Source organism: Podarcis erhardii (genome assembly GCF_964252035.2).
Source record: "Podarcis erhardii genome assembly, chromosome: 10".
Taxonomy (NCBI): Eukaryota; Metazoa; Chordata; class Lepidosauria; order Squamata; family Lacertidae; genus Podarcis; species Podarcis erhardii.
This window is the reverse complement of record NC_138500.1, coordinates 14,298,628-14,856,361: the sequence shown is the minus strand read 5'-3', so window position 1 is coordinate 14,856,361 and position 557,734 is coordinate 14,298,628. Positions and strand designations below refer to the sequence as shown.

The 557,734-nt window shown below is 44.6% G+C and overlaps 3 protein-coding genes and 2 long non-coding RNA genes across 7 annotated transcripts; 3 read left to right on the top strand and 2 right to left on the bottom strand.

Annotated features, from left to right (window-relative positions):
* Positions 1-138,484: 138,484 nt before the first annotated feature.
* LOC309352074 lies at positions 138,485-144,033 on the bottom strand. Its single transcript, XR_014161087.1, has 3 exons — positions 143,251-144,033; positions 142,155-142,637; positions 138,485-138,839 (listed from the first exon to the last, which is right to left on the bottom strand). It is a non-coding gene; the product is annotated as an uncharacterized lncRNA (long non-coding RNA).
* Positions 144,034-196,580: 52,547 nt separating this feature from the next.
* Positions 196,581-458,860, top strand: PDE3A (phosphodiesterase 3A). Of its 2 annotated transcripts, XM_081879697.1 has the most exons (16): positions 196,581-198,997; positions 378,744-378,794; positions 427,171-427,431; positions 428,026-428,180; positions 429,692-429,807; positions 431,574-431,793; positions 434,312-434,397; positions 435,732-435,901; positions 439,981-440,118; positions 444,148-444,259; positions 445,560-445,673; positions 447,398-447,597; positions 448,940-449,143; positions 451,007-451,162; positions 452,097-452,337; positions 458,306-458,860. In XM_081879697.1, the coding sequence occupies exons 1-16, from the start codon at positions 197,963-197,965 to the stop codon at positions 458,512-458,514; spliced, it is 3,468 nt and encodes a 1,155-aa protein (XP_081735823.1). In that variant the 5' UTR covers positions 196,581-197,962; the 3' UTR covers positions 458,515-458,860. The 2 variants fall into 2 exon arrangements, with proteins under 2 accessions (XP_081735823.1, XP_081735824.1); XM_081879698.1 differs by lacking the exon at positions 378,744-378,794.
* Positions 458,861-477,833: 18,973 nt separating this feature from the next.
* LOC309351818 (solute carrier organic anion transporter family member 1C1-like) lies at positions 477,834-506,751 on the top strand. Of its 2 annotated transcripts, none has more exons than XM_081879852.1 (15): positions 477,834-478,308; positions 480,887-481,038; positions 482,657-482,798; positions 482,886-483,018; positions 483,838-483,914; positions 484,107-484,253; positions 484,756-484,854; positions 485,781-486,026; positions 486,317-486,481; positions 489,894-490,089; positions 497,077-497,233; positions 499,466-499,650; positions 503,625-503,689; positions 504,204-504,321; positions 506,289-506,751. In XM_081879852.1, the coding sequence occupies exons 2-15, from the start codon at positions 480,910-480,912 to the stop codon at positions 506,509-506,511; spliced, it is 2,082 nt and encodes a 693-aa protein (XP_081735978.1). In that variant the 5' UTR covers positions 477,834-478,308; positions 480,887-480,909; the 3' UTR covers positions 506,512-506,751. The 2 variants fall into 2 exon arrangements, with proteins under 2 accessions (XP_081735978.1, XP_081735977.1); XM_081879851.1 differs by having other exon boundaries at positions 477,835-478,308; positions 483,793-483,914.
* Positions 506,752-521,958: 15,207 nt separating this feature from the next.
* On the bottom strand, positions 521,959-524,243 carry LOC309352065. Its single transcript, XR_014161079.1, has 2 exons — positions 523,990-524,243; positions 521,959-522,075 (listed from the first exon to the last, which is right to left on the bottom strand). It is a non-coding gene; the product is annotated as an uncharacterized lncRNA (long non-coding RNA).
* Positions 523,143-549,412, top strand: LOC309351822 (solute carrier organic anion transporter family member 1B3-like). The gene is made up of 15 exons (XM_081879859.1): positions 523,143-523,275; positions 526,437-526,599; positions 529,557-529,698; positions 531,034-531,166; positions 532,724-532,830; positions 535,582-535,728; positions 537,156-537,254; positions 538,952-539,185; positions 540,153-540,317; positions 541,185-541,380; positions 543,543-543,705; positions 544,419-544,603; positions 546,460-546,524; positions 547,322-547,439; positions 549,094-549,412. The coding sequence occupies exons 2-15, from the start codon at positions 526,468-526,470 to the stop codon at positions 549,305-549,307; spliced, it is 2,100 nt and encodes a 699-aa protein (XP_081735985.1). The 5' UTR covers positions 523,143-523,275; positions 526,437-526,467; the 3' UTR covers positions 549,308-549,412.
* Positions 549,413-557,734: the final 8,322 nt, after the last annotated feature.

Sequence of the window (557,734 nt, the reverse complement as noted above, 5' to 3'; positions counted from 1 at the left end):
TTTCATTGTGGTTATCTTGTGAGTTTTTTATTTGTGAATCAAACACTTTGAGAACATACACTTACGTGTGGCTGGCAAATGCTGCAAATAAATGAATGAGTAAATACACAGCTTGGCCCCTGCATACTTTCAAGACCACCATAAAGCAATATAGGCAAGAGACAAAACATTTCTTCATCTCCCTGCCCTCCCACTTTTATTCAAAAATAGAAAAGAAACTGTTTTGTGCCTAGGGCAAAGGACGTTCTGTTTGCTGTAGCCGTACTCAGAGATTACTTTCTGCTTATTGATTTCCTCCCAAAGAAGCACGGAACAGTTTTGCATGAGAGGGCAACCAGTTTGAGCCATTGATAGACTTTCAGAAAACAGGGTCACTCTACTTCCTCAAGCCAAGTTCCATATGGGTCACGGCAGGATATGCTTCATATGTGTAATTGAATGTTTTTATGAATGGCACACTCCCATGCATTTTTCATTGAAGATCTCCTAGTGTTTTCATTCATTAGGAGTTAGAGGCAAGGCTTGTATTCAAGCCGATTAAGAAGCATGGCTTATTCATCGAAATCAGTAACTGCTTCCAGCCTGAGAGATTATATACGTTAGCAGGATACTTCCATTGCCCTTGAAGCACCTCATCTGTAATTCCACCCCCCCCATGGGTGAGGGGTGAGAGATGTCGATTCAATGCTCAGGTTTGGATGTGATCACCTGGACCACTTGACTTGTGTCTCCAATGCTGCTTCTTATGGAATCATCTGCACCAGGACACTGTGCCTCGGTTGCTGGGGGTCACAAGTTCAAGTATGTCACTGAACTCATGTCCTGCTTGTAGACATCTCTGAGGCATCTGCTTGGCCACTGCTGTGCGGACAGGATGCCAACCTAGATAGAAGTGGATCTCTGTGTACCCAGAATGATGAAGCATATTGGAGCGGTCTGGGGCACGTTCTTGATGTTCTTGAACAGGGTTGTGCAGTTGTCAAGGTGTGTTGAGGTGCATCAGGGAGTCAGTGTGGTGTAGTGGTTAAGAGAGGTGGACTCATAATCTGGTGAACCAGGTTCGCTTCCCCACTCCTCCACATGCAGCTGCTGGGTGACCTTGGGCTAGTCACACTTCTCTGAAGTCTCTCAGCTCCACTCACCTCACAGAGTGTTTGTTGTAGGGGAGGAAGGGAAAGGAGATTGTTAGCCGCTTTGAGACTCCTTAGGGTAGTGATAAAGCAGGATATCAAATCCAAACTCTTCTTCTCTTCTTCTTCCTAGTAGTTCTGCTGCCTCCATTTTTCCGAAAAAGTGAACACAACTTTGATAGCTGTCAACCACTGTATGTCATTATCAGGTGATTTACAGGTGGTGCTCCTGCCCAATTGTCAAAACTGGAAAATGGAGGTCTGGCCAACCAGCTGGTTTCGAATCCCTGAGCTAGTCCCATATTGGCTGCTCTGACTTGCATTGGTTCTGCTGGCTGTCAGGCAGAGATATTTCACATCGACAGCACTTACATGTTTGACACCACCTCCTTTTAACTGGGACGGAACCTGGGAACTGCTGCATGCAAAGCATTATTATTTATTATTGGTAATAAAATTTGTATCCTACCATTCCTTCCAAGAATGAGTGTACAGTTGTGTACACAGTGACACAGATTGTACACTCATTGAAAGGAACGTGTGGTCACTCCTCTTCCTCCCATGTAAACAGTGATTTGTATGCAACATACGTAGCCATACAAATTCCTGTACAGTGGTACCTCGGGTTACATACGCTTCAGGTTACATACGCTTCAGGTTACAGACTCCGCTAACCCAGAAATAGTACCTCAGGTTAAGAACTTTGCTTCAGGATGAGAACAGAAATCGTGCTCCGGCGGCGCAGCGGCAGCGGGAGGCCCCATTAGCTAAAGTGGTGCTTCAGGTTAAGAACAGTTCCAGGTTAAGAACGGACCTCCGGAATGAATTAAGTTATTATCCCGAGGTACCACTGTACCTCCATGGGGTAGCAAACCGATCTTGCAGCCGTCCTTGGATTGCTCTGCTTTCTGTTCCTCCTTCCCCATTAAAATAGGACACAAAAGTAGCCTAGTGGAAAGCAAAGGGAAGGTCATGGTAATAAACTAAAAACCTTTCGTGCGCAATTTGCTTTGTGCCTGAAGAGAGAGAATTATAAACCCAAGAGACATTTCTAGGAATTCAGAAAGCTTTTGTTTGCTTTGTCTTCCTGCCTGTGACAGGAACAAAGCCCCCGTTCATTTCTCATTAGTAATTATCAAGGGGCCTATAAAGAGGTGTTCTTGAGATTGCATTGAACCTTGGTTGCACTCATGACTCTGATCCTGAATGCGAAATCATAACTGCTGGGATCGGCAACTAAACATTGCCGTGTGGAGTCCCAGCTGCTCCATTCAATCTCCTCACAAAACAGTCACGCAGCCTTCGGTGGTGTCAGAGCATGCTCAGCCTTCGTTGTGTTGTTTCAGGGTGTCTTCTTCTTGGTTTTCCCTCCACCTTTTGGGTGTGTGTGTGTGTTTCTCCAAAGCTTGGTTTCCCTCAAGCCTACTGATACCTCTCTCTTGTTTGTGGGAACCAATGTAGCAGCCATTTTGTGTTCTACATTTTGTGTCCCACCCATACTAAAGCAGCCATTTTGCGACTGGCGCCCACAGCCCTTTCTCGAAACACCAAATTAACACACATTAGCACATTAACACACTTTTGAACAGTGATCCCAAATTATTCAGCTCAAAACACCTCCCTCCCTGAAGATTAGTGAAGGGTCTGTTTTTCTTCTTAAAAAATCCACCCTAAGCCTTGCTACTGAGTCATACTTTCAACTGCTTGGCCATAGTCCTCAGACAGAGGACTCAACTACTACTACTACAATGTTATAAATGTGTTATAACATTGTGGCACCAGATGGTACTGTAGAGCTGAAATTGGAACTTTAGGAAATTTTCCATAGTGAGTTTTAAAATGGTTTTTTTTTCCAGAGTGTTTATTATAGCCGTGTAGATGCAGCCAGAATGTCCCCAGGAAAAATGACTATCTCCTGGATTTCTCTGATGTCGTCTATGAACAGCTTTCATTCTGGACCCAAAAACAGCTTTCAAAATGAACCCAGTAGCTGAGTGCAGTTTGTGAGTCTAATTGTTACATGTCTGTGGGGACGGATGAATTTGCAGCTTGTTCAATAAACACATGTCGACATTCAAAGCAATTAAAGGTGTCCAGGTTATTCTTAAGAAGCTACAGAGTAAATAAAACACTGCATGTCATTTTGCTGAAGATGAGCAACGTGGCAGCATTTTCCTGTTGGAAGGTATTAAGATGTGGATTTATCTGCAGAGTTTAGGGGTTTGTGAGTTTGTGTGGAGTTAGGTTTTGCATGTTTATAGGTCCAGAGGTTGGTGAAGGAACTTTATTTATTTACTTCCTTCCATGAATCAAAATATAATCTCTGGTTAATTAGTGCTAGATATAACCGTCTCCAAGTTCTGTGTATTTGGATTGGGAGTTTAATATCACACCTGTGTTGGTTTTTCTGTTTAACTTGCTAATGAAGAAGAGGTCATGAGGTGCTTTTCCAGGACAGAGTGGAGTGTTTGTTCTGAAGTAAAGTAGGCCTTTAAAGAGCAATATCTTGTGAATGACCTCCAGATTCCACACACAATTTATTTATTTAAATTTCTAACCTTTAGGCTCTGCCGTTTTAACATTCAAAATATATGCATCGGTCCATGAATCCTACCAGCTGCTCCATTTCCCTCCCTTCATTTTTAAAAGCACTATAAAGAAATTCAGGACAATACACAGCCTTAGGCCACATCTGCAACACGCATTTAAAGCACGTTTAAATAACATGGCCCCCACCTACAAAAAACAATAATCCTGGGAATTGTAGTATACCCCCTCAGGGAGCTACAGTTCTTGCACCCTTAAGAAACTAGATTTCCCAGGATTCCTTGGCGGAAGCCGTGCACTTTAACTGTGCATTAATGTATGGTGCAGGTATAGTCTGGGACTTCATAGGTTTTCCAGATACACAAGTGACCAATCTATGCAAAACTCAGGACTCAGCTACACAGCTGCAAATAAAACGTTTTAAATGTGTTGTAAAGTGCAATATACAAATGTGACACTAGATGGTGACAGTGAGCTATGTCAAATTCCATGTATTTTTTCCACAACATTTTTTTTTAGCATTTTCACAGCATTTTTTAATATGTGGGTAGATTCCACCTAAGCTGCAGTTTAGGGTGTCAGATTATTTGTGAATTTCAAGTATTACATACTTTTTAAAAAAATTAAGGATAGAGGCTCTAAAACAAACGATTACATAATTGTTGGTCAGCATGAGACTCAATGTCAAGGTTGTGGGTTTGAGATGACCTCGTGGTCCCTTCTAACTCTGCAATTCTATTATATTGTTGTGTGTGAGTTTTTAAAAACAAATCTGTGCAGAAATAAATATGATATGGTCTAAGTAATAAAGCATAAGGTATTTTCATTTAAAGCTATTTCATATGCAGAGAGGCTTCACCTCACACTTTTACATGCATTTATTTCCCCATTATCTTCCTAACAAAAAATCCAGTTTAATTTTTACTGTGTTGAATTTTTTGTGCTAGAGCAACAACACTTTAGTCCAGTGGTTCCCAGTTAGCTAAGGATTGCAGATCCCTTGTTGTTTTCTTAAAAAGCCAATCCATGGACCCCCTACTTTTGAAGGTTTTGATATCTCTATGGCAGTTTTTTGATATGTGAATGGTGCCACGGACCACCTGGGTGGATTACACCCCTCCCCCAGGATCTGCGTACCACTGATTGGGAATCACTGCTTTAGTTCATTTTGATAAAGTTGGGGTCCATCACACCTGGGGGGGCGAGAGGTTCACTGTAGCACAGAATGCTTGTTAGATACGTATGGACTCCTGTCTTCCAAGCTTATTCCACTAACCGGTGCAGAGGTTTTATACGAAAAGACCAAATACAAGATCCAGGTGTGGTAAACGCACCATGCTAGGTTAAATAAACTGCTCTTTCCCAGCGATTGCTGGGGTGGTGGTGGACAGGGGGAGCTGGAGAGAATAAATAAATAAATTGAGTGAAGTTAGGAGCAGCCAACACTCTGGGATAAACAACTTAGGAATCCGGGAATGTCTGAAAAAGCAGCGCTTGTCACTTCCTGAATTTTGAGCAAACAGGTTTGTGCAGCTGCATATAATTACACAAAGCTAAAGGACTGTTTATTTAAACCGTGATGTATTATAAATTCCCTGGGATACAAAATGTTAGTCCGAGAGGCATTCCAATATCTATTAAACTGCCCTCCTCTGCAGTGGCAGGCACTGTGGCTGGAGACCTGAATTGTAGAATGAATATATATATATATATATATATATATATATATATATATATATCCAAATCAGAATAAAGGATTGCAATGTGTGGGGTGGTGGTGATCTAAAGAAAAGAAAGGGTGATGATGGTAGACCATGCAGTCTGCCTCTTCCTCATATTTTAAATCCCAGGCTGCTACTTCACTTCCCGCAAAGCTTTGCCACGAAGAGCATTGTGCTGGGGGAAGTGCCTAAGTAGGAGAGGAGAGGGGTGTACAACTCTCCCCCCTGCCTACTTCTCTCCCCCACCCCCACAGCCTCTTCCCCCGCCACACACAGCAGTGCCTTTTGCTTCTGGTACGAACATGAAACTTAGTCCTGTGGAACAAATACGTTTTGCCAACTTGATGACACTCTTGCAGGTGTCGCTGTGGTCTAAACCATTGAGCCTAGGGCTTGCCGATCAGAAGGTCGGCGGTTCGAATCCCTGTGATGGGGTGAGCTCCTGTTGTTCGGTCCCAGCTCCTGCCCACCTAGCAGTTCGAAAGCACATAAAAGTGCAAGTAGATAAATAGGTACCACTCCGGCGGGAAGGTAAATGGCGTGTCCGTGCGCTGCTCTGGTTCGCCAGAAGCGGCTTAGTCATGCTGGCCACATGACCCGGAAGCTGTCTGTGGACAAACACCGGCTCCCTTGGCCTATAGAGTGAGATGAGCGCACAACTCCAGAGTCATCCATGACTGAACCTAATGGTCAGGGGTCTCTTTACCTTTACCCCCAGCTGTTTGGGGAAGGGGATCCCCTGATCAGGGATCGGGGCCGCCCTATGCCCCGGGGCAGATAAAAGCCGCCAGTCCCAAGTTGCGGGAGCAACATCGTTGGTTGCTATTTCCTGCCTGAACCCTGTCCTGCTTTCCTGCCTGAGCTCCTGGCCTACCCTGGCTCCCTGCTTGCAAGCCTGCTCCTGACTTCACCCGACTCCCTGCCCTGCACCCAGCTTCAGCTACTACGGACTGCCTCCATGTTTTACCTTTGACCACGGACCGGACTTGGACCTCGCCTCTCGGGTAACCCATGGGACCAGCACAGGTGGGCTCTTATCATATTTTTAGGAAGACCACTTCTCTCTTCTACCCTCTTGCTCAGCCTGTGTGGTGTTGTGCTTAGAGTCCCTACTGGGTGACCTCGGACTAGTCTTTGAATCTCCGCCTAACCTACTTCATAGGGCTGTGCTAGGGATTATAGGAGCAGGATTTGAATTCACGTTCTCTCTGTTTTCAGCCCAGCACGTGAACCGCCATGTCACACCAGTGTAGCAAGCAAAGCTGGTGTCTAGCAGTATGGGCATTCAGCTGAGCTGGAGGTGACATTTGCAAGGAAGGTCACTGCTCATCGCTGCCCCCTCCATCACTTCCACCCTGTCCACCCCTTGCCTCGATTAGCCCTGGGTAATTTAGGACCCTGGCAGTTCATGGTTCGAAATCCTTCAGGAAGCGTCCACAAGTAGAGGAGTCTCTCTACCTCAAAAGTTCATCCTCCAACTTGCAGACAGTGATGGAAGCAGCAAAACTGAGCAATCTTATTCCCTTGGGCCACGATGTTCACTGTCTCTATTGCTTGACCTTACCTGGCTCACAGGGTTGTTGTGAAGATAACATGGAAGAGGGAAGGCCATGCTTTGTCTCCATTTAACACTTTCTCAGAGTAGATAGTTGATGGTTCAGGATAATAAGTTAACAGAGATGGAAAGAAGTAAGTGTTCCTACCAGAGAGGAATGGCAAACTATGCTGATGGACTACGCCAAAATGGCAAAACTGACTGGAAAGCTCAGGAACCAAAAAGACAAGAACTTCAAGAAAGAATGGGGGAAATTAACAATTTATTTAGGAGACCATTGTAAGCTCATAAAAACATTACCAAGATTTTAATAACACTTGGAATGTAACAAATACCGTGGGTAAATATGGAGAGTTATAGTACATGGATTATGAAATAATATGCAGTTGAAGATGTTGACAATTGGACTCACAGAGAGGATGGTGGGAAGTCAAGAGAGTCAGAGAAATCTCTTATGTATTTGGTATCGCAATAATCTTTTGTTCTGTAAAATCCAATAAAAATTATTTTTGAAAAACAGGATAATAAGTTAAAAAACAACAAAAACTATTCTAATATAAGGTCAGTTGTAAGGAATGGAATGTGAATTAGAAATAACTAAGAAAATAATACAGCAACAAGAGGAAATTTTGAACACATCAAGCACGGAGTGTGGGAAATCAATTTTTGGAAAAATTGTATTAAATTTGTGGCTGGTTTGGTAAAATTTGGCAAAAAAACCCCCACGATTTGGCAAAAAGACCAAAACAAATTTGCTCGGAGTAGACCTGTGGCAATTAATGGACTAAGTTAGTCAAGGCCATCCATTTTATTGGGTCTACCCTGAGTAAACATTAGTTGAAGACAACCCTATGTACCCCATCTTGAGCTTCTTGAAGGAAAAGTTGGGGTATAGGTATAATAATAAATAAAGTGGGCTTGAGTCAGAAACACATGCTCACAAGCAGATCTGTGCATCTCCCTGCTTCAGCCCGTATCACCCAGGAGGTAATGAGGCATCATTAAGTAATCTTTCCAAAATGGGTTGAGATCTCCAGATGAAAGGCGATGGAAGTGCAAAGCACACATTCCCCGGCTACTCAACCCCATGGCAGTGAAAGCCACAGCCATTTATTTCAGGTTAGATGTGTTTTAAGCAAAATTAAGTGGTTAATCATTAGAAAAGAGTCGGGGCTGCTTGTGCCCCCTCCCCTCACTCTCTGATGCCAGAGAACAAGATTTGCCACTAAATATAGTCCAAGAAGTCCTCAAAAAAACAGTGAATGAAGCGTAATTGGTGCATACAGCTGGAAGTGCATTTCGCCTCTTGTTGTAACCATTTTTTGATGTGTTTTTTTTCTTCACTTTCTGGTAATAATTCCATTCAGCCTGTAAACGGGTCTAATGAGACTTTGAACCAGCGCCGACTTCAGAGAGAGGTGTGGATTCCGAAGCCCTTTTGAAGTCTTTCCCCCTCCTTTTCTCTTGCGGTCCCTGATTCAGAATTCCCTCTTCCCTTATCCACCCTAATGCTTTTGACTGACTTTGACCGACTGTTCCAAATCCCGATGGCCACATTTTGTTATTTTAGCAAAGCTCTCCAACTGCGTGCAGACAATAGCAAAGGACATTTCCAGACTATTTTCGGGAGGGATCCAGTCGCACACTGGCGAATTCAGGTCACACCATCGGAGCTGATTGGGAGGTCTTGCAAACTCTCTTCCAGATAGCTCAGTTGGTTAGACTGAGCATGGTGCTGGTAATAGCAAAGTCGCAGGGACAGCTTCACATGCCTGCATTGTAAGGGGTTGGGCTAGATGAAATTCACCAGAAAGTGTGGAATAAAACTTGGCTGCCAGTTTATTTACAGGCCCAATGCAAGGTGCTCATGCTAGTGTTTAAAGCCCCAAAAGACTTAGGCCCCAAATATCTGAGAGACTGCCTCATTCCCTACAGACCATCTCAGGTATTAAGATCAACAGAGGGAGCCTTTTTGGTAGTTCCATTTCCCTCAGAAATTTGGGGTGATGGCAGCAGCCTGGAAGCCATCACTCTATGTGTCAGGCCTCAAAGTGTGGAACTCCCTCCTCATTGAGATGTTGCTGGGCTCCCAACTGCCCCAGTCACCATGGCCCAAGGGTGAGGGATTATTGGAGATGTAGATTATTGGGTAGACAGGGTTAGGGGAGGGGTAGTACCTCAAGTGAGAGACACAGTGTGCTCCTCCTGCGGCAGTCGTCCGCCTTTGGACCCTACCCCTCAGTAGGCTCTCAGCTGTGGCTCCTAGGAGTTGTCAGCATGCGGCAGTAGCCGTAGCCTGGGAAATGATTTTGACTGCATGGCTAAACCAGGTAAGGGTAGCCGGTGGGTCTCAAACCCTCAGTGAGTCACATCAAGGGCTTCTCTGCTTAGGAAGACAGGCTCCATCAGATTGAGTGGATGAGACCAATAGTGGGTCCAAGATGGTTTCTGCATGTGTTGTAGAAGGAAGTGGGAGGCAGATGGGGCTCATCAACCTGGGAAGGTAGCCCATCTAGGAGAAGGAAATCTCTTATCCTAAACTTCCACTGAGAGCCAGTGTGGTGTAGTTGTTAAGAGCGGTAGACTCGTAATCTGGTGAACCGGGTTTGCGTCTCTGCTCCTCCACATGCAGCTGCTGGGTGACCTTGGGCTAGTCACACTTCTTTGAAGTCTCTCAGCCCCACTCACCTCACAGAGTGTTTGTTGTGGGGGAGGAAGGGAAAGGAGAATGTTAGCCGCTTTGAGACTCCTTTGGGTAGTGATAAAGTGGGATATCAAATCCAAACTCTTCTCCTTCTTCTCCACTGCCTTGCAGGACATCTGTGGGAGAAGTAAAGGCTAAGGAGTAAACCCTATGCAATTCTGGATTGGCTCTTTGTACGCCTCCTTCCAGCAGCTCCTGCAGCCAAGCTGGTGCCAAATATCTTGCTCTGCTTTCCTTTGGACTACATTGGTGAGTTGGTCTTGTCGTCTGGGCAGCCCAGGACCTCCATATACAATGCCTAGGCTTGGGCCCCAGGGAGGTCACTTTGCTCGCCTGCTCTTATAGGTCTACTGAGACCTCATGTTCTTGATCATGTTGACTTCCCTTATGGGAGGATGTGCTTGTCATGATAAGGTCTTTGGGTCGTTGCCTGGCATCCCCAGGCAGGGCAATGAAAGACTCATGGAGAGCCTCTGCCATTTGGTGTGGACAGTATTGGCCTAGATGGAACAATGGTCTGACACACTGAAAGGGAGCTTCCTATGCTTTCTTTTATTCACCCAATTCCTACTGCAACCCTGAGTCATTTTCCCGCTCCCCCTTAGCAATTGTGTTTTGATTTCTTCATTGTTAACGAAATCTCCTCTTCCAGGGTATGTTCCACAGCTGCTGGTAGGCTAAACACAGATGTGTTATAGAAGCAAATGCTTCCAAGTGTGAAAGAGTGAAAACAGAATCGGAGCCAATGGTCCATTGGCAAAAACTATTATAGGCACAGCCTATTCTGTATTGGAAAGCAGAAGAGGAAAGGCAGAGAATTCAAGTCTTTTATCAACATACATAAAAGCTACAAGGGCATTATTGTGTTTCCAAACCCTTTCAGTGCACGCAGCCCATTTAAGTGTCCTGAACAAAGGCTGCTTTGCACAACTATTGGAAGAAGCTGCTGAATTTTGTCTTCTGACACATTGCTGCAAATGTTGTAGTGGTGACCATAGACCAACTAGGTATTCTAAGTGTACACCAAGTACACTCATTGTTCATCTGATGGAGTGGAATACAGTCCACAAAACCTTGGGCCATAATAAATTTGTTTGTCTTTTAAGGCCCCACAGTTTATAGAGTGATAGCTTACAGCAGAGGTTTTCAACCTTTTCGGGTTCATGGCTCCCTTAACCAACTACATTCTTTCTGTGGCACCCCTGTGGGGCTCAGGAGCCCAGTTGTGTCACCCCTTGCCTGCAGAGCCGGGAGCCCCTCACCCTTTTCCAAACACCCTGGAGTGTTCCCTCAGCCTCCTCTCTCTGGGAGTCCTCAGGGCAGCTGCTGCTGCCTCCCCAGGCCCCAAAGAGAGGTGCCTCCTCACACTGCCTCCTCTCCTGGCCAGCCCCAGAGGCACCATTCGCCTGGGGAGCTTGTAGCCAGGGCTGCTGCAACAAACAGCCAAGGAAGCCTTTGCGGGGCAGAGACGAGAGAGGGCATCAGAGGAGGGGGGGAAAGAGAGGGATAGAGACCAGTGTTGCCTGCAGCACCCCTGACCATCATTCAAGCACCAAAGAGACAAACAAATGGCCCGCGGTTGGGGGAGGGTAATTTTAGTTGGCTTCTTCATGCTTTCTTGGTAGTTTTAGCATACTAGAATCACGAGCATCCCCCCCCCTCGATTTTCTTTAAGAATTACTGGGCTCCTCCACTTGACCTTTTTATTAAGCATTCAGCCCAATTTCCTTGCACAAATCTTATGTGATGGTGAGATTATATGCAGCCTCTGTTTGTTAGGATATAGTTCTGTTCCACCTTAAAAGGGATCAGGCATGACTGTTGTGTGTCACATGCCTGTTTACTTCCAGCACAGGCTTGCTGGGAACTTCTGTTTGCATAGTGCTTTTGCTATATTGATGTTTGTTTGGACACGAAGGGAAGCAGACATGTTTTTCCTTTATTCTTGAACTATGCTGAATAAATGCCTGTAAATAATGTTTCCACATGTCTCTGTCCGCCACTTCTGTTGTGAGAAGTTTTATTCACTCTGCTGATAGGGCGTGCCAAGTCTCTTAAAGGTATCTGAGGCTTGTGTCGCTGTTTGATGCTGTTCCAAGGGAAACCGGAGTTCGCCCGGCTGCTGGCCGGTGGCTGGAGCCAGCTGGGGGTCTACATGATGCCCCCATCTCCCCGGCAGTATCCCAATGCTGTTGTGCATTTATTCTGGTTTATATACAGGGCAGTTATACAACAACAAGCGTTCATCTTGCATTCATCCGATTTTGCTTGATACAGAAGAACATGAGATGAGTCTGCTGGTTCAAGACAATAACCCACCCAGTCCAGTGTCCTGTTCTCACGTGTCTATGGTAAGCTCACAAACAAGCCCCAAGCACAAGAGCACTTTTCCCTCTTACAGTTTCCAGCTGCTGGCATTCAGAAGCATTCTTGCCTCTGATCATGGAGGCAGTGAATAGCCATCATAGCATTGACAGCTTTCTCCTCTGTGATTTTATCTCACCCTCTTTTAAAGCCGTCCAAGTTGGTGACCACTACTGCATTCTGTAGGAGTGATTTCTTCTTCTTCTTCTTCTTCTTCTTCTTCTTCTTCTTCTTCTTCCATCTATTAATCTGACCCCAATTCATCCATCACGTTGATGGGAGACTCCACGAAGCTCATCAGCTTTGATAAAAATCAGATCCATACTGCATACAGCTGCCCAGATGAGAGCATTTGTTTGGCAGGTAGAATGGCATTGATTAGTAAGTGAACTAATAGCTGTGTGGCTGGCAGTAGTGGGTGGAAATCACTCTGACAAATTTCCCCTTGGGCCATCTTCGAAGAGGAAGTAAGATGACCTCAAGTCACCTATTATTACAACCCCCCCCCCCAAAAACCCTTTGCCTTTGAGCTTTCGTAGAGGGGTTTATTTTCCCCATTAACTCTTCGTTGCAGTGACAAATTGACGTTTGGGAAGGAGACGTCCTTTGAATCTATTTTTAAGTAGCAGTTGACCCAGTTCCTTCCCCTGTCTCAATGCACGGCATCTTCTGCAGAGTTTTTGTGGATGATGGCTCTACACTGACCTGCAGTGACCTATCTTTGTGTCTTTGAGTGCCTCTGCAATGCATGAACCTGAAGTTGTTTCAACCACTTGCAAAGTCATTGCAATATTGAGCTTGAAAGGAGGAACATGGGCATGGAGGAGAAGAAGGCAGAGAGTTCTGTTAATGATGGGTAGAGAAGCAGAAAAGTCAATGGCCCCAACTAGATGTACGTTTCTTTTTTAATTAAATGGATATCCTTCTCTTCCTCTTGAAGGAGCCCACAGCAGCAGGAAGAAAACTGGCTTGGGGAGGGGCTTTTGTTGTTTAGTCGTTTAGTCATGTCTGACTCTTCGTGACCCCATGGACCAGAGCATGCCAGGCACTCCTGTGTTCCACTGTCTCCCGAAGTTTGGTCAGACTCATGTTTGTAGCTTCGAGAACACTATCCAACCATCTCATCCTCTGTCGTCCCCTTCTCCTTGTGCCCTCCATCTTTCCCAACATCAGGGTCTTTTCCAGGGAGTCTTCTCTTCTCATGAGGTGGCCAAAGTATTGGAGTCTCAGCTTCCCGATCTGTCCTTCCAGTGAGCACTCAGGGCTCATTTCCTTAAGAATGGAGGGGCTAGAATGGTGGAAAATGGAAGGGTTAAGCAACCTCTCCCCGTGGCTGATTTTTTTTAAAGAAAAAAAATATGGGAAAGATGTATATAACAGCATGCCATATCTACTTTGAATGTGAGTAGACATGTAGTGCAGAACAACTGAAGGCCAATTTACAGAATCAGTCTTAAGTTGCATGACCAAAGGCTGCAGGTGAGAAGCTGCATGTGTGAACATTCCCTAATGATAAAAAATACTGTGCACCTAGAAAGCTAGCACCGCAGGCACAAGGGTTCAGACTAGCCTTGCCCCTGGCAAGCTAGCTTTCTATGTGCAAACGGGAGCCTCTCCCCTCTGCATTCAAGCATGCTTCTTTAGCCAGGCAGAGTTTTACCACTCACTTGTGCTGGTTGTATAACAGAGCTCTATGTGTCTGGACACTTGAAATATGCAGAAGGCAGAAAAATCACCACAGTAACTTCCTGGGCACCAGTAATACATTCTCTTTCCAGAGTCTGGCTTTGTGATCTGCAGCTGAGAGAATAACAGAGGGAAACAAATTGGACTAAACAAATTGTGTTGGCTGTGGATATATTTCATGTTATTTGAGCTGGGGTTAGCTGGTAGCAAATTGTTTGGTTTATTTATTCATTCTTTGTTTATTCCCTGTTTCAAAGTTTCTACTGAACTTTATCGGTTAAGCTTTATTTATTTAAAACACTTAATATCCTGCCCTTCGGTTGTTGTTGCTTTTAAAAAAACAAAACCCCAGCAAACTTCCAATGGGACTTACACATGAACAATAAACACATCTAAGAAATATTACAAAAGGGTGAGTAAGCCAAGCAACCTAAAATGATCAACAGCATTAAGCAGATCTGAAAAGCTATGTGCACCCAGACTGCCACTATTTTGCAAGAGAGTTTCAGAGCACTTGCTGCAAATTAAAGTGGATTAAAGCACTCTTAGCGCTTTAGCACAACTAATCTTAAAAGAGAGAGAGAGAGAGAGAGAAACTGGTTTTTTGCAATTTGGCAAGTGACACGATGAACAAATGATGAATCAATGACTGGGAAGTTGTAGAAACACAACACGGGCAGATCAGATGAATGCTCATTGTCACGGAACTTCCTTGCAGAGAAACCAGAATGAATGATCAGTAAACACCAGATATAGGCCCCATTGGCATGATATAAACATATGAAGCAACAGCCAGGGCTTGCACCAAAGAATCCTGGGAACTGTAGTTTGTTAAGGGTGCTGAGAGTTGTTAGGAGGCACCTAATGCCCTTGCGGAGCTACAATTCCCAGAGCGGTTTAATAGTTCATCCCTCTTCCCAGTGAACTCTCTGGAAAGCCCAGCACTGCCGTGGGGAAGAGTGGGGTGTGCCTGCATTTAGGGGAGAGAGAATGGGGTGCGTGGCTAAGCATATGTATATGTGTATGTGTATGTGTATGAGAAAGAGTACGTCTGGACGTGTGATGAGTTGTGATGTGCTGCGGTGTGCACACAATGTGTGGGGCCCTGGCTGACTCCAGCTACATAAGCTCATATCCTCCAACTTTTTCTCTGATGAAAGAAAGGACATCATCATCATCATCATCATCATACTCCATCCATCTGACTGGGTTTCCCCAGCCACTGTGGGTGGCTTCCAATGTGGTGTAGTGGTTAAGAGCAGTAGAGTCTGGGGAACTGGGTTCGATTCCCCGTTCCTCCACATGCAGCTGCTGGGTGACCTTGGGCTAGTCACACTTCTCTGAAGTCTCTCAGCCCCACTCACCTCACAGAGTGTTTGTTGAGGGTGAGGAAGGGAAAGGAGATTGTTAGCTGCCTTAAGACTCCTTGGGGTAGCAATAAAGTGGGATATCAAATCCAAACTCTTCTTCATCTTCTTCCAACATATATAAGAACATAATAAAACATTAAACATTTAAAAGCTTCCCAGTACAGGGCTGCCGTCAGGTGTCTTCTAAAGGTTGTAGAGTTACAGTAGCACCTAGGCTTACATTAACTTGGGTAATGTAAACTTCGGGTTGTGAAAGCAGCAAACCCAGAGGTGTTTTGCCATGTGCACATGCGCAGAAGCACTCTACCACTCTGCGCGCATGCGCAGAAGCAGTCCCTCCAGTTGCAGAAACCTCGGGATCCAACTAGAGCTCCGGTACGGATCCCGTCCACAATCGGAGGTATCACGGTACTTATCTCCTTGGCTCCAGAGTCCCATAACTCCATACCCTTCAACATTTCTCTGATAAAAATAGGGATGTCCCACAGAAAAGCGGGACATTGCAGAATCAAATCAGAAATTAGGACGGCTTCTGTAAATCCGGGACTGTAAATCCTTGGAAAACAGGGCCTGACAAAGAGCACATTCCCCTCCTGTGATTTCCAGAGAACAGTATTTAGACGCCTACTGCTTCTGGCCTTCAGTGGCCTGTCCAACCATGAATGTGGCCCCTGTGTCCAAAAAGTATAGACAATACTGAGGTCAATGGGCCAATAATCTCACTTGGCTTCCCTATGTAAGCTAGACTGGTTCTGAATTGGTTGCAGATTCACCAGTGAAGGGAATGCTAACAACTTTATGCTGCCAAGATGTAACCAAATGGGTGGAAAAAGCCATTGCTTTGGAGCTGAACATGTTCTGTTCTAGGAAGGTTTTCAGAGTCGCCTTTTGTAAGGATGCTGGATAAAATATCCAGGCATGTTCCAAGAACTGACTGGAAAACATTTCCGCCAATGCATCTTGGAAGAGAACTACCAACTTAAGAGCCACTGGTTTGTGTAAGTGTGTGTGTGTGTGTGTTTAAACTGGGGAGTCAGGATCACAATGTTCTTTCGTCGCTCCTGATTTTTCAGTGGCTTCTAAGATAACACACCACGAAAGGTTTTGCAGATTTTATTCCATGCTCCAAGGTGCAACCAGTTTGAAAGGGCCATACTATTACAAAGTGGTGTGGCTCAGTCCGGGCCATATGGCAGACTCGTTAAAGCAAATGAATGCCATGTGGATCCAGCCGGGATGTGAGTCACGTGATGTCTGTGGAGCAGTCAGCACTGCGTCGAAACAGACTTGCCCTTCGCTTTCTCCTCCTAGGAAACAGCAGCTTAGGAACTCCTGGAAATTAAATGTGGGCCCAGGTTACCTGGAATGCACATCAGGCCTTTCGGCAGTTGTTATAGTGGAAAAAGCTGACAGACTGCAGAAGCGGCCTTAATGGGGTGCTTTAACGATCCGCGTTCTTTGTGCAGGGTTTTATATAAGTTTCACAGGCAGGGCTGGCATAAGGGTGCCAACAGCCTTGTTGTTTCAGTTGCGGAAACCAGAGGCTGAGGTGCAAATGAGTTTGGGCTTCTCCGGGTGACCTATTTCTTGAGCTTTCAGTGGGATTTGCTTGCACAAAACTTATGAGCTGTTTAAGGGCTCTCCAGACAGGGTCTCTCCTTCTCCTTCCCCTTGGCTGTCTCCAGCAACATGTCATCGACATAATAATACAGTGGAACCTCGGGTTACAAATGCGTCAGGTTACAGACTCTGCTAAGCCAGAAATAATACCTCAGGTTAAGAACTTTGCTTCAGGATGAGAACAGAAATCGCGTGGCGGTGGTGCAGCAGCAGCAGGAGGCCCCATTAGCTAAAGTGGTACCTCAGATTAAGAACAGTTTCAGGTTAAGAACAGACCTCCGGAACGAAGTAAGTTCTTAACCCGAGGTACCACTGTAGTGCATTTGTGGTGGATTTACAGTGGTACCTCGGGTTAAGAACTTAATTTGTTGGCGGTTCGAATCCCCGCGACGGGGTGAGCTCCCATTGCTCTGTCCCAGCTCCTGCCAACCTAGCAGTTCGAAAGCACACCAGTGCACGTAGATAAATAGGTACCACTGTGGTGGGAAGGTAAACAAGGTAAACAGCATTTCCATGCACTCTGGTTTCCGTCACAGTGTTCCATTGCACCAGAACCAGTTTAGTCATGCTGGCCACATGACCTGGAAAGCTGTCTGTGGACAAATACCCAGCTCCTTTTTTTTTTTTTTTTTAATGCTTTTTATTAATTTTTAACATAAGTATACAATTGTGATCCAAATTTTCACAAATTCCATACTTTTGGACTTCCTTCAACTTCTCTGACAATCATCCATATTTAACTCTTGCTTATGCATTTCTTCTATTCTCTATTGCCATTAGTCCCCCCTCCAATCATCCTTTTTCATTTAACAATATACCTCAGTTTTTACAGTGCTTCTTTAAACCCCACTAGTGTTGTTTGTACTTCACATGTACTTTTCAGATATTCCGCAAATTTCTGCCAGTCCTCGATGAACTTTTGGTCTCGAAGATATCTAACTTTCCCTGTTAACTTGTCCAGTTCTGCATAGTCTGTTAATTTCATCCTCCATTCCTCTTTCGTCGGTATTTCCTCTTGTTTCCACTTCTGGGCCAGTAGAATTCTTACTGCTGTAACTGCGTATTGAAAAAGTTTATAATCCTTCCTTCTTATTTCCTTTCCTGTAATACCTAAAAATAGGGCTTCTGGTTTCTTAACAAATTTATACTTCAACAATTTTTCATCTCATTATATATCATCTCCCAGAAGCTCTTCACTTTCTTACACTCCCACCACATATGATAAAACGTTCCTTCTTTTTCTTTACATTTCCAACATTTATTACAGGTTTTATACATTTTTGCTAATTTTACCGGTGTAATATACCATCTATAAAACATTTTCATAATATTTTCTTTTAACGCCGTACATGCAGTAAATCTTAAGTTTTCCTTCCATAATTTTTCCCAATCATCAAATTGTATATTATATCCAAAATCTCTGGCCCATTGTATCATTACCGTTTTAACTTCTTCATCTTTCGTATACCAATCTAACAATATCTTATACATTTTTGACAAAATTTTACAATCATTGTTTATTATATCTGTTTGAAACTTTGAATCTTTTTCCATATACCCACTTTCTTTGATATCTTTTTTAAACATTTCATTAACCTGAAAATAGTGCAACCAATCATAAACAGGATCCTTAACTTGTTCATATGGTTTTATCTTCCATTTACCTCCTTCTTTAATTATTAAGTCTCCATATGTAATCCAATTACTTCTCATATTTACTTTCTTCACAGACATAATCTCTAACAGAGATAACCAATGCGGAACTCTTGGTTCTAATAGGTTTTTATACCTATCCCATACTTCTATTAATGGACCTCGGAATATGTGGCTCCCAAACCCTTTGTGTATTTTCTTCTTCTCACACCATAAATACGCGTGCCATCCGAATCTATTATCAAAACCTTCAAGGTCTAGTAATTCCTTACTTTCTAATTTTATCCATTCTTTCAACCAACAGAAACAGGCTGCTTCATAGTACAATTTCAAATCTGGCAGGGCGAAGCCTCCTCTTTCCTTCACATCTGTTAATAACTTAAATTTAATTCTCGGCTTCTTGCCCTGCCAGATATACCTAGATATCACTCTTTGCCACTCTGTAAAAATTGATACCCCCTTTATTGTGGGGATAGTCTGAAACAAGAATAACATCTTAGGAAGGACGCTCATTTTTATAGAAGAAATTCTACCCCCGAAGGATAGTTTCAGTCTGCCCCATACTTCCAGGTCTTTCCTTATTTCGTTCCACACCGGAATATAATTGTTTTGAAATAAGTCAATGTTTTTGGGAGTTAGCCAGATTCCCAAATATTTTACCTTTTTCACCACATCTATCTCTGTTTTTTGTTGCAATAATTCAATCATACTTTGGTCCAGCTCCCTTGGCCTGGAAGCAAGATGAGTGCTGCACCCCATAGTCACCCCATAACCGTCCAGGGGTCTTTTACCTTTTACCTTTACCTTTACCTGACACAGCTTTAAAAAACACTTTGAAACTGCTCTGAAAAAAACCATTTTGAAGCTCACAATGGAAAATTTCATAGGGAACTATTTCAGCTCAACAGAGCCATCCGGTGTCACAATGTTGGAACGCATTTATAACATTTCTTTAAAATTTAAAGTAACAGGTAGGTAGCCGTGTTGGTCTGCCGTAGTGGAAACAAAATAAAAAAAATCCTTCCAGTAGCACCATAGAGACCAACTAAGTTTGTTATTGGTATGAGCTTTCATGTGCAAGCAGAAGAAGAAGTGTGCATGCACACGAAAGCTCATACCAATAACAAACTTAGTTGGTCTCTATGGTGCTACTGGAAATTTTTTTTTTATTTTGTTTAAAATTTAAAGTAATGTAGCTAAGTCCCTAGTCCAGCATCCAGTTCTCGCAGTGGCCAACCCATGGGAAACCTGCAAACAGAACATGAGGGCAAAAGCACTCTGCTCACCTGCAGTTCCCAGCACCTGCTTTGGAGGCATAGTGTCTCTTGACAGTGAAGGCAGCACAGGATTTCAGCAGGATGCTGTGAGGCATACAGCAGTTGAAAATCAAAACAGTATATCCGCTCCAAAACTTTCACAGGTGGAAACAGGATTTTAGATAACCACCTCAATAGAATCGTGAGCACAAATAATCATCAATACACAATGAAAGACGAATAAGGGGGTCCTTAGACCATCAGTTCATCCACACTTCTGTTTGTCCATGATTTCCAGGTACAGGTCAAGGAGGTTTTTCTTTGGTCTCGCTGCTGAATTGGAACAAGCGTCAATTGGGTTTTATGCAGATTGGAGCTCGTAAGCAGTGGGTTTTCCTGGGGAAAGTGGTGGGTCAAAAAAGGAACCTCTTGCATACCCTCCAATATTTCTCTGTTGGAAATGGGGACGTCCCATTCCATAATGATAAATTTTACTATTTATACCCACATATCTTTGTGGGTTGCTCCAACATAGCTCCCAACATAGATAAAAACATAACAAAACATTAAACATTAAAAAACTTCCCTATACAGGATTGCCTTCAGATGACTCGGGAGTTGGATAGCTCCATACCCTCCAAAATTTCTCCAATGAAATTAAGGACATCCCAAGGAAAAGTGGAACATTCTGGGATCAAATCAGAAACCATGACGGCTTCTCTAAATCAGGAATCTCCCTGGAAAATAGGGATACTTGGAGGGTCTGCTCTTGGACTTGTGCCTAGAAATTATTTGATTATTCCATTTCTACACTGCCAAATATGTTAAAAATATGTCTAATCAGAATATCTGCTCATTCTCACTGAGTTCAAACCTACCTGATTACTTCCAGGTAAGTGTGAAAAGGATTGCAACTTGTATTCTCTATTATAGACCTTTGTGAGAACGCTGCTCTTTTTTTTATTTTTAAAAAAAAGACACTTCCCCCAAGTATTCTGGATCGCATATAGAAATTATTTTGCCACAGGCCCTGTATCTAGAATCCCCTGAAAACGCTGCAGTTACTCTCAAATTTCTCTCTGAACCTGTGATGCTATTTTAATGCTCTCTGCTTAAATGTCTGTTCAAATGTATTGCTACCATCTCTTTTCACCCTCAGAGAGTTCTCTCTTTCTCTCTCTCTTTCTGCTGAGATCCACAGAAAGGCATATAAAAAGCATGCTGTTATTCTGTGGTAATTAGGCCCCGGAGAGGTCCTGAGGAACATGGTTTTACCACATTACCTTGTAATGAAGGTCTCAGAAGTATAATTAATAACAAAAAAATGTATCCATTCATCTGTTTCACATAAGCCTTTTAAAGTTCATATAGGAACATAGGAAGTTGCCTTATAGCATGTCGGACCAATGGTCTTTCTAGCTGAGATTGTCTACACTGGCTGACAGCAGCTGACCAGGGTTTTGAGTTGGAGTCTTCTCAGCTCTGCTGGAAGCCTGAATTCCAGAACTTGGGCCTGCAGAGTATCTGGTTTTCTGCTGAGCTTTGGCATATAACGCAGCCTTATATAACTCAACAACTTTGCTGAAGCCTCCCCAGAAAAAGCTCCACAACCTTGGGGGTCTTCCTCCCCCCAAAAGCTCCACAACTTTGGGGGTCTTCCTCCTCCCAAAAGCTCCACAACTTTGGTCAATCCAATGGGTAGATCACTGCCAGTTTTTTTAATAGTGGGAGTAGATCGCAGTCTCTTGGGAGTTGGACATGCCTGGACTAGATGATCCTCATGGTCTTTCTCAACAATTCTGTGATTCTATGATCTTCATTAGGGACGCGGGTGGCACTGTGGGTTAAACCACAGAGCCTAGGGCTTGCCAATCAGAAGGTCGGTGGTTTGAATCCCCTGCGACGGGGTGAGCTCCTGTTGCTCGGTCCCTGCTCCTGCCAACCTAGCAGTTTGAAAGCACATCAAAGTGCAAGTAGATAAATAGGTACCGCTCCGGCGGGAAGGTAAACGGTGTTTCCGTGCGCTGCTCTGGTTTGCCAGAAGCAGCTTAGTCATGCTGGCCACATGACCCGGAAGCTGTACGGCAGCTCCCTCGGCCAATAAAGCGAGATGAGTGCTGTAACCCCAGAGTCAGCCATGACTGGAGCTAATGGTCAGGGGTCCCTTTACCTTTACCTATGATCTTCATTGTACAGCTGGTTGACTGTACATCAGTCACGTGCACCAAAGAAGTGTAGGATCTGTACAGATTTTGTGATTCTCTGAAACAACCTCCTGCTTTTTCTTTGAATACCCAATCCTGTTTTAATCCCCTCACCCCAGGAAGTAAGAATATATTCATTGTTATTTAATAACACTATGAAATGTGGCTGATGCAGAGAGCTTAGCACCTGTAAGGCCAGAGAAAGAAGGATGCAGATGGATGGAGTAATATTAGCAATAGGAGTTTGATGGTGTTGATGGGGAGGCTATTTATTTTTCTGCCTCTTTGCCAGCCAAAGTGTTTGAGTGCACGAGAAAATCTGAACATATTTGAGCAAGCTGCAAGCAAACAAATCTCTTCCTTTATATCTGCAGGACTAAGAGCCACAATGTTTGCAGATGGTGTCAATACGGAAAAATCAGCTCTCATTGTATGTTTTCACAGAGTTGGCTTCTCTCCCCCCCCCCCTACGGCTGGTTTCTTGAATTTTGGCACCATGTTTCACACCTCAAGGCTTTAAAGAAACAAAAAACGGCATTCTTACTGTCGTTGCTGACAAAAGCCTCACACATCATACTGTCAAAAAAAGTTAGCCGCGTTACTGTATAGCCTGGCAAACACCTGTTCCATAAAAAAAAAAGTCTTTTCTGTTCATGGAGGAGGAGAAGCTGTCACACACCTGTGTTGGTGTGAAAATGGGATCATGTAACATTTCCATAGGTCCTGTTTGCTTTCTGCGGGATGTGGGGCCTTGCTATTTGAGAGATGTATACCTTTTGTTTTCTCCATAGTGCTGCATGTTGTTGTTGTTTAGTCATTTAGTCGTGTCCGATTCATTGATTAATATCCACCCTGGGAAGCACTGATTCTCTCAGCTGAGTCTGCAACAGATACTTTACTTCACTTTTTGGCAGGTGATATCACCGGGGCTGGTGTGACGGGGAAAGTAACTCGCTTGTCTCGGTGCAACCAAACCGTCTTCGAGGATGCTGTGAAACTTACGGATAGATAAAATACACATCCTTGGGGTATGGAACTAGCTATACACAGGATTGGGTGGTGGGGAGGAGAAGGTAAAAGTTATGGGGTTTTGCTTGGAGCCCTGGATTTCAGGGGTGAGTGCAGACATCACATTTTTAATGTGCCAGGGCTGTTCTTGAACCGCCCTCTCGACATTCAGTGTGAATGGGATCTAGGGGTCTAGTTGTTCTTTAGTCGTTTAGTCGTGTCCGACTCTTCGTGACCCCATGGACCAGAGCACGCCAGGCACTTCTGTCTTCCACTGCCTCCCGCAGTTTGTTCAAACTCATGCTGGTAGCTTCGAGAACACCATCCAACCATCTTGTCCTCTGTCGTCCCCTTCTCCTTGTGCCCTCCATCTTTCCCTACATCAGGGTCTTTTCCAGGGAGTCTTCTCTTCTCATGAGGTGGCCAAAGTCTTGGAGCCTCAGCTTCAGGATCTGTCCTTTCAGTGAGCACTCAGGGCTGATTTCCTTCAGAATGGAGAGGTTTGATCTTCTTGCAGTCCATGGGACTCTCAAGAGTCTCCTCCAGCACCATAATTCAAAAGCATCAGTTCTTCGGCGATCAGCCTTCTTTATGGTCCAGCTCTCACTTCCATACAGTTAAAGCTATGGAAAACCATAGCTTTAACTATACGGGCCTTTGTTGGCAAGGTGATGTCTCAGAAATAATGGGATGCCTCCAGTGGCAGATCTAATCAGAGCAGTCCAATGGAAGTTCATAGAACCAACTAGGGCGCCATTTGCATTCAAAGCGGCACCATCATACCACTTTTAATAGTCATGGCTTCCCCCAGAGAATCCTGGGAAGTGTAGTTTGGTAAGGTTGTGGAGAGTTAGGAGAGCCCTATCCCACTCACAGAGCTATAATCCTGGAGTGATTTAACAATCCATCCCTCTTCTCTAAGGGGTAGCTCAGTCGGTAGAGCACAAGACTCTTAATCTCAGGGCCATGGGTTCGAGCACCACATTGGGCAAAATATCCCTGCATTGCTGAGGGTTGGACTAGGTGACCCTCGTGGTCCCTTCCAGTTCTGCAGTTCTCTGATTCCCTTGGAACCTGGACTGAACAGCCCTTCAAACAGAAGACAGCTTTAGATAAAGGACCGTACTTTGAGATATATAATTTTTTCAATTTTTACAAACATCAAATAAAAACAGAAAACAACACATATATCCCCTTTGACTTCGCTCCCCCCTTTTGTGTATCCTTATGTTATGATTTCCCCCCTGCATCCCCTTTATAATTCAAATTTTTAATAAATCCTTAAATACTCCTTCATTCAGATTTTTAACTGCAAGTTTTATATCCATCCCACTAATACATTTAATTGTATGCACTAGTTTTTCATATATGTTATATACTTTCCCCATTCTTTATTAAAAATTATTTCTGGTTTCTAATTCTTCCCATACATTTTGCCACTTTGGCCTAGTCCATTAACTTGGTCTGCCATTCTCCCTTGGTCAGAACGGTATCATCCTTCCGTCTCTGGGCTAACAAAATCCGGGCAGCTTTGGTCGTACACATAAACAGTATCACCGGGTCCTTCGATATCTTCACACCTCATACTCCTGTAGAGCAGGGCACAGGACTAACCTGTCCATTTCTGCTTCTACAAGTCTCCTCTGGACAAGTGGGGGGCCAGGCAGAGCTTGCTGAGCCAGCTACTACAAATCATGCTGAAACAACTCGGGCAATTTCCAAAAGGCCCTTGAAACGGTTGCCAGTATTAGCCTGTTTATGTACATACTGGCTGAAGCCTCCTCTGAGGACTCCAGTGGATTAGTACTCCATAAGCTTCTTTTTCCGGAAAGCCTGGCTTGGTACATCAATAAGCAAGCTGTTCAAATAGTTTGGTTTGGAAAAAATAATAATAATTTTTTTTTTTAAAAAAAGAGTTTAAGCAAACATGCCTGTAAGTCTCAGGTTTTTCTTCGGACTCTTTCAGAACCGATGCACAGCACACCTGGACTTTTTCCATTTCTCCATGTGTTCTGTGGAAAACAGGGAAGCTGTCAGGAAGGTTCACGCCGAGGGCATCCCTGGAGCACAGCTGCAACGCAGACATCTTCAACCTGTAGGAAGTCCTCTTCGACACTTGATTTAAATGTTCTTTGAAAAAACATAAAACCATTACTCAGATGCTCTTGGTTCCTCTGCTATCCAGCAGAAGCAGAATTTGTTTGGAGATCAAACGCTCTGCTTGGGCTACTTCTGGATCTGGCACGATGCAAGTCAGTGTTCTGTGCAAAGGGAAAGATCCACCAAATTCTGCATCAGCCTTGTCTGTTCAACAGCCTTGGTCAACCTGGTGCCCTCCAGATATTTTGGATGTTGGCAAATCCAGACGAAACAGGAATAGGAAACTGCCAGTGTTTGCTCGTTCGTCCCAAATCCAGAATGGAAATCAATCCAGCATAAAAGATTGGTATTCACTGTCACTGCTGCTTTTTTAAAAAATGTATTAAACAACTTCAACAAAACTAATTATCAATCCAAATAATCAATTACATTTTTTGCCCCTTTTTATTCCCTCCCCCCTCCCCCCCACCAAAGACTTCCCTCAGCTCCCCTCTCTGATTTGTTTGCACATATTATTCTCTGCATGTTAAAAGTTGTACATATCATTACCTTATCCGTCATATATCCTATTAATAAATTTGTGGATGTTTATTCAAAACCTGCCAAGGAGTCCAAATCATCTTGGGTTTTTTTTAAATAGTTTGTAAAAAGTTCCCAATCTTCCTTGAAGTCACGATTGTCCTTCTCACGTAATTTGTGTGTCAACTTTACCAACTCTGCACAACTCATCAGTTTTTCTTCCCATTGTTCTTTCATTGGGATTTCCTCCTTCTTCCATCCTTGTGCTAACAAGACTCTTGCCGCTGTTGTGGCATACATAAATAAATCCTTTGTTTTTCTTGGCAGGTCTCATCCTAAAATCCCTAACAAAAATGCTTCTGGTTTCTTTACAAATGTCATTTTAAACATTTTCCCCCAATTCATTATATATCATTTCCTAAAATTTTTTAACTTCTCTACATTCCCACCACATGTGATACAAAGTACCTTCTTTTTCTTTACATTTCCAACATATACTTGACCCGGTTTTGTACATTTTTGCCATTTGTACTGTCGCTGCTGCTTTTGGTCCACAAAGATGCTCAATTGATTATGTTGCAGTTGCCTTTTGTTGAAGTGAAGCAGGTGGAGTAATGTAATGGCAACATAATTATACAATGTATGAAATTTGCCTAAATAATTACTTACATAACTTTACCGTAGAGACAGATAATGTTGTTTTTGGATGAAGTATAAAAGCAGTGGAATGGAAGCAGTGCTGCGTGAGATGGATACAGGGTGGAACAGAAAAGGATGCCTTCTTACTCTCCTGAAGCCCCACCAGCCCCAGCCAGCAAAGCCATGCCGGTGGATATTGTCCTCCAATACCTTTTGGAGGGCACCACTTTGGTAAAAGCAGTTGTGCACTAAGGGCGTCATTGCCGATTCCTCTCCAGATACATCTACCAAATAAAGTGGATGCCAATAATGTGGTGACGTTGGGGGAAGCATCACAGAGCAACGAATAAAGTGGAATGGTATCTGGATGGTCCAATATGAATCCACCTCTAATCCACTATTATTGAATCAGTGGTATGTTGTAGAGCACACCTGGGTAAACCCCCCACCAGTTTGGAGGGTTCCTCCCAAAACTGAATTTCCAAAGTAAATAAGTAGTATACCTCTGAATGAGGGATAGAAAGAACTGTCAATTTTGTTTCTCTAGGCTCCTTATTTTCCCAGTCTTCAATTCAGTTTCCCATATTTCTGCAACAATTTGTGATTTATTTTTTTAAATCGCATGAAAATTAATCAGCATATTAGTGTGAATTTCTCTGAATAATCACATTTTTATATGTGCACTTTTGCCTAGTGTGCACATTTTTGCAAGCCATTTCCCGTAATGAAATGCATTTCTGTATGTTATTTTCATAAGGTGTACATTTTTTTATGTACAACCTGCCCCCCCCCCCCCGTCTATGCATTTTTGTGAACATTGCTCGGCTGCGGAACCGCATTGCAAAATTCAGAAAATTGTGAATTTTGAAGGACGGCTGTGTTTCAGTTCTCATATTGTTTTGGAAAGTGCAAATTCAGAAGATCAGCCTTTAAATGTGAACTGAATTGAATCGCTTCCCCATCCCTACGCAGTAGTCAAAAACCAAGGGAAAGAGGTGTGACATCAGTATGCGACAAAATCTGGTTTGCCACTTCTGTGGACCAGTCAAAGTGGTACTGGAGGCAGGAGACACCTTCATCAGCCCCACTTCTTTGATGGCTTCAGCATCTCTACTCTGAATACTGGCATTAAGTACTGTATTTTTCACTCTATAAGACGCACCAGACCACAAGACGTACCTAATTTTTGGAGGAGGAAAACAAGAAAAAAAATATTCTGAATCTCAGAAGCCAGAACAGCACTGCTGCACAGTGAAAGCAGCAATCCCTCTTGCTGTTCTGGCTTCTGGGATAGCTGCGCAGCCTGCATTCGCTCCATAAGACGCACACACATTTCCCCTTACTTTTTAGGAGGGAAAAGTGAGTCTTATAGAGCAAAAAATACGTTATTCTTTCTGCTCTGCAGCCTTTACTCTCTACCCTCTTTGTGGCATTGCTGTTTTTCCTTCATGCAAAAAGACAGTGAAGTAATTGCATATATGGATAGCCTGACGTACAAGCAAGAGAGAGTCCTATTTGCGGCCTTTTGATTTGGCTTATCTGTGAACCCTGATCTATATTTCAGCAAGCACACTTTGCTTCAGTAGTTTTCCAGCTGGTCATTTTGGGGGTGAGGGGGGAAATTCTGTGATCCGAAGTGTGTGGTGCTAGTTGTTCAAGGCAATGCTGTTTAGCCTTTAATGTTCCCCATCGTTTCCCACTTCCAGTGCTCCTAATGGCCAGATGCTCTCCTGCACTTCAAAGGAATTTTGGATTTTAAAAGGAATGGTGAGTGTTAAAACACTGTAGCTGCTCTTTGATCCTCGTTCACTTTCCATTTAAGTCACATTAATCAATTATTTCCCCATTTCTTTTGCCCTTTTGGGGGGGAGGGTGTATGGGGTTTGGGGAAAGAAATGTGTTTTGATTTAAAGGTTGCATAGTTCAAGTTGCACATGTGCAAACCCAAGCAAGAGCTGCAGATGTCAGTTTCGCTTCAGCTGGGGGCACTTCCAGACTGTGGCTATTTTCAGCTGGGATTCAAACACATCCCGGCAAATTCGGGGTTGCGCAATTATAGGTCTTGCGCAACAAACCCATTTCTCCCCCAAACTGGACATTTTGCGATAAGGAAAGCAATGGTGAAATGCTTTGGAAACTGAGGGGTTAATATATTTGCTTTGAAACAACATCATCGCAAATGAATTTGGATGAATGCTCATTAAATAGCCAACATCATTTGACCTCCCTGCAAACAAATCAGGATGAACGCTCAATAAACAGGTCATCTGGAAGGACCAAGAGTAAGATGCTAAACTATGCTAAACCATAGTTTAGCCTGTTCAGCTACAATACTACTGGAGTGGCCACCATCCCTTAGCTTAACTTACCTCACAGGGTTGTTGTGAGGGTAAAATATACCTGGGGGTGGCCAAGTATGCTGTCTTGAGCTCCTTAAGAGGATAAAAGTGTATGTAAAAGGGCATTTAAAGGCAGATCAGAGCACATCTGCTCATACCGGGTGATAGTATTTCTAAGTCCCCCTGGTATCAGTGGGAAAGTTTTAACCATATACTTCACATTCCCTTTAAAATCAGTGGGACATACAAGTACTTCACTTTGGCTATCCGTGCCTAAGGCTTGTCAATTTTCAGAACATGCTGGGCCAAAGTACTTTCTCTCTCTCCCTTTTTAAAAAGTATTTGCACAGCTTGTGGAAATTACCCGACATGAAATTAAATCCATTAGTTTTGTAAGTTTGCCTCTGCCAGCTCCTTTCCCCACAGTCAACGTCTTCATTGCAAAATAAGCAAAACGTTTGTCTTATTAAGTTCTAATGAAAGGGGGACAGGAAGCACAGGAGAATGTAGCGTGTTCCACCTGGTTGTTTGGGTCGCCTCTCTTAAATTTGATCGGTCAGCTGAGCAAGTGGCAAAATGCTTTGGCTTATGGGCTTATGACCCCAACCCTCCTTAGTTGGAAAGCCGAGAGTGTCTAATATACAGGGGGAGGGAAACTTTTTCAGACTAAGGGCTGCAGTCTGAAAGGTTTCCTGAGTTTGTGGAGAGCTGCTGCCAGTCAGAGTAAGGAATTCTGGGCTAGATGGACAAATAACCTGACCTGGAACAAGGCAGTTTCTCTATGGGTGCATTCAGACATGGGGATTATTGTGTTAGTTTTCCTGGCTATAACGCTAATTTCCTACTCTTATTTATTTATTTATTTTTCTCTATCCCCCCCTTTTGTTTGGTCAGAAAAAGAGAAAAAGATACTTAGTTTGGTTAAAAAAAGGAGGAAAGATACTAAGTTTTGTATTTTTCTCTATAAACCTTAATTCAATTTATTTTAAAAAAGAAGATGGAGAAAGCTTGTGATTCAAATTGCAAGAAAGGAGATGTGGCGATCACACAGGGTCCCCGGACATTTCACCATCTATTGATCCCTGTGTCACCACTTTATTTCTCATTGCCACCACCCAGGCCCTACCTGGGACAGTACTGAGTCCAGTCAGGGTTGAATTGGAACATAAACTTCTGTTTATTTATTGCAGTTTAACAAGTGTGTGTTAAATGGTATCGGTCAATTACAAACATGGGGGGCCTATCCAGACCTATAACTTCGCTACCTGCTCTCACTCACTAAACCACCTCTCAGATATTTACTTGTCTTCCTAGCTCCTAACAGTTCCTGACTCAGCTTATTTCTCTACACTAACTCAACCTACCCACAGACTCTATCCCAATTCACTCCCACTCCAACCAACCTCCTAACGAACTCCTCCCTTCACCCCTCCCAAAGCTGGTTTTATAGTCCCTCTGACTCCACCCCCCTGGGTTCTGATTGGGTAACCTGTTTAACTATTTCACCTCCAGCACTCTCATATGTTAACGTCACAGGAGATATCAGCTGAACATTAGGAGGAACTTTCTCATGGTAAAAGCCGTGGAATGGACTCGCTCAGAAGGTACGGGAGGTTTTCAAACAGAGGTTGGATAGCCATATGTCATGGATGCTTCAGCTGTGATTCCTGCATTGCAGGGGGTTGGACTAGATGTCCCTCAGGGTCCCTTCCAACTCTACAGCCCTATGATTCTAGGACTGAAGCTGCTACTGTGAGCAATGTTACCGAGACAGAAACAGCCATTCAGTTTCATGAGTCTCCCTGATTTTGCTTTTTTCATCTTGTAGTAAATGGCTCCCATTCACATCAATGGGAGAGGAAGAAAAAAGTAGCAGATTGCCTGCTCCCTCTGGAGTGGTGCAAGAGGCCCTACACACCAGCTGCATGACCTAACTAAACCATGGAAAGTCAGCAAACAGCTTTTTATATAGATGATAAACTTTGATAAGTCTGGCTGCGAAGTCTGGATGGCTCAGAGCTAGCGTCTTGGAAGCAGACCTTACAAGAACTTAATTCCTTTGCCAGCAACCGAGCGGGAGGTGCCTGGATTAGAACTTACAAACAAAGCCTTGAATCGATGTTTTGGTGTCAAAGACTGGCAGTATACGACATCTTAACGGTGTTGCTTTTAGGATCCATTTTGGAACACGATCGCCTGGAGGGTATTGTTGCAATATCCGTTGTGGTTATCTTGGCTCTACTCCCATTCAACTTGTGAGGGATGCACGGTCAGAGGAAGGAGTCTAAATCTCTTGCTCCTGAGATGCTTTAATAGTTGATGACTAGGGGCTACATGAGCAACACTCATAGCCAGCGTGTTGAAAAGCACACACCGACTTATGCACAGTGCGTGGTTAACTTGAGAGATTCACAGCCGCAAGATGGGGTGATGACCACAAGCACAGATCCCTTTAAAGAGAGGTTAGGCAAATTCAAGGAGGGCGGGAACAGCAGCTAAATGACACGGAGAGGCAGGAAAAGTATGCAAATTTTTTTTTTTGGGGGGGGGAAATAGATTCCTGAAAAGAACATGCAAAAAATCATTGTACAGTGGTACCTCGGGTTATGGGATGCGGGTGGTGCTGTGGGTTAAACTACTGAGGCTAGGACTTGCTGATCAGAAGGTCGGCGGTTCGAATCCCCACGACGGGGTGAGCTCCCATTGCTCGGTCCCTGCTCCTGTCCACCTAGCAGTTCAAAAGCACGTCAAAGTGCAAGTAGATAAATAGGCACCACTCCGGTGGGAAGGTAAATGGCGTTTCTGTGCGCTGCTCTGGTTCGCCAGAAGTGGCTTAGTCATGCTGGCCACATGACCCGGAAGCTGTACGCCGGCTCCCTCAGCTAATAAAGCGAGATGAGCACCGCAACCCCAGAGTCGTCCGCGACTGGACCTAATGGTCAGGGGTCCCTTTACCTTTACCTTACCTTGGGTTATAGACACTTCAGGTTACAGATGCTTCAGGTTACAGACTCCGCTAACCCGGAATTTTACTTCGGGTTAAGAAATTTGCTTCAGGACGAGAACAGAAATCGTGTGGCGGCAGCGCAGCAGCTGTGGGAGGCCCCATTAGCTAAAGTGGTACCTCAGGTTAAGAACAGAACTCCGGAACGAATTAAGTTCTTAACCTGAGGTACCACTGTATTAGGGAAAGGTGCTTTGCAAGGAGGTACAAAGTTGCATACAAAGAGGGGTGTATTAGGAGAAAAAACACCTCATGTGGAAATGTGGAGAACTGAATTTAAGATTAGAAAAATGAGAAATGGAGAGAAATCAAAATTGACAGATGCGCTCATCCCTGCTTGAGGTCACACACACACACACACACACACACACACACACACATGCACATACACTACTCAATGCCAGATCCTGACAACAAACTGCAAGGGAAGGATGCCTCTTCGAAGCCCGGCTTGCGAGGTTCCCAGAAGCATCAGCTGGCCAAACACTGGGCTAGACTGAGTTTGTTCTGATCTAGCAGGCCAGTTCTTATCATGCAATGCCTTTGGCGTTTGGCTCAAGAAACCATCAGTCAATGGGCAAACCCTTTTGCATGCTGCCAAACCTATTTGGCCTTCCACCGACTGTACACATACATTAATAGACACCCCCTCCCCAGTGCTTTGTAAACAGGTTTCTCTCCCCAGCCCCTTTAAAGCAACCAAGAAGTGTAAGAGGTTTTGACACAGGCTGTTCTTTCTGAATGCACTTAGGCATATCACACAGTACATCATGGCCAAACCTTTCCATGCTGTTCCTTTCCCAGGAGCCCTGCTTGCCAAGCACAACATGGTCTGGGTGGTGGGGAAAATAATCAGGAGGAATCGGGTTTTAACCTAGATGTCTACCCCTGTGTACATGCTTGGCACTGGGCACCCTGTGCATAAATCAACAGGATCTGTCTCCAGTTTTCCAGTTTCCAGAATGCTAAGAGAGCAGCACCGGCCTTTGGATTGGACGGTATTTGCTGGGGGTTTTTTGGTTTGCTTTTTGGTTTTAAAGTCAAAGTGGATTTGGAACTGCCTGTTGTTTAACGTTAAGCTAGTTCTCTAAGCCACTTGGGACCCGGTTGGATAACTTGTAGACGTAAATCACAAATATGTACGAAGCACGAATTGATCACCTTGGCACCAGGCTTCTGTGATCATCAAGGTCTTCACTCGGTGTAGCAATTCACACACACACACACACACAGAGAGAGAGAGAGAGAGAGAGAGAGAAGGGGAAGAAGAAGAGTTTGGATTTGATATCCTGCTTTATCACTACCCAAAGGAGTCTCAAAGTGGCTAACATTCTCCTTTCCCTTCCTCCCCCACAACAAACACTCTGTGAGGTGAGTGGGGCTGAGAGACTTCAGAGAAGTGTGACTAGCCCAAGGTCACCCAGCAGCTGCATGTGGAGGAGCGGGGAAGCGAACCTGGTTCCCCAGATTACGAGTCTATCGCTCTTAACCACTACACCACACTGGCTCACCACACTGGGAGCAGAAGAGGTTGGATAAATGCAAACATTTGCACAGCTGGGAGGGGGGATTCCCTAGGAAGAGATGGAACTCTGGTGACACTTTTACTTGTCGAAGTGATCTGAAGCAGAACAATTTCTATGATTCGCTGTGAGCAGTGAGTCTGTAGAATGGGAAGCAAGCACAGTGATCCTCAAGCTGACCCAGAATAAGCAGCTGAGAAGGCTCATAGCTCAGTGGTAGAGCTCAGTGGTCTGCTTTGCATGCAGAATGTCCTAGGTTCCATCCCTGGAATCTCCGAGTAGGCTTGGGAGAGAATGTTGGGAATCATTCTGCAAAGAAACAGTAAGGATGTTTGTACCTTTAATAACTGTTTCTGTGAGCTTTGGGCAGATTGGGTACAGCTGGTCATGACTATAAAAGGAGGGAAAGTTGCAGTTTGAACTTTGCCTGCAAGGAAAAACACCCACAAGCTTTGTTGTTTTGTAATAAACCTTTATTTGTTTGGTTTTACACCGGTCTCGTGGTGTCATAGCTTCTGTCATCTGCCACCAGAGGAAAAAAAACCCTCTAACAGGGGCCTGAAACCCTGGAGAGGTCCTATGGGGAAGCAATTACTGTTAACCCAGTTTAAATCTGTAGATCCCATAAGAACTCATCACCTGGAGAGACCCCTATGAGCAACCTGCCAAGTTCAGTGGGATCAGACTCAATAAGGGCTGGCTATTGTTTTGATATCTTGGGGGGATTTGATGGCAGGGAATTGAATTTCATTATTTCGGTCACAGACCAGTTCCAGCCCACATGCAATATCAAGGAAGTCATAAAACACAATAGGGATACATTTGAATTTGCAATTAGGTATAACAGGGACAATACAGATATAGCAACAGTTAAAAAATATATATGTTAAAACTTAGTCACTAACATATAACCCAAAATTATCATTTAAAACCTTAATCATTATGATAGCACAGCTTGTTCCCTAAGTTTTATGGCAATCGCACAGAATTATGGCTACCCTTAAAGTGATCTCAGGATCCTTGTCCTCTACCAGGGATTTTAGACATTGAAGTTCGGATTCATTTGGAGATTTTTGCATAGCAGGGGTAATAAATACCAAGTGTATATCCCCGTAGAAACGGCAGCGTAACAAGGCATGAGAGACAGTTTCTACCTCCATCAAGCCGCAGGGACAGACTTGTTCCGCGTATGGTTTACCCTCAAATCTGCCCTGCAATAAGGCAGATGGCAGCACGTTGTATGGCAGGGAAGGAAGTGTGTGGCTGTACCAGGGGCCAAAGCATCAATAAAACTAGAAAACTAGAGTTGCTTCTCTTTTGTTGATAGCTGGGGCTCTGGGTTGGGTATATTACCCCACAGAACCCATAAATCAAGAGGCATTCAATGTGCCACTCCCTCACATAGTCACAGAACCGTAGAGTTGGAAGGGACCCCAAGAATCATCTAGTTCAGTGTTTCTCAAACTTTGGTCTCCAGCTGCCTTTGGACTACAATTCCCACCATCCCTGACCACTGGTCCTGCTAGCTAGGGATGATGGGAGTTGTAGTCCGAAAACAGCTGGAGACCCAAGTTTGGGAAACGCTGATCTAGCCCAACCCCCTGCAATGCAGGAACCACGGCTGAGGAATCAGGATGATAGATGGCCACCCAGTCCCTGTTTAAGACCTCCAATGGAGGAGATACGGTAGCCCACTCAGTATTGTCTGCATTGACCCTTCAGTGTTGCAGGCAAGGAGTCTAACTAACCTAGCTCTTCCTGCTGAGGTCAAGGATTGAACCTAGGACCTTCTGCATGCAAAGCAGGTGCTCTTCCACTGAGCTGCGACCCTTCTTCCTACCTTCTTCCGGTGCTTACTACCAATTTTATTATGCGCAGATGGTTTCAAACGAATCAGTAGCAACTGTGTCCAGCTGCATGGACAGGGGAATGCAAATCTCGCCTTCTTTTCCCAGAAGCTCACACAGCACAGAAACGCAGCAACCTGCCTTGCAAATCCAAACCTGTCATTCCCCATAAATCAGTAGCCTGGCGAAATTGCCTACCCTATTCTGCCTTTGGTACTGATGAAATGGAGCAAGCTCTCCGCATTCCCTTTCCTGGAGGCGCATACGACTGCCCCCTTTTAAAACAAACAAACAAACAAACAAACAAACAAACAAACAAACAAACACTTTACAACAGACCCAGCAATACAAAGTTATGCTTAGATCCTCCTGGAGCCGAAGAACGAGGCAGATACATGTGTCGATTGCCATCAGTCTGTATGGCTTTAAAAGAAATTCATGGAGAGTAAGGCTGACAAAGCTACTAAAAGGTAAAGGGACCCCTGACCATTAGGTCCAGTTGTGGCCGACTCTGGGGTTGCGGCGCTCATCTCGCTTTATTGGCCGAGGGAGCCAGTGTACATGTGGCCAGCATGACTAAGCCGCTTCTGGCAAACCAGAGCAGCGAATGGAAACGCCGTTTACCTTCCCGCCGGAGTGGTACCTATTTATCTACTTGCACTTGACGTGCTTTCGAACTGCTAGGTTGGCAGGAGCAGGGACCGAGCAACGGGAGCTCACCCTGTCGCGGGGATTTGAACGGCCGACCTTCTGATCGGCAAGTCCTAGGCTCTGTGGTTTAACCCACAGTGCCACCTGCGTCCCTGACAAAGCTACTAGCTGGAGGCAATAACACTTCTGAATTCCAGTAGCCAAGAATCACAGGTGAGGAGAGGGCCATTGCACTCAGGTCTCGCTTGCTACAGGCATCTGACTGGCCACTGTGAAAAAGGATTCTGGGTGAGTTGGGCCATTGGCCTGATCCAAAAGGGCTCTTCATATGATCTCATGCAGGCATAGGCAAACTCCAGCCCTCCAGATGTTTGGGACTACAATTCCCATCACCCCTGACCACTGGTCCTGTTAGCAAGGATGATGGGAATTGTAGTCCCAAACATCTGGAGGGCCGGAGTTTGCCTATGACTGATCTCATGCAGTCTATTTCTGAAATAGACTGGAAAGAGAAGCTGCTGAATTGCAACTTATTACCAAACTTAAAACCATGGAGAGACCTGGTCTGAACAAAGACATTGGATTCTTATCTCATTATACATGACAAAGCCATTTTTCACCTTTTCACCCTTTGCTTTCTCCTGTAAGACCTATTGCAATCGTTAAGAGTCGTCAACAGGCTCATCACAGCTATCTGCCAATCACCCAATCCCACCACCCTTCTGAGTAATACCCCTCCCCACCTTCTCACTATATAGAAGGGTCTGGTGACTTCTGTTTCAGTGTATCTGAAGAAGTGTGCATGCACACGAAAGCTCATACCAAGAACTAACTTAGTTGGTCTTTAAGGTGCTACTGGAAGAAATTTTTTTTATTTTGTTTTGACTATGGCAGACCAACACGGCTACCTACCTGTAACTCATGCATTTGGTGTTTGGTATTAGAAGCCTATTGATACAGCTCTTTTATTCAAAGAAGTGAGTTTGCTCATGCCTCCTTGGAATCGGGACTCAGAACTTGTCTTCAGGACAAAAGCTCACCCTTGAAATATGTGCCGTTGTAAGAGGTGCACTCTCCAAATGTCCAGAAGCACAAATGTCCTATAAAACTGGGTTGGAAAGCAAGTGAGCTTGAGCATCACCCTTGAGCCAGTGTACCAACTGGACTCATGCACTACAGCCCCGACTGGGCTAGGCGAGCTGGGTAGCACTGCCAGAGACCTCCTTTCCCACAGGAACAGGTCACAGTGCTGTGGACTCACAGCTTAGAGCTGAGAGCACTGGATTCACTGTCTCAATAATACAGTCATTGCGCAGCAGCGTTTTGCAGAGTCTTGCAGAGTATAAACCACTCGGAGAGCAGCTCTGTAAAATATCCTCCTTTTATTCTATAACTACAGCTATAATACAAAACTATATACAGAGCTACAAATTCTAAACATAAATCAATGCTATACTCTGAGTGCCTGCAGCTGCTCTTAGCAGCAATCTTATCTCTAAACACGATCTCTTGCACTCACTCTCCGATACACTGACTGACTCTCTCTCTCACAGACTGACTCACTCACTTGACTAATTAAGTAGAGAGCAGTACATTGCTCCTCCTCTCTGTAGAGTCAGCAGAGACCTCAGGAGATCATCAGGAGATTCTTGGGTATGGGAGGGGTGAAATCTCCTCAGGGAAACCTGTGCCCCTCCCTCAAATGTGGTTGGACTCCAACTCCCATCATCTCTAACCAGCATGGCCAATGGGTAGGGATAATGGGAATTGTAGTCCAGCAAATGCCTGGAGGGCTACAGGCTCTCCATCCCTGTTATCATTTGGGATTGCTTCCAGGACAGTTGTCACAACTTTTGGATAACCCAGATCCAGGTTTTGATTAGCACATAGCCTAGTGGGCTCACTCCAACACTTGTGGGCTCCCAGCCATAGGATTCCTTTCTTAAAAATAAAATAAAACAAATTATTTTATTTCAAAATTCAAAATTACACTGTAACACTCAACAGTTGTAACCCTATTCTACAATACTAATGACTTCCCACTAACCCATCCTCGATGGGTTATTGCATACAATTGCTTTTTTAAAACTCCAGTTTCATCCTTTTAAACAGATTTTAAACAGACTTCCCACTAACCCACCCTCAATGTTTAGAATCACAATTACATACAATTACGTTTTTAAAAATCCAGTTTCATCCTTTTAAACAGATTTCTTACTGTTGTTGTTGTTTAGTCATTTAGTTGTGTCCGACTCTTCGTGACCCCATGGACCAGAGCACGCCAGGCACTCCTGTCTTCCTGCCTCCCGCAGTTTGGTCAAGCTCATGCTGGTAACTTCGAGAACACTATCCAACCATCTCATCCTCTGTCGTCCCCTTCTCCTTGCGCCCTCAATCCTTCACAATGTCTGTGTCTTCTCTTCTCATGAGGTGGCCAAAGTATTGGAGCCTCAGCTTCAGGATTTGTCCTTCCAGTGAGCACTCAGTGCTGATTTCCTTAAGAATGGAGAGGTTTGATCTTCTTGCAGTCCATGGGACTCTCAAGAGTCTCCTCCAGCACCATAATTCAAAAGCATCAATTCTTTGGCTATCAGTCTTCTTTATGGTCCAGCTCTCACTTCCATACATCACTACTAGGTTCTGCTATTTTTTCCTTAGACTTCAAACCCTGCTGTGGACTACACATTTGAAAAGGTACTTTTTAAGTAGACTAGCAAAGGTTTCAAGTCCTCCTTGAATGAGTCGAAACTTGTGACTCTTATCAGCACTGTCAGTCTTGCCATCTCTGCATATTCCATGTTTTTCACCAGCCATCACTCGGGGGTAATTAACACACAGTGGAGGTGTTCCTTTAAATATCTTCCCTAGAGGAAAAGCGGGGAACATATGGCTCTCCAGATGTTGATGGACTACAATTTACATCATCACTGACTATTGGCCATGATGATTAGGGATGACGAGAGTTGGAGTCCAATAACATCCAAAGGCCACAAATTCCCCACATATTTTCTAGAATAATGCCACACAAGGGCCATTAGGGAAAATTTAAAGAGCTACCAGTCAGGTGCTGGCATCTGTGCTGTTCTGTTTTCTGTAGTGGCAGCCATGTGTTTGTTACCCACAATGCACTGGAACATGTCTTGCTGCAGCCTATGGCTTCAGAGTTCTCTTCATCCAACATACAGAAAAGTTAAGATTAGAGGAGGGCTGCCGCAGTTGCATCCTTGACCTTCCTTTTTTCAAAACACTATTGAGATTGTTATCTTGAAGAGCATTTAGTCTTAATGTATTCAATTGTATATGAAGAAGGATAATCTTAATAGCATTCATAATTTTTCGGGGCACTCAAAGCAGGATGATGACTCTAATCAAATGCCATTCTCCTAAGGGTACACAATCATTCGGATCAAGAAGAAGATGATCCCATTCAGTAAATTGGGTGCTCGGGATAATAATTGTGTTACAGAACTTTTAGACCAGCTTGTTTACATGTAAATCTAGGCCGAGGGTTTCGGGCAGTCTACTTAAAATTCTCATTCTCTTTGAAATCTTGTTTGGTCGGTCCAACATTGTATCTTCCCATTACAAAACACGAGCGCAAACCCACCATCTAGTAACAGTTAAAACATAACTGCATTAGGTAATCTTAATATGCATTCTTGGTCAAGAACACAAAGATGCTGGGAGAGAACATGGACCAGAAACTGAAGAAGTTGCCTTTTGTGCTTCGCCACCGACTTTTTCTGTGGCTATCGGAAGCCATCTCTGTTATGACGGCACATATTTCAGGAGTAAGCTTTGGTCCCGATTACAAGTTTTGAGTCCCAATCCCAATGAGGCCTGAGCAAAGTTAGTTCCTCAAATAAAAAAGCTGCATCAACTCGCTTCTGCTCCTGCCACTGTTGGTCCATCTGTCTGAACACATGGGCAGACTGGCAGGCATGACTTTTGCACCTCTGCCCTGGGCCCTGGGCCCTGGGCCCTTAGCGGGGCCAACCCCTAGATATGCCCCTGGTCAAATTAGTGGCTTCTTGTTACTCGTCTGTTCTTCCTGGAGAGAATCATCAACAGTCCTGACTAGCTCCTTCACTGGCATGCCCCCTACATCTTCCTTCTGATTGAAGCGTATCCTATGCCAGAGGTATACTCTAGTTCAAGAGTGTTAGGATATTTCCGTTCCACCTTAAAAGGGAGCAGGATGTTTGTGAGTCACAGAGTCTGAGTATTTCCTGTTCACAGGATGTTTCTGTTGTGTCTATGCTTTTGTTTTCTCTCTGTGCCTGAGACATTGAAGCAGGAAGCAGGCAGTCATGTTTTCTTTGTTCTGACCAACGCTGAATAAAGTTGTAAATAATGCTCTCCTGCGTGCATCTTTCGCTGTGCATTATCTGCTGATAGAGCATGCACCAGCTCTGGAATGTGGCAAGCTATTTCTGGAGCTCGTGTCGCTAATTGAATGATACTGCGTGTCTACGGGAGGTCGATGGATCGCGACGGAGACAACGTGGGGTCATGATGGACTCTGTCTCCCTGGCAGTATCCCAACAAAGAGAAGGCATTGCCTAGGAAAAGTAATCACTAAGGTCTAGAACAGGGATGGGGAACCTCAGGCCTGGGAGCCAAATGCGAGCCTCTAGGCCAGGCTTCCTCAAACTTGCCCCTCCAGATGTTTTTGGCCTACAATTCCCATGATCCCCAGCGAGCAGGACCAGTGGCCAGGGGTGATGGGATTTGTAGTCTCACAACATCTGGAGGGCCGAGTTTGAGGAAGCCTGCTCTAGGCTTTTGCATCTGCCCCTTGAAACTCTCCCCAGGCCCAAGCCCCTCTTTGCTTCACAGTCCAGGGGCTTTTGCCTGACTGGAATGTGCTACTTAACTCCGATAAGGCCGCTTTGCTTGTTTGGATGAAAGGCAGAGTGGGGTACAAACTGCAGAGAATCAGATTTTGGGTAAAGTTTCAAAGAAATATCCAAGCAGGAAGAGCAGCCCTGGGAAGTGCCACAAGGGAGGCCCCATAGGACACACAAGTCTGCTCCCTGAAAGAGGCGAATGAATGGAGTGTGTGTGGCCCTTTTTGCACCCCCTTTCACCTCGTGAAATCAGAGGCAGTTTATCCAAAGCCAGATTAGAAATGGGAACGACTTGCTCAGGATGAATGTTCAGCATCGTGTGAATGCCCTGCAAACCAATTGCAACGAAGAGGAAGAGTTTGGATTTGATATCACTACCCGGAGGAGTCTCAAAGCAGCTAACATTCTCCTTTCCCTTCCTCCCCCACAACAAACACTCTGTGAGGTGAGTGGGGCTGAGAGACTTCAGAGAAGTGTGACTAACCCAAGGTCACCCAGCAGCTGCATGTGGAGGAGCGGGGATGCGAACCCGGTTCATCAGATTACGAGTCTACCGCTCTTAACCACTACACCACACTGGCTCTCACGAAGGCTCCGTAAATACAGGGCATCACCTAACCTTCACATAAGCTCTTTGCAAGCAAATGCTCAATAAAATGGTTGTTTCGAGGAGCTCCCCATGGCAAGAAAATATATGGCCCCAGTTACTTTTTTTCAGTTATCTGTTTGGGGAGCGGAAGCTGGAGTACGGAGACAGTTGGCGGGCTTTGAGCTTACTTTCCTGACATGTGCAAGAATATTCTCTCACTCTGTTGGCAGGCCATCTGGCAAGTGAGCATGCAAGAACCAAAGTGCTGAAGCTGGAGACTCAGACATCTGCTGCTGCTGCTCCTCCAGGTACAGTGTCAAAAAATTGATTTAGATTCATTCCTTTCTTAAACAACAACAACCTTTCGACAACTCAATAAGGAAACACATTTTTTTTTCTCCTGCAGCAAACACACACTCCAACACAACACCATCAGAATTTGTTTTATATTCACAAGGAATTCAGAAGCACCTTAAAACTGTAGTTGGATATGTTGGGGGCTGAGTTGTAGGCAGGTATTGAGCAGGACCCAGGACCCAGGAGTCACAGGTCAGGATCTGCAGGAGCCAGAGAACTAAAAGCCAGAGCCCATAAGCCAGGGGTGGGCAACCTGTGGCCACTCCCATCATCCCTATCCATTGGCCCTGATGACCAGGGCTGATGGGAGATGTGGTCCAACAACATCTGGAGGCTTTACGTTGGAGAGGATGTCAACAGCTAGGTTCGTATCACCATATGTGTTGAGAATACAAACCTGTGCAGTTATTGTGGGAAATGGTTATGGAAGAAGTTTTTTTTCTAGGAGGAGAGGGGAAGATCCTTCCATTGCGCATCCTTGTGCTGACCGGACAATCTGTTTAGTGCTACATCAAATGAAACCCAAATTCTGATTATGTGTACCATTCATGCTGTACATCTTGATGTGTTGATTTTTGTAGTCTCTGGTTTTCACTTTTTAACTTGGGTCAGCGCAGACAGTCTGAGAAACACAAAATCCATTGTGCAGTGCGACTCCCAGTGCAAACAGGATGTGTGCTAACAACAACATCCATTTTGCAAAAACCCGGTTTTGCATTGTTGTTGTTGTTTTTCAGTGCAAGAGATCCAATGGAATCAGTGTGTAAGCCCAGAGGCTGATCTGAAACCAATTTCCACATTAAAGAAACCCTTTAGGAAGAATTTGAAGACGACTCTAAACCTGATGCACAACGGTGGCATTCGCTTTAGGTAAACAATGCCTTCTGGATATATGATTACTCCTTTCCCCATGTATCTTCAAAGATTGTAAATAATACAAGAGTGCCCAGGGCAAACTTCCTTTGATCCAGCTGCTCGTTCCCTGAAAAACATGTAACTTATTTATCTGGGAGCAGTTATGGCCATGTGTCTCACCGCCTGCCCAAGAAAGTACCATTGCACAATGAAGCCCATGCAAGGAGACAGCAGCCCTGATAGATGAGAAGGCTCCAACTGGCTGGCTGTATTGTAAACCTCCAGCTTTAAAATAGGTTTCGACTTTACTGGGGCGCTGAGAACCTTGTCCAAACAACTGTCACAGGCATTGGTTATTTGCTCTGATGCTAAGCTTGCTGTTAAGAGTTTCACTCGGGAAAGATTTAACACCAGGAAGTTTCCATTGAGCTCTTGGGCCTGGCTGTACATGATGCATGACTCCCTTTGACTATTTTTGGTTTTCCTGGCTCACAATGGAATATCCTGAAATGTCACTAAGCCCCTTTGTTTATATTAGGTAAGGAGTGGCTCAGTTGTCTTTATCAAAACTTCAAGCTCCAGAGGAGAACTTGGCTTAATTTATTTTTTAAAAAAAATTGCCCAGGTTGTTAGATGCACTCAGGAGGGGAGAACTTCCCTCAGCTCAGTTTGGAAGTGGGTTGGTAAACTGCAAGCTCCCTTGGTCAGCACCCACAAAAACACGGCATGTTTTGTGAGAGTTCTCTCCCAGGTTGCTGTGCTTGGGCACGTACAGCAATGGTGCCGTCGGAATGCGTATAATAGCAGTGTTCCCTGGGGATTGCAATCCCCAGTGCCAGCCATGGCAGAGAGCCACAAGAAATTCACCCCCAACCCTATATGCACACATTCCCAAAACAAACTCAGACAGGAACAAGAGGTTTTCGATAGGGACACAGAACAAGAATAACATAGAATGATTGCAAGAAACCATCGAGGGAATTGACTCAGCCAGAGAAGATTCTTAATTTAATCAAGTGAAAGGTTGTTTGTTGAGCAGTCCAGTCGTGTAGTTTCCAGAGGTCAGTCAAAAGGTAAGGGGTTAATATTTGGTGCATGAGTCACATCTAGGATATGAGATTACCTTTAGACATTTGGAAATTATTATTGTGACATATCCAACAACTAGAGATGGCTGAATCCATCCATTTCTGTTTTTCTTGGTTTCTCGTTTTTTTCAGCCTTAAGTTCGCTTCTTCACATTTTGCAAATTTATCATTTCAGAACAAATTCTCTGAATAGGAATATTATCCATGCAATTTTGCCTGAGATTCACATTTTTTTTTTTTGCAAAGCAATTTCCCCTAAATGATGCATTTTCACTTGCTATTTTCACCCATTGGTGCTGGAGGAGACTCTTGAGAGTCCCATGGACTGCAAGAAGATCAAACCTATCCATTCTTAAGGAAATCAGCCCTGAGTGGTCACTGAAAGGACAGATCCTGAAGCTGAGACTCCAATACTTTGGCCACCTCATGAGAAGAGAATACTCCCTGGAAAAGACCCTGATGTTGGGAAAGATGGAGGGCACAGGGAGAAGGGGACGGCAGAGGATGAGATGGTTGGACAGTGTTCTCGAAGCTACAAACATGAGTTTGAACAAACTGTGGGAGGCAGTGGAAGACAAGAGTGGCTGGTGTGCTCTGGTCCTTGGGGTCACGAAGAGTCGAACCTGACTAAACGACTAAACAACAACAACAACAATTTTCACCCATATATGCATTTCTTAAGCCCAGAGTCTGTATTTTCATACACATAACTTGACTGGAGTGCTGCCCTGCAAAATTTGGAGAAGTGTGAATTCTGAAGCAAGTTCATATTTCAATTCTCATATTGTTTCAGAAAGTTTGAATTAGCTAGGTTAACCTGTAAATGTGAACTGAATCGAAATCCGCCCCCCAAAAAATTCCTACCAACAAGACGCTATTAGGATGAATATGAATGAAAGCTTGTACAATCAGATTTTTTTGTTGAGATTTGACACCTGTAAGGCTTAACGGTATTTATGCAGGGGCAAGCAATATAATGTCGGAAACGCAGGGAAAGAAATGCTCTTATGGAACACATCTTTTGGTCTTGCTCTAAAAAAACACACCTTTTGGATATATATAATAAAAAGAAATCAAATTCATGCTGTATAGTTATTGCCATTCGATTCATCATGATAAATTTCCAGGAGAAATTCGAAAACATTCCTGTTTTCCCAGGTATTTTAAGTTCCTGGCATCTGAGATAACTAAATGCATTAATGTTTTAAGATATGTTTTTAGAATGTTTTAATTTTTTTTAGAATGCTTTAGAAATTGTGGATGTGGGCATAAACAAACAAACACACATTGTATGAACTTGATAAAGTAAAAGAGTTTTATTTGGGGGGAAACAACCCCCCCCCCCAACATATATATGGCACAATTCACTAACAGGGTGAGGGTGAGGGAAGGCAGGGAACAAAATAATATTTCTATTAAGAAAACGAAGTGCTTTTGTCATGTAATAAACTGCAAGAAAATGCAGGACCATCTGTGCACATTACATGATCACGGAACTAACATAGTGAGAAAATATGAATTACCCCATCGCTTAAGACTGCTTCCTCAATCCAGCTTTAAAGTCATATCTCCTGTATCGTCTCTCATGGGTCCCTGAGTTACCATATCTTTTCCATACTACAATGAAACCTTTGAATCTAGGACATGGTCACCATTACTGTGTACACATATCAGATGGAAAGAAATGCTTCCAGCTACATATTCCCTCGGAAACTCTCAGATCTAATCCCCAAAGAGTTTTGGGCCCAGATGCCAGAAAATCATGGAATATTTATATATCAGGTTTTATTTACAGATGCTGGTTTCCTGTGAGAAATACCAGCCGGTGCCAGATGTTACCAAGAAGGTGGCCAAGAACTGCAGAAATGGCAAAAAGCTTTAATACATACTTCTAAATTTAGCCCCGTCATATAAATGAGATCGGTACTGGTAGCAAGATGTCTTGCAGTGGTTCAAGAATCATGAAAAAGACTAACAATGGATTCTGTGATATAATTTATTTTTCTTTAGATCTGGAACTCTCCCCCCAGCTAAATACTAATTGTCACCTAAACTCATATGATAGTATCCCACTGTTTCTGCATATTCCAGCTGTGTTGCCTCTGGGCTGTGCTATTTATTTCATTTATGAATTGCTTCCCATGAGGCCAGAGTGATTTACATGATAATAACATGCACAAAACAGTTACATATGCAAAAGGATGAAGCAATTGCGTATGCAAAACCAATTTTAAAAGACAAACCAATTATAAATATAAAAAATGTTTCAAGCGTGTACATCAAATCAAATCATCTCCAATACATATATCAACTGGGATAAAGATTTTAGGAGGCTTTCAACCAACAAAGTTGTCCCATTACGTCTCTGAAGGTTAAGCATCTTTTGGCAGGAGATTCAGAAGGTTATTCAATCAGTGACTAATCCTTTGGAACCTCAGTTTATGGTCCTAAATGGAGAATAGAAAGAAGTGACCTTTTGGGCACTTTAGAAATGAGAATCTGAAGCAAAACATGACATTGCTTGAGCCTGCAATACCTCACACAATGACACAACAGTGTTCAGACCTTTGGGATTTTTTCCATTATACACATATTCTTACTAAGCGAGCTCAAAAACTGAGAGGACCTTGCAAAATAAATGGATTTATGAAGGTTACTTTTCATTTTTTATGAAGACAATGACAATGTCAACACCTCTTAAGCCTGAAATGAACAGGAATGTCCATATTGTTCAATTAATAGACTGTAATTTACACTGCATTTAATTAACAGACTAAGCAGTACATTGCTTTTAATGTACCCTATGCGAGGGGTATGTGTGTGTGTCAATTTTCTTCTTTTTGTTTCTCTTTGTTAGTTTTAATTGATGATTTCCTGCTGAGACAAGTCTATTGTCATTTGTTTTGGTTTATTTATTATTATTTTTTGCATTTTTCTATGTTCTAAAGCAAATTCTTTATATGCTGAGAAATCACTTGTTGAATCATTTCATAATAGAACAGAGTGCCCAACCCTGCCCAAGATTTTAAAGAAACAAGTAAATTATGTGGGTGGTTGTTGTTGTTTAAAGGAAAGTGCAATTTGTGAGTTTGGACCCACCACACAAACACACACAAAAATCAGGTGGAGTCATGCTGAAGTCACATTTGGGTCCACTATCTTGATTCAAAATAGAACCTGGAGTACAAACATTGACAAACATCACCGTCCCCACCTCAGGAACCCTTCTGCCAAGTTTAGTGACAATATCTCAAGAGGCGGTGGGCCCTATAGCAAACAGACAGACAGACAGACAGACAGACAGACAGACAGACAGACAGACAAATTTCCAAAATATATAGTAGATAATTTAATTTACCCCTTTCCCCCACAGCAGGAGAGAAAAAGGCAACCTACCCATTAGGGATTTGCTGAGACAAGACTCACAATAATATGTTTTTATACATATGCATCGACGATCCTACCAAATTTGGAATAATGTCTATAGAATCTGAAGAAGTGTGCATGCACACGAAAGCTTATACCCAGAGCAAACTTAGTTGGTCTCTAAGGTGCTACTGGATGATATTTATTTATTTATTTATTTATTTATTTATTTATTTATTTATTTATTTCGACTGCGTCAGACTAACACGGCTACCTACCTGAGTCTACAGATCACATTACAGATTAGCTATTATGAGATCACTTTATGATGGGATATGTGAAGTTTCTGCTTTTTAAAATGAGTGATGGAGCAGGAAAAGCTAGGATGGCTATTAAAAAAAAAAAAGCATCCTACTTATTGTTAAAGCCAAACAAGACTTTAGTTAGGAAACCGTGATCTGGAATCTAGCTTTCATTTGCCCATTATGTTGCTTTTAAAAAAAGAGAGAGAGAGATTATTTCTAGCAATTTGTCCCAATATCAACACTCAAGGTTTCCTTAAGCTGCATGACTATCTATTCTTGTGGTGCTGAAGGCTTTGGGCAGTGACGCTGATTGGCTGAGCTGGTGCAATGGCTTGAAATGTTCTGCCCCTGGCCATCAGAGCGGATCACAATTGAAAGCTCATTGGGCTAACTGAGAACTAACGGTCTGTTACTGTACTCCGAGGCAGCTCTGTATGTTCATATGACTTGAATAATGCAGCTCCAGACTAGTTCTCAGTGTTTCCCATTTAAATTATAAGAAGGAAGAACAATTCTTTAGGCAATGAAATCGTACAACAAAGTACAAGAAGTACCCAAATGCTGTTGAAAAGGAACAAAGGAAAAGGGGGGGGAAAAGCCACAAACATTTCTGTCATTTTTATAGCAACGCAGTGTTTGTGTCGTCAGTTAATGAATCACCGCTCCAAATGGCAAGTATATCACCAAGGGAGCTCAGCATGGGAGAAAGTCACATTCGTCATGTTGCATTTATTTTAATACAGAGACATGTTTAGGCAAGAAAGGGGGTCTTGTGGTCAAAAATGTGCCTGGAGCTTTGGAGCAGGCCTTGGCCAGGGTCATGAACAGAGGCAAAACAGGCCAGGGCTTGAGTTGAAGGACACCAGGCAAGGAACATTGCCCAGATGGGAGTGTGGCCCTTGGATCTCAAAACTAGCACCCCCTATGCTCTTTGTCTTCATTGGAAGAAGAATGCTCAGGGAGCCATTATGGACCTTGGGATCACAAAGGAATTGCAATAGCTGCAAAGTTTTAGGTAGCCCTTGTGAAATATACTCAGAGTTGAGAGTGGATTTCATGCTCTTTATTCAGCTCATAGTGGTGAGGAGGAATGGAAGTTCCCCCAGAATGTCTGCCTTATATACATTATTTACACAATGGGCCCCACGTGTTTGGCTAATTCCGGGATTCTCCTGTAGGCCAATCAGGTTGTGGATTCCCTTTCACCTAGAGCTGGATTGGGTGGCTCCTGTGGACCAATCAGACAGTTGCATTCTGGATCCTATTGTTCCAGGACCAATCAGACTGCTGCATTCTGAATTCTATTGTTCTAGGACCAATCAGACTGCTGCCTTTTGGATCCTATTCAACTCAGTACATAACACCTTGGCTGGGAAAAGGGTGGTCAATCTTTTCCTGGTCTGTATCAGTTTTGTATGTGTTTATTCCTAATTTTATTACTGTTTCCATATTCATCTGTTTGTTTGTTTGTTTGTTTGTTTGTTTGTTTGTTTTTCCCATGGAGATCTTTAGTAAAAGGCGAAAGATTTATATGATCTGAAGAGAAACCTGTTTGTTTGGTTTTTTAGAAATAAACAAACTCCAAGATCTGTACTTCAACAGAATTTTAAAATTGCAAAATACTATTTAAATGTACATTTTATTTCAACGGATGCACGATCTAAAATGAACTTTAACCTAAAATACACATTTTATTACCTTATTACTTTGCTACTTTTTTCTTTTCTTTTTACCCTAGAACAGTTATCGCAACATTTGGAGAAGTGTGAAATCCAAACGATAACTATGTTCCAATCCATGTATTAGTGTGTGAGACATTCAGTAAGTTGAATTCAGCAAGTTTGCTTGGAAATGCAGGCTGTCCTAAACTCTCCTCCAACTCTAGCCATTGGAATATTGCTACCGAATGTAACGAGAGCCAAACAGAGCTAGAGCCTGTGTGTTTATTTTACTGCAATGCTGGCCCCGCCCAAATGCAATAATTAATTGGCTGTAAAATGCAACTCCGACTGGTTTAGCATCTTGTTCACAGGGAGGGCACTTGGCACGGGAACAATGGAAGCTAGTGTCTGCAAATTCTCTCCATAATTCCATTTCTGTTAGGGGCTCTTTTATTTAATTCCCTATTTTATCGGTGTTGCATAACAATGCCAATAAAGCAAGATGTATTTCATCCTGACACTTTGGGACTGCAGAACAGCTTTGGCAAGCTGTCAGGGTATTTGCAAAGGGAGGGGAGACTGGGGATAGAATCCAGGTAACTGGGCTTCTTTTATTGCACGACAGCAAGAAGTTTTCAATCCATTCCCTCTAGCAGAAGCTAATGTAATTAACATTTCAAATAGTCAGGTAAACCCAAATGTAAGACACGTTACATTTTAGCATTATTTGTTCTCTGTTATCACTTATTTTAAAAAGCACGCTCTTTTTTTTAAAAAAAGCCCCTGGTGCTACATTGAAAACGGCACGTGCAGGAAATGTTCACACTGCTTTAAGACTCCAAATCCTATGGGGCAGTGTGACCTACAGGGAAATTATGGTGCAGTAGAAGGTGTGGGATATGTTAGCTATGGAGACCTGGTCCAAATCCATGCTGAAAATGTGATGAGATAAATGTATGCCACCTTAAAGGTAAAGGTAAAGGGACCCCTGAGTGTTAGGTCCAGTCATGGCCGACTCTGGGGTTGCGGTGCTCATCTCGCTCTATTGGCTGAGGGAGCCGGCGTACAGCTTCCGGGTCATGTGGCCAGCATGACTAAGCTGCTTCTGGTGAACCAGAGCAGCACACGGAAACACCGTTTACCTTCCCGCCTATTTATCTACTTGCACTTTGATGTGCTTTTGTACTGCTAGGTGGGCAGGAGCAGGGAGCGAGCAACGGGAGCTCACCCCATCACGGGGATTCGAACCTCCGACCTTCTGATCGGCAAGCCCTAGGCTCTGTGGTTTAACCCACAGCACCACCCACGTCACGTATGCCACCTTGGGTGCCTTGAAAAGCAAGTTGGGTATACAGTGGACGCTCGGGTCGCAAACGTGATCCGTGCGGGATGCACGTTCTCAACCCGCAGTGGCGCATCTGTGCACGCGCGGGTTGCGATTCAGCACTTCTGCGCATGCGTAACCGCTGACACCCGGAAGTAACCTGTTATGGTACTTCCGGGTTTCGGCGGTCCGTAATCCGAAAAAACACAACCTGAAGCATCTGTAACCTGAGGTATGACTGTATATCTGCCAAGGGAGTAGGTGAAATAGAAGCACATATATACAGGCCCATGGGCACCAGCTTATAGCATTCACATATAAAGGTGTTCAAACAGGGCTCAACTGAGATCACTGTTAGCAGCTGCTGGAATCAGTATGTGGCTGCCCCATGTGGTGAATGACTATAGTGCAAGTGGTAGCAAAGGACCTTCTGGCAATGGACCTGTCAGTCACCCATCCAGGCTGGCTGTTGAGTCCTCCACGAGGTTCTTTTAGATATGGTCATTGCACCTCATGTAAATATGCATTGCAGGTGAAAGAGTCTTCTAATAAAGAAGGCTTTAAGTTTGTTTTACAATCATTTGCCACATTCACCACTTCATGTGTAATTTATGTGATTATGTGCGCTTGTGGGTTATTGTAGGTAGGACACACCACGTCAGGGTCAGGATATCTGAGCATTGTTCCAGAATCAGAAATGGTGTCGTTGAAACGCCTTTGGTACAACACTTTACTCAAGCGTCACATTCTGATGAGGATCTAACATTTTTTGTCATCTGGGCATATCAGGGACCTATAGAACAAGCCAAAAAGATTCTTTTGCAGAAAGAAACCAGATTTATTTTTCTACTCAACACTTTACGTCCTTCAGGCTTGAATACAGAATTAGATTACAGCTGTTTTTTATGAGTTATTACATGGTTAACATCTTAAATGAATATTATCAATTTCTTTAAAAAATATTTATAGTTTATAGTTAAAATATGGTCTCTTTAAGAAGCATTTACAGAAATTATAGCCACCTGTGGTTGTACTCAATATTGCCTCTCTCTGTATAAAGAGGCATTAGGTTAATGGTCATGATGACTGAGTCCATTATGTTCCATGTCTCTGACACACAAGAATATGGTATGTAAATTTATTGTTTAGTATGAGTGTCATGTTACTTGGTTTTGTATAAAATTACATCACGTTATGTTCATTTATATAATCCAGAGAATGCACGGCTGACGAAGCCCGGTTGGGCGGAACAAGGAATTATCCTGGAATTCTTGTCTTATTTCTGCACGTGCCATTCTTCCAAAGTTTTTTGTCTGATACCTGCATACAAGGAATGCTAGAATTCTTAAAAGCATGTTCACGTGGAACACTACAAGATTGGTATAAGAATCCTACACCGTGGATATTGCCAATATAAGAACTGAATAGATTGTATTTCCTGATCAATCTTCTGGACTTTAATTTCTCATAATATGTTTCGTTTATATGATAAGTTGGTCTATAGAACCATATATTTTGATACAATATGTTGAATCACATTTTAAAAGAATTTATATAGTTACATACAGCCTGTTACGTTATTTGTGGGCAGGAAGGACTATGGAACTTCCTATTCCAGCTTAACCTTTCTTGATTAGCAAGCTTTTGCTGAACTCCACTGGTGCAACTCTATAGGGCTGAGGTGTCTTTGACCCCCTCAGTATCTGTGGAGAGGGGGCTGGGCCCCCTCAATGTTGAGGAGGCAGAGAAGGCTGAGCACCAAATTGAGTGCAGCATGGCTTCGGTGGCTGGCTCCTCCAGGGTGCGAGAGAGGAGGAGCTGCCAGCAATTGAAGCCATGGTGCTCTGGACTCTGCCAACAATGCAACATTGTGTTTGTGTTGCCCGTTGTGCATATGACGTCGCACACACATTGCCCATGACATCATACACATGTGTAGTCCTTTGTGCTCATGATATCAGACACATGAATCACGAGTCACGTGCATGATACCACACACAACACAGGCCTCCTCAATATTGGGCACAAGTCAGCACCTCTGCCGAACACTGATGTGCTCCTGTGTCCTGGCTTCGGTCTTGACCCATGAACCTGGTTTGACCTTCGATTGCTAGAATGGTCTATGGATATTGCAGAATACACAAAAAAAAGTTTGCATTTCCTACAAAAGAGGCACAAAACTTTTGATTCCTGAGTATGCTAAAAGGGACTCCTGACCATTAGGTCCAGTCATGGCCGAGGGAGCCGGCGTACAGCTTCTGGGTCATGTGGCCAGCATGACTAAGTCACTTCTGGCGAACCAGAGCAGCGCACAGAAACACCGTTTACCTTCCTGCTGGAGCGGTACCTATTTATCTACTTGCACTTTGACGTGCTTTTGAACTGCTAGGTTGACAGGAGCAGGGACTGAGCAACAGGAGCTCACCCCATCACGGGGATTTGAACCGCCGACCTTCTGACCGGCAAGTCCTAGGCTCTGTGGTTTACCCAAGTCCTAGGCTCTGTGGTTTACCTTTCTCTTGGGTATGGTGGGCCAATTGGTATCAAAGAAGGATAGGACTTTTTTTATGTACGCCACTACAGCAGCAAGAATACTACTAGCAAAGTATTGGAAGTTGCAAGAACTACCCACTCTGGAAGAATGGCAAACGAAGGTGATTGAATATATGGGACTGGCAGAGATGACCGGCAGAATCCGTGACCAGAGGAAGGAGGCGGTGGAGGAGGACTGGAAGAAATTTAAAGTGTATCTTGAGAATTGTTGTCAAATTAAGGACTGAAAAGATGTCGAGGGGTAAGAAATAAAGATTTACAGCTGTAAACTATAAACCATAGGGAAGAAGTTTTAAGGAGGTGATATGTAAAAATTGACTGAAGGGTTGCTAGAGAGAATTGTGAAATAAGGGTGCAGAACAGGAGAGGTATGGGGAAGTCTTCAAGTTTGTATGATTTGTGTTTTTTCTTTTTTTTATGTTGCATTGTTATTTTTTCTTGTTATGTTTATGTTGTTATGTTTATGTTGTGAAAACTTAATAAAAATTATTATAAAAAAAAAAAAAGGCTCTGTGGTTTAACCCACAGTGCCATCCGCATCCCTGAGTATGCTAAAGCTATCCATTATTAGAAGGGCTGTTCCCTCTTCACAGGGAACACTCAGAATTGTAGCTCTGAGGGGGGAATAGAGGTCCCCTCTTAACTCTCAGCATCCTTGACAAACTACAGTTCCCAGAATTCTTTGGGGGCAGGCTAAGGCTGCTATCAGCTGAAATTGTATGGTTTGAACATGGCCTTGTTCTGTGCAGCCCCAGTGGGCAGGACTAGCGGGGTAGATCTTGGTTGACTATTAGTAAAAACCTCTTGCAGCAACACAACCAACAACATGTGATGGTATCCCCTTTCTGCAGCTCTTCAAGCCTGGGGTTGGGCAGTCATGTGTTGGGTACACTGTATCTCTGGATTTTACTGAAACATGCAGGAGGGTTGGTCTAGCTTACAAGACCCCCTCAAACTGCAAGATTTGTGTCTTTTATCAGAAGCGAGCGATCGGCATTACTGAAGGAATGGAAGGGCAGGCAGAGTAGATTTAAATTTGAATAGGCACAATTTGAATAGGCAAATAGTGAACAGCAAATATTGAATAGGCAAATGGCTGGAGCTGGTATTTCTCCTGTCCATTTCCTTTTATCAGTCATCACTCGCAACAATAAAGTGGGAATCGTTCAGATTACTTACTTAGAAGAAAGCTCACTCGCCCCACAGACGCGGGCTGCTTTTGTTAGTCAGCTAATAAAATCTGGGCAGTGCTTTTAAAACCATCTCTGAAACCGGGATGCAGACATATATGCGAAATGGTTCTTTGCTAAGAAAAAGTTACTTACGTATGAATGACAGATCAACTGCACCCGGTGCCTTCTTGCACATCTGCAGGTTTGTTAAAGGTTGACTCATGCACCACACATGCTTTTTACCTTTTAGGTGGGGGAATGGAGAAACATCTTTGTGCACTAAATAAAAAAGCCCACTGAATGGTGCCTCTGCTTTGGCGCAGTCAGGACTCTGAGTAATCACTTATCCACCACCAGGAATTCTTGCCATAGTCAGACATTCCAGATCCATGAATAAAGAATCCGTCATGCCTACATCTGCTGAGTTTCACTGCAGCTTAGCCCATAGCAGAGCTCCCATTGCAAACTACCGGTATATTATAGTCCATGATCAGAGGAACAACTTTTTCCTGGTCCTGGAGAACTGTGCGATGGCAGATCTGTCCATTCCACCTTCTTTCAGTTTCTTATCTTCCAATCTTCAGTTTCATTCTCCATGTTCCACATCAGTTCAGTTTTGTCTTTTTCTCTTTTGAAGTCCTCAAGAACATTTGCAAGCATTTTTGCATGTGGATTTCGCACCTAATATGGCATTTTTCATGCAAGATGCTCAGTGCACACATTTTTACAAGCAAACTTTCTTTATTCATATTTTCACCAATAATAATAATAATAATAATAATAATAATAATAATAATAATTTATTATTTATACCCCGCCCATCTGGCTGGGCCTCCCCAGCCACTCTGGGCAGCTTACATAAAAACCAAAAATACAGTAAAATATCACACGTTAAAAACTTCCCTGAACAGGGCTGCCTTAAGATGTCTTCTGAATGTCAGGTAGTTGTTTATCACTTTGACATCTGCTGGAAGGGCGTTCCACAGGGCGGGCACCACTACCGAGAAGGCCCTCTGCCTGGTTCCCTGTAGCTTTGCTTCTCGCAATGAGGGAACCGCCAGAAGGCCCTCGGCGCTGGACCTCAGCGTTCGGGCAGAATGATGGGGGTGGAGACGCTCCTTCAGGTATACTGGACCAAGGCCGTTTAGGGCTTTAAAGGTCAGCACCAACACTTTGAATTGTGCTCGGAAACATACTGGGAGCCAATGTAGGTCTTTCAAGACCGGTGTTATATGGTCTCGGCGGCCGCTCCCAGTCACCAGTCTAGCTGCCGCATTCTGGATTAGTTGTAGTTTCCGAGTCACCTTCAAAGGTAGCCCCACGTAGAGTGCATTGCCACCAATATAAACAATTCCCCTTAATATGTGTGTGTGTGTGTGTGCGCGCACGCGCGCGCACACACACACACACACACATGTGCAGGGGGATTGATATGCATTTTTTGTTTGATAAACACACTGCTGAATTCAGAGAAGGATGGATTTTGAAGGATGACTGGGTTTCAGTTCACATATTGGCTTAGGATTAAAATGTGATCCAAATGAATTTCTCCCCTATCCATAGTCAAGAAAATGCCCAATCCCTTGGGATCACTGAAGAGCGCCTCTCTTGAACCCCATCTGTAACACTGAGAACCACCCCACAAGGTCTTAGGATAAACATCTCATCTCTATTTTGTCACCTTTGGGGCTGCCTCTATCTACCATGGATTGACTCCCTTGTTTCCTCCCTGTCCCACCTTAACAATGTGCTCATTCACCAAGATCATCAGATGAGGTCCACCTGGTGATGTCATGACCTGCATTAGTCCATCAAATGACAACCAGGAGGAGGGTCTCCTCTGCAGTGGCACCAGCATTATGGAACAATCTCTCCTCTGGAATTCAGCACATATGGCAAAAAACATCTTAAGATTTCAGTAGTGGCAATTTATAGGAAATTGTTTTTGTAATACTTGCCCATGGATATTTCTAAAGTAACGTAGGAAGCACAATGAATGAATGAATGAATGAATGAATGAATGAATAAACTATATGCCAATTTAAATACAAATATTGAATATAAGCACCAAAGATTTCACTGCTGCGAAACAGAGAAAGCTGCATTTTTGCAGCGCTTTTAAAGCTATGATGGATGCTCAGCTGCCCTTGCTTTGTTTTTATTTTTTAATGCCCTTGTTATCTGAATTGATTTCCTGTCTGGTTTGTTTCTCTAGTGAAGTTAGTCTAACTAGGAGTGAGAAGAGAGGAGAGCCGGGAGCTATTAAGCAATTTACTTTTGAATCCGTTTGTTGTTGATTTCCTATCTGTTTCATTCTTGGTCATCGCATGAGGTGCTTGAATGAATTAGGGGAAAGAGGTGGAGGAGGGAATCAGTACCATTCTGGAAAATACGTTAACAAAACCATTAAAGGTGTAGATCCCATTCTTGGGGTGCTGCTGAAGAGACCATGGATGCTGATTAGCTGCATCCTGATCTATATGATCCTAAGTGTGGAGAACGTCTGGATCATGGGGCAAGCTAGACATTTATGCCTCTGGTGTTATGGACAGATGTGCCCTTGAGCTGTGATAACATCAGTTATTTGCCGGTTGCAGATGGTAAGCTTTGGAGTGATGATAGATACCTCTGGCTTTTGCATGGCTTGAATGTTGCCTGCTGTACAAAGGAAAGAGTCATATCAGTTGCTCCACCCATTTTTCCCTCTGGCCCCACCCACTTTTGAATCTGGCTCTGTGCATCATTGACATGCAGATCCCAGAGGGCTGCCTAAGATCAAATGTGACTCTCTGGCAGAAAAAAAGTTTTCCTGCCCCTGTATTCTTAACGATGCACGAAAAGAAGGAAAACCTGTAAGATCAGGGGAAATGTTACTCATGGTGCTGCGCCCCATGGAATATCACAGGGCAGCAACCTGAAAATGGACAGTTTCTGCCGTTATCCCTGCATGGTGGCATGCCTTTCTCTCTGCCACATACAGAAGCACTAGCAGTTTAAAACCAAATTCATTGAAACCGAAGTACCAAGTGTCAGGCTTTGGGGAATTGGCTTCCTCCCCTGTGGCAGTAGATAAGATCAAACGAAAGGAACGTCTTACCAGTTAGATTCTTTAATAATCACAGTGAGAGAAAAAAGAACACATCACCTAGAAATGGCGGTGCTCCTAATTAAGGTTCACCCCCCAATCCGTATTAATCTACGTCACTCCTACGTTTTGTAATCTGAGCTTGTACCCTCTACGCTTTCTGTTCCGAGACTTTCTGAGCTCTTCTTGACTTTGGGGAGAGCAGTGGAGGAATGCTGTTCAATGATTGTGAATCTGTTAACCCCCTGTCTCCCAGTCTTCTTCTTCTTCTAGCTGTTCCCCATCCAGTATTTCCCAGCTTCTGCCTTCTGAACTATGCCCCTCTACAAACCACTGTTCCAAATCTATACTGTCCTCCTGCTCCTGGGAAGATTCAGGATCAGGGGGTGGGGGTGGCTCCCACTATTCTTCCTCAGTGCAGCCCTCCGCAGCACAGTCCCTGACACCAAGACTCTTTGATGTCAGAGGCAAAGATGGTGTTCCCTCCCCATGCAGAAGCCAACCAGATTGGCAGCTGAGTCATGCTTCAAAACACTGGTGAGAGGATAACCTCCCTGTCCTTCAAACTTGAAAGCAGCAAGCTAGTCTAAGGGATGGGTAGAACAGGCTGTACAGCCTTCACAACTCTGTCCTGCAATAGGGTGGAACAGCCAGTGGGGCTTAGAAGGAACAGCCAGGAGGCTGCCACCAACCTCCCTCAGCATTTGCCGCCTGAGGCAACCACTCCACTTTACCTGATAGTAGGGAATGCATTTTTTTAACAGGCCGTTATGATTCCAAAATATGCACCTATGCAATAGATACTACTGAGTTGTTAGTAATCGCAATAAGAAAACACAGGCAGTATTTATTTCTAGCACCATGAGCACTGAGGGTATTGGAAATCCCATTACATCCTGCTGCTGCAATTTATCAGGATCTAGCAAACTCCTCCCCCCTCAATGGTGGGTTTCTTCCTCTCTCCCCGCCCCCACCAGCTTTCTAACACAGCTAATTATACCTAATGCCGAAATAGCAGCCTGCCAATGGTGATTGTAATTGGTTGTGTTTTGTTGCACATGATAGGTGGTTTTTAATTGTAGTTTTTGGAGATGGTGTATAAATGAGGTTCTTCAGCAGCTGAACTGACACCTGTAATTAGAGAATGGATTAACTGGAGCGGATTGAGCAATTGAGAGAGAGAAAATCTATTTATAACTGGAACCGGGATAGCAAACACACCCCTCCCTCCCTTTGCAGTTCTCTATTGCAGTGAAGTTCCCTGATCACAGCAACATTCCAGGCAAACCCATCTAGGCTGGTTGCAGAACTGGACTGCTTGGTATTCTGCATGAAGCTCTAGCAAAAGGGCAGGCAATGTGGTGCCCTTCAGATATTGATGGACCCTAGTGGAGCACAGCATACAAATGTATGAAGAGCTGTTGCTGGATCACTCCAAAGCCCATGTAGCGCAGCATCCTGCTCTCACAGTGGCCACAATGGCCTATAGGAAGCCCAAAAGCAGAACCTGAGTCCAACAGCACTCTCCTCACTTGTGATTCCCAGCAACTGGTATACAGATGCATTGCAAGGCGGTAATCAGGCATCCACACAACATGACCAGTCCAACGAAGTTGATGTTGAAGAATCATTGCTTTGACACTGGTGATCTTTGCTTCTTCCAGTACACTGGCATTAGCCTTCCCAAGTGATGTGCAATAGAAGACAATCTTACTAGGCTATGAGATAGATAGATAAATAGATAAAACTTTATTCGCATTAGCCAATGGCCATAGCAACAGTAAAACATTACAGTATATGCAGAAAAGGACGTTTGATATAAGAGCACAATTTAAAGTCCTTGGCTACGGGTGATCGCCAAAGAAGAAGAAAATATACAGTGGTACCTCAGGTTAAGTACTTAATTCATTCCGGAGGTCTGTTCTTAACCTGAAACTGTTCTTAATCTGAAGCACCACTTTAGCTAATGGGGCCTCCTGCTGCCGCCACGCCGCTGGAGCCCAATTCCTGTTCTTATCCTGAAGCAAAGTTCTTAACCTGAAGCACTATTTCTGAGTTAGCAGAGTGTGTAACCTGAAGCGTATGTAACCTGAGGTACCACTGTAGATGCATACTGCCTTCTACACTGGAGAAAGGACACAGTGATTGTGGCTAGTAGACATTCATTTCCTTATCTTCTATGATCATGTGAGGGGCTTATCTGGATAATGGGGAGTTGCCAGGAATGAGCCAGCTCCAAGCGAAGGTTTGCAGCCAGCTGCAGAAAGTAGCCAGGAACAGAGAAGCTTAGATGTTAGTCAGGCAGGGGAGAGCCGGTAGCTACAGATTTGGCTCTTCCTGACCTTGACAGGCAAGCGGATATGGCAGTAGCTGAAAGCAGGCTAGAACACAGCCAAAGATTGCCGGAAGCACAAATAAACATGAATAGATTCAGAGACAGCCTCTGTCAGAAAAGGAAGAGGTTGGAGCTGATCCACTAAGTCTGAAGAGTCGGCGAATGGAAGGGCTGCTAGATAGGAAGCAAAACAAAAGGTGTAAAGGTCATAAGTTCAATATCTTCTGTCAGTGCCGGAAGGAGTCTTCAGAAGGACCATCTTGAGTAATGATGCCAGAGGTTTTGTCAGAGCCGTCCAGAACGATCTGTTTGTTTTTGCAATAAATCCCCCTTTTAAATTACCTACGCTTACTGTGTTATCAAGCTGGGAACCTGGACCCCTGGCAGGAGTGGTGGGAAGCACCAGCTGGGGAACCCCCAAGGGAAATCCTTGAGGAGAAAGGCTCAGAGCCCAGGGATTGGGGGCAGAACACCAAGGAAAGGTCAGAGGGGCAAGATTAGGAGGAGGTGCTGGATACTAAAGGAACAACAGGTTTTAGTGAGTAGGAGGAACCTGTGACAAGGAGCGGTTCAGACTCTGAGACTGAAGCAGAGGAGGGGAGTCAAGAGGTTGCTGAAGATTCCAGAGAGTCTCCCACTCTGGCTGCAACAAGGTCCTCTCATCCCTAGTCTTCAGCAATACACAAAATAATGGCGAGAGCAGAACTGAGACCATTAAATTATGATGTTGGTGAGAAAATTTTAAAATATTAAGTGGCATGTAAATGCTTTAATGCGACCAAACAAACAAATTATTTGCACTGGCTTCCCATCTGCTACTGAGCCAGGTTCAGGGGGCTGGTGGTGTGACCTGCTTAATGTGTCTCACAATGACAGGGTATGTTTTACTGCACATTACAGAAGGGAAATTCATAACCTGGGGCTGCTGTTATTGGACAACAGGCCCCTCCATCATTTCTTGTAATGTGCACTTCTGCCCAAAGAAAGAACAATATGACAGCATTTAAAAAATGAAATGCTGTAACATCAGATTAATGATCTCAGCTATGAAATTGAATAGGCCTTTGCACCAGAAAGATTAGCCAATAATTTTGACCCAAAATGCTTGCAATTAGCGCTTGTATCAAAACAACCACCCCCCTACAGATTCATTCTTGGCAGTTTGTTCTCAGAAAATAGTAATTTATTGCTATCGCAAGAGTGTTAAGTTAATCAGCAACAGACAATATAGAGATGGAAAATGATTTCTAATATCATTATGTGTGTGTGGGGGGGTTCCCCTTTCTAAACACCGTATTTCAAAATATGAGGGTAAAAAAAATAAAAAATAAATCACAGTTGCTATAAACCTATCAGGCTCTTGGGAGACACAATGTTCAGATATCCATTTTGTTTAATCATATTTATTTCTTTGTTTCAATGGAATTGCCTCACAAAATTGTCTGCAGAGTGGATACATAGCCTGTCTTTTTGAAATTCACTCTGTGCAGCCAACACATATAATCGCATAAGCCCACCACAAGTACTTTAAGTCGGCTTTATTCTGTTTTGTAAATATAAGCCTAAAATCCATGCTAGCTATTATATCTAGACAGGGTAATTGATAAGGTTCCAAATATTTGTTGTTTTCAATCCCCCACAAAGGGACAAAATGGGTGGATCTAGCACAGAATCTTGCAGGTGGGGCAGAGAAGTCTAGGGGAAATCTGGTGGGTCAAGAACAGCCGGGCTAAATAATAATAATAATAATAATAATAATAATAATAATAATAATGATAATGATAATTCCCAGCCACTCTGGGTGGCTTTCAACAGAATATTAAAAACAGAATAAAACTTCAAACATTAAAAACTTCCCTAAACAGGGATGCCTTCAGATGTCTTCTAAAAGTCAGATAGTTGTTTATTTCTTTGACATCTGATGGGAGGGTGTTCTACAGGGTAGGTGCCACTACTGAGAAGGCCCTCTGCCTGGTTCCCTGTAACTTCGCTTCTCGCAGTGAGGGAACTGCCAGAAGGCCCTCGGCGCTGGATCTCAGTGTCCGGGCTGAACGATGGGGGTGGAGAGGCTCCTTCAGGTATATTGGGCAGAGGCTGTAAGTTTGTAACTTAAGGGTCAATTCAATTGTCAGTAAGTAGACTGGCGAAGGGAGGTGGTAGTAGCGGTGTTGCTTAGCAACCAGGAAGCCCAAGAGGTGACTGTATGGCATGAGCACAGCTTCTGTGTGGTTGATACCTATACCACTTCAGTCAAATCTGTAAGAAGCAAAGATAAGGGTCTGAATTTATTCCACATGGTTCAGGGATCCCCACACAAAAGTAATAAGAAGGCACTTATGTGTAATCTTCCCCAGAAACACAACAGGCCCATTCAGTAGGTTGATACACACACTATTGCAAGTGTTTATGAAGAAGGCATAAATGTGGCGAACTTCTGTTCCAAAGTTAAGTTACTTATGGTTGTTTCAGCACAATAACGAGTTTATGACCAGTCAGTAGGAAATCTCACTGACTCACAATAGGAACTTGATTCAGCACTTTGTTTGGTAGAATGGTCAATTACTCATTTCAATTAGTTATTTCTGTCTTATTCCCAGTGGCCAGAGTTTGTTTCTTTCTCAACTGGAGAATGATTGAAGATCTGACAGTCTCGGTTAACACGGCACATAAAGCAGCAGCCATGCTGGTTGAACTTCTAGGAAACCTTGACAAGTGAGTTGGACGCTGCAGTTGATGGAGCTGATTACGTCCAAAGCACTGGAATTTCTGGTGACAGTTGTCCTCAGGGACCGTCACAAAGAAAAACTTTTCTTTTGGAAAAAGTGGGAGAAATGTCATCGTTAAACCATTTATCAAGCTGTGCTCTCATGACGGAACATTTCTTGGAGGGTACAAGGAAGAACATTCTTGACATTGACAGGAGGCCACTTTGATGATGCAAACTGAGTTGCTCAAGCCAGCATCCCTATTCTGAGAAGTTATCAGACACATGAATTGCACAAATCTGCCATTTTCCACGATGTGTTCAAGGGAAGCCAGAGTCTTCTCATAAGCTGATCATCGATTCTTCAGTGATAACACAGGAACATAGAAATATGCCACTAGGGTCCATCTAGCTCAGTATTGTCTACACGGACTGGCCGAGACTCTCAGGCAGGGATAGGCAAACTCGGCCCTCCAGATGTTTAGGGACTACAACTCCCATCATCCCAAGCTAACAAGACCAGTGGTCAGGGATGATGGGAATTGTAGTCTCAAAACATCTGGAGGGCCTGCTCTCAGGGGTTTCAGGCAGGGGTCTCCTCCAATACTATATAGAGATATTGGGGGTTGAAATGGGCACCTTCTGCATGCGAAACAGATGCTCTTCTATTGAGTTGTCTTCTTCTTTGGCGATCACTCATAGCCAAGTAAGATTGTCTTCCATAAACACGGTTTTAACAGTGAGTCCATAAGTGAATGTGGAGGCCAATTCTGGATCCACACATCCTTCCACAGTGGGGACATTGGTTTCCAGGTGGGAGTTGATCACGGTGTGGATTTGCCAAGCGTGCCTTCCTCTTAGCACATTTCCCCCTTTCGTCATGAGTTTCAGTGTCTTTGAAGCCCATGACAACTTTGGTAAAGGCTGTTCTCTAAATGGAGTACTCACAGGCCAGTGTTTCCCAGTTGTCAGTGTTTATGCTACTTTTTTTTTTTAAGATTTGCCTTGAGAGAGTCTTTAAACCTCTTTTGTTGTCCCCCAGTATTTCACTTTCCATTCTTAAGTTCGGAATAGAACTTAAGAATGCTTTGGAAGACTGTAAGCAGGCATCTGCACAACATGACCAGTCCAATGAAGTTGATGTTGAAGAAGCATTGCTTTGACACTGGTGATCTTTGCTTCTTCCAGTATACTGGCATTAGTTAGCCTATCTTCCCAAGTGATAACAAAAAAAATTCCTTCCAGTAGCACCTTAAAGACCAACTAAGTCAGTTCTTGGTATGAGCTTTCGTGTGCATGCACACTTCTTCAGAGACACTATCTGTTAACAAACAATAAACGTCCATAAATATGGCAAAAGTAGCTTCTTTCCAAAACAGGTTTTATCTTGAACAATTGCAAACGCAATAATAAAGAGTCCACTCGCAATATACCAGTGGTTAAGTCCTTGGCCGTCGTTCCAGTAACCAGACATTTCGTTGCTAAAGAAACATTTCGTCTTTCCAGTAATCAGACATTTTGTCGTGCCCCATCTGCATGTTTCCATCAAGAGGAACATAGAAAGAGGACAACGTCAGAGGACAGATATACCCCTTCTTTAAGTCATTTACATACTGTCTCCTCTTGTATATTATTTACTACAAAGCTCAATGACTAAGCTCTTTAGCAACAAAATGTCTGATTACCAGAACGACTTCCAAGGACTCAACTACTGCTATATCACGAGTGACTCTTTATTACTGCGTGTGCAATTGTTCAAGATAAAATCTATTTTGGAAAGTGAAGGAATGAGCACTGAACCACTGATATATCACAAGTGAGCTCTTTATTTACTGCATTTGCAATTGTTTAAGATAAACCCCAGAACGGAAAGAAACTACTTTTGCCATTTTTAAGGGTGCTTATTGTTTGTTTTACAAATAGTTGCCTTAGTGATATTATCATGTGTTGATTTCAGTAGCCATTGTATCACCACCCTGTTCATTGTTTTATTGTTATTTAAAATGGCAATATAGATGCCCCCCCCCATCCATTATGGCCTAATGTCATTTAGGACAAGTCTGCAGCAAATTTTAAAAGCCAGCAGCGTAACCTCTTTGACGTCATTCCTGAAAGGTCCTGGCTACACAAACCATCTGTGATATACTGTATAAAAATCTGTGTCAATGGTTGGCCTCTCAGAGAGTTCTGGAAGTTATTCAGCTGTCTGGAATGGGCAGATGGCTGCCAGAGTGTGTTTTTTTTTAATTGCTGCTATCATTATGACAATGGAGGCTTTGCTGAGACATGTTGAACTCTTCAGAGGGGTGTTTGACTTCAAATGTTAGGGGAAGGTATCCTGAAATCCTTGTTTCCTTCTTTTGGCCACCCCAACCCGCTAGCAATTGTAAGCTGGTTCAAAACAAATCACTCTAGAAGCTAATAGGACAGATCTTTCGGTTCTTCTTCCAAATTCTTTAGAGTAATTATCTACCAAAAAAACCCACATTGTGTTGTCTTGTAAACACTAAACTGTTAACTGTTTTCTAAGAAGATCTGCACCATTTTTTAAAAAAAATTGCATGGTACATATACTTGGAAGTAAGCACTGCTGAAATTCCATTTAAGAAAATGGCTGCAATGAAACACAAAATTAAATACATGTAACCTAGTGAAGGGACGCGGGTGGCACTGTGGGTTAAACCACAGAACCTAGGACTTGCCGATCAGAAGGTCGGCGGTTCGAATCCCCATGACGGGGTAAGTTCCCGTTGCTTGGTCCCTGCTCCTGCCAACCTAGCAGTTCGAAAGTTCGTCAAAGTGCAAATAGATAAATAGGTACTGCTCTGGCGGGAAGGTAAACGGCGTTTCCATGCGCTGCTCTGTTTCGCCAAAAGCGGCTTAGTCATGCTGGCCACATGACCTGGAAGCTGTACGCTGGCTCCCTCGGCCAATAGAGCCAGATGAGCGCCGCAACCCCAGAGTCGGCCACGACTGGACCTAACAGTTAGGGGTCCTTTTACCTTTACCTTTTAACCTAGTGAAATCAGTGGACCCAAGCAAGCTGCATTCTGAGCTAGGATTCTGTCAATGTCTGTTTAATCGTGTTGCCTAAATGATCTGACTCACTATAAGGATGAGGGAGAAATAGGTGAACCCACCTAATCTGCACTTTCTGAAAGAATTTGCAAATCAGGACCTTTCAAAATTCGCACATCTCTGAATTTCTCGATCCAGTTTTGCAGCCAAAGAATGTGTGCAAAAATACATGTGCTAGAGTGAAGTATACATAAAAATGCATTTATTAGTGGAAACAGCATACAGAAATGAATTATATTTGGGGAAATTGCTTTGCAAAAATGTGTGTTAGGGGAAACTGCCTATAAGAATGGATATATCCGGAGAAACTTGTACTAAAAAGCTGATAATTTTTCATAAAGATTTTTTAAAAAATCAATCAATCACAAACTGATGTAGAAATGTGGAGACCTGGAGTTAAGATTTGAAAAATGATAAACCAAAAATGAGAGATTCTCTTATCCTTATTCCTAAGCGAGGCATTTCACAATGAACCATTCCTGGCATTGTATTTATTTTCGATATTTCTAGACAGCTACCTTTCAGCCACAGAGGTGGCAGAAGTTGTCTCCGTCCTCTTGGTGATTGTTGCAATGTGAGCCAGCTCATTTTGGAGCAGGGGCTGGGTAGGAATTTTTTGGCAGATTGGAAGTAGCCACTTGGTTTTCACCAATTGTCACAACTTTGTAAGGTTTAGCGGTTAGGCATTGGCTTATTGAAGTGTGTGGGAGGGGAGGTGCGGCCATCACCTGCCCCTCCATGAAGAAGGGTATTCCGGTAAAGGAATCTGGGAGTCCTGGATCTTGTTCGAAGTCCGCTTGAGGGGCTAGGGCCATGCCAGGACCACAGGAACCACAGGGTGAGCTTTGGTTGGTCTTCATCGATGTTGCTCCCTCATTTGGTGTTTACCCTTTCAGACTTCCAGCCAGAGAGGCAGGAGTCAGTTATAGTCTCTTGCCAATGCCTAAGTCAACACCGCTCACTTTGCTGCAATCAGTAAAGTTGTGGCCTAAATTTTGCCCAGTACAGTGGTATCTCAGGTTACATCCACTTCAGGTTACATATACTTCAGGTTACAGACTCCGCTAACCCAGAAATAGTACCTCGGGTTAAGAACTTTGCTTCAGGATGAGAACAGAAATCGTCCTCCTGTGGTGTGGCAGCAGCGGGAGGCCCCATTAGCTAAAGTGGTGCTTCAGGTTAAGAACAGTTTCAGGTTAAGAACAGACCTCTGGAACGAATTAATTACTTAACCCAAGGTACCACTGTGACTTAAACTAAAATTACGTGTCAGTGTGAAGTTATTTTCAGGGGAAGGGCTTGGGGGCCTGAAAAAGCACCCACTGACATCTGATTACTGAGCATGCCTTATCCAATTAATGCACCTCAGAACTGCAAGCACCCCCACATCTGTTCCTTAAGTTGCTCACTTTCCCCAGCACAGCTGAATGTGTAATCTTGCTGACACTGCCCTGAAAGAATTTATTTGATATACTGCTCATCCTACCACGTCAGAGATGGACGTTAGTGTGAGACAGAGGCTAATTTATGCAGCATTTAGAGCACACCAGGGAGCTGGCTGGGAGAGACCATTTTCATCCTGACTAATATTTTATGCTTGCTTGACTCAAACCTTGCCAGCCCAGCTAGTCGTTCAGGTTACGTAAGCCACTGCGGCAGGTTATCAAATATGTATCAAAAGGAAGCTTCACCTGCAAGAGAGAAGGCTTCTCGACGGGAAAAGAAACCGTAACTGACATTGGTTAAGGGATGATAGATGGCGTGAGAAAAGAGCAGCTCACAAGAATCACCTAGGATCAGTGCCGGATTTATGTATAAGCTAAACAAGCTATAGCTTAGGGCCCCACTCTCTTGGGGGCCCCCAAAAAAATTAAAGGGAAAAAACCTGGATGTACATTTCCAAAATATAAGATAAAAAACAAATAAAATAAAACCTACATACAGCAACTGTGTTTTGTGTTGTGTAGGCTCCTATGATGTAAGTAATGGGCCCCGCCTATTAGCCTGCCCCCTAAAATATCACTGGTTTGCTCATTTCTATATATAGGGTGCCTACATGCAAATGGCTTTAGATACCTGTTAGGTCCATAAATTACCATACAGCATATATTCAACGCAAAAAACAGCGACAATTTGTGGTTGACAAAGGACAGCTGGACATATAAAGGGCCCTATTACCTTCAGTTCTACTTTAAAAAGCAGAGACATCACCTTGCCAACAAAGGTCCATATAGTTAAAGCTATGGTTTTCCCAGTAGTGATGTATGGAAGTGAGAGCTGGACCATTGTTATGTACTGAGTTGAATAGGATCCAAACTGCAGCAGTCTGATTGGTCCTAGAACAATAGGATCCAAAATGCAGCAGTCTGATTGGTCCTAGAACAATAGGATTCAGAATACAGCAGTCTGATTGGTCCTAGAACAATGCAGGAGTATGATTGGTCGGCAGGAGCCACCCAATCCAGCTCCAGATAGAAGTGAATCCACAACCTGATTGGCCTAAAGGAGAATTCTAGAATTAGCCAATCACGTGCAGCCCATTGTGTAAATAATGTATATAAAGCAGATACATTGAGGGGTCTTTCATTCCCTCCTCACCACTATGAGCTGAATAAAGAGCATGAAATCACTTTGCGACTCTGAGTATATTTCAACCATAAAGAAGGCTGATCGCAGAAGAACTGATGCTTCTGAATTATGGTGCTGGAGGAGACTCTTGAGAGCCATGGACTGCAAGAAGATCAAACCTATCCATTCTGAAGGAAATCAGCCCTGAGTGCTCACTGGAAGGACAGATTGTGAAGCTGAGTCTCCAAGACTTTGGCCACCTCATGAGAAGAGAAGACTCCCTGGAAAAGACCCTGATGTTGGGAAAGATGGAGGGCACCAGGAGAAGGGGACGAGAGAGGACAAGATCATAGAATCATAGAATCATAGAATCATAGAGTTGGAAGAGACCACAAGGGCCATCGAGTCCAACCCCCTGCCAAGCAGGAAACACCATCAGAGCACTCCTGACATATGGTTGTCAAGCCTCTGCTTAAAGACCTCCAAAGAAGGAGACTCCACCACACTCCTTGGCAGCAAATTCCACTGTCGAACAGCTCTTACTGTCAGGAAGTTCTTCCTAATGTTTAGGTGGAATCTTTTTTCTTGTAGTTTGGAACCATTGCTCCGTGTCCGCTTCTCCGGAGCAGCAGAAAACAACCTTTCTCCCTCCTCTATGTGACATCCTTTTATATATTTGAACATGGCTATCATATCACCCCTTAACCTCCTCTTCTCCAGGCTAAACATGCCCAGCTCCCTTAGCCGATCTTCATAAGGCATCGTTTCCAGGCCTTTGACCATTTTGGTTGCCCTCCTCTGGACACGTTCCAGTTTGTCAGTGTCTTTCTTGAACTGTGGTGCCCAGAACTGGACACAGTACTCCAGGTGAGGTCTGACCAGAGCAGAATACAGTGGCACTATTACTTCCCTTGATCTAGATGCAATACTCCTATTGATGCAGCCCAGAATTGCATTGGCTTTTTTAGCTGCCGCGTCACACTGTTGGCTCATGTCAAGTTTGTGGTCAACCAAGACTCCTAGATCCTTTTCACATGTACTGCTCTCAAGCCAGGTGTCACCCATCTTGTATTTGTGCCTCTCATTTTTTTTGCCCAAGTGCAATACTTTACATTTCTCCCTATTAAAATTCATCTTGTTTGTTTTGGCCCAGTTCTCTAATCTGTCAATGTCGTTTTGAAGTGTGATCTTGTCCTCTGGGGTGTTAGCCACCCCTCCCAGTTTGGTGTCATCTGCAAATTTGATCAGGATACCCTTGAGTCCATCATCCAAGTCGTTGATAAAGATGTTGAATAAGACCGGACCCAAGACAGAACCCTGTGGCACCCCACTAGTCACTCTTCTCCAGGATGAAGAGGAACCATTTATGAGCACCCTTTGGGTTCGGTCAGTCAGCCAGTTACAAATCCACTGAGTGGTAGCATAGTCAAGACCACATTTTACCAGCTTCTTTACAAGAATATCATGGGGCACCTTGTCAAATGCCTTGCTGAAATCAAGGTAGGCTACATCCACTGCGTTCCCTTCATCTACCAGGCTTGTAATTCTGTCAAAAAATGAGATCAGGTTAGTCTGACATGACTTATTTTTCAGAAATCCATGCTGACTATTGGTGATCACAGCATTCCTTTCTAGGTGCTCACAGACTGTTTGCTTAATGATCTGCTCCAGATGGTTGGACAGTGTTCTTGAAGCTACCAGCATGAGTTTGACCAAACTGCGGGAGGCAGTGGAAGACAGGAGTGCCTGGTGTGCTCTGGTCCAGGGGGTCATGAAGAGTCGGACACGACTAAACAACAACAAATTACCTTCAGTGGCTTAGGGCCTCTTCAAACCTAAATCCGGACCTGCCTAGGATTGAATGGTCTGGTTGCTGGGACTCTTACAGTTCAATGCTACCATGTAGTGGATTCAAACCAAGGCAGTTTTATTGTAATTTAGCAACCAGACATTGTGTAGCAAGGCATTCCCATCCCCTACTCTTCAGTCCTCCCCAGTACCAAGAATAAGAGACATGACAACATTTGGGTGAAATCAGGCCACAGCTTTATTGATCACAAATGTAAGAGATCTGGCATAGGCCAGGCACCCCCAAACTCAGCCCTCCAGATGTTTTGGGACTACAACTCCCATCATCCCTAGCTAACAGGACCAGTGGTCAAGAATGATGGGAGTTGGAGTCCCAAAACATCTGGAGGGCCGAGTTTGGGGGTGCCCGGCATAGGCATTGGGTAGATCCCACCCCTTCCAGCCCACCTGCCATCTGTCAGGGAGTCTTTTGCCATGGTTCCTTTCCCTTCCAACTCTCCAAGTCTATGATCCTAATGTTTTCATGAAGAAAACAACAACAACATGGCTCTGGGTGCTCTTGACTTGCTAAATTACAGACTGCTCTGGGGATTTCCAGGGGTCAGTGCCCAGGAACCAGGTCACTGAGGCAATTTCACGAATTTCACCTAAGGGAGCTTGAGAAAACGTGGAGTTGAAAGCAAGACAAGGATGAATATGGCTTGTATGATTTCATTTGAAGGGAAGCGATGAATGGAATGATGGCAGATTGCAACAAGCTGCCCAATCACTGCTGAATAGGCTTTGCGGCCTATTTATCTAAAGGAGTATGTGCAGCACATAACTAACGACAAGGCTTCTAGCAAGCAATGAGGATTTTGAAGGGCCTGGAGCAGAGTTCCCCCAATGTGAATCTCCAGTCGTTGTTGGACTACAGCTCCCATCATCCCTAGCTAGCAAAACCAGTGGATGATGGGAATTGTAGTCCCAAAACAGCTGGAGGCCCAAATTTGGGAAACACTGGCCTAAAGCATAATTTGGATTAGGAAATGCAGAGGAAACTGAGAGCTCATCTGGACTTCCTTTGTGCCACGTCCCTAGGCACGGGTTTGTGCTTTAAAGCTCCGTGTCCAAGCACCCCCCCTCCACAGTGCTTTCCCCAGGAAAATCCACTCTTTACTGCCGAATCAGAGCAATTGGCGATCCATGGAAAACTCAAATGGTCATTTGTTCTGATTTAGCATTAAAGGGTAGGTTTTTCTGGGCAAAAAAACACCCAAGTTCTCAGACACAGAGGTTTAAACTGCAGACCTGTGCCTAGAAAGCAAGGGCCAAAAGGTGAGTGTGGATGAAACCTGAGTCTTCAGTGTGGTGGAGTACAGGCTTTCTACCTCCAGGAACAGCTCATGCATTCAGTAGCATCAAGTGGAAAAGCGTGCCTTAGAATCACATGTTGAAATGATCTCCTATGAATAATTAGGTAAAAATAAGGAGTAAAGGGACCCCTGACCATTAGGTCCAGTCGTGACCGACTCTGGGGTTGTGGCGCTCATCTCGCTTTATTGGCCGAGAGAGCCAGCGTACAGCTTCTGGGTCATGTGACCAGCATGACTAATCCGCATCTGGCGAACCAGAGCAGTGCACGGAAATGCCATTTACCTTCCCACCGGAGCAGTGCCTATTTATCTATTTGGATTTGGACGTGATTTCAAACTGCTAGGTTGGCAGGTGCAGGGACCGAGCAATGGGAGCTCATCCCGTCGTGGGGATTCGAACCGCTGACCTTCTGATCAGCAAGTCCTAGGCTCTGTGGTTTAACCCACAGCGCCACCCGCATCCCATGAATAATTACCCCCCCCCCCAAAAAAGCACAGCGTGGAAGACTTTTGTGTGTGACAATGCTCACTAGTACAGAGTATGGACACCTCTCTCTTTTTCTGCCATTTTGTGCTGGCACCCACAGACAGGCACCTCATTTATGAACAGCCCCCCCCCCAAAGCACAGACTGCACTTTTTTCTTCTTCAGAAAATGCATGCCATGAGAAACAATCAGCTGAAGCCTTTTCTCGGACAATGACTTTGTATTGCAACACCGCTGGCAACATCTGGCAGGTAGGTATCAAGATGGGGTCTGGCACCAGAGTCTCCACCAGCCATCACCATATCTTTTGCACCAGCAGCCCTCTGGCTACTCAGAAGGCTGGGCAGATAAAGCAATATTTATTTAAAATATTTATAGGCGAAGTTGATGCCCATCACTGCATCTGGCGGTAATTCTGCTGAATGTGCAACTCGGTTCCCAGAGAATCCTCCCAGCTTTACCTCCTCATTCTCAAAGCCCTGCTGACTGGATTCATGCCAGTGGAATGAAATTACCTGACAATAAAACTGCAGTCAAGTGACCTAAATAGTATGCAGCACTATCTCAATATATCCATCACTTTCCAAGCCCTTATTCTTGGACTGACAGCTAAGCCACCTATTTAAGCAAAGTCTCACTGCCAGGGTTGAATTTAAGGAGTCTTTGCAGTTCAGAGAAAGCCATCTCAGCAAAAATAGGTCAAGGCGTCCAACTTATTTTTCTGCTGTGAATATTTCATGTCGACAGTGCCCGGAATTAATTATTACAAGGGGTGGACATGATTTCCAAGGAAAAATGACATGCAGAAAAACTCTGAGACAAGGCAAGAGAAGCTTCCCAATTTAACTGAGGCACCTAAAAAACGGAGTGGAGAAAAAATGTCCTGAATATCAATGTATGGCCACTTAAAACAGTCTTCCCTAACCTGGTGCCCTCCAGATGTTTTGCACTATGACTCAGCCACTGCTAGTGTGGCAACCTTAGCACCTGTATTTCCAACTAAACCTAGATTTTCAATTTCTGGTGGAAAATGCTAAGACTCTGGGTAAAGAGAGATCGGACTATTGTCATCTCCAGCTCATGATGAAGTATTGCCTTCTCTGGTTTCTCACAATTCAGTACTGGAGTACAGCTATTTACCTGCCTGCACTTGGTTACCCAGGTCTTTCAGCAGTTGCGTCTAGTGGTCTATGTTGACCTGGAAAGCTTTTTTCCCTGTAATGCACTTCATGGTTTTCTAGGAAGGATATTTAGAAGCTTCAGATCACTGGTCTGTCTAACTCCACACTATCCTCACACACTTTTCCACCTGGTACCCTCCAGATCCTGGACTTCAACTCCCATCAGCCCTAGCCAGCATGGCCAAAGTGCAGGGATTATGGGAGCAGTAGTTCAAAACACTATGGTTTTCCCAGTAGTGATGTATGGAAGTGAGAGCTGGACCATAAAGAAGGCTGATCACCGAATAATCAGTGCTTTTGAATTATGGTGCTGGAGGAGACTCTTGAGAGTCCCATGGACTGCAAGAAGATCAAACCTCTCCATTCTTAAGGAAATCAGCCCTGAGTGCTCACTGGAAGGACAGATCGTGAAGCTGAGGCTCCAATACTTTGGCCACCTCATGAGAAGAGAAGACTCCCTGGAAAAGACCCTGATGCTGGGAAAGATGGAGGGCACAAGGAGAAGGGGACGACAGAGGACGAGATGGTTGGACAGTGTTCTCGAAGCTACCAGCATGAGTTTGTGGGAGGCAGTGGAAGACAGGAGTGCCTGGCGTGCTCTGGTCCATGGGGTCACGAAGAGTCGGACACGACTAAACAACACAGTTCAAAACATCTGGAGGATTCTCACTTGGGAGATGCCATGAATTGAACCAGGGACCTTCCTCCTGCAAAGTTGTATCCTATGGGCAGAAGAGTAGGATGCAAAAACAATTAATAATCATCAATAATACTCACCGAGTTCAAAACCATACAGCAGTAATAATAACAACAACAACAACAACAACAATTTTATTTATACCCCGCCCATCTGACTGGGTTTCCCCATTCACTCTGGGTGGCTTACAGCATATATAAAACATAGTAAAACATCAAACTAGTTGTTTATTATGCTCAGTGACCAGTATCAAGCTAAAAATACCAATTACAAAATTTAAAAGCACAGAACAAAATAAAGTAGTATAAAATTACATATGCCTAAAAAGCATACGGCAGAAATATCCACATTGTGTTCACATTGACTCTTAAACCAAAATCCCCTTTCAAATGAACAGAAGTGATAATCCCCAGAATTACTCTGGATCTTCTCTGAAACAACTTTTCCAGTAGCCTGTACTAGTTTCATGGAGTCAGTAGCTATACACTACATAAATAGCGTTCCACTGTTCAAATGGCAGGTTGCCACTTTGGGAAGTTTGTCTTTTTGAGGTATCCTGAAATGCAGCCAGAGGGTAAGGAAACCTTTCCCTCATATGGAAAGCATCAATAAAATGTATCATAGTTAATCAATCACTTGCATACATTACGACTTCGCAGGGATAGTCCAAGACATATTGATGATTTTCATTCCATATTCAAAAGCCAGCCAGGCCAGTATTTGAGTTGCTCACCCAGAGGCATAGGAAGGGCAGCGCTGGGGGCGCCAGTCTGCTCCGGATGTCATCGCTGAGGGGGGGGGGTGACATTTGGTGCGCCGCCTGCCCGCAACTCCCAAGCCTACCTCACCAGATACCACCTGATCTTACTATGCCTCTGCACTCATCTACACGGGTGATTAGACTGTATCCTCCACTTAGGGATGAAAGTGGGATTCAGTTCAGTTCACTTTAAAATGTGAACCCACCTAATTCACACTTTCCAGAACACTGAGAAAAACAAAGCACAGCCATCCTTTGAAATGTGCACTTCTCCAAAGTTTGCAATGCAATTCTGCTGTGTCCCCAGAATTTATTGCGACAGGAAGCAAGAGAGCACATAAGCAAGCATCGCTGTTGGCTAAGTACCATCTGACTCTTCTTCAAAAATAAAAGAAACTTCTTACACATTCATCTCAAAAACTCAAATGTAGGAAGATGCCTTATACTGAGTCAGACCATTGGTCCGTCTAGCTCAGGGTTTCCAAACTTGCGTCTCCAGCTGTTTTGGGACTACAATTCCAATCATCCTGGACTGTTGGTCCTGTTAACTAGGGATGAGGGGAATTGTAGTCCAAAAACACCTGGAGGCCCTAAGTTTTGGAAACCCTGATCTAAAGGTAAAGGTACCCCTGACCATTAGGTCCAGTCGCGGACAACTCTGGGGTTGTGCGCTCATCTCGCTTTAGTGGCCGAGGGAGCCAGCGTTTGTCCACAGACAGTTTTTCCAGGTCATGTGGCCAGCATAACTAAGCTGCTTCTGGCAAACCAGAGCAGTGCTCGGAAAAGCTATTTACCTTCCTGCCGGAGCGGTACCTATTTATCTACTTGCACCTGACGGGCTTTCGAACTGCTAGGTGGGCAGGAGCTGGGACCGAACAATGGGAGCTCACCCCATCGCAGGGATTCGAACTGCTGACCTTCTGATCAGCAAGCCTTAGGCTCTGTGGTTTAGACCACAGCGCCACCCACATCCTATTAACCATATTGACCATACTGAATGCTAGTGGCTCTCCAGAAATTGAGACAGGGGGCATTGCTAGCCCTATCTGCAGATGCTTGAGATCAAACCTAGGAGCTTCTACCTGAAAATCAGGTGCTCTTTCACTTAGCTAAGACTCCTTCCCTGTTGTTTTCCTTTCTTGTGCAAATGAAAGCTGAACAAAATGTCCTTTACAGTTTTAGTAAGAAAACTAAAGAGTTTTCTTAAACTAAGAGGTTTTTTGTTTTGTTTTTTGCCAGTGTGCCATGAATGCACCATGAAGAAAAACGCTGGTGGTTTGGAGTTAACCAGTTCTTTTTTTAAAAGTTTTTTCTCCTCGTCTTTCTGACCTGCTCTAAAAGCAAATAATCTATCCCAGCTGCGTGGTTGCAAAGGCATCCTTGGAAATGTGGAAAATATTATTGTACTTTTGTCAGCACTCAGCAGGGTCTAGGAGGAAGCAAAAATAAAACTAATGAAGCTATAGGAAGTTCATTGTCTTAAATACGCTCTTCCTGTATTGTTGAACATATTGAGGCATATGGCAAGAAGCTGTGCAGCTCATGTCTACCTACAAACACAGAGTTTATTCCAGCTACTCTCGTTCTGGAAATACAGGGCCATCCTGCTGTTTTCGGAGAGGCAATAAAACAAATTGGGCTTCCTGGTCCTAAGCATTTAAGAACACAAGTAGAGTCTTGCTGAATCGGGCCATTGGTCAACCTAGTCCAGCATCTTTTTCTCACAGTAGCCAACCAGCTGCCCATGAGAAACCCACAAGGAGGATTTGAGTGCAGCAGTAATTAGAGGCGGGGAGAAAGTCACTGCAGTTTGCATTCAAAGGCAAACCTATATAATTTGCACTTTCTGGAACAATATGTGAACTGAAGCACAGCTGCCTTCCAAAATTCACACTTCTACACATTTTTCAGCGCCGTTTTGCAGCCAAGTAATATGTACAAAAATTCATAAACTTGGATAAAGTGTACGTAAAAGAGCATGTATCAGTGAAAACAATATACAAAAATCTGTTTCATTAGGGGAAATTGTTTTGCAAAAATAAATATATTTGGGGAAATTGCATCCAAACATATAAATCATATTAGGATAATTTTTCCAATATAAATGCTGGAAAATTTTGATGAGGACTTTTTTTTAAGGGCGGAAAACCACAAAGCCCTTTCCATGAGGCCTGCTGAGCTTGCCAGTTCTCCCCTTCCAGAAGGTGCCCTAGTGATTGTCAAAGGGACATGCCATATCAGGCTTCAGGAAATCCGATCCCTCCCATGGTGGCAGCCAAGAAACAGATAAAAAAGAAGAGCTCTTACCCAGTCTTTTATTCAAGATTCACAGAGAGAGAAGTAGCAATGCCGCCTCTCTTAGACAATGGCGTTGCTCTGAGTAAAGTGCCACCTCCTCTGTCTCTCCTGTTATATGTCATCCCTGCGCCAGCAGATCTGTGCTTTCTGCTTCTGAGCTTTTTGTTCTACTACTCTCAATGTCTGCCTGGTCCTGGGAGAGGGGGGGTCAGAAATGCTTTCTAAAGACACTGAGTCTGTCAGCTGTCTCTCCCCTGGTGCTGTCTCTCCCCTGGTTCCAATATCTCCCAGCTTCTCCCCTCTGCAGCCTCTGAACTATGACCTTCCGCAAACCACTGTTGTAAATCCATACTTGTCTTCCTCTTCTCAGGAAGGTTCAGGGGGGCGGCCCCCACCATTCCTCCTTGGTCCAGTCCCTGATACTCCAGGAAAAAGCACCTTCACCCGAATGCATCCCTGGCTATGTCAAAGTGATCCTGGAAGGGTCTCTGGTGCTCGTCAGCAGGGTTGGACTTGACCCTGCTGACTCGTGCCAGGGTGCCAATCTTAAACGGGGCATCCTGGGTGTGCTGGTCCCGGGGGGAGGTTACCATGAGATGTGGTCAGAGTCCGGTCCTGGGTCGAGGGTCTGGAGACTGTCCACCAAGGGCGAAGCGGGGTCCAAAGCAAGGAGCCGGGCAAGGTCAGGAACTCTGGAAGAACAGGTCTGGGTGCTGGCAGAAACAGGTTTCCAACAACGTTGCTCCCGCAACCTGGGACCAGGCTGACTGGCCTTTATCTTCTCTGAGGCCAGGGGCGGTCCCGGCCCACAGGTGACCCGCCTCTCCTGGCCTAAAGGCGAGCACTCCTCCTGAGAGCACTTAGTTCCCTCCGCCTCTCTGCCCTGAGCCTCTGCAGCTCAGGAGAGGCTGGAAGGTTACTGGACCCAGGGCAAGGCTCACCTTCCCCTGACAGGGCTGGGAAAGGCGCACCTGTAGGCAATGGGTCCTCAATCACCTCCGGAGCCAGAGTGGAATCACCTGGTGCCTGCTCCTGAGGAACCGGCACAGGTGCAGGCGCTTCAGATTCAAGGCCCTGCCCTGGCTCAGCCGGCCCTGGAGGCGGGGACTCCTGTGCAGGCTGGGATTCCTCTGGTTCAGCCTCTGAATCAGATTCCCAGGCCATCACATTGGGATCCAAACAGCAGCCAGGATTGGCTTCTGTGATCCAGGATGTCCCAGTTAAAATGGGACAGTTGGGAGGTACAGACGTCATGGGTACTCAGTGACAGCCTTGTGGGTGCCACTGGGGTCCATTAATGACCCTTGACTTGACCTGTTTTAGCATCTAAACATTTAGTGGTTCATGGCCCTTGGAAGTGGTACCCATATGATCTTCCCTTTATGATAAGCTTCTCCCCACCCTGTTTGTTCTATCCATCTGCGAAAAGCCATGAAAGCAGTTCATAAATTAACTTCTACATTAACTTTGAGAGATTCCATGCTGTGGACTGTTGTGAAAACAGTGGTATCAGCCACACAATGGGACATATGATAGATGTGTCAGTTAATGGCTGTGGCGTTTGCCTCCTAGGTGAGTCACAAGGAAAGAGTTAAAAATGAGTGTGATGTGATTGGCCAGTGGAAACTGATAGGAGGGGTTAGAGTGAGAGTCGGTGTTGTGTGAAAGTTAGTTGAGAGTTGGGAGTTGAAGAAGGAAGAGGGAGGTTTAGTCTGTGGGTTGGTCAAGTTGTGAGGTTAGGGAGTGAGTGAGAGGAATTGTTAGGTGGAGTCAGATAGATAGTTGGAATAATCAGTTTGAAGTTGTTAGGAATGCATAGAACAGTTACGGAACTAGGATTAAGAAACTGCTAAGAAAAATTAACTGAAACCATAAACTTGTTCATGCCTATAAATGAACTTGATTATTTGTTAATGTTAACAACTGTCTGGACTCCGTGATTACCCGTGAGAAGAAACAGGTTGGTGGCAGCGAAGAAAGCAATCACAGTGGTGGCACAGGGTCAATAGACCGTCAAATGTCCGGGGGCCCTGTGTGATTGCCACAATGGCCATTGCAAAGTTGACTGGCTCTGGGATTCCCAAGGGTGTGATAAGCCCTGTGCATGCTTATTTGGAAGTAAGCCCCGCGGAACCCAGTAAACATTCACAAGATTAGGCCGTAAAAGTATAGCCACGTGGCAAATCAGCAGTGAAGCATTGGTTCTGAAAAGAGCAGAGCTTCAAGCAAGGGACAAACAATACGTTTCTAAAAGGGCTTTAGATCACTACTTGTGGTCTAACCGCATGCACAAGGGCTTCCTGTGTTTGAAATAGTCTCCAGATGATCCTTTGTATCACTCCCTAATTAGAAGGAAATGAGTCTTTAGGTATAAGAAAAATGAAACTCTACATTGGGGAATCATTCTGAGGACGTCATTTACCATCAGCTCAGCAGTAAACAACATCGCCCTGCTGTTAATTTCATTAAGAGTGAAACCGAGGTTCTCCTCATGTCTTCTTTGTGTCTATGAGCTCACAAGGGCTTGCGTCAGTTCTCTGGGAAAATGCTGCGCAGGCACAGAGAAGAACATAAGAAGAGAGCTCTGAATCTGGCCAATAACCCATCTAGCCCAGCATCCAGCTTTCGCAGTGGCCAGCCAGATGTCCCCATGGGAAACCCACAAGTAGAACCTGGGTGCCACAGTGCTCTCCTCTCCTGTGGTTTCCAGGAACTGGTATTCACAAACATACTGCCTCTGCCATTGGAGGTAGAACATAATCATCAGCATTAGTAGCCATCTCCTCCATATTCTATAATTTCATAATATGCTGGAGTGTTGTCAAGGATGCTGTATGGGCATGGTCCACCTAGCCTTAGGTCACTCCAGATCTGCTACCTGATAGGTAACTCCCTTCCCACTTTCTTAACTGAGCATACTGTTGGTGAGATTCTGGCTACCCACTATCTTTCAAATTAGCACATGCAAATACTATGCAAATTACTGCTATTAGCCTGTGCCCCCCATCATTTTATAAGTACTTAGCATTATCTCTTTGTGCAGGTGCTAATACTCTGCTCCAGGGAAACAAGGCATCTACCGTATTTTTTGCTCTATAAGACGCACCAGACCATAAGATGCATGAAGTTTTTGGAGGAGTAAAACAAGAAAAAAAATATTCTGAATCCCAGAAGCCAGAACAGCCTGAAGTATCGCTGCACAGCGAAAGCAGCAATCCCTCTTGCTGCGCTAGCTTCAGCGATAGCTGTGCAGCCTGTATTCGCTCCATAAGACGCACACACATTTCCCCTTACTTTTTAGGAGGGAAAAAGTGTGCCTTATAGAGCAAAAAATACAGTAATTTTGAAGCCCAGTAGAGGACATTTCTTGGTTGGTAGCAGCTCCCCAGCATTTCAGAGAGGGGCCTGTCTGGAGATATTGTGGGTAGAACCTTTTACATGTAAAGCAGCTCCTCCATGACCAAGCTACGGTTCTTCCCAAGCAGACTTTCAAAAAAGCTTTTGATAAAGTCCCTTGCCAAAGATCATTGAGTAAGCCAAGTAGCCATGAGATAAGAAAGATGGTCTACTTATGGATCAGTAAAGGGTAAAAGAGCAGGAAGCTGAGAGTAGGAATACGATGATAGTTCTCCCAGTGGAGAGATGTAGGAAGTGGAGTTCCCCAAGGATCAATATGGGGACCTGTGCTTTTGCATTTGTTCAGAAATGACTTGGAGCTAGGGACAGAGCAGTGAGGTGCTAATTTCCCAACGTCAATAAATTCTTCAGAAATCTGTTGATCTGGCCTTCTCTTGGTGCAATCTAGAATTACGTCAGTCTTTCTTTTGCCACCACAATTGCACTGCTGACTCTCTCTCTCTCTCTCTCTCTCTCTCTTGCTTGGGGCCTACTAAAACCCACAAAAGCTTTTCACCTGTACTGCTGCCAAGCCAGGTGTCGCCCATTGCATATTTGTACACCTGATATTTCCCTACCTAAATGCAGAACTCTACATTTACCTCTTTTGAAATACATTTTGTTACTTTTCACCCAGTTCTCCATCCTGTCATGATCACCTTGACTCGCTACCAAAAATCATGGCGGATAGGTCTAGGGCAGTTAAACTGAAGGCCTCCTTCAGAGACAGTAGACCTTTGATAGCCGTGTAGTCTGCGGCGAGAGCAGGAGAGGCATTAAGGGGAGAGGCATTAAGGGGATGGATATATTGATCGCGTCTTGCTTGTGAGCTCCTAAAAGTATCTCAAAGCAGGACGCTGAAGTAATTGGTTTGATTCGGCAGGGCAATTGTCGTCATGGTCGTACTCTGAAAGGTGTTAGATTGGCCGATCCCCACCTCACTTAATTCCAGCCACTCTGACCTAATTAACTTATGGCTCAAGCTGACATCTTCAGTCGCAGTAAACAACATGGGACTTGGTTTTGGTCTTTGTGTTCAAGTTGTTCCGCTCCTCACACCCTCAGTTCCTTAACGTTCTGTCGCAATCAACATCCTTTGAGGTTTGAATGATGCCTTTGCCTGACCTTGTCATTGTGTTCTTTGTTCTTTTGTTAGGGTTGAAAACAATCCCTTAAAAAAAAAAAAGGTGGGTGGACCAAAAAGTGTGCAATTAAGCATTCCTTTCAACAAGAAAAATGTCACTTATTAATCAGTTCCCCCACCCCAGACAAAGATTAATGATTGTAACCCTCACTTAATTCTCCATGCTCCGTTGTAGCACACACAAAAAGGAATGCATTAATGGAGCATTTTTCTGTTTTAGTTTTTACTAGACCCTTCTTAGAAATGCAATAACGTTCTCAGTATGCATGTTTATAGTTTAAAAATAAAATCCGAGGTGTCTGCCAACCTATTCACAATGAAATACACCCCCCTTTAATAATGGGGTGTTAACAGTTGTAGTTTTCTAGAAAAAGAGGGGCCGGAACTCATCATAAACATTTCCCTTGTTCTCTTAGAGTAGCAATGGCATTTACCTGAGAGGTGCCAGGATTGGGTTCTGGTGAGCTCCATCTGAAAAAAAAAGCCCTGGGTGCTAGTGGGGTGTTTCATATTGTTTTTGAGACAGAAAGAGACTTCGAAACAATGGATTTCCAACCTAAAGCATGGATGGCACAATGTTCAGCAGAATGTTTATGGGATGCTAAGACTGGATAGCTCAGTTGGTAGAGCATGAGACTCGTAATCTCAGGGTTGTAAGTTGGGCAAAAGATTCCTGCATTGCAGGGGTTTTGTCAGGGAACTGACATCGGAGCGAGAGGTGGAGGCAAGGCTCCAAAGCGATACAGGAGAGGGGACCAGCAGGGGGGAAGGAATTCAGTGCAACACCAGTAGAGAAGGGAGGGAGATGGAGGATTCGGAGAGGGGTCTCCAAGACTCTTCACCCAAGACCAGTGGAGAGAGCACGGGCACGCCTCTGCCCACTCCTTCTTTGCGCAGAAGAGTCCCGCGCAGGGAGAGTAGGCGGAGACTTGGCGTCAAACAGCTTCTATGCTGGAAGAGGTTCAAGAAACGCCCACTGACGGATTCTGCAAGCAACTGAACAGCCACGGAGTGAGGGCTGTCAGCCGAGGCATGGTTAGCCAGGCGATCTAGCCAAAAGTAACGGCAACTTACGCACAAGTAACCCCTTATAACCATTACAGGTTTGGACAAGATGACTCTCATGGTCCATTCAAGTATAAAATTCTGATTCTAAGTAGCTGGACCCATGTGTCTGGCTAGAGTCTGTCCTGTAGTCATCACCAGTGCCAACATTTCCAGCTTAGGAAAGGGCAACCAAAATGACCAAGGGGCTGGAACAACTGAGGAAAGGCTGCAACATTTTTTGGGGGTGGAGTAATTTTGAGGAGAGGCCACCAGCATGATATACACGGCAGGGAGAAAGTGAAGTTTTTGTCCCTCTCTCACAGTATCAGAACTTGGAGACGGTCAACAAAGCTGAATGTTGGAAGATTCAGGATGAAGAAAAGGAAGTACAATACATCTCCAGCAGCAATGGTTAAACTTTGAGATTCACTCCCAGAAGATCCTGTGACGGCCACCAACATGGGTGACTTTAAAAGAGGTTAGTCTAATACGTGGAGCATAAAGGTATCAATGGCTATGCTATACATCTGCTGTTGGAGACAGCATGCATCTGAACTCCAGTTTCTAGGAATCACAAGTAAGGAGAAAGGTGAGGCGCTCATGTTGTGCTTCACATATGAACCTGGGTAGCCACTGTAAGAACAAGATGCTGGACTATATGGGCCTTTTGCCTGATCCAGCAGGGATCTTCTGGAGAGCCATTGCAGGTCTGAGTAGACAACAGAAGACTAAGTGAACAGTCTGACCTGGCAGAAGGCAGTATTCTGTGTTCCTAATATTTTAACTTAATTTGAATGGCACAAGAATACACCCAACTAAATGTTCCACGAAAGAGATTGTAGAAACTCAAACCCATGAATATTCAGAGGTTTTTGTTTTCCTGGAGGTGGGCGGGGGGGGGAGGGGGGATGACTGAGGTTACTGAGGCCATTGCAGATAAAATATCTGGCTTAGAAATGCAATTCCCTCTGGTCTTATCATTTCCCTGTATTAGGCCGTGCACTCCTCCAAAGCCATAAAAATGTCTAAAGCACTATGAAAATGGAGCCTTGGCAGGTAGAAAGTATAATAACTGCCTGCTGACAGAAACAGAATTATTCTGAATTCACTTTGGAATAATTTTGTAATCTCCAAGAAATGTTTTCCAAATCCTCTGATCTATCTACAAGCCTTGAACTAGGGTTGCGTAAACACCACCTCCCCAAAGAACCCTAAGAACTGTAGTTTATCCCTCACAAAGCTACAATTCCCAGCACCCTTAACAAACTGCAGCTGCCACAATTCATTTGGGGTGTGTGTGCTTTAAGTATATTGTGTGTACACATCCTAGGTCTATTTGGGATGGTTTATTACCTGGGAGGCCAACAAGTGGCAAGGGGATTATAGGTGTCCCTGTATGTGGGGTAGGAGCCAAAAGGACCCATCAGCCCTGCCATGGTACCTCCCTGTTGGGCCTCCCTGTTCTCCCTTCAGTGGGGAAGGGCCATAGCTCAGCGACTGAAAATCTGCTTTGCATGCAGAAGGTCTTAGGTTCAACCCCTGACATCTCCGTGTGGTGCTTGCAGAGAACTTTGTCTGAAATCCTAAAGAACCACTGCCAGTCCATGTAGATGGAACTGAGACAGATGGATCACCGGGCTAGCCTTGTGACAGGAAGTTGATAAGGCAGCTTCCTGTATTCTTTGCTTAGTAGAGCAAGGGCAAAGTCATTATAAAGCACAAGGAGCTGCATAGGTACTATTAGTTGTAGTCAACTACTTAGAGTGGATCCATGAGAACAAGTGGTGGCGGCTAACTTAGGTCCACTGATTTCAAGGAGTCTGCTCTGAGCAGGACTTAGTTGGGTGCAACCCTATGCAATATCAGTGCAATACCACAATTTTGTTCCCCTTTTCACTTGCAGGAGATTTACTAAAAAGTGTCAGCCATTAATGGTTTATGATTGTTAGTCATTAATGGCTTGAGCCATTGGGGCTGCTTACCAATACAGGCACACCTGGTTTTATTGCATAGATATTGCTCTTTACGAGGAAGTGGGGGAAGCTGCTGGCATCCTAGTCACTTCCAGAGGAAGGAAGCGCCCTGCTGCTACCACCCCTCTTTTGGCCACAGGAGTGGAATTGGCTAGGGCTGGAGCTGTTTCCCCCCCTCCTGCCCCTGCAGCTGGGGAGGTTGGGTGGTGGTGCCAGCTTAATAGGCTACAGAACAGAGTAAACATAACTTGTTATGCGCTGGGAAACAAAAAAACAACAATGACAAAATTGTGTAGCTCGATTTATTGTAATATTCCTTTTTTTGCAGTGGTCTGGAACCAGACTCGCAATATCTCTGAGAGATGCTAGTACTGGTTATCTTTTCTTTAAAAAGGGGGCACACACTGATTTTCCTTCCATTTCTCCACATGGTTACGTTACCACTGGGCATCCCAGAGAGGAAGGGTAGACTAAATTGCAAACTAATTACAGTAAAGTACTTGAGATGAAACCAATTTAGCTCCAGTGATGTAACCATTTGTAAGCCATATGACCAGAGCCAATAGCCCAACCCAATCCCACTGACAGAAATTTGGCCACAGGCTCCAATAGGAGGTGAACTATGATGCCCATTGTTTTGCTTCTGAAGGCTTTCAACTTAGTAAGCTTATGGTTTGATTAGACTGTAACCCCTAACACTTTATTCTTTCCCCCCAATCCCACTTTCCTCAGTCAGTAATTTATATTTTCCAGCACTTTTCCCTTGCAGATAACGCAGGGAAAAATGTAACGACATACTTCAGGCTGTTACTCTAATGCTGTTTTACTTGTCTGGCGAATGACTATTTCGAAGGTCAACTATTTTGGCAAGTGCACCACAACTCCAAAGTCAAAGGAAACCAGGAGCTCGGAGAGCTGGATTTGTGCATGGCCGCCATATGTGGTGAGACTCAGAACTGCAAGCTGGAGCATCAGTCTGCTCTCAGCCCTTACTTGCTTGCCCTCTTACTTGCAGCCAGCCCAGTCTTAGTCTTGGCTTTGCCCTTGTAGAATTAGCAGGGAGGAGGATGGGGACAAAACGATGGTTAGTTGGTTCTGCCTGTCATTGTCTCTGGGTCTACCCAACTGTTGGTCTCCTGGCCTTCTACCCCCTCCAGTCCTAGGGGGAGGACACTAGGCTCCACAGCATGAAATCAAATCTCCAGTTTAAAGCCTGTAGAGGGGTGGGGAATGCCCTCAGTTTCCTTGTAATATGTGTTTGAAGGAGCTGTTGGGATTCACCAAATTCTGGCAAGCTTTCATTTGCTGATGTTTTCACTGACAAAATGAAAGGTATCAATTTGATAGATGTGGGAGGATTGTTGTTGTTTTTATGAGTATTCCACGCCACTTTACACTGGGCTAATCTCAGGGTTAGTCTTTAGGCCTCCACTGTAGCGTCAACATGACTGTATCCTTCTCTGACCATGACAGCACATCTTGCAAATATGTGTGACTCAGTGGGATTTATATTCTACTTGTTTTTGACAGTTTCTTTCTGATAGTCCATAGTCAGGGGGTGCATTGTTATTCCCTGGCAGGATTTATGGGCTTGCCTGCATCATTTCTCTAATTCTTTATTGCCACAATGTCCTGGGAAAATTTTTATCTCACTATGGGTAGGTGATAACAAAGATCTTTTGATTCCCGCCCCTTTCTTTACATCAACATGACCGATTGTAATGTGAAAGCAAGATTAGTAACAACTGTTGGCTGCACGGTTCCCGGGGATGCAAAAGAAGACATAGACACATTTAATCAGAGTTCAACAGAGCTGGAACATTAATGAATGGGAGCAAACAAGCCAAAGTCATTGGTTCAAGGGCTGGTAGCCAAACTCTTCTTGCAAGCGACTCAACAGAACTTTGGGGAAACTTCACAATGAGTATTGGGGCTCTCATTGTTTTGCAGGAGGAGTTCAGGCACATACTGGAAATTTAGGTTTGCACAATTAGAGTAGATTAAAGTTCTCTGGTGCCCTGGTGCAACAAATCCACTTAAAAATAATAATCAGCAACTGACTTTTTATCGTTAGGAAAGTGAAGGGGAAAGGAACTGAAAAGGGTGGGGTGAATGAATGGTTAACAGGAAGATAAGTTAACACCTTTCAAGCAGGTTGGGATGATTATCTGTCTAGGATGAATGCTTGATGAAGACCGGACATAGTCTAATCGCCATGTAAACATTGTGCAAGCAGACCAGGATAAATACTGAATAGACAGAAAATATGGAGGAACCCTTGAGATGTGGGTGGCGCTGTGGGTTAAACCACAGAGCCTAGGACTTGCTGATCAGAAGGTCAGCGGTTCGAATCCCCGCAACGGGGTGAGCTCCCGTTGCTCGGTCCCAGCTCCTGCCAACCTAGCAATTTGAAAGCACGTCAAAGTGCAAGTAGATAAATAGGTATCGCTCTGATGGGAAGGTAAATGGCATTTCTGTGTGCTACTCTGGTCATGCTGGCCACATGACCTGGAAGCTGTATGCCGGCTCCCTGGGCCAATAAAGCAAGATGAGCGCCGCAACCCCAGAGTCGGTCACGACTGGACCTAATGGTCAGGGTCCCTTTACCTTTACCTTTTATGGAGGAACTCTTAGAATATGGAGGAGCTCTTCGAGTGTCAGCTCCAGGTTTTCAAGGCTCACCCCACACACTTTGGCAAGAGACCTTCCATGGACCCTTCTTCCTCAGTGAGTACACTTTCTCACTGCAACACATCCAAGGGGCTCTTGTCAGCAGGCTCTTTGCAGAGGCCCACATGACAACATTCCTGAACTGCTTGGAACCTTGCTACCACATCCTTCTCCTGGGATGAATCTATCTTAACTAAAGGACCGTTATGAGATTTTCAGCATATTTAGCCATAGAGCACCACCAATATGCATGAGTCTTGACACCAGGAGTAGGAAACCAATGGCTTTCGAGATCTTGTTGGACACTAACTTCTACCAAGTTCAGCCAGCATGACCAACAATCAGAAACAATGGGACCTCTAGTCCAGGAACATTTGTAGGGCAATGCTCTGTGTGCTCCTCCAGCTGATAGATCTGCACCATGGTTGATTGGTAATAGTGATGCAAGATGTTGATGATGCTTCTGATTGCAAGCATTCCTACAAAGCTTTGGGGTTTTTTGCTGACCCAGAATGGGGCAGCCTGCACAACATTGCAGACAGGTATATGGATTGAACAAGCTTGCAGCTTGTTGAAATAAGGTCATGGCAATGAGGTGATTTCATGAAGCAGGTGTTGGTAACCACATCTTTTGGCAAGGGCAGGCTTTGCTGCAGTCTACTCACAGAAAGGGTGGCTGCCTCCATTAACCCTGTTTCTGTGCCCCCACATTCCTGTGCTTTATGTAAATAAGACTGAACTATTCTTGCCCCAAAGAACTTGCAATCCAAATGTCCACAGCAGAGGAGAGGGGTGAGTTGAGGGAGAAATCTAAGGGGTATAAACAGGAAGTTATAGTCTAGATAATAAAGTAGGCTGATGTGAGCAAATGCTTAATCTTACTGAATTGGAGCAGAAATTCATCTAGTCCATTTATGAAACTGACCAACCAGATGAATATGGGAAGCCTGGAAGCAGGGCATGAAAGCCATGGCTCTCTCCTGCTGAGAAGTCTTCCTTGAGAATTTCCAAGTATTACTTTGCTTCAGTTTTGGAAAGAGTGAATGACATATATTCACCTTTAAATGTGAACGGAATTGGATTTCTCCCTCAGCCTTAACTGTAATGGGTGGCGAGGACACCAGGGAAGCCTTCTCCAGCGCTTTTGGGTCATGCCATGCATTCACAGGAACAACGTTGTTGTCACATCAGACTAGAGCATGTGTTGCATTCTGCACATTGTTTCTTGTGACGGTAGAGAGGAAGCTTTAGGAACTCAGTAGAGCCCCACCGGGTTCAGAAGAACATAAGAAGAGTCTGCTGGATCAGGCCAATGGCCCATCTAGACCAGCATCCTGTTCTCACAGTAGCCAACCAGATGCCTGTGGTAAACCTGCAAGCATGATTTGAGCACAAAGCATCCTCATTCCATGTCGCTTCTAGTCACTGGCATTCAGAAGTATTGCAGCCTCCAGTGAACCTCATTGGCTTTGAAGGCAGAAGTGCAAAATTCTGCTTTAAGGAAAAGCAGGTCCATTTCACCCATTTGGAAGGTTCAAAAATAATAATAGTATATGGTGATATGTTCTTTGTTCACAACAAACCCTTTTGACCATTTGGATGCCCTTCCGTCATTGTTGGGCACATGATTGGAGTCGCCAACAATGAAGGTGACAAGGCTGGCAGAAGCGATTAGCAAAATTGCTGGGGTCTCATTGAAATTTTAGAACAGGTTAGCTCCACTCTTTTGGGAACTGCCATTGTCCAGAATTGGTGAGAACTTCCTTCTATTATTTGCAGGCTGCAGGAGGCAAAAACCATCTATCACTGCCTCTAAACAGTACACAAACAAACAGAAGTCACAAAGGAATTTATGTTCAGTCCCTGGGAAAAATGAAGCCCTGGAGATAAATTCCTCTGTGCTCTTGCAGGAGTGATGTCTCCTTGAGGACATTTGGAAGCACATTTGTTTCAGACTTTATGATCATCTACTGACATTGGGGTTTTGCCCCTCTGTCAGAGCAAAGACGCAACACACAAAGAGTAGGGATGAAGGGCCTCTTTGTTAGTTTAACTTGGTGCTTTGCAACATCACAATATTACTTAAGTGTGGGCGCATTATCAGTAGGACGCCATGAGAAAGCATGCCTGCATCTATTTTGGACAATATCGCCTCCTCCATGCTCAAGGCAACCAATTAGCTACTAGGCTATGTTCAAGATGCTGGTTTTGAGTCCAGGAGACCAGAAAGATCATCTCACCCCTTATATATTCAGTTGATCACTGTGTTCTGTGAGTCAAGGCCTCCTGCAGAAAGCATCTTATCAGGAGGCCTATTCCATACGATGTAGGAATTGGGCTTTTAGTAGGGTGCCACCTATCCCTTGGAATCCCCCCCCCTTGTATATTAGGCACTGTTTCTATTGTCTTTTAGCACCAATGAAGGCCTCCCTCTTCCCAACAAGCAAAGATTGATCTGAATGTACCTGCACTGGGTTTGTTTAGCAGAAATTTCGATTGTTTTATCACTTCTGTGTTCACTGCCCTGGGCTTCTTTGGAAGGAAGTGACGAGTTCTTGCAGACAAACCACCCCTGATGGATTGGGCCAGTACTCAGAAGTATAACTATGGTATGATAACAGGAGCACTGGCCTGAGTGCACTCTAGACTGGTGTAAAATGGTTATCAAATGTACTGGCAGTTATTAATGTAATGTAATTTGTTAACTTCATTTATATCCTGCTTTTTCTCCAAGGAGTTCAAGACCGTGAATGCATACCCCTCGACTGTCCTGGTGTCCGGGACACCCATTTTTTCATGCAAGAGCATGACAACCAATTTGGGGGTGACGCAGTCTTGCCCTGCAATTGCAATCTTGCCTTGAAAAAAAAACGTTTTTTCTGGGGCTGTGATCTTGCCTGGGAGCACAGCCTGGAAGACACACGGCCCAGTTTTTGGCCTGGACATGTTGGTGGTTATGGTGTATGTAGTTCTCTCCATCCAAATTCCAGGTTAGCCTCATGACAACTCTCTGAGATAGGTTAGGCTCAGAGACAGAGACTAGCCCAAGGTCACCCAGTGTCAAGGGCTAGACTGAGGAGAAATGGTGGGATCCACACACCCCTTCTCCTGAACCTTCCCAAGGGCAGGAGGACAGTATTGATTTAGAACAGTGGTTTGCAGAGGGGCATCGTCCAGGGGGCAAAAGCTGGGAAATACTGGGTGAGGAACAGCTAGAAGAGGAAACACCAGGAGAGAGACAGTTGGCAGATTCAGTGTCCTTGGACAGCATTCCTGACCCCCCTTTGTCTAAGACAAGATGGGCTTTGAGAGTGATAGAACAGAGAGCTCAGCGGCAACAAGCTCAGATTTCCCGACATAGGAGTGACTAATGGGGATGGAGGGGGTGAACCTTAACTGGGAGCAACACCATTTCTAGAAGAGATATGCATTCCTTTGTCTCTTGCTGTGATTATTAAAGAAGCTAACTGGTAAGAAAGCTCCTTTTGTTTGATCTGCTTATTTCTGCCATCGGGGGAGGGACCTGACTGCCCGAAGCCTGACACCCAGTGAGCTTCATGTGACAGTTTTCGCCCACAGTATGTCGGGTTAGCGCTTCTCCCACACAAGACACAGAACGCTGGCAGTTTAAGTAGCTGAGGTTTATTTCCCAAAAACAGGCTTACAGCAGTCCAAGCTTCCACAACTCATCCTTCACTGTCAGAGTCAGTTGATTCAACTGGCTTCTGACTCCTCCCAAGGCCAGATATACGCCACGTCCTTCCCCACCTCCTGCTGGCCCACCTCTGCTCTAATCGCTTGCTCTGACTCCTACTTCTTAGAGACTCAGGTGCAGCCAATTCCTCTTCCTCTGGAGATTCCTCTCTGCTGGACATGCCCCTGACAAGTATGGAGTAAGTTGGGATAGTCAATGAGGTGGGGGTATATTGGAGATATAACTACCAAAAGCTCCTATTATCATGGCCAATGATTAAGGATCACAGAACTGTAGCATTGGGAGGGACCCCAAAGGCCGTTTGGTCCAAACCCCTAGAATACAGGAATCACAGTGAATGGATGGAGTTGTTGTCAAATAACACCTGGAGGGCACTCCATTGGCTACTCATGGTATAAAAGGTAAATGAAAGCCAGATGCCAAGATGCTCAGAGGGTTTGTGTGGGGAGTTGGCTTGGCTGAGTAGAGCCATCGCATCTTCTCAATGGTTCAGGGCCCATGGCCTTATTTTACAATGAAGTTCACTGAATACTCTTGGAACAGAAGTGAAAAACTTAGGAAGTTCGCAACCTTTCTTATCTTATCGCAGACTTTAAGGGCTTAACCCTGGGACAATTCCTGCTACGTACTTGTTTCACTAGCTCACTCCGTCACTCATATTACTAATGGCTTTTTAATTGATGGTTTTAATATTCCTTATAAACCGTTTAGAGGTTTACAGTTTACTGCATATGCAGTACAGGCATTTTGTTAAACAAATAAGCAGGATGGCTTTGAATCGGTCTGATGTGAAGTGCCAATTGGATGGAGAAGGGCATAGATTTGGTAAGCTGCTCAGGGCATAGAAAAGGGCAACTTGCAGCAACTGCCAACACCGTCCGAGCCCCTTCGTTGAAGTAAACAAGAGCATGGAGCGATAGCGATCAGGCGTTTTTCAGCAACCCCTCAGCTGAAACAATTGCTTGTGCCTGATCGCTGTACAAAAGCCCTCACAAAGGCCAAGAGATTTATGAGCTAGGGAGAATTGCTCTATCATGCGCAGCAGCTTGCAAAAGTAAACTTCCTTCACAGCATGTTGCACTCTATCAAGTGGGCGAATTTAAAGTAATGTCATTGCCCAGAAAGCAAATCTAGGCAAGTGTTAAGCAGTGTTTCCCCTCATGTGGGTTTCATAAACTGCCGCCTCATACCACCTCAGCTTATTGGTCAATCTAGATCCATATTGTCAACTCTGACTGGCAACTACTCTCCAAGGTAGTAGGGGAGCTAATTAATTTGACAGCCTGGAGGCCGTGGCCTTACAGAGTCCTTCGTTAGACAGCCATGTGAATTGCTTTAGCTGCAAGGGATCGTTGCCTTAGGAGAGCAAGAAAATTCTCAGGGATGACTCACACCCCGGCCATCACCTCTTTAATCTTCTACCCTCAGGCAGGAGATATAGAAGTATAATCAGCCGTACCAACAGGCTAAAAAATAGCTTCTATCCATGGGCTGTTAGGCTGTTGAACGAAAAATAATGTAGCAAAATTGACTTGCGAGGTGGTGTGTTGTTTGATAAGAGATTGAGTGTTGGGGGGGGGAGGCTTGTTTAATTTCATTGTACACAAGTTGTACAATGACAATAAATGTATTATTATTATTATTTTATTTTCTGCTATCCAGTCCCATTCCACTATTTACAATTTGCTTCTACATTCCTGATACGTTGGAGCAGAAAACAGGTTGCCATCCCTTACAGCAGAGATGGGGGGGGGGCAACCTCAAGCCTGTAGCCAAATATGGCGCTCTGAGCTTCTCCCTTTGGCTCTTGGGACTCTGCAAGCCACATTTCTGCTTCACAGTCTCCTTGAGTGTTTTTGCCTTGCTGGAATATGTCTTTGAACTTTAATAATGGCTCTCTCTTGCTTGGGTGGAAAATAGTGAGGGCTGTGTGTGTGTATTTGGAGGCAGTGCCAGATTACCAAATAGGTAAAGCAGGCACCACGCTATGGGTCCCACGATAACGGATCAAAATTGGTTTATTAAAACTGTTGCTTGGTAAAATAAAAAAATGTATTAGGAGATAATCCCTCCCCTCCCCCACGATTTCAACTTCCTAGGTACCTCCACAGGTTTTAATCTGGCACTGTCTGGAGGAACTAGCTTGCTGTAGAAAGGTAACATTGGCATCCATTGCTCTGCCCACTTTTGCCCCCCCCCCCACTGATATGTGGCCCCCAGACAGTTCCCCATGAGAGAATTTGGCCCTTTGACTCAAAAAGGTGCCCCACCCCTTACAGCACACCCATTTGGCACAGGTGCACACCAATGTCTGGCCTTTTTTTGTATCTCTGGCTCCATCATCTTCTGCTTTCTGAGTGGTCAGCTGAGGGCCCCCTGAGCTTTTGCCCTGAGATCCAGCCTAAGACTAAGGAGGAAGCGGTTGCTGGGCAGTGCCAGCCTTTGGACTGGCAGTGAGAAAGAAGGTAGGCAGGTCAGGGCTGGTTGAGGATGGATTGAGGCTGTTCGGATGGTACCATATTCACCCTAATGGACCAGGACTGCACCCACTGTGCATGTCCATGTCCATTTTCAAATATCTAAAGGCCATTGTCAAATACCCAAAGGGCTGCCTCATGGAAGATGGTCCAAGCTCACTTTCTGCTGCTGCAGAGACTAGGATCCAACCAATGGATTCAAATTATAGTGGTACCTTGGGTTAAGAACTTAATTCATTCTGGAGGTCCATTCTTAACCTGAAACTGTTCTTAACCTGAGGTACCACTTTAGCTAATGGGGCCTCCCACTGCCACCATGCTGCCATGGCGCGATTTCTGTTCTCATCTTGAAGCAAAGTTCTTAACCCGAGGTACTATTTCTGGGTTAGTGGACTCTGTAACCTGAAGCGTCTGTAACCCAAGGTACCACTGTACAAGGAAGGTGATACTTCCTAAACATTAGAAATAACTTCCTGATGGCAAGAGCTGCTCAGCAGTGGAACGGGCTCCCTGAGAAGGTAGTGGACTCTCTTTTGTTGAAGGTGTTTAAAGCAAAGTTGGAGGGCCATCTGTCAGAGATTCCTGAGCTGCGATTCCTGAGTTGGAGGGGTTGGGTACCCTCCCAACCCAACACTGCTATGAATCTCTGTCCAGAAAAGCCCATCTCCCTATACATGAGAAGATAACGTGTCTGGGAGAAGCATGATGCTTTATTTCTGCTGGGAATCTCACGCTCAGAGAGTTGTTTTGTTGTGCGGTCACTGTCTACTTGCCCTGCAGAGTATTTAAATTTGTGATTCCTCACCCACAAATGTGAAGTGCTATAGCTCTAGGGAGAAAGGATGTGATATGCTTGTGCCGCCCCCCCCTCCTTTCAGCCGCCGCCAATCCTGGAATGTGTAGATTGGCTCCTAAACAAACATTATTCATAGAAAAAAATGAGTGGGGGGAGTGTGAGAACCTAAGTGGCTCATCGTTACTTTCATTGCAATGTGCACAGTGCGATAGACGTGGGAAGCCCTGGAGATTTCTACAGAGGTCCTCTGAAGAGAGCAATGAGATCATACACTTTCCTGGCTTGCAGACATGCCTAGCTCTTCAGTTCTGGCGTTTGCAATACCAACAAGATAACACTCCCTCGATAAGATGTACCAACAAACCAATCTGGGTCTTGAACAGCGTCCAAGGGAAATCTCTGCGTCACACATGTGAACCCGGCCATTATCAGTCGTTGTTGCTTCTCACCCTTTCGACGCCTACAGATGGAGAAGCCCCAGGCTGCAGTTCTCATTTTCTGAAATCTTCTTTTTTGATTTGCCACCCCCATTCACATACTTTCCAAACACATACCTCCCAACATTCCTTAGATGAAAATTGGGACATTTCTCACTCCCCCCCCCATTGACCTTCCTCAACCCCCCAATTCCCACCCCTCACAGAGCATTTCCTATCAGAAGAAGGAAATGTCACAAACATTACACGAACAGGGAACAGTATGCATGCCCTTCACCGTCCTTAATGCTTATTTCATTTCATTTCATTCTTTTGCAGATTTACAAAAAGAAAAGCACACACCAATAAACAAATTTTAGAAAGGGGAAGATTTGGTGTGGATGCACATAGCATTTTATTTTATTTTTAATCAAGACTCCTTGTGCTCCACTCTGTTCCTCCTTAATTCCTGCCTAGGATGGCCCCGTGAGATAATGCAGAATCAATCTGCAATGCGATCCATTTTCAAATTGAAGCAACCTTTGAAGCAGTCTAGCCCAACAAAGCTGGCTCGTCTGGTAGAGCTGCTGGTTTTTAGAGCTGTTTTTTCTGGGGTTTCCAGAGGTTTAGAAGGTGTTCACAGGCTTTCCCAATGGATGTTCCAATTTTACGTGATTTGATGTATGTGCGCGCTGCCTCCGAACCAGCCGCATAAATAGGGCAAGTATATAATGGGTGAGGTGATGCCAAGCGGTACAGGGCTTTGTATACCCAAAACAACTTCTTGAACATAGCTGGGAAGCTAACTGGCACCCAATGCCATTCTTTCAGCAGTGGCATAATATGGCGGTGTTAGTCTGTGCCAGCCTTTCAGTATTGAGCTGCTTTGCATTTTGCACTAGCTACAGTTTCCAAGCCAGCCTTTTGGACTACAGTTCCCATCAGCAGCAGCTAAGACAGCCATGATGACAGGAGTGACTGAGGCAGCCCCAAATCTCTGGAAGCCATCAGCATGGGGAAGGCTATTCTAACATAGGTAAAGGTAAAGGTACCCCTGCCCGTACGGGCCAGTCGTATCCGACTCTAGGGTTCATCTCACTTAAGAGACACTTCCGGGTCACGTGGCCAGCGTGACGAAGCTGCTCTGGCGAGCCAGCACCAGCGCAGCACACGGAAACGCCGTTTACCTTCCCGCTATAAAGCGGTACCTATTTATCTACTTTTATTCTATTTATTCTAACATAGGCTCTAGTTAAATGTTTCCCAAACTTGGGTCTCCAGCTGCTCTTGGACTACAACTCCCATCATCGCTAGCTAGCATGACCAGTGGTCAGGGATGATGGGAGTTGTAGTCCCAAAACAGCTGGAGACCCAAGTTTGGGAAACACTGCTATAGATAAATACTTTACAGAGAACCTCGATTTATCTCAGTATTTTGACATTACTGTATTTCTCTCTTTTTTAAAAAAATAATTTTTATTAATTTTACAACATAAACAAAAAACAAACAAACATAACACGACTTCCCCATACCTCCCCTTCACTGCATCCTTGTTTTAAATTTTTTTAGCAATCCTTCATCCATTTTTATATTTAATTCTCTTTACAATTTTCTTAAGCTTAAATTTTTACAGCTGTAATTCTTTATATCAAATCCCTTGACATCTTAACATTCCAAAATTTTACAACAATTTTTAAGATAGATTTTAAATTTTTTCCAGTCTTCTTCCACTGTCTCTCTCCTCTGGTCACGAATTCTGCCGGTCATCTCTGCCAGTCCCATAAATTCAGTCACCTTGGTCTGCCATTCTTCCAGAGTAGGTAGTTCTTTAGTCTTCCAATACTTTGCCAAAAGAATTCTTGCTGCTGTTGTTGCGTACATAAAAAATGTTCTATCTTTCTTTGGAACCATTTGGCCTACCATGCCCAAGAGAAAAGCCTCCGGTTTCTTTACAAATGTCCACTTAAGGAATTTCTTAATTTCATTATAGATCATTTCCCAGTAGGCCTTAATCTTCGGGCAGGTCCACCAAAGATGATAAAAAGTTCCTTCGCATTCATTACACTTCCAGCAGTTGTTATTGGGCAAATGACATTACTGTATTTCTCTTGTGATGGAGTGGGGGGGGGGGGGACCAGAGGGCTCCCTTAAGTCAGCCTCCCTATCCGGTGTGAACAAATCAAATTCAGTTTGCCCACCAGACACCATCCTAAGAAGAAGAAAAGGCAAACAAATGTGGAAGTACAACATCAATCGAATTTGCTGTACCAATTTGATTTGAAGAGGACGGGGGTTTATTTGTTTTGACCTTGCGACAGCATCAGATTGCTTGGCATCCATTTGAAACTGTACAGACTGTGGGTAAATATCAAAAGAAGCAGCTTATCCCCTTCCTCTACGAGCAATATAAACAAAAATGATATTATATGTGCAGCAGTAGGCATGCTTCATAGACGATCTGAAATAATCCTCTGTGGATACAAATGACTTGGCCGGCTCTCGATCTAAAACACGATGTATTTCGTATGAATTATTACCAGAATGTCCAAATTGGCACACAGCTGTGCAAGAGACGTGCACTGTACAAACCAGATGTGCAATATCATGTCTAACACATGTGTCCATCAAAAGTGCTGTTTGAATGCGCATCAAGGTGATAGGTCATGTTACCTTGAAGGTACATTGTGCATTTCCTTTGGGAAGAAGGGTGAGAGATGAATGCAACAAAACACAATAAACAAGAGTGTGCCAGGGTGTGTGGAGTGGGAATATGCTTCTTGGACCCCCTCCCACCCTATATCCTAGGACTGAGCACTGACCCTCCTGCATACCCTCCCACACTTTGAAGCCAAAATCCGGGACACTATCTTGCCGGGGATCATCTTCCTGCTTTTTATCCTGAGAGCATGGTGGTCTTTTGGGCTCCTTCAGGCCCTGGGAGGGTTTTCTGACAAGCCATGAGGACTCTCCCACCATTTCTGGTTAGAATCGAATGATTTATTCTCTTCCCTTTTTTTAAGAAGAAAATTATGGTTGTGTCTTTGTTGCAGCCCACCCTGGCTGGCCCAGATTCAGACCAGCTGAATGAAGGCCATTGTTGTTGAGCTGTTAGTAGAGTTCTGCCATGAAAGAGATATTAAAAACATATTAATAGAGCTCATCCAAGTAAACAAGTATAAAAGTGCTGACATGTAGCTTTGTAAAACATCATTTCATCTATCAAGAACTATGTGTTTCCTTCGGTTGCCGGAGCCTTTGGCATATTGTTTCATGAAATCGAATGCTTGGACCAGCCCATTCATGACCTCGTGATGCTGACAAGTTCCCAGTTCACATGGCGAATGCCACCTGCACAACTGGTGGTGTGCTTCATGTTCTATGAATGTTGACAGTTCATCTGCCTTTGAGTCAAAAATGAATCTTTGGTTTGAACGGATCCATCCTGGACCTTCTGCTTCAGTCTTCAATTGGAAGAGGCTGGGTTAGAGCCCATCTTTGTGTCTTGCCTCACTTAATCCCTGCCTTCAGAGGGTTCTGGGAAATGTAAATTTAAATACAGAAATGCCCAGCTCACAAAGCTACCACCAAGGAACATGCAGAACCCTCACTGGTCAGTTTTGCCAGGCATAGCAAAACTCCTGCTGTCTTCCTTTGAATTTCCAATGTTCTCTGAAATGTCCTGTCTAGAGAGCCAGATTCTTACCACCCTCTTAAAGCTAAATAAAGAATATGTTTGGCAAGCTTATCCAGGAATCTGAGTGGGCGACACTGTCATATGGCAAGTGCTGAAGTTGTGGGGAGGCAATAGCTCAGGCATAGGGTATCAGCTCTGTTTGCAGGAAGTCCCAGCTTCAATCCCTGGCCTCTCCAGGTAGCACTAGGAGAGACACTCTGTCTGAAATCCTGGAGAGGAGCTGCCAGTCAGTGTGGATAATATTGAGGTAAAGGTAAAGGGACCCCTGACCATTAGGTCCAGTTGTGACCGACTCTGGGGTTGCGGCGCTCATCTCCCTTTATTGGCCGAGGGAGCCGGCGTACAGCTTCCGGGTCATGTGGCCAGCATGACTAAGCCGCTTCTGGTGAACCAGAGCAGCGCATGGAAACGCTGTTTACCTTCCCGCCGGAGTGGTACCCATTTATCTACTTGCACTTTGACGTGCTTTTGAACTGCTACGTTGGCAGGAGCAGGGATTGAGCAATGGAAGCTCACCCCGTCGCAGGGGTTCGAACCGCCGACCTTCTGATCGGCAAGTCCTAGGCTCTGTGGTTTAACTCACAGCGCCACACGCGTCCCAATATTGAGCTACATGGACTCAGTTGGTCTGGAGACAGTATATGCCAGCTTGTGGTGCTGTTTTCTGTAAGTGGAATGTTGGGGTGATCAAACTTTTCCTTTTAAAAAAAAAAAGTTTTATTAAGGGTTTTTTTAATACAATAGAGAGAAAAAACATCATAGCAAAAAACAAACAAAGAAGAAAAACAAACATAAAATTTAGCATCATATAATAACCAACTTTTCTTCGTTTTTGGACTTCCTCACGTCTCTCGCTCCTCCTTTCCAAATTTATAGAACTTTAACCAGCAATTTATCACCTTATTTCCATTCTTATTGTACACTTTCCCAATATTTTGTCCCTAACTTTGAATATTTTTATCTAGATCTTAAATATCTAATCTTACCATAATATTTATTCAAAATTTATTTTTCTCATAAAATTCACTCATTCTCATAATCTTTTCACCAAATTTTATGGTGCCCTGTTATTTTCAGATCCCTCATCCTTCTTAGCACTCATATAATTTACAGTGTTTTTGTAGGTAGTCCTTAAATATCTTCCAATCCTCTTCCACTGCTTCCTCTCCCAGGTCTCGGATTCTGCCAGTCATTTCTGCTAACTCCATGTAGTCCATCAGTTGCATCTGCCATTCTTCCAGCGTGGGCAAATCTTGAGTTTTCCAATGTTTAGCGACAAGTATCCTTGCTGCTGCAAACTTTTCCAAAGTGTTTTTAACAGTCCCTGTTTCCCAGAAATGTGACCCAACATACTATTACAAAAGTTACGGAAATAATAAAAGAATCAATTGAACAATTATTAAATTATAACAACACAACAAGACGTAAGAAGTTAAAAAACCAAACACCTGAGATCACACATGTGTGAAGGGGAGTGGGAGGTATAGGGGAATTTATAATATTATTTATAATATTAAAAATGTAATATAAAATTTCTAATTCTTTTGTATTTATATACAGCAAACAGAAGTCCAGAGCTATTAGGTATATTTTACTTCAGTTAACTATGTAATAGGCTTATGTTAGAAAACGAATATGGATTTTGAATTTGATGTTTGTAATTTTTCTTTTTTCGGTTTTGGAAATAAAACAAACAAACAAACAAACAAACAAACAAACAAACAAACAACTATATTGTTACAACAGTTGGGTGCTGCCCCCACTCTCTGCTGAGCAATAGCAAGATCCCGGGGTTCCAGGCACTCACCCAAGGTCTGTGTTTCTTTGGAGAACTGAGACTATCGTAGCTTTAAGAAATAGGGTTTGTTCACCTATTTAAACCTTCAGTCTGCATGGAGGGAGTCCATATTTTACAGCATGGTCATTTCAAGAGGGGCTTGTCCCCCACAGCAATGCAACCCTGGAGTCCAAGGCATCTCTCCCAGCCAGTCTTCAGCCAGCCTGCCCAAGATGGATCCCACTCTTTTTTCTCCTTTTTCTTCCCAGAACACCCTGCTAAAAACTCTCTTTTCCTGTCACCTCAATGGCCCTAGCTTGGCCAGGTTGTTTTGCATAGACTAACCTAGGAATTCCTCTGCAGCTTGTATGTCTCCCTTCACACCCCAAATAATCAAAATCCTCCCATTTATTAATTTCTAGGGTATAAAAAAATCTATTAACAAGAGATTGAGCTTGGGACCTTCTCCTTTCCAGGCATGTGCTTGACCACTGAGTTACAACCCTTCTCCTCCCAAAAGTACCTGGTGAAGATACCTGGCTTTACGCATAATATCTCTAATTAGAAGTTTGCTGACATGAAAGGAAAGACATTTTTGACAGCGTAGAATGCAACTCTTTTACAAAAAAAAAGTGGGGTGGGGAGAGAAACTACTGGAAAAAAAACTTGCACATTGGTTTTTGTACGGCCACTGGACAAGGGAGGCTTTGGTTGGCTTCTGCTTGCTTGTGGCTGAATTTTGCCAATAAACAGATCTGTAGTCCAAGCATATGTTTCTCTTTTAGACTAATGGAACTCTTGCAGGCCCTTTTCCTCCCTGAGAGAAAACAGAGAGCGGAGAGTTGGACAGCAAAAGCCACCAGCAGCCCCAGCAGTTCTGTAATACAAATTGCAGAGACGCAACAGCAATTGTAGTAATTTTCAGCTTGTTGTTCAAAAAAAGATCCCTTTGGTTCCTGACCAGCCCATCCACTTTGGACCAGTTCCGACATAACATTCTGCAGCTCCCACATATCTTCTGTTGCTCTTTCCTGGGCTGCATCACTTGTGGAAGGTGGTCTGGACTTCCATCCACAGTGAGGGCAGTCCAAGGCAGCCTTTCCCAACATAGGTAAAAGGTAAAGGGTAAAGACCATTAGGTCCAGTCGTGGCCAACTCTGGGGTTGCGGCACTCATCTCGCTTTATTGGCTGAGGGAGCCGGCGTACAGCTTCCGGGTCATGTGGTCAGCATGACTAAGCCACTTCTGGTGAACCAGAGCAGCGCACAGAAACACCGTTTACCTTCCCGCTGGAGCGGTACCTATTTATCTACTTGCACTTTGAGATGCTTTCGAACTGCTAGGTTGGCAGGAGCAGGGACCGAGCAATGGGAGCTCACCTCGTCACGGGGATTCGAACCGCCGACCTTCTGATCAGCAAGTCCTAGGCTCTGTGATTTAACCCACAGCGCCACCCGCATCCCAACATGGTGCCCTCCAAGCAGTGTACTTGCGCCACTCACATCCCTGGAGGGCTGTATTCAGCCCAAAGTTTCCCTATATAAAAAGTTGAACATTTTATATATTTTTAAACTGATCAACATAATTTCGTGTTGGAGCACAACTGTGCTTCCACCTGGCTCGTAGTAGAGCTCCTTCTTCCCACATAAAAATCCAGCAATGCCTGGCCCCCATAGGCAAGTCCAAATCTGTACATACCGGAAAGTGTGCTTGGGAGTGCAACCTTCAGTCACTTAAGTTTCCATCTCAAGCTCCCTATATCTTTTAAAGAGGCTTCTGCATCACACTGTACAGCCAGTGTGGAGAGCCAGTGTGGTGTAGTGGTTAAGAGCGATAGACTCGTAATCAGGTGAACTGGCTTCGCTTCCCCGCTCCTCCACATGCAGCTGCTGGGTGACCTTGGGCTAGTCACACTTCTCTGAAGTCTCTCAGCCCCACTCACCTCACAGAGTGTTTGTTGTGGGGGAGGAAGGGAAAGGAGAATGTTAGCCGCTTTGAGACTCCTTCGGGTAGTGATAAAGCGGGATATCAAATCCAAACTCTTCTTCTTCTGTATCTAAACAGCACCAGCTTCCTCATCCCTGCATTATAAGATAGAAGTCTCTCCCATACAGTGGCACCTCGGTTTAAGAACAGCCCTGTATACGAACTATTCGGTTTACGAACTCCGCAAAACCGGAAATAGTGTCCTGGTTTGCAAACTTTACCTTGGTCCAAGAACGGAAGCCGAATGGTGGAAGGGCACCGGTGGCAGGAGGCCTCATTAGGGAAAGTGCGCCTCGGTTTAAGAACAGTTTCAGTTTAAGAACAGACTTCCAGGACGGATTAGGTTTGTAAACCAAGGTACCACTGCATTTTGAAAATCTATTGCAGGAAAGATGAGCCAGTGTGGGAACTATCATGCTGAAGAACCGCCCTGTTTCAGTGATGTTGCAAATGAAATTAAAGAAGAAAAATGCAAAGCATTAAGCAGCAGAGGTCTGTTTCATGTCTCTGCTACAAAGGCATGAGAGATATCTATGAGAAGAGGATTTGTCTAGTTCAGATCTCCAAAGCCAGCCCATCCAATGTTCAGAACCTGATCAGACTGTCAGTTGAATCATATTTCAGCACCGGTGACATAATGGCCTATTTCAGTGCATCTGGGGTTAGCAGCCTTATTTAGGAGACACACAGAGCAGGCAACACGTGCTCCTGCAGCTCCCTGGGAAGAGGGCTTGACTGTTAAACCACTCTGGAAACTTTAGCTCTAGGAACAGTATAGGGGTTTCCCTGTTGTGGTTATTAATATTGTACTTTTGGAAGCGACAGAATAAATAAAAACTGACTCTTCTTGAAATAAAAACTGTCCAGTCCAAAAATATGGTTCAAAAGCTTTACTTAACAGAACATGTTCCAAACCAGACACTCAAAGCAGTAATGTTACATCTCAATAGTTGCAGAGGGCCTTCTCGGTAGTGGTGCCTGCCCTGTGGAACGCCCTCCCATCAGATGTCAAAGAAATAAACAACTATCGGACTTTTAGAACACATCTGAAGGCAGGGCTGTTTAGGGAAGCTTTTAATACTGGATGAATCATTGTATTTTAATATTCTGTTGGAAGCTGCCCAGAGTGGCTGAGGAAACCCAGCCAGATGGGCAGGGTATAAATAATAAATTATAGTATTATTATGATGATATAATGTTTCTTGATATCATAGTATCATGTCCAAGCACAGGTTCTGCATCTTAAAAATATGAAATAACTTTATCCAGAACTGCAGTCTATCTCTCCAAACAGCCTGCATTCCAGCCTGAGGCTCTTTTCCTGGAGAGAATCATTAGCAGCATCCTTTCTCTTCAGCAGCATTCAGAGAGAGAGAGAGCAATGACCAACTCGCACAAAATGGAGATTTGCAACTGAATACTCCCCATGTGATCTAGAGTTAAACAACTTGTGACAGAGGTGATTCCTAGAAACTGGCATTCAGAGGCACGCTGCCTCCAACAGAACATAACCATTGTGGCTCGTAGCCCCTGATAGCCCTGTTGTTTAGTCGCGTCCGACTCTTCGTGACCCCATGGACCAGAGCACGACCAGAGCACTCCTGTCTTCCACTGCCTTCCACAACTTGGTCAAACTCATTTTGCCTAATCCTCTTTTCAAGTCATCCAAGTTGTTGACCATCACTTCAACAATGTGTGCCATGTGAAGAAGTACATTGTTTTGTCTGTCCTGAATTTCCCAACATTCAGCATCATTGGATGTCCACAAGTTCTAGTAGTATGAGAGGAGAAAAAGCTCTCCTCTGTCCACTCTCGCCATGCCACGCACAATTTTACACACCTCTATCATGTCTCCTCTATTGTCTTTAGCTGGGTTTGTGCATTATCAAGAGCCCTTTCTCCCTCCGGCCTATCATTGTTCGGCCAATTGAATTCCACTCACCATATCATACTTCAGAAACTAACCCATTTTCTCTCTCGGCCTGCCCTTCTCCACACACAATGAATGGTGTTTGCATGACATGCATTTCCCAGAGGCTAACCCGACACGACCCTGAGCCAAGCCATATAAATCACGAAGTGACTTCATAAATAGGAATCCATATAATAGTAGCTGCCCTGGCCAGGAATAAGCAAATAAGAAATCCAGAGACTGAACTATGGGAGTCATGGACCATTAGCGTTTCATATTGTTTTCAGACACAATCATTTTTAATTTTTTTAAAGGAAGGAACACGGATACATTCCCAACAATCCAGGCACCATTGTTGTGTAGGACAAGAAATGGCATCCAGATTAATCTCAACACTCTACTGAGACTTTTTGAGACAGACTAGCCTGGTGCTGGCCCAAGCTCTTTGGCATGTGGACATGCCAAGTCCAATGTGGGGGAAATTGCTGTCTGATTGCCAAATGATAGAGAGGGAGAGGGAGCTATAGGTGCCTGAATGCAGTTTTTCCTCTAGTCTTGGACTGGGGGAGACCTCTTTCAGCCTGATGGATACATTCCTTTCTGGGCAACCTTCTGGGGTCCTCATTCTAGCGGTGGGCAAAAGTGACACAGCAACAGTTGTGAATGTTACCTTTGTATGGTAGGCTCACTCACTCTCAAACACACCCTTTCTATCACCCATCTAGGCAAGCAAGAGTCAAAGTCCATTGATGCATTCCAGGTAGGCAAAAACTCTCAAGCAGGCGTAGATAGAGAGATCTTGAGAGCCACATTGGCCATTGGACCCGAGGTAACCTTGCTTTATTCCAATAATGGGGAACATGGTTGGACTAGATAATCCTTAGGGTCCCTTCCAACTCAACAATTCTGTGATTCTATGTGGCCCTCCAGATGTTCTTGAACTACAGCTCCCCTCATCCCTGATCACTGGTCTTGCTGGCCAGAGCTGATGGGAGTTGGAGTTCCCACTGTTGCTGTAGTCTATGAAGCAGGACAAGGCAGGAGAATGCAAGCAGACAAGCCATCAAGGGCACAAACATGACTTTATACTATGAATAGCCACAGTGGCGCTCCTCAGGTGCTGCTTGGCTATGGCTTCCATCTTCCCTGAACATGACCATGTTGACTGCGGTTGATGGGAGTAGGAATCTAACAACATCTAGAAGGCACCACAATTGTTACCCCTACTTTAAACTACTGCTACTACTAATTTGTATTTGAGGAACAATATCAGTCTTTCCTGTTCTTGCTAGTAGGTGTGCTTGTCTCTGCCTTCTAATTCTATTATGCTAATTAAGTACAGACAGGGAATATGTGCAGATAGCTATGTGTGCACCTCGCTGTCGTTTTTTGTAATCCTCATTCAAGAAGTGTGCAAAAGCGCACAATTGTGAATTTCCTTGCCCAGTTTTCTGGTTTTGCACAAATCGGAAGGATCAAAAGAGATTCTCTCTCTCTCTCTCTCTCTCTCTCTCTCTCTCTCCTCTTCTCTTCTCTTTGTGTGTGTGTGAGAGAGAGAGAGGGGGGGGAGGAGGAGAAGGAGAGAGGCTAAGCTCCTGTGGCACCCTTACTAGCGTACTGGAAAAGAAATGAAAGCAATCGTAAATTCTCAGCGCACGATTTTCAGATTGCTATCTGATACATTTGATGTATTTTTTTTTTTAAGGTGGCTTGCTTGTGCAGTTTTCAGGTTTTGTGCAAACTGGAAAGATCAAAAAGAGACAATAATAATAATCTGTTCAGGAGCACACCAGAAATACGTACAGGCACAGCCACAAAAGAAATAAAAGCACCGAGGAAGGAGCGTGCATGGAAAGGATAATTGCAGAAAATGACCCATCCCAAAACTCCAAAACAGTCTATGACCCAGAGTGCTTTAGAACCCAGTTTCTCCTAATTTATTGGATTACCCCTGCATAGGGTAAACCCAGATTTATAGGGGGGAAGCAGATTGGTGGGTTTTGAGGGTAACATCTTGTGGACTACATAAATTGAATGGGAACAAAACAAACAAATACACACATTAAACTTCAGCATAGACCGGGCTCTCAAAGTTCTAAGTGACAGGTCAGGGACAGAAAGAATCAGATGGTCCTTAAGTTATCCAAGCTGTTAAGTTTGTAAATTAATTACGAAACCCTTGAACTTGACCTGGTAGCATAGGAGCAGCCTGGGCTTCTGTTCCTCTGTTCTTACCCCCACCCAAAAAGCCGAAGCACATTGTGAAATATGAGCAGGTTTTAGATCTGGTTGGAGGACAGCCATACCAAAGGCTGGGCAAGAAAGAACCAAAAGAAACTGATCCAGATAGAGGAGATCCTCATCAAACAAAAGCCTGCTTGAGATGATAGTCTGGTCACACAGCTCACAGTAATTGGGTTGCGCTGACTAAAGGTTCAGCATGGAAGAAATACTCAATGAAAGCATCTACAAAGAAGCAGAATACTGACTGTGCATGCACAGACTCAGACCAAGGAGCAGGGATTTTTTCCCAGCCAGAACTCAGTTCCGGCACCTCTCAGCTGAGTGTTATTTCAATTCTAAGAGAAGAAGGGAAGCGTTCATGGTGAGTTCTGGTACCTCTTTTTCTAGAAAAACAGCACTGCCAAGGAGTGTTTCTTAGCCATAGAAGAACTTTAGAAAGAAGTGAGACTGTTCATAATACAACTGAGCACAGATTTTTATTCTGAAACAGGCAGGTATGAACTTGGTCAACATTTTAAAGTGCCCTTATATAGTACATCTCTGCCAGGATATGAGGAAGTCCTTTGTTACCTGGGTGCACCGACTCATCCACAGAAATAGGCTTTGGGGACTGAGTGATGGTATAAAAAGGTCCTCAATCCCCACTAGATACCCTACAGCAGTGTTTCCCAAACCTGAGTCTCCAACTGTTTTGAACTACAATTCCCATCATCCCTGCTAGCTAGGGATGATAGGAGCTAGGGATGTAGTCTAACAACAGCTGGAGACCCAAGTTTGAGGAACACTACCCTACGGCATTGATAGACACCCTGGTACCCTCCAGATGTTGCTGGACTACAGCTCCCATCATCCATGACCATTGACCATGCTGATGGGAGTAGTCATTCTGAACATCTGGAGGACATCAGGTTGCCTACACCTACACCTTTCACACAACACAATCAAGAACTGTGTTTTCTGCTCCCACTTAGAGGGGAGGTTTTGTTTGGAAAGTTCTGTAAGTGAATCCACCCCTTTCTTTTAGGCTGAAGCTTTTAAGTGGATGCCTGAAGCTGGCTCTCACCACTGCAGAAGACCTTTGGCCCATCCCTGGCTTGTTTGATCAACAATAAAGCAATGGACGAGGCTGCTCGTTGACCTTGCAGCTAATCATGAAACTGTCATGAGAGATTTATGCACTGAAGTCAGGCACAAATCTAATAGTTAATCATCATTAAAGCCACGGATGTTTGACAGAAATCAGTTAAGCGAAGCATGCCCATCTCAAAGGCGTTCCACGCAGATTCCCTTCATAGAAATCCGTCATCTGCAATGAGATAAGCATCCAGCGAAAGCAAAACATGTTTGCTTGAGTAAACATGGCTTACATCAGAGCTGTTACAATACCTGCATTATAGTGAGCCAGTCCACTGCCCTATCCAGCTCAGTGTTGTCTACACTCCTCCCTCCATGATTTACCTCCCAGCCATACACAAAGATGCTAGAGATTTACTCTGGGAGCTTCTGAATGTAAAGATGACGCTCTACCATTGAGCTATGACCCTTCTGGTCCACGGATCTCTTTTCACCCTCACCCCCCCCAAAAAAAACTTGAAGTAGGTACAAATTTGGGTACTGTTCAGGTTTCAGTTTGATGGGACTTGCAGTTCATATATAATGCCAAATTGGACTCAGCCCAGTATACCTGAAGGAGCGTCTCCACCCCCATCATCCAGTCCAGACACTGAGGTCCAGTGCCAAGGGTCTTCTGGCGGTTCCCTCACTGCAAGAAATGAGATTACAGGGAACCAGGCAGAGGGCCTTCTCGGTGGTGGCACCAGCCCTGTGGAACATCCTCCCATCAGATGTCAAGGAAATAAACAACTATCGGACTTTTAGAAGACATCTGAAGGCAGCTGGAAGTTTTTAATGTTTGATGTTTTGTTGTATTTTAAATATTTTGTTGGAAGCCGTCCAGAGTGGCTGGTGAAACCCAGCCCCAGATGGGTGGGGTATAAATATATGATGGTGATGATTTGGGGAGGGGGTGGGCATTCTTGGTGCCTTTCTCTGTGCTTGTTACCTCTAACATAGGGCTGATGTTACTGCAAGGGTTATCTTGTTCCAGGTTGGGGCCTACAGGTGACACTAGTAAAACTTGGCAGGACAACAGGACCATGGTCAACCCACTCCAGAGTGTCTCTCTCTCTCTCTCTCTCTCTCTCTCTCCTTTTCCCTCCACCAACCCTTTTCTTCCTCCCTCTGCACCCCTTTCCCCAGCCTCTCTCCATCTCTCTTTGTCTCTCTGCCTCTCCTCTCTCCCGGATGGAAATGTAGCAGTTCGCCTGGAAACAGAGCTTCCTCTTGCAGTGGCTTGATTGACTCCAGCAGGCAAGGTGAGGTTGGAGCCAAGGGGGAGAGGCTGTGGGGAAGAAAGACATGTGCCACAGGTGGGATCCAGTTCAAGGGGTGGTGGTTCCCAACCCCTTGCTCATGTAGCCCTGTTGTCAGCCTAGCTGGAAAGCACTCTGCTTTTGATCGTATTTGACAGTTTGCCTCACCTTGTTTTCAGTATTTGGCAAGATCCGACAGATGATTGGCAGCAGCAGTCAGTAACGGACAGCAAGCATGCTGTAACAATCAATATTTGACAGGATCTGATAGATGACTTGGCACAGAATGCAGTAAAGTAAAGTATATGTTCGTTCCATTCATTCATCCACCCATCCAATGAAAACAGTTGGGTTTCCAACCCAGTCATCCGGTTTCTGTTCTAAAAACGCAGATGTCAGGTTTCATCATCAGAACCAAGGTTTTGAAATCTATCATATATTGAAATTTCATTTCAGCTCTAGGCATTGCTCCTCTTCATTCAATCATTCTTCTGTCAAACCTCAAAGGAAACCCCCATACTGTACCAGTAACATTAGAAGCTGCGTTATGTACTGCATCAAACCACAGGTTTTTCTAGTTCATTATTGTGTATAATGAGAATCCTGGGAGCCGGCTGGGGTGACTGGGGGATGGGCACATTCAGCTTTTGATTCTCTACCCCTGTTGTATATTTGCAGCTCTCCAGAATCTCAGGCAGCCATACCTGGTGCTTTGCATCCTCTGTAGGCAAACCTGAGTCCCACCTGAGTTATAAATCTCTTCCCTATAGAGATCATGTAGTAAATGCACCACTGTGGTCAACTCCCATGATACTGCCCATTCAAAAGCTATCAGGCAAGAATGGCTTAAAGACCAGGACTTTTCATATTTTACAGACCATCCTTGTGGTGCTGTGAGCCAAACCAGGTGTGAGAGATCCGTGGTTGGGACCTACTCTGGGTTTCCAAAACACATTAGCAGCCCTATGCAGGACAGATCAGATATGTATATAGTAAGAAGTTGCATTTGGGACTGGCCCTAGTCCCACTAAAACCATATGGGGTGCATTCGGATGTGGGGAATATTGTGAGTTTTCCTGGTTGTAAATGCTAGGGCTTCTGTCCATGGTTTTTTTTTAACCTTCCTTCCACCCTGCAGTAGCTGTTGTGTTATGCAACTGTGGCTTGTTGACAGATATACTGCCATATCACACCTGTGGGCTTCCTGTGACACAACAAACTTCCTTGGACAACATTGTCGTCGCCGTCCCCCCACTTTGTTCCCCTGTGACCCCCCCATGAAAACAGCAGGAAAGAAATGTATGCCGGTATAATGCCCCAAATGTTGTCTCTTTGCTCCTGTGATTTCCAAGGCTAAGGGGACTGCAAATGACCCCCCCCCCCAAATCAAATGACGAGTGCTAAATTCAATTACTTTTGTGGGAGAGGCTTTTATGTCGTGTGAAAGTTGAAATATAATGCAGAAATTAGCTGGGGAAATGGGATAAACCGCCCTGTGAAGGCAACCATGGCCTCAAGTTAATTGCAGCTAAGAGCCAAAGTAGAATCGTAGAACTTTAGGTGAAACAATAGGTAATAAGTGGTATAATTAACCATCCTCTCCCCCCCCCCCGACTGTATCCCTGATCTGAATTGGCTGCTTTTAGTTAAGAACTACCTCTTGCCCATCGTACATCCTGTACGATGACCGTGAATCAAATTCCGCTGATCTCAAATGAAATAACTCATTCTTTTATGGGTTGGAGGCTAGGGATGGGTGAATATGACAATTTTGGTTTCTCCCAGTTTCTCACTCCACACATCCCCCCCAGTCATACGTCCAGCTCTACACAGTTCCACATCATTTTGTGATTTTTTTAAAGGTCCCCATGAAAACCCACCAGTGCTTTAGTGAGAATTTCTCCTAATACACATCTGTGAGTTGGGGGGTGGGGTGGGGGGGACTCAATTGCTGAAGTAGTCAGGCCAGATTCTTAGTCAGTTAATGGGCCTAAGTGTGGGTCGTTAGTACAACAAAGGAAGCTGCTCTGTGCCACAGGGCAAATGGGTGGGCTCCCCTCTCACCTGGCTGCTAGAGAGAAAGACAAAAGCCAGGGCGGGCATGAGGCAGGGAGAACCCTGAGAGGTGAAAGCCATACTTGATTTCTGCTAGAATCCAAGGCTATGACTTTGGGAGAAGCCAGACCTAGGTAAAGGTAAAGGAACCCCTGACCATTAGGTCCAGTCGTGGCCGACTCTGGGGTTGTGGCACTCATCTCACTTTACTGGCTGAGGGAGCGGGCATACAGCTTCCGAGTCATGTGGCCAGCATGACTAAGTCGCTTCTGGCGAACCAGAGCAGCGCACAGAAACACCGTTTACCTTCCCACTGGAGCGGTACCTATTTATCTACTTGCACTTTGACATGCTTTCGAACTGCTAGGTTGGCAGGAGCAGGGACTGAGCAACGGGAGCTCACCCTGTCGTGGGGATTCGAACTGCCGACCTTCTGATCGGCAAGTCCTAGGCTCTGTGGTTTAACCCAAAGCGCCCTACTGGGGTATTAATGCTGTGAGCCCCTCCATCGTAGGCTCAGGTTGCATATATGCATAAATAAACCATTTATCATAAACATACCACAGTTTCCACTGTCCCTTCATGCCAAGGAAACCAAATCCTGGGTAGACACCTGGAACCCCTGTAATCTCAGAGATTGGAATGGTGTGCAATCTCTGAGCATATGTTTACATGCAATGTCCCCTAGCATACACATTTTTGCAAAGCAATTTGTCCTAGTAGAATACGTTTTCATGTTTTTTTACACTATGTTGTACTATTTCATGCATCCCACCCCCACCTGCCTGCCCGCAAAGTATCTGTATTTTGCACACATTGCCTGGCTGGAGAACAACATGGCAAAACTTGTAGACGTATATGGTTCAAGTATTGTTTTGCAAAATGCAAATTAGGTAAGTATTTTTGGTTTCTATGGAAGCCGCCCAGAGTGGCTGAGGAGGCCCAGCCAGATGGGCAGGGTATAAATAATAAATTATTATTATTATTATTATTATTATTATTATTATTAGTTCACCTTTAAATGTGAACTGCATCAAATTTCTCCACCATCCCAGTTTGAAGCCTCTATGCGTTGTTCATTCTTAATTTGATGAGAAGCGGTTGCCCTGCATGATCTATTGCACAAAGCCGCCCCAAAAGAAGAGGTGGAAAATAAAGCAATCTGTATGCACAGAGCGTTTCATATTCCTTATTCATTTTCAGAGTTCCTGAAGTTACTGAAGCAGAAAGTACAAGTTCAGGACAGGGGGAAAGAGCGTCATCAGGATGCCATCCCATATGCTTGGCATGTCTCAGGAAATGAGCCTCGCCATCTGTGAAAAGCAGTTGTGGGACAAAACGTTAAGTTGCACAACTGCTGTTAAGATACTGGGTGATGTAACAATCCCTTCCGTGATTTTAATTCATTTGGAACTGCCGGCGGCTTCCCTTTGGGAATACAACACTCAGTACAAAATATTGCTGAGAGGCCTTTGAAACAACGAACAAAGCAAGCGACAGGTACCAGTTTTTGATGGATTGTGGAGAATTGCACTGAGCAGAAGCCCTGAAAATAAGTCAAATCTGTATACAGTGGGTTAGAAGCAAAGAACATAAGAGTAGCCCTAGAGCACGTATAAGCTTGTTGGTTTTCAATATGTGGCCTAAAGTTTCAGATTTAACCTCCTGCTCAGAAACATCAGGAGAAGAACAACCTCAGCACAGGGGGATAGAATAAAAAGAAAAGGCTGTTTCTGAGCTTTTACCATTAGCTTCACCCCCATGTTCATCGTTCCACCCTGATCCACCAGATGCCATCCCACACCTTGGCTTTTCCACCTTGGCCTAAACCACCGAGTCCCACCTTCTCATTGATGACACTCCAAGCTCTGCCAATGACTCAGGTTCTGAGTCTCAGAAGACTAGTCAACCTTAAGTGTTTATGTGTGGGATTCTCCTAAGCAGCTTTCTTCTGATCTAGCAAATGCTAGGATCAGGTCAAGGATCTGTCAAATTAAACAGAATATGTAACTACATCAACAGACCTTCCAAATATAATTGGAAGCCAGTCAGTTGACAACCCAGTCAGATGGGCGGAATATAAGTAATAAAATTATTATTATGGAATAGGACGTCCCTATTTTCTTTGGAGAAATGTTTTGCGTCTGCAAAAAGATATTACAATTTCATTTCTTTATAAGCAAGAGGAAATTGGGATTTCTTTTCTTTTTTTGCCCCCAGTCTGAAACTGGAATGGCAAAATGACTAAGCTGTTTCCTGTCACGTGGTTTCCCCTCTCCTCCCCTTTCAGCAATATTATTTTAAGCAATAAATCTGTTTGTTTTCTCTGTCCACTGAGATAACAGCTGAATGTTTTGTCTGCACAGAGCTAGCCTTCATGAGCTGCTGGAAGATTCAAAACTGATTTCTGATTCTAGGAATGCCAGTCCAATGAAAGGAGTAATTTATCAAGCTGTGAATGGGACGTTCCTGAGAAAAGAACTTCTTGGAATAACAAGGCTCCCAACATTTAGGGAGATGAAGGCAAGTTCTGCTTTCGTGGGGTGTAGGGGGTAAGTTCTCTGTCAAGCAAATGCTCCAGCTAACTTAGAAAGATACATAGATACCGTAGATAAGTGATGGAGAACATTTAGCCCCTAGAGGTTGTTGGATTCCAACTCCTGCTGTCCCTGATTGGTCATTGTTATGTACTGAGTTGAATAGGATCCAAAATGCAGCAGTCTGATTGGTCCTAGAACAATAGGATTCAGAATGCAGCAGTCTGATTGGTCCTAGAACAATGCAGCAGTATGATTGGTCTGCAGGAGCCACCCAATCCAGCTCCAGGTGAAAGTGAATCCACAACCTGATTGGCCTACAGGAGAATCCCAGAATTAGCCAATCACGTGCAGCCCATTGTGTAAATAATGTATATAAAGCAGATATTGTGGGGGAACTTCCATTCCTCCTCACCACTATGAGCTGAATAAAGAGCATGAAATCCACTCTCGATTCCCGAGTATATTTCAGTCATGCTGGCTGAGGCTGATGGGAGCTGCAATACAGCAACATCTCGAGGTCCACAGGTTCCCCATCCTTGACATAGTTAGTGACAGTAGGCGGCCATGCTAAATTCATTTATGAGTACATTTATGAGTAAACATGGGTACATTTATGAGTAAACATGCCTAGGATTGAGTTGTTGTTGGTCTGTCTTGAGAGACTGTGGAGTGCCTCTCCAGGGGTGAAGTCAAACCATTGAATTAGCAGCACCAAAGCAGGGGCGCCGACTTATAAAAAATATTGGGGGGGCGGGGGCCCATACCGACTTATAAAAAATATTGGGGGAGCCCAAGACCTCCAAACTGCTGCTGCTGGGAGAAGGAAAGGGGCGAGCCCCGGGCTGCCCCGACCTTAAGTGAACCTGTGAGGGCCCGCCCTTTGCGGCAGCCGATTGGCTGCCGCCGTGGGCGGTGAATATTAATGAGCTAGGGGGAATCCCCGCTTCTCGCGGGGCTGACGCCAGCCCCACGAGATTGTTGATGGGTCGAGAGCCCGCAACCCCACCCCCTCTCTAGATCGGGAGTGGCTTTGTTTTAACTCATTACTGAATGTATTTTAAAAGGTAACTATCGTCAAACAAGGAAAATAAAAAATAACAACATAATTTTGTGATTTTACAAAGCATAACTAATAATTTTCTTAAATTATTGGGGGGGCAGAGCCCCCCCAAACGAATTTTTGAGGGGGCTTGGGCCCCCTCAGGCCCCATGGAGTCGGCGCCTATGCACCAAAGTCACCTCTCAGGGGTGCAAGTCTAGGCAATGTATATGGAGGGGGTCCTGGGCCACCCAGATGACAAGACACCCCCCTCAGCCTCGCTGACACATGGCTCCCAGTGGGGCCACACCAGCCGTGCTGCCCTAAAGCTACCTCTGTAGACATGCCCCAGTCCCCATCCTTGGTCCAGAAATGCAAGAGGTATGATTATAATTCAAGGATATATTCCAACCAGGTAAAATAACTAGAGAAAGGCTAGGCAGAGTCTCAAGGGTTGGGAGGGCCTGAGGTTCCCCACCCCTGGCACAACAAATAAAGAAGACCATGAATGCAATAGCACTTTCTTGCCGTGACTGAGATCCATATTTTGTGGCTTAGGGCCCTCGTATTTATGGGACCGCCTCTCCTGGTATGCCCCACAGAGGACCTTAAGGTCCATTAATAATCATAGTTTTGAGGTCCCAGGCCCTAAGGAAGTCAGATTATCATCCACCAGGGACTGGGCCTTCTTAGTGATGGCTCCGACATGGTGGAAAGCTCTGCCCCAGGATTTAACTTCCTTCCGCAGGGCCTGTAAAGAGCTATTCCGCCTGGCTTTCAATCTGAACTTAGCCTGATCTTTTATTCCCCTTCCTTCCCTCCCCCTCCCCTTTTAATGAAGATTACCCGCTCTGGGATCCCACAACTAATTTCTCCCCTGGTCTCCTCACTGGCCCAAATAGGACTAATTTAGCCAGCTAGCCCTGGTGATCAACTAATGTTTACTGGGTGGATTTTCCCCCTAATTTTTTTTTTTTTTTGAATTCTGAATTTATTGTTATTCACATTTTATACTGTATTTTATTCTGGTTTTTGTTGCATCAATTAAGTGTTTTAAATTTGTTGTTAGCCGCCCTGAGCCCAGTTTTCTGAACCGGGAAGGGCGGGGTATACCGTATTTTTTGCTCTATAAGACTCACTTTTTCCCACCTAAAAAGTAAGGAGAAATGTGTGTGCGTCTTATGGAGCGAATGCAGGCTGTGCAGCTATCCCAGGAGCCAGAACAGCAAGAGGGATTGCTGCTTTCACTGCGCAGTGATCCCTCTTGCTGTTCTGGCTTCTGAGATTCAGAATATTTTTTTCTTGTTTTCCTCCTCCAAAAACTAGGTGCATCTTGTGGTCTGGTGCGTCTTATAGAGTGAAAAACACGGCAAATAAAAATTTATTTATTTATTTATTTATTGCATGAAGAAGTACATTATTTTGCCTTGTCCCAAACCTACTGCCAGTCAGTTTTGTCCATCACATATTCCTTTAGGTTAAATAACTGCAATACATACGCGGGACTGTCTCTGATGACAGTCTGGAGATATCAGCTGGTGCAGAATTGGCTAGGTGGCTCACTGACACCAGTACAGTGGTACCTCAGGTTAAGTACTTAATTCGTTCCGGAGGTCCATACTTAACCTGATACTGTTCTTAACCTGAAGCACCACTTTAGCTAATGGGGCCTCCCGCTGCCACCGCGCTTCCGGAGCCCAATTTCTGTTCTCATCCTGAAGCAAAGTTCTTAACCTGAAGCACTATTTCTGGGTTAGCGGAGTCTGTAACCTGAAGCGTATGTAACCTGAAGCGTATGTAACCTGAGGTACCACTGTATACAACTTTGGGTGGTAACTATCACTCACAAAGTGACATTGACCTCCCTGAGCTTCAGTGGTTTCTATGGTAGACTGATTTAATATCGTGTTTGCCGCCCCTGCCAATAACGCTCTAAAAAACAAATTAGACTTCAGAGGTGCTCCGACGAAAGGCTCTGCATGAGCAGGAACTGTAATTATCATTCAGCTTTCAACATGGGTCTGTGCTGGCTATAGCCTTAAAATAAACATAATTTTGTTTTGCAGGCAAAAAGCGGAAGTAGAGAGCCTTGCTTTGCCAGGAAGCTCTTTCACTGTTCCTTCATAGCATCCTGAAACAGAAACAAAAAAATAAATAAATAAAATAGGCCTTTTCTGCTCCAGAGAGAGCTCTGGAAAGCTTAAAAGCTTGATTACTCTCCAGCAGAAGTTGGCTATGGAACATTACATAAGACTCCCCAGACCTGTTGGAAGTGATTGCAATTCCCATGTCAGGGAGTTTGTGATCTGGAAACTGTGTTTGCACTTATTACTTTCTCTCTCTCTCTCTCTCTCTCTCTCTCTCTCTCTCTCTCTCTCTCTCTCCTCTAACCAGGAGCAGGGTTGTGCCTGTTCACCCTCCCCCTGAACCTGAGCACATTTAGTAGAACATGTGAACTGGCAGGGTGTCTGTGTGTCTAATTGCACAGTAGGATTGCCATAAGGATCAGAATCCCCAGAGGGAGCTTTCCAGAACCCTCCCATAATGCTTTGCAGCCTGCACTGCTGGGCCATCATGTGCCCAGAGCGTCACTGCCCTGCTGTCCTGCTTGCAGGCTTTCCAGAGACATCTGGTTGGCCACTATGAAAATATATAATATAATAAGAATAATTTATTATTTATACCCCACCCATCTGGCCGAGTTTCCCCAGCCACTCTGCGCAGCTTCCAATCGAGTGTTAAAAACAATACAGCATTAAATATTAAAAACTTCCCTAAACAGGGCTGCCTTCAGATGTCTTTGAAAGATAAGATAGCTGCTTATTTCCTTGACTTCTGATGGGAGGACGTTCCACAGGGTGGGTGCCACTACCGAGAAGGCCCTCTGTCTGGTTCCCTGTAGCTTTGCTTCTCGCAATGAAGGAACCGCCAGAAGGCCCTTGGCGCTGGATCTCAGTGTCCAGGCTGAAGGATGGGGGTGGAGACGCTCCTTCAGGTATACAGAACCGAGGCTGTTTAGGGCAGATGGGCCTTTAGCCTCATACCCTCTGACATTCTTCAGGTGAAAAGAGGGACATTTCTCTCTTCCCCCACCCTCAACTGACCCTCCTCAACCCACCTGGGTTTGTTTTTTTGTCTTCCCCCTATTGCAAAGCATTTCCTATCAGAAGATGGGCAAGCGCTACCACTGCTGCACCCGTGGCACTCAGTACTCACGACTGGGAAAACCCCTCAAGCCTAATTTTATTTTATGTTATACTTTGGCACATTTGCAAAAAGAAAAACACACAACAATAAATGCATTTTAGAAAGGGGCAAGGTTAGACACAGATGCACAAAACATTTTATTTATTTTTTATATATACATTTTTATTAGCTTTTTTAACATATCATTTCCAACAATCATATAACGTAACTTCTTGTCTTATACAATATTTTAGACTTCTGTCAACACCTCTGATGATTTCCCATTCTTTATCAATTATTCTGCATTTCTTAATTTCTCTATTTCTCTTAATTATCATTAACTAATAATTCTCTTCATAGTTTTTCTTGCAATATTTCAAATAGTCCTCCTTACAGAACTTCTTGCAGTCCTACTAGCGTAATCTGCTCATTACTATTACTTTTCGAATAGTTTGTATATTTACTCCAGTCTTCTAAGAATCTCTGGTCCCGCAAGTTTCGAATCCTTCTTGCTAATTTATTCAATTCTGCATAGTCCATCAATTTCATCCGCCATTCTTCTTTCGTCAGTAATTCTTTGTGCTTCCATTTTTGTGCCAATGATATTCTTGCTGATGTCATTGCATATAAAAACAACTTACAACCCTGTCTATTAATATCGTCTCCTACAATGCCAAGTAAAAATGTTTCTGGTTTCTTAATAAATGTATATTTCAACATCTTATTCATCTCATTATATATAATTTCCCAGAAGTTTTTCACTTTTCAGACGCACAAAACAGTTTTTTTAAAAACAGTCAAGGATCCTTGTGCTCCACTCCGCTCCCTCTTTTCTTCCTGCCCAGGGCAGCCCTGCCATCTGCCTGCCCCTTGGAGCTGACACATCTTGTGAGGTTGGGCCACAGCAGCGGCAGCCTCTCCTCCTTCTCGTCTGCTCTCAAGCAGCCCTAAAGGTAAAGGGACCCCTGACCATTAGGTCCAGTCCCGGATGACTGTGAGGTTGCGGCGCTCATCTTGCTTTATTGGCCGAGAGAGCTGGCGTACAGCTTCCAGGTCATGTAGCCAGTATGACTAAGCCGCTTCTGGCGAACCAGAGCAACGCACGGAAAAGCTGTTTGCCTTCCCGCTGAAGCAGTACATATTTATCTACTTGCACTTTGACGTGCTTTCGAACTGCTACGTTGGCAGGAGCAGGGACTGAGCAACGGGATCTCACCCTGTCGTGGGGATTTGAACCGTCGACCTTCTGATCAGCAAGTCCTAGGTTCTGTGGTTTAGCCCGCAGCATCACCCATATCCCTCCAGCAGCCCTACTAGCTGCCTAAGGGAGGAGGCCAGCAGCAGCGGCCATGGAGAACAACGACTGCCACTCAGGACAAATCCTGGCTCAACCTCCTCCCTAAGCTCCGTGGCGGCAGCAGAGCCAGATTTCGTAATTCCAAGACTGTGCCTGGAAAATAGGGACATTTGGAGAGGATGCAGTCTGATCTCGTGGTGTTCTTTGTACTTACAGATGCAGAAATTTAGGGTTGTATCCAATTAAGCTATTTGCAGAGTAGACCCACTGAAATGAGTGAACCTAAGTCAGTCACATTCATTAATTTCAATAGGATGTATTATGGTCATGGTGACGGCTGCTAAAATGTGCTGCTGAGCACATCTGGGTGTAGGTAGTCCAGCTGTTGAAACCATTCAAAGCATGGGAAACTTGGTCATGCAGATGTTGTTGGACTGCAACTCCCATCATCCTTGATTATGGGCCATGCTGGCTGGGGCTGATAGGAGGTGGAGTCCAGCAACATCTCGAGGGACAAAGGGTTCTCACAACTGATTCAAAACAATCCCACACCAGGAAAATCAATCATTTTGGGTTTGGGGCAACCAAAATAATCAAGGGGATGGAACAGCTCCTCTTTGCAGAAAGGTTGCAGCTTTTGGCCCTTTCTAGTTTAGAGAAAAGGAAAGGAAGAGGTGAACAGAAATTCATGAAATTATGCATGGCATGGAGAAAATGAATAGAGAAAAAGTTTTTCTTCCTCTCTCCCTGAAAACCAAGAATCCCCGCTACTAAACTTTAAAATGCAAACCCCGCTGATAGATCTGATTTCAGAGGATATGGAACTTACCCCAACCCTCAAATAAATAGCTATATCCCTCTGGATCAAACTTTAGAACCTGATTGGCAATCAGCAGCTGCCCCTTCTGGGATTCTTCGCCTCATCTCCTGGAACATAGCTGGATGGGGCAGCAGGGAGCCAGTGACCCAGACTTCATAGAATAACTCAAAAGCTTCAATTGTATATTACCTCAAGAAACCTGGTTAATGACTGAGGTAAACATTGCCGGGTTCTCTTCATATAATTTACCTGCTCATAGACAATTCTCCAAAGGTCGCCACAAAGCTGGCCTATTGATCTTAATCGGGTCTGGCCTGACATTCGATACAACTCCTTATTCTCCATTAGCCCAAGCTTACCTAATAACTATGAATAACCAACTGGTAATTTTGGTAAATGTCCACCTCCCTCCCTCAGAAGATGAGATGATGCTAACTGCTAATTGGGACAGGCTGTCAGATGTTATGCTCTCTCTCAATCCAAAAAATTTCCATCTGCCCAATTTATTATTATGGGCGATGTAAATGTGCGAATTGGGGCCAACAACCAATACATTGCATCCCAATTGGGCTTTGGAGGCATAGATATAATACCTACCCCACTGTCTGCTCCCCGCTCCTCTAATGATAGATTAACTAACAGAGTGGGGTTAAAATTTATGGGATTTTGTATTGCCCATAATGCAGTTATCTCAAACGGACTGAATAACTTTCCTGGTGTCGATGAGTTTACTTTTATCTCATCATCATAGCGTAGTGGACTATTGTATCTGTTCTCTAAACCTATATTCTGATGTTAACTTATTTTCCACTGGAGTCCATACAGAAAGTGACCTCTCCACCTTACTTCTGACTATACAATGAGGCCCAGATAATAAGACCTTGAAGCCTGGTAACTCAGATCAGGCCTCTCATAGTATTCTGAATAGGATTAGATGGTCCCTGCAATTCGAAGGGGTGATCGCCAAATTCCTGGACACTGACAAAATGTCACATTTGAGAGCAACCCTTACTAACTCACTTTCTATTAATGTAGTAATAACAGCTTACTCCCAAGTAATAGACTACTACGGTACTGTTACCCTCTTTAATCCCTCTCCTTGGTTTGACCAGGAATGCTATACAGAGGAAACATTGCTCAGAATATCGTTCAGAGACCGTTGCAAAAAGGGTGATAAAACCCCCCACCATTTTGTGCATAGGAAGCTATATAATGAACTTATTGCTAAGAAAAAGAAAATATACCATCAGAATAAATGGACATGCTTAACAAATGCAATAAAAATGAAAGGTCATAAAAACTTCTGGCAAATAGCTTTGGGCTACCTGAATATTAACTCTCTTTTAACTGTACTTACTATTCCCCCCCCCCCAAAAAAACCTGGGTGGACTACTATTTTAAAATATTCAATGCCTCACCCTGCTTTCTCCCAAATGCTGACGAGCCCGTGCCCTCTAATAGACCAAACTGGCCCCGGTAAGCTCAGACAAAATTATGGAATTTATTGCAGATTAAAAACCCTGTAAGGCCCTTGCCTCTAATGGGTTTTAAGCTGAGATTCTAAAAAAGTATGCCAGTTGGTGGTCATCAACACTTGCTTACCTTTTCACTCTGATAGACCAATATGGAATTATACCAAAATCGTGATTAACTTCTGTAATAATCCCAATCTATAAAAAAGGCAATCCTGAGCAGCTGTGTAATTATCGCCCTACTAGTCTTCTGTCCGCTATAAGTGAAAGCTATTCTAAACATTTAGAGTGCTGTCTATTGAATTGGATTAAAATGAACAGAATTATTGCCCTGAACATAATTTACAAAATGGAAAGCAACAATTGATCACTGTCTCTCACTTGCCTTCCCAGTGCATAAATATATGAAATCCGAAAGGGGAAAGTTACATGTGGCCTTTATTGATCTGAAAAGTACTTTTGGCTCGATACCCAGAGGGCTGTCATGGGAGAAACTGAATGCTATTGGGCTAGAACTCTGACTACTTTTCTTGATCAAAAAAAGCTACATATGAACACTATGTGCCAGCTGAAGATTTCCCTGGACAGCTAGATATCACCTAGTTTTACAACTACTAAAGGAGTCAAACAAGGTTGTATTCTTGCCACACATCTAATCTATTTTTTAATTATATTGGGGGGGGGGGGAACCAACTAGTTGTGAATTGCCACCCTCCTAGGTTAGGACTTAAGGCAGTTATCATATTTTTATATGCAGATGACACTGTCCTCCTCTCCTGGACCACAGTTGGGCTCCAAAGGTATCTAAAAGCATTCTTTCATTACCGCCAAGGAAATCATCTAGTGATTAATTACTCTAAATCCAAGATCTTGGTATTTTCAAAGAGTTGGCATCCATCCTAAATGGTGTATTGGTGATCCAGAAATTGAACAGGTTAACAGCTTTAAATACTTAGGGATCACCTTTTATTACAATCTAAAATGAATGACCCATCGTAACAGGATAACCAACTTAACTAATTGCTCTGCAGCACAAATTAAACAATTCTATGTTTCTGATGGTAACCAGAATGTGCTTGCAGTGGTTAGGGCCTATAACGCAAAAACTGTTTCGTGACTCTATGGGATTCCCTTATGGATAACTGACTTTAACAACAAAGTCGAGGCAACCTTCTTCCGACAAATTCTAGGAGTTCCAAAATGTGTCTCCTATCTGGCTATGTGTGCAGAGTTAGGCCAGCATCGCTTAGAAACTAGGAGCTGGATTATGACTTTCAAATTCTGGTTAAAAATTCACTTTAATACAGACCCGGAAAGTTTACTAACTTAATTAAAAAAAAAAATCCTTTATTTAGCAATCAACAATAACTTACACAACATTCCACCATTCACAACAATCCACTATACCTAACAACACACAACACTACACAACATTACAATACATACATCACCTAACATAAATTTTATCTATATCCATTTTACATAACAAAGAAAGAAAAGAAGAGAAGAGCAGAGCAAAAAGAAGATTGAGAAAAAATAATTTGACTTCTGATTAAACCCGTTGTACTGTTACTTATTTTGTTGTTTTACGCACAGCATAAAGTTTACTTACTTCTTTATTGAGAGATACACATTTTAGATGGTTTTCTGATATTAAACTCAGGCCACTAGGGATTGCAATAGATTCCTTTCTTCTATTGGATGAGTCACAAATCTTCTCTCTCATTAAGCAGAGGCTGCTAGACCATGAAATCCAAAAACTCTTCCCCTCTCAGCCTTTTGTATGTTCATCTGCTTATTTAGGATTGCAGCCCCGCCATGGAGTAATGCCTAATTACTTTTATAATTTAAATACTCCATCGCGTCACAGAGTTTTTATGCTAGCTTGTCTAAATACATTTCCTTCATCTGTTTTGTTTGGAAGGTTTCAAAAAAATCCCCTTCTGCTCCTGTAATATGAAAACACCAGAAGCATCACATAATTTTGCCTTCCACTCACCTTTTGCAGAGATCTCCTAGTGACTCCCTTACAGCCTTAAACATTGATATACAAAGTCTGTAATCCAGTATTTGTTGAGGGATGATACTCCCAAAACTATCAAGATTGTTTTGGGGTATTTAGCCAAGATTTTGAAAGCTAAATCTAAAGTGGCCTGATTTACTCAGTGGTAGCTGGGCCAAAGCTGAAAGGACGCTCAGTTGCGGATATGCCTGGAAGCGAAAGGAAAGTCCAATGCTGTAAAGAAAAATATTGCATAGGAACCTGGAATGTAAGAACCATGAACCTGGGTAAGTTGGATGTGGTCAAAAATGAGATGGCAAGAACAAATACTGACATCCTGGGCATCAGTGAACTAAAATGGACGGGAATGGGCGAATTCAGTTCGGATGACCATCATATCTACTACTGTGGGCAAGAATCCCATAAAAGAAATGGAGTGGCCCTCATAGTCAACAAAAGAGTGGTGAAAGCTGTACTGGGATACAAATTGTTGTTCACATTAACACCTGTGGTGGTTGCAGCTTTATTCTTTAAATGAAGCTATGATCATGGATCACTGCCTTGCCATGGCGAAGGGGCTTGAAGAACTCAGAGAAGCTATGAACTATGCCGAGCAGGGCACCCAAGATGAACAGGTCATAGTGGAGAGTTTTGACCAAACGTGATCCACCTGGAGGAGGAACCGGCAAGCCACTCCAGTATCCCTGCCAAGAAAACTCCATGGACAAAGACAACAGGCATATAAAAGTTATGACGCTGGAAGATGAGCCCCTCAGGTCGGAAGGCGTCCAACATGCTACTGGGGAAGAGCGGAGGACAAGTACAAGTAGATCCAGAGCTGATGAAGCGGCTGGGCTAAAGCCGAAAGGACGTTCAGTTGCGGATATGCCTGGAAGCGAAAGGAAAGTCCAATGCTGTAAAGAAAAATATTGCATAGGAACCTGGAATGTAAGAACCATGAACCTGGGTAAGTTGGATGTGGTCAAAAATGAGATGGCAAGAATAAATATTGACATCCTGGGCATCAGTGAGCTAAAATGGACGGGAATGGGCGAATTCAGTTCGGATGACCATCATATCTACTACTGTGGGCAAGAAACCCGCAAAAGAAATGGAGTGGCCCTCATAGTCAACAAAAGAGTGGTGAAAGCTGTACTGGGATACAATCTCAAAAATGATAGAATGATCTCGATACGAATCCAAGGCAGACCTTTTAACATCACAGTAATCCAAGTAAACCAACTACTGGTGCTGAAGAAACTGAAATTGACCAATTCTATGAAGACTTACAAGACCTTATAGAAGTGACACCAAAGAAGGATGTTCTTCTCATTATAGGGGATTGGAATGCTAAAGTAGGGAATCAAGAGATAAAAGGAACAACTGGCAAGTTTGGCCTTGGAGATCAAAACGAAGCAGGGCAAAGACTAATAGAGTTCTGTCAAGAGAACAAGCTGGTCATCACAAACACGCTTTTCGAACAACACAAGAGACAACTCTACACATGGACATCACCAGATGGGCAGCATCGAAATCAGATTGATTATATTCTCTGCAGCCAAAGATGGAGAAGCAATATACAGTCAGCAAAAACAAGACCTGGAGCTGACTGTGGCTCAGATGATCAGTTTCTTATAGCAAAATTCAAGCTTAAACTGAAGAAAGTAGGAAAAACCACTGGGCCGGCAAGATACAATCTAAACCAAATCCCTTATGAATACACAGTGGAAGTGAGGAACAGGTTTAAGGATTTAGATTTGCTGGACAGAGTGCCTGAAGAACTATGGGTGGAGGCTTGCAACATTATACAGGAGGCAGCAACGAAAACCATCCCAATGAAAAAGAAATGCAAGAAAGCAAAGTGGCTGTCCAACGAGGCCTTACAAATAGCAGGGGAGAGAAGGCAAGCAAAATGCGAGGGAGATAGAGAAAGATACAGGAAATTGAATGCAGATTTCCAAAAAATAGCAAGGAGAGACAAGAAGGCCTTCTTAAACAAGCAATGCAAAGAAATAGAGGAAAACAACAGAATGGGAAGAACCAGAGATCTGTTCAAGAAAATTGGAGATATGAAAGGAACATTTCGTTCAAAGATTACCATAATAAAGGACAAAAGTGGTAAGGACCTAACAGAAGCAGAAGACATCAAGAAGAGGTGGCAAGAATACACAGAGGAATTATACCAGAAAGATATGGATGTCTCGTACACCCCCGGTAGTGGGGTTGCTGACCTTGAGCCAGACATCCTGGAGAGTGAAGTCAAATGGGCCTTAGAAAGCACTGCAAATAACAAGGCCAGTGGAAGTGATGGTATTCCAGCTGAACTATTTAAAATTTTAAAAGATGATGCCGTTAAGGTGCTACACTCAATATGCCAGCAAGTTTGGAAAACTCAGCAGTGGCCAGAGGATTGGAGAAGATCAGTCTACATCCCAATCCCAAAGAAGGGCAGTGCCAAAGAATGCTCCAACTACCGCACAATTGCACTCATTTCACATGCTAGCAAGGTTATGCTTAAAATTCTACAAGGAAGGCTCAAGCAGTATGTGGACCGAGAACGCCCCGAAGTGCAAGCTGGATTTAGAAGAGCAGAGGAACCAGAGACCAAATTGCAAACATGCGCTGGATTATGGAGAAAGCTAGAGAGTTCCAGAAAGACATCTACTTCTGCTTCATTGACTATGCAAAAGCCTTTGACTGTGTCGACCACAGCAAACTATGGCAAGTTCTTAAAGAAATGGGAGTGCCTGATCACCTCATCTGTCTCCTGAGAAATCTCTATGTGGGACAAGAAGCTACAGTTAGAACTGGATATGGAACAAATGATTGGTTCAAAATTGGGAAAGGAGTACGGCAAGGCTGTATATTGTCTCCCTGCTTATTTAACTTATATGCAGAATTCATCATGCGAAAGGCTGGGCTGGATGAATCCCAAGCCGGAATTAAGATCGCTGGAAGAAATATCAACAACCTCAGATATGCAGATGACACAACATTGATGGCAGAAAGTGAGGAGGAATTAAAGAACCTTTTAATGAGGGTGAAAGAGGAGAGCGCAAAATATGGTCTGAAGCTCAACATCAAAAAAACAAAGATCATGGCCACTGGGCCCATCACCTCCTGGCAAATAGAAGGGGAAGAAATGGAGGCAGTGAGAGATTTTACTTTCTTGGGCTCCATGATCACTGCAGATGGTGACAGCAGTCACGAAATTAAAAGACACCTGCTCCTTGGGAGAAAGGCGATGGCAAACCTAGACAACATCTTAAAAAGCAGAGACATCACCTTGCCAACAAAGGTCCGTATAGTAAAAGCCATGGTTTTCCCAGTAGTGATGTATGGAAGTGAGAGCTGGACCATAAAGAAGGCTGATCTCCAAAGAATTGATGCTTTTGAATTATGGTGCTGAAGAAGACTCTTGAGAGTCCCATGGACTGCAAGAAGATCAAACCTCTCCATTCTTAAGGAAATCAGCCCTGAGTGCTCACTGGAAGGAGAGATCCTGAAGCTGAGACTCCAATACTTTGACCACCACATGCGAAGAGAAGACTCCCTGGAAAAGTCCCTGATGTTAGGAAAGAACAAGGAGAAGGGGACGACAGAGGACGAGATGGTTGGATAGTGTTCTCGAAGCTACCAGCATGAGTTTGACCAAACTGCGGGAGGCAGTGGAAGACAGAAGTGCCTGGCGTGCTCTGGTCCATGGGGTCACGAAGAGTCGGACACGACTAAACGACTAAACAACAACAAAGCTATCTAGTCTTTTATATATTGAATGTGTTTGGGTTATTAATGTATTTGGATGACTTGGTATGACTTTGTATGATTTTATTGTTTAAACGTATGCCAATAAAGGCCAATAACAACACTAGAATTCATGTTACAGATGGGTAGCCGTGTTGGTCTGCCATAGTCAAAACAAAATGTGTGTATGAAGAAGTGTGCATGCACACGAAAGCTCATACCTAGAACTAACTTAGTTGGTCTTTAAGGTGCTACTGGAAGGAATTTTTTTATTTTGTTTTGACTAGAATTCATGGACGTTCAATGGAGCTGAATGTTGGAAGATTCGGGACAGAGAAAATAAAGTATTTCATCACGCAGCACATAGTTAACCTGTGGAACTCACTTCCACAGGAGGCACTGATGGCCACAAACTTGGATGGCTTCAAAAGAGGTTCAGACGAACTCATGAAGGACAAGGCTAGCAATGTCTACTAAACCACAACTGCTATGTTTTCCTCCACTGTCATAGGCATTATGTCTCTGAACAGCAGATGACTGCAGGGAACTGCAGGTGAGCAGCGCTGTTGTGTTCATGTCCAGTTTGCAAGTTTCCCATAGTCATCTGGTCAGCCACTGTGAGAACAGGATGCTGGACTATATGTCTTCTGTTCTTTTCTTTTTTTAATATTTTTTATTGCTCAATTTCCACATAACAAATTATCAAACCATATAATCACCAACATAATTCCCCCCTTATTTCCCCCCACCCTCTCCCCCATCCAAGACTTCCCTCAGCTCCTCTCCCTAATTTTGCTGCACATATTTTATCTGCATATTATAAAATTGTATATATTCTTACATATCTGTCCATCATGTTATCAACAATAAATTTGAGAATGTTTATTCAAAACCTGCCAAGGAGTCCAGTTCATTTCACTGTATTTTTAAATAATTTGTGAAAAGTTCCCATTCCTCTTTGAAGTCACAATTGTCCTTTTCTCACAGTTTGTATGTCAGTTTAGCCAGTTCAGCGTAGTTCATCAATTTCTCTTGCCACTGTTCTTTTGTCGGGGTTTCCTCATTCTTCCATCCTTGTGCTATCAAGACTCTTGCCGCTGTTGTAGCATACATAAATAGGTTCCTTATTTTCCTTGGCAGGTCTTGTCCTACAATCCCTAACAAAAATGCTTCTGTGTTTTTTTTTGCAAATGTCATTTTAAACATTTTCTTCAATTCATTATATATCATTTCCCCAAAATTTTTAACTTTTCTACATTCCCACCATATATGATAAAAAGTCCCTTCATTTTCTTTACATAGATGTCTTCTGTTCTAATCCATTCATCCTGATGGGTCTTCTGCAGGCCTCCTTTTTAAAGGCAGACTATAGACCCTGATTTTGAATTCTGGTGCTGGAGGAGACTCTTGAGAGTCCCATGGACTGCAAGAAGATCAAACCTCTCCATTCTGAAGGAAATCAGCCCTGAGTGCTCACTGGAAGGACAGATCCTGAAGCTGAGGCTCCAATACTTTGGCCACTTCATGAGAAGAGAAGACTCCCTGGAAAAGACCCTGATGTTGGGAAAGATGGAGGGCACAAGGAGAAGGGGACGACATAGGACGAGATGGTTGGATAGTGTTCTCGAAGCTACCAGCATGAGTTTGACCAAACTGCGGGAGGCAGTGGAAGGCAGGAGTGCCTGGCGTGCTCTGGTCCATGGGGTCACGAAGAGTCGGACATGACTAAACAACAACAACATAGACCCTGAGGCCTTTGGTGCGGGTGATGCTCTCCAATGAGCAGCAGCCGTTCAGGCAGATTTGAACAGGAGCCATTCAATCTGGACTGCAGTTGGAACGAGTAGAGGTTCTCAGGAAGTCATGCTGAATCACATGGCGCAAAGTTCTACTAGCTCCCACTTCTACCTGGCTGTCCAGGTGCGATGCCTCTCTGAACGCCATTCCTTCTTCAGAATATGTTGGATATTCCCCATTCAACAGCTGTTGTTTTCATCCTTTCACTTGTTTAACTAAAGCGCTCCAGCACATGGGGAGAGTGGGTTGGAACGAAAGCACACTAAAAAATGACAACAAACTTTCCGAGAGGCATAATTCATTGCGCAAGGAAAGGTTTACTCCTCTGAATGCCATTGCAAGGAGGCTGAGCAGGACATCGAAATGTTTACCAATTAAGTGCTGCCCACGGCATCTATAAATAGAAGACATTTCCCCATCAGTGCCTAGCTAGATGTTAGATCTGGAATCTGAGCTTTTAAAAACTTGGCTGAGTGCAGGCAGCTATTATGCCAAACAGTAGCAGGAAGGGAAGCTTCTTCAGAACTAACCAGATGGGATGTCAAGGACCAGATGAAGCTGATCTTGTTTCCAGAAAGCAGCCTCTGCAACAAAAGTTGGTAAATTGTCTCCTTTGTAGACATCCTCATTCTCGGCTCCTTCCCTACTGATGAAGCAGGCATCTCTAAACCCCTTGCCATATATATCTGGGGTTTGTCTGCTTATTTACTTATTTATTGTTGTGCAGCTGTTGGTCAACGACTCTGCCATGGCCATATTTCAGAGGAAGCCTGACCTCCCGGGTATAATAGTCAGTCGAGTTTATCATACATAGCCAAAGTCCTTTACAACATATAATTCACAATATTTCCAAAGCAATACCTGAATTAAAGGAGAAATGTGTTGTGGATAAAACAGAATCAAGCGTTACTCTGTGATATAGCTGTCTATCAATTGATGCCACTTTTGTGCTTAAGCCACCTTACACTTTATTTATTAATGTCATTTATTTAACTATTTTTATATACAGTAGCACTTAATCATATAATCTCTCAAGTGGCTTGCATAAAATAAATTAAAGCGATCAATATGATGAGCGGTTAACTTTAAATATATGTGTATATCACCAAAACTTTGACAAAAAGTTGTTTTTTTAGATTTAGAAGGCGGTATTCAATTATTATCCCTTTTAAAAACATATTTATTAGATATATAATCTGCCATTACGTAGGGTTTGTAGTCGTCTCTTGCCCCACCTTTATTAGCAATCCATGTATCATCAGGTTTAAGGACTACTGATTAGGGTTCTGTACACACTAGCCCATTTGTATGATGTCAGTTGTGGTGCAGCAATAAAACTGCTAGCACATTTGTAATGCTAAGCAGGGTCCGACATGGTTTCAAATTGGATGGGAACCACATGTTGAGATTCCTGCATTGCAGGGAGTTGGACTAAGATGACCACCAGTGTCCCTTCCAACTCTACAATCCTATGATTCTATGTAGCATTAAAATGTAACTTTTCTCAAACTGGAATCCCATACATGCTTGCCCTGAACATGCTGTTTTCAATCTGGATTGATTCTAGGCATTGCCATCCACAAGGATGAGTCTGGTTACTCAATATGCATTTGATAACCCTCCCCTTAGTTAGGTTATCCATCCATCCATCCATCCATCCATCCATCCATCCATCCATCCATCCTTCCATCCATCCCTATTTCTCCCTGCAGATGTAGAAGAAAGTGGTGCTTGCAATCCTGGTATATGCCCATATTGGGCATTGCTGGTACTGTACCTGCTACATAGGGTCTGGGATTTCCCAGACATATCTGGAATAAAATAAAAAATTGTCCAGTCGCACCTTAGAGACCAACTAAGTTTGTTCTGGGTATAAGCTTTCGTGTGCATGCACACTTCTTCAGATAAACTGAAACAGAAGTCACCAGACCCTTATATATTGTGGGCGGGTGAGGTGGGGTTTTTCTCAGGAGGGTAGTAGGAGATGGGTGATTGACTCAACGGGTATGGTAAACCTGTTGATGACTGTTAATGACTGCAATGTAGTGATGTATGGAAGTGAGAGCTGGACCATAAAGAAGGCTGATCGCCGAAGAATTGATGCTTTTGAATTATGGTGCTGGAGGAGATTCTTGAGGGTCCCATGGACTGCAAGAAGATCAAACCTATCCATTCTGAAGGAAATCAGCCCTGAGTGCTCACTGGAAGGACAGATCCTGAAGCTGAGGCTCCAATACTTTGGCCACCTCATGAGAAGAGAAGGCTCCCTGGAAAAGACCCTGATGTTGGGAAAGATGGAGGGCACAAGGAGAAGGGGACGACAGAGGACGAGATGGTTGGACAGTGTTCTCGAAGCTACAAACATGAGCCTGACCAAACTGTGGGAGGCAGTGGAAGACAGGAGTACCTGGCGTGCTCTGGTCCATGGGGTCACAAAGAGTTGGACACGACTAAACGACTAAACAACAACAACAACAAAGACTGCAATTAGTCCTACAGGAAAAAGCAAGGGATAGTATGCAAATGGACACACCGGTGGGTAATGCAGAATCAATTTGCAATGAGTTTTTATTTTTGGAATGAAAGCAATTTCTCAAGAAGCACTTTTCGGTGGGTGTGGGGAGGAGAAAAAGGAATAGATCTACATTGAGTGTGAACAGCATAGAAAAATCAAGTATTCAGTCTCCATTGACAGTTTACAGTTTGCAAACAGCGTTCTCTGACACCTTTTATTTGCCCTGACTCTGCAAAAAGCACAACAAATTGAGTGATCTGAGAAGGATGCAAATCCCCCGAGTGCACAGCTGAGCTGCAAGCCCTGCCTTACAGTTATTCAAAGCCTCATAATACCACCCCAAAGACTGCATGCGTGGAATTGCAAAGTGCATGGAAAGTTCTTGCATATTTGCTGGGAACCTGTCTGCTGAGATGTTTCCCCCTCTGCTTTGATCTTCCTGTAGCAGATCTTCCTGCAGAGGAACTAGCTGTAATTGCTCCCTTTGTACAATATCAAAGCCTTTCCCCAGCTCAGCTGTTCCCTCCTGAAGTTGGACGGAATCAGACAAAGGGCTATATAGCACCAGAATCAGTGTTCCCCTTCCCTGCTCAAAATTAATGAAATAAAACTAAGGCTGCAATCCTATACCAATTTAGGTGGTAATAAGTACCTTTACTTCCAAGGACACTTTCATAGAATTGTGCTGTGTTTTATTCATTCACTAACTAATTAACTCGATTAAAGTTTGAAGCGCTAAAATTGAATCACACATACAAAAAAAAGTGCATGGTGCTCTGGGACTATATCTCATCAGATTGCAGAAAGGAAAAAAAATAAATTTGTGCATGCAGTGGCAGAGCTTCATGCTCCAGCACTGGGGGCAGAGAGCAGGCAGGGGCGGGGCTGGCGTGCGTCCTGGGGGCGAGGCGCCCAGCGTGCGGAGCGGCAGCCACGATGGCACCTTGGGCATTGTGTTGCCAGAGGCGGCACGCTCCTCCTGCACTCCTCTTCCTCCGCCAGTGTGTGCATGAAGAAACAATTCAGCCTGTCAGAGAGAAGGCCTCAGCCTTAGCTTTCTCCCTGGAAAGATTTGTGCATTGAAATTTACAAAAAGAAAGATTCCAATTGATTTTAAGATTGTGGTTTAATGTTGCAACCTGCCTTGGGACCATACACTGAAGGTCAGGTTAATAATCACAATTGCAATACAGTCATACCTTGGGTTGAAGTAGCTTTGGGATAAGCATTTTCGGGTTGTCCTCCACGGCGACCCAGAAGTAATGGAGCACGTTACTTCTGGGTTTTGCCGCTCGCACATGCGCAGATGCTCAAAATGACGTCACGCGCATGCGCGGAAGCGGCAAATCGCAACCCACGCATGCGCAGACGTGGGTTGCGTTCGCTTCAGGATGTGAACAGGGTTCCAGAATGGATCCCGTTCGCATCCAGAGGTACCATTGTAGTGCACTGGTAATATGAGGTGGTATAGTCTAGATTTTGACACTGGGAGAGACCTATTCCACACCTTGTAAGAAAAGAAAGAATATTCTGCTTTTAAAGGCATCCCATTTACATGACACCTGTCTTAGCTCTTTGCCTTCCTCTACTCAGCATGCCTCTTTCCTTTCCTGCCTAACTTCTCTGCATTTTATCATCTAAGCATGCTCAGAAACACCATATCTTGCCAGGGTACGTGGGAGTTGAAATTTCCTACACCTGGCAACACAAAACTACATTTCCCAAGCACCCTGTGTCCTCCTTGTTAGTGCCACTGGTTCCCCTCTGCACCCCTCATCGTGTGGTGCTTTTATGCCATGCTTTTAAATTTAAGTTGCTTAGAGACTTTTTAAGTGTCAAGCAACCGATCAATCAAATTATAATGAAATTAAACATTGCAGGGTAAAGCTGATAGATAAATGAAGTATGCCTGAAGGAGCATCTCCACCCCCATCATTCTGCCCGGACACTAAGATCCAGCGCTGAGGGCCTTCTGGAGGTTCCTCACTGCAAGAAGCCAAGTTGCAGGGAACCAGGCAGAGGGCCTTCTTGGTAGTGGCACCCGCCCTGTGGAATGCCCTCCCACCAGATGTCAAAGAAAGAAACAACCATCTGATTTTTAGAAGACATCTGAAGGCAGCCCTGTTTAGGGAGGCTTTTAATATTTCATGAATTATAGTATTTTAATCTGTTGTTGGAAGCCACCCAGAGTGTCTGGGGAAACCCAGCCAGATGGGTGGGGTATAAATAATAAATAATTATTATTATTATTATTATTATTATTATTATTATTATTATTATTACAAATGGAGCCTCTATGTTTAGGATACCTCTGATTATCTCGTGCGGGTATTCAGTGACGCAGCAGAGCCTGCAGGATAGCTTGACTGGTAGAGCATGAGACACTGAATTTCAGGGTCATAGGTTTGAGCCCCAAGTTGGGCAAAAAGGTTCCTGCATTGCATGGGGTTGGACTCTGCTTGGTCAGGCTGCAATGCAATGCAGTATGCTTCAAGCAAAATAAATACAATTTTGAGCCTGTTTGCTTGATTTCATCAAACTTAATTTAAGTCCCTTGCAACGGATTTGTAACTGTGGCACAACGAGTGCTTGATGCACCAGAGCGAATAAAATTAAGGCGAGCAAAGGCTTCAGAAACAAAACAGAGGCTCACAGATTGTGATTGCAAATATTTGTGGAAGATGTCAAATTCTGTTTGCCCGCTGATATGGAAATGCCTTCGCTGATTACAGCTCTAGCATGTCAGGGACTCCTTGTTGCGCTGTCTCCAACAACCACCAGATGGCGCAGCATGTATCTATGACAGCTCAGAAGTACATCCCTAATTCTGGAACAGTTTTTGTGAACTATTGACGTGCATGGAAAAGCCCTAGAGTTCCTTGCTAACATGGAAATACCCTGAGTAATGTGTTAACACTGTTAATTATTTTGTTAGCATGTGTCTGCCACAGTCCAGAAGAAGTACGTCGCCTTCCAAACTCTCAGATAGTTTATGTGAACTATGGAAGTGCATGGAAGTTCCCCCCCAGAATTATTTGTTCTGGGAGTCTACAAAGGTTGGAAAAAGTTACCTGCTCAATGGATGCAGCACTGGAGCTACAGGTTTAGCCACCACCAATTCTACCTGCCAGTCACGCCTGTGGCAGAAAGTAATGCCCTGTAGCTGAATGCAGCCTCAGAATAATAGGATTGAAATTAACTCAGAAGGTCATTTATCCACTGCAAGGAAGCTGCTACCCCAACAGCCCTGAAACACAGACCCCCCCCCCAGCCCAATGCTTTGAATCAGAGGTCACCAGGGCAAAATAGGTGCAAAACGCCGGGACCCTCTCTACAACTTCATTAACATCCACCTACAACTTCACTAGCATCTATCGGTATTGTGAACAACACCGACCTTACCTTTTGTTGGTATCTTCATGAACTTACCTAAAAAGATAAAGAAAACAAAAGACTGAGTTAAGCACTTGAAAAATCCATCGAAATCAGACCATTATAAGTTCATCATAGGTTGGGTAGTTCGCAAGTCTCTGTGGCTTTGCATAAAGTTTTGTATTTTTCTCAGAAGATTGATAAAGAATGTATAATCATTTTGGCAATTATTGTGTGGATATTAGTTGCCAATGTGTTGCATGAGTCATACTACTTCTATCAACAGCACAGGTTGCATTTTTCTAGCATTATTGAATCAGAGGTCGGCAACCTTATCCAAGGATGGGCCGGTCAACACGCCGTCTGTTGAAAGATGGGCCGGAGTGTGTGTGCATGCGTGCTCTTCTGGATCGGAGGAGCACCCATGCACATGCACACATGCTATTTTCGGTGCTCTTCCAAGTCAGAAGTGTGCCGGAAATAGCATGTGTGCATGCGTATGGGCGCTTCTCCGTCCTGCACGTGTGCGCACACACTATTTCCGGCACACATCCGGGTTGAAGCAGGATGTGCTTCAACCGGGTTGAAGCCGGAAGTCGGTCCTTGCGCCGTGCCGCACTGCACAGCACTGCGCTGATAAGAGTGAGCAGGAGGGGGGGCTGGGGGCGGCAGGGGTTGCCATGGGCCTGTTAGACAAGCCTTTGTAGACCGCTACCGGCCCACGGACCTTAGGTTGCCAACCCCTGCTTTGAATCCTCAAACAAAGGAGAGTCAGTCACTTTCCACAGGAGCCCAGTTGCTTTGTTAGATAGATAGGTGCTCCGCTTCTGGGCTTCCTAAAAGGATCTGGCCAGACAATGTGGGGAAAAGGATATTGAAACATTGGTCTGATGATCTAGCAGAGTTCTTACAATGTTATTGTCAGGGAACTGCCATGGGCTCAGAGGCGAGAAATAGAAGGGCAGTTGTGTTACAGGGAGCCTCCGAAAATCTTGCGAAGCAGCTCCTCTTCCGGGGAGGAGGAAAGCCCCACCTTCAGTGGGGAAGAGGTGCAAGGACCAGAGGATGCTAGAAAGAGCCTTAACACCGCACCTGAGCAAGCCGGTGAGGAGGAAACACGCCCTTGCCATCGCCCATTCTGTGCAGTAGTTTGGGGCGCAGAGAGGGGAGGGGACGGTTGGGGGTAATGAAACTCTTATGTTGGGGGAAGTCCAAAAGAAGACCACTCCCAGATTCTGTTAGCGATTGAGGCAGACGTGAGGCTTGGGGCTCTTCACTGTAAATAGTTTGCAGCAAAATAAAGCCTGTAAAACACAGGTCAGAGTCCTGCCTGGTTACTCTCGAGCAACCACACCAGCACCTGACAGTTACGTTCTCCACATCCACGTTGAGCAACAAGCCTTAAGCTCATATCCTCCAATATTTCTCTGATGAAAACAAGGGACGCCCACTGCTATCTTTCTAGAAAAAGAGGTGCTGGAACTCACTATGAATACCTCCCTTGTTGTCTTATAATGGCACCGGTGCCCACCTAAGAGGTGCTGGAACTGAGTTCTGGTGAGTTCCAGCTGAAAAAAAAGCCCTTGGGACATCCTATTCCATGCCCTTCAACATTTCTCTGATGAAAATAGGGACATATATCTTATTTATTAAGTTTATATACTGCCCTATACCCGGAGCTCTCAAGGCGGTTCACAGAAAAGATCACAATATATAAAATCAAAATCAAAACAATAACCCCTTCCTCCCAAAAAAGAGCCACACTTTAGAAAGGTATAGGATGTCAACAAAATCAACCAAAGGCCTGGTTAAAAAGGAATGTTTTTGTGTGGCACCTAAAGGCACCAGGTGAACTTCCCTGGGGAGGGCATTCAACAGACAGGGAACCACTGCAGAGAAGGCCCCGTTCTCATGTTGCCACCCTCCTGCCACATCCTCCAACATTTCTCTTATGAAAATAGGGATGATCTAAGGAACAGTGGGGCATCCCAGGATCAAATCAGAAACTAGGGCGGCTTCTGTAAATCTGGGATTGTCCCTGGAAAATAGGGACACTTGGAGGGTCTGTAAGCTGCTTCCAATAGGGTTCATATGACAAGCAATAGGGTTCACTTTACTTTGGGGGTGGTGTTTAATGTGCTTTACGTAGCTCTATTAAAGGAAATGTGCTCTTGAGCTGGCTTACCCAGTACAATGGCATCGCTGCGCACACCATCATCTCTGGCAGGCAGTAATAAGTACGCAAAAAATAAACAAACTTCAGTGGCAATTTCCTTTCTTGGCTCTTTTTCAGAGTAAAAATTGCGAGAGGCCCGGAGTGAAGCCGCTTGTCAAGAGAGGGGAAGAAAGCTGAAACTCACCGACTTAAGGATCCCTATTCCAGACTTTGCCATGCAATCTTGGGAGGTTTCATACTGAGAGCAGAGTCCCGGCCTGGCACCAGGAACTCATAGCCAGGAAATGTTTATATTGCAGTCAGAAATTGACACCTGGTTGATCTGGAAAGCAGGCAAACACAGTGCTTACTCTGCATTCCCCAAGAGCAAATGATATGATGAGGTTGTCTCATTGCAAGGCTATTGTCTGCTTGCCAGTAACTCTCCTTTAATTTAGGGATTGGGAGCCTCAGGTCTAGGGGCTAAATGTGCCCCTCCAAGCATATCTCTCTGGCCCCCAGGGCTCTATCTTGCCCTCATTTGGTGTTTGTAGTTTAGTATTTCCAATTTCGCCAAATGCTGACGTATAGTTCCCCTTAACCATCAAAAAAGATCATTGCACAAGTGTACTCTAGATCAGTGTTTCCCAACCTTGTGCCTCCAGCTGTTTTTGGACTACAATTCCCATCATCCCTTGCCACTGGTCTTGCTAGTCAGGGATGATGGGAGTTGTAGTTCAAAAACAGCTGGAGGCACAAGGTTGGGAAACACTGCTCTAGATAGCCAATGCAATGCAAGTTGTGTATCTGGAAGTGTATGGATACACATGAGTTCAAACTTAGTATAGTTTGCTACAAACTGTCGACATGCAGAGGGCTGGGAGGCCAGCTGGCAAGCCCAGCTCGGCCGTTTCCATCCACCGGCCCGTGGTGAAGACCATCACCTCTGCTCCGACGTAAGTCAGTTTGGCGTTCGTACGGAGCCCCTGGTCGTCTCACGGACTATTGATCCGTACATCACAAATCCGCTGCCACCAACCAGGTCCTCCCTGGTAAAATCACTTCAGTCTCAGTCAGCTTTTCAATTAATAAAGAAGAGTGTATTTTATTTCAGACACAAACAAAACTTTTACAGCATTCCAAACGTTGTTGCACTTTACTTTCTTAGTCTTATTTTCCTCTCTTTATCTCTTCTACCTCCCCACACTCAAGAACCCACTGCCCTAACTGTCTCTCTATTACCAGCTGCCTTTCTCAACCAGCCAACCCACGAAATCCAACCAACTACCCACCCACAACACCCAACGAACTCCTCCTAGAACTAGTTTTATAGACCCACTGACTCCACCCCCCTGGGTCCTGTCTGTGCAACCTATTTAACTATTCCCCCTCCAGCACTCTCTCATATATGTTAACGTCACAGTCAGTGACCCAGGCTTCTGAGCCAGGGCACACTATCAGCAGATCAAACTGGGCACACAGAATAGGAGTGAGGCTTGTGGAAGCATACTACAACTACAGATTTATTAATCATAAATCAGGACAAAGAAACATGTCGTCTCTTTCTCATGTCATCTCAGAGAGAAAAGCAAAAGCAATACACAACGGAAGTTCCCAGCATACTGTGCTGGAATGTAAACAGACATGTGACACGCAATAATCCCATGCCTGTTCCTTAAGGTGGAATGGAAATGTCAACAGAAACTGTACCATATACAGTCATACCTTGGATCCTGAATGCCTCACGAGTCTAACGTTTTGGCTCCCGAATGCCACAAACCCGGAAGTGAGCGTTCCAGCTTGCGAACATTCTTTGGAACCCGAATGTCCGGCGCGGCTTCCTATTGGCTGCAGGAGCTTCCTGCAGCCAATCAGAAGCCACGCCTTGGTTTCCAAATGTTTTGGAAGTTGAACGAACTTTCGGAACAGATTCCGTTCAACTTCCGAGGTACCACTGTAGCTGCAACTGTCTCATTACAGTGGGAATGGTGCCCCCAGGATGAGACAGCATTAGTGCTATGTAATCTGTGAATATATTAGTCACATGAGAGCACTAGCGGAGGAAGGGGGTAGAGTGGGTGCAGCCTGCCCTGGGTGTCATCCCTGAGGGGGTGACATCACCGCCTCACCCCCCTGGGATGCTCGCCGCTAGCCATGGGCAGAGCCACCATGGGGTGCTCACCGTGGGCGGCACCCCCATGAGCAGCATGCCCCACCCCTGGGTGCACAGCGTGTGTGCCGCTCTGGGTGCCGGAGCAGCTAGTTCCCCTCTGCATGAGAGGTTCCTTGAACTTCCCGTCCTCTGGGAGCCAGTGTGGTGTAGTGGTTAAGAGCAGTAGTCTCGTAATCTGGGGAACTGGGTTTGCTTCCCCGCTCCTCCACATGCAGCTGCTGGGTGACCTTGGGCTAGTCACACTTCTCTGAAGTCTCTCAGCCCCACTCACCTCACAGAGTGTTTGTTGTGGGGGAGGAAGGGAAAGGAGAGTGTTAGCCGCTTTGAGACTCCTTAGGATAGTGATAAAGCGGGATATCAAATCCAAACTCTTCTTCTTCCTCTCTGATCCCTGGATCTGTTCGCAAGGCTGAAGCAAGAGGTTCCATTTTAAAGATGAAGAACTATGAGAAGGAGCAACAGAGGCAAAAGCTAGTGAGGTCAGATGCCTTGAAGTTGCCTATCACAAGCACTAGGCAATAGACTGAGCTGGCAAACAGGTCACTTGGACACAATCTTTCCCACTATGGTGAGCTGTATTGTGTTTCTATATATATATATATATATATATATATATATATATATATATATATATATATAAAAGTTTCTAAATTACTGTATATGTGTGTGTGAAATATCTTAATAAAACATATGCAAATAAATACATGAATCCTGTTTCTGATGTATCACCTTTAGTACAGAATGTATTACTTTGTCCACTAAAATGAACGGTATGTTGGCTTTTTTAAACAAAAATCTTTCTAGGAAACTATTTGTAATTTAACAAAACTCCATAAAAGTAATGGATTCTGAAAGCGAAGTCACTCTTTGCAGTACACCGTGACTGGAGTTTCATCTATTCTTGGCTGTTTTCGTTCAAATAGCGTAAATATTTTGAGTGTCTTCGCCGAGCCAATTTTCAGAGAGGCCTTTTCATTAAACACTTCCAGATTCAGGTGCCTCAAAAGCAGCCCCAAATTTCCACATCGGTCTGCTGAATGCCAGGCTCAAGTTACAAAAATGACTGTGCAAGTTGGCTCATTCAAAGGTAGGCTTTCAGAAAGCATCTTGGGCAATTTTCATCAGGGCCACCAGACCTGAACAATGGAAGAAAACGATATTCAAGCCTATGTACTAGGAACAGTTTCCACTGTCAGGAGACAGCAAGCTTCTGTGTACTGGTTATAGTTCTACATGCTTAGCTTCGGAGCATAGAGTGACTTAAAGAAGTCCTCTTTCATGCTGATTGGATGGCTCTAGGATGCTGAAGTCACGAAATTAAAAGACACCTGCTTCTTGGGAGAAAAGCAATGACAAACCTAGACAGCATCTTAAAAAGCAGAGACATCACCTTGCCAACAAAGGTCCGTATAGTAAAAACTATGGTTTTCCCAGTAGTGATGTATGGAAGTGAGAGCTGGACCATAAAGAAGGCTGATTGCCAAAGAATTGATGCTTTTGAATTATGGTGTTGGAGGAGACTCTTGAGAGTCCCATGGACTGCAAGAAGATCAAACCTATCCATTCTGAAGGAAATCAGCCCTGAGTGCTCACTGGAAGGACAGATCCTAAAGCTGAGGCCCCAAGACTTTGGCCACCGCATGAGAAGAGAAGACTCCCTGGAAAAGATCCTGATGTTGGGAAAGATTGAGGGCACAAGGAGAAGGGGACGACAAAGGATGAGATGGTTGGACAGTGTTCTTGAAGCTACCAGCATGAGTTTGACCAAACTGCGGAAGGCAGTGGAAGACAGGAGTGCCTGGTGTGCTCTGGTCCATGGGGTCACGAAGAGTCGGACATGACTAAATGACAACAAGGATGCTGAAGATGGAGACCTTGCTGCTGAAAGAGTGATGGGTCATTGACTCCCTACGAACCTAGGCCATTGCAATCCTGCTTGGAATTCTTCCCAGCCAACAGTCCTTCCCTGGCCTTGTTTATCCCCTCCTCAGATGGTTTTACCTGCCTGGATTTGTCAGGAGTTGGAGTCAGGTGTAGATCAGCAATAAAACAATGAAGCAGTGAAGTTAACTCTTTATTCAAAGAAACAAAACAGCTCATCCCTAGTAGCCACAGCAACCCTTCCTAGTAAGGCAGTTGTGAGGACTGAAGGTTGCCACATTCCCACTGCTCTCTAAGGCTCCTCCCCCAACGGCCTAAGGCTCCTTCGTCTTGCCTCTTATTGATCCGCCATCTTCATTTTTCTGTGTGTTCTGGGAGACTGGGGGCGTGGGAGCTGGTCACAGCAGGAGGGGGAGACTGCCTGGCTTCTTCAGCAGCCTGCCTCACCTCTGTCTCCTGGCCCCTGTCCTCTCCTGCCTCCGAGTCTAGACTGCTCTCTGCCACAGCCTCTTCCTGCTCACTAAACCCTGTTACCATTTCAGCTTCCGACACCTCCTCCTCCCAGCCTGCTCCCTCTTCTTCGTCTGACCACTCCTGTCACCCCATCACCAGTCCCCTGGCTCTGAGCCTTCTTCCCCTGGGGGTTCCCTTGGGGGTTCCCAAGTTGATACCTACCACCACCACCCCGCATGCAGCCAGACAAGAGACTATATCCTTAAACCGTGACAATGCCTCTCTAACTTGTCTGGAGGAGATGTGTGTGTGTGTGTGTGTGTGTGTGTGTGTGTGTGTGTGTGTGTAAACCTCTGGATTTTGCATGGCTTGTGTATAAAGGCGAGAGTCAGATCATTGGCTCTATCTACTTTTTGCCTATGGCCCCCAGGAGGCTGTTTATGCGTGAATGTGGCCCCTGGGCTGGATAAATTTTGCCAGCGCCTGCTCTCTGAGCTCAGAAATGCCACTCCTGAGGGACGTGCCCCATCAGGCAATAATTTGGATTTGCCTGCTACACTCAGAATGGGTGCCTGAGCTCCTTTGTGCACAATAATAGCCTATTGTTTGTCATTTTGTTCTAATTACTCATAAGATATATTGGCTCCATTTATTTTCTATTTGTTTTATGGTCTTGCCCTTATACTGGAAGGAATCAAGCTGTCAAGCAGAGAGTGAACTTGCTCCCTCCCTTGTGGTGGTTCGGGGAGCCGTCTAACCACATCCGGCAGAGGCCAGAGTGCCTAATTTCCTCCGGTGTTCTTGTCCTCCTCTCTGATAGAATTGGGCAAAAGCCACCCGCCTTGATTTAGAAAATGATGGGAGATCTTTCTCAGATTTGTGGGGAGGGGAGAAATTTTGGGGGAAACTTACAGGAACATAGGAAGCTGCCTTTTTGTTTACACTGGCTGGCAGTGGCTCTCCAGGGTGGTTTTTGTTTTGTTTTGTTTTGTTTTTTTGTAGGGGGAATTCCTGTTCCTACCTGGAGATGCCGGGAATTGAACCTGGAAGATCTTCTGCATGCAAGGCAGATGCTGAGGTATAGCTGTTCAGACAATCAATTCTGACCTCTTATTGCTCTGCGTCCAGTAAAAAAAATGGACTGAAGATCATCTCAGGGGAGGAAGCAAAGCTAGAGCTGGCAATGGCATGTTCCTTCTCCAAAGGCAAAGGACAGGGACAAAACGGGAATCACAACTTTTCACGGCATCAATCAATCAATCAATCTTTATTGCGGACAAAAACCAGACAGCAAAGTTAACAGCAACAACATAACTGTTTGGCCTAATCTGCATACCACCCTGCTGTGCTGCATCAATTTTTCACACACACCCATTTTCCGAAATTTTCTCCATCTCTACTTGCTGGCTGACAGTGCAGTCATAAACTTGCTTGCTAGAGAGCAAGCTGCCATTGAGCTCAGTGCGAATTACTTCTGAGTCAACGTGCTTAGAATTGCGCTGTAATGGAGCTATCTGCCTAACCGTGTCGACTGAAACCAGTTCCTGAGCTGAGGAGTTCTTCCAAAGCTACGGTCTTAGAACATGTTGCACCTAGAGGCCTGCTGGAGACCCTTCTAATCAAGTATCCTCTTCCCACAGTTGCCAAACAGATGCCTATGGAAAGCCCACAATCAGGACACAAGCACAGGTCAGTTTTGTCCCCGCTTGTGATTCCCAGCAACTGGCGATCAGAAATTGACTGCTTCCGACAGTGGAGGTAGAATGTAGCCATTGTGGCTGGTCACCACTGATACCCTAATCCAGGGGTCAGCAAACTTTTTCAGTAGGGGGCCAGTCCACTGTCCCTCAGACCTTGTGGGGGGCTGGACTATATTCTGAAAAAAAAAAATGAATTCCTATGCCCCACAAATAACCCAGAGATGCGTTTTAAATAAAAGGACACATTCTACTCATGTAAAAACACACTGATTCCCGGACCGTCCGTGGGCCAGATTTAGAAGGCAATTGGGCCAGATCTGGCCCCCGGGCCTTAGTTTGCCTACCCGTGCCCTAACCCACCTTGAAGTGGTCTAATTCCCTTTTGAAGCTATCCAAAGGTGATGACCATCACTACACCTTGTGATTACCAGCAGCTGATAAGAAGAAGCAAGGGTGGCAATATCAACATTCCAGAGATTTTCTTTTCTTTTTTAATGTCCCTAGTTAACATGCGATCATTTTAATGGCTTCCCCCTTTGTCCCTGTCTTCTGTCTTTGTTCCTGGCACTCTATGCCTGCGGTTCTCAAGGGAACAGAGAGGCAGATGTGCATCAACCAGTGATGACGTTTCAGTGAACTGTACTTCCGTTCCATTTTTCTGACCTCGGGGAACCATATTTCAAGGAATGCGGTGGGAAGGAGAGAGGAACTTGCAGCTCCTTCCAGAGTTTTGCGCTCCTCAGATTGCTTCTGCTTCTCTTCATGCCTCCCCCAGCGCTGCTGCCCCTAACTGAAAGGAGTTACAGCACAGTGTCCCATGCTTGGATGCATTTATTGCTTTTGAGCCAGAGGGGTGTAGTGGCAGAGTAGGGTCTTGTCTGGGACACCAGGTGTGATGGCCTGGGAATCAGATTTGGAGGCTGAACCTGAGGAATCCCAGCCTGCACAGGAGTCCCCGCCTCCAGAACCAGCTGAGCCGGGGCTGGGGCCTGAGCCTGAAGGGTCCTCACCTGTGCTGGATCTTCAGGTGCAGGCACCAGCTGAGTCTGCTCTGGCCCCTGAGGTGATGGAGGACCCATTGCCTGCAGGTGCTCCACTCTCAGCCCTGTCAGAGGAAGCTGAGGTTGCCTCTGGGTCTGGTAACCCTCCAGCCTCTCCTGAGCTGCAGAGGCCCAGGGCAGAGAGGCGGAGGGAACTAAGTTCCCGCAGGAGGAGTGCTCGCCTCCAGGCCAGGAGAGGCGAGTCACCTGTGAACTGGGGCCGCCCTATTCCTCGGGGCAGATAAAAGCCAGCCAGCCCCAGTTCCAGGTTGCAGGAGCAACATTGTTGGTAGCCAGTTTCTGCCTGCACCCTGTCCTGCTCTTCTGCCAGAGTTCCTGACCTCACCCGACTCCCTGCCTTGGACCCTGCTTCAGCTTTGACAGACAGCCTCCATACAGCACCCTTGACCTTGGACTGGACTTGGACCTTGCCGCACGGCTAACCCTCGGGACCAGCACACCAGGGTTCAAACCCCACTCTGCCATGAAGCTCGCTGGGTTGACCTTGTACCAGTCACTGTCTCTCAGCTTAACCTTCCTCACAGGGCTGTTGTGAGGACAAAATGGCAAGGGGGAGAAGCTTGCATGCCACATTTTCTCCCTTTGTTCCAGAATTTGTCCGGAATATCCCCTCTTCCCCATCCCAGTTAGGTGAATCCTGAAATAGGGAGAAAGAGGAGCACCCCCATCTCACAAGGCAAGATCTGTTTTACAGGAACCCTCAGGAGAAAACTCAACTCAACTCAGCACAGGCATACAACCTACAGCTCAGCAACTGCCCACGTTCCATCTTTCTCAAAGGAGCAGTTCTATAGGAATGGTCAAGGACATTTCTGTGCTCTGATGTTCAAATTCCATCTTTGTCAATGGGGCAATGGGGGAAAAATAGATTAGGGGAGTGTGTCCTCATTGTCACCTCTAAGCTCTGGCAGAGAATTTTCTCTCAGTGTGCTGCAGGCAGAATCCCGGTCTAATTCATTGACTATCCTGCACGAAGCACGTCGTTACTTGCAGCACATTGGAAGAAATAGCTTTTTGGAGAAATCAAAAATAGAAGAGTTTGCAATGGCAGTGGAGGGGCGAGCCTTAACTTGCTCTTCATTCATTCTGCTGTATCACAGACGTATAGATGTCTCATTGTTTCCCTTTCTCCGTGTGTGTCCCATCTCATCACAATGAATGATTGTGACATGTGCTTTTAGTTTTCATGGGTGGGGGATGACAATAGCTGGAGGGACAGAGAAACCAGTTTTTGAGTCAAGATACCTCTTAAACCATGGCAAATCTTAATGAAGCTCCTCTGCGGTTAATAAAAATAAAAACTCTTTTTAAAAAATGAACCTGCCTAACAGTACAATCCAGTCTCAAGATACAAGATGAAATTATACGATAATCTTTATTGTCATTGTCCCATACAGAACAACAAAATTGAAAAAATCTACACCAGACATTCAAAAACCAACAAGCCTGCTATCCCAGCTATTCCAACCTGGTTAACCCCCTAAAAACTCTGATGCCCCATAATTAAATACAATATTGTGATTCAAGGACCCGCCCCCCTCGCTTGGGGATAAGAAAGACACATGGACACAGTATTTTAGGTTAATGGGCTAGAAAAGGCCACAACTTTATTGATTACAGCATGTGAGAGGTATTGGCTTACGCATTGGGAAAAACAGTAAAGTTTGACTCCACCGACTCAGGGAGGGGCGAGTCTAACAAGGGTTAACCACCAGTAGGGGGAGCCTGTTGATGCAAATACAACTGTAAGCTGATGTCACCGGGGGTCGTGCCATGGCCCCCAGCCCCAGCAGGGCATTGGACAGGATCCACGACCACCGGATTCCTATAACGGAAGACCCATAAGTGAAGGAGTAGGCGATGGCCACACCCTGCCCTTCCATACACCAACAACACATTCCAATGCCTAACCGCCACCGGAGCCCAAGAGGCTCGCCGCCATGAAACCCGGCAGCGCAATGAGGAGAAGAACTGCCACAGCCGCATTTCAGCAGCTAAACCCCCTGAGCTTCACACCGATTGGAAGACTGACTATGGCAAGTTCTTAAAGAAATGGGAGTGCCTGATCACCTCATCTGTCTCCTGAGAAGTCTCTATGTGGGACAAGAAGCTACAGTTAGAACTGGATATGGAACAACTGATTGGTTCAAAATTGGGAAAGGAGTACGGCAAGGCTGTATATTGTCTCCCTGCTTATTTAACTTATATGCAGAATTCATCATGCGAAAGGCTGGGCTGGATGAATCCCAAGCCGGAATTAAGATTGCTGGAAGAAATATCAACAACCTCAGATATGCAGATGACACAACCTTGATGGCAGAAAGTGAGGATGAATTAAAGAACCTTTTAATGAGGGTGAAAGAGGAGAGCGCAAAATATGGTCTGAAGCTCAACATCAAAAAAACGAAGATCATGGCCACTGGTCCCATCACCTCCTGTCAAATAGAAGGGGAAGAAATGGAGGCAGTGAGAGATTTTACTTTCTTGGGCTCCATGATCACTGCAGATGGTGACAGCAGTCACGAAATTAAAAGACGCCTGCTCCTTGGGAGAAAGGCAATGGCAAACCTAGACAACATCTTAAAAAGCAGAGACATCACCTTGCCAACAAAGGTCCGTAGAGTAAAAGCCATGGTTTTCCCAGTAGTGATGTATGGAAGTGAGAGCTGGACCATAAAGAAGGCTGATCTCCAAAGAATTGATGCTTTTGAATTATGGTGCTGAAGAAGACTTTTGAGAGTCCCATGGACTGCAAGAAGATAAAACCTATCTATTCTGAAGGAAATCAGCCCTGAGTGCTCACTGGAAGGAGAGATCCTGAAGCTGAGACTCCAATACTTTGGCCACCTCATGTGAAGAGAAGACTCCCTGGAAAAGTCCCTGATGTTGGGAAAGAACAAGGAGAAGGGGACGACAGAGGACGAGATGGTTGGACAGTGTTCTCGAAGCTACCAGCATGAGTTTGACCAAACTGCGGGAGGCAGTGGAAGACAGGAGTGCCTGGCGTGCTCTGGTCCATGGGGTCACGAAGAGTCGGACACGACTAAACAACTAAACAACAACAACTTTTCAACCAGCAGTCGGGCTGCTGGGTGCTGGATGCATACCCAATGCCTTGTCCCAAACCTACTTACATCTGCAGTCAATAAAGTTGTGGCCGATTTCAACCAAATACAAATACAAATGTCATGTGTCTTATTTGTACAGTTCACCCCTCACCGTGCTGCAGGCCTGGGCATGCAATGAGGCTTGCTCTGCAAGCCTATTTTACTTCCTCTTGCCAGCAACCTTCTCCTCAAACAGTTTCTATAAATTCAGGGCTATTTTATCAGTAATGGCAATTTGTTACTAAGTCTACTTAACAGGCAAACACAATCAGGTGAAACACAGGAGCAGGGCCCCTTCAGATCTTAAATCACATGGAGGTTCACAGTCTGGTGGCACTTCCAAATGTGTTGGGCTACAACTTCCACCAGTCAGCATGGCAGGTCAAAATGTATGGAAGGCACCCAGCTGCGGAAGGCTGCCCTGATCTAAGAACCAACAAAGGCCGCTCTGACTTGCAATAAAGTCAGCGGGGAAAGGAGATCTCTCCTTTGACTGCATTGAATTTATCTCTTTAAAATTGGCTTGATTGAATCAAGAGCCGTTTGTCGCCCTCTGAAGAACTTCCTTTCCCGGATCCAGGGAGAAGAAAATGAGATGTCTTGCATTCCTCAAGCATAATTCACTGCCAATAAAACCCGAGATGTTTCGCGGCCATTCAAATTTCCACCTTGTAAACCTGGAAAACTGGTCCTCGTGCCCTATTAGTATACAATATAAGGCTCCAAGTACGTTTTATAAGGTTAAGACTTAGTGCCATGTGGCAATGGATTAACCATTCTCCGTTCTGCCCATAAATTGGGGAGCAAAGGTGTTACAACATTGCAGAATAAGAGCAAGAGAGGGAGAAAAGAGAGAGCCCTTTGCTAAGAAAGCCTTGGTTGAAGTTGAACCAAACCGATGAGCTCATCCTTTCCTTCGATTAAAAAAGAAAATGATCTATAAGCCGAAAGAATGGAAGAGAGTATTTGAAAAATGTTATGTACATCTTCTTCTGCACTCTTTGATAATAGTCCAGAAAAAGGAGAATTGGGTTTATCATGGTCATACTAGTAGCACATGTGACACTAAATGAGACCAGTGGTTCAGCTTGTCCAGTATTGTTTGTTCACACGGACAGCTGACCTCCAAGGATGGGATGGTCAAAGCTGAGGTGGAAACAGCTCTCTATTGTTCTGCCCAGACACTGAGGTCCAGCTCTGAGGGCCTTCTGGCAGTTCCTTCATTGCGAGAAGCAAAGCTACAGGGAACCAGGCAGAGGGCCTTCTTGGTAGTGGTGCCCGCTCTGTGGAACTCCCTCCCATCAGATGTCAAAGAGATAAACAACTACCTGACATTTAGAAGACATCTGAAGGCAGCCCTCTTCAGGGAAGTTTTTAATGTATCACATTTTAATGTATTTTTAATCTTTGTTGGAAGCAGCCCAGGGTGGCTGGGGAAGCCCAGCTAGATGGGCGGGGTACAAATAACAAATTATTATTATTATTATTATTATTATTATTATTATTATTATTATTATTTATTAGGCTGGATGACGAGGGGTGGTGGGAGGCACCAGCCAGGGAACCCCCAAGGGATATCCCAGAGGAGGAAGGCTCAGAGCCTGCGAATTGGTGGTGGGACACCGAGGAGAGGTCAGAGGGAGAAGTGTGGAAGGAAGTGTTGGAAGCTGACAGGGCAACAGGATTTAGTGAGCAGGAAGAGCCAGTGACAGGAAGCAGTTCAGACTCTAAGGCTAAAGCAGAGGAGGGCGATCAAGAGGCAGCTGAAACATCCAGGGAGTCTCCCTCTTTGGGTGTGACAAGCTCCCCCTCCCCACCCCACCCCAGTTTTCAATAATTTGCAGGATAATGAGGAGAGCTGAACAGAGATCAGAGGTGTGTAAACACAGTTTGAGGCAGCTTGGGAAACATCTAGGAGAGGAGGAGCCTTAGAAGAGGTGGAAGGCAGGGACCTTCAACCCTGGCAACTGCTTTATAGGTGCAAGACCTACTGGGAAGGGTTTGCTGAGTTGCATACTGTTTCCTTGAATAAAAAGTTGATTTTACTGACAGCTGACTCTGTGTCTTTCTTCCTGACCTGCGTCTGACTCCCAGCCCTGACACTCTCTGAGGCGAACCAGGAGCCAGGAACTGGAAGCCAGAGATAGCTAAAGGGATGGACAGAGCAATCCAAACTACAAGAAGCTATGGTGATTTACACAGGCGTAAATTATGCCGGTGTAACTTACCCCTATTCTGAACTCAGTTCAGGAGCAGGGCTCAGCCTGGCAGAGGAAAAGTAAGCCTTTGTCAAATTCTGCTTTAAAGAACAACATTGGGAATAGGGGTAAGTCTTCCCCCTGCCCTTCCCCACAATGCCCCTTTACCCTGGCTCAGCTGAGCCGGCTTTGGCTGAGCCGGCTGAGTCCCAACCAAGCTAGGATAGGAGACTTCAGCCAGCTCAGTCTGTGATTGACCTATTCCCACACATCTTGGGTCTGGCTTGCTTCCTATGGGAGCACCAGGCAAGAGCCTTTTTTGTTTCCACAGACCTTTTGGATACCAGATGTTCTATACTTTTCTAGCTATGTGGTTTTTATTTCCCTGACCTCACTCTAAGGCCCCAGCTGCACTATACCTTTAAAGCAACATCTCGCCACTTTAAACTGTCATGGCTTCCCCTAGAGAATCCTGGGAAATGTAGTGTGTTAAGGGCACTGAGGGTATAAGATCCCTTATTTCTCTCCCAGAGCTAGAATTCGCTGAGTGGTTTAACAATCAATCTTTCTTCCCAGGGGACTCTGCAGATTGTAACTTAGTGAGGGGAAAAATTTAAGCCCCTGCAAACTGTCCTAAGAATGTTTGTTAGAGCGAGGCCATGAAATTGTATATGTAAATATTTTTAAAGAAATAAGTGTTGTGCTAATATTGTCAAACAAACAAAGAAGTTCTAAATTAAGTTTATGGAAGGAGCCTCATACAGAATGCTGAGATTATCTGCATAGCCGCAGCAAAATCAAAATAGGCCCAGACTGTTGATTTACATTCTCTCCCCACCTTGCCAAGTTTGTTAGCGTTAATAAAAAAAGAAAAACAAAATCTAACAGCTTAGAAAAAAACCATCGCCCCATATCGGAAAGATATAAAGTTTTGATGAGCTGTAATTGAAACCTGTGAGGCAGGTCTAAACCATCTGCCTCACTGCTTTGAAAGTACACTATGAGTTATCACCTCCTACTAATTGAAAAATTAATATTTCAGGCACCTCTTGGAAAGCAGTACCTGTGATTTGGGCTCAAGCTCAGAAATTATAAGCCACAACAGCTCCAAAACATCCATACCAACATTCATCAGGGGTTTAATTAAGGGTTCAAAATCACAGGGGAAGCCACTTCAGTTTCCACACACACAATTTGGAAGGGGGCTTGCCTCCAGTCTCCCTGCTCACATGTAGGTTTTGCAGAATGCTCAAATACAGCTAGAACAGGAGTGAGGAACCTTTTTTTCACATTCTCTTCAGGGTAACCCTCTTCAGGGTTCAATACTACAGAGTTTTCAGGTAGGGTAAGGAAACCCATCAGAAATCCTGGCAAGACAACATTGAGTGAGATGCACTAATGATCTGACCCATATCTCCTTCCCTAGAAATGTGACCCCCCCCCCCTTTTAAGCTTCAGGCCAATACCGTCTGCTTTTGCGGAGGTTTTAGTGGGAGTTAAAGTTTTGTTCCACCCCAGTTTTTATGCTGCATTCATGTGACCCCACTCTTGGCTTTATTAGTGTATGAAATTGATTTTAGGACTTTTTACTGCTTTCGTTGTGTTCTATTTGGTTCACTTGTTTGTTCTTGGAAGCCACTTTGCGTTCATTTCATAAAGAATAACAAGAGTGCAAATTTCTGAATGAATAAATGCCCTAGGTTGAGCTGTAAGAGTGTGATTGGCCCAAGGTCACCCAAGGAATGGAGAAATGGGGAGCTGAACCTTGGTCACTCAGGTCCTACTCTAACTAGTGGGCAGCACATTAATTCTCAATACTGAGCAGGGACTGGGAACGTGTGACCCTCCAGATGTTGTTGGACTACGATTCTTGTCATCCCTGAAAAATTGGCAATGTTGACTGGGGCTGATGGGAGTTGTAGTCCAACGCCATTGGAAGGGTTGCAGTTTCTCTATCTCGGACACAGAGAGTTTGTGAGCATTCTTTCAGTCCTGCTGACATCAAAAAAGTATTTCTATTGGCTGATATCCAGCAGTGGACTTCCCTACTAGATACATTCAGTATTACTGCAATATTAATTCTGTGCATCCTCATGCTAAGTTCATTTAAACCTTCTCCTTGAGCAAACAGTCTTGTTTTAAACTCTTCTAATTCCATTTGCTTATCTTGCAGTATCACTTTAAGCCCCAACCCATGCTTAAACACCTCCTCTAATTTTGTTTTAACCCTGCACTTATTTAAAAGTTCAGTATTATTATTCCATCTTATTCTTTTATCCTTTCTTCATAAACTGTTTTGGGGGAGATTTGATGTGATATGCAGAGGCCTGTCTCCACCAGGAGCCATAAGTTTAGTATTGTGGGTCCAATTTTATGCAGCTCCCTCCCTGTTGAATGTCCAGCACCTACTGAAGACCTAAAAATAAATAAATCAAGCAGGCATTTTATAGTTTTAACTGAGGTTTTTAAAATTATTTTTGTACACCACTTAGACACACATGTGGCATGTTGATTGCCAAAATAAAAAAGAGGTATATGGACTGGGAGGAACCCCAGCCTAAAACTGCTGCTGGTTAGCGCAGGTTAGATAGACCAATGGTTTGACTTGGTATAACAATTTCTTATACTTTGAAGATGTTCTGTGGACAGGGGAACAGGTAGATGGGCCAGGAAGCCTATGGATCATTGCCAGGCTGCTGACATTTCACAAATAATTTGCTGCTGGGAGCCTAGATCTTAAGTAATCAAAAAGGGCCACTCTCGCCAGATCGTGAACTTTTGTTGCAGGGAGAGAAAGAGGATGGAACCAGCTGGCTCCGCTAGTAAAGGCAGAAACGGTGCCAAGACTCTGTTGCCCAGAGATCTAGAAAGACAAGTTGTTCTCCAAAAATGCCTTCATCAATTTATCGCTTCTTGTAAGCGCTAAGGAAATCTGATGAAATGTAGAATATTGCCCAACAAAAAGAATGATTTTTTTAAAAAGCATTTCCCCCTGCAACCCTGGCTTCATCCTCAGATGGAAACAGATGTGGTGATGTTAGAGAATTCATAATCATCAGAATTTTCTGACTTTTGCTTTTGCTTTGTTGTTTTTTTTTAATTAAAAACAGGCACTGGGTGCTTTGATTTTTATTTGGAGCAGAGGTGCTGGGAGAGGTTTAACCCATGTCCTCTGTATGTTATTTTCCTAATCTAAACAAGGGACAGGATTATGAACACCATTCTGGTGTCTGTGTTCCACCCACTGCCTCCAGTGGGGCAGTCTTATGAGGGAGCCAATCAAATCAGGGAAATGGCGCCTTCAAAGTGTTTTGGACTACAGTTCCCAGCAGCCTCACAATTAACCAAAAGATCCAATATATGAACAGGTTTCTGATCAGCCCTCCTGCCTCAGCACCAGTCACACAACCATTCAGAACTGGCATCTTAGATTCCATCTGTTTAGGAGGATCTTTTGCCTATCTGTGTATAATTTCACTCTTCTTTATACTGAGCATCACCTGACGTTTTGTTGCCCATTCAGGAATTTTGTAAGGATTGTCACTGCCTCTTTGGAATGGCCCTCTCCCGAATAATTTGTACCATCCGAAAACTTGGCTACCTCATTATTCATCCGTGACTCTGGCTCATCTTATATGTATGAACTGGCCTGGCATTTGATGAATGTATTATATAAATAGCTTGTTAGAGTTGCATTTTGAGCAAATCTGGAATTTGGCTGCCTGTAGGTTTTATTCCTTTACATGTTTTTTTCCCAAATGCCATCCAAAATGCAACAATGAATACTGTGTGAATCCACAGAATCAGCAGGGCCACAGGAATTGGGAGCTTAGGTCTTGCTTCAGCTACCATCTCCTGTACAAATTAAAACTGATTGTCCCTGTGATGATGCACAACTAAATATTTAAACATCCGACACGGGAATTGGAAATGGATGAAGCAGAATTCACTCAATTCACACACAGCAACTTTTTGTCTAAGGAGTATTTGGGCCTAATTAAGTGAATTATCATTAATGAGTATACAAATGTTATTCTCTATATGCTCCACATTCGGTTATAGAATGCACAGGCAAACAAAATGGCTAAGGATAAATAACTTAAAAACCTAGAACCCTATATAAAAGAAGGGGTTAATTTGTGACTACTTAGGCCTAGTCCACACTCCTGCTTGTCCAACCACTTCCCCCCAGGGAAAACCTGCTCTTTACAGCTGAATTTGAGAAAAGTCAATCAGGTTTTCTGTGGGCTGATGTTTGCTCCAATTCAGCAGGAAAGAGCGGGTTTCACCAAGCAAGGCACTAGTGGAAGTGGGGATGAGCCCTTAAACAGCCCCATTCTCCTATTATCATGGATGGGCAACCATATGTTGTTGAACTGCAGCTCCAATCATCACTGGTCATTGACCATGCTGGCTGGGACTGATGGGAGTTGAAGTCTGTGACGGAAAAGTTTGTTTTTGCTGGGGCAGGTTGGGTCCCCGAGTATTTTTCTTTTTCTTTTCCCCATGCCAGAAAAGGGTTAATGTACGGCAGCCTCTGATTGGCCAAGGTTCCAGGAGGGGGGGTTTGAAAAGGAGAGGATTGGAGAGACAGGGAGTGAGTTTTGGAGGGAGTGTTGGGAGGAGGTTTTGGAGTAGGTTGGGATTGAAGTTGGGAAGATAGGTAGGAAGATCGGGAGTGAGAGTTGGTTTTAGGTCGGAACATCCACTCTGAGGAAAATATCACAAGCTAGAGAAAGAGTCTATGAGCTTGGTGTGAAGGACAGTTTGTGGTGTCTTGTAAGAGTAATTAGGCCAGGAATTAACTGGGAGGCTGAGGTTGAAACAGGAGAAGTAGAAGCTGTAAAGAGACAGTCTACTTTGGTCTCATTCCAGTCAGGAGGGAAGAAATTCTTCTAGTAAGAGAAGACTCCCAAACTAGTGAAACCTTGGGTCTATTACTTGGAGTACCACAGGTGTAGGGTTGTCTAAGAGGTGTGTAACTGACAGAAAGTAGCACCTTGTTAAGAACCAAAGTATTAAGTGAACCAAAGTATTAAGTGTGAAACAACTGAGACAACCTTAAAGTGAAATAACATTGTAAACTGAAGTATCCTAAGTTTTATCAGCTCATGTCATAGACTTCCTTGTTAAATAAAATCGCTATTGTTTAGGAGTCTCAGGCTGGATTTGTTCAAATAATTATTAAGTTTTACCTCACGCAAGTCCCCCACAACATAATCTGAGGTAGTCTGCGGGAATCCGTGGGATTGGTGTTCTGTGAGTTGGGTGCACACTCTATTTTTAGGTGAGAGGACGGGACCAACAGTGCCAGGGGAAAAAGTGCCGTTGCAAGTCCAACAACATCTGGAGGGCCATTGGTGTAGCATGTTTTGACATATTTTCCATAAATGCTTTGAAATAAACTTGTGAATGAACAGGGGTAGATAAACCTGTTTCTGCACAGTAGGGAGTCATGATGGCTACAGAATATTGATGATTTTAAACTAGGTGGCAAACCCAGCTTTGCCTCTGTATAATTAATGTACGAAATGGCCCCTTAACTTTCATTTATTCTTACCGAACAACACATGGCAATGTGGGTGCCTCTCTAGATGTTGTGACACAACTGAGCACAAAGGTTCATGATGTAGAGGTGCTGGTCTTCATCTATGTTTGGATGCCGGGTGCCATTTTGAATCAAGATGGCAGACCAAAACATGACTTCAGCATGACTTTGCCCAGTTTGATGTGATGGTTACAAACGAGGTTTCCTGGGGTGGTGGAGTTGCTTTTCAACTATGAATGCGTTGGAGGCAGCCAGCCATGCATCAGTATATGTTTGTACAGCCCCCAAACTCACAAATTACACTATTCATTTAGAAATCTCTTTTGTTGTTTTTGTTTCTTAGCATTCACAGGCAGCTCTGGGTAATTTCTGCTAGTCTTATATAATAATGCCTTCTAATCTAGTTGCAATCCTTACAAATGTGGGTTCCCAGAGGCATACCTGGATTCCAAATTATCAAAGACCCTCAGAAGTTTGTATATATTTAGTCTGAACACCTAAAGCAGCTCTGTTGGCTTATATCATGTTTAAATACTGTTTAGAAAGGTGGGGCAGGGAGAGAGAGAGACTTAAAAACAACCCCGAGCATTCTTTGGTTATAAGCAAATGATTGGGTCTTTCAATGAGGAGATTAGTGCACTGAACCATCAATAATATAGGCTTCATTTGCCACTCTTACATGAGAGGGAACTGGAGTATGAAGTTATAGCAAGGACTTAAACAACCTTTAAAACTTAATGAGGGGTGCCCAGATTTGCCTGTGAAAGGAAGATTATCGGACAAAACGGGACACCTTCCTTCTTCATTCATGTTCCATTTCCATTACTCATTGTCCTCGTTCTTGAAGTCAATGGTTTGTTAAGCCACATTGCCTAATGTCAGGGAAGGGTGGGGATGTGTATGGTGGGGTTACCTAGTAAAAAAACAACAACCCATATTCTGACTGACAGGGAACACGTCAGACCAATACTTGGCAGTCAAGCCACCTTTCCACACTTAAAATGGCCTTGACAAAATGGCCCCCTTGGTGCCTTCTATGTGGTATCGGATCTACATACTTTCCATAATTTCAGAAGTTAAAAGAGGGACACTTTTCTAACTCAGAGGGAGACACAAGAAACTAGCTTAATTTGCGGTGTATCGTTTGTAGAAGCCAATCCTGGGTCTTTAGTCACCTGTGAGAAATGTTTTGCCCATGTTAATAACATACCATGAGAAGCCAGTGGGGTGGTCCAGATGTAATGTCTAACCATGGCTGGGCACTTTCTGCTCAACTATTATGCCCATGCCCTCCCTCCCTCCCTCTCAATTGCTCAGACTCCCTCCTTTAATTCCAGTTTCATGGCAAACCATAGTTTACCATTTTGTCCGGCTGGTATCCATCGGAATAGGTATGGCAAAAGGCAGCGAAGGCAACAGGCGGTGGAGTCAGTGCCATAGGAACCAACTCCATAGGGCTGAGATGTCTTCACCTCCCCCAACCCCAGCAAAGTCTTACACCTTTTGAGACACCTTCTTATTCTAGCTGTACACCCTACGTCAAACAAATTTCACAAGGATTTCCGTCACTAGATCTCCCCAAACCTACTGGACTCTGCTCCCACAATGAGCCATGGGGCAGGGGGACATGACCCACAACAAACCAAAGAACAATATCCCTCCTTAGCCAGAAGTCTCTGCACCGTTTCTCTCAAGAACTAGAATTTTTGTTCTCAAGCGTTAGCAAACTAACCACATATTCACTCTTCCCTGAAAACACACAATTCGCAGGGTTCCAATGTTATGTTTGATTCTGAGATTCTATGCAGCCATTTCAGGTCATCCTTTAACATGGAGCAGTGATCATTTAACATTACACTTTGGGCTGAATTAAGCTATGCCTGGTATAACTCTAAACCCTGAAGGAATCCTTAGGTGAAGTGCAGTCTATTCAGGCCACGAGCTTGCCGGGTTCAGTTAGATTGCTTCATGTCTTCAATGCTGAGCCTGACTTCCTAGTTCCTCGCAGCTATATCTAAAATTTAAGATTGCCTTGGGACTGCAATCATTTCAGCAGCAACCCCCCCCCCCATTCTTGCAATCTTGTGTTGGGCTATTAGAAGCTCACAGTACACAGTTCTTATATAATGATAAAAAATATATCAGTATCAAGATCCAAGTGCTCAGTGTTGCCACTTCCACTGTGTATTATTATTAATCAAGCCTGGAGGATGCGGACCATTTGGATCCCTTCCAATCGGGATACAGGCCTCACCATGGGACTGAAACTGCCTTGGTCGCGCTGGTTGATGATCTCTGGCGGGCTAGGGACAAAGGTGAGAGCTGTTTCCTAGTTCTGCTGGATCTCTCAGCAGCCTTTGACACCATCGACCATAACATCCTTCTGGACCGTCTAGAGGGGCTGGGAGCTGGGGGCAATGTCATACAGTGGTTCCGCTCCTTCTTCCTGGGCCATGTCCAGAAAGTGGTGGTGGGGGATGAGTGTTCAGACCCCTGGGCTCTCATTTGTGGGGTGCCTCAGGGTTCCGTCCTCTCCCCCATGCTTTTTAATATCTATATGAAGCCGCTGGGAGAGATCATCAGGGGGGTTGGGCTGGGTGTTCATCAGTATGCAGATGACACCCAGCTCTACCTCTCCTTTAAATCAGAACCAGTGAAGGCGGCGAAGGTCCTGTGTGAGTGTCTGGAGGCGGTTGGAGGATGGATGGGGGCTAACAGATTGAGGTTGAATCCTGACAAGACAGAAGCACTGTTTTGGGGGGACAGGGAGCGGGCGGGTGTGGGGGATTCCCTGGTCCTGAATGGGGTAACTGTGCCCCTGAAGGACCAGGTGCGCAGCCTGGGAGTCATTTTGGACTCACAGCTGCTCATGGAGGCACAGGTTAAGTCTGTGTCCAGGGCAGCTGTCTACCAGCTCCGCCTGTTACGCAGGCTAAGACCCTACCTGCCCGCAGACTGTCTTGCTAGAGTGGTGCATGCTCTAGTTATCTCCCTCTTGGACTACTGCAACACGCTCTACATGGGGCTACCTTTGAAGGTGACCCGGAAACTGCAATTAATCCAGAATGCGGCAGCTAGACTGGTGACTGGGAGTGGCCACCGGGACCACATAACACCGGTTCTGAGAGATCTGCATTGGCTCCCAGTACGTTTCCGAGCACAATTCAAAGTGTTGGTGCTGAACTTTAAAGCCCTAAACGGCCTTGGTCCTGTATACATGAAGGAGCATCTCCACCCCCATCGTTCAGCCCGCACACTGAGATCCAGCACCGAGGGCCTTCTGGCGTTTCCCTCATTGCGAGAAGGTTACAGGGAACCAGACAGAGGGCCTTCTCTGTTAATCGCCCTCCCTTCAGATGTCAAGGCAATAAACAACTATTTTACTTTTAAAAGACAACTGAAGGCAGCCCTCTCTAGGGAAGTTTTTAATGTCTGATGCTGTACTGATTTTAATATTCAGTTGGAAGCAGCCCAGAGTGGCTGGGGAAACCCAGCCAGATGGGCGGGGTATAAATAATAAATTATTATTATTATTATTGAATCAGATATTTCTACATATTGAGGGCCCAACTAGAAATGATATTGCAAATGATATTTGCATTTAATTTATTAGAAAAACAAAAACAAAACAGCATCATGTGTGGTGGTGGTGGTGGTGGTGGGAATTAATTGGGATTATAGCAGATGAGGGATTCATCTAGCAATGCACAAATCTTTTGCCCAGTGTGAGGTTCAAACCCATGGCCTAGAGATTAGCAGCCTCATGATGTACTGACTGAAGAAAGGGCTTCGCTTCGCTTCCATGACCGCTGCAATTCTGATAATTATCGGCCTCCTCAAATTGCACATGCTATTTGCATTTTTTAAAGCCCTGCACATTATGGGCAAATATTCATTTAATGCCATGTTGAGTTTGCTCTTTAAGGGGAAGGTGTGGGAGGGGGATCATTATAACATAAAGTTATTGGTTTTTACCTCAGCATGGGGACTGAGGTGCTGTTTGAAGTGAGGAAGGGCTTCACTTTAGGGGTGAAGAAACTTTATTTCAACCTAAGGGTCACATCTGCATCCTGGGCTCCATGATCACTGCAGATGGTGACAGCAGTCACAAAATTAAAAGATGCCTGCTTCTTGGGAGAAAAGCAATGGCAAACCAAGACAGCATCCTAAAAAGCAGAGACATGTTGCCAACAAATGCCCGTATAGTTAAAGCTATGGTTTTCCCAGTAGTGATGTATGGTAGTGAGAGCTGGACCATAAAGAAGGCTAATTGCCGAAGAATTGATGCTTTTGAATTATGGTGCTGGAGGAGACTCTTGAGAGTTCCATGGACTGCAAGAAGATCAAACCTATCCATTCTGAAGGAAACCAGCCCTGAGTGCTCACTGGAAGGACAGATCGTGAAGCTGAGGCTCCAATACTTTGGCCACCTCATGAGAAGAGAAGACTCCCTGGAAAAGATCCTGATGTTGGGAAAGATTGAGGGCACAAGGAGAAGGGGACAACAGAGGATGAGATGTTTGGACAGTGTTCTTGAAGCTACTAACATGAGTTTGACCAAACTGCGGGAGGCAGTGGAAGACAGGAGTGTCTGGCGTGCTCTAGTCTATGGGGTCACGAAGCGTTGGACACGACTAAATGACTAAACAACAACAACAAAGGGTCACATTCCCTCCTGAGCAACCTTCGAAGGGCCATATGCCAGTGGTGGGAGGAGCCAGAGGCAAAAATGGGTGGAGCAAGAACTGCAAATATTAGCTTTGAACAGTAGGCTAGTTTCCACATACACTCTTCATGCTTCTTTCTCTCCTTCATCCAGGCAAGCAAAAGGCATTTTCAGAGTTGGAGGACACATTCCAGCCATGCTAAAGCAACTCAGTGTCATCTGGGACCTGTGAAGGGAGTGGCCTGAGGAGAGTTCTGAGGGCCAGGCGGAGAACCTTGGGGGCCATATGACCCTTGGGGACCATATTCAGGCCCCTGACCCAAGGTTCCCCAGACCTGCTCTGCCTGCTGTTGCTGCATTCATTTACTCTGCAATAGCTTGTCCACCAATTCAGAAGCCCCAATTGTGTTTATTTTTAAAGGTCTAAGGAAAAGCGTATACCTCTGCAGCTGCAACAGGTAAAAGGCAGAGTAGGGTTTCATGAAGCCATGCATTTCTGTGGTCTCTGGCAATTTCACATGTTGCCATTTCTAATTCCATTCTGTCCTGTATTTAAATTCATATTTTATTGAATTTTACCCCCAATGCTACATGCACGAGCTCACACATGCTCTGCATTTGGGTTTGGGTTTTGAGCCCAGGATCTGTAGCACAAAATTGAAAAACTGAAAAATCCCAAGCAGAATTGTGCTGAAATCTACTGTCGGGAGGTGCAAATTAGGATAGATTGGCTAAAAAATGTGGATCAAATGAAATCCCCCTCCATCCTGACTGCAGGATCATAGAGTTAGCTGCTAGAGACCCTGGAGTAGTGCTGGCAACTCCCCATAACAAAAAAAAATTAACAAGCCACAACTCTAAAGCTGGGGCAAGGAAGCTGTGGCCCTCTAATGGTCACCCTCCACAATGACAATGTTCAATCTCTACTGTAGACGCATTGAGCCTCTGAATCCCAGTTGCTTTGAACTGCTGGTAGGAGGAGCACTCTTGCTCTCAGCTTGCGGGTTTCCCACAGGCATCTGGTCAGCTCCTGTGAGAACAGGACGCTGGACAAGATGGGTCGTTGACCTCCCATCAGCCCCAGCCAGCATGGCCAATGGCAAGGGATGGTGGGAGTTGTAGTCCAGCAACATCTGGAGCACACAACTTTCCCCGTCCCTTCTCCAAAGGCAAAGGACAGAGACAAAAAGGGAATCACAACTTTCCATGGCATGCACTTGCCATTGTCAGCTCTAGCTTTGCTTCCTCCCCTGAGATGATCTTCAGTCCATTTTTTACTGGATGCAGAGCAATAAGAGATCAGAAAACAGTGGTGACTTGAAGCGGTTCCTTTGCCTTGCTTTGGGATCAAGCTTATTCCTCACTATAGAGATTTTTGTGTGTGAAAAACACACCACTTTATTATCTGCAGCTCTCTGCTGCTCTGTGGATGAGCTTGGCTCATGGTGCAGTTGGTTCTGTTTGGGAGCACAGCATCTTTTGGAGTTAAATGTGGAGGAAAGGCTATTGTGCCTAAGCAACATGTGAGCTGTATCTGTCCAAATCTAAACCCACAGTGCTTTTTTCATTGACATATAAGGCAAGGCCCGGCCACCTCAAAACTAAACAAACCTTTTCCCAAGGAACTTACATTTAAGGCCTGCTCCAGCAAAGTGCAGGGAATAAGAACATAAATAGTTTTATATTTCCCTTGTACTTATCTCTCCAAATAGCACGCTCTGCCTTGTACCCTGGATACGAACAGCTGCACAGCATTACAAGGAAACAGCAGATAATTACATAAGATGACTTCAGGTTGGTGGGGTATTTTTTGTCTGTTTGCTGAAGATACACGGAGGAGGGCAAGATATGTGAAGATGTGCTATATGAATTTGAGGAGGAAAGAGAAGAGAAGAGGCATTATGTCTGTTTATCTGATGTTTATCCAAAAATGTTTTGTTGCTGTTGTCACTTTGTTTTTGATTTGCCATTGAAACTTCCCCTCGGGCAAAATCTTGAGGTGAATTTGGAGGTTCCTGCTTGGAGCAATCTGAAAGAACTCTGACGAGACTAGCGATATTTCTTGAGGGAAGTTTCTTGTAAAACCAGAGGGGGCAAAAAAACCAAAGAGCCCTGAAGATGCGCAAATGGAACACAGCTTCTTACAATACTCCCCGCCAACCAGGAGATTCTGTGGAACATCTGGCAAAGAAAGTGCAACCCGAATTTTAGGATGCTAAACACAAGAAGCTGTCTTCTACCGAGCCCGCTAACAGGTCCTTCTAGCCCAGAATGTCTTCAACGGTTGGATCGGGACCCATAAGTGAGCCAACAGCAGCACTACCACCATGCAAATGTATGATGCAAAATTAAGAAATGGGCCCCTAGATGCATGGGTTAAAAGTGAGTTTGGGGTCTGGAAAGGCTGAGATATCTGGATAGTCAACTCTGACTGGCAACGGTTCTCCAGGGTTTTGGGCAAGGGTCAAACACAAGGGTAAAGAGCTGAGTCTTGAGCTATATAACGAAGATATCTGATGCCCCTCTGTGGGAAGGAAGTTCCACAACTTAGGGCTGCCACAGAGAAAAACACATGGTCCCCTTAAAACAGGAATCAATACCTCTTTACTCTTAAGGAAGCCATCACTACACAGCACCACCACCTTACTTTCAGACAGAAGAAGCCAAACTCTTGTTATCTTCCTTGCCAATGGAAGGCCAAAAGCAATGGGTTGAAATGGAAAATTCAGGCCACAACTTATCAGAAAGCAAATCCCATCGAACCAAATGGGACTTACTTCTGAGTAAGCATGCCTAGAGCTGCGTTTTAAATATCAACTTAGCACAATGTGGATATTGTCACCTAAAGATAGACTATTGGATTCTCATATCATAAATGTGTATAGCCTGGTTGGTTGCCTTCCAGCATTTGGAAAAGAAACCAAATGGTGTATCACTATTAACTTTGTATGCAATCCATACTGAGAAATTAACACTGAAGCACGAATACTTTTGATTGTTATTATTATTGTTAAATATGACTTGAGTTGGATCAGGCAATAAATGTCTCCTCCCATGTAATCAATAGTGTCCTAATTTCGTGCTTGTTTTCCATGAATTTCTGCCAATTTTCAATGCTTTTCAAGCTCATTGTACATAGCCTAGAGGGACTTTGCCATGCCCCATGTAAAACCAAAGGCAGCAGTAAATACGATGAATATACAGTAGATGACTCAGACTAATTTGGATACATGCCGCTTGAATCTACTCTTCCTTTTTCCATATTCAAAGCTCTCATCCCCTATTTTTCTGCTCCAAGGAGGAAGAACAGTAATGCACTACAAGACAGAAGCACATGCGCAGCAAGCAATCGGCTTGTAACGCAAAATAAAAGACATCTGAATTCTTTTTCTAACCCTGAAACCAAATTCTGCCGTTGTGGAAGTAGGGGACTGTTCTGCAGCCTTGTGAGCTCATCGACACCAGCAGAGGGTTCACAATATTTCACATTCACATTATTTGTGTGGCTGGTGCAAGCCCATTGTCTCTGCTCTGACACCTGACCACTGGCTCTTTTTAGAGCCAGACAACAGAATGTGTAGGATTCCTCTACGTCTCTTGTTTTTCTTTAATTACAAGCAAGCATGTGGAGGGTGATTGTTTTTGGGATTGCTGTGTGCAAGAAGGGGAGGTTTATCTCTCTTGACCCCGTTGGAAAACACTCCGAAGTTTAGTCAAAGAAAGAGCTTCCCTCAACACGAATTGAAACTGCTTTCCTGATATATATATTTTTTTGGGGGGGATTCCACATCACAGCTGGAGTGGGAAGTGATGAACCTCCTCTCCCCTTGCCCTGCTATCCCAACAACAATCCCACCCCTGAAATTAATTAAAGAAAAACAAGGGATGCGACTGCATTGCTATGCAGTAGGCGCAATGTGTCGTTTGGCTGTCAGACCCCGTCTTTAACTCCGACCTCACTTGGCCCTGACAGCTGATGCAAAAGCAGGCGAGAAAACGGTTTATTAAACGCTTGCTCTGAAATGGTCCTCCAGTGCGAAGTCTCTTCCAATCCTTATCACGTTTGAGAAGTCCATTGCACAGAAGAAGGCAGCTCTTTTGCCGGCTGATGTATCGGTATTATTCCTCGTTACAAATTAACTCAAGAAGTCAAGCGTAAGACAACCAGAAAAAAAGAAGAAGAGTGTCATTCAGAGGTTCTCCTTATCATCCAGGGCTTCAGAAATAGAACAATATGCAAATGTTTGCTGGGTTTATTCTCCAGTGTTTCATGATATTGATTTATTGCCTACCACCCAGTGGCCTCTGGTGAAGTTTAGCATGCCAGAGTCTGTTTTAAGTTTTATGTTTTATGTTCCACCTTTTACTTTAAGATGTTAATCAGTTACCAGTTTCCCTTTCATCTCCACTTCCTTTCTTCTCAGTCATCACGTGTTCTCCACAACAGGCCGGTTTGCATGAGTGGCCTGTTTCACTAAACATGTTATCATCTTCCTTGCCACCTCCGCCTCCATCCTATTTATATATCCCTAGGACTCTCAGATTTTTGTTTTAATTTAGTTAAGTTGCAGTAGCATTGGATCACACATGGTTATGTATTTAAACACATTTCTTTACTGCTTTTTTTTTTAAAAAAATCATTAATTGGTATACAAAAATACAGCAATAAAGCAGTATCACAAAAAGAGAGATAATATAAAAACCAGAAATAACAGGATCCAGTTTTATGGATCATGGAAAGGTTAGGAGGGAATGATATGTCTTTACAAGACAACTGGTGATGCTTTATATATGGCAGGGGCAATGGTAGAAAGTGCCTGTTGGTGGGGCCATTGCCCTGTGATATTCTGTAGGCTATAGTGTCATGAGTAAACTTTCCCTAGTCGATATACAGTGATATACTCTTGAAAGACCTACAATGGCTCCCAGTATGTTTCTGAGCACAAATAAAAGTGTTGGTGCTGACTTTAAAGCCCCAAATGGCCTCGGCCCAGTATACCTTAAGGAGCATCTCCACCCCCGTTGTTCAGACCGGACACTGAGGTCCAGCTCCGAAGGCCTTCTGGTGGCTCCCTCAATGCAAGAAGTGAAGTTAAAGGGAACCAGGCAGAGGGCCTTCTTGGTAGTGGTGCCCACCCTGTGGAATGCCCTCCCATCAGATGTCAAGGAAATAAACAACTATCTGACTTTTAGAAGACATCTGAAGGCAGCCCTGTTTAGGGAAGTTTTTAATGTTTGATGTTTTATTCTGTTTTTAATGTTCTGTTGAAAGCCACCCAGAGTAGCCAGATGGGCAAGGTAGAAATTTATTATTATTTATTATTATTATTATTATTATTATTATTATTATTATCTGATTTTATTGATCTTCACTTTTTAGGAACTGTATTTGGAATGAACCTAACCTTCCCCCTAGTTTTGCACACTTCTTCCACTTATCTTCCAGCATGGTCATTAGAAGGTGCTAAGAAACTTTTGTTTCTAGGTGTTGTTATGGTTTTAAGTTAACTACAGCTTGTTGTTTCATTCAAACCTGTTAAACTGTGGTTAACTTTAATTATGGCTTGTTAGAACGAAAGGTTAACTAGAGTTCAGTCATAATGCTGAACTGTTGTGAACTGAAACAGGAAGTGACAGCTTTCAATCTCATTCTCACAGCCACATGGGAGGTAGGAAGACTCACCTTCTTTCCATCATGATAAACCATCATTTGCATGATGTCCCAACACAGCCACCATCTTGCACCAAAATTTGAGAATGTATTAAGAAGAGGATGTGCATATTTATGTACTTACACACATATAACCAATGACTTCCCTTTTCACGATCCCTGACAGATGGCCATCCAACTTCTGTTTAAAAATGAAGGAGAGTCCATCACATTCTGAAGGAGTCCATTCCACTGTTGAACAGCTCTTACCACCAGAAGGTTCTTTCTAATGTTTAGCTGGAATCTCCTTTCTGGTAACTTGAATCCATTGGTTCGAGTCCTACCCTCTGGGGCAGCAGAAGAGAAGCTTGCTCCATCTTCCAGGTGACAGCCCTTCAAGATATTTGAAGATGGCTATCTTCTCTTCTCCAGGCTAAAGGTGCCCAGCTCCCCCAACCATTCCTCATAAGGCAGGTTTTGAGGATCCTTTACTATCTTGTTCTCCCTCTTTTGAAGATGTTCAATGAACCAAAGTTTTATTTATTCCACTCTACTGAGAACAGAAATGAAAGGGTCACCACGTTGCATTTCAGGAAAGCATAAGCACTGATGATGCAAGCCCTCACATATGTGTTGCCCTTTACATGTGCACCGATCACCCAATTATGTCCGCTAAAACAAAATAAACGTCTCAAGCTTGAAAACCCATGTGTAACCCAAACAACATCAGAGTCCATCAAGAAGGTAGCGCTAGAATGGCATGATCAAAATACATTAGGAAGATGATTGTTTACAGTCATAGAGTTTCATCTTTCCTAGCTTCCTCCCCCCAAAACAAATTAAAATCCTCCTATTGTGCCATTTGCTAATTTGACAGCACTGTTGTTTGGCAGACGGAGACTTCTCTACAGTCTCGGAACAATGCGCAAGGGCGCATTTGTTGAACAGCATATGGTACATTTTCTGCACCACTGGGTGTGAAGAATTTGGGAGCGATGCAGACAGTTTTAACTTTCTACCAATTTTCTTCAGATTCGACTAAACAAATACAGATACATGGCACATGCTTTCCCTCTTCATGCGTTGCTGATGCATAGAGCTAAGCCAGACATTTGCAACCGCCAAGATCCTCCTGAGCTGGCCATCTATCTCAAGTGCAGAGCCATGGCCACAGTTTTGAATCGGTCTGTTCATTTTATTTAAATATTTCTGGCCCATCTTACGGCCCAAAGGATCCTCAAGGGAGCTGATCCATAAATTATTGTGTAATAAAACCGGATTAAGCACACACAAAACCATCCCAGCGAACACAGAATCACCAAAACAAATCATCATAGCTCATCTTAAGGAGGTTCACCTTTAAATGTAAACTGAATTGAATCCCTACCCATCACCACACCCCTTATTTCAGCCCCTCCCTTTTATGGGTGTGGGGAGGGATCTTATCATGTGAATTAGAGTTTATGCACATCAATGCCTATGCAATTCAGCCCCAGTCAAGTAATCCCTAGACCCCCTTTCTGTTAAAACAGCAAATGGATGAATGAGGTCTACTTGCTTGGCCATTTGCATACAAAAATTGTTGTTCACATTAACACCTGTGGCAGTTGCAGCTTTATTCTTTAAATGAAGCTATGATCATGGATCACTGCCTTGCCGTGGCGAAGGGGCTTGAAGAACTCAGAGAAGCTATGAACTATGCCGAGCAGGGCACCCAAGATGAACAGGTCATAGTGGAGAGTTTTGACCAAACGTGATCCACCTGGAGGAGGAACCGGCAAGCCACTCCAGTATCCCTGCCAAGAAAACTCCATGGACAAAGACAACAGGCATATAAAAGTTATGACGCTGGAAGATGAGCCCCTCAGGTCGGAAGGCGTCCAACATGCTACTGGGGAAGAGCGGAGGACAAGTACAAGTAGATCCAGAGCTGATGAAGCGGCTGGGCTAAAGCCGAAAGGACGTTCAGTTGCGGATATGCCTGGAAGCGAAAGGAAAGTCCAATGCTGTAAAGAAAAATATTGCATAGGAACCTGGAATGTAAGAACCATGAACCTGGGTAAGTTGGATGTGGTCAAAAATGAGATGGCAAGAATAAATATTGACATCCTGGGCATCAGTGAGCTAAAATGGACGGGAATGGGCGAATTCAGTTCGGATGACCATCATATCTACTACTGTGGGCAAGAAACCCGCAAAAGAAATGGAGTGGCCCTCATAGTCAACAAAAGAGTTGCGAAAGCTGTACTGGGATGCAATCTCAAAAATGATAGAATGATCTCGATACGAATCCAAGGCAGACCTTTTAACATCACAGTAATCCAAGTTTATGCACCAACTACTGGTGCGGAAGAAACTGAAATTGACCAATTCTATGAAGACTTACAACACCTTATAGAAGTGACACCAAAGAAGGATGTTCTTCTCATTATAGGAGATTGGAATGCTAAAGTAGGGAACCAAGAGATAAAAGGAACAACTGGCAAGTTTGGCCTTGGAGAGCAAAATGAAGCAGGGCAAAGGCTAATAGAGTTCTGTCAAGAGAACAAGCTGGTCATCACAAACACACTTTTCCAACAACACAAGAGACGACTCTACACGTGGACATCACCAGATGGGCAGCATCGAAATCAGATTGATTATATTCTCTGCAGCCAAAGATGGAGAAGCTCGATACAGTCAGCAAAAACAAGACCTGGAGCTGACTGTGGCTCAGATCATCAGCTTCTTATAGCAAAATTCAAGCTTAAACTGAAGAAAGTAGGAAAAACCACTGGGCCGGCAAGATACAATCTAAATCAAATCCCTTATGAATACACAGTGGAAGTGAGGAACAGGTTTAAGGATTTAGATTTGGTGGACAGAGTGCCTGAAGAACTATGGATGGAGGCTCGCAACATTATACAGGAGGCAGCAACGAAAACCATCCCAATGAAAAGGAAATGCAAGAAAGCAAAGTGGCTGTCCAACGAGGCCTTACAAATAGCGGGGGAGAGAAGGCAAGCAAAATGCGAGGGAGATAGAGAAAGATACAGGAAATTGAATGCAGATTTCCAAAAAATAGCAAGGAGAGATAAGAAGGCCTTCTTAAATGAGCAATGCAAAGAAATAGAGGAAAACAACAGAATGGGAAGAACCAGAGATCTGTTCAAGAAAATTGGAGATATGAAAGGAACATTTCGTTCAAAGATTACCATAATAAAGGACAAAAGTGGTAAGGACCTAACAGAAGCAGAAGACATCAAGAAGAGGTGGCAAGAATACACAGAGGAATTATACCAGAAAGATATGGATGTCTCGTACACCCCCGGTAGTGGGTTGCTGACCTTGAGCCAGACATCCTGGAGAGTGAAGTCAAATGGGCCTTAGAAAGCACTGCAAATAACAAGGCCAGTGGAAGTGATGGTATTCCAGCTGAACTATTTAAAATTTTAAAAGATGATGCTGTTAAGGTGCTACACTCAATATGCCAGCAAGTTTGGAAAACTCAGCAGTGGCCAGAGGATTGGAGAAGATCAGTCTACATCCCAATCCCAAAGAAGGGCAGTGCCAAAGAATGCTCCAACTACCGCACAATTTCACTCATTTCACATGCTAGCAAGGTTATGCTTAAAATTCTACAAGGAAGGCTCAAGCAGTATGTGGACCGAGAACTCCCCGAAGTGCAAGCTGGATTTAGAAGAGGCAGAGGAACCAGAGACCAAATTGCAAACATGCGCTGGATTATGGAGAAAGCTAGAGAGTTCCAGAAAGACATCTACTTCTGCTTCATTGACTATGCAAAAGCCTTTGACTGTGTCGACCACAGCAAACTATGGCAAGTTCTTAAAGAAATGGGAGTGCCTGATCACCTCATCTGTCTCCTGAGAAATCTCTATGTGGGACAAGAAGCTACAGTTAGAACTGGATATGGAACAACTGATTGGTTCAAAATTGGGAAAGGAGTACGGCAAGGCTGTATATTGTCTCCCTGCTTATTTAACTTATACGCAGAATTCATCATGCGAAAGGCTGGGCTGGATGAATCCCAAGCCGGAATTAAGATTGCTGGAAGAAATATCAACAACCTCAGATATGCAGATGACACAACATTGATGGCAGAAAGTGAGGAGGAATTAAAGAACCTTTTATTGAGGGTGAAAGAGGAGAGCACAAAATATGGTCTGAAGCTCAACATCAAAAAAACGAAGATCATGGCCACTGGGCCCATCACCTCCTGGCAAATAGAAGGAGAAGAAATGGAGGCAGTGAGAGATTTTACTTTCTTGGGCTCCATGATCACTGCAGATGGTGACAGCAGCCACGAAATTAAGAGACGCCTGCTTCTTGGGAGGAAAGCAATGACAAACCTAGACAGCATCTTAAAAAGTAGAGACATCACCTTGCCAACAAAGGTCCGTATAGTAAAAGCTATGGTTTTCCCAGTAGTGATGTATGGAAGTGAAAGCTGGACCATAAAGAAGGCAGATCGCCGAAGAATTGATGCTTTTGAATTATGGTGCTGGAGGAGACTCTTGAGAGTCCCATGGACTGCAAGAAGAACAAACCGATCCATTCTTAAGGAAATCAGCCCTGAGTGCTCACTGGAAGGACAGATCGTGAAGCTGAGGCTCCAATACTTTGGCCACCTCATGAGAAGAGAAGACTCCCTGGAAAAGACCCTGATGTTGGGAAAGATGGAGGGCACAAGGAGAAGGGGACGACAGAGGACAAGATGGTTGGATAGTGTCTTCGAAGCTACAAACATGAGTCTGACCAAACTGCGGGAGGCAGTGGAAGACAGAAGTGCCTGGCGTGCTCTGGTCCATGGGGTCACGAAGAGTCGGACACGACTAAATGACTAAACAACAACAACAACAAATGATCATGTAGGCCTGACAGAGGCATGACAATGCCTAGCTAGAATTAAAAGTGAAAAAAGGAGACATGGGTGTGTGTTACTGAGGCTGAATTTATCCTAAGTTGCTCTTTCTCATCTATACATCTCATTGGCCTAGACTCCAGAGTATTGATCTTTCGATGAAGGGGGAAAGTCTTTTCTTCAGATGATGCTCCTATAACTTTCCCCTGATTTCCTGCACTTTCTGCCTTCTATAGTTCATTGGAGAAGCATGTGGGTTTGGGGGCCCTTTTCCTTTCGTTTCTGAAACTGCTCTCTCGCCACTTTTGCATAGAAGCCCAGGAGAGACTGGAGATCCTCAGCTTATGAACTCTGGAAATTATGCAAGACTCCTCTCAAAAAGAGGACACAAGCAGATAACAGATCTGCATCATTTTTGCATATGCTGACTTACATGTAGAGATGCAAATATTTGCTGTGATTTAAATAGAAGTGCAATATGCCTCATTGTTGTGGGGGACACCGTGACCAGATACACTGTGTGCCTGCTTAGTCTGCTACCCAGTTACTCTTGATGGGCAACGTCAAGGACCCTGAACATAAGAACATAAGATGATCCTGCTGAATCAGGCAAAGGCCCATCTAGTTCTGTATCCTGTTCTGACAGAGGCCAACCAGATGCCTTTGAGAAGCACACATGCAGGATAGGAGTGCAACAGTGCTCTGATCACCTGTGATTGCCAGCAATAGAGGAATCTCCACCTCCACCTCCTCCTCCTCCTCCTTCTTCTTCTTTCTTCTTCTTCCTTGGCGATCACTCCTAGCTGAGTAAGATTGTCTTCCATAAACCCAGTTTAAACAATGTGTCCATAAGTGACTGTGGAGGGCAATTACGGATCCACACGTCCACAGTGGGGACATTGGTTTCCGGGCAGGAGTTGATCATGGTGTGGATTTGCCAAGCATGCCTTCCTCTTAGCACGTTTCTCCCTTGCATCCTGAGTTCAAGTATCTTCAAAGCCCATAACACCTTTGGGAAAGGCTGTTCTCCAATTGGAGCAATTGTTAGTGTTTATACTACATTTTTTTAAGATCTGCCTTGAGACAGTCTTTAATCCTCTTTTGTTGACCACCAGCATTACGCTTTCCATTCTTAAGCTCAGAATATAGAGTAGTTGCTTTGGAAGATGATAATCAGGCATCCGCATAACATGTCCAGTTGTCCAGAAGCTGATGTTGAAGAATCATTGCTTCAACACTGGTGATCATTGCTTCTTCCAGTATACTGGTATTAGTTCGCCTGTTCTTTCCAAGTGATGTGTAGAATTAATCATGCCTCTGACAGCAGAGGTAGAACACAGTCATTAATAGCTGTTGATAGCCTCACTCACACCTCCCATGGTTTTTCATCTTTATATTGGAGTTGCACCAGACAGCCCTTCAAACAGAGAACCTCCTCTTACAGAAGATGGTCCTCTGTAAAGTGGGACACAATGATCTCCATATGCAGCAGCCACCATCTTTATTCTGCCATAGTGCTACTAGGCACACCATTGTCTCTCTGCAACCTTATGCCAGGTAAACTGGTAAGCTTGCTGGGGAGGTGACGTCTGAAGGCACCTTGGCCAGAGCTTCCTTAGACCTGGTGGCAGCCCTAGATTGACACATACCTTTCTCCTGGCAGAGGGTATGTAATAAGAATAATTTCCCTCTGAAATGTAGGCTGCCCAAGATGACAAGGCACCCAGTAGGTTGCAAACTCTTTCCTCACATGGCAGGAAAGCTGTTCATGAGTTTGGCTCAAGGGCCCTCCTTCCCTACTGTTGGAACGATAATATTCTGAAAGTAAGAAGCATAACCATTTTTGCTCGTTTATTTGTTTTGCATCTAATATGTACCAGCAGAATAGGCACGGAGTACATCGTGTGCACACTTTGAGAGATGTAATTTTAAAAACCCAAGTATGTGGAGGTAGGCGTGCAGAAATAAGTGTGTCTTCGGTTGAAACGGTTCAATGAAATGGAACTGCTGTTGTTATTATTGTTTCTGCTTCTGACTTAAGCGCTGAAATACTCTTTTTTATTATTTTTTAAAATAATTTTTATTAATTTTACAACATAAACAAAATACAAACAAACATAACACGACTTCCCCATACCTCCCCTTCACTGCATCCTTGTTTTAAATTTTTTTTTTAGCAATCCTTCATCCATTTTTATATTTAATTCTCTTTAAAATTTTCTTAAGCTTAAATTTTTACAGCTGTAATTCTTTATATCAAATCCCTTGACATCTTAACATTCCGAAATTTTACAACAATTTTTAAGATAAATTTTAAATTTTTTCCAGTCCTCTTCCACTGTCTCTCTCCTCTGGTCACGAATTCTGCCGGTCATCTCTGCCAGTCCCATAAATTCAGTCACCTTGGTCTGCCATTCTTCCAGAGTAGGTAGTTCTTTAGTCTTCCAATACTTTGCCAAAAGAATTCTTGCTGCTGTTGTTGCATACATAAAAAATGTTCTATCTTTCTTTGGAATCATTTGGCCTACCATGCCCAAGAGAAAAGCCTCCGGTTTCTTTGCAAATGTCCACTTAAGGATTTTCTTAATTTCATTATAGATCATTTCCCAGTAGGCCTTAATCTTCGGGCAGGTCCACCAAAGATGATGAAAAGTTTCTTCGCATTCATTACACTTCCAACAGTTGTTATTGGGCAAATGATATATCTTTGCAAGCTTGACTGGGGTCATGTACCACCTATAGATCATTTTCATTATATTCTCTTTTAAGGCACTACATGCCGTGAATTTAATACCTGTGGTCCATAACTGCTCCCAGTCAGCAAACATAATATCATGACCAATGTCTTGTGCCCACTTAATCATAGCTGATTTGACCGTTTCATCCTGTGTGTTCCATTTTAGCAGCAGATTGTACGTTCTAGACAGATTCTTAGTATTGGGTTCTAACAATTCTGTTTCTAGCTTTGACCTCTCCTTCTGGAATCCTAGTTTCCTGTCCTGCTTAAAGGTCTCATTAATCTGGTAATAATGTAACCAGTCTCGGACTTTAGGTTTTAATTTCTCAAAACTCTGTAGTTTCAACTTTTCACCATCATATTCTATAATTTCACAATATTTTGGCCAGTCTGAATCCATGTTCAATCTTTTTACCGCCTTAGCTTCCATTGGTGACAACCACCTGGGGGTTTTACTCTCCAACAAATCTTTATATCGATTCCATACATTATACAATGCTTTCCTGACAATATAAGCGCTGAAATACTCAGACAACACCCAGGAAAGCAATTGTAGGAAACAGTTCGAATTGTAGTAAATGCATTCAGCATGACCCAGCCAAACCCACAGTTTATCCAGTTTATTTGGACCACAGACTCCTTGGAGGATCAAGAAAGTCCTGAGAAACTTCCACCAAAGATGCTCAAAGCCCTGCTGCATTGAAGAAGCCAACAGCTGCAGCGAAAGACACCTGGCCTTTAACCGACCAGATGCAGCACCGAAAAGGCAGGGATGTAATCCTTATGGCCAGTGGTCAAGGTTGACGAAGGTGTGATCCAATAGCCTTTGAGGGCCTGCAAGATCTTCTGCCCACCTTGCACCCACTTCCTAGTTGTTCCAAGAAAGACAACTTGCTCTGTCTGCTTCAGACTGCTAACCATGGTCCTGAATGTAATAAGGACCTTAATCCTTGTCCAGGGTCCTGACCCTGCCTTAGTTTCCACTCTATTCCAGAGCCATGGCCCTACCAGTCTCAATCTTTGCTTGGATGGTCACTTCCTCTCAGTGATGGAAACTGAAATGGATTGAGACAAGGTTGTGGAGGGTCTGTGTTGAAGGGCCATAACTTAAAGTCCCAGGTTCTATCCCTGGCATCTCCTGGTGGGTCTGGGAATGTCCCCTGCCTTAAACGGATTGAGATAGAGGAAATGTTCTGGGCATGGTTGGCCAACTGGTGCCAAAGAAAGATAGAACTTTTTTATGTATGCAATAATAATAATAATAATAATAATAATAATAATAATAATAATATATTATTTATACCCCGCCCATCTGGCTGGGCCTCCCCAGCCACTCTGGGCGCCTTCCATAGAAAGCAAAAATACAATAAAATATCACACGTTAAAAACTTCCCTGAACAGGGCTGCCTTAAGATGTCTTCTGAATGTCAGGTAGTTGTTTATCGCTTTGACATCTGCTGGAAGGGCGTTCCACAGGACGGGCGCCACTACCGAGAAGGCCCTCTGCCTGGTTCCCTGTAGCTTTGCTTCTCGCAATGAGGGAACCGCCAGAAGGCCCTCGGCGCTGGACCTCAGCGTCCGGGCAGAATGATGGGGGTGGAGACACTCCTTCAGGTATACTGGACCGAGGCCGTTTAGGGCTTTAAAGGTCAGCACCAACACTTTGAATTGTGCTCGGAAACATACTGGGAGCCAATGTAGGTCTTTCAAGACCGGTGTTATATGGTCTCGGTGGCCGCCCCCAGTCACCAGTCTAGCTGCCGCATTCTGGATTAGTTGTAGTTTCCGAGTCACCTTCAAAGGTAGCCCCACGTAGAGTGCATTGCAGTAGTCCAAGCGGGAGATAACCAGAGCATGCACCACTCTGGCGAGACAGTCCGCAGGCAGATAGGGTCTCAGCCTACGTACCAGATGGAGCTGGTAAACAGCTGCCCTGGACACAGATTTGACCTGTGCCTCCATGGACAGCTGTGAGTCCAAAATGACTCCCAGGCTGCGCACCTGGTCCTTCAGGGGCACAGTTACCCCATTCAGGACCAGGGAATCCTCCACACCTGCCCGCCTCCTGTCCCCCCAAAACAGCACTTCTGTCTTGTCAGGATTCAACCTCAATCTGTTAGCCGCCATCCATCCTCCAACCGCCTCCAGACACTCACACAGGACCTTCACCGCCTTCACTGGTTCTGATTTAAAAGAGAGGTAGGAAACAACAGCAGCAAGAATACTCATCGCGAAGTATTGGAAGACACAAGATTTACCCACTCTGGAAGAATGGCAGATGAAGGTGATAGACTATATGGGACTAGCAGAAATGACCAGCAGAATCCGAGACTAGGGAAAAGAGTCGGCAGAAGAAGACTGGAAGAAATTTAAAGACTATTTGCAGAGGCATTGCAAAATTAATGGACATTAGAGGGATGTTGGACAGAAATTAAGTGGTTACCAGCTGTAATGTAAAGGTTGAGCAATAAGCTATAAGTTATAATAAGGATTTGCTGAGTTAAGAATTTGAACTGGAATACAAAAGGGGGAGGTGAGAGGAGGTCTGGGAAACAAGTTAATGGAAATAAATAATGGAAATTATATTTGCTTTAACTGTTTTTAATTTTGTATCTTTGTATTTTTGTTATTTTTTGTGTATTTTTTTGTTGTTTTTTTGTATTAATTTGGAAACTCTAATAAATATTTATATATAAAAAAAGAGATAGAGGAAATGGATCAGAACCGAGGAAGAAAGATCTCTGATGTAGAGTGATCTCATAAACACCTGGGACTTAAGAGATATCACTGTCATCATCATCATCATCATCATCTTGAAGTGGTCTAATAAGGAGCTGGCAACAGGGAGATGAAGGATCAAGGGTACCAAATGAATGTGGACATGAAGAGAATAGGCCAGTTTCATGGCTACTAGCCATGATGGTTGTGTTGCCCTCCTGGAGGCAGTATGCTTCTGCATACTAGCTGCTGGGGATCACAAGCAGGAAGAGACTGCTGCTGAACTCAGGTTCTGCTTGCAGGCCTCTCATAAGCATTTGGTTAACCAGAGCAAGATGCTGGACTAAAGGGTTATTTGATGCAGCAGTGCTCTTCTCACATTCTTAACCATGTCAGCCATGGCCTCAACCTGGTTTATTACCCTGGCTTATAAACAGATGAAATCACAGTTTCCCAGTTCAGATGTAACAGTTAAACTGTGATTTAATAAAGCACAGAATTGTCGAATTGAGACTCACAAGAGAAAGGAGGAGGCAAAGGGAGAAAGCTGGGTGGTTTATTAGACCAAGCATAGTTTATTACACTAAGATGTTTACGTCCGAATCTGTGCTGGGACTGGTAGGCAGATAAAGAAGAGCGGAAGAATTCTGGCATGCGGTTGTATCTCAGAGCACTCTGCAAGCATTTATGAAAGATGTGTCTTAAAACCACTGTGTTTACAGAAAATAATGGAAAATATGACTCACAAGGTGTTTGTTGAGAGATTTTCCTTTGTAGCTTTAGTGAGCCACAAGCAAATGTAGGCAATTTAAAGTTGGCTAGATAACACAATACCTTTTATTGTACCCAGAATAATTCATATAATCTTTTACATGATAGAGTAACAAGGAGAAAATAACAAGTGGGACCTGAATGATTTGTGGATTCAACATTATTCTTCCAATAAAAAGTATCCCATTATCTGCTTTGGCTAATTACACACATGTTATTAGAAACGATATGTTAATAGATATTTTAAAGATTTGTTTTTATTATACTGTTAACACGTCTCATCCTGTATAACCATCACAACTGTTTTTCCCCAGTTGCAAACATGCACAATTTCATGTAGCGAACTGCTTAAAAAAACTAAAATCTTATCCACCATTTCTAGCTATCTTAGAAGAGGAAGAAATGTTACTGTTCTGTGCAATGAATGGAAAGAGTAGCTGAACTTTTAAAGATCATATTTAAGTAAGAATGCAGCTTGTTATTGATAGACACAATATCCGAGAAGTGTGAACTGCTTATTAGGCAATTATTAAAGTTGCAAGAACTCCCCCAAGAAGCCAAGGTGGCAATCCTGGGATGTCCACAAGCCTCTGAATTGCTTGTAACACCATTTCGCCTTGAGTGACTTCAATTCAGATATTAGATGATCTGCCCATTCAGTACTAACTTCACCACCAAGCAACCTGCTTCTGGTTTCTCTTTCTCTGTTCTCCTCCTCTCATCTCTGTTTGACCCTTTCTTTTGCAGATTTGCCTTGGAAATAAATATTCCAGTGCTCATAACCAAGGATGCAAGTAAATATGCAAAAGAGGGGAGGGGGGCTTTTTGACAAAGCAAGCAAACAAATACCCTTACTTAAAATTCTGTGGTTAGATGATGAATGGATAAGCAACAGCCCTGATGAATAAACAGCGGCTGAGACCCAACACTAGGAGCGGTAAACAAAGCAGTCCTGAAAACACATGGATCCACTTAAAATCTTAGCCTGCTTCATTCAAGACATGCTAATGAGGTAAATTCTCTCTCTCTCTCTCTCTCTCTCTCTCTCTCTGTGTGTGTGTGTGTGTGTGCGCGCGCGCGCGCGCGCAAGCATGCTAACATTGCCAGGGACTGCAGCTGAGAGGCCTGGGCTCCCTATCCTCGCTCACACAGGAGCCAGTGACTATTGTAAATAGCCTGAAATTTCATGGCTGACCCTTGAGCAACGGCCTACAAGACCCCGTTTCAGCTCCAATTCTATGAAACCGAGGCTCTCAAACTGCCCAAAACAGTTCCTGAAACAGAGCCTCCCTTTAAATGATATTTTTCTCACAGCCCTCTGAGAATATGGGCACTTCATTTGCCATATTCGCTTCAGGAATGGCGAACCTTTTTTCAGTGCCAGTGATGCGTGGGGCCAGAGGAAAAGGGGGCAGAGCCATGGGTGCAAATTTTACCTTTGTACAGTAGGCTGTTTTTTAGACCCACTCACAAACACATCTCTATCTTTCATTAGGACAGGCAAAAGGCATCACCAAAGAGTTGAAGGACACGTTCCAGCCAGGTGAAAACATTCAAAGTACACAGTAGAGCCCCTGAGAGACAGGTGTGTGGCTTGAGAGAGAGTGCTGAGGGCCAGATATACAGGCCTATAAGTCTGGGTCTGAGGCTTCGCATCCATAATTTACCTCAATGGAGATTATGCTCTCCATTGCTGATGGGAGAAGGTTTGTCATCGCTCCAATGTGACTTCCGACATCATCACATAGCCAAAGCTCATTGGCTACATTCCGCTCTCAAGAGTGCAAAACAGAGTGAGAACAGCACTTTCTGCCTTCGCTCTGGCTGAAATCTATTACATAAGCTCAGGGGTTGTTAAAGCTTCACAAAGCTACTATGTGTATCCACATAATGGTGACCAAGCTTCTTCAGGCTCAGTTTGGAATAGGCTCTCCGAAAAGGAAATCTTTTCGGATCAATTTGGATTGGGCATTAACATGGCTCACTTTGAGTACAGGCTTGCTCTAAGCCCTAGGGCCCATCCTTTGCCCAATGATGTCATTAAGAGAATGACCTCCTGACCCCTCACAATTCCCCTCTGCCCCCTTCTCTTTCCCCAAACACATATGGGGGTGGGGGTGGGCTGGCAGTGACCAAAGAAGATCCCCTGTTGTTTTGGCAGCCTAAATTAGCTCTAGAGCAGTTTTAATCCTCCATCCCTGACCACTTGAAAACTCTGAGAGTTTGGTTGGACCACTTAATGGTCTTTCCCCCCTGCTTACTGCAGCAATTGAAATACACTCTGCTGCATACTGTATGATTTTTAATTGCATTTTTTATCGCTCCTTTTATTTCCTACATATTGATTTTTATTCCATGGAATTCAGATTGCAAAATAATGCAATACAAGAAATAAAAGGAGCAATAAAAGCAGAATTAAAAAAATCAACATGGCTGCTTAAAGCGATAGAGGTACCACCTCCCGTCTTCGACCTCAAATCCACAAGCATGCTGCGGACTACTTGAATGGCAGTCCATGGACCACAGTTTGGGAACTCATGCTCTAGAGATCTCTGGAGGAACACCATCCTGTACATATTTCTGAGAACTGAAGGGGAAACATACCTCCTGGGGTCTTGTTACTTGCAATGCTGCTAGCAATGGCCACCAATTTGCAGTGGTGTAGCATGGGTTGCCAGCACCCAGGGCTGCACCCAGGGGAGGGTGGTGGTAGAAAGGGAAACAGATGGAGTATGCATGTGCATTCAACTGCCTCATGGTGTCCATGTCACCCAGGAGATCGCAGCTGCAGAGATAAGAAACAAAGAGTCATTCCGTTGTCTGGAGAGGTCACTTCCTGGTTTGCATGGAGAAACCATTTTCAACAGAGCCCAGCAACAGAAGGGGCCAGCTGTATTGAGGCAGCACTGGGTGTTGAAATTTTGTGCCCCTAACAATTTTGCGCCGAGGGCAACTGTCCCTGTGGTCCCCATGCTATGTCACTGGCAACTTGGAAGGCTTCAGAAGACGAGTAGCCAAATTCAGCATCCGTGGTTACTAGCTATGATGACTATGCTCTATCTCCCACTTGCTGGGAATCACAAATGGGGAGAGCAGGTCCTGCAAAATCACATCCCTGATTTTGAGTGTGTGATGACTCTCACACTAATATAGTTGCAGGTTCATTTTTCAGCCAAGCTGCTTCTTGGTTTTTGGTACATTCATTTCTGAGTTCCAGGTTAGCATGGCTTTAAACTCTACTGTCATCACGTGGTTACAATTGTAGTAAGGGTGTGGGTGTTTGATGTGACAATGCACTTTCGATTCTCACCCGCTCTGCAGTGCTGGCTGATCCTGATTATAATTTAGTATTCAGGTGATATACAGATTACAGTTATTCAGGATTTAGATACAGTGTTTGCACAAGAACCACAGGGAACGGAATACATATTTGCATTATTTAGTCAAGGTTTGGAAAGGTTAGGTACATTGATGGAAATTACTTGTTTACCAAAGTGGGAAGCCCAAATCCCCCTGTGATCTACAAACCCTCCAAGTGTCCCTATTTTCCAGGGATGTCCCTGATTTAGAGAAGCCATCCTGGTTTATGATTTGATCCCAGAATGTCCCACTTTTCCTTAGGATGTCCATATTTTCATTGGAGAGAAGCTGGAGGGTATGGAGTTATCCAATCCCCAAGCCGTCTGAAGGCAATCCTGTATAGGGAAGTTTTTTTAAAAAATGTTAAGTTTTATTATGTCTTTATATATGTTGGAAGCTGCCCAGAGTGGCTGGGGCAACTAAGTAAAAAGTGTGGGGTATAAATAGTAAAATTATCATTATGGAATGGGATTTCCCTATTTTCATTGAAGAAAAGTTGGAAGGTATGGATCTAGTCGGGTGGGAATCTCAAAAACTCCCCCTTCCCCCCTGTGTTCATAAAACCCTTGGCCAGGATGTAACATCACAACAAAAGTATTTATTCAAACAGAAAAAGGAGCAATGGAATGTCCTAGATCCCAGTCTTTAACTTGGTCACAACCTGTGTGTCTTTGAGCATACAGGAGCGTTTGGTAGAGCTGACATTTGTTTTATTGGGTGCAGGATTTGCTCCCACTTATCTGGAATGCTGATCATAAAAAGTTAAACATTTCTCTAACTAAATGTCAGGCCAAAGCCATAGTTAAACAAACAACAGGTACTTCCCAACTGACTCCACCAAAAGGCTGCAGCCACAAATGGAGCCTAATTTTCTGTTCCCATATACTATACTCTAGCTGTGGTTTATATACCTCGTGTTTGCATGTGTGGGGTGATTGTTTGTTCAGGACCTGTCAAAAGAAGGGATTACTTGGGTTAGCAAATATTGATCAACTTCACTCTGAAGTGAAACTGCCCCATTATTTATACTAGAGTTTTTAACAGGAAAAATTTGTCCAGTTTGGCAATGGCTCTGGAAGTTTGATCTGAGGCTGGTACCTGCCCTAGGGAATGACTTGGGACTGTATGTCATTAGGCCTTAAATCCAGGACTGTACTGGTCACCAATTTATTTATGGTCTGAATTCAGGGATTTGTCAATGACATATTAAATCCTGGGTGACTTGGGACCTAGGGGATCTGCACTGGCCCCAGCATTTGCCTTGGATCTGCCTTGGGACATTTAAAAATACAACCCCCTGATCTGTTTGTGATCAATGATGTTAGTTACTGTCTTATTCCAAGTGTGTTGTGGCTATTGCATCTTCTGGTTCTCGCTAAAACAACATTGCAAAAGAGCGTTTAGAGCTTATACTGACAATAGAATGTGTAATGCAAAACTTGGACTCAGGTCCAAGTGCACAGCTATAGCATCTCTAAACCCAACCAAAACATCCGTTGTGATGTTTAATCTTGATCAAACACACTTAAGGCTCGATCTTATGGGCCACTGCATGGGCAAATAAAAGATCTGAAGTTAGCAAGTGTTTTTTTGGCACACTAACGCTTGCTCTTATGCAGTGTCATGACTTCTGTTGTGACACTGGTGCTATAAGCCAGCCCACGTCAAAACAGCAATGCTAGCAGCAGACATCATTGCCAGAGAAGGGACACACCAAGCTATTGAGCAGATGATGAACAACAGCTCACCTGTGGCATTTTGACCACTTCAGAGCAACAAAGAATGTCTCACCTCTTACATAACCAAATGATCACTGTTCTAGGCAGGAGGGGTCTCCACAGATACCATTTCAGCATGGAATCTGTTCCACACAATGTAGAAATTAGGCCTTTAATATGGTGGCAGCTACCCTTTAGACGTAAGGGACACAGGTGGCGCTGTGAGTTAAACCACAGAGCCTAGGACTAGCCAATCAGGTGGTCGGTGGTTTGAATCCCTGTGACGGGATAAGCTCCTGTTGCTCGGTCCCTGCTCCTGCCAACCTAGCAGTTCAAAAGCATGTCAAAGTGCAAGTAGATAAATAGGTACCGCTCCGGCGGGAAGGTAAACAGTGTTTCTGTGCGCTGCTCTGGTTCATAGAAGCAGCTTAGTCATGCTGGCCACATGACCTGGAAGCTGTCTGTGGACAAACACTGGCTCCCTCGGCCTATAGAGTGAGATGAGCGTGCAACCCCAGAGTTGGTCATGACTGGATCTAATGGTCAGGGGTCCCTTTACCTTTACCCTTTAGACATACGAGCCAGTTCCTAGGGGCCTAAGTTCCTTTGCTGACCACAATAAAATATTTGGAAGGGCTGCAGGCCCCCCTTAGTGGAGCTGCTATTCAAATGTGGCTTGTGATAGATTATGCAGGGTGAGGCTTATCTGTCCCACCCCCATATTTTATTCAAGATGGCACCCCTGCCTTTAGAACTGCCTCTCATTTTATATATCAGACAGGCAGTGTCTATTTGTATTTCAGACTTTTCTTTTTCAACTATTAAGTAAAATTATATCGCTGGCTGTATCCGCGTTGGATTTGAAATTGCTCCATGAAATCCTCTTGTTTGTGTTGCTACTGTTAATCACTTTGAGATGATTCACGAATGGAATTGAGTATGAACAAATACACAAACCAACCACATCTGCACAATGAGTCTATTTGTTATAACTTCTTATAACAGGATTGCAATGGAGAGCTGCTCATTTGACCATCCTTGGGCAAGATGTCTGAGTTCTTTGTGCACATGCATTCCAGGAGTCCAAGATGTCCAAACCTTCTTTGAGAAAATTCTTTCCATCAGCCAACATGGTCGGCAACACCTGGTTCCAGAGGCCACACTCAACATTTACATCCCAAAGTGACTTCTGCTGGACTGTATCAGCAGGAAACCAATTCTTTCAGTTTATTAAGGTGGCAGATCAACCTTTCATATGAGCAGAAGAGAGATGCTGGATCTGGCCAGTGGCCCACCTAGTCCAGCACTCTTGTTCTCACAGTAGCCAATCAAATGCATATGTGAAGTACAACATGAGTGCAGCACCTCGCCCCTTACTTTGATTCCTAGAAACTGGCCATCAGATGCAAGCAGAACCTGAGTGTGGTGTAGTGGTTAAGAGAGGTGGATTCGTAATCTGGTGAACCGGGTTCGCTTCCCCGCTCCTCCACATGCAGCTGCTGGGTGACCTTGGGCTAGTCACACTTCTCTGAAGTCTCTCAGCCCCACTCACCTCACAGAGTGTTTGTTGTGGGGGAGGAAGGGAAAGGAGAATGTTAGCCACTTTGAGACTCCTTTGGGTGATAAAGCAGGGTATCAAATCCAAACTCTTCTTCTTCTCCTCCTCCTAGGGTTGCCATATCTGAAAAATTCAGAGACCCCCAAAATTGTTGAGCAACCACGATTTTTCGATTGACATGTCTAAGATCCAAGACAAAGTGCTGCCTTTCAGAAATTCCCCCAGTATGTCAATTCCACCTTTGAAATACCAGTAAAGTCCAGGAAAATCTCAATGTATGGCAGCCCCAGTTCTCCCCATCTGTGAATCCCAGCGACAGTGGACACAGAACACAGCCATTGTGGCTAGCAGCCATTGAAAATGAATCGGAATATGTAGTTATAGAGGGTTAAAATATTCTTTTAATAATTTCATATCTCTGGATATGAGATATCTGTAACAGACAGTTTCAGTAACATTTATTGCTAATGTTGTTGTTGGGAGGGAATTGCAACTCCTTTTGAATGACTAGATGGCTACCGGCAGCTTACTGCCCTGGTGCTCTTTCTTTGAGTGAGCTTGGTGCATTGCAAAGTAGCACAAACAAAAGATCCCTGCCCCAAAGAGCTTGCAGTCATAAATCTTGACATGGTGGAAGGCAACAGTGAAGGGAACAGAGGAAATAAATTATAATAATTTGGCTTTGTGTTGACTGGGGAAGAGGTTATAAATAAACAGCAAGTCTGTTAATCTGTGCCAAACTGGCAGTGATATCAGAAAAAATAATAATAATTCTTCCTGTGGTCAGAAATGGAAAAACTGGGGCTCCTGCTAGAATGAAAGGTTCTGTGGCAATGTATCATTAATAAATCGATGCTTTCTCGATCCCTCTCCCCACAAATCACAATGCAAGCTTCACATTTGCATTCAGGACGGTTTTGACTCCGTGTTCGCAACACACCACTGGATTCTAGTTGATTCCCAAGAAATATGTACAAAAGAACATGTTGGTCATTTTACGTGTGCTTCAAATTTTGGTACCAACTTTATTTACTCAGGCACTGGGAAGGTCTGGGAATTTGATCTTGGCATATATTTTGAGCCAGGGAAGAAAGATGAACGGGAGATGGGCAAAGGCAAGAACTGGCATGTGTTCATCTTGTTTTATCCCAAAATACATTCTTGAGCATTCGTGGGGACCTTTTGAAATCCTCTCTCCCAGCTCAGCTGGCAACACTTCTTTGCAAGACTGTCTGCATTTCTAATGAAAAAGCGAAAGGTCAAATTTCAGCTGGCTGAAGATCTTCTGCTAAAGCGCGATGTGGCTTACAAGTTAAACCTGCGCACTGGTTATGCCCGAGTTCAGTGGTACTTAACTTCCAAGACACAATGCACAGGATGGAACTCAAGCTGATCCTCACAAATTGGGTATGATGCTAATTACTGCTGCTCCCTGGTATGTGTGCATACTGTATGTTTACTAATAGACCAACCCAACTGCCTGCATTTTGGACTTTCCTAGTGAGCCTGGAAATGGGAGTTGCCATAGGAACATAGGAAGCTGTGCTGTACAAAGTCAGACTGACAGTTTTCCGGGATTTCCATCGAGATTTTCTCCCCGCCCTACCTGCAGATGCAGCAGGACTACCTTCTGAGTAAAAATGCATTGGACTGATCTGAAACTAATTAACCAACCATGCATCCAAATTAATAAGGGACTATTCTCTCTCTCCCCCTCCCCCATTTACCCCATTCCTTAGAAATTGAAAGAAGCCACATAGGACTCCTGTTTCTACCATTTCTTGCACAATCCTGATGGCAAGTGGTATGCAAGAGCTCCCGTCTATTTAATTTAGATTTAAGAAAGGGTGCAAAGAGCTAAGAAGGGCTGAATTTCACGTATAAGATTCATATACCCGGTTCTGCTCTCTGTGTATATTCTAAACAAAACACAATGTAGACTGGAGCACAAAGCAAGCGGCTCTTCACCCACATTTCGTTTTAATTTATTCAAAGAAATAGGGCATGAATAACACTGCATGGCACTCTCCCACTGATGTCATCTGTGTACACCACTCCAAAGAAGGTCATTTTCACATCAGAGAAACATAAAATTGCAAGCACAATGCGCAACCCATTTCCTCTCCAAAATGCCCTGCATTGACGCTTGTAGGAAGAAGCAAACCTCCTCCTTCTCCTTATTTTTAATCCTCTACTTATAAATATTTTGAAGACAAAGGGGAAATGGGAGACTTGAGGAAAAAAACAAACAAACAAGGGAGAGTAAGATGCAGATGGGCACATTAAAAATAATGAGGATTTTAAAAACCAATGCATAGAGGTCAAATCACTGGAGAGATTACTGCCAAACTGGTATCTTGCAGGCTAGATTTTAACTTCTTTTTAACAGAACTCCATTATACTACCATGGTTATATCTATCCTTCTAACACAGGTGTCTTCAGCCTTTTCTGACCTAGGATCCACTATTAACCCAAACACACATTTAATATTTTACCATAAATTTGCATGGTAGCAGTGCTCCTGTTGCAACTCACCTTTGAAGACCAGTGTTCTAACAGGAAACTTAGGCCTTGTTTGCATGTCATGTTATTCCAAATCATGGTTTAATGTGTGGGCTTCTGGAGAGGAGCTTGCGGCTACTTCACTTGTTTTGCTGCAATGCTTGGTGTATCATCTAAACCCAGGCATGAGCTCTGCTGGATGAGCCAGGGTTAAGAACTTAATTCGTTCTGGAGGTCTGTTCTTAACCTGAAACTGTTCTTAATCTTAGGTACCTGAGGGGCCTCCTGCTGCCACTGTGTTGCCGCTGCTGCCACTGTGTTGCCGCTGCGTGATTTCTGTTCTCATCCTGAAGCAAAGTTCTTAACTGAGGTACTATTTCTGGGTTAGTGGAGTCTGTAACCTAAAGCGTCTTTAACCTAAAGTGTCGGTAACCTGAAGTACCACTGTATTGTAGATGATAAAAATTAAAAATTTTTTTTACCTTACCTGCACTGAAGATAGTTATTGTTTGGATGGGGGGCTTTTATCCATTTCCGCAGTCACGCAATCAATCAATCAATCAATCAATCAGTAGCTCAACTGGGTTTCACACAGTCACAAAAGCAAATTAAGCAAAAAAGCCTCAAAAACAAAAACACAAAATAAATAGCAAAAACAAAAGTGCCAAACTTAATCAATTCTGGAAGTCCATTTGACTTCCGAAATGTTCAAAAACCAAGGCACAGTTTCTGATTGGTGCAGGTGCCCCAGAAACAATAGGGACAGCCGCATCGGATGTTCGGCTTCTGAAAAACATTCGAAAACCAGAACACTTACTTCTGGACTTTTGGAGTTTGAGAACCAAGGTACCACTGTACAACTCAAACTGATTAGGACTTGGCTGTAGTTGGCTGTGGGACTAAAGGCAGCGCCAGTCTACAAGGAGACTGGATGGGGCTGAAGGAAATCTATACATTCTGCTAAGCAAGTTAGCAATGGGAGTCTTATAATTCAGTTCCCATTTAAAGGCAACTTTTGCACTTTGCAAAAGAAAGAAAGAAAGAAAGAAAGAAAGAAAGAAAGAAAGAAAGAAAGAAAGAGCAAGCTGAAATACAGACACTCTTCAAGATGGGCACTTTTCCGAATTCTGCAATGCAGGTCTCCAGTCATGTGACAAGACACAAAATGCAAAGAGTGGGGCAACCAAAATTTGCAGATTTCATCCATCCCTATTCTGAAGTAAGTTCTGCTCAAGTTCAGTGAGACTTACTCCTGGGCTGTCGTCTTTAAATCCCATGAATTTTGCTTAAGGAGTTGCCTTGTGTGACTTCATCTGTAAGACAGAAATTAAAAGTGATGCTATTGATACTTTAACAAAAAAGCAAAAACAAAGAAATCAAAGCTAAATTAGTAAATGGAGCCTACCTTTTTAAATGTTATGTTTCCTTAAAGACAAAAAGAACTAGTTACTCTTTTTTCTTTCTTTTTTATAAAGTGGGTATTAATATAACATTCTTTTTATAAAGTGGGTATTAATATACAGTAACATGTAAATACAGAAGTAACCAAAAATGAATTGTCCTTCCTCCTCTCCCCATATTTTGTCAGTGACTTATAAAAGTTTTAACTTTTTCCCCAGATGAAACAACAGAACCTTCCCTATATCACTTCTGCTACCTCTGACACTATTCTCCACAGTGGTTGTATGAAAACCCATCTTGTTTGCAAGTGATGGACTGGATGACTAAAGCCCTAGATATTCTTTTAATCAGTTCCCCCAGAGTGGAATTGTGGAACCGAGACATGAAGTCAGTTGATACGTTTCATAAAAGCCTCTCTTCATTTATTTATGCAGATTCTTTTTGGGCGTCCTTTCCCTAAATGCATTAGGCCTCCCTTGCACATTCCATATTTGTCCATGTGTCTGAGTTAGCCTGTGGTAATAACAACCACACAGACAAGCCTCACAGCTGCCGTAGGGTTCCAGGAACAGGGACCCAGCTCACCCTCCGTCCTCCCTCCTCCGCACCAAAGTCTAGTCAATCCAAGGTGAAATGTCATCCTTCTTGAAACATTTTCCATAGAAAACATGACAAGGGGATGTAGAACAAAGAAACCCAATGATTACAATAGCATCAGCAAAACCATCAATAACATATCCAAAATAAATGGTTAAAAAAGAAAAGAAAATCAAGTTCCAAAACAGGCCCACCTGAACAATGCAGTTTTTGAAGGAGATTTAAAATAAAGCAGGGATGACTCGCGCTGAACTTCTGTTGGCAATGAGTTTCACAGGGCAGGACATGCCACACCAAAGAGGGGCCCTTGTCTCCATGAACGCAGCAGGCTCTGAGGCAGAGGGAGCAGTAGAGGGGTGCTCCAGGAGGCTGAGGCAGGCAAGGGCCCACAGCTGGCTATGTGGGGCTCACTAGCTCTGGGAGGAGGGGTTTGATTCCTCAGCTGGAGTAGACTTGGAGCAGGTGAGGGTCACCTGCCTCGTCAAGCCCAGATGCTACAATCAACATGCAAAGTTCAACAGGGGTGCAGAGCTGAAGTGCTGGGTCTGCTCAACTACCCATGTTGATGGACCTTGGCTTAGATCAGGCACCCCCAACCTTTGGCCCTCCAGATGTTTTGGCCTACAACTCCCATGATCCCTAGCTAACAGGTCCAGTGGTCAGGGATGGTGGGAATTGTAGTCCAAAACATCTGGAGGGCCAAAGGTTGCGGATGCCTGGCTTAGATACTCCTGGACCTCTACGGGACTGTGTTTTGGGTTTGACTCTGGACTGTATCCTGGCAGCTGGACTCCAGACTTGGCTGACCTTGGACTGCATTTCTTGACCTCTGGACTCCGCTTGCATGGATTGACCCCCAGACTTGGAACGCCAGGCTTGGCATCATGACTTGCAGCCTGGTAGGCCATGGGTTCAGGACATCATCATCATCAATTGTTTATATGTCATCCATTTGACTGGGTTGCCCCAGCTACTCTGGGCGGCTCCCAACAAAAAACAGTAAAAACACAATACAACACCACACAATACAACTTCCCTGTACAGGGCTTCTTCAGATGACAGTGGAGGATGTGGCCAGATGGGGGTGGGGAGAGTCCAGAGGCCTGGAAGACCACATTCAGCCCCCAGGTCTGAGGTATCCTTTAACAGAAGCCCGACACATTGAAATATCACAGGTGAATCTTCTCCCTACCACATGAAGAAAAATGTTCCCTGCTAAATTTCTGTGTATCAAACAGAAGAGCAGGCGTAGTATAGAAAGTTGGCAACCCTATGGTTTGCCCCTAGAATTTGTAAACAAGAGCCAAAGAGTTGCCACCTTATTTCGTTCAGGATGTGTGCTGATCCTGGGGGGAAGGTTACCGTTAGCATAGTCAAAGTCCGGTCCTGGGTCACTAGCCTGGAATCAGTCCACAAGGAGCAGGGCGAGGTCCGAAGCAGGAAGCCGGGCGGGGACAGGAGCACTGGAGAGTCAGGTCTGGGTCCGGGCAGGAACAGGTACTCAACAACGACGTTGCTCCCACAACCTGGGACCGGGCCGACTGGCCTTTATCTGTTCTGAGGCCAGGGGCGGTCCCGGCCCCTAGGAGACCCGCCTCTCTTGGCCTTAAGGCGAGCACTCCTCCTGGGAGAAACCAGTTCCCTTCACCTCTCTGCCCTGAGCCTCTGCAGTTCCGGAGAGGCTAAAGGGTTACTGGGCCCAGGGGGAGACTCACCTGTAGGCACTGAGTCCTCAACCACCTCTGGAGCCAGAGTGGGATCACCTGGTGCCTGCTCCTGAGGATCCGGCACAGGTGCAGGCGCTTCAGGATCAAGGCCCTGCCCCAGTTCAGCCGGCCCTGGAGGCAGGGACTCCTGTGCAGGCTGGGATTCCTCTGGTTCAGCCTCTGAATCGGAATCCCAGGCCATCACAGGATGTGTGATACAGGCCCCAAGCCTTTCCAAAATGAGGGGAATTGTGGAGAGCAGGAGATCTCCTATCTTTGAGCTTTCCAGCTCTTACACTCGCTCTCATTGTTAGCTAGTCAGGCAGGATTTAGTAACCTTTTCCAGATGCTCCAGCAGCATTTTAGAGAGTTCTGCATTTTTCAGCGAAGGTCAAACGACCAGCAATTTTATTACAGGTTTCACTGGCAGAGAAGTCCGGTCCAATCGCCACTGAAGTCGGCGACAAAAAAACTCCCATGGATCTTATTGGTGCTGGATGGAACCCGCACGGCTGTTCGATCTGATAAGCGCTATAAATACCATGCACGGATATTGGTTGAAGGCTGCTGTGGGAAAAGTACCACCGCTGAATCTCCAGCAACAATCCAGATGCCTGTAATCCAAAGGGCTTAGGGAACAGTAAAATAAGCAGAACAGAATATTTCACTGAGATCAAACTGTCTGCACTATCTCAGTAAAGATTTCTGCTAAACCGCGGCTCGTAAACGAGTCTTTGCTTAGCAAGCTGGTTTTCAAAAGTTACACAGTAACTCGGGGAACCCAGCAGAGCTGGAATAGCATAGGAGCGAAGAGTTTAAGGCTGCAACCCAAACTGCGCTTCCCTGGGAGTAAGGCTCACTCAATTCAGTAGAACAGGGTTTCTTAAACTTGGGTCTCCAGCTGTTTTGGACTACAATTCCCATCATCCCTGACCGCTGGCCATGCTGGCTAGGGATGATGGGAGTTGTAGTCCAAAAACAGCTGGAGACCCAAGTTTGGGAAACCCTGTAGCAGAACTTATTACTGCATCAATATGGTCAGGATTGTTTCTAACTGACTGGCCGTGTCTTTGGCTGCAGGTCTGTACAGTGAGAAGTGGACAACCTACGTCAAGTGATACTTATGGGATAACTTCTCCAGGGACGTTAGGTCATTTGCCATTGCCTTCCACAGGTTAGGACAATGCTGCCTCAGGCAGCGACTATCAGCCTGTAATCGTATTCCTGTAATAATCGCACATATACAAAATAGGCGTCGCTTTCCGAGGTGCCCTGGCAAGTGGCTGATAGTGCTTATAAATAGCCATGCACAGCAAACAAGTGATAAAAACCTAATGCACATACGCAAATATTTAAAAAACAATCGTGGTTTGTCTGATAGCATTTCTTTCAAGTGTGATCGTCATAACATGTGATAAGGAGTAACTGGCAATGAGTTCCGCGCTACACATTGGTAAACATCACGTGGCGTTATCACAGTCAATTCCCAGCACGGAGGCACAACAAACTGTAAGAGAAGTCGTTTCAGACTCGGCTCCGAAAGGTCCATTGAAGGGCCGAGACTCATCCTGTAGCAATATAAAGATAAGTTACATACAGTAGAACCTTGTGTTACAGACGGGATCCATTCCAGAGGCCCGTCCATAACATGGAAACGATGTAAGGTGAAATGCCACGTCTGCGCACGGCGCAATTTAGTGCTTTTGCGCATGCGGCAAAACCTGGAAGCAACCTGTTCCGGTACTTCTGGGTTGCTGCGGGACACAACACGAAAACACATAACCTGAAGCGGACACGGCATGAGGTATGACTGTATAGTACTTGCTGCCAGTGTGGGCTTAGTTCATTATCGTCGTCATCATCAAATTCTATACCACCCTTCACCTGGACATCATAGGGTGGTTCACAAGAAACATGACAGCCAGCTGACAAAAGGAATTGGATTAGAGTCTTGGACTGTAGAACATAAAAGCTAGGGATTTGAGCCTGCGGGGGGTGGGGGCAGGAATTATTTCTCATCCCTGACATTGTGATGTGAATTTCAGGGCAATATTCACAAGCTGAATAGGCAGCTCTTTGTTTTATTTCTTATATTTATATACAGTGGTACCTCAGGTTACATATGCTTCAGGTTACATACGCTTCAGGTTACAGACTCCGCTAACCCAGAAATAGTACCTCAGGTTAAGAACTTTGCTTCAGGATGAGAACAGAAATTGTGCTCCGGCAGCGCGGCAGCAGCTGGAGGCCCCATTAGATAAAGTGGTGCTTCAGGTTAAGAACAGTTTCAGGTTAAGAACAGACCTCCGGAACGAATTAAGTACTTAACCCGAGGTACCACTGTACTGCCTTTTTCTCCGAGGAGCTCAAGGCAGTGTACGCGGTTTCCCCCACAACCACCCTGTGAGGCTGTGGAATAGCATGGATTGCCGGAGCCCAGGGCAAGGAAAGTATTCTGCTTCCCAACTGGCACCTCCATGCAGCGCACTATGGAGAAGCATAGTGATGTGGTCTGGGGGAAAGAGTGGGAAGAGTCCCAGGGCCAAACAGCCGCCATCAGGCCATTGAAGCAAGCATTAAAGTTGCAGCCCTATGCCTACATACCTGGTAGCAGGATTCACTGAACTCACTGCAGTAGATATGCACAGGGTTGTGTTGTAAACACCTCTGCTTACTCCCATGCCATTGGAAACTAGTTGAAGTGTCCCTTGCACTTTGAGCACTTCTGAATAATGTCAGAACTTCGATGCATTCAGAGGTTTGTGGGAGTTTTTTTGCAGCAGTGGCAGCTGCCGTGAATGCCTCTATTTGTACCCGGGGAATTGATTTGGTACACCAATTGTATGGTCACAAGCTGGCCTGCACAACTGTGCAAATTTAATAAATGAATGAAATACGATTAACATTCTATACTCTTCTAAATGTGTTTGTGGGAGCGGAGGGCAGTTATTGGTTTGCGGTTTTTCGTTCTTGTTTTTATTATGTGTTTTCATCTTGTATTTTTATGTCGTGAGCCACCGTGAGATCCACAAATTTGAATAAATAAAAATAAACTTGGAACCCTGGCAAAAATCACTTATGGTATTGTGCAGTGCCAGCAAAGGGTGTGCCCTGGGGAGAGTTTGGGGGGCAGAGAGAGAGAGAGGCCTAGAGATGAATGTTTGGCCCCTGGGACTGAGGTGCCTCCCCTTGATGGGCTGGACTTGGCTAGATGGATCGCAAATTTCTGTATGTCTTGGCGAGGGAGTGCTTTTGACTTATCTTAAAAGACAGCGGTGAAACGCACAGCGAACTGTATTTAGGAGTAGAAGCTCCTTGCATTTGATAAGGCAGAATTCCGTAACCTCAATAGTGCCAAACTTAAATTCTTTGAATAGTGTGTTTCTTTCCTTCCTGGGTTTTCTGGGTCTGGCATTATTCTCCACATAAAATATTCACACTTGCCGGCTTTACATTAGTTCACAGCAATTTCTGGGACAACGTTATTGTATTTGCACTGGCAAGTAAAAGCAGATGATCCTCTGTGATAAGCGAGTATACTCATCATCACACCCATCTCATGCTGTTGCTTGCTTGAAAGAAAAGAATAGGATATTGATCAAAGTGTTAATGAAAAATAGCACACTTTTTCAAAGAAATTAAAATGTATCTGAAGTCGAGTTGCCCAGAGTAAGCACCTTGTCCCCAAATTACTGTACTATATTGGTGCAACAGTGGTGGCTGGTGCCCAGTAGGGAAGGAGGGAGGTACAGTCAGAGCCAACAATAGGTGAGGCTAATTTATTGTCGCTTTGTCTCCACCCTCCTCCCTGCACTGATACTGAGGAGGAAGGTGACAGACAGGGCTGACAGCCAGTGCAGAATGCGCTTGGTGAAGCAGTGTCCTCTTCACCCAGTGGATCAGCCTCCACTGCAGTACAAATGTCAGTAGCTGGCAGCCTTTTTATCGAGATGCAGAGCAGGAGGAGAAGAGAAACAGACCTGTGGGAGATCACTGTCTTTCGTTGTTCCTGAACTGTCAGCTAGTGGCAGCCGTTCCATCAGCCTACCTGACTGGTTTCTATCCCAGTTACTTTTTTAAAAAAGAAAAAAAGAACAATGTCTGAGTTTTCTTTTTTCCTCTTCCCTCCACACCACCTTTCCTTGTGTGCTATGTTTTTTAAGATTGTAAGCTGAGAGCAGGGACTGTTTCACAACTGCAAGCCTCTCCGGGGGCCTCTTTGGCTTAAAAAACCCCCAAAACCCTGCTATGACTAAATCTGAATGAATGACATCCATACTTTGCAAAATGGCTAAAGACAAACCCTGAGTCACTTAGGCTGTATTGGTTCTCCCAAATACAGAGTAGTAACTTTTTAAAGTTTTGCCTCTGGGTATAGAACAACAGGAAGACTTTTCATGTGTACTTTCCCCTTTCCTTTTTCGGGTGGGACATATTTCTTATGCATTCCTGAGAGTCACCCAGACTCAAGCTAGGAACCTTCCGCTTTGCCTGCTAAGGTCTTAAATGCAATGTGTGGCTGTGACAATCCTCTTTCTGCATGGCCAGGAGATGTGATCAGGCAGCGATTTTAAACCAGGTGGCAAACCCAGCTTCACCTCTGTATAATATGTGAAATGGCCTCTTAATTCTGATTTATCCTTACTGAACAATCTGTGTGGAACCATTGCAAAGATCCAGGCTCTTTGGCACAGGCAAATAGCTTAAGAGGAGCTCTGCTGGATCAGGCCAAAGGCCCACCAAATCTAGCATCCTGCTCTCACAGTGGCACACAAGCAGGACTTGAGAACAACACTACTCTCCCCACCTGTGATTCCCAACAGCTGCATTAAGAGGCATACTGCCCTCCAATACCCAGAGGGAGCACACAGCCATAACAGCTAGCAGACATGAACAGCCTTATCCTCGCGAATTTTAAAACCACCCATTGGTGGCCATCACTCCATCAAGAAGCAGCCACTTCCATAGTTCGCCAGCCGTGTGAAGAAGTGTCTGTGTCTGCCCTTAATCTCCAAACATTCAGTGTCACTGGATGGTGCTAGGTTCTAGTATTAGGAAGGAGAAAAACATCTCTACCCACTTTCTTCACACATAATTGGGTTCACAGGTTTTGCTCCCCATTGCTCGCCTCCCACCTAAACTAAAAAGCCCCTAATACAGGGAAATCCCCACTTGTGCAGGAGGAGGACTACCTGAAGGAGCGTCTCCACCTCCATCATTCTGTCTGGACACTGAGGTCCAGCGCTGAGGGCCTTCTGGCGGTTCCTTCACTGTGAGAAGCCAAGTTACAGGGAACCAGGCAAAGGGCCTTCTTGGTAGTGGCACCCGCCCTGTGGAACACCCTCCCATCAAATGTCAAAGAGAACAACAACTACAGTGGTACCTCGGGTTACATATGCTTCAGGTTACATACACTTCAGGTTACAGACTCCGCTAACCTAGAAATAGTACCTCGGGTTAAGAACTTTGCTTCAGGATGAGAACAGAAATTGCGCAGCGGCGGTGCGGCAGCAGCAGGAGGCCCCATTAGCTAAAGTGGTGCTTCAGGTTAAGAACAGTTTCAGGTTAAGAACGGACCTCCGGAACGAATTAAGTACTTAACCCGAGGTACCACTGTACCAGACTTTTAGAAGACATCTGAAGGCAGCCCTGGTTAGGGAAGATTTTAATGTTTAATAGGTTTATCGTATTTTAGTGTTCTGTTGGAAGCCGCTCAGAGTGGCTGGGGAAACCCAGCCAGATGGGCAGGGTATAAATAATAAATTATTACTATTATTATTATTCTGTTCCTAGCTGCCACATGCATCATCAGGACACGTGAGCGGGGGTTCCTGTATTCTGCTACCACTCTGCCCCATTGGACCCCCGTTTCTGTTCCCTTTCGGCGGTGAAAATGTTGCATGCATCTGCAGGAGTGCATTTTGCTGATTGTGCGCACCTGGGGAGTTGCTGGTATGTTAACCTTTCCTCAAAGGGGAGTTGATCCCGCTCCTCCAGGAGACTTTGGGATGCCCTTTTCAGAATCCCGGTTTCCTGAAAAACCGGATCTAGCTAGTGCTCAGTTCCACAGCGCCATCCCAAGGTGTTCTGAAAGCTGCTAGTGACAAACATGTGTTGGCTGCAAGTGTGCTGGGAATTATTTTACACCTCCACTTTCTGTTCCATTGCCGCTGTCTCTTGTGGTTGTGGAAAGTCACGATTTAAGATTATGCCCTCTGACAGCAGCTAGCAGAACAGATGCATATTCCCCTCTTGTCCTTTTAACCCAACAGGGTCAGACAGTGAACAAGGCATAAAACCTCAGACAGACACAAATAAATATTAAGACGCTGAAACTACCTTGAAATCTTAAAACCAGAGATTTATTTTGCGGGGTGGAAAAGCCAGAGAATTTCCCTTCTCCGATCGGCCGATTCCTTAGCTTTCAGTGTTCCCAAGCTGGCAAATAGGTTTCCCCCCCTCTGTGGTTTCGTGTTAAATATATTGCTACTCTCTGTTGACCTAGACTGTGGCTGTGAGAATGAAGGTCTTTAGGCCTGCAAACAACAAACGCCCGTGTGTTTAGGGACTTGCAGGAAGGGTTCTATTACACATGCATGTGCCCCAAACCTTTAAAGGATGGAAGGCTGTGGTTCTCCAGTTTAGTTAAAATGGTACCACTGAAAAAGGAACAGAGCCTTTATAAAGTTCATTTAACTAGTTCAAGTTCATCCTGTCCAAAAAAAGAATCCAGTTCGTCCCTTTGTAAAGCTAAGCAGTTCAATTCACGTTCTGCTCACTGTTCATACAAATGATGCTCTGCGAAAAATGTTTGGCATTCAGAATGTTTCAAGCTTCTGTGCTGAAGTATAAAATATGCTTAGCCCCCTTCTACTCTGTACATATAAAGCAGTATCATCATCACTTGAAATAGACTAGATTGGCCTTTGGCCTGTTGCAGCAGAGCTCTTCTTGTGGGCTTGCTTCCTGCAGATGAAGCTATATCCCTTTCAGGAAAGGTTATGACATTTAGGGCTTCTTAGGTTAGACACAGCGGTTCTCAACCTGTGGGTCCCCAGATGTTGTTGGACTTCAACTCCCATCATCCCTGAGCTCTGGCCTTGCTAGCTAGGGGTGATGGGAGTTGTAGTTCAACAACATCTGGAGACCACAGGTTGAGAAAGGCTGGGTTCGAGGAAAGGTGAGGAAGAGGGGACATGATAAAAGAGCACAGAATTATGCATGTTATGGAGAAATAAAAGTTCACCCCTCTGTCAAAACACTAGAACTTCGGGATTTGTTGGATTAGTCCCCAAGTCCAACTCCAACTCCAATCCAACTCAATGGTGTAATGTTGGAAAATGTTGATCATTTCTCCTACCTAGGCAGTTATCTTTCCACAAGGGTCAAAATTGATGCTGAAATCCACCATCGCCTGAGTTCTGCGAGTGTGGCTTTCTCCAGATTGAAGTGCAGAGTGTTTGAGGACAGGGACATTTGCAGGGAAACGAAAATGCTTGTTTACAAAGCTATTGTACTACCAACCTTGCTGAATGCTTGTGAAACGCTATCTCTCACTCCTTGAAAGATTCCATCAATGGTGTCTCTGAAAATTTTTACACATCACTTGGGAAGACAGGTGAACTATTGTCAGTGTACTGGAAAAGGCAAATATCACCAGTGTCAAAGCAATGATTCTTCAACATCAACTTCATTGGATTGGTCATGTTGTGTGGTTGCCTGATTATCGTCTTAAAAATGGAAAGCGTAATGCTGGTGGTCAACAAAAGAGGATTTAAGATTGTCTCAAGGCAAATCTTTAAAAATGTAGTGTAAACACCAACAATTGGGAAACACTTGCCTGCGAGCGCTCCAATTGGAGAACAGCCCTTACCAAAGGTGTCATGGGCTTTGAAGACACTTGAACTCAGGACGCAAGGGAGAAATGTGCTAAGAGGAAGGCACGCTTGGCAAATCTACACCATGATCAACTCCCACCCGGAAACCAATGTCCTCACTGTGGAAGGATGTGTGGATCCAGCATTGGCCTCCACAGTCACTTATGGACTCACTGTTAGAACTGGGTTTATGGAAGACAATCTTATTTGGCTACGAGTGATCGCCATAGAAGAACAACTTGGGGATATCTAATGCAGCTGAATGTTGGAAGCATTATCATCATCAATTGCTACTGGACATGATGACTATGTTCTGCCTCTACTGCCAGGAGGGGGGGGGGGAGTATGAATTGCTGGCAACTGCAGGTGGGGAGAGGCCTGTTGCACTCAGATGCTGTTTGCACTCCCCATAAGCACCTAGACTGGCCACTGCAAGAACAGGTTGCTGGACTAGGCGGGCCACTGGCCTGATTACGGGCTTAATTCTTCGGAAGAAGGCAGGCAAATGCCCTGCTGTGGCTGCAACCCTGTGCCAAGTGAGCCCTGTGGAACTTACTAAGCAAACATTGCACGCAGTTATTTGCACCACTTTTCCTTGCAGGCCTGTCTTGTGCAGAGTGTGGAGGTGCAGACGCCTGTCAAAATAAATGTGCAGCCTTTGCAGAAAGCTTTGCCAGTTGGCACTGAAAGCAATGCCCAAGCACAATTGCACAAAAACACCCCCCAAAGGGTGTTCATTTACTCTCCAGGTTACTATCCAGGTGTGTGGATCTGTGACGCAAAGCCACACATGGCTAGTATAACTTGAACATGCCAGGCCTTCCTTCCCAAGAGTAGGAGTGCTTAGGACGGCAAGGTAATTTGACTGACCTGTAGCAGCAGCACCACGAGGTGCTTGCTGCCTGGAGGCTGTGGTGGAGGTGTCAACCAACGGGAAATCCATGTGCTATCTGAGTCTCTCTCTCTCTCTCTCTCCTTTAGTTCCTCACTCACCCGGTTTGCAGAGCAGTGCAAGGACTAGCGGCAAACACTGCCCGATCCTCTCGCTCCCTCCCCTCTCGAACAGGCGCTGGTGCACGCTTGCACGAAAAGGAGAGGGGGGAAAAAGAGGGGCGGGGGCTAACGCCTTTCCTCTCCGAGCCCCCTTCCTCCCACCTACCCTCGCTTTGAAGGAAGGGTGGGGGAGGAAGAAAGAGGCTAGAAAATCCTCGCCAGGTCTGCTCGCTCGAGCTTTCTTCTTCGCGGCTCGCCGATCTCACCGGGACCTTTTCGTTTTGCAAAGGCACCGCGCGAAGCGAAGGAGGAAGAGGTTTCTCCACCCCCACCCCCCGTCTGGGGCTTGCTCTCCTGCGCAGCCCTCCAAAACTTTCCCGCTTTGCATCGGCTGCCGTTCCCCCACCTTCGGCTCCTGCGATGAGCGGCAGCCGCCTCCTCCTCGACCCCAGCCATGGGGGGCGGCGGCGATCGGCGGCTTCTGCTCGGGACCCCGCCGGCAAGGATCGCCCCAGCAGGAAGGCGGAGTGAGAAAGGCGCGCGGAGCGGCAGCACCAAGGAAGCGGCGGAGGCGCGGGGAAGAAAGGCGGCGGGAGAGGGAAGGAATTCCCAGCAGCAGCAGCAGCAGCCTCCGGCCCGCCCGCCCTGCGCGCCTCCTCCCCGGGCCGAGCGGCGAGGGCGCCCCGCAGCACCCATGGCCTAAGAGGAGCACCAGCCTGCAGCCCTCCCGGATATAGAAAGCCCCATGCCTGGCCAGCCTTCTGCAATACTTAGGGTCTTGGGTTGCCTTCTTTCAAAAAACAGAACAAAAGCTGGGCTGGAGGAGACTGGATTTTCCAAAGCCTTTGAAACGCATTACTGTACAACCTTCTTGAGCCCAACTCCTCCTGAATTACCATTGTTTCCACTTTTACAGCAACAATATTCGCTTCTTTTGCACGTAGCCCCTCAAACCTACTTCAGCTTGGCTTTTGTTTTTTAGGGAAGGGGGAAAAATATATATTTCGGGACACTTTTTTGGTAATTCCCTCCCCTTGCACGGGCGCTGTTTGGGGGCATCGCTATACTCGCGCGCGCGTGGAAAACTAGCAAATAAAAGTATTTGGTGGGGTGGGGGGAGAAGGGGTTGGGAGTTGCATTTCCTCCCCCACCTGGAGAGAAAGTGGGAAGGGAAAGAAGGAAAAAACCTCTCGCTATGGCTGGGAGCAGCGACTGTGCGAGCAGGGTCCGAAGCCAAGGCAGCTGGAGCTCGGGCGAGGAGAAAAACTCTCCGTCTGCAGCGGCGGCAGAGGGAGCCTTAGGCGCCGGTTGCAACGGCTGCTGTTCCTCTGCTGGGCCGGAGGAAGTGGAGAGCAGCAGCAAGGAGAAGAATGACCACCATCTCCATCGGGTAGGAGGCTGGAGGAGTGGCGAAGAAGAGGCTCTTCCCAAGGTCTGGACGTGCTGCAAACTTTCCTGCGCTCTGGGCGCAGGCTCGCTGGCTCTGCTCTTGGCGCTCGGGACCCGCTTGGTGCGCAGCGCCGGCGAGGAAGAGGCGGAAGAAGAAGGAGGAGGAGAGGCCGCTGAGGGCGACGGGGCGCCCGGCCCAGGTGCGAGCTGGCCCCCGATCCCGGGCTCGGCGCTGTGCTGCCTCCTCCTGGCCGCCTATTTCTGGCTGGGCTGGTCTTTGCTGCGCGCCGGGGTCCGCTTGCGCACGGCGGCGCTGCTCGTGGCCGCCTGCTGCGTTGGGGAAGCGCTCGCGCAGCTGGCCTTGGCCCCCGGGGAGGAGCGCCTGCTCTCGCTGGCCGCCACTGGGGTGGTGCTGGGCTGCTTGGCCGGCGGGACATGGCTGGCGCTGCGGCTCCGCCACGGCGTGCTGATGATCGCCTTGACTAGCGCCCTGCGGATCGCCTCGCTCGCCTCCCTGGAGAGCATCCGCGCGCCTTGGAGACCTTACCTGGCTTATCTGCTCGCCTTGCTGGGCATCCTTGGCGCAGGCTACGCGCGCCACGCCTTGCGCCGCCGCCGCGCCGCCGGGAAACAGGAGGAGGCGGAGGAGGAGGAGGAAGGCACCGAAGGGGCGGAAGGAGCGGGCTGTGGCGCTGCTGCTGCTGCTGTCCGGCCGGCCAAGGAAGAGGTGCCGGTTTTTAAGCGCAGGAGGAGATCCAGTTCGATGATCTCCGCCGAGATGGCTGGCTGCGGCAATAAGTCCCATCGCAGGACCTCCTTGCCTTGCATCCCCCGAGAGCAGGTAAGGGGAGATGGACGAGGGGCTCTTGGATGGAGATGGGTGTGTGCGGGCAGGATGGGGAGCAGGAGTGAGAGAGAAAAGAGACTTTTGCAAAAGCCCACTGCTGCTTTTTATTCTTGGCAAGGGGCGCGCGCAACTTTGGGAAGGAAACTTCTACGCGTTCAAACTTTTTTTTGCACTCGCCATCCCAGTTCTCCCTTGAAAGCAGAAACCACGGTTCTCGGCATCCCAGAATAGTAATTTTAAAAGGCACTGACGCAGAAGGGACCAGACATTTCGACAACCGTTTGGCCCTTCGCGTTCCTCCTCTTGCATTTTTTTGGCTTTTGTTTTGGACAGGACCATATTCTGTTGTGTGGGTGACCATGTGCATTGCATAATTTAAAATCTCTCTCCGAAGATGATGCGGAGAATAATTGCTCGGCTGGGAACTGGGAAAACAGATGTTCGTATGATTTTTCTTTCTAAAGAAAAGTGTAGTTGCTGTTCTTCATCTGTACAGTTCTGTGCACATTGGAGTCCTAGAGATGTTGCTGTGTTTAATGTCCAGTGTTCCTTTAAGGCACGTCTTCACTACAGAAATAACAGATGTTCAGTGCTGTTATGTTTGGGCCATGTTTCGTGCCGAATAGTTTGAATGCATCCTTTTAACTTTGAGGCCCATAATGGCGCAGCTGCCACTTTTGCACACCTAGCTTTTAATCTTGCATTTTGGATTCTGCAAATGAGACAGCTTACATTCTGTCCAGTATCGCCTCATTTATTTTTTTTTACAGTGGATGCGCAGCTTCTATTTATTTGAGTTTGGCTGCAGAAAAAGAAAACGTTGTGGGAATCGGAAGGTTAAGATGTTTTGGAAACTTTTCCGTAACTTGTGGAAATCTGTGTAGAAACTGAGTTTCTTTGTGAAACAAGGGGAAACATTGAAAATAAACACCCTGGAAACATAACATTGCATTTGAGTTAGCCTGAATTCCTTTTTTAAAAAGACCTGCAGTGTGATACACAACTCGGTGGAGCTGAGGTATTCATATTTATCTCTGTTTTTGAGCATTTAAAGTTCTTGCCCATGGATTTTGAAGACACCAAGGTCCAGATCCTAAGTGAACTTGTAGCTTAAGCCTCAACATGTTTTCTTGGAAATAAGCCACACTGAACTTCATTTACTTCAAGTAAATGTGTATAGGATCACAGCTGTACTTGCAGACAAGCTCAGTTCATGAGCCTTTCACTTAGCATGCTAAGAATCAGTCTTGGTAGTTGTTTAGTTCACCCGGATGGCAAGATGGAATAATATTTTTCAGTAGATTCTGCAGGGGTGATGTCTTTTTTCGTCATGGCACGATCTTTCAGTATTGCACTCAAATCTTAATAATGTAGTGTGGAAGCAATTCTCAGTTATTTTTAATGAGACTTACATCCTAGGAATTGTTTTCGAATCAAGGGGGGAGGTTTTAGGTAGCCTGAGATCCAAAACACACTTACAGTACTTGGAAGTAGGATCAGTTAAACCCATGGGATTTTTTTCCTCATTGAAATGTACTTGGTGTCAGGTGCTAGTTAACTCTGTGCGAATAAAGTTTAGTATTGTCAACCAAAGGGATATTTTTGTGTCCTTGGAAGCAAAAGTGGTTATTTTCCAGGCAATGACATCAAACCATTTGGTGTGGATTGCAGGGTCCCCCCCCCCCACTCCTCTTGGATTGGGTAGATTTACATGGTTTTGTGGTTGCTTGGGACATTTTCTCAGCTATACATCTTTGAGGTTTAATTTGCCACAAGTGCAATTTGTTTAAAAAAATTCTGGAATAAAATTTATATTCAGCACACTTTCAAAGTGAAAACAACATGAAGAAAAACTTGGGAAACCGACCTGGATTCCTGTGTTCTGCCGTGTTATGTGAAGCATGTTAAAGCGTGAAACCCCACATTATTTTTTTAAAAATAAATTATGTCAAAAGAGACTATTATTGAATGGCAGGTGATTCGAGCTTTATTTTGTTTTGAAATTTTAATGTGCTACTGCCAGGACCTTCCCACTACTTTCTGTAGCACTTTAGATAACGGTGACTTTCGAGAAAACATGTTTGTATTTAATCACTTCAATGTGGTCTGTAAAACTCTATTCCGGCTGCTGTCATTTGCTTACAACAGCTTCTGAGATCACCTTATTTCATAATGTATGGAGTTAAGGATACAAGAGGCATGAAATGAGAGGTGTCAAACATCAGTGCTGTTGAGTAGCTTATAGTTTATGAGTTTGCAGGACATTTTGAGGGTCCCTGATCGATACAGAGAACTCGAATTGCCGCCGCTTACATCTTCAGGATTCTAGGGCGACTTGTTCCTTTCGGCTTGTTGACCGCAAAACAGACTTGTCATTTGCAAAGGGAAGAAATGGATAATTGTGGGTTATGAACAGACCTCTGCTAAATGCTGCATTCATAGTGCAGTACAGTATTTAAATTATACTTTAAACTCATTGATTTAGATTTGTAAATTGTGCCTCCCTCCCCCCCGCCCCGGCACCACACACACAAGGTTTTGTACATGTTGGTTTTAAAATATGAAACTATTGCATTGAGAATCAGCACCGTCAGTGTTAGCCCTGATATAGAGGATGAGGGTACAATGGCAGAATGTGTGCCTTGTTGTATTTTTGTAAAAGAACATTTATTATTTGAAAGTGAATGTTTGTAGGAGGTAGAGAAAGATGCAGTCTTAAAGATGACACCCCCACAAAAGCAAACAAACAAAAAACCCCACCTTGTGATATGGTAACTCTATCAGGCCTGTTAAACAACTGGATTTTACTGCATAGTACATACAAAAAGTTCTGAATAGCCAGAAAAACAATATGCACAAGTGATTGAAATAACAGTGTTACTGCAGGATGGCCACATTTTCACCTAATTTGAATTCCACTGCCCTCTTGAATTGAGGACTACATTCCTTAAAAAGAAAACCTACATTGTCACACTAATTAAGTATAGATTATAATGTTATTTTGATAAATGATTGTTTTTGAATAGGCCGAAAAGTTGACTTTTAAGTGTACTTTTCTAACTTGAGGAGGGTCAGGAGATCTGAAATCTGAAAAGATTGTGACTCCTTCCTTACGATGAACAGTGATGCTGGAATTATTTTCTGTATGCCAGGGTACATGCATTTTGAGGAGCAGAAGCCGTAGTCGCAAAACGAGGCACAAGGGATGGTTGTATTGTTCAGCATCTAATTTTGTTCATCTGCAGCAAGTTTTTGCGAAAGGTTTCAACCAAAAAGTAGGAAGAGCAAAGATGTAATGAATTATTGCCATTAACCACTCATGGGCTTTGGATTTGCCTTCCACACAAGTAGATTCGGCAGAGGTAATTCTGCTTTTGATATTTCACAGCTGGAGGTGGAAGTGTTTTTGTCTCTCCGCCTCTCCGATATATTTACTCTTAGCATCAAGGTTTGTGGTGCATTACAGGAAGAAACAAGGAAGGGTCCCTGTCCGAAGGAAACTGCAATTGAAACTAAGCCTATAGTAGTTGTGACTCCTCAAGTTGAATGCAGCCCCCTTTGTGAGTTTGCTGAGGTTCCTGGTTGTGCTACCTGCCTGGGATCACCAGAGAAGGACATTGCCGGACATTTGGCAGATCACAGTACCTGGCTGGTAGGCTGCTGTCCCCGTGGCTTGTCACAAATTGTCTAGGTCTCATCTGAAGCATGACAACAGGGGAGAAGAGAGCGAGGATTGGAATGGTAGAACCAAAACTAACAAGGAGGGATGCAAGCAAATGCAGTGTTTGGGCTTAGTTGTGGATGGGGATGTGATATGTGGAAGGATCATAATAGACTCATAGAATTGCAGAGTTTGAAGGGGTCTTGAGAGTTCACTCCCCTGCAATGCAGGAATCTCAAAGCCTTCATGACAGATGGCCATCCAACCTCTGCTTAAAAACCTCCATGGAAGGAGAGTCCACCACCTTCTGAAGGAGACCGTTCCAATGTTGAGCAGCTCTTAATGTCAGAAAGTAATCCCTGATGTTTATTCAGAATCTCCTTTCTTGTAACTTGAAGCCGTTGGTTCAAGCTGTTGCCTCCTGGGCAGGAGAAAACAAGCTTCCTCCATCCTTCCCTTTAGATATTTGACGATGGCTATACAGGGACGCGGGTGGCACTGTGGGTTAAACCACAGAGCCTAGGGCTTGCTGATCAGAAGGTCGGCAGTTCAAATCCCCACAACAGGGTGAGCTCCCGTTGCTCGGTCCCTGCTCCTGCCAACCTAGCAGTTTGAAAGCACGTCAAAAAGTAGATAAATAGGTATCTGGGGGGAAGGTAAATGGCGTTTCCATGTGCTGCTCTGGCTTCGCCAGAAGCGGCTTAGTCATGCTGGCCACATGACCCGGAAGCTGTACGCCGGCTCCCTCGGCCAGTAAAGCGAGATGAGCGCCGCAACCCCAGAGTCGTCCGCGACTTGACCCAACGGTCAGGGGTCTCTTTACCTTTACCTTTATCATATCTTTTCTCAGTTGCCTCTTTTCCAGGCTAAACATTCCCAACTTTCTCAACCGTTTCTCATAAGGCTTGGTCTCCAGACCGCTGATCATCTTAGTTTCCCTCCTCTGCAAATGTTCCAGTTGTCAATATCCTTCTTAAATTGTGGTGCCCAGAACTGGACGCAGTACTACAGGTGTGGTCTGACCAAGGCATGATAGAGCGGTACTATTACCTCCATTAACCTGGATACTGCACTTCTGTTGAGGCAGCCTAGAACAGCATTATCTCCTTTTTGTTCAGTGGTAGAACAACTGCTTTGCACACAGGTGATTTCAGTCTCCTGCATCTCCAGTTAGAGAGCTACTGGCAGTCAGTGCAGACAATATTGAGTGGTCTGACACGGTATAACCCAGCTTCCTGCATTCCTAGCATTTGATCTTAGGTTTGACTTCCCATGGCTGGGCTTGAAAGCTGCATTGTGCAAATGATTATTATTGGTACTATGCCACCTATACATGATATCTTAACAGAAGTACCATGGCAGGCTGTTGCTCCCAAGGGTCTGGCAATTTCAAATAGGTGGCAGGGAAACTTGAAGATAGGCTTAGTGATGGGAAAATGTGGACAGATATCGTTGCATGTATTGTTTGGTTTCCATATTATGAGATCACCACAAGTTGCTTTCTGGCAGGTCAGCCTTCTTGTGTCCGTCAAGCCCAGTATTGTTGTACTCTGACTAACAGCAGCTCTCTAGGGCAAATTTGTGGGTTGGACTCCATCAACCTCTGTAGCCGGATATAATGGGAGTTGTAGTTCAACACCTGAACTATAAATGCCACTTCAACTCTAGGGTCTCCAGCAAAGGGATTTCCCACTGCCAGTTAAAAGGATCAGGTCAAAAGCAATGCCAGGAATTGAGCCTGAGACATTATGAACACAAAACATGAAATCTATCACTGAGCTTTTGCCATCTGTTAATGTGAATGGCTTCCTTTTGTGCCCGCTACCACACACCCAGGAAAGCTGAAATTTAGGCCCCAGGCTTCCAGGCAAACACCTGATCAGAGATTTGAAAGGGATTTTCTGGCAGTACAGTGTGCAAACCAACAACCTTCATTTCTTTTTGCGTTTATGCTCTCAGTGTACACAGCGCTTTGCAAAAGTACGCGATGAGAGGTCCCTGTCCCGAAGTGTCTCGCAGTCTTAAAAATTTGACACAGGCAAAGGAGAGGGAAATGGGAGACTGGGTAAACAGGGCGAATTACGCTTGGGGAGCAATCCTATGCACAGCACCCGATCCAAAGCCCATTCAATAGCAGGACTGCTGCTGCTGCTTTGCCTAAGCCTGGCAGAGGGAAAACACGCCTTTAAAATATTGTTGCCAGCGGAGAATCCAGCTTAAGTCCTGTCCCTGGGATGCCCCTTTTGCGGGGCTTAAACCAGCCTTGGCTCAGCCATCTTCAATGGGCTGGGCCCCAGCTCAGCTGGGATGAGCAAGTTTTGCAGGTGTATCCTCAGCTGAGCTGGGATTGAGGACTTCATGCCAGCTGAACGAGAGATCCGCTTCATCCTAGGCTGCTCATTTTGGCAGATCTTGGCATCTGATTGCCCCCCTAGCAGTGGGATTTCGGGAGGTTAAGGGGTCATAAAAAAGGATTCTCTGAGGAGTGTATATTTTATACCTCCTTATCTGTTTCTTCCTTCATCCCTCTCATCTGCCTTCTTCATTCTCATTGTTTGTTGTACTAAGGGGTGTGTGTGTGTGTGTGTGTGTATAGTACACAGGATTGCAGTGATACAGTAGCTTATATTATGGACATCTGGTGTATCCCAGGACAAATACTTCATGCTGTAGCAGTGTATGGATTAGATCAAAATTGTAACCTTCATTGCAGTTTTTAACAACTTGGATTGATGGGGTCTTGTTTTGTTTGTGTGTGTGTGTGTTTTGGCAATATTTGCCACTGTTTTTATTTAGTATGCTTATATACTGCTTTCCCCCACACAAGTGACCTCAAAACAATTTACATGAAAAAAAATAAATATCATCATTACAAATCACAGAAGCTTAAGGTAACAATTGTTGAACATTGCACGTGCGTGTTTTATGTGTGTATAACATAACAAATATAATTTTAAATAAATATAATTTTATATAATTTAGTAAAAGCTTAATTATAATTTTTATTTCTTAAGGCTCTTTTTTCATCTTTTTTTTATTTAAAAAAATACCGATTTACCCTATTTTGGAAAAGGCAGACATGGATTCCAAAGGCATTTTTCTGATTTTGCTCACTTTATTGATTAAAATGTAATAATTTTTTTTTAAAGCCCTTACAGTTTGAGAGGTGTTGGTGGGGGTGGGGGAATTTGGCAATTAATAAAACTGTTTGTTAAAAGTGTGACATGAAGTCTTTTTTCTTTTTTTTTAAAGGAGAGCCTTACTGGAGGTAAAGAAGTCAAAATACAGTAGAGGCTTTCAGCTCTTTTAAAATGGTGTTTAAATACACACACGCGTACATAAAGATGCTGTGCTGAAAGAAACGCAGTGTGTGCTGGGGGTTGCCGTGTCAATTGGATAAACATCTGGAACAGTGACCCACTGATGAAGTCTGTGTTTTGATTTTGTTTGTGAGTGTGTGGTGGGCGTGAGCGACCCACAATGTTTAGGATGTTAATTGTGCCACTTACATGAATTTGTCTGCTGTACAAATTTTTCCTTTCTGGGAAGTTCTCCCTTAAATTTCGGGTGCTGCTGAAATGAGCCATTCTCCATACCTACCGGTAATCAAAATTAAAAGTTTGGAAGCCAACATTAATTGTCTCTTAAAAAAAAAAGGATAATTATTCTTAAAATCCCCACATAAAATATATGGCTTGTTTCTGAAAAATGGGGTTGCATCCTTTCAGTCTTTCAATCTGATCTTAACCAGTTTGACATGCTGGCCAATTAGGGATGGGGAGATCTGTCAGTCTGGGTTTCTCTCTGTTTCTCAATTTCCCAATTTCAGGTCCACTTTACCTTTCCACGCCGGTTTGCGATTTTTTAAAGAACAGGTCAGCATAAAAATTCACCATCGTTATAGTACCAATTTATCTTACCATTTCAGCTAATATACAGATACTGTATTTACATCTTCACATATATAAAGTCATTTTTAAATATGCCATTTTCACAAATATTAGGTGGCCTTTCTCTCTGTGTGTGCATATATATATATATATATATATATATATATATACATATATATATAAAAATGGTTTTGGAACAGTAAGGACCGAGGCCTTAGCCCTTTAACCGGAAGTAAGTGTGTTAGGATTGCAGAGCAAAGAGGTAAAGATTGTTTGCAACCTCACGTGCTGGACCCTAATATTTTACCTTTCATGGCGAAATTGCTATAGAGTTCCTTTGATGAATAAGAACGAGAAAGCAAGCAACATTAGCTGCGGTTGCTTTAGATCAGTGTAGATAAGTTTCTGGGAATTTGCATAATGCAGATGGGCCCTTCATTTGCTTGCTTGTGTTTTGAAACTGTTTTTGCTGTTTTTGTAGTGGGGGCTGGTCCTTCGATCCTGACTTTGAAAAGAAAGGCATTTTTCTTCTAGTTGACGATATTCTAATGAAGGGGAGAACTTCCATTTGTTAAGTTTGCAACAGTGTTCTCACACATAGAAACCCACTTCTTTGGCATTCTAAAGCAACAACAACAACAACACACCACCCTGTTTTGAGGTTTTATGGTATGTAAATATATATGTTTAGTAGACTAATGAATTGGCTGGAAGCCTGAATAGTTGGCTGACAGCCCTTTTGTAGTTTAAGATGTGTCCCCCCCCCCCCGGTGAAATAACTGGTATTATTCTCTTGCAGGGCTTGTTTTACGCAACCACTTACTCTGAGCTGATAACCCTTTAAAGCTGTTTTTAGTCTTAGCTGAACTGAGTTTGAAAGCAAGGAAGAGAATATCCAGGGAAAACTAGAGAAGTGATCGGGTAAACCGTAGCGGTACACTATCGCTGCACTTAACTTGGTTTTCCAAATACGGGTTGAATCCAGAAGATGTGGCTTGAGAGCGATTTCAGTGAGAACACATGGTGATATGGGAGTGAATTCAGAGGCTGAAACAATATGCATTTCGCAGCCTGCGATAGCAGGATCCCTCCCATCCTCATTTAATGTCAAGCCGATAGCTCTGAATAAATTTCTTTCTGTGTTGATACGTAAAAGCTCAGCTACATCAGGGATAACCAAAGCTTAGTGGCATCTAGATGCCGTTGGACTACAGTTCCCACCATCCTTTACACAATTGGCCTTGTTGGTGGGGGCTGATGGGAGTTGGAGTCCAACAACATCTAGAGAGAACGACATTGGCTATCTCTGCTCTACACAGTACAGAAATTGAAACTGGGGATGAGGACCCTGTGGCCTCCAGCCCCCATAAGCCCAGGTGGTCAGGGATGATGTAAGTTATATTTCAACACCATTTGCAAAGCCTCGGGTTTTCCCATTCTCTGGTCTTCATATTACTGCCCAACATTATTCTCCCCTGCCTGTTTCCCACATTAATAAGGTAAAGGGACTCCTGACCATTAGGTCCAGTCGTGGCCGACTCTGGGGTTGCGGCGCTCATCTCGCTTTATTGGCTGAGGGAGCCGGCGTACAGCTTCTGGGTCATGTGGCCAGCATGACAAAGCCGCTTCTTGCAAACCAGAGCAGCGCACAGAAACGCCGTTTACCTTCCCGCCAGAGTGGTACCTATTTATCTACTTGCACTTTGACATGCTTTCAAACTGCTAGGTTGGCAGGAGCAGGGACCGAGCAACGGGAGCTCACCCCGTCGCGGTGATTCGAACCGCCGACTTTCTGATCGGCAAGTCCTAGGCTCTGTGGTTTAACCCACAGCGCCACCCACGTCCCTTCCCACATTAATATTTGGTTGTAAAGTGTCAACACGAGGGCTGGTAGGCATATGTGGCAAACCATAGTCTTTCTTAGTGCGCAGCTGCTTTCATTGCCACAGTACGGTGTCTTGCTAAGGTACCATTTGCCAACTTGGTGCCCCGCCCCCAGTATTTTGGACTCCAACTCGCCTCAGCCATCATGGGCAGTGCCTGGGGGTTGATGGGAGTTGTGGTCCAGCAACATCAAGAGGGTCCTGGGTTTGCATGTTCAGAGGGAAAGGCCAGCCGGAATTTTTGCAGGACCAAAATTTCACACGCCACCTGGTTCGCTTTGCGTCTTTCATCCAGCATAATTGTTTTTTTTCCCCAGGGCGAATGCAAAGCCTGTGAAAACGTAAACCTTTTGACTGAATCGGAAATAGTTTTGAGATGGGTCCTCTTCGAGCCCCCCTGCCATTTCTGCGACAAAATGTTCCAAACTAAAATACCTTGTTTACATAAAGCCCCGTTCTGTTCATGACCATGTTTGGGGTGTCTCTCTCTCTTTCTCTGTGGTGCGCGTGTATGAAAACAAGTAACAAAATTATTTTTCAGATTATTCTCCAAAGGTATTTTCTCCTCTGCCACTGGCAGTAAGTTGATGAGTATTCCTACCCCCCTGCCGGCGAACTGTTTTAATTTCCGAGGGAAAGCTTCAGTCACAGCTAACAAAGGAGAGCCAGTAGGGTTCTCTTAGCATTTGCACCCGCCCTGCCGCTTTTCGAAAGGCGTTCGAAATAAATTTCTTGAAAAGGTTTTTGCAGAGATCTGCTGGGGCCGTATTGATTTTTGTTCACTCAAAACTGCAGTGGAAAAGGTCAAACTTCCCCCATGCATGTCTAAACATTACCTTCTCTCTCTCCTGCTGCCTCAATGAGGAAGAACTAATTAAATATAAACTGATTAGAATATAATTGTCCTTTAGAACCCGGTTGATTGTGGTGCTTCATCATTAGTATATTTAGGACTTTTGGTACAGTCATACCTCGGGTTCCAGACGCTTCAGGTTACGTTTTTTCGGGTTGTGGACCACCAGAAACCAGAAGTACCAGAACGGGTTACTTCTGGGTTTCGGCGGTTGCACATGCGCAGAAGCGCTAAATCGCACTTTGCGCATGCGCAGAAGTGCCAAATCGCAAGCTGTGTGTGCGCAGATGCGCAGTTGTGGACGCTGTGGGTTGCAAACGTGCATCCCGCACGGATCACGTTTGCAACCCGAGCGTCCACTGTATGTGGTTAGGGTGACCAAGTACAAAAGGAGAAGGGCAAGTGAGACCTGCAACAAAATTTTGCGGTGTGGAGTGAGTGTCTCTGTTCCCCATTGCTTTTTATGGCAAAGGAAATATGTACTCCTGCAATTCTTGGGTTCCCCCGAACTTGTTGATACTGCCCTAAGGAACCACACTTTGAGAAAGAGTTTGCAACTAGTATTAGCAAAGATAGAGAATCCTTTTGTGTCTCTGTGTGTGAGAGAGATCACTTTCTCTTAAGGTGACTGGCGATCACACAGGGTCCCCGGACGTTTGACGGTCTATTGATCCCTGTGCTACCACTGTGATTGCTTCCCCGCTGCCACCAACCCGTTTCTCTCGGGTACACACAGAGTCCAGACTGTTGTTAACATTAAAACAACTAAGCAAGTTTATTTTATAAGCATTAACAAGGTTATGGTTTCAGATAATTTTTCTTGTCAGTTTCTTAATCTTAGTTTCTTTACTGGCCTATACCTTCCTAATAACTGCTAACTGATTATCCCAACTGTCTATCTGACTCCTCCTAACAGTTTCTCTCACTCTCTCACATCAAAACTAGACCAACCCAGAGACTTATCCTCCCTCTTCCTTCTCCAACTCCCAGCTGACTTCCCAACAACTCCAACTCCAACTCTAACTCCTCCCCTTGGGTTCCCACTGGCCAATCACTTCACACTTATTTAACCCTTTCCTTATGACCCACCTAGGAGTGACCTACCACAGACTGCAAGCTGGAAGTGGGCAGAGTCAGAGACAAATGTGGGTGGGGCTGCCCCATCTCCTTCTCCCCTCCTCTTTCTAACACCCTTGCTTTATTCAGCCTTCCCAAATGACCACCACACTGGCCATCTCACTTGTGATTTCTCCTCTTTATCCAGGCCCTTGGGATGTAATTCGTTATAATTTTGCTAACTGCTATGTCACTGTGGTTTGTTGTGTTTTTTATTTTTAGATGTGATATATTGTCATTTTATTGAGTTTTTAAAACTGTTATTATTGTGATTGTGATATTTTTAATCGCTAGCTTGCTCTGTGCTTTAATTGGTACATATAAGAACCAAGACAGAAATAAATTTTAAAAGAATTTCGCCCATGCTTCAGCCGAAAAATGCTTCCTGAGCAGCTTACAAATATCAGTGATTTGATTGTAAACCTATCTAAATGACATATAAGGAAAGGGGGGGGGGGAAGGTTGGGGAGGCAGGAGGAAAAAACAAGCTCAGGGCCTAGTTCTTTAGTTCTTAGTTACAAGGTTTTTGTAACAATCAGCTGGAAGGGAACAATGTGCAGAGGAGGAGCCAAAGGTTGTTGGTGTCTCAGCGGAGCGCTGCAGTTCCATCTCTTCTTCTTTTGTAGCCTGATGGAGTGGCTGAGGTAGATTAGAGTTGAAGAAGGGCCTGATGGAACTGTCCCCCTGTTTCCCTCTTTCTCTATATACAGCTTCCTCCAAACCATGGGTAGGCAAACTAAGGCCCGGGGGCTGGATCCAGCCCAATCGCCTTCTAAATCCGGCCTGTGAACGGTCCGGGAATCAGCCTGTTTTTACATGAGTAGAATGTGTCCTTTTATTTAAAATGCATCTCTGGGTTATTTGTGGGGCATAGGAATTCATTCATTATTATTTTTTCAAAATATAGTTCAGCTCCCCACAAGGCCTGAGGGACAGTGGACCGGCCCCCTGCTGAAAAGGTTTGCTGACCCCTGCTCCAGACCCCATGAAATTAGGATGAAGGCAGTATGCCCTTGGAATGCAGGTTCTCTGCCTCTGGCACATAGGATCCTGTACCTAAAATTTTGCACAAGAGAAGGATTTTTTAGCCAGGAAAAGGTGTCCTTGATTTAAATAATAATAATTTTAGGGTGTATTTATTTTAACATTTGGTAGGCTGCAAAATCAGTATTCCCATATACAGCAAGAGTACCGTCCATTCTACCCCTTCAGGACCTAAACAACTGCATTCTGCTTTGTGTGTGCTACGAATGGGCAAATCTCTCCATTTTGGTTCCCTTCCTTCCTTCCTTCCTTCTTTCCTTCCTTCCTTCCTTCCTTCCTTCCTTCCTTCCTTCCTTCCTTCCTCTCAGTTTCTCATTTCCCCAGTCCTGAGTTCAGTTCTCCACATTTCCACATCAGTGTTCATTTTTTAAAAACTTATTCATGAAAATTCACCAGCATTGTAGTGTGAATTTCTTTTACTATATGTGTGCAGTTCTGCCCAATGTCCACAATTTTCTGCAAAGCAGTTTCCTATAATATAATGCCTTTTTGCACGTTATTTTTTTCTAATATATACATTTGGGTTCACCCTTTATTGTATGTGTTGCTTGGTTGGAGAATTCCATCACAAAATTCGGAGACGTACAAATTTTGAAGGTTGACCGTTTCATTGTTTTTGAAAGTTCAAATAAGATAGTTTTGCCTTTACACGTGAGCTGAACCGAATTTCTCTTGCATCCCTATGTATGTTTGCGCTTTCCAAAGAGTCAGTTTACATCACTTGTAAGTGGGATGCGGGAAAGTTGTGGATGCTATCGAGACACGAACAGGACTGGTGGTCCACGAAGGCAGTTCTGTGATGCAATTGGAGCCCTGGATGCCTCCCTTATTTTCCTCTACAGATGTCAACTTCCCCTTGCAAAACGGTATTATTTGAGGGTTGCTGAAAATTACAGTATCGAGAGCAAGGATTGCACGACAGACTTTTAAATTACAGATTTGTGGTGTCTTTATGTTGAAGAATGTGTGTTTAGGGGAATGGGAAGCATGCTTCAAGATGTTAAGTTTGCCAGACTTCTGTAGCGTGCTGTGATGGTTGCCCTTGGGATCTGCTTGTGGATCTGCTTACTACCCGTTTGCATATGGAAAGAGACTCAAGGCAAGAGTTGCTTTCTCTGGAAGATTTTGAAGGATCCAGTCACTGACCAGACCCAGACCTGCTTAGCGTTACTGACATCGTAGCGGATGAGTGCCTTCCGTCGATGCCCTGGGACATAAAGAATGCCCCATCTGGATATCATCTTCTTTGGAGAGCTTTGGATTGCAAATACCCACTTGGCTGGTCTTCTATGATGAGTAAGAACCTTGGCTTCTTAGCAAATAATCAGGTTAATTAAGATTATTTTCTTTACGCCCCCCCCCCAATCTCTTGGGCCAAGGATGTACATTTAATCACATTACATAAGTATGTGTGGAACAGTAAAAATTCACGGGCTTGTTTTCAGGGTCATTGCTGCATATTATGAATGTAAAGCTATACAATGTTCAGGATCACCCTGGCCGCAACCCAGTCCTGAGCTGATCTTAAGGGCAGGCTTTATATTTTGTTAGATTTAAGCCCTGGTGAGTTCGATAGGATGTACTCTCCAGCAACCGCACCTAGGATTGCAGCCTTAGAAAAATGAGCACATTGCCATCAAAGCATTGGAAATGTAGTTATTTCAGTTTTATTCCAAATTAATGATGTCATTTAGTTGTAATGGTGAAGCTCTGGCGTGCGCTGTTTGTATTCGGCATCTGATTTTCAGTGCATTTTTGGGACCGACTTAAAACACAGGTAATTAAACCTCTTAAATACAGCCCTTATTACTGGTTTGCCAAGAGCTTCGGGTGAATAAACCATTTCTTTTATTAATGAGCTCGCGTGCCACATTCCCCACATTTCCTCCTGTCTTCCAAGGGGGCGTTTAGTTACTGAAATGAATGGGATTTATTTTTCCTAAGTGAAATTCTCAAATTGCTGCTGCTGTGTAAATTTCCAGATGTGCGACACAGCCTCATGCACACCAGTGGAAAATGAGCAGCTCACAGGTCTAGCCCCACAATGAGTAATGTTTATTTGGTGTGAACGTTTTTAACTGTAATATGCTGCTTCCCTGAACCTACTGATTGAATTAAGAGTAGTTGTGCTGCAGTTCATGTGTTTGTTTAGATGCTTAGGCCATCCTATTCTGACTCTGTAGAATAAGCAGAAACACAATAAAAATCAAGTCTAGTGCCAGATTTAATGGCATCACAGTTGAGTAAGTCTGTTTTAAACCTGCATGAATTTGCATATGAATCAAATTGGATCAGGCTGCGACACACTAGTCAGAACCCACCAGTTGAAGACCAGTTTAGATTGGTTTAGTTGGAGCAGCAGTGCCATCTTAGGCCAGGGTGCCTTCCTGTGTGAGAATCAAATAGGAATTCTAAGATGGCATTGACAGCTGCGGGGCCTAGCATTACTTTTGTTAAAATAATAATTAATAGCTTCAAAAACAACACCACTGCTGTCTGATTACTCAGGGGACCTATTTTAATCAGTAAAAAAACAACAAAAATACCTGAATGTATAAACATGGCAGCCTAATAAAAAACCTATTAAAATTAAAATATGCTACCTTCCGTTGCCAGACATTTTCCTCAGAGAGGCTCATTTATTTTATTTTATTTTTGCCTTTTATATTCCACAAAGTGGGGAGAAACTAAAAGGGAGCGACATTCCCTTACAACGCTGTGTTTATTCATTTACTTTCTTTCTTCATTTATATCTCAGCATTCCTCCAAGGAGTTCAAGATGGCGCCCGTGGTTCCCCCTCGCCTCATTTTGTCCTAGCAGAAACTCTGTGAGGTAGTTTTAGGTTGTCAGGTAATGACTTACTCGAGGTTGCCCGGTAAGCTGTGTGGAGATTTGAACTGGGGGATATCCCCCAATTATAGTCCCAACTCTCAAACCCAGGGTTGGTGAATTAGATCCGGACAGTGGACCAGATCTTGATGGGCCTCTTTGACTGGTGGAATGGGCATGGAATCAGGTGAAGTGTTTCCTTTTCCAGACTGGCTTGAACTCAAGCTGATCTGTAAAGGATGGGGGGAAAGATTCTGTGCTTGCATCAGCCACATTGGGGAGTCGATCTCTGTGGGCTTGGGTTTGACACTGAATCTAACTGCCGAATGCAAATTCTGCAGGGATGGCCTCTGTTTGGGAGTCATTTCTCCCCTGTGAAGAGAGATGGGTTGTTGTTGTTTTTCCAATCATATTTTATTGAATTTTAATTTTTTATCATATATAATCAATACACAATTGCATTTTTTCTCTTATTTAAAGAAAAACAAATGGTTTTAAGAATTCCGTTGGTGTCACCTATAACCTAAACACACACTCTGCATCATGAACAATGCACTTGTGTTTGACTGACTGCTATTCTCTTTAAAATTCATCTGAATGGAAGCCACAGGAGGGTTAATTCCCTCACTGTTTGCTTTCAAAGGGGAAAGTGGCAGTTTATTGGTGTGAATGACATTTGTAAGTGAGGAATTAATTTTTAGGGTGCACTTGGGTCCCATTTACTTAACAACTGTAAGTCTCTGAATCCGATTTCCCCCGTTAGACAAAATCCAACTGTGTATTAGGTGGCGAGGGAGATGGAAGAGAAATGAAGCCAAATTCTAGATGTGTTTGAAATGATGAAAATTGGCATTGTTTTGTTGGAACCTGGTTTACTTAGGCGGTCGCCGAGTGTTTGTGGTGCTGTTGGCAGGATTGGGCCCACCTATAGGGCTGTGCTTTTGGGAGGCAGCTGTAACCTGTCCGCCATTTTAAATTCCCCACAATGCCCCAGGGTAATGCAGCACTGTGGGGAAATAAAAAATAATGTGGGGTTCTCAGCTGCCCAGTGCAGATTGCAACACGGTTGTTGCCTACCCACGCTACTAAGCATACTGGGAATGGTGGACGACAGGAGATCCTCCCACCCCCAAACCTGTTTGTTTCATTTTTTGCATTTCTATCCCACCTCTTGAGTTTTGGTATGACATACAAGGTGTCTTCCCCATTGTTATGATCACAACAACCCTGTGAGGTAGGTTTGGCTTAGAGACTGTGATTGGCCCAAGGTCTCCCAGTGAACTTCATGGCTCCATGTGGTTTTAAACCCTCATTCTTCCAGGTCCTAGTCCAGCACTCTAACCAATACACTGACTCTCTTGCCTGTTTCCAGCCTTGTCTGGTACCCAAAGCTATCCTAATAGGATAACAGTGATGTGTTGAGTAGAGTCGTATTCTGGACCTGATGTCACACACCTTTGTTTTTTAATGAACCAAGGACTGGCGGATATTATTTGCCAGATTTGCAGATGACACAAAATAGGGAAGAGGGTGTAAGCACTTTGGAAGATAGGACGGAAAGTTAAAATGGGCTATCTAGAATGAGCTTGTCTTTTTGATAAAGCTTCTCAGGGCAGATTGGAGCTGTTCCTCTGTATGACCAGTTTGTTAAGAAACAATATTCCCAGACTCCCCTTCTCTCCCCCCCCTATATATTTGTCATACCAACCTTGATTAATGGATCGTGTTTAGGTGGTGGCTAAGAAGCTGTCAGGTATGTGTTCAGCTATCAATAAATCAACTCTGGGAGATAATCGGAGCCCCAGGGGCATTTTGTGGCTTTGATTCTGCCCAGGAGTGGGTTGAGCCCTCCTGATATCTTGCAATTGGATGAGTTTTTGCTGCTCTTTGGAAAACACTACAGCGCTGTTGCTGCTGCCAGAATTAAGAACAAAAAGCAAATTCCACCAAGTGTTGGCTGCCACTTCTGTATTTGCATGTACTTGTCTTTCCAAAGTTTGAAGAGAATATAGATGCAATGTCCCCCTGTTTTCTTTCTTTCTCTGGCAAATTTTATAAGCAAATTCAAGTAGATTTAGCATTAAGGCAACGCATTCCTGAAGGGAAGCTTGAGGGAGCTCGAAAATCTGAATTTCTTTTCACCATCTGCATTTGGGCTTTCCTTCATTGCCTCTTGCAGTGGCTTTGAAACTGTGCTGTGGACAACCCTGAGGTTTCTTCTCCAACGTGGTGTCCTCTGGATTTCATGGACTACAACTCCCATAATTCCTGATCTTTGCCCAGACTGGCTAGAGCTAAAGTCCACAATATCTGGAAGACAGCACATTGACTATCAGATGGGGAACCTGCTGCCCTCCAGGGGCTGCTGAGCTCCTGTTTCCATCACCCTTGACTGTTGGCCATGCCAGCAGGGTCTGATGGGAGCTAGAGTCTTAACAGCATCTGGAGGGCTGTAGGTTCCCCATCTCCGCACTACAGTGTGCCAGGGTCCTGTGATAGATGTGGGGCCTCTGTGTAAAGTAGTGGTACCCACCTTGGTGCTCCTCCAGATGTTGGACTTCGATCAGACGCAGCTAGCTTGAGCAGTGATCGAGGATGATGGGAGTTAGTGTATAGACAACTATCAGACAGGAATTCTAAATGGCTAGGGCATATGCAAACTGTGATTCATGATCCTAGGAAGCTGCCTTTGTAATGAGTAACTGGACTACTGCAATGCACTCTACGTGGGGCTACCTTTGAAGGTGACTCGGAAACTACAACTAATCCAGAATGCGGCAGCTAGACTGATGACTGGGGGCGGCCGCCAAGACCACATAACACCGGTCTTGAAAGACCTACATTGGCTCCCAGTACGTTTCCGAGCACAATTCAAAGTGCTGATGTTGACCTTTAAAGCCCTAAACGGCCTCGGTCCAGTATACCTGAAGGAGCGTCTCCACCCCCATCGTTCTGCCCGGACGCTGAGGTCCAGCGCCGAGGGCCTTCTGGCGGTTCCCTCATTGCGAGAAGCAAAGCTACAGGGAACCAGGCAGAGGGCCTTCTCGGTAGTGGCGCCAGATGTGACATCAGATGTCAAAGCGATAAATAACTACCTGACATTCAGAAGACATCTTAAGGCAGCCCTTTTCAGGGAAGTTTTTAATCTGTGATATTTTAGTGTATTTTTGGTTTTTATGGAAGCCGCCCAGAGTGGCTGGGGAAACCCAGCCAGATGGGCAGGGTACAAATAATAAATTATTATTATTATTATTATTATAACAGCATTTCTCCAACTCAGTATCGTCTGCATTGCTGGGAAACAGCTCTTGAAGGTCTCCCAGGATCCAGTCCTACCTAGAAACACCAGGATTTAAAACATGAAACTTTGGTATGCGAGACATGTAAGACTTAGCCTATCCTAAGTATGTTTTTTTGGTGAAGAACATAACACTGTCCTGCTGGATCAGACCAAGCTACAGCTAGCCTAGGTTTCTTTTGCCAGCATCCCACAGTCCATCAGAAAGTGGTTGTCCACAGCTGGACCGCAAGTGGGGAACCTGTGGACCTCCAAATGTTGTTGGATGCAGGCTCCCATCAGCCCAAGCCATCACGGCCAGTGATCTGAGTTGTAGTCCAGTGACATCTGAAGGGCACCAGATTTCCAGGCCTGGCCCACCCATGAGGCAGAGTGAAGCCACACCTCGGGCGGTGGAAGCCCCAAAGCAATGCCCCGTCTTCCCTTCTGCCTCCACGACTAGCCTCAGTGCCAGTTTCCACCATGATCTCACAAGATTTGATCTCTCCGGGAATCATCAAGATCTTGCCGGAAGCACTTCTCTGACAGCAACGTAGGCGGTGTGATTGGCAGCGGCACAGCAACAGGGTGGGGCGGCACTTCCTGTTTTGCCTCGGGCAGCAAAATGGGATGTGCTGCCCCTGTAGATTCTTCATCCCTGATCTACCTTCTGATTTATTGGGTATTTGGTGACATGGGGATAAGGTTTTCCTGTGTGCTCAAGCAAGAGGTTTGTTCCAGGCAGACGGCCTCAATAAAACTAATTAAAACTGCTTGTTTGTGCAGTGAAAACTGCAAGATTTCAAGTTTGTTAAGGGGTGATTAAACTGAAGCATCTGTTTGTGTGGGTATGGTCACATGGTGGTGTGTATCTGAGGTATGAATCTCTGTACAAACGGGGACATTGCTAGGGCAGGTAACAAGCTGGCGAAAGACCCCAGTGTAACAGCTTTGTACAGCCACATTTGCAATCTTAATATGAAGCTAATGAATAAACAAATACAGGTATAAACATTGTGCAAACATGCACATAAAATCTGCAATAAAACAGCCATAAATATCAGTTTTATGTTTCCTTGGAGGCATTGCATGTCTGTTTATGGTCAGAGATACAGAAGGCAATACCAGCGTACCAGCTTTGGGGCTGTGAAACACCAAGATTGACACGAAAACAAATATTATTTTAGTAAGTAGAGGAAATTCTTTGTAAGGCATGTACAAGAAAGGTATTTAACCCACCTCAGCCATTTCCTGCTCAACTACATCCAAACAAAATCATTTTTTCCCCTTTTCTTTTACCTTTTAAACTTCTTTTAAACCCATGGTGAATGGACTCATTGGGGGAAAAAAGAGGTTTTAGATAACTGAAATATCAACCGTATTCATTTTTCACTATGCCCACCCCACTGTTCCTTCTTGTAACCAAACTTCTCATTCTTTGTCTTTTAGAAAAGTCATGGCATGGAAAATAATTTCTCTAGCCATTTAGCTGTAAAATCTAATGTGTTGATTAAGAAGAAATGACACTGCTGCTTAGATGGTTGGGTTTGTGTAATTGCTTTTTACAGAACAAATTGCCAGTTCTTTGCTGCAATAACTTGCATTTTGTCCCAGAAAACTGAGAGGCTTGTTTAATGGGCAATTCATTTCAGGGTTTGAAGACGCATGCATCTGGTGTCTTGCAGTTCACTGCTAACCAAGTTTTACTCCAAAGTACGATTTATAAGGAGCTAGCTTTCGGATAAATATGTCTAGGGTTTCAGCACGAAAGGGAAAAACAGGCAACTGTTGTCTGTTTGCAGACCTCTCACTTTAACCATGACTGCTGTTGTTTTTGGTGTTGTCTGAATCCCCAAACTATTATTATTATTATTACATCATCATCATCATCATCAGTAGTAGTAGTAGTATTGGTATCGTGTTCCTGAGTTGTTGAAGGCTTTAATGGTCAAAATCCTGAGATCCTGTGCCTACCTACTTGCAAGCACACCCTACAGAACTTACTTTTGAGTAGACAGCTGTAGGATTGCACTATGCACATTAAATTTAAATGGAGCAAATCGCAGTGAAGGGACTGGCCTTACCTATCCAACCTCTCTGCTGGTAAGGTAAGAAGCCAGTCTTTCTGGTGCCTCCCTGTACACACCTGTATGGACAGCCCTTTGCTCAGAAAGCTAAGCCATGGTTTGAATGCACGTTTATAGTCTTAGCTAGGGGTTTGTTGAACATTCTCCTGCAAACACTTGTTTTATAGAAAAGGAGCCTTCTTAGGGCTTGAATATTTTTTTCCCCGAAAGACCTCCAAAAGTGTACTTTTTCACATCCGCTTGATGGCATCCACGTACTGCTTAGGTGTCTTATTTATTGATTCATTTTATTTATGAATTGCTTCCCATGAAACAATAATCAATGAAGTGATTATTAATATAAAGCATCAACAATAAAGAAAAAAGCATCTCCAGCTCCAGACAATTCAGTTAAAAGCAATGACAACAACAACCCTAGTAATGGTTAGGTGTCTGCATGCAAAAATCACCTTTTTAGGGTTGTGTAAAAGAGAGAATTGCATGAGAAACTACGCAATGCAAAGTCTGAATTCAGAGAGCAATGCTTATGCAGGAAGCGTTCCCCTCTCTTGGCAATAGCAGCGCCTCTGTATCTGCCTAATAAGATTTTTTATGTTGCCTCCACAGTTTGTTTTCTAACTTTTTTTTTTTTTTTAAAAAAAAGATGTCTGAATGACTTCCTTTAAAAAAGAAAGGTAAGCGTCTGGGCCTCCTGCTATTGGTGGGGAGAGAATGAAGACGAACTAGAAATCATTCAAAAGCTGCACTCCCAAATGAACTTAATACATCTTTAGTTCACCCGGGTATTATGGGAACTACTTTCAATCAAGTAATTCATCTGAGCGAATCCATTGCAAACACTGATTTAGTGTCATTTTAGGTAACCTCTTAAGGAGTACCACACACACACACACACACACACACACACACACAGTCTGTTGGCACCAACAGAATGTGTTTTGCCCAAGCCTTCAACAGGAGAGAGTCAGAAGGAGGGGATCCTGCAAGCACCAGGGAAGGCCTCATGTGGGCACCACTTTGGCAACCCCCATTACCTTAAATTGGTTCCAGTAGGGTTTAGACAGATATGGTGGTTTTGGGGTTGTCAGCACGGTACTGTAACAGCCTGATAGGGCAAGCAAGCCACTGGGCTGCTTGCATTGTTCAGTATGAGGGAGGAAGTGAAGATATGGATCTTTCGAATGGTTTAACGGTGGAAGTGTTTGTTTCTTTTAATGGGGATTGGTCTGGAACAACCTATCAAGCCCTCCCTCCCTCCCACCCACCCACCCCATATCCTGTGTGTGCGTATGTAGGGAGGTTTGAATTAGAATTTTTAACATTGTTTGATCGTAATGTTTTGGCTTGGCTTTTCTTTTTTGCTATGGTAACTATATGTATTCTGCTCTCCACCCCCCTTTTCTGAATTGTGCAATTTAGTTGAGATAATAGCTCGACTAGCTGGATCATTTGGGAGCCATTATGGCCTTTCTCAGATAAATAGAACCTCAGACTTGACAGCTTTAAAACCGGGATGTTTCCATTCCTCTCCCTACCCAAGCAGAAACCAAAAAAGGGGAGGGAGGGAGAGGGAAAAAAGTAAAAAATAAAAATCACTGCCAACAAGAAGAGAGACAATTCCATCAGAGATCCGAGCCATGCAAAATGAATGGTTTGCTCTGCCTCTCCCCCCCTGACCCTGCTATTATTGTTTACAGTTCCAGTGCTCCTCTTTCCCAGTGGTTATGTTTTGTGGCTGAGATAATAGTTTGTAAATTATCCTTAGCTATGGTTCTTTAAGGGTGTGTGCGCATCTTCCCTCGGGATATGTGGATGGTTGGCATCGGAAGCTGCCTTAGGCAGACCTGCTGGTCTGTCTAGCTCAGTATTGTCTACACTGACTGGCAGGAGCTCTTGAGGGTTTTCTGACTGGGGTCTCCCCCAACCCTACCTAGAGAGGCTGGGGATCAAACTTGGGTCCTTTTACCTGCAAAGGAAATGCTCTACCACTGAGCTACAGCCCCTCTCCAATGCAGGGTTGAAGAAAAGAGGCAGAAAGAGGAAGCCCAGATCTGCAATGAGGGAGACAGCACATGAGGAAGTTTGCTTGTATGCCCCCAGAATGTGACAGGGCACTTAATTTGCTGAGGGTAGGGAGATAGTAGAAGCTGTTTTGAAGGCACATGACACTACCAAGCTCGGCCACCTTACTCTGGAAGACTACCAAATCTGGAGTGTGAAGAGTGCTCTTGCCAACGAATTTCTGAATCTCCTTTTCCAGGTGTGCCATATAGTCTTAGGTCTAAGGCCTGCCACTCCAGAAGACGAAGGACAAATCATCAGGGACTGGTTAGAACGAGAAAGTAGATATGGCCTTCAGCAAGGACACAACTGGTTTCTTATTGTGATGCCTTGCAAAACATTTGTTTCAGCATTTGGGGTCTTGAGCTGCTGGGGACCCTGTCTTAATTTGTTGAGGGTAGGGAGAACCGCTAGTCTGTCCCCATTGCACTGGCTAACATCCTTCTGTGCCAGATAAGGACCTTTCTGTTTGCCCACGCCTTTAAAATATATTGCGCATCCTGAGCCTCTTTGTATTCAAAGCTGGGTTTTAACTTTGGCGGGGTGCGAGGTGAATTTTCGTCCTTCGTTGTATTAAGGCAGCTGTTTATTTTTACGATTGTTGTTGTTATATTTCTATACTGCCCTATACCCAAACGTCTCAGGGTGGTTCACGCAAAGGATGCCTCGTTTTGTTACTGTAATTGCTTTTCACTTTTCGCTTAGGAATCGTAAGTCACCGAGAGAATTTTGTGAGGGGGGCTTGAAAAGGTTATAAGTAAATAATACTACTTCAAATGGCAGGAATTTAGGTTATCAGCTCAGCATGGTCCAGGTAATTCAAGGGTCCAGTAAGATTCCACATTGTTCTCTAAAGCTTCAGAATCTGTCCCGGCTCCATCATCTGAGCCACTCGCAGACCAAGCCGCTTCCAGGCTCATTCGATTAGCACACCCCTGATTTCCATTGTGCTTCTTTGCTTAGCCAATCTGCATACCTTCTATTTTTGCCCTTTATTTTCAGGGTGGATGGTCTTAAGGCTCGTGGTATCTACTTTGCGTTTACTAAAATCCCAAGATCCACCAACCAATGCCCAAGCTGCAAAGGACGTAATTCTTACTCGAGGACTTCGTTTTGCATATCAGAATTGAACTGAGCTGATGGCCCTTGCATTAAAAACAAACAAACAAACCCTGATTACCACCACACCAAGTTTTCTTCATTTCTGTTATGGTTTGGTGTGAGTATTGTATCATTTTGCTGCTGCTGCTGTTATAAGCGGTTGAAGGTTAGGAATCCTCAAAGTTCTACTACTTCAAATCACACAGAGATATACCAGGAGATATCACAATCTACTTTCTGCCCATCGGTGCTGTAGCCTATAATTTATTGTTCAATTAGCTTTTCTGCTTCCGTGTGTGTGTGTGTGTGTGTGTGTGAGAGAGAGAGAGAGAGAGAGAGAGAGAGACAGTGTACACAAGAGAGCGTCCAAATAGTCCATTTGCTGGGTCTCGATGTGTGGAAATAGGTAGCTGGCAAATATGGCTGCTGCCAGCCAGATCCGGATGCCTTGGTGCTTAATCAAAATCACCGGACCTCAGCTGGCAGCTCAGCTCGGCAGTGATGTTGAGGAAAGGGAGCAAAGTATTTCCTAGGCTTTGATGGAGAGGAATTGGAGAAGCTTACAAAAGAAGAAAAGTGCCTTTCCTGGCTTGAGAGCTTAAAGCATTTTACTTGTTTGGAGAGTGCTGGTGTTGAGATTCATATACAGGTTTTCCACACAATTCTGTTCCTAGATAATTGAATTCTGAACATTTATATGAAAATGGAGTGTTAACCTTTCTTCTCGGCTTCTGTATTAACAGGGTGTTTATCTCTCTTTCTCTGAAAACTATTAAGTAACTATCTAATACAGAACTATTGTTTTGATTTTGCAACCTGTCCAGCTTGTGTACCTGTCATCCTAAGTGTCAGCTGAGGCATAGCAGAAATGTTTGAATTCAGTTTCCTATGGGGGGGAAATAAGGTTTTCAGGAGTTTTACAAAAAATTCATTCCTTTTTGTGTGTTTCTTTTGGGTTGTCGGTGAATAGCCAGCTCACACGTGATGCAAAGCCATGGTTTGTTTTACAAACCACAAGTTAACCACAAGTTGTCCCATAATGCGTTTCTCCAAAGTTTTGTTTGTTTTCCAGGTGTTCTTGCCTCATGCCCTTGTAGTTTAGCGAATGACTGGAGTTTCTAAACAAGCCGTGGTTAAGGAAGGTCACTGGGTTCAGTTTAATAAACCATGGCCAGGTTTTATGTGTAAAGCAGTGTGTTGCTTAATCTGACCATCTCTGAAAATGTTGGACTGAATAACAAACTGTGAGTATATTTACATCACAGGTAAACATTGAAAATGGAAGGGAGATAGTAATTTGTATGATACAGAAGATGAGGGAGGATGAGAGTGCTAATGGAGCACTCCCTATCTCATGCCCAGGTTTACACATACTACTACACCATGGTTTATGAAACAATGGTTTATTAAATCAAGGTTTTGTGTTATGTACAAATCCTGCCAAAAAATTTAACTATGGTTTGCTTTTTGCCTGAAAATTATGAACTGAAGCCATGGTTTCTTGTTAGTTTATGAACCTTAGTTTAACCATGGCTTGGCATTGTGTGTGAACCCAGTAGCTTTCCTTAACCATGGTTTGTTTGGTGCCAGACACTCGCTAAATTACAAAGACACATGGCAGGAGCTGCTAGGAAACAAATGTGATGTTAGAAAACTTTGTTTGATTGTTTGTGGGAAACTTGTGGTTAGTTAAGCAAATAATGGCTTGTGTTATATGCAAACCAGTCATAGATGAAAGATCAGGAAATGTTATAATTACACTGGGCCGGTAAGTTGGGGTCCTCCATTGTCAGTTGTTGATTGAAGAAAGCACCAAACACACAACTTCAGTTCCTACTTGTGACACTCTAGAGAATTCTTCTATTTCCTTTGTGCCGAAAACAGATACCTGAAAGCGACTTTGTCCTTCTCAAGACAATTAATTGAACTGACAGCCTTGTCCTAGCAACCCAAGATTTGTCAACAATGTTGGAAAACCAGTTTTTGTAAAAGACACCTTTGTCGTTTCAAATGTCGTTGGCTACTTTTTAAAGTGTAATTGTGTCAGTAATGAATATTGTGACATTGTGTTCCCTTTCTAAAAAAAATTTTTGGAAGAGCAGATGGTGGTAATTTTTCAGCCCAGCAGAAAAACAGTCCAGATAGAAAAGGGCATTGCTGCAGTTACAATTGTGGTAGACTCCTCATCCTGTAAACAGCAGGAATACTGTAGATGTTGTGGAAGCACATTAGACTTTCTTAAATTTCTGTTTTTTGATTCCCTTGTGGCATATCCAAACTTTCTCATTTGAGGGCTGAGAAGCTGAGCATGTTGAGTTTGGATAAGTCCCTCTGCCCTCCAGTTCAGCTGCCGCTGCCCATTTGGTGTTTATCATGCCCTGAAGGGTTAACAGACATACTTTTCAGAACAGAACTGAGTGCCTCTTATAAATGCATAAATTCTGGAGACTAGCAGGAAAAAGCTTTTGGTATATTCCTCCACAGTAACGTTGTTGTTGTTGTTGTTGTTGTTGTTGTTGTTGTTGTTGTTGTTGTTGTTAGCTTATGACAGCATAGAAAAGGCCAAGGGTGTCTGTTCCCAGATAGTGCCAGTTTTGCGCTGGGACACAGTGTTGGTGTCATTGTTTGTGGGGGGTGGGCAGGTTGTGAGAAGCCCATCGCCCCCAGTAGGCTTATGCCTGGCTGAAATGTGTCCTTGACCTGCGATAATACCTCTTCCTACATTTATGGAGGAGCGGAGAGATGTGCATGAAGAACCTTCCGATCTCTGCATGGCTGGAATGGAGGCAATTGTCCAAAGGTAAGAGTCACCTCCATTGTCCTGCCCATAGTGGCTGCTGGCTATGTACTCCGCTGCCGTATGGACTTTGGAAGGTTTCCGCCAAGGGAATGTGGGCCTTGGCTGAAAACGGCTTTGAAACTCTGGTTCAGATGGTCACAAGCAAATCGGCACTGATCCTTTGCTCACACACTGCTTGCCCTCTCCTTTGCTTTGCGGATAAGGGAAGGATAAGGCCCCATCTGCACTACACATTTAAAGCAGTGTCCTAGTGCTTTAAATAACCATGGCTTCCTGCAAAAAACCCTGGGAAATGTGGTTTGACAGTAAATGTGCTATAATAGTAGTTTGAATGCATAGGGCAAATGTGGCCCAATCACTGTGTCCCATTACGCACAAATCAGGGAAACGATGCTTTATTCTAACTCATGTTTGCTAAAACAAACCGGAATCCAGCAGAGGCTTGGCATAATTCTTTTGCTAAATTAGTATGAACTGCAGTTTCCCACAGTTCAGTAGTGAAGGAGGCAGAGATTCTCTACTGGAGATCTTTGGACACCGTCTTCCACATTGCCATTTTGGAGAATCAAGGAAAGGTATACCTGTTTCAGCTTGGCTTTCCTTTCTGATTCTGGAGTGCTGCATTTCATTTCTCTTTCTCCCCTCACCCCTTGTCCTTGCAAAAAAGAAAAAAAGAAAAAAAGAAAAGAATGAAAAAGAAAAGGTAGTTCGACCGAGTTATGTTCTAAAGCAAACAATAACAAAGACCTCACAGTTTGTCCACTGAGATGGGGCAGGGAAATTCTCTGTGTGTATTTGTGAGAGAGAGAGGCCCAAATCTGTACTGGCTACAGAGTCCTGGGAGGCAAATATGCACTTGAGTGAAAGTTAATTCAACATCCCCCCAGGCTTTGCTTTTTTATTTCCCCTTTTTGCACATAAGGGTCTGTGTGTCCAGCTCTTTCCTCTGACATTCTGTATTCCTTAGGGCAGACGATGGGTTCATTTTGGGTCCTTGCAGTATAGTTCCAATGAAATGAAATTTGCTTTCCTCTCACCGTCCGTCTCTCTCTCTCTCTCTCTCTCTCTCTCTCTCTCTCTCTCTCTCTCTGACACCAGTCTAAACTTTATTGAACTTTGAGAGGAAAATCTAGTTCAGATTATAGCTCAGATTATAGCCAGGATCCAAACGGCAACACGCAGAACACTTTGCATTCACAGTGGTCCTTTAGGAAGTTTCCTTGTACTGAGTCAGATCATTGGCTTAGCCAGCTCAGTATGTTTTGGACTACAGTTTCCATTATCCCCAGTCAAGATGACCACTGTTCAGGGAAGGTGTGAGTTGCAGTCCAAAATGCAGAAGGCCTCAGATTGAATAATTACAATAATAAATTATAGTAATACTAATAAATCATATGTCACCCATCTGACTGAGTTGCCCCAGCCACTCTGGGGAGCTTCCAACAAATTATCGAGTCACAGTAAAGCACCACACGTTAAAAGGCTTCCCTATACAAGGCTGCCTTCTGAAGTTTATATAGTTACTCATTTCCTTTACATCTGATGGGAGGGTGTTCCACAGGGTGGGCGCCACTACCAAGAAGGCCCTCTGCCTGGTTCCCTGTAGCTTTGCTTCTCACAGTGAGGGAACTGCCAGAAGGCCCTTGGAGCTGGACCTCAGTGTCCGGGCTGAACAATGGGGGTGGAGACACTCCTGCAGATATACAGGCCTTGCCAGGTAGGACTGGGCAGCCACTGCAAGTCAGTGTGGACAACACATGGTGCAAAAGGAAGTCTGGGTGAATCCTCTGTGCAAAGCAGTTGCTTTATAAGGCAAATATAGGAGGAGAGGAAAAAGTATGGGGTGGGGAATGACGTGAGGCCCTCGCTCCTTCATAACGTCTCCTCTTGGCCCTGATACCTCACAGGTTGTTTTGCTTGTAGTAAATAATATCCTCCACCCACCCACCCCGCAGCTTCATCTCTCTTCAGAAACTTGATATAGCTCCTCCAGCAAGACTGCGAGTGAGCAAGGCTGTGATGATGTCTCGTGCGATTGCTCAGTTTGTGTGTCTTGCGTCAGAGAGAAATTCTTCTTTGTTAGCCTGTGTACACATTGTCCTCTCTTGGTCTGCAGTTTCCTGCATGTGTTGCAGGAGCAGCTATGCGTAGGTATGGGGATTCATGTTCTCTCACTGGTAGTTTTCCACATGAAGATATTTGGCAAAGAAAGCTTAAGAATGTAACCACGGAGGGGGGGGGGCATGTGTGTGTGTATCGAAAGCTGATAAAACTGAGATGAAAAAGTGATGACTTTCAACTTTTAAAGAATTGCATGTAAGCAATGTCTTTCTTTCTTTCTTTCTTTCTTTCTTTCTTTCTTTCTTTCTTTCTTTCTTTCTTTCTTTCACAAAAGGCTGAACTTTTACAGAATGAGAGTTATGGGGTCCAGAAAGGTGTCTAAAATATGGATTGAGGCTGAGTTTCTGGGACAGGAAGTGGAAATCCTTAGACCCTGTCCCCATGGGTGCTTAGAGCATAGCTGTCAACGTTTCCCTTTTTTTCAAGGGAAATTCCCTTATTCTGAATAGGATTCCTCGCAAGAAAAGGGAAAAGTTGACAACTATGGCTGAGAGTTGTTGGAAGACCCCTATTCCCCTCAGAGCTACAGCGCTCAGAGTTACCTAGGATTGTTTGTTAAACCACTCTGGGAATTGTGGCTCTCTGAGGGAAATAGGAGTCTCCTGAGCACCTGTAACAAACTATAGCTCCCATGATTCTTTGGGTGGTGCCATGACTGTTAAAGTGGTATCCTAGTGTGAGTGGGACAGGAGAAGTTATGAATAAATCCTTCTGTAGGAGGGAAAGTGTGTGTGTGTGTGTGTGTGTGTGTGTGTGTGTGTGTTTTCAGGCTGTGAGTTTGATTGGCGCTTATCAACTCAAGCCTAAATTGCATAATTGCGTTAAGTTTGTAAGCCAATTGAAACAAATCATTTAGCCTCCCCCCATTTTTAGATTGCGGGGGTAGCACCTAAAACATTTCATATACAAAACACTGTCCCAGTCACCCATCATTCCAATGGCCTGGCCAGGTAGGCCAATATTATTCTTCCCAGATTGCATCTGAGGGGGGAAGGGAGAGGAGGTCAGGCAATCTAGTGTCTTGTGTGAGACCACCTAGTGAGTTGAGGCGAGGGTTGCCCTTGGGGGGTGAAGAGTTTCTGATTGTCAGTGTTCATTCATGCATGTCATTATTCACTAAATTTGGAAATTCATCAAAATATGGCATTGATAAGCTTCTGTCTCATTCCCTGCATACAGAGCTGAGTTCTTCAAGTACAGTCATATCTCGGGATACAGCCACTTCAGGTTGCGTCTTTTTGGGTTGCAGACTGCCGAAACCTTGAAGTTCCGGAACAGGTTACTTCCAGGTTTTGGCAGTCGCACATGCGCAGAAGTGCTAAATCATGCTTTGTGCATGCGCAGAAGAACTGAATCGCAACCCACTCGTGCACAGATGTGGATTGTGAACGCTGCAGGTTGCGAACGTGCCTCCCGCACGGATCACGTTCACAACCCGAGCGTCCACTGTATATTGCCAAAATGGAACCATCCACACAGTAAATATCGCTCTGCTTAGAAACCTCCAAGGAAGAAGAGTCCACAACCTCTTGAGGGATACTGCCCCACTGTCAAACAGCTCTCACTGTCAGAAAGTTATCCCTGATGTTTGGCCAGAGTCTCATTTCTTGTAACTTGAAGCCATTGGTTTGAGCCCTGCCTTCCAGAGCGTGCAATATAATGCTCTCCAGCTCTGTTTATGTGAACCATTGGGTGGGCTGAATGGAAGGCGGCATCCAGGAAAAGCACATGGCTGGCTGGGACGCTGAAGAGGAGTTGCACTCCAGCGCTGCAACACTTTGTTGCAGTTCCCGCTTGTGCCGCCTCTCAATGGGCAGGCTTTGCCTCCGTTGTAGCCATGCTTCTGTTAATGACCTCAGCTGGCAGCCTCTCAGCAGGGCAGCCTGTCGCTGTGGCTGCTGTCATTCAAAAACAAAAGCTCTCCCGGCTTCCCTTGTCTCCAGTCTCCGCCCCTCCCGCCTCCCTGATGCGAAGAGCAGGCGAGGTCTCCATTCAAAAGTAACTGTAGGCAGTCACTCCTATGGCGTGGTTAATTGCCCTGCGTCAATTGTGAAACTGATTCAGCCTTGAATTGATGTGCCATGCTTCATTTCCTCCTAATCTGGAGAGCAGAAGTCCCTTTTATCACTTGCGATTACCTGCCTGCCTGTTCTCTTTCTGTGTGGCTGTGATGCGGCAACGGACACCCTCTCCACCCCCACCTGCCCCCCACCTTCTCCTGGATAGAACACAAGCCCATTTAAAGCAGGGTTTTGGTGCTCATTACTGAACAAAGTCCTCAGCTGGTGTGAATTGAAATAGCTGCATCTAACCTGTGACAATTTTCGCTGGAGTCAGATGGGCTATAGCCTGTTGATCTGTGGTGGGGAAGAGATGAATTGGTACAGGAGTTAACTGTTTCCCCATTTTCTAAGTCAGTTTAGGTTGGTCCAGCGCAGAGTTGAGATACCCTTTCTCCTTCTTTTTTATATATATAAATTTTTATTAGTTTTTTAACATACCGTTTTCAACAATAATTAAACATACCGTATTTTTTGCTCTATAAGACTGACTTTTTCCCTCCTTAAAAATAAGGGGAACTGTTTGTGTGTCTTATGTAGCAAATGCAGGCTGCACAGCTATCCCAGAAGCCAGAACAACAAGAGAGATGGCTGCTTTCACTGCGCAGAGATCCCTCTTGCTGTTCTGGCTTCTGAGATTCAGAATATTTTTTTCTTGTTTTCCTCCTCCAAAAACTAGGTGCGTCTTGTGGTCTGGTGCGTCTTATAGAGCGAAAAATATGGTACTTTTACATCTTACTCATTTTTTTTTTTACTTCCATGAGTCCTGTCTGAAAATTTTCCCATCTAATTTCTTAGTATGCATTTCTTATTTTCCCTATTACATTTCAAACTCATAACCAATATCTCTATCTTTTTATACTTTGTAATACTTTGTATATTTCTCCTTACAAAACTTCTTGTAGTCCTACTAGCATAATTTGTTGATTACAGTTGCTCTTCAAATAATTCATATACTTCTTCCAATCTTCTGTAAATCTCTGGTCCCGCAGGTTTCGAATCCTTCCTGTCATTTTGTCCAATTCTGCATAGTCCATTAATTTCGTCTGCTATTCTTCTTTTGTCGGAATTCCTTCTTGCTTCCATTTCTGGGCTAACAGTACTCTTGCCGCTGTTGTTGTATATAAGAACAATTTTACATCTTGCCTATTAATGTCTTGGCCTTTAATATGAAGTAAAAATGCTTCTTGTTTTTTTAAGAATGTACATTTCAACATCTTTTCATCTCATTATATATCATTTCCCAGAAGTTCTTTACTTTCTTACATTCCCACCACATATGATAAAATGTTCCTTCTTTTTCTTTACATTACATTACGTACTGGGAGCCAATGTAGGTCTTTCAAGACCAGTGTTATGTGGTCTCGGTGGCCGCCCCCAGTCACCAGTGTAGCTACCGCATTCTGGATTAGTTGTAGTTTCAGGGACACCTTCAAAGGTAGCCCCATGTAGACGGCATTGCAGTAGTCCAAGTGGGAGATAACTAGAGCATGCACCACTCTGGTGAGACAGTCTGCGGGCAGGTAGGGTCTCAGTCTGTGTACCAGGTGGAGCTGTTTGAGCTTTTTTGGGGAGGGGTGCCCCAGAGCCGCTGCTGAATTTTCTTTGGGGATCAATAATGACCACCCAGGCGATCATTTCACTTAGTAACACGATCGACCAGGGACACCCCCACGAACAACCAGTAGATCATGATTGACCTGCTGGACATGCCTGACCTAGTTCAACCCCCAGCAATGTAGGAATCGTTGGCCCAATGTGGGACTCGAACCCACAGCCCTGAGATGAAGAGGCTCATGCTAAGTCTAAGACTATTGAACTTTGCCCATGGAGGACTGCCTAGTCTCTTGAAGGCCTCTGGATGCAGGCATGTGTGTATCTAATGAGTCACAAATGCTTCCTCAATGTAGGGGGTCCTTGGCAGCTGTCCTTCCCTTATACATGGGTTCTGAATAGATGACTCCTTCCACGCAGGAAAAGAATATTCTTGGTGTTCAGCCCCCACCTCCTTTGATGTATTGTTGTACTGTTTCCCCCAAGTAGTGTTTTACACTTCTAATTTACAGTGGTACCTTGGTTCTCAAACGCCTTGGTTCTCAAACAACTTGGAAGCCAAACACTGCAAACCCGGAAGTAAGTGCTGCGGTTTGCGAACATTTTTCGGAAGCCGAACGTTCTCCGTTTTGAGTGTTACGCTTCCAATTTGAGTGCCACACTTCCATTTTGAGTGTTATGCTGATATCTGTCTATTTTTGCTATTTATTTTGCATTTTTGTTCTTGCGGCTCTTTTGTTATTGTGATTGTGTGGAACTCAGTTCAGCTTCTGATTGATTGATTGATTGTGTGACTGCAGTACATTGTTTATTGCTTTCATTTTATGGATCAATGGTCTCGTTAGATAGTAAAATTCATGTTAACTTGCTGTTTTAGGGGTTGTTTTTAAAAGTTTGGAATGGATTAATCCATTTTGCATTATTTTCTATGGGAAACTGTGCCTTGGTTTTGGAACACTTTGGTTTTGGAACAGACTTCCGGAACAGATTAAGTTTGAGAACCAAGGTACCACTGTACAACTAAACTACAGAATCGGGATCATAGGAAGCTCCCCTCTGGATGTGCCTTTTGTTCCGCCAATTTTGTCTTCTTCTTTCTCACATCTATGTCTCTTGCTTGATCTTTTCAGTTGGCACCATTAAACAGAAACAAACCACAAAACCTTCTGCAATCCTGCTTTGTCTTCTGTTTTATCCATGCCAGTCTTTGCGGGGTGGGCTGCTTTTGAGAAACCAGCTCTTCTAATGGGTGTTCCAATAGCTTCATGAAACCAGCTTGGATTCAAGTGGATTCCTTTGTCCTTTGAAAATAAATAAACGAGAGGTGTTACTTTAGTCTTGTTGAGCTCCTTCAGATGCATCCACTAGGCTGCTAATACATTGATTCGGTCTCCTGAACTCCCTCCCACAAGCAAATGGAGTTGCTGTTATTTGCATTTTGCAGCCAACTTTAGGTGTTTGGTTTTGCTGACTGATTTTAAAATTAATTTTGCATGCGCTCTCAGTGAAGAAGGGAATTCTTAGAAAGGGATCAGGAGAGCACTGTGACTTAGGGGCAGAGGGAGAATTTTGATTCTGTTCACATTTGAAGGCAAACATAACCCGATTCATATTTCCCCAAGCAATATGTCAACTGGAGTATAGCAGAATTTTGTGGTGCGTTTCTCCAGACAAGCAATATGTACAAAAAAAGCATGAACCTGATGGTAAAGTGTATATAAAAATACATATGTTAGTGTTATGTTAGGAAAAATTGTTTTGCAGACATTCGTATATTAAATGAAAGTACATTAAAATTTGTATGGGAAAATTCACACGAAATATGCTGATGAATTTTATGAGTAAGATGTCCTTTTGACGGTGCATTTGTTATTTATTTCTTTTAAACTATTTATATTCCACTTGCAATGTAAAACGTATCTAGGCAGTGTACAAACAACAACAACAACAACATTACAAAAGTTTATATGTATAATAGTTCAGGGCAGGGGCAATTTACAGATTCAGCTGCTCATCATAAAAGTGCAAGGAAACAAAGGCTGTAGTTTTTTGTGTACTTGGAAGTCAGTTGCACTGAAGTCTTACTTCTGAGCAAAGGTGCATAGGATTAGGTGGGATCTGGTACACGTTTGTTTGTGAACCAGCCGTTAAGAGTCCATTCATAACTCTGTCTCCTCCGTGGTTTTGTAGAAAAGGCTGGTGAGGGTTTCTTTGGAGGTTGCAGAACTGATTGTCTAACAATGAGCATATTGGAACACTGCAACTCTCTCTCTCTCTCTCTCTCTCTCTCTCTCTCTCTCTCTCTGTGTGTGTGTGTGTGTGTGTGTGTGGAAAATGCAACTGCTCCCTATCTCAGAGGCATTTTTTATTTTTTTTTAAAGTTATAATGGTTGACATATCAGGATCCCATTTCTGCTCCTTGCTTTTATGAATTAAAGGAAAAAGGATTCAAATGGCAGGGAGCATGACTTTTAGCTAGGCAGTAAGATGAGGTTTTTGTGTGTGGTGGGGAGACTGCTATTTGTGTTTTTATATGCAGCATGTATCTTTCCAGTTTTGAAAGAGTCCGTCCCTGAGAGCTTACAATCAAGCAAAAAGAAATGAATGAATAAAATGAATTGATTTTACCAGTGGGCAGCAAAGATGCAAATCTTCGGGAAACTAAATAACAGTAGTCGGACAAGTAGCCATCTGTGCAGACTTTTTAGTTAAAGCAGGAAGAAAGCTGTGCTTCCCTCCCCACTCGCCCAAACCCTGCACCTCCAAGTGAATATCTGGCTCTGTCTTCTCCTTACATGATTTAATAACTCAAGGTATTAAGGAAAAGTCTCTATCCTTTCTTATCTTGTTCGCCTTTCTTAGCAACGAGCCTCACTGCTTGCGTGAGACTTCAATATTACGACGCCCAGTCCTGCAGACTTGTGCCAGCATTGGATTCGTTCCCATTCATTCAAGGAAGTATTATTCTTTTATCCCTTCCCCGGGGGCAAAAGTCGTTCCCAGTCCACTTAATTACTTCAGGTTATTGTAATTGAAATTTCCACTAGATCAGTCTAGCAAAAAGCTGTAAGTGAAGTTACTTCCAATGGACACCCCGTGCTTCTCTTTTCACTGCATAATCTTCAAATCTCTCAAGGTCTGAGCCGAAACTCTGCTTGGCTCTTGGATTCTACTACAACAAAGTTTTGGTTTCTTAAGAAATCAAACCCACTGTGTGAGAGTGTGCTGCTAAATGAGTCATGCAGAAATCTTCTTCAGTTCTGTGAGGAAACATACTGGATTCTGGAGCAGGGACTCTGATGCGGAAACCCGCAGTTTATGCAGGGGATTCCGGGCATCACACCCAAAGCCAAAGCTGTGTACAGTCAAACTTCAGTTGTCGAATGTAATCTGTTCCGGAAGCCCGTTCGGCTTCTAAAACGTTAGACAACCGAGGCACAGCTTCCGATTGGTTGCAAGAGCTTCCTGCACTCAAGCGGAAGCCGTGTTGGACATTCAGCTTCCGAAAAACGTTCAGAAACTGGAACATTTACTTCTGGTTTTTTGGCGTTCGGGAGCCGAAATGTTCAAAAATGGAGCCGTTCAAGAACCAAGGTTTGACTGTATAGTCAAAACAAATTGGGTTCAGTGGCAGGTGGGATTGCAGATGTCTTTTTTTCTGGAAGTTCACCCCCTTTTAAAAAGGGTTTTTTTGTTGTTTTTTTGCCTAACACACGAAGCCAAATTTGCGGAAGTAAAATGTGCATAATTTGTGGAATTGTTGTAGTTTTTCACTCTAGCCATCTCTTCAACATGCTTTCCTCCCTCTGTGCTGGATTATTTGTTCCATGGACGTGCATTAAAACTACACACACAATCTTCAGTGTAAATGATCTAAGCTAAGGAAAAACTTGCCGCTTGATTCAACCAATCCTCAACTGAGTCTAGTGAAGAATTCTGGTCCCTTTTGCTCTAATTGGGGCACCCTTCCATTTTCCAAAACCCTACCCCCAGTAGAGCTGTAAAGGTGACTTTTATTGGTTATGGGGAAGTAAAGTTAAAGATGGAGATGGACATCAAATTTCAAGAGAAGTTGCAACAGCTTCATCTAAATTGAGAGCTGCTGGCTTTGCAAGTGGGATTGCAAACTTAGATACCCTAAATTTGAATGCTGGATGAGTTGTCGTTTCTCTCCATGTAGTGGTTCATTAATTTTCTCTCTGTGTATAGATTCATACGTTCATCCTTCATGTTATCTTTCGTTTTGTTTTTAAGCTAACAAAAATGGGAGGAGTTTTGTTCATGATGTTGTGGGCGCAGGCCAATTGGTGCCTTCCTCCGCACCGCCACAGAGAGGCCATGCAAAAGGCACCAGGTTTGATCCCTAGCATGTCTAGGTACCACTGGGAAAGTCCTCCTAGTCTGGAACCCTGGAGAACCACTGCCAATCAGTGTGGACGATGCTGCACCAGAACAACCTTCTCGAACCCAATTTCCTACAGATATTGTTGGATGCCCATGTCCAACAACATCTGGAAGGAACCGGGTTGGGGAACGTTGAACTAAGTAGGCCAAGGGTTTGATTCTAAATATCACACATTTCTGTGTTCCTCCATTCAAGCTGAAACACTCTGGAAACTTTCAGGGACAATCTCCCTACCCTGCCCTTCGATAATTTACACCTAGAAGAGAAAAATGTACATTTGTATAAAGTGAGGCAGAAACATTATCACGACTTTGCTGGAGAGAGTGCCTTAGGGTTTCCAGCTTTTGCAAAAACACTTGTCCAATGATAACCAAATTTAGAGTGTGAGTCTGCAGGCGTGGAATTATCTGTTTAAACCTTGCTGTACAGCACACAAATAATTCCAAGCGCTTGTTGTAAATAAAGTAACTAAGACAGTGGTGCAACTCTGCCATCCTTATCTGCTTGTTTGACAGGCAGACTTAACTGTGTTTTCAATCTTTCCTCTTCTCTTCTCATGTGACCCCCCCCCAACAAAAAGTACAAATTTTAATACCCTCCCCAATCCCCTTTTGTGCCAAATGTACTTTGGCAGCATCTAGAAAAACCCGATAAAGTGGTGCAACACTCTCACTGCTGTGTGATGGTTAAATTTAAACCATCTGACTTTGAATGTCTGTTTCATGGTCTGGGTCATAACAATCTGATTCTCGGCCCTCTATTGACGTCAGCTTAATGGGAAATTTCAAATAGAACCTGTATTAGATTTTCACTATTAAGTTAACAATACAAAGTTTTTGCAGATGCCTTACATAGAGGAGGCTGTTAGCAGAAATATTGCATTAATAAAAGTCAGGCCTGCAGACACACACATGAACTGGCTCTCTTTGGCTTTCGAGCCCTCACCCCCCACCTTGCCACATTTGAATAAACAGGCTACTCCTGTTTTTTTGAGACTAGGATCTGTTCTCTGCCGTATTTTGATGTCTAGCAAAACAAAGGTCTTAGCTACTTACGGACACTCTTAAGAAGTCAGCTGACTTTTAAAAAGAACAGTGCGGTTTCTTCCTGTTTCTTGCTCACATGCATACATTCCCATTGCACATTGTTTTCCCTTTCTTTCCTTTCAGTGCAAAGGCTTCATAGACTATGTTTCCACAGTAAAAATAACAAAAGCTTACTAGATTTTGGCCATCTTTTGTGTGGCTGTCTGTGATTGTGTACACACCATACATTTAAAGCACTCTTGCGAAATCCTGGGAACTATAATATACTCCCTCAGAACTACAATTCCCAGAACCCTTAACGAACTATAGTATCATGTATGATGTATGCACAGCCTTAGTGATTGACCAAGGACCAGTGTTAGAAACTCAGGTATGTAAGTTAATCGCTAAATGGCACCCTAAACCTAGGTTATGGCTGCCACAAGAGAATATAGGCACCGTTTCTCCCCAATGAAATTTTAATAATAATAATAATTTCATTTCTATACCACTAGATATTTTTAAAGAAAAAATATCAAAGTTGTTTACAACACATTAAAACATCAACTAAAACAATCCAGAATAAAACAAATTCAAGCTTCAAGGAAAAGGAAAACATTTCAGATCTCTAAATGACTTTTTGCTTTCCCCATATTTATTTACCTACTTAATTTATATTGCTGTCCATAGCAGAAGCACTCTTGGAAGCCATTGTGGTGTAGTGGTTAGAGCAGAGCTTTCCAAACTTTTCATGTTGGTGACACACTTTTTAGTCACGCATCATTTTGTGACACAGTATAGTGGTACCTCAGGTTACAGACGCTTCAGGTTACAGAACTTCAGGTTACAGACTCCACTAACCCAGAAATAGTACCTCGGGTTAAGAACTTTGCTTCAGGTTGAGAACAGAAATTGAGCGGTGGTGGCGCGATGGCAGTGGGAGGCCCCATTAGCTAAAGTGGTACCCCAGGTTAAGAATAGTTTCAGGTTAAGAACGGACCTCCAGAACGAATTAAGTTATTAACCTGAGGTACCAGTGTAATTCAGTTTGATTAGCAAGCTAGAGGTTAAACTAACCCCTTTCCAGCCCTGGGAGGAGCACAGGGAGCATTTGCACAACACACCTACACCCTGCAACCGACCTACTAATGGGTGGCGACACACAGTTTGGAAAGCTGTGGGTTAGAGTGTCAGGCTAGGACCTGGAAGATCTGGGTTCAGATTCCGCCTCAGTCATGGGTGACCTTGGAGTGAGCCATAGTCTCTTAACCTAACTCACAGGGTCGTTGTAGTGGTTAACTGAGGAGGGGGCTGAACCATGTGGTCCTTGAAGAAGAAGGTGGGATATTAATGTAGTAAATATGCTCTTCTGCTTACCTGCTTAAGGAAGCTGAAGGGGCCTGTCAGGTAGAGATGTCAGTCGTCAACCTGGCACCCAGAGATCTCAATGTGGTCACGACTGAACCTGCACAAGTTGCAAAATGCGCCTGGTGTCTGGGAGATTTCAAACACTGCTACGACCACGCTCCCTTGTGGGGTTTTGAACCTCTAGGACCATCAGAAGTCAGTTAAAATGCCTACTGGAAAAGAAAAGAAGAAGGGTTCAGTAGGGATGGGGCATGCTTGACCTTAATTGCAAGCTAGTTCCATAAAATTGGGTCCACAATATTGAAGGCATGGCTGCTGGTGGGTCGAAGCTGTGCATCAGGGCCATGGGGGGGGGGGCCCGCTAACCCCATTATTGGGCATGGATGTAAGCCAAGTTGTTAAGGGCCTTGAAGATTAATTCCAGAACCTTGAACAAAAGCCGGGCTCAGGGCGGCTAACAACAAATTTAAAACACTTTAAAAACACTTAATTATAAAAGCAGCACAAAACACAGTACAAAAACATGAATAACAATAAAATTCAAAAATCAATTAGATAATCCCCAGGGCTAGCTGGTTGAATTGGTCCTACTTGGGCCAGCGAGAAGGCCAGGGGAGAATTAGCTGTGGGTTCTCAGAGCGGGTGATCTTCATAAAAGGGGAGAGGGAAGGAAGAGAAGGGAAATAAAAGATCAGGCTGAATTCAAATTAAAGGCCAGGTGGAATAGCTCTGTCTTACAGGCCCGATGGAAGGAGGTTAAATCCTGAAGGGCCCTAGTCTCATGGTAGCATATGAGCAGCCGCTGCAAGCTTCTGATCACTGGAATTTTGTGCTGACGGTCGTTGGCCCCCAACAACAGTCTTTCTGCAAAGTTTTGCACCATCTGGAATTTCTGGATGAGACTGAAGGAGAACCCCGCAGCCCAATAATCAAATCTTGAGGTTACCAATGCACGAACCACCATGGCCAGACTATCCCTGCCCTTATTTTTGAGAGACTGGGGTGAAGGAGACCAATGGATTAATAATCCCAACCCCCCTACTCTGCTCTTTTCAAAAGTGATGGCTTCATATACTCCCTATTATTGGATGAGTGCAGACTCGGATAAACACTGCCGTTTTGCCTGTTTGCAAGATGACAATATTCTGGTGAAATGTTTGACAGTTTCAAGTACCTGACAACTCCTCAAGAAGTTTGACATTTATCTCAGCAGTGTGCTATGTGGAATCTGAGAAGTGACACTACACTTCAGCGGGAGTCTGTCTGTTCTGCTGGTAGCCTGAAAGCATCAAAAAATGCCATTGCATTCTAGAATCCTAGCAGACTCTAAGATTCTAGGAAACAATAGATTCCTTTTTTCTCCTCCTCTAGAAGCAGGTTACATGCACAACATCACCCTCTTCTTACCTAGAAGTAAAGTATATGCAAAAATATGCTCATAAACCTATGTTAAGAAGGTTACACATATTATTAAGGATGGATGCAGTTTCTATTGGTTTTCAGCTTGGACTGCTGTAGTATCTGTTTGCTGTGTTTATTCTGCATGGGGATTGCTAGCGGATTATTGTCTAGTGTCTACAAATTCCAGGGTCTTGCTAAACCTAATGGCTGGTTAGTGGCCATGTGCAGCTGACCTTAAAAAAAGAGGAAATGTTTTTGATGCTTTAACTCAGCACATTAAGACAAGGATGTGGAATCTTCAGCTCCCATCCAGCTTTGACCATTGATCATGCTGGTTGAGGCTGATTGGAGTCCAACCTTGTTTGAAGCTGCCAGCATTCTCCATTCCTGTTTTAGGGGAGATCTGCGTGCAATACAGACTGAAGTATATTCACAGATGCTATGGCAAGCTAAAATCTGTTGCTTTTAAGTGGTGTTAAGCAAAGGCAGCAGAGGAGCATGTTCCTGTAGCCAGGAAGAGCAGGGAAGTATTGGTCTGGAAGGCTGTCTAAGAGTCAGGAAGCACTTGGATAGCTTTGTCTTGTTGGTGTAAAGAAGTTCTTCTTGGCTTCTGCAGCTCCTCCTTTGGATAGGGCTAGCAGCGTTCAAAATTTGCCAGGCACAAGGCACATTTTGCTCCTGGCTATTGGCCACTCGCGACCAAGTGAGGATGCCTGGGTGCTAGGATGACACCTGATGCCTGGGGATCTTGCCTGTTTCCACACACTTAACAAAACATCCTGTAGAATTCTGTCGGTGATATTTTATCTGCACAATCAGAATGAATTTCAGAAACCAAAAAGTCATATTGAAAAATACAACTTTTGAACGATCTCTGCTCCCAAGTGGCAACAAAGCATTCCGTTTCGGCGACTGTAACCCTGGTTTAAGGGGTTTATTTGGTGCCTAGCTTACATATCTGAGTTTTTTTTTTAAAGAAATATTTTTATTAAACAATTTCAGCATAAGAAATTTCAGTCCAAATAATCAATTACATTATTTTTCCCCTCCCCCCACCATCCCTCCCTCTCCCCCCCACCAAGGACTTCCCTCATCTCCCCTCTCTGATTTCTTTACACATATTGTTCTCTGCATGTTATAAAATTGTACATATCTGTGCCTTATCTATCAAATGTTCAACTCATAAATTTGTGGATGTTTATTCAAAACCTGCCAAGGAGTCCAGATCATTTTGTTGTCTTTTTAGGTAATTTGTAAAAAGTTCCCATTCTTCCTTGAAGTCACGATTGTCCGTATCACACAGTTTGTATGTCAATTTGGCCAATTCCACATAGCTCATCAATTTTTCTTGCCGATGTTCTTTCATTGGGATTTCCCCATTCTTCCACATATCTGAGTTTCTAACACTGACTAGGTGATGGTCTGTAGCAGGCCTGAGGAAACCTCAGTCCCATAGGCTTAATTTGGCCAGGCATGGGTACCAGTATGGGCCACCAAGGCCTTGTCCCTCAAACCATGTGCTACGTACATGTACATGGTGTCAGCTTTTGGGCAAGTTGAGATGTGGCTGTCAGTGAACCATCTGGAGCCTTGATGTGTGCTCCTGATTATTCCTTGGCAAGGGAGGCTTGCTGTTGCTGCTGAAAGTGACAGTAAGTCCGCTGGGCTCGGCTGTGTTGTGGACATCCCTGTGGCACCGCCAGCCCTTGCTGATATTAGCAGTTGAAGTCAGAACTAGTCAGCTGATCAGCAGCCCTGCTTGGCTCTTTCCTTTACAGCATGGCTGTAGGAGGGGGGCGGGGTATAAATAAAATTTATTATTATTATGGCTTGAACTCAAGCCATGCTACAAAGAAAATGGGTCAGCTGATATATGCTTCAACCTACCACTGCTGAAAGCCAGAGGGTCTAAGCTATAGGTTTGCTTAGCATTGTGGAGAACTTGGCTTGTGGTTTTCTCTTCACCAAACAAGAACAAGCTTTGGTTACTTGGAAGTGAGATAAAGCAACAGCCTGGGTAGTGCTAAGCCAAACCATTGTTTTGTTCTGGGTAGCACAGCAAGGCCAGGGAAGGAGAGAAGTGTCTGAATGTTCCTCTCTAGATGAATCTTTCATCACGCTTGCTCATTCGTGGTAAGCAATTGTTTGGTTTGCCGTTATGTGCGAACTGGTCCAACTGGTTAGTATAAGCAGTGGTTTGGGAACTTAGGCAGTTTCCTTATACAGTTGTACCTTGGGTTACATACGCTTCAGGTTACAGACGTTTCAGGTTACAGACTCTGCTAACCCAGAAATAGTACCTCAGGTTAAGAACTTTGCTTCAGGATGAGAACAGAAATTGTGCTCTGGCAGCGCAACGGCAGCAGGAGGCCCCATTAGCTAAAGTGGTGGTTCAGGTTAAGAACAGTTTCAGGTTAAGAACGGACCTCCGGAACGAATTAAGTACTTAACCCGAGGTACCACTGTACTGAGTCACATCTTTTGTCCATCTACTTCAGTACTGTCTGTTCTGACTGGCAGCAGCTCTCCATGATTTCAGGCAGGGAGTCTCTCAGAGTCCTCCTTCCTCTACCACTGAGCAACAGCCCTTCCTTTAAAAAGACCTTAAATTCCACGTGTGCTAGGAAGCAGAAAACCTTTTCTTCCTTTTTTTTGTATTAAATATGGGAATCAAAGTACCATGAATTCACCCTCGTTTTAACATTTCCAGGACATTTCCTCCCATAACAGAATAATTTGTAATACTGATTTCAATATAAGCATGCAAATCATTTTTAAACAAAGTTGTGTTGTGCTGAAACACTTTCATACGATTTTCTCCCCTGCCCACTGCTATTGATTTTTTTTCCAAACTCCACACTCTTCTTCTGTCCAGCACACTCTTTGCTGTTTCAACCTTATGTAAAAGTTCCTCTGTTTTTTGTGTCCCCCACTCCAAAGCCACCTATACAGCCTAGGAAGGCTTCATTAATGAGGATCAGTGTTTAAAAGTTTGGTAGCTGGACTGGAAAAAATAATAATATATATCTCATTTTCCCAGGCAAGTAGGCATCAAATTCCTGGGCCTGGCTAGAGCTCAGAAAATATTTTGAATTCCTAGGCCCCAGCATGAAATTACTAGGTACCCGTGCAAAAAGGCCCCTGGGATTTTCCCGTCATGTTTGGCAGCGAGAGCCTTGTAATGCTCAGCCCAGTTCAAAGATGTGTGGTGTTCCATCGCTACTTGATTTGCTGGTATAGCAGCTCAGAGGAACGGGTTGTTTGAAGATCATTTGCATACCCTCTCTCTTTCTCTTGCTAGGTTTCTCTTGCAGCAAGTAAATACAGGAGGCATCCCAAGCCGAGGGAAATAATTGTTGCTTTCTTAGGGTTTCTTGTGGGTTTGATTGTTGAATAGGGCTGGACAGATCTGTCAAATTCGGTTTCTTATTTTTCCTTCCCCCCCTTAATTTATTTATTATTAATGTTGCAATACATATATGAAATCTTTACAGATTGATATATATACATTATATTTGTAAATTCACATTTTCACATTTCATTACTGTATGTACCAACATTTATCCATTTTATTTCTTGCCCTGTGTCTTTCCTCCACCTGTGTGTGACTTCCTTGTTATTATTTTGTAACTTTATTATTGAGATTGTAACTTTGTATCTTAATAATTAAACATTCAATCTTATATATCTGCTTAGCTTAACTCAACTTTGTGAAATCAGTCCATACATATCAATAAATTCTTGTTAGAGCATCTTTTGGTCATGTATTCTTCTACACATTTCCATTCCTGTTAGAGATTTTGATTAGACTGCATTCTAATTGTTGCTGTCATTTTTGCTAATTCAATCATTTCAAAGAATTTACATTGCCAATTGGTTTCTTATTTTTCCAACCACGGATTTGCTCCCTTGCATTTCCACATCGGCTTCTGGATTTTTATTCTTAAAAAGCTCATGAAATTTTACTTATATTTTAGCACAATTTCTCCCCCCACCCATTTGCATCTTTTTGCAGTTTCACTGCAATATAATATATTCTTGTAACTTGTTGTCACCAATGTATGCATTTATATGTAAACTCTGCCCTAGTATACGTGACATTCTTTGGCTAGAGAGCAGTATGGAGAAGTGCGGGTTTCGAAGGACGGCTGCGTTTTGGTTCTCAAATCATTTTGGAAAATGCAAATTACGCCCGAGTGCCTTTAAATGAGAACTGAGGCAAATTTCTCCCCATCCCAAATTGGGACATAGGTTAGCAACAGATAACTTACTGTGCTCAAGGCCCGTTCTTCTCCTCTTGCCTGATCAACAAAATAATACCTTACACCTCTGTGGAATTTCTCGCACATGGTTTTATTATATTTATTACATATATAGCTTGCCTGTTCTCAGAGGAGCTCAAGACAACCTACTGTATTTTTCGCTTCATAAGGCGCACCTGACCATAAGGCGCACCTAGTTTTCAGAGGGGGAAAGGACGCACACACATTTCCCCTTACTTTTTAGGAGGGAAAAGTGCGTCTTATGGAGCAAAAAATACGGTACATAGCTCTCCCATTTTACCCCCACACAAGAACCCTGTGAGGTAGGTAAGTGACTGAATCAAGATTGCTCAGGGATTTTCATGGCTGAGCTGGGGTTTGACCCTGAGTCCCCCCCCCCCATTTAATGCAATACTCTAATCCCTGCACACCTCAGCGGATTTCAGCATGTTTTCTGCAAGTTCTTCCTCTAATGTCTCAGTAAATTTAAACAAGTTGTTGTCTGAATGGCGCACTGATCCACTTGGAATGCCTTTCTGTTGGAAGAGGCTTTGCATGTGCACAGCTCTGTACTGAATGCCAAGTGGTGTAAAATTGCACCAATGTAAGAATTTGCTGGGTTAGGCCAGTGAGCCATCTAGGCAAGCTGTTCTCCCAGTTGGACACCCAGATGCCTACAAAAAAGACCACTTAGAATCCCAGAACTGTAGAGTTGGAAGGGACCCCGAAGATCATCTAGTTCAGAACCCCCTGCAATGCAGCAATATGCAGCTGTCCCATACAGGGATCAAATCTGCATCCTTGGTGTTATCAGCACCATGCTCTAACGCAACTGTTACAATAAGGCTGTGTGATTCAAACTTCAGAAAACCCAACGGCCGTTGATCAAATTATAGGCAGCCTAGAGAAATAATTGAGATGCATCTAACATCTCCACTGCTTGGATTTCAGTTGTGGCAGAATTGGGGTATATTATGATACAATGACTTATTTCCTCATTGAATGTTTCCAAGCACAATTCAAAGTGTTGGTCTTGACCTTTAAAGCCCTAAATGGCCTCAGTCCAGTGTACTTGAAGGGGCGTCTCCAACCCCATCGTTCAGCCTGTTCAGACACTGTTCAGACATCGTTCAGACACTGAGGTCCAACTCTGAGGGCCTTCTGGTGCTTCCCTCACGGCAAGAAGCGAAGTTACAGGGAACCAGGCAGAGGGCCTTCTCGGTGGTGGTGCCCTTCCATCAGATGTCAAGGAAATAAACAACTATCTGACTTTTAGAAGACATCTGAAGGCAGCCCTGTTTAGGGAAGTTTTTAATGACTGATGTTTTAATGTATTTTTAATCTTTTGTTGGAAGCTGCCCAGAGTGGCTGGGGAAACCCAGCCAGATGGGCGGGGTATAAATTATTATTATTATTATTATTATTATTATTATTATTATTATTATTATTATTTTGGGGCACTAAAGTCATGAGCACCCACTTTTTCAGTGTGGTCTGAGTGCATTGGCCCTATGAGGTGAAGCCATGCAGTAAACTGTAGACCTTTCCATTGGACCCTTGTGGGGTCTCCTCCTCCAGATGTCTTCTTGCACAGGGCAGAACGCTTGGCAAGGAAACATCTGGAGGAGAAGGAGACCCCACGTGGAACTGTGACTGTTGAAGGAGGGAAGCCTCTGAAATAAGACTCCACAAATCACCAAGGATCAGACCAGAAAATGTGTAATGGTGAACAGCAGCTGATCTGGGTCTTCCATTTGATAGCCATAAACATGCCTCAAATGGTTATTAGGGAAGACTTGGCAGAAAAGAAACCGAAACTCTAGAAAATAAATGTCTGTTATACAAAGAGCTCCATTCTGCATGATTTGCATGGCCACCTCTGTGGGGATGAAGCTACCACTGCTGTTCTCTGCTTTGTCCCTGGGCCAGGGGGAAAAAGTAATGCCTATCCATTGAGTAAGGAGAGGCAGAGCACGCTGCCTTTGAAAATGACACTCTTATCCAGCTGTTTATGGCCATGAGGAGAGAAATAGCTACACAGTGTGCAAAAAAGCCTTTCCTCTAACGTCCTGGATGAAACAGCAGCTGAGTCTTCAGCCAGTGGCGTAACACAGGGGTCAGCAACCCTTTTGGGGCCTCTGGGCACATTTGCAAAATGAGAGAAGCTGTTGCGGGTGCCACATCTACACCTGTAGCCAGGCACACACTGTGCAACTTGGGGCTTTGCTGCTTTTAGTGGTATAGCTTTTTAGATTGAATTTGTAGCTGTTTGTCTGCACCTTTGGCCACACGTCACTGTCACAGACCCTCCAAGTGTCCCTGTTTTTTCCAAGGACAGTCCTGGATTTACAGAGGCCATCCTGGTTTCTGATTTGATAGGACGCCCCTGTTTTCATAGGAGAAATGCTGGAGGATATGGAGTTATGCGACCCCTGAGCCAAGGAGATAAGTAACTAAAGGTTGTATAAGTATACAACCTTTAGAAGACATCTGAGGGCAGCCCTGCATAGGGAAGTTTTTAAAGATTTATTGTTTTATTATGTTTTCACATATGTTGGAAGTGGCCCAGAGTGGGGCAACCTAGTCAGATGAATGGAGTGTTGTTGTTGTTGTTGTTGTTGTTATGGAATAGGACGTCGCTGTGTTCATCGGAGAAATGTTGGAGGATATGCTCATTAGCGGGTGCTTTCATAGCTTGAGAACAGAGCGGGGTGTATTTAGAAACTAGTTGACTGTACAAAGGTGTGCTTGGTGCTTCAGCTTCTTTTGCCTTTGTCTCCAACCTCTACTTGAAAGTGGCCCTTGGAAGATTACTCAGAAGAGAATACGGCCCTCGGGATGAAAAAGTTTCCCCGCTCTAAAACCATTCCACATACTGAATACTTCATTTCCTGTACTACCGAGTGTGATCAGAGAGCAGTCCTCTTTGGGAAAAAGCTCTCAAGGGGAACTGAATGAAATGGCTCATATTCCATTGATATTCCTGGATATTCAGATGGTCCGGCGAAGAAGGCAGAGCAGGTAAAGTGTCTCCACCCTCATCGTTCTGCCCGGACTCAGAGGTCCAGTGCCGAGGGCCTTCTGGCGGTTCCCTCACTGTGAGAAGCCAAATTACAGGGAACCAGGCAGAGGGCCTTCTCGGTAGTGGCACCCGCCCTGTGGAACGCCCTCCCACCAGATGTCAAAGAGAACAACAACTACCAGACTTTTAGAAGACATCTGAAGGCAGCCCTGTTTAGGGAAGCTTTTAATGTTTAATAGACTATTGTATTTTAATATTTTGTTGGAAGCCGGCCAGAGTGGCTGGAGAAATCCAGCCAGATGGGTGGGGTATAAATAAATTATTATTATTATTATTATTATTATTATTATTATTATTATTATTATTATTAAAGAATTGGAAGGCCTTTCTCCCAATACCTTTGGAGCAGCTTCGTACCTTCTGGGCCAGGCTGAGCTGCAACACTCTTTTCTGCCAGACCACCCTGAAATTCTATGACTATGTCATGAGAACATCCACCAACAACTTGCTTTAAGGAGAAAATGGGGTGAGAAATCACCACACATTACCCTTGAGAATATGGGCACACTCTGGATTTCTATTCAGTGCTGTTATTACTACAAACAATGGATCTAATTAGCATGTGCAAATTTTATGCAGATCTCTGTTCCCCTCTGTTCTCTGCTTTTTTGTTTCGTTTTGGAGACGTGTGTCACCTTCCTTTTTGGTGACCCAAAAGCGGCCATGAGCTTTAGGAATCTTTGACTTAAAAAGTTGTCCAGCTTTTTCTGCGTTACTAAACACAGCTTGGGAAAGAAGATGGAGGACGCTCCCATTTGTTTGCTTGCTTATTTTTAGTATCCAGGGTTTTTTAAAGATATATTTTTGTGGATGAAATAATTGGTGTCCCAGGGAGAAAACTCCTGAGTGATGAGGCCTTCATTCTGCTTGTTTCTCGAATTTACCATATTTTTCGCCCTATAGGACGCACTTTTCCCCCTCCAAAAATGAAGGGGAAATGTGTGTGCGTCCTATGGGGCGAATGCAGGCTTTCGCTGAAGCCTGGAGAGGGAGAGGGGTCGGTGCTCTCGCTCTCCAGGCTTCAGGAGAGCCCCAGCGCCAGCCCCACAAGGTTGGGGGACAGCGGGGAGGCGGAATGCCACCATCCCGCTGTCTCCCGATGTGGTTTGGAGGCTGATGGCGGGGAGACATGTGCTTCTCCCCGCTGCCAGCCCCGCAAGCTCCGAGGACAACTGGGAGGCGCAGCGCGTCTTCCCGCTGTCCCCGGACCTGGTCTGAAGGCTGGCAGCAGGGAGAAGAGCGCTTCTCCCCGCTGTCGGCCCCACAAGCGCCTGGTGGGGGGGGGAAATAAATTTTTTTCTTTATTCCCCCCCCCCCCAAAAACTTGGTGCGTCCTATGGGCCGGTGCGTCCTATGGGGTGAAAAATACGGTATTTTTTAATGGGAAGGCCACGTAGTAATGTACCGTATGCATGCAACCAGAAACCCATGTGACGAGTTTGCTTAACTTTACAGAAGTGGTAGCTTAGAGGAAAAAAGGAAGAAGGAAGAAAAAGTTGAGAGTGGGAGGAAATAACTTACAGCATCCCACTGGCAAACGCGCAGGTACAGTTTGGCAGGAAAGTGAAACTGATTTAATTAAATCCTCTTCACAGGCTTATAATAGCTCCATTCAAAAGGAGGAGGGTTGCAGCTTCATTAGCTGATGCAAAGCTTTCTGGAGGCAGGTGAGGAATGACCACGTTTGTGGTCTGATCACAGGGATTCCAAGTAAGAACAGATCTTTCCACAACAGGTAGTTGATGGTCTGATTTTTAATTTTGTGTGTGGCTTTCTTATCTATAGATATAATTGTTGTAAACTGCTTTGATTTTTAAAAATAATACAGTGGTACCTCGGGTTACAGACGCTTCAGGTTACAGACTCCACTAACCCAGAAATAGTGCTTCAGGTTAAGAACTTTGCTTCAGGATGAGAACAGAAATCGTGCTCCAGCGGCACAGCAGCAGCAGGAGGCCCTATTAGCTAAAGTGGTGCTTCAGGTTAAGAACAGTTTCAGGTTAAATACAGACCTTCGGAACGAATTAAGTACTTAACCCGAGGTACCACTGTATCATTTCTCTCCCCCCCCTGCAATAAAATATTTGAGGGGACCCTCCCCCAAGTTGATGGACATTGCCATTCAAATGTTGTTCATGTGCCACATCTTGTGATCAATTATGTGCAGTGATGCTTACCTGCCCTGCCCCCCCCCCATATGTTATTCAGGCTGGCACCTCTGATGCTCATAACTCTTCCCTCCAAATTGGCAAAATTACCTATCTCACCAATTAAAACAGTAAAAAAGATAGTAGGAAATGCTACCCAGCAAACAATCCCCTCCCAAGCAGCACTCGGGTACAAGTCTTCTCATGTCCTGTTTTTAAAATACTACTACTATAAGTAATAATAATAATAATAATGGGGCAGGGGTCTAGCAAAAGCACCATGAGATGTCAAAAGGAAGTTGTGGTGCCCATGGGGTCTGCCTTGGGGACCCCAGTCTTGTCAAGTAGACATCTAGTGTCTCGATTTAGGGTTTGATGCCATCATGTACTCCTTTTTCTAGGCGGGGGTCAGGCTGCTTGATGCCAAAGAGATCCTTGCCTCTGTGTATGTGATCAATACTGCCTTCAGCAGTGCTCAGCATTTTTTATTTCTTAAAAAAAAACCACCAACCCGCTGGTGCGTTGTGACGGGTGTGAACAGCACCTATACGTCTCTGCACTTAACAGTTGCCAGCTGGGACGGAATGTGCATGCTGATAAGTGTCCCATCTGCTTCTTTCCGAGGGACTTCTCGTTTACCTTCCATCTAATTAAGATAAATGACAACTGTATGTTCTAGCCGGCACTCGTCAAGGAGAAGCGTGCCCCTTTCATGTTCTTTCCCTGTTCCAAATGGGGCAAGGTGGGAAGAGGAAGTGGTGCATGATCAGGGCGAGAACTTGCGTGTTCATAAACATGACTGGAACAACTGATTGGTTCAAAATTTAGAAAGGAGTACGACAAGGCTGTATATTGCCTCCCTGCTTATTTAACTTATATGCAAAATTCATCATGTGAAAGCCTGGACTGGATGAATCCCAAGCCGGAATTAAGATTGCCGGAAGAAATATCAACAACCTCAGACAGGCAGATGACACAACTTTGATGGCAGAAAGTGAGGAGGAATTACAGAACCTCTTAATGAGGGTGAAAGAGGAGAGCGCAAAATATGGTCTGAAGCTCAACATCAAAAAAACGAAGATCATGGCCACTGGTCCCATCACCTCCTGGCAAATAGAAGGGGAAGAAATGGAGGCAGTGAGAGATTTTACTTTCTTGGGCTCCATGATCACTGCAGACGGTGACAGCAATCACGAAATTAAAAGACTCCTGCTTCTTCGGAGAAAAGCAATGACAAACCTAGACAGCATCTTAAAAAGCAGAAACATCACCTTGCCAACAAAGGTCCGTATAGTTAAAGCTATGGTTTTCCCAGTAGTGATGTGTGGAAGTGAGAGCTGGACCATAAAGAAGGCTGATCGTCGACGCTGGTGCTTTTGAATAATGGTGCTGAAGGAGACACTTGAGCATCCCATGGACTGCAAGAAGATCAAACCTTTCCATTCTGAATGAAATCAGCCCTGAGTGCCCACTGGAAGGACAGATCGTGAAGCTGAGGCTCCAATACTTTGGCCACCTCATGGGAAGAGAAGACTTCCTGGAAAAGACCCTGATGTTGGGAAAGATTGAGGGCACAAGGAGAAGGGGACGAGAGAGGATGAGATGGTGGGACAGTGTTCTCGAAACTACCAGCATGAGTTTGACCAAACTGCGGGAGGCAGTGGAAGACAGGAGTGCCTGGCGTACTCTGGTCCATGGGGTCATGAAGAGTCGGACACAACTAAACGACTAAACAACAACAAAGCATCATTGGGGTTGAAGGCAGCCCATCCAACCCAGGAAGATGCTTTTATGCGTGAGTGTGTGTGTGTGTGTGAGAGAGATCCTATTGTTAACAAAATTTGGGATCCTCCCCCTCTGTGCTGAGCTGTGGCAAAATCCAATGGGGTTCCATGCACTTACCCCCCAGGGTCTGTGGTCCTTTGGAGAACTGAGCCACTGTAGAGACTGTTGTAGCTTTAAGAAATAGGGTTTATTCACCTGTTTACAGCTTCAGTCTGCATGGAAGGAGACCAAATCTTACAGCATGGTCATTTCAAGAGGGACTTGTCCTGCACAGCAGTGTAGCCCTGGAGCCCAAGGCATCTCTCCCAGTCTCTCCCTTTTTTCGACCCCTCCTTCTTCCCAGCAACCCTTGCTCAGGACTCTCTTCCTATCACCTCACACACAGTTACCCTGGCAACCTCCCAAATCCCCAGTCTCTATTCACACCTCAGGGCAAGGGGGGCAGTTCTTTTTCATTGCCAATGTCTCTCAATGGCCCTGTATGACCCTAGCTTGGCCAAGCTGTTTTGCATAGCTAGCTCAGGAATTCCTCTGCAGCTGGTATTTCTTCCTTCACATCCCAAATAATCAAAATCCAACCATTTATTAATTTCTAGAGTTGAGGGGGAAGGAGTCCCCCTCCCAAATCCTTAACACCATTTTAAGGCAATAATTCCAAGCATAACTTACACGAGTTTGTAGGAACATGCTGTTAGTGGTTCCTGCCGGTGTGTGTGTACGTCTGCATCTGTAATAGTATTTATTTATGTGATGTTTCTATAAACAATGAGCTGGTAGGATTTCTTGGAGGAAGGCCCTGGAAAATTCGTCAAGGGACTGCCTTGAAAGCAGATGCAGTTCATACAGTGGTAATAAGGAGCTAATTCCTGGAGCTGAATAGAAAGCATATCTATGCAATGCATGTTGCCTCTTTGGATAAATATTATTTTCAATATTCTACACATAGCATGAATGAAGGCATGTAGCTTACTGACAGTATTCTGTCCAGACTTTGGTGAGTCTACCCCTTTCTTTACATCCAGATTCCAAGGATCTGACCTGGGGCTGTCTTCACAGAAAGTGTGTTCTTTCCCTGCCTCCCCCCCGCCCCTTCCAGAAGCTCTGTGTGGCCTTTCAGTTGCCAAAACTGAGGGGAAATGTGTGAGGCAAGGGTCTACTGCTACTTCGGTGGGTGGTTGTTAAGGTGGTGGGCGAATTAGTCAATTTCAGTCCCTCTCATTTTGTCATTTTCCCAGCCTTGCATTCAGTTCTCCACGATTTCACGTCAGTTTGCGAATGTGTGAGAATAAATCCCTCCTGAAAATTCACCGGTCCTTTAGTAGTGCAAATTTCGCCTAATCTTTGCGTGCCGTTGTGCCCAATACGCACATTTTCACAAAGGAATTTTCCCTAATGCAATGCAATTTTGTATGCCGTTTTCACAAATAAATGCATTTTCATGCAGATTTTACCCCAGTATGCACATTTTTTAAACACACATTACTTCACTTGAGAACTGCACTGCAAAATTAGAAGAAGTGCAAATTTCCAAAGATGCCTATGTCTCTGTTCTCGTATTGTTCCAGAAAGCGTGAATTAGGTAGATTTGCCTTTAAACAATAACTGAGTTGAATTCTCCCCTCATCCTTATGCTCCTTTTACTCCCTTCTCAGGCTTCCAGGAAAAGCTGTTGCTGACCAGGGGCCTGGGAGCTCCCAAAACCCTTCCACTCTCTCCTGTAGAATGCGTGATGGAGAGAAAAACGCCATTGCTTTAAGTGTGTGTTTCATGCTGCAAGCTGGCGCTGTGCGATGGAGCTGGATCACACCATGCCATCAGGTCTTCCTCATTCGATGTGTTGCTGGAGGTCACAGTGAGCGAAGCCTTGTCCATTTAACAGTTTGCCCAAAGGCTAACTTGCCACTCTGTGTGTTGTCGAGGCCTTGATTGTCGCCTATTGCGCTGTGTGTGTGTGTCGAATTGCAGGGCTTAGTGGAAAATTGGGCTACGTGACTTAGCTTGAGCAGCCCTGTGACCGCGTTATGGCAAGCACTCCACTCTGCAGCAGCGTGTTCTGCCCTGTCCGTTTTCCTTAGCTTCGCTTGACTAAACATGGATTTTTCTTTTCCCCATCCCCACAACGGTTGCTGCTTTAAGTTGCTGCATTTCTCCCTTTTCCTTTTGGCAGGACCTTATCTGTTAAGGCGCCTGTTTTGCAATGCTGTCTCCCTGCTGATGCTCGTCCACCATCACCTCTATGGACTTTCCACCGGCTAATAGAAAAGCCTTTTCTTCTTCTCTCCTTGCCCCCAGCATTTTCAATGACTCTTCACTGCACTCACAAGATTACACGTAAACATTGAACTTTTTATTTTTTTTAAAGAAAATAAGTTTCATGAACTTAATCTGATGGCCTTGTTCAAAAGTTGAATTGCTGGTCATTTGCAGCCTTGTGCACCATCACGGCAAATGTTGAAATTAACAACCCCCATCCTGTAAATCGTGTGTAAATAAATAAATATATTTTAATCAGAAATAGATATAGAGTTGGACTTGCAAATGTGTGTCACTGCGTACGGGAGGCAGGTGGGGGGTGGGACAATTATACCAGTTAAAGCAAGAAGAACAGTGGCTATATTTTAAGGAGTCTCTAAAATAGTATGTGCTATAAAAAAGGGGGAGGATGAAGAGGACATCTGGGATTCGGGAGGTAAGACAAGTTTCGGGGTTCACGTTAGTCATAGCCATCGCAACGTGGTTGAGGTTTATGTACTCTTCAGTATGATTAGGTCTGCACCCAACCCTATATACAGTATATGCACCTGCATGTATGCAACATATTTTAGTCCCCTACCTGTTTAAAAAGAAGATGGAGTGACTTGCAAAATAATAACGTAATTAAAAATGTCTAAGAATGACTTAGCAGCAAAATTTGTAATTTGGAAAAATGGTTGTAAACAAAATTGTCTTCACCTATCAGTCAAGGAAAGGCCAGGAAGTGGCTCAATGTTAAGATGCATGTCGGTATGGCTCGTGGTGGGAAATGTGGCAAATTTAGGTTTTTGTTTTTTAAGTGGGGGTGTGGGAGTGTGTGATCTATTTCTGCGTAACTTTGTAAGGCATTATTGTCCTTCCAGGGCAAAGGGGAATTGTGAGTTTTCGGTTTCGGCTTCTACAGATTTGTTGATTTCTCATCTAGCTTTTCTGCTGGAAGGTTTGGGGGCTCCCCTGGGAATGGGGAGCAGTGATGCAAAGGGTTTTGTTTGGGGCCAGAGATTCCAAGGATATCAAGTGACTTGGGTAAGAGCATCACAGACTGAGGAGACTTGGATTCAGAACAGATGATGGGAGGCCGAATTGGTGCCTGGTGGCGCGAAGGCATAAAAAGAAGCCCATCTCTTGTTTGTGTGTGTTTTGTCTGTCTTACAACACCGCTAGTGTTTCATTCGTCGTGAGCTGCGCAGCCTCCATGAACATCAGTGTTGATGTTGCCCTTTTTGCATGTCCAAAGCATTTTGCATTAATTATCTGAGTCACCTGTACGGCGACATACAGAGGTGTTCATTTGCACCCTTGTATTGCAGGTGTGTGTATGTATGCATGGGGTGGGATGTGTGGAAATGGCAGCCTGGCAAGTTCATAGGTGAGATCTGAACCATGGCTTCCCCATATCACAGTAGCTCATGCCCAGAGCCATCTGCTGTCCAACCTGGGACAAACCAGCCCCAAGGGCGAAGGGCTATAACTTGATGCATCTGCTTTGCGTTCCAAAGATCCCAGGTTCAATCCCCCAGCTGGGAGAGACCTGCCTCTCGAACCCTTAAAAACTGCTGCCAGTCAGTGTCGACGATACTTAGTTAGATGGACCAATGGGCTGGCTCTGAATAAGGCAGCTTCCTGTGTCCCCACCGGCCAGTTATCTTCTCCCACCCACGCGTTAAATGCAAAGCATCGCGTAAGGGCTGGTGCATGCATCCTTGCGTCCTGCTCAATCCACCGACTTCTCGACACCCGGCACGGCGACGTCTGCATTCCATTTCATGTGGCAATTGTCATGATGCCCTTTTCCATTTCCCCCCGTTTTAATTAACGGATCAGTCTCCGTTTCTCTAATTGGATTTTAAGTGAAAAATTAATTTTCCCTGCAAACCGCGTGTTTGCGCATGGCTTTGGACAATAATCAGAGGTGTGCATGCGCCTGCCACTGGCTGCGCGCTGCTGCTTAATAGTCATAGCTTGGAAATGCTGTGCTGGTAAAACTGGAGCCTGCTTTAAAAATCACCCCCCCCAAAAAAACCCCCACACACGCTCATCATTACATTGCACTCCTACCTCTTCTACCTTAATGAAAGCATAAACAGTTTCCAGCCGAACAAAGTAAATGCCAACTCCTTTTGTTACAGCCCGGAAGAATGTACCATTTAACGTTTGGCTCGGCCACACCACTGGAGGAGAATAGGAATGTGCTTGTGTGTGTGTGCTTCAGTGCCCTGTGGTGCTGTTGCAGGGTTTATTTTCTAATTCGGTCCTGAGGCCCGTTGATGTACTGCATCATTGAATCAGTGCTGTGCTCCAAAGGAGGCTCTTAAAGCCAGATAACACCTTGCCCTGTATTTCACGTTGAGCTGAGCATTATTTTTTAAACAATCACCTTTGAAAGGCTTTAATGGAATCAGCTTCTTTAAAAAAAAAGCAAAGGTTGTGCGTATGTGTGAGAGAGAATTAGTGGAGTGTTTTTCTACTACATTATTAATGCTGAAATTTAGCAGTGTTCAAAGCACTGCACAAGTTCAACCTCAACAATCCTGGTGACGCACCTGCTACGTAGGCCTTTGTGGTTTTCCTTCCTACATGCGACTCCTCTTAATTGCACACACACATGCGGTGCTGGGATCCTGGAAGTTTTGACCAGAAATATTAATACTGCCCTCCTACCCCAGCTGCACTCTCACCTGAACACTTTGTTCTCTGCAACGGTGTATATTGGGGCTTCCTTGCATCCCAGGTGGCAATGGGGCAAATATTTCAGCTGCCCAAGATCTGCTTCGTATCTGTCTTCCTGTCTTAATTTAACTCTGGCGGAGGGAAGGGAACGGGGAGGGGGAAGCGGCTACATGTTTGTAGGCAGGAAACATTAAATGATTACGGTTGATGTCAATTTCCTCCGAATAGCGAGGTGCCTTGGGATTGCAGGTTAATCAGAGGGCACGCTGATTAGCAAACCTTGTTAAACCTCATTGCCATTCTCTGGATTGGAGGAATTAAAAACGATAATAATAATAGTAACAACAAGGCACCACTTTATGCCAATAAGTGGCACTTAGCCATGCGCCCAAAGACTCTGGCCATCAATCTCGTTTGCTTGGCAACAGATGGCCGGGATCGGAGGGCTGCAGCCAGAGACAGAGCAGAGGGCAGTACGCCTCGGCGGTTTTAACACCCATGCGTTTGCAGACGGTGACAGGCATAGGATGTGTTAAAGGAACAGAGGGAGAGGACAGTAATGAGAGAAGCCTCTGGCCTACTCATCCAAGGAGCAGGGATGGGAGCAGTAGGAGGCCTAGAATTTTAAGAGCAGGATAATGCACTGAAGCGTAATACGTCTTTGGCTTGGCACCCCTTGCAGAAGGCAGCAGCAGAGCTCTGACTAATGATGTCTGGCGTGGCGGCCGCCTGGCCCTCGTCCCTGCCCGCCTTCAGGGCAGGCCTTGCTGCTGTGTGCTCTCCTCCCCAGCTTTCCCGATGTCAAACTGTTGCAAGGGAACACAGGCTCATGCATCGCCCCAGCGACAAATCTCTCCTCCCTCTTGGCCCCGGGGAAGGGTGCTGCTGTGGGATGCTCAGCAAGGTTCTGCTCTGGCATGGGCCTCACCCTGTACATTAAAAGTACTGTGACGCCCCTTTCACAATCACGGCTTCCCCCAAAGAATTGTGGGAAGTGCCGTTTGCAAAGGGCGCTGAGACTTGTTAAGAAACCCTGTTCCCTGCATGGAGCTACAGTGCTGAGTTTCCTGAGAAGAGGAATTGGTTGTCAAAGCACTCTGCCTAAAGATGCCCAGGCATAATGCTCTGCAGTGCCTTTGTCTTTCAGAAGGCCTATAGGGCAATGATGGCAGGCCCCTTTAACCTTGGTAGGGATGGATAAAGTTGCCAGTTTTGGTTTGGGTCAGTTTCTCATTTTCCCATTAAATTCAGTCCTTCACATTTCCATTTCAGTTTTTATTCTTTTATTTTAAAAGAAAAATCCTGATGAAAATTCACCACCATTTCTACTAAGGCATACAGTATTTGTATGCAGTTTCCCCCTAATATACACATTTTTGCAAGGATATATTTTTCTGCAATATAATGCACATTTTCACTAATATGCACATTTGAGTGCACACGTTACCCTGGTACATGCATTTTCGTGCATATTCCTTGGCTGGTGTACTGCACTGCAAAATTCAGAGAAGTGTGAATTTCAACGGACTGGTGTGTTTCGGTTTGCAAATTCTTCCCGCAAGTGTTTGCGCTTTTATGTGTGTACTGACCCAAATTTCTCCCCCATCCCTAGATCCAGTTTGCCACTAGCTTGGACTTGCCAGAGGCCTCATTGCCTATTGGGCAGCTTTCTATGGTCTTGAATAACATTTGCTTTTTAAAATTCATCTCCCTCTGTTCAGATAGATCAAGAGGTGATTTCAAAACAGCTTACTGCATGATCCTGTGCAGATTTCCTCAGAAGAAAATTTCACCAGGCTATGGCTCTTTCTCCCAGACGAAGTGTGCATTGGCTTGGCAGCCTTAGTCTTTTCTTTCCCCCCCCCTTTTTTTTAAAAAAACCCCTCTTTCATTCATATTTAAGTATACCTCTTGCAGCTCTTTGCTGCCCTCAGAAGCCCATGTTTCACAAACGCAAACGTTGGAATCAAAAGGCAGCACTTGAATGCAGCTGCTTGTGATGCACACGTCTGCTTTCACAGTCAGTTATGAACAACCTTTGCCCTTCATAAGTTGCCTAATGATTATCGTTTGAGCTCCCTAAATGTGAATGGGCTGTGAATAGCTGGCAATTTTAGATACCTGTCAGGGGGGAAAGCAACGGAATACCCGAAAGTGGGGACATTCTTTTTTAAAAAAAATCAAAATCATCATCAGCAGCCAACCTCCTTCCTTTAAACTCTTCCATAAAACACATTTTTATTTGAGCATATTCACAGATGTCCAAAGTGCATCCCATTGCAGGGATGATGTAGGAGGATTTTTTTTTATGTTGGTGATGAAGATGATGATGAAGATGATGCATTTCGTTTGGGACTTCCAAGTGCATAATGGAAAGAGCCAGAAAACAACGGCATCTAAAATAAGTGAATTGGGGATTGTCGGGTTTCTGAGTCTTAGTTTCTATAAACAGTAGAAGTGGTACAATTGTTCTTGGACTGTACCACCTGACTGTGGGTGGAGGGGGAGGCGTCACTGTGACTGAATGGTCCCCTGTGTAAATCATTTCACCACTCCTGCAGAAGTGGCGCATGAAGAAGCCTAGGCAAGAATTCTTGCAGCTGTATGTGTGCATGTGTGTTTATGTGAGTGTATTCAGTCACGTGGCACCCCCCCCAAAAGCAATATGAAGTGGTATTGTCTAGCACAATGGCTGGCAATGATGCAGTTGTAATGCAGTAACATTACAACTTCTTGAAAAGGAGAAAAGAAGCTGTTTCTTTACCTCTCCAAGCGCTGAAGTTATGTCTCTCTGGCCGTATCCACACCAGACATATAAAGCAGCATCGTAGCACTTTAAATAATCATGGCTTCCTGCAAAGAATCCTGGGAAATGTAGTTTGTTAAGGATGCTGAGAGGTGTTAGGAGACCCCTGTTCCCCGCCGAGAGCTACAGTTCCCAGAGTGGTTTAGCAACCAACCCCCCCCTTCCCAAGGAACTCTGGGAGCTGTAGTTCTGTGAAGGGAACAGGGGTCTCTTAACTACTCTTCTGCATCTCTAACAAACTACAGTTCCCAGGATTCCTAGGCTGTTAAAGTGGCCTCAGACTGCTTTAAATGTGTAGCATGGATGTGGCTTCTGTTTCTCTTCCTCCCTTAAGCACAGAGTCCTGCTTTGGAAAGCTGTGTCCACATTGATGAAAAAGAAAAGGTGAGGTTAAAAACACATCCTATAGCAGGGAGGGTGGGTTTTGCTGCGTCACGAGCACTCGCATCTTCGTCATTGTAATCTTTTGGTTGTACATCAGGAGCATCTTCTTGTCGCAGATAGGCAACCACATCCTCTCTTGGGTTTCTTTCTGTAGGGTTTCCTGTGTCATTGGCTCTTGACAAGCAGATGGTGTTCTTGTAGGGAGGGAAGGCGGATGTGGGGGAGCTTAATTTTGCTTCGAGACCGGTGCTGGCTTCAGGTTTTGGAAGGCCCTTCTGGACGACCCTCTACATGCTACCCACCTTCATAAGAATATAGAAAGTGTGTTTCTGGATCATGCCAGCAGCCCATCCAGTCCAGTATTCTGTTTACACAGTAGCCAAGCACATTTCTCTGGGAAGCATTCTCCTCACTTAGAACTGCCAACAAGAAGCCAAGTTACAGGGAACCAGGCAGAGGTCCTTCTCGGTGGTGGCGCCCGCCCTGTGGAACGCCCTCCCACCAGATGTCAAAGAGTACAACAACTACCAGACTTTTAGAAGACATCTGAAGGCAGCCCTGTTTAGGGAAGCTTTTAATGTTTGATGTATTATAGTATTTTAATATTTTTTTTGGAAGCCGCCCAGAGTGGCTGGGGAAGCCCAGCCAGATGGGCGGGGTATAAATAATAAAATTATTATTATAATTATAATTATAACCAGCATTCAGGTGCCTATTGTTTCAGACAATCGTGGCAGTGAATTCCGTAGTTGCATAAAGAAATACTTGCTTTTGTCTGCCTGAATCTCATTGGAAGCCCTCAAATTCCAGTGTTGTAAGAGATGGAGAAAACCTTATATCCACCTGGTCCACCGTATGCATAAGGCTTTCATGCCTTCCCTTGCCTTCCTCCCCACCAAGCTAAAAAGCCCAAAATAATACCGTTCCAGCTCTATTTCAGGCCTAAGATTCAACCATTCTTCTCTCAGGGCTTTTAAATAACTGCTTGCTTCTTGTCACATGTGGCAAGTGAGGCTCTTTCCTTAGATGTCCAGTCAGCATATTTCTATCCAAGTCAGTGCTTCTTAGATGTTGGCATCTGCCTGTCTTGGGAGACAGTGGAGGAGGGCGCTTTCGGGGGTGAATTCAAAACTGTTGGAAGGTTACAGCAGTTGCTGTGGCTGTAGAGACCTATATGGGAGAGACATGTTTTGTTGCAGTTGGGGCAGATGAAGGCATCCAGTTGTGCTCCCGCAGATCAACCATGGCGGTTCTCCCAGTGGCCATTGGTCTCTGCAATGGATACACAACCTGATTGTCTGTCTCCAGGCACTGGGGTCATCTGTGAAGGATTCCCACATGCCAGAGTTCATGTTGCCAGCAACGTTCATGCTACGTTTGCAGACATCTTTGTAGCGCCTCTTGGATACGCCAGGCTATTTGGGCAAACTCACTTTCCCCCTTGGGCTTTTCATCTGAAGCACATTTTCTCCCTCTGGGGACTCTGTAGTTGACCCCTCACAGAATTACAGCTCTCAGCAACCTTTGACAAACTACAGAGCCCAGAATTCTTTGAGGGAAAGAATTCCTTTGCCTGAAACCCTGTGCTGAGTTTTGATCCTGCTGTGAAATCCTTGAGGGTATAGCAGCCTTGATTTTGGCGTCTTCGCACCCTTCCTGTCCTCCTTTTGGACAAGGGAATGTGATCTCAAAGAAGGAATAGAGGATGCTTGTCTGATTTATAATCTCTTTGATGTCAGCCTTGCTCCGATCAAGGCAGGAACAAGGTAATAAGTGTTAGGACTCTTCGTTTGATAATCGCCTTTCTTGTTGTTGAGCGTTAGCCATCTGCTGCGGCAGACAATATGCAGATTTTTTTTATTTTTATTTTATTTTGGGTGAATGTTTAACTTTTGATGAATGCCCTATTGTTCTGGGGGGCAGGCAGGAGGGCGATGACCTGCCACTTGGAAGCTGTGTGATCAGGGCACCTTTTCCAAAGTACCATGCTGGGTTTATACAGAAGTACAGTGAGTACCCTCTTTTTTGTGGGGGGTGGGGGGGTGGGGGGGTGGGAGGGAAGATAGGTATGACCATTCTGTGATGCCTCTGAAAGATTTAACCCATTAATGCATATGAAAGAAGGCCCCTTATGTTTGACTGCCACATTCTGAATATGCTAATACTAAAGTATCCTGATAATCTGGGATGTTGCAAGAGAATGAAATTTCTCCTACAGTGGGGCTGGAAGGGCAGAGGGGATACTTAGCTAAGGGGGAGAGATGGGTTCTATGGATTCCCCCCGCCCCCCGCTTATTTATTTTCATTGGAAAATTCCGGTTTGCATTGGGAAGCTTTCTCATATAGTATTTATCATTTTATTTTTTTTTGTTTATTCGTGTCCGACTCTTCGTGACCCCATGGACCAGAGCACGCCAGGCACTTCTGTCTTCCACTGCCTCCTCCAGTTTGGTCAAACTCATACTGGTAGCTTTGAGAACACTGTCCAACCATCTCGTCCTCTGTCGTCCCCTTCTCCTTGTGCCCTCCATTTTCACAACATCAGGGTCTTTTCCAGGGAGTCTTCTCTTCTCATGAGGTGGCCAAAGTATTGGAGCCTCAGCTTTAGGATCTGTCCTTCCAGTGAGCACTCAGGGTTGATTTCCTTCAGAATGGATAGGTTTGATCTTCTTGCAGTCCATGGGACTCTCAAGAGTCTCCTCCAGCACCATAATTCAAAAGCATAAATTCTTCAGCGATCAGCCTTCTTTATGGTCCAGCTTTCACTTCCATACATCACTACTGGGAAAACCATAGCTTTAACTATACAGACCTTTGTTGGCAAGGTGATGTCTATGCTTTTTAAGATGCTGTCTAGGTTTGTCATTGCTTTTCTCCCAAGAAGCAAGCGTCTTTTAATTTCGTGACTGCTGTCACCATCTGCAGCGATCATGGAACCCAAGAAAGTAAAATCTCTCACTGCCTCCATTTCTTCCCCTTCTATTTACCAGGAGGTGATGGGACCAGTGGCCATGATCTTCGTTTTTTTGATGTTGAGCTTCAGACCATATTTTGCACTCTCCTCTTTCACCCAGTATTTATCATTAAAAAAAGAAAAATGCCAAAGCAGTTTACAGGGACTGGTGAGGTGTGTGGCTTGGGGAGACTTTTGAGGTCTGTAGAGTATTGAATCACAGGCCCTGAGGTTCCCCCCTCCTGCCCTAGAAAGTGACCAAATTTATCAGGTTTGTTTTACTTGTATTTAGCAACAAAATGATAATAGCCTTGAAGCTGCCATGCTTTTGCCTAATACTGCCTTTTGCATTTGGCACCGATTCGCTATTGCTTATGAACTACTGAAGCAGAAGCTTTCCCATGGGGGGAAAAAATCCCTGTTTGGGAAAATATGCCATGGAAAATTTCTCGCCTCACATCACTGGTAGTGTCTGCAAGTTTGGATTCTTCCGCCTCCTTCTCCATTTAATAAAAAAATGGGTTCTGCACATAGAAGATTATTCTCTGTGTTTCCAAGACCAATACGCTTTGCAGATGAGTGGATAACCAACCCAGTCTTAGCCTTAAGGTGCAAGTGAGAGGCTGGGATGAAATCTAGGCTCAAGACAGTCTATGTCCAGATCCATGAAGGAAACCCCAAACAACATGATCCATGCATGTGAGGTGGCTGTTTACCAGACACAGAGTTTGGTTTTGTCTTTGTGAAGTCAGGAAACTTGGGTTCTCCTGTTGTGTTCTGATAACGTTGTATTTTCCTCCTCATAGGCACAGCCTGCATTAAATCATAAAGGGAAAGTATAATTAGGTGCCCTTAACAATCAGCTCGCACGTTGGCAATAATAATCAAGAGTTCTTGAACTTTTGTCCGTGGGTTTATTATTTTTTGTGAAAAGTGCAAATAATGGTCAATGGAAACGATTCCCTAAAAATGATGTTTGTTTGTTTTTAATTAAAAAAATGCAGTCTCAATCCATGTTGGGAAAAAGAAAGCGCTTCAGGTTTACAAGTGGAATAAAAATAACACAGTATGGATAATACTAATCTTCTTTGGTTGTAAAAGCTAATTGGCTCCCTCCCACCTCTACCTCGGATCTGTTTATGCTTGCATCTCAATAGTTAAAAGGGGTGGTTTACATTTCAAAAGAGATCAAAGTTTTTGACTTGCCAACTTGCATCCCTTTACATGAGGACCTTTGGACTTCCAGATGTTGTGGCCCTCCAGATGTTGTCAGACTCCAGAGAACTGCTCAAGTCAGAGTCATCTGTTGGGGTGCCCTCCATAGACTACAACTCCCATCACCCTTAACCATTGAACAGGTTGCCTGAGGCTTATGGGACCCCCACAGCGTCAGGATGATCATAGGGTCCCTGTCCTTGTTTCAGATAACCTTCCAAAGGAAGTGATGAGACCCCTTTGGTTTCTTCCACCAAAACCATAGCGTCGTCTTGTTGTGGGACCGGGTGAAGGAGGGCTGACAGGGACTGCTGGGGAAGCAAGCAAGCAAGCAAGAAGTGCCCCATCTGCTTTGTTTCTCTTGCCTAAGAGCAGGGCCGGGCACCTTTTTCTGCCCAAGGGCCACATTCCCTTATGGACAATCTTCTGAGGACCACAGGCTGGAGGTGGACAGGATCAGAGGCAAAAAGGAGCAGAGCAAGCAATGTCAGTTTCCCCTTTCTACAACAGACTACGTTCTAGACACTCTGGCAATTTCTGCACACATTCACAAGAACCTTTTCCCTCCTGGCAAGGAAGAGGCATTGCAGAGTTCAAGGACACATGGTTGAGCTTAATTTAAAAACAAAAGACAGGCATCCACCTCACCTTGCGTTTTTATCCTCTCTCTCTTTTTGCTTTACCAGTTCTCTAAAGAGCTCAGGATGGAAAAAATGGTTTTATTTTTGCAGCATCCTTGTGAGATGTGATTGTGGCTGGCTGGGAATTTGAACCTTAGTCCCACTATTGCACAGTGGCTGATGGTATTCTTACTGTAATATGTTTTACTGCGTATTGCTGCACCCTGAATGATCATATTTTACTGCAAGTTTCTGTATTTTGCATTACAATACTCTGGTCTGCTGACTGTATTTTGCAGAAGGATGGAGGAGGCTTTAGTTTGGTCTGCATATTTAAACAAGCTGACCTAATTTGTGCCTCCTAAATTAGAATGCGACTCGAAACATAATTATCCTATGGATTTTTCTAAAATCGTTATACGGTAGTACCAAAATGCTTAAATTTGCGTACGCATACTTTAGGATCAAATGAATTGGCTGAGATGAAACATGCATTTTAAATTGCTGCTTTGGGATAAAATGCATTTTAAGTATGCATTTATGATTTGTTTAAATAAATTGCAGATTAATGTGTAAATGCGACTAAATGGGCTTTGAAAAATATGGAGTAGCATAATCGGTGATATTCAGTGAAGTTTTACTCAGAGTATACCCATTGATATTATTCATTAATTTCAGTGGGTCTGTTCTGCATAAAACTTTATTGTATAGCACTTAATATAATAAACCTGTTCACAGTTCTGTATTCTACAGTCTTAATTTACAATATTAATAATAATGAAAACCAATAAAAATAGTAAAGAAATAATAACAAAAGATCACTATGTTGCGAGATAATATTACACAGAATACAATATGAATTTAAATTAGAACTTGATAAATAAAAAGTAACAAGTCCAGTAAAATATCACTACAATTTGCATACAGTCCCCAAATACTAACATCCGTGGTTTTATAATTCCCAATATGGACTGGGGTTCAACTGCATCATTAAGCATATCATTCCAATAGTGTATTTAAAATCTAATTTTTTCCTATGAAAAATACCATTTCTGCCTCTCTGGTACAAAATAATAATAATAATATTTTTAAAATTAATAATATGTATTTTTTTTTAATTTCTGCAGCCATTCTTGGCAGTTTACAACATACATAAAACCACAATAAAGCACCAAACATTAAAAAACTAAATATCCTAAACGAGCAACAAACCAACCAATTCATCAATAGAAACCAATAATAGCAACTATAAAAATAACAATAACAATAATAAACATTTACAGTTAAATTCAAATTAAAATAGACGACTTATGAATTAAAATACAGACATTTAAATAAACATATGCAAACTTGTCACAGACTTGAAATAGACTGATGTCTCCTTTCCTAATTTTGCATGACTTCTCTTGATTGTAGGATAAAAAAAAGACTATAAAATGAGACTTTCAAAACCAGTCGGGTCATTTGAATTGTAAAGTTGTCTGCAAATATTTTTTTATGTGTTGTACATGAGTATATTGTGCTTCTGTAACCTCTTGCAGGGCTTAGGTTTAATAAAGCTTGAAACGGCTTAATTATCTCCAGTAGGCATCATAATTATACAGATCGAAAAGAGCTAAATATGCATAAGCAACTTGCAACACACGGGCAATGCAATCAATAGTCTGTCTCTGTCAAAGAAGAAAATTAGACATTCTTGCTTGTAACTTCTGTGGCCTGTCCAGTCCAAAGAGTTCCCTTAAAACTACCAAAGTAGCAGGGCAACTACAGCAGACTGTGATTTCACTGTTGGAGACAACAGGCCTTTGAGCACCAGATGCCGGGAATCACCAGCGAGGACAGAACTGTCACTCTCATGTTCTGCTTCTGGGCCTCTCATGGTCATCTGGATTGCTGCTGTGAGAAGCAGATGCTGGACTAGATGGGCGCTTGGCCTGATCCAGCAAGGCTCTCCTTGCAGTGAGATTCTTAATCTCAGAGTCATGGGGTCGAGCCCCACGTTGGGCAAAAGATCCCTGCTTTTCAGGGATTTGGAGTAGAAGACCCTCGTGGTCCCTTCCAACTCTATAATTCTACGATTCCATGAAATGGCAAAGTTTAGATTTGGTGTATTTGTCTTTTGTTCCCAATCCTTGTTGTTGTTGTTGTTGTTTAGTTGTGTCCGACTCTTCGTGACCCCCTGGACCAGAGCACGCCAGGCACTCCTGTCTTCCACTGCCTCCCGCAGTTTGGTCAAACTCATGCTGGTAACTTCGAGAACACTGTCCCACCATCTCGTCCTCTGTCGTCCCCTTCTCCTTGTACCCTCCAGCTTTCTCAACATCAAGGTCTTTTCCAGGGAGTCTTCTCTTCTCATGAGGTGGCCAAAGTATTGGAGCCTCAGCTTCAAGATCTATCCTTCCAATGAGCACTCAGGGTTGATTTCCTTCAGAATGGAGAGGTTTGATCTTCTTGCAGTCCATGGGACTCTCCAGAGTCTCCTCCAGCACCATAATTCAAAAGCATCAATTCTTCGGCGATTAGCCTTCTTTATGGTCCAGCTCTCACTTCCATACATCACTACTGGGAAAACCACAGCTTTAACTACGGACCTTTGTCGGCAAGGTGATGTCGCTGCTTTTTAAGATCCTTAACTGTTTACTATTAAGTTTTGCAAGGTATGGAGAAAGTACATAGATAAATGTCCACAAGAAAGAAAGCAAGAAGAAAGACTAGAAATTGGGGACTTCCAATGACGTTAAAAGTTGGAAGATTCACGGCAGACAAAGACAGGATACACTTCTTCACACAGCACTTTAGTTAAGCTATGGAATTTGCTCTCAGAAGAGGCAGTGAAGGAACCTACATGGATGGCTTTAAAACAGGATTAGACAAAATTCACGGAGAAGAGGGCTTTCAATGGCTGCTAGCATGGTTTGTCTCTGCCTCTACAGTTGGATATGGTGATAGTGAATACCAGTTGCTGGAAATCACAATAGGGGAGAGTGCTCTTGAGCTTGAATCCTGCTTGCTGGCCTCCTACAGGCATCTGTTTGGCCACTGTGAGAACAGGATGCTGGACTGGGTGGGTCTTTGGCCTGATCCAGTAGGGCTCTTTTTCCATTCCAGGGTCTGCCGTGCTCAGAACCAGAGATTATATAACACAAAAACAAGACCTCTGGTCTGGGGCAAATACAACTTGGAAATGACCTTCAAGTTTGGGCAGGGAAGGAAGCAGTGCCTTCTCTCCGTGCCTTTGACGGATCACGTAAAAAAGGAGAAAGATCTGGCCTTTTCTGATTTAATCAGTGGTAATGAAGTGGCTTTGGGCAACTGATGCGATAGTGCCGTGAAGCATTTAGCGTGCCTGTTTTTAGTTCTGTAACAGCCACGGCGGACTTCTAAAATAAACTGTGAAGTTACGGGCTGAAGTGCTTTGGCAATCTTCCACAGAAGGTCCTCCATTGGTGTGAAGCTTGTGACCAAAGCTGGCGTGAGTCCCCAGGATAGCGCATATGGTTTTCTACCTGAGACTGGCGACAGTTTAAAAGGCTCCGTGGCTTGTAAATGTCCCTGACTAGCAGGCTTTGCTAACACGTTGCTTATGGCTTTAGCAGACCGTTCCTCTTTTTCTCCATCCCCTTGTTTTTGTAGTTTCAGATCTTTGGATGGGGCGGTAGGCACATGGTTTTTAGATCCTTTAGTCCAGGCCTGTCCAACCCCCAAGAGACTGCGATCTACTGCCACTATAAAAAAACTGGCAGTGATCTATCCATTGGATTGACCAAAGTTATTGAGCTTTTTGGGGGGAGCCTTCACCAAAGATCGCAATCGACTGGTTGGACATGCCTGCTCTAATAATAATAATAATAATAATAATAATAATAATAATAATAATTTACTATTTATACCCCGCCCATCTGGCTGGGCTTCCCCAGCCACTCTGGGCGGCTTCCAAAAAAATATTAAAATACTATAATACATCAAACATTAAAAGCTTCCCTAAACAGGGCTGCCTTCAGAGGTCTTCTAAAAGTTTGGTAGTGGTTTATCTCTTTGACATCTGGTGGGAGGGTGTTCCACAGAGAAGGCCCTCTGCCTGGTTCCCTGTAACCTGGCTTCTCGCAGGGAGGGAACCGCCAGAAGGCCCTCGGAGCTGGACCTCAGTGTCCGGGTAGAATGATGGGGGTGGAGACACTCCTTCAGATATACTGGACTGAGGCTATTATAAATTCTAGTCTTCCAAATCCTTTAGGCTTCCAAATCCATTAGCGTCTGCCAGCAACACCCAGCGTTAGAGATGGTGACTTGGAAAAAGTCACACATGCAGCACATTCAGCCCTTGGCTTTGTGTTTGGCACAGAGTGTTCGGATTTGCCTGGCTTGCTGGGAACCTCAGTTTTCATTTGTTCTAAAGCAAGTTTCTAGTCCTGAGTGTGTGCAATATGCTTATTGAAACTGTTGGAACACTTGGGATTGGCTGAGATGGCACAGGTTCAAAGCATTTCGTTTCTTTTAGAAATGGCCTGCATGGTGCTGTAGTATTCCTTCTCCCGGTCTTGGAGGTAAATCAGTTGGTTAGGGTAAGAGAGCGGGGATAAAGGTTTCTGGCTTTTAACACTGGAGGGTTTTTTAAATATGGATTATGTTTTGCATATTTCAGTAGGTGAACAGAAACTGCCTGCTTCACTCAGTGAGTTGGGCCAACTCCTTTGCCTCTTCCTTTGAGATTACACTTGCTTTACCCAATGGTTGCCTTCATACAGAGGACTGGCCTCAATTGTCATCTCTTCAAAATAGGCTACACATTTTTAGCTGTGTTGGCTTTCCTCCCCACGGCTTAACAAATCGAACCTGCCTGAAATCCACTCTGTGCACAGGAGCCCTGAATTTCTTTGCAAATACTTCCCCCTTGAACACGTGGCTGGACTTCCGTCTCACAGGATCTATTTTGCCTTTTAACTCGTGTTCCAAGATCCCTCAGTCAGAGCCTGGTGCTAACGGCATACTGTGTTTAAGAATTCTGATAAAAATCTACATTAACAAATTTTGAAGGGTAAAGAATGCATGCTTTTGAATGCTAGCTAAGTATTTGTACATTTACTTAAAAAGAATTCTGAGCCTGGGATTTGTTTGGAGTCCTTTCCACACGGAAATATACCGTAAAGTTTTTGTTTTTCATTTCAGCAGTAAAAAATTGACATGGGAAGTGACCAAAGAGTCGTTTTGTTGCTCCTACTGCTAAGCTATTGGGAATCAGAAATCCTTAACAATCTACGGCAAATCACCTGAAATCTACCTGTAGATCCTGATCTACTGTCCTCCCACCCTGCCATTTGATAATTTCGGTGTTGGGTGTGTTGAAATGATATCCTTTTGGTATCATTTCTTTTCCTCAGTTTTCTGTGTTTTACTTTTAACAGTTGGTTGCTAAGTAGCAAAAGCTGTTGATATCATTTGTTGAGTCACCTAAATGTTGTTGTTGTTAGCAGGATCATTTGTGTATGTGTTTGATAACCTGCTGTCATCTGAAGATGGGTCATCAGCAACGTGCCTTTACATTATTGGGTGCCAAAATATGCACAAGATTTTCCTGATATTTGCATAATTGACTTGGCTATGGCTTTCAGTTACCTGTTACAACTTGCTTTTATCATGTCTGGTCTCTCTCCCCTGATAATAGTAGTAGTAGTAGTAGTAGTAATAATAGTAATAATAATAATAATAATAATAATAATAATAATAATGATGATGTTCAGAAGGATTGACAATTTAAGGAGCCAAACCAAGCTTTTCTCTCTCCCTCTCTCTCTCTCTCTCTCTCTCACTCACTCAAAACTGTTAAAACTAAGCATCAGAACAGACTCTTCCCTGCCTACTCCCTCTAAAAAATAAAGTTCATGTTTCCATTTCAAAATATGGGTTTGGTTAACCCCCTTTGAAGTGCTGCTACATTGTCAAAATGAACGTGTTATTTAAGATCAAAAGGAACAGGATATGGACGAAACATATTTCCGTTTATTCAGTGTTGCAAAAAATATATTAAAAATTATTGCCCCCCCAAAGTTCAGTGTATGGTTTTGATATGTTTTAAACTTATAAGCACTCTCTCTTCCTTATCTTAATGTGGACTGTTTTATTTTCCTTTAAAAACGATTCAAAGCGTATGTGAACTCTGGAAAGTCTAAGAAGGCTGAGCTTTTAACCCTCATCGTCTTCTTTTTTTGCTTTTCCTTTCTTTTTACTCTTTCTTGAGACAAAGATGAGGCTGGTTAGCTAGGTCAAAAGAGCATGAGACTCTTAATCTCAGGGTTGTGGGTTTGAGCCCCATGTTGGGTGAAAGATTCCTCCATTGCAGGGGGTTGGACTAGGTGACCCTCACAGTCTCTTCTGATGGCACAATTCTATGATTCTACGTACCACACATTGTCATTGACTGCAACCAAGGGAGAAAACCTGTGTACAAGAAGCTAGCGTAGGATGGTGTGGAAAAAGCCGGCATAAAGTTGCACCAGCTCCAAACCCTGGGCATTCAGGGGGGCTGCTGCTCTGATTAAGCCTGGCAGGGGGAAAACAATTGGATTGCCAGGTCATATAACTGAGCTCAGGATGCAGCCTAGGTCCAGCCCTCTGGTCCTACTTCTGCAATGCCCCTGGAATACACCTTTTTCGAGACTTAAGACCAGCTTTGACTCAGCCAACTTTGGAAGCTGGGATGAACACGTTATGCCAACGTATCTTTGGCAGAGATGGTGTTGGGGACTTAAAGTCGGCTGAGCCAGGAATCAGCTGACTCAACCAGAGGTCCACTGCATCCTTATCTGTTCATCCTGATGGACTTTGCCATCAGATTTCCCCCTCAAACCTATCATGAAGAAATGAAGTATTGCCACATTTAGTGGCTGCTTCTGTGATAAACCATAGTTACGCAGGTCAAACTAAGAGTACCTTGGTATTGTCTGGATTTCTGTTTTATTCACTTTAAGGGCTAAGCAGCAGCATGCAAGGGTTAAAGAGGGAAATCCACTGCAACTAAATTGTACAAATTAAAAACACGTTACAAATTGAGTATTAAGTGTTCTGGACTCTCCCTCCAAGCGTTTCTCATAATGCTTAATAGCGGAGGCTGACACTTAATTGTAATAAATCAAACCCGTTGACTTATTCCATTGCACTTTGTTAATCGACCGCATAGTTTTCCAGCGTGAACCAGAAGTAAAGCATTTCCAGAGGTATGCTTGGACCAGAACTCAGCGAGAACCAAGCATAATGGTAGCTGAACCTCTGCTAGAACCAAACCCAAAAGTTTAAACGATTTGTCTCCATGATTAAAAGGGTGCATGTGAGGGAGAGAGATTTTAGAACAATACAAAAAATGGAAATATGCAGAAGTTAATTCCACTAACTCTAGTCATGAATGGAACAAGGCCTAAAACTTTCTGGAGCTTCATTAGCAGACTGAAACTCTGGCTAGGGCAAGTGGGCGGTTCCTGTTAACTGATTTGAGATCCTTAGCGAGATGACTGAGGTCCAGCATATCGTTGGGCCAAGCTAGATGCGATGCAGATGCTACACGCAGCCATTTCTGCATTCCAGCTGGTGCAAAAGGAGGGAGCCAAGGCTTATCGGGGGCCTGTGCAGCGTACGCCTTCAGTATTGTCCGAGGTACATTGGCTATTCCCAAGCACAATTCTGTTCTGGGCATAATGCAAAGTACTGGTTATTACCTTTACTTCTTAAGTAGTAAGAAGTACTGAGAACCAGTGTGGTGTAGTGGTTAAGAGCAGTAGACTCGTAATCTGGGGAACTGGGTTCGCTTCCCCGCTCCTCCACATGCAGCTGCTGGGTGACCTTGGGCCAGTCACACTTCTCTGAAGTCTCTCAGCCTCACTCACCTCACAGAGTGTTTGTTGTGGGGGAGGAAGGGAAAGGAGAATGTTAGCCGCTTTGAGACTCCTTTGGGTAGTGATAAAGTGGGATATCAAATCCAAACTCTTCTTCTTCTTCTACAGTGGTACCTCAGGTTACATACGCTTCAGGTTACAGACGGCGCTAACCCCGAAATAGTACCTTGGGTTAAGAACTTTGCTTCAGGATGAGAACAGAAATTGCACGGCGGCGCAGCAGCCGCGGGAGGCCCCTTTAGCGAAAGTGATGCTTCAGGTTAAGAACAGTTTCAGGTTAAGAACAGACCTCCGGAACGAATTAAGTACGTAACCAGAGATACCACTGTACTAGAATATCGGATAGGAGGACATCTTTGACATGACTCTGCCGCGAGGTGGTGTTGCATAGTGGCAAGCGTGTTGACTGGGACGCCCTCCAGTTCTAATTTTGCATTGTACACTAGTCTCTCAACTTGGGTCTTGAAACCCCTCAATACACATTTAGGAGATTTGTGGGTGATGGGGGATGTAGGGAGGTAGGAGAAGTGCTAACAGTGACAAATTTAAATTTATTCTGGGGCAGATGCTAGTTTCACCGATCTAGGCCATCTCCCCCAACCTGCCCCGCCCGTTGAAAGTACTCTTGAGCAACACCAATCCTAAATCTTGACGCCACTTGCGGAGACACGTGCGGGATTTCAGCCCACATTTGCTTTTTAAAAAATGACAGGCAAATTTATGTATTTAAATTCATTCCGCCCCCATCCTGCCTGCCTGCCCATTTGTTACGTGGTAATGAAAGACCCCAAGAGTGTAAAAATTCAGTGTTCTGCAAATGGTATCTTCAAAGCAAAGCACAGCTGAAACTAAATAATTCACCCATGACGGAGGAGAATCTCTCTCTCTCTCTCTCTCTCTCTCTCTCTCTCTCACTCACACACACACACACACACACACACACACACTGCACCCCCTCTCTGCAAAAAAACCCCCAACCAAACCCCTCCCCAGAGAAATACTGTATCTTTCCAGCTGTTCTAGTTTTCTCTCTCTCCCTCCCCTGCTCTCGGTGACGCAAATCCAGGCAGCATCCGCCTTGCCGTAGGGTAGGGGTTCAGAGCTCCTCTCTCTCCCTCGCTCGCTTCCATTCCCGTGCTGATAACTAATCAGAGCAGGGACGAAACTGGGACAGTCAACCAACTCTGCAGTGTTCAGAATAGAGATGTGGAGGATTTAAAGTGAGTTGCATCTGAGGGTTCCCTTGCTTCAGTCAGAGAAAGCAAGAGAGCTCTGTGTTTACCTTTCCTATTGCAAGCACCCTGAGAGTGAGGACAATCCACCTTGGAGCATTTTGGAGCACGTTACCCAAATCACGTCAGAAATTTTATTGGTCAACCAAATACAGGTAGTAGCCAAGAACCCAATCTTAGCAACCAAGCTGAGATAATAGATAGAACATGATCAAACACACATGATAATACATAAAGCACAGACTTTCCCGAGTTGGGAAGTTTTCACGGTGAACTTAGCCTTGTCGGACATAACAGGCTTAGAGCCATGCTAAGACAACAGATGCTTAGCTTTGTTGATGCCACTAAAAGTGGCAATTGGCTTTAAGAATTCCTTTAAAATATTTATAATTTACAATACAGCCTACAGTGCTATTTCACAAGGAAAGGGGCAAAAGGAAAAGAAGCTCAGATAGATATTTCTCTTGTCCGAAGAGCAAATGTCTCTGTGAGGCTTGCAGCAAGCATATGCTAAATAATGCATAATGGTGCAAATAAAATTTCATTGCTGTCGTAAATGAACACGATGTCCTTCTACAGATGCTCAATTTATTTTTACGGGCTTTCTTCAGGTGTTTCAATGACTCTGCTGCCAAGTTTCCTTAGTGAGTGTGTGTTTGTAGTTACCCAGAGGACGCCGGTGGGTTAAAAATCAGGACTGCATCAGATAGCCTGTACTTTGGATTTTTTTTTGGGGGGGGGGTTGCAACTTGCATTATGGTAAAATTGGAATCTTGCCCTGAACCCTCCCTTAATTGTCTGAATGTTCACCCTGCCTGGCCTCCAGCTGTTTCTTCCTGCTTCCTAGCCCGACTCAGTCAGGGGTCATGTAGTGAACGGTATAAGATCACAGAGGGTTCTTTCCTCCCTGTCTCCTCATAATACAATCCAGGGTCAGCGAGTGAAACTGAATGGTGGGAGATTCAGAACAGACGCACTGCGTGGAGTTCTTCACACAGTGCATAAACTATGGAGTTCCCTGACACAAGGTGTTTATGTCAGTCACAAAACCTCGATGCCTTTAAAAGGGAGATGAAATTCATGGAGGATCAAGCTACCAGTGACTGCTACTCACCGTAAAACAATCCCATTAAAACAACGCAGGGATTAGAGCAGGACGTGAAATGCCCACCAGCAGCTAATAATAAAAAACTAACTGGGTTCTATGGGCACACCCAGGATGTTTGGTCTGCCTGAAACAAAAGGATGATCCTTTCAAATCTACACCTCTTAAAGCTGTCTCCATAGGCTCCTTTTCGGCCATGGCCCCAACCTGGTGGAACGCTCTCCCACAAGAGACTAGGGCCCTGCCGGATTTGACATCTTTCCACAGGGCCTGCAAGACGGAGCTGTTCCACCAGGCCTTTGGGCAGGATGCAGTTTGACTTACTTTCTTATGTATAAAACAAGCCCGAAGGAGGCCCCCAACATGCTCACAGGTCCTTGCATGATCAGTGTATGATCAGTTGGTCCTGATCTCAGTTCCAACCTGATAATTGCCACCTGCCCAGATTTTAACTTGTCTGAATTAATTTTAAGATGTATTTTAATTAATTGATGTCTGTTTTTATGCATATTGTGTTGTTTTTATGATGTTTTTATGATGCCGGGGAGGGCGGGAGACAAATAAATTATTATTATTATTATTATTATTATTATTATTATTATTATCATTTAGATATTTTCACTTTGCTTCCATGCTGGGTGCTGGCTTCTCTATTGAAAATTGTAGCTCTTCTGGAATACACCATAAAAGTGGCTGGCTTGAGCAGCTGTGATGGTTAGCACAGACTCAATGGGTCCTGGTCAACCCCCAGTGCGACGCGATGCTTCAAGTCAGTCGCTGTCAGAGCTGCCCGAGGTCCCAGCTCACAAAGGACCAACGCCAGTTCTTGTTATATACAAAAGTCTTTATTGAAGTTCAGTTTCGATTTCAAAGCCGCGGCGCGCAGCTCTACGTCTCAAACTCTAGACCGCTGAAGCTCCGTCTGAATCTCCTCCCCCCAGACACCAGTTTAAGACTCTAGCCTTGCTCCACCTCTTCCTTTGCTCTTTCCTCCTCTGGGTCCACCTGTCCACTGGGGTCTTGCCCTTTCTAGACTCTTCTGACGCTGAATCCCCTGAGTCTTCCCCCTGCCTCCGGCGGGCTTTAGGACCTGGTTCCCAATCCGTGTTTTCTGCCGTCCCGCGCGCCTGTACCTTGGAACTTGGCGCGCGCGCCCAGCCGGCAACCTTTCTCCTGACCGTTACACTGCTCCTGTCACTGCTTCCCTCTTCGGGGGGGCTAGCTGGACCTGACTTCCCCTCCGTTCTCTCACTCTCTGATAGAGGCGTGGTCAGCCCTGACTCATCTTCTCTCCCTACTGGAGGAGACGCTGGCCCCGACACATGGGACTCTTCCCCCCCACTACGCTCTGGTGGGGGAACTGGTCCTGATCTTCCGCTGCTGCTTTGGGAGTCCCCGCTGGCCCCTTGCTTCTGGTGCGTCCCCCCTGGGACCCCCCTTGCCCTGGCCATTGGCGCCCCCCTCTGGGAATCTTCTGAATCGCTGGAGAAACTCATGGAATCTCTCGGGCCACTGTCATACTCCTCTACGCTGCCCTCAGATTCTTCCCCTTCGCTCTCCGTTTCCTCTCTCCCCTGTGCCTCTGCTCCTGAGCCCCTGACAGTCGCAGAGCTGAATCGTTTATGGAAAGGATTAGTCAGAAAATGGACAGTTTCATGCAATTTCTGGCATCACTTATTCAGCCATCTTGATTCTTTTCATAAGCTATCCTGAATTAGAAACCTGGGGTTGATTAAGATGTGCTATTTGATGGTGGCTTAACTGATATAGGGCTCCTCTCATCAAATGCTGTGTGGTCACAAGAAGGGAATGGTCTTAGGTTTTTATTTTCTTTGGGGATGTGGGAGGATTCCGATGAAAACAAGCAGGAGTAGAAATTGCCAATGCTTACTTACTCGTCTCAGAGTAAGTGGAATTCAGAATAACTGGAATTCAGTCCAGTGGATACAATCAATATTTGCTGTTGTTGTTTTCAGTCTGCAGACAATATGTAATTGATTAGGTCCTCTCCTCCCAGGGTGGATTTGATTTAAATCAAAACAATTTAAATCACAATTTAAATCACAATTTAAATCACTAGTCAGTAAGACTTGATTTAAATCATTTATTTATTTTTTATAGAAAGACTCATTCTTACTGGTATAATCTTAATATTTACAACCAGATGAAGGTTTTATTTTTGGAATAATAAATTTTCAGAGTAGTTTTTCCAGTTATATCAAAAATTATTGATTTGGTTATACTATTAGAACTACATTGACAGATAATTATGAAATTATTGTGAGGTTTAATAAGTTAACTGTTTATATTTGGACAACTTTTCTGCTGTACTTTATTGGAAGGGGAAAAACAATCATTTCCTTAATAACAATTTAAACAATTTATTTAACTGAAACAATAACATTATAGCATATGTATCCATGTTTGTTAACTGATATGGTTAAACGATTTTTAAAAAAATAAACCTTAGACTGAGTTTTAGCACACATGAAAAACTTAAAACAAATCCTTATTTCCTGATGAATAGCCTTTGGACTATAATGTAACTTAAATAGAAAACGATCTTTAGAAAGATTTTTCCTCCAAAAGCATTTTATTTTAAAAATCCAATTTAAATTTAAAAAACCTGATTTAAATAAAAAAATCTGATTTAAATTTTTTAAAAATCAGATTTATTTTTTTAACACATTGATTTTTATCCACCCTGCCTCCTCTTTCCATTTGCCTTGTGTTTCCTTTGCACTGAAATGAATGGGCTGGAATAACATAAGTTACCTAATTCCGTCCCACTGGACAGCAATACAGGTGATGTAGTTTGTGGAGAGAGATGGAACTGCAGTGGAAGGAAAACAGTGCTGCGTGCAATGAATATGGAGTGAAGTGGGAAATGACGCCTTCTTACATCCCTGCTCTTCCCCGTTTAAGATCGATTTCTGTGTGTCCAAATGTAGGATTCCTAATGATGGTGGCAATTCTACACGTGTGTAGGTTACAGGAAGGGCACCTCTTAGCTGGATACTTGCAACAAGGGAAGAGAGTGTTCCCCAGTCTTCCTGGTCCTGAGGAATTCTGCGTCAAAACACTATATGTTGTCCTTTCAACTAACTTCTGCTTTGACGTGGGTTGGGAAAGAAGAAAGTCACTGATTAGAAAGCATCCCTTTATTTATTTTACGAGGCTCAGCTTGTAAGAACGTGCACTTTAGATCTGAGTTTATGGCTTTATTTAACAGCTCTGATAATCTGAATGAGTCCACAACAACCACCCATTTTACTTTTATACAACTCTTGGTTAAGATAAGCAAATAGTGAGGGACACTTGTATGGCTGTCTTCCCAGCAATATTTCATGGGAAACAAAAAATGGCTTGCTGATTGTCCAACTTGCTGTAGTTAGCAGGAGCTGAGAGAGAGGTGTTGACACTTTTTGGTACATACACACAAAGTGTGAACATGGAGAACACAAGGCGTGAGGCAATACTGGCCCATCTCAAATAGAAGTCCTACCCACCAGTGACAATCATGCTATCCTGGTTTTACATTATAGTGCAACAAAATGTTGCAGCGTGGAATAATCCTCTTCAGGGAGCCAGCCAGCTAGCCAGGCCCCTTTTCAGGATAATAGCACCCAATTTCCCCGTCCCCACCTCTCAGCAGTCAGCCATCATTGAGGTTCTCCCTTTCATAATTTTGTTGCTATTTTCCCCAAGCCCGTTGAAATCTTCACCTCATGCATGGATCAGTCCATTTCTTCGCACTTGAAGAAACATGCAGTTTTGCATAATAGTCACATTTTTTTGGTAAGCAGCATTCCCGAATATTCCTGCCAACCTAGCAGTTCGAAAGCACGTCAAAGTGCAAGTAGATAAATAGGTACCGCTCCAGCGGGAAGGTAAATGGCGTTTCCGTGCGTTGCTGTGGTTCGCCAGAAGCGTCTTAGTTATGTTGGCCACATGACCCGGAAGCTGTACGCCAGCTCCCTCGGCCAGTAAAGCGAGATGAGCGCCGCAACCCCAGAGTTGGTCACAACTGGACCTAATGGTCAGGGGTCCCTTTACCTTTATTCCCGAATATAATGCATTTCTTCCTGCAGTTTATACTAATACTTGCATTTCTAGACATATATCATCCTAGCAGCTGCATTTTTATATGTATTACTTGGCTGGAAAACTGCATTGCAAAATTCAGAGAAGTGCAAGTTTCATAGGAGGACTGTGTTTTCAGTTCGCGCGTTGTTTTGGAAATGGCAAAACAGGCAACTTCAACGTTAAATGAGTCAAATTTCTCCCCTACCCATAGCTGAAAGGGTCAAGCCCTTTACACAGCAGAAATAAAGTTAAAACGCTGGCAAATTGTTTATAGGAATCACGATCTCCCCTCTGTCTTCCAGTGCAACCTACTCCTCCCCTCTTTGAAATGTCAGGGCGGTAGAATGATAGTACAATCTCATTTTAAAAGAGTCCTCTGGGCTGCTTGATGTTCCAGAAGATTTCTCGGAATTGAACTTGGGGAGGCAGATTGGAACACAGTGCAAGGCTTTCCCCCTCCTGCCTTTCTGCTGGGTGTAGCTGGAGAACTTAATTGGGTGTTAAAGGCTTTCCACTGAGTCTGATGCTTCCTTTTCTCCTTTATACTACTTCCTGTTGCTAATCTCCCTTTGGAGAGAGGCTCCTGGCTACGGAGAATACACAGCTATTTAGTGCCAGAAGGACTTGGTTCTATTTGTAGGGATGTCGAGGAAATGAGATTGCCCAGTGGGAGTTAGGATGGTTCCCCCGCCTTTCTTTTTATCTCTACCTTTCTGCATTGGGACAGTTAGGGATTGTATCCAAACCCCATTGTTGTTCCCATAATGCCATGCCAAAAGCATTCATTTAATGGCTGTTGTTAAAGCTGTGAATGTGTTCTGTTATATTTCATTCTCGAGTGTGTGTTTTTTTAAACATGAACTGTGAATGGGAAGGATTAGTACCTCGAAGCCTGGCGTTATGGTGCATGTGGGAACAATGACTATATGAAGTCAAACCATTGGTCCATCTATTCCACTATTACCCATTTTTGGCTTTTTAAAGGTCTCAAGTGGATATCTTTTCCACTTCTGTGAGCTGGATATGCCAGAGGGTATCTCCGGTCCACCCTAGTTTTGTGGGAGAGATTCAAGTGCATACCAGGAAACGTAGGTTTTTGAGCTTGAAGTGGCTCCAAGCCCTTTGTCGCCCTAGCGCAACAGATCCACTTTGAAAAAGAAACAGACTTGTTGCTGTTAGGAAAGTGATGGGGAAATGCATTGAAAAGTGTGGAATGGGCAAATGATTAATGGGCTAAGCGTCTGACAAGCAAACCAGGAAGAATGCAGGAGGAATGCCCGTCACTGTATAAACTCCCTGCAAACAAATCAGCAGATGGCGATGATCAATAAAATTGATTCTGTATACATTTTGTCCAAGCAAATCAAGATGAATGGATGGTCACGATCTGGAGGAGTCCAGTGGCTGAAGCTGTGACTCCAAAGCTGCAGGAGCTCTTGACTGCTAATGATTAACACCTCTTTTCAAAAAAAGGAAAAGTTTCTATAGAGTATAACTGTCTGCCAGAGAAAGGAGTGCCTTCTGCCTTTAGCCCTAAAAGGTTCACCATTCTTGACAACCTGAGCATCAAGGAAGGTGTCCATCTGAACCCAGCATTGTCCACTGTGCTGCAAAAAAAAATAAAAAATCCTTTGCATGTGTTGAAGATGGTTGTGTGCATTTCTTACATGCATGGATATCCCTTCATTTCTAAAATATCCCGTTCATTTTTCTCTGTGTGAATGGACCTGTGTGTTATACGCCTCTCACACACAGGATGCATTTATCATAGAATCGCCCAGTCATTTGAGACCCATATCACATTTTCTCTTTGGGTGGAGTTGGAGAGCCATATTGTTCCAAAAGCACCCATTTTTTTCAGGAAGATTATCTGATCACCAGAATGTTTTTTCAGATGGTGACAAACATGAAACAGTCTTTCAATCACTACCAAAGGGTGGGAAATCTCCCCATTGCCCTATGAGTTAGTTGAACTGACATGGGGTGTCCGAATACACCCTCTCTCTGAATGGAGTGCACCATCAGAGTTGTTTCAACATACAGATGCATTGGCCATCAAAAGGAGGAGGGCTCAGCACATTTATTGAGTTTCCAACGAGATAATCTGCACCCGCATTGAGACACCCATTATGCACCAGACCTTTGAACAGGCACGTCTTAATTACTGAGAGGAGAGCTTGAGAATGAGAAATTGCCCTATTTTCAAAATACGTTGGTGTGCGTATTCAAAACAGTTCGTCACTGAATTTTTCTGTTTTTATGTGAACTGCAGTTAAACTCCTCCTCCCCTCCCCCGGTAACTTGTTGCATCCTTTGGTATTTAACTATTTGCTGCTGTTTGTTTCCTGAAGACGATCGGAGGCAACTCCTTTTGGATAATTCTGCTTCTTTTCTAATTGGCTTCTTCATGCTTTTAGGGCAAGTTATAGGCTGGCTGAGGGTTGGACCTCTCCCCCCACCCCCCGCAAATCCCTCTTCCCTGGCCCTTTTACTTTGGTTCCCGATAGGGATGAAACACCAACCCAGTTCTGGTATAGAAACTGCCTGAATAAAAAGGAATAAAATAAAAGTGATGAGATCTCTGTATGAACAAGAGCAATTGTCTCTGGCTCTCCCAACCTCCTCCAGCTTTCCCCTCTGGCTCTCATCCTCCTTGACAGCCTTTGATGTTGCCGTTCCTGGGCTTGAGTTAGTTCCTGCTTCTCCCTTCACTCATTTCTCCCTCTTGCTTGTTGCTGTCAAGTTGAGTTCTGCTTGCATGCTAGGCAAAGAGTGTCTGGCTCCATAAGAGCTCACTGCGAGGCAGCACATACCGCCCAGCGGTCTCATAGCAGCAGCTTAGGCCAGAGGACCTATTGATGGAGAAGGCGATGGAACAGCTCTCCTGCCTTGCACCCAACCCATTTTTGTATGCCCCTGTCTGCTTTCACAGGTGTTATAGGGAGCAGGGCTTTCAGGTGTAACATACGAACAAAAATTCCAGGGTTGGAGCGGTTGCATCTTCTGTGCATTTAAAGGCCGAGTCGCCGAGTTGTAGTTTTGCAACCCTACTTAGAGAGACAGGAGGAGAAGTCCGCTGCTTGGCTGAGAAGTGGATTGCTGTGAGATGATACACCAGAAATCGTAGCGAAAACTGCACACCAGTTGTTTCTGTTTTAAACCCTACTGCATGGTAGGACTTCTCTTTGCACACTGCCCAAAAGCAACGGTGGGAATAATCTTTTAAAGATGTTGGACCACTTGAGCGCCGAATGCGAAAAACTGGCCAGTGAGTGGCGGTCTCATAGCAGCAGTGTTGTTGTTTATCATTTTTCACAGGGTATGTTTAATGCTCAAAGTACTTTGCAATTCTTATCTCATTCACCCCCTTAGGGGTAGGGTGTTGTTGATGTTCCCTGCCCCCCCCATTTTTTCCAAAAGGAAAAATAGGATGGAACTGAGGCTGAGTGATGAAGCCGTCGGCAAGTCTCAAAATATCTTTTTGAAAGCTTGGAAAGGGGGGGATTGCATCTTTTACTGATTTTAAGAAGTATGACCCAAATTAAAAGAAGTTTTAGAAGACAGATAGACATTCCGACCGTGATGGAAGAGCGTGTGCGTTTTAACACACATTCTCTGTTCTTGAAACAGATTCCTCGGAATGCTGTAAACATGCGGTGAAAAATATACTTCTGCGCCCCGCCAGAATCTCCATCTTTGTTCTTTGTAGAACAAGAACAAGAACAAGAAGATTAACCAAAACCTACCATATTTTTTGCTCTCTAAGACTCACTTTTCCCCTCCTAAAAAGTAAGGGGAAATGTGTGTGCGTCTTATGGAGCGAATGCAGGCTGCACAGCTATCCCAGAAGCCAGAACAGCAAGAGGGATTGCTGCTTTCACTGCGCAGCGATCCCTCTTGCTGTTTTGGCTTCTAAGATTCAGAATATTTTTTTTTCTTGTTTTCCTCCTCCCAAAACTAGGTGCGTCTTGTGGTCTGGTGCGTCTTATAGTCAGATCCTTGGTCCATTTAGCTTAGTATTGTCTACACTGACTGGCAGCGACTCTGCAGGGTTTCACACGGGGAATCTCTCCTAGTTCTGCCTGGAGGTGCCAGCATTTGAACCCGTGTCCTTCTCCATGCAAAGCAAATGCTCTAACCACTGTGCTAAGACCCCTCCAAAAAATAAAGGGCTGCAGAACTATCAGAGGCAACAAGCAAAGCTAGGAGGTAATTTGCCATTGCCTTTTCCCTCCCCTAAAAGCTTGAAAACATCGCTGACAACACTTGAAAATGGCAAAACTAACCAACTGTAACTGCATACATTTACTTACTTCTCTTGGTTTTCTGTTGTAACATTACATAGTGTGGCAATAGCAATTCTGCCTTCTCTTTAGCCGGATTTGAAGCTGAGTGGGGTGGCTGAGAGTGGCTTGGGGGGGGGGAAGCGCTCCTCTTTTCCACAATGGCTGTGTTAATTTTAAATCATTGATAAAAGAGGGACTTGCTCTATTCACTGTTCTTTGCAATTATGTCAAGCAGCCCCAGTGTCTGCAGAGACAATGGCAGACAATCAATTGTTCAATATCCTCCCTGCTTACACTTGCACCTGTTCCCACTTGGACCAGTAGGAGGTTGCTCTGGAGAAGTGATTTTGCTCCCCATTGTGTGGAGTGTGTGTGTGTGTGTGTGTGTGTGTAAAAATAAAAAGATAGAAACACAGAAACCCCCTGGATTTAGGCAGAGCTAGCTGGACGGGCCATTAGCAGGGGACAAAGGCCACTAATGGCACATCAAGGAAACCGTCAGAGGGCAAGGCCGCCAGGCAAGAGGAAGTGGGGGCCCTATTGGGCAGAGGCAAAGGCCGTGGTTTAGGGATTCAACTTTGGATGACATAGGCTGGGAGGAGGTCCTTCGAGTCTGTTAGCAGTGAAGACGATGGGCAGAGCTCCACTTGAGCCAGGAGTAACAAGCTGGAACCAAGAGACACAGAGGGTGGCTTTCTGCTGTCCTTTGAATTCAATGCTGCCTTTATGGGGAAAGCCAGACCTTCTTGGATGCGCATGTTCTGCGGTCCCTCCATCTAGGTACAGTTTGGGTATATGCATAAAACCATACATCATAAAAACACTGCAGTCTCTGTTGTGCCTCATTGTTCCCAAAGCGAACACAGGCTCTAGTAAGTGTGCCTGGAATCTTTGCACCGCTCATGGAAATAGGGGTTCCGTGTAACAATACATTTAGAGAATGTAAGGAGATTTTTGCTTGCATCCATCTAAATCCGACTCCCCGCCCCGCCATAGTAGTAACCAGGATGTCAGGGGTGTCACAATGACAAGTTGAGCATGTTGGTGAATGCCTTCCTTTACTGTCTGTGTATTGCTAAAACAGTGTATTGTTTAAAATAGGTGTGTTTGTGGTGTGTATGTATGCATGCATATGCTTTTGGGGGGGGGTGGTAAAAAGAAACCAGTATAGGCAACAACCAATTTGAAGACATCCAATTGGCGCACGATCGCGAATGTGTGCATTGTGGCAACTTGGAAGTGGGCAGAATGAGGCGGGGCAAAGCAGACTTAGGCATGCTCTGGCATTGCGCAGTGACCCAGAATGCAACCCCCGTGCAAATTGGGGGGTGCCTGTAATTAAATTCCATCGCCCAACCTCCGGTGAGCTAAGTAATATCAAGGCAGTTTTTATTTTTATCTACAGTGGTACCTTGGGTTACATACGCTTCAGGTTACACACTCTGCTAACCCAGAAATAGTGCTTCAGGTTAAGAATTTTGCTTCAGGATAAGAACAGAAATCGGGCTCCAGCGGCGCAGTGGCAGCAGGAGGCCCCATTAGCTAAAGTGGTGCTTCAGGTTAAGAACAGTTTCAGGTTAAGAACGGACCTCTGGAACGAATTAAGTACTTAACCCGAGGTACCACTGTATTTTGCAGCGCTTACTTACAGCCCAATTGTAATAAAACCCCAAAGCAGTTTACAATTCAGAGTGCTTGTTCCAAGGGGCAGCTCAGGGAGGGCGTTCGTCACTCGCCACCCATCCTGCACCAACAGGAAGTGAAAAACGGGAGTGGGATAGAGCTGCAAACCGGAGGCTTTCAATTAGCATTAAAAAGGGCCCTTTTCTTGCATGGATCTTATTGGTGATTATATGTTATAGGAGGACGTTGGCCTGGGGGAAGGGCATCTCTGGATAATAATATAGCAGCGTGTCACAAAGAAGCTCCCTTTGAATCCCAGCTGATTGCGGAAAAACAATGCTCCAGCTGTGAGGAAGTCCACCTCTTGTGCCGGGAGCAAAACGTTAACTCTTGCAATTAAATTCGGACAAGGTGGATTTCTGGATGCCCCCCCCCCTTGTTTCTAAGCAGTTTTGCATGATACTGTACGCACTTCAGCGTACGGACTTGGGACCTGCTGCTCACGCCTGGGATTATCTGTATTGTAGCTGGAAGCAAAATGCACCAGAGAGCAAGTAGTTCTGGGCCCTATGACGTCTCTTTGTAAGAGAACAATGCGGCGGTTGCAACCGGAACTGTTAAATAACTGCAACTTTGGAGCATTAGCCTGCCTCCTGGCATTGCTTTGATGTTATCATTTTTTTTAATTGCTGCTTTATTTGGAAAGGCAACTGCTGTGCGTGGAGTATTCCTCTAGCGGCAATTTGCATCAGATCAGAGGACACAGAGTACGGCGAACTAAACTGCACGCAAAGGGATAGGGGTGGTGGTGGTTTGGGCGGACTCTGCTCCTGCACCCACTCGCCTTTGGTCATCCCACCGACTTGGCCCCCCTTGGGCTCGCGGCTCGCGGAGTGGTGAGCAGGCCCTTGTGCGTGTCGGCATGGGACCGTGCGAGAAGGAAAACTGAGTGGCCAGTGATGCCAGGAAAGCTGTGTGAGCTGTGTGCTCCTCTGGAGGCCCCAGAGGGCCTTTCTGTTCTCTGTCAGTGGTTCATCTGAATACCATATGTCACCAAACAAATGTTCCCAGCCATTCCCCTCTAACGGGCACGGCAGACATCACGTTCCAGGAAATTTCCATGCCCAGCTCCGAGATAAACAGTAACAGGGCCAGACTATTTGTTGAGTGGGTTAAAAAATGCAGAGCGGTTTTGAAATGCCATTGCTTTCCCTTTTAAAATATTGTGTGTGTGTGTGTGTGTGTGTGTGTGTGTACAAACACACACAAACACAAAACCACACATACATATATCACTTTTTAAAAAGGAAGGTCAATTTTCAGGTCAGGCTGATTTACAAAACAAGCAGTAGAATAAGCATGCGTTTTTATATAAATATATAAAGTACAAATATTTGTAAAGGGGATTTATTTATTTATTTATTCATTAATTCATTTCCCACCTTTTCCCCTGACAGAGTCTCAACGCAGCTTTACAGATAAAATAAGAACAGCTAAAAAACATTTGGGGGGGCGGGGAAACGACCATTAAACAAAAATGAGGCATCAATAGAATTAAAACTATACCTACGTATGTATATCATCTATTGAAAACATACAACTGCAACAAAAATAGCCTGGCACTACGCCTTTCTGGCTTCTACAATGTTGAGCTGGATTGTCTTGACACCTAGAGATGCAATCTTCATATATCAACTATGTTATCTCTAAGCAAAGATGCACCAGTCTGTGGTGGCAAATTGGCTGAAAATGGGCACACACACACACCAACCTTGACTGGGTCCCTTGATTTTTCCAGTTTTCCCTTTGGAGCAGTCCATTCCTGGACATCCTATCTCAAAAATCATCCCATCATCAAGTAAAGTCTAGGCAGCACTGGGCATCGTGCTGTGCTCGTCTCATCTCTCTCTGATTCCTGAAAGAGGCAGCCAGTTCGATAGGTGGGCCAAAACCTTGTTCTCTACAAACAACGCATCTGGCTTTAACAGCACCCCAAAAGTCTGCTCACCTCAAGCAGCCATGTGGTGCCTCAAGTGCACCTGCCCACTTTTGAAAATCAGAAAAAAAGGGGAAGGGAGCTGATCTATTTGCAACTTATTTAGTCTGCGCTTTGTTTTTTTTTTATAATATTTTATTAATTTTATGAAGTACAGAAAAAAGAAATAGAGACAGACATAGAAAAATACAGTATAGAAGTTACAAATTTCCATAATCTTTTTTTCCAACATATCTATTGGACTTCCCCACCTCCTCCAAACCCTGCATTCTCTGTATTACAAAATATCAGCAATTTGTTAACTTATTTCAAAGCTTATTGTATCTTTCATTTTATCATGTTACCTAATTTCAAAACTATTGTAACCCAAATCTTATATATTTTAGCTTAAACATAATAAAGTTATTTCATCATTCCACCTTTGACTTCTTGTACCTTAATTTCCATTTCATTAATTTACTGATGCTGAAGCAAGAATTTCTAAAAAGTGCATTTTTTAACATTCATACAACTTGTAATGTTTTTTCAAATAGTCTTTAAATTTTTCCCAGTCCTCCTGGATTGTTTCTTCTCCCAAGTCTCGGATTCTGCCAGTCATTTCAGCCAGTTCCATATAGTCCATCAACTGCGTCTGCCATTCCTCCAGCGTGGGTAGATCTTGTGTCTTTTAGTCTGCGCTTTGCACCACTGCTCATCTCCTGCTGAGGAACTCAGGTGCGTTGCAAGCTCAGTTGGACTTGGAGCACAGGCCGAAATCAAGATATATGGTGTCAGAGCAGGAATCATAGAATCATAGAATCATAGAGTTGGAAGAGACCACAAGGGCCATCGAGTCCAACCCCCTGCCAAGCAGGAAACACCATCAGAGCACTCCTGACATATGGTTGTCAAGCCTCTGCTTAAAGACCTCCAAAGAAGGAGACTCCACCACACTCCTTGGCAGCAAATTCCACTGTCGAACAGCTCTTACTGTCAGGAACTTCTTCCTAATGTTTAGGTGGAATCTTCTTTCTTGTAGTTTGGAACCATTGCTCCGTGTCCGCTTCTCTGGAGCAGCAGAAAACAACCTTTCTCCCTCCTCTATGTGACATCCTTTTATATATTTGAACATGGCTATCATATCACCTCTTAACCTCCTCTTCTCCAGGCTAAACATGCCCAGCTCCCTTAGCCGTTCTTCATAAGGCATCGTTTCCAGGCCTTTGACCATTTTGGTTGCCCTCCTCTGGACACGTTCCAGTTTGTCAGCGTCCTTTGTCCAGTTTGTCAGGAGATAGTGCATCCTTTAAATCAGGTATGCACTTGGCCATCTTACTTCCCACAGGGCACCGAGAAGTGAAGAATAATCATTGCAAGGATAGTGGTTTTTAGTATACAGTTTCCTTGCTTCGCAGCTGTCTAGGATAAATGGCTTTTCATTTTTTTGGTAAGCTGGTGACACACGATGCTTCGTGGATGCCTTTCTAAGGATGGATAATTGAATAAAAGAGACATTTTTTATTGCCTTTTGCTTTTAGTACAGTAAAGTCTCGCCTAAGCTGTTTTATCCTCTTGGGTTTTGTTTTTTTTACTGCTTCCCCCTCTCTTTTTCCTAATCCTCACGTCCTAGAGCCGCGTTTTGTAACTTGTCTTTCAATAAAAAATAAAGTAAAACTCATGCTGGTATACCGTAACCGCTCTTCATTACAAAAGTCCAGATCAGGTGTATTCTGAAGTTTTCATGGCTGGGTTTTTTGGTGCGTGCTTAGAATACAAAATGGAAATGGGGCAGCTGCCTTAACAGTGGCTTTTTCTGCAGAAACACAGAGTTGTAGGAACCGCGAGCATCAACTAGTCCCCTTGTAATGCAGGAATCCTTTTTGCCCAATGTGGGGCTTGAACCGAAAACCCTGAGATCAAAGTTGCGCATGGTGTCAAGTCACTTGATGCCATTCATGGGTTTCCTTGGTCCTCCAGGATCTCTGTGTTCCTTCCAGCTTAGACTCCAGCTAAGCCATGAAAAAACCAGTTGCCACCCTATAAAAGTGCTTTGATGTGTCTTGCCTATTCTGAGACAAGGCCTTCATGGAGGAGAAGGCCTTTGATGGCTACTAGCAATGGTGCTACGCTCTGCATTCTAAAGTTAACAGACTGCAATGCTTCTGAATGCTAGTTTCTGGTGGGGTGAGTGTTCTTGTGTTCGAATTCTGCTTGCAAGTTTCCCAAAGTGGTTGGCCACTGTGAGAACAGGATGTTGCTACGTTCTTAACATTTGGTTATTTATTTCATTAAATAATGAAGGAGCTCAAGGTGGTATTCATGGAAGATGTATTCAAAGTGATGTTTACTCAGAGTGGACCCGCACTGAAATGAATAGCCAGTAATTTCAATGGGTCGACTGAGTCAACGTGAGTTGACTTATGCTTATCCCTCTCCCACATTTATCCTTGCGACAACCCTGTGGTGTAGGTTAGCCTGAGAAGCTGTCATTGGCCCCAAGTCACCCAGTGAGGTTCACAGATGAGCAGGAATTCAAATCCCAGACCCAGAATTAACATTCCCTGACTGTCAGTCAAAGAGCTGTTGTGCTAGTGTAGAGTGGGAATTATGGTTGCATGCCTTCCAACAATTCTCCAATGAAAATAGGGATGTCTAATAATAATAATAATAATAATAATAATAATAATAATAATAATAATAATAATAATACCCTGGCTATCTGACTGGGTTGCCCCAGACACTCTGAGTGGCTTCCAATATATATAAAAACATAATAAAACATTAAACATTAAAAAACTTAATACAGGGTTGTTTTCAGATGTCTTCTAGAGGGTATATAGTTACTTATATCCTTGGCTTTGAGGTCCCACAACTCCATACCCTCCAACATTACTCTGATGAAAACAGGGACATCCTAAGGAAAAGCAGGATCAAATCAGAAACTGGGATGGCTTCTTTAAATCTGGGGCTTTCCCTGGAAAATAGGGACACTTGGAGGGTCTGTGGTTGAGCAATATGAAGCCAACTCTGTTTTTAAGCAGCCTTGGGTGCAATGCAGGATTGAGGAACCTTTCCCCAGCCATCTCACTTCCCAGCGCAACCTTCTGGGTATCGCCTGGCATTGTTGGGTGGGGCCAGTGGCAAAAGTTCAATGACACATCCAGCCAGGCAGAAAGCATTCAAGGAAGGCGTGAAGCAGAACTGGTGAGGGCCTGTGTGGCCTGGAGAAAGTGCTGGAGGGCCAGATTCAGAGACATTTCTTGATGACATTTGTTCCCTGAGATGAGAAGGCTGTGGTGGCACCGATAAATAAGTTGGGATACTTGGCCTTGAACCTCTGCCATCGACATTCCGTTCTTGTTGCCTGCCTGGCTCAGAAGCCAAAGGATCTTTCTGGACCACTGAACAAAGAAATTCACACCACATCCTTTGTCGCTTTATTTATTTATTTATACGAAGCCAACCCACAGAGATGGGATTAAACTCCAGAGGCTGGTTCCCTTTCAAGTGCAAATGAAGGAGAGCCTTTCCCGAGAAGAAGCTTGGGAGCTTACACAACACCCGGAGGAATGTTTATATGGCGGGGGAAATCAGCGCCTGATAGCAGAATATCAACAGACACTTCATTTATTTAGCGCCCTGGCTTAAGAGGAGAGAACAATATGTTTTAAAACATCCTGGTTTGCATGGGAGCCTTATCTTATCTCTCTGCGGGCCTATTTTATGGCCTTCCTATTGAAGTTATGTCAACTGCAGGAGAGATTGTGGGGTGACCAATCTCTCCCTCTCTTTTTTTTCTGTTGGAAGGTAGGTCAACAAATGTTGCTGTGGAAGGGAGGCGGGTCGCTGAAACACCTTTATAACCTGCTGTGGGAAGCAATCCCAGGTGGTTGTGATTTACGGATGGAGCCTGTGAAATATCTCTCCAAGGCCGACCATTTTGCTGATAAAAGTCCTATCTGTAGAAATACCCTCCCACTTCTTGCATTGCCACAGTTGTCCCAGGCGAACGTCTACTGACTCGGATTGGGTGAATAGTTCTGAATCGGTGGTGGGAGTGGCGGTGCGTATGTTTTCAGGTGCTCCAAAGGCCAGAGCCTTTAAGGTTTTCACCTCAGGTGTCTCCTGCCGTTCTCACAGCTGAAGCACATAGACAGGAGTTTAGTGATCTTGCCCAAGAAAAAGCCCTTTCCTGGGCTCACAGCACAATAGAGAGAAAGCTGCTCCCAAGAAAGGCATACCTTGCTGTGGATGGAGGGAATTTGTACTTCGGGACAATGGAAACGAGCCATTGGAAATAATATTGAAACGAGGCCTGCTGGGAGACGAGCGCTGAGGAAAGTTTGAGAGAGATAAAAGCATGTAAGAGTCAAAGGGAAGTAGTTTCCCCCCTGAAGTGGGTGGCAACACCAGGAACGTGACTTCTGGTGATATGCCGAGCAGGCTGCACTTCTGTGAGGTCATCCAGGCTTTGCCAATCAGGGAGTGGTTGGGAGAGCTGCTCTGCTTTGTGAAGGGCCAGATCCTGCAGGTGAGTACAGCAGCGACCTTGTCCTGAACCCCTGGCCGATCTGGCGGCAAGTCAGTATGTCAAGTCCCCAGTCCAGGGTCAATCCATGTGTCCAAAGTCAAAACCAAAGCACAGTCCTACAGAGTTTCTGGAGCATCCAAACTGAGGTCCATCAATATGGGCAGTTGAGCAGACACAGGACCTCAGCTCTGCTGTCCTTTTAGACTATGCCTGCCGATTGCAGCATCTGGGCTTGATGAGGCATGTGAACCTCACCTGTTCCAAGCCTACTCCAGCTGAGGAATCAAATCCCTCCTCCCAGAGCTAGGGAGCTCCACCTGGCCAGCTAGGGAGCTGGGCTGTGGGACCTTGCCTGCCTCAGCCTCCTGGAGCACCTCGTCTGCTGCTCCCTATGCCTCAGAGCCCACCATGATCATGGAGACAGGGACCCCTCTGGCGATGGGCCCTGCTATACTGGTTCCTGTGCACTGACCCCCATCCTCCTATCATCCTTTGTCACCCCGTGAGTACTCCCTACGCCAACCTCTCCTTCCCCGTCCCCAGCTTGCCCCTGTGTGACCCAGTCCTGGCTAAACCCCTCGTGGGGACCCTCTTCCTCCTCCCCATGGTCCATGACAGACCTGGAGGTGCAAATGCACCAACTGATCCTCTCCCAGTGGCAGGTCAGGTTTTCAGAGCATGGTAACAATACTGGCCATAGAAGCTTGTGCAAACGGCAACTTTGGTGTGGGTGAATTGCCTCTAGGAAGAATGTGGGTGCTGTAGGAATTGTCTCCGTGAGGAAGTAGGGATATAGAAGGATTAGATACTGAGTGGCAAAGTTCAGGTGGGGAGGAGGGACTTGCCAAAATAATGCACATGCTCTCAACGTTGGAAGCAGCCTTTATTCCTAGTTGGACCATTGGCTCACCTAGTTCATCAGTGTCTGCATTGATCGGCTAAGGCCCTCTGGGGTTTTAGCCAGGGGTCTTTTCCAAGCCCCCAGCTGGAGATGTCAGAGGTTTGGACCTGGGACCCAACGCATGCAGAGTGCATGTTCTCCCACTGAATTGCTGCCCTTCCTTCCCCTTGGAGATAAGGGCTTATCTCTAAGGTTGACACATTTCTCTTCTGGCAGTGTTCCTGTTGCTGGATGACAGAGAGCAATTTAACAAGGGAAGACTTCCTTGTAAGTGCACCTCTCACCCTTAAAAAACAGCAACAAAACCTTCCCCTGTTGAATTTCTGCATGCAGGAGAACCCTGACTCAACTCTCTTCCTTGCCTCCAGCAACCATCCGTTGTAGTCTGACAGCAGGGTAAACATTAGTAATCGTAATAGCAGTCATCTTTGCATGGGGATTTTAAGTACGGAGAGTTTTACAGGTGCAAGCTTGCCTAATCTTCTTCCACTCTGGAGGGGCTCTCAACTTGGTGGTTTTCAGTACAGAGAATTAGCTGCTGCTGTGGATGGTTAGGAAGATCTTGATGAAGATCACTGGGGATGCTGAGAGTCCTGTTAGCTGCTGCTTGTTAGAAGGTTACCGGGGACGTATTTTGGATCAAAACTTGGATAGTACAGTATGGGGTGAGGCTTGTGGAAGACTTCCCTACCCCTCCCTCCATAATTCACTCACTGGCAAATGACATATAGCTGCCTTGGCAAGAAGTGCTTTTCTTTATAGGGAAGGTGGCAATTCTGATTTATTTATGTACTTTGAATTTTGTATCTTACCTTTTAACCTCAACAAGGAGTGTTTATTTATTTTTTCTTAATCTGAAGCCCAGGACTTCCGGGCTCTAGACCTTATGGATCTTTGCCTTCTCTTTTGTATTTTTGGGTGTTAGTTGCAAAGCTTTGCATGAGGGGCATGAGACCAATACATAGACTTGTGGAAAATATGGACTGAGCCCATGTCCATATGGGAAAAGAGGTTAACTAGCACTCTTAAACATCTGCCTTAATGACCTTACATCTGTACTGGTAAGGGGAGGGTCTCCAGATCCCCCTTCTTGGTAGTCTAAAGGTTGTATATACAGGTAGGTAGCTGTGTTGGTCTGCCTTCCAATAGCACCTTAGAGACCAACTAAGTTTGTTACTGGTATGAGCTTTCGTGTGCATGCACACTTCTTCAGATACCAAAGGTTGTATAGTTACTTATCTCCTTGGCTCGAGGGTTGCATAACTCTGTACCCTCCAACATTTATCCAGTGAAAACAGAGACATCCTAAGGAAAAGTGGGACATTCCAGGATCAAATCAGAAACTGCAATAGCTTCTGTAAATCCAGGACTGTCTCTGGAAAATAAGGATACCTGGAGGGTCCGTGTTTCTCATGTTCTGGTTTTTAGATCTGTTGGTGGTTATTGAGGTTCGAACATTTACAGAGTGTAAGGGCATAAGTCATACATTGCAGAATCAGATCACGTATGTTTCTTGTACAGCATATTTTCTTCGGCAGGGACCAGCCAGGCACCCCTAGAATGGACATTGTTGTGATGGCATGGTTTTACTGCTTGTCTCCAGACTCTGCATCATGAAGAGCGCATGAAACCCTCAGAGTTTACCAACAATTTAAAATATATTATTATTATTATTATTATTATTATTATTATTATTATTATTATTAACTGTTGGTAATCGCTGAGGGCTTCATGCGCTATTCATGATGCAAAGTCCCAGTTCTCCCTCTGTGATGTAGGGTTTTAGGTTCAAAAAAAGAGAGAGGGTGAGGCCTTCCTTACTTTCTCCCAGAAACATTTCTTCCAGAAAGCACAGGAGTTGCGTATTCCTGCTAGGCTGGGACAAACAAATGTTGAAGGTAGATGGAAAGTGGAGCTGGGAAGAATGGCATTTACTACGTAATGGAAACCGAGAATAAAACATAACGAGCTGGATTGGAAAATTGTGTGTTTGGCTTAAGGTTGGAGCTGTTAATATTTTTAAAATAAACTCAGATTTGAAGCCTTGTTTCTTTCTGAGCAATAAAGATACCGCTTGGTTAATTATTACATGGGGCTCAGTAAGTTCCTTGAGAATTTTTCAGCGTTCCTCATAAACTCTCTTAGTAACAGAGCAGGATTGCCACATTCTGCTGTTTCCGTTTCATAAGATGAGTGCCACTCTGATGGTTCTCTTTTTGTTTAATGCTGCTCTGCTTGGAGGTGCAAATGATGGCACTGGAGGCCAGCCGGGCTAGGCCTGCTTCCTAGAGTACCTGGCTTGCAAACAGTGTCCCAGCGGACCACGGGCTTTCATGGTAGGAAGAACTGCAGATTGACTGTACCCATGGTACCAGACCTTCTAGCCTTGCATCGAAAAGCTATGGTTGCTATTTGTTAAAAATGAACTATCTGGGCATGCCATGGGATTAATAAAAATAATGATATGAGCAGCAGAGTAAGCCAGACTCTAGAGATGGAAGGATCTGTTAAATTTTGCTTTCCCGGTTATTTCTTCCTTCCAGCCTTTTATTCTATTCTTCAGATTCCTGATACATTTTATGAATTGTTCTTTTTTCTTAAAAAATCTTCATGAAAATTCATCAGTTATTTTCACCAGGTGTTATTTTCACCAGTTATGCTAATTTTTATGTGCACTTTCCCTCTAATATATGCACTTCTGTAAACATTTATTGTTTGGAGAACTCCATCACAAGATTCAGGTAAGTCTGGATTTTGAAAGATGGCCATGTCTACATTCTCAAGTTTTTTGGGAAAGTGTGGATTTTATATTCACCTTTAAAGGGAAACTGAACCAATTTCCCCCCTTCTATAGTCTGAGCATGTAGTATTTTGAGTTTCCCCCTGTTGTTGTTGTTTAGTCATTTAGTCGTGTCCAACTCTTTGTGATCCCATGGACCAGAGCATGCCAGGCACTCCTGTCTTCCACTGCCTCCCACAGTTTGGTCAAACTCATGCTGGTAGCTTCGACAACACTGTCCAACCATCTCGTCCTCTGTCGTCCCCTTCTCCTGGTGTCCTCCATCTTTCCCAACATCAGGGTCTTTTCCAGGGAGTCTTCTCTTCTCATAAGGTGGTCAAAGTATTGGAGCCTCAGCTTCAGGATCTGTCCTTCCAGTGAGCACTCAGGGCTGATTTCCTTCAGAATGGAGAGGTTGGATCTTCTTGCAGTCCATGGGACTCTCCAGTGTCTCATCCAGCACGATAATTCAAAAGCATCAATTCTTCGGCGATCAGCCTTCTTTATAGTCCAGCTCTCACTTCCATACATCACTACTGGGAAAACCATAGCTTTTACTATACTGACCTTTGTTGGCAAGGTGATTTTTTTTAAGATGCTGTCTAGGTTTGTCCTTGCTTTTCTCCCAAGAAGCAGGCGTCTTTTAATTTACAGTCTTTTAATTTACAGTCGAGTTTCCCTATACTGTACTAGAAATCACAGAGGAAGCCCCACTGTCTTAATAGAGTATTGCTGCACTTCAGTGAAACAGATTTGTATCATGCTGGCGGGGGAATGGGGAACTTGCAAGATCCTGGATTAAACCCCATCCAATTCAGGAAAGAAATTATTGGAAACGAAAGATCACCTCTGACAGCACTGTATAGACCACAGCCTGATAGCATCCAGATGTTGTTGACCTACAGATCCCATCTTCCCTGACATGTTGGCTGGGGCTGATAAGAGTTGCAATCCCCCTCCCCCCAAAAAATCTGGAGGGGGCAGCAGGTTGGGGGTAAGCTGGGGTAGACCAAAGGTACCCTTTAGACATTGTTAGACCCCAACTCCCTTTAGTCTCAGCATGGTCAGAGATGATGGGAGCTGAAGTTCAACGAAGCTATAGGACACTGTGTTAGCTTTCTCAGGTGTAGAGCTCTAGATCCTGGCGCTCATGTGAAGCTGTATTAGTTTTCGTAATGAATAGCAAAGCTGAGGTTCTTGCGTTCCTATTTTAATTGGTGTTCAAATATTTCATAGAATCATAGAGTTGGAAGAGACCACAAGGGCCATCGAGTCCAACCCCCTGCCAAGCAGGAAACACCATCAGAGCACTCCTGACATATGGTCGTCAAGCCTCTGCTTAAAGACCTCCAAAGAAGGAGACTCCACCACACTCCTTGGCAGCAAATTCCACTGTCGAACAGCTCTTAATGGAGTATTTTAGCTGTGCTTTTTTAATGGAGTATTTTAGCTGTGCTGAAGTATATTGTTAAGGAGGGTTCCTCCCCTCTTTTTTGGATGGGGGTAGCTACTTGGTGCAGTTCTTTCAATTGGGAAAACAATTTGTGAGTAGATGCGTCAGAGCTGTTACTTATTGATGAAAGTTACTGTTCGGCAAAACAATGAAATAAGGTTTTAATTGTGAGACTTCCTTCTGGACAGAGGCCATTTGTTGCCAGTGTTGTTGTTCTAGTGTTGTAAAATCCCACAAAAGCAGAGAGTCACGCCAAAAGAAGCAGGACCCTGCAATCATGGTGCTTATTGAATTAATTACTACATTGAGATCCCACATGGGAGGTTGACTTGAGCTGAGTCAGATAATCTAGCTCATGAGTAGGCAAACTAAGGCCCACGGGCTGGATCAGGCCCAATTGACTTCTGGATCTGGCCCGCGGACGGTCTGGGAATCACAACGTGGATCGCCAGCACACACGTTCTTTCCCTCTCCCTCACACGGTGGCACTGGCGCCTCCTCCCTCCCTCCTCCTGGCTTCTCCCTGCCCTGCCTAGGGGAGGAAGGGGGCTGGGCTTTGTTGGTGCCAGCAGCAGCACTTGAGTGGCCGCCATTTTCAGCAGCCCCTCTCCGGAGCCCTTTCACGTGCCGCTCATCGTCCCACCACCAGCCTCTGCTGCTCGCAAGACACAGGTAAGCAGCCACCGGGGCTCGTGGTGCTCTTGCATCGTCTTTCCCCAAAATATAGTCTGCCCCCCCCCCCAAGGTCTGAGGGACAATGGACTGGCCCTCTACTGAAAAAGTTTGCTGAATATTGTCTCAATATTGTCTACACTGACTGGTGGCGATTCTCCAGGGTTTCAGACAGGAAGTGCTTCTCAGCCCTACCTAGAGATGCTGGGATTGAACATGGGACCTTCTGCATGCAAACCACACGCTCTCTCACTGAGCTGCAGGCATTCCCAAGGTGGCATGTGTGGTTTTCTAAGGAGGTCAAGGTATGTTTGCACGTCAAAGTGCAAGTAGATACATAGGTACAGCTCCGGCGGGAAGGTAAACGGCGTTTCCATGTGCTGCTCTGGTTCGCCAGAAGCGGCTTAGTCATGCTGGCTGTACGCCAGCTCCCTCGGCCCATAGAGCGAGATGAGTGCCGCATCCCCAGAGTCGGTCACGACTGGACCTAATGGTCAGGGGTCCCTTTACCTTTATGTTACCTTCCTATTATTTTCCTCACAGCTGCTCCATGAGTTAGGTTAAGTCCAACCAGTTTGTAAATAAAGTAGTGCACACTAAGTCATGCATTCTGTCCCTCCCCCATGGGGTATTATTATTATTATTTATTGCTGTGAGGGCTGAGTATGGTTGCTCACGAGTAAACAGCCAGGACTCTGACCTGCCTCTTTACAGGTTTTATTTGGTGCAAACTATGTACAGTGCAGAAATCCAAAGTTCATGTCTCCCTCAGTCACTAGCAGATTCCGAGAGTGGGCTTTTCCTCCCCCCCCCCCCAGCATAAGAACCTTGACATGCCCAGTCTCTGCCTTTTTTCCTTATGCTTGACAACCCTGCCAAAACTAGGTGACGGAAGTTGCATCTCTGCGTCCCTATTCGCCTCCCTGGGATCGGTGCTGGGGCTCGCAGATAAGTCTGTGAGCCTTTGCCTCCCCTCTCCCTACCTTTCTTCTTCCGTTTCCCCTGAAACTTTGCTGACACCAGTCTCTGACGAAGTGTTACTGCTGATCAAAGTGGTAGGCTCTCTGTACATTCCTCCCTCCCTCCCCCCTCTTGATGGCATTCCCCTGACAATCACAGTCATACCTTGGATCCCGAACACCTTGCAACTCGAACCTTTTGGCTCCTGAATGTCGCAAACCCAGAAGTGAGTTTTCTGGTTTGCAAACGTTCTGTGGAAGCCATTCTTTGGAAGCTCCTGCAGCCAATCGGAAGCTGCGCCTTGGTTGTCGAACGTTTTTGGGTGTCAAACAGACTTCCGGAACGGATTCTGTTTGACAACCAAGGTATGACTGTATGTTCATTTCTACACCACTCTATATTTTAAAGAACAAATCTCAAACCACTTTGCAACACGTTAAAACACAAAATAAAACAATCCAGAATAAAACTGATTCAAGCTTTAAGGAAAAATATTTCAGATCCTTCTCTAAGTGACATTTTGCTTTCGCCAGTCACCAACCCGGCAACCCGGCATTGGACCCGTGCCAGTTGCAAAATGTGCCTGGCGCCTGGCTAATTTCAAACACTGAAGGGTAATAAAATACCATTTAAAACTCCAAATACAGCCACACCTTATAATAACACAAAAAATAAATACACAGAGTAATAATATTATTAATAAAATCGGCCCAGAAAAGAGCTGCTAGCCTAGGGAAGCTTTCACTTGAAAGCAGGGGTTGCAAGTTTCAAGATATCTCTTTTTCTCCATTCTGTTTTTTTATTTTTAAAGAAGCGATAGCCTGGTCCATTAAAAGCAATTGCTGCTTGAAAGCCAGTAGCAAGTACGAGGGGAAAGATATTTGGAGCCAAACCAAGCAATGAGATTTTCAGTTCAACAAACCAGGAGAAAAGCTTTCCTGATGACAACTGATACAGAAAACAAATGTTTTCCACTCTCCCCCACCTTTTTTTATTATTTCCACCATGACAAAGTGCTGGTGCGTTTTAGAGTTCTCATGCAAACAGTCGCGACACGAGGGGATCTGGAGGCCGTGTCCACTCAGATTCAGAGGCTCAGAAAGGCAATGCTGATAATTGGTTTTGCATGTGGCCATGTTTTTTCCTGGGCAGTGGGGCCAAAACAGCTCCCTTGGCTCCTTAACATGTTGTGGGCTGTGTGTTTGTGCGTTGGGGTCCCTTGACTGGCTTCTTCCTGCCCATGTTTTCTGCAGAAGATCTGGAGAGCAGAGTCACAGCTGTGTGAACTAATGTTCCGATAAATAAGTGAATTATCTTGCTATTTGGGCTTCGTGTTTTGAGTTTTGACTTCTGGGGTTTTATTCCCCCCCACCTCCCATAATCTGTTTTCTTCCTCAAACTTAGTAACATCTTCTCTTCCTGCAGTAGTAGGAATCATACTTGAGAGCAGTATTCCACAAGGTTGCTCAGGAAATCTAGTTGCGATGGCGATGTTCCACTCTCGGAGCTGATGTGCCTCTGCTTACATGCCCTGACACCGTGGAACTATCGAGCCACAATTGTGAAACTGAGGACCACAGGCAACATTTAGTGGGGTTGAAATCAGGCCAGAACTTTATTGATTACAGATATAAGTGACAGGTAGGTAGCCGTGTTGGTCTGCCGTAGTCAAAACAAAATTTAAAAAATCCTTCCAGTAGCACCTTAGAGACCAACTAAGTTTGTAGCTCATACCAATAACAAACTTAGTTGGTCTCTAAGGTGCTACTGGAAGGAATTTTTTTATTTAGATGTGAGTTTGGCTTAGCATTGGGGTAGTCACCCTCTCCTGCAGCCCATGTGCTGGAGGAATAACGGACCTGCGATGTACATCAGTTAAATGCAACCCCCACAGACTTGCCATATCAAGGGGGTGCCATGGCCCTCAGCCCCCATGTGGACAGAAGCACCTCCCTATGGATCCCTTTAATTGGTTCCCCCACCACCAAGGCTTTCCCTTTCACCAAAGACTAAGAGCTTACCCAATGCCACATCCACCTAAGTTGTCATGATTGATACGAGGTAAGCGAAACCCTCAGTCAGGCCCAATTCATCCGATGGGGGAAAGAAATTCTCCCTGGCCTGAATATGGCGACCGTAAGAACCATAGCAACGTCCACCAAGATACAGCGTAATTACAGAGCAGAACATTATAAACATCATAAATGGTTTATGGGAATGGGGGAGGGAGATCTGAAGCTGACCGCGGTCTCGGATGAAGGCTGGGCCAGCTTTTGTTCCCGAGAAGACCTGAGTGAAGACTCCCCAGGAACCTGCCTCAGGCCTGCTGGCCCACTCCAGTGGCCACGCCTCCAATCCCACCTGTGATTGGTCCAAATTGCAGACGGGCATGTTTGAATCCTGCAGCTGGCTGGAGAAGTTGGAACCTCTCCTTTTGGCTGCTGGACCTCGAGAACATGCTGTGGAACAGAAGATGGCAGCGGAGGCAGCTCTGGGCCAGAAACACAGTGTTACCAAGGAAGGGTGAGTGCAGATAATGTCAGTTGCTGGGAATCACAGGTGAGGAGAGCACTGTTGCATTTAGCTTCTTCATCTCAACATGGCTCTTGTTACGTTCTCACATTGGTGGCCAACCTTATTTTCAGGTAGTGCCAGGATTGGAGCAGGCATCCCACAGCTCAGTGCCCAGATGCCTGGAGGTTGGAGCCAGTATCAGAGTGGCTCTTCCCACCCAGGCTGACCATTGGCCAATAGGAAGGCCGATCAAGGCTTCTGGTTCAGGCAACAGTAGTCTCTACTGATTTTGGCACCTGTCTGGTTGCCAGAGTGTGGGAAGCTGCCTTCTACTGAATCAGACCACTGGGCCATCAAACTGAGCATTGTCTGCACTTACTGGCAGTGTCTCTCCAGGGTTCCAGGCAGAGGCGTCTCCTTTTGTGGAGATGCCAGAATTTGCAGCTGGGACATTTGCAGGCAAGGCATGGTCTCTGCCACTGCACTGAGACCCTTCCTGGGAACCGAACAGATCAGTGACCTTTGCCACAAGTGAGGAAATAGAGCTGTGGCCAGCATCTGTGGCTTCTTTGTGCCGCGCGCGCACACACACACACACACACACACACACAAGATGATAATCCCTCTTAGCCTTGCATGGAACAAATATGAGGCTTCTGTTAAATGGAGTATAAAGATATTACCCTCTCCACTTTTCCCCTCAGCCTATAGGTATAAATAGCACAGTGACGCTTTGCACTCCCCAGACTCCGTGAGTCTCATTCATGCAGTACATCTCCTTTCTAGGTCACAAAGCTTTGAAGATACTAAGTAAAGCAGCCGCCGCCACGAGACTCTGAAGGCATTTAAGAGTCTTCCCGCTTCTTAGCGAACTGGAGGACGGTGCACGTGCAGGACTGCTGCTAGGTGCCTTAGAGCAGTTAGTCCTGAACGGAGCACATTTGAGGGTCATTGGGTTTGTGCCTCGGTTTGTGTGCAGACGGTCTGATCTCCAGCATCTGCAGGTAGGGCTGGGAGAAAGCCCTGCCAAAAACCTTGGAGGGCCACTGCCAGGCAGCACTCACAGTGTGGAGCCAGATCAGGGTTTCCCAAACTTGAGAGATACCCATTTAATTCAGCATTCTGTTCTTACAGTGGGCAATGAATTATCAATGGGAAGCGCACAAGTTAAACCTGAGGTCAACAGCATTCTCCCCACTTGTGATTCTCAACAACTGGTATTAAATATATATATAATACTCTACCTCTGCAGTGGAGGTAGAATATACTCATCGTGGCTAGCAGTCGTTGATGACCTTATCCTCCATGAATTTGTCTAATTGCCTTTCAAAGTCAACAAGGTTGTTGGCCATCACTAGCCTCTTCTGGAGAGAATTCCATAGTTTGCAGAGCAAAGAAGGACTTTATTTCACCCGTCCTGAATCTTCCAACATTCAGCTTCATTGCATGTCCTCAAGTTCTAGTATTAGGAAAGACACCTCTATCACCTCTTATTACTCACCTTTTCTCTAAACCAGTGTTTCCCAAACTTTGGTCTCAAGTTGTTTTTTTGAGTACAGCTCCCATCAGTCCTAGCTAGCAGGACCAGTGGTCAGGGAAGATGGGAACTGTAGTCCAAAAACAGGCAGAGACCCTGAGCTAGATGGACCCGGGGCCTATAAGGCATCTTCCAGCATTGCTATTGGGGTGCAACAACAAAGGAATGCATTGGGACGCGAATAATCCGGAATCCCAGAGCAACTGCCACACACATACAGAGGAAGATTTCCTAATGTGTGAGAGCCTCTCCATGAGTTCGCTGCTGGGGATTTGAAGACTTGGAGAGATGGGAGGGATCCCAAGGGGAATCCAGTCCTGCAATGCAGGAATTATAGCAGAGGGCCACCCAACCTCTGTTTAAGAACCTGCAATTGAGGGACGTCCACCACATTTCATCAGAGGTGGATTGAATGGTGCATGAACTGTTCCGTTGCACTGAATGCAGAGCCTCAAGGGTGCTGCAGTGTGTTGTAGAATGGAAGGTGAGAGGCAGAGGCAGGCACTGAAATTTGAGATGCCAAGGTCCCCCATTGCTTCCAGGGTGAAAAGTAAAAAAGGAACTGGGCTCTTCAAACGTTTTGCATGGCTGCGGTGTGTCTTGAGCTGCAATGATGCCTTTTGCCTGCTTGTTTGGTGGCGTGTGTATGGAAACTACTTGGCTTCTGTTCGGCTGGTATACAATCTACTAGAAGCTGCAATGGTTATGTTTTACCTCGACCATCATGGGTGTGTAGAGTTATTTTGAATATAAAGAGTCTGGACATTGCAAATCATCTATACACACACCCCACAGTTTTCTCAAGAGGCAGTTGGCTTGATAGCAGTTGGATTCAGTGATGGCAAAAATTACAGGAGCATCTTTGAGCATCCTTCGTTACTAAATTTCCTTCCCTCGAAGAGAGGTACATAGGAAGCTGCTCTGTACCAGGTCAGACCATTAGTCCCTCTAGCTCAGTAATGCTCTCTGGGGTTTCAGGTCGGAGTTTTCCCCTAGCCCACCTGGAGACATGAGAGATGAAGCCTGAATGTAAAGCAGTTGTTCATCCCCTGAGCTGGCGACCCTTCCCTAGTTCATGGCTCAGTTGCCTCACTCACCGTGCAAAAAGAGAGCAGGGAAGGCTGCCGTTTCCCACTGGGTGAAATCTCACAGTGCCTGAAGAGGACCGAGGTCATAGGGAAATCTACAGGGACGCGCTTCGGAGATGGTGGTGGCTGGCAGAGCAGTGACCCGGTGCTGGAGGAGCACAGCTGCTTCTCCTTCTTGTCTTGGCAGCGATCTCTCCAGACTGCCATTTGGGACCGAAGGAATCTTGAAAAAGTCCTGTTTAAGCTTGACATTCCCTGGGAAGGGTCACCGTCGCTGCAGCGTGGACCGAGGTTCCCACCTTTTGGACTCAGGAGCTAAAAATACCCTTTTGTACTTTTTAGCAAGCAGCTTTTTTGAGTTTCCGCTGACCGATCTTCCCTCAGAATGCATGGGGGAGGCAGGGCAGGATTGCAAGGGAAAGACTGGGCTCTAGTTTAAAATAGAAGCAAACGGCATCAATTTGGGCTAAGTCCCAGTGTAGTAATTGACTTGTGGAAGCTTAAGAAATCAATGTTGAACTCTCCTCTGTCTTTCTCTCTCTTTCTTATTGGTAGATTTAGGAGGAAAGTGGAACACTGAGGGAGGGTGGTTTAACAAGCATCAAAATCACAATTCTTGTAGCAGAAGCTCAAACCTCCATCCCACCTGGGTACTTTCTTGACCTGGAAAGAATATCAGTGCAAGCTGTTTGTGGGCATGGAAATGATGAAAGGTGCTGTGTGTGTTTTTCGATTTCACAGATGTACAGGAAAAGGGCAGGGTTTCAAGTCTGGGTGCAAAGTTCAACTTTCGGAGAATGTGAGCTTTCATTTGATCTTTTAAAGCAAGCTTCTGACTTTCATGACTGCAAAAATATTTGAATTTGCATGGACCAGAAGGATATCTTTGCTTCTTCTCATAATGTGTTATGTAGAATAAGAGGTTCAGGCACATTTGTATAATGTATAATGTATCCAAGTTGCAGGGGGTTTTTTTTGAGCACACAAACACACATACACATGAACACACACAGGCCTGCCAATGTATGATATATGTTCAGCGTCAAGATGGCAAAGCCTAATATGGGAAGCTGGCTTATCTAGCAAAAAGAGTTTCAAGGATGGAAGATGCAGGAGCACAACAGCAGCCTTGTTACTAAGCCCCCTTTAATTTAGTAGCCTGCAAAAAATGTGCCAAGAGCAATCAAATTATTTGCTCGGAACAAGTAGTGCAACATGTTGTGGGAGGAAAGGTGAAGTTTTCTCTGGCCCTGCTTAAAATCCAAGTCAGAGAAGAACTTGAGGGTTGTAATGCTCACCTTGTGATATTGTTTGAAAAACGTTGAGCGCTCCAAGCCACTGAGGTTTATGTAGCAAGCTGGGGAAAGTTTGGTGACCTGTCTAATCAAAACACAATATGAATTGCAGTAAAAATTACAGAGGACAGAGAATAAGACATGTGGCTGTTGCCTTCAACAGCGGTGGCTGAATGTTTTGGACAATGTAATTTGAGCCCAGAGATTGAACCACTTACGCAATGAAATATGACTTGGATTTATTTTCAAACTCCCATAAACTATAGCTATCCATTTTCCCCAGAGGGGTGGAAAGCCATTGATTGTTTTATGTATGTTAGTTGAATTAGACACGTGCAAAGTTAAACTTGCTTATTGACTGCTTTTTGCATTTGAGTTTTAAAATGGCCCATGTAGGCAAGCAGAAGCCCGTTGTTTGTGTGTTTGTGTGTGTGTGTGTGTGTGTGTGTGTGTGTGTGTTTCTTTGGGAATCAGAGATTTCCACTACTATTCCTTGTCTCCTCTTAAAGTTGCATAAAAATTGCAAAAATATTTATAGAATGTTTTGTAATTCGCTCAACATCAGGGTCTTCCACTGAAACAGATTTGTGTAGGACAAATAAAAAGAAAGGAGAGCATGCAATGCATAAAAAAAAATAGGGTATTCATTTTGACCCGCATCACAGGTAGCTATTGTGGTTCTCTCTATGTTGGATTGCTCTTGGCACTTGCGGTTCAAGTCCAACTCCCATCAACTGCAGCCAGTATGGCTGATGGTCGGAGACGATAGACAAGAATACCTGGAGATCCATAGGTTCCCAACCTCTGGCATGAGAAATGCTCAGGAAACATATCTTCAGTTCTTCTGAGCTGGCAGAATAAGGTGAGAATGAAGGAAACATTGCAACTTTTAAAGGTTTTGAACAAAATTGGGTGAAATTTGCACCCTTTCTGCAAGCAGGCATCCTGTCAAATTTCAGTTGAACAGCTGCAGTGGTTTTCTCAAAAGGGGCAGCCAGTTTGCAGGTGGGTAAAAAAATAAATAAATCACTTCATCTTTCCTGTTTTATGGGCAATTGCTCTGAAAACTGCAGGAATGAGAGCCATACACCTAGGTAAGAAACCTGAGAAATGGCAGACAAACCGGTTTAGGGACTTTGGACAGGCACCTCTTTAAAGTTTGGCTTTTCAGGGGAGTGGGCAAACACTAAACTGAATTTGTTTTCCATGTAAAATTGTTCCCTCTGATTACAAGCCTGATCTTTCGGTTGCAAGGGAGCTCTCATTCAATTTTCCTTCCACTCTAGTGTTTGCTGTCTGTTCGTCCGTCTCCCTACCTTGGCAATATTCCATTTATGGTAAGTTTAGCAACATTACTTTTAGAAGATGTTTGTCTCCAGTGTCTTGCAGTTGTTTCGACTACCGGAGTGCCACAGAGTCCTTCAGGGGTCTTCGTTTTGACTTGTGTCACCTCACACACATCTCACATCACCTCTGACAAGCCCAAAGCACTTCTGAGACACTCTGGTTCAGATTGGGGCTTGTGCAAATCTGATACATGTCACTACTTTCTCTGCTGCCGTAATTAGGAAACTGAGCATTGGGGTGGGGGGACAGGATGAGCCAACGTGCTGTAGTGGTTAAGAGCGGTGGTCTCGTAATCTGGTGAACCGGGTTCGCTTCCCCGCTCCTCCACATGCAGCTGCTGGGTGACCTTGGGCTAGTCACACTTCTCTGAAGTCTCTCAGCCCTACTCACCTCACAGTGTTTGTTGTGGGGTAGGAAGGGAAAGGAGATTGTTAGCCACTTTGAGACTCCTTAGGGTAGTGATAAAGCGGGATATCAAATCCAAACTACTCCTCCTCCTATTCTTTGTAAATTGGGTAGTATTTTTTTCTAACTTTGCTTGGATAAGACAGTTTAAAGCGCCGACACCTTTGTAAATGATCCAAACCTGATTTGGTTCCATGGTGCTGCAACAGCAATGCTGTAAGGCAGGCATAGGCAAATTCAGCCCTCCAGATGTTTTGGGACTACAACTCCCATGATCCCTAGCTAACAGGACCAGTGGTTTGGGATGATGGGAATTGTAGTCCCAAAACATCTGGAGGGCTGAGTTTGCCTATGCCTGCTGTAAGGCTAAGTCTGCAGCTGTTGAGACTTCCAGTACGATACGCGGTGGATTATCTTTTAAGTGTCTGGGATGTGCATGGGTGCATAAGAGGGTGCTGTTTTAAGTAAACAGTACAGTCATGCACTTGAGCACAAAAAAATATTTTTACTGTGTCAGAATGTGGGTCATGAACCCACGAGGGAGTGTGTTCTGTGCGTGTGCAGAGAAAACCATGTTTGCACTTATGTGACATCAGCAGGCTGAGAGGAGCTGAAACTATCAAGCTTTGGGTTGTGCAGGGGGAGTTAGTCTGCATCCCCGACTTTCGCTGTGGGAAAAGCCTCACATTTGACCACACAATTAGTCCTTTCTAAGAAGAGCATTAAAAAACCTTCCTTGATTTCCAGAAGTCTCTGGCAAAGCATGTTGATTCTATTTGTGGTTTTATGCTGCCTTTAAATGTTGAGGTTTTTGTTTTGTTTTGTTTTGTTTTGCTTTGCTTTGCTTTGCTTCTTTTTATGGCTGTGTTCTTTTTAGCTGCTAGAGTAGTACCTTGGGGCAAAGTACAGTCATATCTTGGGTTACAGACGCTTCAGGTTGTGTTTTTTTGGGTTACGGACCCAACGAAATCCGGAAGTACTGGAATGGGTTACTTTCGGGATTTGGCGATCGCGCATGCACCGAAGTGCTAAATCGCAACCTGTGCTTGCGCAGGCGTGCCGCTGTGGGTTGCGAACACTGCGGGTTGCAAACGTGCATCCCGCATGGATCACGTTCGCAACCCGAATGTCCACTGTACCCCTAAGAGTGGGGTTAGGAGAGCTGCTGTATTTTAGTTATCTGACTGAGAAATGTAAACAAACATGCATCTTATCGAATCTTCACTATGAGTGCCTGTTTAAGGTACTGGAAGGAAGTGTAAGATAACTTCCAGTTTCATATAACCGTTCACTCTTAGGTGGAATGGCTGCCTTACAACCTTGTCCTTTTCATTCTCTTTTGCATTAGCAGAAGGAAACAAAAATCTCCAACAAATGAATGTGCCCTCACCAATTGAAATTTCACTCACAGCGACTCATAAACTAACAGTTTAGTTTATTTGCCTACTGATATAATGTTCACAGCGAGATACTAGTTTCTATCTAAGATCCAAAGACCTTTTCTTTGTTGGGGGAGGCACTATATGTGTCTCAGTTTAAGGGCTCGTGAAGTGTCTGCGAATGGGCAGTAGTTTTGTGTCATCTCCCCACACCACCACACATTGACTTCTGATGATGTGTAACTGCCTGAAGAAGTGGGAACAGATAAGTGGTCTTCAGTGACTCACATGATGACAACAGCCGTGCACTTTCATCTTATCAAGGAGAACAGCCGGGACCATGTGGCTTATGTCTTGCGTCAGTTTCCTTCAGAAGCTTGTGGTCCAGTGTGGGTTGGATCCAGATCAGGTCTAGACTGAATCCTGTGTGCATGTGTTTGAGGGATGTTTCTACCATGGACCCCTCAAGACATTCACTTGCCTTCTTTGCCCCACTTTCCAGGGGTTGTGTCCACATATCCATATCAGAAAGTGGATTTGACTTGACCGCCTTGTTGTAGCAGTGTAGGGATCCAAATAATGTAGCCCGTACACTGTCCAGTTGGGGGAGGGCATGTCAGTGGTGGACGGGGTCATAGGTAAGAGGCCAGTGTAGCCTGAGGCAAAAGTAGGGTAACATTTGTCATTCTTACCCCCATTCCGCTAAAAATAAAAACATTTCCTGCATTTTATATGCATTAGGATATTATTTTATGTGGATTATTATGCACATTAGTACATTTATAATAATATACACACTCCACAGGGACCTGTGGATTAAACCACGGAGCCTAGGACTTGCTGATCAGAAGAGCACGTCAAAGTGCAAGTAGATAAATACGTACCGCTCCAGCGGGAAGGTAAATGGTGCTTCCGTGCACTGCTCTGGTTTGCCAGAAGCGGCTTAGTCATGCTGGCCACATGACCCGGAAGCTGTACGCCGGCTCCCTCGGCCAATAAAGCGAGATGAGCGCCGCAACCCCAGAGTCGGCCACGACTGGACCTAATGGTCAGGGGTCCCTTTACCTTTACCTTATATACCCCACACCCCAGGTTTCCTAAAGTATCCAACACATAAATTGCATACAACGTACAAGAATGCATATGGCTATATAAAAGTTTGTACGCATTAAATTGTTGCACAAATATAGTTTAGCATGGGACTTGACTCTTTAATATGTTGCATGTACATGCACACACACATATAGTAATTTTTTTTGCATATAATTACATTTTTTCAGCAAACCCTGCCCCCCCAAAAAAAACAATGTGTGAGCGGCTGGGACATGCAAATGGGGGATGGGTACAAGAAGTGACCCAAGGCAGTGCAAGTTCAACCAGGTCTGAACCACCAAATTTCATGTACAAATCAATTTCGTAAATCCTCGTTCATCTCTGTCCCCAGCCTCCGTCCAACCAAGTACTATAGCAAAAGGATTCCTGCCCATGATCTATGCAGTCCTAGTCAAATCAATCTGAATGATTTCATTGTAGATCTGTTGCATTCTTAAAGCATTTCTGCAGCAGGAGGGTAGCACAACAGCGATGAGTTATGCTAGCAAGTACCAGTGGTTGCAAATCTTATGTACAGGCAGATAGCACAGCCCAGGAATTAAGCCGTCAGGCTAGAATAGCGCTCGAGGAAAAGAGGTGCGCAGGTTCTTTTTCTTCTTTCATGGAATCCAAGGTAGGGTACCTGTGGTTCCCAGGCAGTCACCCATCCAGATATTGACCATACCCAGACCTACTTAGCTTCAAAAAGTTGGTGGTCTCATGTTCCACCAGACCCTGAAATTGCACAAGTGACTTGCGTCTGCGAACACTCGCTTTGTAATGAGAAATATCGGGTGGCATCTACAGTATGTGAGCTTTTGTACAATAGCTGCCTCCTATACATTTCTTAGGGGAAACTTACAAACCTTTAAGTCATCAGAGAGAAACAGCACTAGAGCAAATTAAGGAATCATTGCCATTGAAATGTGTTATTTTCAGTGAGGAAATCATTTGGGAAAGTATCCACTCTATGAGGCTGGATTATCCTTGCAGTGGGGTGATCTATGATTTCCATAGATTTTTAGCTTAACTGTAATCATAGCCTAGGCAATTAAGCACCCCGTGGATCAGAATATTGCCAGAATGAAACCTTCCCAGAACTTACAGTGCTACCCATCCCAGCTAGTTCCTCAACCAAAAGGCACTATCTTTTTGACTAGGCCAGGATAAACACTGGGACTGTATTTTTATTCCATCCACCAACCAGGAAGAATATATCAAAACACACACATACACCAGATAATCAGTGCAGGCTGATTTTGCTGACTGCCTCTTTCCCCTCCTGTTCACAATGACTGCAGTCTTCTTTAAATAACAATAATAATAACCATTGTAATAAAATACAAAGACTAAAGAGAATAGGGCTGGGGGAAGAGGACGCACTTAAGCTATAAAGCTCTGTTGCTGGCCAGTATCAAGGGTTCCCACGTTGCTGTAACAGCCAGGAATTTCTAGGCAAACGACCAAGTTGTGAGATGGTGCCGTTGTTGGCCTGGGCTTCGTCCCCGACTTCGGCTGCTGAAATGTTTGCATCTGTAATCCTGCACCCAGAGGGAAGGCTTGGTGAGCCTTGCCATGGATGCTAGTGGCACGGCACAAGGCACTCTAGACTTGCTACTGCATATGGTTCTGTAAACATTATATAAATGAATATTTACCTATCTGAAGCATTTTTAGAAGAAGAGGAAAAAGGTTCCCAGGATGGCTTGTGGAGACTGGGTAGTTAAAAAAACACCACAATTCTTGCCAGCATTACTGGAGAAGATGTATACTCCCATTCAACCAGATTTGGCTCTGATGTCTCTGTTTGGTGAGTCTATGACATGGGTAGGCAAACTAAGGCCCGGGAATCAGCGTGTTTTTACATGAGTAGAATGTGTCCTTTTATTTAAAATGCATCTCTGGGTTATTTGTGGGGCCTGCCTGGTGTTTTTACATGAGTAGAATGAGTGCTTTTATTTAAAATGCATCTTTGGGTTATTTTGGGGGCATAGGAATTCATTCATTCCCCCCCCCCATTGTAGTCCGGCCCCCCACAAGGTCTGAGGGACAGTGGACCGGCCCCCTGCTGAAAAAGTTTACAGACCCCTGGTCTATGATAATGTATGTCTGGGCCCTGCGCATAGAGGACAGCCCTTTTTGGCTACTGCCTCCCAGAATGAAAACCAACAAAGTAAATATAAAACCAGATCAGTTGTCTATATTATTTAACTTACAGAAAACAAACAAACATACAGTGGTACCTCGGGTTACATACGTTTCAGGTTACAGACTCCGCTAACCCAGAAATAGTGCTTCAGGTTAAGAACTTTGCTTCAGGATAAGAACAGAAATCGGGCTCCGGCAGTGTGGCGGCAGCGGGAGGCTCCATTAGCTAAAGTGGTGCTTCAGGTTAAGAACAGTTTCAGGTTAAGAACAGACCTCCAGAATGAAGTAAGTACTTAACCCGAGGTACCACTGTACTGTAATGGTGGCCCAGCTGTGAATTTCTTTTTAGCATCTTTTGATCTGCTATGATGTTTTCCTTTTTCTGGAGTTCTCGAAGGGAATCTAAGAAGCTGCTTGTCCTGAGTCAGACCGTTAGTCCATCTCACTCAGTATTTTCTGGGCCATAGGCCTTCAGTTAGTGGATCGGGACCCACAAGTGATTAGCAACACCACACCAGGTGGCTCTCAGCAAAGCTGGTGCCACAATGTTAGATTCCAGCTTACGTCTGGACTGCGACATTCTCTTCTGATCAGATGTTCATTTTATCAGTTTCTGTGAGTGCTGCAATACGGCAAGAAAAAGGCACAAGCCATTTTTAAAAAATATTTCTGACCAAACGCAGGCTCATGCCTTTCTCCTGCCACATTGCAGGACCAGTTTGCATTTAGCAGCAATCCTGAGGTGACACGATGCATATTGCTCTGTGAAATGCCATTTTAGGATTAATTACATGCATTGTGTTAGGCAGTGTTAGGTATGACTCAGAAGTGAAATTGTGGGTCCCAAGTTGCAGCTTGGGAGTCAAATGTGGGTCTCACTGGTCTTCACTGGACAGAAGTAGCTCTCTAGGGTGTCAGGTAGGGGACAAAGATGGAGACACGTGGGATTGAACCTGGGAACTTCTGCATGCAAAACTAATAATAATAATAATAATAAATTATACCCCACCCATCTGGCTGGGTTTCCCCAGCCACTCTGGGCAGCTTCCAACAAAAGATTAAAAATACATTAAAACATCAGTCATTAAAAACCTCCCTAAACAGGGCTGCCTTCATGGTTTTGTATGTGTTGTGATACTTTATTCATCATAGTTTAGTAATTATTTACTGTAATTGTTAAGAGTGAACTTCTGCCTACCGTTAATTATTATTTGCTGATGTTTTGAGAGTTAATTTTATTGTGCCCTATTACATTCTAATAGATTGTTGGATATTACTTTATTTGATATGTCGTTCCTTTTTAAAGTTACATTTTATTTTGACTTTTTGTATTGGATCAGGTCGTTATAAGGTGTGTGCTCTTTGTTGTATACATAGTTGCCGTAAACCGCCTCCTGTAGAGTAATATAGAAAAGCTGTATGCAAATCAAAAGTGGGATGAAATGAAAGCAGATGCTCTACCGCTGACCTACCATCCTTTGTGAATGTTGCCAAGGAGAGACGAGTCCTTGTTCTGAACTGCTGCCACTGGCAGGTTATGGGTTGGGGTCTGTTGGGCCACTCAGAAAGCCTTGATAGGCCAGGTGAAGCCCTTGAGCCCTTGACCTCTGTCTTTGGAGAAGGGCTTTGGAATGCAGTTAACAAACACACAAGGAAAAGCACAGTTGAAATTTGTGTAACATGAATAATGCATATGCCTTTCACCTCTGTTGTGCTGAAGATGGGTTTCTTAAAATGGAATATGGGGTTTGTTTGCCTTTATTGCTGTTGTCTCAGCTTCTTTAGCAGCCCGACTCCATGAGAAAGTATTGCCGTATTTTTCGCCCTATAGGACGCACTTTTTCCCCTCAAAAAATGAAGGGGAAATGTGTGTGCGTCCTATGGGGCGAATGCAGGCTTTTGCTGAAGCCTGGAGAGCGAGAGGGGTCAGTGCGCACAGACCCCTCTCGCTCTCCAGGCTTTGCGGACCTCTCCGCAAGCGGCGGGAGCGCTCCCGCTGCTTGCGGAGAGGTGCCTGCATGCCGAAGCCTGGGCACGCTGAGCTCAACGCATCCAGGCTTCGCGGACCTCTCCGCAAGCGGCGGGAGCACTCCCGTTGCTTGTGGAGAGGTGCCTGCATGCGGAAGCCTGGGCGCGCTGAGTTCAGCGCGTCCAGGCTTCGCGGACCTTTCCGCAAGCAGCGGGAGCCAGCCCTGGGCTCCCACGGCTTGCAGAGAGCTGCCTGTTTGGGGACTGGGGTCGGGGGAAGCTCGGGCCTCCCCCGCCCCAGCCCCGCGCCTGGGGGCGGGAAATAATTTTTTTCCCTTTATTTCCTCCCCCCAAAACTAGGTGCGCCTTATGGGACGGTGCGTCCTATAGGGCGAAAAATACGGTACTACATATAATTTGCACAGCTTGTGACTTGAGAGAGCCTCTGGCTTGCGATGGTTTGCTGACAGTTGTGTCACCCCTGTGGCTGGACAGTTGATGAAACTGGGAGAGCTTTTTACAGGGGAGAGATATGAAATTCCAGGAGATAGGTTTTTCTCTTTTCAGCGATAGCAGAGATGTGGAAGGTAGGGTGTTAATGATTATTTTCCTGGAATAAATGCATATTATGGTACCTGATGGCAGGGGGACAACTTTCTCCTTTCCAGTGTTCTGAATGAGCATGTACAATACAGTTTTAAAGTCGTCTTTGTGTTCCTTAGTGTTCTAAGATGCTTCGTTAGTTTATCCAAAACAGCTATGTTCCATAGTCTATCACACCATGCCTCTAGAGTTAAGTTAGTAGCTGTTTTCCAATGCTGTGTTAATATATTTCTGGCTGCAGAAATGAAAAAATTAGTGTGTCTTTAAACAGTAAATTCTTATGGTCATCTCTAAACAGATAAATAAAGCACACCCTGTATCACGCGTACATGCATAATTCTGCTTTTTCACATTTCAAACCCTGCCCAAGGCGGCTAACAACATGAAAACATCTTGAAAGACCTACATTGGCTCCCAGTATGTTTTTGAGCACAATTCGAAGTCTTGGTGCTGACCTTTAAAGCCCTAAACGGCCCCAAAAGCCCAGTATACCTGAAGGAGCATCTCCACCCCCATCGTTCAGCCAGGACATTGAGGTCCAGCTCTGAGGGCCTTCTGGCAGTTCCCTCCCTGTGACAAGTGAGGTTACAGGGAACCAGGCAGAGGGCCTTCTCGGTAGTGGCACCCGCTCTGTGGAATGCCCTCCAATCATATGTCAAAGAAATAAACAACTGTCTGATGTTTAGAAGACACCTGAAGGCAGCCCTATTTAGGGGAGTTTTTAATGACTCATGTTTTAATGTATTTTTAATCTTTGGTTGGAAGCTGCCCAGAGTGGCTGGGGAAACCCAGTCAGATGGGTGGGGTATAAATATGTTGTTGTTGTTGTTGTTGTTGTTGTTGTTTAAATTTGTTGTTGTTGTTGTTGTATAAATATGTTGTTGTTGTTGTTGTTGTTGTTGTTGTTGTTACTGTTGTGACTGGTAGCCATCGATAGCCTTAACACTCAAAACATCAGCAAATAATAATTAGGCAGAAGTTCACTCTTAACAATTACAGTACATAATTACTAACCTATGATGAATAAAGTATCACAACACATACAAAACAATGAAGGCAGCCCTGTTTAGGGAAATTTTTAATGACTGATGTTTTAATGTATTTTTAATCGCTTGTTGGAAGCCACCCAGAGTGGTGGTGGAAACCCAGCCTGATGGGCAGGGTATAAGTAATAAATTATTATTATTATTATTATTATTATTATTATTATTAACAATACACAACTGCAACATGACAAAAGCAGTCATAAACAATAAAACGTCAAAAAATACACAACCTAGCTGAACAATTTCTACATGAAAACCATTCCCCCCCCAAAAAAAATATATTTTACCAGTGTTGAACTCCTATTTCCACTCTCCCATTTCCTCCCCTTACATATATCTATATTAGGATTAGATATATCATACAAGACACTTGTGTGTAATGTTGTACATCTGCTGGATATTCCCAGAGCTGGACCCTGTATGACCTTGAGCGCAGTCTTTACCTCATTTATCAAGCTGTAGAGCTATCTCTTGAGGTGTGGCGGAGTTTATTAAATAAATGTTTGAAAGCACTTTCATGTCTTGGGATGAAAGAGTTGTGTTAAAATGTACTCAGTGTTGTCATTATTGATTTATGCTGTTTCTTACCTTCCTTTTTTAAAAGCCTCCAGATAAACAGCATAGAAACAAGACATTCAGCCCTTGTTCCTAGTATGTGACCTCTCCCCTTCTCCTTCCCATCTTCTCTAGGAAGAGAGCAGCCACCAAATTTCATTGCAAGGAAAAATTGAGGACAGTTGCACAGGCAGTTTGAAAGTAAAATGAATTTTGCTACAGCTAGTGAAATTTCCCAGGATTTTTTTAATACCCCCCCACAAACATATCCCTACTACATAAAGCTGCCAAACAAACAAGGCAAAGATGGGAATTGAGGAAAAGCCAGTTGGAGAGAAACATTGAAATATACTCAGAGTCGAGTGTGAATTTCATGCTCTTTATTCAGCTTGTAGTAGCAATGAATGAAACTTTCCCCAAAACGTCTAGCTATATATACATTATTTACACAATGGGCCTCGCGTGACTGGCTAATTCTGGGCTGCTCCTGTAGGCCAATCAGGTTGCTGATTCACTTCATCTAGGAGCCTGATTGGCTGCTCCTTCAGGCCAATCAGCTCGCTGATTCACTTCCACCTGGAGCTGGATTGGGTGGCTCCTGCGGACCAATCAGACTGCTGCATTCTGGATCCTATTGTTCTAGAATTCAGCTCAGTACATAACAAACGTGTAGAACTGTGGACTTATCTTCAGAAAGGCAGCTGAGGAATGTTGACGCAGTGAGTCAGGACTGTGGCCCCGTGGGATTGAAATTCAGATCCAGTGTGTCCTGTCTTGATCTTGAATTTCTAGCCAACATGGTATCGACAAGATGGCATTGGTCTACAGCTCCTGCCATCTCTGATCATTATTGGCCATGCTGGTTGGGGCTGATGAAAGCTGGAGTCCAGCAATATCTTGAGTGCACCATGTTGGCTGCTGCTCTTCTAGCAAGACAAGGGAGAAATGAAGAAATGCGAAGGTTTTGCAAACACTCTTGTGGTTGCATATTTGCACCCTAGTTGGTTTTGCTGCTAAATCTTATTGGATATTCTGGAGAAAAAGAAACCAAAGTCAGGCCATTGGTCCATCTAGCCCAGTATTGTTGACATTAAATAGTCACTGTTCTCCAGGGTTTCAGACAAGAGCTGGAGATACTGGGGGATTGGACCTGTGACCTTTTGTATGCAAAGTAGATGGCGTTGCCACTAAGCCAGAGTGGAGATGGTTAAGGAGATGTGTTAGGAAGAGACCAAGAGCCAATTGTTTTGAGTTGGGCCTGTCTATCCCTGCTTAAAAAAGGCGACTGTGACATGTGAACAACAGGATTATAAGGTAAAGGACCCCTGGATGGTTAAGTCCAGACAAAGGCAACTATTGCGGCGCTCATCTAGCTTTCAGGCTGAGGGAGCCAGCATTTGTGCAGAGACAGCTTTCTGGGTCATGTGGCCAGCATGACTAAACCGCTTCTGGAGCAACGGAACACCGTGACGGAAACCAGAGTGCATGGAAATGCTGTTTACTTTTCCTCCGCAGCGGTAACTATTTATCTACTTGCACTGGTGTGCTTTTGAACTACTAGGTTGGCAGGAGCTGGGACAGAGCAACGGGAACTCACTGCCGTCGTGGGAATTTGATCCGCCGACCTTCTGATCGGCAAGCCCAAGAGGCTCAGTAGTTTAGACCACAGCTCCACCCGTGCCTCATTCAGGATGATAGCATCCTATGTGGAGGGTTCCTCAGCAACTATTCGCTGCTATGGAAAAATACTCAGTCATATGGGGCTGTATCAGCAGTCTTAAGCTGCACAGCCAAAACCTCAGTGAGAAGTAGACCCAAGAGAGGCTGCAATGTGTTTTTGTGGACTACTCACCAGCGCCAGATTAAACCCTGTGGAGGCCTCTAGGCAGTCGAAATCTTGGGGACTCACGAATTATCTCTTAATACTTTTTATTTTATTTTAGCAGCCAACCATTTTATTAAGCCAATTTTATTATGCAATATTATTTTGATCCATTGTCTCAGGGCCCTTAGAAGGCATGGGGCCCATAGGCCAGTGCCTATTCTGCCTTTTTGTTAATCTGCCACTGCTACTTGCCATTCCTCATGTGTACAGTATTCTGATCCCCAGTTCCTTCTGTTTTGGGGTATACTTGGGGAAATATGAATTCCCTGACCATTGCACTGCAGTTTTTCAGATGGTGATCTCTCTCTCCTTCTCTGTTTCTCTCTCTCTCTTTCTGTCCAGTTTTAATTGAGGGGAAACCTGGTTTGGAATGCCTTTCTAGGTGCTGTACAGTTGATCCTTTGTCTCAAGTTAAATGGGCTGTATTGAAATCTCTGCTGCTTAGGGAATATGCCCAGAGTCAGTGACCAAGTACGTAAAAGGCCCTGGCCTTCGATTTAACGTGTAGCTGCCCAATCAAGCAGGACGCTGTACAAATTTGAAGTTCAGGCTTAGGTGAATCTTACAAATTCAAGTTGATATTTCCTTTATTCTGCCCCCTTCGCCAGAATTTTCATTCTTGAAACTTTTCCAAGATGACCCAAAGCATTTTTGGTGTGTGTGTGTGTGTGTTTAGTGAGTGGAAATTTCCCAGTAACAATGCACACTCAGATTCTCACAGTTTGATGGGAAAACAGCAGGAACCCAAATACAAGCAATGCAGATATTTTAAAAATGGAAGTTTTAATAAATTAAAAATAAATAGTATGTTTGTCATTGGGCTCTCAGCTTTTTGTGTGTGTACAGTGGTACCTCGGGTTAAGTACTTAATTTGTTCTGGAGGTCCGTTCTTAACCTGAAACTGTTCTTAACCTGAAGCACCACTTTAGCTAATGGGGCCTCCCACTGCTGCCACGCCGCCGGAGCACGATTTCTGTGCTCATCCTGAAGCAAAGTTCTTAACCTGAAGCACTATTTCTGGGTTAGCAGAGTCTGTAACCTGAAGCGTGTGTAACCTGAAGCGTGTGTAACCTGAGGTACCACTGTATTAGGCAGATTCTGGACACTGCGAGGAGATCGATTATTTAGGTCTGCATCAGGCAATCAGTCCTCCACTCCAGAACTGGACCACCCTCCACAGCCTATAGGAGCTGATGCGCATCGCAGTGCAAAATGTCTGTTCTGTGTGATGTTGGCGAAGTCTGGACTATATGGGGCTGCTCTGCCTCCCAGAACAGATTGCACCCAGTAGTTGGGTGGAGATGCAGATGCTGTTTGATGCCCACATGGGACACAAACCAGAAGCCTTGAGGTTTGGGCAGCGAGGCTTCCCACACAAGAACCGGCGTAGAGCAACAAAATTATAGCCCTTGCTAAATTCCTGCAAATCTGTGGGCAGGAAAGTGCCAGAACTGATTAAACTATACGTTGAAAATCCTAGCGTATGTAACTGCTGCGTGTTGTTCAGCCACAGCCAAGCCTGCCTAATGCGTTGTAATTTCTTTATTTTAGTTTTAATGCACGAAGGTAACCCCAGATCCTGTATGAAATGTGGCACTGGTTTACATTACCAATACGGGAAATTTTGTATTGGTGCGTACATTAAGCGGATCGGATGTTATGACGCTTTTGGCTAATTGTCGAGCTGAGTGAACTAGGCATAGGCCAGATGCAATGGTGGAAGCCGGTTTTGCAAGTACAGTTGTGAGGGTTCAGTTAATTGAGCAGAAACATAAGTGGGCAAGGGGAGCTGAATCCTCCTTGCACCTCCTGCTCTACTTCCTGCAGTCCCCCCAAAACTGGTTCTTTTCCTCCAGTGAAGTTTACTTCTGGGTATAGGCCAGGGGTCGGCAAGGCTTACTGGGCATGGCCCGGATCACTCCTGCAGAGATCCTCTGTGGGCCGGGCCGGCGCAGTGCGACGCCGGAAATTGCTTCTGTGCATGTCTGTGGTGCTAGAAATTGCTTCTGCACATGCCCAGACACCGGAAATCACACCTGTGCAGAAGCGATTTCCGGAATCTGGGAATGCGCAGAAGTGATTTCTGGAGCCACAGAAGAGAGTCCCCGCACTGGTGGCTTGGTTTGGGGGCGGCTCATGGGCTGGTTAAGCAACCTTCATGGGCTGCTTCCGCAGCGGCGTAGCGTGGGTTGTCAGCACCCGGGGCAAGGCAAGTAATTTGCACCCCCTAACCCGGGGCAAGGCAAGTAATTTGCGCCCCCTAACCCGGGGCAAGGCAAGTAATTTGTGCCCTTAACCCCTAACCTGCTGCCGCTGCCAGCTTCTTCTTGCTGCTGCCTGGGCTGGGGTATTTATGGTAAGGTAGCCACGGCGACGGCGACGGGTCCATGTCAGGTGATCTGAGGCGAGTTGCCGCCCAAACGACGCTGCTTGCCCGGAGGAGGAGGAGGGCAGAGAGGCGAGGAAAATGCAACATGGCCCAGCAGCTGCAACAGCAGCGGCGGTGGCGGGGCTGTGAGGATGGGCTGCCTGGCGCGCCCTCCGCGGCCAGCGCTGAGAGCCGCTGCCTGCCGGACGCCTTCAGCCCGGCCGCGAGACATGGGGCTCTGCTACAGCCTGCGCCCGAGGCTCTTCGGCGACTCCGGAGGCGGCGAGCGCCCCCCCAGATGTTGCGCCCGGTGCGGCCGGCCCTCCCTGCACCCCCCACGCTACGCCACTGTGCTTCCGGCCCATGGGCCTTCGCTTGCCGACCTCTGGTATACAGTGGTACCTCAGGTTAAGTACTTAATTTGTTCCGGAGGTCCGTTCTTAACCTGAAACTGTTCTTAACCTGATCTTCTAGGTCCTAGCCTGACACTCTAACCCACAGCTTTCCAAACTGTGTGTCGCCACCCATTAGTATGTCGGTTGCAGGGTGTAGGTGTGTCATGCAAATTCTCCCTGCACTCCTCCCAGGGCTGGAAAGGGGTTAGTTTAACCTCTAGCTTGCTAATAAAACTGAATTACAGTGGTACCTCAGGTTAAGAACTTAATTTGTTCCGGAGGTCCATTCTTAACCTGAAATTGTTCTTAACCTGAAGCACCACTTTAGCTAATGGGGCCTCCTGCTGCTGCTGCGCCGCCGGAGCACGATTTCTGTTCTCATCCTGAAGCAAAGTTCTTAACCCAAGGTACTATTTCTGGGTTAGCGGAGTCTGTAACCTGAAGTGTATGTAACCTGAAGCGTATGTAACCCAAGGTACCACTGTAGTCCATTTAAGGAAGCCCCCCTCCTTGCCCCTCTGTTGTGAGCAGCATGGGGTCTTGCTCAGCTGGGACATGGGAAGGCTTTTCATTCCAGACATCATGATGTATCAGTACATCACGATATTTAGCTGGTGATGTATCATGATGTTGAAAACCAGATATCTCCCAGCCTTGGTGGTTCTCAAGAGTCTCTTGTTGCAACCTTCCTTGGGACCGTAGTGAGAAGGGTGGGTAAAATTGCACCAATAGGAACACAAGAAAAAGCCCGTTGGGATGGGAAAATTCAAGGGAGCTTGTCTGTAAGCTTCTCTGAGGAGCTTGGAGGAAGCATGGAGTGTAAGTGTAATAAATTAAGTTAAATAATAAGCAGCCTGGCTCCAGCTCCTCAACTTGGCTTTGCCCCCACGAGGTCAAAATAGCAATACATTAGGCAGAGATTAAAATCCCCTCTTCCTTTCTCAAGGTATCGGTTTCTAGGAATTGGGACATAAAACACAGGCTCAGTACGTTAGTGACGACATGAACTGGCCAACATCAACAAAAGCATCCCAACTGTTGCAGCGGGATTTGTTTTGCAGTGCCGGGTTTAACCGTTGTGTGAAATGCAAGATAGGCCCCTCTGTCAAATTTATAATATGGTGCAAATTCTTTTCAGCTCACGGAATGGCGACCGTTTGTTTTTCTTGGGATGTGGAGCGAGTGGCCGTATTTCCAAGGGGAAGAAAATTTGGAGAGTTGGTGGCAGGAGACCACGGCTTATCGGATGTCCTGCCACACCACAGATTTAAAGCTTTAACAGTTGCGGCTTTCCCCCCAAATAATTATGGGGACTGTAGTTTGCTAAGGGCGCTCAGAACTGTAGCTCTGTGAGGGGTTTCCTAGCAACTCTCAGCCCCCTTAAACTACACTTCCCATGTTTCTTTGCGGGGGGAGCCATAGCTTTTTAAAGTGATAGAAAGGTGCTTTAAATTGATGGTGTGGTAATTGTTTAATGTTTCCTCTCTTTCCTTAGTTGTGAGAAGTTTAGGGCAGCTTTTTTTTTTAAAAAAAGTCAGCTTTCTTTGGACAAAAAAAATAGCACACACTTGAGTGTTATTGCACCTCTATTAAAAACAACAACATTTATTATGGATTTGGGTTTGGCCATTAGTATGGCTGAGAGTCCGCTGACAGGCAGATGTAAGGAAATGATTTGCATACAGTCAATTCGGTTTGGGGCAGGGATCTATTTTAAATGGGTTCTTTATTGCCCAGATGCGCAGTACCATAAAAGATTTCAGGGAGAAGGAGAAATTTGGGTGGTTGGAATGGGAAAGGCAGGGTGCTTACTTGTGTGAATTAATAATGATAATGATGATGATGATGATGATAATAATATATTTTATTTTTATCCCACCCTCCCCAGCCAAGGCCGGGCTCAGAGCTGCTAACATCAAGTAAAAATAGCACAGTGTACATAAAATCACACAGTCAATTAATTAAAATACATTCTAAAATCAATTCAGAATCAAATTAATGGCAACCATTGGGCTAGAGTTCTATGAGAATTACCAAAAGAGGGGGTCAGACTGTGCCTTGGCCAAAGGCCTGGCGGAACTGCTCCGTCTTGTAGGCCCTGTGGAAAGATGTCAAGTCCCGCAGGGCCCTAGTCTCTTGTGACAGATCGTTCCACCAGATCGGGGCCACGGCCGAAAAAACCCTGGCTCTGGTCAAGGCCAGCCTAACCTCCCTGTGGCCCGGGATCTCCAAGATGTTTTTATTTGAAGACCGTAAGGTTCTCCATGGGACATACCAGGAGACGCAGTCCCGTAGGTACGAGGGTCCTAGGCCGTATAGGGCTTTAAAGGTTAAAACCAGCACCTTAAATCTGATCCTGTACTCCACCGGGAGCCAGTGCAGCTGATAAAGCACTGGACGAATGTGATCCCACGGCGAAGACCCCGTAAGGAGTCTTGCCGCAGCATTCTGCACCCGTTGGAGTTTCTGGGTCAGTCTCAAGGGCAGCCCCAGCGTAGGGTGAGTTACAATAATGAAGCCTGGAGGTGACCATCGCTTGGATCACAGTGGCTAGGTCAGGGCGAGAGAGGTAAGGAGCCAACTGCTCAGCTTGGCTATGTGTCTTTCCCCATCTTTGTAGGTGACCATTGCTGGAGAGGAAAGCATAGCTTTATCGGTAAGCAGTCCTTAAATTTGGCTCAGGTTCTGCCGACGTGGGACCGATCAGAACGTTCTGTAGTTGCAGCTGGGATTCTTCCAGTTGTGACACACTGGAAATAAGGGAGAGGTTATGCAGCCCGGCTCCTTGGGAGTTCCTCCTGTTTGAAGTTGCTGCCACGCGTTTGCTAAGTAATGAATAAAACTGAGAAAAATCCCTCCTTAGCAGGAAATATGGTGTGTAAAACCGGATGGAAGCAGCTGACTGTACATTTCCAGATGTCGCAATGCTTGATCCTAAGAAAGGTATGCAATTTCTGCAAGGGGAGTTTTAATATTAGTTTTGGGTGCTAACTGGAACGCTGCTGTAGTGACTCAATTATTTTCCGTATGTGTCTATTTAATTGGAAACAGTTTTTTACTGTGATGTTGTTATCGTTAGTTAGAAAAGCAGGACGCTCAATATGCATGTTAAAATTCCACCATTTGTGCATTGTGCTGTATCACATTAATTTAATAGCTGTTTTATATCCTTGGAGGAATTGGTGTCTCAAGGAAAAGGCAGGAATAGCAGGAACATATGCACACATCAACTATGTATATATTAGAAATCTGGTTCATCTTCCAAGCACAGGAAGAAGCTTTTAAAAGGAGAATTGGGTTTGGAACACACAACTGGAAGTACAATTTAATTTTGAAATTTGAAGTTCAATTTGGAGAGAATTTTCAGTTTGGGGGGTGGTTGTGTTAGATACAGGTGACTAAATTGTTCAATTTTGGTAACCTAAAAGCTGACTTGAGACTCTAGTTTTGCTTTGTTTTTAATTCATGCCTGTTCTCAAAAGCTTGAAGCCTGGATTTTTATTTATTCTTCACTCACCATATTTGACAGATACCCCCTAAACACAGATGTGTTCAAAGAGAAGCAGTGTTTTAGTCTGCGTATTGTTTTGAAAAAGCAGGTAGATATTGTTTTGCAAAGCGGGTAGGTTTGCCTGCATTGAATTTCCACTCCATCCCTAATTGTGTCTGTCATGGGGTTGCAAGGCAAGTGGTAGAGACAGAGGATCTGGAAGGTTTATAACTCAGTGGCAGAACGTTTGCTTTGCTGGTTCAATCCTCAGCATCGCCAAGTAAGGATCAAAACCAGCCTGTAATTCTTGGTCAACAATACTGAGCTAGAGAGACCAATAGTGTGACTCTGTATCAGACAGCACCCTATGTTCTCATGTTCCTAAGGCAGTATCCAAATTGTTTGGCTGCCCCGACGGCAGCGTATGTATATTTTTAAGAAGCGAATTTCCTGTATGACATGGCAAACCGCTCTACTTTATTTTAGAGAGAGGGGGAGCATGCACAGGGAATCTTACCATTTGCTTCTCCTTGCTCCGTGCCGTTCCCAGGTTGTATGTCCAAAAACGAGCACATCTCACATTTACTATTTTGGCCCACAACCCGAAAGAAGTGCAGTTGGAGAGAAAGAGAGAGAGAGAGATTCCGATTACGCAGTGGCTGTTTTGGACTGGTGGCTGTTGCATCTGGGATTGCTTAGTAGATTCTCACTACTGATCTCTGGTCCCTCTGGAAATCCTCTCGCCTCCTAATGGCAAGTGTTAGATAACGGGACCGTAAATCACTCGCAAGGCAGCTGGAGATAGAGAAGGGAGCCTTTTTGACCAGAATAAAAACTGCAAGGTCAGTGTAGACCCTGGAGTGAAGTCTTTAAAAATTGTAACATGAGTAGTAGTAATAAATTGTTGTTGAAAATAGTACTAAACCATATGAAAATGATAAACCAGCAAAAATCGCTGCTATTATGATGATGATGATGATGATGATGATGATTATTATTAGATTCAAATGTTCCCTAAACAGTCTCCAGCCACTTATTTCTGAATGGCCTACGTAGCAATGTTTCGAACTGTTTCTCAGAAACAAGTCCACTTTCTGGACTACATTCTGTGCTGCATATGTTTTCTCTGGATGGGCTCCAAAACGGGGGTGGGGGGGTGGAGGAGAGAGAAGAAGAAGACAGAATAATCTGGGACAAAAATCAGCCGTTTGAAGCCTGCACTACTTTTGCTGACTTAATTAAAACTCAGGATTCGGCCGTCAAATGGAAAGGGGCCAAATTATACAGGGCTTCAATACAGCAAATATCCCCATTATAACTTCCCAATAGTTCTGTTTCGTTATTTTTTTAAGGAGTCTTGAGGCAGATTCTTCTCCCCTCTCCTTCCCAATTCAAGTATTTATAACTTTCAGGGCTCAAACTTACTATTCTTTGTTTTGTTTAGGAAGTTTTGGACAGCGCAGAAAATAGCATAGCCTTTAATCGCTATGACACAGACAGACAGACAGACAGACAGAGTAATATCTTTAGGCAAGGCTTTTCCTGAACAATGTTCCCACTATCCGTAAAAATGGCCCCTGACCGCTGGGGCTTATGGGAATTGTAACTGAAAACTTAAGAAGGGCGCCTGGTTGTGGAAGGTTTGCAGATGAAAAATGACATTGTATTTGAAGATGAGTTCAGGGGTATTTACCAAATATATATATATAATATAAGTTGTGTGTCCTTGTTTCTCAGTTTGATCCTTGAACTGATTCTCAGTTTTGTGTTTCTTGCAGTTTTTTGTGCATTGTGACTTGCCGTTATTTTCATTTTATTATTTTCGTTTTATATTTTAGTAATTTTTTTCTATTGCAATTGTTAAGTGCAAACCATTCAATTAGTATTTACTGATATTTAATTTTGCTGCTTACCATTATATTCAAATGGATGATTGAATATTACTTTATTCGGTATAAGTTGTTTATTTTAAAGCTGTGTTTTTATTATGACTTTTGAATTGTTTTTTAGGTGTGATCTTTTCTGCCTTATTTTGCTGTCTCTTTAGCTTTTAAAATGCCTTGCGTATTGTAATATAGAAAGGTGGCATACAAATTGAAAGTGGAATGCAAGAGGAAAAAAGCGATTGAAATATTATTCTGATTGCGGTAGCGAGAAAGCTTCAGTGGCACCTACCACACCACTGCGTGAGCTCATGGAGGAGTGAAGACCTGGGTTTGAATCCCTGTTCACCTATGAAGCTGAGCCCAATCACCATTTCTACCTAGCCTAGACTACCTCACAGGGTTGTTGTGAGGACAAAATATAACGGGGGGCGGGAGAGAACCATGTATGGCAACTTGCGGTCCTAAGAGGAAGTGTGGGAGAGAAATGTAGTAGTTGTAATATTCCTTTTGGCGCCTGCTGAAGACGTCCTTATTTAGACAAGACAACCCAGATGGTTAGAAAGCTTGCATGAGTTTTAATTTGTTTCAGTCAATTCTATTGCGGTTTCAGCTTTCTGTATGATTTGAATTATGGATTATGGTTGTCAACTTTTTAGTGGGTCTTCTTTTTTGTTTCTTTTTTCTTTTTTTGTATACTGCTTCGGGTTTGTTTTTCCCCTGCAATCAAGTGGCCTGTAAATTTTGCGAAATAAATAAATAATTGGAAATAATAATAAACAGGCAGGTGTCTGTGGAGTGCCACGAACGGCAGTCCCATCTTCTGCTATCGGTTCTTCCAGTCCTGATGCAAAATTCAGCTGTTCTTGGCCCTTAATCCTGATTTTATTTTATTTTTTTAAACGGGTCCCCAGCCTGTTGTTTTAACGAGTCAGCTTCAGATTGCATCTCTTGCCGAAACTATGTGTTGGCTGTGTTTTCCCACAACCTCTCATTTGTGTTTTTAAAGGGCCTTTTTTGGACAGGTCTCCAAATAGACGTTCCTATTAAAAGCAAATGGTCCCCCCCCCCATGGTGTTTGCACTCGTAATTAATGATCTTTTAATGAACAAGCTACATGAGACATTTTCCAATTTGGTAAGGAGGGTGAGCACCCAATTGCATCCTTTTTGTGTGTGATTTTATATATATATATATATATATATATATATATATATATATATAGTGTTGTCAAGCGGATTGTATCTCTACATATCTGTTTATTTCTAATGGCTCGCCTAAATGACAGTTTCATAAACTGAAGTATCCCAAACAAAGGCCACAAGGTTTACTTTGGCCATCTTGAGTAAATTCTCCTAATCTAAACATAATCAGTGGGGCAATAAATCATTCCAGTGACTTCACCTTTTTATTCTCTCTCTCTCTTTTCTCCCCCCCCCCAAGTTAGCAAACATGGTATGTTCTGCAAACACTGTGTGATTAGCTGGGGCTTTGAAGTTTTGTGTCACACCAGAGGTTTTCTTCTTTTTTAAAAAGAAAAGCTGTTCCTTGAATAAATTTTGCAAAAATAAAAATAACCATTTTCTACCCGCACGTTATTGATTTATTCATGGGACCATTTATTTTTCCCAAAAAGAGGAATCTCTGCAAAGTGCATGCACTCAGAAAGTCAGCATTCTCTGAACCTATGTTGAGACATTTCACACCCTCTCCTGAATTAGAACTGGACCCATTTAAAAACAAAACAAAACAAAACAAAACAAAACAAAACAAAACAAAACAAAACAAAACAAAACAAAACAAAACAAAACAAAACAAAACAAAACAAAACAAAAACAAAAACAAAAACAAAAACAAAAACAAAAACAAAAACAGAAAACACCCTTACTTCTAGGTGTATAACAGTAAGAACTCTGCTCTGGCCCAGCTTATAATTGTTTCTCTATGAGTCATGTTTCTTTCTGATTAGCCTTCCCTGACTCATTCAGGGATGCAACAGGCAACCTCTTCAGAGGGTGGGGAATTCTGCGCCACCTCCCCATTGGGCGGATTGAGAGCAGTCAGTCAAGCAGTTGGTTGATACCGATTGGACAGAATTACCCACAGCTGATTGGAAGGAGACTGGGCCAGATAATCATACAGAGATGGCTGGAACCTCCAATGTGGCTGGTATTTGGGGCTTTAAATTACTTAATAAATATACTTATCAACAAACGTTGCTAGTTCTCTCTTGGCACACCACCATGCCTCCAAGCACGCCATTTTGGAATTACTGGTGGAAGCTTTGAAGGAATAAGAGCGCGACTCCTTTTTCTTTCTTGCCAAAAGACTCCCTCTTCTGTGGAAATAATAGCTACCAAGGGCTGATGTCAGCTGACAAAAGTGAGTAAATTCAGAGCGGAGCCTTAAACCCTGTCCTTAGCTCACCCTGGCAACACACTTAGGAGCTACAATGCAAGATGCTATGTCAGGTCATTCACAGTTTACAAGACCCTTTCAGAGTTTGTGTCGGAAACACCACAGCCTCTCTTCAAAGGGAGCTGAAATTTTATTGCCCCAGGTGGTGCAGGGAATGCTCCAGAGTCGTTTGATTGCAAAGAACTTGGATTCAGGTGACATATTTTGCATGCTTAACCGTTTATGGTTGCCATCAATTTTGATTTTAATAAATTTTTATAATGTTTTTATAATGTTGCACTATTTTAGTGTTGTTAGCCGCCCTGAGCCCGGCTTTGGCTGGGGAGGGTGGGATATAAATAAAAAATTATTATTATTATTATTATTATTATTATTATTATGTGGGGAGGCTGCGGCAGGGTTTATTGAAAGGGGTTGGGGAGTGCGGTGGAAGGGAAAGGGGTGTTTGGTTAGGCCCACGCTTTTCCAAGCATCCTAGCACTTGCTGAAAAGCCATCGCTTGTGCATGTGACCGGCCCTCTGTGCCCAACAGTTGCGTGTCGGAGCTGAATCATAGAATCGTAGAGCTGGAAGGGACCTGAGGCAAACTAAGGTCTGGGAGGCTGGATCCGGCCCAATTGCCTTCTAAATCCGGCCCACAGACAGTCCGGGAATCAGCATGTTTTTACATGAGTAGAACGTGTCCTTTTATTTAAAATGCATCTCTGGGTTATTTGTGGGTCCGGACCTGCCTGGTGTTTTTATATGAGTAGAATGTGCGCTTTTATTTAAAATGCACCTCTGGGTTTTTGGGGGGCATGGGAATTCGTTCACCTCCCCCCCCCAAAAAATAGTCCGCCCCCCCCCCAAGGTCTGAGGGACAGTGGACCTAAAAAAGTTTGCCAACGCCTGATCTAGTCCAACCCCATGCGATACAGGACTATGCAGGGATTTTTAAAAAACATATTTATTTATTTAGTACATTTAAACATAACCATTTCAAACATTAAAGTACAAGGTTCTTTTGAACTATCAGACCTCCTCCCCTCCCTTCATGGGCTCCATGTTTAAGATTAAATTTGCTGCGTCTTTTACCATTATCCATCTGTTAAATAACCATAATTATTATAAATAGTTCCATATTGCAAGAATCATTACATCCCTGCCAAATATTTTAACTGTTTAGAGTGGTCTTTTAAATAAATTTACAAATTTACTCCAGTCTTTAGAAAATACTTGATCCTCCTGGTTTCTGACCTTCCCCGTCAGTTTCGCCATCTGTGCATACTCCATCAGTTTCATCTGCCATTCTTCTTTTGTTGGTACTTCTCCTTCCTTCCATCTCTGGGCTAGTAGCATTCTCACTGCTGCTGTTGCATACATAAAAAGTATTTTCTCTTCTCTTGGTAACTCTTCACCTATTATACCTAGTAAAAAGGCTTCTGGTATGTATTTTTAAACATTTTCTTTAGTTCATTATATATCATTTCCCAGAAAGCCTTTACCAACGTACATGTCCACCACATATGGTAAAAAGTACCCTTCGTGGGTGCTGAGAGCTGGAGGTCTAACTGGGAAGTCAGAGTCCAGGATTCAGAGCAAGCTGGGACTGGGAATCATTGCCAAGGAAGCTTATAATTGTCGAGGCAAAATCTCCCACCTTGCTCACTTATTTGTAGCCCTTCCTGTCAAGAAGAACAAATGGCCAACCATTGGTGGCTGTGGGCACCATTTATTTCACAGGCCCCTCCCACTTCTGAGCGTTTCTCAGCAGGCCGCGCCATTGTGCTGTGTCATGATGTCGTGTTTCTTAGAGGCTGGCGGAGGAGGAGAAATTGGTTGAGCATCTCCTTTGCATGCCAAAGCCCCTGGGTTCCATCCCTAGTAGGTCCAGGTAGGGCTGGGAGAGAACCTGGGCGAGATGGACCAGTAGTCTGGAGCTTCCTATGTTTCCAGGAGCCCTGTTTCTGCATTGAGACAGGAGAAACAGGAATGGGAGTGACTAAATAAGGTAAGCCAAAAGGACCAAACTGGTGTCAGGAAACTGCCATCGGAGCCAAGGGTGGTGGTGAGGCTCCAAAATGATGCTGGAGAGGGAACCAGCAAGGAGAGAGAGGAAGCTGCCACTGGGGAAGGAAATAGACGTGACGCCAGGGAGAAAGGGGAGTCTGAGGGAACTTCGGAGAGAAGGCTCCAGGACTCTTCCAGTGAAACCAGCGGGGAGAGCACGGGACCTTCTCTGGGGACGCCCACTCTGCGCAGAAAGGTTTCACGCAGAGAAGGCAGGCGGCGATTGGGTGTGAAAGAACTTCTATGTTGGAAGAAATTCAGGAAACGCCCACTGACGGATTCTGCCAGTGATTGAGACAGTCACGGAGTACTGACTGTCCAGCCAGGGGAAAGTTTTAACCAAACTACTTAGCTTGGAGCAGTTTGTCCCTTACGCACAAGCAACCCCAAACCCCATTACAACTGTTCTCGAGAACTTTTAGATAGTTCAAGGATGCAACAAATGCAAGTTCTCTTAGGAGAAACTTTTGATTAGGCCTAATTCAAACACACTCTGGTAGTGCGGAAGACACTGCAGGGAAAGGCACTTCACATGCCCACTAGTAGCAGATATAAACAGGGTGTAAGATTTGGGAGAACCCCACATTTATTTAATTTCCCCAGGAAAGTGAACTCACATGCCTGTGATTCATCTGAGCATTTTTTAACGAGCAGGTACCTTGCCAATAAATAAAGAAATATCCCGTTACAGGTTTTACAGTGTGTTGACATTGTATTAATCATCCTGAGCATCAGGGATGGCTCAGGTTGGAAACTAAAATGAACGGGCATCTCTCTGCCGCTGGGAAAACCAGCTTGTTCTTTTAAAAAAGAAATCTTCTAGCTTATTCCCTAAAATGGGCTGGATCGGCTTGTTGTCAGACCCTCTAAGTGTCCCTATTTTCCAGGGACAGTCCGGGATTTACAGAAGCCATCCGGGTTTCTGATTTGATTCCAATTCTCTGTGGGATGTCCCAATTTTCATCAGAGAAATGTTGGAAGGTATGGAGTTATGTGGCCCCCGAGCCAAGGAGATAAGTAACTGTACAACCCTGAGAAGACATCTGAAGGCAGCCTTGTAAAGATAAGTTTTTTGTAAAGTTTAATGTTTTATTGTGCTTTTGTATAGGTTGGAAGCTGTCCTGAGTGTCTGGGGCAACCCAGTCAGATGGGTGGAGCATAAATAAAATAATAATGATAATGATGTAATAAGACGTCCCTATTTTCATTGGAGAAATGTCGGAGGGTATGTGTTGTTACTTTGGAGCAGGCAGGAAGCCTTGGAAGCTGAAATGCACCCCCCCCCCTCATCCCAGCCCAGCGTTTCCAGGAGCATAGGAAGCTGCCTTATGCAGAATAAGACTTTTGGTCCATCTAGCTTAGAATTGCCAACACTGACCGGCAGCAGCTTTCCAGGGTTTCAACCAGGCTTCCCTCCAAGCCCTACCTGGAGATACTGGGGATTGAATATGAGATTCTGTACCACTGATACAAAACATGTACTGCATCAACAGGCCATGGTTCTGTCCTCCATAAGTGGTGAATGGTTCTGTAGCTTCAAAGGAACATTTAGGGGACTGATGCCACTCCCCTAGCATTTGCTGCCTAAAGCAGTTTCCTCGTTTTGTCCAGTGCGGGTGGCGGTGTGGTCTAAACCACTGAGCCTCTTGGGCTTGCCGATTGGAAGGTTGGCAGTTTGAATCCCCACGACGGGGTGAGCTCCCGTTGCTCTGTCCCAGCTCCTGTCAACCTAGCAGTTCGAAAGCATGTCAAAGTGCAAGTCCGGTGGGAAGGTAAACGGTGTTTCCGAGCACTGCTCTGGTTTCGCCAGAAGTGGCTTAGTCGTGCTGGCCACATGACCCAGAAAAACTGCGGACAAACGGCTCCCTTGGCCAGTCAAGTGAGATGAGTGCCGCAACCCCAGAGTCGTTCGCGACAGGACTTAACTGTCAGGGGTCCTTTACCTTTATGTTTAGGGCCTGCGAAAACGGTGCTTGATGTGATCCAGACATTCTGTCTCTCATGGTAGATGTGTCATGCCCAATGCACGTAAGTTGTGAAGACTGCACGTGCCAAAACCAGACCCTCATCTTGCATTCTGGCTGTGTTGTGCTTAAGAAAGACGCACACACAACTGAAGAAGTTGTTTCCTCGTTATAACAAAGGAGGAAGCCGTTAGAACAAAGGAGTCTGTTATTACTGAAGGGGATGTTTCATTGTAGAAAATCGGTATTAAATTACATGAGCAGCTAATCGTTGCAGAGTGCTTTATAATAGCTGTGAAAGTTTGCAGCTACAGAAGTGACGATCAATGCGTACAGCCAAATGCTGTGAATTTAAGAGCCTGATAGTCAATTCAGGACTCTGTTAATTCTGCACAGTATTCTACTACCAGGTCTCTTTATGGAGTTCCAATGAATCCAGAGTTTTCTTGTATTATTTGCATTTTTGGTGATGTCTGGAGATGCCCTCAACCACCACCTCTCCTCCCTTGGACTACTCATGTCATTCAAGGGTTCCTAAGTTTTATTCTTTGAAGGTCTTTTTTACCTTAATGCACCTGGTGTTCGTGGTCTACACCTTTTCGAACCCTGCGGCTGGAGTGTGACAGGACACATGCTGTGGTTGCATAGTGTCCTCTGCTAGAATCATAGAATTGTAGAGCTGGACCAGCATGACCAGGGATGGTGCAAGTTGCAGCTCCGGAACATCTGGGGAGCTCCAGGTTGTTCACTCCTGTTGTAGACAGGACTGAGACGGATAGACCAGTGATTTGGTGGAGAACAAGGCAGCTTCCTATGTCCCTCTCAAGCGATAGTAGGATAGTGGCAAAAAGTGGTGCACTTGCGACCTGATCCATCCTTGGACACTTCATCTGAGCACAACTCGCAAGCCTGGAAGTGGAGCCTTGCGTATACCGTATTTTTCGCCCTATAGGGCGCACTGGCCCATAGGGCGCACCTCGTTTTTTTGGGGGGAAATAATAATAATAAAAATTATTCCCCCCCAGCCCCCAGAACAGGCTGCTATCCGCAAGCCTTGGGAGCCCGGCGGGAACTTCCGCCGGGCTCCCAAGGCTTGCGGACATCTGCGCGAAGCACAGGGCGCGCTCCGGAGCTGCCTGCAAGCCTTGGGAGCCCTGCGTTCGGTCTGGTGGGTCATGCCACATTAAAAAAGGTAAAGGTAAAGGACCCCCTGACAATTAAGTCCAGTCGCAGACGACTCTGGGGTTGCGGCGCTCATCTCGCTTTACTGGCTGAGGGAGCAGACGTTTGTCCACAGACAGTTTTTCCGGGTTGTGTGGCCAGCATGACTAAGCCGCTTCTGGCGAAACCAGAGCAGCTCATGGAAACGCCGTTTACCTTCCCACTGGAGCAGTACCTATTTATCTACTTGCACTTTTTGATGTGCTTTCAAACTGCAAGGTGGGCAGGTGCTTGGACCGAGCAACGGGAGCTCACCCCATTGCAGGGATTCGAACCACCAACCCAAGAGGCTCAGTGGTTTAGACCACAGCACCACCCGCGTCCCTTTCATGCCGCATTAGAAACTACTAAACCATGATGAATGACCTTGAAGATCAGGGGATTTTTTAATGGGTGTTTCCTCTCTGTCAGGGCAAGTAACGATCGAATTTGGACTTGTTATTAAAGGTTTGCTGTAAGGACCCTGTGGAGCTAAAAAGCAAGGAAGGGGCTTGTGCTGCATAATATTTTGCGGACTGTGGAGAGTTGAAATAAACAAATATATTCATGATACATCCGCTTGGGTGCGCAAAACAGAGTTCTGTTGGGTCACTAAAATCACCTTATTAAACTACCCCTGCTAACTTTGAAGTTAGATCTCAATTAGTTACTGTGACCAAAGGGGAAATTAAAAAAGGAGACAGAGAAGCAAAAACCAGAATTGGAGCCGTCAGCCTGCACATCTTCATGGGAGAATGAAAAAAGCTGTGTTTGTAATTATTTCTGAGGCGTGGGACCACTGGCTGATTCTCGGTGGCAGGTCATTAGGGAGCAAAGGAGCACGGCTGCAGAGTCCATCCATGTCTTGTGAGCTTAGCAAAAACACCCTTCAAAGGCAAGCTTTTACTGTAGAGACTCAAGATGTTGTAATTTCTCAACAATGGCTTTTCTCCCCACCCCCATGGGGCTGGAGAGACAGGGAAGGGTGTGGGGGATGCCTGAATTGCTAAATCGATTATCTTTCCAGCCATGCAATAATCCTCACCATCATATTACGCTTTAGTGAGGTTCATAAAATTAAACGGCTGTTTTCATCCCAGCAATGAGCACCCCAGATATCTCAGAAAGTGCGCTTAGTCCAAGGGTCCCAAAGCTGTGGTGTCCAAATGGCTGAACTCGATTTAGCGCTTTCCCTCCAAATCAGAATTTTATTATTCTGGTTCAGTGTACAGTGGTACCTCGGGTTATATACGCTTCAGGTTACATACGCTTCAGGTTACAGACTCTGCTAACCCAGAAATAGTACCTTGGGATAAGAACTTTGCTTCAGGATGAGAACAGAAATTGTGCTCTGGCAGCGCAGCAGCAGCGGGAGGCCCCATTAGCTAAAGTGGTGCTTCAGGTTAAGAATAGTTTCAGGTTAAGAACGGACCTCCAGAACGAATTAAGTATGTAACCAGAGGTACCACTGTACAAACCTGGACTGTGGAAAGCTATGGGGAGCAGCAATGTGATAGTGAGAGAAATGCCAAACACGAGGAGGTAGAGAGTGATTGTGGTTTATCCATGTACCTGCTAACCATGATTTGGAGGGTTTGTTGGTGTATCTGCTAACCATGGTTTATTTGGCCATGTGTCTGCTAACCATGGTTTCCTTATGGTATTTATTGAATTAATAGATGCATGCAGATGCTGTTATCAAGAAGGGGTGTTCTCAGTCTATGTAGGAGAGGGCTGCAACCCAATGGTTAGCTACATGGCATTTTACTCTTTGTGTGTGTACATTGTTTTTATTTTTAAAAAACCCATGTGAACAAGTCCTCTCTTAGTACAGTACAGGTCCAGCAAGCATCAGAGCACATTTGATTTTCAGATCACTGCAGGCAGCCACTGGAATAGAAAAGCGACATCTGCGATTTTGGCAGGTTCCTCTGTTCTGTGAGAAGTATTCTTTTTCGAAAATGTGACAGAACTGTAATTCTGGATTACTTTAATTACTAGGCACATGATTTAATGCTTTTGCAAAGGAAAAAAGAAAAAGGGAGCCTTCCGAGACCTGCCGTATTGAATGTTTCTTTACTGTGTAGCTTCTGGATATGCAATTACTGGCGAGTCGCGTTTCTTATTAAACGCAAACACACACGGAATATGTGGTGCTGCTGTTTGAAATAAATACCTTTGTGAAAGAGCTCTGTTTTAGTGGGAAAAGATCCAAGCCGTCTGTGCTTATATTGCTCTCGGTGTAAGCCACGTGACTCCTTTGTCCTTATATATTTTACTTCTGTTTGTTCTTGTGTTCATTTGCAGTGGCTACAAGCTAGCCAAGTATGGGCACGCAGGGCACTTAAAAAAACCAAAAACCTTCAGCAGCTGCTACTGCTGAGGAAGAACCATACATGAATCAAGCTGTCTGGTGATCTGTTTTTGTGTTAATAAGACCAGCAGAACTCAAGAAGCCCACTGTCCCCTCCCGATCTTGTTCGGAGGACTGTTACAGACTATCGGTTCAGAATTCCTTGCACCAGAGACTCAACATTATTGAATTTTGCTTAGAACAAAAGAAGGCTCCTTCATCCTCTTTTCATCCCACATGGAGAACCTATTCCCTCTTGTGGACGCGGGTGGTGCTGTGGTCTAAACCACTGAGCATCTTGGGCTTGTTGATCAGAAGGTCGGCGGTTCGAATCCCTGCGACCGGGTGAGCTCCTGTTGCTCAGTCCCAGTTCCTGCCAACCTAGCAGTTTGAAAGCATGCCAGTGCAAGTAGATAAATAAGTACCACTGTGGCAGGAAGGTAAACAGTGTTTCCATGCGCTCTGGCACTTGTCACAGTCCTCCGTGTGCCAGGTTTAGTCGTGCTGGCCACATGACCTGGAAAACTGTCTGTGGACAAACGCCGGCTCCCTTGACCTGAAAGCAGATGAGCGCCACAACCCTATAGTTGCCTTTGACTGGACTTAACTGTCACGGGGACCTTTACCTTTACCTACTTGTTGTGGAAAGAAGGACTGAGGAGACTTTTTTCAGCCCTTCCTCCGAGAGGTTCTGCTCCCTGTCTGCCATCTCAGGACCCCTCCCCTGGGCCTGACTCCTCCAGGTCCTGATCTCTTTTCTTTTCATTCTCCACATCTCACCACTCCCACCAATATATTTCCCCGGGGCTCATGACCCCATAGTCCCATCTGCCTATATTTGCCTTGGGGTTAATTTTCTGTAGTTCTTGCAATTGTCAAACCCTGCTCGCTCCACAAATGCATGCAGTTTGGAAATCTAGTGTGTGTTTGTGTGTGTTTGTTTGTTTGTTTGTTGTTGTTGTTACTGCGTTGTGCATTTTTGTGTTCTTATGTTGTAAACCGCCCTGCGACCCTCAGTTGAAATTCAGTGTAAATAAGTGAATGAATAAGCCAGTGGCAAGATGAAAAAGCAGCCCTAGGCAGAAATTACAGTGAAATAAGCAGTGGTGGAAACAAATTGTGTTGGAGCTGATATGGATAGGAAGCGTAGGACCACAAGAGAGCTGCTTTATGGAGAACCAGACCATTAATCCGTCCAGCTCAATATTGTCTTCACTTTCTGCCAGCAGCTCTTCACGGTTCTAGGCGTTTCTCCCAGGAAATGTTGGGGATTGAACCTTATCACTGAATCACAGCCCTTTCTGCCAAAGGGGATCCTCACTCGAGAGCTGATCTGGAAGCTCCCTTTGAGTATCTGTGGCCTGATAAGACACACTCCCTCAAAGGCATTTGCGTCAACAGACGCAGGAGGAGAGGGTGGAGAAGAGATTGAACTCTCCCCAAGTCCCTGGTGCTGTGGACGAAGGAGCTATGGGAAGATCGCGGGACAGACTTCGGAACCCAACACTCCTGGAAATGTGAGTCCTGAGCATAAATTTTCTGAATCCCTTCTCGGGGCTCAAACGTCTGTTGGGTGTCAAGTAGGGGATGAAAAGCCGATTGTAATGCCTCCAAACCAGTCAGTCAGGACTCAGGAAGTTCACCAGATGATTGGATAGCGAGAATGGCTGGCTGAGCACAGCTGTAATTCATACTTGCATTTATCCTTCCCTGCTTTCTCCTTATTGGCCTGGAAATATTGGCCTTGGAAGCTCCAAGAGAAACAGGATCTTCCTCTTGCAGAGCTGAGCTTGCATCATTCAACCTCCTTTTGCCCTGCGAGAGTTTGCTTGCGGGTGACGTAGCGAGGAGAAAAATGTGGATGTGCCGTTCTTCAAAACCTCGCTCCTGGCTTGTGCGCCAAGCCTGCACAAAAGGCTCAGAGGATGTGTTCAGGCTTATATATTCACAGGTGCACCGGCGGCAGCCAGAAGCACTCGGCGTAACCTTGGCGTCTTTTGACACATTGCAAATGCCTCTTGACTCTTTTCTCTCCCTACCCGCCTGCCCCTCCCACTCTGCACCGGAGGAGATTCGGAGGAAGAAAAATAAAATAATGCCTATACTGGAAAGTTGTGAATTTCTTCTCCAGAAATGTTCCTGTGCTGCCTTCTCCCTCCCTCTCTCTTTCAGCTATACCATTTGCTTCATTTTGTGTGCATTGGGTTGTCCCCAACTAATTGCTCTTCCGAGTAGACCCACTGAAGTTGGTGAACCTGAGAGTTCATGCACTTTCACTTCTGTGGGTCTACGCTGCGTAGGATTAACATGGAATGCAAGCCAAAGTCAGGAGGGTATTCATTCTGCAGCACGAGGGTGGTTTCTTCTTTTTCTTTTGCAGAAAATACATCTCTTTTTAGTAACACCCGTATGCATTTTGCATTGCAAATGTCCTGTGTCAGACCCCGCGCTGTGGTGGACTGTGAAGAAACACCTGCTGGAGAACAGAAACCAAATTTTCTCACCAGGATTGCCACAAACTGATTTCATCTTCTGAGAAGATGGTTGGTGTATTTTTTGTTTTATTTTGCCCCGGGGGTGGGAGTGAAGTTGCATAGTGGTAAGAGCACATGCTTTCCATGCAATATCTGGCACCTCCAGCTTTGCTACTGTGCAAAGGGTCCCAGCATTTCAAGCTCCTCCCTATGCCATCAATGCAATGCCTTTCATACTTATCGGAAGGAAGCAGACGCTTGTTCATCTGAAGTTTCATTACCAATATTCAACATTCTGAATTGGAAAAAGGAGCATGGCTGTTGACATTTGCACTTACTTTCATTTTGCATTGGATCATAGCTGTCAACGTTTCCCTTTTTCCGAATAGGATTCCTCACAAGAAAAGGGAAAAGTTGACAGCTATGCATTGGATCTGGGCTGATCTCCAAGTGGCATTAAAAAAGAAAGTTTAAGGGTGCTTCCAGACAGGCTGATTATTCGCACAAAATTTTGCTGCTATCGCGCACTCCCTATTTTTTTATTTTTATTTTTGGCGGGGTGTCCTTTTCCTATAAGAAAAGCAGTGAGAATTTTCATTGCAAAATAGCAAACACTAGCTGGCAATATCGTATAACCTCCATGTGCATGTATCAGGATGAATGCTCAGTAAACAGGCCACACTGTATAACCTCAATGCACGTTTTGTGCAAACATGTCAGCATGACTGCTCAATAAATAGCCAATCTGGTGGGGGTGGGGAGGGGAGAGATTCAATTCAATTTGCATTTAAAGGTGGACTTACCTAGTTTGCACGGTCCAAACAATATGCAGACTGCAATGCAGCCATCCTTCAAAATTCACACTTCCCCAAATTTTCCAGTGCAGTTCTGAAGCCAAGGAAGGTGTTTAAAAATGCATATACAAGGGCGAAATGTGCGTTAAAATGTATATATTCGTGAAAATGGCATTCAGAAATTAGTTTGCAAAAGTCTGTATGTTAGGCAAAATTGCATGAAGAAATGTGTACAATTAGGAGAAATTCACTCAAAAATGCTGGTGAATTTTTGTGAAGTTTTTTTTAAAAAAATCGCAGACGGAAGTAGAGAGCTGAATTTAAAACTGGGAAAATAAGCAATTGAGGGAAACCAAAATTGACCAATTTGCCCATTGCTTATACTCATGGCTTGATAAAACCCACTTGATCACAAATGTTTGCATCAGTATACACATCAGGGTATTGCATAAATTCAAGAACTCGAGTGCCTTTTTCCAGTTGCATAGCTTGCAAGCTTTGGCCCAGCAGTGGAACTTCCTCCAGCGTTGCTTCCCTGATAGCAGTTAAGCTACTTGACCTAAAGTGACTTAATACTGGTGGTTTTGCATAAGCGTTGTACGTCGTTGGCTTCCTGCGGTGGAAACCACAGTGATCTCGGAAATGCGTAAATGCAAACTTAGGCGGGGTTCCTCCTCCAAATGGTGTGTGTTTGGTAGATAGGACAGTGTCTTGCAGGGTCATGAGGAGCGAAGCACTCCTTCTGAACTATCAGTACTTGCACACAGATGCTAGCGAAACCACGGCAGGCTGTCGTGAAATCATAATCCAAACACTGCATCTGTTGGGAAAACTGTTTATAAGTGTGAGCTGTGATGCATTCCCCCCTACCGCCGCCCCTCTTTGGCCTATACTGTAGGAGCAGTACACATAATAATGCCCATGCAAAATTTGCAAAAAGTGAAAATACCATTGGCAAAAATTTAGCAATGTTTCTCAGATGGTGGTTTACACCTCCCTAATCCATTGTCCAATTTCATCATCATGATTTAATTTGTATGCCGCCATTCCGCACTTAAAAACAATGCTCAAGGCAGCTTACAACACAACAAGATTTACAAAAGTCTACACCTCCCTAATCCACTGTCCAATTCTGCTGAAAGCGAAGCATTCTGCCCAGGTCAAATAATATATATGCATATGCCAGAATTTTTGATGGAAACAATAATAAGAATAAGAATAATAGTGATATTATTTATTAAATTTTATACTGCTCTGTACCTATAGGTCTAAGGATGGATGCAAGCAAAATAAAATCCTAATATAAAAACACAAAATGCATAGTAAAAATAAAAATGAAAGCAACCGAATAATCCCACAATAACCCCCCCCCCAACACATTTTAAAAGGGCATTGGATGTCAATCAGCTGAAGGCCTGGTTAAAGAGGAACATTTTTGCCTGGCACCTAAAGGTGTACAGTGCTACCTCAGGTTACATACGCTTCAGGTTACAGACTCCACTAACCCAGAAATAATACCTTGGATTAAGAACTTTGCTTTAGGATGAGAACAGAAATCGTGCTCCGACGGCATGGTGGCAGCGGGAGGCCCCATTAGCTAAAGTGGTGCTTCAGGTTAAGAACAATTTCAGGTTAAGTACGGACCTCCGGAACGAATTATGTACTTAACCTGAGGTACCACTGTATAATGAAGGTGCCTGGTGAGCCTCCCTGGGAAGAACATTTCACAGATTGCATTTCACAAAAAAGGCCCGTTCTCGTTTTAAAACCAAAAGCGTTCGTGAAGTCTTCAGATGTGTTTTCTGTGCTGCATCGGTTAAGAAGACAAGAATATAATTTGTCCTCCATGCCACATTCATGGAGGATAAGGCTATCAGTGGCTACAGGCCAGAATGGCTATGTTTCAAACTACCTTTGGAGGCAAGATGCCTCTGAGCACCAGATTCTGGGAATCATGGGAAGTGCGAGAGCTATTCAACTCCAGTTCAGCTCGTGCATTTCCAAAATGCAGGATGCCGGACTGAATGGGCCACTGGTCTGAAACCAGCAGAGCCCTTCTTGAAATGACACGCCGTAGATTTCCCTTGGCGTGTCCTAGATCAGTAGAATATCAAAAGTAGGTTCTGGTTTGCTTAAGTTTGCTCAGAATAGTCGGTTTTGAATTTGGCTGGAGATATTTGGTGTGTGTTGTTGCAATGTGGTATGGCAAGGGTGGGCGCGTGGAGGCATTATTTAGTAAAAACTCAGCTCAGCTTTGACAGTTTGCACGACAAGACATTATTTCCTTGATTGCTGACTTGCCTTCCCTTTGCCATGCTTTGTAAATTCTCCGTATCACTTCCCCATCCTTTTGTCGTGCTCTTTTTGCTTATAACTCTTGAGTGTACAACCTGTGGTTTGTTTTTTTCTTTGTTTGTTTCTGCATAGTGCTTAAGCACCGGGACTTAATCCTGACTAACTTTAGCTGGATTGTGTGTGCGTGTTCAGGGGTGGGGATTGTAACTTGCAACCAGGGTGTGCATTCATTCAGAATTTTAATGCATTGCCGTTCCGTTTTTTATGAGGACGCTGGATTTGCCTGATGCTCTCTGGAAGTCCTTTGCACAGACTAATGAGATTATGTAGCCCACATTGCTTACGGCAACTGGCGAAAATCTAAGGGAAAGCCATTGGGGGGAAAACCAAAACAAATGAGCATTGAAATTTGCTCTCCAGGAGAAAAGAGTGCTCTCCTTTAAAATGTGCTGGCCCCCAAGGAAAAGTGCTGCGTCGGGTTCTTCCGGAAGTTGCTGTGTTTTATTTAGTTTTACATCGTTTGTGTTCTCGGTGGCTGAGACCAGAACTGCACGTACTGAACTCCTCCCAAAACCCATGTGTGCTCCCAGCTGTAGGTCTTTTGGTTGGTTACAGCCGCAAAACGGCAGCAGAAGCCCTTTTTAGTGGCTTTGCTTGTGAAGCAATAAAGTCTTCTGTATTTTCCCTGCAAAAGGGGGGGCAGTGTTTGTTTTGGAGGAGCTGTGGCAGGGGCATGACCCTGTTGGAGACCACCCCTTCGGGGACGTCACGTGACCTGAGGCTTGTCTCTCTTCTGCAGCTTGGCAGCCTCCATCGCCTTGAGAAAGACTTTCTAGCTGCAGGCTATTCGCTTAGCAGGCTCTGGAAAGAGCTTATTGGCGTCAATAGGACCAGGTTCCAAGCTGTGGTCTGTTCTGAGAGTGGTGTGCATGTTGCAGGGATGAGGCAGGGAATTTATTGTTTGGTGTTTTAAGGAGAAACAACCTTTACTCGCACTTCTTGAACCAACAAACCCTTCGAAACACACTGTCCTTTTAAAATCCACGCTCCTCCGAATTTTGCAGTGCTTCTCTCCAACGAAAATGCACATATTAGCAGAAAATGTGCATAAAAGTTATATCTGGGAACTTTTGATGTGACTATTGAAACATTGTTCCCCTAAATTTCGATTTGATTTTCCCCACTTATCCCCATCATGCATTTTCCCGCAACTTCAGGTGGCTACTACCAGCATAAGAACAACTATCCTAAAGCATGAAAAATCTGAACATCTTAACTTTCGCTGGGAGGGTTGCAAATCTTGAATGTGATCGTGGCAATACGTTACCGAAAGGCCTATTTTTAGTTGACAAAAGATGGTCAGAAATAGTCCAAATGGCTTTGAAATTACTGTACATCATCAGCTGAATATGCTTGGCGGAAGATGCAGGCATGGTTATTTTGTTGTTCTGCATTCTTAAATGGATGCGCCGTCAGTATGTACCCTGCTATTGACACATGCCAGGATCAGTGACAAGGACAAAATTTGGTGACAAAAGCACTTGAATTTAAGGGCTTTGCAGCAGGACCCATTCTGGCTTCTGGTGGTACAAAGAGAAGGTGCCGTTTTGAGGACACAGAGATGTGCCATTGAGGAAAATAGGTTCAAATCCTTGTTTGAGCCATGGGTCACCTGGAAGGGGCTGGTGAGTTGTGTTTCCGGAACTCAGCTCCTCATTCTGTGTCGAAGTGGCCTGCCCTGCAAGGTTGTAGTGAAGGCAGTCAATGGAGGAGAGACAACTTTGCACATTAGAAGAATTTGTTACTGGAGCCACCCGTGATCTATAGGAAATCACTTTCGTTGAACAACGAGTGCTACACAAATCTCTACACTGTGCATAAGTTTATAAATCTGTATCATACAGCCAATGTATTGCAAAAGTACATATAAGGATGTATCATACAGCCAATGTATTGCAAAAGTACATATATGGATCATTTCCTCCTCGTTGGCTTCACCTAAAGCACATTAAACATCCAAGTGACCTCTTCAAAGGAGAACACATCACCAATCGCACAATGGAGATCTCCCCTGCTGTCAGAATTTTGTGGTGTGTTTTCCTAAACCAACATTTATTTAAGTGAAATTCTGAATGAGGGAAGACCAAACAACTCTACAGGCAGCCTAATATGAAGATATTAAAAATACAATGTGGGGCCGAAACACAAAAACAGCAAGCTACCATCCAATTAAAAAGGTGGGGAGGGGAAAAGTGCTTTTCAGTTATGCCTTTGCTTAGATATTTATTCCAAAAAGAAATGAACGGGGAGCCCTATCTTTTCCTTAAGGTGGTTGTCTATTCCTCCCAACCATGTCCCGTGTTTTGTGGGACATATGGTTAAGTTAGCCTTGCAGGAAAAATAATAAAGAGTTTTGTAGCACCTTAAAGATTGAGGTTGATAATAGCATTATATTTCGTGGATTACATCATTAGACACAGGAAGTGTTACCCTAAGTTACTAGTATTAGGGGGTGCGGAAAGGGTTGTGAACAGAGAGGTGAGAGGAAAATGAAATACAGAGATGTACAGACAGAGGCAAGCACTTAATTAACAAGGGCAGTTCACAAAACGGTTGTCGATAGCACAGGCATCCTGGCATTAGCGAGCCAATGTAATGTAGTAAATATTCTTTGCATCAGTTCAGTCCACCAGCAGTAGCACAGAATCTCTTGCTGAACTGTAATTCAGTGGTTTAAGGCTGCCGGCTGCCTTTGGAGCTCCTTCATAGTTCTGAAGCTTCATGGACTGAGGTTTGCTCCGAAACAAGTCTTTCTTTCACATGGAAAATGTGGACTGCGTCTTATGCATTTCATCTCATCCATTTCATTTCGCCTCGGAAGGTGGCGGGCTCTCCTTCGTTGGAGGTTTTTAAACAGAGGTCGGATGTCCACCTGCTAGGAATTCTTTAGCTGCAATTCTTGCATTGCTAGAGGGTTCGACTAGATGGTCCCTTCTGATTCTATGACACGCTTCTTATAAAGCATCTCTGAGCAGTTTAATAACAGGGACATCAAGAATAAAAACATGCACAAGACAATTCTGTACAAAGAAACCCAAAATGATGTCAGATATTTTAAAAGCAACAACCTGAGGCGATTTCGTGTCTATTAAAACCAGTACCAAATTTGGAATGGGCACAAATTTTCTGCTTGTTGAAAAATGGCATTTAGTGGGCTTCAGAAATACAGTAAAGACATCTCTCTTCTGCAGAGCACAGTATTCCTTTGGATACATAAAGGGTGAGACAATCTTTTTAGCATTTAGGGTTATCATCATCTGTACAGCTTTGAATATGATGTGCTTGCCCTTCCGTTCTTTCTTTCTTTCTTTCTTTCTTTCTTTCTTTCTTTCTTTCTTTCTTTCTTTCTTTCTTTCTTTCTCACTCCCCATCCTCCCTGCTTCCCTCAGCCTCCCTCTCCCCCCCTTCTCCTACGTTTCTTGGCTTGGTTCAGCTCCTCGTCTGTTGGAACTGTGACGTCAATGCCTCTCTGCGACTGACCCTCGTGGCAAACCTGCAGAACATTATACACTGTGAATAAAAACTTTCTTATTAGATCTTGCAGCTGGCTGCATACAGACATATGGCAGCGAGGAAGTTTTGGAAGAAAAGGCTCCGTCTGACAAAGAACCCAGTCTCTTCCATCAAGGTTTATCCTGGCACTTCTCTCTGTTTATGTTAGAGGGTGCCAGGGGCATGGCTTCTTTCAGTTCTTCTCTTTCGTGCGCCTCCCCCAGTCCCCCCCCCCGGCTTCGTGCGCAGATACACTTATGCTTCATATAGTTGTTCAAACCTTGTCAGTTCTTATGTTGACATGTAGGAGGGGTTTTTTTTTGTTTTGTTTTTCGTTCGGAAGTCCTTTTTTGAAATTAAAAAAAATACCTTGTTCATATCCTTTCTCGGGAATTCAAAGAAACCAAAATAATAGTAAGAAATCATGGCAGTTTTTAAATTGGTGGTTAAAATCAGGGCAGTTTTGAAAGACTCAATTTGAAATCTTGATTTAAAACGGTGCCCGATCCACTTGTATCCAGACCTAGAAGAGAAGCCTGCTCCTTTATCTCAGGAACCCAAAATTTGATTATGATAGCTTAAGAGATGTTGAGGTTCATCACCCAGTTTAATGCTATATAGAGGGTTTTTTTTGAGTGGGGGGTAAGGAAGCTGCCATTGGGGTGGGGGGTGGATTAGAACTGTGGCATGGATGGAAGGCTTTTCCCTCCCCTCCTCCCACTGTGGTCATGATCTGATTATAGACTCTCTTCCTTCACTTTCATTTTGCTTTGGGGGACAGCTTGGGTCGGTGTGTGATTCTGATCAGGAGTATTCAAAATTCATCTTGGGCAATCCCAAGGCTTACTTCTCTGATCTCAGCAGCCCCTGCATGTCTTGTCCATGTTGGAAGCCTACATACTGATCTATAAAGTGTTAATTTTAGTCCAAATTCAACTGCAACTCTGGACTTAAATTTGCTTCCATTTGGGATGACTGAATATACTTGTCCAGACAAGCAGTATCTCTTTAAGGGAAGATTGCATTCCCCCACCCCCCTGTGTGTACAGCTTTCATATATTTTCCCATTTATTTATTTTTTAAAAATATATTATTCTAGGGTCACTGTGCACAAATCTACAATCCAAGATGCGAGGCAAAAGGCTGAATTAAATTGATTCACCAATATCAGTTAGCAGATACTGTACCACAGAATGACTGGTAATCTTTTCAGTGAATAGCCAAGCGGTCCCATAAATGGATGAAAAGATGCTTTATGCTCCAACAGAAACACGGTCTAGTGTGTTAGTTCAGTCACATTCACAATGTTCCAAAACAGCACCAATAATTCCTCAGGAATTCTTAACATTACTTTAGCTTTAAGTAACACATGTTTATTATTCTTTATTTAAAGCGTTGTGTGTGTGTGTGTGTGTTACCATTACAATTCATCTGAAGAAAGGCTGCCAGGGTGGTTTGCAAATGTCTGTCGTAGCCCTTAATGAGACGGAGTTCAGTACTGAAAGCCGCCAAGAGGGTGAGGACAAACAGGGCATTGATAATTTCTGACTAGTGTCTTCAGCTTGCAAGACTTAAGTATTTTGCAGTAGCTTCCTTGATTACAGGCAGCGTACCTCTTGATTGTTGGGCGCTAGAAGGGAAAATGGGGGCATAGCTGTCAACCTCACACAACATCCAAATAGTGATAACCTGCAAATCTGAAACTAAACTATAAGAAAGGAAAGCCCACCATACAGGCAGAGACCGTTTTAGGTATGTCCAATATGTGCACGATTGCGCCAAACCCAGGAAGTGACCCAAAAACTTCACGAAAAGGGGTGGGGGCAGAATGGGGCACTTGCAGGCTTTTTCAGTGGTGTTTCAGATATATCCTGAATATTCAGATATATTCGTATATATTTCACTTAAAAGCATGGTGCCTTGGAGCGTAACCCCCGCGTCAATTAGGAGCTGCCGGTATGGAATAGAAGTGATCAGATTCTACTACAGCCCTACTAGAAAAATTAACTAATAAACTGAAACTGACACGGGGACAAACAGAAGAAGACGCCTTCACCCCGGTATGGCTCCCCTTTATCACATACACGGCCCAACAGGACAATGACAATCATCCACCAACAGCATACAAATCAATATGGCTAACCTGATCCAAAACACCCACCCACCTCACTCACACACGAAAACAAAGATCACCACAGCCAATCACAAGCAAACAATCACACCCTAAGCCAACCCCAACCTCTTTCACCACCAAAGGAACACAAGTGAACAACACAAGCAACGCTGACACCAAACTCTACATTCATTAAACATAATAGAAATACCGCCACCCGACCCCACCCCCATCCATCCTCCCTCTCCCCACCCCCCTTTCTTTTTTCTTTCTGTTTTCTTCTCCCCCTAATGCCTCAACAAATGAAACGGATTTGTAAAAACGTTACATGGAAGAAGAAGAAGGGGAAAAAAAAATACGAGGCACTACACTTCTGTAAAACAAGAAAATCCTTAATGAAAAAAAAATATTTTTATTTTTTTTAAAAAGAAGTGATCAGATTCATCCTGTCTCTTAGAGGCTGTAGATTATGTGTTGTTGTTTTTTTATCCTCATGAAGTCAGTAAATTCCAGATATTTTAATACCTCAAAGATATGGTCGTATTTCCCCCCTAACCGTTTCCATTGTTGTGTTGTAGAGATCCTGAGAGCTGCTAGCATCCATGTCAAAAGGTTATTTTGGCAAAATGTCTTCATAATACCAGCCCACATATTAGAAGGGATAACGGAGTACAATTTTGAATAGGTGTTTTAATAACCTTTGGTACCTCCTGCTAAAGTTCATTCTGAAAATGTGGCCCAGAGAAAGAAGTTTGAGAATCACTTCATTCAGGCTATTCACCCTTCTGTTTGTGAGTTTTTATTTTCATGTCTCTCTCTATCCATCAACACACATACCCTTTCTTCAGTCATGGATCCCAAGGTGGCACATATGTGATTCTCAAGTGTCCTCTTTTCCAGGCACTGACTAGTCCCAAATCTGCTTTACTTTCAGCAACATGGCGTGGCCTTTAAGGGCAGGGTGATATATCGATATGTTGTCCAAAACTGGTTTGAAGTCCGTAGCGTTATACTGGTTTCATAACTTTTGATCTGGCAATATAGTGTGAATCATGGTGTGTGTGTGTGCGCACGCGTGAGCTATACAAAAATTTCAAGGTAGGGAAAAACATCTATGAAGCCAGCCAGTGCCTCTACATAGCTCCATCCTTATTTCAGACATTGTGATATATCAGTATATTGTGATGTTTAGCTGGTGATATATCACAACGTTGAAAACCAGATATCGCTCAGCCCTTGTGGCCTCTAGCTTCAGACCATACCCCAGGATGACACATTTTAATTTGCTGTTGTTTAGTCGTTTAGTCGTGTCCGACTCTTTGTGACCCCATGGACCAGAGCACACCAGGCACTCCTGTCTTCCACTACCTCCCGCAGTTTGGTCAAGCTCATGCTGGTAGCTTCAAGAACACTGTCCAACCATCTTGTCCTCTGTCGTCCCCTTCTCCTTATGCCCTCCATCTTTCGCAACATCAGGGTCTTTTCCAGGGAGTCTTCTCTTCTCATGAGGTGGCCAAAGTATTGGAGCCTCAGCTTCAGGATCTGTCCTTCCAGTGAGCACTCAGGGCTGATTTCCTTCAGAATGGAGAGGTTTGATCTTCTTGCAGTCCATGGGACTCTCAAGAGTCTCCTCCAGCACCATAATTCAAAAGCATCAATTCTTCAGCAATCAGCCTTCTGTATGGTCCAGCTCTCACTTCCATATATCACTACTAGGAAAACCATAAAACGATAGCTTTAACACACATTTTAATTTAGGGGGTTCTTTTATATTTTGAAAAAAAAAAATTTTTTTATTCTGACTTGTTGGCCGCTTTGTGTTCTTCAGAGAGTAGGTGGAATGCAAGTTTTAAAAATGAAATGAATAAATTATCCCCATGAGAGCAGAATAATGGGACATTTATACGTGGAAGCAAAGGAATATTCCTGGGTTCCCACTGGAAGCCAGCTACAAGAAAATTGAAGGCTCCTGTTAGGGATGTGACGTTAAACAGCTGCTTTCTGTTAATTATAACTCCTTTATAAGAAGGCCAGATACAGCCCTTTTATAAACTTCGCCTATCTCTTAGAGTATTCACTGTTTGTCTTAAAACTGTTTGTCTCCTAAAACTCAAGTATTGCTACTTTAAAATTCACCCTCCACCCCCTTTCTCCCTCGAAAGAAACTACAGATTCAAGAGATATGCAAAAGTATGGTGGCTCAACTCTGCCTAAATCAGAATTGGCTTGAGTGTTGTTGTTTTTTGGCATGTCTTCCAAAGAGAAAAGCTTGTCAGTTTCTGAGAGTCCTCTCCCAGCTTGTGATGTTGGAACATCTGTGTTGCTGAAGCCACACAAGTACCGTATTTTTTGCCCCATAAGACGCACCTGATCATAAGATGCGCCTAGTTTTTAGAGGAGGAAAACAAGAAAAAATAATATTCTGATCGAAACAGTGGATGTATGATTTTTGTGGTTCAAGCTGTAGCCATGGACATGCTATGTGATCTGATGGTGAATTTGGGGTGACCCAATGCAAAAATCCTGAGGATCCATGTGGATCCATGCTTTATAACCACATTTTTGCGCCATTGCGGCCCCACGCAACAATGGGTGCATGTTTTTTTGGTTCAGGCTGTAGCCATAGACATGCTATGTGATCTGATGGTGAATTTGGGGTGATCCAGTGCAAAAATCCTGAGGATCCATGGACTTTTACCTCCCCCCTCCCAGGCAGCCTCTTTTATCTCTAGCGTCCCTTATCTCCCTCCCCGATCGTTTGCTGATCAGCTGCTTCCTTTTAACACCCACTTTCCTCTTTTTTTTTTTTTTTTTTAAAAAAAAGCATGATCTGCTTTTCGCCCTTGGGCAATTCGGCTCCAGGGGCCTTGCATTCACTCCATAAGATGCATAGTGATAAAGCAGGATATCAAATCCAAACTCCTCCTCCTCCTCCTCTTCTTATCCTCTGTGAAAGATCACATTAAATGTTTTCAAGCAACAACTCAGATACATGACCCCAAAGGAGACAAGATGCTCACAAAACAGAAGATTTCTTGTTCAGGTGATGCAGTTATCCGGTTCTTAGCAATCAAAGGAGAGTTTTGTCAGGAGCAAAATTAAGGAACTTTGGTACTGCGTTCCTCCTATAAAGTTGTGCCGTTAGCTTGAATCCTTGTCAAAGTAACGTAGTTCTTACATTATTGTTTTTAAGGGCCACCTCCAGTTTATGCTTCTGTAAATCTCTTTGATCCAAGTTTCAAAAGCAGCCATGCTCTAGCAGTGATTGCATTCCCTTTGCGTTGCTAAACAAGCAACACTCTTAGGACGTGCTGTTGAAAAATCGCTTTTAAATATTGCAGAATACGGAACGGCTCCAGGTGTTTTATGTAAGAGGGCAATTTGGTTGTTTGCCAAGGCTAAGTCTGCTGCTCCTGCAGTATGGAGACAAGGCCTCTAACCGCTATTGCTTCTCACTGGCCTTGGATTCTTCTGTCTCGGGCGTGAAGTGAATTAATGTTTGAAAACTTTATTCACCCCGTAATATGCACAAGCACAAAATCCATGGGCAAATCGACATATCGAGTCTCTTCTTTCTATTTGTAAAAGCATGAAGTCCATAAAGCTCAAAGTCAGAATTCGTAAATGGAAGCTATGGTTCTTAATATTATCCCAAATTCCAAATTAGGGTGAAAATGTTATTAGACCAACCAAAATCCCACAAAATAGCTTGCAAGCTTTGGGATTCTGCAGAACTCTTCAAACAGATGGTGAAATATTAGAAAAAAATAAACTCCAAAATCTATATTAAGGCAATACTTTTATTAGGTATTGCATGCTTTCTTGAATCAGACGTTGTTTTGCTGCTTCTTCACAACAGTCCTGACTACCACAATATCTGCATACCACCTAAAAGAGCCTCGTTTAAGTATTTGTTACACCTTTCCCTCATTGCATCTTAAAAAGAGAGAGAGGGAGACCATAGCTAAATGCAGGCTCCATCAGGCTTTCACCATCATACAGTTTCCCCCCTTCCTCTACTTGTTATGTTGCCATCTAGCTTGATCATAGAACCGTAGAATGGGGACCCCAAAAGTCATCTAGTCCAACCCCCTGCAATTCTTCCCTGATGTCAGGAATGGGCCAGCTCCAAGTGGAACTTTACAGCCAGCTGCAGAATACGGGCAGGAACAGAGAGGTTTAGATTTGACGCAGGCTGAGCAGAGGCCAGAGCAGACAGCGTCAAATCCCTCTGACCTTGGATGGCTGGTTGCCAAGAGAACAACTGAGAGCAGGCTGAAACACAGCCAAAGCTCTCAGGAAGCTCAAGCAGGCGCAAACAGACACAGTCTTTCGGAACAAAAAGAGGTTGGAGCTGATCCAATAAGTCTGAAGAGTCAGCGAATGGGAGGGCTGCTGGACAGGAAGCAAAACAAGAGATGTAAGGGGCGAAGGTTCAATATCTTCTGTAGGAACCGGAAGAAGTCTTCAGAAGGGTCATCTTGAGTAATAATGTCGGCTGCTTTGTTGGAGCCGTCCGGAGCTATTTGTTTGTTTTTGCAATAAATGCTCCTTTTAAATTACCTGCACTTACTGTGTTATCAAGCCGGGACCTGGACTCCTGACACTTGGGTGGGCTTGAACCACCAACCTTCTGGTTAACAGCCAGACACACTGAACTCAAAAGCTTACATGCTGCTTTATGATATTTTGGTTGGTCAAATGAAGGCATCATCCCAATAGGGGTTTGGGATGTGTGTGGATCCCCCCGCCCCCGGCCAACATGGCTACCTTTTACTTTTAGAAAAATAAATCCTACCTCTGCTACCATTTTCAATGGTATAACTATTTACCGGGATTGAGCAAGATAATAAATGTGAATTCAGGAAAGATACTTTTGTTATCTCCAGTTATTATGGTAGTTGCAGTGCAATCCCAGAGAGATAGAGAGAGATAATACAAATCATGAGAATGTAGTATTGAATAATTCAATGTTCCTATAAAGGTTATCTAAATTTATTGCTGTTCCTTTAATTAAAGTTTGCTGTTTATTTCCACAACGTACTTGTGTACATGTGGAGAGAGTTATGTGTGTATATCTATATATCAGTCCATTTCCAGTTTTGCATGTTCTTCTTCATAAATCTATTCTTAATGTCTTTCTGCATTAATACCCACATTACACACGTACATATATCCTACCTAAAATACAGTCTCGCCCAATTGAACAAGTTGAAATCTTATCATAATATTAATGCAATGGTGAAAAATGAGGTTGATGATGAAAAGGCTTGGAAAAGATTAACATTAAGGTAGACTGGGGCGGGGGCAGGGATACCTCATGCTGCTGCCATTGCCTGTAATATACAGGTGTCCCTTTTTGCAAAGATGCATCAAAGTCCAAGCCTTAATACGTTCTCCTAAACAGCTAAAGCTGTCCTCTCTTTAGGCTGGCATTCAGCAGCCAGGCTTTGGGTGGTGTGGGCAACTTGGATTTAATTGGGGTTTTTGTTTTATTCAGTTTTTACGCCGTTCCAGCTGTGCAGCGAGATTCAGTTCCACAAAGTGCAGTCTTCGTAGCCAGAATGTAAAAAAAAACTGCATACCTTTTGATTTGTGAGAATTTGGGAGGGGGGAGAGAGAGACTTTTTCCCCTCATAAGGAAGAGTCATAGGGTAGGACTGGCAAAAGTGTGGGATTTGGGAGGGGGGGACAGACGCTGGAGAGGAATCTACACTTCATACAACCTTTTTTTATTTTTATTTTTATTGATTCCTCTGGATGCAAAGGTGTTATTATCTTTGGTCCCTGCTTTTGCTCTATAGTTAACATGGTGACTGGGCCTCTTTTATGCACAGTGTGTCTGATTCATTTTTGAAAGACATCCCTTATTTTGTCTCGAAAACGCTGGCGCCCAGAGCGTAACTCAAGGGGGAAGTTGTGAGAGCCGGGGGTTTGTTTTTTATTAAAAAGTTTGCCTTTGGTTTCATCTGGCTTGAACCTGGGACTCCTTTGCATGTCTTATAAATGTAGAAGGCAGACTGGCTTCTTTTCCAGCTTAGTTTCTGGGACTTAACATCCTACGGAAGGAAAAGTGTCTCTTCTTCAAACCATCCATATAACCCTGCCAGAAAGCCTCTGATTCCCCCCCTCCACCTGTGCTATCTATCAGAGAATATAACCAGAACCCTGTTGGATCAGACCAGTGGTCTGCCATGGTCCAAATCCTGTTCTCACAGTGGAAAACCTGAACCCACAAGCAACCCCTCGACCTCCTTGCTGTTCCCAGAAACTGCTATGCACTCTCTTAGCAGTCATTAATAGCTTTATCCTCCATGAATTGCTTTTCCTCCAGCATTTCTCCAATGAAAATAGGGATGTCCTATTATTATTATTATTATTATTATTATTATTATTATTATTATTATTATACCTCACCCATCTGATAGGGTTGCCCCAGCCAGTCTGGGCAGCTTCCAGCATATATAAAAACATAATTAAACATTAAAATTCCCCATACAGGGCTGCCTTCAACTATTCCCTTGCACCAAACTAACTTCACTAACTAACTTAACTCCCCCCCCACTTAGATATTTACATCCATTGCATTTACTCCCAAAGCAGAGTCACTTCAACTTGTTTCCAAGTGAAACTGCTTGGGGTTGTAGCTTCTCAAATTCAGTCGCTTGATATAAGAGAGTAATATGCTTGGCCTTGATATAGCATTTGAGCGTTCAAAGCATTATCTCAGCAGTTCTTGCAGAATTACTGCAGCGGAGATCAGCAAAGCAGAAATGATAATACAGTGGAACCTCGGGTTACGGCGAGGATCCATTCCGGAGGCTCTACCGCAACCTGAAAATGACTCACATCGAAGTGCCGCGTCTGCATGAAGCACGATTTAGCGCTTCTGCACATGCGGGAGTGGTGAACCCAGAAGTAACCCGTTCCAGTACTTCGAGGTTTGCCACGGATGTCCGCCAGAGGCAGACTCAGAACGAGGTTTGACTGTACTGTTGAGGGATGAAACCAGGGCTGAACGTAGGCAGGGCAGAAAGGGAGGGCTTTGCATGCCCTCAAAGTTGTGGCACCTGTTCACTGTCCCCTGTCCCTATTTATCTTACTTCTCAGCATAGGGGCCAGTGGGTGGGCTTACCAGCAGAGTAGAAGCACAGTGAAGCTCCTCTGATGGGCAGCTACCATTGCATTTGGCCACAGGGCCCTGGAATAATATAGCATCTCAGTATTTACCATGGTAGATGCCTGGAGATCTACTCTGGTCTTCCTGTAGACATCAGATTGGCCAAAACAGGACGCTGAATATCTGGAGACCCAGGACAGTGGAGTCAGCTAAGGTGAGCCTTCATTAGCTTTCGGAGGGTGAATTTGAATTGGGGGCATCCTGATTGATGGTGAATTCTGCACTAGTTCCGCAGGGTCCGATTATAAAAGATAATCTTTAATCAATCTAAATTTCTAATTTCTTATGCACTTCTGCTTCCGAAGAGCCTCTAGGCTTCTGTTTTAATTTTGACCTGGCAGTTTCTATCGCCCCCCATCCTAAATTTCCTTGTCTTCCCACCCGGCTTCCTCCCCTAAATGTCTCACCAGCAACTCAGTGTCCTCTCATTAAAGCCTTCCCCTGTTTGACTTCAGTCGGGTCCAAGTTGTCCTTATTAAATACCATCTGCCCTATATTAGGTCCAGTTGTAGGCCTTCAGGTGTTGGTGGTCTGGGAGCCGGGACATAGGCGACATCGCCCTGTATGAAGATTGACTTCATTCACGGCTCCCCGATCTTGTTGCCAATCCTGCATGCTTTCTTCCTCTGCAAATATACCCCACCCTTCCCAGGTCAGGCATCCTTGGCCAACGGGACAGTTAGCTCAACAGAAATACTCTTTGTCAGAGATGTTTCTCTGCCTACCTAGTAAACTGCCTACACAGAGGCAGGTAAGCCTGACTCAGCAAAAATGGGAATATAGGCAACATACAGGGGAGCTTGCTAATTTTCCAAGTGGAGACCCGTAAAATTGTGGAATACAACAACTGTAGACCAGGATTTCTAAACTCGTGTACCTCCTGTCCGTTCAGACAGCCAGGCTTTTTGTGATCTACCTGCTACGGAAAACATAGAATTGTCGAGTTGGAAGGGGCCATAAGGGTCATCTAGTCCAGTGTTTCCCAGCCTTGGGCCTCCAGCTGTTTTTGGACTACAACTCCCATCATCCCTAGCTAGCAAGACCAGTGGTCAGGGATGATGGGAATTGTAGTTCAAAAACAGCTGGAGGCCCAAGGTTGGGAAACACTGATCTAGTCCAACCCCTTGTAATGCAGGAATTTTTCACCCAATGTGGGGATTGAACCCACTACCCTGGGATTAAGAGTCTCATGCCCTATGCACTTGTATTGCTATTTTCCTTCCCTATTTGAGAAGGGCAGAAATATCTGCTCAAATCGACACACGTGTTTATTTTTCATGGCATTATAATCCTCCAGAGCACCTTTCTCCCTTATCAATTTGACAGAATCTGCACAGTGTGTGACTATCATTATATGTTAATTAAAGGGTCTGTATAGAACAGAGGTGGGGGATCTTTTTGAGAGCCACATTCCCTTCTGGGTAGCCTTCCAGGGGCCGCATTCCAGTGTTAGGCAGGGCCAGGGACAAAGATGGTGGACCGAGGAATGAGGTTGGCCAACCAGTGCCAAAGGCTTTGTTGCCACAAACACCACGGCTGGTACCAGTGCCGTTGTGTGTACCCCAGCGGCTAGGCCATGTCGAATATTGGGAATTTCCCCATGTTATGTGTGAGGACTGTGACGCTCCAGCTGCGAGCCTGACTGAATTAAGAGCAGTCCATGAAAATAAAATCTTTCCCCTTGCTACTTTATGTATAGTTGGCACGCAAAGCATCTGCTAACCAGATGCTTGCTTCCAAGGCAGAACTCACAAAAGGGGGAAGAGAAGAAAGAGGAAGATGGAAGAGTGTCTTCGGATCATGATGTATCTGAAGTTAAAACAAGCACTAGGCAAGTATGGCTTGTCTGAGCAGCCTGGTTTTTGCCCATACCATAAATCACAGGAACTGAAGACCTGAGCCAGAGTTTGAGGTGTTACATAGCAGGCGGAACTCTTATTGGTCACGCTATGTCAGCTGACAGCTTCTGAGCAGGGAGGCTGCAGCACTTTGCCTCTGATCAGCTTTGTACCTAAGTGCACCTGTCAATTCCTGTTCGTCTTAGCTTCTCATTCCCCCCATCTCAAATTCAGTTTTCCACATTTCCTTATCTGTGGATTTTCCCCTCAGAAAAGAACTCCTCGTGAATATTCATCAATATTACGTAAGAAATGCTTAATTTTGTATGTACTTTTGCCTAATACATTTTTTGCTCAGCAACTTTCCTTAATACAATGCAATTTTCATATCAGCTATTTTTACACACAGTTTGCCCTGGTGGATGTCTTTTTTTTTTTGCATGGTACTTGGTTGAAGAGCTGGAACGCAAAATTCAGAGAAGTGCGGGTTTTGACGAACTGCTGTGCTCCTGTCAGGGTTGCAGCCATCAAGCCAAGCACGAACTCAGCCAGATGACTCCATTCTTCCTTTCCCCTAAATATTCCACATTTTGTGCTCACAGACCATGCTTTAGCCTCACTGGAATGTGTGTGTGTGTGTGTGTGTGTGTGTGTGTGTGTGTGTGTGTGTAAGTGTGTGTGTGTGTGTGTGTAAGTAAACCAGATGCCTACACTGGTCACAAGATTCTGGCCCTTGCGGTTAGCTTGGCGTGGATGGGTGTTCAAGAAGATCCCACATGACCCCTCACCCACCCGTGACCCCCCGAACCATGCAACATCTGCATTCTACAGTATGGTCTCTGGTTGCCTATTTGTACTCCATCCTTGTAAGCATAGGATTGCCATAGCTTGGGGCTGTTTCCATCCCAATCTGTACAATTACAGAAGTGTATATCTTCATGCCAGATAGTTTTTTGGATGTGGTACAATTGCTCCCTGGCCTTGTAATGTGGCTCCTGCTTTTTGTCTTCTCAAAGGGCAGTCGAGATAATTTGTCCTGTTAAGATACTGAGAAAGAGAGAGAGAGGAGTTGCTGTTATTTTTAGTGACCACTTAATTTTGCCCTTTGATTGTGGTGAATGCTATTTGTTTGTCCTTTTCAACATCCTTGCAAATCTAAAGTACAGTTGCAGGCCTGAGATGATTGTATTAAAATGCATAATTCAACGTCTGGTTTACAGATTAATCAGGCAGATTTTTTTAGCTGTATAGCTTTTATTGGTTCTAGAAGGACCCCGAGAATTCCTTTTACTGCCGTATAAGCTCATTTTCCTATCTAGCTATCTTTCTATCCAGATAGCCATATACAAACTGGCACAATTTTGCACTCGTTCAGCTCATATTAGATACCATGAAATGTTGGGTTCTAAAACTGTTAAAGTTAACATCATCCTGCAGTGTTTACTATTTTACATAGTAGCTTCAGTTTGGGAGATATAATGAAGGCCACAACTCACTCAAATCTTATTAAGACACTTCTTTTGGATAGCACATGCAGTTTCCTTTTGAAACACTGCCAAGAGCTTCTCTTTTACCATTTGTTGGGTGGGTAGGTGACACTCCCTACCAAAAACAAAACAAAATACCCCAAACCAGCATAGTTCAAGTGGGGAGGTTTTGAGAGCGAATTTCCACTTTCTTAACCTGGACATGGGACACGGGTGGCGCTGTGGTCTAAACCACTGAGCCTAGGGCTTGCTGATCAGAAAGTCGGCAGTTTGAATCCCTGCGACGGGGTGAGCTCCTGTTGCTTGGTTCCAGCTCCTGCCAACCTAGCAGTTTGAAAGCACGAAGTACAAGTAGATAAATAGGTACCGCTCTGGCAGGAAGGTAAACAGCATTTCCATGCGCTGCTCTGGTTCGCCAGAAGCGGATTAGTCATGCTGGCCACATGACCCGGAAGCTGTACACCGGCTCCCTCGGCCAGTAAAGCGAGATGAGCACCGCAACCCCAGAGTCAGCCACGACTGGACCTAACGGTCAGGGGTCCCTTTACCTTTACCTGGACATGGAAGAAGAGAGACTTGGAAGGAGAAGGTTCAAATCCCCACCCAGCCATGAAGCTCGTTGCGTGACCTACCTCTAACCTACCTCACAGGGTGGTTGTGAGCACAAAACGAGGAAATGGGAACCACATATGCCACCTTGAGTTCCTTGGAAGAAAGGTGGGATATAAATATAATAATATTAGAAAGAGTTTTCTTCGGTGCTCCCCCCCCCCTTTAAAACTGCCCCCCAAAAAAATAACCTCATGGTGCAAGGCTCTCTTTGCAGTTTTCAACTAACCTCCCCTCCAGATACGCCTTGAGAGTGACGCTGTGTCTTGCTTCATTCCAGGAAGTGTGGTGAGTGGAATGTACGGGTGTCATAGTGATGTAAGCAACCTGAAAGTTCTCAATGACAGAGTATCTGGCAGCTTTCCAGTTGGGGTTGGGAATGTCCCCCTGCCTGAAACCCTGGAAAGCCACTGCCAGTCAGTGTCGGCATTGCTAGAGTTAGGTGGGGTAATGATCTGATTCAATATAAGGCAGCTTCCCACCCTTATGTGTCAGAGAAAGTCCTTTCCCCCAGAAAGAAGTAGAGAATTGTCTCCTGTTTTCACCAGACGGGGGTATTTTAGAGCAGGGGGGAACTCATCTTAGCCCTAGTAACTTTATTGGAACGAAAGCTGATTTTTTTCTGGAGTCTCAGCTCTTTACCCAATGCCACACCTCAGCGAGTCTTACTATTTTCCTCCAGTGCCTCTCTAGCATCCTGACATAGACGCAGCCTTGTACTAGATGCTTGCCACCCAGTGTTAAAAATACACACGTTTGTTGCACCCTCCCACTGAGCGCTGCTGTTCTGCTGTGCCATGTGCCCACAGCACAGATGGTTGGAATCATCATGCTGGAAGGAAGCAGAAGGCCACTGAGCCCCATGCCCAAGGTAGAAAATCCAAGATCCTTCACACATTAGCTTACATAACTCAAGCCACAGTTTGCCGCATGTGTTCAAGTTGGGGGGAGGGGAGGGGCAGAGAAAGCATGAATGCTTTTTTTGCAGTTCGGAAAGATGTCCCCTTTTGTCACAGGCTGTGTCTACATTGCTGATGGCCGAACGTCAGTCCTGCAAGCATAGCTAGAACTACCCATTTGGCCCATGGGGCCAAGTCACACCCACCTGCCCTACACTGGACATCATCTGTGATGTCAGGTATGCCGATAGACAACATATAATATTGTGTGTGTGGCATTGGGCCAAAGGGAAGGTATGCAGTGGCCAGCAATCAGCTGTTCAGAGGCCCCTGCAAAGTCCTCCTTGCTAGTGCTTCTGTGTTTGCTATTTCCTTGCAAAATGCTGCGCCTTTGAGTGTGTGGTTTGATTTGTTTACACTTGTGCCATCAAGTGATTGACAGGAGAGCAATCCACAGGGCAAGTGTGTCAAGGATCCTGAACCCCAATCTCCAATAATTCAGAAACAATAGCCAAGGTTGTGTGTGTATGTTTCAGAGTTTGGTTATTAGAAGCTTATAGGTTGCCATTGGGTGGATCTTGGCTTCTGTGTCAACAAGCAAACCAGCTCTTAAGGCTGCAAAGACAATTGGAAAGTGTGTGGCGATACCTGGAGGAACCTGGGAAGTCAAGAGCTGTGTCCAAGGAGACAGGGAGCACGGTGAGAGGGCCTGTCCCAGCACTATCGGAAACAACATAAATTCAGCCCACAAAACCAAAAGCAAATATATGCAAATTGACTTGTTTTGAATATTGTACTCAGATCGTGGCATCTGGCTTTCTGGGCACAGAATCTTGCTTTCAGGAAAGTTTGCCCATTTGTCAGAATATTCTAGTGGCTTATCTGCATCTATAAACGCCAGCTCTCAATATTCCTTCCCACCCACCCCAGGCAGAAAAGCTCAGGTTGGGGCTTTGCAAGCAGGAGCAGGCTTGGTCCGTTACGACCAGGATCCATGCAGGCAGGTTGGAAGTTCCTCCCCCCCCCAGTGGTGAACCTAAGCACACCTCTTTGCAGCCATTCCCAGAAAATCTTCAGTGCACCGAGTTTGTTTAATGGCTTGATGCAGAAGGCTCAAAAAGTACAAAAAGGGTCCTTACTCACCAACCCACTTTCTCTATTTTTCCGTAGCAGCACTAGGGAAGACAAGGGTTTTTTAAGACCTCCTCTCCTGCTACATAAGAACTTGGGGAAGGGCAGAACATCAGCTTTGCATGCAGAAAGTCCTAGATTTAATCCCTGGCATCTCTGGGAAGAAGACTTCGTTAAGTTGTGGGTGAACATATCAGACAACACAGCGATTCTTCAAACAGCTCTTGTTTATTCACAAGCCAGAACAGAACTGAACTGAAGGGTTCAGCCAGCCTGCTTATATAGAGCTCCACTACAACGCAACTGTAACACTTTCTGTAACTATCAAATCACTGAACGTCACTTTCAATCCCTTATTTGCATATGTGGACCTGAGTGAAAACTATCTACAGTTTCCCCCCTGCTGGCCCAGGGTGAGAACTTCAGTACATAACAGACTTCATGTTTTAAACTCTGCATAGCTGCAGTGTAGACAGTACAGTGGTACCTCAGGTTACATACGCTTCAGGGTACATACGCTTCAGGTTACAGACTCCGCTAACCCAGAAATAGTACCTCGGGTTAAGAACTTTGCTTCAGGATGAGAACAGAAATCGTGCTCCAGCGACGTGGCAGCAGCAGGAGGCCCCATTAGCTAAAGTGGTGCTTCAAGTTAAGAACAGTTTCAGGTTAAGAACGGACCTCCAGAACGAATTAAGTTCTTAACCCGAGATACCACTGTACTGAGCTCAGTGAACCAAGGTCTAGTTCAGTGTAAGTTACTTGGTGTCTTTTGACTTTAAGATTTGGCTACCACCCTTTAAGTTCTGATGCTCTGTTCTGCAGAAAAGGTGGAGAACCCCACCCCTTCTCTGTTCCTACTTCCGACACCAGCTCTACTTTTTGATATGCACATTGTGGGGAGGTTGCTTCCGGGAGGCGGTGGCCTGACAAGGAGGACTTTGGGAGATGAGAAGTGCTGGGAGAGATGGGTGGCGGAGAAGCCAGGAATCTTCCTCGGGCTGATACATAAAATACATAGGTTAGGGGGAAGTGCATAATATTTGGGGAAAGCGCTTTCCCAAAATGTCCAATTATGAAAGATTTGCACCGAAATGCCAATGAATTTTCAGGACTTCAAATAAAATAAAATAAAATAAAGCAACCCGATGTGGAGAATTGAACTGAAGTTTCGAAAAAATGAGAAACTGAGAAATGGACAGATTTGCCTATGTCTAGATTTGCCATTCAGCCAGAAGATCCAGAAATACACATTTGCCAAAGCATTTTTATAGTCTCCTATAAAATTAGGCTGTGCTGCTGTAGCCGTGAGTTGGTTGTCTGTAGTGGATGTTTCTTGGGACACCTTGCTGGGATGGGTGTGGGAGAGAAATAGAACGGCCGGTTCGATTTTGTTAAACCTCCTTTTACAATGCATAACCTCTGCTTGTGCTAATGCCGAGCGTCTCGTCCGCCGGGTTTCCGCACTTGGGCCCCTCCCTGCCCATGAGACAGATGCAAAAGTCGCTTCATGACGAAAGAAGCCATTGTGCAAGTCCCTCTGCTGGGCTGGGAACCAAATGCTCCAGAGCCCCGGTGGTTTGTGAACCAGACTGTACGTTTACGGAGTGTCTTAGCGTGCATTGAGGCCAGTGGTTTTGCTATGGAAAATCACACGGGAAGGTTGTGCTGGGTCAATGCGGCTAAGTGTTTGCCCACAAACAGATTTTACTAGCCCACCTGCCCAAGCACAATGCTTCTGTTAGTTCTTTCTGACCTAAAGTGTGTGTGTGTGTGTGTGTGTGTGTGTGTGTGAAGCTTCTCTCCCTAAAGATGATCTATATATATATCTATATATAAAAATTCATTAGTAAATCCAACTTATAAATAGCAACTTGCTTGATTACCTGTTGGTAACTTTCCACTGGAGGTAGATAACTTCTGGGTGATAATGGAGACATTATCCTGATATTTCTATGGACTGTGATCCTTCTTTGCAGGGTGCATTGAAGTGTAATGGGAATGCAACACATGAGCCTAATCACAAGGGTCTTCCCCACATATGCTCAGCTGGAAGGGAGGCAGACCTAACTGTAGGGAAGGAACCAAGGTCACCAGCCCCACCCATGTGGTTGCATGAATAGCATCCTCTGTGGGAGCAGGTCTGATGCTGCTGGTGGTAAGTAGGAGGTGGGACTTTCGTATCATCTACCAAAGGTTGAGGTCAACTTTACCCCACTTTTCATTCCAAACATTTCTCATCAGGTGTGGAAGGCTTGCTAAATTCATGTGGCATATATGAATGAATTGTAGGTGTTCAATGAAAACATTATTGTTTTGCATTATTTCCCTCCCTATGGTGTAATGCATTTATGCTTTTAAATGCAAGTCGCCAAGAGATCTTTTAGGTAGCAAGTGCCTGGTGAGTTTAATTTATTAATTCTCCTTGTAGGAAGGTAAAAGCAGAAGACTTGCTGAATGCTCATGTTGTTAGTAAGTTAACCGTTAAGTAAAAAGTCCAGCTATGATCACCAAAGGTGGCTCCTGTTCTACAGTCTAGTTTTATTACACAACCCCTCTGCTAGTGCTCTCTGGTGGGGACCCACTAACTCAGGAGATCCTGGTTGATTTACCTGGACATGGGTGATGGGGCGGCAGAAGCTTAGAGCCACCAGTTGAAAAGTAGTTGTACTAGTAGTTGTACCCCCACAATCCTCTATATACTTATTTGAGGGTAACCCTCTCAAATGCAGCTGGGCTCATTTCTGAGTTGAGCTTCATATGTTTGCGAACACTAATCTGAGGGAGTAGTCATGGTGCAAATTGAACCAGGGCATCCTTTATTCCAAATTAGCTAATCCGGAACACTTTTGTATTTGACTGCTTCCATTGTTGGTTCTGACTCCATCCATCCATGACTTTGGCTCCGCCCAGCACTGGCATGCCACCCGCTTAACAGATTATTTTAAGGAGACACAGCTCTGAACAGGAAAAAAAAAAGATTGCCCACCTCTGGTGTGGACAGTGCTAAGCTAAATGGGCCTTTTGCCTGATTTGATGTTTGACTACAACTCCCATCAGCCACAGCCAGCTTACCCCATGGTCATGAATGATGGGAATTGTAGTCCAGCGACATCTGAATGGCACCACATTGGCTACCGCTGCCCTAAGGGCAGTACTGGTGCAGGGAGGGAAATGAAAACTGAAATAATATGTGATGTGCGTGACTGTGGATGTGCACTCTTAGTTCCACAGGGTTTGGGGGTTCTGAATTTTGAGAGAATCAAGTTCTTTTGACCGACGTGGTTATAATAACCCCTCTATTAGTAACCTTTCCAGTGGCGTTTTAATGGTTCAGGACTGAAAGCTGCAAGCTGCAGCCAATAATTGCATAGCCAGAGTTGATTGAACTCTCTTATAATCCTCACTTTAGGCTTTGGGTGGAACTTCTGGGTTGACTGAAAATATGTCTCCTTAATTAAACCTTCTAATTGGGTAACAAGAGTGGTGGGACATCTGAATGCCTGACATCTGGGAGGAAGGGAAACTTTCAATATTTATCTTGGATGTGGGTACACTGAAGGCAGCCCTGTAGAATTTCACCCCCCTTCTGCTCTCGCCATCCCAAAGGCATCCTGTTTGCATTAAGAGGCTGCCCTCTGTTTGGACGCCACTGCAGAACAGTAGTGCTTCAGGAAGCAAAATGGAGCGGTCTACCCAGGCATTCCTGCTTACTGGTGTGACCACTGTGCAGTTTTTAAAAATGGGAAGTGGAAACGTTGGTGGAAGTTTTTTGGAATTCTGCTGCCGCCAGATTCAGAAATACTAAGGAACATGTTTTTGCATATTGATGTGTGTGCACTGTCTTTCTCTCTCACACACAGAGGGAGTGGGAGGAAGATTGAGCCTGCAACAAAATGTTGCAGTGTATTTTTATGTGGATGCTGCAGAAACCTGCATGCAGCATCCCGGAATAAAAATACCATCATGGGAAGGGCTGTAGCTCAGAGGTAGAGCATCTGCTGTGCATGCAACAAGTCCCAGCTTCAATCCCTGGAATCTCCAGGAAAGACTGGGAATGCCCCATACCTGAAACTCTGGAGAACTGCTGACAATACTGAGCTAAATAGACCAGTGGTCTGACTCAGTAGAAGGCATCTCCCTAGGGTCCTGTGTCTGTCGAGAAGGACCATTCTGTGTCTGTCGAGAAGGGACATTCCCAGGGGAACTGAAGGAGGCAGTGGTGCGCCCGCTCTTAAAGAAAACATCATTAGATCCTTTAGATCTATCCAATTACCGCCCGGTTTCGAATCTTCCATTCCTGGGTAAGGTGATTGAGAGAGCGGTTGCTGAACAGCTTGGTAGGTTTCTGGATGAAACATCAGCTCTGGATCCATTCCAGTCCGGCTTCCGCGCTGGTCATGGGACCGAGACGGCTCTGGTCGCCCTAACAGATGATCTCCGCAGGCAGCTGGATCGAGGCGGGTCGGGGCTGCTGATTCTTCTAGACCTGTCAGCAGCCTTCGACATGGTCGATCACGAACTCCTAGACCACCGCCTTGCCGACGTGGGGATCCAGGGCACAGTCCTTCAATGGCTGCGCTCGTTTCTCTCTGGTCGGGGACAGAGGGTGGCGCTTGGGGGGGAATTGTCATCCCGCCACTCCTTGGTGTGTGGTGTGCCCCAGGGTGCAATACTCTCCCCGATGCTTTTTAACATCTTTATGCGCCCCCTCGCCCAGCTTGTCCGGAGTTTTGGGCTGGGCTGCCATCAGTATGCTGATGACACCCAACTCTATCTGTTGATGGACGGCCACCCGGACTCGGCCCCAGACACACTGATCAGATGCTTGGAGGCTGTGGCTGGATGGTTTCGTGGGAGCCGGTTGAAGTTAAATCCTTCGAAGACAGAGGTCCTCTGGCTGGGACGGGACGACTTGGGACTGAGGGGGCAACTCCCATCTCTTGCGGGGGTGCAATTAGTGCCAGCACCATCCGTTAAGAGTTTGGGTGTAATCTTCGATACCTCCCTCTCTATGGAGGCGCAGATTGCAGCTATAACAAAGGCGGCATTTTTTCATCTCCGCCAAGCTAAGCAGTTGGCTCCTTACCTCTCTCGCCCTGACCTAGCCACTGTGATCCACGCGACGGTCACCTCCAGACTGGATTATTGTAACTCGCTCTACGTGGGGCTGCCCTTGAGACTGACCCAGAAACTCCAACGGGTGCAGAATGCCGCAGCGAGACTCCTTACGGGGTCTTCGCTTAGAGATCACATTCATCCGGTGCTATACAAGCTGCACTGGCTCCCGGTGGAGTACAGGATCAGGTTTAAGGTGCTGGTTTTAACCTTCAAAGCCCTATACGGCCTAGGGCCCTCGTACCTACGGGACCGCCTCTCCTGGTATGCCCCACAGAGGAACTTACGGTCTTCAAATAAAAACACCTTGAAGGTCCCAAGCCACAGAGAGGTTAGGCTGGCCTCAACCAGAGCCAGGGCTTTTTCGGCTGCGGCTCCAACCTGGTGGAACGCTCTGTCACAAGAGACAAGGGCCCTGCAGGACTTGACATCTTTCCGCAGGGCCTGCAAGACAGAGCTGTTCCACCTGGCCTTTTGTTAGGGCGCAGCCTGACTCCCTCCTTTGGCAATCTTTTCAAGACTTTAGCTTATGGTTGCCATTAATTTTGTTTTAAACTCATTTTTATAATGTTTTATAATGTTGTATTGTTTTAGTGTTGTTAGCCGCCCTGAGCCCGGCTTCGGCTGGGGAGGGCGGGATATAAATAAAATTTATTATTATTATTATTATTATTATTCTAGGTGTTTTGGTTGCAGTCGTATCAGAGTATTCTGCACTTCTAGCCCCTTGAAGTTAGTCCTCTTCCCTCCCCATCTCTGATTTGTGGTGCCAGAAGACAGCTGTGTCCATGTTCTTTTCCACTGATCCACCTGTTTCCATGTTCTGTATGGACAGCAGAAAGTTCTTGAGATTCCAATTTCTCCTTGGGGGAGACAGTGGCCATTTCTTCGAAGCCTCCCTGTGATAAAGCCTGAGATGTTTTCTTAATGGATAACAAGGTTAATAGAGGGGTGTCCACAAATAGCATTCAGCGAGTATACAAAGTTGATACACCACTCGTTGAGCTGTACACAGTTACTCATAGTAACATTCAACAAGTGTACATTCTTTGCACCTCTGAACACAATAGTTGTGCAAACCAACAAGTGTACACTCTTTCACACAAGCACTTGCGCCTGTGTTCAGTGTGGTGTCTGAACAAGCGCACTGTCAGCTAGCTAAGACAACAGTAACAATCTCTCAGGTGTCAAAGGTTTGGCAATAGATTGGCTGCAGAAGTTGCCAGAAGGAGGCGTACAAGGTGCCGTCCAACTGTCTTAGGGACTCAACTCTGGATTTTGGTAGGGTTTACTCCTGAGCCTTTTCTTCTCTGAAGATGTCCTGCAAGGCAGCGGAGGTTTGGAGGAGTGTGCATATTACCTAAGTGAATAAATAGGAGGACAGGTAGTGCGGAAAGCTGGAGCAAGGTATCTGAAAGGGAAATAAGCAGAGGTGTCATGACCAAAAGCTGCAGAGGTGGCAAATTGCATGTCGGTTTGCAGCACGGATCGTTGGCTACAAGCCTGTAGTCTGTTGTTAATTTGTTTGACAGCAGTCTTCACTTGCCTACTTCATCTTAATTCTAGGAAGGGAGTGGGGAGGGTGTTGATTTGTTGATTCCCTGGGTGCATATCTAGTATTTGGTCTCCTGGCATTTGCCTCTTGATATCGAAGGAGCTGTGTGCAGTTCAGCGGAGCTGTAATCCATGTGGTGATAACAAATGTTCTTGGAAGAGAAACAGCTTGGTGTGAATTGTGTCCCTGCGGACACCTAACTTGGTAAATTGTCAGGGCGATTTGCTGATGTGTAAATGAGCAAGTGAAAAGATTCTGCTGGAGTTGGACGTTTCTGGCAGTTGATCTCCTGTCCACAATTTCCATTTGGTATCAGTACCAAGAAATCCTCCTAGCTCTGCTTCTTTCTGGAACACTCAACCAGGTTGAAATGTCATTGTGGGGACTAGCGGCAGAGTGTGTCCAGCAGATCTGCTCACCTTTTCCAGGTGGGTGGCGTTGCGGCCAGCCATCCAGGCCCCTGCAGTGATCTGGCGGTGGGCAGGGATTGGCACCCTCCACAGGTTACATCACTGGCACTGGGTGGGGACCTGCCCATGGGTGGCCCCAGTGACCAATCAGTGCCGGTGGGAGGTATGTCTATGACACAACTTTGCTATGGACAAATGTCGACTGCCATATTGTTGGGGCTGGGTAGGATTTTTTTCCACTTCGCAAATTGGCACCAGCCATTTGTTTTTCAGCTGCGTTGTAGCAATCGTCACAACTTTGTGAGGTTAGGCATTGGGTAAGCCTTTATTTGGATGGAAGGGAGGTTGTAGCCTCTGCCTGCCCATGCTCATTAAGGATATCCTGTTAAAGGGATCCTGGGGTGTGGATTATGTCCGATGCCCAGGCATTGGCTGGGGTAATTCCACGACCCCTTGGGGTGCCCCTATTTGATCTAAGTCATAGGGCTTCCCCTATTGGTGGTTTACGCTTAGATGGACTCCCTGCAGACGGGTGGGAGTCAAGATATAGCCTGGCTTCACCCAATGCCTAAGCCAAACGGCTCATGTCTGTAACCAATTAAGTTGTGGCCTATTTGAACCCATAAACCTAAATACTTGTGTCCATGTGTTTATTATCCACTAGGGAACTGCGGGTCACAGGGCCTTGGCACGCAATGCCTCCAAGGGCAAAACAACCGTATAGGGGCACTCCAGAACTGACACTGGTTGTGGGTGGCATTTTCATTGTCTAGAGCACAATTTCCCAAACTTAGGGGTGATAGCTGTTCTGTTCATTATTATCTTTATCCCCATGAGGACCTCAGCTTCCCCATCCCAGATATATTACTGCCTGCTACAACAGGGACCAGGACACAGTTCTTTGTATCTGCACCCCTCAGGAAGCAAACATAGCTGTTTTGAATCTGTTCTCAGTAAGAACAAGCATGACTCCTTATAGGAAGCAAGCACAGGTTATCTTTTTTTCTTCTGTTGGTTAGAGAGAGATTTGTGCGGCAAATGATTATTATCCTTGCAGATGACACACATTTTAGTCACTGCAGATGACCCACAATTTTGCATGCGTTCAGCCTATGCATTGTGGGAGTTGAGAGTGCAATTCCCACCCTTTGGTACATCTGTCCTACCTCCCAGCCTCCATGAGGACCGTCAGAGAGCTGCCCCAAGACCGTTGGTTGCCTGGAAGGAGGACACAGTCTCACCATCTTTTCCCTTCCACATACAGGATCTGACCACCCAGGCAGTTGCAGTGGGGATGGAAGAACACCCCCCACCAGGCCTGTCTGCAACAGGCCAGCTTAGGAGTTGCAGGGCAGGCTTTTGTGTGGCACACCCACCTCTGTTTTCAAACACCTCACTGCCAGCATTTGAAATTCACCAGGGGCACCAGGTGAACCATCTGGAAGTGCATGTCTGGGCAACACATCCTGTAGAATTCTGTCAGTTATATTTTATCTGGACCATCAGAATGAATTTAAGGAACCAAAAGGTCATATTGAAAAATGCAACAGCCATCTGACCCCAAAATGGCAACTAGACATTCCATTTGGGCAACTATAACTATAAGGGACTATAACTCTAAGGGATGCGGGTGGCACTGTGGGTTAAACCACAGAGCCTAGGACTTGCTGGTCAGAAGGTCAGTGGTTCAAATCCCCACAACAGGGTGAGCTCCCATTGTTCGGTCCCAGCTCCTGCCAACCTAGCAGTTCGAAAGCACGTCAAAGTGCAAGTAGATAAATAGGTACTGTTCCAGCGGGAAGATAAACAGCGTTTCCGTGCGCTGTTCTGGTTCACCAGAAGCGGCTTAGTCATGCGGGCCACATGGCTCAGAAGCTGTACGCCAGCTCTCGGCCAGTAAAGCGAGATGAGCACCGCAACTCCAGAGTCGGCCACAACTGGACCTAATGGTCAGGGGTCCCGTTATCTTTACCTAACCCTGGTTTAAGGAGCCATTTGGTATCTAGCTTATATATCTGAGTTTCTAACACTGCTGCTTCCCACACCCTGACATATGTCACCTGTGAAAGTCACCTTTCTGCCTAATGGTAGGGCCGTCCCCACTTTGACCTTACACTGAAATGTGTGCCTACATGCACAAATTCCAGCTTGTGTAGCTCTGATCTCTGCACACATGGTCTCCCAATAATTTCGTGGGGTAACGCTTGAGCAGTTTGGACATAATATGCACAGGCTCTTAATCCAGAGTGTGGAAGCCAACGTGCAGCTGGGAATTTGGAGGGAAGATCTCCTACAACGTTTTTAGCCAATGAGCTGTGTTCTCTTCTGGACAGCTTTCCGGGGGCTGTATGCCAGTGGAGGAAGGGGCCAGAGACAAAAGTGGACACAGCAACCAGTGCATTTACCTTGTTGCAGTAGGCTAGTTTCCACACACACTCACACTCTGTTCTACATACAGACAAGCAAGAGGCATTATGAAAGAAAGGATCAAAGGTGTATTTGAGCCAGGAGGGTGCAAAGCAAGGCTGGCAAGAGGGGTTGTGGCTGATGTATAGGAAGATGCCCACTGAGCAGAGAGAGGTGTTGCATTTGCTCCCCGGGCATGAATTTCTTCACCCCTAATGTACAGGCTCAGCACAACCAGAAATCCCTCTGAGCTACAGGGCTTTTGTTTAGCCCATGGAGTTGGGAGGCTGGTCTTTTCTGCTCGAGAAAACGAAGAAGCGATGTGTCACACTAGAGGCGAATCACGGGACCGATTTTATTAGCTGTGTTTCAGGGGATGCACTTTTGCTCTGGTCAATGCTACACACAGCCAGATGCTTCTCTGTGCAGAGTGCTAATTAGTTTGGTCGTTTTGATTGAGATTGAACGGAGGAGAGGCGAGCTTGTCCCCGTCCCCAAGAGTGATGCAGTATTTGCTGGTTGAACTTGAAAGTGAGTGGACCAAAATAGCAAGTACTTAGCAGGGAATACCCCCGAGGGCATGTTTGAACTGAATGTACTGTGAGATTTGACATTGAGGGTTTAAAGCGAGCTAGCAGGCAGCCGTTAAACATTAGGGCTTGTAGCAGGATGGTTCCTCCATTCAGGATGGGAAATAGCAAATGATGAGCCGTAGCTCAGTAGCATAACACGTACTTTGCGGTGCAGGAGGTCTCAAGTTTGATACCTGGCATCCCCAGTTAAATCTCAGGTAGGAGACGATGGGAAAAGAGCATTATCTGCCTGAGACCCCGATGACTCCAAGCAAGTCTAGGGTGGTCACAAAGCCAGAAATAAACCACAAAACAGAGGGCACATGTTTGCATAAACTGTGAATAGGCTATTTTATATGTGCAAATGCATATTTAGAAATGGTTGCCATGTTTTAAATAGAAATGCAGTGTTTCTCACCATAGTGTGACCAGGTGAGCTGCGTACCTGCTACCAGGTGCTAACTGACGATGGGCAACTCCTTTTATCAGGACAGGTAAAAGAAAGTCTCGCATCACAGGGCACGTAGTCAAACCACGGAACTTGCAGTCACAGTGACGGGCATCAACTTGGATGGTTTAAGAAGAGGATTAGACAGGTTCATGGAGGGCAAGGCTATCGATGGCTACCAGTCACAACAGTGATGATGATGATAATATATTATTATTTATACCCCGCCCATCTGACTGGGTTACCCCAGCCACTCTGGGAGGCTTCCAACAAAAGATTAAAAATACATTAAAATATCAGTCATTAAAAACTTCCCTAAACAGGGCTGCTTTCAGATGTCTTCTAAAAATCAGATAGTTGTTTATTTCCTTGACATCTGGTGGGAGGGCGTTCCACAGGGCGGGCGCCACTATGAGAAGGCCCTCTGCCTGGTTCCCTGCAGCCTCACTTCTCCCAGGGAGGGAACCGCCAGAAGGCCCTCAGAGCTGGACCTCAGTGTCCGGGCAGAACGATGGGGGTGGAGACGCTCCTTCAGGTATATTGATCCGAGGCCATTTAGGTCAGCACCAACACTTTGAATTGTGTTTGTAAATGGACTGGGAGCCAATGAAGGTCTTTCAAGACCGGTGTTATGTGTTATGTGGACTTGGCGGCCACTCCCAGTCACCAGTTTAGCTGCCGCATTCTGGATTAGTTGTAGTTTCCGGATCGCCTTCAAAGGTAGCCCCACGTAGAGCACATTGCAGTAGTCCAAGCGGGAGATAACCAGAGCATGCACCACTCTGGCAAGACAGTCCACAGGCAGGTAGGGTCTCAGCCTGCGTACCAGATGGAGCTGGTAGACAGCTGCCCTGGACACAGAATGCTGTGCCCTGCTTTTGAATGTCAGGAAAGGAGAGTGCTCTTGTACTCAGGTCCTCCTTGAGGGTTTCTCACAGGCATCTTTCTGGTCACTGTGAGAACAGGATGCTGGACTAGATGGGCTCTGATGATGATGATGATTTATTGATTCAATTTATATACCACCCTTTATCCAAAGACCCTGGGGTGGTGTACCACATTAGGAACATAATTTACACAGCATAATAATAAAAGCATAATTCATCATTTGACAGCCCTTAGATTACCGTATTTTTCGCTCCATAAGACGCACTTTTTTCCTCCTAAAAAGTAAGGGGAAATGTCTGTGCGTCTTATGGAGCGAATGTGTGGTCAGTCACTGGCTCCCTTTCTGGCCCTGCCCCCTTGCCCAGGCCTCCATTGTTGAATGTTCTGCAGAGGGAGGCTGTTTGTTTCCCCAGAGACAAGTGACTGGCTGATTAGATTATCTGTCTGGAAACGGTAGAAACGGCTCCCTTTCCTTTCCTAAAGAAGCTGCAGAACTGTGAGCTGAACCCCATAAAAACAGGATTCCCCCCCCCCTTTGCAAAGTACAGTGGTGCCCTGCAAGACGAATGCCTCGCAAGTCGGAAAACTCGCTAGACGAAAGAGTTTTCCGTTTTGGAGGTGCTTCGCAAAACAAATTTCCTATGGGCTTGCTTCGCAAGACGAAAATGTCTTGCGAGTTCCTGCGGGTTTTTTTTTCCTCCCCCCCTTTTTCTAAGCCGCTAAAAGCCGCTAATAGCGCTAAGCCGCTAAGCTGTCAATGGACTTGCTTCGCAAGACGAAAGAAACGCTAGATGAAGAGACTCGTGGAACGGATTCTTTTCGTCTTGCGAGACACCACTGTAAGCTCAACAACTTTGAGCTACAGATAGGTAGCCGTGTTGGTCTGCCATAGTCAAAACAAAATAAAAAAATTCCTTCCAGTAGCACCTTAAAGACCAACTAAGTTAGTTCTTGGTATGAGCTTTCGTGTGTATCTGAAGAAGTGTGCATGCACACGAAAGCTCATACCAAGAACTAACTTAGTTGGTCTTTAAGGTGCTACTGGAAGGAATTTTTTTATTTTGTTTCAACTTTGAGCTGATCCTCAAAAAATGAGGCTTTCCCCCTTTGCAAAAGAAGCTGCACAACTGTGAGCTGATCGCCCAAAAACCAGGGCTTTCCCCCTTTCCTCCTCTAAAAACTAGGTGCGTCTTATGGTCAAGTGCGTCTTATGGAGCGAAAAATACGGTATTTAATGGCCGAAAGCCTCGTTAAAGAGGAATGTTTTCACCTGGCACCTAAAGATATGTAATGATTGTGCCAGGTGAGCCTCTCTGGGGAGAGCATTCTACAGACGGGAAGCCACTGCAGAAAAGGCCTGTTCTCATGTTCTGAAGTCTAATGAATGAATTCTGATGAATGAAAGAAAATACCAAGTCTTCATTGATTTGAAAATAACATGCAGTGGGCAGTGAAGAGACTTGGTTTTTGCGTTTTGCCATCCGTACAGTCCTACAATACTGATCTAAGAGTTCTGCAGTAGACTTTGTTCCACGTTGGAGACAGCATGCCTGTGGGGATGAAGAATTGTTTTGGTCTAGATTCTTTTTGTTTAGGGAAGTTTTAAATATTTGAAGTTTTATTCTGTTTCCCCAGAGTGGCTGGGGAAACCCATCCGGATGGGCGGGGTATTATTATTATTATTAATTAATTAATTACTTATTGGACTTGAGGACACCTCCAAGACTAGTGGGGTTTGCTCAGCCTAGCATTTTCGTGGGCCTCAGACAACTTTCTCAAATTCAGGAATGGGACCAAAGTGCCACAGTTTTCCCTCAGTGTTTTCCCTCACTCTTGCTGTCACAAGTGCCACAAATGAATATCTCTAATTGGTGTTGAATACTTCAGCACTTCATAACCTTTACACATCATGAATGAAAATGATGTTGAGTGGGGGCATCTCTGCTGACTGTTTTGAAGCTCAGTAAACACTTAGCAATGCCCAACTGCAACATCTGGAAATGTCATTTTTTAGCCTCTTATGATTACTGGCACACACACACACCCTTTTGATACACTTGAGCTTGGTAAGAATTAATATGCCTTTCATCCCTCCTCCATTAATTATATTTAGTTGTTTGTTTGTTATTATTATTACATTATGCCTGGGGCCCGAATGCAGCCCTCTGGGCGTCTCTGGTAAAACAGAAAGCTGGAGGAATGGAGATAAGAAGAAATTGGGGGTACCAAACTCGGGAAGCAATGCAGATATAGGCTAGAAGGATGAAATGTGGGTCCGATACAGAAAACTGGGATTAAAGAAATATCCTAGGACAGAGACGCTTGACAGGTAATTCACTAGGCTCTGCTAGTGCTCTGTCGATCATCCAGACTATTTAAAGCATGCATAGTTCAGTGCACACGCATGTGGGGTTTTTTTTTTTTGCAAGCAATGGGTTGAGCAATCAGTGTAGCACATCCCCTTCAAACAGTTTACTGCCGACAGCTCATGCCTTCCTCCAAATGTTTCTTAGTGTCTCTCACCCCCGCGCACAGGAACTCGGATTCCTACTGAAGTCAAACAGTTTACGTCTTGGAAATAGGATAAAAAGGTCATATGCTGCCATGAGAAAAGTCCTAAAATATGTAGTCTTCTCTTCCTCTCCCCTCTCCCCTCCCTGTTCCCGTCTCTTCCAGCACCAAATATGATCTCATCCCTTGACTTTCTTTGGAACCAAGATCACAGTTCGGAGCTGGAGACAATTTCTTCACCATGAAGCATACAAATGCTTGCATTTCTTGTTTATGCTGTTTCTCATGAACTGCTGGACCCAACCAGAGCCTTTTCTCATGTGCCTGATCTTTGTTCCTAATATTTATTTATTTTTGCTTTTCTTTTAATTGAACACTTAAGATAATAATAAAAAAACCAGAAGAGTAAAAATCATTAAACCAAGGGCGGGAACATGGATTTGATCTCATCTTATTAGACTAAAGAAAACAATGAATATGGTCTCACATCATCACCAAATTCCTCATTCCCCATGGAAATAGAAATCACCCATCGATCAACAAATTTGCTTTCGTACATTATAATTTCTCTTGATTTGATGTAGAAAGTTAGCTTATACGTTGCTGCTGTATTCCAGATTCTTAAAAATAACAACCCTCTGGATGGAGAGGGATTCTTCCTCCCTCAAAATATATTGTTCCTCATCTTCAACTACAACTTGATGCTATTTGTTTTTAATTTGGGCTGTTCATGTAGCATTTTGAACATTCAGCTTCCTTTAACATTCATGCCTGAATTATTAGGTTTCCCTGCACAAAAATTCAGTAGGCATTGGACAAACTGGACTATGTCAATTTCACGTATGTTCACACATGTGGACATATTTTTTTAATAAAAAACCCAGTAGCACAGGCACTGTATTTAAATATGTATTCCAAAATCTATTTTATCCTAAAATGCATGATCTATACATGTTTTCTCTCCAAATAAACACTTAGAAAACCAGCAACACATTTTTAAGTCAATAATTGCACCGAAACATTCAGGAAGTGTTAATGCCATCAGTGACCACTCAATCCTATGCATATCTACTCAGAAGTAAGTCCCATTGAATTCAGTGGAACTTAACTCCCAGATTTTAGCGTTTGTTCCAATTTTCACATTAGTTCAGGAGGTGTAGATGCATCAGAATTCACACAGTTTGAATTCCACAAGCAACCCTGTTATAATGCATGAAAATGAATAAAGTTACACAATGTTTGTGTAAGCTGCATTTGGTGTGTTTTACACATAAAGATAGCCTAATGAATTTTAAACTAATGAACTTTTTAAAATTTAAGTTTACATTAGGAGACTTTTTAGGTAACTAGTAAATAAATAATAAGGGACGCGGGTGGCACTGTGGGTTAAACCACAGAGCCTAGGGCTTGCCGATCAGAAGGTCGGCGGTTCAAATCCCTGTGACAGGGTGAGCTCCTGTTGCTCGGTCCCTGCTTCTGCCAACCTAGCAGTTTGAAAGCACGTCAAAGTGCAAGTAGATAAATAGGTACCGCTCTGGCGGGAAGGTAAACGGCATTTCCGTGTGCTGCTCTGGTTCACCAGAAGCGGCTTAGTCATGCTGGCCACATGACCCAGAAGCTGTATGCTGGCTCCCTCAGCCATGACTGGACCTAATGGACAGGGGTACCTTTACCTTTAAAGCAAACTGCATTCTGACATAATTTGGTCAAATAATAATGACAATAATACATTGGTCAATTGAGCAGCCAGTTGACTAGCTTCCTAAGGTGCAAACCCTACCACATTTGCCGTGAATATACCTTCTGGCTGAACATTTTAATGGAAAGAGCCAAGGACTTAGGGAAGCAATATCAGTTGCAGTAGACAGTTCTGGTCGGAGTGCATACAGAATACTTTACTGAGTGAGCTCCTGCACATTTGAAGGCTCACATGGGAGGTATTTAGTGAAGAAGAGACTCCATTTTATGTGCAGCAAGATTACTGTGTTTTAGAATCCACCGTGAACACTGCTAAGTCAAATAGAGTGTTGAGGTGTTTCTTGTCTGCTTGAAAAAAAGAGGCAAGCTGCAGGAGACAGGAAAAGTGGGAATCTCTCATAGGAGCTGCAAGGCGTGGCCTAACTGAGATACAGAAGGCTCAGTGTGGAGCTCTGGAAAGGGGAAAATATAGTCACTTGGAAGTTAGAAGACGAGACTAAAAACCCATGCTTGGAGAAGCATGTGATTGTAATTATTAGGCTTTAACTCGGTTATAAGTTTCTGCAAGTAAAGCTTTTCAGTGTTAAAGTTTGGACATGGGTTTAATTCCGAAAGAAAGGTATCAGCCTCTCATATATAATACATTGGTTTCCGGAATTCCGTCTCACACCTTTGGGTTTGCCCTACTGTGTTAATTTTGTGATTGGCGATAACAGATTATATTCTGAGGGTGTGGCTAAACCCCAGTGTTTTGCACTGTTTGCTTTGCAGCCACAAAAGGCGATGGCTATGCCAGATTTCACAAAAGACATGATTCTTCCGGGGGGGGGGGGAGAGAAATGGAAGACATATGGGTGCTATAGTTTGCTACTATGAGTTATTATGATGGTTTTGAGCAAGAGACTCTGTGCCAAGTTTATTGCTGGCGTCAGCAGCAGCAGCATTGTTCTCAATGGGCTTTTAAAAATTTTATTTTTTTCTGGGTTGGGAAATGTGTTCCAAATTCAGGAAACAAACTTTAGAGTGATGTTGTGAGAGCGGAGGGAGATGGTCTCAGGACAAAACAAAGGCGGGGGGGGGGACTTGTTCTTTTGCAAGAACAAAGAGTACAGGAATGCTCCTCTCATAAGGGGTTGGTGAGAAACCAAATTCGATAATTAAAAGAGATAGCTATCTCTGGGAAATGGGTACCAGAGTTTGTTTAGTGTTTAGCTGCTTGGGCATTATCAATATATACATTAATAATAAATAATGTAAGTGCATATGTTGTTAGGGGAATGCACGGCAGTGGACATTTTCCTGTAATCTGAGAAGAAATCTGTGGGTGCAGCTTTGTAACTTATTCACAAAAACGTGATGGAGTCTCTGGACTCCAAAGTATTCCAGTTCCAAAGCAAAAGTGTCAAACTTTTTGTTTCCAAGTGCACTAAGCCCCTTAAGCTATTCTGTTGGCCCATTCAGCTCAGCATTGTCTGCGGTGACTATCAGAGGGTCTCCGCGATCCTCAGCCAAAAGTCTTTCCCTTTATTTAGAGATTCCATGCTAAGATGGCTGGATGGCACCTTGTACGCCTCCTTCCAGCAACTCCTGGTGCCAAGTGTATTGCTCTGTTTTCCTTTGGACTACATCAGCGAGGCCGAGAAAGGGGTCTTCTCATCTAGGCAGCCCAGGACCTCCATACACGCTGCCCATGTGAGTGCTGCTAATGCAGTTGTTTGACTTCACTCCTGGGAGCGCACGTCATTTGTCTATACCCAGAGGTCTCAGGGTGGTTCATAGTAAAAATCAAAATATAAAACCACAAAATATAGAGTTGTATTGATTTTTCGAAACACTTCCAGAACCAGAACATAACCAACCTAAATTCACACTCCTCTGAATTTTGCAAGGCAGTTCTTCAGCCAAGTAATTAGTAAAAAAATACATAGACTAGGGTAAAGTGTACATTAAAAAAAATACACAGATTACTGAAAGTAACACAGAGAGATGCATATTAGAGAAAATGTAACTATTTGATGTTCATCCAGAGTGATTTCCTCAGTTAAAATGTCTTTTGGATAGCTAACAAAAAGTGTGGGGCAGCCTTGTTGGTAGTTGTGTTGATTTTCACATGCAGAAATCTCAGTGTGCTTGTATGGATGGCGACCACAAAGCGCTTTTCCTGCGTCTGTGTAATGTTTGCTTATGACAATCTACAAAACAGTCCTTCGATTGAACCCCTTGTGTCTCCTTTGAGAGTTGGACGGACAGCATTAAGCTGTTTGTTAAGGATGATGCACAATTGGAATGACTTCATCTGGGAGTCTCTTGATTGCAACCTTCACAATTTGCGAAATCTCTGCATTAAGGCAAAAATGCCTCTCGGTCAGATTGTGGCAATGTTAAACATGCAGCGTTGACAAGGTAGACTCAGATCACACAGCTGGATGCTTTACATAAGCAGTTTGCTTGTGGGTTGATCGTCGAAGTAGGAATTTGAAATGTGCTTGGTGCCAGCGCAGTTCATTAGTAAGTTCTGGACACCAGGTTGTGGACCAGAAGTGCTGCATTGGTGGTTAAAACTCCTGCAACTGGTTTCATTTAATATTTTCATTTGGTCTTTTGCAAGAAGCTTACCTGCATTAGAATTCGGTGTTTTTAGTTGCACACCAAAATGCCATTTGTAAAGGCGGTTTTTGAAAGAAAAAAGAGAAAAAACTTGAGTAATTTACTAAGAATTATTTATCTGAAGCTGCTCACCAGATGGGATGCAGCTGCCATGATATTTTTCAGGCAGGTGGGTCACTGTTGCTTTCTGGGAGAGGTGAGGGGGCGGAGAGTTCAAAACAGAGCCAATACAGTACAGTGGTACCTCGGGTTAAGAACTTAATTCATTCTGGAGGTCCATTCTTAATCTGAAACTGTTCTTAACCTGAAGCACCACTTTAGCTAATGGGGCCTCCTGCTGCTGCCACCGTGTGATTTCTGTTCTCATCCTGAAGCGAAGTTCTTAACCCGAGGTACTATTTCTGGGTTAGCGGAGTCTGTAACCTGAAGCGTCTGTAACCTGAAGCATCTGTAATCCAAGGTACCACTGTTCTAGATTGAGTTTGCACCATGCAGAATTTTCCTTCCTCTCTATTTCCTGGTAAGCAGTCACAGTCCACCTTCTGAGAATTGGGCATCGTGGCTGGTGAGCTGCTTCTGATATTTATTATTATTTATTATTTTTTAATTAAATTTTATAACATACATTTATAGTATCCAATCTAAATTTATCACATATTTTCTCTTTTAGACTTCCTTCAACCTCTCTGACAATCATCCATTATTCAAATTTTTAAATACGCATTTCCTAATTTTATATTGCATTTTATAAACCTTCACACACTTAGTTTTCATCAATACAATAGTCCTCTAACATTTACAGAGCTTCTTGAAATCCCACTAGTGTTATTTGCTCATCACATACACATTTCAGATAGTCTGAAAATTTTCCCCAGTCTTCAATGAACTTTTGATCTCATATATATCTGATCTTTCCTGTTAGTTTGTCCAGTTCAGCATACTCCATCAGTTTCATTCTCCACTCTTCGAGCGTCGGCAGTTGTTCCTGTTTCCATTTTTGGGCCAATAATATTCTCGCTGCTGTTACTGCATATTGGAAAAGTTTACAGTCCATTCTATTTATTTCATTTCCTACTATTCCTAGAAGGAAAGCCTCTGGTTTCTTAACAAACGTATATTTCAACATCTTTTTCATCTCATTATATATCATTTCCCAGAAGCCCTTCACCTTCTTACAGTCCCACCACATATGATAAAATGTTCCTTCTTTTTCTTTACATTTCCAACACTTATTACATGTTTTATACATTTTTGCCAGTTTCACGGGTGTGATGTACCATCTCATTTTCATAACATTTTCCTTTAACGCAGTAAAAGGAACATCACCATAATGCACATCACCATAATGAGATCTTTCGGGCCTGTTAGATTGACTTGCTGCTTTTTACTCAGCTACGGATTTTGCCATTTTTATTCATTGTTTGATGTATTGATTTTATGGATTCTGCCATATTTATTCATAATAGGTTATTGTGTTGATTTTAATGAGCGTGTATTGAAAACTGCTTTACTCTTTTTTAATGTTAGGTGGCATTTGAATGGTTTTTGATTTTTATATATATATATATAATCCCTCTTTATATAAAATGTTCAATCTGGCTTAGAACAAAATAATAAAACATAAACATTGATACTGTAACATTCTTTTTTTTTTTACTATTAGCAAGCATGGGGAAAGTTCATCGGTCCCTTTTATTTCACCATAAACTAATTGCAAATCCCCTTTCCCAAAAATTGCAAGCTCCTTGGGGCAGAGATCTCTCTTTTTTATTCTTCTTCTAAAGCTCCTAATACCTAGGTAGATTTGTTGAGCAGGAGACTGTTATTAATTCTCAGGGTCATCGGTTTGAGCCCCACATTGGGTGAACGATTCCTGCATTGTAAGGGGTTAGACTAGATTACTCTTGCTGTCCTTTCCAACTCTATGATTTTGTGATCATATTAATGGTAATCTCTCCTTTATGTTTCTGCAGATCATGGGACATTCTGATTGGGATCACAAACGAGGACCCAGAGGATCTCAGGTGAGTATTTGCAAGGTTTTTGTACAGCTGGTATAATGGAGGGTTGGGGAATGTGGTTGTTTGGGAATGTGAGTCTATGTTGGGTTAAATATTTCTCCAATATATTTGGTGGTCAATCTGGGTAATCAAACGTACCAGCAGTGTGTAGGGATTTCTCAAACCTATCTGAATGGTGACCTGTAATGAGATATCGGTCCTTATTTCCTTCCTGAAATCAGATAAAGCTCCTGCAGAATATATACAGTGGACGCTCGGGTTGCGAACGTGATCCATGCGGGAAGCTTGTTCACAACCCACAGCGTCCGCAGCGCCACAGCTGCGCACGCACAGGTTGAGATTTGGCGCTTCTGCGCGTGTGCAAACGCAGTTTAGCACTTCTGCGTATGAGCAAGCACCAAAACCCGGAAGTAACCCGTTCCGGTACTTCTGGGTTCAGCACGGTGCACAACCCGAAATCGCACAACCCGAAGCACCTGTAACCCGAGGTATGACTGTAGTTCCACTTGAGCTCTACAAGGAATATATAGAATGGTGAATACCTATCCATGACTGGATATTTATTTACCACCATAAACAACACAGACCAAATGTCCTCTGCATGGAAAATGACTGTCATTTTCCCAATGTGTATAAGAAAGGATACAGGGATGAATTATCTACTAACTATTGGCCAATCAGCTGGTTAGACTTCTCCTCAAAGCTATATACATGGTGTCAAATTACCAGTTTAAATTTATTTGAATGGAATAATTTCAAAGCTTTTTAAGCGTGGCCATCTTTAAGCCTTTAGATGGCGGGTTTTTGCGTATTTGCTTTGCATCCCTCTAATTTATATCGGAAATACTGTGTATGTTTCTCATGCGTCTCTTGGTGAAAACAGTGGGGCTTTTACATTTTTAGTCTGAGGAGCTAGAACCACATGCTTTTAATTAATCAATAACGAAGTGTCATCACGAATGTTTCAATTGTTTAAGGCTGTTGACTTCTTGGTGACATCTGCTGTTGCATTTGAGTGTTGCTTTGCAATATTAGCATATGTTTGTGCTGTGCAACCCTAGCCCAGCCTTCCTGGGGAGCCGGCACCATTGAATTCAATGGGATTACTTCTGAATATACATGATTAGGATTGTGCTGTAAGGCTGTAATCCTAAAAATGCTTACTTGGGACTAAGTCCTGTTGAACTCACTGGGACCATTGTATTAACATCCATAGGACTGGGCTGTTAGTCCTATAATACAGACAGATATGGATAACGGGTTCTGCCCAACTAAGTTATACTTGGCATTAATGAATCTTAAGTTACCGGTAGTTGTGTCTATTAACTTCACTGGGTCTACTCTGAGTAGGACTACCATGGGATACAAGGCGCTATTGCTTATTTATGAATTCATTTTCACCCTATATATATATATATATATATATATATATGTAGGTTCATTAAAAAGTAGTACATTCCATTTTCTTGTATAATATCCGTCGGTGTCTTCCGAAATTGCTTTGTTTTTGCACGTGACCAGAAGACATGTATGTTTTAAAGAAAGTATTTTAATGTAAAAGCAAAGGAAGAGTTAGAAGTCACATGAATGGGTGTTACAAGAGCGAGGGGCTCTTAGGGGAAAGAAGTGGTAGCCCACAGTGGAGAATTGGCAAGTGTCAAGTGAAAGAGCAACATATAGAGAAGGGCGAGAGAATGGCTATAGAACAGCACAAGACCTTTGAGACATCTGGTTAACACAAGATGGAAGAGAGAGAAAGAGAGAGAGAATCTATTATACTTTGGCCACTGGGAGAGTGGGAACAGGACATATTGCCCAATTGTTGAACCAGCTTCTCCTTGTTTTCTGCATACCTTGATTAGTTTTTGAAAGGACAGACACTAGGAATGAGAGCTGAAGAATGGAAGCTTATTCCCAAGGAAATATAAACATATTTTCGGCCACAACACTGAGCTGAATTATAACGCCGACATACTGTGTGCTTTTATTTTATTTGTATTTATTTGTTTGGCTTTGCTGCCATGGAAACGCAACAGATTTGGGGGATTTGTCACACAATCAGGTTGCCAATTCCATATTTATTTGAATCATCTGCATATAAAAAAGTGTGGTCCATCTCCAACTACTATGTGATTGAAGAGTTGCTAGGTTTAGTTTTTAAAATAAAATAAAGAGTACAGTGGTGCCTCGCAAGACGAAAAGAATCCGTTCCGCGATTCTCTTCGTCTAGCGGTTTTTTCGTCTTGCGAAGCAAGCCCATTGACGGCTTAGCGGATTAGCGCTATTAGCAGCTTAGCGGCTTTTAGCAGCTTAGCGGATCAGCTGATAAGCGGCTTAGCGGCTTAGAAAAAGGGGGGGGGAAGGGAAAAAACCCCGCAGGAACTCGCAAGACATTTTCGTCTTGCGAAGCAAGCCCATAGGGAAATTCGTTTTGCGAAGCGCCTCCAAAACGGAAAACCCTTTCGTCTAGCCGGTTTTCTGTCTTGTGAGGCGTTTGTCTTGCGGGGCACCACTGTACTATAAAGACTAATGTTATGCTTGTCTGTTTCGTGATCAGTGAAAAACTCCTCAGGTTTGTAAAGTTGAAATGAACTTGGTTGTTTTAAAAGAATAACCCCAGTACTTATGGAAGGAGAAGCCCTCAAGGAGGAGAGCAGAGGAAAATGGAAAGAAGTGTTGATGGGAGAGTCAGGAAGGGAGGAAGGGAAGAGAAGAGAGAGAGGTGTTGAGTTCTTCCATTTTCTGAACTTTCCCCCATGATGCTGACTGCTGTGAGATTTACCATGGATTGCAGAATGGTCGTACTGTTGAAATCTTCTTCCTCAAACCAAAACAAGCGGGAAATTTGTCTCTTGAGTTAATATGTTTCATAGGATATATCACCTATATTAAATAATTTTGAGTATTAAGTTAAAGATTTAAGTAATCTTGAAGATGTGCCCAAGGAGAAATAATTCGGACTTCACAAGGATGGGTTAATCTACCATGAAATTAGACCTGTGGTCTTCAGCTTTTTGAGACATAGGACCTTTACCTCCAACCCAGAATGTGAGACTCACTTATAGCATGTATGTCATCTTTATCCTTTGGGTTTCCATTTGTTGGCCTCTATCAGCCTTTCTTCAACTCTTCTTTGAAGAAAGAACAATCTCATCCAGTTTGCATTTAAAGGCCAATTTACCTATTTTGCACTTTCGAAAACAACAAGGGAACAGAAAGACAGCCATTCTCCAAAATTCGCACTTCTCTGAATTTTGCTAAGCAGTTCTCCAGTCATATAATGTGTACAGAAAAGTACATAAAACAGAGAGTGTGTATTAAAATGAATGTGTTTGTGAAAATGGCATATTCACAATTATATTAGGGAAATTAGTCTGCAAAAGTGCATATGTTAGGCATGATTGCATGTAAAGATGTGGGCTTAAATGCTGATGAAATTTCATGTGACTTTAAAAACGGGGGAGGAATTGCAAATTAATGTGAACTGACCTCGAGACAAAGAAAAGGGAGAGAGAGAGATAAAATGCAAGAAACCAAAATGGACAGATTCTCCAATCCCTAATTGTTACCCATATATGGGTCAGGAACTGCTTAGGTGAGGACCAGTGGCATAAATCAACTTTCTCATCACTCTCAGGATCTGGCTCTCTGGACTGACTGTGATAACAGGTATTGGAAAAACAGAGCTTACTCTTTTTCTGGGGAGTTTGCTGAGATGCTGGTAGTCTGGTCTTAAGCTCAAGCTGAGACTTTGGCTAGTGTTGCTTGAAGCTTGGTTTGCAGGTTGGGCACCAGCCAGGACTTTGAGGAGCAGATGTATCTTACACAGGATAGAAAGGCATAGCTGTATCTTCAAGAGCCCTAAAGAGCACACTTGACACCTGATGTTATATATATATAGAAGGCCTGGTCATACTCAGGGCCCAGTTTGAGTCTCAGAGGCTGAAGGAGGTTGTATGAGGCCAGAGGATTGGTGGGGCCATTTCTGAGAAATTAAGCACTAACAGCTGTTCTTCCTCTGCTGCTACTGATCTAAGCAGCCTTCTGTGCCAGTTTTTTTAATCATGGGGAAGGCTAAGGGCCAGATCTTAAGACCCAGTTGGCATTTCATGGATGATATATTGTGTGTCTTTGGATAGGCCAATGTTTACTGCAGAACTGTTTGGACCTCTTTGGCTTTGTTGACTCCCCGATTCACAACTCTACTCCACCCTTTCGTAACAGCATGATCAATGTGGGTTGAACTTGTTCACGAGAAGACTCAATTGCGCAGCCACTTCATCATCCACCTCAACTGTCAATTGTTCCATAGATGAACCTGCCCTGTTCAGATGCCCTGAATCTTCCATCATCCCGCTTCATTGAAGGTCCAGTGTGTTACGAGAGAATCCTTTCTCTATCTACTTTCTCAGTGCCATGCATCATTTTCTAAACTTCTATCATATCACCTCTTGCTTTTTTCTCTAAACTGAAAAGTCCCAAATGCTGGAACCTTTCCTCACTGAGTGGGGGGGGGGGAGGTGGCTTCATGTCCCTTTTCCACTTTTTGAGGTGAGACAACCACAACTATACCCAGTATTCCAAATGCGGTCACACCAAAGATTTGTACAGTTCCACTCTGATATTAGCATTATGACTTCTGGCCAGCAAGGCTGCCTCTGTTGGAAATCTAAAACTTTGCATCACACACTTTTCTTGCAGGCGCACAGATCTTCACTTGTAGAGGTGTGCTTCCTGCAAAAGTGTACACCTTTCCATTGGTTCTTTTGTGTAATGCTCCACTCCTAAGCCGTTTCCCCTTCTGTGGGGGACTTGCAAAGCATTGCTTTTTTTTTTCTTTAAAGGAAAGTGAGAGATAGAAAAAAGATGCCAGTTTATTGAGGATGCCATATGGACAGGATTTAGCTGCTGATACAGTTCTGGTGCTGTTGGTTTGTTGAGTGGGTGTTGAGGCATAACCCCTGGTCTTCAGGGAACAGGCAGTCCTTCCTTTTGCAGACTTCCATGAGATGATGCTCATATAGAGAGAGAGAGAGGGAGGGAAGGAGGGAGGGAGGCAGGCAGGCAGGCGCACTGATCCGGTGTGTTTTAATTCACATTAAATGTAAAAGCTCTCAATTATATATAGCTGAGGTGCTGCAATTTACCCTTCCAGTTCCTAAGCAACAGCTATTTTCAGATTGAGTGTGTCTGGTGGTGTTGTCTACCTACTTCATGCGTCTATGAGGTAATTCATCATTGAATGCTGCTGGGTTGTTTTTTCCCCCCTCCACCCCACTATCTCTCCTGTGGCTGCTTCATATAGAGAGATCAAGGCATGCAAAACTGGGAAGAGTTTGGACCAAACAAACAAACAAATCCACCATTTCTCCCACGGCTTCCTTGCAACACCTTTGCAAACACAAAACTTTGGGATCCTTGAAGTCGACTTGAGCGATGCAACGTAAGGATCGGGAATAATATTTTTTGCTGCTGGTTTGAAATTATTCTGAGGAAGAGCCTTCTTGAGCAAAACTGGGAATCATGAAGCGGCGACCTTTGCTCTTGTTGAAGCGGCGGTGGGAGTCTATCCCTGTTACTGATCAGGTACTGTGGGCTTCTCTTTATAATTCATCTCTTGGTGATAACGGCACAAAGAGCTGCCAGTTATTGTTCTTACGGTTCTAGGAAACTGGTGGGCATTGCCTGTCGTTTCTCTCAAGCTTGTTATTAAGGTTTTGGCTTCAGAATTGCAGTTGGTGCTTCTCTTAGAGCTGTAGAAGCCAGATGCCTTGGTTGCTGAGAAAGATCATGTTCATCACAGCACATAGCAAATTTGCAAGGCAAGATCTGAAGAGAGTTGCAGAGAGTCAGCAAATAGTGTAATAGTTTTAGATTTGGTGGGGTAGCCTTTGGAAAGGAACCCCAGCCTAAATATTAGGGGTAGTGTGAGTTGCACATTTATATATGTCTACATTTAAGCAATGAATAATTTGTTAGCTGGTGCCGGTGAATTCGTGGCTTATGTGTTCCTGAGAAATTCTGAAAACTGTGTTACACAGCAGAGGCTGTTGGGGTTTTGGTAGTGGTTGAATCGTAAAAAATTAATAAATTTACTGCATATGGTTATTCTTCAAAGGATGTTACTTTGCATGCAGACCTTTGGTTAAAACTCAGCATGACAGACTCAATTATCCTTTGCGGAATATAATTGCACATTTGTGGCATTAGTACAAATGCAAAAATCCCAAGTATTCATCATCCCCCCTTAAAATATTGCTGTAAACATCTAAGAATGTTGACTTCTTTTTTAAAAAAATCCCTGTGCGAAGTTGGTTCATAAAAGTTGCTCCTGGCTCCATTAAGCTTCATCTATTACCTGAGCTTTCTTAGCTCTGTGGTGGAGATTGCATCACTCTTGCCAGCAAGAGTGTTGGGGCATATGTGCTCAAAGGAGTGGAGTTTTTGTTTTATATACCAGGAGAAGACAGGCAAGCACGGGGTCCTTTTTTGGATGCAACATCCCCAACTTCCTTCAACCTCCTTTGCTGCTCCCACCATGTCCTAACCCCAGTGCTACCACACATTGGGGTGTTTAATGCTGGTTGACGAACCAGATTTTTAAACCCAGAAAAAGGCATTGGTTTGTTGCATAGTTTAAGATCCTAACGATTAAACCAGCGTCTTCCCACAGCTCCCTGATTCAGATATATTGGAGGAGCTGAAGTTTAAGCAAACCAGAATCAAAACACTGGCAATCTGTGGGGAACGGAAGCATCAGAGTTATGGTTCATTAAGCCAGGAACTTTACATCTAAAGTGACCCACTGAGCTACCACTTACTGTGTTAACACCTGTTGGGTGGAGGCTTCTTCAGATCTGTAACTTGGTGGCATTTACCATGTGGTAAGCCATACTTGTGGAGCGGCTTACTTAGTTGATTGGAAAGTTTTCTTGTATAAGGTTCTCAATAGCCTGGCAGGGGGGGAAAAACATTCAGTGTGCGCGAGGAGCACCAGATCAGTAGCTTACTACATGCAAGGCTTCCCAGGGTTTGAGCAGGAAGACCTGGAGTCAATTAGGAATTCTGCTTCATTCAAAACTCTGCTTTACTGCACCACCACAAAGTCTGTTCAGAGAAGAAGAGGAGTTTGGATTTGACATCCCGCTTTATCACTACCCTAAGGAGTCTCAAAGCGGCTAACAATCTCCTTTCCCTTCCTCCCCCACAACAAACACTGTGAGGTGAGTGGGGCTGAGAGACTTCAGAGAAGTGTGACTCGCCCAAGGTCACCCAGCAGCTGCATGTGGAGGAGCAGAGACACGAACCTGGTTCACCAGATTACGAGTCTACCGCTCTTAACCACTACATCACACTGGCACTCTCCCTCTGCAAGAGGGACTTGCGGGCAGTTGACACCTGGATGCAACAAAAACAGAGTTGTTCTGATCAGGGGGGCTGATGATCCCATGTTTCTTCCTGCTGGAAGATGGAGCAAGCTTGCTTTCTGCTGCTTCCTAGGGTGAAGCCCAAACCAATGGATTCAAATGACAAGGAGATTCCAACTAAACATTCAGAATAACTTTTTGATGGCAAGAGCAAATTGACAGTGGAAGGTGGTGGGCTCTCCTTCCTTGGAGGTTTTTAAGCAGAGGTTGGATGGCCACCTATCAGGTGTGCTTTAGCTGTGATTCCTGCATTGCAGGGGGTTGGAATAGATGATCCTTGGGGTCCCATCCAACTCTACAGTTCTATGAGTCTCTGCTGTGCAACTATGTCGTCTGCTGAGCTCTGGTCAAAGTGGGGCAACTTGCCGAAGGAAGCTATGGGGCTGTCTCTCTACATGTCCAAACAGATGGCAAGCAAGCCATCTTCTCTGCTGCCTGCCGGTCGGTTTACCATCTGTTCCCATTATTTGCCATCTCTCTGCCCTTTGAGGGCTGGATCTTGCTAGCACTTGGACTCAGCCACTTGGCAATATCAGCCATCTCGTGGAGCAGTTTTATTAAAGTGGCCCTACTGGGGTGTCAGAAATGGTGCAGACCAGCCATTACAGTACACAGGAGAAAAATGCAGGTGAGCGGACTCTGAAAAACAGGCTAATAATAATAATAATAATAATAATAATAATAATAATAATTTATTTATACCCCACCCATCTGGCTGGGTTTCCCCAGCCACTCTGGGCAGCTTCCAACAAATTATTAAAATACAGTAGTCCAAACATTAAAAGCTTCCCTAAACAGGGCTGCCTTCAGATGTCTTCTAAAAGTCTGGTAGTTATTGTTCTCTTTGACATCTGGTGGGAGGGCGTTCCGCAGGGCGGGTGCCACTACTGGGAAGGCCCTGTAACTTGGCTTCTCGCAGTGAGGGAACTGCCAGAAGGCCCTCGGTGCTGGACCTCAGTGTCTGGGCAGAACGATGGGGGTGGAGACGCTCCTTCAGGTATACTGGAGTGAAGTGATAGGAATATTTAATAATTTATATATTTAATAATTTATATTTCCCTTCCACACATACTTCTCTAGTTAAATTGTAGTGTTAATATATTTAACCCCAGAGGCATCCCTAGGGTCCCTTGTACCCTTGTCAAGCAGCTGTTTCTCCTCCCCCCCCCCCAAAAAATATCAATTTACCACACTAGGCACTTTAGAAATCACTACATATTATGTGTCCTGAGTAGTTGAAGCATCCAGAGTGAGGGCAAAGTGAGGAGGAAAGGCAGAAAAATTTGCACACTTTTGTGCCACGGCACGAGAAGAATGGGCAGTTTCTCTCGCAACAGCGGTGTCTCATCGCCACACAGATATGTGTCACACACTCCATAGTCTAGTGGGTGCTTTTTGGACGACCTGTACCCCCAGCGTGCCAACCCCGAGATAACCTCTAGCTAACCCCCACCTGACTGCCTTCTTAGTTCCAACCAGTTCAGGGGGTGGCACTGCCTATCATCTTCCTCTAATAACAGATAGGTAGCCGTGTTGGTCTGCCATGGTCAAAACAAAATAAAAAAATTCCTTCCAGTAGCACCTTAAAGACCAACTGAGTTAGGTGCTACTGGAAGGAATTTTTTTATCTTCCTCTAAGTCATACATTGTCAATACTTAGGCTAAGGAACTCAGCAGGGAGAAGGATAGGGAGAAAATTAGAACTAGTTGGCTCTAGTCGGTGCTTACTGTTTTCAACCCTACATGGACCAATGGGCACCAGCCACCACTGGGGGCAAATGAGCCTCCAAAATATACTGTAGAAAACGACGATTTTTTATTTATTTATTTATTTTGCTTGGTATTTTTCCACCCTGTTCTGGAGTGTGCTTCTTGTGTGGGTAGTAATTGACGCCGCCTCTTGCAGTCTAAAACAATTGAATGAGTTTTTTTGTTCATCTAAATGCACAGAATCACATCACAGGGAGCAGTGGGGGGCGGAATCTTGCTTATCGATCCGCTGTATCTCGTGAGGGGAAAAAAGAAGGCTTGAAAAAGCTACTTGTGTGCAGGTTTCGATTCTCTTGAACAGCCGCAAAGTGTTGATTGAGAGCTTTGGGGAAATGCTTCTTTTTCATACGGAGAACTGATCTGGGTTTAATAACTCGTCCACTTGTTTTAACCATCAGTGCAGTCATATGAGGAATTGCAGCGAAGGTGAGCAGATTGCGGGTAATTCTCCCGCAAAGCTTGTCTCAAGGGGCAGCTCTAAGCTCTGATGATTGCTCAAAAGTTAATTCCAGCTGTGGAGCTCTAAGGACCATGCTCCATGTTTTAGATCAGGGGTACGCAACCTAAGACCAGATGCAGTCCAATCGCCTTCTCAATCCGGCCCTCGGACGGACTGGGAATCAGTGTGTTTTTACATGAGTAGAATGTGTCCTTTTATTTAAAATGCATCTTTGGGTTATTTGTGGGGCCTGCCTGGTGCTTTTACATGAGTAGAATGTGTCCTTTTATTTAAAATGCATATCTGGGTTATTTGTGGGACATAGGAATTTGTTCATTTCCAGACCCATCCCCCATATAGTCCAGCCCACCACATGGTCTGAGGGACGGAGGACTGGCCCATGGCTGAAAAAGGTTGCTGACCCCTGTTTTAGATGAAGAGAGGGAAAGTAGTAAGGAGGGGTAAGGTGTTTTGATTCAATCCCAGAAACTTATTGGTGGTAGCAAGTTTTTTTATAATTGCTTGTTTTCAAGGGAAAAGAGCTGTGTGAATTTTGGGGGGAGGGTGCCCTACCCTACCCATACAGCAGATCCATTTAAAAGAAAAGACATTGAAAAAATTGGGGTCGTCCCTAAATTGTTGGGATCTGCTTAGTACTACTTTTAGAGTTAAATCAAATGTCTTTTCTGTAAAATGTAAAAAAAAAAGCAAGGACCTCTTTTACCTATGTTTGCATTTTAAACCACCTGAAATAATAAACTTTGGAAAAAGGAGATCTGCAATTGCAGTTCTTAAAGTTGTCAAGACAGATCAAGCTCTTATTATCTGCCGTGTTGCTTGGATTTTTCAAATGGTTCCTTTTCCTACTGACTTACCTCCAGGTTCCCTGGCAAAAGAGAGTCAAGTAAACATTCCTTCATCATCTTGATTACATTAAGAGGCTGTAGCGAGACCATCGTGGTCTCAGAAGATAGCTGCATTCCAACATCAGGTTCTTCCACACGCATAGGGACTGAGACAGATACTTGGCTTTCATACCAATTGGCCATGCGAGAGGCCTCCATAAAATTGCATTTTGATTATTAGCTCTTTTTTATTTGGCACCGTCGCAGGTTTTTTTTTTGCCTTGACGTTAAACTCGTCGTTGCATTATACCTTGATATATCAGCCATTGCTGCATTCGGGATTTAGCAAGGTATGTGCATGTGTATGTCTGTGTTTTAATTAAGAGAACCCTGCCTAATCCGTAAGTCTCTTCCATACATGGTGGATGGTGGAGCTACTCTCTTAATGTCCCAAATGTTCTTGTTGATGCAAACTCTTCAGCCAAGGAATGAAGCACACAGTCTGCAGCCTCATGCTGGCGATGAGATTGCATGTTTGAATCCTCCCTCGTCAAAGATCTTTCTAAAGTGGCTTGGTATATATTGCAATTGCTAACCATGTTGATTGGCTCTTCTGTTCACTAATATTATCTGTACCCCATCTATTTTGCTGGGAGGGGTATCTCAGTCAGTTGAACATGAGCCTCATGAGCAATCATGATCCCTTCCAACACTAAAGTTTTATGAGTCTTTGGACGACCGCTGGCCCCAGAATTTCCGGGGCTATCAGAGAACCCACTAAAGCTGGAAGAGAAGGGACAAGAAAATCAAGAATGCTTTTTTAGGCTGATCTCCTTGAATATTCTGTTAATAGTAGGAATCATAGCTCCATCAGGGCACAGGGTCCTTTACTGCTCTTGGGGCCCTGGCAAATGCCCAGCATTCCTACTTTCCGGAGCTGTTCTTGTACATTGCCAGTTGCCAGGTTCTCTATTTCCAGATCCTCTTTGATTTAAGGACCGTTGTGAACTCATTTGTTTCCAGGCATGCCCTGAATTGTTTGTCTTCCAAAGGACACCATTCTATGAAGGTCTGCATTTCATGAAATTGTATCATTAAGGGTTCTCGGTGGCTGCTCCTAGAATCTGGGACGCCTTACCGAGGCAGAACTACCCTCTACGCTAGCCTTCTCTCCTCAATGGGATGGGAAAACACTCTCACTAGTATTGACACAAGTTCAATTTGCTTTTCTATCTGCCTTGGGGGAGGGTACCATTTTCTCCTTTGCCTCAGGCAGCAAAATATCTTGAACTGGCCCCGTAAATAAATAGTACCATCTCCTCAAGCTTTGTAAATAAGTACAGCCATACCTTGGGTTACAGGTGCATCAGGTTGTGCGTTTTTGGCTTGCGCACCGCGCCGAACCCGGAAGTGCCAGAATGGGTTACTTCCAGGTTTCGGCGCTCGCACATGCGCAGAAGTTCTAAATCGTGCTTTGCGCATGCGCAGAAGCGCCAAATCACGACCCGCACGTGCGCAGATGCGGCGCTGCGGGTTGCGAATTCTGTGGGTTGTGAATGTGCCTCCCGCACGGATCACGTTCGCAACCCGAGTGTCCACTGTATTTAAAAGCATGTTTCTTTATTTGCTTCTTGAACTCCACATTGAAAATCTAAATTGATTGCAACCCTCAAAACTGATCCAACAAATTGAACAGAGATTTGGCAGTGAGTTGTGTGTGTGTGTGAACATAATTCAAATTATTGTAAACAATATAGTTTTATGCTTTCACTTCAATGTTACTGTTCTGTGGAAATGGATTGTAAGTTGGCATTAAGAAGAATATTGTTACTGAAAAGTCCCATGGGGGGGGGGTTGTGTGTGTTTTTTTAGGTGAAAGTACAGAAAGAGGAAACAGAAAGGGGAAATATTAGTAATGTGGTTTTCATTTGGTCCTGTCTTTTGATTTGAGAGATTTTGTATGAATGGTTTGCATTACGGGCCTAAAAGGCAGGAAATGCGGGCTTGCTGGCTGGAATTCCTTTTCATAGCTGTCCTGTTTGCTAAAGAGGCTCACCAAGAGCGCTTCCAGGTGACGGGCAGTTTGGTGCTCATGGGCAAAATCAGAGCAGGAAGCGAGGCCAAACAAAAAACAGGTACTTTGGAAAAAGACAGATTTTACTGGGTCAGAGCAGGAGTCCTCTGTGCAGCTTGCAAAAGTTGCACGAAGATTCTCATTTTAATCACACATTTCTAAAGGTATTTTCTCCCAAACATGCATTTTAAGAATGCATTGATAAACTGGAATTCAGAAGCATACTGCTTCCAGCAGAGGAGGTACTGGAAGTGTAAACACTGTTGGATAGCTCAATTCTGGTCTGCAAATTAATCTGGGATGTGCCAATCAGGTTAGTTCGATATGACAATTTGACAAAGTTGATTTTTTAAAAGGTATCATGGGGATTGAATGGGATTGGTTGAAGCCCCCCAATAAGTATGGGTTGTGAGGTTCGGTTGTGTTTAAATGCATGTCTTTCCCTCTGCAAAACCATTACCGTATTTTTTGCTCTATAAGACTCACTTTTTCCCCTCCTAAAAAGTAAGGGGAAATGTGTGTGTGTCTTATGGAGTGAATGCAGGCTGCGCAGCTATCCCAGAAGCCAGAACAGCAAGAGGGATTGCTGCTTTCACTGCGCAGCAATCCCTCTTGCTGTTCTGGCTTCTGAAAGTCAGAATATTTTTTTTCTTGTTTTCCTCCTCCAAAAACTAGGTGCGTCTTGTGGTCTGGTGCATCTTATAGAGCGAAAAATACGGTATTTTGGCACACCAAATCAAGCAGGCACAGTCCCGCGAGCCAAATCCCTTTGCCCTCATTGTGTCCACATTTGTTGGGTATATTGGACCCAGTAAAAGCAATATCTACCACTATTATAATTGGAACAGGGCTTGTAGCAGCAGTGTGCTCACTGATACATGGAGCATAGTGGTGTTTAGGGATTTACGAAGGTGCTTCATTCTGACCTGACATTCATTTACACTTTGGTGCCTGTTATTTCATTGCGCTCCAGTTTTCTAACGCACATCCCCGCATCTTTAAAAATCTGTGCCTGCCTTTATATATTCCCATCAAAGCTTGGCTTACAAGATTTACTACCAGTCTGAATCTTTGCCCTTTACTCATTGATGGAAAGCTGTTGCTGACTCCCTCTGTTTGTGTGTGTTTGTGTAAGTGTAGCAGGATGCTGGGTTTAAATGAATGCTGTAAAGGATCAATAATTGCTGCAGTCAGTTCATAAAGCCATAAAAAGGCTTCACTCTGATATGACATTGAAGTAAGAAATCCATCAATCATTTCACATTAGCTAGAACTATACTTTTATAGCAGGATAAGGGTTGCTTTTCCTGAGGAATAGTCGTTGGAAGCAGCTTGATAATTTCGTGCTGGGCCAACAAGCAATTGCCAGGGTTGCGTCTTAGATACACTGTGGAGATACCCACTTTGAGGAGCATGTCCATGAGGAATCATTGGCCCTAGCAAGGAACCCTTTTCAGCCAAGTGTTGTGGACAACATCCCGATAACCAGGTGGCAGTGGTGGGCAGAGCCAGAGGCCAGAGTGGGTGGAGTAATGGATGTAAATTTCACCATTGCACAGTAGGTTGATTCCCAAACACACTCAAACGCCCCTCTCGATCCTCCATCCAGACAGGCGAGAGGCATTAAGGGCACATTCTAGCCAGGCAAAAGCACTTGGGGGGTGAAGCAGATCCAGGAGGTGGTGTAACATGGAGAGGATATGGAGGACTAGATAGACCTGGAGGACCAGTTCCAATTGCATCTTTTGCATCATTGGGAAGCTCTTTGGAGGTCCTGTCTTGTAGTCTCTCCTGGTGAAATCCAAGGGAAATAATGAAATCCATACCTTTGGCTTCTTGTAAAGGTAAAGGGACCCCTGATCATTTGGTCCAGTTGTGGCTGACTCGGGGGTTGCAGTACTCATCTCGCTTTATTGGCCGAGGGAGCTGGCGTACAGCTTCTGGGTCATGTGGCCAGCATGACTAAGCCGCTTCTGGCGAAACCAGAGCAGCGCACAGAAACGCCGTTTACCTTCCTGCCGGAGCGGTACCTATTTATCTACTTGCACTTCATTCTTTCAAACTGCTAGGTTGGCAGGAGCAGGGACTGAGCAACGGGAGCTCACCCCGTCGTGGGGATTCGAACCGCCAACCTTATGATCGGCAAGTCCTAGGCTCTGTGGTTTAACCTACAGCGCTACCCGCGTCCCCTTGGCTTCTTCTACCAACCATAAAACCCTGTCCAGTCCTTTCGTTGTAGCTTATTAAATTAGCATACTGCCCTTCATCCATAGATCACATCGCGGTTTACAGCATAGAAATACAAGATAAAAACACAAAATACATAATAAAGCAACCCAGTAACACCCCCTCCTCTCACAGCTTCCCTTAAGTCCCCAGGTAAGGGGAGAGACATTTGGACCCCATACCCCTTTTGGAGCAGAACTTGCTTTGTGGCATGTGGACAACCACTACATGCTTTCATGCCAATAGATCTGGGCTGCTGTTAGCAGGAACAGCTCCATGGGAAGCAAGGAACAATTAAGAGTTCAGAATGGCAAAGAACAGCAATCTCTTGGAAATGGGAGAACATTTTGGAAATGGTTTTATTGCAAGACATATTTCTCTGCTTCCTGGAGGCCTGTGTTGGTGGGATGGGGGTGGATGGTACTCTTCAGATATAGCTGCTTTGGCCTGAGGGAGTTTAAACGAGTGAAAGTTTTCACCATTTCTCCCCCCCCCCTCCAGAGACTCACAAACCAAAGGCTCTAGTAGTTCATTTTTTTTAAGCGTTGCCCGTTGGGAGATCTTGTGGCTGATGGGCTGTGCTTTCTCACCAGATGTTCTCCTTTACTGTAGATGGAAGCCACAATTTTGTACTGACTTAGTCATGATGGATCTGTGTTCGAAATATTAGTGGGCGGGGCTGGGGGGAAATGAATTGACTGGAACAGGCTCACAGAGATTTGGAAATCAGGCAGAATTGAAATAAAGCCTTCAGCTCTCTCTCTTTTTTTTCCTTTTTTAAAAAAAGAAGAAAATGACCTATTGTGATGTAATTTCCAGATCGTGGCCTCATTGTGTAAGAAGACAGAGTTGCTCAATTATTGAGTAGGACACAAGTCTACTACAAGATCAGTCTTTGTTTCTGCACAATGAACCCAAGAAATCTGGAAATCATCAACAAGAGAATTGAGATTATTTATTTGAGCATCTATTTGTTTTATTAAGCGCATTTCTATCCTGCCATTCCCCCAAAAGCTCAGGGCTCTGTATGAGACTTCTCATTCTTTGGACGGCTTCAAACAACTGGTGACCAACAAGCAATCAGCTTGAAGGGTGTGCAGGGCACAGGGCTTGTACGTTTTCCTGCTAGAAATAATGTGAAACTTGGTCATTAACCAGTCATATTCAAATAGACTCATGGATGCCATGAAACATCTTGGAATGCACAGTGAATTTGGTTAACAAAGGAGTTGATTGATTCAGTAGCTCCCATGCAGCCATGTGCTGAAGCACATGTCCCGGTGTGATGTGGTGAAAATCGTTATTTTGTAAGCTTTTTAGAGAGTCAGACCACTGGTCCATCTAACTCAGTGTTGACTTCACTGACTCGCAGTAGCTATCCAGGGCTTTGGGTTGGGGACATTACCAGCCCTGCCACAGATTGAAACTGAAACCTTCTACATGTGAAACAGATGCTGTTAACACTGAAGTACACTTCCATCGTTGGGTCTATGCATATGGCCACTGTGGTTTGTATGACTGTGTTGTGTATCTTTAAAGGCCCCTGTACAATTTTTCAAGGCTTAAGATGTAGTCCCTGTGTGGAGTTTCTTCACCCAGTACCTCCTCATGGGTCTGAATAAGGCTGCATGTTCTCTGGGAGCCTTGAATGCTCCCAGAGGTAATTGTAGACTCATAGAATTGAAAGGGACCTCGTGAATTATGGAACGCCTTCCCATCAGATGTCAAGGAAATGAACAACTATCTGACTTCTAGAAGACATCTGAAGGCAGCCCTGTTTAGGGAAGTTTTTCATGTTTGATGTTTTATTGTGCTTTTAATTCTGTTGGGAGCCGCCCAGAGTGGCTGGGGAAATCCAGCCAGATAGGTGGGGTATAAATAGATGATTATTATTATTATTATTATTATTATTATTATTAGTTCAGTTCCTTGCAATGCAGGAATATGCACCCATACGGGAATCAAACCCATGACCTTGGTGTTATTAGCACCAAGCTCTAACCAGCTGAGCTAACCAGTGTGTCAGGCCTCTGGCTATTTGTATGTAGTACCCAAGGCATTGAATAAGGGGTTGAGCAGAACCAGACTTGAATATTTATTTGTATGATGTTGCCAGGAAATGCCACCATGCTATCTGCAGCATATATCTCACCCCAGATGGCGCTCCACTTTTAGGGTTTCAAATACGAAAGCTGGCATTTCTGAAAACAGGGACTTACATTACGATAGTGCCTTCAGCTGCTTGGATTGTCTTTTTGCAGTGTCTCGCATCAAGTTGCTTTCTTCCTCCTCTGCTGCTGGAACATTATTCCTTCTGTTTCCAATGTTCAGGGATCCGTGTGCCAGATAGAGGTATCAGCAGGCTGTAGGGAACTTGTCCAATTCCTGAGATCAGGAATCAGGAAGGCTATAGCTTGGAGCTGTTGCAATGAGGCAGCTCAGGGAACTTGCAAAGGAGCTGAAGTTCTCCACCCTTTCCTGAGAAATCGTCCCAGATAATATAAGTCTATTTTTGTTTATCTCAGTTTCTTCTCCGATCTTAAGTTCAGTAAGTTCAGTTCTCCACATCAGTTTGTGATTATTATTATTATTATTATTTAAAAAGCAGCCCTTGTGAAAGTTTACCAACATTTCTCCTAATACACACAGTTTTCTGTCATTTTTGTGAACAAATTATCCTCCATGGGGTGCATATCTGTATGTTATTTGCACAGTATATGCATTTTAATGCGCATTTTGTTCCGATATATGCATTTTTGTGTACATTATTTAACTGCATTACGGAATTTGGAGAAGTGCAAATTTTGATTGATGTCTGTGCTTCAGTTCTCAGATAGTTTCAGAGAGTGTGAATTGGGGAGACATGTGGTCTGAAATGTGCATGCACTATAAGCTTTGCAGATAGCTCAGTTGGTTATCAGTGTGGTACTGATGACACCAAAGTTGAAAGTTTGATCCCCATAAGGGACAGCTGCATATTCCTACATTTCAGGGGGTTGGAGTAGAAGGTGATCCACAGGATCCCTTCCAACTCTGCAGTTCTGTGATTCTATAATCAGAAGTGTTCTGGTGAAATTTTCAGCGATGGCTTTCGATAGCCATTTCTACACACACACGTTTTTTGTTGCCATTGCACCCTTTCTTGCTTTCTTTCAGCGAGGATTTGATATGCGCTTTTTCTAGATCTTTCTAGTGCCACACAGAAGCCATTCTAAGAGAACAGCGGGATATTTTATGAAGACACCCTGACAGTCTATTTTTACTGCATCATGAATTTACAAAATGTTCTTCCAACATCTTTGCTACGAGTTATTGTGAAAGATTTAAAGCTCTGAAGCCCAGGAATTCTTAGTAAGTCGTCGCTACAGAAGCAGAGGGTAGGGGGAGATATTCATTCTCTCTCTCTCTCTCTCTCTCTCTCTCTCTCTCTCGTTTTTGTTTAAAAGCACATGATTAATGTGTCAAGTGATATATGGTGGCAGCGTATTTTGGGAGCAAGTTGCCGGTCTCAGCGCTAGGCACCAGGAGTCTTGAACCAATTACTGGACACCTTATTTCTCTCTTCCTTCAGAGAAATTTTCCAGGAGAGGAACATGTTCTCTGCTGCACTTAAGCACCGTGGATGTGTTTTATGGAATCCCGGAGTCGGAAGGGTCCTCAAAGGCCATTTCTCTTACTGAAAAGCCAAAGTTGTCCAGAGCAACTGTTGGTGTGATGACAGCCCCCTTGCAGCCTTTATCTTATCTAGCTGGTTCTCTGTGCTTTAGAATTAGCCTTTCTCAGAAACAATGTCGTCAAGTATTGAGAAATTGTGGTATCAGTCTCGTTCGGAGCAAAGAGTTTTGACGCACATTGTTATTGGGGAAGTCCTTTGATTTCTCTGATTGATAGCATTTATGCTGCTCCCAATCTCCCTTTATCAGCATAATATAATTGCAGGATTGTACCCATGCTTAATTCTTTATTGTGCACGGATGTACCCACTTGTGCCCTAAGAAAATCTATTGGAGATCTTCCACCAAGGACCCCCTTGGCAGCATAGAGGGTGGGAATGGAGGGGGGCTTGTCAGTGGTGGCCCCCTTGTTTGTGGAATGCTTTCCCCGATGCAGCTCACCAGATGCCTCCTTTAATGTACTGTTGTTGCCTGACAAACACCTCCTTCTTCCAGGCCCTCTTTTAAGTTGTTTAATGTTATTTTAACGTGGTTAAATTTTGTCTCTGCTTGATCTGAGGATGATTAGTTTTGCTTGCATTTGAGGTTTAAGTACTTATTTGATTGTAGTAGTGTTGGTACTTGTTGATTGACTGTGCTATTCAGAATCATTTGGAGTTTTTGCTATTAATTTGATATACATTACTTTTTGTTCAATAATGTATTCTACGTTACCTAGTTGCTCCTTTTTGTGAGCCAACTGATTAATACAACAAGTAAATAAACAACAGAACCCTGGATGCCTTTTAAAATTTAATTTATTTGAAGGAAAAGCTGTTTCACAATTTGCAGAAGAAGCGAGGAGGGAAAGGTATGCTTAACCCTTTCCCCACCTGCCATTTCTGAGCACCAAATACAGTGGTACCTCGGGTTACGAACTTAATTCGTTCCAGAGGTCTGTTCTTAACCCGAAACTATTCTTAACCTGAGGCACACTTTTGCTAATGGGGCCTCCTGCTGCCGCCACGCCCCCGGCATGTGATTTCCGTTCTCATCCTGGGCAAAGTTTGTAACCCAAGGTACTACTTCCGGGTTAGTGGAGTTTGTAACCTGAAGCGTTTGTAACCTGAGGTATTTGTAACCTGAGGTACCATTGTACTCATTTCCTTGTGTTGCTTTTCTTCTCTCTCTCTGCATGTGTTCCAAACACATATTTGCAAAGGGTGAATATATGGTTTGAATGCACTGGGAAGAAACGCAACTCTCTGTGGCAATTTGGAATGGAGAAGCGGCAAATGGGAAATGAGTGATATTCCTGTCTCCTCCCCTGCTTCTCCATTACAAATCAATCTTGCTTAGTGTGTTTTTTCCATATACAAACAAAATACTATAAAGGTTTCGTTATCTGCTGTTGCCTTTATATGTAGTTAGGCTTGATCCAGTATATAAGGTGTCAATTTACCTCTTTTCTTATCACGTTAAGGCTTAAAGGGAAGTTTCCCACTTCTTTTAAACAGAATACCTCCAGGATCTCATTCTGTCCCTCTTTGAGTTCTGCTTCACCATACTTTTCTGTGTATAAGACTATGTATTTTTTACTCCTTTTACCTAAAGAAAAACTCAACAACTCTGGGCAATCCTCCCCAATAAAGCTCAACTCCGGGCTCATCAACAACTAAAATTTTAGTACCCCAAAAATAGGGGGTGTCGTATACACGGGGACGTGCTATACACTGGGAAATATGGTAATTAATTGCATTACTTGTTAGTTAAACTCCTTTGCTTCCAGCTGACCTGCATGTGCCTGGCAACGGGCAACTTCCAGTCTTCAGAAAGTTGGTTTTTTTTTAATAGCCTGCCCATAAATCGGGTAAATGGAATTTGCAAACTTCCTGTACTGGCTACCTCCTGTCTTTGTATTCTTCTTTTCATCTCCTCAATTCCATCTGTTACGTACCTTTGATTGCTTTCCTTTCACCTACATATATTAGATGGAACCGGATTACCGTTTGCAATGCAGCTACTGCTTGAAGTGCTGGCTGTAACCATGGAAGGACCATCTTCTTTGAACACCCCACCTGTGTGGCGGAGTCCTGTCCCTATCACAGGCAGGAATGGAGAACCTATGGTGTTCCAGATGATATTGGACTCCATCTCCCATCATCCTTAGCTATTGGCCATGCTGGCTCAGACTGATGGGAGTTGGAGTCCAACAGTCTCTAGAGGGCAGCAGGTTTCCCCAGCTGTGTGGTGAGTGAAGTTAGGCTAGTGTTGCAGTACCTTGGACAGCTCCAAGCAGACAACTTGCCCCCAAATTGAACTGGCGCCCTGTTAAAGCCTGTTATCCCTTCTAGACTAGACTACACCTCCCAGACTACACCCACTTTGTGAAGAGCCCAGAGTTCAAATGGGGTAGTTTTCTGTTAGATAAGACGTTGTTTTCCCTCAAACTCCAATTAAGTTGCTGTAGCTCTCTTGTTTGCCAATAAGGAAGATGTCTTCAGCTGTGATTGCATACAAAACAAAGCACTGCCTACATATTCTTCCCAGTGAACCAGAAGTTAATCACACATAGACCTGAAAAAGGACTCGGGGTAGTCGAACCAGACTTTCATTGGCATTTTTCTTAGTGCACCGTATATGGCTATCTGAACTTTTGTTTGTTTGTTTACTGTTTGTTTACTGGTTCGTTACATTTGAGAGTAAAATACAAATACTGTTTTTGTATGTGTCTGTGAAGATGCTGCTGGATTAGGCCAAAGGCCCATCTAGGCAGCATCTTTCTTTCCACGGTGGTCACATGCTTGTGGAAAGCTCGCAAACTGGACCTAATCACAATGGCACTCTCGACTCCTATGGTTTCAAGCAACTATGGCTTCAGAAGTATTTCTGAGTCTTCTAGTGGAGGTAGAACATAGTCATCATGGTTAGTAGTCATTGATAGCTTTATCACCCATGAATTTGTTTAATTCTCTTTTAAAGCCATCCAAATAGATAGCCATCACTGCCTCTTGTGGGAGTAAAATCCATCGTTTAACGGTCTCTCTTGAATCTTCCAACATTCAGCTTCACTGAATGTCCACAGGTTCTAGTGTTATTTGTGGGAGAGGCAGAAAAACCTTTCTCTTTTCACATTCTCCATAGTTTCATGTGAACCTGATTTTGTAAATTAAGGGTTGTTGTTTTATTTTGGATGATATAATTTGCAAGTTTTTAATATTCAGTTGGGAGCTGCCCAGAGTGACTGGGGAAACCCAGCCAGATGGGCGGGGTATAAATTATTATTATTATTATTATTATTATTATTATTATTATTATTATTATTATTTTGCAAAGCCCCCAGCTTTGCTTTACATTTTCTTGTTGCATATGTAGATTCATTTTATGTGGCGTGTCACTTCCTAGAAACTAATAATAATAATAATAATAATAATAATAATAATAATTTATTATTTATACCCCGCCCATCTGGCTGGGCCTCCCCGGCCACTATGGGCGCCTTCCATAGAAAGCAAAAATACAGTAAAATATCACACGTTAAAAACTTCCCTGAACAGGGCTGCCTTAAGATGTCTTCTGAATGTCAGGTAGTTGTTTATCGCTTTGACATCTGCTGGAAGGGCGTTCCACAGGGCGGGCGCCACTACCAAGAAGGCCCTCTGCCTGGTTCCCTGTAGCTTTGCTTCTTGCAATGAGGGAACCGCCAGAAGGCCCTCGACACTGGACCTCAGCGTCCGGGCAGAACGATGGGGTTGGAGACGCTCCTTCAGGTATACTGGACCGAGGCCGTTTAGGGCTTTAAAGGTCAGCACCAACACTTTGAATTGTGCTCGGAAACGTACTGGGAGCCAATGTAGGTCTTTCAAGACCGGTGTTATGTGGTCTCGGCGGCCGCCCCCAGTCACCAGTCTAGCTGCCACATTCTGGATTAGTTGTAGTTTCCGAGTCACCTTCAAAGGTAGCCCCACGTAGAGTGCATTACAGTAGTCCAAGCGGGAGATAAGCAGAGCATGCACCACTCTGGCGAGACAGTCCGCAGGCAGATAGGGTCTCAGCCTACGTACCAGATGGAGCTGGTAAACAGCTGCCCTGGACACAGATTTGACCTGTGCCTCCATGGACAGCTGTGAGTCCAAAATGACTCCCAGGCTGTGCACCTGGTCCTTCAGGGGCACAGTTACCCCATTCAGGACCAGGGAATCCTCCACACCTGCCTGCCTCCTGTCCCCCCAAAACAGTACTTCTGTCTTGTCAGGATTCAACCTCAATCTGTTAGCCGCCATCCATCCTCCAGACACTCACACAGGACCTTCACCGCCTTCACTGGTTCTGATTTAAAAGAGAGGTAGAGATGGGTATCATCCGTATACTGATGAACACCCAGCCCAAACCTCCTGATGATCTCTCTCAGTGGCTGCATGTAAATGTTGAAAAGCATGGGGGAGAGGAAAGAACCCTGAGGCACCCCACAAGTGAGAGCCCAGGGGTCTGAACACTCATCCCCCCCCACTTTCTGAACACAGCCCAGGAAGAAGGAGCGGAACTACTGTATAACAGTGCCCCCAGCTCCCAGCCCCTTAAGACGGTCCAGAAGGATGTTATGGTCGATGGTATCAAACGCCGCTGAGAGATCCAGCAGAACTAGGAAACAGCTCTCACCTTTGTCCCTAGCCCGCCGGAGATCATCAACCAGTGCGACCAAGGCAGTTTCAGTCCCATGATGAGGCCTGAATCCCGACTGGAAGGGATCCAAATGGTCCGCTTCTTCCAGGCGTGCCTGGAGTTGTTCAGCAACCGCTCGCTCAATCACCTTGCCCAAGAATGGAAGATTTGAGACTGGGCTATAGTTGGCCATTGTGGCCGCATCTAAAGATGGTTTTTTAAGAAGCGGTTTAATAACCGCCTCTTTCAGTGGGTCTGGGAAGGCTCCCTCACGGAGGGAAGCATTCACCACCCCACGAAGCCCATCGCCCAGTCCTTCCCGGCTAGCTTTTATAAGCCAGGATGGGCAAGGATCCAGGAGACAGATGGTTGGTTTCACTCGTCCAAGCAGCCTGTCCACATCCTCGGAGGTAACAGATTGGAATTGATCCCACTCAACTCAATTCATTGCCCTCAGATCCGTGGAAAACCACAGGGCTGTCCGGGCTCCATGCAATCGGAGTGGGCACTTCGGAGCCAAACAGTCAATAGCCCTGGTTAACTCCACATTCCAGCGGGCCACCAGGGAATCGGCTGAAAGGCCATCAACATGGGATAAAGCATCCCCTACCACTCTCTGGAAACCATTTGGATCCATTAAGTGGCGGGGGCAGACCATCCGAATTGGTCCCACCTCCCTGCAGAGAAGTCCAGTTGCACCAGGAAGTGATCTGACCATGGCACTTCTTTCGTTTTGCTTTTACTTAGTGTCAGATCACCAACATCCATAGAGGTAAACACCAGGTCCAAGGCATGTCCGCGGCTATGGGTTGGGCCAGACTTATTCAGGGACAGCCCCATGGAGGCCATGCTTTCCACGAAGTCCCGAGCGGCCCCTTGTAAGGTCGTGTCGGCATGGGTGTTAAAATCCCCTAGGACGACCAAGCTAGGTGTCTCCAGGAGAACATCCGCCACGACCTGAAGCAGCTCGGGCAGGGAATCCTTGGTGCAGCGGGGAGGTCGGTACACCAAAAGGAATCCTGTACTGCCCCTATTGCCCAACTTCCAGAACATGCACTCGGAAAACTGGGTCTTCCCAATAGGACGCCTGGTGCAAACTAATGACTTCCTAAAAATCACTGCAACCCCCCCCCCCATTGTGTTGGAAACATAGGAAGCTACCATATACAGTCATACCTTGGATCCCGAATGCCTTCATACATGGATGTTTGGCTCCCAAATGCCGCAAACCTGGAAGTGAGTGTTCTGGTTTGCGAATGTTCTTTGGAACCCAAATGTCCGACGGGGCTTCTGCAGCTTCCAATTGGCTGCAGGAGCTTCCTGCAGCCAATCAGAAGCTGCGTTTCAGTTTCTGAATGTTTTGGAAATCAAACAGACTTGCAGAATGGATTCCGTTTGACTTCCAAGGTACAACAGCCTGATCATTGGTCCAACAAATTTAGTATTGTCTACAGTGGTTGGCAGCCTTTTTACATAAATGATGCAAACAAAACACATATTGTGGAAGCGAATTTTTGTGTTAAAAGTGTCAACAGCATGTGTAGAAAATGCACCCAATGGGGGGAAATGGGCTTATGATTGAGTGCCCACAAGACCATAGCAGAATTAGCTTCTCAGCCCATCCCTATGTGAGAGTGGCATAAATGCTTTGGTTTTGGAAGAGCATCGGTTTCATGAGAGAGAATGAGATTCTTCCCTTTTCATATTTTTGCTGGAGTTTTTGTTGTTTTTTTTGTCCTGCTGCATCAGTTCTTTTTAATGAAAAGAGCAGAAGTTCCAGAAGAGGTTTTCAAGTGCAGGATGACATACACAGATGATTGTTTTCCTGATTATTTTTTTCTGTCCAGTGAATGAAACACTCAGTGACACTCCAGTAAAATATCTGACGTGTAGCGCTGAGCCACAGATACTTCTTTCTCTCCCTCCCCCCCCCAAAAAAACCTGGTATTACTCTTCCTGAGAGAAAGACAGTGAAAACGATATATCCCCCCCCCCTTTTTTAAATTAAACAAAGCCCCATTGAAATATAGTCATTTCTCTCCCTGTGTGTGTATCTGTTATCACAAACATTCAGAATTCAGCACAAATGAATTTGGACAAGTGGATTCTGAAAACAAATATCCACCCCCTCCCCATTCGTAAGACACATTTTTCTTCCACCGTGTTGAACATGCAGGCAAAACAAGGTGAGCATGTCCGCTAACTAGGGATGGATGAATTAGTCAACAGTAAAGGTGAACAATTGGGATGCGAGTGGCGCTGTGGTCTAAACCACTGAGCCTAGGGCTTGCTGATTGGAAGGTTGGCGGTTCGAATCCCTGCGATGGGGTGAGCTCTCATTGTTCAGTCCCTGCCCCTGCCAACCTAGCATTTTGAAACCACATAAGTGCAAGTAGATAAATAGGTACCGCTCCGGAGGGAAGGTAAACAGCATTTCCGTGTGCTGCTCTGGTTTTGCCAGAAGCGGCTTAGTCATGCTGGCCACATGACTCGGAAAAACTGTCTGCGGACAAACTTTGGCTCCCTTGGCCAGTAAAGCGAGATGAGCGCCACAACCCCAGAGTCGTTTGCGACTGGACTTAACTGTCAGGGGTCCTTTACCTTTAAAGGCTAATAGTAAAACTGTTTGGTTGGTTTGAATGGCAGCTAAAGGTCTGGGAGAATTAAAGTTTTTGACAGGAAACAGAAATACATTAATGTAGGCGCCAGGTGAACCTCTCTGGCAAGAGCTTTCCACACCCAGAGGCCACCACCAAAGAGGTCCTTTCTCTCATAGCCACCGTTCAATCCGTTCATCAGATTGAGGAGGCTCTCAGAGAATGGCTTCTGTTTATGATCTTAGGGCAAAGGTAGGTATGTGTCAAAAGAGGTGCTGCTCCAGGTATCAGTGTCCCAACCCTTGTGGGATTTATAGGTCAAAAACAGCATTTTTCACTGTGATGAGCCTTAGGTCCTTTGCAAGCTTATGGTTTATTTCCAGGATTAGTACAGAGTATAGATTTCTAATGCCCTCCCCCCCCTTTGTTTCCTTTCCTTTTGGCGCATAGGACTTCACAGCCCCGCCTGTGAGATCATCCCATTGCATTTCCCTGCCAAAGAAGGATTAATCTACATAAGTTTTCTGGGGCTAGTATTTGACAGAAGCGCTGCGGGAAATGAGAGAGCAATACTTCAGTGTCTCTGCTGCCTACACAATCTTTCAACTCGGCTCAGTGTTTTCAGTGCATAATCCATTAAACATTATGCCCTGGCTTTAATTAGGAAACATTTGCATTGGTTGCGCACATTGCTGTGAACTCCAGCTCTTAGGTGGATACTGTGACACGCTATCATTGGGCATGTCCCCCCACCCTAACCCACCCCCAGAAGCCTTTTTAGTAGGAAGTGCAACTTCAGTGAGCAGAAATGTGTATATACGTAATAGATGTGCTGTTACGTCGATTAGATTAATTTTGCACTTGGATGTACAGAAATGCAAGAGAGGGACAGAGAAAAGCTAGTTCCATTCTTCTGGTTGCATTTGTTCCTCTAGCAAGGTGGAGAGGCATGGCTTAGTTCAGATGAATTACATGAGAAAGTAAACTTTGGAAGTTTCCCCATAGACAACATTTAACTCATGTGATCTGCTGTCAACACAGCGCTGTTGAACTTCCTGAACAATGCCGTCCTAAATCTGTTCAGTGTCAAGACTGCAGCATGTTGGGATTTTAACAAAATTAATTCCCCAAACAGGAAAGAAACGTCCCTTTGAAGGCCCAAAGTTTGTTCTTAGCTTGGTCATAAATCAAGAACTATTGCAAGTCAAACATTCATTTCAGCCTCTGCTATTCAAATAATAATCTTTTGGGCTGGTCACCAGTATTATGAAGGAGAAGCAGGGATTTTACTTTTTCCACTCCCTTTGTTTTTTAACTATCTTTAGTACACCTTTCCATTTACAAGGGTTGAAAAAGTGTGCAGTGGTACCTTGGTTCTCGAACAGCTTAGTTGTTGAACAAATCAGCTCCCGAATGCCACAAACCTGAAAGTTTGCAAATGTCTTTTGTAAACCGAACATCCAACTTGGCTTCCACAGCTTCCGATTGAGTGTAGGAAGCTCCTGCAGCCAATAAGATCCCGCCTTGGTTTTTGAATGGTTTCAGGAATTGAACGGACTCCCGGAATGGATTAAGTTTGACAACAAAGGTACAGTGATACCTCTGGTTGCGAACAGGATCCGTTCCGGAGCCCCATTCACAACATGAGCAGAACGCAGCGTGCGTGGGTCACGATTCGCCGCTTCTGCGCATGCGCGTGACGTCATTTTGAGCGTCTGCACATGTGTGAGCAGCAAAACCCAGAAGTAACCCTTTCCGGTACTTCTGTGTTGCTGCGGGACGCAACCTGAAAACACTCAACCTGAAGTAAACGTAACATGAGGTATGACTGTACCACTGTACTTTTGTAATCCAATGTTCTAGGGCAGAGAAGTGGAATCCGTGGTGCTCCAGATCCCGTTGGACTCCAGTAAGCTGCAGCCAGCATAGCTAGCAGTCAGGGGTGATGGGAGTTGTACTATAATGTTGTGAGTCCCACAACCTTGATTGGCTTGGGGTTGTAGTGGTGGATGCTTTCAGATGAAGGGGATGCAGAGGGAGCAGCCCAAGAGGGAGGATGGTCCGCCTACCCCTGCTGTGGAAGCTCGCTGTCGTGGCCCATGCATGGTGTGCAGAGATTCCTTAACAATGGGTGAAGGCAACACCCAGGAAGGGCAGAGGTAGCCAAAGGGGCTGACCTCTGTCCCATTGCCAAGAGTGCAGCACTATCTTTTTTGGCAACAGATCCAACCCCCCACATGTCTCCAGTTTTGTAGGGAGAAATAGTCTCGCAAGGGAGTGTGAAACAACTTGCCTTGATAAGCTGGTGAGAGGGGCATGACCATTTGTTGAGACATGTTTGCCTCCTCTTTTGGACCCCTGGTGCTGTTTTTAAACACTTTAGCCGTGCCTTTGGCAATTTAGCCTTGAGTCAAGCTTTCTTCCTATCTTATTTGCGTGTGAGAGCCTATGCTATAACATTTGGGCAGGGGTTTGTTTTCTAGAGAAACAAACCATGAACCTGGGTTTGTACATAATGCTAAGTTAGACCATGGTTGGTTTGTTGGCATGGGCAGCAAAGCACATGAAAATACCTCACCACCAGGAAATGCATCAAGCTGCAATTGTGATATCTCTCTGCATGTGGTTGCTGCCGAGAATTCCTGGTCATGTCTTTGACGACTCCTGACACCTTTACATTCTTCTTTCCCTGGGAATGATCAAGGACTGAACTGGCTAGTAGAAGAAAAACTGATAAGTTCTTGGCAAGTATGTGGTCAAATGTTTGGCAGTTCCAATAATTAAGATAGCATGCTTTACACTTTGTGCTGAACTTTGCCTTTTATATCTGGGTTTATGATGAACAACATAGTTTGTGATAGCCATTCTCTACGTACATGTCACATATGTTATAAAAGAAGTAGATGTTGCATAATGCCATGTTCTGTAGAGGTTTCTCCTCCAGGTGTGAATGGTTGTGGCCAGATCAAGATGTTCCTGAGGACTGCTCAGGAAATGCTCCTTAGGTTCCCAGAGTAAAGCTGCAAATTTCTGTTCTCACCAGTCTGTTCATACAGTATTTTTAATGGTTAGTGATTCCAAATATAAAGAATGATTTATTCTTTACTCTTGTTCCATACCCAACGTAATGTAGTTGTTTCCCCCTTTGGTCTCTTGGCAAGTTTCATGGTTTGGCTGTTTAAAAAATACATAGGAGCCCATAAATCTTCATTTGCGAAAGTTGGGAGGTGTTTTTGTCCCCCCCCCATCATGATTTATGATATGGGAACATAAATTTGTGTGAAACATATTTCAGTTGAGAGAACTCAACTCTTGTAGGAAATAGTGTGACAAAGCGGTGAAAAGAGATTATGATCAGAAGATAAGAATGCTCTTCTTGTTAATGAATGTGGTGTGGGAAGGAAAATATAAATGGCGTGCAGTGCAATTGTGATGAATGGTGGTGTTTCCTTAGCCCTAAAATACCCCCACAAAAGGGGGGGGCAAAAAGAAACAAAGAAGCTGTACCTTCAGTAAGCTATTTTTTGGTTGTTAATTGTGTTGGAGTTCTCTTTGACTTGTTCAAATAAGAGAGTGCTCCCTTTGTTCAGGGGGTGATGCTGAGGTTCGGGTTAGAGCAGGCATCCCCAACCTGTGGCCCTCCAGATGTTTTGGCCTACAACTCCCATGATCCCTAGCTAACAGAACCAGTGGTCAGGGGTATTTGGAATTGTAGTCCAAAACATCTGGAGGGCCTAAGGTTGGGAATGCCTGGGTTAGAGGGAGAAGGAATTGCCCTATGGGCTATTCCCAGATGTTCCTAACACTTGCCCAAGAGGCATCTGTTGAGCCAGTGCTTCTTCAACCTGAGGATGTTGTGTTTCCCTCTACAGTTTTCCCCATTCTGTGATTGCTGAAACACACTTGGAACGTTTGCGATTGTCAGCAATTGCAGAACTAGCAGCCGTGATATTTACTGCTGCATCTCCTATTTAAGGCTCTGTCTGATGATCACTGCTGCTGCTGAAACAACATCTGAGCTTGGCTCTTATGGAGCCTCCAGCTTGGACGGAGCTGTCCAGGGTGCTCCATCTGCTGAGACCATTGCTTAAAACTTTCCACCGCTTTGGGTTATTTTTACAACCAAGCAGTGTATAAATTTTATGGAATGAATGAATGAATGAACGAAAGTTTAGGAAGCCAGGGCCAAGTGCTCCACATTCTCCTTTCCCCTGCTCACACCACATGCCCACTTTTTGTGTGCAGGTCTTGGGGAAACTGGCTTAATGTTACTTAATAGACCAGGAAGTCAAGTGATCCTGGATTTTTTCCTGGTTTGTTAAACGGCATTAAAGTAGAGTTCCCTGGTTTGGATGTAGCTCGAACTCTGGCTTAATACAAGTCAGGATTGTACAGCAGGAAGAGGAGCAAGTGAATGACTGCTGGGGCCCTGGTGCTCATTCACAGTTTCATAAACCACATAATGACATCTCAAAACCACTTTTCCCCCCAAACTGGGTCAGGGACTCAAGCAATGGATACAGATCAGGATTTTTCAGAGAATTGTTTTTGGAATGATAGACGAAAAGGTGCCACCATACATTTCTTTAGAAATACATATACCAACGTATGCACACATACACCACGAAACCATTTGATGAAAGATTGTAGTGGGGTGGTAGATGGAGGGTTGTATATACCAATGGTCAGTGATGGCTCTAATGCATTCACCTCTGAAAAGAGCTAATAATCTGTCTCCAGTCATAACGAGAGATCATGATTTCATATGGAGGCTACAAGCCCTTTAGGGGAAAGAATGTTAATGTATCAAAGAAGAAAACAATCAAGTCCTAGAAGCTCAAAAACAAGCATCATAGCAACAAGGCTGATGCTACTTAGTTTGTTAACCTAGTTTTCAGAGAGGTGTTGGGTAATGTATCTGGTTGCTTTGATTTGTGGAGCTAGGATTTCAATCAACACACCTTCCACATGAGAGCCCACAGCTGAATCAGAGTTTTATTTTCCTTTGTACAGTACTCTGTACAGTTCCGGTCGCCAGATCTTTGTCTATATAGTGGAGCTGGAAAAGTTTCAAGAAAGGGCAACCAAAATGATAATAATGTTGATCAGGGGGCTGGAATAAGACCCCTTGGGCTTCTGGGTTGGTTGTTTTCATTTTTTAAGGTGGGGACATGTTCAAATGATGAGTGGTGTGAATAAAGCGAATAGAGAGAAGACTCTCCGCCTCCTCACCTTGTTCCTGGAGGTTCAGTCTGGGATGACTCCCCTCAGCGTTCAAGGGAAAGGACAAATCTCAGACTCAGATCTCCACCACTCTGCCACCCCCAGCCATCCAGCCCCAAGGTAGTGAGTGATGAAGCTGAAAGCATCCAGATACAGTACCATATCAGCATTGCTGAAGTTGTGCAATTTCCCCTTCATTTCCAAGTCAATATGGGAAGCCCTTAACACCAAATAACCCTTAAAGTAAAAGCTTGCTGCTGTTATTTGAACATATTCAGTCGTATCCGTTTAAGTTCTAATCAGAGTAGACCCACTGAATTGGACCAACCTATGTCATGTCCATTAACTTCACTGGATCTACTCTGAACATGCCTAGCATTTGTCTATGGCCATACTACCCTGAACATGCCCTGTCTAGTCTGAATATGGCTAGCATTTGATGCAACTTAGCTGTAATAAAACCACATAGCTGCCTGTATTTTTGGTCTCTCCTTGGGGTCATCAGGCTGTCACAGTGAGAAGAGACCACTACACCCATTCGTTTTGATCCATTGGGGCTCTTATGTCTCATTGCCCCTCACAACTGCCAGCCTTTCTTCCAAGGACACCTTAACCCCCATATGCATCACCTCTATTGGAAGATCTTCAGAGCCAAGGGAAATGGAACCATCAAACAGTTGACTCAAGGAAGCGTGGACTCAATAAAAGCCTGCTCCCTGCTAATTAAAAGCAAAATTGATGAACGCTTGGCAGATGGATCAGGTTAATGTGAAAACAGGAAATGGGTATTGGATGCAGTTCACACAACTCTCAGAATAGAAGTAATCTTCTGGGAACAAGCACGACAGAAAGAGATTCTTCAGAGATGATAAAATGAGACTATTGTGAAAGAAAGCCTCCATGTAAAGGCGTAATACCATCATCATAACAATCACTGTAAAAGTTGTTCTGTTAGTCATCACCAGGGATAAATACCGGTAGGAGAATGAGGGGCGGCCAGAAAGGGAGCGGGGAGGAGAGAGAAGAAAAAAAAAATGTGTGCAAATGGCAAAATGACTTCCCTGTTTTGTTCCCAAGTTTTGAAGAGTCTTTGTCAGTACAGGAGAGAGTTCTATTTGAAAAGCACAGCAAGTGAATGAACGGGTTAGTTGGTTCCCCTCTGGTGCGAGTCCTCCATTCACAAATATATATTAACTGTCTTAGGCGCATAGGAAACTGCTTTGAGAACATGAGAGCATAAGAATAGCTCAGGAGGGATCAGGCCAGTGGGTCATGTAGTCCAGCATCATGTTCTCACAGTGGCCAACCAAAGACCGGTGAGCAGAACAGCACTGTTCCCTAATGTGGTGTCCAGCAACTGGTGTGCTCAGAAGCAGGCTACCTCCGACAATGTTCTGGTGCTTCACTTCAGCACATCAGCCAGATGCCTTATACTGACTGACAGCGTCTCTCCAGGACTTGATGCAGGTATCTTTTATTAGCCCTACCTGGTGATGGGACCTGGGACTGTCTGCACGCAAAGCAGATGTCCTGTTATTGAACCACAGCCATCATCAGGCAGCAACTATATGTGTGCATATAGATATCTTTATTTATAGGCCTTTATAGCTTAGCTTATAAGAGACTGAAATGGATAGATTTTTCCATCCCTGTTTTAGTTCTCACACATATATGGGATCCCAAGGATCATCTAATCCAACCCCCTACAATGCAGGAATCAAAGCAAAAGAACTCTTGACAAAAGGCCAGTTTGTTAGCTGCCGTTCTGAGATCCACTCTGCTTTGTACAAAGCCCAAATCTTGGGGACTTGACAAAGAAGGATGGCATGCACTTCTGCTCAGAAACTTTGCCAAAGAGAAAGCCTCCTTTGTGCTTTTTAGGCAAGGAAAGTTAATTAAGAGTCTTTGCAAGCCTTTAATGCTGTAGCACTTCCAACAGAATTGCTGCAACCTCAGCTGCAGGTTTTATTTCTATTTTTTAGCTGTTTCTATTTTTTTACTGTTGTTGTTTTGTGGGTGTTGTTGTTTTGTTGGCACAGTAATAGTGTATTAGTGGTGGACAGGCCATCCAGACATAATTATTAGATCAAGCTGGTTAGATCAAGCAGGTATATACGAACTCATGTGTTGCCATCCCAGATACGTAAAGTGTTGGCTAACAGTTAAATCAGCAATTAAAAGAGGAGCTTCAAGTCGGGAGATCAGGGGAATGAATGTCTAAACAGGCACGTCTTCAAGAGCTGGCAGGATGCCCTTAGGGCGCCCCATATTTCAGAGGGGAGAGCATGCCACAGCCCTATTGCTACCCAGTGAAAAAGCCTGCCTCCTTCATTGAGTATGAATTTATATTTCAGAAGGGCAGAATCATGAGCACCCACCCAACTGTTCTGAACATATGTAATGTACAAATCTGTTGTTGTTTTGTTTTATACGTGTAGTTTATTCTTTTGGGCTCCCCCACCAAAGCAATTGAGAGTGGATGCTTCCATGTATCAGGTGCATCTCTAGAAAACCAAGGTCTGATCATTGTTCCAGATTAATTGATCCAGATTTTCCTTTTGGAGGTGATTTTGCTGAACATATTCAATAGAGGCTGTGCGGAGCACTGAGCGAAGAGATGATATGTTGACAGTTTTAGTACTGAAACTATCTATTATTGTTGAATGTATGACAGAACAGGAGCAATTTTTGTGATGGAATAATAGCAGAGCGGTACCTTTGGAGAACATGAATTGGGTGCTGAATGTGTGTGCACACTTATTAAGTGTTGTTTCAAAGAATATATATCAGAGCATCAATGCTCAAGAGTCCTGTTTTCCATTCCTGGTTGAAAATAGAACATCTCTTTGAAGCCACATTTATTCAGCTTTATATTAGGTGTGGGGTGTATGGGGTGTTGGATAGTACCTCTGGTAGGGAACACATTGTGCTCCTTCTGGGGTTGTTTGTCCACCTTCAGTCCCCACCCTGCACTCAGCAATCGCTTATGGCTTCTAGAAGCTGTTAGCATGTGGCAGCAGCCACACACCAGGAAACAGCTTTGAATGGCCAGCTAAACCAGGTGAGGGTAGCTGATGAGTCCCAAAACTTCCATGAGGACTTCCTCTGCATGCGAAGACAGGTTTGGGTGGATGGAGTGGACAAGACCAACAGTGGGGTAAATAAATAAATAAGATAAATTCCTAGGAGTTTATCTCAGTGAAGACCTTACTTGGAAAATCAATACAACCCAGGTGGTTAAGAAAGCCCAACAGAGACTCCATCTCCTCAGAGTATTGCGGAAGAATGATGTCAATCAACATTTGATGATCTCCTTCTACCACAATAGAAAGTGTCCTTTCATACTGCATCACAGTGTGGTACGCTGGTTTGACATCAACTGATAGGAAGTGCCTACAGAGGGTGATGAATACAGCACAAGATATTATGGGCTGTCCCGTGAATCCACTGGATGACATTGCAGAAGAACGTTGCCTCAGGAGAGTGAGGAAAATTCTCAGGGATGATTCACACCCTGGCCGGCACTTTCTTCATCTCCTGCCCTCAGGCAGAAGATATAGAAGCATGATTAGTCCCAGCAACAAGGTAAAGAACAGCTTCTATCTGTGGGCTGTTAGGCTGCTGAATGAAAAGATAAGAACAGGGCAACTGACTTTTGGGTTTGGTGGGTGTGCGTCAGTAAACGAGGGGAATTAAGACTAAGAGAGCTGAGTGGAGGGTGTTCGTGTAATCTCACTGTATACAGGTTGTACAAGTGACAATAAAGTATTTCGTCATCAGTGGGTCCATCAGTCAAAAGGCGGTTTTTGCACTGCTGTAGAGGGAAGTCAGGGTCAGGTGGGGCTTATCAACCTGGGAAGGTAGCCTGTCTAGGAAAACTCTGATCCTAAACCTCCACTGCCTTGCAGGATTTATCTTCAGGTGAAGTAAAGGCTAAGGAGTAAAACCTACACAAATCCAAACTGAAGACAGTTTGAGAGCATCTTGTGTGTCACCTTCCAGCAATTCCTGCAGCCAAGCTAGTGCCAAACATATTGCTCTGCTTTTCTTTGGATCACGGTAAAGCTAAAGGGACCCCTGACCGTTAGGTCCAGTCGCAGACAACTCTGGGGTTGTGGTGCTCATCTCGCTTTATTGGCCGAGGGAGCCGGCGTACAGCTTCCGGGTCATGTGGCCAGCATGACTAAGCTGCTTCTGGCGAACCAGAGCAGCGCATGGAAACGCGACAGTAGTGAGGCTGAAATCATCTAGGTAGCCATGCCAAAAAAACTTTGAGAGCCTTTTCCACTCAGTGCATAGAAAACACAGAGCCAAATGGACCAGTCTCTTCCTATGTCCTCCCACCTCCCAGTCCTCATGAGTGGCCTTCACCTCATTTACAACTGCCGCTTTGTGGGTAACTCTGGCAATTGCTCAACAAATACCAATTCCCTCAGCATGCCAGTAACCAAATCCTTTGTGTTGCGATAAATGTTTACAGATGGCTTGCCACAGACAGAGTTATCTTTTCTGTGCGTCACAAAAGCTCTATTGTTGACATTCTGTGACATCACAGCTACTCATCCAATGGCTGCAGAGGGAGTGTTGTCAAGTGGCAAGCAGGAGAAAGCCACGTTTTGAACCCCCCCCCCCGGCTTCTACACAGTGATTTAGTGCACCCAACAGAAGGTACAGAAATGTGAATGGATCCAGTTTTGGTCAAATGAGAGAAACCTAGGGTGATGGATTCTGCTTGCTGTATGTTAGCCCTATAGCGAGAGTTGGCCCTTGTGCTCTGGTGCCTAAATTTAATTTCACGGAGGAACAGCTACCCAAAAGCACCCTCACCCAAGACTCAGGGGCAGCAACGTGACAAAATGCAAGGATGTTCAAGGGAAAGAGAGAAGGGCGGGTGGGGAGAAACTAGGGCACAGGTTTCTTTTCAAGGAAAAATTCATTCCCTCAGGTTCACTGAGCTAATTTCACTTTGCCTGTGTTAGCCAGCGAAATTGCTGCGCAGATGAATTTCCCTCAGCCTGCAGAGAGCTTTTGTGATGAAGGCTCAGCACAGTTGTGGAGTAGCTGAATCGGAAGACCGAACGTGTGTGAAGCTGTCGCAGAGCAGGAATATTTGTGTGCTTGTGTGTTCCGTTTATACCCCACCTTTCCTCCAAGGAGCTCAAGGTGATGTAAATAGTTTTCCTTGCCATTTTATCCTAACCTGGGAGGCAGGTTAGGCTGAGAGACAGGGACTGACCCAAGGCCACCCAGTGAGCTACATGGCCAAGTGGGGATTTGAACCCTGGTCTCCCAGGTCAGACACTCAAGCCACTGCAGCACACTGGCTCATGTAGACTTATAGACCAATCTAGATCCCCTCCTGCCTTACAAATGTAACTCTCGCCCGCAGGGGACGGTGCGCCTGTTGTCTCCCATTCAGGCATCTTGGTGCAAAAGGCGATGCTGATGGACGATGCAATGTATCTTGTAGGTCATTCTTTATAATCTCCCGTCCAACCTGTCAAAATAAAAGCATCCTTTTTATAGCTGTCACTGCTGTTGAGCGATGGCCTCCGCTCTGGTCTTACCGCAACATCTCCTGTGCCAAGGGCTTTTGCGATTTGGGGCTGCAGTGGCAGCTTGTGGAGCGAAGAGGTTTGCAGCTCGCTTGTCAGGTCCTGGTGATAAAAAGGGGACTAACTGCAGAGAAACTTGGTCTTCATTCTCGGTTACATAGCAGGAGGTTAGGCAAACCGTCTCCTCCAGTCACAACTTTTTGCAGGCCATCTGTTCCTGGTTATTGCCACAGGGAATTCAGGCCCACACAAGTTTGCTCAAGGCCACTGGTGGAAAAAAGAGACATCTCTTTCAGGCAGGCAAAGTAGCTTTGGGGTCATTCCCAGCTCTCCTTGGTCCAGCTCAAATAGCCACCTGATGGAGAAGGACCATAGTTTAGTCCCGGTGGTTGTGCTTTGGGTGCAGAAGGTCTCTGGTTCCTTCATCAGCATCTCTAGGTGGGGTTGGGACTATTTTCCATTTGAAGGTAAGGAAAGTGTGCAATTCGCGGGTCCTGCTTGTGGGCTTCCTATGGTCACCTGGTTGGCCACTGTGAGAACCAGATGCTATAGTGGTTTGGTCCAGCATGACTCTTCTTATGTTAACCATAGCTTCCTACATGCCTTTGTGCTATAGAAGGATGCTTACATAGCAGATTTGCTCAAGGTGACTCATCCAGTGAGCCAAGGCAGAAAACAAAGAAATTAAAAAATAAAACAAACGAGCCCAGGGCCTCTGCCGATCCAGCCTGAGAGGAAAATTCCTCCATGCCTGCAACTAAGATGTTCTGTCAGACTCTGAGCATGCACAAAATCCATCTGCCTAACCGTGAATTCCCAATGGAAACCAACATCCTGTCTTAAGCCTTTAGATTTTGTGCATTCAGGATGCATCAGTGTTGATATGTAGGGCGAGGAGTTCTTTTTAACCTAGTTAAATTTCTGACCTAAAAAAAAGGATAGAATCAATGGCAACATTTGGAATTCAGTGCCTCATCTCGAGTCTTTCCCTTTGCCGCAGTTAAATATTAAGATTTTTGTGACACTCCGGGTGACCTTTGGAGTGTGGAATCTGCAGACACGGTTATTTGCCTTGCCTTCTGTGCAATCTTAAATTACCAGGACTCCCAGGGCAGAGTGCTCCCCGCTTCCTGCCCCTCACCTGGTGCCCATTCCAGGTGCTAAGCCCAAAGCAAAGCATTGCCGCTTGCGAGAGGGGCCCTGGACCTATGAAACACTGACGTCAAGCATTTTCCTTCGGCTGAGGAGGCAGATAATCCCACTTGCTGGTCGCAGGGTCCTGCAGCCTGTCAGGTTTGACCACCCAGCCCTAAAAACAATGACCCTCTTTCTGTAACCGCCATTATGGGAAAAGCAAGATCTTGCAGCTGGGAGCTTTAAATGGGAAAAGTTGCACCATAGACTCTTGACCGTTTGTCTTTTGGGAGAAATGGAGGAAGAAGAAGAAGAAGAGAGTCTTTATGTTTTGTTTATTGGTCAACCTGCTTGTGTTGCTGTTCTAATACAGGGTACGTATCAGATTAGCTCTGCTGTTTATTATGAAATGCTTTATTTTCTAGCAGAGGATCCTTTTAGCAATTCATGGAGATCCTGCCATGCAGTTGATCCTATAATCCAAGAATGGGCAGCCTTTTTCATGCTGAGGGCCACCTTCTCTCATGGACAACCGTTTGTGGGCCACATGCCATTAGCAGGCATGGGCACTTGTAAAAGTGGATGGATCAATAAATGCACTTTTTACCTTCCTACGGTAGGCTAGTTTCCACACAAGCCTCTCTGTCCTCCATCCAAGCAAGGAAGAGGCTTTGCCAGGGTTCAAGGAAACATTCTCATCAGGAGAAAGGAAGTATGATGGTCTAGAGCAGGGCCAGAGAGGGGTGTGTTACTCCAGAAAAAGTTGCAGTGCTCATAGAATGCCAGGGGGCAGATAGATCGATTTGGAGGACCACATTCGCCCCTCAGGCCTGTAGTTCCCTGCCATTGTTTTAAACATACTGATTGTGTTTCTTTGCTATGTAAGAGTGTGGGAAGTACTCATAAAGGGAAGAGAAGCATAAAATACAGGTCCTACATCAAAAGGGAGTGGCTGTCTGACCCAGTTCTTGTCAAATATGGAGGAGGGGATGGGGATGGAGATGTTAGAATTCCTGCTCCATGATTGCAGTCATGAGATTGTTTTCTTTCACATGACAGTGTATGTTTTGAATCCACAAAATGGGAAGTGACAGAGACAGGATGTTTGTGTTACTGTGTTCCGTGAAGTGGGACTATTATTGTCCTTTGTTCTTCTCTTTGCTGTCTGATGCTAGAGAGAGAGGGAGCCATGTTGCAGTGCTCTGTGTGTGTTTATATGTAAATAAAGTAGATTAGCCAAAATGCTGAGCTTCTGAGGTCTGTTACGCAAGCTGTGAAGACTCTGCGGATCCCTAAGTGTGCCGGTGTCTGTTGGCATTGGTCGCTGTGATGTTTGGGCTGAAGAAAGCTTTTGAAGCTCCCGAACGAAAGACCAGGAGGGAGGGAACATGTCAGTAGGGCATGTGTCTCTGCCAGGTCCTACTCGAGTGTAGGATGAGTTCCTGACAGGAGATAGGCAAAAGTAAGGTAAAGGCAGCCTATCAGAGCTCATATGCCAGAGACCCCATTATTGCTCATAATAGTGAGCATTCCTGACTGGAAAGTTTTTGTGGGGGACAGGCAGATGGTGGGAGCTGCCATTCAGTACCATATTGAAGAGCTGTCCAATAGTGAAACAGAATATTCCGTGGAAGTTGGTGGACTCTCCTGCATTGGAAGTTTTCAAGCAGAGGTTGGACGGCCATTTGTCATTTATGATCTAGTTGAGATTTCTGCATCGCAGGGGGTTGGACTAGATGACCCTCAGGGTCCCTTCCAATTCTATGATTCTCTGGTCCATTTGACTTAAGAGTCTTCCTTGTTAGGAGGTTTAACTCAACGCAAGTTTGATTCAGGAACAACCAAGAGGAAAAGTGGCTGCAGAAGTTGTCACTCATGGGCTTTTCTTCATTTTTAATTATTTACTTACTCCTGATACGTGTTTATAAGTGGGTTTGTGTTGAGCTAGACAGAACAGAGGTGTGACTTGGTACAGTTCCCAGTGTTGTCACTTCCGTTCACGGCTGGGGTGTGTGTGAGTGCGAGAGAGGAAAGACTTGCGAACAAGAGTTGGTTGGGTATATTAGGATGGGCCAGCAATGTTTAGACCAGGGTCAACAGAAAGACTTGTTCAAGCACATCTGGCTGGCTGATTGCAACATCTGTTCGTACCACCAAAAACACGATGTCCTTCAGTTACCCATGTATATATCATAGCACATGGTTGTGCAACGAGGGAGCGAATTCCAGAGCTAGGGGGTCCCGCCAATCGCTTCCACCCCTTCTCCTTCTCTCTTTCCTTTCCACTGGAACAGAATGTCAAGTTCACATAAGGTGCACTTGCAAACACCACAAATGTATGGTTGCAAGCAAGAAACGGTGCAGGTGCAAGTAATTCGTTCATCTTTGAGCAGCAAGGTTTATTTTCCCATTGATTTTCGTGGCCGTAGAAACCTTCATGCTTTTTTGTACAGCATCCTTTCCGCCAGTTCGTAGTTCATGAACATACAAACTCTCCTGCATAGGCCACCTGGTCCAGCGTTGGCTTTTCTTCAGTGACCAAGCAGATGGTCCTGGAATTATGAACAGTCTTATTTCGTCCTGTTTCAGTTTCCCCAGTGTTCAGTCATAGCTCCTGTCTCTCCCATCAATAACAACAACAACACAACAAATTTTATTAATGATAACATTATTATTTTAAAATTGTTGTTGTTGTTGTTGTTGTTAAAATAAATTGTTTTATTAATAACAAAATTTTATTAATAATAAAATCACCCTCTACCCATAGATCTCAGGGTGGTTCACAACATAAAATCACAATATTACAAAAATAAACAAAATACATACCGTATTTTTCGCTCCATATGACACACCTGACCATAAGACGCACCTAGTTTTTAGAGGAGGAAAACAAGAAAAAAAAATATTCTGAACGAAACAGTGGGTGTATGATCTTTGTGGTTCATGCTGTGGCCACAGACATGTGATTTGACAGTGAGTTTGGGGTAGCCCAATGCAAAAATCCTGAGAATCCATGTGGATCCGTGCTTTGTAACCACATTTTTGCACCATTGCGGCCCCATGAAACAGTGGATGCATGTGTTTTTTGTGCAGGCTGTAGCCATGGACATGCTATGTGATCTGATGGTGAATTTGGGGTGACCCAATGCAAAAATCCTGAGGATCCATGTGGATCCGTGCTTTGTAACCACATTTTTGCACCATTGCGGCCCCATGAAACAGTGGATGCATGTGTTTTTTGTGCAGGCTGTAGCCATGGACATGCTATGTGATCTGATGGTGAATTTGGGGTGACCCAGTGCAAAAATCCTGAGGATCCGTGCTTTGTAACCACGTTTTTGCACCATTGCGGCCCCACGAAAGAGTAATAAAAACAAAAAGACAACCCAGGAATCCCTCCTTCCGCAGCACATTTTAAAAGGGCATGCATCAGATGTGAATCTTAAAAGACTAACAGATTTACAAACCTGTGCTCTCACTCTCAAGTAACTGGTGGTTAATTTTCAGAAAGAGTGAACTGGAAATGAGTTTTTAATTATTATTTTTTAAAAAACTTTTAAAAATATCTCCCCCCACACACTTTCTGTCCAGCAAACAACTTAGCAATGAAAGAGAGGTTTTACTGGAACTTGTAATATTGTGTTCAAGTGCTCCATCTGGTGGTTCCCATTGTGAAAGGCATTGCAAAGGAATTTATTCTGCCTTTTCCACTGACCCGTTTTTCTTAATTATCCTTCTAAACCATGTGTCAAAAACACCAGCCATCACTTCATTAGCCAATTTGGGCATTTTAACATTTACTCTGTGAGAGAGATGAGTCAAAGTTTTCTCAAACCTTTACTAAATAAAGTCATTCTTTCTTGCTTTTGTATCTTTGCAGAGAAAAGCCTCTCCACACTCTTCTTTTTCTTATTCTTCATGCAAAACAAAGGGCTTGTTTATCCAATTTCAAAGCTTGCATTTGTTTTGGGATGTTGTTGCTGTTATTGTTGTTGTTATTATTATTATTATTATTATTATTATTATTATTATTATTATTATCATTATTATTTTGCTTGTGCTGTTCAGCAATGCCAGGGCATCTGAGATGCCTGAAGACATTCCTGGGAGAGAGAAAATGAGACTCTTGAGAATTCTCTCTCTTCAGTAAATAACGAAAGTGATTATAATCGTGTTTCTTTAGTGCCCCTATTAATATTGCCGCTTGTAAATAGTGCCACTTGGGTTAAGTTGGCTGGGGCCCGCTGCAAAATCTAAGACATTTTTGAAGATTTATTTTGTTCTCCGTCTTTCATAAGGGACTGGTCCTAGCTCAGTAGAACATCCCAGGCAGCGGTGGCACATCCCGTTTTGCAGCTTGAGGCGAAACAGAAAGTACCGCCCTGATATTGCTGCACCGGCCTCTGGCGCTGCTTCTTCACCAACCTGAGGCCACTGTTTCACCCTGCCTTATGGGTGGGCCAGGCCTGGTCCCAGGCTCAATTATCTCCAGGTAGGGCTGGGCTTAAGACCCCTGTCTGAAACGGGTCACGGGTGGCGCTGTGGGTTAAACCACAGAGCCTAGGCTTGCCAATCAGAAGGTCGGCGGTTTGAATCCCTGCGACGGGGTGAGCTCCCGTTGCTCGGTCCCAGCTCCTGCCCACCTAGCAGTTTGAAAGCACATCAAAGTGCAAGTAGATAAATAGGTACCACTCCGGCAGGAAGGTAAATGGCATTTCCGTGCGCTGCTCTGATTCGCCAGAAGCGGCTTAGTCATGCTGGCCAGATGACCCGGAAGCTGTATGCTGGCTCCCTCGCCCAATAAAGTGAGATGAGCACCGCAACCCCAGAGTCAGTCACGACTAGACCTAATGGTCAGGGGTCCCTTTACCTTTACCTTTTACTGAAACCCTCGAGAGTCAGTCAGTATAGATAACACTGAGAGAGAAGGACCAGTGGTTTCAGTCGGTAGAAGGCAGATCCTCGGGTTCCCAAGTTACCGTACTTTTCCGTGTATAAGACAAGGGTTTTTTACTCTAAAAAATAATGTTCAAAATCGGGGGCTGTCTTATAAACAGATAGTGCAGAATGGGGACGGGCGATTGGTTGCAACCACAAGCAGTAGCTTGTCTTTCTTTCTTTTCTTTTCTTTTTTTTTTTGAGTTTTATTTATTTATTAATGTTCTTATGTTACATCGGTAAACATTATCATATTACATCACAAGGCTTATTATAATATAATTTTCAGCATGTATACAAAGTTTATATACAAAGTTTATATACCTAAAGAAAAGAAACAAGGACAAAAAACTATTCCAAAATCATATATGTACCAACACTTTGGACTTCCTGTCTATCCCGTTGTATATTCCTTATTTACAAATGAATGTACTTTTATTATTGTATATTTCTTTTACATTTTATCTAATACATTCCTATATCAATATGTACCCTTGGTCTTATTTCTCAGTTTCTCTTCAACGTCAGTCGAATGCTAGCATAGATAATGAACCTTTACTGTATTTTTGAACATATATCTTATATCTATCGCACTTTTCCATAAATTCTTGTTTTGAATTGCCTCTCAGGCTATTTGTCAACTGCGCCATTTCAGCAAATTCTTGTAGCTTGTTATGCCAATCCGTTATTGTCGGGACTTCTTCTTCCTTCCACCCTTTTGCCACCAAAGTCCAAGCTGTCCATATGAAAATAGAGGAGCTTGTCAGCGGTGATAGGGTGGGTGATTGGTGGCTGTGGCAAGGGCTGCTGTGGATTGGCTACCACTGTGGCAATTGTTTGTGTGATTGCCAGCTGCTGGTGGCGAGCAGACAGATGGTTTGTGGCTTCTGTGACATGTGTGATTGACAGTGTTTGTCAGTCTGGTCAGTGATTTTTGGCAAACCCCCCCCCAAAAGCTCAACAACAACTCTGGGCCATCTCCCCCCCCCCTTTTCTTAAATTGGAGCCCCCAAAAACAGGGGACGTCTTATACATGGGGGGGTGTTATGCATGGAAAAATATGGTAAATGGTGTTAGATGAATACAGTGGTGCCTCGCAAGACGAAATTAATCCGTTCTGCGAGTCTCTTCGTCTAGCGGTTTTTTCGTCTTGCGAAGCAAGCCCATTGACGGCTTAGCAGATCAGCTGATAAGCGGCTTAGCGGCTTAGAAAAAGGGGGGGAAAGGGGGAAAAAACTGCAGGAACCCGCAAGACATTTTCGTCTTGCGAAGCAAGCCCATAGGGAAATTCGTTTTGCGAAGCGCCTCCAAAACGGAAAACCCTTTCATCTAGAGGGTTTTCCGTCTTGCGAGGCATTCGTCTTGCGGGGCACCACTGTATTGTAGTGATGGGATCTCTGAAATGGAAATGTAACATGTTAAAATTCTGCCCCAGGATAGAGTTTCTTATGTACCTTCCCCCACCCAATCAACACCTCCCATGTCCTTTCCATCACCCTGCCCCATGCTAGCAAATGTCTTTCGGGTTTTCTGTTAGTCAGCGGGGCAACTGTGTCTCGATCAGCAGCCCCCTCTTCCATCTCATCTAGGCTAACATTTGCTAGGCAGCCCAATTCAAATTTAGAACAAGCATAAGTTGCCATTATTTCTCTCTTGTCTTTTTCTTTACCATCCCCGCTTGACCGTTTCAAGTTATCAATTTATAACCATCTGAATTTTTACAAATTGAACGGGCTGTGAAGAAGACCAAGGCCAGGTTCTCAAAGAGGGAATCATTCTAAATTCAGTGCATAATTTAAAGCAGGCATCCCTAACCTCTGCCCTCCAGACGTTTTTTGGGACTACAATTCCCATCACCCCTGACCACTGGTCCTGTTAGCTAGGGATGATGGGAGCTGTAGTCCCAAAACATCTGGAGGGCCGAGTTTGGGGATGCCTGATTTAAAGCAATCTTGAGTCCCATTATGGATATACAATCCCTTCTGTCCTCTACATTGCAATAAAAGTGAAACAAGATTACACACACACACACACACACACACACACACACACACACACACACGTCCTCTACATTGTAATAAAAGTGAAACAAGATTATACACACACACACACACACACACGTGTGTGTGTGTGTGTGTGTGTGTGTGTGTGTGTGTGTGTGACTGATTCTTTTATCTTATGCACTGCCCCCTCCTTCCCTCTCTGATGCCAAATATTAAGGAAGGTTGAATGGCAACTGCATTTTCTGCTACACAGGAAATTCCTAACCCTTGACAATCTCTTCGTCTCATCTCAAAATGGGACAAGGCTTGAGATCGTGAGACTGGAAACGTTATGATTTGTTGCTGTTGTCCAAAAATAACCAGAACATAAAAATCCAATGTGGAGTCCAAATTATCCCAAAATCCACATTAAGGCCAAATCTTTATTTGGCCAACCAAAATGTAAAAAGAAAAGAAAGAAAGAAAAGAAAATCATTTGCAAGCTTTTGAGTTTCTTCAGAATTATTAATCTGACTAGATGATAAGCAATGCAAAATAAAAATAAAATGGGGGGGGGCTATTGTCTGCATTGTAAGAGTCTTACTGCGCAATCATGTTGTACAGTGTCTTCCCAGAAGTACACAATATTGAATTCAATGGGGCTTACTTCAAGCTAAATTGTGTTAGGCTTGCCCTGTTAAGATGGAGGGTGAGAGGAGGCAGCAGACATTCAGATGAGGCTGTGTTAGGTTCTGTGTAAATATCAGATCTCTTGGAAAGCAAAATAAAAATAAAAATGGGGAAATGATGTAGCATCTGCTTCACATGTAGAAGGTCCTGGGTTCATTCCTTGGCATCTACAAGCAGAGCAGGGAGAGACCCCCTGTCCATCAATGTAGACAATAAGCAAGATGGATCAATGGACCAGTGGCCTAACTCCATCTTTAAGCGTAACACACAGGTTCCTTTGCAGATAGAGGGAAAGTAAATCATTGCATAGTCCTTTTATTAGCAAAGGTGGGTGGCGCTGTGGTGTAAAACACTGAGCTTTGGGCTTGCCGATCGGAAGATCGCGGTTCGAATCCCCACAACAGGGTGAGCTCCCATTGCTCAGTCCCAGCTCCTGCCAACCTAGCAGTTTGAAAGCACACCAAAGTGCAAGTAGATAAATAGGTACCGCTCCGGCGGGAAGGCAAACGGCGTTTCCATGCGCTGCTCTGGTATCTCCAGAAGCGGCTTAGTCATGCTGGCCACATGACCCGGAAAAACTGTCTACGGACAAACATCGGCTCCCTTGGCCAGTAAAGCGAGCTGAACGCCGCAACCGCAGAGTCGTTCGCGACTGGACTGAACTGTCAGCGGTCCTTTACCTTTACCTTAAAAATTAATTTTAAGTGAAATGTCAGTTGAAGCCAAAATTGGGTACCTTTACAGATCAGTTGGAGGGAATGTTCTCTCTGAGAAGTCCCATCCCATCGTCATATCCCCAGGAAGTCGAGGTGGGGAAAATTGTTCCAACAGTAAGGCGTGATTGATTGATTGCAGTCTTATTAGTGAAACTTCTCCCGATCTTTGGAACACAGAATTTCAAAGAGCCAAAGTTCTGATGGCAGAATCCTGATGCAGACATGACTGTTAACCCTGGTTAGCACTCTCTATGGTTTGTTGCCTTGACCCTGGTTAAGTGTCAGGGACTAGAGGTCAGATGCCTCTTTTGTCAGGTAATGGTGTAGTGGTTAAGAGCGGTAGTCTCGTAATCTGGGGAACCGGGTTCGTGTCTCCGCTCCTCCACATGCAGCTGCTGGGTGACCTTGGGCCAGTCACACTTCTTTGAAGTCTCTCTGCCCCACTCACCCCACAGAGTGTTTGTTGTGGGGGAGGAAGGGAAAGGAGAATGTTAGCTGCTTTGAGACTCCTTAAAGGGAGTGAAAGGCGGGATATCAAATCCAAACTCTTAAACTTAAACCACACCTGAAGGAGAAGATCGTGCACTGCTAAGAGGTTCTTATGAGGTAAATACTATACCAATTTTCAAAAACTAAACAAACACCTAAATAGTTTCCAAACGGTACAGCTAGGTCAGCTTGACATGAGCTACAGAGATGGCACGCAAACTCTTCCTTGGGCAAAGCTACAGATCATCCTTATAAGGTCTCCAAAGTCAACAGCCTTTCTTTGCCTTTTGCAGAAGAGCCCCCATCCTTCTGAGAAACGTGTCAAACAAGTATATGGAGCATGTTTTTCATCCCTGCTTAATCTTGGGGATAGAAATCCCTACGGAGACTTGTCTGCAAATTCTAAAATAACCTGTTATTTCCACCGAAGCTGCCGGCATGTGCTGCTCAAGGCTTTTTGGAAATTAAAAGAGTCGGGAAACAGGGGGAGGAGAGAAAGGAGCTGTGTTTACTTTTAATTTTGTTTTAAGACACTTGGCCAGAGAGTTCATGATGTGACTTGGAAACTATATCGAATCATGATTTATGGTCGGGCTGTTATTTTATAAAGGGCAAAGACAAGCCAGGCACAGCTGCCTGCCTGTTCCTCGGTTTGCACCCTGCATGCCAATAACCTGCAGTCTATCTTAACCCTTTTCATTGTTTCTTTTCTCTGTGTGTTTGTTTGTGTGTGCACCCGTGTGTGTGCATGCATGCGGCCTGTGGCTTGCCAGAGAGTTTGACTGATAGGACATGTAGAATGACCAGGGTCTCCTTGTCTGCTTGGTGAACTTGTTTCATGTTAGGAAAAGGTTGCAAGCCCTCCAATCAAATGAATCGACCAATTTTGGCTAAAGCTACTGTGGGTTCTGCCAAGGTGGAAGGAAAACAGCTTCCTGCAGCTCTACGGTAACATCCTTTGGACGTGCAGAGAAAAATAGAGTTGGAAGGGACCCTGAGGATCATTTAGTCCAAGCCCCTGCAAATATGTGGCTGTCCTGTGCAGGGATCGAACCTGCAACCTTGGTGTTATCAGCACCACACTCTAATCAACTCTTGGATTATACTGGCAAATCTGGGGCAAGCGACAATATATGACTGCATTTGCACTGCCGGATCCACATAACCTGCAGCTTATGAAGCTGCCCCTGTACAAAGGACCAAGCTAGATGTCACGTCAGATGTGTCTTGACCCTGGAGAACACACCAAGGAGATGATAAAGTATATCATGATAAAGTAGAGCAGTGTGTGTACATGCATGGGGGACTCTGGTCATTAAATTTCCTTCTTCCATCCCTACCTCACCTGTAGCATTCAGCTGACTGCACAACTTGTGTCCTTCTCATCACCCAAAGAGCTTCCCCTGCCCAATCCATATCAATGGTGGGGAACCTTGCTCTATGATGGGCAGGAGTCAAGTTGCACGTTTTGCAAAGCATACAGGTAAACATAGCACCAGGAGAAATGACTCTTGTGCCGAGTTTCTGCATGTATGAAAGCAATAAGGAGGGCTATTGTCTATTTGTTGGTACACCCCCTTCAGTTACTAAACATTTGGTATGTCTGCATCAGGAAAAGAAGTGTTTGTCATCTTTGTTTATCTGCGAAACACACACACACACACACAGCTTCTGCAAATCCTGTGAATTGCATTGGCAAGGTATACATTTCCTCTTTCAGTGGTATATGAGAGTGTTGAGATATGGAATATTTATTTTAAGAATGTATGCAGCACATCCTTTCCCAAAAATGGATTTCTGGGCATTGTACATAACAAATTTTAAATCTCCAGCACAGTATTGAATATGGCATAAATGAGGGCAAACTTTGCAGTGCAGAGATCACCTTGCTTTGGGTTCTGATTTAGCCATTTCCTGACTTTCTTTTTTGCTGAAGCTTCTCTCTTTCTCTACTTCCAGTCTTCGGGCACCAGTATTACAGTTGACATTGCAGTCATGGGAGAGGCTCACGGACTTATTACAGACCTCCTGGCAGATCCTTCCTTACCACCAAATGTCTGCACCTCCCTTCGGGCAGTGAGCAACCTGCTCAACACACAGCTAACCTTCCAAGCCATCCACAAACCGAGGATCAACCCTTTGGCATCTTTCAATGAGAACTACACCTGTTCTGACTCAGAGGAATGCTCAGAGAAGGGAGAAAAGCTGACTATTCCCAAGGTGAGCATCCCTCTTTCAGGTTGTGGGAAATGTTGGTTCTTCTTTTCCTCGGGTGTTAATTCTGTGACTGTAAGAAAATACTTTCTGTGTGAAATAGATGCTTCAGGGTGCAGCATGCACAGTCCCCTCACCTTTTATACTCATGACAACCCTGTGAGATATATAGGCTGAAAGACAAGGGCTGGCCCAAAGTCATCCAATAACCTTGTTATTTGCAGCTGAGTCAGAATTTGAACCCAGGTTTCACTAATATAAGTCCAACACTCAAACCACTACTCCACAAGGGCTCACGTTCAAGCCCAAGGCCACCCCGAGTGCTGTTGACTATCAGTCAGTAGTGTAATGGGAAATTCAGATGTTCAAGGTCCCTTTGTAATAGTCACAGCCACTCAACCCCCTTCTAAGTTTATACTGTAATCTCGCAATTATACAAGCTACAAGAAGAAGCTAACAGGCTACTCATTTAAAAATAATTCTTTCCCTCTCCTCCCCACCCCATTCACAATGTTTTCTTTGCAAACTGACTGCCAGTAACTGCTGGCGATCATGGACGAAATACTACCCAGTTGAAAAGTCTTCCTGTCTTATCCTTAGCGCTTCCGGAAAAGTCTGCCCCCAGGTCTTTTGCGACGAGTGTCGTCCACTTGGACAACAACCACATCTGCAACTGGTTTGCCCACTTTGGAGCCAGCTCCAGTGAGAAGAGACCGCAGTGCTAGCATCAAACTTCATGATACTTCATCATCCGGGTGAGGAAATAATTGTGTGTAGGGGGGTGGTTCAATGACAAAAAGTCCTGTGATTCTCTGTAGCATCTGAGAACCTTATGAGGGTTGACTTCTTCCTGGAAACAGTAGAAGTTTTGGATTGGATTATGACTCATCTTTTGATGGTGCAATCACAAAGACTAAGACCACCGTTCTCATAGATCTCCTGCTCTGGGATCATGCCAAGGTCCCACAGAGATTCCCAATTGGACTTGAAGGAGATTATCAACAGGGCAGAAACTAACTAAAAGCATATTCTGCAGGACCTTGGACAAAAACTAACTAGCTCAGATGTTGCTCCAGTAAAGGTGAAAAGTTGAGTCAAGTCCTCAAGTGCTGCTGCAATTCCTTTTTCCATCCCTGGCCTTGTCTCCCAGATAATCATAAAGGAGGGAATTATTCAGATGACTGACGACAGTGAGAAAGTGAAACATGAAAATAAAAAGGGTGGTAAAAACCATTGGATAATCTCTCATGGATAATTTCATAAAATTGAAAAATCTTAACCAATTAAATGAGCATTCAGTTATCACACTTTAAATTGATTCATCCATCAAATGCTGCTTTATAAGTGTCAGATCTGATTGAAAAGGATATCTTTAGCCTGTAGTTGAGGGATTAATTATGCTTTTTCGGCATATAATGAAAAGGAACAGATGCTATTCTCAGATTGGGAATGGAAATCCTTTTCTGCAAAAAAAAGTTTAACCAATCACCTCTAAAATTCTTCACTCCCACGCATACGTCTAAGTAGTGCTCTCACGCTTTTAAAACATTGAGTCCCAGCCATTGCCTTGACCCATTCCACAATTGGGAGGCGATATCAGATAGCTGGAGAAGGAGTGAGAGAGCTGGAGAAGAGCAACGGGTTGCTAATCCAGTTGGGCCAGAAGTGCATGATCCACAACTTGCAGGGGTTAATATCTATGACAGCAGCAGAGGAGCAAGAACACCAGGCACAGAGGCATAATATCAGGGATAGGTTGGAGGCAAGAGTGTATTTCTCAGTGTTTTAAATTGGACATTCATTGTCAGACAAGGGGCATTAGCCAGCTGCATTTGGTATCCATAGGTACACCTGTTCATCTAGTCTTCCTCCTTTGAACATTATGGAGAACGTATGCAATCATCTGGGGAAGCAACTGTGGAATTTCCCCTGCCACTCCCCACCCCTGAAAAGTAGTTTACCTTGGTCAGAGATAGCACTGGTCTCGGGTTCTTTCACAAAACAACATCATGAATTATATGGCCATGGGATAGCTATGATAGACTCCCAAGTCAAACATCTTGGCCTGCACTTATAATGGGTGCAATAGAATTGTGATGGTGAAATGTCTCACTGGTCCTGCTTTGGGGTTGGCCATTGTGAGATGCTGATGGGCTAGGCAGGGCTGTTCCTGGAGATGGCGAGCCCCACTCTGTCCTAACACCTCTGGTCCAAGCAGAAACAGCTGGTTATAACCCCTTGGTTGATCTCTGCTCTCTTTTCACAGCTCCGACGCATGGAACAATTCCCTCCTGATGAACCTCACCAAAAGCAGGTCGTTCTCCGCCTCCTATGCAATGTCTGCTGCAAACCATCTGAATTCCAAGCGGCCAAGTCGGCAAGGTTGGTTAGCTCTTGGGCATACAGATGTGCTGTGAGGTTATGGGTTAGGGATGTTCTCTTAAGTGTGCTGTGTTTAAACTCACTCAGTGGGGAACAGCCAAGATTGTGTTTCTTACCTAGCTGCGCTAAATTTGCACAGACTGCGCTTTGAATTGAGCCACAGGTGGAAGACCAGGAGTATTGGCTGTGATTGCTGACTTACTCCCCTGCAAGCTGAGTGGCAAAGAGCTCTTTCACATCCTATGTTAAGGACCGTAGCTTGTTGGTAGAGCATCTGCTTTCCATGCAGAAGGTTCCAGGTTCTATCTCTGACATCTCCAGAGTAGGGCTGGGAATGCCCCCTGCCTGAAACCATGGGAAGCTGCTGCCAGTCAGTGTAGACAATTCTGAACCAGATGGACCCAATGGTCTGGCTTCCTATGGTCCCCAGCATGAACTGCAAGAGGGGATTAGCAGAGACCTTCCATTCTTTTGCATCTCAGGAGCAATGCAGCAGACACGCCTCTCTCTGCATTTTTGTTTTAAATTTAAGACCACCAAAGGAAGCCTCTAGATTTCATCAGAGCAGCAGCAGGCCAGGAAGAAGGGAGGGAAGAGCAGGAAAAAAAACCTTTCTCTCCAGTACATTTGTGTGTTTAAAAAACCAGCAATACCTTTTGGAAATGCAGCCACAGGAGAGTGATTTTGATCTGAAAAATAAGCTGCCCCCGGCTTGTCAAATTTGAGAGGGGAGCTCCCCCTGAAGATTCAAAACAAGTTTTTAAAATGTTTTGCACACTAGTTTGTTACCTTTAGATCTCGCCCTTTTCCAAAGAAGCCCAAGACAACCACACGTAGTTCACTTTGAGAGTGGCAGATTTGGGGCTCTCAGATTTCAGCGGCGCCCTGTGCTATGTGAAAATTTGGCAGCACCCTGAAACTGCCGCTGACTCTGTCTCCCCCCTGCTCCATGAATGTGTGTGTTGGGTCCCTAAGCATGCCAGCTAATGCAATTCCCATTTTGAGCTCATCCTACTAGCATATGGAGTATTTAAAGCAGTAACTAGAACTTCTTCCCTGTCCTGGCTACCGTCTTGTGCATTGTAAGAACTTCCAATGAAATCTCTGTCAGAGAAGCTTTGGTCTGCCTAAAGCAAGTGGCACCTGGGAGAGACCAGGGTTAAAATCCCTGCTCAGCCATGAAGATCATGGGGTGACCTAGGGCCAGTCACAGTCTCTCAGCCTTACCTACTTCACAGAAGTTCCTTTACCTTTTAGGGAGCGGGTGGCCCTGTGGTTTAAACCACTGAGCCTCTTGGGCTTGCTGATCAGAAGGTTGGCGGTTCAAATCTGTGCGATGGGGTTCCTCTGTCCCAGCTTCTGCCAACCTAGCAATTCGAAAGCATGCCAGTGCAAGTAGATAGATAGGTACCACTGCAGCAGGAAGGTAAACGGTGTTTCCGGGAGTTCTGGTTTCTGTCATGGTGTTCCGTTGTGCCAGAAGCGGTTTAGTCATACTGGCTACATGACCCGGAAAGCTGTCTGTGGACAAACGCCGGCTCTCTCGGCCTGAAAGCGAGATGAGCGCCACAACCCCAGAGTCACCTTTGACTGGACTTAACCGTCCAGGGGTCCTTTACCTTTCGCCTTTTATAACTCAGAGTTGCTGTGAGGATAAAATGGGGAGGAGGAGCACCAACCTTGCTTGAGCTCCTTGGAGGAAAGATAGAATATAAATGCTTTAAATGCACACCCCTTTATTTTTTTGTCATTCTTCCTCCTATTAGGTATCCCGCCAAATATTTCGCCTCTTACCTCCCCAAGCCATTCGCCCATCCATGGCACTCCAGCCAGCAGCCCCATCAGCAAGACCTCCAGCGAACAATTCCCTGAGTCGACGGTCACTGCCACTAAGCAAACGCTGAAGCCCCATAGGGTCTTGGGTTGCACCCAGAGCGCCCCTAACCTTTCGGAGCCTGTCGTGGCCACGCCTGTCATTTGCAGCAGGTAAGATGCTTCTCTGACACTTGTTGGAACTGTCTTTCATTTCCCTCTCCCCATCCTTGTCCTCAAGGCTCTGTTCCGCACAACGCAATCGTATTATCCATAACCCAGTATGTGTGTGTTTTGGTGGAGTGGGAGAACCGCAGCTGGGATAACTTTGCCCGTTTCCACCGTACCAAAGGGGACCGTGGCTCAGCTTGCGTGCGCAAGGTCCTGGGGTTCCTGGATTGTCCCCCTAAAGTATTTGAAGAGTTGAGCTAAGGCTCTACGCGTTGTTTCGGCTCACTCCAGCTGCATCAGGTCTCTCGGACAATATCAAGTCCCTTTGGCCGTCGCCAGGCGGTCTTGCCTTTCTGTTGCGTCCTATATTTTGACTTCTTGGAACTAGATCCATGGCAACATCCAAAAAAGAAAACAAAGGGTTCCAAGAAACAGGCTGTTTTGGTCTTGCTTAAAAGCTCAGTGGCAATAGGTTGTGTTTTCTTAATGCTATTATGTAACACTCCTAATTGTGTCCAGGTTTGAGTTTTCGCTTTTTAAAAATTGCACTTTTAAAAAAGTTGAGTGGCATTACAGCAGGCTCATTTGTCGCTGCGTACTCCGGTCTCTCTCCATTGTGTTATTCTGGTGGGAAAGAAAGTCAGAAGGGTGATATTTTAAGCCATGCCAAGCAGCCAGCATACATGAGTTTATATTATCTTGACTGCAACAGCATTGTCTAGTTTAAAATATCAACAATTCTCACATATTATATGCATAATAATAATTTATTATTTATACCCCGCCCATCTGGCTGGGTTTCCCCAGCCACTCTGGGCGGCTTCCAATCGAGTGTTAAGAACAATACAGCATTAAATATTAAAAACTTCCCTAAACAGGGCTGCCTTCAGATGTCTTTTAAAGATAGGATAGCTGCTTATTTCCTTCACATCTGGTGGGAGGGCGTTCCACAGTGTGGGCGCCACTACCAAGAAGGCCCTCTGCCTGGTTCCCGGTAACCTCACTTCTCGCAATGAGGGAACCACCAGAAGGCCCTTGGCACTGGACCTCAGTGTCTTGGCTGAACAATGGGGGTGGAGATGCTCCTTCAGGTATACTGGACCGAGGCTGTTTAGGGCTTTAAAGGTCAGCACCAACACTTTGAATTGAATTATATGTTTGAGAACATAAAAATATCTTGCTGGGTCCCATCTAGTCCAGCATCCTGTTCTCAGAGTGGCCAACCAGATGCCTGTGGGGAACTGGCAAGCGTAAGAGCTCTTTCCCTTCCTGTGGTTTCCAGCATCTGGGATTTGGAAACATTATTGCCTCCAGCTGTAGATGCAGAGCATAGCCATTGTGGCTAGTAGCCATTGATAGTCCTCTCCTCGGCGAATCTGTCCAATCTATTTTTAAAGATAGATGGCCACCTGTCATGGATGATGCTTGAGTTGAGATTCCTGCATTGCAAGGGGGGTTGGACTAGATGGCCCTTGGGGTCCCTTCCAGCTCTACAATTCCATGAGTCCATGAAGACCGTCTAAGGCCATAGCAATCACTGCCTCCTGTGGGAGTGCGTTCCATAGTTTTAACCCTGTGCTGTATGGTGAAGTGCTTTCTTTTAGCTGCCCTGAATCTCCCACTCTTCAGCTGCATTGGATACAGTTAAACCTCGGTTCCCGAACGCCTCCATTTTGGAAAGCCCAGAAGTAACTGCTTTGGTTTTCAAACAATTTTCAGAAGCCAAACAGCTTCTGAGCCACTTTTTTCATTTTTCCCCATTGGCTTTGCAACCAGCCCATTGATCCTAAGTTTTCAAACTTTTCAGAAGCCAAACAGTCTTCTGGAATGGATTAAGTTTGAAAACCAAGGTTCCACTGTATAACATTATGCACATACAGTGGTACCTCGGGTTAATTTGTTCCGGAGGTCCATACTTAACCTGAAACTGTTCTTAACCTGAAGCACCACTTTAGCTAATGGGGCCTCCTTCTGCTGCCGCACCGCCGGAGCACAATTTCTTTTCTCATCCTGAAGCAAAGTTCTTAACCTGAAGCACTATTTCTGGGTTAGCAGAGGCTGTAACCTGAAGCGTATGTAACCTGAGGTACCACTGTATATAATCCAGGTTTCCTAAAGGAACTAGCGCAGAAAAAGATAACCTACAACAATTTATGTAACGGTATTAAAATAAATATTCATTAATATTTGTAGTTATGCTATAGAAATATAGTTCTGCATGGGACCTTATTTGTGTTATACAATTTTTTTGCTCATAATTATTTGGGCTTTAAAAAAAAATGCACAAGCAGCTCAGACATAAATGGGTGCTCAGTGCAGGAGTTTGATGCAGGTGAACGTCAATAGACTGGTTTCCTTGTATGAATCCGCTTAAAACAGATTCCTCTTCCATTCCTATTTCACGCACCCAGCTCTCTGCATACAGGGCACAGTCCTTTGTGAGCTGTGTGAAGCAGGCAACTGCTATGTATTTTCACCCCTCTAGTTTTACACAATGTCTGTCCTTTGACCTGTGCTCTAGCTGCGGCAGACCGTATAACCCAGCAGAACCCAGCGAAGGATCTCTGAGCAGACGGGAAGGCGGAACGCACACCCTGAACAGAACAGGTGGGCAAGTTGGGTCTGAAGTTAAGAGGGAAAAAGAATCACTAAAATTGACAATTTATTGCCACTGCGGTTTGTTTTTATCCAAGCATTTGCCACTTGCATTTCAAGACCCCTTATGTTGAATAATAACACCTGGACAGAATATATTAGGTTAGTGGGCAAATTTAGGCCACAACTGTATTGGTTACAGAATGTGAGTGGTATTGGCTTAGGCATTGGAATGGAACCAACTATATCTGACTCCTGCCCACCATGCAGGTAGTCTCATAAGGATCAACTACCAATAGGGGGAGCCCTGTTGATGTACATCAACTAGAGCTCCCCCAGGGTCCCTAGTGGGGTCATGGCGTGGCCCTGGCCTATACCCGGGTTTCGGACAGGACCCACACCCCTGGATCCCTTTAACGGAATACCCTTAAAATGGAGGGGCAAGTGATGGCCACACCTTGCCTCCCCCAGACCAGGTTTTACCAATGCCCAACCGCCACTCCAGCCAAAGGCTCGCCGCACACACAGCATATGTGTGTTTTGTGTGTATACACACACACACACACACACACACACACAAATATATACAGTGGATGCTCAGGTTGTGAACGTGATTTGTGTGGGATGCACGTTCGCAACCCACAGCGTTCGCAGCCCACATCTGCGCATGCACAGGTTGTGATTCGGCGCTTCTGCCCATGCGCAAAGCACAATTTAGTGCTTCTACGCATGCGCAAACACCAAAACCCGGACATAACCTGTTCCACTACTTCCAGGTTTCAGCGGTCCCTAACCCCAAAAAACACAACCGTGTAACCCGAGGTATGACTGTGTGTGTGTGTGTGTGTGTGTGTATATATATATATATATATATATATATATATATGCGCAAATATTAGTAAAACAAATTAGAGTGGGTCTCATTCATATATGTAGATAGTAATTTTAAATTGCTGTAACTTCTCCTCGGCCCTTATCCCAGAACTACAATTCCCAGAGTTTTTTGTATTTTTTAAAAAAACATTCCCTTTTCCTAGGCCACTCTGGGAATTGTAGCTGTGTGAGGGAAATAGAGATCTCCTAATAATTCTCTGCACCCTTAACAAACTACACTTCCCAGGATTCTCTGGGGGAAGCCACAGCTGTTTAAAGTGGCCCGGTGCAGCTCTAAATGCATGGTATAGGAGGAGCCCCTGTCTGTCTCTCTGCCCTGAGCGAATTTGGAGATTGGCAGAGTGAGCCACACAGCAGCGTAGGAAGCAGCTTTTGACAGCTCAGAGGAGCTGTTTCCGTTACCAGCTTGATCCCTGACAGCAACTAACAGGCAGCTGGGCTTGCATTTTCAGAGGACCCAGCACAAGCCACCTCCGACTATGAAACAAACAACAGCGACAGCAGCGACATCTTGCAGAATGACGACGAGACGGAGTGCTCCAAGGGACGGGAGCGCGTGGGGTCCATCTGCAGGACGTATGCACCAGAAACGATCATACTGCATACTCTGTTGCCGCCTGAGGTATCTCATTCACTTTTCTGCCTGTGTGTTTCTAGCATGCCTGCTGCGGGGCGGGGGGGGGGGGGGGGAGAGGAGGCACTGCCGCAAGGTTTGCAAAAGTAAATAAATAATAATTTCCCATTTGGATCACATTTCTGTGGCTGAGCCACACTGAAGGTTTCGCACTCAATCCATAACATCTCTGCTTAAGGTGTGGAGTGTGGGGCCACAGGCACAGGAGACAGACTCAGCCATCAAGACTCCCCCCAGGCCACAAGCCTCAGTGACCCTTTGAACTGCGATGACGCCTCTTGGTCATCTGGTTGAAGGACAGCCACTTCTAGGTTTAACGTGGCTGGAATGTAGCTTTTGCTATACAGTGGTACCTCGGGTTGAGTACTTAATTTGTTCTGGAGGTCCATTCTTACCCTGAAACTATTTTTCACCTGAAGCACCACTTTAGCTAATGGGGCCTCCTGCTGCTGCCGCGCCACCGGAGCATGATTTCTGTTCTTATCCTGAAGCAAAGTTCTTAACCTGAAGCACTATTTCTGGGTTAGCAGAGTGTGTAACCTGAAGCGTATGTAACCCGAGGTACAACTGTACAAAGCTGGGAGTCTGTTGCTCCGCCTACTTTCTCCTCTGGCCCCGCCCACTGCTGCCCTGTCCCCCTAAAAAAGTTGCCCATGAGGGAATGTGGCCCTTAGGCTGAGAAAGGCCCCACACAATCCTCGTTCAAGAGAAGCTCGGGCAGCAGGTGTCCTCTGAGAACCATTACCTGTCAGAGTTAAAGGTAAAGGTAAAGGACCCCTGGACAGATAAATCCAGCCAAAGGCGTCTATGGGGTTGTGGCGCTCATCTCGCTTTTAGGCCAAGGGAGCCGGCATTTGTCCACAGACAGCTTTCCAGGTCATGTGGTCAGCATAGCTAAACCACTTCTGGCGCAGCGGAACACTGTGATGGAAACCAGAGTGCATGGAAACACCGTTTACCTTCCCGCCACAGCGGTATCTATTTATCTACTTGCATTGGTGTGCTTTCGAACTGCTAGGTTGGCAGGAGCTGGGACAGAGCAACAAGAGCTCACACCTTTGTGGGGATTAAAACCGCCGACCTTCTGATTGGCAAGCCCCAAATGAATCAGTGGCCTGAACCAACTGGTATATATTTTCAGGGCTGGTCCGGGTACTTTCTTGTCAATGTTTCTGCCAATCCGCACTCGCAACTGCCTCATTGGGAAGAGCTGCTGTGATTGCTAGGCCTGCACACTTTTGGTTTCTTTGAATAAGGAGTTAACTTCACAGATACCAAATGCTTCATTACTTACCCCTGACTGCAGCTCCTGATAGAGTGGAAGAACTGTCAAGGGGGCCCATTCTCCCAATCTCAGCACCCAAAAGGGTCTGTAGGGAAGGAGGCAGTCTTTGGGGCCTGAGCCATTGAGGGCTTTAAACACTAACAGAAGCACCTTGAGTTGTGCCCCGAAACAGACTGGCAACCAATGCAGCTTGAAGCTCAACATTATTCCATGAGTGCTTATTATTTATTACTATCTTCCCCTATATTTCCAACATTCAAGCTGTGAGTGCCATTGCTTATTTTGCCCTATGCAAAAGAGGGTCGCGACAGCACACTCAAGGGAATCCAAAAGTTTGTAGATGTGCAAAAAAACCTTTAGGGTGGAGGAACGCTAAGCATGGGAGACTCCCTCCCCCGAAGAAAACCCAGTCGGTTAAAGACTGAATATGTTCAATGGCCATGGAATGCTGATTTTGTTAGGGTTGGTGGTAGGGAGATGGAAGACCATGGGGAAGAGGGGGAAAGGACTAGGAAGTCTGGAATCCTGTACAGAAACTCCCCACACTGCAATGTTCTGCTGCAAGCTGCCCCCACGGGTGTGTATAAACTCTTATTATCACCATCCCATATCTCGTTGTACTTAGCTAGAAAGAGTCAAACTACCCTCTAAAGAGATGAGAACTCCCATGCAGCTTTCTATTTTTGATGGCACAGATGAAGAACTCCAAAACAGCAAAATTCATTTAAAAAAAAAAAATTAAGTGAAAATCAAACGTATCGCGCAAACCAAGAAAAACATTAGGAGATGGAGAGCGAAATGGAGCAGGGCTGCTGTGAATGATTGTGCAACAAGGTGCAGATGTGGCCTAAATTAAGCTCTTAAATATCCACATTTGGCTCATAACTAATAGCCCCCCAGGGGGTGGTACAAAAGAGTCCAAGCTGAAGATTTGAAGAGAATTCCTCACTGCCAAGGGCCCACCCTCCAAGCCCTCCAAGCCAGTTTGAGTTCTTTTTTAAAAAGCAAATAACTTTCCCTCATCAGATGCTAGCTGGTAACTTTCACTTCCAGCTCAGTTAGCCCTGTAGACCAGGGCGGGGATCTGTTTGCAGAAAGCATAGAGTTGCAAGCATCTACACAAGAGTGGAAATATGTGCCCATCTAGATATTGCTGGACTACATCTCCCATCATCCTTGACTTTGGCCATGCTGGCTGTGACTGATGTCATGGACTGGTTCGGCACAGAGTTGCCCAGCAGGCACTATCTGGGAAGCACTGGCCGGAGAACCCCCCAAAGGAACAAGGCTCAGAGCCAGGGGATTGGTGGTGGGATGACAGTGAGTGGTCAGAGGGAGACGACTGGGAGGAGGGGGTGTCGGAAACAGAAGCAGTAACAGGGTTTAGTGAGAAAGGAGAGTCTGTGGCAGATAGAAGTTTAGAAGCAGGAGAGGAGAGAAGCCAAGAGGCAGGGATGGGTAAGGGTGGTGAAAAGTCACTGGGGTCTCCCCCTTCTGCTGCACCAAGCTCCCCTTCAGCCCTGGTCTCCCAGGACCAGGAAAGGCGTGAAGTGGGAGAAGCAAAGGCAAGCATACCAGCATAGTCTCAGATTGCTTGGGAAGGACCTTGAAGAGGAGCGGACTTAGGCAGCTGTGGGAAGCAAAGGACTTTAGTCTCTGCAAGACCTACCAAAGAGAGTTGCTGTGGTCGTTAGGCCTGACATTGCTGTGCAGATTGTTTTTCTAATAAGCAGTTAACTTGTGTGATTTACTGCGGGCTCGTTTCTGACAGCTGATGGGAGCTGGAGCCAAGCAGCTTGTGGAAGGCTACAGGCTTCCTCACCTGAAAATCTCACTAAGTTGTGGAAAAACTCTTCCCCTCCAGGGAATATGTTGGTGAAGCAAACTTTGACCCCAACCTATGTGGGTCAACTTTGACAAGTGGGCAGGGCTGTCCAGCTATCAAGTCAGCCGACTCCATCATAAGGAACCTGGGCTGCATCAATAGGAGTATAGCATCTAGATCAAGGGAAGTAATAGTGCCACTGTATTCTGCTCTGGTCAGACCTCACCTGGAGTACTGTGTCCAGTTCTGGGCACCACAGTTCAAGAAGGACACTGACAAACTGGAACGTGTCCAGAGGAGGACAACCAAAATGGTCAAAGGCCTGGAAATGATGCCTTATGAAGAACGGCTAAGGGAGCTGGGCATGTTTAGCCTGGAGAAGAGGAGGTTAAGGGGTGATATGATAGCCATGTTCAAATATATAAAAGGATGTCACATAGAGGAGGGAGAAAGGTTGTTTTCTGCTGCTCCAGAGAAGCGGACACGGAGCAATGGTTCCAAACTACAAGAAAAAAGATTCCACCTAAACATTAGGAAGAACTTCCTGACAGTAAGAGCTGTTCGACAGTGGAATTTGCTGCCAAGGAGTGTGGTGGAGTCTCCTTCTTTGGAGGTCTTTAAGCAGAGGCTTGACAACCATATGTCAGGAGTGCTCTGATGGTGTTTCCTGCTTGGCAGGGGGTTGGACTCGATGGCCCTTGTGGTCTCTTCCAACTCTATGATTCTATGATTCTAACCTGCCCACCTGCCAAAGTTTGCCCCTGTGGCGATGGGTGGATAAAGTTCTGGTCCGCCAGGTCAAAAAGTGCCCCCCCCCCCCGCTTGATCCCAGCCAACCTGGGGTTGATATGTGTCAGTAATAATGGCACAGTGTGTATATTTAGAGAGGGGCTTAGTAACCCATGTGTTTTGCAATGTTTAGGTAACCTTCAGCGCATGTGTTGTTTCTTGATACAGGACAAGCCTATTCTTGCCCCAGAGCCTCTAATAATGGACAATTTGGACCCTCTTATGGATCAGCTAAACAATTGGAATTTCCCAATCTTCGATTTGGTAGAGAAGATAGGCAGGAAATGTGGTCGGATCCTCAGTCAGGTAAGAAAATGTGCACTGAAGACTTGGGTTGGGGCCTCACCTTGGGTAAAGTGTGTTCTTGGTTAGGGGGAAGTACAAGAACTTTGATCCACATCTCTTTACATGCACAGAGCTCCCATACACACAACAAAGTCACCTGCTTGAGTTTAGGGAATTCTTGTTGCTTAAAGAGAATTAGGTCCCACCGTACCAAGTTGAAATCCTGAAAGGGGAGCACAAATGTCTTTATAACTATGGTTGCTATTTAGGAAGAGTAGTGGGGGTAATTCCCCTCTCCTTTATTGCAAACCACATGATATTATTTCTTGCACTGCATCTATTTTCTGACCAATTTGCAGACCCTGCCCCATGGAAGGAAACCCATGTCCCTTCAAATGTTGCTGGACTGCAACTCCTGTCATCCCAGAATACTCCTGATGCCGGCTGGGTCTCATGGGAGTTGGCATTCAGGGATATCTGGAGGAACACATACTTCTAGCTTTGTTCAGCAGCTTTTCTGCTTGGCACTAACCATGGTTTACTCAAAAAACAGTTCACTAACCATGTTTACAGACTGTGGTTTGGAGCTGTGTCAGGGCAGATGCTAAGTTAACCTTGGTTAGTACCAAAAGAAGGAAAGGAGATGGAACGTACATGCCAGAGGAAGGGCGAGGTGCTAACCATGGTTTGGAGATTGGGAAGCATAATATCTGCACTTGGCCCGAATGCGTGAGATCAGACCAGGCTTTTGAAATGGATGCATCCGTTTATTTAAAGCCTAGAGAATTAATATTTGTGCTTCCTGATGCAAGAAAAAATTAAACGCCTTGTGATGGTGCATAGCAAAGGACCTCTGGGGTTTGGAGTGATTCATTCTTAGCTTTCTGCAATTTGCATTGCCTTCCTGATTTAAACCTAGTGAGAGGGAGAAAGAAATTAGTGAAATGAATTACCGATGTGTGCCACATAGCCTGAAATTTATGAAATGGAATAAAGAAGAGTTGACATATCCCCCACCCCCTGGGGGAAGCATATGCCTTTGGAAAGCAGAACCAATGGATCTCCTTGAGGAATATTTGAGAAGCCATCTTTGTACATTAAGAGGGATGCTAAAATGGTCTAGATTTCTCTCTCTCTCTTTTTTTTAGAAGTAAGCTAAAAGCATCCATCTGTGGTGCAATAGAAAGCACTCAAACACAGCACCAGCAAATTACAAAATGCAGCAGACAGTAATCCATGCAAAGGGGTTGGGGGGAGACTCTGGACTCAGAATGGAAGAGCAAACCCTTTCTAATCTGCACTGCAGTTCAGTAGCAAGCTGTGTACATGGGTAATGCCTTAATTTATGACTTCCGTTTGCTTAACGGCAACCCCTGTCAGGATAAATCAGGTTTTGCTTGGACAGGAGGAGCTGGAATTGAAGGCTGCAATTAAGGGAGAGAAAGACCAGATCTGGTTTAAAATTAAAGCTTCCTTCCCCTTGCTACATCGGTCAAAGGATTGAAAAACAATATATTGGGCAGGGGGTCAGATTCTAGGAAAACCAGTTAAGATGCGGCTCCAGGAGGTTATAGCTGCAAATGAGAATTTGGGAGGTGTTTCACGACCAGGCCTGCTAAATAAGAACTATTAACTTCTTTGCGCACAAAGAAAATTAAGCAACTTAGGAAGGTGTTGGAAAGCGTTGCCTTCCTGTCATTTGGTGAGAGGGTCTATTAAAGTTTTCTGGGAGCAGCTGTGATGGTGAGAGCAGAAGCCCTACTCATTTCAACACATTATCAGTAGCATTGCAATACTTATTTTGTTGCTATTAATGGATCGTTATAATGTTTAATAGCAGCAAAACATAAGAACACAATAGGAGCTTTGCAGGACCAGACCAAAGGGGCATCTAGGCCACAATCACACCATACGATGCCACAGCTTGAATCATAGAATTGTACATTTGGAAGAGACCCCCAAGGGCGATCTAGTCCAATCCCCTGAAACGCAGGAATCCAGCTAAAGCACCCACGACAGATGGCCATTGAGGAAGCAAGTGCCTCCAATGCACCATGCATTTAAAAGACTTTAAACCAGGCTTCCTCAAACTCGGTCCTCCAGATGTTTTTGGTCTACAACTCCCATGATCCCTAGCTAGCAGGACCCAGTAGTCAGGGATGATGGGAATTGTAGTCTCAAAACATCTGGAGGGCCAAGTTTAAGGAAGCCTGCTTTAAACCGCCATGGCTTCCCTCAAAGAGAAGGGAGTTCTGGTTTCTTAAGGTTCCTGAGAGTTGTTAGGAGAACATCCCTTTCCCTTCCCAGAGCGGTTCAACCATCAATCCAGGAAGCTGGACGGTCAGTTCATGTGGGAATGTACAGGGAGGCAGGAGAAGATATATTGTTTTTAATATCCTTCCTAACTTACACTAGCAAGTTCTATAATTTAGCCGAGTTTTAACATTCCCCTTTAAGCGCACAGCAAGTAGCTGGTTGCAAGCTTGTTTAAGCTTCTCACTATAGATTCCTGGTAAGATCCATTATTTCCCTCTTAAAAGAATAAACACACCACAATCTTATTTAAGATATATAAAAGTATTTTACTCACAGCACTGTCAGTTCACAGATGGATCCCTGAAGACAGACTTAGTTGCAGATACATACATGTGCGTCTATCCCATAAGGAGATAGTCTCTTTGTCCTCTGTTGGCTGAAAGCCAACAGGGCATCTCTAGCTAAAAAGCTACTGCTCCAACGATGAAGTCCAAAAGAGGGAAGGAGTGCCTGCGTGCTTTGTGCTTTTGTTACCTGCACAGGTAAGGTCATGTCCACCTCTAGTCACATGCAAAGGGAGTATGTCCCAGCCAGGAGGAAACAGGAAGTTTTCGCCTGGCTGGTCCAAACATCCCCTTGCATGTCCACTCTAGGAAAACAAGGAATGTTGTACTTGTCTACTACTTATGTATCACATCCCACAGTTCACAGGGAACTATGCCATTGTAGCTCTGTGTGGGGAACAGCGGTCTCCTAAGAACTCTCAGCACCCTTAACTTAAGTGCAACACCCAGAATTCTTTGGGCGAAGCCATGGCTGCTTCAACTTGTTGGGATCATATGGGTACAGGGAGGCAGTGATGGCCACCAACTTGGATGGCTTTAAAAGAGGAATGGACAAATTTATGAAGCAGAAGGCTTATCAATGGGGACTAACTATGACAGCTATGCTCTTCTTCCATTGACGAAGGCAGAAATGCTTCTGAATGCCGGTTGCTGGAAGCTGCAGGAGTGGGGGAGAGGGCTCCTGTGCTTGGATCCTGCATGGCCATTGTGAGAATAGGATGCTGGACTAGGTGGGCTAATAATAATAATAATAATAATAATAATAATAATAATAATAATTTATTATTTATTCCCCGCCCATCTGGCTGGGTTTCCCCAGCCACTCTGGGCGGCTTCCAACAGAATATTAAAATACAATAACCTATTAAACATAAAAGCTTCCCTAAACAAGGCTGCCTTCAGATGTCTTCTAAAAGTCTGGTAGTTGTTTTTCTCTTTGACATCTGGTGGTAGAGCGTTCCACAGGGCGGGTGCCACTACCGAGAAGGCCCTCTGCCTGGTTCCCTGTAACTTGGCTTCTCGCAGCGAGGGAACTGCCAGAAGGCCCTCAGCGCTGGACCTCAGTGTCCAGGCAGAACGATGGGGGTGGCGACACTCCTTCAGGTATACTGGGCTGAGGCCATTTAGGGCTTTAAAGGTCAGCACCAACACTTTGAATTGTGCTCAGAAATGTACTGGCCCTACTGGCTGGGGCTGGTGGAATCCAACAGCATCTGGAGGGTCACAACATCCTCACGCCTGCCTCACAGGATTGTGAGTTAGATTGTAGAGATGAGGTTAAAAATGAAGCTCTTGAAATGGATAGAGTCCAAAACAGAGGAAGTGGCTTGCAGGCTATGATGGGAAGCCTTCCACAGAGGTCTTTGGAGTTGTTGGAGGCCATCTTCTGTGTTGCAGAGCTGTGTGGATTCTTCCATGCCAAGCTCTGTGTTTTGCTCTGTTTTTCCAGGTGTCCTACAGGCTCTTTGAGGATATGGGGCTATTTGAAACCTTTAAAATTCCCATGAGAGAGTTTATGAACTACTTCCATGCTTTGGAGTGTGGATACCGAGAGATACCTTGTAAGTATGACAGCAAGAGTGCGATACTCACTGATTCCTGTTTTTCCGTAATGAACCTTTTTTCAAGGCTGAGAGTGCCTAAGGCACAGCACAATCCCTCCAAATAAAATAATTTGAATCCAGATAATCCGATAAAAATGCCACAGAAACCTATAAAACTCTACCAAGTCCTGCTTAGAGTAGACCCACTGATATTCCTATTAGTCGTGCCCATTAACTTCAGTGAATCTGCTTTGAACAGTGATGCGTACAGCCCCAAATCCGTAATGCACACAGTAAACCTTTCACAGTGCAGTTTACATGTCTACTCAGAAGCAAGTCCCATTGAGTTCACTAGACTTGCAGAGATGTAAGGTGGCAGTGATTTCCATTCTGTCTTGCTGTTGCTGCATTATTCATCTTGCCACCCACTATGGCCAGAACGAACCTAATTAAATACGTAATGAATTTCAGTGCATTTTCATTGGAAGGGACATGTTTTAAAAAAATGCATCGGTTCCCCAGACCTGGGGTCTCCCACCCATTCTCATACACAAGGCTTTCTAAATTATACAGAATAATGAATGATACTTCAATTTATGATTGGGGATCAGGGTTAATGGTGTGGTAGCCCATTTGTAGACAATACCGAAGTAGAGTACAAACCAAAACAGATCAGAAACGATAGCAGATGTCATTCTGCCTGCTCTTAACCACTGCCCACTCGATTCTCCCATCTTTTCATGTATTACTGAAATGAGCAGTGGTATATAACTCACTTTGAGACCTGAAAGATTAGACACCAAGAGGACGATAAATTTAGAAATGAATGTATAGAATATATGAAGGATCATTGTAAACATTGAAAAAAGTTAGCAGGTTTGGATTGGCACTTGCAATATAATTTGATAAAGGGTATTGAAAAAGGAGGTTTAATAGATTGGATAAAAGTATTTAGTCACAGAAAAGAGAAGAGACAATTATTGGAAACCAGAAAGAGGGGGGGGGGGAGTCCAGGGGTCAGAAGAACCCCTATAAAGCTATTGAATTTGTTATGGATTAATGCAAATAATACTGTTTGTGTGTGTGTGTGTGTGTGTGTGTGTGTGTGTGTGTGTGTCACTTTGAGAAGGTTGGAAACACCTGTAATTTTATCATAGCAAATGAATATGCCTATCCACCTTCAGCATTTTCCTTAGCTCAGCAGTTGACCTTAGTTCCTGCGAGAGATTTGAGCCACGAGCAGGGAATTGATTCTCTCTGTCCAACAGATGGTGCTGTTGACCCCCCCAGCAGAAGTAATCTGCCTCTGTCTTAACAGATCACAACAGGATCCATGCCACTGATGTTCTCCACGCTGTTTGGTACCTTTCAACGCAGCCTATACCAGGACTCTCAACTGTGATTAATGACCATGGGTCAGCAAGTGATTCAGGTAATTTTATTAGCAGGTGATTTGGGGGAGCCCTTAAGCTGGTTTCTTGGTCCAGTGTCTATTTCTGCAGGAAACTGGACATGTTTACCTGATGCATTTAGAAGAAGCACATAGAAGAGGCTTGTGATGGCCACTAACTTGGATGGCATTAAAAGAGAACTAAACAAGTTTCATTTTTCATTTCACTTTCAATTTGTATATTGCCTTTCTGCATTGCTATACACGAGGCGATTTACAAGCTGAAGAAACAACAAAAAAGACAGCAAAGATTGCACAACTAATGACAATCTGACAAATTCATAATAAAAACATAACTTTAAACAACTTATAGCAAGTAAAGCAATTTTCAATAATCCATTAGAATATGATAGTAAACAGTAAAATTAAATATCAGCAAATAATAGTTAAACAGTTTTCACTTAACAAGTACAGTAGAGAATTACTAAACTATGATCAATAAAAATAACAATGCATAAAATACCACAATGCATACAAAACCATGTAGGATCAAATTGAGAAACGAGAACACACAATTTATAAAATTATCTTTTGAAATATCCCTGAACTCATGGAGGATAAGTTTATCAGAGGCTACTAGTTCTGCCTCCCTAGTTGCTCATTGTGTAACGGAATAACCAGACAAGACAGCAGCAGATGGAGTTTTGGGTTCAAATAGGCCCCAACTTTATTGGTTACAGATGGGAAGGGTTTGGCATAGGCATTGGGTGAAGCCATTTAATTACCCCCAGCCCATCTGCTGGAGGTGTATCTAAGGGTAAACCACACTATAGGGGCGGCTATGACCTATATAAAATAGGGGTACCCCCCAAGGGGTTTCCACTGGAGTTCTATGGTCCTAGCCTCTGTCTGGGCATTGGACAGAAGCAACTCCTCATGGAGCCCTTTAACCAGGGAGGGTCAGGCAGAGGCTACAACCTCCTTTACAAACAAGACTAAGGCTCAAAGGGACCCCTGACCGTTAGGTCCAGTCGTGGCCGACTCTGGGGTTGTGGCGCTTCCGGGAGCCGGCATACAGCTTCCGGGTCATGTGGCCAGCATGACTAAGCCACTTCTGGCAAACCAGAGCAGCACATGGAAACGCCGTTTACCTTCCCGCCGGAGTGGTACCTATTTATCTACTTGCACTTTGACGTGCTTTCGAACTGCTTGGTGGGCAGGAGCAGGGACCGAGCAACGGGAGCTCACCCCGTCGCAGGGATTCGAACTGCCAGCCTTCTGATCGGCAAGCCCTAGGCTCTGTGGTTTAACCCACAGCGCTTACCCAGTGCATAACCACCAACTGAGCCAACCAAGGCTCTCAACCACCCAACCTCTCATGCCCTCAACCAACTCCTTATGCCCTCAAAAACTGAAGAGGAGTGATGGGCTGGTGTCAATTTATTTGCCCGGGGGTGGACCCAAGAGATGCCTGGGTTCACAAGTGCCCAGAGTTCCCAGTTGCTGGTGCTGCTTTTTGGGTGTGGGTACTGAACATCATGGGAAGTAGTAGATTTGCCGCTGTGATTAGATAGATAGATAGATAGATAGATAGATAGATAGATAGATAGATAGATACAGCGGTATAGAAATATTTAAAAAAAAAACAAATGAGCAATGGATACGAAAGTGATCCAGGTTAAGTGTGGCAACTGGGCATAGAACTGAACCCTGGTTGTCCCTGGTCCTCACAAGAAACTCAGCAAATGTCCTGGTTTTCTGCTCAGATTCAGATAGTGGGATCACTCACGGCCACCTGGGTTACGTCTTGTCGAAAACATACGCACCAACAGACGATGGCCATGGATGCTTGGCGGGCAACATCCCTGCTCTCGAACTGATGGCCCTTTATGTAGCTGCTGCCATGCACGATTACGATCACCCGGGAAGAACCAACGCCTTCTTGGTTGCCACCAGCGCTCCTCAGGTAAGGATGGCTGAGATCGACCCTGACTTGGGTCCATAGAATTGACGCTTTGACAGAATTCTCGTAAGAGTGAATCTCAAGTCGCCACTGAGCCCTTGTACAACAAGCCACAGCTTGTCCACACACGTCAAAGCCAGTCAGTGCTGGTACAAACAAGCCAAAACCAGTGTTATCATGCAACACACTCCGCTTTAGGATACATTTTTAAATGAAAAACCTTCTCAGATACTTTTTAATTGAATTACTTTTTAAAAAAATGCCTCAAGTAACATATTATTGCTTGGTTTCTTATTTATTCTCTTATATTTTGCCACACCCATTTATCCTAAATAGAGCCCTGTAAGGCAGACATGCATGCACAATTTTTTAAATGGGATCTCATTGAGATCCCAAGATGAAATTTTGCAGGGAGCTCTTGGTAATATGAAATAATCAATATATATTTTTTGGAATTTTTTAATCATAATGGTTTTTTAAAATCACTTTTTAAAATTTTGTAACTTAACTTTAAAATTTAAAGTAAGTCCGTCATGTGCCATATTGCATTAAAGCAGGGGTCAGCAAACATTTCCACTGGTGCGCCAGATCGCTCATGCTCACGCGTGCACCCGTGTGCATGCGCACACTCCTGCTGCTCTTTGCCCGAGGTGTCTGCGGCTTCCTATTGGCTGCAGGAGCTTCCTGCAGCCAATAGGAAGCCATGGCTGCGTCCTGGAAGTCAGTCCCCACACAGAGCTAAACTGGTGCGCCACGCCGGTTTAGCTCTGCGCGGGGACTGACCGAGCGGGTAGCAAGGGCCGGGGGCCAGTTTAACGACCCCCTTGGGCCGTATCCGGACCATGGGCTGTAGTTTGCCGACCCCTGCATTAAAGCCCATGAAGTTCTGAAGAGATTGGTATTTTTAGTTTTGAAATACCTCAGTTATCACTTGATATGGAATGACCCATCACTAATCAATCAGGGGCATTTTCAAAGGGGACGCCCATTGCCTGTGTGTGAATGTATGTTTGTTCCCTCTTGCTCATGACTAAATCAAACAGTGTGTAGAGAGACATCTTTAATATTGTTTGCATTTTTGCCCCACCCACTTCCTCTCCTTTGCCTCTGACCCCACCCCTTTCACCCTGAGGCGGTTGGCAGTGTACAAACCCATCCTTCAGGTTGAAAGAGGTTGTCCGTCCCTTCACAAGGCCTAGTTAAATACCAGGAGGTGGAGGGGATCTAAGCAGAGTCTCCAGAACTTGGATAGGCCCTCAGTTCTATATGTGGCCCTTTATGCCTCTCAGGGGCTAGTAGAAATAAAATAAATTGTGCCAAACTGTCTATCCTTCTCTCTGTTTAGGCTGTTCTGTATAATGACCGTTCTGTTTTGGAAAACCATCATGCAGCGGCTGCGTGGAACCTCTTCATGTCCAGACCAGAATATAACTTCTTAGTCAACCTCGATCACGTGGAGTTCAAGCACTTTCGGTTCCTTGTCATTGAGGCAATCTTGGCCACTGATCTGAAGAAGCACTTTGACTTTGTAGCAAAGTTCAATGCCAAGGTAAACTTGATTCCATGTATGTCCTTTGCTCTCAAACTTTTGTATATCCAAGTTGGCTGGGGGAAAGGTAATGGTTTTGTCGTCCTAATGTTTTGCAAGGATGGTGCCCCAGGAACAATATCATGTGGTTCTGGGACTTGAATCAACAAAAGGTGATTTCCGTTATTCAGTTAGAAGTCATGCTGCTCAAATCTCATGTAAATTCCCATTTCCAGTCACTACAGCCTGAAATGAAATTGGGGGCGCCCAGTTGTTTTGGCTGTAAGACAAAGAAGTATTTTGACCACCCCTGACTCTTACAGATACAGCAGGCAAAACGTTACATGGATACAGTGCACTGTCATTCAAGTCCCAGCACTTTGATGGGTAGAGAGTGAGCTTCAGGTGACACCAGATTGTATTTTCCCTGCAAACTGGCATTAATACCAAACTGTGGGTTAAACCACAGAGCCTAGGACTTGCCGATCAGAAGGTCGGCGGTTCTAATCCCTGCGACAGGGTGAGCTCCCGTTGCTCGGTCCCAGCTCCTGCCAACCTAGCAGTTCGAAAGCACGTCAAAGTGCAAGTAGATAAATAGGTACCGCTTCGGCGGGAAGGTAAACGGCGTTTCCATGCACTGCTCTGGTTCGCCAGAAGCAGCTTGGTCATGCTGGCCACATGACCTGGAAGCTGCTCCCTCAGCCAATAAAGCGAGATGAGCACTGCAACCCCAGAGTCGGTCATGGCTGGACCTAATGGTCGGGGGTCCCTTTACCTTTACTTGGCATTAAATGTTGGATCCGCTACTGCAACTCAGATTGGAAATCAGCAACAACAAAGAAGGCTGTCCCCAAATTGCCAGCTAGTTGGGACCAAGGATGCATGTCCTGCCTGCAAAATGGCAGATTTCGAATCTGCATGGGCAGGAGTTGACAACACATCACATCTCCTTTTGTCTCACCTCAGCAGCTCCCCCCAGGTTCACAATACAGTCGTACCTTGGAAGTCGAACAGAATCTGTTCCGGAAGTCCGTTCGACTTCCAAAACATTCGGAAACCAAAGCATGGCTTCCACTTGGAAGCTGCGGAAGCCACACCAAACATTCAGCTTCCGAAAATCATCCAAAAAACAGAACACTCACTTCCAAGGTTCGATCATTTGGGAGCCAAGGCATTCGAGATCCAAGGTACAACTTGTATAGGAGAAAGAGTTTCCTGTTCCTGCTCTTTTCCTGATCTCACAGTCTTGACCTCTCTTAAATTGAGCCCAGCTCCTCAAACACACCCATATTTCCCTGGATGCCAGGATTGGGCATTCACCCTCCCCTCCATTTTGAACAGAGGAGAGTCCAAAGAGCAGCAGTTACTGATGTGGGTGCCATTTTCCCATTTCCTGGGGTAGGTAAGGGGCACACCTGCACACCTGCACCGTTTTTGGTGTTCTGCCACTCCCCCATGGCAGCCCTTATGTGGCAGGCACCCGTGGCTGGCACGTTCTCAAAATTCCAGACATGCCCACTGACTCAAAATGTTTGCCAGGCCTTGGGTGGATTGGAGCCAGAGCCTCAGTCAAATATGCTGGTGAGGACAGATGCCGCTGGATTTCCTTAAGTTAAGCTCTATAAGTATATGTGTGTAATGGGAATATAATTTATGTAAAGCAAATATAAATGATATGTCAGCCGCCACCCCCAATGGTGCTGTTCTGTTCAGCTGATATCGCATCCTCGTTCTCCAATTGTTTTGCGTTACGCGTGGCTGCGACAGTATCGCACCGCTCACCTTAGTCACGTCTGATATCGCATCCTCGTTCTCCAATTGTTTTGCGTTACGCGTGGCTGCGACAGTATCGCACCGCTCACCTTAGTCACGTCTGTCTGCCAGGTCAATGATGATGTTGGCATTGATTGGACGAACGAGAACGACCGCTTGCTGGTTTGCCAGATGTGCATCAAGCTGGCAGACATCAACGGGCCTGCGAAATGCAAAGAATTGCATCTGCAGTGGACGGAGGGCATTGTCAACGAATTTTACGAACAGGTAACTAGCCTTATGTTGTTGCTGGAAGGAGGAAGGGGACACACAAACCTCTAGGGTATGGGGTTAGGGCAGTGGCTCTCAAAGGTTGTAGCGCATCACCCTGGTGTGGCAGGAGAGGGTGGCAAGCATGGCGGGAAGATTCAAGGACAATCAAACATTTGAACATTTCAGTGTATTGTGGGTGTATAGCCAGAAACTATATGTATGCATGCCTCTCTTCAAGAGCATTGGCTATTCTTCTGCAGTTCTCCGCAAATTATGGATGTGAGCAGGAATATTCAACTCTGACAAATCAGATCAGAAAAGAGAAAGCCTTCTTTGTGTTGATGAAGAGATGAGAGTTGGTTTGTCTCAAATTAGACCTAATATAAATGAGATTACCTGGCAAAAGCAAACTCACACCTCTCATTGAGTTTGTAGACATACTTAAGGTACATATGGAAGAGGCTCACTTATATTTTGGGAATGGTTTGTGTTCTTAGGATGTCCTGTGATCATATTATAAATTAGTTGTGTTTTGTGTTATAAATCAAGCACTGCTGGGAGTTGTTTCTTTTTGTTTTCCAATGTATTTATCTATTTTAAAAAATGGTGTTGCATGAGCAATTTTTATATTCCATAAGTGTGGCCCAGAGAAAAAAGTTTGAGAACCACTGGGTTAGAGTTAGTGTTAGATTTAGCTCTGAATTACACTGCTTTTCTCTGTGGTTTGTTGGCTTTGGATAGGCACATGATCAAGTTCCAACTGATAGCTCCCTGCGGGTTGTTATTGTTGTTTTTGAAGAGGGAGTCGATTTGCACCAGGTCTCTGTCCTCACTTTGTTGGACTCACCTGTTGAGAGTCCCGGGTCAGGATGGCAGTGGGAGACCCAATGTGCATTTCTGTTCTAAGGGATCGAGACAGCATTATAACAGATCCTCTCTTTTTTCTAAGGGTGACGAGGAAGCCAGCTTAGGCCTCCCCATCAGCCCTTTCATGGATCGCGCCGCCCCTCAGCTTGCAAACCTCCAGGAATCCTTCATCTCTCACATTGTGGGACCGCTGTGCAATTCCTATGACTCAGCAGGGCTTATGCCAGGGAAGTGGGTCGAAGATAACGATGAGTCGGGCGATACTGATGAACAGGAGGAGGAAGATGCGGCAGACATGGACACCTATGAAAACCCCGAGTCAAGTAAGTTTGTTATTTCAGTGTGTGCTCGCTCCCGCAGACTCAACACCTTGGGTTTTAACACTTCCCTCTCCCCCTGCCATGTGGTGTTCCTAGTTAAAAGTCAGCTCATCCCCAAAGCTGCTATTTGCCCTAGGGGAGAATAAGCGACTTCAGTTGGTCATTTTAATTGGGACAATGGTACAAAGGAAGAGGTTTTTTGGTTTGGTTTTTTTAAAACCCTCTTCCACAGTAACATACCACATGGATGGCACTCCTACTGTGGCTGTGAAGCCCACCTTCCCCTGCATTCGAGGCCAGATGAGCTTGTACATAAGCACCTGAGTCGAGGGAGGCCACAGCAGCTGGGGAAGTCCTTCGCTTGCTGCATTGGGCAATCACATACATACATACATGTGTATGCCACCTTTCCACAGTTCAAACCATGCTGAAGGCAGCTTACAACAAGAATATATATATATATATACAGTGGTGCCTCGCAAGCCGAAATTAATCCGTTCCGCGAATCTCTTCGTCTAGAGGTTTTTTCGTCTTGCGAAGCAAGCCCATTGACGGCTTAGTGGATTATAGCGGTTTATCAGCTTAGCGGATCAGCTGATAAGCGGCTTAGCGGCTTATAAAAAGGGGGGGAGGGGGAAAAACCCACAGGAACTCGCAAGACATTTTTGTCTTGCGAAGCAAGCCCATAGGAAATTCGTTTTGCGAAGCACCTCCAAAACGGAAAACCCTTTCGTCTAGCGGGTTTTCCGTCTTGCGAGGCATTCGTCTTGCGGGGCACCACTGTATATATAACTGCAACGTAACAAAAGTAGTCATCAACAATAAAAAAAATATAAAAAATACACAACCACAACCAAACTGGACAATTTCCACATAAATTGCAAGATCTAAAATGAAGATACAAAAAACCAACAGCAACAACAGGGATCAGGTCCTTTCATTCTTACTAAGTTTGTATGCCACCCTTCACCCCAGGATCACAGCATTGTTCACAACATAAAAATACAAAACCCGAAAAGGATAAGCTGTGCAAAGGACATATTTTCTGGTCCCTGCCTACCCCTCAGACAATTACTTGGGCAAACATTCATGGCTTATGACTCTTTAATGCAGCCCTCTCTCTTTGTGACAACATAGTGCCAGATGGCACTTTCTCCTTAGTACATGGGAAACATTGGCCTAGAATCTCTACTATCTTCTTCCAAGTTCAGTCAGGCATGCCACCAACAAAAGCTCTCAGTGGAACTCAAAAGGTCTACTAATTCCTCTTACTGTATGGCTCATGGGTACAAAAAGAACAAAATTCTTAGTTTTCAGATACCTGGAATTATCAAGAAGGTCTAGCAGAAAGAGTGGGCTTTTAAAATGGGGAAATAGCTGAGCCATTGCGTGATAGCATGATGCCCCAGTGTTAGAAACAGAGGTACAAAAGCTAGGAGCTACATGGCACTTTAAACCTAGGTTATGGGCGGAATGTCTAGGCTTGCTTTCTTAGAACAAGAATACAAAACTGAAAATGAATGAATTGCAGCTAAAATATTATGTTCATTTCTCACATGGTCTAGTCCTTCCCCTACCCAGCCCCCTATATTCTTAAGAGGGTCTCTTCTCCAGTCTTCAGAGAGTAACTGGAAGTGGGGAGGCAGAAAAAGGTCCTCCTTTACTTCCACTCTGCAGTCTTAATCTGAAATCTTAGGCGCAGTACTGCGCCCAGAGCTCAGAAACTGCTCGCGCTTATGAAATTACCTGTCGCAAAATGCACCTGGGGGTTGGGCTGGGCAGAGGAGGAATGGTGGAGACCACCTCCCACCTCCCCATACCTGACCCTTCCAGGGAGGAGGAAGAGAAAGACAGTATAGATTTACAACAGGGGTTTGCAGGAGGTCACAGCTCAGAGGCAGATGAGGGGGAAAGTTGGGAAATCATGGGAGAGGAGCAGCAGCAGCAGCTGGCTGACACATTGTCACAAGAAAGCATTCCAGACCCTCCATCTCCCAGAACCCAGCAAGCCTCAAAAGTAGGAGAGCAAAAAGCTCAAAGACAGAAGGCACTTAACAGCACCCATAGAGGAGGTGATGATGATGACGAATGAGGAAGTGGAGGACACAGGCTGGAGATTCACTCGGGACAAAACCATTATCCAAGAGGCTGTTTTCTATAGCCTCTCTCTGTAATGTCTGAAATAAAAAAGGACTGTAAGAAACTTTTGCTTGTCTTTATAGTTTCTTGGGCAACCAGCCGGGAGCCGCTGACAGCACTCTGGCACTAGAGCAATGGAAGTTTCAAACACTGCCCCCAAAACGCACAAGATTGTGGCAACAAGAAACACACATTGGGGGGGGGGTCGTTGTGCTCTCTCACAGGTCACATGACTTGCACAGGAGACCACCCAGAAGATGTGGATCCTGGTTTTGTGCTGAGACATCAACATTTCCAAAAGTAGGGGATTCATGGCTTGGCTTTTGAAAAACGGGGTCCACAGTTCTTAGCTGGGTACCACTGCTCTAAGCCCCAGACACCTCAATGTTTCTTCATAGGAGAGTTCCTCCATTCCCTTGAAAGGCCCATCCTGGTGGCCCCTCTCTGAACCTTTTCAAACTCTCTACAATATCCTTTTTGAGGTGAGGCCGCCAGAACTGTACACAATACTCCGAACGCAGCCACACCTGCATAGCAGCATAGTGCATACTGGCTGTTTCATTTTCAATTCCTCTCCTAACGATCTCTAGCATGGAGTGTGCCTTTTGCACGGCCGCCGCACACTGGGTCAGCACCTTTCTTGAGCTACTTCTGTTTTGACCGCAAGGTCTCACTTCAAGTCCGTTGCCTCCAGTTCAGACCCCAAGACCCCTCTCTCAGTTCTTGCATTCCCGGTGCGACCCCCTGACCTAAAAGCAAATGAGTGCAGTTGCATCGGTTAGCCTGATTAGGTTTGCAGTGGTTCCGAGCAGAATCTCAGGTGGTGATAAATGCTCTAATGACCTCTGCGGAGAGCTGCAAGACTCGGGAGGGTGGCGAGGGGGGGAGTGTTGTCTCCCGGGAAACCAGGGATAGAATGTTCTAACACGGAGCGCTGTGCGGAATAGAGTTTTCTCCTGATTAAACCTTCAGGTTTCCTACAGGGGAGTGAAAGCTTTCTAATGAAGGATTGAACTGGATTTGGGCTGTGCCACAGTGAAAAGCTCTTTGTTTGCCGTTGAAAAGCTTGAAGGACTCAACGGTTTGGCTCCTGACACACACTTAAGGCCACCTGGAAACGCTAATCTATGCACACATTTCTTTGCGACAAAACATTCCTCTACGTCATTTTTTTTTTCCCCTTCCCCACCGGCTCTTCATTAAAACCTTGAAGAGGTTCATATCGCTGAAGTTTGTAGCTGCTGATGCTAAGGATAGGTGATGGGGGAGTTTGCAAAGGAGCAAGTTTTAAGTGTTTGTTTTGCTAAGATCCTTAGCTTGAGAACTCTTGCCACTTCAGCTCAGTGGTTCTGGAGCCCAGAGTGGACACGTTTGCCCCTGTGGCATGAGAAGGTTTCAACACACAGTTGTCTCGGGGAAACCTCCACAAAAGCATGTGGGATTATTATTTGTACAGCACATGGTTCATTTGCTCAAGTGGTACAGATCAGTCAACTGAGCTTTTCAATTGATAAATCAGCGGTGGCTGGTTTTAATTGGTCAGAGGTTAGGGCAAATTGAAATACGAAAACGAAAATATTAAAAGTCTTAATATGTTTTCTTATAGCATTTATTTATTCATTTCATAAAAGTTACATGCCGCTTGACTATTAAAAAACCTTAAAGTGGTTTGTAAAAAGAATGGAACAGTAAAATAAGTTAATAAACAAAACCAGTGTAAAACAGCTATTTAAAACATTCAAAAACAGATACAAAAAAACCAATAAGATGAAAACCAGATTAAAATATGTATCGGCGTTCTACGTGTCTATAGGCTTGCCTAAACAAAACAATTTTCATCAGGTGCCAGACAGAAACAATGAAATGTCAAGGCAGGGAGTTCCAAAGTGGGGGGAAATGAGCAGTAGTTTTTGATAATTAAATCTTAATCTATGTCTAAGTGCCTTCAATACAGCCTCTGCTAGCCTGGGCCCCTGCAGATGTTTTGGACTATATCTCCCATCATAGAGATTGTAGTCCCAACTTAGCTTGAAGGCTACTTTAGTACCTATGGTGGGGTACTATGATGTGCACATTTTTGTAAATTTGTTCAGGTCACAGCCACACCATGTGCTTAAAGTACTGTCTTGCCACTGGAATAATCATGGACAACCCTGAGAACTGTAGTTTGTTAATGGTGCTAGGAATTATAGCATGTGGGTTAGCACCTTTTTACAAACTGCAGATTCTCCATGTGGCACAATAGGGCTTTCAATGTATGGTGCAAATGTGAACTTGATTGTAAATAAAAGGGGGGGGCACAGAAATGAGGAAGGAGAGCCACACCAATAGCTTCCCAGCAGGTGGATCACTGTTGCTTACTGGGAGGGTTGGGGCTGTGGGCAAGTTGAAGATCGGCAGTTCGAGGCCCCGCAATGAGGTGAGCTCCCGATGTTCGGTCCCTGCTCCTGCCAACCTAGCAGTTTGAAAGCACGTCAAAGTGCAAGTAGATAAATAGGTACCACTCCAGCGGGAAGGTAAACGGCGTTTCCGTGCGCTGCTCTGGTTCTCCAGAAGCGGCTTAGTCATGCTGGCCACATGACCCGGAAAAACTGTCTGTGGAAGCAGACAAACGCTGGCTCCCTTGGCCTGTAATGCAAGATGAGCGCCACAACATCAGAGTCATTCACAACTGGACTTAACTGTCAGGGGTCCCTTTACCTTTAAGGTCTGTGTATACCCAGAAATGAGCCCTAATGTGCTTCCAGAGAGGTGTCCATTGTAGGATGGGTGCTCTTGATTTATTCAGATTTTTTTGCAGGGTCCACACAATGGCATGGGCAAATACTAAGTTATAGTCTCCACCCCTACCCTAAATTTAATCTGGAGAAAATCCTGTAATGAAACAAGCTGGTGACAACAACCCATATGAGACAGCTTAACAATCCATTTGCAATATTAAATCCCCATCTGTGAGCATAGGAGCATAGGCTTTCTACTTTAGGTCTATCTAGCTTAGCATTGTCAGCCCCAGACCAAAGTAGAGGAGTGATGGACTTTGTCATTCAGCAATATTAGGAAGACCAGCCCTGCTCTCTGCACCCTTCACTTTCAGCTGGTGGGTCAGGGGAGCAGCTCCGCCAACATGCAAATAAATGTCAACACTAGAGGCTGCCCCACCCCGGCCCATGTTGCTCACTGATACGGCAGCAACAACTATGGGAAGTGCATGAAGTCCTGACTGGATTGGCCTCCTGGCTGCCTGCTTGCTCAGTCCCCTGGACTATCCGCCCATTGGCTTGCTCAACTGGGCCGCCTGCTTGCTTAAACTCCAGGCTTCCCTTCCTCTGCTGTGCATGCGAGTGAGTGAGCAAGTGGGCAGGCGGGCGGTGGTGACGACAATGGCAGTGGTAACATGGTAAGGCCCTTCTGTCCACTTGCTTGCTTTGTGTGCCTGTTCACTTGCGCCACCAGCCTGCCTGATTCATTCGCCCATTGTTGTCACACTGCAGTCCATGTGGCCCCCTGCTGCCAGCCACGTGAACTGTAGCGTGATGCACGTTCCCACCTTGCATAAATATTATATAGTAAGAAATTAAGAGATGCTTGCTTGGGTTAAAGGTGGGTCCCGAGTCTAAAAAAGTTGAAAACTGCTGATTTACACTGATTGGTAGCAACTCCCCAGGGTTTCAGACAATGAGTTTTCCCCAGCCCTGAATGGAGGTGTTTGGGATTGAGCCTGGGGCACCCTGTGTGCAAACGGATCCTATCTACCACTGAACCTTCCCTTTCTATTCATACTCTGCCCACGGTTGCAGCTTAAGGCATCATTTTCCCCTGTGGTGTTTTGCAGGGAAGAAGAGGAGGAAAATCTACTGCCAAATCACTCAGCACCTACTTGAGAACCATCAGATGTGGAAGAAAGTCGTTGCGGAGGAGGAACGGAAAGCTGGGGCAGAAAAGCAACCCTCCGAAGAGATTGAGGCTATAAAAGAGGAGGAGGAAGAAAAAGGGAAGCCCAGAGGGGAAGAGGAAAGCAAAGCTCCCGAGACAAACCAATGACAAGGATAGAATGTTGAGCAGTATTTTGAGACAAGGATGACTTGCGCACCTGTTCCTTTTTACAAGCCAGCACAACACTTAGACACAACACTGTAGAAATACGGGATAATGCACCTACAGCTGTTTAAGTTGTTTCTCTTTACCTTTAAACTCCTCCGCTCAAAGAAGCTTTCACACTGCAACACCAACTTTTACAGACTTTCGTATGGGATGGGAATATTAGCTTGGGTTTATCAGCTTCATTTTGTTTTGTTTTGTTTTCGTTTTTTTAATGATGGCATATTATGGTAACTGTGATAATGAAAGAGAAAAGAAGGAGGAGAAATTTCTGCTCGCAGTCAAGGGAGTGGCGGTTGCCTTTGTTCTTCTGTCTCCATGATATGGCGTCAGTGATCTTATCCGTGAAATATTGGTTCTGTTCTGCCAGTGTAGATACACATGTGAGGTGATACGCATAGCATCCCTGAACAAATGGATGTGATGTTGCATTTGAGGCTGGCTGTGACACTAGAGTATGTTATCTCAGCACATGCGCATAAGGTTCCGACCCCAGAATGCCAAGAAAATGGCTCCAGCATGGGATGTAAATTTTGTCTGCAAATGTGACCTCCTTATCTCTCTCAGCCTCGGGAAGCCTGTGTTAGAAGCACTCTGTCTTTCTTCTTCTGCACAACTCAGAATAATTCGGGCAGGCATAACCCAGGGGCAGCTTTGGGCAAGGGCAGCCAATGGCTGGCGCAATCTTTTCTGCAGCTGGCTGGTAGCTCGTTTCCTAAAAGTGGCATCCATTGGCAAGTTAACACTGGCTGTATTCACACCTGCAGACTGTACGAGTTTACACTGGACCACGCGTACGCTTTGTACACGTTGCAAATGACTGACACCAGTCGCCTGCAGAAGGGAATGCACATCCAACCACTGGCGCTCATCCATCATGTCCAGAGGTATTCCCAGTCTCTTGAATCAGAAAGCGCTGGGGGGGGGGGAGATTTGCATGGCACTCTTCAATGCCTCCTTTGATAATAATCACATGATTCCAGATGTCTTGTGGGCTTATGAAAAAAGAGGCGTATTGGCTGATTCTCAGTTTAATGTCAAGTAACGACTGGAGATGCTTGGTCACGACTTATTGTGATATTTTCAGTTCATACTGGAATTTGCAGGGAGGGTCATCAAACTTGGTCCTCTGCAACAGTGGCTTTCAGATTTTCTGTTTTTGGGGAATGCGTTCAGCATTGGATAGTTTGCTGCAAATCATGTGTATATCGCTGGTAGTGAGAAGCAAGCTATATTTTGGGGAGAGTTACTCTTCCATTACGGATCTTCCCATAAAAGCAGTGGTGGGGAACCTGTGGCCTTCCAGATGTTCTTGGACTCCAGTTGCCATCAGTGCCAGCCAGAGTAACCAGTGGTCAAGGATGATGGGCATTGTAATCTTTCAACATCTGGAGGGACATAAGTCCTCTTCCTTGAAAAAGCCATGACAGATTTCCAAAGAGCCCCAGAGTTCTCCGAAACACAGTTTGGGAAACTACTGACAAGTCTAACTCTTGGCAAAAGCCCCTGTGGAAAGCATCTGTGCAAAAGTTGGGGGGGACTTTTGAGGGTGGGGTTATCTTTCTGCTCCTCTTTCAGGACGGATTAACCATGCTTCTCCTTTTCAGTGAAGGTGGTTTCCCATGTAGCCTTTGACGTCCGCTGGAAAAAAATCTTATGTAGAATAAGTTATAATTTAACTTTTCCTATATAGGTATGCTTGCAGGGCTACAATAATCTGGCAAATGCATGCATTAGGTTTCAAGTCCCCCTCAAAATACCTTTAAGGAGGCATTGTGACTGGGTGGGTGCAGAACAGGTGTGGAGAAAATTTGGCCCTCCAGATGTTTCAGACCCACACCTCCCAATGACCATGCTTGCTGGGGCTGATGGGAGTCATTGTTCAGAAACAGCTGGAGAACTGACAGTTCCTCACACCCGGTGTAGAAAATGATATGAACTTAGGTGCCAAATGCACATTGTAAGTGTTTATTTTTTCTGTTCTCATTCTACTCACAGCCCCTAATGTTGGTCATGTGGGGTTTTATTTTTAAAAGGAGGTTTCACTCTGTAAAAGCAGCAGGATGAGAGATGTGGAATCATCCAGGATCTTTGAAGTCAAAGGACCTTTGCAGTGCTTAAACTGAAGAGCACAGAGGCCTACCCCTTGTGTGTGAGAGAGCAGCCACTGGAAGTGAGGTCAAAGCATGTCATTCCGCATTATTAATTAGTAATTAATAGCTTGTTTAGATCCTCCTTGATCCAACAGAAGGATTTATTTATTTTTACTTTGGAATTCGGATTTGCTGTTTTGAAAAGCAAACAGAAGATCAGGTCTTCAGCAGTATGTTTTCTTTGGTCGCTTAACTGATTTCTTCTCTTTTTTTAATCTCCTTGTCCATGATTTGCTTATCTATATGTAAATATGGAAATGCCTTTTGGGCCTTGTAGATAATAAGGGGAAAGAAGGGTGGGGCATTTTTGTAAAGATAATTTAAGAGAAAAAGAAAAAAAGCTATTTTAAAAAAATAAAATGTAGCCATTTGCTCGTTCGACAAATAAGATCTTGCATAATTGGTAGTGAGGCTTCAGCATCAATCCTCAGAGGCAGGTTTTACCAAGGATAACTGAGTTTCAGTATCAAGAGTCTAGCCATTGATCACTGCCCAACTTGAGTTTCAGTAGCACTATATGTGGAGAGGGATCTGCTTGCATAACTTAAAAGTGTGCTCAGAAATTGTGCCAAAGTTAGTGTGCCATTTCCTGAGACCCAGTACCTTAGGTCTCATGCATGATGCTTCAACGGTGGTTATTTACCTGCCTTCTTTTCCCAATCTTGCTTCTCAGTGGCCTCCAGGTACCACACCCTGCAGGTTTACTATCATCAGCTACCATGTGCAAGTTAAGGCAAAGGCAAAGGAGAGGGAACTTGATTAGGGGGCTGTTGTCTCTCATGCTGTTTTAGGCCACATTCTCACCCAATTTATAGCATGGTTATATTAACTGTCACAGCTTTGCCCATGGAATCCTGGGAACTGTAGTTTGCTAAGGGTGCTGAGAGTAAATAGGGGAAACCGGTTCCCCCTCACAGAACTACAGATGCCGGAGAAGAGAAATTGGTTGTTGAACCACTTGGGGAATTGTAGCTCTGTGAAGGGGAATACAGACCTCATAACAACTCCCAGCACCTATAACAAACTTAAGTTCCCAGGAATGTTTGGAGGAATCCATTGCTGTTTAATAAAGTACCATAGTATAACAGTGCTTTAAGTGAATGGGTGCAGATGTGGCCTTAGTAATGTCCTGTAAGTGGCAAGAGTAGACCAAAAAATAGAGATTGAGGTGAATCACAGAAATGACCATCTCTTTACACACACACACACACACACACTTTTCCTCCCATAGTTGTCCTGAAATGTAAAAGATAGATGTCAAACACACGTGTTGTATAAATGCAAAGAACTGGGATTAGTTCAGTCAGGTCTGGCGCAAGACATCTCACTTCCTGAGGCAAATGGCAAGATGGTGCCCTCCCTCGATTCCATAGACAGAATCCAACTCTGCTAGTAGTTCGATCTTTCTTAGGCGCCACCTTGTGGCATCCTCCACCAAAACTCAGGTCAGCCAGATAGTTTAGCAGGTACAGCTCTGTTCTCCAATAGCTTGCCACCACTCCTCATCTCTTCCCTCCTCCCACTGCCTCACTTTACCTCATAGTAAGGCTGGCCCCAATGATGACTTCCTACTGAGTGCACCCTTAACGTCTGAATTTGTCGGTGTGTGAAATGACCCTTATTTCAAAACTTAAGAATCCCAGGCCTGTGATATATATGCCAGTGTGATGTCATGATCACAGGATCAGCCCTGTCTGTGATTTTTCTCAGTGCTTATCCTTGTCTTTGTTTATGGCCTCTTCGCCCCTCAAGGTTGAATCTGGCTGTATTTTCAGCTAGCTTGGCGCTGTTGTGGGAGAGGTTGTTTCTCTGCCTGCTTCCTGTCTTCTTGTTCCCACAATTCCTGCATTCAATGAAGCCCCTCTTCCTTTTCAGGAGTGCTTGCATTCTCATATTATCCCGACTTTTCTGGCCTCCTCTAGTTCTTTTAATACAACTCAAAATCGCCAGGAAGTCTCTGGCTTATGCACCCAAAAGTTTGTGCCTAGCACCCTCCCACCACCTTATCTGTAATTTGAGGACCAGATTTCTGGGAAACCCACGAGGCTCCCTTGGAGGGGAACTCCAAAGTCCCTTCATGCACAGAGTGCTACCTACACAGCCCTCTGGGTTGGTGGAAGAGAGTTGGGGAGGGTTACCATTCTATACTAAAATGCAAGGGTTGCTCTGAGCTGCTGATATTTTACAAAAATAAATAAATAAATTGTTAACCTCACCAAGCATGGGTTAAACGAAATGCTTGTGGTCAAAGGAATATTCCTCTTTGCAGTTTTCTCTGAAGCACCATCAGTGACTGCAGTCCAAACCCATATCCCCAAAAAATTAACCAGAATTCCAGTTCCAGGGTGTGTGCATTTTTTGTGGGGAAAGCTGTGTGTTTTGCATAACTTTCTGCGTATCGTGCCCAAATACATTTCTCATGGTGTCTGGAAGCCCTTTAATGTATTTTGGTAAACTCGCTGGGCCTTTCTTCACCAGCATGATTTCTTTTGCAATAAATGCACAGGTCAACAGTTTGCATGGCTTGCAACCCTGAAATCACAGCTCAGAGCTGTCTGTAGCTTCACAGTAATTGTTTTAATAGAGAGACATTCCTAACTCCAGGCCCCTGCCTGCTCCTAAAAACTAGCTCTGCTGGAAAGCTCCTGGGAATCCTTAGGTGAGCAAGAAAGAGAATATTTGAAAGGAGGGAGTAACTTTGGAAGCAGGGTAAAATCCAGATATTGTCTTTTGCCAGTGGTGGTCATTAGAACTAGATCTGCTTTTGTTTCCAATGTGCTGTTGGTTTCTGTAGCGTTGGTGTGACCATTTCTAACTTAACTCAACAAGCCTTTCTTGCAAGTGCAGGAGCTAACCCAACCTCCTTATAAGCCTAAAGAGTTTCTGAGTGATCAGGATCAGGAATGAAGAGCATTTTTCAACCCAAACTGATGAGAAGAACAGTGATGAAGGCAAAAATAGACATAGTGATATAATAAGATCCCTGCAGGATCAGGTGCACAGACCAACTAGTAGTAGCCATTGATAGCCTTGTCCTCCCCTAAATTTATATCACAGTGGCTGAGTGGGGAATTGAACCCTGTTCTCCCATGCCTTAGTCCCAATCCCTTAACTGCTACACCACATGTAAAATGGCATGGCATGGTTGCAGCTCCCACACAGCCCAGAATTTTTTGTTCCTTGGTGTGGCAGATTGCTCTTAAAGTATCCATTTCAGGATAAGGACTAATCCCTTGGAAAATACTGTTATGACACACTTACAGGATTTTTGGTTTCGGTTTTGTTTGGCTGAAAGGAATATAAGTGGCTTTATCAAATGCCAACTCAGTTTTGCCCTTCATTGACAATGCTCAGTGGGAGAGATTTTGTATATGGTGTTGCTAGGAATTGGACACCAAAGAGCCACGCCATTTTCTGGTTTCTTGAAAAGTTGGGTGTCCCCCAGCTGGCAAGCACGATTCCAGCATAGTTAGCCTTGGAACGGATGGGATTTTGAACTCAGATGGTTGAACGAGAAGAGATCATGTAATTTCAGGGCGGGGAATGGGTGTCAAAATCATTTCCACCTCACTCAAACTCTTATGTCTGCTTTTGAAACTCTCGGCCAAGTTCCAGATCTGCATTATGCACTGAATTTGGGCTCGTCTTAGTTACAAATTAGGAAGTAAGCCCTTCGAGGCAGTCAAAAAATTCAGCATGCTTTGTTTGTTTATATCGCTAAAGATGCAGTGGACATTGTTAGAGGAAAATTTGGATTGAGATGGAAGGAACTGTTCCATCCAGGCAATGAAACTCTTGCTAATGGTGGGTTCATGCCATCATGCATGTTGATGGAAGTTATGAACAGCAGAACCGGCTCTTTCATTTAGCAGAGTGAGCAGGCAGGTGCTAGGGAGCAGTGATCACAGCATTCTGGCTGTTCCTCATAAGCCTCCCCAAACTGCTCCCCTCTGAGGAGGACAGGCCACACGGCCTGTTCTGGACCCTCTCTACAAATCTACTCTAGTGCCTCGGGTATGGTGGAGAACACTCTCCTCTGGCCAGCATCGAAGCAAGTTTCGTCTGCCAGCCCAGTCAGCTTCTGAAAGTGGAATGGAGAGCAGGGCGCCATCTTGACCTTCACCTCAAACAGTAAAATGTCTTGGAAAGTAAATTGAAACAAATAGAAAAGCCCTTGCAGGTAGGTGAGTTCCATACACACCTTGGAGCTCCAGCCTTCCATCAGATTATAATTGGATTAGAGCATCTGAATGTGAGCGATAGAAGAGTTGTGGCCTTTGTATTTCAACTCAAATCTCAAGCATTTGCATTATCTGAACCTCTGGTTAACCTGTCCCAGTGGCTCAAATGTTATTATTCCTGATATCGCCTGATCCTATTTTACTGGAGAGGCCTATTAAGAGAGGAGGTGGTGTGTGGAAGGCCAAGGTTCCAGCCTACTAAGAGAAGGGATCTGCTAGGCCTCTTGTCTCTGTTTGGCAACTTGAAGACCCAGATGCTGCTACTCAGGTGGTCAGCTTTGGCCCACAGGCTCCTCAGTTGCCAATTCCTGGCCCACACTATTTTGTCCCAGGCATGCCTTTTCATACGCGTGATCCCCGCCAATTTGCCTGCGCTCGTTCTGGTGCACAGCATCCACACCAGGTGATGCTTAACCGTTTGTTTCCCAGGTGCAAGCACATAGCCTCACATCATTTGCATAATCGCACATCCTCACGTTTGAAATACATTCTGCAACTACGTCCAGCTTGGATCCGACTAATCCTCCGAGGTTAAAAATGGTGCCCATGGCAATCCTTTGAAAGATGATGATGTACTTGACTGTCACAAGACTTGAAGCTGATTCCTTTGTTAGTGCAAAATTCACATTGGAACAAATGGGTGTGCACACCCTGTAAAAGCATTGCACGCCCATTTGTCTCCCCAGTGAATCATTTTGCTTCCCAACACTCAAGGTGTGGAGCGCCTCCTCTGAGGTGTGTCTGTTGATGACACAGGCTATGTTTTCTAATCAACCTGAGCTTTCGGCAGATCGTGGCGGTCCTTGTTTATTACTTGTTAAAAAATGCATTCTCAATGTTCCATTACATAGGTTTGTACCTTTCTTTTTTAGAAGAGTCCTTTTGCAGAGTTTACGGGCGCTAAAATCTTGCAGGTTTTCCTCTAAAGCAATATCTTGAGCTATCCACTTCTTTTTTAAAAAAGAAGAAAACTACGAAAACATAAGGGCATGAGCCAAACAGAGTTCAGCACTTGATATTAAAGGTAGTGTTCAGCCTCACACTCTGCCTCTCCCGCATGCCATCAAAGCCTGGTTGCTATTTCTCTCAGAAACTATTATTTCATAAGGTCTTGGAGCATGAGAATGAAGCTCAGGGGTAGCAAAGGTGCCAGATGTGTCAATTCAGCCCTCTCTGTCCAGCACCCCAGGCCATGCTCCTCTCTGGTCCTGATTCCCCCCCCCCTCCTTGAGAGTTCCTGCCAAGTGGGAATGTCTCCTTGACCTCAGACCGTGCCTCTTCCATACCTGCACAACGGTAAAATTTGCATTCGCTGCTCCTCCCACTCTTCTCTCTGGCTCCGCCCACTGCCGGCATGCGATTTCTCCCTTTCCCCAGAAGGGGGGTGCGGCCGTTTGGCTGAAAATTGTTTCCCAATCCCTGAAGTTGCTGAAAAAGGAGAACTGGGGGTGGGGAGTGGGGAGGTAGCGGCTTCAGAAACACACAACGTTCCTCCTTGAGGCTGCAATTCTATGCAGATGAACCTGGGAGCCAGTCCTGTTGAGGTCATTGAGTGGGACTGGGCTGCAGATTTCTCCTTGAAATTGGGACTAAGTGCCTCACTTTTGGCTGACTCGTGCCCAAAGGGAACTGCCAACCAAAGTAGGAAGGTGGGGGACGGGGACATGCCATCAGTATTGGTCCATTTTAAACACGGTGTTCTTTTCACTAAGTACTACATTCATTAATTTATATTTATATATTGTCAATATTGTTGTAATAACCAAGCCTCCTCTTTTCGTTTTGAACACTTCAAGAACAAGGCCTTGTATTTTGTGTGTGTGAGTGTGTGTGATTTTCTTTTTTTTCTTCTTCTTTTTTTTAAAGATGATGCTCTTTCACGGACCGGCGGAAATCTTTTTTTTTACCTTTCACTGATATCCTTGCACTTAAGACATGTAGCAATACTTAATATATTCCCTTCACAAGTATTTGTTAAGTGATTTTTAGTTAATGGCTGATAAATGTTTTGTACAAAATAGATTCTGTACAGGGATTTAAACAAAAAACAAACAAAAAACAAAGAGAGAAATCTTTTAGATAAACATTATTTATTTTTACTGTTTTTTGTAAGTTAGACACTATAATGATGCTCCTCTTTTTTGCCAGAATTACTGGAAGTGCCTCTTGGTATAAATGTATAATAGTAAATATGTATTCAGAATTATTAGAGATAAAACTTGTCACAAAAAAATGAACAATGTGGATGTTGCAATGTGAAGAAAAACAAATATAATTCTGTGGTATCATATTGGTTTGCTGTTCTTTCTTTCCTTTGAACGTTTCCAAGTACATTTCTGAGCACAATTCAAAGTGTTGTTGCTGACCTTTAAAGCCCTAAATGGCCTCGGTCCAGTATACCTGAAGGAGCGTCTCCACCCCCATCGTTCTGCCTGGACACTGAGGTCCAGGGCCGAGGGCCTTCTGGTGGTTCCCTCACTGTGAGAAGTCAAGTTACAGGGAACCAGGCAGAGGGCCTTCTCAGTAGTGGCACCTGCCCTGTGGAACACTCTCCCACCAGACGTCAAAGAGAAGAACAACTACCAGACTTTTAGAAGACATCTGAAGGCAGCCCTGTTTAGGGAAGCTTTTAATGTTTGATGTATTACAGTATTTTAACATTGTTTTGGAAGCCGCCCAGCGTGGCTGGGATAGCCCAGCCAGATGGGCGGGGTATAAATAAATTTATTATTATTATTATTATTATTATTATTATTATTATTATTATTATTATTATTGAAGGCTGGTTCTCTGATGCTACATTCTTTTTTTCTTTTTGTTTAAAGAATAATACTTTATTTAGAATTCAACAATAACAAGGGGGAAAACCACAGCAGTTGCTACATCAATTCATCACAATTAACCAATTTTAACAATATATAAATTGTAATAGAAAAATTACACATCACTCTTAACTTACTGAACTTGTTATATTACACTTTTATCTCTTTATCTCTTTCTTAATATATGAAAAAGAGAAAGGCCAAAAAAGGAGGCACAAAACAGAAAAAAAGAAGAGGAAGAAGGTGGTGGGGATGAGGGGAAGGGAAAAAAGGAAAAACAAAACAAAACCATTTGGCTTCCAATTAGACTCATTGTGTTATTATTTCTACAATTTTCTCTCATGCTACTTTCTGCAGGGGAAAAAAAATAAAGGCTACAAATGCCGCTAGGAGAATGGTGACAATACAGCATTTGTATTGTGAGATAAGATGGCGCCCGGCACGCTTCCCCTGTGCCGATGGACGCCTGTGCCGATAGAAAAAACTTGAGCTCTCTTAGCAAAGTCCTTAGCAGAGTTCTTAGCAGCGGTAGGAAGTGTTGCCTTGTGTGTGGATAATAAAACAGACTGAATGCAGGCTTCTTGCTAATCTCCAACAGCCTTTAATGAGAAGAAAAACATCATAAATCAGCCCGGCGAGAGAGCGGACATCCTTTCGTTTCTCAGCCAAAAACGAAAGGAAACTCACACACAAAGAAAGATTCCCGTATGTGAAGACTGTGTATGACTTGAACTCAGCACAAAGCAAGTTCATTCTGCACCATAGGAACATGTCACGTCCCAGACTCAGTGGCAGGCAGTTGACCAAATTCCATCTTGTAAATTCATTCTTCTATGTTCTCCATTTTGTGGCTCGGCCCCTACATCCCCTTCTTGCTCCTCGGATAAAAGGACCACATTCCACATCCCACCCCCACTATTATCTCAACAGCCTTCCCCTCATCTCTCTGTTCCTTCCTTGTCAAATCTCTCTCTCCCCCACCCTACAATAATTAGGGTGTGTGGAGTTTTTCAGCTTTCAAATTCCCAAAATGAGAGGTGCCAAAGAGTTGTGGCACGATTCGTGAATTAAAAAAAAAACCATTTTGGTTAAATTAACTGAGTTTTGCTTGGTAAGTAAAACGTGTGTAAAATTTCATAGACATCTTTAGAAATGATTACCTAGTACTTGCAGTTATATTCCATATTAATATTATTTTTATTGTTGCTTTTATTTAGCATCGCTTGACATTTTCAGAAGGGAAAATCAAAATTTTTTGGTTTTCCAAAAGCAGATTATGTGCTTCTTCATCAGACGTAGACTTGCCAAGCTAAATATTGTCCAGTCATGAAAATAATAGCAGATTTGAATTCCTCAAACCCATAAGCATTTTTTTTTAAAAAAACCTCACTGAAGAAATTTGCAAAAATTAAGTTTCACGCCCTAAAATGACACAAAACTACCCAACCACCCCATTTCTTTCACACATGCAGACATTCACCTACCAGCTACACCAGGGTAGCCAAAATGGTTACCTTCAGACATTTTTGGACTCCCAAGTCCCATCCCCCAAGCTGTTTCTTCTGGATATGTGATCACAGTCACTTTCCTGGGAATATGCCCCCATTGAATCCAATACTTCTGAGCAGAAGTGTTTAGGGTTGCCTTGTAGGGAGATAGTTTGTGCTGTCACCTTTCATGGCCAACAGCCGTATTTTGTCAGACATACAAATCGGATTGAGAAGCTGATATTTATATACACACCTGCTTTGAGGTACATCGGAGCGTAAAGCCAAGCTAACTAGGTGGAAAACAGGCGTACAATGAAGTGCACCTCTGATTCATTAGATCGCTAAATATACCAGAAATGTGATACGACACATCCAAGTGGGAACCGTTTTCATGTGAAATGAGTGCTTAATGAGACACTCTTCTGCATTTGTTTTTCTGAGGCCTTCCCTGCTGCAAGACGGATACCATTAAGGGACCACACACAGATAACCGTCCTTTGCTAATATGGAAAACCGGTCACAGAGACAAGATCCCAAATCCACGTAGGATCTTCCCAGGAGAGGGGGAGCACCTTATCCTGAGCGTTACAGTGGGCTAAGAAGGAGAGGGGCCCAAAGGACTTTGGCTGCAGTGGGCTGAGGGGAACACAGCTCATGGGAAGGTTTAAAACAGGGGTCAGCAAACTTTTTCAGCAGGGCGCCTGTCCACTGTCCCTCAGACCTTGTGGGGGGCCAGACTATATTTGGGGGTGGGCGGGCGGGAAATGAACAAATTCCTATGCCCCACCCAGAGAATGCATTTTAAATAAAAGGACACATTCTACTCATGTAAAAACACCAGGCAGGCCCCACCAATAACCCAGAGATGCATTTTACTGGTAAATAAAAGGACACATTCTACTCACGTAAAAACAGGCTGATTCCCGGACCACCCACAGGCCGGATTTAGAAGGTGATTGGTCCAGATCTAGCCCGCGGGCCTTATATTGCCTACCCATGGTTTCAAATGTCTTACCTTAGAAACAATCTGGAGGACGAAATCAAGGAAGGAAGAAAATTAAGGAAGAGCGAATATTGTGTTCGGGGGAGTGGAGTAACTCCGTGAGGAAAAATTCGGCAAACGGCTCTATGTTGGCTTTTATTTTTGTAAAGTGGCAAGTAATGAGAGGGGCATGATAATGGCATGTAGGTTTCTGCATGATGTGGAGAAAGGTCTTTTGTAGCACGATTGATTGATTGATTGATTGATTGATTGATTGAATTTATATACCGCCCTATACCCGGAGGTCTCAGGGCGGTTCACAGAAAAGATCACAATATATAAAATCAAAATAAAAACAATAACCCAATAACACACACCCCGCCCCCCCAAAAAAGAGCCACATTTCAAAAGGGCATAGGATGTCGATCAGGTCAACCAAAGGCCTGGTTAAAAAGGAACGGTTTTACCTGGCACCTAAAGGTGTATAATGAAGGCGCCAGGTGAACTTCCCTGGGGAGAGCATCCCACAGACAGGGAGCCACTGCAGAGAAGGCCCTGTTCTTGTGTTGCCACCATCCAGACCTCTCGAGGAGGAGGCACACGAAGAAGGGCCTCACAAGGTGATCTCAGGGTCCAGGTAGGTTCAAATGGAAAGAGGCGGTCCTTGAGGTATTGCAGTCCTGAGCCATTTAAGGCACTAGAAGTTCTTCACAGCTTAGAGAAACTTTGGAATTTGCTTCCACAAGGTGTAGCCATGTCCTCCTACCTGGGCAGCTGTTAAGAGGAAGTTAAACAGATTAATGGAAGATAAGGCTATCTGTGGCTGTTCATCGTGATGACTGTATATATCTTATCTCTGGTATTCAGAGGCAATATGCCTTTGGGAGAGTGGTGTTGCTTGTGGGGTTCCCACAGGAATCATGTTGGTCTCTGTGGGAACAGGATGCTGGAGCACATTGGCCTCAGATCTGAGTCAGCTGGTGTCTTCCGATTTTGCAGTGTTCTTGGGGTTTTCCGAGTATTTATTTGTGATTATTTTTTAGACCTATTGAGGACTAATTGCATGTGTTCGGAAATGCAGGAGTGTGGGCCTTCCCCATCCACTAGGGCACTCCTGCACAATGTGTCATATTGAAGGTAAAAAAGAAGGCAGGTCACCCATCCTTTTTCTGGCTTTGTTGTCGTTTTGTCATGTCCAACTCTTCATGACCCCATGGACAAGAGCACGCCAGGCACTCCTGTCTTCCACTGCCTCCCGCAGTTTGGTCAGGCTCATGTTTGTAGCTTCGAGAACACTGTCCAGCCATCTCGTCCTCTGTCGTCCCCTTCTCCTTGTGCCCTCCATCTTTCCCAACATCAGGCTCTTTTCCAGGGAGTCTTCTCTTCTCATGAGGTGGCCAAAGTATTGGAGCCTCAGCTTCAGGATCTGTCCTTCCAGTGAGCACTCAGGGCTGATTTCCTTCAGAATGGATAGGTTTGATCTTCTTGCAGTCCATGGGACTCTCAAGAGTCTCCTCCAGCACCATAATTCAAAAGCATCAATTCTTTGGCAATCAGCCTTCTTTATGGTCCAGCTGTAGCACAAATTCTACTGCAGGATATACACGGGACAATGTTGCAAAATGTTAGGAAGGCTAGGGGATGGGCAGTTCTTGCAGTTTCCGTTTGCTTTTATTTCTAACTAGCCAGCGTTCTCTTGCGTTCTCTTGCGGCCTCCCTTTTTTGTGCCTTAAGTAAGATTTGCAAGTGTTAAGTTAATCTTTGCAAAGCAAAGCCGTTGCGATTTATGTAACTTTTTATCACGACAGGTGGTGACAAAACGTAACAACTAGTTACTTATCTCCTTGACTTGGTTGTCGCCATAACACCATACCCTCCAATGAAAATAGGGACGACCTAAGGAAAGTAGGACATTCCGGGATCAAATCAGAAACTGGGACAGCTTCTGTAAATCCAAGACTGTCCCTGGAAAATAGGGGCACTTGGAGGGTCTGCACCAAAAGAAAATGAATGCCAAAAGCAAGCTTCTGAAATAATAATAATTTGTAAAAAAATAAAAATAAAATAAATGATAAACATAAATTAAAAGCTAGATGATCCATTTGCAGCACCTAATGCTATGCTGTTAATTCAAGTTGTTCCTAACTTACTTAGTTTGGTATCTGAGACCAAGAAGGCCTGGACTTCTCAAACACTTTGCTGCTAACAATATTGAGCATAACCTGCTACGGAGCAACACTTAATGTTTCAGATCACCAAAACAAGCCATTCAGAGGAGGCTAATTTGGGGCTTAGTCTGCTTCCCCCCTTCTTTGGAAACAGAGGTGGTCTGTCTCTGTCTCCCTGCAAATAAAAAGGAAGTCTAAATAGATTTAAGTGAAATGAAAAGAACTCCCATTCATAATGAAATTACTACTCAGGGTTTTATGACACAGGGTTGCTACACTTTAGATGCTGAAATTGCATTTAAAAAAAAAAAAACCAATATGATGACAGTCTGTTGCTTTCTTGCTTTTGTCTTTTAAACACCTTTTCTTGTCTGAGTAATTTTTCAGACAATCGGAATTGGGTACGACAGACTGGAGAATTGGAATGGACGAATCTGTCAATTTTGAGTTCTCTCTGTGTCTTGTTTTTCCAATATATTAAGGTCTCCATATCTCTATATTTCCACATCAGTTTGTGAGATTTTATATATATATATAATCCCTTGTGAACATCCAAGGGATTACATTAGTGTAGCTATCTCCTAATATACACATTTTTGTATGCAATCTTCCTCAATATGTGCATTTTTAAATGTTGCTTTCACTAATGTATGCAATTTTATCCACACATTACCCCAGTCTATGAGTCTATGCACTTTTTTGCACACATTACTTGACTGAAAAAACATTCATTTCAAAATTTGCAGTAGCGTGAATTTGGAAGGATGGCTATTTTGTTCCACATCTTGTTTCAGAAAGTGTGAATTAGGTAGGTTTCCCCTTTAAACATGAACTGAGAACTGTATGCCGATATCCTGCCCAAATGTTGTCACTATACTCCTGCAATTTGGGGGGGTTAGGGGGGCTGCGAATGGATTTCTTCTAGGATCAGATAACATGGAAATTACCTGCTAAACACATTCTGTATACTATTAGTGTTCTAGAAGGCTGATCGCCAAAGAATTGATGCTTTTGAATTATGGTGCTGGAGGAAACTCTTGAGAGTCCCATGGACTGCAAGAAGATTAAACCTATCCATTCGGAAGGAAATCAGCCCTCAGTCCTCATTGGAAGGATAGATCCTGAAGTTGAGGTTCCAGTATTTTGGCCACCTCATGAGAAGAGAAGACTCCCTGGAAAAGACCCTGATGCTGGGAAAGATGGAGGGCACAAGGAGAAGGGGACGACAGAGGACGAGATGGTTGGACAGTGTTCTCGAAGCTACCAGCATGAGTTTGACCAAACTGTGGGAGTCAGTGGAAGACAGGAGTGCCTGGCGTGCTCTGGTCCATGGGGTCAAGAAGAGTCGGACACGACTAAACGACTAAACAACAACAACAACAACAACAGAAGTGACTATTTGGGCTGTATTCACCTGGCAATTTATTCAGCGTGGATATCTCAGTTGGTTAGAGCATGATGCTGATACTGCCAAGGTTGGAGGTTTGATTCCCATATAGGACAGCTGCATATTTCTGCATTGCAGGGGGTTGGATTAAATGATCCTTAGGTTCTCTCCCAACTCTACAATTTCTTTTTCATGACTTTTCCCTAGCTGTTGCAGTCCACGTTATGTTTGAGCTTTCTTTCACGCAACGTAAGAACTACTTCCAGAACTATATGGGGCAAGTTTAGTGCTTAATTTCCATGTTATTTGCTTTCAGAAATAATCTGTTTGCAAATAACGTGGAAATGAGTGCTAAACCTGCGCCACATTCCACTGTAGTTCCGGAAGTGGCATTTACATTGTCCAAAAGCACAATTATAATGCAGAAATTAACAGGTAGTAAAACGGAATAAATTGGCATGTGGATGCTGTCTTTATCCTGCTTCTTCCTCTCAGCATGTGAGGTTATAATTGTACAAATGAGGGGGAAAACATCAGGGTCAATATTTCCTTCTGTCTCATACTGTTTCCCCTCCTCCATAATGACTAAGTAGCTAAAACCACAGCAAGACTCTGGCTGACTGAGAGCCAACCACACACAAAAATGAAATAAAACACCTTGAACAGATCCCAACTAGATTTAATACAAATTATTATCCATTCTTTAATCATTCCCCCCTAATCTTGCTGGAATTTTATTATGCCTCACGCAATGTGCACGTGGTGCCTTAAATAATGTTCACGTTTTGACTCCCCCCCCCACTCCCCCCCCCCATTTTCACCTTCTAAATGATTCAGAATACGTTGTTGTGGGCATAGAAATGGACAGGTTGCAACACCAAGACAGTGACTGGAGGCAAAATCTGAGATTAAGAGCATGCCAGCCTTCTTAAGGGAAATCCACATGCATCAGCGGCTGTCTGGCTTCAGAAGATCAAAAGTGGAACAGGGACCTAAGTGCCTTGCCATGCTGCTGGTCCGCATTGACTGATAATCTGAGATATGTTGCCTTTGAATATGGATGTTTCACATTGGTGTAATGGCTAATGACCATAGGTAGTCATGTCCTCCATGGGCTTGTGGCCATTGCTACATGTCAGTATTCTCCACCATTTAGTACTCGACCACACTTCTGCTTGTCCATGCCTAGAAAAAACGGATCCAACTGGTTCAGCCCTTGTCCCACTGCTTTTCCCTGGAAAACCCACTCTTTAGCGCTAAACCACAGCAAATGTCAGAGGAAACCTGATTCATGTTTGCTCCAATTGAGCAGTTCCCCTGGGGAAAAGCGGCTGAGAAAGTGGAAGTCTGGATGAGTCATTAATGATGCTCACTACGAAGAACAAATGTTAGCTTTTGATATAATTCCACAGGTTATTAAGAACTGGTCCCTAGTTCAGACTTGGAGATATATAAGGAATAAGCTGGGTGATTTCTAGGCTCAGTAAGATCCACAGGCAAGCCAGAAATCGATGTTCTCTACACAGCTGTGTTTGGGTTTGACAAACATGGGTTTGACATGATTTGCCAGTTAGTTTGTGCGACTTCACGGTTTCAGGCTATGCCTTCAGAATGTTTAGACAGACATTACAGGAAAATTCTGGTGGAACATCATCTGTGCAGGTATGGTGCCCAAGCAGTGGAAGACCTATATCATTACAGTGGTACCTTGGGTTACATACGCTTCAGGTTACATAGGCTTCAGGTTACAGACTCCGCTAACCCATAAATATTACCTCGGGTTAAGAACTTTGCTTCAGGATGAGAACAGAAATCACACGGCGGCGTAGCAGCAGCAGGAGGCCCCATTAGCTAAAGTGGTGCTTCAGGTTAAGAACAGTTTCAGGTTAAGAACAGACCTCCAGAATGAATTAAGTTCTTAACCCGAGGTGCCACTGTATTTACTGCACTGCTCCTTGTATTATGAAGCAATGGCAAAGTTTATTCTGAATTGATTAAAATACCTGATGGGGATGATCAAGCAAAAATTACACATTTGACTTTGATATATCCCTGACAGAATTACAAGATTTCCAGTGGCTGCCCAAAACCTGATGAGAAAAATTTATGGAGGTGAATATGTCAAATTGCAAAGATTTAATTGGGTGATTTAATTGGAAAAAAAACAACAAAAAACATTTGGATGCTTTTAAATGTATTGGTTCTCTTCACAGTTTGCATTTTAGAATATATTTTGTTTTATTTCCCCCTAACCTTTTCTACATTGTGTATTAGTAGGAGGAGGAGGAGTATTTTGGTATGTATTTTAATGTAAAGACATATTTTGGTCACCATTGTTACTCAATTTTGTATGTATGTGTGTCAGGCTTGGAGAGTCCTCCTCTCCCTTCGATAACTTCACAGATAAGAATTAACGAGCAGTTGATATATTTATTGTCCTTTTATTACAGCATCATGTTGCAAGCACAAATGCACAGCTCTCTGCAAGGAGGGCAGCTGGCAACTCTAAACCCTCCTTCCGACTTCCAATGCATTTTAGGCGCCAACAGGAAGTCCCTCCCTCCCTCTGACTCCTTTGCTCTCTGATACGTTCAGACCTCTGAGTCCATGGGGAGGGGGGTCCCCCACACTCTCAAGTGACGTCTTGACTAGCTGCCCCCTCCCTTTTGGTTCCCTTGCCATTATTTCAAAACTGGGTAACTCCTCCCTAAGCTGTTCAGCTTCTGTCTCTGTCTCTCTGCTTCTGAACATGCTGTGGACAAGGGGGGGGTGACTCTTCCCCCTCCAGTTCTCCATCGGAGAGAAGCTGGTCTGCCATAGAATGCCTTCCCCAGTCCTCATCTTTAGACCATTCCCTGACAGTATGTATGCATGATGGTGACTTTTCTGTGGTTCTGTGACCATGATCTGGTGGAACGCTCTGTCACAAGAGATTAGGGCCCTGCAGGACTTGACATCTTTCCACAGTGCATGCAAGACAGAGCTGTTCCACCAGGCCTTTGGCCAAGGCACAGCCTGACTCCCTCCTTTGGTAATCCTCACAGAACTATAGTCCAATGGTTGCCATTAATTTGATTTTGAATTGATTTTAGAATGGATTGATTTTAGAATGCTGTGTTACTTTTATTGTTGTTAGCCGCTCTGAGCCTGGCTTCGGCTGGGGAGGGCAGGATAAAAATAAAAAAATATTATTATTATTATGGTCAGAACAACAGTGATAAACAAAGTAGGTCTTCAGGGTTTCAGACTGACATCTCCCACAACTCTACCTGGCGACTGAACCTGGAGCCTTGTGCGTGTAATGTAGATGTTCTACCACTGAAATGGGGTAGTTAGCTTGACCTGATATAAGGCAACTTTCTAGGTTTGTATGGCTACATCATTGACTGAATTGCAGAGTGGGTCACAGCTGAGATGCGTGGAACTGGAGAGATGGAGTAATGGATCACACATTGGCATGGCACAGCATCATAAAACCTGTTGCGATCCACACACTCCAAAGAAGGTGAAACGAATACCACCGTGTCAGTTCAAGAATTGAACTGCAACTGCTATGTAAGCTTCCAAAAACTATAACTGAGCAATTAAAAGCAAATGAGCAGGATTATATAAAGGTCATGGTTTTTTGTGGGGTGAAGGGGACCACCATCTAAATTCTCGGGAATAACTGAGTGAGTGGATGGTATCAACACTGGAGAAGATGACTGGTAATGGAGATATGCACATTTTCTAGTCCTGATTTCTCCTGCTACCCAAGAAAGAAAGAAAGAAAGAAAGAAAGAAAGAAAGAAAGAAAGAAAGAAAAGCTGCAACGTTGTTCAAAACATTACAAGACCTAATAAGGAAGCTTCCCATTAAATAACGGGGGGGGGGGGGTTTGCTGGCTTTGCAGAGAGATTTCCGTGTAGGCAGAAGAAAGTTTCTTCGTTACACCATCTGCCCTCCCCTTTGGTTGGCAGGTCCCCCCCCCCCCATGAAGTCTTTTATTTCCTGGGAACCAGCAATTAAGAAGATCAGGGCTTTAGAAGGAAAAGAGAGAGGGAGAGAGAGGGAGAGAAAGAAAGAAAGCTTTATCACATGCATGCTGCCCAACTTGCTGCATGTGGCGAAGAAAGATCTCAAGAACTTTTAAAACCATTTCTGCTGTGAAGAATTCCAGCTCCTGCTTTGCTCATGTCCTTTGTGTGTCCCGGAATTTGTAGTGGGAGAGAAGAAAGACCAGACTTGAAGGTGGAGGAGTAAACAAGAAAAGACTGAGTGAGAGGGTGATACTGACCACATAGGCAAAACAAAGAACTGTTCTCCCCACCCCTTCGGTCTTTCTTGTCTCCTCTTTCTACCTCCAGATATAAGATCTACCTCACTGCATCGTGTCTCAGACTGGGGTTTCGCTCGAGATTCTTCCATTTTAAGGCTAGGAGAAGAGATACGTATTTGTTTCTGAGTTCACCCCCAGAAAAGAACTACCAGGGACTGGAGGTCGCTACTGCCAAGGTAAGGTTGTGTCTTCATCCGCTCTGCCTTCATCCTCTTCTCAAAAGTTGTCTGTCTTCTTAGTGGACAGAGGCCTTTCTCCTCTCATCACCTGTGAGTAAGAAAACACACACACACACACACACACACACACACACACTCATTCATTCATTTCATTCAATCAACTAAGGGGACTGTCTAGAAATATGACCTTTTTTATAATGTCAGTGCTTACAAAGAAACGAATGGTTCTTTGGAGAAAGTTGTTGTCACTCTGGTGCCGAAGAATGAGAAGGAGGGAATGGGGAAGCTATCATTTGCAATCGTTTATTGGTCGTGGCAAAAGCTTGAAAATGATTCTAGTTAACGTGAAAGCCACTGCATGAATGAAAAGCTCCTGTGCCCTTGGCGTTCTCACTGATACTTTAGAATTTTTAGCAAAAGCACTGCTGTATGGCAAGCTCCTTGGAGGCAGGGACCTGCTCCTTTTCTTTTTTTAGAACAATTTTAAAATTTATTTTAAAACAAATACAAAAACAAAAAAATCCTGTTATCCTTTAAAGGGCAGCATACATTGATGGCACTTTAGAAATGTATCTTGATAATGGTTGTATTATTATTATTATCATTATTAGCTGCAATCTTCTGAAGTGTTCCTTTAGAATTAATAATACCTATAACCACAATTTATTTATTTATTTGCTTCTTCTTTTATTAAATTTGCATTCCAGTTCTTCGTCCAAAGATTGCAGGGAGGTTTACAACACAGAACACAAAAGTCAGTACATAAACACAGTATCTATTTAACACACACACAAAATATCAGATGCAATTATAGTAAGAAATGCCTAAGAAAATACAGATTCTTACAAAAATCACAGCACGGTCCACAATATTTTAACAACTATTATTAATGCTTATGTTTTCAAAAGATGGCACTATTCAGAGAAGTTTACTTTGTGAATAATAATAATAATAATAATAATAATAATAATAATAATAATGGGATTTTAAATTGTTAAAGGTTCTTTTTTAAAAAAACAACCCCCAAAACCCCATGGAGCTCCTCCACTCTTTGAATGTTCATAGGCCCTCTGTCCTTCTGTTTGCTTCTTGGCGAAACCGCTTCCCATTCAAACCACAGTTTGGGAACTTCTGGGGTAGGGACTTTAGGTGGGACACCACATTTTCAGAGTGGCAAGAGAGGCTTAATTATCTTTTCAGCAGAGTGCTGGATAGACTTGAGAAGTGAAGGTGTGTGGACCCGGGAAGAGAAGGTTGTAGTAGTCTAGCAAGAAGTGGCCATGGTATGAACCAGAGTTTTTGTGAAGGGACAGAACAGCTATATTTTTGTCAGGCTATCTATTGATGTTTTTACTGGTGTTTTTATTGACATTATAATTTTGTATGCTCTATACCACCTTGCTGTATTTTTATGAAAGCGCAGCCTATAGATATTCCAATAATATGATATATCCACCTATTTCAGTATTGTCTATTCTGCTTATCAGATCTCAAAAGAAGCCTTTCTCATCACTTGTTACCTTATTTTAATTTGAGTAGTTGGGATGGCTACCGATACCTTTCTGAATGCAAGGCAGGTGCTCTACTACTGAGCTATGATCCCTGCAAAGGAGCCTGTCTGCTGTGTCTCTGCAAGATTATCTGCTCTGGCTTTGAAACTTCCCTATCAGCCTCGGCTGGAGACAAGATGTTCTGTCTCCATCTCTGCATCCGGCATGGCTAGGTGACAGGAGCGAGCCACACAAGAACTCTGCATAGACTTGTCAGAGCGTCAGCCTTAATGAGCACAGCATCTCACCCCCAGTAGGTCTTGCCCCATGAATCAGTTGCCGAGACTGAAAGTCCCTGCCCTCCCCACAGCCATCTAAGTTCCCACCTCTCCAGGGTTTTCCCCCAAGCAATCAGAGACTGTGCCTATGTGAATTCAACCTCTCCTCCACCATCTTCATGCCTCTTCTGGTTCTAGGTGACCAGGGAGGAGGGGAGCTGGAGGGAGAGACACCCATGCCTCTTCATCAGTTGGACTCATCTCTGCTTCTTGGCCTTCTTCTGCTTCAGCTTCTGCTTCAGCTTCTGCCTTTGATTCTGGACTCTCCCAGCTCACTGACTCTCCCAGCTCACTGACTCTCCCAGCTCACTAAGTTCTGTTACCTCTTCAGCTTCCGACACGTCCTCCTCCCAGCCTTCTCCCTCTTCTCCATCTGATCACTCATCATTTCCCCACTCCACAGGCTCTAAGCCATCTTTGCTTGGTGCTTCCTCCAACCATTCCTCTGTGTCCATCTAGTCCATGACTCCTCGGGCAGAGCTGCAGCAGAAGTGTCTGCCCTCTGAGGAGGTTGGCCACTGGATCTCTGAATGAGTCTTCCAGTCGGTGACTCCTGCAGAAACACGACAGGGAGAGTGTCCCCTGGGGGCAGGTCATTCTTCCTCCTATACATACTCAGAAGTGCATTTCCAGGTGTTCAGTTGATAATGTGATTCCTTAGGAAACATCTTTCACATTACGGAAAGATCTCCCTGGAAGCGATAATAATTAAAAGGGCCTATATAACCATTTATTTATGTCTTTCAGATTGATTGAAAGGGAAAATTCAGATGGAGAATTCATCCAAAGAAAACACTCAGCTTTTTTCAAAAAACACAATCCTGCCCATTGACAGGTCTTCTTCAAGATCAGAATCCTCAGCTTCGAAGGAGAAAGGAACAATCTGTGGAGGAATGAAGGTATAGTATAAAAGAGCTGTGGATTGTGGACTTGGCTCATTTGAAGGGGCTGAGAATTCATCATTGGGCACATTATTTCTCTGATACTTTTCAGCCAAGCCTTTTCTTCTTGCAGCCCAACTTAAATACAAAGCATCCAATACCAATCACAGCATCCATTTAAAGCTCACATTTTCTCCTGCATACTGTTGTTTACCCCCTCACAGAGCTATGCTTCCCAACCAACCTGGGAATTGTAGCTCTGTGAGGGGAATAGGGGTCTCCTAAGTTCTCTCAGCACCCTTAACAAACTACACCTCCCATAATTCTTTGGAGGAAGTCGCGGCTGTCGAAACTGGTACCATAGTTTTTCAATGTATGGTGTGAGAGCGGCCTAAGTCTGTCCCAATACAAATGGAGTCCAAACTGAAGTTTGCTGCCAGTCTGGTACTACAGAAGTGAGTTGGGGGAAAGAATTGTTCAGTGCCTGTCAGGTGTTGGCCGACGCAAAACAGCACTTCAGACTTTGAAAAGCATCAAGGCATCTCTGAACTTGCGTTATCGTTGGTGCGGCTGAGTCGTATTGCAAGATATGCACACAAAAACTCGCACACAGAGGTCAACCCCTTTTCCCGGCACCAGAGCACACACTGACACAAAGAGACCAAATCGTCTCGTCCAAGTCTCGGTGCAGAGTGGCACTTAACTACTTCCCCGGTTTGGAGAATTAAAAGCAAGTTGTGTTCATTAAACTTGCATTATGAGACAAATAAGATCATTCCCCCCTCTGCCTGCTTCTGAGGTAATCCGATTCCTTCACTGAATAAACCTTCAGTTGCCACTGAGCCATTAAGGAAGCGGCTTATTGCCTCCAAAAATAGACAGACAATCATATTAAAGCACCAGCAATTTCCCCAGGGTTGGCGTTCTCTCTGCGCTGCATATAGGATTGCTGGCTAACCAGAAAGAAAGGAGGCTTTTTGTTGCTGTCGTCAATGGATTTCAGCTATTTTAACAGGTCAGGGACATGGAAACTCAGGCCCAGCGGCCAAGCCACTCTATCTGGCCCTCAGGACTCTTCCTATACCACACCCCTTCCCTAGCCACACCCCTTCTCCCCAGGCCACACCCCCCCCACTGGCCCTGCTCCCAACCCCACTCCACACCAGACCCAGGGGAAACTGGGCTTTATACCCCAGGAAACCTGGGGAATTTGCCGCTGGGTCTTAGCTCTTGGATCTGCCCCCTGTGCCCAGGAATCTCTGCTTCTAGGCATCCTTCAGATACCAGACCTTTATTTAATTTAATTCCTGCTGCTGGAAGAATGACAAAGATTCAGTACCTAATTGTGAATATTAGGGAAGATTACATATGGGAAAATGTTCATATAGTACAATAAATTCACACTAAAATCCCAATGAATTTTCATGGTTATTTTTAAATTGAAGATATTTTGATGTGATCATGTAATTGTTATTTTGTATTTTTTTAAAAAAGAAAAATGGATTGATTTTAGAGCTGTGAACCACTTAGAAGCCATTCTGGCATCTAAGTGGTATATCAATCAATCAATCAATCAATCAATCCAACACTGGTGAAACATTTTTAAAGCACTGCCTCGTCTGTTTGCTCATTGCAGATTTTTCTTGCTGCATTATCGTTTGTTTACTTTGCGAAAGCTCTGTCAGGAAGTTACCTGAAAAGTACCATCACCCAAATAGAAAAAAGATTTGATATCCCTTCATCCCTGGTTGGCCTGATAGATGGCAGCTTTGAAATTGGTATGTGACACACACCAAGATTTTGTTGCTATATAGGCAGATGACGAGCTAAGTGTGCCTAAGTCAGTCTCTCCTTGCTTCTTAAAGGGAACCTTTTAATAATAATCCTGGTCAGCTACTTTGGAGCCAAACTTCATAGGCCAAAGATCATCGGAGCCGGTTGCCTGATCATGTCATTCGGAACATTTTTGATAGCCATGCCACAGTTCTTTATGGGACAGTAAGTATGCCACAATTTGTAGCTGCCGTTTCGCAAACAAATGTGTAAAGCTTGATCGTTCCTTCTGTTTCCAAAGTTCAGGGGTGGGTGCCATTGCTTGTGTCGATAAAATTGCACCATTCATGCTTAGAGAAACTCCAAGGTTTGCAGAACTATGGGCAACTTGGGGGGAAGGGCATGATACGATATGATACGATACGATAATCTTTATTGTCATTGTCCCATACAGAACAGAGAAATTGAAAAAAATCTACGGGGAGGGGGAGCCAGAGAACAGTCTGAGAGTGCTGAATGGCCATGTAATGTTGAGTGGCTGTTGGAGGGACCCCCCCCACCCAGAAAAACAGGTGGAAAAATAAATGGAATAGAGTATTCTTTTAAAAGGGGGCATGTCTGGCTGGCTTGCATTTCATACTGCAATGTTTTGCACTCTTTTCATAGGACGCAATTTATATGAGGGTGACTTAGAATGGAGAATAAGATTCTATCCCTGTGGAATTCCAGTTTTGCCACTTGTGGCACCATGCAGCTCATGTTGACAGCTGTGGAAATTCAGTACAGGGTACAATACGGCGACCAAGACTCAGGCCGGCTCTACCATTAGGCAGAATGAGGTTCACCACAGTTGATATATATGAACTATTCATTTCAGTGTAGCCCTTGCCTTCAGTTCAGGTAGCCTTCAACGGGAGCCTGGAATAAGCTTAAGTATATACCCCCCTCCACCGTGTAACAGGTGGTAACTCTGTAAAGAAACTGTTGGTTTTTACACAGCTATAGGTATGAGATATTTTCTTCCTCCTCCAATTCAACTGTCAGCATCTCCCCGTGTCTCCAGGATCAGAACCAGCTGCCTGTCTCAGTCTTGGAAAGAGCTCAGGCGCAAATCCATGCAGGTAAGGATAAAAAAATAATGGCAGCACTGCTCCAGGAAATATAATGTTGGTGCAATGATTCTTTTTGGCAGCTGCTTTAGTGTGATTTGATGGGAAAGGGTGTGTATATGTTGAAAGTCCCATTAGTTGAGTGTATTGGGGGAGAAATGATGTCAAAATACAAACGTCGATCTCTTGGGTTTGTGTGAACAGGGTGCGAAAAGGAAGCTGGAATTTCCATGTGGATTTACGTTTTGCTGGGAAATCTGCTACGTGGAATTGGGGAAACCCCGATCCAGCCTCTGGGGATTGCGTACATTGATGACCATGCCACAGAAGAGAGCGCAGCCTTTTACATTGGTATTTTGTTTTTCAAACCAGGTCGTATTTCTTCTCATTTCTCCCTCTGACATACCAGATGGTTTGTCCATTCTTATTGACCAGGTCTGGGACACGGGTGGCACTGTGGGTTAAACCACAGAGCCTAAGACTTGCCGATCAGAAGGTCAGCAGTTCGAATCCCCGCGACGGGGTGAGCTCTCATTGCTCGGTCCCTGCTCCTGCCAACCTAGCAGTTTGAAAGCACGTCAAAGTGCATGTAGATAAATAGGTACTGCTCCGGCGGGAAGGTAAATGGCATTTCTGTGTGCTGCTCTGGTTCGCCAGAAGCGGCTTAGTCATGCTGGCCAGATGACCCGGAAGCTGTACGCTGGCTCCCTCGGCCAATAAAGTGAGATGAGCACCGCAACCCCAGAGTCGGCCACGACTGGACCTAAGGGTCAGGGGTCCCTTTACCTTTATATTCACCAGGTCAAAGTGTAACTTTTCAGTCTAATGTGCCCGTTCTGCTTCCTTTTCTCAGGGTGTGTGCAGACGGTTGCAATAATAGGCCCCATCTTTGGCTTCCTCCTGGGCTCCTTGTGTGCCACACTGTATGTTGACATCGGCTTTGTAGACATGGGTGAGTCTGAGCAAGGCTGCAATGAGTCTGTTGAACACATCCCAATCTCTGAGGTGGGTTTGGCTGAAAGGCCCTGGGTCGTCCAGCAAGCTTCGTGGCCAGGTGGAGATTTGAACCCTGGTCACCTCCGTCCTAGTCTTCTTTTTTATATATATAATTTTTTATTAGTTTTTTAACATACCATTTTCAACAATAATTAAACATACTTTTACATCTTATTCAGCTTCTTTGACTTCCATCAGTCCTGTCTGAAAATTTTCCTATCTAATCTCTTAGTATGTATTTCTTATTTTCCCAATTACATTTCAAACTCATAACCAATATCTCTATCTTTTTCTACTCTGTAACACTTCTCATATTTCTCCTTACAAAACCTCTTGTAGTCCTACTAGCATATTTTTTTAAAATTACAGTTGCTCTTCAAATAATTCATATACTTCGTCCAATCTTCTGTAAATCTCTGGTCCCACAGGTTTCAAATCCTTCCTGTCATTTTGTCCAATTCTGCATAGTCCATTAATTTTGTCCTCCATTCTTCTTTCGTCAGAATTTCTTCTTGCTTCCATTTCTGGGCTAACAGTACTCTTGCCGCTGTTGTTGCATATAAGAACAATTGTACATCTTGCCTATTAATGTCTTGGCCGATAATACCAAGTAAAAATGCTTCTGGTTTTTTTAAGAATGTATATTTCAACATCTTTTTCATCTCATTATATATCATTTCCCAGAAGTTCTTTACTTTCTTACATTCCCACCACATATGATAAAATGTTCCTTCTTTTCCTTTACATTTCCTACATTTATTATTTGTCTTATACATTTTAGCTAATTTCACTGGTGTAATAAGCTCCGTCCTAGTCTTGACACTCTGACCACTAATCGTTCCTACTGGTGGCTGATGTTGTCATTTCTTCTTCCCTCCGCAGACAGCATAAGTATAACTCACAAGGACTCCCAGTGGGTAGGAGCTTGGTGGCTTGGCTATTTAATAGCCGGGGTGGTCAGCATCCTTGCCGCTATCCCTTTCTGGTTCTTACCGAAACATCTTCCAAGACCAGACACCCGAAAGGATTCCAGCACTTCCTCTGAGCAGTCCAAGTTCATCAACGAAGATAACAGAGAACACCGCATCACCTACCAAGAGCAAGTGAAGTTTCTCGAGATGGCTAGAGGTGAGGCCATGTGGCTGGTGAACTGAGTCACATTCAGACTTTATAAAATCTCTTTTTTTTTCAAATCAACTAGTTTGGTAACAGTCTCTACTAATTACCTTGCCTTGCTTTCCTACCCTTGGGTGATGAACTATCAAATGAGCACATTGAGGATGTGGCTGAACCACATTGCATTGAGCTTAGTGTGTGTTGGAATATTCTGAACCCTGCGAAGTCTTTGAAAACAAATTTGCATTACATGTTGTTTTCCAGTCAGTTTGTCAACAGCAGGCCACTGTTCTGTTTTGCAGATTTCCTGCCGTCACTGAAAAGCCTCTTTGGGAATCCAGTGTATTTTTTATACCTCTGCTCCAGCATCACCCAGTTCAATTCTCTCATTGGTATGGTGACTTACAAGGCAAAATACATTGAGCAGCAGTTTGGGCAATCATCTTCGAAGACGAATTTTGTCATAGGTATGAATGCCATGCTTTTAAAAAATGATTACCGTATTTTTCCGTGTATAACATGCCCCTATGTATAAGACTACAAATTAAGAAAATGAGGGGTGATTGCCCAGAGTTGAGCTTTTTTAGGGGGGATTGCAGAAAATAGCTCACCCGCATGATCTGCACGGCCACTCACATGTGTCGCAATAGCCGCTTACCATCTTTTCCCTCGCCGGCAGAAGCCGGGAGTTGTCTGCCCTATTGACACAGCAGCAGCCAATCAACAACAGGCCTTGCCGCAGCCACCAGTAGCACACCCAATATCCACTGAGAATCTCTGGATCGAGGTAGCAGCCAATTTCATGTCCCCCCTATGCACTATCTGTGTATAAGACGAGACCAAATTTTGAACCTTATTTTTAGTAAAAAAAACCACACCTCGTCTGATACACAGAAAAGTATGGCATGTAAATAGATGCCACTCTGTGCTAGCTTTGCTGAGTGGAAGCTAGGTATGGAAATAAAACATGATTTTCAGGTCAGAGCTTTCTTTGGGTATGTCAAAGGCTGCAGAATTGCGAGGCAAACATGGAGCTTCTTATATATACCGAGGGTTGAAGCCCATGCTAGTTCTCTTCAAAATATACCCAGCTGAAATTAATATCCCTGATGGACTTGGGTCCATTAATTTCAGTGGGTCTGCTTTGAGCAGAACTTAGTTGGATGCAGCCCAAGTGTTTTATTTTTGGACCAGCTGCATTACACTTTGTTGTTCTCGTTCCTCGAAGATGGAAGTTGGAATTTCTTGGCATGGCACCTATTCAACTAGTATAATCTGCGAATGCTGTTTAGGAGGAGAAAAGGCACTCAGCAGCAATTATTGCCCATAACACAGTGCCTTCCATTGTATGTCAAGCTTTTCTTAGTCCTAAGCCTCTAGCTATGTGTGAAACAATTTAAGATTATGCAAAGCAGAGGAAGTGCCACTTGAGAAGAATAGGCAAAAGGTTTATTGCTGTTACTATAGGACAACAGTCACTGATCTGGTGCCCTCCAGACTTTTTGGACTGTTGACCATGCTGGCTGGGGCTGATGGGAGTTATAGCTCAAAACATCCAGAGGGCACAAGTTTGGCAAAGACTGCTATAGCATAATAATGCAAGACACCCAGACAGGTCCCGATATGTTGTCTTTGGGCAGTAGGGAGATGAGAGGGGATGGGGGGTGGAGAAAAAATGGTCCACCTCAGATATTTCCACATTCAGCAACTATAAAAGTATATTAAAACTAGAGGGGGTGCCCAGTGCTGTATATTAAAACTAGAGGGGGTTGCCCAGTGCTACCAAAACATATTGTGATTTTTAAATGGACCGTATTTTTCGCTCCATAAGATGCACCTGACCATAAGACGCACCTAGTTTTTAGAGGGGGAATGCAAGAAAAAAAAATATTTTTAAAGGGAGCACTGAGCAGAGCCTGTATGCATCCCAGGCTCTGCTCAGCGCTCCCTTTCGCGAGCTGCGTGGAGCGTGTGTGTGGCCCTTGTAGGCTTCTCCTTCCTCGGGGGAAAAGCCCCCAAGAGCTGCAAACATGCTCCACGCGGCTCGTGAAAGGGAGTGTGACTCTTGGGGGCTTTTCTGGGAGGTGGGGGACGGGACTGAGGGGCTGCCCTCTGTCCCTTCCCCCACCTCCCGCAAAAGCCCCCAAGAGCCGTGTACCCTTTAAAGAGCGTGCGGCTCTTGTGGGCTTTTCCCCAAGGAGGAAGAAGGGACTGACGTGGCCACGCTCTCGGGGGCTTTTCCCGCCTGTCTCCTGCCTGCATTCGCTCCATAAGACGCACACACATTTCCCCTTCCATTTAGGAGAGAAAAGGTGTGTCTTATGGAACGAAAAATACAGTAATTTATAAGCTTGGACCCATTGTGCCAAAGAAAGGGGTGAAGTCAGACCAAAGTCACCATCTTGAATCAAAATGGCATCCAAGCTTCAATTATCCTTTAGTCCAGGCACGCCCAACTTCCAAGAGACTGCGTTCTACTCCCACTTTTAAAAAGCTGGCAGTAATCTGCCCATCAAAGTTGTTGAGAGTTTTTTTGGGGGGGATCAACCTGTTGGACACCCCTGCTTTAGTGGATATCAGGGTTAATTCAAACCAGAGGTGGGCAACATGAGACCTGGCACGAGTGCCAGCTTGGCCCTGTGGCTGTAGGTGCCTGGAGGCATGGGTGCCATGCAGCGTTCATGGCCCTAGCTCTGAAATTTGTGGGTGCCTTAATGCAAGAGCACCCAGAGCCCCAGGGAGTTGGCACCTATGAGGCCCAGGGACCAACTCCAGCCCTCCCAGCTTCTCTATTTGACCCTGAGAACTTCCCCCAGGCCACATTTCTTACTGGCTGTGTTTCATACCCTCTCTGAACCTTTCTTCCTGTCTGGAATGTATCTTAACTCTGATATTGCTTGTTGCTTGCCAGGGTAGAGACTAGAGAAGGGCGTCTGAGTGTGTGCAGGAACTCGACTATTGCATAAAGGCAAAACTGACGTGATTTGCTCCACGAGTGTTTCCCTCTGGGTCCAATTCAGAAGGTATGGAATACCAAAATCATGTACAAGTGCAATACGGAATGTGTCTCAAAGCCAAAGTTCCATCCAAGTGACCATTCATTCAATAAAGAGAATTGAATGATTTTTACACAGCTGAGGCACTGCTACTGCAATTTGGGTGATTGAGGGCAACAGTACAACACTCCCGGGGATGTGAATAGGTTTTTCCCGCCCAGTCTGCGGATTATCCTTTAGCAACAAGTACACTTGTAGGAAATCAGCCCTGAGTGATCACTGGAAGGACAGATCCTGAAGCTGAGTCTCCAATAATTTGGCCACATCGTGAGAAGAGAAGACTCCCTGGAAAAGACCCTGATGTTGGGAAAGATGGAGGGCACCAGGAGAAGGGGACGACAGAGGACGAGATGGTTGGACAGTGTTCTCGAAGCTACCAACATGAGTTTGACTAAACTGCAGGAGGCAGTGGAAGACAGGAGTGCCTGGCGTGCTCTGGTCCATGGGGTCATGAAGAGTCGGACACGACTAAACAACAACAACACTTGTAGAGATTCTTTGCTCTTTATGGAATGAATAACACTCATACACTTGTACCTGATTTTGACATTGCATACATTAGGTAAAGACTATATTTAACGAAACGGACACTTGGTGGAATGTAAATGTCTTATTTTTACATTTTGCCTTTGGGAAATTCTATATAATTACATACAGAGTTATGTGAGCTGTGTTTCTGTATTTCTCTATATTCCTTTGTGTTGTGTTCCAACAGAAGGAGCAATAACTGGTACTGGCTGCAGAATTTTTCAGGGGAATTCTGTAGGTCGCTAAAAACGAGACCACGCCGTATTGATTTTCCTCTTTGTTTGAGGGGCTGTAGGTCTCATCAATATCCCTGCTGTGGCTTTGGGGATATTCTCCGGAGGGCTGATCATGAAGAAATTCAGGCTGAACGTTTTGGGGGCGGCCAAGTTGTCCCTGGGATCCTCTTTCTTTGGATACCTCCTCCTGCTGCTGCTCTTTGCCATTGGCTGCAAGAATGCTGAAGTGGCAGGCCTGACCGTCTCCTACAAAGGGTATGTTCAACCAGGCTGGGGAGTGGCTTTGGTGAAATGCTGTTCGAAATGGACTTGCAAGAGACCTTCTTCTTATACAGTGGTACCTCTGGTTGCGAACGGGATCCGTTCCGGAGGCCCGTTCGCAACATGAAAAGAGCTCAACCCGCAGCGGTGTGTCTGCGCAGGTTGCGATTCACCGCTTCTGTGCATGTGTGAGCGACGAAACCCAGAAGTAACCCTTTCCGGTACTTCCAGGTCGCCATGGGACATAACCTGAAAGAATGTAACATGAAGCGGATGTAACATGAGTTGTGACTGTATTTGTGTGGACTAACTTGACCGCTTTGATCTAGGGAACTCACAGCTTTCCAAGTGCCTCATCACTTTCAATCTGCACTGGCAAGAACTTGTTTTTCAAGGTGATTGAGCGGGTGGTTGCTGAACAACTCCAAGCACGCCTGGAGGAAACGGACCATTTGGATCCCTTCCAATCGGGATTCAGGCCTCACCATGGGACTGAAACTGCCTTGGTCGCGCTGGTTGATGATCTCCGGCGGGCTAGGGACAAAGGTGAGAGCTGTTTCCTAGTTCTGCTGGATCTCTCAGCGGCCTTTGACACCATCGACCATAACATCCTTCTGGACCGTCTAGAGGGGCTGGGAGCTGGGGGCACTGTTATACAGTGGTTCCGCTCCTTCCTCCTGGGCCGTGTCCAGAAGGTGGTGGTGGGGGGTGAGTGTTCAGACCCCTGGGCTCTCACTTGTGGGGTGCCTCAGGGTTCTGTCCTCTCCCCCATGCTTTTTAATATCTATATGAAGCCGCTGGGAGAGATCATCAGGGGGTTTGGACTGGGTGTTCATCAGTATGCAGATGACACCCAGCTCTACCTCTCCTTTAAATCAGAACCAGTGAAGGCGGTGAAGGTCCTGTGTGAGTGCCTGGAGGCGGTTGGAGGTTGGATGGCGGCTAACAGATTGAGGTTGAATCCTGACAAGACAGAAGTACTGTTTTTGGGGGACAGGAGGCGGGCAGGTGTGGAGGATTCCCTGGTCCTGAATGGGGTAACTGTGCCCCTGAAGGACCAGGTGCGCAGCCTGGGAGTCATTTTGGACTCACAGCTGTCCATGGAGGCGCAGATTAACTCTGTGTCCAGGGCAGCTGTCTACCAGCTCCACCTGGTACGCAGGCTAAGACCCTACCTGCCCGCGGACTGTCTCGCCAGAGTGGTGCATGCTCTAGTTATCTCACGCTTGGACTACTGCAATGCGCTCTACGTGGGGCTACCTTTGAAGGTGACCCGGAAACTGCAATTAATCCAGAATGCGGCAGCTAGACTGGTGACTGGGAGTGGCCGCCGGGACCACATAACACCGGTTCTGAGAGATCTGCATTGGCTCCCAGTACGTTTCCGAGCACAATTCAAAGTGTTGGTGCTGACCTTTAAAGCCCTAAACGGCCTCGGTCCTGTATACCTGAAGGAGCGTCTCCACCCCCATCGTTCAGCCCGGACACTGAGATCCAGCGCTGAGGGCCTTCTGGCGGTTCCCTCATTGCGAGAAGTGAGGTTACAGGGAACCAGACAGAGGGCCTTCTCGGTAGTGGCGCCCGCCCTGTGGAACGCCCTCCCATCAGATGTCAAAGAGATAAAGAATTACCTGACGTTCAGAAGACATCTTAAGGCAGCCCTGTTCAGGGATGTTTTTAATATGTAATGCTGTATTGTTTTTAATACTGATTGGGAGCCGCCCAGAGTGGCTGGGGAAACTCAGCCAGATGGGCGGGGTATAAATAATAAATTATTATTATTATTATTATTATTAGTGTAGCAGCACCTGCTCTCTCAAACTCCCTGCCTTTTGATATTAGGCAAGTGACTTCATTGTAGTGTTTTTGATGTCTGCCAAAAGCGGTTCAGGTTAGCTTACTAATACATGTGCTTTTATTACACACGTGTTTTTTAAAAAAATCTGTGGATTTTATCTGTATTTATTATTTTATGATTTTCTTGCTACTTTTAATGAATATTTTGTAACTGCTTAGAGATAGGGATTTGCTTTTTTTCTGATTCAGTGGTATATAAATTTTAGTAAATAAATAAACAAAAGCTTTGAAAATATACTGCAGCTAATGTGCTGCTTTTCACTGCCCCTGAAGTTTTCTTCAGGAACTGCAGCACACAGAGCCGATATGTGTGTGATCTGCCGGTTGTGTTCTCGGCCATGTGAATTTTTCAGACAGTCGTAGTACCAGCACCATGCATTTAGAGCACTCTTGTGCCACTTTAAGGGGAAACACATCATGTTCCTTCTGGGGTAGTTTGTCCACCTTTGGTCCCCATCCTGCACTCAGCTCAGCCCTCACCTGTGGCTCCTAGAAGCTGTCAGCGTACAACAACACAGGAAGGGCTTCGACTGGGCAGCTAATCAAGTGAGGGTAGCTGATAGGTATTAAACTCTTGATGAGTTAGGGCAGGCATCCCCAAACTCGGCCCTCCAGATGTTTAATAATAATAATAATAATAACAATAATAATAATAATAACTTATACCCCACCCTTCCCGGTTCAAAAACCGGGCTCAGGGCGGCTAACAACAAATTTAAAACACTTAAAAACACTTAATTATAAAAGCAGCATAAAATACAGTATAAAACATGAATAACAATAAAATTCAAAAATCAAAAATCAATTAGATAATCCCCAGGGCTACAGTTTTTTGGGGGACTACAATTCCCATCATCCCTGACCACTGGTCCTGTTAGCTGGGGATGATGGGAGTCGTAGTCCCAAAAACATCTGGAGGGCCGAGTTTGGGAATGCCTGAGTTAGGGGCTTCCCCTGCATGCATGGCAGATTGAGTGGATGAGACCAATAGCGGGTCCAACATTTAAGAAGAAGAAGAAGAGGAAGAAGAAGAAGAAGAAGAAGAAGAAGAAGAAGAAGAAGAAGAAGAAGAAGAAGAAGAGAAGAGTTTGGATTTGATATCCCGCCTTTCACTCCCCTTCAGGAGTCTCAAAGCAGCTAACATTCTCCTTTCCCTTCCTCCCCCACAACAAACACTCTGTGAGGTGAGTGAGGCTGAGAGACTTCAAAGAAGTGTGACTGGCCCAAGGTCACCCAGCAGCTGCATGTGGAGGAGCGGAGACGCGAACCCGGTTCCCCAGATTACATGACTCTTAACCACTACACCACACTGGCTCCCAGTGTGGTTTCTGCATATCCTGCAGAGAGAAATGAGGGACAGGTGGGGCTTGTCAACCTGGAAGTGTAGCCCATCTAGGAGAAGGAAAACTCTAATTCTCAACCTATTTCGCCTTGTGGGATATCTAAGGAGTAAACTCTGCACAAATCTGGAGTGGAGTCCCTAACATGTTTGGATGGAGCCTTGTACACCTCCTTCTGGCAACTCCTGCAGCCAAGCTGGTGCCAAACATCTTGCTCTGATTTCCTTTGGATCACATCAGCAAGGTTGAGATAGGGGGTCTTGTCATATGGGCAGCCCAAGACCTCCATACACACTGCCAAGACTTGCACCCCAGGAAGGTCACTTTGGTGCTGCTAATGCATCAATTTGATTTCACCCTCAGAGGCTCACTCCATTGCCTATCAAGACAGACAGATGCCAACAATTGTTGTTGTTTAGTCATGTCCGACTCTTCGTGACCCCATGGACCAGAGCACGCCAGGCACTCCTGTCTTCCACTGCCTCACACAGTTTATTCAAACTCATGCTGGTAGCTTCGAGAACACTGTCCAACCATCTCGTCCTCTCTTGTCCCCTTCTCCTTGTGCCCTCAAGCTTTCCCAACATCAGGGTCTTTTCCAGGGAGTCTTCTCTTCTAATGAGGTGGCCAAAGTATTGGAGCCTCAGCTTCAGGATCTGTCCTTCCAGTGAACACTCAGGGCTGATTTCCTTCAGAATGGATATGTTTGATCTTCTTGCAGTCCATGGGACTCTCAAGAGTCTCCTCCAGCACCATAATTCAAAAGCATCAATTCTTCAGCAATCAGCCTTCTTTACGGTTCAGCTTTAACTATACGGACCTTTGTTGGCAAGGTGATGTCTTTTAAAAAGTCACTGCTTCCCTCAAAGAATTCTAGGAGCTGTCGTTTGTTAAGGGTGCTGCCGAGAGCTACAAGGAAACCCCTATTACCCTCACAGAGCTACAATTCCCCGAGTTCCCTGGGAAGAGGGGTTGATTGTTAAATCACTCTGGGAATTGTGACTCTGTGAGGGGAATAGGGGCCTCCACACAATTCTCTGCACTCTCAGCAAGCTACAATTCCCTGTATTGTTTCGGGGAAGGTATAACTCTTTAAAGTGGTATGACATTGCTTTAAATTTACAGAGCAGGAGCGGCTTTAGTCAGATGGTAAATAGCTTTTCAAAAGATGCCCCCCCCACACACACATTATATAAGCCTTCAAAAATTCTGACTCCGGGATCAGTATCCCAAAAGGAAAAATGATTTCCTCATCCAACCCCTGGTCTCATAAACACAGCCTCTGGCATACAGGAGATGTTAGCATCTTTGCCTTCAGAGAGGTTGATGACAGTGCCTGGAACAGTAAACATGGAAAAGCTTTTCTCGGATAAAAGGATGTCATGTCCTTGAAAGCAGGCTTGTTGAGCATGTTCGACATTAGAGGCGGGGGACAAGGAAACAGAGCTTGAATCAATATCCAGTCCATAGGCCTTCCTGTAATCTTTTGAAAGGTTGTGGTAATCACTGTTGGCAATGACCCCATCGAAAGAGACTAATATAGAGTGTCACATGGCTTTGTCTGGCTGCTATTGGCCATTCTTCGATGAAGCACTATTTCTGGAGTATTTTCTGATAACCTCTGCAACCTAGTCCTAGTCATTCATAGCCCTGTGCACCTAGAGCTGGGGTAAGGAAACTTTTTAACTAGATAAAGACTGGTTCCCACCCCACAGACGAACACTGACAGGTGGGCTGTAAAACCTACTTGTCAATCATGACAACAAATACTATAAAAATCCCTTGCGTGGATTTGGCGCTGCCTAGGGACGCGGGTGGCGCTGTGGGTAAAACCTCAGTGCCTAGGACTTGCCGATCGTATGGTCGGCGGTTCGAATCCCCGCGGTGGGGTGAGCTCCCGTCGTTCGGTCCCAGCTCCTGCCCACCTACCAGTTTGAAAGCACTCTTAAGTGCAAGTAGATAAATAGGGACCGCTTTATAGCAGGAAGGTAAACGGCGTTTCCATGTGCTGCACTGGTGCTGGCTCACCAGCTGCAGCTTCGTCACGTTGGCCACGTGACCCGGAAGTGTCTTCGGACGGCGCCAGCTCACGGCCTCTAGAGCGAGATGAGCACGCAACCCTAGAGTCGGACACGACTGGCCCGTACGGGCAGGGGTACCTTTACCTTTACCTCTAGTGGACAACTGGGGACTGCAGTACAAGGGGCAGAAGTCCCCAGGCACTGATTGTTAAAACAGTTTTGGGAATTGTACTCCTGTGAGGGGAATAGGAGCCTCCAAACAACTCTCAGAACCTTTAACAAACTATACCTCCCAGAATTCTTTGGGGTAAGCCATGACTGTTTAAAGTGGTATCACCACAATTTAAATGTATGGTGTGAATGGGGCCGTTGATGAAATTATGGGCACCTAGCGCATCAAACTGACCAAACTGCGGGAGGCAGTGGAAGACAGGAGTGCCTGGCGTGCTCTGGTCCATGGGGTCACGAAGAGTTGGACACGACTAACAACAACAACAACAAAGCGCATCATTGTTTTCTTTTAGAAAACAGGTGGAAGACATGCTTTTTTCCATCAGGCTTTTGGATGTGGAGAACGTCAAGGGTTGGAATTTTATGAATAGTTTGCTGCTGTTGTTATGGGTTGTATTGAAAAGTTTGCTTTTCAGTTCTTGTGTTGTACAGTTAGGATGTGGTTTTGTGTTGCAAACTGCCCCCAGCCTTTGGGTGAAGGACTATAGCTGTGTCTGTTTTGGATGCAGAAGTTCAAGTTCAATCCATGACATCTCCAGGTAGCACTGGGAAATATAACACTGAAGAGCCACTACCAGCCAGTGTTGACAGTACTGATCTAGATCAGCCAATGGCCTGACTCCATATGAGACACCTTCCTCTGTATATTAATCAGTTACATTTCCGTTGACCAGGCTGGCTGGGGATAATGGTTACTGGAGTCTGCAATGTTGCCTACTTTTTATAATTTTTATTTTGCTTTAAACAAATACAGATAAATATAAACAACCAAGATTACAAAAGAAAAATCCTTAATAATAATAATGGAAAAGGCTAAAAAACTACAAAAAAATCAAAGTACATGGCATAGAACATAAGGCATTATGGGAAAGAAAAAAGAAAAAGAATCCCTCACCTTGGTATCTGAGAACATTTCCCTATGTGGTATCATTCTAAACATAACCAGGTCTTTATTGATGAACCCTTATCCCCTCGATAATTATTTAAACATTCCCATTCTTCTCTCACCATCTTTTTAGGTTTATCTCTTATTGCATCTCTCAGCTTCGCGAGCTCCAAGTACTCGCACAATTTGACTACCCATTCATCTTTGTGGTTGCCCACTTATTTCTGTGACATAAGTGGAAATTCAGTGACTATTGTGTTGTATCCAATGGAGTATTAGTGGCAAGGAGAATTCTCCCCTCCTCCCTCCCTACACAGACACAGCTTGTTGAGTGGGGCATAGCTGCTATGCTATCTTTTTGGCTGGTGAGTCCCTGTTGCTTACCAGGAGGAGGCTGTGGGGAGGTCAGCGCGGTGCAAAAGCACCTGGAGGACTGCGGGATTGGCTTCTCCAGTGCATTTGCACCGTGCTAACCTCTTTGCTGTCTTCCTCCTCTTCCTCCTCTTCCTCCTCCTCTCCTTCCTGGAGAGCCCAAAAGTTTGCATAGTGGCTGCACCCCACCTGCAGAGCTGCTTCTGTCCCCACAGCAGCCTTCTGCAGCCTCCGAAAAGCCTCTCCTAATTATTTCCCCCTCCCCTTTCTCCAGCCACAAACAGGTGGAACGAACTCTGTTTTCGGAGTGCAACTCGGGCTGCATCTGCTCCAAGAATGAATGGGATCCCATATGCGGGGAAAACGGAATCACCTACATCTCGGCTTGCCTTGCTGGTTGCAAAACATCCAATGGAAGTGGGAAAGACATGGTAAGTGGCTTCTTTCTGACTGGTCCTTCCTCTACTTTGATAAGTAAAGGACCAATTCACGTGTTTTTGCAATGTCCTATACTCAAAAAGTTTTGGGAGAAAAGGGTGAATTATATAAATATGACTGCACCAAAAAAAAAAAAAAAAAAGCTAACATTTTCAGAGGATAATATTTTTTTGAACTACATACCTGCTATATCGAATCTGACAACTGGACAATGTCAATGGATTCTATATAACCTTACTGTGGTCAAAAGGTCAATGTTGCTGCATTGGAAAAATAAAAGTGTCTGGCTCTATTTATTCAGTGGATTGCAGGCATGACTACACTTGCCACCTATGTGTGGATTGCTTATAGACCTAGACTTTCCATGGACAAGTATAATGGAATTTGGAACTCATTTATATGAAATGCAGTAGGTGAAAATGGTAATTGTTAACTGTTAACAATTGGTATAGTGATCTAATACACCTTTTTGCATTTTTCTTTCTTCACTAAAAAACCCAAAACACCGCTTTTCATGTGTTGTATTTAAATTCAATTTAATATATATATTTTTTTAAGTAAAGGAACAATTCTCACAACCCTTCTTATGCTCATTTGCAATGGTGGAATCAAGCTGGCTCCAGGTCAAGTATTAGCTGCCAACATGGAATTGCAAATGTCAGGGCTCAAGAGGGCTGACAGCCCCCCCTTTTTTACAAGAATAGTTGAACCAGTAGCAGTCAGATACAGAGGGTAGAGTGAACTGCAGCTCACCCCCCCCCCCACACACATTTCCTGTTCTCCAGAACGTCCTCTCCATAGTCTGCTGCCTTGGTCGTCTTTGTGCTCTGCTTATAAATGCCACCAGCCCTACTGCCCTAGCGTCAGGGACTGGACTGAAGGTGACAAGACTGAGGAGGAATGGTGGAGCTTTCCCCTACCTCACTTCTCTTCCCGAAGCTTCCAGAGAAGATGAAGGCAGTATTGAATTACAGCAGTAGTTTGAGGAAGGTCACAGCTCAGAGACAGGCAGAGACAGAAGAGTTGGGAGGTGTTGGGAGAAGACAAGCTGAGCAGCCAGCTGACAACTTGTCACTGGAGAGTATTTCTGACCCCCCTTCTCCCAGAACCTGGCATTCATTGAGAGTGCAAGAGGAAAGGACTCAGAGACAATTAGCCCCTGGTGGCCACCATAAGGGGAAGTGCTGTTGCTAGGAAGGGAGGGGGCAACGCCATTAACGGGAGACTAACTGCATTCCTTTGTCTCTCACTGTGATGATTGAATAAACTCATTAGTAAGAACTCTTCTTTGTTTTTCTCTGCTTCTTGCTGCCACTGGGGGAGGGATAGAATTCCCCGAAGCCTGACACCTAGTTAAGAAAGGAAAGAAAAATGGTTGTCCATGTCTGCTGATGCAACATCATAAGGTGTTTTTTTTAGTGAGGGGAGGTACCCATCAAAGTGGAATAGGATGTAGGATCCACCATATTGAGGTTGGTTAGACCTAGAGGAGACCTTGATCAAGATCCCTTACAAGTGGCACTGGCCCTGCCCAGACCAGGTTGATTCCACCCTGCCCTATAGCCATGGTTGGCCATCTGTCATGGTTGCTTTAGTTGAGATTCCTGCATTGCAGCGGGTTCGACTAGATGACCCTCGGGACCCCTTATGATTCTATGATTTCGGCACAATGTAGCTCATATCTGTGTTTGTTTCGGCACCTCTCCCCATTGCAAGTCCATTGGTTGGATCCAGAGACATGGATAAGACACAGTCAGCTCCTGTGAATGGATGGAGTGGGTGTCAATCTCTGCTCCCCACTTCTCTATGCCCCTAAAAAATTGTAATGGAGGGGACCTCAAACAGTGTTGGAAATGGCATTCATGAGGAATATGGAAACAGCACCTCTGCTGTATCAAACCTGATTTCATTCCTGGAAAGACAACTTTCTTCAATAGAAGGACATTTTTTAATCCAACCCGTTTTGACCTTAGTCAAATGTGATGGTGTCAAGCTGTAATGCCACAACTTTTGCAAATGTGTATTGCTACCTGAAGTCGTTGCTGTGGCCCTTCTAGCATTCAAGAACTTCTCACAGTGTTTGGGAATGTTTTGCTTTTTAAACTGTTAGGAACAATGTGCTGGTTTTATTTTTATATTTTTAAAGGCCTTGATTTTCTGTAACTTGGTCCACGATTAGCCTTGCATGTCATATTTACCATACATTTTTACGTGCTTCGTTCCAGATATTTTATAACTGCAGCTGTGTGGGGATCACAGAATTGTCGTCAAGGCAGTCTTCAGCTGTGATGGGACCATGCCAAAAAGGAAACGAATGCCCCAAAATGTTCCTCTATTTTCTGGTTGTATCAGTAATCACATCTTTCACCCTGTCCATTGGAGGGACTCCTGGATACATTTTACTCCTACGGTGAATAGCTTAGTCGTTTCCACTGAATGCAATACGTATCCCCAAGTGCTAAAGGGAATTATGTAGGAATGGAAATTTAGCAGGAGTGGACAGATCAGTCTATGGCTGTGTCATTGTCTCATGTGCTCATTGATTCCATCCTATTTCAGCATTAGTCTGCATTTTGTGTGTGTCATATTTATATATATATTATTTATATCACACACACATTCACATGCATACCCAATTTTTCAAAAACCTTAATTTAAATATGTAAAAAAAATATTTCCGTATTTTTTGCTCTATAAGATTCACTTTTTCCCTCCTAAAAAGTAAGGGGAAATGTGTGTGCATCTTATGGAGCAAATGCAGGCTTCGCAGCTATCCCAGAAGCCAGAACAGCAAGAGGGATTGCTGCTTTCACTGCACAGTGATCCCTCTTGCTGTTCTGGCTTCTGAGATTCAGAATATTTTTTTTCTTGTTTTTCTCCTCCAAAAACTAGGTGCGTCTTGTGGTCTGGTGCGTCTTATAGAGCAAAAAATACGGTATCTCATTGCACACAGTTCTCAACATATTTTATCCTAAAATGTGTGCTTTAATGCTTTGTAGTAACTTTTTTTTCCACCCAGGAAATGTGGATCAGAAATCAAATTCCTTAAGCATCCTTTGTCATTGGTGTCAAATTCCCCCTCCTCAACAGCTAGCCCAGAAGTAGAGCACCTGATCTACGTCTAGGAGAGGGCCTGAGGTCCCCCAGATTTTGTTGGACTTAAGTTCCCACCATCTGGCTGAGCCAACTGGGGCTGATGGGAGGTGGGCTCCAGCAACACCTGGAGGGCAACAGGTTTTCCAGCCGGGATCTAGTGAAACTTGCCTGATGTTGACATGATGGTTTTCTGCATTTTTGGCATGAGAAGTTGAGTCAGACCATTGGTCCATCAACTCAGCACTTATCTACCCCAGGGTTTCCCAAACATGGGCTTCCAGCCGTTTTTTGGGCTACAGTTCCCATCATCCCTCATCACTGGTCCTGCTAATTAGGAGTGATGGGAGTCGTTGTCCAACAACAGCTGGAGACCCAAGTTTGGGAAACTCTAATCTACACTGGTGGAATGCAGGTGGCGCTGTGGGTTAAACCACAGAGCCTAGGACTTGCCGCTGAGAAGGTCAGCGGTTCGAATCCCCACAACGGGGTGAGCTCCCGTTGCTCGGTCCCTGCTCCTGCCAGCCTAGCAGTTCGAAAGCACGTCAAAGTGCAAGTAGATAAATAGGTACCGCTCCGGCGGGAAGGTAAACAGCATTTCTGTGCGCTGCTCTGGTTCACCAGAAGTGGCTTAGTCATGCTGGCCACATGACCCGGAAGCTGTACGCTGGCTCCCTTGGCCAGTAAAGCGAGATGAGCGCCGTAACCCCAGAGTCGGCCCCGACTGGACCTAATGGTCAGGGGCCCCTTTATCTTTACCTTTAATCTACACTGACTGAAAGTGGTTCTCCTAGATTTCAAACTGGGTTCTCTCTGGGGATTGAACCTGGAACTTTCCTTATGCAAGACAGATGCTCTACCACAGGCATATCCAACTCCCAAGAGACTGTGACTTTTTGTACACGATAAGGATTCTGTGATCTACCGGGATCAGCTGGGCATCTACCGGTAGATCAAGATCTACTGGTTGGACATCACTGCTCTACCACTTGAGTTACAGGGCTTCCAGCATTCCATATAAGTGGCTGTCAGTGGAAAGTGGGGCAGGAAACCACAAAACATTTTGTATTTATTTCTTTATTTCACAAAATTTATGTGCCACTTGACTGCAAAAAAACAAAACAAAAACAGCAACCCCTCAAAGCATTATACCGAAAACTAAAACGAGAAAACTGAGAGAAAATTACAACCCTACCTATGAAGGTAAAATACTGAAGCTGATTAAGGTTATCTCAACTTTCTAAGCATCTGGGTAGCCTTGTTGAAATGAGAATGTCTTTAGCAGGCGCAGAAAAGAGGTTGGTGAAGGAGCCTGCTTGGTATCAATAGGCAGAGAGTTCCAAGGTTTAGGGCCTGCAGTTAAAGCCATGGTTATCCCAGTAGTGATGTATGGAAGTGAGAGCTGGACCATAAAGAAGGCCAATCGCCGAAGAATTGATGCTTTTGAATTATGGTGCTGGAGGAGACTCTTGAGAGTCCCATGGACTGCAAGAAGATCAAACCTATCCATTCTGAAGGAAATCAGCCCTGAGTGCTCACTGGAAAGACAGATCCTGAAGCTGAGACTCCAATACTTTGGCCACCTCATGAGAAGAGAAGACTCCCTGGAAAAGACCCTGATGTTGGGAAAGATGGAGGGCACAAGGAGAAGGGGACGACATGGTCGGAAAGTGTTCTCGAAGCTACCAGCATGAGTTTGACCAAACTGCGGGAGGCAGTGGAAGACAGGAGTGCCTAGCGTGCTCTGGTCCAGGGGGTCATGAAGAGTCGGACACGACTAAACGATTAAACAACAACAACAACACACTAAATGATTGAGTTCTTACAAATGCAGAACATTGTGGGCCTGTGATGCAAATAAGGTCTGCGAACTTCAAAGCAATGCTGCCGAGTGGAAGCCAGGCATTTATAGTAAAGGTAAAGAACCCCTGGACAGTTAAGTCCAGCCAAAGTCGACTATGGAGTTGCAGCACTCATCTCGCTTTCAGACCAAGGGAGACAATGTTTATCTGCAGACAGCTTTCCAGGTCATGTGGCCAGCATGATTAACTGCTTCTGGCACAATGGAACACTGTGACGGAAACCAGAGCGCACAGAAATGCCATTTACCTTCCCACCGGAGCAGTACCTATTTATCTACTTGCACTGGCGTGCTTTCGAACTGCAAGGTTGGCAGGAGCTGGGACAGAGCAATGTGAGCTCACCCCGTCATGGGAATTCAAACCACCAACCTTCCGATCAGCAAGCCCAAGAGGCTCAGTGGTTTAGACCACAGCGCCACCCACGTTCCTAGGCATTTGTAGGAACAAGGGCTGAACCTACCAAGTCAAAGTCTCTCATTATAGGCCTTCACTAAATGTATGAGTATCGGGGTGGAGCTAGCCAAGTGCAACATTAGGGGCAGAGGGAGATCCCTTGGTCTTCTTTTGCATGCAAGTGTCTTACAGACAAATCATAGGTTCACTGAGTTTCTGTTACTGGGATTTGCAAGGGGGAGGGTTTATATCGCATCTGAGCCACCATTGGGCGATACCAACATTCTATCTGGATTGTTGAATGTGTGTTGTTTCCTAGGTCCCTGATTTGCCAGGCGCACCTGATAAGCTGATCAAAGTTTTATTGCAGGTGGTACATTTCTTTTGTTACCATTTGCAAGATTGGAAAATGCCCCAATCCCTCCTCTTTTAAATTTGAAGGCTTTCTTTGGTTGTGGAAGCTTTCTGGTTTTAAATTAAGCATTTGGGATTAAAAAAAGACTAGCAGACCACCTGATGGAAGCCTGTTTCTGAAAATATTTCTTCATATTAGATCTGAGAAGGTGTGTGTGTGGGGGGGTGTTTAATAACGTTGAACTTCCAAGTGTAATTCATCTTAGAATCCTAAAGGTGGCAGTATAATGCCAAGACTAACTCCTGGGACTTTTAAAGGGGAGGAAATTTTATTTAAAGATATAGCGTATGTGAAAAGGTTTATGCAGACGTAGAAGTGTAAACGCCTCGATAAATTATTGGTTAAAAATTAGAATGAAAAGGAATCACACATACAATATAAAGCAGATCCAACAAGCCTGATGCCTGCCTACCACTGGGCTAGAGTTTACTAGCTTCTCCAACCCTCTTTCCACCTCTGCAAACCTCTCTCACTTTCTTTTCTGAGTCACAACTGTCCTGTAAAAAAGTACAGGCAGTTCCTCCTCGAGATAAGCACACCTTTGCAGCTAAGTTCCCGCAACAATGTGTTTTGAACGTCATGCCTTTTATAAACGAAGGTTTTGTGCTTCGTGTATTTCAGATGCATCAACCCACACCTCAAATCTTTTGCATTGGGCATCTACACTTTAGCCATCCGAGTTCTTGGTAAGTATGAGTCAGACCCTGCGTCTCACTGGCATTTATTCATTTGTTGCATTTATCACTGTTGTTAATTTAATTTGCATGCCGCCCGTCACCCGCAGGCCTCAGGGCAATTCGCAACAGCACCCATTGGCATAGCTGTCAACGTTTCCCCCTTTTTAAGGGAAATTCCCTTATTCCGAATAGGATTCCTTGCAAGAAAAGGGAAAAGTTGACAGCTATGCCCATTGGAGGATTTGCAGTGCCACATCATGACTCTGGATTGGCATGAAGTCACCTTAGTGGCTGCGTGGGGTGGGAAGGGGGAAGCTCTAGGTGGGGGTCAATCTCAGGGTTGTGGGTTCAAGTGCCACATTGAGCAAAAGATTCCTGCATTGCAGGGGCTTGGATTTGATGATCCACACGGTCCCTTCCAACTCTCCAATTCTACAGATGACTCTATGAATGGCAGGGAAGTTTGATGGGCAGAGTGAGCAGGGACATGACCCCTAATATATATCTGTTTTTCTGTGTACAGCAGGAATCCCAGCTCCAGTGTACTTTGGAGTCTCAATAGACACAACATGCCTCAAATGGGGAAGCAAAAGGTGTGGAGGTCAGGGGGCTTGCAGGCTGTACGATTCGAATGCATTCAGGTAACTGCATTTGAGATTTCAGGTCTTCAGAATCTTCTCTTAAAGTAAAGGGACCCCTGACAATTAGGTCCAGTCATGACCGATTCTGGGGTTGTGGCACTCATCTCGCTTTATTGGCCGAGGGAGCCGGCCTACAGCTTCTGGGTCATGTGGCCAGCATGACTAAGCCGCTTCTGGTGAATCAGAGCAGCACACGGAAATGCTGTTTACCTTCCTGCCAGAGCTATTTATCTACTTGCACTTTGACGTGCTTTCGAACTGCTAGGTTGGCAGGAGCAGGGTCCGAGCAACGGGAGCTCACCCCATCGCGGGGATTCGAACCACCGACCTTCTGATCGGCAAGTCCTAGGCTTTGTGGTTTAAACCCACAGTTCCACCCGCGTCCTTTCAGAAACTTCTCTTAGTTTAGTAATAACTGGAGAACCTAGATCCTTTGGGAATCAGCCATCAGTCGGTTGCTGGTTGCCTCTGATGTTATAGAGGATGTGAATAAGCAAGAGGAGTCCCCTCTGGCTGCCATTGGCTTAGCTGCTCTGAAGTCACAGAAGGGCATGGCAGCCTACATCTAAGCCAGCTAAATGCTGATAGAGACCTGGAGGATGTTTGCCTCTAAATTCTAAGGTCAACAAGCAATTTCTGCTAAATTAAAGGTTGCCCACAGTTCATGGCCTTGCGTGGCGAGTTCCCGCCCCCCACCAAGGATAAATAAAGACACTGGACACCAGAATTAAGGTTAAATGGGCGAATTAGGCCACAACTTTATTGAATTCAGGAATGAGAGGCATTGGCTTAGGCATTGGTCCTATCGACTATCCGGCTCCAGCCCATTTGCTGAAGACCGGGAAGGGTTAACACCATAGAGGGGGAGTCTCCTGCTGAGGCACGTCAACTAGGAGCTCCCCCGGGTCACCGCTCGGGGGCGTGCCTTAGGCCCACACCTCCATAGGCTTCGGACAGGGCCACGCCCCCCGGAGTCCTTTATTGGACCGCCCTTCACTCTCTGGGGGGAGGTGATGGCGTTCCTCCCCCCCCACATCCTCTTAACCCCTTCTTACCAATGCCTAACCACCACACAAGTTCATGGCCTTACAAATAGCATGGGAAAGCCATTTAACAGGCAAGCATTTGCTTAATTCTATTGATGTGGAATATGTTCCATATTTCCTGGAGTGTGCCTGATGAAGCTGGTCTCTCAGCAGAGTTGATGGAAGGATGTGCTGTAAATGACCTTACAAGAAAAACAGAGTTAAATTCATGTTGATTCAGACCATATATAGAACAATGGAATTGTTTTATTGCATGTTTTCAACATGGGACTTTACTTCTGTAATTGGGTTTTTTCTACTTGTAAACTTCTCAGAAGCCCATTCTCATAATAATAAAAATAATGATCATAATCAATAATAATCACAATCAACAAAATATAACAATTATATTAAAATTAGTTTATAATTAATAAGTACAATAAAGAATAGCAATTTTATTACCATTAACTAATAATAAAGAATGCTTGTTAATTATGAATAATAATTAATAACAGCAGCAACAACAATACGTTATATTATATATTCAACTCGAACCAATGGTTTCAAGTTACAAGAAAGGAGATTCTGACTTAATATCAGGAAAAACTTTCTGACAGTAAGAGCTGTTTGACGGTACAGCTGACTCCCTTGGAAGCTGGTGATTCTGCTTTTTTGAAGGTTTTTAAGCGGAGGTTGGTTGGTCATCTCTCATGATGCTATAGCTGAGATTCCTGCATTGCAGAGGGTTGAATTAGAAGACCCCCAGGGTCCCTTCCAACTCTAGAGTTTTATGATTCTATGATTCTAATATTGCATCTGAGAATTAGCACTAAGGCAAATCCATATTTTATGGTAGTTCAGGTAATTATGAGTTTTGGCAACACAATCAAGCAAAGAAGCACCAGTGCAAGTAATGGATTCAAAATACTTCTTGCCTCACAGGTATATCTATCTGGGCTTGACTGTTGTTCTGGGCACCATGTCTACCTTCTTAAGTGTCGCTGTCTTGATCATCCTGAAGAAAAGATACACCCCACACAGTGAAACCATCCCAGCCATTGGAGAGCGAGAGAGCACCTCTGTTAAAAGCAGGAAAAGTGACTTCGTCAATAGTGACCACGTGATTCAGACAACCTACTGGCCAGAGAAAGAAACTCGACTTTAGGAAGACTTGGTGTATTTTTAAGCGGTCTCTCTTCCATCGTGGAAAATTCTGGCCTACGTTTCATTATAAGTTAACGTGTTTGAATGAGAGAGCTGGGTGGGCGGGCACAACTTTTTGCTAAATACAATAACCTTCCAAACACCTTTCTAGAACTTGTAGAGGCCTTTAAAAAATGCAATATTGCATTTGCCTTTCTCAAAATGCAGAACAAAACTCTTCCTTCTCCACATGAAACAAAAATATGGCTTGATGTATGCAGCATTCCTTGAGAGAATCTTCCGTTTGGAGTGGTTGTGGCTGGTTTGCCATCTCAGCATAACTGAGAAGCCATTGTGGCGTCGTAGCAATTGCTCCCAGTTATTATTATTATTATTATTATTCTGTTGATGTTTAGAGCAGGGACAAGAAACTTCCAGTGCTCCAGATGTTGTTGAACTACAACTACCATGATCCCTGGCCATTGACCATGGGGGTGATGGGAAGTGAAGTCCAACAATATCTGGCACGCTAAAGACTCCCCTGTTTTACAGGGCAAAATGTCAACTCCGAGGCACTCATAGGATGACGATTGCTCACCGCTACACTTAAAAGGTAGGGCAAGCATCTTAGAAGCCTTCTGCGTCTGAGTGAATTCAGCCTATGGTGGACTACTTAGCTGTCTAATCAATTTATTATTTTTTTGTTTGGTTTCCTATAGCACTCAGTATGGCGGCCAGGAGGGAGATGGGGAGGGGCAAGGCAGTGGGGAGGTCAGCGCAGTGCAAACACACTGACAGGAGCACTGGCTTGGCTCCACTGGGGTGTTTGCACCACAATAGAATCTCCGACACCTCTTTTTTTTAATATTTAAATAATATTTATTACCTTTTCCAACAGTTTAAACACTACAAAGAATAAAAACCATACAATACAACACAATACAATACAATACAAAAAGAAAAACAACTATACATTACACTAACAAAACACTAACATTAAACTAACAAAACAAAACAAACACAATTTAAAACACATCAAAAAGTTTCAATATCTTATCTTTCATTCCCTTATTTCCGTGACCTCCTCACACCTCCCTTTTTGTATTCCACTTCTATTAATTCTTTCAGCAATTCCTTTCCATCTTCCTCTATTTTTAATCCTATAATTATCTTAACACATTCTAACCTTATTTTCCCTTTAATACTCTATTAATCTATTTGTCCTTAATTCCTTATAACATTTCTACTAAAGCCATATAACTTCATTCCAACATTTTTCTAACATTCATTAATTTTACAGTATTTCCGTAAATAGTCTTTAAACTTTTTCCAGTCTTCTTCCACCGACTCTTCTCCCTGGTCTCGGATTCTGCCAGTCATTTTCGCCAATTCCATGTAGTCCATCAACTTCATCTGCCATTCTTCCCGGGTGGGTAGATTTTGTGTCTTCCAATATTTTGCGATGAGTATTCTTGCTGCTGTTGTTACATACATAAAAAATGTTCTATCCTTCTTTGGCACCAGTTGGCCGACCATGCCCAGGAGAAAGGCCTCTGGTTTCTTCAGGAAGGTATATTTAAATACCTTTTTCATTTCATTATTGTAATGGTTCTAAGGGGGTTGCTTGTGCGTAAGTTGCCGCCACTCCTGGCTAGGTTGCCTGATTGAACCCTTTCTCTCTGGACAGCCTTGCACTCGTGGCTGTCTCAGTCGCTGGCAGAATCCATCAGTGGGCGTTTCTTAAACTTCTTCCAGCAAAGAAGTTCTTTGACGCCAAGTCTCCTCCTACTCTCCCTGCGCGGAAGTCTTCTGCACAGGGAGGGTGTGGGCAGCGGAGTACCCGTGCTCTCCCCACTGGTCTCCGGTGAAGAGTCCTGGAGCCTTCTCTCCGATTCCCCCATCTGCCCCCCTTCACCCCTGGTGTTACGCTGATTTCCTTCCCCAGCAGATGGGCTGCCTCTCTCCCTGCTGGGACCCTCTCCGGCATCACTCTGGAGCCTTCCCTCCGCCTCTGGCTCCGATGGCAGTTCCCTGACAATTATAAATCATCTCCCAGAATGTCTTAATCCTTGGGCATGTCCACCAAAGGTGAAAGAATGTACCTTCAGTCTCGTTACATTTCCAACATTTATTATCGGGCAAATGGTAAATTTTTGCAAGCTTGACTGGTGTCATGTACCACCTGTAAATCATTTTCATTAAGTTTTCTCTTAGGGCATTACATGCCGTAAATTTCATACCTGTGGTCCATAACTGTTCCCAGTCAGCCATCATTATGTTATGTCCAACATCTTGTGCCCATTTAATCATAACTGATTTCACCATTTCATCCTGAGTGTTCCATCTCAGCAACAAGTTATACATTCTTGACAAATGCTTAGTTTTTGGATCAAACAATTCTGTTTCCAATTTTGATTTTTCCACCTGGAAGCCAACTTTTTTGTCCGAATTGTATGCCTCCATTATTTGGTAATAATGAAGCACATCTCCGACACCTCATAGCTCATCGTCCCACTAAGCTGCAGCAATTCCGCTGCCCAGAAGCTATCGTTGCAGCTCCACCCCACCTGATGAGCAGCTTCTGTGGAGAGGGTAGCTGCAATCTATCAACCCTTCTTCTGCAATAGGTCGTCATTGAAAAGATACCCCTCTTTGAAAAAAGAAGACTGGCGTTTTAATCCCAAGCCTATCTACTATTAAGTAAGGACCAACTTGCAAGTGAACATGGCTTGGTCAGGCTGATGAGGAAATAACTTCTGTGACTCTCCTACAGGCAGTTTGAAGGGCAGCTATTGTACTCCAGAAATTTGGAAGGGTTTGGGTGACTTTTTGGTGTGGTTTATTGGGGGATGGGGGTGTCGGCTGCTAACTAACAATGCAATTTCCAATCTGGGTTGTGTACAGTATATACTTTACTCCAAATACATAAATAAGCAACACAATTCTCTTTCAAAGTAACTCAGCTTTTTTCTAAGAAAAGTTGCGTTCTACAGCCTCTGTCAGTAACGCAAATTTGCACGTATTTTGCTATTATATATAAAGGATTGTACTTTCATAATTTGCAGTCTGATCCCATAATGTTTATTCATATGAAGGTCAGTGGGGCTTATTCGCAAGCAATTATTCATAGGATTGCTGCCTTAATCATTCTGAGGGACAGGAAGCCACTAGATCACTGAATCTTCTGATTGGGGGTAGGAAATGACTGAGAACATTTTGGTGGGTGGGGTGACCTGGGGTGCCCAATAAATCCCCCCCCCTTTTGTACATTTTTTTAAAAAAGCTTTGTAGTTGCTCCAAGCAGCTAGGATGCTTTTTATTTTTTTAAAAAAAATCCTAGAAAGTAAAGATAAACACAACCTCTTGCCTATTATTATTCATTTGTCTATCATACTAAGCAAGGTAAGTCAAGCCTACCAACTCCATAAGTCTCTAAAATTCTCAGAATTTTTTCCCAAAGCAGCCAAAATTTACCCTCCAACTTCACAGGGGACAAATGGTCCCATGAAAATTGAGCAGGAAATAATAAGGCTTCCACGATTCTTTGTAAACTAGTGGTGTTTATCAGATTTAGATAAATTCCAAGGTGCTGTGGGGCACCTCCGAGAGATTTTGGGCTTGTCAGAGGTGAAGTGGGATCTGGATGAGATAGCACACACTGAAATAGGGAGCCCTGAAGTGCTTCATGGCCCCTCAGTGATCCAGACATTTTTTTAAATGTTGCAGGCAAGTGTCTGCTCAAAGTGATTGTGGTTCTCTAAACGTACCATTGTGCCAAGGTGGAGTGATTGAAGGAAAGGAGAGTAAATGTCACAACGAGGAGAAAGTTGTAATCAGAGGGAATAATTTTACTTGGAAAGTGAATCCCTTTTAGTTCTTTCCAATCCCAAATCTATTTTAAAAGTGGCAATCACAAAAGCGCCTGGACTTATTTGTCTCAGCTCATACATTTCTTACTCGGGGCACCTCGTGTCTGTAATTTTCAGACCAGTTGCCCACAAAACCCATGAGAAGATGAAGGGCTTCCATCCTTTGTTCACCCTACAACTGCAATGGCTGTCCTTTGTCCAATACCACCTCAATATAGAAAAGTTATCCATATTTCCTTTTGTTTTTTTAAAGAAACTTTACAGTTGCCCTGCACAAAAACCGCTATTTGCATATAAATTGGCAGGCTTTATCCACTCTGGAGGTGGTAGTATGCCTGAGAATTTCATCCACTTCTGTCTAAAGGAAGGGGGAGTTATAGCCATTTTCAGATTTCCCAATTGTAAATGGGGTGTGTGTGAAATGGTGGACTCAGTGATGGCTGCCCTTGTGCGGAAACCGCTGCAAGCTATCCTTGGGAAATCTGACAGGATATATGCCTTTAGAAGCTGTGACCTTGTCTGCAAATTTCATCAAATTCTGCCATCCCAAAATAAAGTTACAGACAATTCATATTTTGGAGGTGGAGGCACATTTTAGTGGTGTCCAGAACAAAAGCCCCTGCAACTATATGCTTTCAGTTTGGCAGGCTTTATGTACCCTGGATGGGCTAGTATCTCTGAAAATTCAATCCATTTCTGTTCACCTGTAATTTCTCAATAGTGAAGGGGGACCGGACAGACCCCAAGCTGAATCAGGCAGCCTACGAAGTGCCTTGGGCCAAGATGGACTGTTTCATGAAGTGCCAAACTGGGATCCAAACAAAATTTTGTAGTTGGTGCACACCACTTTTGGAAACCCTAATTTTGCTTATGGAATATGAGGAATTGTTACGGTTGTCAGTACCAATTCTTGCACTTTGGAACCATGACATAAGAATGCACACAGATCTGGCCACATAATTCCACATCTTGGGGTTTTTTTTGTATACAGTTTCTAGCTATGATGTAATAAGTGATTTTGAAAAAATCATTTGGAAACAAATTAAAATATATTCTAAGAGCAATGCCTATGATTTTCTTTTTCTTTCAATTCGCGTGTTTCATTTTTATTAATTTTTGCATTAATATACACAGAAATGTCTGTTTATATTTGCAGTTCACCTTTCCCTAAAATTTGTAAAATCTCCTTTGCCAAATACAATCTCCTTTGAACAGCTGGATGGAAAATTAATAATAATAATAATAATAATAATAATAATAATAATAATAATAATATACCCTGCCCACCAGAGGACAGGATCACACTTAAAAACGACCTTGACAGATTTGAGAAGTGGGCCAAAACAAACAAGATGAATTTTAACAGGGAGAAATGTAAAGTATTGCACTTGGGCAAAAAAAATGAGAGGCACAATTACAAGATGGGTGACACCTGGCTTGAGAGCAGTACATGTGAAAAGGATCTAGGAGTCTTGGTTGACCACAAACTTGACATGAGCCAACAGTGTGACGCGGCAGCTAAAAAAGCCAATGCAATTCTGGGCTGCATCAATAGGAGTATTGCATCTAGATCAAGGGAAGTAATAGTGCCACTGTATTCTGCTCTGGTCAGACCCCACCTGGAGTACTGTGTCCAGTTCTGGGCACCACAGTTCAAGAAGGACACAGACAAACTGGAACGTGTCCAGAGGAGGGCAACCAAAATGGTCAAAGGCCTGGAAACGATGCCTTATGAAGATCGGCTAAGGGAGCTGGGCATGTTTAGCCTGGAGAAGAGGAGGTTAAGGGGTGATATGATAGCCATGTTCAAATATATAAAAGGATGTCACATAGAGGAGGGAGAAAGGTTGTTTTCTGCTGCTCCAGAGAAGCGGACACGGAGCAATGGTTCCAAACTACAAGAAAAAAGATTCCACCTAAACATTAGGAAGAACTTCCTGACAGTAAGAGCTGTTCGACAGTGGAATTTGCTGCCAAGGAGTGTGGTGGAGTCTCCTTCTTTGGAGGTCTTTAAGCAGAGGCTTGACAACCATATGTCAGGAGTGCTCTGATGGTGTTTCCTGCTTGGCAGGGGGTTGGACTCGATGGCCCTTGTGGTCTCTTCCAACTCTATGATTCTATGATTCTATGATTCTATGATCTGCCCAGCTACTCTGGGCGGCTCCCAACAGAATATTAAAAACACAATGAAACATCAAACATTAAAAACTTCCCTAAAATGGTAGAGTGATTTGATGGCATTGAAAAGATTGGAACTGAGCTTGAATCAAGCCATTTCATAGGAGCTTGTCATATCCAGTTAGGCTAACACTCTACCCTAAGTATTTTCTACAACTTTGACAGGCAGTGCAAGATCTTTCCAATCACCTGCTGAGGGCTATATTTGCTTAGGGTAAGTAGTTGGGGGCACATATTGGAAGAGAGCAGAGCCTATGCATACAGCCCTCATCTGTGTACATTTAAAGCAGTATCATACCACTTTAAACAATCATGACTTCCTGCAAAGAATCCTCGGATCTGTGGCTTTTTTAAAGGTGTTGAGAGTACAGAGGTACAGAGCTACAGTTCCCAGAGTTCCAAGGCAAGAAGAATTGCAGCTCTATGGAGGGAATAGGGATCTCCTAACAACTCTCAGCTTTAAATGTACTATTATTGTTATAAGTTTGGTGCCATCTGCAAATTTGATGACTTAATTAGTCTTTAGATTTGCAATTTGAACTCTCAGCTTTAAAGGTAATAATAATCTATCAGTACTATTATTAAGGGATGTGGGTGGCGCTGTGGGTTAAACCACAGAGCCTAGGACTTGCCGATCAGAAGGTCGGCGATTCGAATCCCCACGATGGGGTGAGCTCCCGTTGCTCGGTCCCTGCTCCTGCCAACCTAGCAGTTTGAAAGCATGCCAGTGCAAGTAGATAAATAGGTACCGCTCTGGCGGGAAGGTAAACGGTGTTTCTGTGCACTGCTCTGGTTTTGCCAGAAGCGGCTTAGTCATGCTGGCCACATGACCCAGAAGCTGTATGCCGGCTCCCTCGTCCAATAAAGCGAGATGAGTGCCGCAACCCCAAAGTCGGTCACAACTGGACCTAACAGTCAGGGGTCCCTTTACCTTTATTCCTATGATTAGCTTGGTGTCATCTGCAATTTGATGACTTAATTAGTCATCAAACCTGCAACTTAAAAAGATTTGCGAGCCAATGTAGAGAACTGAACGTAAGGCTGGAAAAATGAGAAACCAAAATTCCCCCATCCCTAATAAAAGATTTTGTTATGTACTGAGTCGAATAGGATCCAAACTGCAGCAGTCTGATTGGTCCTAGAACAATAGGATCCAAAAGGCAGCAGTCTGATTGGTCCTAGAACAATAGGATTCAGAATGCAGCAGTCTGATTGGTCCTAGAACAATGCAGCAGTATGATTGGTTGGCAGGAACCACCCAATCATGCTCCAGATTGAAGTGAATCCACAACCTGATTGGTTTACAGTACAATTCCGGAATTAGCCAATCATGTGCAGCCCATTGTGTAAATAATGTATATAAGGCAGATACTTTGAGGGGACTTTCATTCATTCCTCCTCACCACTATGAGCTGAATAAAGAGCATGAAATCACTTTGCGACTCCGAGTATATTTCACTGGCGACGAAGGTGGGATCCCGCTGAGCTGACTGCCACACACAGCACCGCAGCACCGCCACCTGCCGCACCGCTGCCTCGCACCGTGTATCCAGGCTTCAGCTCCGGGACACAAGGAACTCAGAATGGCAACTGACAGCAACTTCTCGCCGTTCAACCCAGCATCTGGAGACTGGGAAGCGTACGCCTCCCGTTTCACCTTCCTCCTAGAAGCCAAAGGGGTCACCGATGATGAAGACGCCAAGAAGAGGGCAATATTCTTCAGCGTCTGCGGAGAGGAGACATTTGAAATCGCCCGGGCTCTCCTTGCGCCTGAAGACGTTGCTACTGTTCCATACAAAACAATAATGGAACAGCTGAAGGGGCACTTTTCGCCACAGCCCTCAGTGGTGGCTCGTCGAAATGCCTTCTACGCAAAGCGGCAAGCCCCTGGGGAAACCATAACTGGGTTTGTGACCTCTCTCCGCCAAGCCGCCCGGTTCTGCAACTTCTCAGAGCTGGAGAACATGCTTCGTGACCGCCTCGTCGGTGGCCTGAGGGATGAGAAGCTGCAACGACGCCTCTACGCTAAGAAGAACCTAACGTTCCAGGTCGCTCTGGAGGAGGCCCTGGCAACGGAAGCTGCCGAGAGGTCGACACAAGAGGCACGGCCGAGCCAGCCGTCCCAACCGAGGGTCCACCATGAAGACCTCACCGACGACTCAGGATCTGACAGGGAGGAGGTGCACCGAGTACAGCAGCGCACTCAAGCAGCCCACATACCACAGCTGCCTCGACGAGAAGGAGGGAACTGCGCAAGCTGTGGAGAAAGTCATGAGAGGAGGACCTGCCGTTTCCGCAATGCAGAGTGCAGACAGTGCAGAAAATCGGGACACATCGCCCGGGTGTGTCGGGCTCGGCCCACCCGACACCAGGCATCAGACGACCAATCCAAGAACCCCAGGTCCCGGGGCCCAACGCACCAAGGCAACTCGACAGAGCTCACGGACTTCCAGGTATACCAGTTGCCCCACCCCAACATAGAGAAAATTTATGTAGAGGTACAGATAGAGGGGGCCCCATGCCGCATGGAGCTTGACACGGGTTCAACTCTATCCATAATCTCGGCAAGGACCTTAAGGAAACTGTGTCCTACTGGGGGTCCCAAACTCAGGCCGGCCCCATTCACCCTCCGGGACTTCCAGAAACGTAAGGTCCCCACAATGGGGGTGGGGACCTTCAGGGTGCAATACCGAGGGCGGACGCGGCAACTGGACTTGCTTGTGGTCAAGGGCCCCTACATTAGCTTACTGGGATTGGCATGGTTTGGACCACTGGGGCTAGCTGTCACCGGGGTGAACCACACTAGCTTACAAGTGGACGTGGACGCCATATGCAAGGAATTTCCGGGGGTTTTCGATGGGAAATTGGGACAGTATACGGGCCCCCCCATTGCTCTACAGCTTGACCCCGCAGTACGACCAGTCAGGCTCAAGGCCCGCCGGGTCCCGTTCGCTCTGAAACCCCGTATAGACGAGGAATTGGACCGGCTCGTGGAGCAAGGAGTGCTGGAACCGGTACCTAATGCCCCCTGGGAAACCCCAATCGTCACACCTGTCAAGCCTAATGGCTCAGTCCGCATCTGCGCAGACTACAAATGTACCATAAACAAGGCCCTCACGGCCCATGCATACCCAGTGCCAGTGGTCAGCCATGTCCTTGCCACCCTGGCTGGGTCGAAAATTTTTGGCAAGCTGGACTTGGCCCAAGCATATCAACAGCTGCCAGTAGATGAGGCAACAGCAGAGGCACAGACGATTGTGACGCACAGAGGAGCATTCAGGGTAAAGCGGCTGCAATTCGGTGTCAGCGTGGCACCAGGCATATTCCAGAATCTAATGGACTCTCTCCTTAAAGGGATTCCTGGCGTCACCCCCTTCTTCGATGATGTGTTGATTGCCGGGCCCACACCAGAGGAGTTTGAGGACCGCCTCCGCACCGTTCTGCACCGTTTCCAGACAGCGGGTCTCAAGGTAAAGCGGGAAAAATGTCTACTAGGAGTGCCCCAGGTGGACTTTCTGGGATTCATGGTGGACGCAGAAGGGGTCCACCCGACTGGGGACAAGGTACGGGCCATTTGTGATGCCCCAGCGCCCAGGAACAAGACTGAACTTCAGGCCTTCTTGGGACTATTGAACTTTTACCATTCCTTCCTTCCCCACAAGGCGGCGGTAGCGGAGCCCCTACACAGACTCCTGGACAAGCGGGCCCCTTGGGTGTGGGGCCATCGCCAGGAGGCCGCATTCCAGGCAGTCAAGGACTTGCTTGTCTCAAACTCGGTCTTGGCACACTTCGACGAGAGGCTGCCGGTGGTGCTAGCATGCGACGCCTCACCCTATGGCATTGGCGCTGTCCTGGGACACCAACTCCCAGATGGAAGAGAGGTACCGGTGGCATACTTTTCCCAGACACTCAACGCAACCGAGCGGAACTACTCACAAATCGACAAGGAGGGCCTGGCAATCGTGAAGGGAGTAAAAAAATTCCATGATTTCTTGTATGGGCGGCCCTTCACCATGGTGACTGACCACAAACCGTTGCTTGGCTTGTTTGCCCCCGAAAAGCAGACCCCCCAAGTGCTGTCTCCTCGTGTCCTCAGGTGGTCAATTTTCCTTGCCAGCTACCAGTATGCACTGATTCACCGCCCTGGGAAGGCGATGGGCCATGCGGACGCCCTCAGCAGGCTACCACTACCAGAAACAGGCCCCGACCCGGCACCTGCACAAGAGGTTATGAGCCTGGAGCTGCTTCCCGACCGCCCCATTCAGGCACAAGAAGTTGCACACCATTCCAAGAAAGATAGGGTCATCTCCCGGGTCCTGGACTGGGTGTGGAGGGGATGGCCCAGCAGCAGCCCCGGGCCAGAATTCGCCAGCTACACAACCCGCAAACATGAACTGTCGGCCCACAAGGGGTGCCTGTTATGGGGAAGCAGGGTCGTTGTTCCCCAGCCCCTCCGCAAAAGGGTCCTCACAGCCCTACACGAGACACACCCAGGGGTAGTAAGAATGAAGGCCCTTGCCAGGAGTTATGTGTGGTGGCCGGGGATCGACGGAGAGATAGAGGCCTGGGTCAAACACTGCCAGGCCTGCCAAGAATCCCGCCCAGATCCCCCAAGGGCCCCAGTCCAGTCCTGGGAGTCTGCCCGAGCACCATGGTCACGCCTGCATGTGGACTTCGCTGGCCCCTTTCAGGGGAAAACATTCTTCATAGTGGTGGACTCCTACACCAAATGGCTGGAAGTCGCACTGGTACCATCCACTTCTACATCCGCAGCCATCCGGGTACTACGCAGGCTGTTTGCAACGCACGGGCTCCCTGACACTCTCGTCTCAGACAACGGGACTGCATTTACGTCAGGAGAATTCCAAACCTTCACAGCGCAGAACGCCATCCGCCACATCCGTTCGGCGCCATTCCACCCTGCCACCAATGGCCAAGCAGAACGCATGGTGCGGACCACCAAGGACACCCTTCGCCGCATGACGCAAGGGGATTGGGAGTACCGCCTTGCCACATTCCTTCTAGCACAGCACAGCACCCCCAGCTCAACGACTGGCCGGAGCCCCGCTGAACTACTAATGGGTCGGCGCCTTGCAATCAGATTGGACCGCCTTCACCCCGATAGAGCTCAGGATGAGGTAGGGGTGGGGGAAGGCAGGAACCCCCGGACCTTCGAGGCCCAGGACCCAGTGTACGCAAAGAATTTTGGGGCAGGCCCTGCATGGGTACCCACCACAGTCACCAGGGTCACTGGCCCCGTGTCGTACGAGGTGCTAACGGATGGGGGGCAATGCTGGCGCCGCCACTGTGACCAGATACGGCGACGATTCCCGGGAGAAAACCAGGAGGAGGAGGACAGGTCAGAGGAGTCCCAGGGGAACAGTGGGGCAGTGAGGCCCATAGAGCAGCAGGGGCCAGCAGGAGAGGCAGAACCAGTAAATACAGAGAGGTCCCGGGAGGCCGAAAGGACACCGGAACCAGAACCACGACTGAGCGAGCCGGTTGCGCCAGACCAAACAGCCCCATCACAGCCAGCATCCTTGGAACACGAGCCAGAACCAGAACCCCGGACCAGGGAACACCCCAGGCCGCAACGCACACGTAGGCCGCCAGCGTACCTTGAGGACTATGAATGCGACCTCCCGGGCAGGACTGGAACTTAGAGGGGAGGGGTGTTATGTACTGAGTCGAATAGGATCCAAACTGCAGCAGTCTGATTGGTCCTAGAACAATAGGATCCAAAAGGCAGCAGTCTGATTGGTCCTAGAACAATAGGATTCAGAATGCAGCAGTCTGATTGGTCCTAGAACAATGCAGCAGTATGATTGGTTGGCAGGAACCACCCAATCATGCTCCAGATTGAAGTGAATCCACAACCTGATTGGTTTACAGTACAATTCCGGAATTAGCCAATCATGTGCAGCCCATTGTGTAAATAATGTATATAAGGCAGATACTTTGAGGGGACTTTCATTCATTCCTCCTCACCACTATGAGCTGAATAAAGAGCATGAAATCACTTTGCGACTCCGAGTATATTTCAGATTTGCTCGTATATATCTGGCCTGTCGTCTAATTTGCCAGCCAGCTTATTGAGACTGAAATTCCTCCAAGGTGAAAAATAGCCCACTCTGCAGCTGAAGGAAGACTATCCAGGTAATCCCGAACACTTGCAGATTCTGGCACGACACAGTCCTGGGCTTCGGGTCCCAACCTCGTACAAGTTTAATCTCAGCCTACCCCCAGCCTCAGTCAGGGCAGCAGACATTGGCAGCCTTCCCAGTTCAGAATGCCAGGCATTAATTTACCCCCTGTTTCCAGGCCAAAGGGGTCTGGCTACCTTCCCAGTCTTCTGCTTAGAAAAAGTTCAGCTAATCCAAAAGCAACGAAACAGCTTCAGATTTTTTTGGGGGGCGTGTTTGGTGAAAACAAGTGCTTTGCTCTCATTTGAGGGCCTCTGTATATACACACACGGCCGGGTGTTGCCTGCCCCCCCCCCATCGCCACCACTACCACCACAGAAAAACGCAAAAGGTAAAACTGATTTTGAGGTCTCTGCTCAAAACCTTCCTCCCCCTCTTCCCCCAAACACCCTCCTTTGGCACCTCCTCTTCCTCCCACTGGTTACAGAAGAAGTAAGGGGCCATTAGGTTGCACTCCGTATTTGCCCTTGCATAAAATAATTGCTTTTCTTCTCATTTCATAACACACAAAACAGCAGCGTTCAGGACAAGGGACGACAGCTAAATATTTGCCTGCTGGCCTTGAGTCTTAAACTGCAAAAGGCCTTTGAATTGGGAGGAAGTCCCATCCTTTATATATTTTTGATAGAAGTGTGTGTGTGTGTGAGAGAGAGAGAGAGAGAGAGAGAGAGAGAGAGAGAGAGAGAGAGAGAGAGTGTTTCAGGGTGGTAATGCCCTACTTTACAAAGGACTGTCCTTTATTTGAATGAGTCATCTGTCTGAAGAGTTGTCTGGTCCAAGTCCAGTTTCAAGATCAGGACCATCAGAAGGGAGAGCAGCTGGGGCCTTGAAGTTGCCCATCATCCCACCATCAACAGTTGGCACCTGGACATCAGATTGAGCCACCTGGTCACAAGCTTCTCTACTCTGGTGAGATGCATTTCTATTTCAATCTTGCTTATTCTTTCAAAATGCACATTGATACCTAGCGTTTAGCACCTGCAGGGCTTATGCCCATCCTTCTCTTACGCTCACTGTCCTCTTTCTTGGTGATGCCTCTTTTCTGGTGAAGCGTTCAGCAGCAGCCCTAGAAAGAAGACGCATTGTTGTCTCTGATGCACATTCACAAACATGCATGCGCAGGAACGCTAAAGCAACATGTGCCTTGTACACTAAGTCAGTGTGGTGCATTGCTGCTTGCCATTTTGCACACAGCAAGTGCTGGGGTATGTTTTGAACCATGGTAGCCGTTTGTCTGACACGCATAATTTCCGTTAGATTCCTTGGCTTTTCTGTCCATGGAAAACGGGATATTGCAAATAAGCGAACCAACAGGGTAGAGCCTTCAGCAATGCAGGATAGAAGGTGGGTCTCCCTGGCAGTGATCAGTTGCACGAGAGCAAGTTTGTGACAAGCATGGATCTAATCTTCTTCTGCAAAATGGAGGGGATGTTGACATTGTCAGTGATCTATAGTATTTGGATTCGAGCACCATTAACCTTGTAAACTGGGGCCAGTCTGGGATGCGTTTGCCACAGAAGTGGAGCAAAAAGAAGTGGACAATAAGAAGTTTATTATGGCCACAAGAAAATAACTATGGGTGCTACCAGACGGCGGCTATTTTCTGGTGGGATTCAATTCCATAGAGGCAAACCCAAACACCCTTAACAAACTACAATTCCCAGCATTCTCTGGTGGAAAGCACGACTGTTTAAGTGGCACCATACTGCTTTAGGTGTAAGGTGAAAGTGGCCTCAGACACCCATTAAGCTTTGGAAGCAAAGAAAGATGGAAAGACCACCTGAGACCTTTGCTTGATTGATACCCCCAACCCATTGTCCTGCTTGGCTTTCAGTTTCTATATGCAAACTGACCCCATTCAGGAGTAGGCTATGGATACCACATTTTTCAGTGGCACAGCAACATATCTGGGATCCTTCTGTGTCATCAGAAGCTCCTCTGTTCTGAAACTGCTTTTCTCAGTTTCCTTCAGTTTTCCATGTGTGAGTTAAAGTTTTCAGTCAGCTTGCTTTCCCTTTGTTTAGGGATTAGTTCCAGAAGGATTTTAAGAATGGCCTAAATAAAGGAGCCAAGTTGCTCACTGCGGCGCTCTCTCGATGCCTGGCTAGAGACTGCAGTCGTGAACGTGATCGGCTTCCAAGCCCGCTGAAGTATGCGTGGGGGAACTGCTGGCTCTGGTGACCTCTCTCAGTAGGGCTGCGCTGCCACCTTCTGGCTGGAGGATTGTACTAATCACAGAAGTTCTAAAAGGGTGATTCGTGGTCTAGTTGGAACAGGGCTATTCTGCTACAGTGAGGCACTAGGCAGCATGATCCTTATGCAAGTCCTGCTGAATTCAGTGGTGACAGCTGCCAAGTAAGTGTGCACACGATTATGCTGTAGTTATCAGGGTGAGCTCTTGAAGAGCTCCAGCTCTGGATTTTCCTGCATTGAGCTGGGGGGGGGGGGAGAGAGTTGGACCAGGTGGACCAACTCTACAATTCTCCCATTTCTTGTTTTATTTTAGCAAGTGACTCCAAAACATAGCTGTCAACTTACAGATTTGAAAATAAGGTACCAGCAGCTTCAAAAATAAGGGATCGGCAGCCAAAATAAGGATCAACAATTACTTTGATAAAATACATATTTTGTTGCATGCAAATGGCTTTAGATACCTATTAGGTCCTATAAATTACCATATAGCATATATTCAACACAAAAAACAGCAACAATTTGTTGTTGACAAAGCACAGCTGGACGTAGTAAGGGCCCCATTACCTTCAGTAGCTTATTTAAGGGACATCATCAATAAGGGACAGCAGCAGGACATGGCCCTGGGATAAGGGTCTGTCCCGCCAAATAAGGGACATTTGACAGCTATGCTCCAAAATGACTCCCTCTCCCCTCCCAAATAGGAACTGTGACTGACCAAACCAGGACTTTCCCAATAAATAGTTATTTGGGGCAAAATATTTAATAGGGGAGGTAGGGAACTTTTTTCAAACCAAGCACTACGTACCAGGGATGGGTGCACCCAGTGGCAAAAGTCGGTGGAGCAACAGATACAGATTTTACCTCTGTACAGTAGGGTAGTTCTATAGTGAAGCAGCCCTCTGTCATCCAGCAATAAAGCAATGAACAGGGTGGTGATACAATAACTACTGCAATCGACACAAGATAATGTCACCAAAGCAGCTATCTGTAAACAAACAATAAACACCCATAAAAATGGCAAAAGTTGTTTCTTTCCCAAATAGGTGTTATCTTAAACAATAGCAAACACAGTAAATAAAGAGCTCACTTCTAATATATCAGTGGTTCAGTGCTCATTTCTTCTCTTTCCAAAACAGATCTTATCTTAAACAATTGCAAACACAGTAATTAATAGTCCACTTGTGATATACCAGTGGTTCAGTGCTCGGATGTCTTTCCAGTAATCAGAAGTTTCGTTGCTAAAGAGCTTAGTCATCGAGCTTTGTAGTAAATAATATACAACTTAGGAGGTTTAACTAACTGAACGACATCGTTCTCTTTCTATGCTCCTCCCGATGGAAACATGCAGATGGGGACAAATATACCCCTGCTTTAAGTCGTTTACATACTGTCTTCTCTTGTGTATTATTTGGGAAAGAAACTACTTTTCCCATTTTTATGGACGCTTATTGTTTGTTTACAGATGGTGGTATTATCTTGTGTCAGTTGCTATATTCAGCAAAGCAAGAGGCATTTTCAGAGTGCAAGGACATATTCCAGACAGACAAAAACTCTGAAGGTTGGTGCAGGTCTGGTGAGGGGGTGTGGCCTGAGGAGAGGGGGCGTGGCTGAGGAAGAGGAGGAGGAGCCTGAGGAGAGTCCAGAAATAGATGTCTGGTGGGCATTGCACCTTCATTGCTCCTGCTTAAAATACCATTCCTCTTTATCTTCTGTCTCTAGAAACATCAGCACTCACATTCCCACATAAAGCAAAGGAAATCCAAGCATAAAACTCAATAAAACACTCTAAATGCAACAGATTACCTGCCAGGACTGTAAACTTTAAAAAGCTATGAACTGCTGCAAAAACACAGGACTTTCCATTTTCCAAAGTCAATAGGGGAGTACTCTGGAGTAGCTGGTTTAAACACTTGTTTAGGCAAATGGGACATTATGCTCTCATCTTTATTTATTTTTTCAGTGATTAGATGGATACATCTTTTTATGCACTTGGATGCAAGGAAGAATTTAGCCATAGGAAACAATGTGTGTTTCTGTCTACAAACAAACCACAGGGTGCTTTCAAAGCAAGGTTGCAAATACGCCAGGATCACATTCAGAACATTTTCTGCCTAAATCATTTCTTTTGATACCAGAGAGAAATGCATGAATTTCCAAGAGTGAGAGCAGAAGGCTTGGGATTACACAAGTGTACCCTAAACACAAATTGGTTTTTGTTTGCTTAGGAAGTCGGGAAAGTTAATGATTTCCCATATGGACCTCAGAACCACCTTGTTTTAGGGGGAAATGCTGTATTGTATTGAATGATGCCATAGCTGCTGCTGACAAGGATCCACAACGCAGGTAGGCTAAGCTTTGCTTCCTATTGGGCATGATGAAGTACACTGATTCTCTCTGGGAAAATGGCAAAGCCATGTGGGCTTCAAAAAATACTTAAGTGACCTATGTTGCTGAATAAAGAAAGACTGTGTTCTTTTGTTCCTCTGGTTCAAGAGAGCAACAGAGGATAATAGGCTGATTCACACCATGCATGTTCAACACTTGATGTGTCATCATGTGATGGCTTCTCATTGGATGCCTTTCTGCATGCCATGTGTGAACAACCTCCATGAAAAAGTAGTGTGGGTTGCCAACTTAAAGAACAGATGCCCAAATTTCCTTCCCAAACAATTCCATACCCCGCCCCCCTGTTTTCTGCTGCTCCAGAGAAGCGGACACGGAGCAATGGTTCCAAACTATAAGAAAGAAGATTCCACCTAAACATTAGGAAGAACTTCCTGACAGTAAGAGCTGTTCGACAGTGGAATTTGCTGCCAAGGAGTGTGGTGGGGTCTCCTTCTTTGGAGGTCTTTAAGCAGAGGCTTGACAACCATATGTCAGGAATGCTCTGATGGTGTTTCCTGCTTGGCAGGGGGTTGGACTCGATGGCCCTTGTGGTCTCTTCCAACTCTATGATTCTATGATTCTATGAAATAGGAAGCCTTTTCCTGGCTGAAATGTTGTTATGCTCACCCTAATCTCCAAGAGTAGAGAGATTTCGCAGGTGCCAACACTCACCTTGGGTTTGAGTCCCTTGGGATGAAGGTCACTGAACACCATACAGTGGTACCTCTGGTTACGAACGCTTCTGGTTACGCATGATTCGGGTTATGAGCTCCGCTAACCCAGAAGTAGTTGCTCCTGGTTGCAAACTTTGCCCCAGGATGCGAGTGGAAGTTGCGTGTCAGAGGTGCATGCAGCGGGAAGGACCATTAGCGAAAGCGCGCCTCAGGATAAAAATGGTTTCAGCTTAAGAACGGACCTCTGGAATGAATTAAATTCATAACCAGAGGTACCACTGTAGTGTCTTTTTGAAATCTAGCTTTATTTGCAAATATGTACAACCTGAGCATAAGACGGCAGGGCTAGCAATAAATACTACCCATAGCTTTGGTTTTGACACAGAGAGCAAGTGTGTGCCTTCACTGCTGCAAGTTCCAGGCCTACCTAGAATGTTGCCTGCAAAGTTCTGAAGAGCTCTGGAATCATAGACTCATAGAATCGTAGAGTTGGAAGGATAGATAGTCCAACACCCAGCAATGCTAGATAGTCCAACACCCAGCAATGCAGGAATCTTAACTAAAGCATCCATGGCCTCTGCTTAAAAACCTCCAGTGAAGGAAAATCTGCAACAACCAAGGGAGTCTGTTCCATAGTCAAACAGCTCTCCCTGTCAGAAAGTCCTTCCTGATGTTTCGTTGAAATCTCCTTTCTTATATAGTGGTACCTCGGGTTAAGTACTTAATTCGTTCTGGAGTCCGTTCTTAATCTGAAACTGTTCTTAACCTGAAGCACCACTTTAGCTGATGGGGTCTCCTGCTGCTGCCGCCACAAGATTTCTGTTCTCATCCTGAAACAAAGTTCTTAACCCGAGGTATTATTTCTGGGTTAGCAGAGTCTGTAACCTGAAGCATATGTAACCCGAGGTACCATTGTAACTTGAATCCATTGGCTTAGGTCCTACCCTCCAGAGCAGCACAAAACATGCTTGCTCCAGCTTCCATGTGACAGTCCCTGATCCAGCTTGGAATCCTTTATTGACATTGTGCATTAGACTGTCTTTTATTGATCACTTTAATATTTAGCTTTATTTTTCTGTAAACCGTTTTGAGGTTTAATTACAAGCAAGCGGTATATAATTTTTTTAAAATAAAAATAAATGTGAAGATCTGAATTTAAGATTGGGGAAAAAATGAGAAACTCAAATTGACACGATGCACCCATTCCTCCTTGGGATTAGGCAAAAAGTCCCACTCTAATCTGTGTTGTTCAGACCCCACCTGTAGTACTGTGTCCCGTTCTGGGCCCCACAGTTTAAGAAGGATGTTGACAAGCTGGAATGTGTGCAGAGGAGGGCAACCAGGATGATCAAGGGTCTGGAAACCAAGCCTTATGAGGAATGGTTGAGGGAGTTGGGTATGTTTAGCTCGGAGAAGAAGAGACTGAGAAGGGGATAGGATAGCCATCTTCAAATATCTGAAGGGCTGTTACATGGAAGAGGGAACATGCTTGTTTTCTCCTTCTCTGGAGGGTAGGACTCAAACTAATGGCTTCAAGTTACAAGAAAGAAGATTCTGACTAAACATTTGGGGAAACTTTCTGACAGTAAGAGCTGTTTGGCAGTGGAACAGTCTCCCTTGGGAGGTGGTGGACTCTCCTTCCTTAAGCAGAGGTTGGAAGGCCATCTGCCATGTATGATCTAGCTGAGATTCCTGCATTGCAGGAAGTTGGGCTAGATGATGCTCAGAATACCTTCCAGCACTACAGCCATATGATTCTATGAGCATCATCTCAGTCATGATGCTGAGATAATAATCAGATCTTAAAACCAGCACTAGGGAACCATCACAGTTTAGGTCTATTGTGCTGATGTCCTACTTGTGAGCTTTGGATTTGCATCTAGTTGGCTAGACAAGGACAGTACTAGATGATGCTCTTTTGGTGTTCTTATATCCACAGCAAGAAGGGACTATGATTGTACATGATGGGGTAGGTTTGGTTCCATCAACTTTATTTTAGGAAGTTAAAAGCAAGCATTCATGTACTATGAAATCTTGGCTACCAAAAGTCAAGGGCAGGGAGTTTAAGGGTCAGCTAAGGATTCAACAGAAACAACTCCCTTGCACAGTGGTCTAACTTTGCCTAATGGTAGGGCTGGCCCCGAAAGCAAAGTTTGCTGAGCTTGCAGTGGTGCTAGGGCCCCACAGTCCAACTGCCAAGATGCTTGGTTCAAGACTTTCTCCCTCACTGCTCTACAGCATCCAGTAATTGGTTGCTCACAACACAAGTCAACACGTGTTTCCCCTCCCAGTTTTCACGTTATTCAGCATTAGTATGAAGAAAAGCTCTTGGGATGAGACAATTACAAATAATTCCTGACTGAATGGTTTCGAAGACCACCACTTCATTCCATGTGAAATAAAAAGAACAGGGAAAATGTGGTGTGTCTTATGTTCTCTTTGCAGGAAACGGGGAAATCACTGAAAAATCGCAATCATGAAGGTTGCTGAGTCAGGAAATGTGAATGGAGTCGTTGTGGAAACAAAAGCAGCAGACCTGTCTAAGGAGGATGAAGGTCCCAAGGAACTCACAGACAGGACAAAAACCTCGTGCTGCAAAGGGCTGAAGGTCCAGTGAATTCCTTACTATTACTATTTCTTTTCTTTTTTAAAGTCTAATTTTCTGCTTTGCAACAGTCTTTTTTAAAAAAGACTCTTCCATTTGGAAGTGTATGGTTTTCATTTGAAATCCACCACTGATACGGTTGGGGTTCTGCCTTTTTCAGTTTCATAGACCTGGGGAGTTACTAAGCTACAGATGAGGAGTCAATGACTCTCCAGGTGTTTTCAAATTTGGGGGGGGGGTGAAGCTGGTACCTGCGTAGCCACTCCTCTATTCACGTTATGCCTTCTCTTGTTCTCCTGAAAACATGAAAGGGGGTAGAGTTAATTTCAGGACATAGGCATCAAAGGAAGCCACCAGGGTGCCCTCCCCATGGTGTTGGGTTCAAACTCCCATCTGTCGCAGCCAGTTTGGCCAATAATTAGGGACGATGATGGTTGTTGTCTTGTACATTGTTCCCCATCTCTGTTCTAACTCCAGATAACCCTGGTTGCACATCTTGTTGCTTTATGCGTGAGATGCAGAATCACCACATGGGAATCATTAACGCAAAGGATCGTTAGATGTCAAGGCTAGGTCTGTGCACCCTGCCAAGGCAGTTCCCAGACACTGCATCATCAGCACACGACAGCCTTGAGCAACTGCCAGTCACTCGTGATGCAGGCTCTATCCGCCACGCCATAAATATTTTTTTCACGAGGTTCCCTGGGGACTAAGAGTGCGGTTTTCATTTCCCTCAGTGCCCCAAAGCATCATTACAACAACCTCACCCTAATGTGGGTCCCTCCAAGCATTCGGGACCACAACTCCCATCATCCATGATTATTGGCCATGCCAGCTGGGGCTGGTGGAAGCCAGAGTCACAAACATATGGAGGGTATCACATTGGGGGAAAGACTGGGTTATACTGATAATCAGCAAAGAACTGATCAATATGATCTATAAGGATGAGGCCAATGAATTTGCAGATGACATCAAACTGAGAGGGGTAGCTAACACCACAGAAGACTGAATCGGAATACAAGATGGCCTTAACTGATTGGAGAACTGGGCCCAAACTAACAAAATGAATTTCAACAGGGACAAATTTAAGGTTCTGCACTTAGGTAGGAAGGACCAGTTGCACAAATATAAGATGGGGAACACATGGCTTGCCAGCACTATATGTGAAAAGGATCTAGGGGGTCTTAGTAGCTTAGCCTGTGGCAACAGTGTGAGGAAGCAGGAAAAAAAGCTAATGCTGTTCCAGGCTTGTATCAAAAGAAGTATAGCGTCCAGATCAAGGGAAGTGATAGAATCACTCTGTTCTGCCATGGTCAGACCACACCTGGAATACTGTGTCCAGTTCTGAGTGCCACTGTTTAAGAAGGATACTGACAAGTTCAGAGGAAGGCAACCATGATGATCAAGTGTCTGGAAACCAAGCCTTATGAGGAACAGTTGAAGCAGTTGGGTGTGCTTAGCCTTGGAAAAAGGAGACTGAGATATCTATCTTCAAATATCTAAAGGGGTGACAGTAAAAGCTGTTCAACAGAGGAATGGACTCCCATGAGAGGTGGTGGACTCTCCTTCCTTGGAGGTTTTTAAGCAGAAGTTGGGTGGTCATCTGTTGTGGATTCTTTAACTGAGATTCCTTGAGGTCCCTTCCAGCTCTACGATTCTGTGATTCCAGGAACAATAACAAAAAATATTGTTGAGCCTCACTTGTGGTGTGAAATATTTGAGAGGGAGGACTACCCACTAAACTTCCTAAATGGCTCTTCATAATACTGTTCTTGGGCATGGCTTGATAGCTGCTCAAGAAGCATTTGCAGATGACTTAAGTCACACACAGCCTATCAGATCCTGGGAAAATACAGTTGAGGGACTACTTCATATCTCTGCTGCGGGAGCAGAGCCCCTTCTGCCTAGTTCCTTATGCTTTCTGGGAGGAGGAGAAACAAATCTAGGGGTCATTGTAGTGGCTTAAGACCTGTCCCACCCCTGTTTAAGACTTTATATTGAGAGACTACTCTGGAATCTAAGGATCTCAACATATCACAATTTTCTTGGAACATCTGAAAGGCGGCTTGTCTCCTGATATTTTTTTGTCCCAATAAACCAAAAAATAAACCTGCCTGAGAAAAAAAAAGCCTATGACCTTTTGACTGCAAACTCTCTTCTCCCTTTGCACAGAGAAGTCAACAGCGCCCCAAAGTTCAAAACCCAATCCATGCTGTTTACTCACTTGTAACTATGTTATTCAAGCACTTCTAACTTTTAACCAGTGCATCAGGACTTTGTTTGTTTTGGGACCAGATGAAATACCAAGAGGGCTGTGTTGACAAAGCTGGAGACTATTTGGATAAACATTGAACCCAAGACTACCCGCCTGAACTGGCAATGGAGAGAAATCAGCTCAAAACATATATTGGCTTCTGTTTTGCATAAGTGTCTGTGCCTCTCTGGGAGAGGGAATTACTAGCTTGCAAAATACATCGGATGTGTCTTGTGACAGCCAATCAAATGTTGTAGCATTCTTGCATAGTTGAAATGCACCATCAATGATTGCATATAAAGAGTTTCTGACTTCCATCTCTTTGTCACACTGTGCCATTACCAAGAAATAGAACTCAGGGCAGGGCTATGCTAATGAGCAGGAGAGAGAGATTGATTCTCAGTTGTTTGAGTATTTTTTCTTGTGTTAACAGCAAGGCTGTTGGAGATGATAGACATAACCCATTGAAATGAATGACCTCAAGTTTGTCACATGCATTAATTTCAATGGGTCTACTCTGCGTAGGACTGACATTGGCTATAAGCCATCGACTACATAAAACTTTTTCTTCTGAAGGACAAAGGGTTACTTCTAGAAGGACTTTGATCTCTCAGAGAATAGGGAAGCATGGCTTCCATTATCCTGGAGAAAGCTCGTTGATGATGTGACATTCCCCAGTCCCACCCCCTTTCCCGTCTTTCATTAGGCCTTCCTTGCTGCCCTGGCATTCACCTACTTCAGCAAAGTGTTTTCTGGGGCTATGATGAAAAGTTCCTTCACCCAAATGGAAAGGAGGTTCGGCATCTCTTCCTCCACGGCTGGCTTCATGGATGGAAGTTTTGAACTGGGTAAGTAGTCAGAGAGAAGCCATGTAGTGGGGAGCAGGAGGGGAGAAAGCCCTTGGAGAGGTGAGCTGAGAATAACATGGATCACCATCTTCCATTCCTTGCTCTTCCTCAGAACACTATATACACCTTCTGGGTGAGAAAGGTTCATTCTTGGTGGATGTTGATTCAAAGGATCGTGAATGATAGGGACATAAAGAGAGTCCTGCTGGTTCACAACAAAGGCCCATTGTCATGAGAGCCAGTGTGGTGTAGTGGTTAAGAGCGATTGACTCATAATCTGGTGAACCGGGCTCACTTCCCCGCTCCTCCACATGCAGCTGCTGGGTGACCTTGGGCCAGTCACACTTCTTTGAAGTCTCTCAGCCCCACTCACCTCACAGAGTGTTTGTTGTGGGGGAGGAAGGGAAAGGAGAATGTTAGCCGCTTTGAGACTCCTTAAGGGGAGTGAAAGGTGGGATATCAAATCCAAACTCTTCTTCTTCTTCTTCTTCTTCATGATTGGCTGGACACAAAGAAATGGTGGGAGGCACCAGCTTGGGAACCCCTAAAGGATGAAGGCTCAGAGCCTGGGGATTGATGGTGGAACAATGATGAGTGGTCACAGGGAGAAGAGGGAGAGGTCTAGGAAGAGGAGGCATTGGAAGCTGAAGAGATATCAGTGTTTAGTGAGCGGGAAGAGTCTGTGGGAGAAAGAAAACCAGAATCAGAGGCAGAAGAAGGAAAGGAGGGAGGCCAAGAGGCAGAGATGAGTCCAGCTGGTGAAGAAGAGTCAGAGTGTCACCCCCTCCTGCTGGGTCAAGCTCCCCTCCCCTCTGGTCTCCCAGGACCAGAAGAGGCATGCAGAGGGAGGAGCTCAGACAGGCATACCGGCAGAGTCTCAGATTGCTTGGGAAGGGCCTGAGGGAGGAGGAGATTTAGGCAGCTGTAGAAAGGTGGGGACCTTCAGCCTCTGCAACTGTTTCATGGGGCAAGACCCACCAAGAAGAATTGCTGTGGTCATTAGGACCCTTTGTGACCATTTGCAGGGAACCCATGTCCCTCCTCATGTTCCTGGACTACAACTCCCAGCAGCCCCAGGCAGCATGGCCAGTGGTCAGAGATAATGGGAGTTGCTGTCCCAGAACATCTGGAAGTGCATCCACGCCGTAGGATGTGATGCAACAGCCTCATCCACAATGGTTGCCAGTCATTGACCTACTGTGTGGGGAAACCAATTTTACCATAACTTTACTATCCCTGTTTCCTTGCAGTGCCCCCCCCCCCAAAGAACACCAGCGGGTTCTGAGAACAAGTGCAACGAATAAATACTCTATCATTATTTACATTGTTTTCCAGGGAATCTGCTGGTGATTGCTTTCGTGAGTTACTTTGGGGCAAAATTCCATCGGCCAAGGGTGATTGCTCTGGGATGTTTTATCATGTCTCTTGGGAGTTTCTTAACAGCAATGCCTCACTTTTTCATGGGATAGTAAGTACAAGCATGTTTACATTTAGTTTGTTAGATTGGCCACACCGCTGTCTCTGAAGGACATTATTTGAGATGCAGAATGAAACATATATAAAGATGAACGGTAGAGGTGAACATATATGTCCCTTTCTGGTTCATAACAATTTCAAATATGTATTGGGACATGTTTCATCCCAGTATAAACGTTTCAAAACATGTTGGTTTGTATCCAATGCTGGTTCAACTCAGGACAGACACATTGAAATGAACGGCCATGCCTAATTTAGGTCCATTAATTCTATCGGGTTTACCCTGAGAAGAACTTCATTAGGTACAAACCCTTTAATATTAAAATATGCATTTTTGTACTTTTTCCCAAAAAGAAGAAGCTTGAGGCTGTATTGCAAAATTCAGTGAAATGTGAAATAAGAAGGATATAATTACATGTAGAGATACAGGACATTCACCACCTTCGCTGGTTCCGATTTAACAGACACAAATGTGTCAAGGCAGCTTACAACAATCAAAACGCAAAATACAGTAAAAATAACATTGCCGAAACAATAATGAAATGTAGCAGATTGGAGCTAGGATAAAACTGCAATCCTAATCCTCTTTGGTTATCCTTCCCATGTTGTCTGTGTCTGCTTAGAAATTAATCCCACTTATGTCTTGGATAAGTGCTTTTGCTGTATCTCCAAGATGGCCAATGTCAGCTAGAGCTACCAAACTTCTTTCCAGCCACTTTGACTAAGCAACTCTTAACGATGCATTAAATAGTTCTGAAATTTAGAAAGAAATCCCCATTCTTTACTTCTCCTTATCTACATTGTCTATAATTGCAAATGGTCACCATGCTATTCCCACTCTCCAGTGCCAAGGCATCTCTCTGCATCTTTCTTCATCAATAAAATAATAATAATAATAATAATAATAATAATAATAATAATAATAATAATAATAGTTTATACCCCAACCTATTTGGGCTGGGTTTCCCCAGCCACTCTGGGCGGCTCCCAATTGAGTGTTAAAAACAATACAGCATTGAATATTAAAAGCTTCCCTAAACAGGGCTACCTTCAGATGTCTTCTAAATGTCATATAGTTTATTTCTTTGACATCTGATGGGAGAGCATTCCACAGGGCAGGTGCCACTACCGAGAAGACCCTCTGTCTGGTTCCCTGTAACCTCTCTTCTCGCAGTGAGGGAACTGCCAGAAGGCCCTTGGTGCTGGACCTCAGTGTCCAGGCAGAACGATGGGGGTGGAGACGCTCCTTCAGGTATATATGATTAGGGGCTTATCCAAACTTGCTTTTGTACCACACTTCTAGGCACAGGTTCTTGTTTTAACACTCCTCATCCAAACACCTTTTTTTTGGGGGGGGGGAGTGTTTCCTCCATGAAAACCCGCTCAACGATCTGTGGAAATCCCAAATTGCCATTTGCTCTGATTCAGCATTAAAGAGTGTGTTTTCTTGGAGAAAGCGGGTAGCTCATTTTGTCACAGAACCTTAAAGTGTGGACCTGTGCCTACAAAGGAACTGTGGGATGAACCTCTGGTTTACCTTTCTTTTCAGTTATAAATACGAGACATTATCACGAGGGTCTGAGAACTCGACATCCAACCTCTCTCCTTGCTTACTGAACCAAACAGTCCCAGAATCACCAGGGATGTCTGTGTCAGGTAAGGTTGTGGTTTCTCCATGGAAGTTTGTAAGTAGCCCATCAGAAGTGCTGGGGAGGGGGCAGAGATATGCTGGCCCTGATCCCAATATCCATGCATTGAGCATGAAGTTTGGGCAGGGGAGCTTCTAATAGTGCTCACTTGAATGCATTTGGTAGCCTTCCAACCTTTCCATTCAATGTGGGGAGATCAGGGGTTGAACAGGCAGGAGCAGAGATTTGAGGAGCAGAGCCGGTGCCTCTACTCAGTATTTGCCCACTCTTGTTCTTTTGAACACTTGGAGAAGCCTAGTGTAAAGCGCTGGACTGTACAACAGGTAGCCCACATGTTGCCCTCTGGATCTTGTTGGACTCCAACACCCATCAGCCCTAGAAATCATGGCCAAAGGTCAGGGTTCATGGGAGTCGTAGTCCAACAATATCTGGAGGGTCACGCGTTTTCCATTCTTGCTATATTGTGAGCTCTGAGCGTTGATCCTTATGCAAGCAAAATGGAACCAATGGATGGCTTGGGGGAGCTCTAGACCCACCTCTACGATTCTCCATCCTGTCACTTATTCCATGTTATATTTTACTCCACACCAAGTCCATATCATTGGCTACCGCTAGTGGATGTGGGCATGGAACCACAGATAATGACACGTGAAAGGGGGTGGATTGGGGTATTTCTTTTGGCATTTGCAAACACCAGGTTCCTCATCCCTCATCCATAACAGGTGCACATGTATGTACTGCTGTGCTCAGTGATTGAGGAGTGCTTACAGCTACTGATGGTGTGAAATATGGTGGCTCACTGGGACAGGACATTTCCACAATGTTATGCTGCTGCTGAAAGAATTGCATTGGCTTCCAATTAGCTGAGTTCAATGTGCTGGTTTTACATCTACAGCTTGGGACCAGGGTGGCTGAAATATCATTTCTATCCTTATGCGCCCTGTTAATCGCTGTGCTCTGGAGCTGAGGGCATCCTGCAGATACCAGGAAGTCTACTCCACACAGCTTCAGTACTGTGGCACTTTTCCTTTGCAATTCCCTCCTGTCAGAATTAGACGGACACTATCTCTCTTGTCTTTTTGGTGCCTACTGAAAACCTTCCTTCTGCAACAAACCTTTTAAACAGAGATTTCCTAGTCTGCATTATTTTTTAGATGTTTTCATTGTTCTGTCATTTATGTGTTTGCCACTCAGTGGGTGGCAAAAGGTAGATTATCATTATCGTTATTAATGTCAAATGTATTATGGAGCTCATTTTGTCAGGCAAAATGAGCTTCTGATCCCTAGACCACAGTGTGGAGAAGAGATTATTATAATAATAATAATTTATTATTTATACCCTGCCCATCTGGCTGGGTTTCCCCAGTCACTCTGGGTGGCTTCCAACAAAAGATTAAAAATACATTAAAACATCAGTCATCAAAAACTTCCCTAAGCAGGGCTGCCTTCAGATGTCTTCTGAATGTCAGATGGTTGTTTATTTCTTTGCCATCTGATGGGAGGGCATTCCACAGGGCGGGCGCCACTACCCCGGGTGTAGTAACCGGGCGCCCAGCCACTTGCCCCTCCCTCACCTGTCTTTGCTTCTCCAGCCAGAACAGGTTTCTGGAGCAAGGCTGGCAAGCCCGTTTACTTTTCCAGAAACAGGACAAAATAGAACCGGTGGGGCTGCCACCACTCCCTCAACCCAGGGTTACCAGAAGCCACAGCTCAAGGGAGCCAGCTGTGCTCCTTTGTTACCGGCTAACCCCCAAACTGCAAGCTGTTTTCACGAGCTTGCAGGCAGAAATCCTTTGATACAGCACAACCAAGAAGTCTAGACGCTGGAATTAGCCATTCCCCCGGATAGGCACACACAACACAAGAATATGTCTTTCTTAAGATTTATTTTAAAAACATAAAAAACATGCTAATAAGCAGGCACATCATTTGGTACATTACAAGAACAGAAAAATAAAAACGTTGTAAATTATAGCTAGCTATATACTCACTTCTATACTCAAAGGCAAAGCTAGGATAGTTAGAGTCTTTCAGAAATCCACATCCAAAGGTCTCAGAAAATCTTCAAGGCAAAAGCACAAAAAAACGAAAAGACGTCTGCTTGGTGGACATCAGCAGCCGGGCGATTCCTTGTGAAAATGCAGAGCGCGCTCTCAAACCCAGTTACAAGATCTTTTATCCATAATTTACACGTGGACTTAGAAACCCCCAAACCCAATCAGAACCCTTTGATTACATTTGATGACTAGCTTGTGGGCTAATAATTCTAACTTGTGGCAGCTGAGCCAATTAAACCTGCAAAACCCAATTAAGCCTTCAGAACCCAGATCAAGGGGTTTCCTCCCTTCCCATGGTAGAACTTAGGCAGATGTACATTCTCAGGCAATCAAGGATAGATAGCATTTCAAAGGGTATGGTCACAGCTTCGAACACAGGTGTTTAACCTTCAAATTAGCCCAACAATTCCTTTCCCATAGAAGTCCTCTCACGCCCTTGGAGCCAGCGGGCCCACAAATTAAAGCAACAGGACAGCTCTCATATTCCTTACTGGTTTCCCACAAAGCCTCACTCTCCACTTGACCAAAGAATAGCTACTAGGGGAGTACTAACTTTACTACACCGGGAGCATAGGAATTGGACATCCCACCACCAGAACATCCTTGGTGAACATCTCCTGTTTGGGATTGCTTGGGAGGATATGTGTTTCTGTGCAAAAGGCATGACTACGTACTCCTGCTATAACTGCTGTTATTTGCAGGCTGTGCAAAAGAAGTTGTATCTTATGCGTGGATTTATGTCTTGATGGGGAATCTACTACGTGGAATAGGTGAAACACCAATAACTCCACTGGGCATATCGTACCTGGATGATTTCTCGAGAGAAGAAGACGCTCCTTTTTATATTGGTAACGTCTCATAGGAAAATCTCATCTCTAGTACTAAATAAAGGTAAAGGGACCCCTGACCACTAGGTCCAGTCGCGGACGACTCTGGGGTTGCAGCGCTCATCTCGCTTTACTAGCCGAGGGAGCCGGCGTACAGCTTCTGGGTCATGTGGCCAGCATGACTAAGCTGATTCTGGCGAATCAGAGCTGCGCACGGAAATGCCGTTTACCTTCCCATAAGAGCGGTACCTATTTATCTACTTGCACATTGATGTGCTTTTGAACTGCTAGGTTGGCAGGAGCTGGGACCGAGCAACGGGAGCTCACCCTGTCATGGGGATCCGAACCACCGACCTTCTGATTGGCAAGCCCAAGAGGCTCAGTAGTTTAGACCATAGCACCACCTGCGTCCCATGTACTAAGTAGTGCCTGATAAAAACAAAGGCAGATTTTTCAAGCTGCAGCACTCAGATTTTGCACCTGCTCCTGAGTTGTATAGCATGTCAAAAAGCTTCTTTATAGTAAAATCTGGCTTCAGTCATCAGCAGAGTTAGAAGCATTTTGCATTCATGTTGTCTAAATTTGAACTTTCTGTCATTATATTTTGACTCATTCACAATTTGATTTTTTAAAAAAAATCTGCTTTGACTTGAGAAGTGTACAATTTCTTCAAAAAATTCTCAAGCTTTGGAACCAAATGAGGTAAAAAGTCATAAAAACAGTATCGCAATGCTTTATTACTCAGGAAAACGTTTGTGAATCTCTTTAAGATTCACCAGTTCTGACAGAGTTCGCCCTTGCATTATGACACCTGCTGAAGGACACTATCAATGTATGTATGTTGATAAGGCTGCAACCCTGTAACCACTTACCTGAGAGTAAACAACATTGAAGTCTATGGACTTTACTTATTAGCAGACATGTGTAGAATTGCAGTGTTAAATGTGTGTTCGGAAATGCAAGCTTGATCCCAATTATTCATAACGTGATTCTTTAAACTAGGTGAAATATACTCAGAGTCGAGAGTGGATTTCATGCTCTTTATTCAGCTCATAGTGGTGAGGAGGAATAGAAGTTCCCCCAGAATGTCTGCTTTATATACATTATTTACACAATGGGCCCCACATGATTGGCTAGTTCCGGGATTCACCTGTAGGCCAAACTGGTTGCAGATTCACTTCCACCTGTAGCTGGATTGGGTGGCTCCTGTGGACCAATCAGACTGCTGCATTCTGAATCCTATTGTTCTAGGACCAATCAGACTGCTGCATTCTGAATCCTATTGAACTCAGTACATAACACTAGGGCTGTGCTACCTTTTCATCTGTGAAGAGTGGTCTTTCAAAGGGCATGAAATATAGGATATCCCATCCTGCTCTGCAGTCCCAACCTGCTCTGAAGCTTGTGTGCACTGGAATATACTGATAATATTTTCTTTATAACTGCAGGCTGTTTGCACACAATAGGAATGATTGGCCCAATGGCTGGTTTCCTTTTGGGATCTCTGTTAGCCAGACTTTATGTTGACATTGGCTTCGTGGATCTAGGTGAGTTGCAAGCTGAAGATTGGTGATTGTAACATGTGGCATGCACCATAGCTTGACTTACAGCTTTGAATCATATGGAGCTGTGAGCTCTGCAGCCTTCACATTTGGATAGCTCCCAAGCCCAAGTGGGATGCTTTGGAAAGATTCGGAGTTCTGGTTATTAAATATACCAAGAAAAAAGCACACCAAGAACTCAGGCCAATATAAGTTTCAGTAGTGGGAGATTACAAGCTCAAACAGAGATTACAAACTCAAACTCATAAGGATACGTATAACACAATAATTCGTTACAGAATGAAAGATAAGAGTTTATGAGTAGAGATAAGTTCATGTTAGTGCATAGTCAGATTCAACGTGAAGGTCTTAGTTTCAATCATTGAGAAGAAGTCAGAAGTCAATTATGGATCAGAAACCAGGACAGGGCCCTGCTTTGATGTATTCACCTTCATCAGCTGGAAGTATCAAATATTACATGAGAATATATTTAAATTCTAAATTATCATAAATTATAAAACAGTCATAAATTATAAAACAGTATTATACAACATTTGGTTCCTTACCTAATTTTTAAGGGGTCGTGTAAGTTTGAAGAATTCGTATAAATATATCCTGTTATTTTCTACATTTCTCAGAGATAACAACTGAAAATAATGAATATTAATAATTACATGTGTTGAATCAAATTAAAAACTCTAGGGCAGCATATAATCATAGGATTCCTCACCTAAGTATGGGTAGATCAACATGTATTTTGTGCTTTTCTGTGTGTTTGCATTTTAGAAGTGAGCCTATTACCTTTTATATGCACTTAAAGGTGTAAATGGGATCCCCCTAGATCTTCTTAAAGGTATAGAGTTCTAAAGTTCAGAGGACAGCTGCAGTTTGATTTAAAGGTCTTAAAGAAATGATGTATAATTCTGATAACTATTCAGACCCATAGGGGCCATGGTCTTAAGTAAATGAATGTACCGGGCTTCCTGTTGTAATAACAGTCCACCTGTCCTTTGTCAACAACAAATTGTCGCTGTTTTTTTGTGTTGAATATATGCTATATGGTAATTTATGGACCTAATAGGTATCTAAAGCCATTTGCACATAACAAAATATGTGATATTTTAGGGAGCAGGCTAGCAGGCAGGGGCCATTACTTACATCATAGGAGCCTACACAACACAAAACACTGTTGCTGTATGTAGATTTTATTTTATTTGTTTTTTATCTTATATTTTGGAGATGTACATCCAGTTTTTTTCTTTTAAATTTTTTGGGGGGGCCCAAGCGAGTGAGGCCCTAAGCTATAGCTTGTTTAACTTATACGTAAATCTGACACTGCTGCCAGCGTTTGTACACAGTTATTTCCCATATATTCAATGAGTGTTCCCCAATCTTCTCTAAACATATGTTCTTCTTGTTCTCTCATTCTATATGTTAAGTCTGCAAGCTGCACATATTCTGTCAACTTAAGTCACCATTCTTCTTTGGTTGGGACCTTGTTCATTTTCCATTTTGGGGCTAACAAAACACGGGCCGCAGTAGTGGCATACATTAATAACCCTTTTTGACACCTGGGAATTTCAGTCTGAATTATCCCCAACAGAAAGGACTCTGGGGTTTTTTGGGAAAGTGCTTTCTCCCTTATCGTTTCTTACCATGGATAGTTGATGCACAGATGGACTTTGACCTGTCTCCTTCTCTAGATACGGTAACGATAACTCCGACTGATTCCCGCTGGGTTGGCGCGTGGTGGCTGGGCTTTTTGATTGCTGGCGTCTTCAATCTGATTTCCGGCATCCCTTTCTGCTTCCTGCCTAAAAGCCTGGACAAAGAAGGAGCGAGCGATCCTGAAAAGAAAAAACTGGAAAGTCATGCTGATGAAAGCCATATACAGAAGGCTGAAAGTCAACGAGGAGCTCGCTTCTCAAAACTGAAAGGTGAAAGATCTGCCCTGGCGGCCCAGGACCTATTCCATGGGTCGGCAAACTAAGGCCCAGAGGCCGGATCCGGTCCATTTGCCTTCTGGATGGTCCAGGAATCACCGTGTAGATCAGCGTGGGGATTCTGATCATTCGGGCCGTGCCATTCCCCCCCACACACACACACCATGGCGACGCCTCCTCCCTCCCTCCTCCTGGCTTCTCCCTGCCCTGCCTAGAGGGGGAAGGGGGTTGGGCTTTGTTGAGTGCCATTTTAAGCAGCCCCTCTCTGGAGCCAGCCCTTTCGCGCTGCTCATTGTCCCGCCACCAGCCCCTGCCGCTCGCAAGGCACAGGTAAGCAGCCACTGGGGCTCGTCCGGTGCTGTGGAGAAGGGAGGGGAGAGTCGTGGGGGATTCCCCCCCAAATATAGTCTGACCCCCCCCCACAAGGTCTGAGGGACAGTGGACTGGGCCCCCTGCAGAAAAAGTCTACTGACCCCTGACCTATTCAGTCGTGTCAGGCTGAATGGATGATCAGTTGAATGGAGAAGGGGAAGCACTGCAACAAAGGAAGGCCGTTGGGCAGTGGTAGGCAGGGATGTTAGAGAGAAATAGAAATGAGAGGGGAAATTATTATTATTATTATTATTATTATTATTATTATTATTATTATTTCCATAAATTTTTATTCAGGTTTTTTTCCATAATACAATGCAATTAAAAACAAACCAAATAAAAGCAAAACCAGAAAAAATGAAAAAAATGCTAGTGAGCTGCAGTTTTGCCACTTGCTGCTGCCGCAGCTCAAAGATACAATTAACAGCAGCAAATAAACTAGGATATCAGTTCATGACTGGGTAGTGACTCTCATGGGTCCAAATGTTTTCATTTCTTTGAATTTGATGTTTTATAAAATGATGTGCAGATCATTCATAAAATGTGCAGGTCTGGCCTGCACTAAGCACCACATCTCGCTCTCTTTCAGAGTTCTTTACGTCCCTGAAGAGAACACTGGGCAACCGAATGTTCTTTATGTTATTGTGCTCATCGTTGCTGCAGTTCAGCAGCTTTATTGGTTACTTTACATACAGCCCGAAATACATAGAGCAGCAGTATGGTCAGCCAGCGTCCAGGTCTAACTTTGTAACAGGTGAGTCCTGTGTGTGTGTATTAATGAAAGGGACTTGAGCAGTAAATGTGCATAGTAACTGGCCATTGTGCACATTCACCAGGCCTCATGATGAATGTGCACAAAACTCTTCCTAGAAGAGGGTGCTGTGTACATTTCCCAGTCAATATACATAACCTCCAACAGGCTTTGGGCACTGTGCATATCTTGAGTGATCTTTGTACATTCTCTAGCCAATATGCCTTGATTTGTGGGAGGAGGTGATTGGTTTGTTTTGGTTCTTGTTTTTATTATGCATTTTGTGTTCTCATTTTGTATTTTTATGTTGTCAACCACCCACTGACTTTTGGATGAAGTATTCAGATGAAATTTCATTAATAACAATAGCAGCAGCAGCAATAATTGCCAGTCGGTATTGGGGAATGTGCATATTTCACATGTGTTTTGTACATTCTCCAGGCAATTTGCAGATTATCCAGTCAGTATGCATGCTCTCCAAGAAACACGTAGTCTTTGTACCCCAAGCTGCTTCTGGAACAATGCCTAATCCTCATGGCCCACCTGAAGAAGTAGGAAGAAGGCAGTCCAGCCCCTTTTCACAACTCTCTGTTGTTCCCAATTCAGCTGATCAGATTACTTTTGTATTTCTCCCACATGTGTCTAATAGGAGGTTAAGATCTAAATCTACAGATTTAATCTGCAATCCATTTCCCACAAAGAGGAGGAGCAATACTGTATTCTTAATGTTGGTCCTTTCCCCCTTTTAACATTTCCAGGGTATCCTTTCAGTCTCCTCACCCGTTTGCTGTCCCTGTTAAGTCATTTGCAATGTGGGGGGGGGGGGGAATAGGACATGATCCTTATTTCCTTCTTTGTCTTTTATTCCAGCCGTCACAGCCATACCAGCAGTCTGCCTTGGTATATTCCTAGGAGGCTTCATCATGAAAAAATACAAAATTGGCATAGTCGCCGCAACCAAAATGGCATATGTACTGTCATTTCTAGCATTTGTCATTTCGCTATTCTACTTAATAGTGGGCTGTGAGAACCACACAGTGGCTGGATTGACAGTATCTTATGATGGGTATGTGATACAGATGCACTGTGTGTGTGTGTGTTGCAAAGATTGGTACGTAGCTTTGGAGGTACATTGGTACCTCGGGTTACAGACGCTTCAGGTTACATACGCTTCAGGTTACAGACTCCGCTAACCCAGAAATTGTGCTTCAGGTTAAGAGCTTTGCTTCAGGATGAGAACAGAAATCGAGCTCCGGCAGCGCGGCAGCAGCAGGAGGCCCCATTAGCTAAAGTGGTGCTTCAGGTTAAGAACAGTTTCAGGTTAAGAACGGACCTCCAGAATACTTAACCTGAGGTACCATTGTATTCCTGGATCCGTCTTTGCCATTGGAGGCCCACATGACCTTGGCAGCTAGGAGTGTCTTTTACCAGCTTCCTCTGGTACGCCATCTATGATCATATCTGTCCAACGTGGCCATTGTAGCATTTGGTAACCTTGAAATGGGACTTCTGCAATGTGCTCTGTGTGGAGTTGCCCTCAGGCCTGGCCTGGAAGCTCCAGCTGGTGGGAAATGAAACAGCTAGACTGCTGGTGGGAGTAGACTACGTGTGGCACCTCTGCTAAAACATCTCCACTGGTTCCCCCATGTGGGATTCCCAAAAATAGATCAGAGGCAGTTCATATTTCATCCAGAAGAGCTTTACTGCTACTGAAGGCAAATGAGCATAACGGTCACGAATCCAATACATTCAGGATTGGCACTGTCCATAAGAAATCCAGTTGCAGCAAACTTAACTTAAATTTACAATAAGTTATAATAAGACTAAACCACAACACTAAGCATATTGTGTACAGAACACCACACCAGAAGGAAAAGAGACAGAAAGAGAAAGTGAAAATGCAGGCTCCTTTTGGCCGTAGTTTTATAGTCAGCATGACCTTGACTGAAGAGATAACAAAAGCAGTTTAAGCCAGCTGTGCTCAGCTTCTCTAGGGAATAACCCAAACATCATGAACCTTCTGCTTGTTTCTTTTACGCAGAGAAGCTTCCAGAACCCTCTTGAATTAATTAGAATAGGAAAGATCTCTACACATCAGATCAATACTTTCTGTACCTAGAAATGCAAATTGACAACTGGGCAGGGGTGGCCCAACACATTTTGCCACCTGAAGCAAAATGGGGAGTTGCTGGCTCCACCTCCTCCTTCCCCCTGCTGAAGCCGAGGTCCTGGTCCTCTCCTCGCTTTTCTGGCAGCAGAGGCAGCAGGTGGGCTTGGTGGCAGGGCAGACACAGCAGTGGGGTTTGCCACCTCTGGATCTCAATGGAATCTCACTTCCTAAGACATTCACCTCAGTGTGCCTAAGGGTAATGCCAGCTCTGCTACCAGGCCAGGTTCAACGTTCTCATGTTCAGAGACAAATTTCTGCACAACCTGGGTGGGTCCAGGTTACCTTAAGGATCCGTGAGATCCTCTGGAGGAGAGCTGTTTGCTGTTCCCTGTGCGTCATGGACTGGAGGGACACAGAAAAATGGTGGGAGGAACCAGCTGAGGAGCTCCTGAGGGAAGAAGGTTCAAGTGATTGATGGTGGGACAACAAAGAATGGTCAGAGGGAGAAGACTGGGGAAAGGGGGTCTGGAAGCTGAAGAAGCAACAGGGTTTAGTGAGCTGAGAGTCAGTGGCAGAGAGAATTCCAAAATCAGAGGCAGGAGCTAAAGCAGGAGAGGAGGGAAACCAAGAAGCAAAGATGAGTCCAGCTGGTGAAGAGGCACGGGTGTCTCCCACTCCTGCTGTGACAAGCTGCCCTCCCCACTTATCTCCCAGAACCAAGAGAGGCATGAAAAGGGACAAGAAGAAGTTGACTTCTCATAGGTGTAGTCTCAGATTGCTTGGGGGAAAACCCTGGAGAGCAGGGGACTTAGGCAGCTGTGGGGAGGTGGGGACCTTCAGTCTGTACAACTGCTTCATGGGGCCAATATCTGCTGGAGGTGAGCTGCTGCGCTCATTAGGCCTGCCACTCCTGTGCAGATTCTGTTTTTGCTAATAAAGAGTTAACACCAACTTGCTCGGTGTAATTTACTGCTGTCTCGCTTCTCTCACCAAAATCACTAGAAGTTGAGTATTTAGTCCCATGCTGTAGGGCATCTGGAGGGCACCCTGTTGGTTACCCCTGTGCTAGATGTGCCTTAGGATGAACTAAAGGAAAACCTCCCTGCTTATTCCACAAGGCAAGCGGTTGCACGGGGCGCAACTCCTTTATCTTCAGCCTGTAACCTGAATTGCAACTGTGCCACAAACCAGTGGGATCCGGTCTGTGGAGAAGACGGGATGACGTATGTGTCGCCCTGTTTCGCTGGATGCAAAGCTGTGACAGGATCCAGGAAAGACACAGTAAGATCTTTATTTTCCTGAAAATAATAATAATAATAATAATAGTAATAATAGTAATAATAATAATAATAATAAATTTATACCCCACCATTTGGGCTGGGTTTCCCCAGACACTCTGGGTGGCTCCCAACAGAATATTAAAAACACGATAAAACATCAAACATTAAAAACTTCCCTAAACAGGGCTGCCTTCAGATGTCTTTTAAAAGTCAGATAGTTGTTTATTTCCTTGACATCTGGTGGGAGGGCATTCTGCAGGGCGGGCGCCACCACCGAGAAGGCCCTCTGCCTGGTTCCCTGCAACCTCACTTCTCACAGGGAGGGAACCACCAGAAGGCCCTCGGAGCCGGACTTCAATGTCCGGGCAGAACAATGGGGTAGAGATGCTCCTTCAGGTATACTGGACCAAGGCTGTTTAGGGCTTTAAAGGTCAGCACCAACACTTTGAATTGTGCTTGGAAATGTTATTGGAGCCAATGTAGGTCTTTCAGGACTGGTGTTTTATGTCTCGGCGGAGGCAGTGCTGCCTTTTACCTTGAAAGGGGATTGGGGGAAGAGAAATGAACTCTTTAAAGGAATTTCTGGTGTCCACTACTTCTTTTTCTTTCAAAAAAGGTGGGCAAAGGCAGAATAGATAGGCATATGGAGTCCAGGATTTAGCTTCCATTCATTTATTTACCTTATGCCCAAAAAACTTTTAACCTTCTTTTCAGGTTTTTCAGAATTGTAGCTGCATTGAAAAAGGGGATTCTGGGCTGAGGAATTCCTCGGCAGTTTTGGGAGAATGTCCAAGGACTGACAGTTGCTCAAGAAATTTTATTTATTACGCAGTGATCAAAACAGTGGCTTCCTTTTTCTATGCTCTGGGAGGGACTCCTTTTTACATGATCATGATTCGGTAAGTAACAAGTTGTGCCTGCCACAAGAAAGGCCATACAGGTAATAGCCGCTCCTGTCCTTGTTTCATATTAAAAGTTCCCTGAAAACAAATACCGTAATTCCATTGCCCTCTGCTGCAGATTTCCAACCCCCCGGCAAGAGACCCTTAGTATTCTGTGGCAACTGAGCATGCTAATTTCTCAATTGTTGCCTACTTATGTACTGTATTTTTCGCTCCATAAGACACACCTGACCATAAGATGCACCTAGTTTTTAGAGGAGGAAAACAAGAAAAAAAATATTCAGAACAAAACAGTGGATGTATGATTTTTGTGGTTCATGCTGTTGCCACAGACATGTGATTTGATGGTGAATTTGGGGTGACCCAATGCAAAAATCCTGAGGATCCATGTGGATCCGTGCTTTGTAACCACGTTTTAGCACCATTGCGGCCCCACGCAACAGTGGATGCATGATTTTTTTGGTGCAGGCTGTAGCCATGGACATGCTATGTGATCTGATGGTGAATTTGGGGTGACCCAATGTAAAAATCCTGAAGATCAATGGGCTTTTACCTCCCCGCTCCCAGGCAGCCTCCTTTATCTCTGCTGTCCCTTATCTCCCTCCCGATCGCTTACCAATCAGCTGCTTCCTTTCAACACTTCCTTCCCTCTTGTTTGCCTTAGTGTCTTTACCTTACCTGGAGCAGTTTTTTTGCGCCTCCTTTTCTTCTAATTTCTCTCCTCATTGCTTTAGTCTTCCTGTCTCCTCTCCTTGCAAGTTCGCTGTCTTTACCTCCCCCCTCCCAGGCAGTCTCCTTTATTGCTAGCGTCCCTTAACTACCTCCCGATCACTTGCCGATCAGCGGCTTTGTTTCAACACCCACTTCCCTCTTTTTTTAAAAAAAGCATGATCTGCTTTTTGCCCCCGGGCAATTCGGCTCCAGGGACCATGCATTTGCTCCATAAAATGCACAGACATTTCGCCTTACTTTTTAGGAAGAAAAAAGTGTGTCTTATGGAGCGAAAAATACGGTACTTAAAAAAAGAGAAAAGAACCTATTTGTTTAATTATTCAGTTTCTATCCTGCCCTGCGTCCCAAAGGAGGCCAGGGTGGTAAATTATACTTTTTCCAAATCCTGAGATTCCCCCCTCTTCTTTCACAGTGGCCCAGTCTTCCATCAGGACCCCATTTCTATTGGCATTCACAACCCGAGTTCAGTATTAGAGGGAGTCGTACCAATAATACACTGCAATTCCTCTTTCTTTACCCCAAATCCCAGCCTTTCGGAGCTGTCTAAATTCACTGGAGGCAAGGCTTGAGTTCACACAGCTGCCCTTCCTCCATGGTCATAAGGTTTGCTGAATCGGGCAAACTCCTGAACTCACCTTTTGCACTAGGCTCACTTTTGTCACACTTTTCCAACATCCCATCATGCTCTGCAATGACTATGTCGATTAGATTGGAGGGAACATTAGAAGCTCTCTTATTCTGAGTCAGGGTATTGGTCCATCAGCTCAGAATTATCCACACTGATTATCCATGCTGATTGAAGGTCTTGCTGACCCTTGCGTTGCATTGGAGAGGCTCACAATTGAATCTGGGACCATCAGAATGCAAATTATGCTCGCTTCCAGTGAGCTTCCCCCCACAATTGCTGCTTAAATGCTAGGAAGGGAGGAATCTGCTGTCAGTTTACTGCACATAACATTGAGATGCTTAGGTGGAAAGCAAATAATACTAGATGATAATACAGCCAAAGCACTACCAATGGATTGCTCACTGTGTTAGTAACATCACAGATAATTTATAGAGACTTGCAGGAATGTATAGAAGCATATTTTCCACCAACGCTGATTTCTTCCATCCTTTAGGTGCGTAGATCCAGAATTGAAGTCACTTGCAGTTGGACTCTATACGCTTGTTATGAGAGCTTTAGGTAAGAAACATCACCATTCTGGTCATTTTTGAATATCACTGGACACCCCCCCGCCCCAGTTCTTCACACACTCACACTCACACAGGCAAGTGAGCAAGCAGTATGGGGGGGGGGCAGGCTTCTGTTGGAGCGACACTGACATTACTCTGATGTAGGCCAGCTGGGTTGGGCAGAAGGACCCAGTCCGATGTAAAGAAGATTTGGATTGGTCTCTCTGTGAAAGAGATGTATGGGGGGTGAGGGAAGGGTAGGAGAGGGAGGTATATGTGTGCACAGTCTGTGCATGCCACTGAGATTGCTCCTCATCAGGCTGATTTTGGTCTTCTCCCCACCCCCCAAAACTTTTGTACTTTTGCAAATGTTGGGGTTTCCCCTATCTAACTGAGATCACTCCCTTTGTTTGTGGCTGTTGCCAGTTTTGCTCCATACCTGAAGAATGTTTGCTGTTATCTGTTAAGATGATTCGGTTGAGCAATCCCCCAAGTGGCTTATGAAACCTGCATGCTCAGAAGTGGGGGTTGGGAGGGGGGTGTCTGTCTCAGAACCGTGGATGTATAAGCCGATAAGGACCATCAGTTCCCTGCTAAAGGCAACTGGTTGACCACTGCTGGAAAGAAAATGACCTGAGCAAGGGAGGCCATACATTATTGCAACGATCTGCTTAGTATTTTGTGTTACTGGGCTTCTAAGACTTACACACATACAAACACCCTGTCTCTACTATCACTCTACCCAATAATATTGTCTAAAAATGTGCTTTAGATGACAACCTATATTTAGTGCTTGATGTTTTTCAGCTGGAATTCCAGCCCCTGTTTATTTTGGGGCAGTGATAGACAGGGCTTGCTTGAAGTGGGCAAGCAGCAGCTGTGGCAAGCGAGGAGCTTGCATGCTTTATGATGCGACAGTGTACAGGTGAGCTCTACTGGAATCCCACAGCTTCTCTGTCATCTCAAGGGCAGCTGTCTCATTAACTTAATGCAATGGCTGGGCTCAATCTAGATGACTTCCTGCCTGGCAGCCATCCAGGTGGAGTCCTCTGAGCCTAGCCGTCTCTCTGTCAATTAATTTTAATGCCTGGCGCCAGGATCCATCTCTCTTGGGCAATTTGTTAAGAGAACAACAGGGCTTCAAGTTATCGTTGGCTAAATTACGTTGATTAATGCACTAGAGCTTTGGGGTGCAACCATAGAATCATAGAATTGAAAGGTCTCATGCAGAAGGTCTCAGGTTCAATTCTGGGCACCCCTAGGCAGGACTAGGAGAGATGTCTGTCTGAAATCCTGAAGAGTCACTGCCAGGCAGTGTAATCAATGGTCTGTCTCAGTATAAGGCAGCTTTCTATGTTCTTATCTCCCCCTCCGGTTCTGGAGGAGGAATCGCTTAACCTGGCCTGGTAGCATATGGACAGCCAGGGCAGATGTCTTAGGAAAGATGACACACGCTGTTTAGTCACTGCATTCTGTACTGGCCGTAGTTTCTGAACCAGTTGCATGCCCAGCCGCAGAGTCCCCATCGCCACCGAGTGTGCCCAACTAGGGTATATGAATAAAGGGACACCCCAACTGTCTGGGATTAAAAGGCCCCAACTTTATTGGTTAAAGAAATAGGTAAGGTAAAGGTAAAGGGACCCCTGACCATTAGGTCCAGTAGTGGCCGACTCTGGGGTTGCGGCACTCAACTCGCTTTACTGGCCGAGGGAGCCAGTGTACAGCTTCCGGGTCATGTGGCCAGCATGACTAAACCGCTTCTGGCGAACCAGAGCAGTGCATGGAAATGCCATTTACCTTCCTGACGGAGCAGTACCTATTTATCTACTTGACATGCTTTCGAACTGCTAGGTGGGCAGAAAGAGGTAGGTAGGCATAGGTATTGGACGTGTAGCCCTCTCAGCCTCTTAGTGGGTGTATGGAGTATGACAGGGTCTGCTTGGGGCGGGGGGGAGGGGGAAGAGAAGGGGTCATGGCAAAACACAAGTTTACACTGATGGTCTGACCCTAGGCGTTGAGGAAGCTCTATGGCCCGTTAGCCACCCGCTTCCGGCTCTATGGACAGAGACTTGCTCCTGGCGGACTGCACTGCTGAGGGCTGCCTCAGCAAGCTAATTTATGCCTGGGAAGCGGACCTGAGGGAAGACTCTGTCCCTCAGGTATGCTCCCCAAGCTGCACCCCACCCCCCGACTGCCATGGATAGGCTGATTTGAATAGTGGGCTTGGCAGATGAATCTGAATGTGCATTTTCTCAAAATTAGCAAAGTTTTCCCCACTTTGCTGCTTTAATGAGGCTGCAATATTTGGAGGAACACTGGGTTCACCCCCTAATCAAGATTAATTTATTCCAGTGATCTTTTGTTTTGTTTAGCAATTGAACCTTGTGGCTGCTACTATCTGTTTTGCTTTCTGCTAAATATTCTGCACATTATCACACTTCAATTTCAAATTATTATGTTGTGCTGCAATTTACACCGTAAGCTGCTCTTAGGATTTTTTTGTGTTTGTGATATATAGATAGATTTAAAAAGCAGGAATGAAAAAGTCAAATATAAACACAATTCCTTCTCTTATGCAGACATTATTTCTTCGGTCTAATATTTGTCTTAAGAGCTCCATCCTATCTGCTGGGCATAGTCTTCTTCTTGTTCGTGAAGAAACATTTTGGAGCAAAACAGGCTGATTCCCCCGAAACCAGGAGGAAAGAAGATGCTCTGAATGGGGAAACAAAGCTTAAAGGCGCCGAACATACAGCAGGCCTTTCAGATGCAGAAATGGACACCTGCATATAGCGCAAATGAACACTGTACTTAGGCAACCATGCACAGACCATTGGAGGGGGGGCACCTTGACTATATCAAAGATTAAATTGTCCAACACAGCAGTGAATTATTTAATAGCATTTGTTGTCATTACTTTCTGTGTGCATAAGACGGTCCTTGCTGGATAGAACCAATGTCCTGTTTAGCATTCTGTTGTCGCCATCCAGATACCCAGTGCTATTTTCCCAGAAAAAGAGGTGCCAGAACTCACCATGAACACCTCCTTTGTTCTCTTATAATGGCAATGGTGCCCACCTGAGTGGCGCCGGAACTGAATTCCAGGTGAGGGTGGGGGAGCCCTATGCAAAGCCCACAAAGCAGGGCGTATTGGGGGGGGACAGCTATATAGAGAGCTATAAGGAACAGTAAAGGATGGAAGCAACAGGTCAAAATGATGCTTTGTGAGGGCTCTCATTTGGTACCGAGTGTGGCAATCACACAGGGTCCCCGGACATTTCACCGTCTATTGATCTCTGTGCCACCCCTTTATTTCTCGCTGCCACCACCCAGGCCCTACTTGGTACAATACTGAGTCCAGTCAGGTTTAAATCAGAACATAAACTTCTGTTTATTTATTGCAGTTTAACAAGTGTGTGGTTTCATAAAGGGTATCGGTCAATTACAATCATAGGGTGCCTATCTAGACCTATAACTTCTGCTACCTGCTTTCACTCACTAAACCACCTCTCAGATATTTACTTGTCTTCCTAGCTCCTAACTGTTCCTGACTCAGCTTATTTCGCTACACTAACTCAACCTACCCACAGACTCTATCCCAATTCACTCCCACTCCAACCAACCACCCAACTCCCAACGATCTCTCCCCTTTGCCCCTCCCAGAGCTGGTTTTATAGTCCCTCTGACTCCACCCCCCCTGGGTTCTGATTGGGTAACCTGTTTAACTATTTCACCTCCAGCACGCTCATATGTTAACGTCACACCGAGCTTCAACTTAGAAGGGTGGTAATAACTCGAAATCACCCTGACTTGCCTCATTTTGGCCCTCTGCAGAGCCCATGTACACCCCTGTATTACTAGCCAGTACATCTGAGCTGAGTTCACACATGAAATGCCGCAAATCGAGGTTGACTACTGATGCACTTCGGATAGGGATCTGCAGCCATTTGGGTCTCCCTTATGAGTCTACCTCTATAATAAAACTAGTTGGCAAATGCATGCATGTTGTTCTCATACATCGGTCTTGGCACACATTTGGAATCATATATTTGGTGTATCGCTAAAAATGCAAAGTGTGAACTGATTTTTAAATGCCCCAAAGTAGCTTCTTTCCATCTATGTGCTAGGAAGACACCCACCTGCAATTTGCAATGAAAGAAAGAAATGAAACTTGGGGAAATATTTCCCACTGCCCCATGGTAAGGTTTTTTTGTTTTTTTGTTTGTTTGTTTGTTTGTTTGTTTTTTTAGTTCTCTTAAGACACCTTGGAAGGATGGATCATGTGTGTGGGGAATTTTTGGCCCTCCACATATTGTTGAACAGCATCTCCCACTAGCCCTAGTAAGCCTGGCAAATGACCAGGCATGATGGGAGCTGTAGTTCAACAGCATCTGGGAGGCCAAAGGATCCCCACATCCCTGTTCTAATTTAGTCACATGTGTCAGGAAACTCCTTCAGTGGAATCTGGACTGCTTCACCTGGGCTTGTCAATTAAATTTGTAGCCTAATGCTCTTATGTGAGGAGTCTTATCTATTTTGATGAGTAACTTCCATCCAATGATAAAGTTGACATCCTGGCATTTCTGTCTTTTGCACTAGCACTAATGAGCCATTAGGAGCCTCTGCAGGAAACATCCACACTAACATTAAACAAAGAAAAACAACTCTCTGCAGACTAGAGACAGAAGTCACACTCTCTGCAAGCAGCTTTACATCCTTATAGATCTTGATCCCGATTTGAAATGAGCTCCATCTATCAGAACATCAGGATAGCTTCAGAAACAAGCCATCAGACTGTCAAAATAGAATTCAAAAAGTCTTCTGATGGTTGCTCCAAAATAGCATTGGGGAGGTTATATTTTTACAGATGCCAATCCACTTTTCTTTGGGATGTATGTGCTACTAAAAGCACTCACACGAAGTCTGAAGAGAGCCTGGGTCCATCAAGTGGCGTAGCATGGGAGGGGTTGCAGGGGTGGTTGTCCAGGGTGTAAAATTGTTAGGCGGTGCAAAATCTAAACACCTAGTACTGCCTCAATACAGCTGTGTGTTTCCGTTGCTGGGCTCTGTTGAAAACGGCTTCTCCATAGGAACCAGGAAGTGACCTCTTCAGACAATGGAACGACTCTACTTTTCTTATCTCTGTTGCTGCAGTCTCCTGGATGATGCAGACACCGCTAGGCAGTTGAATGCACATGTGTACTCCGTTTGTTTCCCTTCGTCCCCACCTCCATGTGGCCCCGGGCACTGGCAACCCATGCTACGCTACTGGGTCATTGTCATTCCACAGCAAAGAAAGTTTTCAATTTGCAGCTGGCCATTCTAAGCCTTTCTAAGAACTGCAATACATCAGAATGTGAGGAGGGGAGCTGTGTCTGGTAAAGTGGTAGATAACCAATACAACTGCCTTTGGTCTCACCCCCTTTGTTTTTTTTTTTTTTTTTTTTTTTTTTTTTTTTTAAATATATTTTATTAAGGGTTTTCTTGTTTTACAGTGTAAGTGTAATGCCTCGTGTATTTTTTTTTCCCCCGTATAACATTTTTCACCCCCTTTGTAACCTGCTCCAGTTTCTGGTTTTGGATTAGTAACTTCTTTGGGTTGCTACTGAACAAAGGATGGCTAGAAACTGAACCAATGAATAAATGTTCTTTAAGGCTGTTCCTTGCCCCTGGTTTTCTCTCGGTTCAAGCTCTCCTGCCGGCATCTCTTGTGCAAGAGGAAATTCCAGGCTCTTTCATTCTTCCAAGTTACTAATGAGAGGGATACATTCCATTCAGCCTACTGTGTGCACATCGTACAATGTTGTGTTTTTTAAAAAACAACATTCCGAAGTAATTTTACAGGACGTTTCATTTGCACTACAGTGTTTTCTGTGGGGCATTCTGGGGTCTTATAGGGAGGGAGGGGTGGATGTGTCAATTTCAGTTTCTCTTACTTCCTCATTTTTTTCAACATTGATTTCAGTTCATTTCCATGTCAGCTGGTGATTTTTAAAAAAAGCTTTCATGTAAACCCATCAGTATTTTTGAGCGAATTTCTCCTAATCCCAATTTTTCATAATACATATTTGCAAAGCAATTTCCCCTAAAACTCGGATGGAGAACTGCACAACAAAACTCAGAGAAGTGCAGTTTTCGAATTATACTAGCAGCGGCTTTCCATGTCTTTGGACCAGGAGTCTCCCCTATGTCTACTTGGAGATGCCATGTGGTGAATTCTCTATTTGGCCTCATCCTCTTTTAAAGCCATACAAGGGTCTGCATTGTGTGAGCAGAGCAGAAGTCCTTTTCCAATCACTCAAGACACCCTTTGGAACTCAACCCTTGTTTATTTTTAAACATTTCTGTTCCAACTGTCTGATACCCCACCCCCACCCCTGCAAAAACAACAACTCTTAAGGCATCTGTAAGAGAAGGAATTAATGAATGATAGAAGGAAAGGGGCTGTAGGAGGAGGAGATGGAAAGTACTATATTTTTCACTCTATAGGATGCACCCGACCATAGGATGCACCTTGTTTTAGAGGAGAACAAGAAATAAAATTCTTCCCCTCTCTGCTCAGCACCCCTTCAGCGAAGTGGCAGGAGAAACGGAGCCCCTTCCATTTCTCCTCCTGCTTTGCTGAAGGGGCGCCGCACAGGTCTCCCTCTCTGCTGAAGCCAGGAGAGTCTTGCTCTCCCGGATTCAGCAAAAGGAACCCAAAGCCTTTGGAGCGCAGCGCGAGTTCCTGCTGCCCTCCAAAGGCTTCAGGCGGCTATCCCTGAAGCCTGGAGAGCGAGAGGGGTCGGTGCGCACCAACCCCTCTCACTCTCCAGGCTTCAGCGAAAGCAACACAAAGCCTCCAGAGCGCGGAGGGAGCGCTCCCTCTGCGCTTTGGAGGCTTCGAGTTGCTATCGCTGAAGCCAAGGAGACTGCATTCGCTCCATAGGACACACACACATTTCCCCTAAATTTTTGGAGGGGAAAAAAGTGCGTCCTATAGAGCGAAAAATACGGTAAAAGTGCTGGATTCAGGGCAGTGCAAGTGGTTTCCTTACAGGGAGTCGAGCTGAGGGGCCCCAAAATATTATTATTAGTAGTATTAGTATTAGTCGTAGTACCTGTACTTGTCCTCCGTTCTTCCTCAGTAGCCTGCTGGGAAAAATTGAGGGCACAATGAGAAGGGGGCAACAGAGGACGAGATGGTTGGACAGTGTTCTTGAAGCTACTAACATGAGTTTGACCAAACTGTGGGAGGCAGTGGAAGACAGGAGTGTCTGCTGTGTTCTGGTCCATGGGGTTACGAAGAGTCAGACATGACTAAATGGCTAAACAATAACAACAACAAAAGTAGTACCTGCTGAGAAGATCCATTTAAAAAGCAACTACCAAAATATATTATTGTGAAAATAAGAAATATTGTGTGTGTGAGCACCAAATTTTGTCCTCACTCAGGGTGCCATCATACCAAAGTCCGCCCCTGAGAGGAGGAACAGGGTCAGAGGGAAGGGACAGATGGGGGGGGGGTCTGCTGAGAAGGACAATTAGAAGAGGCTCTCAAAAAAGACCTGGGGAAAGGTGGGAGGTCAAGACAGGCAGTAGGCAGAGGAGTTGGGTACGTTGAGTCGGGAACATGATCTCCTGTTCCTCATTGAATGATTGCATGTTCCTTCTTGCAACGTTCCCTAGATAAATATGACTGTTGGTTCCAATAGTTCTTGTGTTTTGTCCTGGGTGGATTCCAGGCTAATAAATCTCACTCCACATTCTTACCGTTACCAGCACAGTCCAGCAGATTTAAGGAGGCATCTCCTCCTGCGCTATTCCTCTTATTTATTCAAGCGTTTATAAACTGCCTCCCAATGAATGTTTGCCAAGCACTGTGTGAGGAAAGTATTAAATGAACAACATATATAGTAAAAATTAAGTAGGCAGAATCGAATGCACCCATCTTTAAAACATCAGATTATGAGGTTCAATATCAGTATAAAATGGTTGATTCATATTTCTTGCAATGCCCTTAATGGCCTAGGTCTTCAACTGGTGGTTCAGGAGCCACAGGTGGGCTGTGAGGCCTCACCAGGTGGGTCACAGCTAAGTTGCTGCCACCATGTTGGATTCTGGCTAAGGCTGACTAGGCCAAAGGAACACTATTTGCAATGTCTAGGCTAGGACACATTCATCTAACGAGACACACATTTCTTCGATTACCATGGGTGCTGCAATATGGCACGAGAAAAGCATAAGCCATTAAAAAACAGCAACATATTTCTGGCCAGCCACATCTCCCACCTTCATTTAGTCTAGTTTTATGGCTTTCTAGACTTCTCCTAGAGTGCAAAATCACTGCTTTTCAATAGCTTTTCAGCTAAGATTAAGTGTAAAAATCACAGTATTTTATTCCCTAACCATTCCCCATCAATTAAACAAGAAAAAAATGCATTAGGAAATTATCAAAGGGAGGAGAAAATTTCAGGGTAAGTCTCATGGGTGGCATGCAAGCTTTTTGTTTTTGTTTTGTTTTTGTTTTTTTTATTAATAGATTTTTATTAAAATTTTAAAGGTTACATGAGTAATAAAAAATAACAGCAGAAAAACACCCAATTAGACCAAAAAAGAAAGCAAAACAATACATAAAAGGAAAAAGATAAAAGGAAATCAAAGGAAAAAGATAAAAAAGGATAACAGACAAAAAAGAAAAAAAATGCATACAATAATAAAAAAGAACAAATCAAACCTTTACATAACTTTCTTTCTTTATCTTATTTCCTTGACCTCCTCACACCTCCCCTCTTTGTATTCTAGTTCAGTTAGATATTTCAGCAAATCCTTCATCTTTGTTTTTATCCTAATAATTTATCTTAATATACTGTAATTTAACATTCTCTTCTTTCACCAATTAATCATCCATTTTTACTTTGTTTAATCTTATTTCTCCTTAAAACTAATATATTTGAACTTAATCTCTTAAGACATTTCCCCTAGGGTCATAAAAATTTCATTCCACGATTTTTCCATCTCTCATTAATTTTTTTTTTTTAAATCTCCATATATACACTTTAATTTCCCAATTTTCTTCCAGCGTCCCTGGGAGAAGAAAGGATTGAAGAAGATTGGAAGAAATTTAAGATTTATCTACAAAAATATTGTGATTTAGAGGAATGTTAATAAGGATGCTTGGTTATAAATAATTGGCCATCACTAAATTGGATCGGAAATTGATGATAAATGAGATTAAGAGAAACAAAAATTTGTTGGAGAATTGTTACACTATATTGAATTGAGTGGTTATAAATTTGCAAATAAGATGATAATTTGCTTGGAAAAATTTATTAACGATGTAAGTGGGAGCGGGAGACGTGAGGAAGTCCAAAGAAGTTATGAAATTTTGTTAAAACAAAGCAATGCTGTTTATTATCTTTGTATTTCTTTTATAAAAACCCTAATAAATATTTTATTAAAAAAAAAAAAATTCTTCCAGCGTCTCCCCTCCCCGGTCTCGGCCCCTGCCGTCAGTTCCATCAACCTCCCCAGCGTCCATCAACCTGGAGATCTTATATCCGAGGCTCTTAACTCTTCTTTACTTCCCTTTTGCCGATCTTCTTGATAATCTTTGGTGCTAAAAAGCAGGTCTCGGGGGAGCTCCAACCCAACGATGCTTATATTCCTTCTTGACAGGCCTGCCAGATTTCCATAGTTAAAGCTAGGGCCCATAAAGTATTCCGAATCTTGTTTCACAATTCTTCCAAGTCCAAAGGCCCCAAAAGCTCCAATCTCCTCCTGGCTCAAATTCATATTCCAAAAGTCATTTGATCCCTGCATAAGGGGATCTCTCCACCTATCCTTTTCCAGATCAGGCCAGGCACCCATCTTCAAAAACTGGCTTCTCCTAATTACAGTCATATAAGGCCTCAAGTTGTAATCCTCCATTTGCCTCTTTAGGGTTAAGGCTCCCTCTTGTTTTGCTTTGTACTCAACAACAGCAACTTTCTCCTTCTCTAATTCATCAATTTGTTTAGTTAAGAAAGATTCCTGTGCCGGGTTCTTGCCGACGTCTATGCTGATACCCACTTTTGTTCCCAAAATGTCAATCTTAGTAGCCATGACATCTATCTGTTTATGCAGCTTTACCAACAAATAGAATGTCCTATTCAGTACAGACGCTACTTCTTCCTTTGCCGACATTCTTAAGATGTTCATGGTCAGAACTAGTTTCTCACAGTCTTTATCTTAAGGCCAATTTCCCAGCTGCACTCTTGTAACAATGTCCCAAAACTCCCTCTAGGGGAAGACAGTCTCCATTTGTATCAATCCTTTCCAGCACAATTCCAAAAGTAAATTAGTAACAGTTTCCAGTTACCTTTTCTTCTTTTTAAGTGCAGAAGCGGACAATAGAAACAATGTCTTTCTTTTAAAGCTAGCTGTCAAATTTGTCCTGTTTACTGTTGATGGACTTTTTGCAAACCGTTCCCAGGTTCAGAGACGTGATGCTTCAGTTTTTAATTTTTCACCTTCTCCTGCAAGTTCACTCGGTCAAAATTAATAGTTTCAATCAATGGAATTTTAATCCTTTACGTAAGACTTTCCAAAACCTTAGTTAACAACTACTTTGCTTCAGTCTATTTACAGAAAGGGAAGGTGGACTTCCTGTTTGAACCTTCCCCGTTCGGTGCCACATTAAATTATTTAAAAGGTCAATTTCCCGTTCTATTCACGGGTTGTTGTTTAAAATCCAATTGTCCACAGGAAAAAAGTCAGCGCTCTCCGACAGCAGCAATGCGGCTTCGCTCCGTGAAATAAGCGGTCGATTCAAAGCACCGCACCTTTCACCCCACATCGCTCCAGATTCCCGATACCGGGTCTCCCCGCGAGTAGGGGGGCGCGGAAGGTGCCAGCCGAATCCCAGGTTCACAGACTTCTTCCGTCTGTGATTTCTAAGGGTCTCCGCCTTCGCCGTGGCGGTCAGACCCTGTTTTTCACGGAGCCGGTTCCTCCCGATCGGAGGAGCTCTGCCATTGCCGGAGGCGCTAACCCGGAAGTGCTTTTTGTTTTTTGTTTTTCCTTGCTGCCTTTTTCGATGGCTGGGAGGTGTTTGTGGGTGTCCTTTCATTCTACAAAGCCTCTTTCTTGTGCTCTGCACTCTGCAGCCTTCCTGGGTGCCCATGTTTTGATGAAAGCCCAGGAAAGAATGTCATGATGAGGTAATTTCTCCCATGGGGCTCTTTTAACGCAGGAAGCTTG

Coding starts and splice junctions, on each gene's coding strand:
- PDE3A (XM_081879697.1), top strand. CDS start 197,963: ATGGCTGGGAGCAGCGACTGTGCGAGCAGGGTCCGAAGCCAAGGCAGC. Junction 431,794..434,311: donor ACGCCTGTCATTTGCAGCAG/GTAAGATGCTTC, acceptor CCTGTGCTCTAG/CTGCGGCAGACCGTATAACC. Junction 452,338..458,305: donor CTATGAAAACCCCGAGTCAA/GTAAGTTTGTTA, acceptor GGTGTTTTGCAG/GGAAGAAGAGGAGGAAAATC.
- LOC309351818 (XM_081879851.1), top strand. CDS start 480,910: ATGGAGAATTCATCCAAAGAAAACACTCAGCTTTTTTCAAAAAACACA. Junction 483,019..483,792: donor CCACAGTTCTTTATGGGACA/GTAAGTATGCCA, acceptor GTTTTTACACAG/CTATAGGTATGAGATATTTT. Junction 504,322..506,288: donor TACGATTCGAATGCATTCAG/GTAACTGCATTT, acceptor CTTGCCTCACAG/GTATATCTATCTGGGCTTGA.
- LOC309351822 (XM_081879859.1), top strand. CDS start 526,468: ATGAAGGTTGCTGAGTCAGGAAATGTGAATGGAGTCGTTGTGGAAACA. Junction 539,186..540,152: donor TCGCTTCTCAAAACTGAAAG/GTGAAAGATCTG, acceptor GCTCTCTTTCAG/AGTTCTTTACGTCCCTGAAG. Junction 547,440..549,093: donor TATGATGCGACAGTGTACAG/GTGAGCTCTACT, acceptor TCTCTTATGCAG/ACATTATTTCTTCGGTCTAA.